General features: G+C 35.9%; 2 protein-coding genes across 2 annotated transcripts; one reads left to right on the top strand and one right to left on the bottom strand.

The window, feature by feature from the left end:
• Window positions 1–74,328: 74,328 nt before the first annotated feature.
• Window positions 74,329–139,996, top strand: CLVS2 (clavesin 2). The gene is made up of 5 exons (XM_060115273.1): window positions 74,329–74,717; window positions 86,621–86,795; window positions 126,301–126,411; window positions 132,220–132,440; window positions 139,909–139,996. The coding sequence occupies exons 1-5, from the start codon at window positions 74,329–74,331 to the stop codon at window positions 139,994–139,996; spliced, it is 984 nt and encodes a 327-aa protein (XP_059971256.1).
• Window positions 139,997–199,248: 59,252 nt separating this feature from the next.
• On the bottom strand, window positions 199,249–503,151 carry TRDN (triadin). Its single transcript, XM_060114534.1, has 41 exons — window positions 503,007–503,151; window positions 502,638–502,847; window positions 480,077–480,241; window positions 478,989–479,021; window positions 461,915–461,974; window positions 451,610–451,663; window positions 448,140–448,199; window positions 440,680–440,862; window positions 434,229–434,288; window positions 399,366–399,443; window positions 382,989–383,045; window positions 382,119–382,178; window positions 339,261–339,314; window positions 333,009–333,038; window positions 323,897–323,926; window positions 323,159–323,176; window positions 319,944–319,976; window positions 319,800–319,826; window positions 314,866–314,892; window positions 305,412–305,459; window positions 291,737–291,784; window positions 274,038–274,088; window positions 268,673–268,723; window positions 257,856–257,894; window positions 237,164–237,190; window positions 236,703–236,732; window positions 235,104–235,133; window positions 233,647–233,673; window positions 233,215–233,262; window positions 231,442–231,489; window positions 230,171–230,188; window positions 227,880–227,924; window positions 226,116–226,136; window positions 224,326–224,352; window positions 223,544–223,582; window positions 223,128–223,163; window positions 222,346–222,390; window positions 219,542–219,565; window positions 204,493–204,531; window positions 202,177–202,215; window positions 199,249–199,388 (listed from the first exon to the last, which is right to left on the bottom strand). Exons 1-41 carry the CDS (start codon window positions 503,149–503,151, stop codon window positions 199,249–199,251), a joined length of 2,304 nt encoding a protein of 767 aa, XP_059970517.1.
• Window positions 503,152–576,716: the final 73,565 nt, after the last annotated feature.

Genomic DNA, 576,716 nt, shown 5'->3' with positions numbered 1-576,716 from the left:
GGATATAGTTGCTTTTTATATGTAAATTATGGGAAAAGTATGAGAACACTGGCCTAAACTAATTCATTGACAATGAGGATGATAAAGAGGGTTAGATTTCCAAACTACTGAAAGGGCAAAACTGATTAGATTTGGTGGTTAATTAATGTCAGGGTGAGAGATAGTGATGAGTCAAGGATGACCCATGTATTTGCTCAGATGCCTGGATGTATAAAGTAGTGATTTTGCCAACTGAGCTTGGAACACAGAGGGAAGGGAATGTTCTTGGAGCAGTGGTTCTCAACGTGTGGTTCTGGATCTAACCTCATCAGCATCACCTGGGAACTTGTTAGAGATACAAACCTTCAGGCCCTAACCCAGTCTATTGAATCAGGATCTCTGGGGATGGGACCCAGCGACCTGTTTTAACAAGCCCTCTGGGTGATTCTGACGTTTGAAAGAATTTGAGAGGCTCTGTTTTGGAGGGAAGGTGGTCATAATTTCCATCTGAGACTTGTGGAATGTTCCAGTAGGACGTCCAGGTGGAGAGGTTCAAGAGGCACGTATGCTGTTAATTTTATTGTGGTCAGTCACATGGATGTATTTTTTTGAGTGAATGCAGATGTCAGGCTCCTTTTTTTTTTTTTTTTATTGTTTCTTGAGGACAGCAGATAGGATCACAGGGAACATTTCCTTTAGGAAAATGATACAAAACCTTGGATAATGATAGTTATGAAGTTTATATTTCAGTCCTAAGGCTATCCTTTCTTTCTTTGTCCTGTAATTCTACTGACTGACTCATTGGCTGATTTACGTACATCTCTTTCTACTGCTCTGCTTTCTGTGCCTCACTGGTAGTTACTAAATGGCTTGAGTATGTCCTGTACACAACACTCAAGTGGAAGCAAGGAAGTACATGCACATTGGAAGGAACTTTGGTGCCGTTTGGACTCATCACTAGGTGTCAGGACTGACACAAGGGTGAAAGTGGGGAGAAGTCGTGAGCAGACTTACCTCCACTTCTTCCTCCCACCAGTTTTCTATACAGGGATCAGCAATGGCCCTTGTACCAAATCCAGCCCATGATCAGTTTTTCTGAACAAAATTTTATTGAAACACCACCATGTCCATTAGTTTACAAATTGTCTATGGTTCCTTTTTCATTACACAGCAGAGTTGAGTAGTTGTAACAGGGGTAGTACGAACTGCCAAATCTAAAACATTCACTCTCTGGCCTTTTACAGAAAAAGTTTGCTGATCTCTGCTTTAGACCAGTGGTTCTCAAAGTTCAGCTTGCTGCAGAACCCCCGGGGGCTTTAAAAACAGAGGATGTGTGGACTGTACCCACAGAGTTCCTAATTGAGTAGGTTAGGGGTACAGCCTGAGAATTTGCATTTCAACACGTTTCCAGGTGATGCTGGTGCTCCTAGTCCGGGGACCACACTCTGAGCACCACTGCTTTCATTTAAGCGCTCAGGGTACCAATGCCTGGATCAAAGCAAAAACTACCTTAGCTACAAGTTCAAGGGATTATTTCAGGTTCTGCCTCTATTGAACTATCATCATTCTTATGAAACTCCATTTTCATCCTGTGGCCTTCCTCCTTGTGTTCTTCCCCTCTGTCCAGGCCTTTAAGATAAAAAAGAAATTCATTTAAAAAGTAAGCCTAGGGAGGGTGGGAGGGAGACGTGAGAGAGAGGGGATATGGGGATATATGTATACATATAGCTAATTCACTTTGTTATACAGCAGAAACCAACACAACATTGTAAAGCAACTATATTCCAATAAAGATGTTAAAAAAAAATAAGCCTGATAGTTTTCTTACTGTCCTGAGGTGAAATACGTTAAAAACTTGGCTCTTTTTAAGAATTACAACTACTATGATCAGTAATACCTTTTCCTTTTGTTGTACTCTTATATCTATTTACCCTATTCCTGTACTATATCAAATAAATGATTCAAAGCCACAACTTTTGTTTTCCTTATTTGAGTGAAAGCTTTGAAGGAGAGGGAAACTATTTTTTTCATCAGTCAGAGAAGTGACTACATATATCAGCTTGAAGTAAGATTTAGAGAGAAGTTGAGATTGGATCGAATAGAAGTGGTGGTTACTTTCTTCATCTTGATGAGTTAGGCCTTTATAAGATTGTTTCATTATTTTGTTAGAAGTACTGTGACTTAATTACTAGAGTAACAGACAGGATCATATATAAATATAAGTGAAAGCAGGCTCAGTGATAAAAGCTTTTGTAATACCCATCATTCAGAACTATCCAGGTGGCTGCTCCCTTCTGTGCTTACAGAAATGTAAATGTGACTGCCTTTGGGTTTATCATGGAAGGAAAGCATGATATAGTTTAGTTTTTTTTTTTGTTTTTAGTTTTTTTTGTGTGTGGTATGCGGGCCTGTCACTGTTGTGGCCTCTCCTGTTGCGGAGAACAGGCTCCAGATGCACAGGCTCAGTGGCCACGGCTCATGAGCCCAGTCGCTCTGCGGCACGTGGGATCTTCCCGGACCGGGGCACGAACCGGTGTGCCCTGCATCAGCAGGCAGACTCTCAACCACTGCACCACCAGGGAAGCTCTAGTTTTGAACTTTAAGTTCATAAGAAGTGGGACTATATTTTATTAGTACGAATAAAGTACTATATCCACACAGTTGTTTAATAAATATATGCAATTATATTTCTTTTCCCCCTTTTCTCATATTATGCTTATCAGGGTCGATGGTTCATGGAAGAAACTACCAAGGGATAAGGAGGGTTTATAAGTCAGTTTAGTTTTCCCACCCTCTGCTTTGAAAAAAGTGAAATTGGTAGTAGGGAAATCTGAATAACTCATCACCTAACTTTTAAAAAGTATGAAACTCAGGCTCTGATTAATTCATCATTCAACTTCTAAAAAACACAAAAATTGATTTACTATTTGAATAAAGAGTAAGGAAAACAACTACCCAATCTATAAATTGCTCAGCTGGAATGAAGTTTTACTAGACACACTTTAAATGTGAAATGGACTACAGGTTCTATCCATTTATTATAGATTTTATGCCTCAAATATATTCATAATGGATTACATTGCTGAAGTTCATTCCTCACATGTTTATATATTTAATATTTCTCCCTCAGAAGATTAGAACATGGCTAAAGGCAAAGTTGTATTTCTCCTTGATAATAATGAAATATTAAAGTGTAACACATAAAGGAAGTTTACTCTGAATTTATGGCTGAATCTACCCTGTATTTCAAGTTGTAATAATGATTCTCTTACTCACCTGACATCGTGACTTCTTTCAGCATCACCATTCTTCTGTCTTGGGACCTTGTGCTAAAAAGTCATCTTTTCAAACTTGGCTCTTTCAGATCTTGATAATTCAAGATGATGTACTTTCAGAAGAACAGATACCCTGAAGAATACCTTAGGAAAACTAAATGTCTCTAATCACTATCTTTGATTTAACGCCAAGTGGGTAATAACATGCCTAAAATAAAATGGCAGAGTTGTTTCCATTTAAAAATGCACTAGCAAAGCTGTTCTATGGCATTAGAAGGTAGAACAGTTACATCAATTACATCTGAGAGGAAGTTAGTCACTTGAAAAGGGCATGAGGTGTCTGGGAATATTGTTTCTCAATCTCAGTGCTTGTTTCATGAATGTGTTTATTTTGTGAAAATTCATCAAACTATAGACTTATGAACTGGGTCCTTGATGTATGTTAAACTTTAACAAAAATATTTATCAAATAGGAGAAAAGACAATAGACAAGGGTGACAGAAAATCAATTCTGCTTTTTATTATAGATGAAATTTTCATGTGTAAAAATCCTATGTACAGCTTAGTTAGCTTTTTTAAAATTAATTAATTAGTTTGTTTATTTATTTATTTATTTTTGGCTGTGTTGGGTCTTCGTTTCTGTGCGACGGCTTTCTTCAGTTGCGGTGAGTGGGGGCCACTCTTCATCGCAGTGCGCGGGCCTCTCACTGTCGCGGCCTCTCCCGTTGCGGAGCACAGGCTCCAGACACGCAGGCTCAGTAGTTGTGGCTCACAGGCTTAATTGCTCCACGGCATGTGGGATCTTCCCAGACCAGAGTTCAAACCCGTGTCCCCTGCATTGGCAGGCAGATTCCCAACCACTGTGCCACCAGGGAAGCCCACCTAGTTAGCTTTTAATTCAGAAAATATGCTTAAAGTTTTGTGTGTGTGTTGCCCAACCAACATGATTTTTTGTGCCTGGGCATCCCCTTCTTCTATCCATTGCCTCTGAGATTAGAATATTCCCTCTTGCTGCTGACATGACTTTACTGAGACATGCCCAGTTAGGGCAGCTGTCCATGAAAACACAGGAAGGGATTTTTTTCCTCTTTATTAAATTTATTATAATTTGAAGTTTCTCAGGGATAACACTGGAAAGAAAGGTGCTGATGGTGTCTATCCCTCCAGCTTACTTCTGTTAGTTGAAATCACACATTAGGAACAGAACACTACATACACATGTATCTATTATATATCTTCATTCCATAATATATATTCCATAATAAGGCATATAAGCCTGAGAAGGATAAGAGTATTATCTATTAGCATTTCTGTGTAAGCGTTTATCAGATCCTGTCCTATGACCTGATAGCCAGCTGATCACAGCTCACTGCAGGAGTTACATAATTGGTTGTTTGGGCTGGAGATGGGAAAGTCCAGTATGGGAAGGGTCACTGAGTATTTGGGTAAGGAGCCTGCATCACATTTTAACTGAACACCATAAAACTTGATACTGGTTGTCTGTGAACACACTTTGGCAATCCCTTCAGGAGGGAGATCCTGCAGATGTGGGGAAGGGAGATGGGCGGAGGGGTGAGGTTGGGCTCTGCAGTTGGCTCCCAAAGGTGCTTTGTCAGCACTGATGTATGAGTAGCATCAACTGCTCTTTTCCAACATGCACAATTGGCCATTCCAGATGCCCTGCCCTGCTGGACAGACAAATGATGAAACGATTCAGCCCATAAAGTTAATAAAACCATCTGATAATAAATTACATCTACTGCTCTAGATTGGATTTCTACAAATGAGTGTATCTGTTTGCTTTGAAGGCACTTATGCCTGCATTCAAGTCATTATGCTTATAATTCTAAAATAAACATTTCCACAATTTTCAATATAAAAATCAAGTAGCCAAGGTATACATATGAAAATATTATATTAGCATAATGTTTCTTTATTTGGCAAGACTGAAATTTCTAAGTGTCATAACTACAGTTCACATCAGGTCCTTCTACTTCCTCCATTATCTCCATTCTAAAAATTCTTGAGTGAAACAAACACCTGCAGAAAATTTTTATTAGCTTTCCTCAGAAAGTAATTTATAGCTGAATAATCTCGCAGAGAATAGTTTCTCTGATATAAACCCATAGATAACATTTTTTAATTTCTAGAAGCTAAAAAAAAATTTTTTTTAAACCCAGGGGGTCAATAAATCTTTCAGTCTGTTGCTCAATTGAACAGAGATTGCACTGGATATCTCTTCGTGAAGCGTGCTTCTTGTTTATAATTCACTGTTGAACTTTGCAAATGAAAAATAAAGCCCAGAGTATCCTAATTTAACCTGTGGAAGCAAAGAATAGCCCATCTGCTGGGCTAAGGGGAGAATGATGTGATGGTGAAGCAGGACCGATTCCTTGGAACTGGTTAAAAGTCTTGGTTTTTAACCTCTTTTCAAAGACCAGGAGTTTCTATAGATAAAAAGAACAAGAATGCTTTGGTTATATCAGGAAAAAGAAAAAAATATTAGGAATCAGAATATCTGAATCCAGACTCTGCCATTTTCTAGTTCTATGACTAAGCTTATAACCAATCTGAGCACTAGTTTTTCCATCTTTAGAATTAGCATAAAGCTGCTCTGCTGACATGAGCTGTGTAAATGCAGTTTAAAAGAAAAAAAATTTTAGAAGCTATAATTGTGATGGATACAGAAATATCAAGCACCTACTACATTTTGTGCCCTTGGACAACCTTAGGACTCATGCTGGGTGTTTGAGCAATTTGCTGTATGACTCAGCTTCCTTCATTTGAGAATGGATGGACTTGATAAATTGTTTTTAAGGAGGCATGTACAACAAGGCTAGGCTTATTTCAGAAGTTTCAACAAGGGGAGGGAATGAGGCATTCTTCAGCCCTAACATCTGGCTCTGTATCTTGTTTGCTAATTTGTCTTGATTAGAAAGCAGGGGATGTCTGCTGCTCAGTGCCCCATGAGGAGGGAAAAGTATGACTACATGTTATTTGTGTCAGTCACTTGGGGCACAAATGAGGAAATCAAATCTCTTATCAGGGAGGACAAACAGAAAAAGAACTTGATTGTGGGTGGTGGTGGGTTAGGAGTGGGACTTTTCACTGATGCTCAAGCTTTAAAAGAGGTCAAAGAGCAATAAATTTGTGTAATTCTAATTATTACCTTATGTTATCTTGCATTGAAAATAAAGAAATATTGTTGGAAAACCTGCAGACTAATATCTGTCTCTTGCTGTTCTGAACCTTTTGTTCCTGATGTATAAATGCTTTACTTTCAGACTTGGCGGGGAGAAAGTGATCTTTTCTGATCCTTGTCAAAAATTCCCCTGAAATATAATTTCTATGTTTATATATCTGTATATCCATATTTCTATTGATATATATCTCTATCTCTATCCTTATCTCTGTAACAAGTGACATCTTTGATCACTCAATCTCATCTCCTTCTTCCTTAACCTATTCTCAAATAGGCTGCTCAGTTCTTTTGTGCATGAATTGCTGCTTACCTTTCCTCGTGGCCATGACCATGAACCTTGACACTTGCAGAAGTTGGTAGTTGTTTCCTTTCTCTTTTCACTTGCTTCTCTACATTCTAATACATCCTATACATTATAGCCTAATCTTCCTAAAGCATTTCTAAAATACTTTTATAGCTCCCCCATACCTATGAAATTAGATACCTACCCCTGAATCCATCATTAACAGCCCTCTCAGTCTAATCTCAGTCTACCTAGTTTTTTTTTTTTAACATCTTTATTGGAGTATAATTGCTTTACAATGGTGTGTTAGTTTCGGCTGTATAACAAAGTGAATCAGCTATATGTTTGCATATATCCTCATATCCGCTCCCTCCTACGTCTCCCTCCCACCCTCCCTATCCCACCTCTCTAGGTGGTCGCAAAGCACTGAGCTGATCTCCCTGTGCTATGCGGCTGCTTCCCACCAGCTATCTATGTTACATTTGGTAGTATACATATGTCCATGTCACTCTCTCACTTCGTCCCAGCTTACCCTTCCCCCTCCCCGTGTCCTCAAGTCCATTATCTACGTCTGCATCTTTATTCCTCTCCTGTCCCTAGGTTCTTCAGAACCTTTTATTTTTTTGATTCTATATATATGTGTTAGCATACAGTATTTGTTTTTCTCTTTCTGACTTCCTTCACTCTGTATGACATACTCTAGGTCCATTCACCTCACTACAAATAACTCAATTTCATTTCCTTTTATGGCTGAGTAATATTCCATTGTATACATGTGCCACATCTTCTTTATCCATTCATCTGTCAATGGACACTTAGGTTGCTTCCATGTCCTGGCTATTGTAAATAGAGTAGCAATGAACACTGTGGTACATGACTCTTTTTGAATTATGGTTTTCTCAGGGTATATGCCCAAGAGTGGGATTGCTGGGTCATATGGTAGTTTTATTTTTAGTTTTTTAAGGAACCTCCATACTGTTCTCCATAGTGGCTCTATCAATTTACATTCCTACCGACAGTGCAGGCGGGTTCCCTTTTCTCCACACCCTCTCCAGCATTTATTGTTTGTAGATTTTTTTTAATGATGGCCATTCTGACAGGTGTGAGGTGATACCTCATTGTAGTTTTGATTTACGTTTCTCTAATGATTAGTGATGTTGAGCATCCTTTCATGTGATTTTTGGCAATCTGTATATCTTCTTTGGAGAAATGCCTATTTAGGTCTTCTGCTCATTTTTGGATTGGGTTGTTTGTTTTTTGATATTGAGCTGCATGAGCTGCTTGTATATTTTGGAGATTAATCCTATGTCAGTTGCTTCATTTGCAAATATTTTCTCTTCGTTTACAAATATTTTCTCCCATTACATTGTCTTTTTCTCTTGTTTATGATTTCCTTTGCTGTGCAAAAGCTTTTAAGTTTCATTAGGTCCCATTTCTTTTATTTTTGTTTTTATTTCCATTTCTCTAGGTGATGGGTCAAAAAGGATCTTGCTGTGATGTATATCATAGAGTGTTCTGCCTATGTTTTCCTCTAAGAGTTTTATAGTGTCTGGCCTACATTTAGGTCTTTAATCCATTTTGAGTTTATTTTTGTGTATGGTGTTAGGGCGTGTTCTAATTTCATTGTTTTACATGTAGCTGTCCAGTTTTCCCAGCACCACTTATTGAAGAGGTTGTCTTTTCTCCATTGTATATTCTTGTCTCCTTTATCAAAGATAAGGTGACCATATGTGTGTAGGTTTATCTCTGGGCTTTCTATCCTGTTCCATTGATACATATTTCTGGTTTTGTGCCAGTACCATACTCTCTTGATTACTGTACCTTTGTAGTATAGTCTGAAGTCAGGGAGCTTGATTTCTCCAGCTCCATTTATCTTTCTCAAGATTGGTTTGGCTATTCGGGGGATTTTGTGTTTCCATACAAATTGTGAAATTTTCTGTTCTAGTTCTGTGAAAAATGCCAGTGGTCATTTGATAGGGATTGCATTGAATCTGTAGATTGCATTGAGTAGTATAGTCATTTTCACAATGCTGATTCTTCCAATCCAAGAACATGGTATATGTCTCCATCTGTTTGTATCATCTTTAATTTCTTTCATCAGTGTCTTATAGTTTTCTGCATACAAGTCTTTTGTCTCCTTAGGTAGGTTTATTCCTAGGGATTTTATTCTTTTTGCTGCAGGGATAAATGGGAGTGTTTCCTTAATTTCTCTTTCAGATTTTTCATCATTAGTGTATAGGAATGCAAGAGATTTCTGTGCATTAATTTTGTATCCTGTTACTTTACCAAATTCATTGATTAGCTCTAGTAGTTTTCTGGTAGCATCTTTAGGATTCTCTATGTGTAATATTAAGTCATCTGCAAACAGTGACAGGTTTACTTCTTCTTTTCTGACTTGGATTCCTTTTATTTCTTTCTCTTCTCTGATTGCTGTGGCTAAAACTTCCAAAACTATGTTGAATAATAGTGGTGAGAGTGGGAAACCCTGTCTTGTTCCTGATCTTAGTGGAAATGGTTTCAGTTTTTCACCATTGAGAACGATGTTGGCTGTGGGTTTGTCATATATGGCCTTTATTATGTTGAGGTAAGTTCTCTCTATGTCTACTTTCTGGAGGGTGTTTTTCATAAATGGGTGTTGAATTTTGCTGAAAGCTTTTTCTTCATCTATCATATGGTTTTTCTTCTTCAATTTGTTAATATGTTTTATCACATTGATTGATTTGCATATATTGAAGAATACTTGCATTCGTAGGATAAATCCCACTTGATCATGGTGTATGATCCTTTTAATGTGCTGTTGGATTCTGTTTGCTAGTATTTTTTTTTTTTTTTTTTTTTTGCGGTATGCGGGCCTCTCACTGTTGTGGCCTCTCCCGTTGCGGAGCACAGGCTCCGGATGCGCAGGCCCAGCGGCCATGGCTCACGGGCCCAGCCGCTCCGCGGCATATGGGATCCTCCCAGACCGGGGCACGAACCCGTATCCCCTGCATCGGCAGGCGGACTCTTAACCACTGCGCCACCAGGGAGGCCCTGTTTGCTAGTATTTTATTGAAAATTTTTGCATCTATGTTCTTCGGTGATATTGGCCTGTAGTTTTCTTTCTTTGTGACATCTTTGTCTGGTTTTGGTATCAGGGTAATAGTGGCCTCGTAGAATGAATTTGGGAGTGTTCTTCGCTCTGCTATATTTTGGAAGAGTCTGAGAAGGATAGGTTTTAGCTCTTCTCTAAATGTTTGATAGAATTCGCCTGTGAAGTCATCTGGTGGTGGACTTTTGTTTGTTGCAAGATTTTAATCACAGTGTCAATTTCAGTGCTTGTAATTGGTCTGTTTATATTTTTGTATTTCTTCCTGGTTCAGTCTTGGAAGGTTGTGGTTTTCTAAGAATGTATGCATTTCTTCCAGGTTCTTTCAGGTCTCCACACTGGGGGGTTAGGATTTCAACATAAAAATTTGGGGGGAACACATCCAATCCATAACAACCCATAAAATGAATTGCTGGGTCATATGGTAAGTGTGTCATAAGAAACTGACAAACTATTTTCCAGAGTGGCTGTATAATTTTGCATTCCCACCAACAATGTATCAATGTTCCTTTTGTTCTGCGTCCTCACCAGCAGTTGGCATTGTCAGTGTTTTTAATTTTAGCCATTCTGAGAAGTGTTTAGTGGTATCTCAATGTGGCTTCAATTTGCTTTCCCTAATGGCTAATAATGTTGAACATCTTTTTATATGCTTATTTGCTATTTGTATATTCTATCAGGTAAAGTGTTCAATTCTTTTATCCATTTTCTAATTGAATTGTTTCTAGTCTATTGTTGAGTTTAGGGAGTTTTTATATTTTCTGGATAGATGTCCTTTGCTAAATATTTGATTTGCAAATATTATCTGAAGCTTGTCTTTTTCATTTTCTTGACAGTGTCTTTAACAGAAAAAAGTTGTTTTTTTTTAAATGAACTCCAACTTATCAAGGTTTTTCTTTCATGGATCTTTATTTGGTCTCATGTCTAAGAATTCTTTGCCTAGCTCTAGGTTATGGAGATTTTCTGTTTTCCTCTAAGAATATTGTATTTTTATGTATTTATGTTTAGATATGATACATTTTGAATTAATTTTTGTGTAAGATGTGAAGTTTAGGTAAAATTTTTTTTCTTGCATAAGGATATCCAATAACAACAATCGTTATTTGTTGGAAAGAATATCCTTCTATCATGGAATTTCTTTTGAACCTTTTTCAAAAATGTATTGGCCATATGGGTCAATTTCTGGCTTCTCTGTTCTGGTCCACTGTCTCTCTGCTAATACCACACTATTTTGATTACTGTACTTTTATAGTATATCTTAAAATCTGGTAGAGTGATTCCTCCAAATTCATTATTCTTTTTCAAAGTTATTTTATCAGTTCTAGTTCCTTTGTCTTTCCATATAAGTTTTAGAATTATCTCATCTATATACACAAAAATCCTGCTGGGATTTTTATTGGAATGCATTAAATCTGCAGAAAAATTTGGGAAGAATTGCCATGTTTGCTATGTTGAATCTTCAGATCCTTGAGCATGATATGTCCCTCCATTTATTTAGATATTTGTTTTATTTCATTAGCATATTGTACTTTTCAGTATATAGCTTTGGAAGATTTGTTAGATTTATACCTATTTCATTTTGTGGGGAGGTACTATAAATGACATTGTTTCTAAATTCAATTTCAAACATACTTTGATAGTATATAGAAATGTCATTGGTATCTGTGTGTTTACTGTGTATCCTGTGTTCATGTTGAAGCCACTTGTTAGTTTTACGAATGTGTTTGCAGACCTGTTTCATTTTTCTCCAGATGAGCTTGTTGGAAATCTTAACCCTTCTCCAAGGCCTGTCTTCTTTCTCCTGTACAAAATATTCTATTGTTTTTAAATGAGGTGTGGTTGATTTACAGTATAATACTAGTTTCAAGTGTACAACATAGTGGTTCAATATTTTTATAGCTTATACTCCATTTAAAGTTATCATAAAATATTGGTTATATTCCCTGTGCTGTACAATATATCCTTGTACATTATTTATTTTATACACAATAGTTTGTGCCTCAATCTCCTACCCCATCTCACCCTTCTCCCCTCTCCAAGACCTTTCTTAAATACAATTCCTTTCTGAAACCTTTCCAGTTTCCCTTACCAGATGTGATTTATCCATCTCATAAATACACAAACCTTTTTGTCACAATATGTTAATTGTCTATTTCTCCCTATGTTAGGATGAATTGACTACTTCTTTTATTCCTCCAGTATAATATGGGGATTATTATGGTGTTAAATACTTTCAATAATGATTCTGTTTCTTCTCATTCTGGGATACTGGACAAATTTCCTAATCTTTCTGACCTTCTGTTTTTTTAATTTGTAAAATGGGAGTAATGACAACAATTTCATAGGTTTATTTTGAGGATAATGTGTTAGGAGCTCAATAAATATCAGTTTCTTTTCACCCTTTCCCTGGAGTTATACAGTTGACTTTTGAACAACACAGGTCCTCTTAACACGTGGATTTTTTTCAATAAATAAAGTACTTTTATCTTCATTTTAGAGATCTTTAAATTAAGTAAGTGTGGGAAAAAGTTTATGTTCGATTAGAGATCATAATATGTGGAACCAAAAGAACTGGGATTTAAGTCCTGATTCTAACCAAACTGTTTCAACTTCCTGCCCTTGGCTGAGTCATTTATCAACTCCTTTGTTTTCAAGGCAGAGATAGAAGTTCGAAGATTTTCAACTGCACTATTGTCGATGACCCTAACCTTGTTGGCGTTCAAGTGTCAACTGTACATTCTTGAGAACCTATTGTAACGTACTTGCTTGAGTTCTCTGCCGTGCCCAGGATGGAGTAGGCCTTCTGTGGTTGTATGTTTAATTGTATTAACAGAACTTAGCACAGGGCAGGGCACACCATCTGTGTTTAGTAAACTCTTGTTTTACAACTTTTCATTGTTTCTATGACAAATTTCAATATTAAATAATAGTGAAGGAAATTAGCAAACCTGCAGCATTAATATAAGCAAGGCATGCAGAGAAAATAAATTACCCCAGGTTCTCTAAACAGCTATTTCATAAACTAAAGGGAGGTCACCATGTACCGGATGGGAGATTAAAAGTAGAGGAGGCAGGAGAAACAGAAAGAAACAATCAAAAGAGCAAATTTAACAGTAATTGAAGAATAGATGGGGTATGAGAAGGACTATCATCTTGAAGGAGATTATTTTGGGATTTCTGGTGGAAAAGGCAAGCAGGGGCACATCATAGCTGTTGGATTAAGAGAAGATAAAGAATAGAATTTCACCACCACAACCAGTCACTATGGAGTTCCCTGGTGGGGCTACAAGTTTTTGATTGCTATCCCAGTGCCACTAGGCTACCTCCAGGTAGAATCTTGGCATGGCTATTTGTGCACTACAAGATAAACGAAAATAATTTTAACATTCAGAAACTTGCTTTCAGTCCCTTGATACTCACTTCTGGCTGCTGTCACAAAAATACCATAGACTGGTTGGCTTAAACAACAAACATTTATTTCTCACAGTTCTGGAGGCTGGAAGTCCAAGACCACCAAGAAGATCTGGTGTCTGGTGAGAGCCCACTTCCTGGTTCGTACACAACTGCTTTCTCACTGTGTGCTCACATGGTCATGACAGAGATGTCTTTCTCCTGTCTCTCCTTGTAAGGGCACTAATCCCATTCATGAGAGCTCCTCTCTCATGACCTAATTACTTCCTAAAGGCCCCACCTCTAAATACCATCACATTGGTGATTAGGTTTCAACATACAAATTTGGGGAGTGGACTCAAACATTTAGTCCATTGCACTGGGACAAGTACAAACTTTTGCAAAAACTGTTAATAATCTAAATCTTTATTAGATGGGTCAGTCTGGGAACCAAGGAAAAGGAGGAAGAAGTTTGGGGATCGTAACAGTAGAGACTAGGTTTCATCCATTAATGTATATAGGAAGCTTGTCTAAGAGAAGGTGGCATTCCCGGGGAAGTCCAGCAGGGTGCACTATGAGGCCGGGGGAAGGGAACACACCGGAGAACTGCAACCTCACATTCACTGAGTGAAAGGTACACAATATTAAATTTATCATGACAATCATTGAAGAATTATCTGGATGAGGGCAGGAGAATATTGGGATAGAAAAAGGTGAGAGATGGCAAGCAGGTCAAACATCATAGATTCAAGGATTTCTGGAATATTATTAAATGATACAATTTAAACATTTAGTCTTTGTACCTAGATTGAAAAATACCCTGCAAAGATTCACAGACTTTGTCCCTAAAACATGTTACAGTAATTTTATTCTTTGCCATATGAGCCTGGTGTATACTAGGCAAGATGTTGTCCAGAGCTCTTAGAAATATTTGTGCTTTTGCTTTATTTCATCACATACATGAAAGCATATGAGGATAGAATGTCAACAGTGACACCATCGACCTTTCTTCCTGGGATTCATTGCAACCCAAAAGGGGCTACAGTAGTGTTGTCTTTGGCAATGAATATATGTAGCAATTTTTTAAATGCAATGCAGCAGCCTCAAGAGTTACTAATAGATAGACCAGTGTATTAACTGGCCTTCCTTCCCTGCTTCTCTGACTACTGAATATCACGACTGAGAAATATATAGCCTCCTCTTGGCTTGGGGTGGATGCTCTCAGGGGACCATTAATCCTGCTTTGCCTGTGGCTCCAGAAGATGTGGCTAGTTTAAACTTCTCCGTTAACAGCTTAATCTGCTCTACACTGGAAAAGCAAGGCTGTATAAGAGTATATACTGCTTACACTAAAAATCTAAACATTAAACATGCTAAGAACATCTAGGCCAGGGATATATGATATACAACTCTAGGATTTTTTTTTTTTTTTTTGCGGTACGCGGACCTCTCACTGCTGTGGCCTCTCCCGTTGCGGAGCACAGGCTCCGGACGCGCAGGCTCAGCGGCCATGGCTCACGGGCCCAGCCACTCCGCGGCATGTGGGATCTTCCCGGACAGGGGCACGAACCCGTGTCCCATGCATCGGCAGGCAGACTCTCAACCACTGCGCCACCAGGGAAGCCCCCCAATGTTATTTTTAGTGATTTATAAATATTAAATTATTTCATCTACAAGTAATCCTATGAAGTGGGTTCTGTTATTGAATCCATCTTACAGATCAGCAAACTGGAGTACCAAGAGGAGTGACATAAGTTCTAGCTCCCTCAATCCATATTCAGTGGGAATGCTAGTGCTCCCCCCTTCCCCCTACGATTTCTGGAATTCCAAAGGACTTAATTTCTCATGGTAATTTTTTGTTTCAATTTTATGTGTCTTGCAAACTCTAAATTTTAATAGCGTTTCCTTTCACAGAGCTGTTTTCTGTTCTCTGCCTTGTGCCTAGTAAGCTAAGAAAAACAACCATCGTTTTTTCCATCTTGATGTCCCTAAAACACTCCTATATTCCCACAAGGCTTTTTATGTAATAGTCAATTTTACAGAATGTTTTGCAAAATAGACAGCTATTATTACATCTCAGCATTGACATGTCCTTCAGTTCATTATCAAGGATATGTCATTGTCTACCTAGTTTTCAGTCTTTCTCTTTTCTCTCACTTTCATATATATATATATATATATTTAATAGAGATAATTCTTTTGCTTTTCTCTTTCCTCTTCTCCTTCTCTGTCCCCACCATACCAACGCACATTTACCTCTGTTCTGTACAGAGACAGAACACCTTTTGTTCTGTATTCTACCCTCGATAAAGTCGTAAACACAGAAGATTAACTCTTATGTCCAAACTGTCCTATTAAGGCGGTTGCTGAAATAATAAAATGGGCATGTCCTCTGGATTGAAATTATGCCAGCTCAGTTAGGGACAGACAGAGCTGTAGTGAATTGTAGCTTTAAATGATAATTGACCCCTTTTTCCTCCTCCTCATTAAAATATTGCGTGTTAATTTATGTTTGTTAAAGAAAAACTCATAGACTGTTACAACTGGAAGAGGATTTTGATGTCGTATAGTCTGAGTTCTCTTTTATAGACCAGTAGTTCCCAACTTGGTTGCACATTGCAATCACCTGGGAACCTTAAAAATTACTGATGGCTGGGTGCACCCTCAGATATTCGGGTTAAATTAGTCTGGGTATTGTTTGGATATCAGAATTTTTTTTTTTTAAGTTCCCATAAGATTCTAATGTGCAGCCAAGTTGAGAATCACTGTTATAGTTCCAGAAAAAGAAATCTGCCAAGGGTCATATGATTAGTTAGGGGCAGAGCTGGATTTAAATTCAGCTTGACATTTAAGTCCAAGTTCTATTGTTTGCTGTGGTACCTTGGGTGAGTTTCTTAATGCTTCTCCAAGCCACTGTACACAACACTTGTACTCTGTCCAGGTTCAAAGTTGGGAGGTAATGGGGACTGACATGGTGGAGACCAGGGAGATATGTGCATGTCCACAGAAATTCTATTGCCTTTTTAGGGATCACTCCTGGCATCTTTAAAATAAATTTACTAATAAGTAAGATTATTTACTCTCAATCAATATGATGAAAACAAGGGCTCTCTAAGCCAGGTGCACAAAGGGAAGAGAAAAACATTAAGAAAGGGATGACAGAGAGCAGTTGTTTTCAATATATTGAAAAGCTCTTTGTATTATTTTTCTCTGGCTGTGTAATGAATTATGAAACTCAGTGGCTTAAAACAGCACCCGTTTATTAGCTCAGAGTTCTCTAGGTCAGAAGTCTGCCTGTCATGGCTGGATTCCCTCCTTAGGGTATCTCAACATTGAAACCAAGATGTTAGCTAGATAGAGTTTTCATCTGAAGTCTCTGGGGAAAAACTTACCAACTTCATTCTTAACCATTGGCAAAATTCAGTTCTTTTTAGCTCTAAGGCTGAGATCTCCATCTCCATGCTGGCTATTAGCCAGGGGCTGCTCTGAGCTCCGATATGTCACCTGCATTCCTTGCTACATGACCCCCTCCGTCTTCAAGCTAGTGGCGGTATGCTGGTCAAATCATTCTTGTACTTTAATCTTCGGCTTCTTCCTCTACCACATGGCAAAGAAAATGCTCTGCTTTTATTTGTAATGAGGTGGATAGACCTAGAGTCTGTCATACAGAGTGAAGTAAGTCAGAAAGAGAAAGACAAATACCATATGCTAACACATATATATGGAATTTAAGAAAAAAAATGTCATGAAGAACCTAGGGGTAAAACAGGAATAAAGACACAGACCTACTTGAGAATGGACTTGAGGATATGGGGAGGGGGAAGGGTAAGCTGTGACAAAGTGAAAGAGAGGCATGGACATATATACAGTACCAAACGTAAGGTAGATAGATAGTGGGAAGCAGCCGCATAACACAGGGAGATCAGCTCGGTGCTTTGTGACCCCCTGGAGGGGTGGGATAGGGAGGGTGGGAGGGAGGGAGATGCAAGAGGGAAGGGATGTGGGAACAGATGTATATGTACGACTGATTCACTTTGTTATAAAGCAGAAACTAATAAAAAAAAATAATAAAGTCTTAAAAAATAAAATAAAATAAAATAAACCTATGTTTCTTTATCTGTAAAATAGGAGGGATAGTAATAATAATAGCACCTACCTTGTAAAAATGCTGCAATGAGTAAAGGAGTATGTAAAATGTGCTGCCCAACATCTGGCATATAGTTTACACTCAGTGTTAGCTATCTCACTGGATAAAAAAAAAAAAAAAAAGCTCACATGATTAGATCAGGCCCATCTAACACTCTCCTTAGTTTAAGGTTGACTGACTTGGGATCTTAATTACATCTACAAAAATCCCTTCACAGCAACACCTAGATTAATGTTTGATTGAATAACTGGGAGAAGATGTGTGTACACCAGGGGCTGGGAATCTTGGGGCCATCTTAAACTTTTGTCTACCACATCCTATTCAAGTTTCATATTCGGTTGGAAAACTTTTCATTCCATATTCCATCGTCAATTCTAAGAGCAGCGTGGCAGTATTTTTAAAAGGCTGTATGATATGCTGAATAAAGAGCAAATCTGCTTAATACAATTATTAAGCATCCAATCAACTTAATTCCTAAAATATAAAAAGTAACCAACCTCCATCCCCCACAAATGTTAAAGTAAGGAATTGGTTTCTCTTCACCAAAATTTTTCTCATGGTTAAGGGTAGGAAATATATTCAGGGACAGAGGAAACTACAAAAGCCATAAAGGGTGAAACTGAATGATGCTTTCCAGAAACTTGAAGTAAAGATTTTAAGCTATGGAGACACTAGAGCAGATTTATAATTTAGAAATATCACCCTGAGGCCAGAGGATTGGCTGGTCTGGGGGAAGGTTTGGAGGCTGGAGGGTCTGTCAGGTTTCCAAATGGGAAGTGATGAGGGCTGCTGCAGAGGGGAGAGGGAGAATGTTAAGGAAGAGAAATGGGCAGGATTTACAGACAGATCAGAAACGTGAGGCATAGAGGGCAAGATGTGTCCCGTTTGTGTCAGGTTTTACTTGGCTGAATCCAGAGGGGCTGTAAAGCTCAATCTGAAGTCTTGGTTGCTGTGTTTTGGGGTTGGGGAAGTGCAGGGGATGTCAGAAGGGGGAAATGCATTAGAGCAACCACTTTGAGGAAGAACACTTACTTTTCCACAATTCAGGAGAGGGCCCTTAACTGCCCGGATTTGTGGACATAGAAAGAGAGCTTGCTTTTGGCTTCAGGCTTGGCCAGAAGGCTACGTTTATTTTCAATCACCAACATCTTTCTCTCTTTTTTCTGCCTTCCCTCATCTGTGCACCTCAGCCACCTCCTATCTTGTGCCAAGAGGAATAATACCTAATAAAAAATGATTACTTACACTTAGAACATTCATGAGTACCAAGCACTTATCCATAGGCATTGATTTGTCTTATCCTCATCACAGCATCGTGAGGTTGCACGGCAGATGTCCTGCCCATTTGATAGATAAAGAAACAAAATCTGAGATTAAATGATTTGGCCCCATATTTGCTAAGTGGCAGAGTCCTGTCCGGCGCTCAAGCCTTCTGATCAGTAATATGGCGTCCTTTGCAATAGGTCATTTTTCAGTGTACTACTGGATGAGTACATTTAAAGAGCATTGCATTTTATATAAGGATCTAGAACAGTGGTTCTTGTAGTATTTCACAAATGCTGTCTTGACCCAGTTTTGATGTCATGACTAAAAACTCTCAATTCTCCTTTGCAGGCAGTTTGCTAAGTCCCTACTCCAACTACTGTACTTCTCTCGTCTCCAACACCACTGGGTTACAATACACACATACCCAGCTAGAGAGAGCCCCAGATACCTAACTTCCAGGGATGACCCCTTCTTCCTTGAGCCCAAGGAATTATTCAAAAATATCCAATCTCCAGTAAGCCCATGAAACCTAGTTAAACCCACCCCACTTGACAAGCATACACCTTCTACAATTCCAGTTTACACTGTAACCCTGCCCCTGGTACAACACACTGTGTGGCCCTGCGTGGCAGCCTTCTGTCATTTGGAGAAGTAAGTGAAAAGTAGTTTTGCTTTTCATCTATCTGTGTGTCCAGCCATCCAAAGAATCTGTAATCACACCTAATATCTAAACTAATAGTTAGATCATACCTAACGGTTCTCATCCTTGGCTGCACACTGGAAACCCAGAGAGCTTTACAAACTACTGATGCCTGGGTCCCAACTCAGAGATTCCAATTTAATTATAGTGAAGACTAGGAAATTAAAAGTTCCCCAGATGATTCTTCATGAAACCAAGGTAGAGACTCTATTGATCTAAACATTGTGGGTGTGAAGAAGTGCAGGAGTCAACAGGCCTCTAGAAAGTCTGGTATTTATAAAATCCCTTGGATTTTACCAAGTATTCTCGATTTGGTTCCAACCACATGTAAAAGCTAGTAATGAAAAACTCCGAGCATAGAAATATTGGAAGAGTACTAAAGAATCATTTGGGGCTTCCCTGGTGGTGCAGTGGTTGAGAGTCTGCCTGCCGATGCAGGGGACACAGGTTCGTGCCCCCTCAGAGTAAAGCCATGAGGGAGTTGTTATTATTACCCTCATTTTACAAATAAGAAAACTGAGGCATAATTAAAATGCAGAGTCAGCATTCAAGACTGGAGTATTGATCTGTTTGATTTCAAAGCCGATGCTCTTAGCTACTGAATTGTACCTATTGATAACTTTGAAACATATAATATACCAGAAGCCAGCTAAGAAGTTCATCTTGTCATTAACAGCTATTAAGAAACGCCACATACACACCTCTGTACACTTGCATTTAGGCACGCACACACACATAAACAGAACCAGTAATAGGTAGATCCTATTTACTAGATATATTACTATTGCAAGTTAACTTATATCTCTTGAAAGCTGAGTTTACCATAGTTAACCTGTAGTATCAGAGTTATAAGGGGGTTTAGTGTTATGGGGTAGAAATGGACTAGGAATTAGGAAACTTGAGTCAGTTGCCTCTCCCAATCTGCCTCCATAGCACAGACCAGCCCCAGGACCCTGGGCTACCACTGCTCCCATTGAATCTGCTGTTCACAGTTGTACAATATGGCATTTGAACTGAATAATTTCTAAGATCTTTTCTAGTTTAAAAGACAATAATTTATTTTTGATTACTTGAAACAATTGTGTATCTAATTCCTTTTCTCTAGTATTTATTTATTTAACTTTTTGGTCTTCAATTAGTTATTTTATTTTTGAAATCCAATTTTATATCAAATAGTTCAATAATAGTAAAATAATGGTAATGGTAATTATGATAATAATAGCTAACATTTATGAAACAGTAAATTCTAGGTATATTTATGAATTATATATATTAAATCATTTTTATTTTTGGAATCCAATTTTATACCAAATAGTTCAATAATAGTAAAATAATGGTGATGATAATTATGATAATAGCTAATACTTATGAAATACTAAATTCTAGGTATATTTATGAATTGTATACATAAATCACTTAATCCTCATAAGTGTCCAAAGAAATAGAAACTATCATTACCCCCATTTTAGAGGTGATGAAACTGAGGCACGAGAGAGATGGTAAGTAGCTTGCCTAAGGTGGCACAGCCAGTATGTGGAAGAAGACTGAGGTAGTCTGACTCCAGAATTTGTTATTTAAGCTACTACACTCTATCTTTCAATATTTTTTAGGTGCTGTGAATGGAGGGTTTACATACTAATTTGTGGAGTTTATTTAATGACACATTAAAAAACTGTGGAGCCCCATAATAATAAAGCTGCTACATTTCATGGCCTTTAATAAAATTCTAGGTTTTTACCACCTTCCTCACCATATACACACACACCATATCCTGAAGCCTATTCTTTATTTTATTTATAGCCCATGAGACAGATTATCTCTGGGATATTCCTTTATGAGAAAAATATACATGTCGTATTTAGAACAAATAAGAGCATCTGTTTTTATGTTCAGGACATTACATCTCCTCACTTTTCTTTGCCTCCTGGGAATTTAATTAAAATAATAAAATGGAGAGAGTTACCATAGTTTGTCACATAATGATGACAGCAAAAAAAGAACAGCACAAAACTAATCTCTTCTTTCTACAATGTTGCCTTATGTGCACATTCATCCGGAAACTAATCATTCCAGTCATATCAATAAAGGGCAGTGAGCTCACTGCAGAATCTGTGGGATTGGTTGATTGTAAACAGTGTTCCAAGTGTCAGCTATAAAGATCTAGAAAATACACAGCGGCATAGGAAGTTGCCTTTGCAGTGGCCGTCGGTTACCATGGCTTCTGAGTCTGAAGGTAGAGCTGCAGTAGCCTTAGAGGCTTCTGAGTCCAAACCCTTACTCCCAGGGCAAAAAAACTGAAATTGGAGCAATGATCCAGATCATTCTCACAATGAGAAGCAAAAGGAGCTCCCCCACTCCCCTAGGAATTATCTATCTGAATGATAATTGAAAATCATTTCCCACCCCATTGTCTGGATGATACGCTACTTGCTCCTCATGGCACGTGTGGATTAGCAGGAGGTGGGCAGTGCTATGCTTTTAGGTGAAAATGAACTCTTGCAGAAATGTTTGAGAATTTTGTTTTTTGAATAGCACCTATAGAACTATACATATTATTTATTGTATATTATATATTATGATGTTATATATTACATAATATATGTATGTTTTTTAGATACCAAGACAGCAGAAGCATATTAGAACAAAAATGAAATATTGTAGGTAGTCTCCAACTCAGCAATATGTTACTTTCCCAAAGTCCATGTATAAATTAATTGTTTAGGAAACCCTAAGGTATTTTTCTAAAGAAAATAACAGTCTGGCTAATTTCTTATCTCACTTTCCCTCTATGAAAATATATTTAGTGTTACATGCAGTTAAAGTATATCTTGATTTCTCTGGTTTGTGGAGTCAGGAGTCTTTTGTTGTTAAAAGAAGGTGCTGGGGCTTCCCTGGTGGCGCAGTGGTTGAGAGTCCTCCTGCCGATTCAGGGGACGTGGGTTCGTGCCCCGGTCCGGGAGAATCCCACATGCTGCAGAGCGGCTGGGCCCGTGAGCCATGGCCGCTGAGCCTGCGTGTCCGGAGCCTATGCTCCGCGACGGGAGAGGCCACAAGAGTGAGAAGCCCACGTACCACAAAAAAAAAAAAAAAAAAAAAAAGGCGCAGCAGAAGACAACGGAAATATCAGGGATGGGTCTGTGGGAAATTCTAAGTTTCCTCCTACCTCCTTTTGCCCTTCGTCACTCAGCTGAATCCCTGGGCTCCTCTGCTAAGCACTATGAGATGCCCCTAAGAAGTGTTGCCATGGGTTGGGAAATGGATCCCATTCAAATTACTTTCAATTACTTGAGCTATTAGGAGGATTTCTTTGAATTATAAACTATATCAAGAGCCTTGAGGTGTCCCGCCACATATTCAGAGCACATGCACATTTACCTTTTGCTTGGATTAAACTGATTATGGATACGAATTTGCACAACTGTATTGTATTTGATTATAAGTTATTGAAAGTCAGACCTAAGTAATAATGTGGGTATTTGAATCACTATCCTAACTTTAAAAAATTATCAAGGAAATAAAAGAAATTATAAAAAATTTTAATACATACAGATGAAAGCAGTCAAATGATACAAACTTCTAGTTATAAGAGAAACAAGCACTAGGGATGTGATGTAGAACATGATAAATCTAGTGAACACTGCTGTGTGTTATACATGAAAGCTGTGAAGAGAGTAAATCCTAGGACTTCTCGTCACCAAGAAAAGTGTTTTTCTATTTCTTTAATTTTGTATCTATACGAGATGACAGATGTTCACTAAATTTACTGTGAAAATCATTCCATGATGTATGTAAGTTAAATCTTTGTGCTGTACACCTTAAACTTATACAGTGCTGTATGTCAGTAAAGCTGAAGAAAAAAAAAAACCCATATAGAACTCCAAGAATAGAATCATTCCCGAAATTGTAGATGCCCTTTAGTTTTTTTCAGAGAACACAGGGTTACCAGCTGAAAGAGAGCTCTCTGCCTTCCTCAAGGGGGATCAGGGGAGACCACCCCATTCTCCAAAGACCTAAGTCCAACTTTGTTCTGTTGTTAAAATAGCCTTTTCCAATGGAGTTAAGCTTCTAGACACTCTGAACTCTCTGTAATGCCTCCTGCAAAGATCTAATCCTACACCTCATACCAGGGCCATGTGGAACATGTGTACACTCTGAGCAAGTGAGTAATTCACTCAATAAAGCACTTCTCTGAGTATTGTACATGGCTTAGAAAGTGCCCTAACCTTAACTTTCTGAAGTTAAGTTCAGGTGTATTTGCTAGAATAGTTTTCCAAGTAAAATGAATGATAGTAGAACTAGATCTATTATGATGATGTGGTACAACCTCAAGAATTAACCTTAATACAAGCTAATGATGTGACTTTCCGGGTGGCAAGCATTAATGGTGGCAGCACCGACAGAAGCCTCACCATCACAGAAAATTGTTGCTAACCTCATTGCCTCTCCTGCCCGTCTGTTCTTTTGGCTCCTGCACCCTCCAATTCCCTAGTTGCATTCGGCTCTTTGTACTAAGGTTTCAACTTGCTGTGTCTCACATTTTCTTAGGGGTAAACTTGCTAACGTCCAACTGTCACACTTATATTACTCAGGCCTCTGGTAGTACATGTAACTGTTTCAAGATAATTGGCAATTCAAAAATCTTAGGTAGCACACATTAGACATATATTCATCATCTATTTCACTAATGCAACTCTAATTTCATAAGCATCCTCATAGAAAATCTCACGTTGATTAGAAATGACAGTAGATTTTTCCTATGTTTTTATCCTTTTATTTCCATATTGAACATATACTTTTATTATTATTATTATTATTATTATTATTTTTTTTTTTGGCGTTATGTGGGCCTCTCCCGTTGCGGAGCACAGGCTCCGGACGCACAGGCCCAGCGGCCATGGCTCACGGGCCCAGCCGCTCCGCGGCATGTGGGATCTTCCCAGACCGGGGCACGAACCCGTGTCCCCTGCATCGGCAGGCGGACTCCCAACCACTGCGCCACCAGGGAAGCCCTATTATTATTTTTATATTTACTTTTACACAAAATCAGAGACACTACCAGCCTAAAAGAGGTATTATAAATATAAAGTAAGTATCAACTATAGGCAAAAACACATTTTAATACATGTACCATATGATTTGGTATAATAGAATTTAGAGATGAAGAAATCCCAAGGGATTTTTCGACCCAACCATTTATTTCATTATAGAATTTCCTCTGCTTAGAACACTATTCCTGATGGATGATCACTTTCCCATTGCATGAATAATTCTAATGAATTATTTTCTTGTAAGGCAGCTCTTTCTACCTCTAAAGAGCACTGTTTGAAAGTCTTTCCTAACATAAACTTAGATCTACTTCATCGTAATTTCTAGTGACTAGTTCCTGCAACTTCTTCCCCATGAGCTTCTCCTAATAATTTGAATTTCTTGATCACATAATCACCCTTCAAGTATTTAAGGATAATTCACATTCCTAGATAAAGCAAAGGAATTATCATGAAATGAAACAAGGAGATATTTTATTAATTGGTGGAAAGAAACAAAGGCATGAATTGACAGAACCAAAAGAAAAGAAGGGAATGAGACTCAGAGCAAGAATAAAGGCAGGCAGAAGTTACCCTAATGCACTGGAACCAAAGAATACGTGAGAGTTCTTAAATTCAGAGAATGACACTTGACCTTCAGGAAGAGAAGCAGTATGAAGCTCTGCAGACCTAATTGGGATGTCTAAGGGAAAGCAAAATCATTCTTGGTGGTGGTGGTGACCAGGGAAGAATGACCATATACAGGGTGAGATGCTTTGTCAATGAAAGGTAGATTTGTCCAACAGGAAGAGGTGTGCCATGATGGTTATGGCTCCCAACAGGTAGAGGCAACTCTATGATTCCCTAATGAGACCATCAGGAAGTGTTTCTTCTTCTTAAAACATGTATATGGGATAAAAAAGTGTCCTCATGTGTAAAATAAAGATGTACTTTGAATAGGACTATGTTGTCTTATACTGATATTCATAGTTGCCAAATATATATATTATATACATAATAATATGAAACATTATATATAATATGAAATATTATATATAAAAATATATAATATAAAATATTATATATATATATCTGACTGACAGAAAATTGAATAGAATTTTCCTCTTTACCTAGAACATGTGGGCATGCACATTTTGGTGATGTACACTTTGAGTTATGACCAAGTTAGGTAGGGAATGAGACAGATCACACCACTCTATGTGTTACTTTTTTTCTCCCTCTGGCTTCTTCTCAAGAACACTTTCTCTGTTTCCTTGAATCTGGCAGTCAACATCTTTATACCACTTATATCTGGAAGTAAGCTGAGGGCTGTAGGAGACCGAGAACTTTTTCTAATATAAAGGGGGTCAGAGGTCCCTGGAGGACCTGAGATTACTTAATTTAGGCTATACTTAGTAATAAGTAGTCTAGATATTTGTGGTAGTGAATAATGGTCCCTCAGAGATGTCCACATCCTAATCCCTGAAACCTGTAAATGTCACCTTATGTGGCAAAAGGGATTTTGCAAATGTGATTAAGAATCTTGAGATGGGGAAATTATTCTGGATTATCCTAGTGGGCCCGAAATGTAATCACAAGGGTCCTTGTAAGAGGAATGTAAAATATTAGTCAGTAGTAGGAAATGTGATGGAAGAAGAAAGAGATCCCAGTGGTGTGGACAGGAGACAGGGATGCAGGCAGCCTCTAGAAATTAGAAGAGGCAAGGAACAGATTCTCCCCTGGAACTTCTAGAAGAAAAACACTCTTCCAACACCTTGATTTTGACCCTGTTAAGACTTATTTTAGATTTCTGACCTCCAGAATTCTAATAGAATAAATTTGTTTTCTTTTAAGTCACTGAATTTATGATAATTTGTTACAGCAGTGATAGGAAACTAACAATATTTTGTATGTTTTCTATTAATTTAACTTCTTTCTATAATTCTAGTATAAGAACATTTGTTTCTATATCAGATATTCCCAGGGAGCTGAAAGAGGAAGGCTGATTGAGGGAGTATACATTCAACCATGCAATAGTACATGAAACTGAATTGTGTCAGTCAAGGTCTGTTAGTTGTAAGGTTCAGAAAACAACTCTGACAGATTTAAGCAGAAAATGAATTTACTTAAGGGATATTGGGAACATTACTGAGTGTAGGATTTGGAAAATAGGAACGAGGGAGCAAGGCATCAGCTAGGACCAGGCTGAGAGTATGCCCCGAACGAGTCCTGTGGAGACGCTGCTGCTAGTGCCACTGCCACTGACCATCAAAGCTCACGGCAGTTCATCAAGGCACCAGACCCCAAGCACTACCCTGCCTGGCTGTCCCTGAGGTCTCTGGAGACCTAATGGTTTTGCTGCCAGTTGCCAATATCTGCCAACAGAATAGAGTTTGCATGGCCCCTGCATCTTTGAATCACTGACTCTTGTTCATAGTCTAAGTTGGGTAAATCTGATTGATCAATTGTGGATCACATTTGGAACACCCTAGCTGCAAAGGAAGCTGGGAAATTAGCATCTGGTGGGTTTAGCTCCATCAGGGAGAGTTTACTTTTTTCTCATGAGTGGTAAGGTGTGAATTCCCAAAATGCAGGGAAGAGTTTCAAATGATGGGTGGCTTAAAAAAGTACAGATGCTCATGACCTTAGTGTTAAGGGAGGCTGGTATAAAATGCACTGATACATGAGCAGGAAAATGAACATAACAATGTAGTAAAATACACATAATAAACATGGCATTTTGAAACTTGGAAAGACTGAGCTTAAAATTTATAAAAAAACCCTCACAAATGGAAAAGTATCACTTTTCAAAGAAATAATAGTAATAGTTAATATTTATTAAGTGTTTGTTATATACCAAGCACTCTTTTAATATTTAACCTATGTTAACTCTATTAAGTCTTGTAGGAAAGCATTTGCCTCATTTGTAGGTAAATAAGTGAAGGCATCAGATGTTTAAATAACACACCCAAGGCCACACATCTAGAAGAAGCAGATCCAGGCTATAAACCCAGCACTCTGATCCAGAGATGTAATCATTAGACTTTATTGACTCCTGAGAAAAAGGCCTGCTTCTTTAAAAGAAACAAATAAACAACAAACCTTTACTGGCTCTTTAATTTAAAAAGTCAGGCACACTTATTGTTGGAAGAGCAATCACTACAGAAGTTTATTTGGAATGGAAAGTGGTAGCATTCTTTCCCCATAGATCGCACACTGCTCAGATGGACATTTATTCATGTAGTGCAAGTTCCCATGGTCTCCAAGTTTAGTGTTAGGCTGGTGCTTTTATTATATAAAATCCTGTGAAACTGAGCCTTGTTAACTTCAGGAGACTATATGAATGACGATAAAAGGGTGGAGACACTTTAGTATTTCTAATATGGAAAGGTTCTGTTGGGCTTTTATCCAGTTTTTTCCTGAGCCCCATCTTACACACCTGGGTTTTGGATAGTCTTTACATAATATTTGAGTTCAGGTAATGAGTGAGTGACAATGATACAGTGAAATTAACTTACACTCGCACAGTTTTTGTTTATAGGGGTGGGGGGCTTCAAGGTGGTCTACTGAATTTGGTAACTCTAGCCTACGGATTAAATTACAATTGAAGACTCTCAGAATAAGACTATAAATCTTACCCCCAAATCTTAGGGTAAAGGAATGGGGTTCATGAGCTCTCGGTCCACACTACCATGTTGGAACCATTAATCCTCCTCCTTCATGTAAGTCTCCTACTTCTTTGGGGATTTTGTAATAAGCTGTGCTTTTTGTATTATCTGTAGCTGTTGTCAACTTTCTTTCTCTTTCAACCTCTGCTCTCATCCCCTTCCAGGATCCAGGGTGAGATCAACATCTCTGGATGAAGAGCCGACATCCGGGCTGCCCCATCTTTTAGGTGCCTCACCTGTATTGACATCTACAGCTTCTTAGTAACCCATTTCCATTGCCATATTGTGGACCAGATCAGCACTCAGAACTGGTCCAATCTATCACCCCAACTTTTAATCCCTCCGCCTACCTTACTCAGTGTATCAGTCAGTGTTCTTTATTGCAAACAAAATAAACTAATCTGGATTTTTTATGAAAAATAAAAGTTAGCTCAAGGAAGCCAGATAACCATGTCTAAATAAATGCCAGAAACTAGGAAAGGGGTTTGACCCTATTAGGGACTGTTGTAGTGAAAATATCCCTGCTGCCAATATTCAGTACCATCGGTGTTGCTGGTACCAGTGATGACACTGGTGTCACTGGATGCTCAAAAGTCTCCACCAGTTGTCCTGAAGAGCCAGGCATCCTTATGGATATAGTTGCTAGGAATTAAATCCCTCTTGCCCACCTCCTCACAATGCTCAATCCTTAAAATTGATGTTCTAGGACCATGAACCTGGTTGTTGTTCACATGCTATACTCTAGCAGAAAATTTGTTTAGGGAAGGTTCTTGGTTTCTACTTTGGCTAAACAGGACTCAGAAGGAAGAAAGTACTCAAATATTATACAGGTGTTTGAAAGGTTCCTTGAAGCCAGAAAATATTACAAATAGCCACTATATTAATTACTTCATTTCCCATTGTTTCTGCCTTATCAGGAATTCTAGTCTACATCTACATCTACTACATCTACTTTATTTATACATTTTCCATTTTCATGTCATCTCCAACCTAGGTTAGATTTCATGGTGCACAGTTTCAATCAATCCCTTACATGTATACTGAGTTTCTTTGACCCATTATTTTGTCACACAGACTAACCCCGTGTTGCACAAATCCAGCTATTTACATTTTTTGATGTCTGCAGTATTGTAGGAAGTAATTACACAATCAAGCAAATAATTGTCACTATATATTAATGGACCTGGGGACATACTATCCATGACCATAAGGTTGTCCAAGAATTCTACTATGTTCGCCTTGTCAGTTCTATTTCTCCACAGGTGCCATTTCAAATGTTCTATTCTATTCTTAAACCTCTCATTCTACCTTTCTATTAGGCCCCCTCATATTTTGGGCAAATAGTCTTGTCTGTTACTTCTCAAAGAAAATAAATCCATCAAACAGAACATTTTAAAAATGTTGCCCATGAACCTATAAGCCCAATTATGTATATTGACACCAAAATTTTCTTTTTTTCTACCTAATAAAATGAGACAATTTGGGGGAGGGTTATCTCCTTCAATCAGGGTTTAAACACACTCATATAACTCCTTATTAAGCTAATTTAAAACATAAAAAATCAAGTAAACAATTGTATGAACAATCGGACCCACTCTGTACCAGCAACTGTTCTACTGCTTTTACCCTTCAAAGGAAACCTTGAGTTCTGGCTTAACTTTCCACCAAAACAGCTCTTTAAAAGGTTTTTATTACCTACTTCTCTCTTTTCCTCCCTCCCTTCCTTTCTTCCTTTCTTCCTTCCTTCCTCCACTCTTTCTCAGTGCAGCGTTTTCTGACCTTATCTTATTTAAGGATCCTCTAGGTCCTTAAGGATACGGCTTCTTCCTACTTGAACCTCATTACCTGGGACCATGGGTAATAGTGCTGTTATACTGGATTTGTTCCTGGGAAAATGATATCTGGTAGATCCAAAATTAAAACTCAAGCATGTTTGAATCCAAAAGTGTTATAGATTCTGATAAGCTTGCACTCTATTAATCTTTCTATCATAGTCTAAAGAGTCTGGTTGCAAAGAACAGGAACCCATTGAAATTAGCTTTACTAAATTGGGAAAATATTGGAAGTATTCAGAGTTGCTTTGTGGGATTGACCCACCTGAAAGTGCAGGTGGCCCTCAGGAAGATCTGGAGCGAGGAGCTGGACAGCGATGACCTGGTGCTCCTCGCTCCATCTTTCAGGGTCATGAGATCTCTCTCAGTGGTTTTTTCAAGCAGGTCAGCTTCATCCTTGCCCCTAGTGAATTGCCTTTTTCTGCTTCTCAGTGCACGTGGACAGCTGATGTTGGATTTACATTCTACATAGATAGTGTTCTCAATACAACACTAGAAATATTTCTCAGAGATATCATGGTTTCCAAGGAAGTACTGGCCAAGTCCTAGTACCATCCATTCATCCTAGTTAAGAACTGTTTTCAGGTCTGAAATCAGTGTTTTACTTGTATTTTACTCTGGATTTAGAAATCTTTTTCATTTGGCCCCCTTTTTCTTCCTGCTCTAAAGTTATCATACTGTATCCTGGCTGATGAATGCATTCAGGTGTTTTTGTGACCTTGAACAAGCTATCTTATCTCCTTTCCAATTTCTTCCGGAGTTCTGCTTTCCATTTCTCTAAAACATCCTCTTCTTTACCCATCACAAATTTTTCACTATAATTTTTAAACAACTCTCAAATTGTCTTTTTATTTTAAGTCCTCCTATAATCTTCTTAATAAAATGTATAAATTCTTAACCCAGGAACCATAGTTTTAAAAATGAAGCCATCATTTATATAGTCAATAAACATCTTTAAATGCATACCATATATTGTATGATATGTATGGCTCTGAGTATGTAGAATGCATAAAATTTACTTCTAGTCCTCTATCTTCTGGCACCATGACTTTTGGCTCAAACGTTAGTAATATTATCACTCTTATTTCATAAATGAAACATTGAGACTTGGAGAGTTTAAGTAATATTTGCCCAAGGTCTCATGGTTATAAATGTAGAGGCAGTATTCAAACTCATGTCTGAATCCTCAGGATCTGTGTCAAATTCTTGTGGAAATCTTCAATGGTGGCAGATCTCCACCCCTTTTGTTTGGTGGAGAATTAGGTTCAATGGAGGCTTCCAAAAGTAATAAAAAAGGTATTTTACTAGATTGATATGTATGATAATCACAATAGGAATGTAAAGTGTTATATAATATATATATATATATATATATATATATATATATATATATATATATTTTTTTTTTTTTTTTGGTCTCAGAACTTGAATAAAGGTAATTGTAAAACAAGTTCACAAAATATTTAGACTACTGACAGCCTCCTTGGAATGAGTATATGTTAGACTCTGAAGGATAACTTTCAATTATATGTACATGTTCTTAGGTTTCAAAAAAGATATCCTATTAATTTACCACTAGTCCTAGAAGGCTTCTATTTATTTTATTTACTTTTTTTTTTTTTTTTTGGCCGCGGAGCCTGTCAGGTTCCCTGACCAGGAATTGAACTTGCACCCCCTGCAGTGGAAGCGCCGAGTCTTAACCACTGGACCACCGGGGAAGTACCCTGGAAGGCTTTTAAAGGAGAAATAACTTACTTCAACATCCACCATTTACCACCATAGGCCAATTACTTTGTCATATTAATTTCTGTTACTTAGGCAACCCACAGGGAATAAGAGAACAAAGACTATTCAAATACTAAGCAAAAGGTATTCTGAAACGTAACAGGCTCCACCATAAAGTTGACTTAAATGTATTTATGTAGCTGGGCTAGTAAAAAATGAAGATCTATAGCATCTCAAAATATGTATTTCTTATATTTTGATTTAGGCTCTGAGTCAAACTTCTTTGGATTATAGTGTTTTTAATTGAAAGAAAATGTGCTCTTTCCTTTCATAGCACATGAAATTTACTTATCCTCATTTTTTGCTCATCATGTTATTCTTAAGGCAGTTTTCTGTTCTTTCATATCTTTCTGGATATCACTTCAAATAAAATAAATAAGCATCTCTTCATTCTTGTTCAAAAACACAGACAAATACCATCTGTTCCTTGAACTGTTCCAGGTACAGTGACCACCTATTGCTCTCCATCTGTCAGATGTTCATTTATCTACCTCAGCTGTGCTGCCAATGGATTCTACGTTTTAACACAGTGAAAATAGTTTTTTACACCTCATTTTATGTTTGGTAGAATGTGGAATTTTGATTTACAATAAAATATGAAACTATAAAACAGTGAATACTGTTTTCTAAGTTGACTTGGAAGGACATTTCAAAGGAGAATTTTCAAAAATGGTTGCAGCAGCATTGGCGTATGTGTTTAGTCTTTCAAGTGAATAGTTTGGATGTTAGCACTCATTTGGATGTATACCGTTCAGTAAGTTAAAATTTTAAAAGTAAATCTATTTTGTCGTTATAACTCATACAAGTAAATACTATAATAGCAACTATATTAAATAAACTTAAATAAAGTAGGCATTTAAGTAGCGAAATATTAGCATTGTCCACCCCCACTTTTTTTTTTTTTTTTTGTGGTACGTGGGCCTCTCACTGTTGTGGCCTCTCCCGTTGTGGAGCACAGGCCCCGGACACGCAGGCTCAGCGGCCATGGCTCATGGGCCCAGCCGCTCCGCGGCATGTGGGATCTTCCAGGACCGGGGCACGAACCTGTGTCCCCTGCATTGGCAGGTGGACTCTCAACCACTGCACCACCAGGGAAGCCCTGTCCACCCCCACTTTTAAGTAGCTTTTATTGTAACAAAAAATTGTAATTTTAGCAACATTCATATTAAAACCTTTTGCCTCAAAATTTAAATTAAATGAAGATAAAGGGGGAGAACCCCCCAAATCATAGGGCATTTGACCACAAATACTAGGGTTTTAACTATATATTAAAGTAATTCTATCTATTTGTCTTTAGAGTTGAAGAAGTTAGCTAGGAATGTAAAAAAAAAATTACAAAATACACATTCATAGAAGAAGTTCCACAAAAATGGCAGAATAAGAAATCCTGGCCCTTGTTACCCAACAGAAGCACCAATTTAAAAATAATATATGGATCAAAATAACTTTATGAGAAGTCTAGAATCTAGTTTAAAAATTGTTATACTTCAGATGAGCATAAAACCAAGAACAGCCACATTGAAATGAGTAAGAACAGCAATCTCACTTTACTTCCATCAGCCCCTCCCCAAGACAGCACCTGGGAGGAAAGAGAGAATGGAATAAGTCTTTTGGTGCACTGCCCTATGGGCCAGTTTCCTGTCTCATCTCACATGAAGGACTGATGGAATTGACATAGTTCAGAGGCCTAGATTCAGTTAAGAACAAAGCAAAAAGAGCAGGTGACTTATTGTGGCTGACATGGCTCTATGAGATGGAGGTGAGGCACAAAACCTGAGGCTTCTTCCCCAGGAGAGAGGGAGAGTCGTGGAGCATGTCTCCACCATCCCAATCTTTCACTTCATTGTCTGAGGGGCTCACTTCTGTCTTGCCTCACCAAGAGCACTGACAGATCCTGCATAGTTTGGTGGAGACAGCTAAGAACAAAGGGAAAGGGACAGGAGACTTGTGACTGGGAGGATTGTGTCACTGGGTCCCTTAGGACATCTTCTACATAAGGCTACTCTTTCAAGACCAGGAGACATAGCTGATATGCCTAATACATAGAAATAAATACAGAGAGTTAGGCACAATATGGACACAAAGGAATATTTTGCAAATGAAAGAACAAGGCAAAACCTCAGAAAAACAAATAAACAGACCAACCATTAGTAATGACATTAAATTAGTATTAAAAAACCTCCCAATAAACAATAGTCCAGGACCAGACAGCTGTACAAGTGAATTCCACCAAAAATTTAAAGAGTTAATACTTACCCTTCTCAAACTATTCCAAAAAAATCAAAAAGAAAGGAATGCTTCTAACTCATTCTACAAGGCCAACATAACCCTGATAACAATACCAAACAAAGAACTACAAAAAAAGAAAATTACAGGCCAATATCTGTGATAAACAAGAGATTTTAAAATCTTCAACAAAATATTAGCCAACTAAATTCAGCAATAACATTAAAAGGATCATACACTATGATCAAATGGGATTTATTCCAGGAATGCAAGGGTGGTTTAATATTTGCAAATAAAAGTGATATACCACAAAAGTTAACAAAACAAAAGTTGAAAATCATATAATTATTTCAATAGATGAAGAAAAAAATTTGACAAAATTCAACATCCATTTATGATAAAAACTCTCAACAAAGTGGATACAGATGAAGCATAGCTCAACTTAATGTAGGCCGTATATGACAAACCCACAGCTAACGTCACACTCAACTTGAAAACTTGTTCCCAAGATCAGGAACAACAAAGAGTACCCACTATCACCACTTCGACTCAACATAATATTGGAAGTCCTAGCCACAGTAATCAGACAAGAAAAAGAGATAAAAGCATCCAAATTGGAAAGGAAGAAACAAAACTGTCACTGTTTGCAGATGACATGACTATATATATAAAACCCTAAAGACCCCACCAAAAAACTATTAGAACTGATAAATGAATTCAGTAACATTGCAGGATACACCATCAATGAACAAATATCTGTTCTATTTTTGTACACTAATAACAAACTATCAGAAAGAGAAACTAAAAAAAATCCCATTTACAATTGCAACAAAAATAATAAAATACTTAGGAATAAATTTAACCAAGGTGGTGAAAGACCTGTACTCTGAAAACTATAAGACATTGATGAAAGAAACTGAAGATGATACAAATATATGGAAAATTATACCATGTTCACGGATTGGAAGAATTAATATTGTTAAAATATCCAGGGCCTCCCTGGTGGCGCAGTGGTTGAGAGTCCGCCTGCCGATGCAGGGGACACGGGTTTGTGCCCCGATCCCGGAGGATCCCACATGCCGCGGAGCGGCTGGGCCCGCGAGCCATGGCCGCGGAGCCTGTGTGTCCGGAGCCTGTGCTCTGCAACGGGAGAGGCCACAGCAGTGAGAGGCCTGCGTACAGCAAAAAAAAAAAAAAAAAAAAAAAAAAAAAAAAAAAATCCATACTACCCCAAGCAGTCTACCAATTTGATGTGGTTCCTATCAAAATACCAATGGTATTTTTCACAGAACTAGAGCAAATAATCATAAATTTTGTATGGAAACACAAGAGACCCAAAATAGTCAAAATAATCTTGAGAAAGAAGCTGGAAGTATTACAGTCTCTGATTACAAACTATATTAGAAAGCTATAGTAATCAAAATAGTATGGTTCTGGCACAAAAACAGACACATATATCAATGACAAAGAATAGAGAGCCCAGAAATGAACCTTCATAAATACAGTCAGGTAATTTATGACATAAAAGCCAAGAATATACAGTGGGAGAAAAGACAGTCTTTTCAATAACTGTTGGGACAAGTGGACAGCTACATGCAAAAGAATCAAACTGGACCACTTTCTTATACCGTATACAAAAATAAACTCAAAAAGGATAAAGACTCAAATGTAAGGCCTGAAACCATAAAACTCCTGGAAGAAAACCTAAACAGTATTATCTTTGACATCTGTCTTAACAATAATTTTTTTGATTTGTCTCCTCAGGCACTGGCAGCAAAAGCAAAAATAAACAAATGATACTACACCAAACTAAAAAGCTTTTGCACAGTGAAGGAAACAAGCAACAAAATGAAAAGACAATCTGTTGAATGGGAGAAGATATTTGAAAATGATGTATCTGATAAGGGGTTAATATCAAAAATATATAAAGAACTGACACAACTCAATTTAAAAAATAAACAATTTGATTAAAATATGAGCAGAGGACCTGTAAATTGGTGAAGCCACTATGGAAAACAATATGGAGGTTCATCAGAAAATTGAAAATTGAACTACCATATGATCTAGCAATTCTACTTCTGGATATTTACCTGACAAAAATGAAAACAATAATCCAAAAGGATACATATACCCTTATGTTCATTGTAGTACTATTTACAATAGTCAAGATATAGAAGCAACCTAAGTGTCCATTGATAGATGAATGGATAAAAATATATAGACTGGAAAGAAAAAACAAAGAAACAAACAAATGAAACAGAAACAGATTCATAGATACAGAGGACAACCTGGTGGTCACCAGAGGGGAGGGTGGCAGAGGGTTAGGCAAAATAGATGAAGAGGTTAAGAGGTACAAACGTCAAGTTCTAAATAAATGATTCACAAGGATGTAATGTACATCATAGGGAGTATAGTCAGTAATATTTTAATAACTTTGTATGGTGACAGATGATTGCTAGACTTATCACAGTGATCAATTCATAATGAATTTAAATTTCAAATCACTAGGTTTACTCCTGAAACTAATATAATATTGTATGTCAAGTATACTTCAATAAAAAAATAAAAAGGAAATAAAAAACAGGCAAAATGACTGAAAACAGTGAAGTCAGAGAAAGACAAATATCATATGATATTGCTTATATGTGGAATCTAAAACAATGGTACAAATGAACTTACATACAAAACAGTGTCACAGATGTAGAAAACAATCTTATGCTTACCAAGGGGGAAGGGGGAGAGGGATAAATTAGGAGACTGGGATTGACATATACACACCACTATATAGAAAATAGATGACTAATAAAGACCTACTGTATAGCACAGGGAACTCTACTCAATTCTCTGTAATGATCTATATGGGAAAAGAATCTAAAAAAGAGTGGATATATATATATATATATATATATATATATATATATATATCTGATTCAGTCTGCTGTACATCTGAAACTAACACAACATTGTAAATCAACTATACTCCAATAAAAATTTTAAAAAAGACTCAAAACTGTAAAAAGGACAAAGGTTATTATATAATAATAAATGGGTCAATTTACCAGGAAGATATAACTATTATAAATACTTATGCATCCAACATCAAAGTACCCAAATATATGAAGCACATTGTCAGAACTGAAGGGAGAAATAGACAGCAACACAATAATAGAAGATTTCAATACCAAACTTTCAATAATGGATAGAACATCTAGACAGAAATAAGTAAGGAAACAGAACTCGGACAACTTGGAAATAACTATTCTGTATAGATTTTGCTGGAAATTTTAAAAGCTTGAAATTACTTCATTTATGTTTCTCCTTTGTTTACTGTCATATTCCACACTTCTCTCCATGAAATCTACTTTAGTCTTATACAATAAAAGTTGTTTCTCACTATTGTTGGTGAAAGTAAATAGTATTATTAAGAACAGCAAGTCAGAGTACACAGAGTTCATCAAGGAATTTTGTTCCACTAGTCATGTACTCTATTCAGAGTCAAATCAAAGAATTCCTATCAAACACTTCAATGTTAGGCCACAGGTTATCCAATTTGATAGGAGACTCTATTGACCTCATAACAGCAGGAGTTGCAATATAAAAGACATTAGGAGTAAACAGACAGTAATGTTATATTGAAAAATGTCTTAAGTCTGCCTATAATACAGAATTAAAAAGAAATTCTGTTATATTTCTTTTAGGCCTAGGATGAAATTAAAACCCCAGGGAATTTCAATTTGGTTTCAGTATCCTTCAAGAATTATTTTTTAATTAAAAAATATGTATTTCCTTCAGGTCTTATCTTTGTTGTTGTTTTTTTTTTGTTGTTGTACGCGGGCCTCTCACTAGTGCGGAGCACAGGCTCCAGACACGCAGGCTCAGTGGCCATGGCTCACGGGCCCAGCCGCTCCATGGCATGTGGGATCTTCCGGGACCGGGGCACGAACCTGTGTCCCCTGCGTCGGCAGGTGGACGCTGAACCTCTGCGTCAGCAGGGAAGCCCCTTCAGGTCTTATCTTTAAACACTAAGTGAATCCTTGTTACTTCTCCCAGAAATATTAAATTCAAATAAAACCATTATCTTTTTATTATGAAATCTACAAAACAAATTATTTCTCTATGGATAGGTAAGGGACACTGGTATACCTATAAACAAATGTCTTTTTCTTTAAATTTCCTGTTTTCTGTAATGTTTAAAGTCAAGATCAACAGTAGGTCAACGTTTCAGTAGATGAGTCTGTTTCAGACTTCTGTTCTTAAGCCCTTGGAAAATGTTTTAAAGGCATAAAACATTTTATAAGGGCATTGCCTGCAGGATGATGATTTATCCAAGTATTATATTCATTTGTCTAAGAAATGAAGTTGTTGCACCATCTTCCTCAATTTATGATCTTCAGTCTCAGCATGGGATGACTAGGAAGACAAGTGTAAGAGGTTAAAAAAATGGATTGAGGATATTAAATGTCATCACAAAGAAAACATAAGATTATAAATATAGTCTGAAACAGTATATATAGAAAGTTCCTATTGGACTATTAATAATGCTTTCCAAGAGGCAACTTAGTCACTTTTAAATCTTTTAACTATTTCTTCTCTGGTTGTCTTTATATCTCTAAATACTATCCTCACATTGACATGTTTTATGTTATCAATTTTATGCCTCATATTTTGATTTCATGTTATGCTGGCTTATTTACACTATCTCATCCGTTTCTTCATTTATTCATTTAAGAAATAGTCACTGTGTGGATACTGTGAGCCAGGTTGTGGGGATACAACAATTAATGAGACAGATAAGGTCCCTGTTCTCAAAGAGCATATGGCCTTGTGAGGAGAGAGATCAGCATGTAAATGAATTAATGAGAACATTCAAATGTTAATGGAGTGAAATGACAATAAAGCATCATAATGTTAGGAAAAAGTGTGCTTGGAACCACGGTACCGCTTTACATGGACTGTCAGGGAATGTTCTCTGGGGAACAGATCTTGAGTTGGGACCTGGGTAGAGGGATTCCCCTTATGGAAATGGGCAGTACATTCCAGGTAGTAAGAAAAGCAAAAACAAAGGCCCTAAGGTGGGAATTTTCTATCGTGATTATAGTTACCTACTACATAAATTTTAACACATTTATATACTTAAGCAATTGTTTTTTTCCATTTATATTAGACTGCATATCTTCATTTTTCAATACATAAGATAAGGATTTCATTGTTTCAAATCTCTTTTTCATCTTTTCCATTTTAGGGTTTTGTCATCTAAACTTTTGAATTGTTAATGTTAATAATATCTAAATTATGCTCTATAACCAAAACTAGTTGTTCAATTTTTCCATAAGTTCATTCTAAAATTCAAAAGGAAAACAATGTTTACATTATTGTGAGTAGTAAAATCTTGCTCTTTAAAGAACCAGTGGTTTGCCATGAGCTTTTTTCCTTTTGTGTACAGTTTTTTACTTTTCCTCAAGTTTCCCTTGCTTTTCTCTTTTCCTTGTATTATTTAGTTTATCATATTTTCATTTTTAATCTACCAGTCAAGCATTATATTAACTTCCCTTTTTCTCTTGAGACTCTCTTCTGAATTTTTTCTGGCCTTGTTTGCCATCTAGATCTTTTATATCAATGTAACTATTATTTTGAGACTTTCTCTATTTTTCATATTTTATCCCCAAATTTCCTGAATCCAACACCTTTTTCTTTGTATCACTAGAATAGTTTGGACTACAAGTAACAAATCCATACCCAGATGACCTAAGTAATTACAAAAATAATCACCTCACACAAAAGAAGGCCTCAGATGGAGTGATTCTAGGGTTGTTTAACTCAGTAACTAAGTGGAAACAAGGATGTAATTACTTCCCATCTTTTTGCTCCGCCAGCCTCAGTGCATCGTTTTTGTCCAACTGTCTTGCTGCTGTCAGGATGGCAACATGGAAGCCACAATTCTAAGTGTCATACATAGGCATGGAAATATGCAGTCTCTTTTTTATTTCTCTATTTCAGGCTTAGGAAAACTTCCTTAGAAGCCATTATGTAGACTTCTGCTCTTGTCTCACTCCTAAACAAATTATTGGCAAGGATAATGGAATTAGTATGATTAGTTTAAATAATCAAAATTTACTTAGGTAGGAGTTAGGATCACTATTCCAAGATCATCTGGGAGAAAGGTAGGCACCAACCCACTCCTTTCCCCAACCTCAAAGTAAGAAGAATGGAAAGGTTGGCTATTGAAATGTGTCTGTTGCACTTTTTTTGTTTGTTTGTTTCTTGTTTTTTTTTTTTTTTTTTTTTTTTTTTGTGGTACGCGGGCCTCTCACTGTTGTGGCCTCTCCCGTTGCGGAGCACAGGCTCCGGACACGCAGGCTCAGCGGTCATGGCTCATGGGCCCAGCCACTCCACGGCATGTGGGATCCTCCCAGACTGGGGCACGAACCCGTGTCCCCTGCATTGGCAGGCTGACTCTCAACCGCTGCGCCACCAGGGAAGCCCTGCTGCACGTTTTTTTGACTGAGACCTTTTATGATGGGGCCCACATTGCCTTAAAGAGTGCCCTAAGGAAAAGTGTGTGGAGGTAAGTTTTTGGGGTCCCTGCATGCGTGAAAAATCTCAATTTTACCTTCAAAAAGATTGGTAATTGCTTACTTTTGGATTCCTAGAATGAAAAAGTGCTTCCTCAGGACTTTGAAGGGATTGGTCTATGTCAAGCAGGTTCCAGTGATGAGACTCTTCATACAGAACTTTGTAAGTGATCAGGTTAATCCTCTGTAGGTTTTTAAGATATGCTCTTTATTCTTGGTGTGCTACAGTTTCATAATGTAGTGTTGTGTTTTGTTTTTTCATTCAGTGCCGTTCACCTTTGAATCTAGGGTCTTATGACCTACTTCCACTCTGGGATATTTGGTTTTATTGCTTAAATGACAAGTTCCTCCCACTTCTTTTCTTCATTCTCTCTTTCTGGAATTTCTTCTAATTACGTGTTTGATGGCATGAATCGGTCTTCTAAGATTTTTTATTTTTTATCTTTACTCTTTCATTTTTGCCTCTTTTTAATTGTTATGATTTCTGGGAGGCTATCTTCATTTCTTCATCTAATTCTCAGCTGAATTTTTATTTCAGTAATCATATTCTTAATTTTCATGATCTTTTTAATTCACTCATATTATTACTTTCTTACTGTAGAGTATTCTGTTTCAGGTATAGACATAATATCTCCTCCAGGCTAAACTGCATTTATACTAAAGTCTACTTGTCTCATTATTTACTATTAACAGACAGATAATGTATTTTTTGCATTTCTGAGTTGACAAAAGGACCAAGGGGAAACTTTAATGGCTCTGTTTCTTTACAGAGATATTGACTTTATAAAGCCATTACTCCTTAGCTGACAAGACTAATTCAGGCAGAGTGGAGAATGATATACGCAAGGACCAACAACATATGACAGCTGGGATGTTGATTTCAGCAGTGTGATCTTGGGGACACCATCAAGATTTGCCATTGTCAAAATTGCAAAGATGCTGGATTTGTGTTGAGTGTTCACCTAGTTCTCTTTCTCTTTCCTATTCTGTCTTGACATTTTCCCAATTTTCTCCAAACACAAATTGGTCACTGCTCTCACATTGCCTACACTGAGACTCTATTCCGGCCTGTCTTTCTTCAGAGTATGTCTAGTTTACTTATACTCTTCATCTATTAAATCTGCAAATCTGTAACATTTCAAAATTAGCTGATTAATTCATGTTTAGATGTGAATGATTAATGGTCTAAAGAGAGATCTTGAAAACTCAATAACCTTTAATTGGCATAACTGAGAAGGAAGAATATTTTTGAGAGTCTTTCCAGGGCCTCTTGTTTCCTCTAGGCAGAGTCTCAGAAGCTCTAACTCAGGCACATTAAAACAGTAATCAGCAAGTTAATGTCTTAATTCTGAAGGAGTTTATTATATACCTAAAATGATTTGCAAATGTATTCACTTGATATAAATCTACATATACATTATATAGATAATCATAACCATCCTCTGTTTTTAGACAGAAGAGTATTTCTGTCTTTCCATGTTTTTCAAGATCCAGATACAAATTTTAGCCAATCTCTACACAATAAAGTCTTCAGAGACAAAAAGTTAACAGAATTGTTATACCTCATATGTTCCTTCCTTCTCAGAAATATCTAATGTCATTTTGACTGCAACTTGAAGTCCTTTCTCATACTGACTAAAGAAATTAGCTACACACAAATGAGGGTGTTGTACTTGTTATATATTGATTACTGATTTAAGAATACACTTAGAAGCATATACCTGGTTTTTCAGTCTGATTATTGTAAACAAATTTGCAATATATGAACCACAGCTGCAATCTGTGTCTATCAGTTCAAGGCCACTACTATATTTATGCTGGACATGCTGCTTAACTTGTCATATCTTTTGCTAATCATCAGTAAAGCCTAGTACTGGATAAGACTTGTGTTTTGGGATATCTATTTAATGTTCTCAGCCTTTGTGATCATGCTGTATGTTTAGGTACAAACATCTACTATTCATGATGTCTTTTGAAGAAAAATATGTTCAGGCAAACACACACATCCCATACTCTATTTGAATACAAGCACAAAAAAGGAGCTATTGTATAATTTAAAGAATAAGGACTTTGGAGTTGGACATAGGCTTGAATTTCATTTTTGTAATTAACCAGTGTGTACATTTTAGTGAGTTTCTTACCTCTCTGAATTTCAGTTTCCTCATTAGCAAGAAGAGGGTATATTAGTAATCTTAATAGACTATGGCAATTAAATGAGATAATTTATTGATGATACTTTAGTCTTGTCAGATAGTAGATTCTTAAAATACCTAATTTTCTCCTTCTCTTCATTTCTCTTGGGTCCCGCTTGGAAGTCTTTTCTGACATAGCTGTTACACTGCTGCACGCGCATGTATACATAAATGTACACAATTATGCACATACCCAATTATGCACTTAGATTTATTGAGGGGGTTTGGTGAGTATAAATAATGATGCCTGAATAAGTAAGAAGACAGAAAAAGAAAATTTTCTTTAAAATGTTAGAATCAGTGACAAGCAGTAAAATCAAGGCTGAATATTAAATAAAAAACCAAGTTTTTCTATTACAATACAGCTGTCACAGGTTTGTGCTTTGTAAAAATATCTAGGTTTTTGTCTTGGAATAATTTTTAACCTTGCACTCTATTTCCATACATAACCCATTTGTAGTTAGGTGTTAATTTCATGCTTTAGTCCCTCTCTGTATAACCTGGGACAGCCCATTGCCTGTAATGGCTTTTAAATGCCTGTCATACAACTATAGCATGGGAGGTTTTGATAAAGAGATCTGTTTGTTTCTAATTACAAGAACCAGGGAATATCAACAAAAGGTGGAAAGAGTATTTGTTGTTAGTATTATTGAAATAATATCAGTGTTATTAATGTTTTTTGGAAAGGTTGTCTTAATATCACTTCCAGAAAGATCTAAATCTAAAAATTATAATTATATATGGTATATAGTGTAGTGCTTAGTGGTATGATATTTATAATTTTACATATATGTGTGTATTTAAATACTTAATTATTTCCAGTTATAATTTTATCCATAATGTGTGTGTGGAACTATTTTCTGATAACTCTTGTATTAAAAAAAAACACATTAAGGGCTTCCCTGGTGGCGCAGTGGTTGGGAGTCCGCCTGCCGATGCAGGGGATACGGGTTCGTGCCCCGGTCTGGGGGGATCCCACATGCCGCGGAGAGGCTGGGCCCGTGAGCCATGGCCGCTGGGCCTGTGCGTCCGGAGCCTGTGCTCCGCAATGGGGGAGGCCACAACAGTGAGAGGCCCGCGTACAGCAAAAAAAAAAACAAAAAAACAAAAAACACATTAAGTAACTTAATGAGGTATTGATTTTGACTGATATAGTGGGAATTCCAGCTTAAGTTCAAACGATACTCATATCTGGGAATCAGACATATATGGACATCTCTGGAGAACTGGTGGGACAATCATATGGAAATCCATTTTTATGGATAGTAATTCATCCTAAGAAGATGGAATAGTGCTTAAAATATTTGACTTAGTACGAAAACTTAAAGTGAGGGTGAATTCTTCTTTGTGTATCAGCAGATTACTATGGAAAGTTGACATTTTGAAGACTGCAGTGCAGCTCCTTTGGTGGAGACAAAGTGGAGATTAGATACCTTAAGACTGTAGGAAAGACCTTCAAAGCTCATGTCAACTTAGAAGCACTGGTGAAACAAACACCTGCGAGGAGCACAGTGAGCATGACATGGAGTGGACTGATAATTAGGAATGAATTTTAATTGATTCATTACGTAGATTGAATTCAGTAGGGTATGACCAGGAAACAGGGATTTTCTCCTAACACCACCATGCAAACACAGTCTCCAGGATCAATCTTTCCTACCCCTTCTTGATATTCTGGAAAGATTTCATAGTTTTCAGTCATTTTCATTTCAAAATGAAATATAATGTAAATCAAAATTCTAATTTTACCTACAACTTAAGGTTTCTCTCCTTTTCTTAACTCAAGCTTAACCCAAGGCTTAAGAACAGGGATGGAAAGGAGAACAAGAGAGAAAGAGCGAGAGAGAGAGAAAACGCCTAGGCAAGCACCTGAGGTGAGGTGACTATTTAAGAATCACAGATTCATGCAGAAAATCTTCCTTTAGAATGACAATAGACTGGCATTTACAGCATACTTAAAAAAAATGTCCAGACATTTTCTGGTTAAATCATAAATTGTAACAACCGAAGTGCATTTTATTTCTTCTCAAACCATTTCTCCTGTGGCATTGTGCAAAATGATTTAAGTGAGTGATAATGAGAGCAGGGGGTTTTCATCCCAGATGTTTAGAATGTATGTGTGAAAACATAAATAATATACCCTCATCCCTGCAAAATTGAAGTGTGGAAACTGAGAGGTTGGAGTGTTGATATAGATTGAGGTTACCCTGGAGGGAAATAAGATATGCTAATGAATATTTATGTTCTCAATAAATACGTGAAGGATTTCTACTATGGATATATAGCTAAAATTGCAGTACTGAACTCAGGTTAGAGGTAAAAAGGAATTGAAACATCTGAATATGTTCAACATTCAGTTGGAAATAGCTATTTTACAAGCACTCTATGAGCAGTTCGTTTAGAAAAATCTTAATGGTAAAAAAAAAGTTAATGTTGATGTCATGATGCAAATATATTTAAACTTTTGCTGTTTACTGGTAAAACTTTGAATTAAAACTATTTATTTTTCTTCTTTTAAAAATTATAAATAATGATGTATGTTATACTAATTAGAAAAAACTTTTAAGAAAAAAATTTTAAAACCCTGAAACTACCATTTAGAAATAATAACTATTGATAAATGTTTGATTGTTTTTAGTTTCTTTTTCTATGCAAATATAAATTTATATATATATTTTATAAACATGGCATATAAAATATATTTTTAATTTGAATTTTTTAATCACATGATTTTTTAATAAGAGAATGTCATAATTTTTTGTTACTATAAATAGTGTCACAATAAAAATCTTTGCACATTTATCTTAGGTACTGCTATGATCTGAATGTTTGTGTCAAACTCCCCACACCAACAGATTCATATTTTGAAATCCTAACATCCGATGTGATGGTATTTGGAGGTGGCACATTTGGGAGGTGCTTCAGTCATGAGGGTGGAGCCCTTATGAAAGAGGTTCTACTAAGCTACCTAGCTCTATCTGCCATGTGAAGATACAAGAAATCTGCAACCTGGAAGAGGGCTCTCATCCAATTGCACTGGCACTCTGATCTCAGACTTCTAGCTTCCAGAACTGTGATAAATAAATGTTTGGTGTTCATAAGCCACCCAGGCTATGATATTCTCTTATAACAACCTGAACAGATTAAGATAGGTACATATAAGTTCATCATTTATATATATCTCTCTGATACAGGAGTATTTTTATTTTTATGTGATTCTTTATCTTATGATGAATTTTGCCATAACATATTTTGTCTAAAATTAACATGCTACCTTTGCTTTCTTTTGATTAGTTTTTGCAAAATATATCTTCTCCCATCATTTTAAGTTCAATATGTGTATGTGTGTATGTGTACATATGTTTGTGTATGCCTGTGAGTGTTTTGGTTGTTTTCCTTGTCAGCAGTGTAGAGCTGGATTTCGTTAAAAAAAATCTAACCCAACAATCTCTTTTTAATAGCTGGATTTAATCCATTTACTTATATTGGAGCTAATAATTATAGTTAATGATTAATACAATGGCTTTATTTTTGCAACTTATCTTGTGTTTTCTGCTTTTTATATTTTTTTCCTTTTCTTATTTTTCTCCTTCCCTGCCTTCTGCTGGATAGTTTCTTTTTATTCCTCTGTTATTTTAGAAATTTTATTCAGTTCAGTATTAATTTGGCATTTTATGTATATTAGATGAATTATGTATTAACTAATTCAAACAGCTCCATGAATTATATAGTTAGTATGTTAATTTTATGGGTAAAGGAAAATGAGCCCTAGAGACATAAAATAATTAGCCTAAAGTTACACAGTCAGTAAGTAAAAGAACCAGAATTCAACTCAAACATTTTTGCTCCAGAGTCTATGCTTTTCCCAACCACTGGGCTAAATCAGAGCCATGGAGCAAAATGCAGAGTTTTGGACAAGGCTATAGGATATTTTGTGACAATACTACATACCATGGTAGTAAATAACATACTAAGAAAGGCTTTGTTAGAAAGTGACGTTTGAGCAAAGACTTGAAGGGGGAGGAGAAACAATTTATACAGATATCTGAAGAAAGAGAATTCCAGGTAGGAACGAATACTAAGCCCTGTGGTGGCAGCCACAAACAAGGAGGCCTTGTGTCTGTGAGCAAGCAAGTTTTGAATGATGACAGCGAGCAAACAAGAGGCTAGGTCATGTAGAGCCTTGTAGGCCATAGGAGAAACTTTTGTTTTATTGGAACACAGGCACACCCATTCATTTGTGCATCGTAGAACTGCAGAACAGAATGGTTCCAACCGAGACTATATGGATTGCAAGGCCTAAAATATGTACTATTTGGCTCCTTAGAAAAAAGTTTGCCAACCTCTGTTCTACTCCAAAACTGTTTGAATGAATGAAAAAAAAAGCTCAATTTTCATACTTTATCATAAAATTATATTGTTATAGACCACATAATGTATATTATATAATATATACTGTGTGTATATTAAATACATAAATGTATATATATACACACATACAAATGTATATTGTAAATATAATATTCATTTCATGATTAGATGCATATTAAAATTATGTTATATAATATATAAATAATATATAATAGCATAACTATCTACACTATATAATTATATATAACTGTTTAACAATATGTAATTATAGCTCTGTATAACTTTTATATAATACATACATATATATGTGTGTATATTAAAAATATATATGTCTCTACCACTTTTGTTCTCCTTTCTCAGCTAAATTCTAAAATAGGAACTGTGCCTTATAATTTCTTTATTACTTTGTTCCCAATTTAACCTGGTGCTAAACTGTTTAATAAATACTTGAGTTGGCATAAAGTTGTTTTAGTTATAGTAATTCTTAACCTACTGACCTATTATAACCGTTTGCTCTTAAATTGGAGGCTTATGTCAGAGACCTAGAAGAAAGATATGAAATGGAGTAACATAGTGATTCGAATATAAATCAGTAAATTATTGCTGGAATTATATGTTTGCAGGATAAATAAACTGTCCTTTATGAGGTGTGCTTAAGCAGTCTCACAGAGTTAATGAACTTCTTAAAGTGCCTTGTTAGCAACAAATTGTTACACATAGGGAGTATCTAGCTTGATGTACTATTGAGTCAGAACTTTCTGTGTTAGATTTGTATGCTTCTTTTCCACAGGGGTTTTGGTCCATTTTAAAAGCTATGGACATTGATGGATTAAAAAGTACCATGGCCAATATTGCGTGAAACCATGTAGTCCCAAACTATATGCTACACTGAAGCTGCTTAAGGAAGTGTAACTCTTGTTTAAAAAGAAAATGTAAGTGAGAGAAGTGAAAACAACTTGGAGAAAGCTAAATCCACAAGTGAAGGGCAGTGATGTGTGTTGTTTGGAAAAATGTCTTTGATAATGTGTTCTGAGAGCAAAAGTCTATAGTAGAGTTATTTTAGAGCTAGCTGCCTCTTCAATTATAATTTGTCACTAGCTGTGTGGAAGTTTTAAGGTATCATAAACATTTCCTGACAGCACACAAAATTTAAAATCTCTACATCACACAGTGGACACTATTTGTATCAGTTTCACTTATCCAATGACTCCACAAACCATATAAATGATATAGTTCATAAATGCACAAATATTTCACAAGAGAACAAGAAATACTAAATTTTTATTGTATCAGTTTAAATCTGTTCTACCTTATTATGTGGCATGGTGTCCATCTGATTGATACTCCAAGGTTGCTATGAAAAAAGATGGAAATTTAAATCACAACTTATAGGTTAGAAGTTACTGATCCAATTGTTTCCTTGAACTACAAATGGTTATATGCAGGACCTTAGGTCTCCCACTCCTTTGGCATATGCATTTATGTATTTTGGGTTGAGTAAAACCCAGTGGTCTCCTCCAGTGCTTACAATGCTAGTACATTTTCTCCTTTGCTTTTATGTAAAAAATACTGCCTGAACAGTCTGTACAGTTTCGTGAGAGAACACTCTTTCTGGTCTTAGACTTCGAACATGAACTGTCAGCTCTGGATCCTATGTTCCTATATTCCAATTTTTATTAACAATTCTGTCAGGCATGTAAATTTAAAATTTTGTAGAAAAATTGAGGCTGAGGAATGAGGGTGGGAATTGACAAGGGATTTGTAATAACCTTATTACTGGGAACAAAAGACAAAAACCATTTTTCTTGTTGAGGAATTGTACCCTTTTTTTCTGGAAACAGATGTGAGATTTATTATTTTTTTTACCTTAGGAAACAAAAAATAGAAAACACTTTCCTTAATAAGTCTAGGGGTATGTGGGGAAAGAAATGCTGAGCCTCAGTATACAAGAAAGAAGAGGGAACTAATACATATTGAGAATTGAATGTTCATGACACTGATAGAAGCTTTAAACACATTATCATACCTTAAAATTTTTTTTTTATTGAGTAGAGTTGCTTTACTATGCGGTGCTAGTTTCTGCTGTACAACAAAGTGAATCAATTATATGTATACATATATCCACTCTCTTAGATTTCCTTCCCATTTAGGTCACCACAGATCATTAAGTAGAGTTCCCTGTGCTATATAGTAGGGTCTCACTAGTTATCTATTTTATACATAGCAGTATATATAAAACATTATCATATTTAATCATTACAAGGACTTTACAGATCCAAGAACTGAGCTTTAGCTATATTAATGACATTCTCCAATTCATCCCATTATGCTTTGGTCTGCAACTATTAGAATTTATGATTCAAACTTACACAATAAAAATTCACATTGCATGAAATTCAAAGCTAAGGGTGGGCTTCAGTGTTGACAGATTCACTGAACCAAATATGTTATCAAGGACTCAGGCTCCTTTGGTCTCTCTGTGCAGCCATACACAGTTTGGGTTTCAACCTAAGGCCAGTTCTCTCATGGTCATAAGATGCCTGCCAATAGCAATTGAGCATACTTCCTTGTTCACATGCAAGGGGAGTGACAGAGAACATTGTTTTTGGCGGCTCTCCCAGAAGAGGAAGGCAGACTTTCCCAGAACCTTCCAACGGGACAGCAGTCCTTTCCTTGAATTACATCTCATCTAATCCCATCATCACAGAACCCAATAAATCTCATCACTAGTCAAAGAGATGAGATGATCTTTAGTGGGGTCAGGCCCACCTCCAGGAGCTGGTGGTAGAGTCAGTCCTCTTGAAAGTCAGGGACTGAATGGGATGGAGTGCATAAAGCATTAAGTTAAGTTCTGTTAGAGCCAGATGGCAGAATAGGAAGCCCCAAAACTTCCTTCCCCCACAGAGACACACCATTAACAGAACAAAGGATAAAGTCACATGGTCAATAGAGGAAGAAAAAGCATTTGACGAAATTCAACACACTTTCTTAAAGACACTCAACAAACTGTGAATAGAAAAATTTATGTTAGTATAGTAAAGGCCATAATAAGAATAACCCACAGCTAGCATAATCTAAATGGTGAAAATGTGAAAGCTTTTCCTCTAAGATCAGGAATAAGGCAATGATGCCCACTGTTACAACTTCTATTCGACATAGTACTGAAAGTCCTAGTTAGAGCAATTAGGGAAGAAAAAGAAAAAATCATCAAAATTGGAAAGTAAGAATTCAAATTATTTCTGTTCACAGATGACATGATTTTATATGTAGAAAACCCTAAAGACTAGCAACAACAACAAAAGCCTGTTAGATCCAATAAATTAATTCAGTAAAATTACAAGATATAAAATCAACACATAAAAATCAATTGCACTTCTATATAATAAAAATGAATAATCCCCAAAGGAAATTAAGAAAACAGTCCTATTTATAATAGCATCTAAAAGCACAAAATAGTTAGGTATAGACTTAACCAGGAGGTGAAAGATTTGTACACTGAAAACTTCAAAAATTATAAAAGAAATTAAAGACAAATAAATGGAAAGACATTCCATGTTCACAGATTGGAAGAATTAATATGGTTAAAATTTCCATGCTACCCAAAGTGATCTACATATTCAATGCAATCCCTATCAAAATTCTAATGGACGGGCTTCCCTGGTGGCACAGTGGTTGAGAGTCTGCCTGCCAATGCAGGGGACATGAGTTCATGCCCCGATCCAGGAAGATCCCACATGATGTGGAGTGGCTAGGCCCGTGAGCCATGGCAGCTGAGCCTGCGTGTCCAGAGCCTGTGATCCGCAACGGGAGAGGCCACAACAGTGAGAGGCCCACGTACCGCAAAAAAAAAAAAAAAAAGTTCTAACGGCATATTTCATAGAAAGAGAAAAAACAAGCCTAAAATTCATATGGAATGACAAAGGATCCTGAATAGCCAAAAGAATATTGATAAAGAATAAAGCTGGAGACCTCACACTTTCTGACTTCAAAACATATGACAATACTGTAGTATTCAGAACAGTGTAGTACTGGCATAAAGACAGACATATAAACTAATGGAATAGAACAGAGAGACTAGAAATAAATTTAGGTATATACAATCAAATAATAGTCAACAAGTGCCAAGACTACACAATGGGGAAAAGACAATCTCTTCAACAAATGGTGTTGGAAAAGCTGGATATCCACATGCAAAAGAATAAAACTGAACTCTTATATTATACCACAAACAGAATCAGCATGGATTAAAGATTTAAAAGTAAGGCCTGAAACTATAAAACTCCTAAAAGAAAACATTGTGGCAAAGCTTCACAACATTGGTCTTGGCAATGATTTATTAGACATGACACCAAAAGTGCAGGCAACAAAGGCAAAAATAGATAAGTAGGACTACTTCAAACTAAAATGTTTTGCACAGCAAAGGAAACAATCAACAGAGTGAAAAGGTAACATACTGAATAAGGGAAAATATTTGCAAACTATACATATATATATATATATATATATATATATATATATATATATATATATATATAATAAGAGGCTAATATCCAAAATATATAAGAAACTCCTACAACTTAATAGCACAAAAACCAATAACCCAATTAAAAATTAGGTAAAGGACTTGGATAGACATTTCTCCAAAGAGGACATACAAATGGCCAAAAGGTATATAAAAAGATGCTCAATAACACTAATTATCAGGTAAATGAAAATCAAAACCATACAGAGATACCACCTCATATCTGTTAGGCTGGCCATTATAAATAAAAGTAAAATAACAAGCCATGATGTGGGGAAATTGGAACTCTTGTACACTCCTAGTGGCAAAATAAAATGGTGTAGCCACTATGGCAAACTGTGTGAAGTTTCTTCAAAAAATTAAAAATAAAATTACCATATGATCCAGCCCTATATCTCATTTCTGGGTATATTCCTAAAGAAACTGAAAGAGATATTTGCTTTCTCATGTTCACTGCAGCATTATTCACAATAGCCAAGATGTGGAAACAAATTAAATATTCATTGATAGATGAGTGGATAAAGAAAATGTGGTATGCACATGCAACAGAATATTACTGATCCTCAAAAATAAGAAAATCCTGTCATATGCTACAATATAGATGAAACTTGAGGATGTTATGCTAAGTGAAATAAGCCAGTCAAAGAAGGATAAACACTATGTTATTCCAGTTATATGAGGTACCCAAAGTAGTCAAACTCATAGAAGCAGGAAGTAGAATGATGGTTGCCTGGGGCTAAGGGGAGGGGGAGATGGGGAGTTGTGGGTTCGATGGGTATAGTTTCATTCATGCAAGATGAAAAAGTTCTAGGGATTTGCTGTACAACAATGTGTATATAGTTAACAATACTGTACTGTACACTTAAAAATTTGTTAAGAGGGTAGATTTCATGTTATATGTTTTTTACCACAATAAAAACAAATAAAAAAACAATTGAGTCCTGTTGAAAGGAAGAACAGAGTTAGATTCTGGGTAAGTTAAACAATCTACTCTATTAAAACAGGATCTTTGACTCCTGAGGAAACAAGACTATTTCAGCATCAGAGGCTGGGATGTGTTGGCCTATGACAACTAGTTTTCATTTAAAATAGAAAGCTTACTTTAGGAAAAAGGAATGTATGTTATATAGAGCATAATATTATTAACTACCATTTCTTAAGTACATGTCAAATACTTATCTAAGCTCTTTATGTGTAACCTAAAATGACCCTCACAACAATCTTTTTAAAGTAGGTACAATTATGTTCATTTACTGATACGAAAATTAAGAGCAGAAAATTTAAACAACTTGCTCCAGCTAGGGTGTGGAAGAATTCAAACACAGCAGCATAATTACAGAGTCCGCTCTCTAAAAACACGTGAGAGAAAAATCCAAAGAGGGCTCCACTATGAGAAAAATCTGTTAGAGTTAGCCTGCCTTACATGATTGACAAAATCACTATAGCATCTCAAAAGCAATAAAAATATTAACATTGATTCACAGCATCTTGTGCAATTGCTTGAAGATAAAGGGAGCAACTAGAATCATTAATAATGTTCATATTTTGTCTCTCCTGATGCGACTCAAACATATGCTCTTCTTCTTAACTGTTTGTGTGGTATGCTCTTGACTTCCTGACAGAAAAATGTGAATTCTATTGTCCTTAGTTAATGCAGAAACAATTAGAGACCTAATGTTTGCACTCTTTTCTTTTAACTTCTGCCTACTTTGACAGACACAAAGTATTATTAAATACTTGAAGAGGTGGCCATAAATCATTTAAGGTAATAAGCTACTCTCCACAGAAAGTTCAGCTCTGTATCTTTTTAGAAGAAACTGGGAAAATTGTCTTGATTGACTAGTACTAGCAGATTCTCCAGGGTATATTTAATCTCTTGGGTTAAATATTTCTTTTGTGCACTATGAGTAGCAGCAAGCCTGATGTTTTTCATCTCCATTTTTACTTTAGATTCCTTCCCTTCACATGTGACATGCTAAGGGTTGTCACCTACACTGTGGTGCAATCATAAAGAATCTGTAGTCATTTTCCTGTGTCACCCTTCACCTTATTATCATGTAAGGGTCTCAGAGTAAAGTAGTTGTGCAACATCATGATTTTCAAGGTCAAAATCTTCATTTTTCTCCTCAACACTATATTAAATTTTTACACATTCTTGGTTTTATTCTTGAATTATTTAAAACAATATATTCTAAGTTCCATTAAAGTCTTAAATTTCAAGTGTGCCAAGTCATGGTATCAAAGAATTTGAAAATAATATATTCAAATTGTATTTTCTTATCATTTCCCTTTTCCACATAGTTTTTCTTACCCATTGTCCTGAGAAGAAATTTTAATGTTTGCTTTCTTATGCATAATTTCCCCTTAGGCTGTTTTTTTGTTAGTTCATGGAATAATTTGAATAATCAGTGAACATTCTGAAAAGTGAAAGTTTTGTCTATTGAAAGGGGATGAATTTAAATGGACTATCCAGGTCTAAAACTCTAAGAACTATAATCTTGGACTTTCTCCAAAATTATCCTCTTGTCAGCATTACAAGGAACCATTTACTTGACTAATTTACCATCTATGCTTCCAAGTGTGAGTTTCAAAATCCTCTTTATTTTCTTTAACTTTTCATTATGGGGATTTTCAGACATATACAAAATTAGAGAGAATAGCAAAGCAAAGTCCCCTGTATCCATTACCCAGTTTCAACAATTAACATTATACCAAATGCTTTTAAACTTTCCACTAATCTCCATTTTTTTCTTAGCACATGCTTTAAAGTAAATCCCAGACATCCTGTCATTTCGCCTGTAAATAATTCATTTACATAAAGCTCTTGCTAAAAAGTAAGAATTGTGCAAGAAAAACATTCAAATGAATATGAAAATCACAGCTGGGACTTCCCTGATGGCGCAGTGGTTAAGAATCCTCCTGCCAACGCAGGGAACACGGTTTGGATCCGCGGTCTGGGAAGATCCCACATGCCGTGGAGCAACTAAGCCCGTGCGCCACAACTACTGAGCCTGCACGCCTAGAGCCTGTGCTCCGCAACAAGAGAAGCCACTGCAATGAGAAGCCTGCTCACCGCAACGAAGAGTAGCCCCCGTTCGCGGCAACTAGAGAAAGCCCGCGCGCAGCAACAAAGACCCAACACAACCAAAAATAAATAAACAAAAATTAAAAGAAAATCACAGTTATCCCTCTAGATATGCTCAAGTAGTAGAGAGTGAAAAGCAGCACTGGCAAGCTTCTAGTTCCCTTGAGTTACAATCTTGACTCAGACACATTAACAATGGGATTTCAGTCATGCACCTTCACCTCTGTGTCCTCAGTTCGTATTTCTTTTTTTAAAAAATTAATTAATTAATTAATTAATTTTATTTTTGGCTGCATTGGGTCTTCATTGCTGCCTGTGGGCTTTCCCTAGTTGCCGCGAATGGAGGTTACTCTTTTTTTGTCTTTTTTTTTTTTTTTTTTTTTTTTGCGGTACACGGGCCTCTCACTATTGTGGCCTCTCCCTTTGCGGAGCACAGGCTCCGGACGTGCGGGCTCAGCGGCCATGGCTCACAGGCCCAGCCGCTCTGTGGCACGTGGGATCTTCCCGGACCGGGGCACGAACCCATGTCCCCTGCATCGGCAGGCGGACTCTCAACCACTGCACCACCAGGGAAGCCCTGGAGGTTACTCTTTGTTGCAGTGCATGGGCTTCTCATTTGCGTTGGCTTCTCTTGTTGCAGAGCTCAGGCTCTAGGCTCATGGGCTTCAGTAATTGTGTCCCACAGGCTCTAGAACGCAGGCTCAGTAGTGTGGCGCATGGGCTTAGTTGCTCTGCAGCACGTGAGATCTTCCTGGACCAGGGCTCGAAACCGTGTCCCCTGCATTGGTAGGCGGATTCTTAACCACTGCACCACCATGGAAGTCCTTCAGTTCTCATTTCTAAAGTGGAAATTTTAAAATGTCTTTTACCTCAGAGACAAATACTGGGTTGTTATAAGGATGTAACATACAGAGAATGCAAACTGACTTTGTAGACCTCAAATACAATGGCACCTTTTATAGAAAGTTAGCATAAAAGCAGTGAATAAATATGTGTCACATGGAAGAAAAAGTCTGTAAAAAATGAATTAAAGACATTATCTGTACAATGTCAGATTGTTGTATGAAATGTATAGAGTTGAGTCACTTCACCAAGTGTTTTGCTCAACTAATGTTGAGCAGGTAGCTATTTAGCAATAGCAATTGAATGTATAACATATATAAAGTATACATTTAAACCATTTGACATTTTAGTATTTTGCCAGTAAAGCACCATATAATTGACAGACATTTCCTTTCTTCATTTAGAGGCTTTATCATTATGTAGTAATAGCAAGAAAAATACTCTATTTTCACACTACTGCTTAGGTTAAATGTCAGATCTTTGCATCTCATCTGCAACCTGTGTGTTTAGGGAATTTTTGCTGCCTAACATGGTGACTAAATGGATCTCCTCACATGAACTTTTGTTGATCACTTGTCATTCATGGTGACTGCAGTGATTTACTGTTTGCAAGAAATTATATTTTTCCTTAAATAATTTTTTTAAAGTAAGAATATTTTGGAGTGGTTAAGTTAAACTTGGTTTAATTAGACACAAAAAAACTGAATTTTGTCTTTGGAGAGTACCATATCTTGTGGCTGCGAGGGATGCAAAGATGAAAAAGCCATGGTCACTGCCCTTTAAGAGCTTGAAATTCCATCATAGAGTAAAACATGCAAAAAAAGAGATCTGCTGCTAGACAGAATAAAATATATACTTTAATAGAGGAACAAATAAGCAAGGACAGAGGAAGGAGCTATTAAGACCAGAGGAAAAGAAGAGTGGGAAAGAAACAAAATGTTAGACTAGTAGGTGGCAGTTTGTGTCAAGAGATTAAAAAAAATCAAATATCACACTCTTGACCCGAGATACCACTAAAAAAATGCATGAAATAAGTATGAAGTCTAAAAAAAAAAATCAACATAGGTTTTTCCTTTCTTCTTTTTATTTACAACCTCAAAAGAAGGTTGATAATATGTAGCATATTTGTAATTGATAATAGAAAAAAATCTACAAATAATAAGAAAAAAAAGGGTTTTAATCAGCAGTTTTGCTAAATGCACTATATAACATTGTAGAATTAAACAGTTTTTGTGGGGAGAAAATGGCATAGAATTACAGTAAGCTTTTTAGTCAAAGCAGCTGCTCTCGCGGTTTGTGTGAGTGTTCCTGAATTCACACAACCCGGAGAGCTTACTCTGGCGCCACCGTGGTCGCTCTCTGTCTCATCACACTGCAATACTCAATTGTCTGTACAAACCATGAAAGGTTTACAGCAACTAATAAATGGAGCTGATCAGATTTAATGTCGTTGCTCTCACACTCTAGTGCTATGTAACAAACTGTGTAGAACCTCCGAATTTATTTTTTCTGTTTTAAAAATGCTTTTGGGGAATCTTTGAGTGTATCACAGCAGCATAGGGAGGATGTGTTGTGGAATTCCCATTGCTGTGAGGGCTGGTGAGAGATACATCTGCACCCAACACTTTAAAGGCGCGTACTTTATGCTTCTGTCCTTGTAATGCACACCCCCTGGCTATAATGGGAGAAGGGGCCTCCTTTGCCCTTCACTCAGATGCTCCCCTAAGCGCAGACTTCTTCCACGGAGAAGCTCTGGATCTCCCTGGGGCCAGCACATTAGACACTTTCCTCTACAGTACCCTCCTCAAGCCAGCTGGTGCCTAAGTGGAGTGGGGCATGAATGGTGTGCAGTGTCTGTTTTTCCCTTGGCCACACATTCTTTGGGACCATCCTCAGCTTTCTGGAACTTCGCTACAGTGCTGTGTGACATACAGATGAAGCACATCTCTCTCCCCAGCCATCTTCATAGCTCCATTGTCCTAGACAGGGAAGGGAGGATCATGCTTATCATACAGATAGTCAATTGATTTCCATTCAGTGTGAGTCATGTTTGCTTTAATTGGGACATAATCAATGTCCATTCTACTAAGACAGTCAGTATGCTCTTTGATGAATTGCTTTTAATTTTGCTCTGACAGTTTGTTGTAGATTCTCAAAGGTGATATTACCTTTTTCATTTAAAACTGGAAATACTATATCTATAGCCACATAACAACATACTGACATTAAATCATACTCATTTGAAAGAGTATAATACTAACTTTTTGAATTCTCCATGCCAGCTTCTATATTGCTCTAATCAAAGAAGCTAATGTATAAAAAGTTACTAATAAAAGATACACAGTCAGAGAAAAAAGACCGTTCAACTGAAAAGTGAATTTCTATCTAAGATGGAATTCTGGTGATTAAAATTGAATTACTAAGAGCAGATTTAAGAGTGGGTTTCAAGACATCATTTAGAGTTGAGACAAACTTGTTTTCCACTTCAATTTTATTTAAGAATTAAATTTTTCATTCAGTAACAAAATCACAAAAACAAACCACTTTATAAAGAGAGTATGAAAGATATTTAATCAAATCATAGTGACTAATAATATAGCCATTATATATTATAGCTAATAATATATACATTATTTCATTTACTCTCATTTTACACAACTGAAAAGAAGTAAACAAACCATATTGCTAGTTAAATAATCTGGGAAACATTTACATAGATGCTACCTACATTTAATGTTATTATCTGAGTAGAGGATTTTAAATTTGAAAGAAGTGTAAGAAATCATCTAAGTGATTACTTTACAAGTGAAGAAAAAGTTGTTAAGAGATCTTAAATAACCTAACCTAATAACATAGCAAGTAAGAAAGACATAATTAATATCTGGTTTCTTGACTCAGACATTATTCATCTAATTTCATCTAATTTCTACCATATAATTCACAACTCTTTTTCTTATCTGTTTTAAATTACTGTGATTATATTATTTTCTTTGATATATTTATTTGAGTTTTTTAATTCATTGAGAAACCTGGTATATTCTTTAAACCAGAAGACCAAATGGTGTTTCATTAATTCAACATGTATTTGTCACATCCCTACAAGACAAAGCCCTAACTTTACAGAACTTATGCATACTAGGGAACAGGATAAACAAGGAGAAAGCAAGCAATTACACTGGAGCATAATATATGATACAGTAAGCTTATCATACATTGTTATGAGTACAGAGTAGGAACACAGCTCAGTGGTGGACAGAGGTGGGTGGGTCGTATAATGAGGTTGATTTCAAACTGAGCCCTGAATGATTAGTGGTTGTTACCCCCGCAGTGAAGAAGAATAGAAAAAGCATGTACCAGGATTAGGGAGCAGAGTGTGGAAAGGCTCAGAAGTGAGACTGTGCAGTACTTTTAGTTTCAAGGATGTGCTAGGAGATTGATTTTCCTGAAGCTGAGTGAATGACAAGAGAAATGAGTAGAGAAGTATGCAAGGGTCAGATAATATTTGGACTTTAAACTGAGGGAAAAAGAGATCTGTTGAAGGGGCTTCAGGAGGAGATACAAAGTTCACTCTGATTGAAGGACAGAGACTGATACAACTATGGTTAGGGCAGTCATCTTGCTATGTGACATCCTGCTTTCAATTGTGTGATGGCTTCCATTTCCTTAGGACAGAGTCTAATCTCCTTACACAGTTTACAGGGATTTGCTTCTGTTTCTTCTACCTTGGTTCCAAATTTTAACTGCACTGGAACAGAATGACTCATGCTAAGAAGTCTGGCTTCTGCAACATTGAAAATTCTCAGTATGTCAGTATGTTACAATGCGGCTTCTTACCTGGGACACTGCTCCTCTTCTTCTTTGTCCAGGCAGCACCTACTCATAATTTAGATTTCAGCCCAAATGTTACTTCCTCCAGGAAGCCTTTCCTGAAATCACACAGTCCTACTCTAAGCTGGTTTTCATCTACTCTGTGTCTTCAAGACCAACCATACTATCACTGTCATATCATTGTCGTCCATAATATGATTGCATGAAAATGCTTGTGTTCTTAAAAAAAATCAAATGTGAATAATATGTGTGTGATATTATACGAAATAAGAATAATAAAGCCGATATTGTTGGAAACAGAAGTTGTGACTGCAAATTTTCTTACCTTTTTCCTCGCTGGCTATAACCTCTGCTCAGTAAATGCTTGTTGAATAAATAAATTGGTATAAAGCTGGGACAATGAGACTAACATGAGGTGGTTACATATGTGATGTAACCAAGGGAATGGCAATGGCATTGGAAGGAAGTGGATGGTCCCTAGAGCTACTAAAGAGATATGGGGGGGAATTCCCTGGTGGCAAAGTAGTTAAGAATCCACCTGCCAATGCAGGGCACATGGGTTCTACCCCTGGTCTGGGAAGATCCCACATGCCCCAGAGCAACTAAGCCTGTGTGCCACAACCACTGAGCCTGCGCTCTAGAGCCCATGAGCCACAACTACTGAGCCCATGTGCCTGGAGACTGTGCTCCACAACAAGAGAAGCCACCACAATGAGAAGCCCGTGCACCACAACGAAGAGTAGCCTCCGCTTGCTGCAACTAGAGAAAGCCCGCGCACAGCAATGAAGACCCAACGCAGCCAAAAATAAAATAAATAAATAAATTTTTTTTTTTTTTTTTTAAAAAAGAGAGATACAGGGGAAGAATTGACTGAACCAAGGGATCGGTAGTGAAGGATAATGGCAGAACAGTGGTTGACTTTCAGGTTCGGTTTACACAATGGCTTGATGGGGGTAACCAGTCACTGAAATAAGGAGCCCAGAGGCAGAGTACTTATGGAAGGTCAACATGAAGTCTACAGTTTTATGCACGTTGCATATTTAGGCTGAAGGATCTACAAGTAGAAATAAGCTCAAGACTGTGGTAGGTGGGTCTGGAGCTCCTCAGGGAAATTTGGATAGAGAGGTGTGAGTCGTTGGCATAAGAATGGCAGGAGAAGTATGTAGAGTGATAGGAAAGAGCTGAAAATGCAACCCCGAGGAACAGAAATATTTTAGGATTGGGAAAAGAATAATGAAACTACAAAGGTGCAGAGAGATAATAAGAATAATAATGGTTAACATTTGTTGTGGGCTTACGTATACCATAGATGGCACCAAGTGCTGTATCATTTAATTAATCCGACAATACAATGAAGTATGTTACATCCCTATTTCTTACCTTGTCTTTCACATTTTACAACTATCAAAATAATGTATGCTTTTACAAAATTCACAATGATATAAATACATAATTAGAAGGGAACTGTATTATATAACCCATTCTGCAAAATAACTTTCAGTAAAGTTTAGTGCATATCCCTCTAATTTTTCCTTCTCTCTGCATATTTATGTTGTGATTGATAATTCTTTTTTTTTTAAAGATTGTGATACTTTTGTGCAACTTAATTTTTCCAGATGGTCACAACTGGTTTACTTTATATTTTAGAACAGCTGCCGGTATTTCATCGTATGGATACAATAAGCAGTCCAGGTAATGCTGCAATGAGTAATCTTTACAGTGAAGAAAATTAGGCTTATAGGTAAAAATAGGCTTAGAGTAAAATTGTCAAGGGAAACGGCTAATAAGTGGTGGAAGCAGGACTCAGAAGAGAGAAGCCAAATAAATATCAGATCACAGAAGCCCAAAGATGTCTGGAGAATATGTCAAGAAATGTGGGGATATTAACAGTGCAAATGTTACAGAGATTAAGTAATATTTAGCAAGAATTTGTTCATGACAACCACTAATGCCTGGTGAGCACAACTTTAATGGAGCAAGTCAGAGGGCAGGGTTGAGGGTGAGTGGAGGATGACCAAGAGGAGATGGTGACTTTAAACATCCTTGTCAATGAGTTTAAAGGAGAGGAGATAGGGTGGTAGTCAGAGGTTTATGAGGTTGAAGAACCCCATAAAAAATAACATTTAAAAATATATATATAAAGCCATTTTGGTTGCTCATCAAAATAGTTTTCTTTGATTTGTAGTTGGATGAATATGGAAACATCAGAGAAGATGGGTGATTATGTGCCTAAAAGCAAAGATCATACTAAACAAATGTGCATCACATACCTTGACCTGTATATACGAGTCACCAAAGTATGTGTATGATTGAAGCAACTCTGATTTCTTCTTTCTTAAAAGCTTATTGTGAAACATTTAAGACATAGAAATAGAAAGCACATTATGAGGTAACCCTTATATCCACTGATATACTAAAAAATAAAATAGAGCCAAATTACTTAAAGCCCCATGATGCCCCTCTTTGATTTTATCTCCCTGCCTTCACCTGAACAGTTACCAATGTCATGAATTTGGTGACTCCTCTGCAGGAGATAAACTAAGAATACATTCTCATTGTGTCATTTTCATGGAAAATGACAGCTAATAGGGATTAGTATAATGTTGATCTATTATTTGACACTATAAGAAATTCTCAAGTTTGAGGAAGTTTAAAATATATTTTTATACAAACAGTGAAGTGAATTTTAGAAGGTGGTTTAAGGCATACAAGCTAAGTAAATTTTCATGTAAACCAGACAGCCTGAGCATTATCATAAAAGATAAAGCTTATGAGCTAAACTAAAGCTCTTACTTTGACTGATGTTCCTAATTCCATGCCATTTCCTTATTCTCATGGTGTCTAATATGGTATTTTATGCTCAAAATGATTTTTTTCTGGGGTTAAGCATCGTACGCTGAAACACCAGTCTTCCTTGTGAATACTGCAGTTCACTTGGTGGAAAGGCAGTGTTGTTTATACAAGTGAGTCTCTCAGTAGTACAAGTCAAGGCACTGGGTAGTGGTGTGAGATGAGAAGGGGACAGGATGGTACATAATTCCAGAAGCACATCACCAGATGGTAATAAAGTTCATTGTTTCTCCACATGGTACTCTGTAGGCATCCAAAGACATAAATCCTGGTCACATTAAAATCACTCTGTCACCAGAGTATAGCTAAACATTTCCTATAGGACAGGAGTATTTGGTCTTGCAAAGATTTAGCTTCAATAGTTTTTAGTGTTCAAAGTGAAATATTTCAGCTTTATATTAATAAAGAGATGCAATTATTTTTACCAGATTACTTTCCCCCCTCTTTTTAAAAGTCTCAATTACATTTTGATTCATCGATTGTTTTTGAAACAAATATACAGTTCTCAAAGCGCTGAAAGTCCCATTTCTTGTCTTTGGAGAAAAATAATTTTCAGTCTCATAATCACAAAACATCAAATCAACATAAACATCCATGGCAGCTCCTTTGAGACATGATGGTATCAGAGGTTGGGAAGTCAATACAAATAAGATTTAATCCTTTTCTTCAGGAAGCCCAAACATCTCCCGTGGAAGCAAGTGGACACAGTTGTGCCTGCTGTTTCCAGGTCCTTTAAACCACAGCACACTTCAAAGGCTGGCATTATACTCAAAAACACATTTAATTCAAACATACACTGAGTTTCTCTGACCTTCTTTTGCTGTACGTGGGCCTCTCACTGTTGTGGCCTCTCCTGTTGCGGAGCACAGGCTCCGGACGCACAGGCTCAGCGTCCATGGCTCACGGGCCCAGCTGCTCCGCGGCATGTGGGATCCTCCCGGACCGGGGCACGAACCCGTGTCTCAGGCAGGCGGACTCTCAACCACTGCGCCACCAGGGAAGCCCTCTCTGAACTTCTAATTCTCCAACCTCTCGATTCCCTTGCATGAGACAGAGCAATGTCCTAGAGCCTCTGCCTTCCCTACAAGAGTCAAGGCAATCACATAAGATAGACCAGATAGGGCTTCCCTGGTGGTGCAGTGGTTGAGAGTCTGCCTGCCGATGCAGCAGACACGGGTTCATGCCCCGGTCCAGGAAGATCTCCCATACTGCGGAGCGGCTGGGCCCATGAGCCATGGACGCTGAGCCTGTGCGTCCGGAGCCTGGGCCGTGTAACACAAAACAAACAAACAAACAAACAAACAAAAGATAGACCAGATAAATCAAACGACGGGCTTCCCAGGCTGCAGACATGCATAGTGAATTATAGTGGAAAATGCCTTCTGAATCCACTGCTCCTATTACCCACACAGCTACCCCACAGTCCAGCCCACTCTCCTGCAGACATTGGATCACATGACCTGACGGGTGCAGTGCCATCAGTATGAGCCTGATCTTACTCACCAGCTCCTTCCCTTATTTCTTCCCTGCTTCAATTTCTGGTATTGATAAAATAGGCCCTGTCTTCTACTGTTAAAGTTTCTTTCTTCTCCTCTGTAGGCAACAGACTTTTCAACTAAGCCTACCGGATAAAATATAGGCTATCTGGTTAGATTTGGATTTAATTTTTTTTAGTATAAATATATATCAATTATTTCATTGGACATATTTATGCTAAAACTTTTATTTGTTATTTATCTGAAAATCAAATTTATCTGAGTGTATTTTGTTTTGTTTTTTTCTAAATCAGGCAACCCTACTTTCAACTGGCTTTAGATAGCCCAGACCCCACGTGACCACTGTGCTTTTGGTCACTGGATGTTAGTCAAGCTCTAGCGAGTTTGTAGCTCCCTCTGCTGGCAAGCCAGACCACATCTTTGACTTGAGCTCCACTATGAAGTTGTGAGCAGGAAATAATGGAGGGCAATGGAAGAAAGTATAAAACAATTATGGGGGATGGTGAGTAAATCAATTCATTTGAAACAGGGGGTATCTTGAAGATTTGAGCCATACATTTTTTCCCTCAGTTGTTTCATAGTTTAGGAATTCTTACAGCCATATGAAGTCACTTATTGTTTAATTTTGAAATCATGACATCAGTGTTTTATTTCTTCTGTTCCACAATGAATATACATCAAACTATTTTAATATTCCTTTGTAACTTGGATCCCAGAAAACTTGCAACTATCTTTAGAGTCCTGTCTTGTAGCTTCTGGTGGGTTACGGGATCAGAAGATAGAAGTAGGATATTATTTTCAGTGATTAGTGTTCTAACAATAGACAATTTGAAAATTCTAATTGGAGAAAATTGCTAACAGGTTTTTTTCTCATTATGATGTTATTTTCTTATGTTTTGCCTCATTGTGAGAGTTGTTCAAATCGTTTTCCATAGTAACTTGACAGGCACATGCAGCAAAGTTGCTGAGGTGTGGGGAAGTATTTATAGTAAATATGTCTTCTAACCTTTGCAACCAAATAGTATGAAAGTGGACAGCTAGCAGGTTGACTGGGCCAAATCCCAGTTTTACAGGGCAGCACATCTTGGCCTGTGTATTACAGATGGCTTTCCATCTGGTGGCCAACACCAAGCTCCCCAGCAGTTTCTTGAAATATGAAAAGAAACTTGCATAATCCAGTGAGTGGAAAACAGAAGGCCTATTCTGGCCTATTCAGGGTATATTTTGCCTTGAATTGTAATTTTGGTAGACTCAGGAACAATGTTGGCTGGATAAAGAAGAAAGATGGAGTCAGAAAATCTGCTCTCTGAGATGCTGCTGGGCTCCAGCTGCTTCTACAGAAGGGCCTATATCTTTTCCACACAGTGTTGGCAGAGAGATGTGCCCTTAGGTCCTGGCGCCTGACTGCACGTCCAGGCAGTCAAGGTGCAGCCTCCAGTGCTTAGACTGGTGGGAGAATATTCAGAAGTCAGAGAGTTCCGGGCTTCCCTGGTGGCGCAGTGGTTGAGAGCCCGCCTGCTGATGCAGGGGACACGGGTTTGTGCTCCGGTCCGGGAAGATCCCACATGCTGCAGAGCGGCTGGACCTGTGAGCCATGGCCACTGAGCCTGCGCGTCCGGAGCCTGTGCTCTGCAACGGGAGAGGCCACAACAGTGAAAGGCCCGCGTACCCCACCCAAAAAAAAAAAAAAAAAAAAAAGAAGTCAGAGAGTTCCTGGTCAACTTCTGGAGAAGTTTTTTATTGAGGACTGATGCTTGGTTTCAGATACAAGACAAGGTTCTAGCCACAAGGACAGCAACCAGAACCAGCAAAGCAGAATAACAGATGGCTAGTCAGCATGGAAGTGTCTGGGGCATGTTTTGCAGTTCAATCCCATGGACTGGGTACACCTGTGGGTCAAATATGAGGGAGTTCTGTGGTGCTGTGACTTAGGGAATGTATGGGAGTGACCTTCCGGCACACCATGTCCCAGGGAGTTTAGCTGCTAAAGCTGAAGTGCAGTCAGTGGGGTCAGTGGGGCAGCACAACTTGAGGGTCTGGGAGTTGCAGTGAATGGTCCACAAAATCTCAGGTTTGAAGCATGATAGAGGAATAGCTTATGCAGAAAATATTAGCTTATGTCAAGGGATGCAAACTGGCAGCCCAGCAGATGTTCTGGTGGCTTGCATAGTGTGGAAACAAACCAGAAGGTCTGAATATTGAGTATGCTTTCAAAATTTGCCAGTTACCAACACTCCCTGTGGCCTTACACAGGCTGCTTCACAGTTTAAGATACCAGCTGCTGGGTCCCTAATGCCATTTGAATTTGGAAACTCTGGTTGACACTTTACTTTTGTTTTGATTGATCTGGGAGGCTGAGAAGGACTAGAATCTTCAGAAGCATCTAACACTGGATTCAGCTGTGAGAAGCTGGGTCAACCAGAGACAGAGAAAGTAAGGTAGCTGCTGACATCGCTAAAGAGAAAACTGTCATCAAAAGTACTATCAGGGTTTCCCTGGTGGTGCAGTGGTTGAGAGTCCGCCTGCCAATGCAGGGGACACGGGTTCGTGCCCTGGTCTGGGAAGATCCCACATGCCGCGGAGCGGCTGGGCCCGTGAGCCATGGCCGCTGAGCCTGCGCGTCCGGAACCTGTGCTCTGCAACGGGAGAGGCCACAACAGTGGGAGGCCCGCGTATCGCCCCCGCCCCCCCCAAAAAACCGTACTATCAAAGACATCTAATTATTCAGATACAGAAACTAGCTAAACTTCCCTTCAATTGATGAAGCCAAGACCGGTCGCTCTTAATTACAGGGAGCCATCAGACACATTTTGTAAGGATCCCAGGTTGTATTCTTATAACTCACTCCTCTTTAATAATATACTTATTTGAGTGTAAGTATACTAGATAAGCAAGCTTTCCAGGGATTGCACAACACCCAAAGTTCTATCTTATTTATTGGTTCATGGGACTATATCTAAAATAGCTTGAGAAAACCTGTTTTGGATGGTTGAGAAAAATTTAGCTGCTCCTAAAGAGATGCTAAAAGGATGCCCTTTAGGTTAAGGCACCAATTTGAAAATCCACAGTATCCCCGATAGTGGTCATTATCCCAAAGGATTCTGTTTGAATTTATAGACCTGTGTCCATCTGAAACTAGAAAAATGACCTTTGCAATATAACCCTAAAAATGACGCTTTTGCAAAATAATCCTCTAATAGTTCAGATAATTTAGCTACAGTATATTCTGCAGTGGTGAGCTAAAAAGGAAGCAGAAAGTTGCCTAGCACAGGGTCTACATTGGTTCTCAAAAAATATTTAGTGAAGAATAAATGAATTTGCAAAGAACTGAAACTCCACTCCCATCTTTAAACATTTTTTTTTTCAAACTTCATGTGAGGATCAGCCCATGACTTACTAGGATGATTTTTTAAAGCACTCTTTGTATCAGTAAGAGTGTCATCTTAATAAGCCATCAACACGTATCCAGCTGGACAGTTTCAAGACTTTCTTCTACTATATAAATCCTCTTTAGTAAGCCAGAAGATAAACAGTTTGAAAAAGTCACATGAATGTTTGCAACTGTAGCCTGAGGGGAATTGAACCAATGGAAATCTAAGGAAAGTACTTTCAAAGGATGACTTAACTGGACTGCAGAAGAAATCCTAGAAAACCACTTTATAACATTCAGGCAAATGTCAAAGACAACTGGTTTCAAAAATCTAAAATATTTCACTTGTATATTATGCGCACTATTTCCACTTTAAAAAATTCGCCTACAGTCGGAACATGTAGGGATTTTTTTTTAACTCCACAAGTTTTACTTTTCTTCCACTTGGGGTCTTTGGAGCATTTGATGTGTGCTGAGCACTGGGACTATAGGCAGGGCAAACATACATATGGTTTCCATGTGCTTGTTGTATAAAATTTACTTCAAACTTTCATGAAGTTTAGCCAATTATGTTCCATTAGAACAAACCCAGGTCCTATTAGATGATTATTAACAGATATGGTGCAATAACAGCATTCTCAATATTTTGGAGAACAAAAATGAAAGAGATCCAAGTTTGAGCAGTTGGTATGAAAATATGTTATAACTGAAATTATATGCCTCAAAATAAGAGCAATGAAGCAGAACTGAATTTGTTCTTATCTACTGATGAGACACTAGCAACAGGATGACATTTAGTCATAGACATGTTTACTGCCATTGACAAGCCTGGATACACTGCCTTTATTTAAGAAGTGGCAACTCTGGGAAATTCAGCAAAATAGTAGTTTTCCACATTTTTTTAACTGAAGTATCTTCACCCTGATAGACTCTTTAGTATTCATATTCAGGGGACTCATTTTAGGGGTGTTAGTGTTGCTTATAATAAACTGCTGCCCAGGGAGTGAGCATCCAGCTGCTGATTGTATTAAAAATAGCTGAGGTTCATATACATCCAATCAGACCTTCACACACACACACACACACACCCTTCTTAAACCTTTTATGGAGTGTTTTTCCTTGAGGTGGTCCTTAATGATTATTTTAATCTAGTTTCACCTGCATAGCTATATTGGAACTACTGACACATAGAATTAAGTGATCCAGGCAAATCCTTTTAGGAAAGCCTTATTTAAAGGTAGAGAGCAACTTTGCAAAATAAAATAAAATAATGAACAATTAATTTAATATAGATCTGTGATATGAAATAATAATTTAAATAGTTATATATAATATGTATTATAAATGTAATAAAACCTGTCAGGCTAATAAGATTTAATGTAATCACCTCCTTGAGTACATTTGTTTCTCTGAAAGAAGGGAGAGCAGTACAATCACCCTCGCTGTATCAAATGGGGTCTCTGGGAAGCATTTGTATCATCAGGAGGATAGCTGGATCAATTTCCCATTACTGGTTTCTGTGAAGGTGTGATATCACTGGTAATACAACACTAAGATGAAATGAGAATTTGTCAACTACATCTGCAACACCTAGTCTATGCAATGCTATTAAAGGCCATACTCTTATCTGTAGTACTACCTATATGTGAGAAAAAGAGAGAGAGAGAAAACAAACAAGATAAACCTCTGGAGGAAAGAATCTTGCCTATTAACTACGGCAATAGAGATCATTGTGACAATGACATTGGAATGAAGAACAACAAAAGGAATAAATATGTATGTAAATATAAAGCAACAATTGTCAAGCTTTAGTGTAAATTATGAATGCCTGAAAGGCTGGCCAGATGACATTTTGAGATCCCTCGCCAGGATTTCTGATTCAGTATGTCAGGGGTGGGAATTTACATTTCTAACAAGTTCCCAGGTGATGCTAATGCTACTGGCCTGGGGCCCACAATTTGAGAACCACTGAGAAATATTAGTTGTATAAAACAATGATGTCTTGTGGGGCTTATAATTTATATAGAGTTAAAATCCATGCATATATGGACAGTTATTTTGTGACAATGGTAGCCCTTCTGCTCAGCAGGAAAAACAGATAGTCTTTTCAATAAATAGTCTCAGTAAATGGTGCTGAGTCAACTGGATACTCATATAGGAAAAAAACAATGGTTGATCCCTTTCTTACACCAGGCACTAAATCCAGTCTCAAGTGATTGCAGGTCTAAATGTGAAAGGCAAAAGCAGCAAAACTTCTAGAAGGTAGTATGAGAGAATATCTCGGTCACCTGTTTAAGATATTCTTGAACAGGACACAAAAAACAGTATTCATAGGGGAAAATTTTAATTACATTAAAATTTTTAATTATGTTAATCAAAAGACACTATTAAGAGAGTAAAAATGCAAGCTACAGACTGGAAGAAGATAGTTGTAATATGTATAACTGACAAGGAGCTCATATTCCGAATCTATAAAGAACTCCAACAATAATAAACAATCCACTATAAAAATGGGCAAAATTCTTAAAATGACACTTCACAAAAAGGTTATACAAATGGCTAAATATATAAAAAACTAGCTAACCTCAGTAGTAATCATAGAAATGCATATGAAAGTCACCATGCAATTCCCCTGTTCAAAATCAGAACATGGATGCAATGAAAATACAGTTAAAATGATGGACACTAGTAAGAACTTATGAGAATGGTGGTACAGTGAGAAACCTCATACACTGCTGGGGGGAAGGTGAAATGGTGCAATCATTTGGATATAAATAATTTGGCATTGTTTACTGAATTTGAAAATGCATATCCCACAAGACCCAGCAATTTCATTCCTAGGTATGTCCATGTGCACTAAGAGACTTGTATCAACATGTTTATAATCATGAGTCCTAAGAGCGCCAAGTACAAAACAACCCAAATTTCCATCAACAGGAGAATCGATAAGTATGTTGTTTATAAAATGAAATTCCATGCATCATCACTGATTATGGATGAACTAACTAAATGCAACAAGATAGGTGAATCTCATAAACATAATATTGAATGAAAGTGGACAATCACAAAATTACATATGAATGATTACATTTAGTTAACTTAAAGAACAAAAAACTAATTTGTAGTGCATCGCTCCTTAGTTTGTAAATTTGTAAAGAAAAATGAGGAAGAGATTACTTTCAAAATGAAGATAGAATGTCTTTCTTTGTTGGGAAGAGAGGCCAGCAGTTATGAGGGGAGGAGATGGGGTTATTTTGGGTACCTGCAATGTTCTCTTCCTTAACCTGGGTATTTACACAGGTGTTCATTTTGTAATATATCATTGAACTGTATATCTTGTTTTTTGCCCCTTTTCATATGTACACTGTATTGAACAGCAAATGGGATAAAATGCTTTAAAGCATAAATCACTCACTCTATCCATTTTTAAATACCGCAGTAAAACAAATTGTCCTTTCAGGTTGCTTGAAAACACCTGAAGTCCTTGATTTACTTATTTTCTGATTATGATTTAATTAATTTTTTGTTTAACTAACTTATTTTCATATTCTAGTTTCTACATTACTTTGTATTAATTTGGCAAAGTGAGTTAATATTGAAGGAGAATCGAATGCTCTGGTGTCATCTGGATAAACACCTTGTTTAATTCTTAGACAGCTTTACATATTTAATTCGATTTCAAATGTACAAGGGAGACAGAATAAAAGTAGGATCATTGCAGGACTGAATAGTTTGTAAGTATAACTGACCAACTCCAACGATGCTACTGCATAACAGAAGCTATTTAGATCATATACTGATATGTTAAAATGAACCTTATTTGAGGCAATTCTATTATTGATATATAATGAAAATATCATCACTAAATAGAGGTCACACCATACCAATGACCAACAAGTTTAATTTTATTTTATAAACTCCTTTCTAAAGATATAGTCTAGTATTTCCATCTCAGAGAACAAAATTAAGCAATTGCATTTTAAGCACCTTGAAGGATTTGAGATTTAACCCTATTTGTAAGCTAACAAATTAGCTGGCCACAGTTTCATGGATGCACAACTCCTGAGTTAGAGATGAAAGACTCAGATGCAGAAAGCACTCTGAGCATCAGCTTATTTGGGGCTGGTTTCCTGAGCCCCAATTCCCACAAGCCTAAGAGAAGAGGCTCAGGTTATATTTGCATACACAGTGGGTGGCATTACAGGAGAGTAGCTCTGAGTTGAAGGAAACCAAATAAGCCTGCTTGCCCTTTGCTCAGGAAAGAGAGAGAGGGATACTATCTTCTAAAGCTCTAAGCAAACCTACCCTTCGTTCAGATGGAGGTACTATCTCCAGCTGCCAAGGCTCTTCCAAGGCTGTTCACTATGCATACAGCCTTGAAAGGATAGTCTCGAAAAAAGGATAGCTAGTGCCTTGCTCATAAGACATGCAGAAACACAAGACCCCGGGAGAACTGTCTCTCCATATTGGTGATGGCATTTTCTTCAGTTAGAAACTGAATACTGAATACTGGTCTAAAGTGAATTTTTCCATTTTTTTGAAATGGGAACCAAAATTTTTTAACAGTTCATGTTGCATTCAGAATGCTTTTGAGAGTCATAATCACATGAAGCCCTAGAAGGACCTTGAATACATATAGTGCATATATATATAATACACATACATCTACATGGTTTGTTTTCCACCTCCCCCATTTAAAATGTAAATTCCCTGAGGATAATGACTTCGTGTGTGTGTATAATTTATTTTCTTATTCTGGTTCCTACATTACTTTGCACTACTTTAATTAATAAAGTGGTATAGGTCTGCCATCCCTCTTCTTTCTCTTTGTCAACACCATCACCTTAAGAACAATAACAAAAAGTGTGTGCCTGTAATCTGAAGGTACTAAGAGTCATCAAATATGACAATGTTTTCTTATCTTCAAGACCACCAATCCATAGAATCTAGGACAAGGGCTCACACACAGTGGAGCTCAGTAAATATTTGTTGCATTGAGTTAACCTGAACTCAGGACCCCATTCGACAGTCTGTAAGCCAAAAGTTGCTCTTGGTGACATGCTTGCTCAGTAACATGCTGTCCTTTGAAAATAGAAAACACTGCTTTTTCTCAAACCCGTAGACAGTCATCTCAAGCTCAAAGACTTCTGCTCATTTATGATGATTCTTGTGTACAGATGTATAAAACTGAGGGAACCATCATATGCATCTCCAGAAATATGTGTTTTATTATGAGATGAGAAGGAAGTCAAGGAGCACCTGTTTTTCCTTCCTCTGAGAACTGCCCCCACCCCGTGCTCATTTCCATCCTCTTCAACAGGAATTTAGCAGCCAGAGTTTATGGTCGAAATTCTATCCCTATAAGTTCCTCCGGAGACTGCATCATCAGCGCAGTGCTTTGGAACCCCTCTGGTCTTCTTTACTAAATTCAACCTTTCTGTCAACAACAAAATGTGGAAAGGACACAGTGTTTCCGTACTCCTTGCACATCAAAATTACCTCCTACCGGAACTAGAAAATGTATGTCACTGTGAATTACCATCTGCTACAGCTCCTCGCCGCCGGGCAGCGCCGGGGTCTCGCACACAAAGGGTGAGAGCGGGGCGTGGGGAGGCTGCAAGGCGTCGCTGCTCCGCCCGGCCAGGCCATGTCCGCCCGAGCGGCCAGCCCGGCAGTGGGGACCAGGAGCCGGCTCAACTTGGGGCTCGGGATATCTGAATGCCACGGAGACTGCGATGCTACCTAAACGAGTCAGGGAGAGAGCAGCCGAGGGCGTGCGCGAGCTGAGTGCTTACGTCGCAGCGAGATCTGTGCTGGGATAATTAGAGAGGAGTTAGGCTGAGCCGCGTTCTCTTTGAGCAGCGGCAGCCGCAGCCGCCGCCGCCGCCGCAGCAGCAGCCCGGAGGGGCGCGCCCGACTGCGGCCGCCGGGCAGCGCCCAGGGTGAGGCCCGCGCCCCGCAGCCGCCGCCCCGCCGCGCCCACGGTCCCGGCGGCTCCGGGCGCACAAAGGCGTCGGCTACCCGCGTGGCCTTCTGCATCCAGGCGTTCGATTCTCGCTCCCTTCCTTCTGCTCTCCCGAAGGCGAGAATGGCAGAGCCGGGCGAGAACCTGGGGCACCGGTGGCCCTAGCTCTGCTCCCCCCACCCCTCCTGCGGGGAGAGGAAGCGGGCTGCTCGCGGACGATGTGGTCAGGGCTGCTCCCCAGAGCGTCTTCTGCTCGGGTCCCAGCTGCCGTCCCTCTTCTCTGCTCGCTCCAACCCACCAAGAGGGGCTGATGCTGCTATCGCCGCCGCCGCCTCCGAAGCCGCGGCCAATGGATGCCAGGGAGGTCCGCCTCCGGGTTTGCTGGTAGGAGCCGGCTGCTCTTTCTTCTCTCTCGCTTTGGGGTGTTATAGAAAAGGTTTTACCCTCCACTCCCTTTTCCCACCCTCTCCTCCCCCAACCCTGCATTTGCAATGTACCTTCCCGGCGAGATCCCTCCCCCCAACCTCTCCGCAGCAAGTCCGTTGAAATAAAGGGCTAGAGGAAGGCAGAAGTTGGGGGTGGGGTTGAGGGGGGAGCCCACGCTGGTGCCAACGCCACCAAAACCCCTTCTGTTGCCTTATGAGATCACGGTGCATCCAGGAGGGGAGGAGGGAAGGTGCGCTATCTGCAGAGCCTCCGCCTAACTGGATCACAGTCATTTTAAATGGAATCCCACAAATGTCTTAGAAATAGCATCTTTGAATAAGTAGAAGGAGAAATAAGCTCCTCCCCCCCCCCCCCGTTTCTCTTTCTCTCTTTTTCCTTCTGGCAAAGACGCTCTCTCCCCCGCCCTGAGCTCCGAACTGAAGAGCCGCCTTATTATTAATCAGAATTTCCATCGTTATCCCTGGCAGGAGCATCCTTCAGTAGGGACCGCAGAAGCATCACAGTGCTGGGACTGAGATGTGCATGGGGGCTGTTTCTGTTACATCTCGGAAGAGAACAGGACAACACCAAGATCAGCACCACCCGTGCGGGGTGCAGTTAGGGGTGTTTTGTTAGCAGAGAAAAAGGACAAGAAGAGGAGTGCTGGCCTGCCAGAGGTCCGCATCTCTTTGAAGGAAAGGGACAAGGGAACTAAAGTGGGACGTTGTTTTTACGGGGTGGGCAAAGAAGTTTATATCCTTCATAGAAAAGCTGTGGGGAAGCAGGAGCAACAGGGTGCTTGACTGGACACCAAGACAAATCGTTTCCTGTAAAGAAGAGGAAGCAGGCAGCAGCGAGGTCTGGAGGCCAGCGTGTGGTAGTGACCAGGGCCAGCAGTGCGGTGGGACAGCCAGCAAGAGAAAGTCAGGGCTCAGGAACAAGCAGAACAATGACTCATTTACAGGCTGGTCTCTCTCCTGAGACCCTGGAGAAAGCCCGCCTGGAGCTCAATGAGAACCCAGACACACTGCACCAGGACATCCAGGAGGTGAGGGATATGGTCATCACCAGGCCGGACATTGGCTTTCTCCGCACAGATGATGCCTTCATCTTACGCTTCTTGCGGGCCAGGAAGTTTCATCACTTCGAGGCTTTCCGCCTCCTGGCCCAGTACTTTGAGTACCGGCAGCAGAACCTGGACATGTTCAAAAGCTTCAAGGCCACTGATCCGGGCATCAAGCAGGCACTGAAGGATGGCTTCCCTGGGGGCCTAGCCAATCTGGACCACTATGGCAGGAAGATTCTAGTCCTTTTCGCTGCTAACTGGGATCAGAGCAGGTAAGTCCTAAATCCGAACTGGTACTAGGGCTTATTTTACTCTCCCATTTTCCAGAATTTATCTTGAGTAGTGTCATAGTTTTACAGCTTTGACGTTACTGTTTATTTGGCTCGGGGTGGGGGGTGGGGATGTGGGTGGGAAGAGAAACTGGAACTAAGAAATGCGTTTTTGGTGGGCACCCTGGGGGTGGGTGGGACTCTTATCTTTACCTTTGAAACTCTTACTTCACTAGCACCCGTTTTCTACTGCAGCGTTAGGTGCTTCATGAACCATATTATTGTGCTGTATGATCTAAATCATTCAGCTTCTAAATAAAGCTGCTAATTTTTTCAACTCCTAAATAAGTTTACTGTTCTGTGGAGAAATGAGTATGAGAATGGAGACAACTTTCCCTCCTTCCTCCTAAAGAAATTCTTTTTTTTTTCCTAAAGAAATTCTTAAACTGGATTCATCACCATCATCGTCCTCCACCTCTTCCTCCTCATCTCTCTCTTTAGTACTGCAGTTTTATTTTTTTTAAGACTACCCTGGCATTCAACCAAGATCAAGTAGGTTTATTGCTTGGAAACTTTTCTGCTTGGTGATGTGTAGATGAAGGAATAATATGATGTGTGTCACTTCAATAAAAAGGAAGAGTTGTCCCCTCTGTTGCTGAGCAAGCTGCCGACCCTGAAAATAAAGTCTGACTTGTGTGCTTGTTCTACACCTGTCACTAATCTAAAGAATGTGTTTCCTGTCTGATGTGATTTTTCATCATTTGGAAGGAAGTGAAAAATGTTCAGATCTGTCAGTTGGTAGACTTTTTGAGCTCTCTGGCTTTTTAATGGAGGAGAACTAATATTCTTACTTCATCTACATTACAATAGAAAAACACCAGACAATGACTCTTCTCCTTCCTCAGTTGGAGGAATTATTTTCTCAGATTGAAAGATATAAGAAATTATAAAAGACCTTTGTGTAAGGTAGTTTCAATTAAGTTTGAAGTTAAATAAATGTCATGGAACTTAAAAGCGTTACCAGAATTATGAATCATAAGAAGCTTGTTGTTAAAACATCGTATTTTTAGTGCGGTGAATGGTGATTTTGATGCATCTGGTTGGTTTAAACCATCTCTGGAGCAACTTTAAAAGACTTTTACAGTTACTGAGAAATCTTATGGATCTTATAGGTCTCTAGATAGGCTTCTCAGAGTCTTGGGATTTTAGAAAGCAAATTAATATTTTTAACAGGCGTTTAACCCTTCAGTTGGTCTCCTTTTCCCTGTAATTCTACGTTGAGAACTACTCCAATTGTTTTTTTAGGTAAATATAAAGATAAACTACTACCTGAAGAATCATAAAGCTAAGAAACTCAGAGAGTAGCCATTAAGGGGAATGGAGTTCTCTTTCTGTCTCTTACTTTGGTTAATTATAGAGATTTTACTCTACTCTTTATCAGGTAGCAAAGTTTAAAGGCTCGTGAAATGCCATTCTTTGACCACAATTTCTCTTTAAAAAGTTTTTATTTCATCTAAGAAGTATATTGTAGGGTTATGCAAACCAATTATTGTGTATATCAAAGTAGAAAAATTTTATTCAAGAAAGAACCTAGTATTTCATGAGTTAGACTGGAACTTAGTTTATTGAGTTGCCATGAAATGGGAGCTGTGGAAATTGTATATTTAAATATGTCTCAAAGTCTGTTAAAGATATCATTAGGGAAGCAGATTGCCCTTAGGGAGACATGAACATACATCAAACCTATTTTCATTTATTTCTATAAGTGAGCTAATATTGACATTGATTTATAAACCTAATTAAGATGAAAGCCACTTGTAGTTCTCATGTATGTGGAAAGGTGATTATTTTGGACTTACTAAAGAAACTATGTTTTAGTTGTCTATCTCATGTTTTCATGTAAAGGATAAGTTACTAGTAATCAAACTATATCTCCCTGGAAATCTACAGTGGGAGGGGACTTAATTGATATTAATTGATTTCTTTAAATCTACACAAAATCTTAAATATTAAAACTTTGTACATGTGACATTAAAAATGAAAAGCCGGGCTTCCCTGGTGGTGCAGTGGTTGAGAGTCCGCCTGCCAATGCAGGGGACACGGGTTCGTGCCCCGGTCTGGGAGGATCCCACATGCCGCGGAGCGGCTGGGCCCATGAGCCATGGCCGCTGAGCCTGCGCGTCTGGAGCCTGTGCTCCACAGCGGGAGAGGCCACAACAGTGAGAGGTCCGCGCACTGCAAAAAAATAAATAAATAAATAAAATAAAAATGAAAAGCCATGTCCTGTAAAAATACCTTACAGGGCCTATAGACTAATAATTGTGAATTCAATTTCTGTGGTTAGAAATGAACAGGTATGATCAAGAAGTTTTAGTACTTCAAGATCAAAAGGTATACAAGTTATTTGGAGCTTATGTAAAATTCAGTTGAGTTTCCTCCTTCTATATATATATTTTAAAAGTCCCTCCCTCCTTTTCCCTGCCTGCGCCCCCCTATCCCATATCTACATGTACATATACAAGGACTAGTGGATAAGCAGGTCCACCCTCTTGGCATCCTCTGTAAACCTTTATCATTGGGAGATGTGCCTAAGAACTGTCTCTGCCCTGTTCTGAAACCAGCAGGACCACTGCCTGTCTGATAGGGCCCGGAGTGTCACCAGCTCTTCTCCTGCCTTTGGCCTGAATCCCCTTCCTTCCTCCACTATACATTTTCAAGGCTTATCTGACTTGACTCCTACAGAAGTCTCTGCCACATTCCCTAGGTGTTTACCTTACGATTGCTCTTTTAGCTGGATATGTCACGTGCCAAATTCTCTTGCTTCTCATCCGTCCCCTGTTCTGTGAGTGAGGTGCTCTCACCTTCCTGCTCTGATCCCACCAGTCCAAACAACCTGGGTCCCTGGAGAAGACTGCACATCTGAACATAATTCTAACCACCTTCTAGAGTTGTTCAGTGAATTACCTGGATTTCAACAACTAAAAATAATAATAATAACACTATTAAAAGAGATAAAATAGGGCTTCCCTGGTGGCGCAGTGGTTGAGAGTCTGCCTGCCGATGCAGGGGACACGGGTTCGTGCCCCGGTCCGGGAAGATCCCACATGCCGTGGAGTGGCTGGGCTTGTGAGTCATGGCCGCTGAGCCTGCGCGTGGCCGGAGCCTGTGCTCCGCAATGGGAGAGGCCACAACAGTGAGAGGTCCGCGTACCACACACACACACAAAAAAGAGACAAAATAGCATTGTTTTAAAGAAAGAATAGGTGGGAATTGTCCAGGATTGCACAGGGAAATTCCAGAAATGAGGTAGAAGAAAATGTCCCCCTTTATTTGGATAACAGGTTATTTCCAACTTCCCAAAGGGAATAATCAAGTTTTTTTGTGAATTTTGAAAAACTTTGTAAAGAGTTTTGTATAACAAAAAAAGACTAAGCCTCATGTTATTATAACAGCACCTGAACTAGAGTTAATGTTCAGTAAATGTTTGTTGAGTTGAATTGAATTATGCATTATTTTAAAAAACAATTCTAAGCAGGAAGTTATCTGATATATACTTTCTCCTATATTGAATTTTTAGGACAGTTTTCTGTAGTTCTCAGGAGACTGGAAACAGTAAATGTGTGTGAGATGGTGACTATAAATAAAATAGTGTCTCTTCCTATTGCAATATGGTACAGGTCAGTTTCAGGTTATTGCAAATAACTGGACCATTTCCAAAGCCTTTACAAGAAATATGGAATCTTCAGGAGACTGAGGTATAATATTTACAGTGTACCCACCTTCTAATACAGCTAAAAAAATATTTGAAATACTGAAATGTCAAAATGACTTTCAGTGTGGTCTGTGGTTCTTTTTTAAAAAAACATAGAACAGGTTTCAGATGATTTGTTACGTTTATTGAGCAGGCTATCCTTGGCAAAGATTCACACAATTTTATCTTTTTTTTTTTTCAAATCGTCTAACATAATTTCTGAAAACAAAAGTAAATTCCACAAAATTAAAAACAAACGGATTGTTACCCTGCAGCACTGTGATGCAGTAGTCCTCCGTATATTACATGCTGTCTTGCTTTCCTGAGTGACAGTGCCCTGCTTAGGACTCAGCAGATACCTTCAAATTGTCCACCTGATTTCATCAACAGAGTGTGATGATAATCTACCAAGAAGCTAGAATAGATTATACTACCTTAAGAAAAGGAAGTTTGGAACGAAAATAGATTGTGGTCTAGATAGACCCCAGGGCGTGAGAGCAGGTATCTGAGAAGTCGAAGTTCACTGGCATGTAATTATTGGGAATATTCATGGGTAAACTGTGTTACCTGAAACATAATGATGACATATATTCTGATATGTGGCCTGTAATTTGTCAGTTATCCTGTAAGTAATATTTTACCTTCTTAGACTTATAAATGTCTTCTCTATACTTAGTACCACAAACAACCAATTGTAAACAAACAATTTATCTGGAATCTGGTTAACAGCCATTAGAAAACAATTAAATACAGCGACGTTAAAATGATTCTAATATAGTGGCAATTCAGAAAGTACTGACCATCTTGTACCATGTTTGGCTTGTCATAATGGACATTGATTATCACTTATAGTACTGAAACTCTGAAAGGGCTCAAAGACTGATTGGTGAGACAATGCTTTGATCCTCTAACTTATCCTGGAATTTGCCTTAAAAATGTACTGTTGTCAGTTTGTTCGTTCCTATTGTGTGGCTTTTTCATACAAAGGAAAATATTATACAAATGGCCAGCTATTTGAAGCTTCAGTTTTAATTATGACTATGCTCTCATTTATTAAAATAGTGTGGCAAATCTTCAAATGAAAGAAGGTTATGATGATAGTTTAAAATTTTTTTAAAATAGCCGTAGATTATACATATTTGCTTTATTCTCAGCCACAAAGCTTTACTCTTCTGTGGAAGTGCACTAAAATAAAATAAAATAAAATATAAAATAAAATAAAATGATTAGACATAGATTAAAACAGACAAGGGCAATTAACTAGTTAATTAGGGAGAAACACTCTTACTTGATAATTTTAAAAACAAAAAACAAGCCAAAAAAGAAGATTAATTTTTTTGGACTGATTTTTCAAGTCTTCTTGGCTCTGTTTATTAAAATATTTAAATATTTCTCAACTTTTTGTTTCTTGGTGTCATATATCCTGGCAGGGTCAGGAATCCTTACCTTCGAAATCCTATGGTGTATTACGGCTGATTTTGAGATTAGGTCAATACTAGGAATGCAGGTGTGGGTTCCATGGGGTTTCTGTCCCAGCAGGGCTTCTGTATTGCTTCCTTGTAGGGCTGCTCTTTAAACAAATACTCTGGGAACTGCAGCTTACTTTAAAATATGCCCTTGGTTCATACCATGGAAAATGGGAGAGGAAAAAAAATTGTCCTGAGAAATGTTAGCGAAATATTGGGACAAATCTCTTAAAAAAAATAGGACAGTCTCTGAAAACTAGGGTAATTATGCAGTAATTAGTGAAATAATCCTGAAATAACAGCAATGACCAAGAGTTCCAAACTTCAGCAGGATGTTGATTGGGTCTGGCCCAAACCAGGCTATTTTCATGTTTCAAACATGCAACTGTAAACAAAGTTGAAAAGAAGCAACAGATTTGATGTTACTAAAGTGCTCTGAAAGGATGTCTCAAAAAATGTGTAAAGATATTTTAAAACACGAGCCAACAATTAGTAAATTATTAAATTATCCTTAGTAAATTACTATATTTCCTCCATTCTGGGAAAAAGATTGAATTCTTTTACATCATTGAAGGCAGGTACATATATTTCATTAACATAGTAAGTGGCACTATTGACACAAGGGAAAAGATGTCCCCGTACGTTGGTTGAGTCCTTACAACATTGAGTAAAATGAGTGAATAGAATAGTACTTGATTCAAATCAATGTTTTAAAAAGTATACTTTTTTCCAGCGTTTGCTACATACATGGACATTTAATAGGTGCTAGGTGCAAAAAATGACACATGACACATTCTTTGTACCATCAAGGAACATACAGCCTCTCTGGGAAGAAAATACACTAAAAGCAAAATAACTCCAGAGAGGTCATTAAGTGCTAAATGAGGGTACTGCTTGTCTGTGCTGGAAGTTCAGGGCAGGGGCAGCAGGCTGCTCAGTGTTGTATAGAAAGAAATTCACCTGCTCGGGTAATGTAATTCAACCTTTTATTTTTTCATTTTAATTAATTATTTAATTCATTCATTCATGTTAAAACACTTTTATAGCATATGCTATGTGTCAGGCACTGTTCTAAGCACTTTATAAACATTAATTTATTAAATCTTTATCACATACATACAAGGTAGGTTCTGTTAATATCCACATTTTGCAGATGCGGAAACTGAGGCACAGAGCAGTTATTCCACCCATAACCGCACAGCTAGTAAGTGAATTGGTCAAACTTGTTTTTTGTGTACAGATAGTTAACCAGCATAAATCTGGGAAAGACAATTAAATATAATTATTAAAAAAGCAAACTCTGGGGCTTCCCTGGTGGCACAGTGGTTGGGAGTCTGCCTGCCGATGCAGGGGACACGGGTTCGTGCCCCAGTCTGGGAAGATCCCACGTGCCACGGAGCGGCTGGGCCCGTGAGCCATGGCCGCTGGGCCTGCACATCCGGAGCCTGTGCTCCGCAACGGGGGAGGCCACAACGGTGAGAGGCCTGCGTACCGCAAAAACAAAAAACAAAAAACAAAAAACACTTAAAAAAAAAAAGCAAACTCTGATAATTAAAAATTCATCTATGTTTTAGAAAATCTTGATTAAACATCAGAATGTAGACCATTAAGCACAGAAATTTAAGTTGGTAGAATAAATATTCTGAAGGCAAAGACTGTATTAAACAGCTGAGAAAACACTTATTCTGCCCTGAGGAAGAGTTGCCTTTTCAATGTTTGTATTTTTCCAGTACAATTTTGTTTTATTTCATTTCATTTTATTTTGGCGGCAGCCTGTGCACATTTTTTAACCTTTTTTTTTTCAAAGAATGACATTTTTCCTCTAGATGTTTCATTTACAAGGATTGTTTTGCTCTTATTCACCTACATTTCCACAGCAGTAAAATTAAAGCAAGGTTGAGACCACGAATCTGTGCCTAGTGATACAAACCAGACACTTAATTATTTTGGATTTCATATTTCCTCCAAGGTTTGTAGACTTAGCCTGTTCCCATCCTGACTTTTACAAACGTCTTGTTACTTTTCTTCCGCCAAAGCCCCTTGCTGGGACCAGGTTGGAGCTACCCTGGTACCTGGCCTGGCGCCATGTTGGTATCGACTTTCTGATCCATCTTCTGACACAGAGTATGCCACTGAGACATGAGAAAGCAGAACAGCTATTCATCAAACTCGGTTCTAGGTCTAGGCACCATAAGGAGTGGAGAGCACTGGGGTGTCAGAAAGACCCAGCTTCTCATCTAGGCTTCCAGTTTTACTCCCATAGTGATTTTGGACAAACTGTCTAAATTCTCTGAGACCTCATCTGTGTCCTCATCTCCAGAATAATAGGAACTAAGCCAGGCACAGAGACTTTGGGCTTATTTTGAGATTAAGATAATACATTTGAAATTGCTTTGGAAATCTTAAACGATTACACATATAGAGATATCATTATTACCACTCAGTAATATAAAATACCTTGGTGAATTCATTGACTTTAGCACTAATGATACTCCGAGGCATTAATAAAAGTAATTCTTCTCCTTTGTCTCTTCCCCTAGCACCTTTCTAACACAAAGTGCTTCAGACATTAGAAAATGTGGCATAATGAAAACTGAGGGTTGGGGGCAGCCTTAATGAAGAATTTAATAATAGCTGATTGATTTAGTGACAGAGGGGAAACTGCTTGCTCTTGTGCTGCTCAGTGTGATGCCAAGATGCCAGTTTTTCCTTGTCAGGCTAAAAGAAAGGGCTGGAGAGTAGGAAGGAAATGGTCTGTTTGTGATTTAAGTTGCTCTTTGCGCTGATTGTAAGCTGTAGTAGGGGATGAGACGTTGTGAACCCCAGGAGAGAAGCATAGGTTAGGTAGCTCCCCAAAACCTTGTAAGGCCAGAGGCAGGAGAAGAAGCTTCCCTGCTCTTGATCACACTGGTACTAAATAGAATTTTTTATTTTTTAATTTTTTTTACATATTATAGCAGCTTTGACTTCTTTCAAGAGCAGTGGTCTACATAGTCCCAGTTGTACTGGTGTCATTATTTCATCCTCTCCAAGCTGATTTCAGGTTCAGGCTTCACCTAATGCTGCTTTGGGAAGCACAGTCAGGAGCCAAGAGCCCCATTAATGGGCTAGTTTATTGTTTATGGCTTTCTTTCAACATAGAAGGGAAGAATAGCAATGGTAGAGCTACTATAATTGGGGTGTAAACCCCAAACATGAGCTTGTGAAATACTTATTGTAGTGACGTCTAATTTGTAAAATACAACAGTTCAAAAATAGTTTCAAAGAGAATAATGAAAGTAGGATTCCTGAAGACAGAAAATTCATAAAATGCTCCATTTCTTTGGAAGATACTTTGCGGACTTTGGCAAGATCTCATGTAATAATGTTCTGCTTAGGAATAACCTGCTGAGCTGCTAATGGTAGTAATGTGACATGTTGGACAACAGAGGATTGGAGTGTCAAGAGTGTTTTTTTTTTTTTTTTTGGCTGAGTTGGGTCTTCACTGCTGCATGCGGGCTTTCTCTAGCCATGGCGAGCGGGGGCCACTCTTCACTGCAGTCAGCGGGCTTCTCGTTTGCGGTGGCTTCTCCCGTTGTGGAGCACAGGCTCCAGGCGCACGGGCTTCAGCAGTTCTGGCTTGTGGGCTCCAGAGCGCAGGCTTAGTATTTGTGGCGCACGGTCCCAGCTGCTCCGCGGCACGTGGGATCCTCCCAGACCAGGGCTCGAACCCGTGTCCCCCACACCGGCAGGCAGACTCTCAACCACTGCACCACCACGGAAGCCCTCAAGAGTGGTTTTGACCTGCCCTTTGAAATCAGTTAGCTAAGATGTTTTTATGTTTCTTTTATTAAACATATACACTAGTATAATTTATATAAAAATCACTTAATTCTCTTTTTGGAAGAAGATATTAAATTAAAACACCATTGTTAGATTTACTCTTGAAAACTTTGCAAACCTGCTTTTCTCTATTGATGATCCTGGGATTTGCCTTATTTTCTTTCCTTTGGAATAATAATATGTATATAAGTTTCTCTCTTGATTTGACACAGTTTTGGAAAAACCAAACTTAAAATGTGTTGCTCAAAACAAATTGCCTCTTGTTTTCAGCCCTACTGGTGCCATGGCTTATTCTTCATGCATACAGTGCATCATTCTTCCAAAGCTGATTTCAGATTCCACTTTTACTTAAGGCTGTTTGGTATTAATGCTATTTGTCATTATAGGAAATGTAAGAATGATCATAATGGGGGGAAGTTCTAAATTGGATTGTTCTAATTTTTAATTTTCTTAACTGTGATATTATTATGAACTTCAGAAATTAAAGTGAATACTTTTTTAGAGGGGGTAGTTCTACATTTTAACCAGAACTATAGCCTTCCTGCTCCAACTTTCCCGTCTGTGTAGGCTTATAGGCTTTTGGTCACAATACCGTGTTAAGCCATTATATTTAAAAAGGAGATGAGCCAGCCATGAAGTGACAGATAAAGGTATTCAGTCATTCATATTTCACAGATTTAAAGACAAGTAACAGAGCTCTACAAAAAATTTTATCTCATGTGCTTATGTAGTATTTTGGGATGCCATAGCCTTAGGCCTATAAATACCCTGTATACTTTCCAGAGATTTAAAAATAATCTCTTGATCCTTGCCTTTCACAGTAGTAATAAGCTATCTAAAGATTATCATTAATTTTTAAGTAAAATTTACAAGCAAATATTCTTCAGTTCTGATTATACCCTGCCTAGTGCACAATGTCTGTGGTTACCAATACAGTAAAAAGTGTGCTATGTGTGTATTCCAACCAACATTTACTGAACACATGCTATATACCTAGCATTGTGCAAATGCTTTCACTTGAATCATGTCTTTGACTTCCCTTCCCATACCCCCTCCTCCCACCTTGCCACTGCCAGTGAGATGCAGTGAGATAATCATAGATACTCTCATTTAAGGGAACTAAGCCTCAGAATGATAAATCATTGACATGTCCAGGGCCACACAGCTAATGAGGGACAGGAAGAGATTCCTTCTTGAAGTCTTCTGACACCACGCCCTTTGCTTGATTAATGCTGGGACCCTAAAGAGATTCTATTCCAAACTACTGATTTTACAGATGAGGAAATGAGGCCCAGAGAAAGTGAGAAATTGCCTGAGGTTTCACTGTTAATTATTCCTTCCTTTCTGAACTACTACACTTTCTCCATTCGCCTCCAAATGCTTTTAGAAGTCAAAATAGAACTACTCCCTCACATGTGCTCACTGTCTCATGCATCTTCCTGGTGAACCCATCGCTTCCACTGAATCCCAATGATTTCCACTCCTAATCCACCCCTCTCCGCACACCACCTCTTCCCTGAGGTCAGGATTTCTTTCTCTCGCTTTTCCCAGATACCTCCACCTGAATGTCTGAGCAGAAAAGTAAACTTGAAATGCAGGCTGCTAAAAATGGAAAATTGTTAACATCTTCCATAAATTTACTAATCCCTCTTATAATGCTGGGATTCCCTCTTAGAGTAATTATCTCATTTTCTTCTCAGCTCAGATTGCATTACCTCCTTCACTTCCTTGAACGTAGGATTGGTATGCTTTTGATTCTGGAATTTTCAATCTTGAGCTCTCTCCTGAGTTTGGAATTTACTTTTTCAGATGTTTACTTGATATATCTTTCTGGGTATACTACATATTTCTCAAGTACAACAGGTACTATTCCAAATTCCACATTTCCAGCCATCCTCAACTGTATCCTCTTTTTGCACTATTTATTTTGATGAAAGATTTTTACCATCTAATCAGAATGAAGCTAGAATCTGTGCGTCATCTTATACTCTTCCCTCAATCTTAGCCCTCACATTTAATTAAGTACTAAATTTTAAAAAGTTTACCTCTAAAACACTTCTCAAATGTGGCTTCTTTTCTTCTTACTTCTGCTGCCTTCGTTGAGGCAGTGTCTTAATGTACAATTAGCGTCTTTGCACTCTAGTCTAGTTCCATTTTAGAAGAAAGTAAAGAGCATTTATGGGGTTTTTACAGTGTGCCAGGCACTGTGCTAAGTTGCAAGGTAGAAAAAGATAAAGTCTTGACCCTTAAATTTGGATGGTCTATGTAATAACAGGCAGGTACATTTTCCCTTTTATTTTCATTGATTTCTCTTTCTTTCTGTCCATCCCACCTTTCCTTTTTTCTTTTCCTTTCTTTTATCTTTATGATATAAACTCAGTACAATTAAAATCTGTTGACACTTTCAATCATAACTGTTTACATATAATGTTGTTTATTGATGAAACTCCTTCAAATCTCATTCTCAAATTTTCCACATGTGAAGATATGAAATGTCAGTACTACTGAGAGCATTCTTGAGCCATTTAAAAGTACCATGCCTAGTTTTTAGGGTTGTTGAAATGAGATTTTATAAACTCATGGGAAGGCCTAGAAAGAAAGGAAAAGGTTTTAAAATATGAAACAAATTGTAGTATTTTCAAAAGCATTGGAATTTGTTTTGGTAGAATGCATGTTAAATTCTAATATGTCCCCTGAGTATAGCGAATAAAGTAAACTTCATCTTAAAAGAAGATTTTTAAACAAAATCATTTCCTTAAGATTCCTGATGTATTTTAAAAGGGAATTTTTAGCATGCTTCACAACTTTCTATAGCTTCTACAAAAGTGGTTGTCAGATTTAATGCAGCACTTTTCTGTTGCTGATAGGTACACACTGGTGGATATTTTGCGTGCCATCTTACTTTCTTTAGAAGCCATGATTGAAGATCCTGAGCTTCAAGTGAATGGATTTGTTTTGATCATAGACTGGAGTAACTTCACCTTCAAGCAAGCCTCTAAACTTACACCAAGCATGCTGCGCTTGGCTATCGAAGGCCTTCAGGTAATGATTTACAAATTACCCAGTTTCTCAGTGTCCCATGTTTGGCTGATCTGTGGTAGAACAACAGAAGGTCTTACTTAAGGAATAGTAAAAGCACATTTAAAAAACTAGTTTTCAAGCACAAACACTAACTGGACAAAGGATCATAGAAGAAAAGCTAGAAGATGTGGGCCTTTTTTTTTTTTTTTTTTTTTTTTGCGTTATGCGGGCCTCTTCACGGTTGTGGCCTCTCCCCTTGCGGAGCACAGGCTCCGGACGCACAGGCCCAGCGGCCATGGCTCACGGGTCCAGCCGCTCCGCAGCATGTGGGACCCTCCGGATCGGGGCACGAACCCATGTCCCCTGCATCGGCAGGCGGACTCTCAACCACTGCGCCACCAGGGAAGCCCGATGTGGGTCTTTTAATGAATGGAAGATTGTGATACTTGGCGCTGAGCCCTCACTATGTCTATAAGTGCCAGTGATGGTCTGGGATTTTTAGCTTGACAATCAGAACAAGCAACATCTTCTGGATTTTCATTATTAGCTATCTAGGCTTTTGGTTGTTTGTTTTTCTTTCCTTTTCTGTGTATAGTTGTTAATTAGCTAAATGTTTGCTTCATTGTTCCACTTAGTTGCCCAACAACTGTTGGAAAGCCAATCAATCAATATGTTTTTTGGTATCTAAGATATGGAATCACTGTTTTGAATTACTTCTTTAGACTTAATTAGGGTTTTTCTTTTTTGCTCTCTCTCTCTTTTTTTTTTTTTTATTGTGGAAGGGCCATGATGTGAAGTTGACAGAGGAATGGTGCATCTTCCAATGAATGACATTTAACTGGTTGGGAATTCTAAAATGGAAAATCAGTTATTATTTACTGAGATGTTATAAACCTAATATCAACGATTTCTTTTTAAATTTTAAGGTGTCTTTAAGGTGTCTAAATTTTAAGGTCTCCTGCTACTTTATATATACTATTTATGGAATGAAATTTAAATTCTTAAAAAGATTTGCATATTAATTCTTAAGTGATGTTAGTCAGTATTTATTCTCAGTATGTTCAACATGCTTTTTAGAAGTTTGCAGCAGTTAGTTTTTATAACGTTTATCACTGAAAATATCACAAAATAACTAATTTTATCATTGTCATTCATTAGTTCAGGATGCTAGATTTTTTTTTAATAGAACAACCAAAATTATCTAGATCTCTGCTTCACAGTAATTTCTGACTGTGTCTATAGGCACCTAAATTGAAGGATGATGGCCCCCTAAACAAAGGTCACTTCTCCAAGCAGCAGGACATCTTAACCAAATTGAATTCACAGTTTGGGTTTTGCCTCTGGAGTGAATAAGACACACTGATCCTTTTCTCTGATAGGCTTTCCCTGATGCAGGTTTCCTGACTTGCTCTTGGTGAGTCAGCCTTGCTCCTACCGTATCTTGAACTACACTTTCTTTTGAACTCCATAGAGACAGTTAATAAAAGTTGGGAGGGCATGGGGAAACACAGTGTTTGGAAATGTGTGTATCATGTAGAATCAGTCCTAATTCTGCCCTCCTGTCATGAGCGTGTAAAGTGTTCTTCATTTTATAGAGAAAATTGGTCACCACCAACCATATTACTTAACACAGAATGGTAACCTAGCCTTTTATAATCGTGATCCCAATTTAACTGGCATGAGGCGTAGTCTAGGCCTTCAGCATATGAAGAACTGGAGAACTCATATTATTTCCAAAAAATTGAAGAAAACAAACAACTCAAGGATAGACTCAATATCTCGCTGTTTGCTAATTTACACACTTTATGGAGTCATTTAATAGTAATATGATAAGTCCTCAATGGAGGAAAAAACTGACCACTTGGACATGTTTGGGAACTTCCCCATTACCCATGGCTTCAATCTGGACTTTTTTAAGTGCTGAGGGTCAGCCCAACAGGAGCAACAGTCACGTTAAACCTCTGTGCTTGTGTTAGAGAGGGAAATAGTCCCCCTCTCTGCAGGGACCTCAGCTGAACTGCCTTATCTCTATTCCCCATCACTGTCCTGATCCCCTTTCCTTGCTCCCAGGACCCAGACTGAGTAAGCAGGGTTGATTCCTCCTGGTTGCCAATTGGGAAACCACTTAAAAGAAGGGAGCTCCTCCTGGGAATAAATTTGACATGTTACTAACTTTTAAACTCATTTTTTCTCTAGTTCAAATTAATTTTTAAATGCTCTATATCTATGTCTATATCTGTGTCTATAAACAATGGTGATTCTGAATTGGAATATAAGATGTGCTAAAAATGTTCCATTGTGATGTGTGATTTCATATTTACTTTCATACTGAAGTAACGTTTTCTGACTTTTCTAATTAAGACTGTTTTATTTTGCACTTACTAGGTGAGAAATATTATTGTGTATTGATATGTTTCACGCAGAGCATGAATAAACTTTTTTTTGAGATTAGTGTGAAACTGTAAAGTGTTTGAAGTAAAGACACATATGCACAATTTTAGATTGTTAAACACAACTATCGCCATCACTAAGACCACCACCGAAACCACAATAATAAGCCCCTTCCAATTAACCCAGTCAGGGAAATTAAGAGGTGAGAATATTTTTAATAACTCAGTGATAATTTATATCACTCTATCGTTCTGCCATAATATGTTACTTTTATTTAGGCAAACAAAAAATATCCTAGGGAATTAAACCAAAAGTAAGAAAAGCTACCAGTGGGTCTAGTGCAAGGGAGGAAACTTAATTTAATGATGTGTATTATTAAGGGATGTAACTGTGTTTTGAAGAGGGCCCATCTCTCTTCCTTTATACAGAGGTGACTGTATAACCTCTCTACCTGCATACACCAATCCCCTTTTTCCTCAAGTATTCTGAGTGACCCAGCTAGAGATAGCACCTTATACTTTGGATAAAAACACAGAGACCATTGTTGTAAGATCCACCTGTGATCACATTGGAAGGCAAATAGAGAGACACTGTTGAAGGATGGAAACGGGCTATAGAGGCAGAGAGACCTGGGTTTGGATGGCAGCCCTGCCACATATCAAATATTTGGGCAAATTACTTAACTTGTTTGGATGTCAATCTATTCATTTATACCAATTTTGAAGTATTGCATTAGAAATAATACACCTTGCACCTAGCAGGTGATATTAATGATCAAAGTAATTGATGTGGGTAAGCTCATTTTTCAAGTGGCATATTTTTCTGGATGTGTGCTGGTTTTCTCACAATTCAGTGACTACCTAGGCTGTGAAGACTTAAAGATGATTGACTTTGGGAATCTGAAAAATATCATATTTTGCTTTTAGTGCTCAGATTATAGATACACAGATTCCATGTTTAAAAAATCACTTACTTTGTCGTTAAATAGCATCTAGATATTTTCATGTTAGATGCCAAATAATATACTTTTTTCTTGTTGGAAGCCAAACAAAACATGAGATTTTTTTTCACCTGGTGAAAATTAATCTTTGTTTCTTTTGGGAGAAACTCCAGGCACAGTTGGAAAGGTGGTGATTGTGGAGATAGCTTTGGCCTTGAGGGAGGAGCAAGAGTTTGCTATGGGAATAAGGACAGGAAGAGCATTTTGGGCAGGGAAACTTTGGGGGAGGTGACTTGAACAAGCAGCTATAAAGCATTGAAAGTATGTGATAAATCAGTTTCGATATGGCTGGAGTGAGAAATGAATGGAAACGAATGACCAGAGGTGATCTGGGAAAGACAGACTGAGACCTGGCCCTATGGGCTGGAGGAAGGCATGCTGTGTGGTTTGACCTGGGTACTCCAGACATGGGGACATTTGGGACAGGAAAGCGACCTGGTCACTCTTCTTCTTTGGAAAGATCTGTTGGGTAGAAGAATTGACTTGGATCAAAGGAGAGGGCTTAGATATAGAGAACACCCACACTACCCTGGAGGTACTTATATTGATCCCAGTTTGTAGGACAGATAATGAAACTTCAGGGAGTTTAAGACACTTACCTGAATTTTCTCAACTGACCTCAAGGTTTGAGTCCAGGGTGTCTGATTCCAAAGAATGAATGTCTTTCCTGAATCTTATTGTGTCTGGTTTTATGTTAATTTAAAAAATTATACAATTTTAAAGGTTACTTTCCATTTACAGTGATTACAAAATATTGGCTCTACTCCTCGTGTTGTACAATACATCCTTGAGCTTATTTTACATCCAATAGTTTGTGCCTCCCATGCCCCCTTGTTTCTGTTGTTTCCAGGGCTGTGCCTAAGAAAAAATGAGTAGCCTCAGGTTAAAGTAACTTTCCTCCCCCATGCCAAAAATCCTCACATTTCAGTACAGGAGAAATTTCTTTGCTGGGATAGTACAGTACTAAAATAGTCACAAATGGCTGACCTTGCACTTTTTTGGACACCAAGTGGCAGAACAATTTTCTTCTTCCCAGTGAGTGGTCTCTTTGAGTGACTACCAACCTCCCAGTTCCCTGTGATTAAGGACAAGGGCAAGGCACTTTTCTGCTAGCCAAAGAGAACTTTTATCCTCACAACCACAAATTGGTAAGCCACTCATTATACCAATCCAAGGCAATTCTGTACACTTTCTCTTTGCAGAATCTTCATACATTTTTTTAAATGAAAGGCATAAAAGATTTTTTACCAACACAATGCAGCTTCTTGATAGATAAGAGGCAACATCAGATATATTTTGTGGAAATAAAGTATTCATTCTTAGTCAGAAGGAAAAGAAAAAGAGAAAATTGTCTTGCACCTTACAAGAATTTAATTGATTAGGGTAGTCATAGTAACAGGAAGCATCTTAGAAAATCAATACAAGATTAAGTGGATGTGACTGGTTGACTCTAAGATATCTGTCTGGGAAGCCAATTAAAACATGAAATGTTTGGAAATACCTAGAATGGCTTAGACTGAACTTATAATGGAGCAGTATGCTTTTAATATTTTTTGGTTGCTATTGCTCTATTTTAATATTTTTCTTATAAAATATTACCATTCTTAAAACTCTTTGGTAGTGAAAAACTCAAACTGTCTTATGAATCAGAATCTCTTATTTGTGATTTTTAAAAACATATCCTGACCCTACCTTTGTTGTTTGTTGCCCTTTGGATGTATTTACCTGTTATTCCCCCTTAGCTCTGTTCTGCCGAGTCTCTGTGCTGTTGCTTTCACAATTTCACAGGAATCCTCAAACTCCGTCTGCTGAAAAGTACATAACGTAGTCAGGAGTTAGCTTGCTGACAAGGGGTTTGGCTGTAACAAAGAATTGAATAACTCTTTGAATTGCTACCTAACACTCAGATGTAGGGCCATCACAAAGTACCTAAATCAGTGCCAGATATTGTAAGAGCCCTTAATAAATAGGACTTGTGAAAGAATAAAGAATATGTAATCAATTCACAGTACTTAATGCTGGCCCTTTCTTTTGACTCAAGGATCCAGTGTTACTAGCAGCCACCAATCTGCTAGCTCTGAGAGCTCTGGTCATTCATGTGGAAGGCAGAAAGTGCTGCCACTACAAATTCTGGCTCTGACTGTTTGGAAGCCCAGTCCTACCTAGGGGATCTTGCCAAAAACAGAGGCCATGCTAATGACTTGGAACATCCCTGTCCAGGGCTAGCGGGTGGGGAGCGCCATTAACTTCAGTCTAACGTTAGCTTATTCAGTCTTCCCGATCTTACCTACAGTTCCTGCTAGCTTTGAAATTGCACATGTGTGTGTGCATGTGTATGTGTGTGTGTGTGTGTGTGTGTAGGACAGTTATCGGAGAATATTAAAAAGGAAGTCAGTGAGATATTGAGTAAATTAGGCTTTCATAATAAGACAAAAGGACTCTGCTTTGCAACAGTGTTTTTTGCAATGGTTTTCAGTAGTTTTCAGGCTTATAATGCTTCTGACAATAGCAGAAACCTCTTGCATGCAAGCTGCCTTGTAAATTTAAGGCGGCATGATGGTGCATTGATGGTAGAGGTCTGAAACGATACCTGTCTTTTTGAAAATGAACACACGGACTCATGAACTGTATTTATTCAGACAGCCTGGAGGTGGGAGCATTTATTTCCACATTTTGTATGCACAGTCAGAACCATGTTGAGAAACAGTGACAAGGGCAGTGTGTAAAAAAAAAAGTGACATTTTGTTCATCACATGCATAGCTGTCTGAACTAAGTGTGCTTCCTTTCAGTTGTTTCTTAACCTAAAACAAAATGAGTGAAAACCCTAAAGTTGCCTGATTTCATGGTATGAGAATGTGGCTTGGCTGAGAGGTTTAGTCCCCAGAAGTAGGACATTGGAAGTCTTTTTAAAATCTGACAATAGACATGTAAAAGCTATATATAATATTCAGTTCAGCAAGCAGGCTAAGGATTATATAAACTTTGCTAACAGGCCAGGTTAATTCTGCATATATATGTACATATATACACATAAAACATACATGTACCTACATACATGTGTATGTGCATATATCTCACTATTTTTTCTTGCATTAAAATTGCTGGGTTTTTTTTTGATTAGCAGCTAAATCCATTTAAAATGTCTAGTTATAGGAAGTAGCTGTCAACCTTGGAAAAAAATTAAAGAGATGAATGCTCTAGACTTACTTAACATACACTTACTGAATTAAAGTAAGACGTATCAGTAATTATCCATAAAATTTAATACCTGTACACTTTCAGCCACTGAAAAGGAGACTAGCTATCATTTTTCTTCTAATAGCCAAATAATTTAAGCAACAAGAGGGAAGGAAGCAAATAATCTTTCTGTTTGAGTCATTGAGATAATGATAAATGGATAGAAAGTAACTACCTATAATGAAAAACTGAACAAACCATATGAGCTATTCTACATTTCATTTTATTGGCTATGTTAAGACAAGTCCTTAACTGGAGAACAAAAAAGATGAGTAACTGCAAGTTCTCTCTTATTCTTTTTATTATCAATGTAAATGCATCTTGATATATTCTTCTCTCCCAGTAGAACTTCATTTTTTTCACTCTCTTCAAATCAAAATGGCAAAATGTGAACATTCATTTATCTTTAAAAATTTAGTTTAGATACAACCTTAAAAAACAAAGGAATCTTGCTGTTTGCAACAATACGGGTGAACCTTGAGGACATTATGCTAAGTGAAGTAAGCCAGGCACTGAAATACAAGTACTGCATGATCTTGCTTGCACGTGGGATCTACAAAGTCAAATTCATAGTAACAGGGAGGAGAATGGTGGTTACCAGGGGTCGGGAGGTTGGAGAAATGGGGAGATGCTGGTCAAAGGGTACAACATTTCAGTTATAAGATGAATAAATCCTGGAGACCTAATGGACAGAATGATGACTATAGTTAATAATAATGTGTTGTATACTTGAAATTTGCTGAGAGTAGATCTCAACTGTTTTTACCACACACACACACACACACACATAATAAAAGGTAATTATGTGAGGTGATAGATATATTAGTTAGCCTAATTGTGGCAATTATTTTACAATGTATGTGTATACCAAAATATTATGCTGTATACCTTAAATATATCCAATTTTTGTCAATCATGTCTTGATAAAACTGGAAAAAATTAATTTAAGACCCCAGTGCTATCAGATTTTCCTACAGATGTTGATAAAACTGACATGCTTATCTTTCAAGTGTTTAGTCATTTCACCTTCATAAATGTACCCTCCTGGACATCTAAATCAAAATCTTTTGAAATCTCAAATTAAGGTGTCATTTTTGTTTTCTTAAGTTTGAAAATTCTGGTACCATATTGCCAGAATCTTGGAGGTGAGTGATTCTTCTGCCCCATCCATGAGTAGCACTCTTGTTATATTCTCTTAAGATTGATCTGGAAATTAAAATACTCTTTATTCTTCATTTTAACTATTCTGAGGATTTGTTTTTAATGGGCTTAATTTTCTTCATATCAGCAATTGGAGAAGTCGCAATAAACTCATAAGAGGAATGCCTCCTTGTATTAATCCTGGGCTTCTATTTGATGCACAATTAAAAATAGTGTGTTTCTATGGCTTGAGGTCAACTGCATTTTGAAAGGCCTCAGTCAGTTGGAATTTTAAGATGTGGGTAAGTGTGAGGTAGTTATACAAGGTAATGATAGCTGCTGTAACAAACAAACGAAAATGTGTGCATTTGCTCAACCATCTCACGGTGAAATCAAATAGGGTGCTTTGATCAAGGTATGGTGCTTCTCCTAGTGAGTCAGTAACCCATGTTCCTTCCACTTTGTTGCCCTGCCATTTTCTATGTGTGGTTTCCCGGATCACTTTTGTCAGTTTCATTGCATTTCCTTATAAGGTGAAAAAGCATGGAGGATCACGTATGATACATGTCTATCGGCCAAACCTGAAAACAGTGTACATTGTTTATTTGAATTTGAATTCTGTTGGCTAGAAAACTCAGTCAAGTCGACTCCCATAACTATAAAGGAGATGAAGAAATGTAGTCTGTGATTCTAGGAAGAACAGGAATGGTGGACACCTCGTCCTCTCTTTCACAATGCTGATTCCCTAAAATACCTATGATGACTCTTCTATCAGCTCTTTATAGCATGTTTGCTTATGTTCTCTGAAAGGAAGAGGTGATAATTAGACAGTGTTTCAAGAAAGTTTTATTCCAACATTTAAGCACAAAGAAATAAATGCAGTTTTCCTACAATCCATTCTGTGTACTTATTGCAATCTCTGTACCCGACTAGCTTTGCATAGGTAGGGATGCTGGCAATTTCTACATACGTGGGTCACTATAGCTATATCCCCATAACAAAGGTAACACAGCTGCGATTCAATCAGTTCAGTGCTCCTAAAATCCCAATTTTAAAAGGAGAAAAATAGTAAATCATCTTCTAGCGTCTTAAGACTACAGTAAGACAGCTATAGTGATATTTTTGTTGCTTTACCTTGAAAGTTAGAAATCCTCTGAATTGGGGATTTAATTTTCATAAAATGAGAATATGACTTTTTAAAAAATTTGAGATTATCTACCTTGAGAAACTCCCCAAAAAAGAACACTAGCTGCTGAAACACTGAAAGGATTTCACTGTAGAGTCTTGTTGCATAGGCTTAAAGACTGAAATCAATGTCAAATTTTAGGATGCAGAGTCCACCAGCTTTCACCATTTTGTCAATATCTATCAAGTGCTTTAAAAACCAGTAGAAGTTTTACTTATTGTTTAGTCATCTAGTGAAAACATGCAAAAAGTCAATATAATTTTAGTACATAAATTAATAAAGTAAAAGTTATACTATCAGTACCTAATTTTTCAATCATATTGTATACTATAAGGAATCCACTTTCCTCTTGAAGGTATTCTAGGAGCTCTTTATTTCCTGTTTTGACTTTTTCCTCTTGTTTATTAGGTCTGTATTAGAGCTGTCATTCTAGAAGGCTTTCAAATTTCATTCTTGTGTAATATTCGTTGTGTCTTAGATTTCCTTTCCTCAAGTCCTTGAATTCTTTTCTCTCTTTTTTGTTTTGTTTACATATATATATATATATATATATATATATATATATATATATATATATATATATATATATATATATATATATGTTTTCCACCTGAAGGAGTATGAGGGAGGTAAAGTTGCAGAACACTTGCATTCTCTAAAGTGTGTTTATTTTTTCACATCGGTTAATAGTTTTGTCTAGATATATAAATATAGATTCAAAATAATTTCCTTCAGTACTTAGAAATCATTATTTTATAGTTGTTAGGCATCCATTATTTCTGATAAGAAGCCTGGATTCAGACAAATTTTTGTTACTTTGTAGGTACCTGTGAAAGATTTTAGGATCTTTTTTTCATCTTTGGCATTTACAAGCATGCATTTGGGAGCAGATCTTCTTGTGTCTACCACACCTTAATGAATCCCTCAGTTAGAAACAGAAATATTTTTGTTATTCTTTCCTTTCAATTTTCCTCTGATCCCTTTTCTGGTATTACTATTGCGTGGACATTGTATCTGTGGTCTTAATCCTCTGTGTATCATAATGTTTCTGGATCACATGTTTTTGAATTAAACTTTTCATTTTTATTTTGAACTTAATGTAGCTTCACGTGCAGTTGTAAGAAATAGTGCAGAGAGATCTCATATATGTTTTCCTCAATGGTAACATCTTGCAAAAATATTGTGCAATCTCACAACCAGGATATTAACATCGATATAATAGGGGTGAAAGTCCTGGCTACGTACTCAGTCTTCTCTTACACATGACCCTGGTGGGAGCTGGGATACCTCATCACAGCTTGATGAGGGTGCTTTCATCCTTTGCTGGTGTGGGTGGGAGTGAGATCACATGTTTTTGTTTTTGTTTTTTTCTTTTCCTCTAGTGCTTAGCTGGAGTAGAGTAGTTATTGCCTAAAAATTTTGTGTGTTGCTAGTATGCATCTTTCCTGGTCCTTTGGCCAATGAGAGCAAGCTTTAGTTAAGGCTTTTTTGTCTGTGCCCGTTTCCAGTTGCCAGTTTCCTGAGCTATAAATCTGGTATATCTGAGGCAAAATCAAGCCCGGGGAATGTGCTAGTATTTCATTCTTTGGGTCCCAAAGTCTCTAGCTGGTCTGCCTTTTTCTTTTCACCATTTATAGTCTTCTTATGTTTGTTTTATGTATACTGCCCAAGTTTTTTAGTTATACTTAATGAGAAGAATAGGGAAAAGTATGATTTGATTATCCTGTCTTTCTGGAAGTGGAAGTTAGAACCACATGTATTTTTCATCTTCTAAAATTTTATCAAATATCTGATTTAATAAAGTTACTTTGCCTCATTTAGTTTTCAGTGTTGTTGTAAGTTTCTTATAGTTTGTACCGTTTACTGTCATTTAAATTTGTAGAGGGAGGTGAGGAAAGTGTGCTTATTCAGTCTGCCTTATTGACTTGGAAGCTCCTTAACTCCTTAAAGCAACCATTTTCTAGTTTATGACCACAAGACAATAGAAATGAAGGTCATGAGCCGTCATTTTTACCTATAGATAATGATCTAAGGGAGAAATTCTTCTTCTATGTAGTAATAGCTTTTATTATTATGTTCTTTAAATCCCCAGAGATATTTTTCTAGTATTAAATATGGAGTAAATTTATTTTCAAAAACCCAAAAATATTCCAAGAGATATACCCATAATTATTTGCAAATTATTATGAACAAAGACTCTAAAGCTTAGAAAACCAGGTTTATTTTCAAGTAAGATGAAATTCAGGCAGATAGGCAATTTTATCACATGGTTTTAAAAGAAAACCTCAAAAAGATGCTACCAGTCAGACCACTGTCTCTCCTAAGATGGCTAAGAAAAGCACATTCTCCAGCATTTATTGTTTCTAGATTTTTTTGATGATGGTCATTCTGACTGGTGCGAGATGATATCTCATTGTAGTTTTGATTTGCATTTCTCTAATGATTAGTGATGTTGAGCATCCTTTCATGCGTTTGTTGGCAGTCTGGGACTTGAGGATATGGGGAAGGGGAAGGGGAAGCTGTGACAAAGTGAGAGAGTGGCATGGACGTATATAAATACCAAACGTAAAATAGCTAGTGGGAAGCAGCCGCATAGCACAGGGAGATCAGCTCTGTGCTTTGTGACCACCTACAGGGGTGGGATAGGGAGGGTGGGAGGGAGGGAGACGCAAGAGGGAAGAGATATGGGAACATATGTATATGTATAACTGATTCACTTTGTTATAAAGCAGAAACTAACACACCATTGTAAAGCAATTATACTCCAATAAAGATGTTAAAAAAAAAAAAAAGAAAAGCACATTCTACCCCACTTAAGACAATGATGGGCTGCAACAGAACTGGTAAACAAACTACATTTAGTGGTGTTTGAGGCCTACTGTCTCAACAGGGGGTAGATAATCACCATCATAATGGGTTACTACTATACGCTAAACTTAGAGCTATAATTTAGTCAGTGAAAGGAGGGTAAAATCACTCTGCTGTAAATCATAACAGGCTGTTTTCTAGTTTCATAGATATTTAGATCTGGAAAGTGCCTTAACTCAGAAAAGAGCTAATGTGACTTTAATGCTGCATAGAAACCATCAAAGTAGGCTTAGGCTGAATTGAGCAGCACCACGGAGAGCTCCCAGAAATTCCATTGCTGCGGTTTGTCTTTTCCGCTTTGCAGTTCTGGTTTTCTCTTGTCATCACTGCCTTTAAAGTAAGCCCCCCTACCTCTTAGAATAGGTCACAGTACTCACAGAAGTAGAGGTTTCCTTCATTTTCCCTGAGTCTCATAGTTTCTATGTTTGAGTCAAGGCTACATTTTTCACGTGGTCCAAGGTTTTCCTTTTAAGGCTTTCCCTTTATTATTTAACTCCTGTTTTTTTTGGAATTGTTTACTGGAAGCTCATGTATCGGCATTGGAATTAGAACTATTGGAATTAGAACTATTACCTCTCTTTGCTTTATTCTTGGAATCTTCCCATAAGTTATTTATATCCTAATTTTAAAAACACAAAAACATTCCTAAGTTGGATATAGGGTAAGAGAAATGACACTGTGATTTGTGTTTCATCATAAGGTCATGTAAGGAAGAAAGAGATTGTCTTCTTTCACCCACGAAAACTGCTAGGAAAGTCATGGTTTGATTATATGCTTTCTTCATAAAGAGGTATTTGGACAAAAATTATATAGGATATAGTTGAAAGCAGAATTGTCTCTCCCTTGACAAGTGCTAGAATACGTCAGACTTTAGAAGCAAGCATTCCTGGGCTTAAGTCTTGTCTCAGCCACATCCAGATTTCAACTTTAGATAGACTACTTAACTGATCACAGTCACTGTTACCACATATAAAATGGGAGTGATATCTTCCACCTGGTGTTATTTTGAGGATTAAACAAGATAACATATATGAAAGAGATTGGCATGATACCTAGTCAGAGAAGTCACTTGGTTACAGTCAGTCCTGACCATGCACTTCTTCCCTGCCCCATGCTGGAGAAGATAATATAAATAAACTATGTAACAAGAAGATTACATCTTTAGAACAAAAATACAGTGGTTATATAATATAATTAATCAACCTAACTTGGCAGATCATGCAAAACTCACCAACTAAAATTAGGTGGGAAGAAAGTCTCCCACCCCGTTTTTCTGAAAACAATGCATCTTTTAAGAAATTAAGTGGGTAATTTTCTCTTTGAAGTTTATAGTCACTACATTTGTTCTTCCAAGTTGTAAGATAATGGTTAAATGTGATAATAAAAAGGATTGTGATTTATAACATGTGGAACTCGTTGGTTTGTTCTCAGGATGTAAGACTTTGGGGATTTTCACTCTTGGGAATATCACAAATATTTTCTGCTGAAATACATGAATAGACTTGTATTTACATGATTAATATCCATATCTCTCCTCACTGTTTTCAACTAGATGAAGCTTCCTCAATGGCAAGATAACAGTTCCACTAAATAACTCACCAGTTGGCTGGCAAGGAGGATCGTATCATTGGTCCTGGGTGGACTAAAAGCATGTTATAGACCTGCAACTCTTAAAACTTTCATAGTGGTGAAATAGGATGAGATACTCATGGGAAAACATACACTGGAGAGTGCAATATCTAAGAAATGTGAAAGCTGCAGGGGAATTAGTAATCAAAAGTAGCTTAAGCTGCAGTTATTATAATGAGTGGCAAGGTTGGAGTGGCAAACATAAGGGCCTGGCCATAAGGGAGCTATGGATATGGTTATTAAACATGGTGTTCCTATGGGAAAGAAAGATAGGAAGACAATAAATATTGCTTAAAGTATTAAACGAGGGCTTCCCTAGTGGCGCAGTGGTTGAGAGTCCGCCTGCCGATGCAGGGGACACGGGTTCGTGCCCCGGTCCGGGAAGATCCCACATGCCGCGGAGTGGCTGGGCCCGTGAGCCATGGCCGCTGAGCCTGCGCGTCCGGAGCCTGTGCTCCGCAACGGGAGAGGCCACAGCGGTGAGAGGCCCGCATACTGAAAAAAAAAAAAAAAAAAAACACACAAAAAAACAAGTTAAACGAGAAAAAAGAGAAAAGGAATGAAGGCAGCTATCCGAATATAAAGTTAGAATATTATGCCTAGTTTCCTGACCTGAGATAGTTCTCAGACTCAGAATCCATGAGCTGAAGGAGAATATAGATCCTTGTGAGGAAGAACCCTGCAGCACCAAGATGTTTCTATGGTGGATGATCTTTCAACTGCTAGGAGTAATGTTTGCAAAGAGTTTGTGATAATATGGGCAATGATTATTAATAATCTTAAGTGTGTGTGATAGAAACGAATGTATGAAAATATGATCACATTTATGTTAATAATATGTTAAACAAAGAGGAGAAGAAAATGCATTGGAATGTAAGCAATGATTATATGAGAGTGGTAGGACTGTGGAGAAATTTTCCTTTTCCTACTTTCTGCATTTTATACATTTTACCATTGGGAACATAGTATTTTTATCATAAAAATTTTATTTCAAATAGTCATGATATACAGTAGAAAATAAAGCAAATTATTTAACAAATAAATATACAATGTGCCATGTTAAAAAGGTTAGCTTCTATTTTAAAGTGATATTAACATAGTATGACGAGAAAATTAATAGAATCAGGCAGCTGCAGCTGCTCATCTTAAGAAAATTATGCAGTGCTATAACTCATATAGCTGTGATGGGTCACATTTGGGAACCACAAAGAAAATTTACAGCAAGACCTAGGAAAACAGAGTCAGTGGAAATGTAAATATGCTTCAGAGTTAAAGATCAGACATGCTTTAAAAAGCATGTTTTATGAAGCTACCAGGCTGATATATAATCCCAAATATTATGCTAATATACCTGATATGAACTAACCAGTGTTTGGTAGGAGAAAAGAAGGAAGTTGAATTTTTAAACAGCCATCAACAAGCCCCATTTTAGGGCCTCCCTGGTGGCGCAGTGGTTGAGAGTCCGCCTGCCGATGCAGGGGATACGGGTTCGTGCCCCGGTCTGGGAGGATCCCATATGCCGCGGAGCGGCTGGGCCTGTGAGCCATGGCCGCTGGGCCTGCGCATCCGGAGCCTGTGCTCCGCAACGGGAGAGGCCACAACAGTGAGAGGCCCGCATACCACAAAAAAAAAAAAAAAAAAAAAAAAAAAAAAAAAAAAAAAAAAAAAAAATAAGCCCCATTTTAAAACATTTTTATGCAAATCTGAATAAGATAGCCATCGATGAATTAAGTAAAAGACAAAAAGTGGACATAAATTACACCTTATAAGACAATCATGTTTTTAAACAGTACATCTTATTTCTGCCTACCAGTCATATCCTTATATTATTAAAATTGGTTCTATAAATGGCAAAATAAATTTTTACAGACAGAAATTGTTTAATAGTTCAGAAGAGGGAGTTGTGGTGTATGGACTAAAATGCTATAAATGTTTTATGTAAGAGTTAAAGATTGAGCATATCTTCAAGGATGACATGATTTGGTATATAGAGATGCATAGGGAGGGAAACAGTGCAGCTAAGTATAGAGTGAAAATTCATACATTGCATTTTGGATATGTTATAAGTCTAGGCAGTCTCATGTGACGAGTTGATGTAAGGTAGGCAAGAAAAATACACTGGAGAAATCTGATAGGTTGGGGTCAAAGTGGGATGGACTTTGAATTTAAACTGTGTTTTATGAAGACTGGAGAATAAATGAGTATTTTAAGTCAGAGAACAAATCATGGAAAATGGCCAATTGAAAAACTAATGTGATATAATTCATTTGTTCATGACTTCATCCCACCAATATCTATGGAGTGGGATAATCTTAAAGAAAGAAGTTGGAAAAGTGGGAATTTAGGAGACAATTTTATAGCAATCCAGCCCAGAGATGCTGAAAGTCCGCATTAGCTCGGGCCAAATGATATGAAAAAGAAGGGGAGGGTACTTTTTTCTGTGTCCTTTCCGATTCACATTTTTTTCCTATCCTCCTTTAAATCTTTGTTACCTCTCACCTTTGTTATCTCCAAAGATAAATCAGTGGCCCTGCCTCCAACTGGACCCTGTCCAGTTCCTCCTCAACATGGACGTGGTAATCACAGTTGTCTTTCTAAAACGTGATCTAGTCACCAGACACTCTCCCCCAGCCCATGTCTTTGCTCACATTGGTCTCTTTGAACAGACAAGAAGTAAGGGTTCTGGCATGCTCCATAGACCCGGAGCTTGTCAGGCTTACCTTAAATGAAACAAACCAGAGGTTTTGGCGAGGCAGCGGTTTGGGACCCAAATTAGAATGCCATCCGGTTTGCAAGGCAGAAATAGAGACACAGATGTAGAGAACAAACGTATGGACACCAAGGGGGGAAGGTGGCAGGGGTGGGGGTTGGTGGGATGAACTGGGAGGCTGGGATTGACATGTATACACTAATATGTATAAAATGGATAACTAATAAGAACCTGCTGTATAAAAAATAAATAAAATAAAATTCAAAAAAAAAGATACTCTTAAAACATTAAATTAGTTGTTACTCATGGTAAAGCCTTTTGTGGAAAAGATTTTCTTGAAAAGGTTTATACTTTCATTTGCTCAAGATCTGATTATAAACTGTATTTATGATATTGAATGTACAAAAAAGTGCATTCTGTTTTATAAGACTTTTTAATGAATTGATTTTCTTCTAAAATCTGATCAAATGTTGGTAAATTATAAACAACTATTCACATATTTTAAATATTTAAGGGTTACAGATTCATGACTAGATTCTTCTTTTTCCTGTAGATTTTCTAGACTAATACTAAGTACAAGTGAATGGAAAACCAAGTATTAAAATAACAGAGAGCAACCTAATGTGATCTTTCTTATCTAATTAGGATGCTATTTCTTGGCATTTTATGTCATTCTGTATTGGGCTCTTGACCATTCTATATATATCTAAATGAGTTTCAGCAGGTACACAACACAGGAGCACATTCTATGTCAGATGCTGTCATGAAAAGTTTAGTGTAGAAGTGGCTAGAATCTTTAGAATCTTAGCATTTGAAGGAAACGTAGAAGTCACACAGGCCATCTTATGTAAGAATTACTTCTGTGGTAGTCTTAAGAGATGATTCTGCAGCTTCCGTTTATACACAATCTGAGCCTGCTAGTGCAGCACCTCAAAAGGCAGTCCTTTCCATCTCTGAGTTTGACAACAAAGCTCTTTCTTAAATTCAGCTAAAATTTGCTTCTGAATCTTACACCCATTGGTCCTTATACCAACTCATGAAGACAGGATCAATGCTACTGCACCTAGTACCTGGCCCTTTACATAACAATATTTCAAAAACATAGAGTGTTGTTCCTTTGAACATTTGGAGCTATCTGATATTTTTTATTTTATGATTTTCTTCTCCAAATACCAATGACCTGTTCCTCCATCCTTTCTCTCATGACAGTTTCTAGTGTATCACTCTAGTTTCCTTCTTCTAAATTCAAAACATTTTTTTTCAGTTTATCCCCAAATAAAAAAGTAATTACTCTACATGTTTTTGGATCAGTGTGGCAAATATTTCCCACCATTAGTAAAGTATATTATTAAATAGCCAAAGATGATGTTAACTTAAAATCGCAAATGCTCTGTAAAAGTGCAAATAACATACTAAAGAGGGAGAAAAGAAAGAGCAGTTATATTTTACTTAAGGAAAGGAATAAGAAAAAAGATATCCGTAGAAGGTCCTGGAAGGATTTTGAGATAAGGGAAATGCATCGTTAAAAGCATTACATGCTGAGGGACAGTTAGGGGAAAAAACAGAGATGAATATGTACATGATGTACATGATGGGTATTAGCAAGTAGATTAATTTAGTTGTATATTAGCATTCATGAAAAAGTAAAGTAGGAAATAACGTTGCAAAAGTTAATTGATACCAATAGTATAAGGTCATGAATGCAACTCTAGAGTTCAAATTTTTTTCTGTGGGTGATCAGTCAAGATTTTGACTTGACAGGAAAAGTGTATTTTAATAGGAAATCTGGTGGACCTGTTATAAAGGATGGGTTAAACAGAGGGAAACACTGTGTAACAGTTGCAACATGCTGTTGGTTCACTTAAGCATATCATAAACTGTACTTATAGCAAAAACTGTCTGATGATGGAATTCACAGGTAACAAGGAACCTGTGTATTAAAACACAGATTGATGAGGCAGTTTTTGTTAAAACTACTGTGAGACTAGTTCTCATGAATCGTCTTACATGGAGAAGGTTTTGGACTTGGAGATGCATCATCCTCGCTTAGCAAAATGCTCATAACCTCCGTACACCAGACCTTTAGCGAGGCGTACAGAGAGCCGAGTCAAAGCTCTGTCACAGCTCTGCAACACCGACTGGGAAAAGGCAGGAAGTTACAGTTTATCACCATCACACTGTTGCCTTATAATATCCCAATGTCTCCTTTTATGTCATTTTTTTCTTATTTCTTTGAAATAGGCTTTTAAATAGGCTGTTAATAAAAGTGCGTACATTTAGTTCTTTTCTTGTTCAATTCTATCTGTGTCTGATCTTTGATCTCCCTCTGGTCTTTGATCTCAGCTCTGGTCTTATGGAGCTATTATAAGAGACAGGTAAGAGACTGGATTCTTGAATTCTTTGCATAATATTTAATATCCAGTGGAGTCCCAGTGATCCAAGAACCTTATTTCAGGTTCTGTTTTAATGTTCTCAACACTATGGAAGAGAGAAGCAGGAATGAGTCATGTTGAAGTCAAGCTTTATGCCACCTAAAACTGTATGTTCTTCAGACTCATATATGACTGCTTAGAGAATTGCTCACTCCCTGCTAGCTAAGCATGAAAGTCAGCCCTATCTTCAGTAACATTTTCTTTAGATCTGCTTCCCTTTGTCTTTTTTCATAGCTCCAAACTGGACTTTGCTGTCCAGGTAGTATTGGAGTGGAACCAAGGTGGGCAGATCCAAATGACAGCACATGCTTTCTTCTTCATGTTAATATCTGAGACTAAAACTTGCTCTACCAAGCTAGATGGAGTAAATCCTAGGGCCTTAACTGCTACTTTGCTTGCTATGCATTAGGATGGGGTTGAAATCATTAAGAAATCATGGAGAATCTTAATCTTACCTGAAAGGTTATCATTCAGCTCATCACAGAGTAGAGTAAGGATGAATTTCTGTTGTGTTAGGTGTCTCTATTAGGCCACCTCTAAAAGTTGCTTGTTTTCACAAGCAAATGCCAATTCTAATTCCAGCTCACATGTCTACTCACAAATCTGATGAACTTCTAAGTGACTATTCCCAGAAGATTTTCAGGGATTATAACTTCAAATTCTGCTCCTAAAACACTCAGGGATATATCTGTACTAACTAGTTCTACATATACCTTACTGCATTAGTCTCATTATTGAGAATCTTGGTCTTATTTTTCCTTCTTTTATACTTAACTCCATTTAAAAATATTATATCAAGATATTTACTTCTTCATAAAAATAAAAGAGCTTATAACTAAAAGTAAAAGACCTTTTCCCACTATTCACTGCCAGTATCTTATAGTCATCTTTTCATAATATTTACTCATGAAATTCTTTTTATTCCTTTAAAAATCATTTTTCTTTTAGCCCAGTCATTTTCTCTTCTAAGTTGTCTAATTGCTTTCTAGTTTTGCTGCATGACTATCATACTGTATTGTTTTTCAGTGAATTCCTGGTTTAAATCTATGTTTCTTGTTTAAAATCTCTTTCTTCTTGTTCTCATACCTGTCTGTATTGCCTCTATTTTATTCATTAGACTTTTAAATCCTTCAACTATTCTAAAAATGCTTTGAAATAATTTAAGTGATCATGTTTTTTTCCTCCACTCTGCTCACTATTTATGGTTTCATTTCCTCAAAAACATTCCTTTCCCATCATTGTAATGAAGCCTCAGGAGTAAGGGAGACAAATGCACATGCTCAGTCTGTCATTTTAAATCAGAAACTACTCACTTTACTTTAAAATAAAGTTTTGTATCATTGTAAGCCACCAAAATGCTCTCTGGTAAAACATAGAATATAACATTTTAATTTCAACTAAATGGCAAAATCCATGGGTGGCAGAGATGGTATCTTACTCACCATCACTAAGGGGATGGCAAAAAGTAGAGCTTAACGAATGTTCCTTAAATACATGTATCATCAATAAAATGTGAAGCCCTTTTTTGCTTAAACTAAGAAAATGATAAAGGTGTGTGTTGGCTGTAGAGTGACTGAAGCAGTGTCACTGCTACAGGAGTATGTGCAGTATTTTCTTAGTATGATACTTAAGTTTAATATTCAAAATTTGGTCTCTTTCTCACTAATAGACAAAAAATTATGGCAGAGGGGACTAAGAAGTAGATTTGAAACTATGGTAGAGTCCATGCTCACCTTAACTAACAACAGTTTGATTAGATCTTTAATCCTTTAAATTTTTAAACTTTCTGTGTCTCAGTTTTCTCAGTTATAAAATTAAGATTATGTAATGACAGACTTGTCCAAGAGGCTATGGGCATTCTGTATATCATAAACACCAAAGGTTTATTTGTTGTCTGTTGTTTATTTATCTATGTCAGAGTTTTGCTTTGTTTTTTTTTTGCGGTACGCGGGCCTTTCACTGTTGTGGCCTCTCCCGTTGCAGAGCACAGGCTCTGGACACGCAGGCTCAGCGGCCATGGCTCACGGGCCCAGCCGCTCCACGGCATGTGGGATCTTCCCGGACCGGGGCATGAACCCGTGTCCCCTGCATCGGCAGGCGGACTCTCAACCACTGCACCACCAGGGAAGCCCCAGAGTTTTTTAAAAAATTAATTATTTCTTAGTTGTATATTTTTTCCTAGTAATTTTTCTCAACCTTTAGATATGTATTTTTTATTCAAGTTTGGAGTTTATTTTTTTCATGTTGGCATATTAATCTTTTCTTGCTTTAACAGAAACATTTCAAACTAATATTATTTGGCTTATGAAATTGAATGGTATAAAATGGCAAGTTAATTTTCAGCTTTTTCTAGGGATGGAATTGTTTCCTTAAAAATAAACTTTTATTTATGTTTCAGAGAACAACATAGTGATATATTTGGAAAATAGTTTTAATTTACATCTTGAGAAGAAGTAGATTTTGTTCTTTTGGTGTCAAATTTATATAGCTACAGTAATATTAGATATAAATATTAGAACGTTGAGCTGGTAGAGGGATAAACACATAGAAAAATGGAGCAAAATAGAGAACCTAGAAATAGACTTAAACAAATATGCCCTTGTTTTTTACAGAAATGTGAGAGCTATTCAGTGGAGGAAGTATAGCTTTTTCAACAAATGATGCAGGAAGTAACTGGACATCCATAGGCAAAAAAATGAATCCCATTTAAACCTCAAACTTTATGCAAAAATTAACTCAAAATGGATTATGGAATTAAATGTAAAACACAAAACTATAACTTCTAAAAAATCAAAGAAAATCTTTAGGATCTAAGGCTAGGAAAAGGTTTCTTAGACTTGATGTTGAAAGCACAATCTATAAAAGAAAAAAAAATAAATTGAACCTCATCAAAATTAAAGAAATATTTACTCTATGAAACACCCTGTTTAAAGGATGAAAAGACTGGCTGCAAGCAAGGAGAAAATATTTTCAAACCACATAAGCGAGAAAGAACTTTTATCTAGGAAACAAACAACTCTTAAAAAGTCAATATTTGAAAAAACCCTCCAATAATAAAATGAGCAAAGTAAATGAACATATATTTCACTGAGGAGGATATACAGATGACAAATAAGCACATGAAAAGATGTTCAACATTTTTGCCTGTAGGGAAATGCAATTAATACCACAATGAGATATCAGTATATACCTACCAGAATTGCTAAAATAAAAACAAAATTAAAAACAGTGAAAATACTAAATGATGGTAAAGATGCAGAGAAACCAGATCTCTCATACATTCCTTGTGGGAATGTAAAATGCTGCAGCAATTCTGAAGATCAATTGGCAGTTTTCTATAAAACTAAACATGCAACCATATCACCCAGCAATTTCACTCTGGAGCACTTATCACAGATAAATGAAAACTTATGTTCACACAAAATGATACACACAAATATTCTTAATAATAGCCCCAAACTGGAAACAACCCAAATGTCCTAAAAGGAGTGAATGGTGGTACATCCATACCATAGCATACTACTTAGTAATAAAAAGGGGAAAAAATGACTATTGCTACATACAACAATTTTGAAGTATATCAAGGGCATTATGTAAATGAGAAAAGCCAGTCTCAAAAAGTTATATATTGTATGATTCTACTTGTATATAAAATTCTCAAAATAACAAAATTATAGAGATGGAAGATAGATGAATGGTTACCAGAGATGAAGGATTGGGGTCAGGTTGGATGTGACTCTGGAGAGGTAGCAGGAGGGAACCCTGTGGTGATAGATCATTTAGGCATCTTGAATGTGGTGAGTTACGCAGATGATACAAATTGCATAGACGTACATACAAACACACTCACAAATGAGTATTTGTAAAACTGATGTTATCTGAGTAAACTTTGTGGATTGTACAAATATTCCATTGGGTGCGGAAGGGGGAGTGGTGCAGGAGGTCTCTCTTTCAGTTTTGCAGCTTCCTATGAGTCTATAATTAAAAACTTAAAAATCAGCGAGTAAATAGATAGATACAAGTACCTTCTGAATGGTTAAAAAAGTGAAAATATTATAGAGTCTGGATCTCACCACCAACATCGTACCAATGTATATTTAAAACAATAAATCCTTGTTGAATGAGAAATAAACTTTTATTACCTCTTTTGAAGAAGACCATAGAATAACATTCAGAATAACATTTTTATTTTGCATCATTGAAAGAAGTAGAATAGTTTTTGCTGTTTTGTTTTGTTTTTGGTCAGATCTATATGGCAGAGACTATTGGAGAGATAAAAGCAACACTTTTTAAAGTAAAATCTACTCCTTTGCTAATATTTACTTGTAAAGGAATTTTTTGATGACTTTACCTAAAGGTGGGGGTTATTTTTTTAGAGTTAATACATAGAACTTCATGTGGAGCTTTCCATCAAATACATACATATGTACATGCATGAACACAGATAAGACTCATGTTAAAGCAATTGTAAGTAGATGATAGAAAAAAAGGAATATGATCAAAACCTGATCCAATGACAAACTACATGGATGGGGTGGGGAGAGTGTTGAAGTTGGAGAAAAGGTGTAGCTGTCTGTGTTTTGTCTCCAAAATCTCTGGAATCCACCTAAATTGCAACTCATGGTTGAGCCATGGACTATTCTAAAGATTTGAGAGTGAGTTTTTAAAAATTACACTGAACAAAATATCAGCCTAAATATGTCACATACTTCAATTTTTTAAATGACATGCATTGCCCCAGTCAGATTTACACGTTATATAAAATGGATATCTACCAGCTTTGTCACTAGTTCAGAATTGTTGTGTTCCCTTCAAGGGCAGGTGAAGGGCAAGGCATGCAATCTCTTCTACTCATGAATTGCAAAGAAGAGGTTGAAGCTATGGAGCTTTCTTAAACACATACATCCATGCATACAGCAATCATTGGAAATAACTTTTCAGGAAATCTGTGCTTTCTTGAGGATTTTCTGCAACTTTATGTGGCTGGGCTAGAATTTTATTTTATTTTTTATGTATATACCATGAGTGAGATTATAGAAAGAAAGACCACAGATGTGTGTGGTTGCCCTGATATGAATGTTTGGACAAATAAAGATGCTTCCATATCTTGTTCATGCAAATTGGCAGACCAAAGACTAATATGAACTCTCCAGTTCCTGTGCACTCAAGGAGGCCTTGAGTGCATAGGAATGCTATGGGGGGACAGTAAGTGCCAATCTTTGACATCTCCACTCTGATGAAATGCACCATGGTGCAACAGCTTGTTGAATACAACTTCCCAAGGAGCTTTATTTGTAGGAGGAGTTTACAGCAATGTGAAGGCAAACTTCCAGGGAATAGCTTTGGATGATTATTACTGCCAATAAAATCACAGAAGGTAAAGCAAAAGGAATACGAATCCTATACAGCGCACATGAATTTCCTGTAGCTTTAATTAGAATCGTCTCAAAGTAACCAAAATCGATAAGTATCTTTGATTTTGTAATAAACACAAGGAAAGCACAGTAAAATATTTGAAGCATTGAATTAGAAGTTCTTTTTTTTAGAGGTACATTCATTACAAGTTTTCAGATTTTGGAGGCAGTGTGGGGGGCGGTGACCATCCCAAGCTATACCCTTGCTTCCTTCCTGTTGTAAAACTAACAGGTAAGAGAATGTAAATATTCCCAGATTAGCTAAACTGAGGAATCATCCTCCTTACCCCTGGCCTTGCAGGAGACATTCAGAGACTAAATGGGAGCTCCTCATTAGCAGTGTCAGGCAGAGGGGCTGCCTACACCGTGAGCCTTGGCTGTGCTGTTTTTCATATGTGCTTCTTCGAAGGACACGTGCCTGAACATCTTTAGAACCTCTCAAGCTATCTTTATAATCCACTGCCTCACCATCCATATGGACACCACATAGTCCTGGAAGGAGTTGGTAGAGCTAAAAATGTTCTGGCAAATGATTGGAAAACATCACACTGGCTTCAGTGACCTCTCCCCTCCAATGCCGGCAACATGATAGTGGTCAAGAACTTCAATTCGGGAGACAAATGTGTATTATTATCATTTTAAAATTTACAGGTGTCTGTAGTCTTTTAAAATGTTTTTCAGTGTATTCATGAATCTCCATTTTTTGCTCTGTTTCTGCTTTTCTATATCTCTACTCCAGTCTGAGTTATCCAAACTTGGGGACATCTCCACATGGCCTACTGCCACTTGAAATTCGACATATCACACTCCCCCTCAAATATAATCCTTTTCCTCTTTCAGTTTCTAGTACAAGTAGTGGTTTCTCAACTAACCAAGATTAAAATGTGCCAGCCTACTTTCAGCCATTCTCTTGTAAGCTCCCTCTTCTGTCTTCGCCATATTTCTGACGAGTGTATCTTGTTTTCTCTTTATAGTTAACACCTTAATATGGCTCACATTCAGCTTTGTAACCTGCAGAGTGCTAATAGGCTTGACCTCATGTGTCCATCCTCCCTTTCTCCCTACTTGAAATCAAGTAAAGTAGGACATTTTGCAAGGCTTCACCAAACGAATTGGGCAAGTGAAAACATAAAAATCACTGTTTCATATTCCAAGAAATGTGCACCAGAGACAACCAGGACTCTTATTCCATCCTTAGCTCCATTAGTTCCCAAGTCTTACTCCAGCCCTGTCCCATCCCTTACCCTCACCACCTTATCCCTGCTGTGGGTGAGCATGTGGTAGGTGAGCATGATGGGAGGACCTGGTGGATGGATGTGTGTGTCACACATCACTTGGTCATTAAAAAACAAAACGACAAAACTAACACTCTAGTTGTTTTTGATTTTTAACCTGAGACAGAATGTCTCTACGTTAAAATGGTTGCACTAAAACATAAATATTAAAATATCAATTTCCATAACAAACTACACAACCCTGCTAGATTAATGTTCCCACAGCATGACTGCAACATGCCACTCTTCTCAAGGAGACCTAGTGCAAGGTACACACGAACTCTTTTGTGAGACAGCTTGGATGGCTCAGGTGGACTGCGAAACCATCTTGCTGACAGCCATGCTGTCAACACTTCTTCACACTTACCTTCAACTGCAGACAAACAGTCCTGGCAACTGGATCCCAAAGGTGGCCCAGTCTCCCCGTGTCTAGTCCCACTGCTCCTTCTCTCTGAGATGCTCTCTTCCACTCACTCTGTTGCCTCATCTACAGTGACCAGATTCTCACTGACACCCTAAGATTTATTCCAAATACCACCTCTTTTGGGAGTTCTTTCCTCATCATTCCAACTTCTGTTCAATCTGTCATCCTTTCTCTCCTTTAAACCTTATAACATTTTGTGAACATTAGCTTTCCTTGGTTTACATTACTTATTCTCTTTACCAAAATATAAATTCCTTCAGAGTAAGGACTCTGCTTCATTCATATTCCCCTTACGTTTCTTAGGCTTGAGCAGTTTTCAGTAAATATTTGTTAGCATTAATCAATGCTTAGAGTTCTGTGTTGTCTTTGTATTGATTTTTAAAAAATATTTCTCTAAGTGTGTGTGTGTGTGTGTGTGTGCACGTGCGTGTGTGTGCGTGCGTGTGTGTGTGTGTGGTGTATGGTCATTTTGGAACATTTGAAAAATATAAAATATACAAAGAATAAAATAAAAGTCATCTAGTATTCTATTACACAGAGTTAACGAGGCCAATATTTGATGTATATTTCTATTTCTTTTCTTTTATATTCTTTGTTAAAATAAAGTTTTTTCCTGGGTTATCGCCTAATATTATATTTTGATTGTTTTCTGTTATTAAGAATTCTTTGAAAATGCCATTTCAATGGCTCTTTAGTATTATATATTATAAATACACTATTCATTTATTCACTCTTTTGTTAAATAAATTTAAATTGTTTCTGGTGTTTTCCTCATTACAAAGTATGTACAAAACATTCAAGTACAGAAAATTTTGCCCCAATTAATGATAATTTCTTTATAATTTATTTCTAGAAATGGTATTAGGAGAAATAAAGTACATGCTTTGAGGTTTCTTTCAGGAATGTTTCACCAATTTCTATTTCCTTAACACAATACGACAGATACTGTCTTGCCAAACCCTTGCAGCACTGAGTTTCACCATTACAAACAATCTTGGCCAGTTTCACCTGCCTGATGTAGGCAGGAGTGTCCTGAAATATTCACTTAAGGACTTCTGCCTAATTATTTTTATAATTTGCTCTTCTGAATTCCTCTGGCTGAAGTTCTGCTGCTTCATTCTCCTTTGGCAATTTTGAATATGAGAACGTCAACACTTCTGAATGTGTGTTACTAAAGTAGTTTAAAAGTCAAGTGGGAGACCTAATTCATTATTGATATACTGTCTGGGGTTAAAAGTAAGGCTGTCTTGCTACAGCTAACACATAGATCGAAGCCACAAGACTCAAGGTACAGGTCATAAAAAATTACTATGTATTCTATTTTGATTAGAAATGGCACAATTAACTGTTAACTTTGCTTTGTGTTCAGTTTTAATAAAAGAACCTAGTGCTTTTATAAGGTGGTAGTTTTGACTTTGGGTTCTCTCCTGCTGTTATAGTTGATTGAAATTGGTACTTCATGGATTGTAAAGAGGTGTGAGAATAGCTTTGTTTCCTGTCCTTTTGGCTGTCTCACCTCCTGCATGTACCAGACACACACCAGCAGAGACTAACTTAAATAAGTCTTGTGTCTCCGTGTCAAGGCTCTGTAGCTGTGATTTGTTTCAATCTGTTTTCAACCTTCTCTGACAGAAAAAATATCTGGGGAGAATACCAACTTATTTTGCTCATGAAAGAGAAATCTTCTTGCTCATTCAGTTATGTGATGACTAAACATGCTACAAATTAATTTTCAGTGTTGGTTATACTTTAAGAAACTTTTTTATCTAAGTAGTGCTCTTTCGAGGAGGAATATTTTATATAATATCCCACTTTAAGTTGTCTGTATTTTACTGCACTCAAGACTCAGGCATACCCTTCCATGTGCAAAGTTGATGGCACTGTGTCACCAGTGTAATTTGAGAGTTTTATCTAGATATAGGGATCTATCCACTGTAATGTACCAACATTGTGTTCCAGGGTTCCTCACAGGATGGGAAGGGTTGTACTTGAACCAAAGTTAACCAACACCAGATGATCAACTATAGGCACAAGAACACAATAATAAAACAGTGATTTGTCTGGAATTAGAATATACCTGAGATTTTGAGAAAGATTAGTCAGTTCCAGCCCACAAATTTCAGAGACCCTGATCATATAGTCATAATGTACTCTCGTAGGCTTTCTCTCCATAGTAATCCCTCTGGTCTATTTAATAATTCTGATTATGTGGCTGAGAGGGAGGGACAGGAATACTTTTGCTGACAGAGGCATTTACCTAATAGGTACATGGATTTATCCCTGGAACCTAGAAGCCAAGAGTGTTATAGATTACCTCAATACATGTGTTCAAAACATAGCAGGAATAGGAAAAAATGGAATAACATTTGTGTTTTTTCCTGTAGAATTAGTGTATAACCATTATTTACAAGTGATAATTTACTCGTGAGAGAGGAAGTAAGGTTATTCTTTGTAGATTTAGGCAAGCAAACTATACTGTATTTAAGATTTTTATAACGAAATTAAAAATTGGGAAATGATGGTCTACATTAAAATTACAACAATAAGAATATTACAAAATTCTCATTTTCATGTGAGCAGATGATAATCATGTGCCGTCTTGGATGAGGAAAGGATCACTCCTTCCCTTTCTCTAGGCCTGTAGCTTTGTGAGCTGGAGCAGTCCTTGGCCACCACTGGGTTCTGAGTGACCCAGAGAAGTTTCCTCCTAGTCCTCTGGAGTGGAAGTTGGAAGACTCTCTCAGTCCAAGCAATCACCAAAGCAATGCAGTCAAATGCCTCTGCCTTCAAAATGCTGGTGTGAGACCTGCTCTCCCTACAGCACATATCCACTCACAGTTTAAAGGACATGATAATTTAATACCTTAGAATCCTATAGCAGTTTTCCTAGTTATTTGCATTGAGAAGATAGAACCCTCCATTGAGCCCCTCTAAGTTTTCTTTTATGTTCCCCAGAAAGGAGAATATCAGGCAACATCATTGCACTTGCACTTGGGCATCATTTCAAATTAACTTAAAAAAAAAAACAAAACAGAGAACACTCTCAGACAAAACTGAAAAAGAACAAAGCTAGCATATCTCTATAATGGGAACTGAATTCTATAAAAGGAGAGTGACAGGGCAAAAGAGACATTATTAGGAGTCGTGGTGCCATAAAATCTTCTTAGCCAAATATTGATGCATATAGGATGAAGGAAAGTGGCTATTTTTTAAAATAGAAATGTCATAAATGATATGCATTTGCCTTTGGGTAGAGCACATTCTGTTGATCACCCTTAATAGAAATTCATGTTGACACACTTGTATTCATGATAGACACTTTAAACAATAGCTGACATTTTGCCAGAGGTCTTAAAACAAACAGATACAGTAAAGTTTGCAAATGCAAATCTAAGAACATCAATTTTCAAATTTAAAAATTTAACATAAACTGTTATCCATATTTTAGTGTGTATTTGGATTTAAGATTTTAACCTTTATAAGGGTAAAATCATTTCAAAATATATTCATATCTCAAAAATTTTTAATTCTAAAAAGAATATCACTTATTAATGGGAAATTAATGTATCTTATTTATCACTCTTTTAAATGATCCATCATGGTTAATCCATGTTTCTTAAAACACTTATTAAAATTAAGACTGTTTTCTGAGGAATCATAAAAATTTAAATCTGTAATTTACATGCATTTTGTTTCAGAGATTGCTCATCAAACAAAAAGCTTTGCTAAGTGCTTATTTTGGAATACAATGTGATATATCTTTGAAGGCTGACTTGTTTCCTGAAACAGGAATTCACTGGTCATTTTACCAACCATTCGCTTATTTTTTTCTCTTTTCTCTGATGACAAACTCTAAATGTTAAACAAACTGGTTGTAGAAAATGTTAATCATTATTGTTTCCCTACATATCAGAGCAATTACTTCTTTTTGGTGAAATTTTGTTTCTACACAATTTTTTTCATCTAAGTTCCTTTATTTGATGCCTATCTGGATAGCATGAGGTTTTAATGGACAGTTAGAAGTTAAGAGGATGGAGATGAAACATCCTCCTGCATGTGTATGATTTCAACGTAAACTCTCTTATCTCCATACCAGGGTCAAGATCCTTTGTTTTCAATATGTCATTTACATTCATTTACATATGGCTTATTACCAGTCATGAGACAGGCACAGAAAAAGACATACCAATTAGCTGATAATTAAATAGTTTCCTGCCTGTCTTCTTGCAGTTTGGCAGAAGGCACTAGTTTTGATAAAAATTTTTGTTTCCCTTGTGAAAGTAGTTGAATGACTTGCCTGGATCTGTCTGTCCACTATTGATGGCGCTAAATATATGGGATCACAACTATAGTTCCATTCTTTTCAGTTGCATACGCTGCGCAGGGTGCTAGTGGTAGGGAATGGGAGCAGGGCTTTGGAACTAGAACAAACGTGATTTCATACAGGAATCTTAACCTTCTGAAGATGGGTACAACATGTAGACAAATAGCTAATACAACATTCTAAAAGACGTATATGAGGTATTAAAATACTATTTTACCATCTAGAAAGAATACCCTCAATATACATATTTAGCAAAACATTCTACGGTTAGCACGTCAAAGCAGACCAATCGTTTTTTTTTGTTTGTTTGTTTTTGTTTTTCAGATACAAGATGAAATTTTACTCATGATGAAGAAATGAATCACTATAAACTAGACATTTTAAGAAGCTGCCACATACCACAAATATCATGAAATCTATACAAATAACATAATATTCTTAATAACTACTTAACACCATCTTTTATATCTTTTTTCTCTTCATCTTTCAATTGCATATTTTTTATGCTTTCTTTTCAAAGTTTTTATTTTTATTTTTTTAACATCTTTATTGGAATATAATTGCTTTACAATGTTGTGTTAGTTGCTGCTGTATAACAAAGCGAATCAGCTATATCTATACATATATCCCCATATCTCTTCCCTCTTGTGTTTCCCTCTCACCCTCCCTATCCCACCCTTTAGGTGGACACGAAGCACTGAGCTGATCTCCCTGTACTATGTGGCTGCTACCCACTAGCTATCAAAGCAGACCAATCTTAAAAAGTTTGAACATATCTGAAGGAAGTTAATGTTGATCCTACCTAAGGAACCAGTAGTACCAACTGCTACAATAATCACCTACTTTCTATACCTACTCATACTTTTAGAGAAAGTGATTATTGTGTATGTTGCACATATATGAGCCATTATAAAAAAACTATTATCATAATTTCAGACTGTTAGAGTTTCATGTCATCTATATAAAACATAACTGAAAAGAAATGGAGGCATACCCCCAAGATGCTTAGAGTATTGCTTTTGTCTCTAGGTGGTAAGGTTATGAGTGACTTTTTAAAAATTATATTTTGGGCTTCCCTGGTGGCGCAGTGGTTGAGAGTCCACCTGCTGATGCAGGGGACACGGGTTCATGCCCCGGTCTGGGAAGATACCACATGCTACGGAGCGGGTAGGCCCGTGAGCCATGGCCGCTGAGCCTGCGTGTCCGGAGCCTGTGCTCCGCAACAGGAGAGGCCACAATAGTGAGAGGCCTGCGTACTGCAAAAAATAAATAAATAAATAAAAAATAAAAATTATATTTTATTTTGTGTTCAAAATTTCTACAACAAGCGTGTTTTATATTTATTCTAAAACATCATAAAATAATAGTCCAATATTTTTGATCCTAGTGTAACTTCAGAGGTAGAGTTGTAGAATTAAAGGTGTAATTTCTAGATGCTGGTGCTACAATGTATCACTAAATGCATTTTGCCATAGCGCATATAGTAGTTGAAACTAAGTGCTACAAAAAAAGTGCAAGAAAAGAGGAAAAGAAAAACAAACATTAAAAAAGGACGAATAGATTTAATTCTGAACGGGTGAGTTACAAATGCAATTTTTGCCTTTGTTCACATTGAGGACAATTCTTAAACCCAGTTGATACGTTTAAGAAGAAGTTGAGAAACCCTAGACAGTCTGGTTTAGGAGTCCTAGACAGTCTTACTTGTGAAACAAGACCAGAGTTTTGATGTAATAATAGAAAAGTTCATTTTCCTCACATTTGTGACCTCAACCTTTAATTACACCAGAAACTATATTGATTTATGTTCTCAAATCTGACAATTTACTCATAGTAGTATTAATCTTAATATACAATTTTTATATTTCATCAAAATCAGTTAAAAATTTGAGTTACATGCTAATAGTTCAGATTCTCTAAATTTTTTTTTCTTGAATAGCTAGATATTTAGGGCAAATGCATTTTTTTTGGCTAGAAATATGTGAATAATTCTCTTATGTTTATTTGGTAGGTATAAATACGTTTACCCCTCTATATGGTGCCCATGGTGCCAATGTCTATTGTGTTCATAGTGTTTATATGCTAATGAGAAGATCAAGGCTTTGCTTTGATTGAACTCATTTTGCAGTTGTTTGCCATGGCAGTCAACTCTTAAGGAAACCCACATATTACATGCTGGAAGTACTTCCAAATCCATCTTCTCCCAAAGGATATTTATTTGAGTTTGTGGTCAGCAGAGGCTTGGAGAGATGCTGAATTCCACTAGAGCTCTGGTGGGTCAAGTTTCCATTAACTGAAGAATTCAGGCCAGACAATCTGTACCTCAAGCACAAGTGTTCTGCTCAAGGAAAAATGAATGGAAGTAGGTGAATTGGCAAAAGCTTTTGGAAGGTAGAAATTCTATTAACTCTTTTCAGCCCATTTTGGCTGTATTCTCACTAATTGCAAAGCACTTATTTCCTTGTCTCCAGTGAAGAGCAGTGTGGCCAGAGCCAATGATCAACATACCGTATATTCTTAATATTTTGATTATTATTTTGTACTATGTAGTATTATTTAGGGCCAAACAATTGCCCAATAAACTATATTATAAAATTACCACCGTGGTCATTTCCACATGTGTAAAGTGGGAGTTAATATGGTAGCTCAGCACCAAGAAGGTGGGCTCAATGAGTGGCACCAATGGTGAGCCATTAGCAGTCCTGTTAAATATTTTTCCCATGTTGCAGATAAAGAAATTGTAGCTCAGAGAATATAAATAGTTTACTTAAATAATAAATATCAGAATGTATTTCATTTAATAAATATTCATCTAGCTTACACACACATTCACATACACAGGTTTTCAAAATGCTGGGGGTATAAGGATGAATCAGGCACAGTCTGGATCAGCATTCAGTGCACAAAACAGAAATCTCTCTAGATAGTTCAAGGAAAAATGGATTTAAATGCAGTGAGGGAGTGCTTAAAACCTCACTGGAAGAGCAGGAGGAATGAAAATAACAGAGGACTGTGACTGATCTCTTGGTTTTGAGGTCACAACCCTGCAGATGTGATTCAGAGGTCAAGAGACTGATGTCTTCACCCTCTTACTGCTGATGTCCCAACAGACTTTTACTTTCCAAGGGTGGTAACTAGAAAGTGGAAGGTGGTGTGCAGATACTACTGTAAACAATTGCTCTTCTAGAGCTTGCTTAGCAGCTGTCATTGCACAGGAAGGTGACTGCTGCCTCCCTTTAGTCCTTTAAATCTTATTCAAGTGCTTCTCATTGACAGATCTCACCTAGTCAGAACCCTAGCTAACATAGATTCCTGTTTTAGCCTTCCATCCCCTGCTCTGTTAGGTGGGATGTGAAGTAGGTGGAAATGGATGCCAGGCCCAGCACCAACAGACCATATGGAACACACAACCTCTGCACTCAAAGAGCTCACAATTTAGTAGTGGAGGCAGATAAATAAAGAGACAAATTTAGTATCTCACGGCAAGTGCAGTGATGGACTTAGGCACTGTGATGGTAGAGATGGGCTTTGATGTGAGAGCAGTGGGATGAGAAGACAGGAAAAGGATCAAAAGGGCTTCCTGGAAATGATGTTGCCTGAGCTAATTCTTGAGGGATTAGTAAGAGCAGATGGTACAAAAAGGGAGGGATGTGTATGGGAAGGAACAGAATCAACAAGTGATTAAACAGCATGTGAACATGAACGGACATGAAGGGGATGGGGGGGAGTGACATGGTACTAAGGAGTGGAATGGATGTAGTTAGTTTCGGATTTAACTGTGATCACACTGGTATCATATGGAAGGTGAATGTGAAAATATGAAGCTACAGAGAGGTGGGGGCATAAATACTGCAAGACTTGAGGTGTGATCAGAAATAAAGGGGATCAGACTTCTGGTTTCCAGTTCCTAATATAAACAGCTTGGAAGTCACCACTCTATCCTAACAAGGAAAAAACTGAACAGACTGAAAACTCAACAACTATTCTTAGATCTATAAAAGTGGTGTGAGGGCACAGGGCAATCCCCTACCCCCCAAGATTAGAGAAACAGGTGAATACAGGGAGTCTTGGCTTATTGGGGCAGAAAGTCATGATCAGAAACCTACGTGGGAACCAATCTGGGGAAGGACAACCTGAATTGTTAATGACGAATTGCTGGAGGCTCATTGTATAAAATGCTGAGAGTTAAAAGTTCCAGGGAGAGGAGCAGGTATAGGGGGGCCCTCCCCACTTTTGTGAGATTTACCTCCAGGATTTTGACCAAGTTCTCACAGTAAATATTTGAGAAAAATCTCCTTATGTTTGCATCAGGAGGAGGGGAAAAGGAACCATTTTTACATATGCCAGAGCACTCTGCTCTTCTCATCAAGGCTTGCTCTCAGGAGAAACCAGGTAACCAGAACCTAACCTGCTGGGGTATTATTAGAGCTTAACTGACCTGCGGGGGAGAGAAACTCCCAACTTTAGTCTTCCACATGGGAAAAGGCAAATACCCAACTCCAGGTACTTTAGCCATCCTGCTCCACCCAAGCAGGGAGAAAAAAAATCAAGAAACACTTGTGAGTTAACATTCCAGAGGCACATGATCATTAAAAGCCCAAGAGCTAATCTATTGGACTATAGAATGCTTTACCTTCCCCCACCTCTTACCATTTTATCACTGAAGGCCTTTACAATAGTTCCTTTTATCTGGTACAACATGCCTGGCTATCAAGAAAAAAATTATAAGTCATAACTGAAAAAAAGTAGAAAACAAAATATAAAGAGACAGGGTAAGCATCTGAATGAGACATGGCAGGGATATTGGAATTATTAGACTGGGAATTTAAAACTATGATTAATATGCTAAGGGCTTTAATGAATAACTAGACAGCATGCTAAAACAGATGGACAATGTAAGCAGAGAGGAGGAAATCCTAAAAAAGAACCAAAAAGAAATGCTAGTGATCAAAAACTGTGACAGAAATGAAGAATGCTTTTGATAGGCTTTTTAGTAGACTGGACACAACTAAGGAAAGAATCTCTGAGCTTGAGGATATATCAATAGAAACCTCAAAAACTGAAATGCAAGGAGAACAAAGGGAAGAAAAAAAAAAAAACAGAACAGAATATCCAAGGACTGCAGGGCAACTACAAAAGGTGTACCATGTGTATAATGGTAATACCACAAGGAGAAGAAAGAGAGAAAGGAAATGAGTGATATCACAGTGAGGAAAGGAAGGAATCAAATATTATGTCCTTGCTTTGGACTTTGATACTTTGATATCTTTTTAACACAGAAGTAGTGTTAAGTCAGAATTTTAACCTAGGTCTACTTGATTGCAAAGTCAGTGCTTTCCTTTCTCTTTCACACTGCCTTAACTGTGATTTGGTACTGACCAAGTCATTCTGTATTTAAAGATGTGTCCAAGGAATCCATGGCATCATGTATAAGTTATGTGTTTACATGTGTATATTCTTTGTTCACAGTAGAAGAAGCATGACCTTCAAGTGGTTCTCAAAGTTTAAAAATCACTGAGCTAATTAAATTTGTTATAAAGCAGAAAAAATAAATTTAAAAAAAATGACAAAAAAAAAACAACTATAAATGTTTGAAGGTGTGTTCAGCCATGTACTCATTAACAAGATCACTTTTGAATGATTGAGTATCCTGATTATTTTGAATACTTCCAATGACTGGGATCCCAGGCATACCATTGAATCATTGCATGCCTGTCTATGTGCTAGGGATTTTCCTTTCTGTTTAATGTAAATCATTGTCTGAAACAACTGGAATCCATTTGTTATTGGTTCTATCACTGCCTAATAAAAGCAACTTGTCCCTAAAAAAAACAAAAACAAAAAAACAAAAACAAACAAACAAACAAACAAAATCACTGAACTAAGACTTCTGGCTTAAAAACCTGATAGTTGGTGTTCATTCAGTTTTGTTCTAGAGATCAAATGCTCACTCAGGAGTATATTTTAAAAGTGTACTAAGTAGCTCTGCTTTAGGTAGTGTTGTAGGTTAAAAATTCTTAAAGATCTCCCTGCCATGAAGCACCAAGGTGTTGAATAAATCACAATGAAAATATATCTAGATGCTCTACTGAACTCTGGTGAACATAAAAAAAGTCCCAACAGAGACAAGCACAGGGAGTCTACTGGAAAGAAACAGAATAAGGGAAACTTGAGTGGTTCTGGAGACCAGTGTTGACTGTAGGAACCTAGAATTTTGGAGAGTAATGATTGCTGGGGGTGTGCGGTGGGCAGGAGAAGACGCGAGGCCTGCACACACTGAGGGCAAGTTGGGGACTGGATGTGAGAACCTGCATTCCTCCAGGTGCTGCATCCTTAGGGAAAGGTTGTGCTGGGAAAATCCCTGCTGGCCAGGAAACATTTAAGGAACCTCTCTGCCTCTCCCATATCCAGGGATAGAACCTAGTGTGAGCTAATATAGATCTTGTCAGGAGAAAAACATCCTCAAACTAGCTCTTTCAGGATTCCCAAGGATTAATATTAGCCAAATATGATCCACCATAAACAAGGTATCATGAACAAGGTCAGCAGAGATAACAAATTCAATCCCTCAAGGACCCAGAAACAAAATACCTCTGTGTAAAATGGTTATATTATGAAACAATGATATTAATGATGGAATTAAAATAAGCAAAGACCAAGCAACTAACAAATTAAAGTGTCACGAGAATCTATTTTACACCCACTAGATTGGCAGAAGTTAGAAAGATGGATAATACCAAGTGTAGTATGTGGAGCAGCCAGAACTTTCCTGCATTACTGGGAGAAAGATGAGTATAAATTGGTGCAGTTTGCTCCTAACAATTTTGTAAAGTTGGACTGTATACATTCTATGACTCAACGTTAACCCTTTTAGATAAATACCCTGCACATACACCACCTGAACATGCACAAGAGACACTTCTGAGAATGAAGTCTGCAGAGCAGCTGTGTTGGTGATAACAAAACAAACCAAAAATTTGGAAAACAATGTGCAGGGACAGAAGAAAATAAACTGTGGTGTTCCATACAATGGTATGCTATACAATAGTGACAATGAACTATAGCTATGCACAACGTGTTTAAATTTCAAATACAACGAACCGCAAAAACACTGTTATGCGACCACATTCACTATGACATTTTTATAAAGCTTAAGTACTTAAAAAACTTAACAGTATGTTTTAAGGGATTATATATATATATATATATATATATATATGTATATAGCAAAAATATAAAATATGCAAATTTAAAAAATAAATATAATATTTATATATTTATAAACTTTATAAAATAAAATATAAAATATTGATATAAGCAAGAGAAATGCTTATATTTGAAATACAATGTGAAATTTTAAAATGTGGGGGAAATGAAAGAATATGTAAATACAGTGATCTTCAAGGTTACCAATTATATTCTATTTCTTAAGCTGAATGGAGAGCACATATTAGTATTCTCTTTATTGTATATACATTATTTATCTTCATTTTATGTATAAAAATGTCATAAAAAATGTCATAATTTTTTTTTTTTTCTTTTTGCGGTATGTGGGCCTCTCACTGTTGTGGCCTCTCCCGTTGCGGAGCACAGGCTCCGGACGCGCAGGCCCAGCGGCCCTGGCTCACAGGCCCAGCCGCTCCGCGGCATATGGGATCCTCCCAGACCGGGGCACGAACCCGTATCCCCTGCATCGGCAGGCGGACTCTTAACCACTGCGCCACCAGGGAGGCCCAAAATGTCATAATTTTAAAAGACACTGAATCATATATACATATATGATTCATATATCCCCTCTTTTTTGGATTTCCTTCCCATGTAGGTCACCACAGAGCACTGAGTAGAGTTCCCTGTGCTATACAGTAGGTTCTCATTAGTTATCTATTTTATACGTAGTATCAATAGTGTATATATGTCAATCTCAATGTCCCAATTCATCCCCCCACCATTTCCCCCTTGGTATCCATATGTTTGTTCTCTATGCCTGTGTACAGTAGAAACTAACACAACATTGTAAAGCAACTATACTCCAATAAAAATTTTTTTAAAAGTAACCTGCTATGTGGAAGTCAGATGTATTTTTTCATAGGAAAATAAAAGCACATTCAGCTGAAAAAATAAAAATAAAAAAAATTAAAAGACACTATGTCTGCATTTCTACCTGATTCATTTCTGTTTTGTAATACTCTTGATGAATGAAAGGTACAAATTTATAAAAGAAGTAAGACACTGACATAAAATAAGACACAGCTTATGAATGTATTTATTTATTATTTGAAGTACTGTGGTTTTTTCATAGTGTGTTATTCTCAAAGATAGAAATTTTGTTGCAGAAAAAATGTTTGTTGACTCTAAAAATCAATATATAAAATCACTAATTAATTTCTAATGCTCATAAGTGTCCCCTAAAAACAAGATAACTTAATGATGTTAAACCATGTTTTTAAATCTTTTGAATCTTGTTCAAGAGAAAATTTAAATTAAGAAAATAGATTTACAATTATTTCAGTTTCTTCTCTTTTGTTCCTGTTTATGTTCTCAGTAGACTCCAGATGTATGCCAATTATTATGATGCCTCTCAAGAGACACTTCTAGTGGTACAGTTTTTTAAAGGAGACTTTTGTAGTCAGTTCAGCATGGAATGTTGAACCAGTAGCAAAATCTAAGTCCATTTACATAGAATCCATAGCACTGTCAAATGTTGTAACTTATTTGGCTTAAGGATTCTCTTCAGATTTTGGGGTGGACTTTAGATGCACCTATTTAGTCACAGAAAGGAGGAAAACACCTCTACATCACTTCAGATGAAAACCTTACATGGTTGAGTTCTTGCTGAAGAAGAGGCTGGCTTTGTGATAGCCCCATTTTCCTCCTGTTGGGTGAGCTCAGAGGGTTTAACTTTCATTTAACTTGGCAAAATGCATGTGCAAATTTCTAACACTACAATTCCAGGTTTTTATTTTGCTTAAGCATGTTTCTTTTTTTTGGTAGTTGGAATAAGGAAAGGAGAGTGTTTATAGTAAAGTTGGTAATAAAATAGAGAGAATAAAGTGAGTTTTGATATCTGACCGTACTCACATTATAGATAACTACATTGAAATTTGATAAAACATTTTAATTTAAATACATTTTAATATACACTTATCTAACATAGATTCATTATTTGACAAATTTCTAAAGTCTTTTACTTATATTTCTTGGTCTATAATGACTGTTAGCAGTTTGCAGGCTTAAAACGTGGCACTCCTAAAAATGCTGAAATTCCTATCAACAACCTATTCTTGAGAAAGATGTGCTTTATTACATATTGCTTCAGTTTCTGTATGAAAGTTACAGTGATTAATTGCAGTAAGCTTCTTCCTTCTTTCTTCTCCTTAGCTATACAGATAATCATTTAAGTGTACGGAATAACAAATTTGTATACCATATGGCCTTCCCTAAACCTCCTCAGTGTTTTAAAGCGTGTTTTGATTTTTTTTTCCCCGCCATGTTACTCTAGGATAGTTTCCCAGCACGATTTGGAGGAATTCATTTTGTCAACCAACCATGGTATATCCATGCCCTGTATACCGTGATCCGGCCTTTCCTGAAGGAGAAGACTCGGAAAAGGGTATTTGTTTGCTTCTTTGTTTTTTTATTTCCTTTTTGCTCCCCCATTCAATAAATTATGATGCATACTGTATGTATAACATGTGCTGTGGTAAAATGTGTTTCTGTATTGAATATAACTGCAAAAGATAACATAAAAGATATTTTACAAAATGTAAAAACTTGTGATTAATTCTGAACAGTGTATCTGTGAAAGAAATACTTAAAAACTAGCTCTCTTGCTTTTCCACAAATGGCGAGAACATTTTAGCACATTCATTATATATTAAAGCCTCAGTTTAAAAGTAAAAAATTATATACCATCTTACTATATTGTTATTGGTACACTTAATTTCAAGTAATATACAGGCAAAAGTTATAACTTTTTATGTTATAAATAGGCATTAGTTATTTCTCAATATGTATTACATTGAATATAGTGAATTTTGTGATCTCTAATATAATTTTGTAGTGATTGTCTTGATCAATCACATATTTTAGAAAGAATACTAATGTGTAGAAATTTTAATATCTCTTTAAATTACGTTACTTGAATTCCAAGATTCAGTTTTATACAACAATGAGGATATTCAAAGTATGTTCCAAAATAATCATTTTTCTGAGAATAAGAATATTTATATAAATTATTTAATGCAGTGCATGGCACATTGTAAATACCGAACACATTTATCACTCTTGATAATATTTTAAAATGTATTTTAATGTACATTATTTCATTTTATCCTCCAAACATCTCTGAAAAGTAAGCTTAATAAGCATCATCTCCTATTTCAAAGCTGAGGAAAGTAAGTCTTAGGATGGATAAATAACTTGCTTATTCATTTACACAGCTGTAAAGTTGTAGAGTTAACATTTGAATCCAAATAGCTCTGCATTTAGAGATATTTTTACCACTGTGCTGTGACCAATTTTCAAATGATTAGTTCCACTGTAAAATATAGTTACTTCTAAATCCATATGGAAGATAATTTTCCATGTTTCTCATGAATGAGAAGGCACTTCAGGTATCTCAGTGCCATAAAAGCCTTACTGTGAGTGTGAAAGTGAAATCATTGTTAGTATGTGTTGATGTCAAACATTTGTGAAGAGAGTTTTCTGTTTATGAATTTGTTGAATATGCTTTAGTAATTTAGGAGGAATAATTCTGTAAACAATTATAATTTATATTAGGAATTATTTCTACCACCAAGATTCATATTAATTTACATTTTATAATTTGGAAAAAGGTATTGATGTGCCTCAGAAAAAACACTTTCAGCATTGTTTTATGAAGGGATGATCAGGTGATCCAAAATACCTGCTGGGGCTTTTAGCACCAATTGTACTAGTGAATGCTTTTGTCGTGTTCAAGCTATGCCACGTGTTGTTCTAAGTACTCTTGGTATGTTAATTCATTTAGTCCTTCCAAACAAAGCTATAGGGTAAGCATTGTTATCTTCCTCCTTTTATAGATGGGAAAATGAGCCATGGAAGGTGAAATCATTTGCTCTAAATCACAGCTAGGAGGTAGTAGAGCTGAAAATGTGGATGTATTGGGAAGACTGTTCCAGGTAGAGGGACTAGCAAAGGCAATGGTCCTTAGGTAGAAACAGGCCTGGAATATTTGACAAACAGCAAGGACATCAGAAAAGCTGGAGGTGAATGAGCTACTGGGGAGGATATTAGGGGACTGGATGGGCAGGAACATAGTGTGCCCTCTCATAGAGGGTCTTGTACACTATTGTAAAGATCTGGGCTTTCAGTCAGAGTGAAATGAGGAGCACTTGAAAGACTCTGATTGCAGGAGTGACTGGTTGTGACATGATTTTGACATGATCTTGTTCTGTTGAAAAGACTGAAGAGTATCAAGTCTACAAAACAAGGAAAGCTCTAGGTTTGGGGGTTATTTGATGGAATTTGATGATTTTGACAATGCCTAAAAGAATGCATTGCTAGCACTATTCCAGATGGAATTGAGGTATTTGAATTTTACCATTTTAATTAAAACTATATGACTTGGAAATTTTTGTATGAGAAAATAATTATAGATTGAAACACCTTTAATTGTTAAGTATATAATCAATGCACAATACAACGTTATTATATTTCCTTACTGGAATCCCAAGTGATTCAGCATTACAGTATTACTCAAACAACTTATAATACAGATGCTGTAAATCTATGTTCTGAAAAACTGGTAAAAGGAAACCTAGGAAAGAGTCGTGAATCCTCTTTTACAGTAGACATTTAACTCTTCATTTTCTTAAATTAAATCAGACTTTGAGTTTCCAACACACTGGGCTGATGGAAATGTCAACCTTAGGTGTCACAGGGGTCCCTTCTTCTCAAAATTTCACCAGTGTCTGGAATCTTTCATGTAGAGCCTAACTTCCCATCCATCATGGCCACTTTTGACATGCTCACTGTTCAAGCTAGTATTAGTTCCTTGAATTAAGGTCTGCTTCTGCTCCAGCAGAAGGAGATGATTCAGCATCTTTACTGAAGCCAGAATCCAATGGCTAGGTTTCAATCCACTACCCTAGTGCAATCTTCAGCTGTGGGTCCTGCCACACCCCAAGAGCTGGCAGGAAACAGGTTTGTCACAAATTTCCACTTCTTCCTCAATCGTGGGCTTGCTATTATATTCCTTGCTAATTCTTAAAAATATTCTACCCTCTTTCTACCATAATTATGGTCAGCTACCATAATCTCTTCAATGGCACGGTTTAGGAAAATAAAATTTAAAATTTTTTTAAATTTAAAAATTCAGGCTAAGTATAATTGTAAGGTAATCTGAGGCAAAGGAGACCCAAAGAACCAGACTTCTTGCATGAAATGGATGAAGAAAAAATATACACGGGGAGAATATAGTAAAACTTCAACAAATGATGAGACAAATGTGTGCATGGCATATTCCAGCAGGGTGTGAGTAGTAGGAGATGTGCTCACAGAAAGAGTTCATAGAGGATCTTATAGGACTTACTCTAAGAGAAAGAAGAAGCCAGTGGGGGATTATGAGCAGACTAATGTGACCTGACGGATGTTTTAACATGGTCATTCTGTCTGCTGTGTTGAGAATAGAGTGTTGGTGGCAAGAGTGGAAGTCGGGAGAGCAGTTAGGAGGCAGTAACACAGTGTGAAGGATGATGGGAGTTGAGTTAGGGTTGTAAGGGTGGAGTTGTTCAGATGTTTGAATTCAGGATAGATTTTGGAGGTAGTACCAAAAGAATTTACTGACAACTTAGATTATGAGAGAAGTAAAAGATGAGTCAAATGTTTTGGCCTGAGAAACTAGAAGCATATTTGTATGATTAACTGACATTGAAAATAGGGAGGAATTGATTTGGGGGAGAGAATTATAAGTTCAATCTTGGATATGTTAAGTTCCAGGTGCCCATTTACCATTTAAGTGGAGGTGTGACATAGAGAGTAGAAATACCAATATGGAGTTCAAAAGAGAGGTCTGGATTCAAAATATAAATTTTCAGTGTATGGACAATACTTAAAGCCACTAGACTGAATGACATCACCAAGGAGTGAGTATAGTTAGAGAAGAGAATAAATCCAAGAACTGAAGCCTGGAGCTCTCTGATGTTAAGATGCTGGGGAGGTGATGAATAACCAGCAAAAGAGTCTGAAAAAAACGTCTATCAAATAGAAGGAAACCAAGAGATCCTGGGAGAAATTGTTTCAATGAGGAGAGCCATCTACTATATCCAGTACTGCTGAGAGTTTAAGAAAAATAAGGACAGAGAATTATTGGACACTGAATTTAACAGTGAGAAGGATCTTGACAAGAGCTATTTTCATGCAATGGTGGGAGGCAAAGTCTATTTGGATTCGATTCAGGAAAAATGGGACAAAAGGACTTGGACAATGAATATAGATGACTCCTTTGATGAGTTTTGCAATGAAAGGAAGGAGAAAAATAGGATAATAACTGGAGGTAAGGTCAAGAGAGGTTTTATGCATCTGTATGGGGGAGGAAGGGAAGAGTAGAGTTGGCATGTTTGTTCTTTGATGGGAAAGATACAGAAGAGGAGGAAATTTGATGATATGAGAGAGACAAGAGAGAATTGTTTGGGAAATATAACTGAGTGGAAGAGAGAATGAATTCTAGTGCACAGGTGGAGGGGTTGGCCTTTGTAGAATTTATTCTTCCATTGTGCTGGGAGCAAAGGCAAAGCATATGGACACAGATGCTAGTGGGTGGGTCTCATCTGGTTGCCCTATTTTTTCAGGGAAAGAGGAAACAAGGCCAAAGCTGAAAGTGATGTTGAGGGAGGAGGGAACAGGGTGTTAGTGAAAAGACAAGTAGTGTGAATTCCACTTACTTTTCTAAGGATTTATTACCATAACTCTTGCATGACTTGAAAGATAAGGTTTCTGACATGAAGTAGTACCTCTAATGAAATAAAGGTTGTATACCTAATAAAGTAGGGATTTCAGGTGCTAGAGCTTAATTTTCCCAGGAAAATTATAGGAGAGAGAGAGAGAGAGAGAGAGAGAGAGAGAGAGAGAGAGAGAGAGAGAGAGAGAGAGTGTTTTCCTGTTGTGCTCTGTAAGTAGGAAGGGGAAGGTGTAAAATTTGCAATTAACCTGATTTAACTTGGGGCAGACAGTATCTTCCACCTCTGTAAGCCCCACATTATGTATTCCACCAGCCACTTGCTGTGATCATTTTGGCCAGTGACCCGCTCTCAGGTGCTTTTATACTCTTCCACAATTTGTTGAAATTATTTGTTGACTGGTGACTCCCATTCCTCTCATTTTATTTGATATAGACTAGTCTTTGTTTCCCAGTATATTTACTTCTGTGGATTCTAAAAGTATGGAAAGCAAGATGAATGTCTTAGCCTGTTCATCTTGAACCTGAAGTATGAGATTTCTAAGCCACTTATAAATTATAATCTTTAAATAAATATATAAGTTTATATGAGGTGACAAGAGTACTTTATCAGAGAAGACTGATCTGAATCTTGAGATTGAAATGAAAAAAGAGGAAAGAGGTAGCAATTTATGGAGAAACAAATCTTGAGTATGTAGCTTAAATAATTCTCCAGTTTAACAAAAAGCTCTATGTAGACAATGATAAGAATAATTAACAGATGCACACAGCTTTACAGTTTCAACTCATTATTCCATTTCTGATTTGAATGATAACCATGGAAATCTCTAGCAGAGAAGATGCCGGCAACATTATAGAACTTGGTCCTTTAGGATGTGAAACTTCAGTCAACCTTTCATTGTGATGATGCTAATCTACTTTTATTTACATCACATACTTTGTATTATAAAACAGTAATGTAGTGGTTACAGTATTCTTATTTTTACTGAAGATAAAGAGAAAGCCATACTGGTGACAGCTTTTGGGATTAATAACTTGAATGGGCTCAGCAGTTGTTGAGTCCTTATGAGAAGAGTCTTTTAACAGCATTCATTATGCATGTCATCAGCTTTGTACAGCTAACACCAGGATAATGTGCAGATCAACGTGCACATTAGGTTCTGCTCATGTTCCCAGCTATGAAGCAGGAAACTAAATTTCTTGTTCCAGTTCTTTAAACCAATAACCATCTGACCTTCTAGAAGCTACTTAAAATCCCTGAGCCTCAGGATTTTTATATGAATTATTAGGATTACAGAACCAGCCTTCCTGTTTCACAGAGTAGATGAGGGGCTTAAATATTTAAACAGACATGGGAAACTCTTGCTTTGGCTTTGCTATCCTCAATCCTCCATCCCCCCCACCTCCCTCCCAGTTCCCAAAATCTGGGTGATATTTATTCTCCTCTGTGTGTTTTCTCCCACCCTCCTCTTGCATTTGTAGATATTTTTGCACGGTAACAACCTGAACAGTCTACACCAACTAATTCATCCTGAGATTTTGCCCTCTGAGTTTGGAGGAATGCTCCCCCCTTATGATATGGGAACCTGGGCAAGAACACTGCTAGACCACGAGTATGATGACGACAGTGAGTACAATGTGGACTCCTACAGCATGCCTGTGAAGGAGGTAGAGAAGGAACTCTCCCCCAAGTCCATGAAGAGGTATGCTAGAGGTCGCTGGGAAGTGGGCTGGGCCAGGGTGGGGACACCTGATACAACTCCAGATTTTATATTTTTCTGAAGTAGATATTTGGTGACATTTTAAAGCCTTTCATGCTCCTGTGATTGGATGTCTAAGGAGTTTCAAGTCAAAGGTAAATTCATTCAAGGTAACCTCAACTCAGTGTTGCTCCAAATTCACAATCTAGCTGGCCCCTTAGAAGTCAGCCAATCCAGTGGCTTTTCAAACTGTTCTTTAAGGTTCTGGTTGAGTGTCTCAGGGCAAGCAGGTAGGGGGTGGGGATAGTGCCCATCTCCACTGCAATGAGACTGACTATCTAAACAAATTTTTGAACTTCTGAGTAAGATTTCATTTGAAGGAATGGATCCATAGAGTGCACACACACACACTTCAAACACTAACATTCAAAGCTTACGTTCTTTTTTCAGCATCTCTGCCAAGTTTCTGTCTAGCCATTCCTTGGGCAAAACACTGTATTTCCCTACAGCTTTAATCTTTACAGAATTCATTGTTGAGTCAGAATCTGATTTCCTGCTTTGACTCTCATAGTGTTATTAGGCCTGTTTTCTTTCAGTCAGCGGGTATTTATTCAACACATGCTCTGTAATAAAAACTTTCCTAGGCGTTTTGTATCCAATATGGGTAAAACATATGTTGAGGGCAGGGGGGTTGCCAGACATACATTCTGTAGCACACCAGAAGAGTTTGCATTCTGTAGCACACCAGAAGATATCTAATTCTTATGCTACCCCCGGCCACACCAGCCCAGGGTTCATTTGGATCACGAATATTATTTCTTGGTTCATTTCCTATCCTGGAAATATAGGAACCACAGCTCCTACAAGTCTCTCTTCACCTAATTCAGGGAGGACACAAGGGCATCTCCCATGTCATTGCAAACACTATCTTGCATCCTTCTCTGAGGAAAGCCTTAGGGTCATTTGGTCACCACTGACTCATGCAGTGGCATCTTTGAGACTGGCCTCTTTTATTTGCTGCTGCAGCTCCTGCTGTTCTTGGGGGGTGGAGTGTGATGCCTTTCTCTCCCCAGGCTGCTCCACAACTCCTTGGAGAGAACGGAAAGGCCAGGAACATCTTCAGCTTTAATTTCTCCACTAATTGACAAGCTTATCTTTAAATCAAGTTTGGGCTTTTCAACTCCCTCCTCTTAAAACAAGGCTTCCTAATTTGAATTATATGCTCTTCTCACCAAAGGGGTTCATTGATGGACTGTCAAAGTGGTCTGTAAAGTGATAAAAGTTGTATTCAAAACTGTGTGTGTATATGTTTGAATGTATGTATGTATATATATATATATATATATATATATATATATATATAAATGTATATATAGTGGATTTTTTTCTGGAGAGAAGGCATATTTCATCAAACTCTCAAAGTTGTCTAAGACAAAAATGGTTAAAAGTCATTGCCTAAGAATAGGTTCCTACTGATAAAAATTAAAATTCTAACAGTGATAATTGTTACAATCTACCATTTTTATTATTTTTTATTTTTTTATTTTACTGTTGGCAGAAGTCAGAGGTTTTTTTTTTTTTTTGGCGGTACGCGGGCCTCTCACTGTTGTGGCCTCTCCCATTGCGGAGCACAGGCTCCAGACACGCAGGCTCAGCGGCCATGGCTCACGGGCCCAGCCGCTCCGCTGCATGTGGGATCTTCCCGGACCGGGGCACGAACCTGTGTCCCCTGCATCGGCAGGCGGACTCTCAACCACTGCGCCACCAGGGAAGTCCACAACCTACCATTTTTAATAAGCTTCTCATGAGCTAGGCCCTTACTAGGTACCTTTTTTGGTAACATTCACTTATTTAATTCTCACAGCAACCTTGTTAAACAGATATTTGTATCCCCAAAGTCACATAGTTTACATGTAATGGAACAAGGTTCCAATCCATGAGGTACAGAGTCTTTCATGTTGTTGATATAAATCTTGTCTACTCTTCTGTGACAGCATGACACAGAGTGCCCTCACTGTAGAACTGAGCTACAGGAGGATTTGGAGACTGCTCTCATAGGTGTCCCTCAGTCTTTTCCTTTGCCAGCTAGCAATGCTCATTTCCTTTAGTCCCTCCTTCTGTGACTTGTTAACTAATGTGGTCCCCTCCTCTGAGCACACCTCTCTCCATATCCTCTACAGCCTTAGCTGCATCCCCATCACCTACACTTCCTCCAAAACTTCCTACCTGCTCTCTTTGCCTCCACCTTTACCCTGCTCCCCTACCTTCCATTTATTATATTATCCATGTGGCAATCAAAATAATATTTTAAAAATGTAAATCAGATCATTTCACTTCTCTGCTTTGAATTTTTAAGTGACTGCCGATTATACAATGAATACAATCAACTCCATATCGAGACTTACAATATGCTGCATGATCTGATCCTGCCTACCTCTCTCCTCTCAGTTTATTTACCTTTTCTCTCCTCCCCTACCTTTCAGACACAACATCCTTCTTTATTCTCCTTCAGCCTCCCCAGCTTGTTCCTATCCAAGGGTTTTTATTCTGGTCACCTCTGGCTGGAATATTCTTTTCCTCTATCTTCCAATGGCTGGCCCCAATCAAAGGTCATCTCCTCAAGAGGGTCTTTTGGTCTTCCTCAGTCACCAGGTCTTAATCAGCTCTACTTCCTACTCATTCTAGCCACTTCCTATCAATCACCTTCTTCATTTTCTTCATAGTTCATTATTAGTCAGTGAAATGATTGATTTTATTTAGTTATTTATCCTCCTGTCCTGCAATGTAAGCTTCAGGGAGACTTTAGTGGCTTTGTCTATCCTGTTCTCTTCTGAATCCTCAGTGCCTGGAGTGGAGCCTGGCACACAAACCATGCTCACTAGGCACCAGTTAAATGAATGAAGGAGTCCTCTGCTGTCTGTCAGTGGCCCCTTTTAGGTGCAGTGTTTAGAATTGTAGAGGTGACATCTAACGTTATCATTACTTGCATAGAGGTTCCAGAATTCTGGCTTTGCAGTGTAGACCTCTTTGGCTTCCTTTAGTTGCTGTTGTTGTCACTGTTGCTGCCGTTCAGGAAGCCAAGGCACATTGCTGACTCATACTGAACCCCTTAAAACTGGTCTCTTTACTTATAGATCCTTATCCTCATAATTCTTTATTTCTGTGTTTAGCTTTTTCCTCCAAGCACATTATTTTAATTGACATCACCTTGTTAGATTTGGTTCAGGCGATCCACCTTTTGAAGTCTTTTTGGATCCTGATTTTCTTCTCCTATTAATTAGGACATTTTGTCCCCTGAAGACTTGGCTTACAGCATGATGACCTCCCCAACCCTGAGTTTCTTGCTTTTGACATGGGCTGATTGAAATTTCAGACATCCTTTGTTTGGTGTAGGTTTTGTATCATATGAAGCTTATATGGTTCTATTTGAAAACTCCTGAAGAATGAGATCAGGAAAGTTGTTTCACTTTATTTTTATCTTCTCTCTGGCAGGGGATGGCAGTTCCCCATCAAGGATGGGAGAAAATTGTTTCTAGGTTCTACCCTTTCTCCATCTCCTTTTCCAGTTTTATATCATTCTTAGATTGAGAGGGGAAAAATCATTCCTTCACCAAAGAGTTGTAGATAACTGTTCCTTTGGGTGAATTTAGCTACGTGTATAGCTAGAAGATTATGTTCTTCTGTGTAAATTTGTGGAGAGATAGTATAATCATGTGAAAGAATACAAACTTCACTAGAGAATGGGTTCCTTAAACTCGGGGAATGTCTTGTACCTTATGCCTCTAGGACCCAGGATAGTGTCTGGCACACAACAGTTGCAGTGAGCATCAACACTAATGTTGTCATGGTAATATGCACCTCCATTTTATTAAATAATATTCAACACCTATTGTTACTACATGCCAAACCCTACCTAATGCTTTGTATACATCAACTCCTTTGCTTTTTCTAAACAACTAATAAGGTAATACTACACCCATCTTATTGATGAGGAGACCCAGATACAGAGAAGGTAAGTAACTTCTACATTTCACATAGCTACAAAGCTACAATGCTAATGTTGGAACACAGGTAATAGTATTCTCTAAGTTATTTCCTTAACCACTACCATATGCTATCTGCCAGAATTAATGCTGGGGATTATGCATGCATTATTGCACTTGATCCTCAATATGTCTATATGATGTAGGTATTATTTTCCCCATTTCACAGATAAGGGAACAAAATCTTAGGAAGTTTAAATAGCCTTCCCTTGGTCACAGAATTAATAAATAGCAGAAGGTGGAATTGGAATCCATTTCTGTCTAAAATCTAGTCTCTTAAACACTAAGGTATAGCACAATATTGTAGATACATAATAAATGAATAAATGATACCTGGATAATTAAAGTTAAACTATAGGTTTTCATGAGGAAAAAAAGTTATTCATTGAAAGACAGTAGAGGTTGGAGACTGCTAAGATGTATTATGAATTAATGTTAGGTAACTTCCTCTATTGCAGTTGAAACAGACCAATTTATTAACAGCTATGATCCTGCACAAATAACCCTGTTGTTTTGTAAAAGAGAGCAAAAAAGAAAATCTAGACTAAAACAACAGTACACTTGGGGCAATTAAATATCAAAAAAATCTTAATCAGAAATTGTTTCTGCTTGGCTTGCTTTATTGAGGAATTGTTCTGCATATTGAGCCAGCAACGTTCATCATCCAACAATTCTGACACGTGTAGTGCATGTTAAAAGCAAACTAGGACATATATACACTACCAAACATAAAACAGATAGCTAGTGGGAAGCAGCCGCATAGCACAGGGAGATCAGCTCGGTGTTTTGTGACCACCCTAGAGGAGTGGGATAAGGAGGGTGGGAGGGAAGGAGACACAAGAGGGAAGAGATATGGGGACATATGTATATGCATAACTGATTCACTTTGTTATAAAGCAGAAACTAACACACCATTGTAAAGCAATTATACTCCAATAAAGATGTTTAAACAAAAAGCAAACTAGGAACTTAATCCCAGGTTGGATAGTGCACTGTAATTTAAACTATTTTATTAAAATTGCCATATCCTCTAATAATTTTATTTTATTTTATTTTATTTTATTTTTTATTTTTTATTTTTATTTTTTTGCGGTATGTGGGCCTCTCACTGTTGTGGCCTCTCCCGTTGCGAAGCACAGGCTCCGGACGCGCAGGCTCAATGGCCATGGCTCACGGGCCCAGCTGCCCCGCAGCACGTGGGATCCTCCCGGACCGGGGCACGAACTCGTGTCCCCTGCGTTGGCAGGCAGACTCTCAACCACTGCACCACCAGGGAAGCCTTAATTTTATTTTATTTAAAAAATTTTTTAAACATCTTTATTGGAGTATAATTGCTTTACAATGGTGTGTTAGTTTCTGCTGTATAACAAAGTGAATCAGCTATACATATACATATGTCCCCATATCTCCTCCCTCTTGCGTTTCCCTCCCCCCTCCCTATCCCACCCCTCTAGGTGGTCACAAAGCACCGAGTTGATCTCCCTTTGCTACGTGACTGCTTCCCACTAGCTATCTATTTTACATTTGGTAGTAAAAGTAGTCAAGGAACGTAAGGATTTAAAAGATGTGTGTGCATGTGTATGTGTATTTGTATGATGTGTGTTTTCATAGAACATTATGACAAATGCTTATATTGTAGACTCTGTGCTGTCTGAAGAGCTTTGGTGTGTACTTAATGAATTATTAGGATATGCCTCAACATTTATATATTTAACTTTGTGAGAATTTTAAAATAAATGTTTTTGTGAAGAATTTCTTTCTCCACAGGATAAATTGCTTTATCTTCATCACTTTTCGCTTTGAATGCTTGATACCCATCTTCTTTCAGTATGGAAACTATTTATTGGATAAAAGTTAAGACATTGAAATCCTACTGTGTAACAAACTCTGTGACATGCATTGTGTTCACAGCAAGGAGAGAAACTGATAAAGTCCCTGCTCATGGAATTTATAGGCTAGTGGGTACTCATTGTCAAGTAACGCTCTAGTGCAGGACATTAAATGAACCCCTGTATATTTTAGCATGGATTCATCTTGGGAAACCAATTATTTCAGTTGAGTCTAAGAAAAATAGTGTTACAGGTCTAATTATTAAGTGCTTTGTGCAATTGTCAATTGTGTTAAAATGTATTTTATTCATGTACTTTTTTCTAAGATAAATTATCATTTCTCCTTCTCCTTCTCTCTCTCTCTGTCTCTTTCTCTCTCCTGCACACACACAGACACACACAGACACACACACACCCCACATTCAACTGCAGTCAGTCTCCATTCTGACATATGCATCTAATATCTATTATTGAGGTAAAATAGTGAAAATGACTTAGGAAATAAACCTCCTTATTTTAAAGTTCTCACCTTCCTTTTCATTCTCTCTTTAGAAATGAATTTAAGTTTATTTAAATGAAGGAGTCAATTTATCAGTTAATTCTGTCATTATTGTTGCTTTGATAATTAGTTACATTGCTGTTCTTTTCCATTAGCATGTGTGGTTGTATTTAGCTTATAGTCTTTCTTTTTGAAAATTAATGAGGTCTGCGAAGAGGCATATTGCCACAGCAATAGCCAAATGGTTGGCTATTGCAGCAGCAGGGGAAAAATTCATTATGGAGGAGAATTTAAAAGGGCAGCTGCTTCTTTAATGCCATAGCCACTAAGATGGCAGCTTCCTGCCACCACAGTAGCACTTTTCATTGACTTTCCTCCTTCCAAGTTTTATGTTGTTTCCTAGTGAGGAACTGAGATATAATTCCCACCTGCTATCAAAGGCATGTGTAAGGGGTTTTCACATTATTTGCTTTCCTAATCATAAAGTGCTGCTGACTAAACAAGAGGGGTTTCTACTTTTCTTAAAGTTTTCAAGAGTAGGATTGATTTTATTCAGATGTCCTAGTAGAAAATTTAACAAAACTCATATTGAAATATTGATTTTTTCCTAATGTTCTCATTAAATATAAACAATGATGGTTAAAAATGCACATTCCTGTTGAAGTCATTTCATAGAGCCCTTTCAGACAGGAATCAAGGCTCCTTTTATTTCTACTTCTTTTCTTATAACAATAAGTTCACTGTAATAATTCTCCCATTTGGTGATCTCTTGGAATACATCAGTCCTGTACTAGAAATTCTCAGACTCAAAGAAAAGTCTCTTGCTTGACTGTAAAGAAGAGAACTTAAGCCTACTATTGTGTATTTAGAATCCTCTGCTGTGCATTATTCTATTCAGAGGCCAGAGGGGATTGTTTCCTTTTATGTAAAACATCACCATAAATGTATCTCTCTAAATGTGCAGCATTCTCAGTTCATAAGTCTCTTGATGTAGAAGAAGTTAATCCGCATCCATGAGAGAAGTAATAAAGGAGAAAAGACAGAGAAGAGAACGTGAGTGTTTGGCAGTAATGTACTGATATTGGCTTTATCATTTCTAGATCCCAATCAGTTGTGGATCCTACAGTGCTAAAACGCATGGATAAAAATGAGGAAGAAAACATGCAACCTTTGCTCTCTCTGGACTGATAACTTCTCTACCCTCCCCATGGATTAGAAATGGAAGGTACTTTTTTCAGCACCAGGGCCAGCGCTGTGGAGGAATTACCAGCTGGAAATTTATTTATTCACGTTAATGTAGCATAATATATAAGACATCAGGCTTTCCCATTTGCCTGAACCATGGGTGCCCTGGTCTGGATTTTTTTTAAAAAGTCAATAATTTATTCTGTAAGTGCCAAGTTCTTTGTAAATACAATGTACTCTTCACGTCAAGTTTGTAAATTTTGGTAGTAACTTAAATTGGAAGATTGGCTTATGAGTCTATGCCAGTGATATGAACTATAACAAGAACAGAAAAGACACATAAACAATCAAAGATAATTAAATGTAGCGCTGTTTCCTATGAAGCCATATTTCAGCTATCATAGTGATTGTTTCGTTGTTTTTCTCTGAAACTCTGTTCTACTCAAATGTACATTTAATGGGCACAGGGAACTAGATGATTCTAGGAAATTATTATGATAAATGTATTAACTGTCTAGTGATTTTCAGTTCACAGAAAATGTACCCTGGTGACTATCACTGGCCTTGCATTTGGGAGACAAGAAATGGCAAATGACCTGGTAAACTCAACACTTGAACTCTTCTATGTTGTTTAATTCCTGGAGTCTTGTGAAAAAATATGTTCCCCAAATTAAGATGTGGAATTCTGAAAGAGAGTGGATTCTGTTTAAACTGCTGTCTTCACAATATGTCCTTTAGTCCAGACCCCATTTTATCCCTGTCTGATGTACTTTAAGAAACTTTTTCCCCCAAAACCCTCTGATCAAGAAAAAGAGAACTCATACATGAAAAGTATTTGACAGCTAATTTTGAACATAAAAGTTGCCAAGTACCAATAAGGGGCTAATTTCTAATTCTTGTGCACTGGTTGAAAATATATATATATTCACACACACGTATATATTTTTACTGAGCTCTAATAAATCCTCGATGTGACAGGCTTACAAAATAAATCACACATATTCAATGGTCTTAGAGATGTTATAGATTACTGTATGCAATGCTAACTCTGGAAAACCACTTCCATTAAAGTTAATGAAAATGAGGTATTGTAAAACAGACTTTCAATGAACTTATTTAAGGGAATTCAGTTTAATTTGTAATGCAATCTTGACTCTGCCATTTTAGTGAAATATATTTTTTCTTCAAAAAAACAACAGGTATCAACAAAGGCAGTAGGCAGTATCAGGTGATAGAGAGTAATATTGTTTTCCCCAAATTCAAGTTAATTTTCCTAATGATCCAGTAAGTACACATTTTCTTCTCAGAAAAGATTTTAAGAGCATATTGAATCCAGGAGAGATAATGAAATCTTCTGAGGGCATCTGAGATACTATATTATAGTATAAATCTAGATTTGGAATCCTTATGTTAAAGTTTTCACTTCATAAAAATTCTGCAATGATAGCACATTTTTAAAAATTTAACTTTAAATTTCAAATTCTAGTGTGAAAAAGCAAGATTTTTACCACCTTTTCAGAGTGGTAATGTTTGAGACTGAGGATTTAACATTAAACTATTCTTTTGAAAGAAAAATATCTCAAGGAACTTTTGGAAACCAACAGAAATAAAGGCATGTAGCAGCCTTCATATACTTCTTAGTCAAAAGCTTTAAAAAGTCCAGTTCTAATTCTACAGCTAAGAATCTTAAAATCAAGATCAGTACATGATTCTGCAGTGTCACCAATGAACTGTCTAGTATTTGTAAAAATATATAAATATACATAAAAATATGAACAAAAGATACCTTAAAAATGTTAACCTCCAATCAAATGCAGAAAAATAATGACTGTTGGTCCTTTGCTCCACCCATAAATATTACAGAGATTGGAATGCATTGGAATAAAAAGCCACAGCAACTCTTAATCTAAGAACCTAACCAATGGTGTTCTTGTTTTTGCCAACTTGACATACATTTTTTAGCGTTGGGCTTTATATACTATACAAGCAATTGTTAGACAATATAATGCATTGGAATAAAATGGAAACAGAGTAAGTACAGAAGGCCAGTCAACTTTGCATTTTCATGAGTTTCATTTGATATGCACCATTTATTGCCAATTTTCAGAATTCTACCAGCTTCAGATGTCAACCAGCATAGCCAGCTTATTTTTCCCCCTGTCATAGGCTAGTGTCATATACAAAAATAACTTGGAAGGCATATTTTATGTGTATACCTACCCACTTATAAGTATCATTCACACTCTCTCCCTACCCCACATTTGGAAACTGCATTGGCATTGCTGCTTGACTGCTCTTCTTCAAATGAGCAATTGAGAGTTGGCCAGATTGTGTAAAATATTTTTAAATGAATGAACAAATTACAACAATGATGTGTTTTGAAATTGTTTTATCTAGTTCAGTCTGCCTATGTCTTTTCAGTCTGGAAAAAAATTTTCCAGTAATGTTTTTGAAGCTGCTTAGAGAACATTTGATCAACTTTATGAATTTTCCCCTCAGCACCAGCTAACTAACACTGTTTAGGAATTTTCTTTTTCCTCATGTGATTTTCTGTGTTATGTAGCTATGTCTACTGTTACATAACATAGTAAATAAGCACCCTATATTCTTTCAATTTCATTGAGATAGTACATCCCCACTCACACATACACACAAACACTAGGCTGTTTGCTCTAATGATTTGCCTCTCTATTTTGAGAGCTTTGCTTTTCTTTTTCAGTTATCTTGTTACTTAAAATTTGTAGGCATCAAAACATTACCACGTTTGATTTGGAATAGGCCCATAATTCATTTACTTCCCTCACTTAGCCTGCCTTACCTTCTATTTCTTGTATCATTTCTTTTCTCCAGTGTTTCAGGGGCAGCTGCTTCCAAAGCTGGTTTAAAAATAAGTAACTTCCTTATGTTGTCAGTGATATTTGCACACATTTTTGACTGATATTTTAAAAGGAAGAGATTATCATAAAAATATATTCTAAGAAATATGAAGAAGTGCCTCTTTAAAAATGGAGCAAAGCAGTGATACTAGAATATGGATTCTATTTGTTCTCTCTTCCAAAAAGTAAATACATGCATCTATTATATTCTAAGGGTGAAATATAGCTATAATTTGAAGAAGGATATTTGAGGTCTTGCTCTGACTATTCTCGTATAGTATTGTCTTTATTGTGTAAGTTCGATACAGTAACTTCAACATGTTCCTGACAAACATGACACTATGCTAAAACAATATACAAATATTAAATTGAGTGTTGCAAGCAAGTTTTTGAAGTGCATGCATGATTACTTTTATTTCATTAATAGTTTGCATAAGTGTAGAGAGAGACATTCCTTAAGTGTTTTCATATAAAATGCTTGTTTACTTTACAGTACTGAAAGTTCATACATTCATAAGCAAGAAAGCCAAGCAGCTGGGTTCTCTTTAATATTAACTAGGTCACATTGTTAAATTAAACATTTGAAGTTTCCGTAATATTTCTGAGGGAACAGAAGTCCCTCTAATGCATCAAGATAATGCAGAATTGTTTTAAACATCAAGAAACATGTTTACCACTCTTCACAAAAAGAAACTTTTAGAGCTATGGCAGTGTGTCTTCAGGAACAGACTTCCTTTTCATCTACAAATAACCCAAAAGCGTATGGATATGCTTATGGTCCTTTAAAGAAGTTATATCAAGAAAACCTGCTGAAAGGTTTTACAATCTTATGTTATTTTATGTAAGCGTCTAGCTGGTTTGGTTGGTTAATAATTTCTTTTGCTTTTTATTTGGTGTGTATTTATTAATGATTACTTGAAAAATTGCCGCCAGTTATATGAGGACATTTCAGAATGACTTTCAACACAAAATAAAAGGAGCAGAACTCTGGCACGATGTGTGAACTTTCAGATATGGTATCTACATTTTTTGCATTAATCGGCTAATAGGGAAATGTTCCATTTTATATGTGCTATATAGCTATATAGCCTAAGAATTAGTGATACATTTTAAATTTATGAGGCTGTTAGATCATGTAAGAATCAGCAGATTATCTAAAATATATTGGAACAAATGTGGAGGATTGGCTAAATATCCATTGTGTGTGTAATTATCTTTAGTAGTGAAAAGGATTTTGTTTTGTTTTGTTTTAGTTGAAAAAACTGTTTTCCAATATGCTATTGGAACTAGTTAGCACTATTACTATTTGAAAGGGAGAAAATAATAAATACATAAGGAGGCTTGGCTTTGAAACATTATTATATCACTTTAATGGCTTAAAGCATATAATTTTTTTCATGAATTGAAGTTTTTATTTAGTAAATATCCATAGATTAGCCCAGCACATGGACATAATACTATGGAACTTATTCTGCGCTGAGCGTGGGAATTTATTCCCCTATACTGTAAGAGAAAAATATGAAATAGCAATGCACTGGACTGAAACACTTAAGTTGTACTATTTTTTTAAAGGAGTGCAAATGATACTGTTGAAATTAAAAATAATTAGAAAACAAATAAGCATAAGTCTTAAATACAATAAATGCACTTTTATAGTAAATAGTGGACATTATTACAATTCAGAAGGTGTTTGGTCAGTCAGTATTTGACTTAGTTTCAAATTTCATGCAAATATTTTTTTCCTTAATGATATCAATGCATTTATTCTGTCAAAATTAGTTCTTGTGGTGAATGAGAGGGACCTAGATAAGAAGTGAACAAACCCTAAACCATATTAAAAAATTGCAATGCATTATAATTGGTTATATATAACAGAGGTTCAAAGCTTTGTCTTGTTCTTAATTCAGTTTTTCAGTTTTCATATTTGTGTAAAATATAAATAAAACTCCCCAAACTAAGTAGTTTTGTTTTCAAAACAGACTAAATAAGATGTCTAAGAGGTAATTATACAGTCTTTGATATGAATACTGAGCACACTGTTTACTATTTGGCTCAACTACCTTTGACCTTTTGAGGGAACTGTTTATTCCAATACAATATTACAAATGGTATAACATAATTTTGAATAAATATACATTTTTGCTTTAAAAAAGCCTTTATTTTGCATATAGTAGATGTAGAATTTTGTAGTATGGATCTTTGCATCTGTGAAATGGAGATTTCTAAAATGTTATCTAAAAATGGGCAACAGTAACTATATTTTGAGAGAAATTGTAGTTAGCTATTTTGGTTAGGACACCTGAAACTTTCTGATACTTGTATGTTTGGGGCTAAAGGGAAAAACACAATTCATTTCATCAAAATTACATTTTCAATAGTCTATAACTTCTAGACAAGCCTTCAAAGGAGATCTTGAAAGAAGAAGTAAGTTAACTTTTAAGTTGCATGGAGCAATGGGAATGATCAATAAGTAAAATAACTCACATTTTCACATTTTCATGTAATGTTATTGGATTAGACAAGGAACTAAATTCAGAAATTTGAATTATAAAAAACATTGATTTAAATTCTATAAAAATATTAAGTAAAATTAAAAAAAATTCAGCCTGACTTGAAAAAAATGCTTACTTAATAAATACACACTTGTATCTTCTGCGAGTTTTCCTCACCTGCGGATGAAAAACCATCTTTGGAGGGGCAAGAGACCCCTAACTAGAATCCTCTATAATTGATTTCATGACTTTTTTTAGCTCAAATGCAGATGATTTTCCCGTGCACAGCTTTTGAGGTTATCAAGTCTCGTTAGTGCCACCTCTCTCTAAAGCTCTGTCAGGAGGAACCCAAGTTTCTAGCAGCTACTGCAGAAGCATCCTGAGTAGGAATAAAACAAGGGCAACCAGACAATACACAAAAAGCCAGAGATATGGTCTGCACTCCTTTTCACTTAAAAGTGCATTAAACTGTATTACTAATTCTAAATACAGAAAATGATTTCAAAATGTCAAGACTTTCTGATATCAAGAGTTAAACATTCTTAGCCCAAGAACAGAGGCCACGGGGACATGATGGGCAGGGCTCTGGTGTGTAGTCTGTCTGCACACAGCAGCACCACCTAAACCCTTATCTCTACGTATCACTTTTCTCTAAAAATAAAATATGCTCTTATTCCCTTTTTTCTAACTGGAAACATAAAAGTATCAGTTGGAAACTGTAAATGCTTAGTTGTCTTTTAAGAAAAAAATGCTACGTTATACCCATATAAACACAACTCACTCAGTTGCATAGGACTGAAATATTTGCATCCTGATTTATAAATCCTTCCTAAAAATTTAAAAACATATATAATAAGACTTTATTGCTAGAAAATTATTAAATGTTCTTTGTATCTGGGATTCGTGGGGAAGACTGGTAATATCCTTTCTGTTGAATTCATATATCTAAACATTTTATTTGGATGTTTAACGGACATCTCACATTTAACATTTACAAAACCAAACTTCTCTACCCTGAACCTGTTTCCTCTTTATAACTTTACCATCTCACTAAGAGTCAACCCTAACCTTCTAGTTTCTAGGGCTTAAAACTTTACAGTCATCCTATCCCTCCTCTCTTGATCGCAAACCCACATCCAATCTGCTAGCTCATACTTTTAGCTCCTTTTCAAAGTATAGTATCCACACTCTGACCACTTCTCTAACCTTCATCATCAGTACCTTGCTCCAAGATTTCATTTTCCACCTGGAGTAGTTTAATAATCTGAAAACTAGTCTCCTTGTTTCTGCCCTTGCCCCCTAGAATCAATTTATGACACGTTAGTGAGGGTGAGCTCAGATGATTTCATTCTTCTCAAAACTCTCTGCAAGAGTAAACACCACAGTCCTTATAACGATGGTTGAGGAGGATTGATACGAAGTTTGTAAGCACCAGTATAGCAGAAGAGCATAGTTTCTGATTGGGCTGGCATCTTTACCTGTACGATGCAAATGTAATTGTTAAGTAATTTCTTGCTTCTAAAGTTCTAGACACTATACCCTCTCACCCCTGACCTTGACTTTTCTTAGTTCATCTCTCAAGCTTTCATCTACTCTTTATTGTCTTGCTAAATGGTCATCCTTGCGCTTCCAGGAAATTGCCAAGCATTCCTCCACTTCAGAACTTTTACTCTTTGTTCCTTCTGCCTCTTTCCAACAGATATCCCCGTAGCTTATTCCCTCATCTCCTTCAGATCTTTGCTCAAATGACACCTTCTTAGAACTCTCTGGATTTCCCTATTTAAAATCACATGGCCCTGTGGTTCTTCACGTATTTTTTTCTGCTTTATTTCTTCTCCATAGCTTTTATCACCTTCTAATACATCATAAAGCTTATTTATTTTGTTCACTTTGCATTTTCCCCTAATGGAATATGAACTCCACACAGGCAGAGATTTGTGTCTGTCTTGTTTACTGTTGTATTACCAGTGCCTTGAATAGTGACTGGAATTTAGTAGCAAATCCAAAATGACTGCATGAATATCTTAAGTTGTTTCAGCAAGTTTTGTATTAGCCAGTAGTATACATTTAAGGAGAGTCCTTTTTTTCTTAATAAGAAATATTTTTTTTAAACTCATCATCAAAGTGGGAATTTTTACCTCTCTGATGATGATGGAGTCACGAGCTGAGAATTCTCTTCCCCTTTCTCCCAAATCTGGTCTCTACTCTAGGGCCTAAATTTTACATAACTGTTTGAGCTTTATCTTTGGAAGTCATCCTAAGATCATTAGATGTTGTGTCTATATATTCATGGCTTATATTTACACCTAGAGAGACTACAAGATACCTCAGATGAAAAGTCATTTTGAGCTCAAAACCATAGTAAATTGTTCTTTGTTGATTATCCTAGTTAATTCCAATTTTTAAAAATTGCAGGAAGTTAAAAGACCATAGTTCTGGGCCTCCCTGGTGGCGCAAGTGGTTGAGAGTCCGCCTGCCGATGCAGGGGATACGGGTTCGTGCCCCGGTCTGGGAGGATCCCATATGCCGCGGAGCGGCTGGGCCCGTGAGCCATGGCCGCTGAGCCTGCGCGTCCGGAGCCTGCGCGTCCGGAGCCTGTGCTCCGCAACGGGAGAGGCCACAACAGTGAGAGGCCCGCATACCGAAAAAAAAAAAAAAAAAAAAAAAAAAAAAGACCATAGTTCTTCCACTATAGAAGACAGATCAAGAGAATATGCCTATATACTTACTTTTACTGGAAAGGAGAGGGAAAAGAGCAGGAAGAAGGAAAGAGATTATGATCACCCTTGCTCTGAAACAATTATAAATGAGGAAGTTTTTTGGTGTTTCTAAGAGCTTCCCATGATCTAGAAATCTATATATTACAACTACTTAGTCCATGAGCCCTCTTAACAGAAGTCTTATATCAAATGAGTCTTATATTTGATATCTTTATACATTTTTTATAGTCCTGACACCACATGACAGGAATTGATCAAACTCATATAGTCTAACTGGCTTTCCAACTTTCTCCCTTCTCTGTACTTTACTTGCAGGTATCATTTTCTGAACTTTACAATCACATTTTTTTTGTCCTTAACTATCCCCATATTATTTTTTTTACAATTTGGACACACCCATAATTTTAGTAACTGAATATCTTAGATATTGATTCTTGGTGTGACAAGTTTCTGATTTTTATCCTTTGCAGTTTATCTTTTTGTTCTTGTTAAACCTATGCTATTCCTTTTCCCCCACTACACTTTTGTGCCTTTCCCTACATTGTAATAATTCAATCCTCCAGTTTTATAATTTCCTACCAGGACTTCTATTAAGAAAGATACTGAAGATACTGAAAATAAAGGATTGACAGGTGGTACTGAAGAAGGAACTATGACTTGAAAAATAAGGATAGATGTTTGAAAGTGTTTTCAGGAGACAACCAGTCTTTAGTGACTTGTGATGTATAGTATGTACATTGGTACTCAGTAATGATCATGTTTCTTGTCAGTTACACAAATATATTGCAATCAGGGTTAATGGATAGTTTGGAAAACCTTCTTCTATAGAGAAGAGATTAAATGGCTCTTGCTCAGAAACAAGGCAGGATTTTCTTGTATTTCTATCCTTGACAGTCTGTACAGTAGAAGCCATTTGCCTCTGTGGCAACATTTTTTGCCAATCTTCAAGAATGTGTTTAGCATCACTTCAGAAATAAAGGATTCAAGCTCAAGTATGCACAGTACATGGAAGATACTGTAATTCATGTTATCTTTTACTCAATTTTATTTTTTTCATGAATTATTTTTATGATTGAATCCTAACAATATGTTCTTTGATAAGTTTATTCATTATATCCACTTTTTAATGGACTTAGAAATTTTACAAAATAGGTCACTGTTTTTTATATTCTTAAACCCATAGTATTCATGTTTCATTTAATGTCTAGATTATTCATGTCTGTTGATTTCTGAGGACAAATGGATTTCTGTTAAATAAAGTGTCGCTAAATGAAATTTCAGATTCTAAAATGTGGATGTGCGTATATGCCCTTTCAATCTTTTCATCATAAGCTAAATTTCTGTAAATTTAGAAGACATTGTATCAAATAGCTATGAATAACTTTGTCATTAAAAATGGAGACATATGAAATTGGTGTTAGTATTTAGAAGTATAAAATATTTTTAAAGGGACTCTAAACATTTGTGGGCATATTGTAATGTTATTTTGAATTTATTGTTGAATTGATACAATATATTTGATGAGATTGTTATAAACAGCAAATCACTAGAAAGAACTTAGTGACTTCTGGAATGACAGAATGGTGATCCAAACCAGTGTCAGCTGTAAAGTCCTCCCCTTGAAGCAGTGGAATGGACTGGATGATGATTTCAGCTTATTTCATTTTTAACATTAACAAACATTAATTGAGCACTTTATCTGTCCCAGGTACTGTTCTAAGCTCCAGAGGTACAGGAGTAAACAAAACCAAGCCTTTGTCTTTATGAAAGTCTTATTCTGGTGGAGAAGACATGCAAAAAGTACATAAGAAAATTATATACTCTCAGGTAGTAGTATAAGTACAATGAAGACTTATTAGTTTAATTGGTGTGACCTCTGGCACTCTGTTTCCTCACCTGTGAAATGGGACAATACTTCTACCAAAAACATGAGCTAGATCTTGTTATAAATCCTCTTGTTAATTTGGCCCCTTACCTTTCATGGAAAAATACAATATAATCTATCATTCTCCATGCTATTTGGCGGATGGCTATCAGGATTCTTCAGTTCATTTCTGCTCAGCACTGGCAGTGGTTGCCAGGGCTGCAGATGCTCACAGAAAATGAGTCATACAACCTGCGTTTCAGGGTCATCCAGAGGTGCCAGCTCCTGCCCAGTTTTGTCCCTTTTAAGGTAAATTCCATACTGCTTTAATTCATTATATGTGAAAAATAAACATCAATTTTCATCAGAAAAGGAGACAAAAAGAACGAAAGATAAATGAGCGCTGATAGACTGCACAATTTCATCTTTCCATTTAATCTGTTATTTTCCCACATCCACAGGGAGAACCACAAACCCATGGTTTTCCTGAAAAGGTTTGGGTGTATTCTATGTATCAGTATCACAGTTAAAGGGAGCTCCAACCATTGTAGATCCAGAGGTGTTAATTTAGGTAGAATTAAAAGGATTACTTCCTGCTGGTATGTGAAACTTAGAAGTTTTGCTTTTTTTAAAGTAGTCACATTATAAAATACTCAGAGAAACTTGTGAGAAAGTTTGGACAAAGTACAAGACACCATGAATATAGATTATAACTCATCTAGGAGGAGCCGTGAGCAAATAAAAGTTTCACTTATGAAATAGAGAGAAAAACAGCAAATGACTTCCATCTTAGGGAAACATAGGGCTTCTCTATTTCTGTTCATACAGAAAAATCACTAAAGGAAAGTGTCTATATTAGAGCAGGCTAGATGGCATGTTAGTTAACTAATAGAAAAATTGAGTCTTCTTTCACATACTGACTTTCATAAAGGAATATTTCAGACCACCAACAATTGATTCATTAAATTTATGGCAAAAAAAAAAATTTTTACGATCATAGTAAAACATTCTGTTTTTGAGAGCAGGAAAGTATCACCTATTTTTGTGAGTTGATGTGTTTCTGAAGTCTTTATAAATTTATTTCTCTCATTGATTATATACTAAAGATTTTAACCAGTCTCTAGAAAAAAAAGGTGGGTTTTTTTGGGAGGGTGGTATGCGGGCCTCTCACTGCTGTGGCATCTCCCGTTGCGGAACACAGGCTCCGGACGCGCTGGCTCAGCGGCCATGGCTCATGGGCCCAGCCGCTCCACGACATGTGGGATCTTCCCGGACCGGGGCACAAACCAGTGTCCCCTGCATCGGCAGGCGGACTCTCAACCACTGCGTCACCAGGCAAGCCCAAATAGTGGTTTTTATACAACTTACGTACTAAAAGGTATTTGAAAGCAATTTTTCTAGTGCAAAGAATTTTAAAACTTATTTTGCCACAGTTGCTCTTTTGACATTTAATGGATATCATAAACATGTTTTAACAAACTTTTCTCAAAAATAGTAAAACAAATTATATATATAATTCAAGACTTTTAAAAAATCTAAGAATCTATAGCATACATATTTTTAACTTGGAACGATTATGAGGATATTTGGTAATTATTCAATATATTTGATTAATGAAGACTGCCAAACAGATAGTTGTTAACACCTAAGGAAAAAAGCAAAAAAACTTTCTCATTATCCCTCAGGCATGGCCCTCCTCACCACAATCAAAAACTACCTCTCTTTTTGTTTTCCTTGAGAATAATAGCTGCTACTAGAAGATCCTTCAGAGATTAAGTAATCTAAATTGCTCATTTTATTAGTATATAAATGGAAACCTATAACGTCTGTCTTGCTAGAAGTCACACAACTAATTAAGGGAAATGCTGGTACTAGAATGAAGATTCAACCAATTTGGTGATACTTTTGTTGCTTTTAATAACTTCTTCCTTGCTCTCCTAATCCTTTTCTATTAAACTCTCTTCTGCATATGTCCCCATTTCATTTTTTCATTTTTTCCCCATACATTTTACTGTGCTTGGAATTCTCCACCAGTATTATATTAGGTAAACATCTACTAACACTAAGAGCACAATATTCAGGGATATTAAAATTAGAAACAGACTGTACTTATCCACTATGCCCAGTCTTTGAAAAGATCTTAACAATCAGTAGATGTGACATAAGCCCAGTCCTGCAGGAAGATGAAATTTTATCAGGCCTATGACTAAGGAAACAATAGTCACTCAGTGAAGCCAACTATCTTGTGTTTAGAAGCATGTGTTCCTTGATTTCAAGAAGGAAATGGGATGGGGAGCAGCTCAGCACAACTACTCAACTTAACTCTTGATTATTGTCTATACATTTGTCAACGATTAAAGGCAAATCAAAGGCCAGGAGGTTGGTGACATTTTCTATCATGATGGCTGCCAATCAACTATGTGTTCTGTGGGAGAGCTGTGGTACTGTTTGGCAGAGAGCTTCCCACAGGCATTTCCCCTACTGTGTTACCTTATTGTGAGCTTTTCTCATAGGATTTGCTATAGGAATGTTATGGGCTGGTATCTTTCACAGATTGGATTTTCTCAAATCTTAAGAAAAAAATTGGACAGAACTATAGATCTTAATAAATTGGTTAATCTAAGTGTATGAAAATATTTAACTCAGTTCACTAAAAAGGAGTAAAAATGTTCTGTATCAGATTTTATCTGAGATTATCTCAGCATTGCTATTGTTGAGTTTGGAAAATGGTGGCTTTGGAGTTACTTGGCTATTATCATTTTATCTGACTTTTTAACTGCATTTTTATGTTTTTTAAAATAATGTGTGAAAATATGGTATTAGACCTGTACTGAGAACATAAATGTTACACAGAATCAACTATCTTAAAATAATGCACTTTAGAAAACCCATAGTAGGGCTTCCCTGGTGGCGCAGTGGTTGGGAGTCCGCCTGCCGGTGCAGGGGATGCAGGTTCGTGTCCCGGTCCGGGAGGATCCCGCGTGCCGCGGAGTGGCTGGGCCCATGGGCCATGGCCGCTGAGCCTGCGCTCCGCGACGGGAGAGGCCACAGCGGTGAGAGGCCCGTGTACCGCAAAAAAACCCAAAAAACAAAAAACCCCTAAGTACTTATAATACTATTGTATTCTAAGTTGGGAGTAATCTAATTTAAATATATTTCTCTTCGGGAAACAGAATTATAATTAAAAACGGCATAGCTTCATACATCATACCGTGTATTATCCTAAATTTCAAATGCAAGCCCTTTAAAAGTCAAAAGACAAAGGACAAATTGGGAAAAATTTTCAACTCATATCACAGATATAGAGCTAAGTTCTCATGTATTAAAAGGTTTCTAGAAATTGATGAGAAAAAGAAAAACCCAATAGAAATATAGGCAGCTGATATAAACATATGGTTCACAGAAAAGAAAACATAGTATCTCTAAGAATATGAAAAGATGCTGTACCATGCTCAAAATGAGAGAAATAAAAATTCAGTGGGGCAGTTTCAGGGCACACTCTCTTTTGAGGAGGCTATGGGGAAATCAGTTCTTCCTCACATTGCTTTTATGATGGATGACAGTTTGGCAATATCTATCAAAACTACAAAAGGAAGTGTACTTTGACTCAGACATTCCACTTTTGGGAATTTATCCTTCAAACATACTTGCAGACATGAGAAATATTTCATAGGGTATATTCAAATGTATTTCCAAGGATATTCATAGGATAATTGTTTGCAAGAACAAAAAATTGGAAGAAAAAATGTTTAAAAATATATGTTATATCCATAGGAAAGATACTATACAGATCTGATATAATCTTCTTAAATAAACCAGAATACTATACAAACCTAAAAAAATTGAGAAAACAATTTATGTACTAAAATAGAAAGATCTCTAAGATACATTGTTCAGAAAAACAGCAAGGTACAGAATATTGTACAGAACATGTTATAGTTAATGTAAAAAAGTGGAGAAGGGAATAAAATAAATATACATATTTGCTTGTATATTAAGGAAATGCAGAAAAATACAAAGGAATTAACAACATTTGTTGTCTGTTGGGGGAGTTGGGAATTGGGTAGATTGAGCAAGGGTGGGAAGGAAATTTGCACTTTTCACCTTTCCATGTTTTTTTAATTGAACTTTGTGCGTGTATTATTTATTGAAAATTCAAATAAAAACTTAAGAAATTTTTATTGTCTTAAGCCATTCTGACATTGCTAATAGTTTAAAAGTTTGTAGTACATATACGAAATAACAGAAGGAGTATCCATATATCCATACCTTGGCTTAAGATATAGACCATTACCAATAGTTTTAAATCCTCCTTCCCGTCTCTACATGATGTCATCTGATTCCACTTAAAGATAACTATCCCAAATTATGTTGATTATTAATATTATTTTCTCTATAGTTTTACCACTTATGAGTAGATCTCTGAAAAACATAGCATTGCAAAGAGCAAGATTGAATTTTCTCTTCTTTGAATGGCAAACTCAGTTAAAGTTACCTGGGACTGGTATTTTCCTTATGTAAATATTTATACCCTTAATAGCACATCCTCAATGATTTCAGGACTATTACAATTTTCAGTTTCTAGTTGAGTTGGTTTAGGCTATTGTACAGGCATACCTCATCTTATTGTGATTTTCTTTATTATGCTTTGCAGATATTGTGTTTCCTTACAAATTGAAGGTTTGTGTCAGTTGTGCCTGGAGCAAGTCTATTGGCTGCATTTTTCCAACAACATTGTCTTACTTTGTATCTCTGTGTCAAATTTCAGTAACTCTTGCAATATTTCAAACATTTTCATTATTATTATATGTCTTATAGTGATCTGTGATCAGTGATCTTTGATGTTACTGTGACTCACTGAAGGCTCAGATGATGGTTAGCATTTTTTAACAATAAAATATTTTTAATTAAGGTACATACATTGTTTTTTAGACATAATGCTATTGCATACTTCATAGACTATAGTATAGTATAAACATAAACTTTTATATGCACTGAGAAAGCAGAAAATTTGTATGACTGGCTGTATGGCAATATTCACTTTACCTCAGTGGTCTGGAACCCAACCCACAATATCTCCGAGGCATGCCTGCCTGTATTTCTTTTTCTAGAAATTTGATCATTTTCAATAAACTTTTCAATTTTTTTTTGCATAAATTTTATTTTAATCTCTGTTTTTATAAGTACATATGCTGTATTTGTATTCACCTCCTCTTCCTACTCTTCATATTATTAATATATGTCTTTTTTATTAGTATTGCCATAGGCCTTTGTATATCAATAGTTTAGTTGAAACTGTATTGTATTTTTGCTTCTTATTTCACTAACACCACTGTATTATATTTTATTTGCCTTTTTCTTTGTGTTAAATTTTGTGGATCATTTTTTAAAACAGGAATTCTTAATTTGGATTCTAAACTATTGTCTTTCTTATTTTCTAATATTAAATTTTTTGAAAGCTATGCATTTTTTTCTTTAAAAAATATTTTTTCTCTTTTTTTTCCAAAACATTTTACATTTTTGCCTCTCACATTTAATCCTTGACCTCTGTGGAACTGATATTTGTACACAGTGAAAGTTGGAGATCAAATATTGCTCTGTCCCCATCAAGCATCTAACCTTAGTCTTAAATAGCCCTGACTTCATTTACTGTTGTGTGTTTCAAATGTTCCAGCCTCGTACAGGGCCCCTGCTTTATCTCCTATACTTTCAGTAACTATTCAAGCCAAAACTTCAGATGAAACGGGAATGGCAAAAGATCCCAAGTCAATGGCCGTCTTCAGTCTTTGAAATCCTTCCTCAGATTCTCACACCTGTCTTGTATTTATCATCTGAGGATTTCCCTTATTTTCTTGTCAGTTTAGCATTATTTAAATAATTTTTTAAATATAGCATTTCTTTTTATTTTACAAAGGCAGTAATTGTCACAGTACCTACATATCAATAGTACAAGAAGTCTTTCAAATTGATTGCCATTTTAAGAACTTTTAACTCCAGGAGAATAAAAGCACTGGAATAATAAACCTAATTTAGTTTTTAAGAAATATGTATTCTAGGAACTTTGCTACTCCCTTTGTGATGTGTTTTTTTATCACCAATACTCTCAGCATGTGCCTCAATGCAATGTGTTTCAATATTGTACATTAAAAGAAAGAAAAGAAAATATCGGTGTAAGAGGCTGTTTCAATATTGTACATTAAAAGAAAGAAAAGAAAATATCGGTGTAAGAGGCTGAATACTCACTGATTTAAGAATAAATGTCTAGACATTGTAGACGCACATTAAGTCAGGTATTCTATTTTGGTTGGAATTGACAGTAACTTTCCTTGGAATCACAATTGCTTAGTCATTTATTCTTCTCTTGCATATAATTTATGTATTGGTCTAGGCAAAAATCTCTCAGACTTTACCTGCTGCCTATGCACTTTTCCATAAGTTTAGACAGGATTTTCTGAGGTCATGTATATACAGAAAGTATTCAACAAGGAGTCTATCATTTCCCATGGATTCCTTCTGTTTAAGTAGTCACCTAGCAAAGATGAAATCCTCTCTGGATTATAGGAGGCAATGTTATGGAAAGCAAAATACTCTAGTGGGATTCTTTTGCCTCTAAATTTTCTAGGGTTCAGAACCTCCAGGTTGTTTCTAAAATAGTTTCTTAGTAAAATAATTTTATACCTTTTAGAATGGTTTTCCAGAGTCAGAGGTGATCTCTTATAAGATTTGTCATTTGTGGACCAACAAGAAATCCATCACAATTTACTCAGAACCTAAAGTGACTTTAGATTATTAAATAGCTCTCTACAATTGCCTGGATAAAAAGGTTCAAAGTGGGTATTAATAACATAAATAGATTAAAACAACTCATACATATTAAGAGATCAGGGACAAGCAAAAATAACCGTGTCTGCCATGATGCCCTAGAATAATGGTTAACGCTGTGGCCCCTCAGGTCAGACACTGAGTTTAAGTCTTTAATGTAAGTTTGCTAGAGCTGCCTTACCAAAACACCAGAGACTGGGTGGCTTAACCAGCAGAAATGTATTTCTCACCCTCACGGAGACTACAGGTTCAAGATCAAGGTGTCTGCATGTTTGGTTTCTTCTGAGGCTTCTATCCTTGACTTGGAGATGGCTGCCTTCTCACTGTGTCCTTACATGGTCTTTCCTCTATACACCTGCACCCCTGGTGTTTCCCCATGTCCAAATTTCTTCTTCTTATCAGGGTACCAGTTAGAATGGATTCAAACCTACCCTAACAGCCTCATTTTAATTTAATTACTTCTTTATTAAAGGCCCTATCACCAAATGCAATCACGTTCTCAGGTACTGGGGTTTAGGGCTTCAATATATGAATTTGGCAGGGTGGAGAGCATGGGAGGATACAATTCAGACCATAATACCCTTGTTTGTCGTTCACCAGCTGTGAGACATCAGGCCAGTTTTTATTTTATTTTTTTACATCTTCTTTGTACCATTAGGATTGTTGTGATTATTAAAGAATAAGAAACCTGAAAAACACTTAGGATAATGCCTGGTAAATAGCAAATGTTAACTATTAGTGTTAATTATTACAGAGTGGAAACTATGAGTTTTTACATTTAGGTAAAAAATTATGAAATACGAACTTCTCTGAAGATATCAAGTATGTCTAGTGGGTTTACAATGTACATGTATTCTATTTCCTTGTTGATCTTCTGTCTAGTCGTTCTATCCATTATTGAAAATGGAATTTTGAAAACACCAACTACTACTGTTGAATTGTCTATTTCTTCCTTCAGTTCTGTCAGTTTTTCTTTCATGTATTTTGGGGCTCTACTATTACGTACCTGAAGGTTTATAACTGGTATGTAGTCAATGGATTGACCCTTTTATCATTATAAACTGATCTTAGTGTTAAGGAAAACATCTATAAGTGAAAGTCATAAACATTATTTGCCTCTTTCGCTCCAGATTTCTTCATCTTTTATATTTATATGCGTAGTAGCCTTTTCCTGACCTTGGAGCCCCATTTGAAGAGAGAGGTAACTACTATGGTGCTTTGACCAATGTCTCCTGCTACATCCATCCTTATGTGCTCTTGCCACTAATAACTCATGCCCATCAATTGAGGATGCAGCTTGCCAAGGCCAATGAGGAATTGGAAAATAGCACGTATCATGAAACTGAACTAGAAGCCAAAGGAGACCAAGGCTTCTCAGTGTGCATTGACAGTAATTAAGCAAAACTGAAAATTATGACAAAAAGAGTCTCAAAATATTGATGAATATTGAAATAATATTGATCATTATGTTTGCTGTCAATATTGTCAGTAGTACAGACAGTAAAATGATTATTGATTGATTGCTAAAGTTACTAAACACACTGAATTATATTAGTTTACCTTATTTATTACTTAATACATAGCTTATTCTACTTTTTAAATGTTCTTAATAAACATGGAAGAAGAGAGAACATATTATGTACCAAGTACTTTTTTAATGTAAAGAAGCTATTTTAACTCATACTTCAGTTTGATGAAAGTAAAGACTTTGTGAAGATGAGTTCAGAGTAATAAATGGAAGAAGCAGGATTTTAAAACTTGGGTATCTAATGCTCAGGTTATTTCTACTACAACTGCCTGCTACTTAAAAATATCTTGACATTACCCCAAATTAATTTTATCAGGATATTCTGCTTTTTAGAGTTCTCATTAATAAAAATGTTGTAACTTAACATATGTTATAAAGTGAAGCATATCAGTCATGTCATATATAACATGTATTGTGTAATCCAAACAGATTGTTTAAGTGCTATTGATATAGATTTTGTCATTTATAGTAATAAAAAAATCCTCTCTATTATGTTTATTTAGTGCAATGTGGTCTTCACCATTGACACATTTGCAAAATGTGTCAGTAAAAGGAAGATCGAAGACACAAAAGATCTCATAAAACAGAACTATCTGAAATGTTGACATACTCTTAGTTCAAGGTAGTGACTAATGGTGTGAAAGTTCTGGTGGACGTATGTCACTATTTCTATGTCAAAGGCAAAGCTAAGTGAAAAATAGAAGTGGTCATTCTCATAAAGGAGATTCATGTATATCATCTCAACATGTATGTATATTATCTCAAGCTACTTGGAAATGATAATCAAGAAATGACTTCCAATGTTCCTGATAATTGAGAAGAAATGTGGCATATGTTAGATGTGTTAGAGCTTTTTGAAGATCGGGTTTTAAGCAAAAGTATTTTATAAAAGAAGAAAAATGTGATGCTCTGATGACTCACTATTCATGAATGTGTGAGTTTACTTAAGATACATATGATCTCCATAGAGCAGAGAATGGGGACACTGGAAGGGTCTCTGGCTGTCTCCTTTTCACATGACAGGTTTGTTGAATGAAAAGAAAGTCATAATCAAGTGCTTACTCTTATTCTTATCTCTTTTATTTTATTTTATATTTATTTATTCTTTGGCCTCACCATGCAGCATCCAGGATCTTCGTTCCTCGACCAAGGATCAAACCCACACCCCCTGCAGTGGAAACACAGAGTCTTAACCACTGGACTGCCAGGGAGGTCCTCCTCTAATTTTAGAAAATCCCTTACACTGATTCCATTTATCTAATCCTGTTATGTTGCTTTTTCCTTGAGATGACATAGTAAAAAAAAGAAGATGTTTAACAGATTTCTGGGAACACAAATAATTGAAACAAACCTTTACTTTGTTGATTATATTAACCATATGGCATCTACCAGTTTTCCAAGAGCAAATGAGAACAGAGATTTTGAAAAGAAAAAGAAGTGAAAATAGAGACATGAGATATATAAAAACCATTTTGGTTGATTTTTAAAAAAATTTCCTGGATGGTCTCTCTGGAATAAGAAGTGAGAAATTACATAGACTGAATAATTTGATTCTGTCTGTAGCTAGATAAGTGATATTAGGAGTAGATCAGCTGGGAAACTGCCTATAAAGATGTTCCATATGGGACACAAAAACATTATTGACATAAAATGGAAAAATTTAAATTGTTCCTGTTCTCACTTCCAAGTGGTGGAGATGTGGAACATTTCTTTGTAGCACAAAATCTAGTTGGGTAATTGTTGGGTTTTTTGTTTGTTTGTTTGTTTTAATTTACATGACAGCAGAAATCTGACAGCCTGTCACAGTAAGTTGAAATTCTGAAAATAGATAACTCATGATGCAGTGTTAATTATGGGAAATTAATCTGAATTTTAAAGACTTTGCTATACCTCTCAAGTGATTTCTGAATAAAAAATAAATACATAATAATGCTGAAAAGAAAATAGAAACTATAAAACAGAGTTATTTATTAATTTTTTAGACTGTAAATCTTGCTTTATCCAATTAAAGTGAATCAGTAAGTGAATCTATTTGATATACAATACTTAGAAAAGCAGGTCATTCATTTATAGCAATATTTATAAGCAACAAAATAACTAGAATGATCACAATATTTTTTAATCCTTTTAAGTGCATAGCTGGACAAGCAAGGAAATAAGGGAAATACTCGATAAGAAAGTAAAAGTATTGAAGTACTTGAATTATACTGGGTGGTGGGTTTGTGGAATGGAGGGGTGGGAAGTATGTGGAGGAGGTTACTATTCTACTTTTTTGGGGGTTGTAAAAGTTTAATGAAGATTTGGGTCCAGGGAAAGGGCGGTGAATCGGAAATAAGATCCTGCACTAAGCTAGCTCCCTCCCAAAGGGCTATATTCTCATTAAAATAGAAGGAATAACTACTCCATCAGGAAATCCACCTTCATAAAGAAACTTAATAGGTAGCAGTCTGGGCCATGGTGGGAAAAAATAAGTGTTTCCCCTGAGAATTCATAACTATGTGGATTTGTGGTTCCAGTTTATTCTATATGAGTGGTCCAGGAAACCATAATCAGAAATAACATTTAAATAGTAGTCTTAGATAGGGGTACCCCAAGAGTACCTGGCAGAAGCAAAAGCACAACCACTAATAAACCAAACTCACATTTTACCTTCACTTTTAGGGGCATATTCTTGATGGGGTTCAGGACACGCTACTCCAAAATACGGCACCTTAGCATATTGACTATTTTAAGCTGAAAGAGTTTGAGAAAACAGAAAAATAAGGGAGGTCACTGTGATCTTCCCCCTGCTCTCTCCTGGAACAGGTCAAAAAGCCCTCATGTGTGAGGTGACTGACTTATACCCAGAGAAAAGGAGCATCCTTATCTCTGAAGACAAAGGAACACCAAGAAAAATCCTAATACAGTCCTTTCTAAGTTTTCCCCATTTTACTACACTTCCCTCGTACTCTTTGACTTATCATATTTCTCCACACTGTCCACCAAGAATAAAATACTCAGGTTTAAGCATTTCTTTGGGTCCTCATTTCCTTATGAAGGCTCTCGTGTCACATAAAACTTATATTAAATAAAGTTGTGTGCTTTTTTTCTTGTTAATCTGTCTTGGTCAGTTTACTTTTTAGACTGTTCCAGGAGCCCAAAGGGGATCGAGGAAAACTTTTTCCTTCCCTACCTTTGGTAGAGAAAATTTGAACATTCACACAATGAGATAGGTACAGAAATCCTCGATCAGTGTTGTTTGTATTAGTCAACAAATTGAAAACAATTTAAACATCCATCAAGAGAAAAATGAATATTTACATTGTGATATAGTCAACCCTAGAATATTATACAACAGTTAAAATAAAAGAGCTGGAGCTTAATGTATAAAAGGAAATTTGGAATTGATAGCTATATTACAATGCCACTTATGTGGAATTTAATAATAAGAAAAGCAATAGTCTATTTGTATGAAGCAAAAGTATAAAAATATCATGTGTGGTGGTGAAAAAAAAATTACCTGTGGGAAAGGAAAGAAGGCACTGTGGTCAAGCAAAGATTCACAGGGGCTTCAAATGTGTCTGTAATATTATACTTCTTTTAAAAGAACAATATTTCTTTCAAAAGAATTATGTTAAAAGAATTTGTTTTAATTAATTTGGATTAATACCTGAGTATTCATTTTATTATTCATTAAATTTTCCTGTATATTTGAAATATTCCACTATAAAAAAGAAAACAAAATGTTTTATCCTATTCACTAAATCAATTATTGGTCTGATAATTAAATAATTTTGATGAAAAACTTCCATTTTGTTAACTTGCCTAAATGGCTGATATGTCTCAGTGTTTTCCAGGCCCTGTAAAATTTGATTACATTAGTCCCTGGCCCCACCTATGGAGAACATCATACTCCTTGGAAGCTGCCTGTAGAATAATGTTCACTCTTCCAGTGTTCCACTCAACAGGGTCAGGGAGGTCAAGCCTCATCAAATGATTAGTCTGCAAGGCTGTTGTTATGGACTGAATTGTGTTCCCCCAAATTTCATATGTTGAATCCTAACCTCCAATATTACACTATTTGGAGGTAGGACTTTAAGGAAGTAATTAAGGTTAATACATGAAGTCATAACCTCGGGTCCTGATCCAATAAGACTGGTGTCCTTATCAAAGAGGAAAGGATGCCAGAGAAAAGAGCATGTGAGGACATGGTGAGAGTCTTTTTGCAAACCAAGGAGAGGTGTCTTGGGACAAACCAAACCTACCACACCTTGATCTTGGACTGCCAGCCTCCAGAACTCTGAGAAGATACATTTCTGTTAAGTCATCCAGCCTATGATATTTTGTCATGGTAGCCCTTGCAAACTAATACAGCTGTCATAGCATGGGAAGATATGAGATTGGAAGCCCAGAAGTAGATCGAAGACCAGAAGCAGAAAAGTTAGTTCATCTATTTACTAAAGGAGCCAAAAGAACAGCAAATGGCCACGCCAGCAAAGTTGTGAGTAGTATTGGACTAGTTAAGATAGAGATCACTCAGAGTGTGCCATGGCCTTATTCAAACATCAGGTGATTGCCAACCTGGCTGAAAACTCAAGTGTAAACCCCATCTGAATGTAAAAATAAATTTTGTTTTGGTTATTGTATGAATGGGGGCTCTTTTTGCTTTGAGTTTTGCACTGTATTTGTATAATTCTAACACAATGCACTATGGACTCCAGCATACTAGTAAATACTCTATGGTTTAGTTCCCAAATACCTAAGTTTAAGTCTATTCATAATTTTAGAAATCATACACAATGACAAAAAGGACAGACAACTAAACAAATTCAAACACCACAGCCAGGTTGTAAATAGGCCTTGCGTTCAATCAATTTCAAATAAGTTAGTGTTTGAGTTTTTAAAGTGACATTAAAGTAATAAAAAACTTACTGCCTTTTCTCAGACATGAGTAAATTTTTATCTTTATTCCTTTTGCATGATTAGATTGTACTGAACTGCAAGTTAAGATGTGATATCAAGGGTTAGCCTAAAGAGAGTTAAGCCAATAGAATGACTAAAAATAAAAGAAATGAATGATGGTAGTGACAGCTAAAAGAACGTTGGATTATTATGGAAACAGACAATGAATATAATACCTTTAATAATATGTCCCAGTTACTGAACCATTATCCTGCACCTGGTTCTATGGCCTGCCTTTTATATACCAGATTCCATTTAATTCTTAAAACCAACCTATGGGGTAGGTACAAAGATTGGCCAAAATTCTCGGATGAGTAAACTGGGATTTAGGAACACCAATTAATCTGCCCAAGGACACATAGCTAGTAAGTGTTAGGATCTGAATCCAGTTCTGTCTGATTCATTAACCTATGTCTTTAACCACCACAACATACAAGGACAGACAGTACTTTTAAGGAATTATAAAAGTCAATGTGAATGACCTCTTGCACATTGTCAACAATCAGAGGCCAACAAAGCTCAAGACTGGCTCAGTTTTGCCCGGCATCATTTCAGGGCACTTTGTTCTCCAACTCATGTCTGCTGATGATTCAGGGTCCTGACATCGCCATAACACACCAATTAGAACAGAGCAGCAGGGCTTTCTCGGAGCTGAAGTTGACCCTCAAGGTAGCGTAGACCAGACCTATCCTCGGAGGACTCCATAATCAGATTTTGGAAGTCTGGAAGGAGGCCAGGCCTTATATTCAGCAGGAGTGGGCTGGGATTCAGATGAAATAAAAGAGAAAGTCTGCTGTGGCAGTGGAAAATAACTATGTGGCCCTGGATTGCCGATTTAGCATAAATGCAGCAATGATTCAACTCTGAGTTGATAAACATGTTTTCCAAAGTGAAAGGCAGTCAGGATGCTGTTTCCAGCTTGGAGGGCTTCATTACTGAAAGGTTTCTTGAGAGAAGCCACTCAGCCCATGCCTCCATAATATTGGAGATGGATCAGTGCTAGGGGCACAGACTTCCTTTCGATGAAATGCAGACAAGAGGGAACTCTAGCAGTTGAACACAGCATAGTTTGAGGTGGGTCTTTAGCCTTACTTTTCTTATAGTTCACATAGTGACGCAGCCCCAGTGTCATTTCAGGACTCTCACTGACAATAGGCATGCTGGAAATGCTCACTGACTCATTGATATGGTCACCAGTATGTTCTAAATCCTGGGAGAAAATAAAAAGGACGAAAGGCCCAGAATTTGAAAATCTGTCTGGCATTGTTTACTCTCGATCTACATGTGGAAAGAAATACAAAACATAGAGCATACCTCTGTGAGGAAGCCTCGTTAATAAGAATCTTCAGTATCAAATCAAATATTGTCATTGATTTCTCCTATTTAAACTTTTTTTGGGGGGGGAAATAGCAGACTTAACAGGAATATCTTCTTTTCCTCTTGATGCTTCTCTGGGATAAAGCATTAAGGATGCCCCCCCCCCAAAAAAGTGATAATGACACTAAAGCAGGATTCTAAGGTAATGAGGTGGGAGAGAAATGACTGAGATTTTATGAGAGAATTTAATATATAACAAAATAATTGTATTAAAGTTTTTCAAGGTATTTTAAAAAGATAACTATTTTGATACTGGGGAAAAAAAGGAAGTTCTCTTTTTAAAAAATTAACTATGAGATCTATGTACAATTTTAATAAAAGCTCATCCATGAAACATGCAAAAAAAAATGAAATGAAACATATAGCTACCAGGTAGGCACAAGGAAACTACCGCACCTCAGTTATTAACATCAAGTTTACTTTTATGTGTTAGTTCAACCCAAGTTCACCACCACTACCACCCCAGTCTTTAAAGAATTGCTTTATAATTCACAGGGGAGAAAGAGCCTTGTGCTCACAAGTAAACAAACTTCCAAAGTCTGTTTGAAAGGGGAAACTAGTAATGAGCATTTGAAAGGAGTTCAGTTACATTTGAAAATAATGAAAAAGCAGAGTGTTTTTCAGAAGAAGAGAGTACAGTACACATCAGGGGTCCCCAACCCCTGGGCCGTGGACTGATAGCGGTCCGCAGCCTGTTAGGATCCGGGCCGCACAGTAGGAGGTGATCGGAGAGCGAGGAAAGCTTCATCTGCCGCTCCCCATCGCTTGTATTACCGCCCGAACCAACCCCCACCCCGTCCGTGGAAAAAACGTCTTCCATGAAACCAGTGCCTGGTGCCAAAAAGTTTGTGGACTGCTGTTATAAATTGAAGAACTCTACAAGGGGCTGATGGTGGTTCAGGGAAATAAACTGAGTATTAAAAATATTGTGTCCATGGAGTGAACACTTTTAAAATTTGTGACAGGAAATTCAACTGATTATGCATGAGCTAATTGCCTTTTTTATTATCTAACAGTTTCAGGCAGATTGAAGGTAAATCATTAAGTTAATTAAATAAATACACAATTTAATTGTGAAATATCCAAGTGGTATATCACTAGGCATTTGGCTATAGGTCTAGGGCTTGGAAGAGAAGTTGTGATAGGAATATAAATCTGATTTATATTCATGATTTTAAAGGAATAGGAGAAAATATAAACACTTAAGGAAAGAAGATAAATTCAAATATGTAGATAGCTTAGATCTGAGCCCTACAAAATTCCAGTATTTAAAGGTCTGGTAGTTGGCAAGTATCACTAGAAGGGGCTGCCTGAGAAGCAAGAAGAAAAATAGGAAAATGTTCTGTTAAAGAAAAAAAGAAAAGGAGGTGTTTCAAGAATAGGAAACTTTTGGTTGGCTTGTTGAATCTGCCTGAAAAATCAAACAAGTTTTCCTGTAACTTAACTATTTGGGTGGCATTAATTTCACTTACAAGAGCAATTTTTTTAGAGTGTTAGGGTCAGAATGCAGATTGGAGTAAACTGCAGAGTGAGCTGAATGTGAAGAAAAAAGCTGTAGAAAGCTCTTTTAAGAGAGGTTCTATAGTTTCATCTAGAGCTGTGATTTTCTCGTTTGGCTATAATGATAAAGGAAGGACAGGGAAATTAGTTACATCTGCAATGTGGTAACAGAAATAAATCTATGAAGAATTGAACCTGTGTAGGGAAATACTTTAAGCCCGAAAGTCTGCTAGATATAGTAAAAATGATAGTGATAATGGACTGGTGATCTCAATGAGTTATATGAATAACTGCTTCAGGGGACGGAGGGAGCTACCCGGCAAGTGGCTGGAAGATTGGGATGTCGTGGTCAGAGTGGGATATCTGAAATGGGTACTTTGGGAGTGGTTGAGTTTCCTGAGATGGCAGAGTTCAAGTTATGATTGAGGGGGCAGGTGGTTTAGGTGAAGTGGAGGAGATCATTAGGAAGTTCAGAGAACACAGAGTCAAGATTGTTGGATGGTTTGTCCATGTGGCCATTGTATTCACCTGGATAATTAAAGCAGCTAAGGTGAAGATGAAGATTGTGCTGAAGTCTTCAAGGAGGACTTGGAGGGTGGAGGAGGGGAGAGTGCTGAAGCTGGATGATATGAATCTGAAAGTTCCAGAATAGGGGGATTCAGATACAGCTATTGGAAACCAGGAGGAAACAAATCCCACTGCCTAGCCCAATGCTTAAACATTGGAGGTGTGAGAAGGAAAACAAACAAACAGACAACAAAATAAAAACAACTTGTCTGAGTAGGATAAAGGGGAAATTGTGTTTTCTGGGGACATCTAGGTTTCAGTTAAGGTCATTTTTGAATAACAGATAATTTAGGGGAATATCAGTGGTCACCATGGAAGATTTGAGAGAGAAGATTAGAGTGAGACATTGGGTCAAGAGAAAATCTGTTTACAGCATTGTGGGGATAAGAGTTGAAGAGATGATTGAATGATCTGAAAGGCTTGGACTCTGGGCAGTGACTATATAAACAGGGAAGAGAGATATCATATCCTTGGTTCTGATTGTGTCCTTAAGGCAGGTGATATGAACTGATGGAATCAGCTGCAATCTGGAAGCAAGGCCTAGCAATTGTAATGTAGGACCAGGGTTCTAGTGGCTGAGTGTTGTCCACTGTGGTGGGGATAACAATGCCAGCAGCAGCTGTCAATGGCGCTTTACTGGGAGTCAAGTGATTCTTACTGGGGGACAGCTTGGGGTTATATGTTGGCAGCAAGTGTAAGTGGGTTCAGATAAATTTCTTCATTGTGTGGACATCCCAAAGGATTGATCAGAACTCTCCATGGCTTTCAAATGGCTGCGACCAAATACTTCTTGAGGCATCCTGTGGGGTCCACCACAACCACCTGTAGTGGTTGTCTCCTGGGATCTCCAGCAGCATGGGAGGAAGGTTTCAGCAAACACAGGCTTAGCACTACGATAAAATATCCGTTTAATTTTACATAGTGCAAAACATGATTTTTGTTATATACTGAACATAAATTGGAGAGATATTATTGTTAATACCTAGAACATAAGTTTTGAGTTTGAAATGTAGTTTCATCACTTACTTAGAGAGTGACACAAAGACACTATCTTTTCTCAGGTTCAGGCTTCCTATCTTAAAATGGGAAAAAATTAACCTGTAGGAATGATCTAAGAAATAAACACAAATATTGAACATATTCAAGATATATATCTATATATGTTTCATGAATATACTATTTGTATATTTACAAATTTTATATAAATGCATGTACATATATATACACACATATATATACATGTATAGCCTTGTACAGTTTCTGATAAATATGAAACAAATATGCCTTATTTTAATAAGATGTTATTCAGAGGTGATAGTCAAATTATTTAACAATAAGTGAGGCAGAGGTAGAGAGGCTGCCTAACTAATGAGAATGCATATTGGCTAGTTTGTGTTATCAAACCTGTAAAAAGTTAATAAACAGAAACTTCAATTAAATAGAGTTAGGAGGCCAGAAGGAAGAGCTTTCACATCTGAAAAGATAGTAGAGAGCAAAAGGAAGAAGAAAGACTCTTTTTCTTTCCTGGCAACAGCTCAGCCAATGAAAAGCATGAACTCTTCGTTTACTATAGCCCTCCAAACTTCCTTTTCCCATCTTCCCTTGCCATGGGGCCCTTGCACGTGGCTCACCATGGTTGCAGACCCCACAATGCAATTCTTTGCTTATTCGGTAATAAACCCATTTTTGCTGGAGAAATGGCTGGCAGTCTGTTTGTTTTAGATCAGTGAAACATGCCATGATGAGTATTGGTTCTGAAGCTAAGTACATTGAAATAGCAAGAACAGCTGGACAGCAGTCCATTCTATCATGGCCTCGTGGTCTTGTGACATTACTCACAATGGTCTAGCTTCTCATTTTTACCCACTGAATTAGTAATACCATAAAATGCAACAGGCAGTTTCCTCTACTGAAAATTAGGGTCATTATTTCAAATGTATCTCATTGTAGTATTTAAACATATTTCTAAACTAGTCTTTATGAGTGTAGAAACAGTATTTCACCTTCTACTAACAAGTTAGAATTGTTGAAAACAAGTACATGTGTCCCTCAATATCCATAGGGGATTGGTACCAGGACCACCAAAAGATACAAAAATCCACTGATGATAGAGTCCCTAAACAAAATGGCTAGTACAATTGGCCCTCTGTGAAACCCACAAGTTTCACAATCTCAGATACAAAGAGCTGACTGTAATAGCTAAAAGCAATTGCTTCTTGATGTCTGCTTTGGAGAGGTCAGTGTTTTGAGGAGTTGGTAGTATTTAATTTCTTAAGACCTCTCTTACAAATATGCTTATTTCATTTTATAACAACTTACTTCTTTTTGATGTGTGAGTCAGTATTTAAACATTTGTTCTGTCAAACTACTGTGTTATTAAACTAAGAAGAAAAGGGTAAGAAGATAGTCCTTTTTTCAAAAATCGAAATGTTATTGAATTATGTTGTGTTTATGTTATATGTTAAAATAAGGAATTTAGACAATTTTAAAAAATCCAGATCTTCCTTCTCTCCCAAACCCTAAAACATCCAAGGAAAAATACCTAGAAAATTGAATCCAATGTTAAGATTTAGACTGAATTAATAAGTGGTTCTCCATAGCATTTGAGGTATGGAAACAATATATATCTATATCATCCCTGGAAATATTGGAAAGCTTTAAAAGAATTCTCTCCAAGATTTGATTAAAATTTGTTGAGATTTATCCAGGGCATTATTTAATGATGGCTCAATTTTCATTTATTTTGTCCAAATAGATATTTTTCAGGAATGTCATAGAGGGATATGTTGATTTATCCATTTCTATATGAATCTTTAGAGTTTATAATCCTTGACCTTGAAAAATAGGAAATTTTTATTTCTTCATCTCACTCTAAGAAAGTATTTATTTCTCCTGGAGTTTAGGATGCCATTCTAAGTTTTGATTTAAAAAATTTTTTTATTTTATATAATAATTCTAAATAATTTTTGCATGTGGCATTATAATAAAATTGGTTCTTTGCTGATATCTATCAAGTTATTTAAAATAATTTATTGCCCTGATTTAAATGATTTGGTCCATGAGAAATTAAAGAGCTCAAGGCCAGTGCCTCAGCTAAGTCTGTATTGAATAAATATTTATTAAATGAAAAAAATAGGTTTTAATAACAATTACATTATTATTATTATTTTAAAATTTGCTCTTTAATTGTAAGTACCTTTTTAAAAAATTATTTTATCAAATAATGGGGAAATCACAATACTAAATACATACAACAAAACCAATCTAGGTAATTGCATATCCACTCCTGCTCATTTCTGTAAAATAATATTACTGTAGGGCTAAACTCCTTTGGCTTCCCTTATGATTCATCTTTTATTTATTTATTTATTTATTTATTTATTGCGGTACCCGGGCCTCTCACTGCTGTGGCCTCTCCCGTTGCAGAGCACAGGCTCCGGACATGCAGGCTCAGTGGCCATGGCTCACGGGCCCAGCCGCTCCGCGGCATATGGGACCTTCCCGGACCGGGGCACGAACCCGTGTCCCTGCATCGGCAGGCGGACTCTCAACCACTGCGCCTCCAGGGAAACCCCCTTTGTGATTCTTACAAATTGTTGCATGGTTGATTTCTCCGTAGGTTATCAAAATAAATAAAACCCATGGGCATAGAGAACTCACTGTTTCCTCTGCGACAAGCTTTCATTTCAGTTCAACTCAGCAGGTACTCAATGGGCATCTAACAATTAGTGGGTGTGGCTAGGATACAAATATGAATAAGAGACAGTTCTTATCTTTGAGGCTCTTATAATCCGCGAGGGAGACAGAAGCACAAGTACCAGTGAGTGTCATGCAGCATGAAAAGTGGTAGAGTCATACAATGGGAGGACTGATGAGGAAGCAATTTTTTCTAAGATTAGAGGGTTGGGAATAAAAAGAGAATTACAGAAAGCTGCAGATATGAGGTAACATTTGTGCCAGCTCTTGAAGCCTGAGAAAATCATTTTCCAGGTAGACTAATGGAGAAAGACATTCTATGGCCAGGGAAGAGCATGGTTAAAGTCATGAAGAGAGGACCTGTGTGTGATATATATCTTGCTGGGCAATAGTGACCCACCAAGAATGGTAATAAAATGAAGTTTGGTGGGGACAGTGTGGAGGCAAGACAGGGAAAGCAAACTGTAACGAGCTTGCGGGGGTAAATGGGTCAGATGGTGGGTGGGGTTAGGGAGGTGGGGAGCAGTGGAGGTACCCTTCCTGCTCTGGAAGGTGGAAAGCAAGCAGAGGCTTTTAAACAAGAAGCAGATAGGATCTGAGTTCAGATACAAATAAATCATCTCAATCTGTTTGTTCTTCCTTTCCTTGAATTCTTTTGCATTTTCCTCTTAGAGAAAACCTGCTTTTCATATGGCTATATTTTACTCGGAAGAGCAATTACCTGGCAGTACTCCCAAAGTAGAAGACTAAACGTGGGAAAATGGAAATGGGAGAGTAATTTATACAACCAGGAATGAAAATGAACGTTGAAAGGTCATGTTCTGTCGTTTGCCTCTTGAGGCTAGTAAATCTAGACACAAAGAATCAGAGTTGACACTTCTTATAGGCTTAAAGGATAGTAATATTGAGATTCTTTCACAGCACGGGATGCCTCTCATTGTGCTGCTCGTGAGACAAGTCTCCTCCTCTGGCCTTCCTGTGTATGCACCCCTCACTCAGTCCTTCATAATGAATTGCAGGACCTAGAATTCACTATGCTTTCTTTCTTCTATGCCTTTTAATATGCCAATCACTAAAGTTGTCTCTCCTCCAATGTTTTTTTGTAAACTGGATAGTTCTTAATTATTCTTCAAGATTCAGCTCAAATATAATCTGCTCCAGGCAGGCTTCCCTGTACGTTTTGAATCTGGTTTAGACCTTCCCTTATGTACCTCAATGTCATCCTGTGTATATTTTGATATTACCACTTTTTCAATTGCATTGAAGTTGTTTAACTTTTTCCCATATGAAACTGCAAGCTTTTGGTAACCAGGCACTGTGTCTTACCTCTATATTCTTAATGTCATATATTGATACTTAGAAAATCCCCAAACATTTGCTAAATCTAATGAAACAGAATGGAATGGAAGAAATGAATAGATTAATTGAACTTGATTTTTTTTGTAAAACCTACACAACAATTTCAACTTTTTCTTTCATGTTACATAACTGTCTTTCTTTCTTCCTTCCTTCCTTCCTCTTTCTCTCTCTCTCTCTCTCTTTCCTTTTAACTTGATTCTTATACAAAGAAAAGTAAAAATATGATAAAGTACTTCTCCATAACCAAGGCTGGGATGTTTCTAAGCCAGTAAATTTGGGTGGAGCATAAAGAAAGCAGGTTTTCTGGGCAGTTTCAGATTTAAACATGCACAAGTGCACATACAAGAAATGCATGAAACACATGATATGTATATGTATACTAATAATTCAAAGAATAATATATTCCTTTTGGAATAGAATCTATTTTTTTCTCCAAATTCAGGAATAGGAAGGCTGGATAGCTTCCCCTGAAATAAATCAACTAATATTTGTTCAGCTGTAATGAACCATCCAGAAACCAGGACCTTTGGGCCATAAATCCACCACACTGTGAGCTTCTGAAAGCTAGAGACCATGCTATACTGATTCGTCTCATGACTTAACACCATGTCTGCGTTGTAGCATATACCAAATAACTGGTTGGAAAGGGAAAAGAAAAGGAGAGTGTAAAGATGGTTTAAATATTGTTTCCTGGTTCCCTGCTTTATGACATTTCATATCTATATATACTTTCTAATATATCACTTGGGGTTTAACTAGGTAATCTGTATCAAAAAGTTGATTTTCTTTCTCTTCTATTAATCAGTTTGGGGACTGGGAACTTGAATCTCAATCGAAAAGCAATTAGCGGCATTTTATGAAATAAATATAAGCTTAATCACTTTTGGGACTGTATAACTAAATAATGTGCCTTCAGGAAACATAAATACTTGAATATATATTTACTATTTTTCATCAAATGTTCTGAAGTGAAAAATGCTACTGTTCTTCATCCCAGATCATATGATACAATTATAATTCAGTACTTATTTGTGAAATAAGTAAACATAATACACTAAGTTTAAGTTTTGTTATTTTTGAAGTGGAGTAAGATTTTGTTTTCTCAAAACTCTAAAAAACAATAACTTCTTCAGGAAATGATTTATTGAACTGCTTTCTCTTATTAATTCATATTGACTTTTACCATTGCTCTGATGTGCCACTAAATTTGAGGTAGCTTTTATTATTTGATTAATTAATCCAGGGGTCTAAGCAACAGCTCATCATTACCCATAAACACCAAAGTTCCTTGAAGATTTTTTCAGGATATGTATGTCAAATCACTTGAAGATTTGATTGATGATATTTTCAGGTCAGGCTCTGTCTATGCCATTCAAAAGGATTGATGTGGCCCTAGACAATGTTCTGGGCCCCAGCGGCTGCTGGTCCACCTTCCCTGCAAGTACACACACCTTTACCACTGCCCTCCCTCCTCTCTGCCATAGAGTCTTCCATAAACTGCGGCTTCTCATCCTTAATGCTCTCTTCACCTGTATACTTAAAACATATCTGTGGGTTTTCTACGGTTGTGTAACAAATTACCTCAAGTTTAGCTGAAAACAACAGACAGTTTCCAAGGGTCAGGAGTCTGGGCACAGTGGCTGAGTGTTCTGCTTAGGCTCTCACAAGGTTGCAATGAGGTTATAAGTCTGGGATATGATTTCATCTAAGGCTCAGGGTGCATTTCCAAGCTCACTGGTTGTTGGCAGAATTCCGTTCCTTGTGGCCATAGGACTGAAACCCTCTGTTCCTAGAAGTCACCCACCATTCCTTTCCACATGGCTATATCCAAAGCATGGCTGTTTCCTTCTTCAAGGCCAGCAGGAGTGTAGCTCTCCTGCTTTGAGTCTCTGAACTCTGGACTCGCTCTGAAAGTGCTGACCTGATTAGTAGAAGCCAGCCCAAGAAAATCTCCCTTTTGACTAAAGTGAACTGATCAGGGACTTTATTAATCTGCAAGATCCCTTCACCTTTGCCATCTAGGCTAACCTAATCAAAGGAGTAACATCCTATCATATTCACAGGCTCCACCCACACTCAAGAGGTGTAATGTTTTGGAGGTCATCTTAGAATTTTGCTCACCTTACTTAGACATGTAATTTCATTTGGGTTAATCTTACTTGATCCTAACATTTACCCAAACTGTAATCTAATCAGGGATCATAGCTCAAAAACCTACAGTGCCTGGAAGCTTTTGTTAAGGAATAAGGTGATAGTGGGGAATGGTAGAGAATGTGATTTTTCAGAGAGCCTATGATCATCTAAAGAATCAAACTCTCCTCAGCCCTAACCAACGATTGTCTTGCAGGAATGCTGGCCCAGTGAGTCATACGTGATTTTTTTCAGATAAACCGGGTATCTAGATTTCTGTATGTATATGTGTATATGCCTGTGTATGTCCGAGTATAAAATCTTAAATGTTACTAATTAATTCAAATAATAAAAACACTCTCCAGGCCAATACCATGCAGAACAAATTAATATATTTGCAGGCAGGATTTGTCCTTGTGCTATCACTTTCAAATTTTGTCTTAAGTGATTATTTGTGCTACTAGTTTTTTTGTTTTTTTAATACATTTGACCCCTCTAGGTGATAAGTGTTTGAGGTCCTGGATCATGTCTGTCTCATTCATTCACACACTTCAGCACCTAGCACAGTGCATGACACATAATATATGATCAATACATATTTGTTGAATGGATTAATAAATGCGAACATTGTGAGCTCTCTCAGTAAGGTAGATCTGGGTTAAAATTTTGATTCACCAACAGGGCTACTTAAACCTTGACAAATGGCGTAACATTTCTGATCTTTAATTTCATCATTTATAAAATGGGGTTATTCATAACTACACTTGTGAGGACTAACTAGAATAACAAATATAGATTGTTTAGCACAGAGGCTGCTCATGACGAGATGATTTCTTTTCTTAGGGAAGGCTCGTGGATGTGAGTACCATCTACATTTGTATAATTTCCATGTTTACCGTGGTGGATGTATTTGATCAAATTCACATGTTATATAGAAAGCTTACGTATTTCAGTCTACATACCTGGAAGGCATATGAATGTGACTAATGTATGTATATATATGTGTATGTGTATGTGTATATGTATGTGTATGTGGGTGTGTGTGAGTGTGTCAAAGGCTGACGTGTTTTGGTTAAGGGAAGAGAAATGGAAAAGTATACTTCATGGGTCCTTGGCAGGAAGAGCAGAGAGCAAGGAAAGGTATTTTGCCACATGGAGAAGGAGGTAAAATGATATTGTATGCAGAGCCCCTTCTCTGTCTCCCACATAAAAACTGGAAAAGGAGCTTCTCCCTATTACCAATAAATATTTTAAAAGGAAATGAAACCAAATTTGTTTCTAAGGCTTTATTCCACAAATGCTAACAGGAAGGGAAATCCTTATTATTCCTGGTGAATGAATTAATTCTGGATTTTAGTATTATGCTTTTTCCAGGAATAGTTAAGCATTATTTTTAAGTGGTCGATTATAGACAGTTTATAGTTCATTATTAAAGGGTGATAAAATGGAGGTGTAAAATAGAAAACCTATGTCCTCCTTTAAAATAATGAATGTTCTTGTTAAAATGATCAGATAAACCCACAGTAGCAAGGGAAAAAAAAGCTACAAGAAGAATCCCAGCTGAAAGACCATTCCAGAATTTATATATATTCAATGTTATGGTCCTTGTTTCATTTTTTAAAATTTTATTGTATCTACAATGAAAGCTATTTTATTGTGTTGTACATCAGAAAGAGGTGAGAATGTGCTTAAGGGAATTTGACCCAATTAGTATTACATTGCTGACCTTTAGTAAAGAATACACAAAATGAATTCAAGAGTAGGGTTAAAATAGATAGATTATATATCACATGTACTCTAAAGGTTCAAAAGTGTAAAAATTTTTACTTTGTGATTACAAGCATGTGCATTGTAAGATTTTACAATCTGAATTGCTCATAGCTGTGGGACATCATTTCAAAAAACCATCCTTAGGGGAGAAATATAGTCAAATGAAGCTGAACCATGTAACAAAATTAACAATATGCATTTGATAAGCAACTTCCTTCTAAATGTATTAATATCATCAGGGCTTATGTCTCCTAATGTCTGAAGAAGGTAAAACCTAGAAGAGTAAATTACTTCCACAGTTTTCCAATTTGCATTGTTACAGAACTGGTGAAATTATTTTATAAATCACTAAGAAGATATTATCTTCATAGTCATTAAAATTGTTACATGGCTCTCTGGTGTATTTTTTAAGTGAAAATTTAAGTGTAAAGAAAGGAAAAAAATCTGGCTGAAAAATAGAGCTAAGCAAATTTCTGGGTTTTTTTTCTCAAGGTCAGGATAATTCAGTTTTTACCCCTTGGGAGTACTGCACTAGAGCTAGGCCATGAAGAATGATTCTGAGTACATAAAATAGAGCTGATTTGGAATTAAGAGATGCAGAGCTTAACACAGGTATACCTTATTTACATAGTAAACGTGTTCCTAAAACTATATATGCATGTGAACCAAGTGGGAAATGATTTATGCATATAAGTGGTAGTTGAACTGGTAAGTGAATAATATTGCCATGGAATATTTGTACCCATCTTAGCTCCAATTGAGTTGTCCAAATTTATCCCTTAGTCAATGCAAGAAGATGTATCTACAGTGGCCCTTGTTTCACTCACAGTGGGCTTAGAAAATATCTTTGGCTACTCTAAACTACACACTATTTTGGAATCAAACTTCTGCGGTAAGTTTGTGAAGTTATTTCTATGGGGTGGCCTATCTGATCCTTAGTTCTGTTTCGGTGGCTTGAAAATGTGACAGTTACTCATTCCGCAGGGTCTTTGGATCAGATCATCCACACTTTTAACATCTTTTCATGTCTGCTCAAGATCCTGGCATCTGTTGCCCTACTCAAGGGCTTCAGAGGTTTTACTTCTTGCATCATTGTCTTTTCCTCTACTGGATCATTCACATCAGCAAACATATATGCTATAGTTTTCCCCATCTTTAAAGCAAAACAGTCAAAAAACCCTTGACATCATATTCCTTTCATATGCTGCCCAATCCTTTACTGTCCTTTATCACAAATCTTTATAAATCTCTTTTAAAATATTTGCATTTTTGTGGGCTCCACTTGTTTAATTACCTCTTGAACTCATCCAGTCTTTTGTCTCCACCTCTCTACTAAAGTTACTTTTGTCAAGGTCACCAATAACCTCCATAGTTATAAATCCAAACTTCAGTCTTCATCTTCCTAGACTTTTCAGCAACGTTTGAAATAGTCTCTCTCTCTCTTTTTAATCATTGTCTTGCCTTCTGAAATACCAGTCTTGTTTACTTTCAATAGCTTTACGTGAATCTGATTCATCTTCTCCACAGCTAAATGTGTGTGTGTTTGTGCACACGTGTGTGCTTTTTATCTGTTCAGGATGGAAAGTAAGCTAAATATATGAAAAATCATACTATTAGACTTGGCTTTATCAGTACATAATATCTATATTGTAGAATTTCACTGATACTAAGAAAGTTTCTCTGCCTCAAAATATGTACATAAGCATTCATGATAGTGCTAACTTGCACTTCTAGAAATGTTCTTTGGGAATTGAAGATTTTTTTGGTCAGCAAGAATCTTTATAATACTCCTGGGAGACATTACTATTTGAACAGTTGATATTTTAAGGGGAATTATCTTGCTTTCTCAATTAGTGACAGTTAAGAGAGCCTGCTCTATGGGGACTAGAAAGAAATATGCCTCAGGTAGAGAGTATAATTATTAGGAAGGTGGGGAAAAGTAGCAAGGATAACTATCTATTTCACAATTTTGCTTAGGGCTGGCTCTGAAAAACAGTCTGTTATTGACACACTACAATTCTTCAACATTAAGCTACAGTTTTAGAGAGAAGACCAGCATCCATCTAAGAAGGCACTACTCCTGTGTTTACATAGCAGAGAGGAGAGCAGGTCCTGTCCTTTATTCTGTAATGGGTTAGAGCACTTCTTCCCCAAGACTCTGACTCTCATATTTCTCATGCTTCTTACAAAAGCCATGATACCCTGGTAAAGGACTATGCTGCCAAGAACCGTGTCATAACTTCTCTAAATTTTGTGTAAGAAAAGGGGATAAATATTAAAGTGCCTGAGAAAGTCAACACTCTCCTTGAATTCAGTAAATTCAACCTGTACTATAGTTTACTTAATACTTTTTTTCTGAGTTGATCTTAAATTGACTCAATTTCTTTACATAGTCTTACCCTAAGAATTAAGGACTAAGTGATTGCTATAAAATTATTAATGTGAAAAGCCATATATAATATATAAGAGGGACAATTAAATACATTAAAATATGTAAACTGATAAATAATCTCCTTTGAAAGCAAAGAATATGTCATACTGCCCTTCAGCAAACATTGTGCTACAATATACTACATTTAAAATATTTTGAATTTTTTCACACGTTAAACTTTTAGATTAACATTTTCTTCAAAAATCTATGTTCCCTTTGACTGCTATTTATGAGTTATTTAGCTAAAAATCAATTAGCAGTGAAGCTGTGCATCCAAGCAATTGTAGTTCCTGGATGTAACCACAACCAATCTCCACCACCATTTTTTTCTTTTTTAAATTTTTATTGGAGTATAATTGCTTTACAATGGTGGGTTAGTTTCTGCTTTATAACAAAGTGAATCCGGTATACACATACATATATGTATGTGGCTTTTCCCTCACTTTTTACTGCTTTATCCTGAAGCGCACTTCCTCAATAAATCATGTACATGCAAATCCCTGCCTCACGCTCTGCTTTGAAAAGTCCAAATAAAATTTCTGGGTGACCCAGGGAAATTGTTACAGTTTAGACACTTTTGCTTGTGTTTCAGAGGCCTAACTGGGGAGTGATGCTAAGAATTAAACTGAGGCGATATGGTCTAGAGAACACTAACGTTTTGTTTATCTTGCTTTTATTTACTTATTTTAGATAACATAGCTGTTGAAAATTTTTAAGGTGGATGAGGTTTAGTTACTTCTTTAAAAACCTCATTGTTAAGTTATAATTAACTCAAGTCTCAATCTAAATTCTACCACATATCAGATATGTATTAACTAAATATTGACTAGCAAGCACACATACAACATGAAAAAATAAAATTAACTATTTGTGAAGACTTTAAAAGTATTCTATAACTTTACAAATGATAAAATAAATAAGGAGTAAAAATATTGACTTATTTTGATTACATGAAGAGTAATATCTTCTGGCCTACCAGGATAAAAGTGGCAATACTTAATAAATTTGGATACATGGACAGAGAAACAGTATTAGGGAATTATGGTGAGTTTAATAGTGTATCTTTGGACTATCCAGAATATAACTGGAAAAATACATGCTTAGCTCAGGCAAGGATTATGAAAGTGGTGAATGTTTCTGGACTAAAATATTTTCTCCCGACTTGAATCTCTGTGAGTGAGCTCAGCTAGGTAAAGTGTGTGAAATGAGAAAGGAAGATTAAACCCTGGGAAATATTAATATTATGGGGCTGGGTGAACCTGAGGAGCCCAAAAGAAGATTGATAAAGAGCAGGTTCTTATGCCAGATGGAAGATATATAGAGAAAAGTGAGGCAGGAATCAACAGAGAAAAGATTTCGATGAGAAGATGTTTAATAAATTTAAACTCTCCAATGAGATCCTGATAAGAGTATAAAAGTGTCTTTTTAAAGGTGTATCTCAAGCAGTGACATATAGGATAATGTGAGAGCCCGTCTACACATTGATTCTAAGTATATTTGACCAGGCAGTAGATGATATCATAAGTTCTCTGGAATTTGCCATCTCAGAATAAGTTTTCTTTATTTAATTCTTTTTCTCATGATGTTACCTTTTGTCTGTGGTACAGATCCTTCCCAAACTCCTCTCCAATTCTTTCCCCAACATAGAGTTAAGTAGACCATTTGTGATGTCATATTTACTTTATTTTGTGCATTTTTCCCATTGTAATCCCATTATGATAGGGTGAGGGCCCCACTGAGAGAATAACCTTAAAAGGTTTACCTTCTAAAACCTTACCATCATCTGGTTAAAATCCCAGTGTATTCTTGGCTTACTTCACTTCCCACATTTTACTGATAGTAGCTAACCCAGATAATTTCTCCATCAACTTATAATGGCCATTCAGCAACACCATCATTATAAACTAACCTGCTCAGGGATCATCTATAGTAGAAAGTGAGGCCAGGGAGCTCTTATAGCTTACCATTTTATTGCATTGCCTTAAGAGTCTGTCTTAACATGCAATATAGTGAGAAAGCCTTTGTCTAAGGCTCAGAGGCCCCAGATTTTAGTTCCACTTCTGTCACATACCTACTATATGCCCTTGTAGAGGTCTTATGATTAAGTTTCTTCATCTTTAAAGGATCAGAATAATACTTGTCCTACTGAACTGATAAAGTTGATTGGAGACTACCTAAAATAATGTGAAAAGACTTCAAAAACTCTAAAATACAGTAAAAAGTTATGTTGTTGTCATATGTGAAAACAGAAAGGAAGCAAGCAGAACCTGAATCTCCTATTGAAATTGCAGATATGCCCAAATATTTACGATAAGAAGCTGAAGGTAAACTAAGAAAAAACTTTTTCTTTTTATATTTACCCACTTTACTTTCAAGCCCCCAGACTTTGGAAAATGGTGTTCTATTTCAACTGCTAAGTAATATCAGCTTTTCAAATGCCACATATTTTGGGGGCTCATCCTAATACTCTTTCTGAGTCTTGCAATTCCTGTTTTGGCAAACTCACTAATAGAGTCAACATAAAAAATGAATATAAAGGGAAATGCAGAGCAGGAAAAAAATGATAAAATATTAAAGTGCAACATGTGTTTGCCCAAGGGCAGGAAAGCTTAAATATGTAAAATCTAAGCCTGCTGTAAGGCTCAACTGTATTTTGTAGAATCACAGATCAATAGCTCTAATATGCATTCTCTTCTGTACTCTTAAAAAAAATAGCCTGATTTATCAACTGATGGTCAAACTTATCGAGGAAGCAAAATAAATTCATTAATTATTTACAGTAAAACATCAGATCTAATACTAAGGGACTTTGTGAGGTCACCTCACCCCTCCCCTACTTACTGGCAGAAAACGCCCAAATATATTCAAAGTACAATGATTTATTTACTGACTGGTGTTTCTATTCCTAGTTCAAAATATTCCAACAGATGTACATTCCACAGTCTTCCCCTGTAACATAACTCACATTCTGAGATCACTAAAAGTGTAACGGCCTACCTTGATTATTTTATTGAATTTACAATTATTATTGTTAACAAATCGGTAATTTGGTGTAATAACAACCAAATTTGCCTTATCTCTTCACATAATTACCAATAATTTTGTTACATACATTATATAATTAACATTTGTATGATGTAATTTTATGCCTGTAATTACCTTGTATTTAGTCAAATTTAAAGTGCCATAGATAGGTATAAAGGTCAATAAATCATTTACAAAAATTCACATTTGAAATTAATTTGATAAAAATTCTTTAAATAAAATATAATATTTAATGTTTAGTATTTAATACTTGTTTTGTGTTATGTAGCCTCATGTACTCTATGATTTATAAATATCTGTCTCTATCACCAGATTGTGATCCCCTTGAAGTTGGAGACTCTTTCATTCATTTTTGCATTTTTTTTCTGACTAACCATGCTTGGCACATAGCAGGTGTCACCCAAAATTATATTGAATGAATGAAGCAATCTTAGATGTTGTAACAGCTTTTCCCACACAATAGATATTGCAATCAGATGCCAATTTTCCCTGCACCTAATCTAAACCAAATATGGCAATAAATTTCCCTTTTGACATTGATTGTTCTAAGAATGACTATGTGATCCAGTCCGAGTCAGTAAGTTATAACGAGACTCCACTAGGATTCTTCTGGGAAAGATTTTCTTTCCTAATGAAAGAGGTAGACATCCAAGTAGAATGCTATTTATTCTGTTTGGCCTTTCCTTCGTGCTTGGGAAAATAAGTGAAAATGTGAAACTATGGCAACCCCGAGGGCAAGACCTCCCTGTTAGTATGAGGAGGACAGCACAGCAAGCAGAGAGGGCTGGGTGCTGGGAAGACAATGCTCCATGAATCTTTTCACCTTTTTGCAGAGGCTGGACTTCACAACTGAACGGCAAAGAAACTAGAGATTGAGGGTTGCTCCAGGGAGATTTAGACATTCATCTTCCCTGCACTCAGTTGTTTACATTTTAAGGATAATAAAATCTTGGAACCCTCCCCTCCTCTTCCCTGAGAGGATTTGTTTACATTCCAGAGCAAAAAAATAAGGGGCCTCTGTCTCTCCAGAGAGGAGAAGGGACAAAGGCACCAGCGGTCCTATGTAAGCTTTGAGACATAATTTCCATTTCCTCTCCTGTGGTGCAAACACTCCCTTGTATGCACAGGTGGCAGCAGGCTTCATAGTGTGTTGCCTTATGAAGAATTGGGAGATGGGGAACCCGTGCAAGATGCTCTGTGAAGAAGCAGTGTGTTCTCTGATCTAGAGCCCTCATATTTCCTGTTGGGGTGAATAAATACATATACACATAGACTGCCTAATACTGGGTATTTTAGAACATTTTGGGTTACTATATCAGTCCTGGAATCTCTTATGTGAGAGAATTAGATGTCATTATTTCTAAAAACATTTTTAGACAGGTGTTCTCTTACATGTAGTTAAAGACATCCTAACTGAAACAGAATTAATCTACTTCTTACTCAGAATCATGTGGTGTAGCAGTTTTCTCTTGAACTTGTTTTAGGATTACTTTGAAAGGACCTCTATCTAATGTATGCCTGGTTTCCTAGTTAGGAAATCCATAATATTCAGCCGAATTGTACCCTCTGTTTACCCTATATATAGCATCATGTTTAAAAATATAAAGTTTGTATTCAGATAGATCCAGGTTTTCATTCTAATTCTAGAATTTATTGGCTATATGATACTTAATCTCTGTTTTAAGCTTCAGTATCACCATTTGTAAAGTAAGCAACACAATATTTATATCATAGGGTTTTATAAGGGTTAAATGAGATAATTTATGTAAAGTGTTAAATACAATGCTTGGCGTAGAGTAAGTGCTTAAAGCAGGTAATCTCAATGGGCGAAGTAGAAATTCAACCACCACTACAATCACTGAGAACAGTGTGTCAATGTATAATCTAGTCGTATTTTTCAAATCGTAAAGGCTTAGCCCCCACTCCTATCACTCCCACAAAGGGAGACACTAAATTAAACTTTCAGGTGATAATCCCTACCAGCAGAAGTCTCCATTACTGATGGAAGTGTGCCATATAGCTCCAGTATACAGAACCAAAACAAATAGCAGAGAATCATGACATTAGTAAATCTGCTTTTTTTTTTTTTTTAGGTCCTCTTCAGCAGGATGATCTTTATACGTTTGTTGACAAGCATCATGCTTCCTCATGTTTCTTCTTCTTCCTATATCTTTCCCATTTGCCTTGGTTTCTAGACTGGTCTTCCTGTACCCTAACTGTGAATGCCTTCTAGTTTGTTAATATCTTTTCAAAATATAGTACAGAGAAATAACACCAATAGTTCCTCTCTAGGTAGCATAAACAATGAAGATCGTAAATCCTAGTATTTTTCTTCATCTGAATGTTTTGTTTCTGGAAGTATGCCTACAACTTCACATACTCTTTTAGCACTGCTATAGTAGCCACCATTGGCTCATACTATGCTTGTATCCAAGTTTTTTTCTTATAGGTCTTCTTTAAGCCAAGATCCTATAATGCACATTAGGAATAAATGTAGGCATTTATCTTTATTTTCATCATATTTAATCTTACTAGTTTTAATTCATTATTCCATCTTATTGAGAAATTTTGTTCATGTTTGTTTATATTTTCAAAAATGTATTTCTGATTATATAAATAATACTAGTGTAGGAGAAAATTTATTGGAAATATAAATATAGTAAAATATTACCAAATGTTTTTCTCAAAACACATCAATAAAATTTACATTGCCTAGCTATACATCTTTCCATGTTTTTATGCTCATATATTTATGCAATTGCCTTAATAGGTCACATAGTTTTATTATCCTCTATTTTAAATGTAACTGTTTGAAATATATTTTGGTACTTTGTAAGGCTATGTCCCAGCTGTGTGTTATAATCAGCCCTTGCTTTAAAGACAAATCATCCTTAATTTACCAAGTTCAAGTTAAGAAATATTGAGAGACCAGAATCAGATATAGTGACTTGTAACACACACTAGAGCACTCTCTTCCAGACTGACATCACTCTATTAATCACACTGCTTGAACACAGATGTGTTTTCACATAATTAAGCTGTCTTTCAAAATATACATCTCCATCATGTCCACAACAAAGGTTTTCATTCAATCACTTATTCATTGATTAAATTAGCTTATGAAAATGGAACATGAGAAAAGTCTATGTATTATGTCAAACATTACACTCAGGTCCACAGGTACAAATTGAATAAAAACATTCTATATCTTGAAAATACAGTTCCCTGGGAAAGAAGGATATTTATACAAATATCTCCGAAGTATTCGAATGTACAAAATTCCGAATGTATAAAAAGTTATGGGAGTTATTCATGTTATTTCAGATACTTTGATCAAATTTCAAACTGGATTCTGGATATAGCTTGGGAGCAGAAGATGGCTGAGTAAAGGATTTTAAACTATTATTACCTTTGAGCAGGAAGAAAATGAAACATAAAGATTAAAAACTCCATCTTTATTGTAATCCTAACCCTAACCTTTGAAGAATAACTGTCAAAAATTCAAATTTGGACCAAACTTAGGACACTACGATCTGCATATATACGACTATATCTGCAAATCTTGATCAATGAGTAGAGGTCTCCAAAATCAAACAGTAAGCCCTAGGTTGAGAGATCAATGATGATTGATTTAAGATGTCAAGGTCTGAGGTGTAGGTAGGCTAAAAAGTATATCTGAGATCCCTTAGCTGGTCAGGCAGGGCTGAATAATAGCCACATGGACAAACGATTTTGCAAAACATGGGCTTTTATTTTGACAGCGTGAAGGATATATGTGTTTGCTAATCACCTATGCAGATGTTGATCACTATCAATGGAAGAGAAGTTTATGCTAATTTGTTCAGAACTCTATTATGAATCCAGTAGAATTTCTCATACTCTGGAGATGAGATATACCTGCAAGTAAGAATTCTGTTAAGGAGTTTTTGGGACAAAGTAATCACAACCAGGCTGATATTATTCTTTCCTACCCACAGTTTTAGCAATAGATAGCTTAAACAGAATTGCCTTCATTCAAAGATAATCATCAGAAAGCAGATCATATAGGGATCTTACAAAAGTATTTTAAGAAAAATGGTAGAAATGAACTTTAAAATCCAGAGTAAAAGGGACATGAGAAAACTTCTAGGAGGTATAGAAAAGTTATGAATCTTATTTGTAGTGGTGGTGACTTCAGGTGGGTATACATCTGTCAAAACCCACTTCCTACTTACACAGTGTCAAGGTCAGTCAATAGAAAGTGCTTAGCATTTTCTTATTTCCTGAGCTCACAACCCTGGGCATAGGCAATGAGGTAGCTGATATTGGAAACTTACTCTTGAGGAAACTAACATGTATAATGAAGAAGTTACTTGCCCATTGCCACATAGCTATAAGCTGTAAGAGACAGATTTGGGATTCAAAGCCAGCCTCTATAACAATGGTGAGTACCTCCTACATATGACCCACAATCACCCTGTAGTTCTTAAAGGACACAGTAAAACTAACAACTGTCTGAACTCCCTGAGGAAAGAGACAATCTAAGCCTTGATCATACCTATTTTGTGCTATATTATCACAAAAATACTTATACAGTTATTATTTTCTCTGACATTACAGTTGAGAACTCCTGTGTGGATTAATTCTTGGTTTTATATCTAGGGTCTTGAGTTGTTTGGAAATTTAAAAAGAAATAACTTTTCTCAGTAGGTTTTCTAGAAGCCTGGGGATCATATGTAATACATTCGTCATTTCTAGAGCCTTCAGTGCTTGGTCATTCTCTGCTAAAATATTTGCAGCTCAGATGCAACTTTGAATGGACGTTTAGGTAAACAGAACCTCCTGAATGTTGGCATAAATCTCACTGATTGGCACTGTCATGGGGACTGAGAAATACGCCAAGACTGTTAAATACATTTATTTGAAGAGAGTGCTTGGTTTTTTATCAACTGTTGTAGGAATAGAAGAGAAAACAGCCACGGCATTTTGAAAAGGGAAGAGCTGTAATCTCCTCCTTTGGGAAAAGTGACTAAGCTTGTGGGAGAGGTATCAGATCAAGGAGTCCAGAGAACAACTGCTTTAACCTGCAGGATTTTTGGCAGCGGTGACCACAGACCACCTTTCAGAAGAAGACAAAAAATCAAATTTAGATGGTCTCTCCTGCGACAGGATTAGATCATATAGACAACAACAAATAGCAGACTTCTTTTTAAGGAGGGAGCACCTCGGTGTTTGAACAAATAGGGCACCCAGCACAGCAAGGCTTGAGTTCAAACCTAATTCTCCTGTCTCAACAGCCTTATGACCATGAAAAAGTGGCATACACACTCTGAGCCTCAGTGTGGTCATCTGTACAATGATAATAACTTCCCTCTTTCACATCATCTAGTGAGGTAAGATACATGAAAACAAAGGGCAGTAAATGATTATACAAATGTTAATTGTCACTATATTTAAGATGGGTATCTATGATGGGATAATAATATATTTCATTGCTCTTTCACATATATGAATTGGATTTTGGATTCTGGACAAGTATCTAAATTTACAAGCTGAAAATCAGATTTTATTCTTCAATATGCTTTTTTCATCCCATTTAAAGTTTTACAAAATTGCATCAAATACCTGCATATATTATAGTTTGTGGAGATAGAGTGTAATGACAAAACTAGAAGGTTTTTTCTACTCACTATTACAAGTAAATTAGAACTTGCTAATGATCATCGGATTCTGTATTGAGCACACTGATGACCAAAGATCAGTTTTGTTGCATAATTAATACTCAATTTTTATTATAGTTCTAACAAACACAATCTTTGAGAATTTAAAAATGTAGTAAGGCATTTCTGGTACTTCCCTGGTGGCGCAGTGGTTAAGAATCCACCTGCTAAGGCAGGGGACACTGGTTTGCACCCTGGTCCAGGAAGATCCCACATGCCGTGGAACAACTAAGCCTGTGCGCAACAACTACTGAGCCTGCGCTTTAGAGTCCGCAAGCCACAACTACTGAAGCCTACGTGCTTTAGGGCTCACGTGCCGCAACTACTGAGCCCGTGTTCTGCAACTACTGAAACTCGTGCGCCTAGAGCCCGTGCTCCGCAACAAGAGAAGCCACCACAATGAGAAGCCTGCGCACCGCAACGAAGAGTAGCTCCCGCTCGCCGCAACAAGAGAAAGCCCGCGCGCAGCAACGAAGACCCAATGAAGCCAAAATAAATAAATACATAAATAACTTTTGAAAGAAAATTTAAAAATAAAGATGTATTAAGGCATTTCTAAAACTCACTTTTGTATCTATAAATTGAAGATCAGGAAAACTGGTTTCCCTATCTCAAAGAAATTCATGTACAACATTTAAGAATGAATCACGAACAAGTGTCTAAACTTAAACTTGAAGCTCTTCTCTCATTATTCAAAGAACATTTACTCTTTCCTATGTAACAGGCCGTAGAATTTTTCTTTATTATTAAAAAGTTTGGCTTTGTTGATGGTCACTAATATTTTTACAACTAATTTTCTTTTCTCTCAGAAATTGGAAAGCTTATAATCTTTATGTCAAATTTGAATTACCTAGCTTTACCAAATTTAGTCTTGTAAAACTGTACTAAAAATCAAAGTTCTGCACCCTTAGATCTCCTACCTTGATCTGTTGTTAACAGCAATAATAATAATAACAATAAAACTAATAAATAACAATTATAGCTTTTAGAAACATGAATTCTTCAAAAACAGATGGAATCATGCTGTATAAATTGTGAAATTAAATCTATGATTCTATTCATACTGAGATTACATATAACTTCTATGAAGACAGAAAAGAAAAAAAAAATCTATGAGTGTTTTGGTAAATTCAGATAACAATACACCTATCAGGACTTCTCTCTCAGGTGGTACTCTGCAGGACCAATTGTATTCAGTCAACAGAATCATCAGATACTCAGGAAACATCAACTCCCTGCCAGGAACTCTCCAGGTACTGGGAATGCAGCAAGGAACCTGGAGGAAAATATTCTTACCCTCATGGATATTACATTCTAGGAGGATAAGGTGGACAATACACTAATACTAGCAATTTGTTCGGGTTTTAATTATTTAATAAAATCAGCCAGTTTGGAGGCAGTTACTATGTGAACACTAATAACATGCAAACAACACCTTTTTCTTTTTTCTGCCTGGAAATTTCTCAGTGGCTATCTAATTTTGAAAGCCCCGCCCCATTTATCTTTTCTTTGTTTCTTTCATGCCACATTTTTCTCTTATGTTTTCCAGAATAGCTAGAAGATGTTAACTACCTCTGAAGTATGAAGAGGACAAATAACTTGTCGAGGCAACACAGACACACCCATGTCCCCATATCTTAGCACTCTTACAGCTATGTGCAGATTGGCTTCCTAACAAGAAGGGGGTGCAAACCTGACAGGGTGACCAAGGAGATTTGCGTGGTGTGGAGTAGGAAAGAAAAGCTTTCCTCCTACATGAGGAAGTTTCATGCTGCAAAGTCATGTGGCTCCAGGTAATGCACCCACTTGATAAAGTAGAGGTGATAAACAAGTAGGCATGGAATGAACAGCCCTCCAGTGAGAAGAAGCAGTAAAATGATTGTATAAATTTAAAGGAAAAAAAATTAACTCTATTGTTGAATCATAGAAGCACTGTGACATGTGATAAACCTCCTCTTTAGTTGTAAATTGTTTTCTGAGATGTTTCTTTATAATTCTGGTGAATATAGAAAATTAGATTGGATCCATTGCTACAGTGGTGACAACCTAAGAGGAATCAGTGCTTCTTTTGCTTTGTGGCCCTAGGGAGCACTCAGGAGGCAGACCAAAAAAAAAAAAAAAAGTCAACACCACATGGCTCCTGACAGAAATATGCTTAATCATTGAAAGGTCCCAAGGACAAACTCAAGGAGAAACTCTTCTGAAGAAGACTGTTACCAAGATTCCAAAACCCATCCATTCTGTGAGTCTTGTGTGCATGATACAGGCCCCATGACTTCAGCTCTAGTGGTTAGAATCTACAAATGGTTGTTTTCTTAGCAGTTTACTTTACTGCCTTAGGATACTTCTCTCTAAAAATGACCCAGAAACTTTAAATATGAGTAATAGGAAATATTTGTTTCAAACTTTAACATTATTAATGCTACTTGTGCTCAGTATCAAAATAAAAACATTATTCAAGAAGCATCCAAAACCTGCAATAAGAACAAAAACTATCTAATTTACTATTATCCTATGGCAGCGTATTGCATGTTAGGATGAAATGATACGATTGACGCACTGAGCTATGATCAGAACTGGGCTGAGCAGGTGGTCCTGATTCTTGCCTGGGGTTTGGGTGACGGTGGCTCAAGTGTATCATTAGCAGTGTCCTCAGTGACATGAAGAATTACAACCTTTTTAATGAGTTAATTTTGGCCTTAATAACAAAGAAATTAATCGAAACTTTATGGATTATTTAATCTGTGCTCGTACTGTGCTTTACATGCATTTCTAATTTAATCCCAACAAAAATCTCATAAAATGTTTTTTATCATCATCTTGTTCAGATGAGGAAATGAAGAGTGAAGTTAAGCATCTCACTCTTTTGTTTTTTTTTTCCAGGACCTAAACATTTATTTGACCTTAGGATGACATAGAAAAAGTTTTAGCATTATCTGTGTCATATGGAGACATAAAACATTAAAACTTTTTATACATTCAAACCTGTTCAATTTTTTTCCTTTATTATTTCCAGGTTTCCAAAATGTCTTAAAAATTTTTTCCCAACTCTGAAATTATATGAATATTCTACTAACTTTTCTCCTAATATTTTAATTTTTTTACATTTAAGTCATTGTAGTTAGAGATTATTTCTATACATGATGTAAGAAAGGAATATGACTTTTTGTCCCATATAAAGCATCTCACTCTTATTTACAAGCTGGTAAGTGGTATAACTCAGCCCCTGAGCTTATGACCTAATCACCGCCAAACTGCTATATCAGTTAGCATACTATCTCAAATGATATGTAACTTATTTACATGTGTTTAATCCTATTATATTTTTAATGTAAGATATTATTTTTAAAAATCAAATTTGAATCTGATTTATGTCCTGTCTCTAATATATCCTAATATACCCTAATATGTCTGCCTTCCTATAGCTAATATGACTAAAGGACAGCATCCAGCCCAGCTTCTTTGTGTAAAAATGTTTTTTCTATGTTTGGAATGAATGACTCAGTCAAGTTCTCATTCAAGAAAACTTTATTGAGTGCATATTATGTGTATAGAAATATAAGGTAAAAAGTGAACTAGACACAGATCAGCCCTGCAGAATCTTTCACTCTAATAATGGAGATGGCAGGAATACAGCCAACATCACCACTCCAAATGAAATAAAAGACTAGGCTAGGGCTTCCCTGGTGGCACAGTGGTTGAGAGTCCGCCTGCCGATGCAGGGGACACGGGTTCATGCCCCGGTCCAGGAAGATCCCACATGCCGCAGAGCGGCTGGGCCCGTGAGCCATGGCCGCTGAGCCTGTGCGTCCAGAGCCTGTGCTCCGCAACGGGAGAGGCCACAACTGTGAGAGGCCCGCGTGCTGCAAAAAAAAAAATAAAAAATAAAAAAAAATCACATTTCAGTTCTGCTTGGAACAAGCTTGTGTCTTAGGCAAATCAATAAACTATTCTGAGCTTTATCCTGTTTGTCAAATTACTGGTTTATCTCTTCAAACTCAAAGTTTCTATACTCACAATATTTTTCTCTAGGCATTTAAAGCTATTCATAACTACTTTATTGTTTTTCAAATCAATATTATTTTATAAGTAAGAAATACAGGGATTTTCCTGGTGGCACAGTGGCTAAGAGTCCAAGCTCCCAATGCAGGGGGCCCAGGTTCGATCCCTGGTCAGGGAACTAGATCCCATATGCATGGTGCAACTAAGAGTTCACATGCCACAACTAAGGAGCTGGTGAGCCACAACTAAAGAGCCCTGGAGCCACAAATAAGGAGCCCGCCTGCCGCAACTAAGACCCAGCACAACCAAACAAATATTTATAAAAAAAAGAAATGCGTAATAAGCAAGTTTCTTAAACATTCAATTTTTAAAAATTTAAGGTAACCAATCATTTCTGAAAGACAAAGTTACTTGTTCCTTCCATTATCAAGTTGATGCTTCATTTACAAAACAATCTCCTCATTAAGTATCAGCTAGTATCTTGATTCTTTTGATTATTAATTTAATTACTAATATATTATATTATTAATCTACTATGGAAATACTGCGATTATTTTAATCTGGCTTGAGTTTTACCATCTTAGATACGTGAAAAGTATCTTTATATACCAAAAAATTGGCCTGGTAATCAAAGAATAAAAATCTTTCACTCTGTTTCAAAATTATTTTCTCTATTTCAAAAGGCTGCTCATTACTTGACTAAAGGTGGTACCACTGAAATTAAATTACAGAAAATGTAACTATGTTGTGGTCCCATTTTCTACTGTAGACATTCCATTCTATATAAACTGTGTTATTTTTGCCCATTTTACACAAAATGTAAAGCACGATTTCTATATTATTTCTCAAAATGTGCTCTAAGCAATGATCACACTAAATATGCTTTATTTTTATTCTGTTTTAGCATAATGTTGTAGTAGAAAGTAATAGGAAATAACCAATGAGACAAATAACATTTACCAATTCCCACTCAACAGATTAAAAAAATACTTTGTAATTGGATTTATAATAGCAAATTTCAGTAAGATGGATATTAACAACATGGATTTAAGTCATTTTCAGCCCTTTCATTTTGAGCAGCTTTAGCAGAGGTAAGTGGTCTAGCTAAGTCATTTTAGGCATACATGTGGTAAGTTCTTCCCTCACTAGACAAGGGGTTAGTTACAAGCTCTAATGGAACTGAATAAAATGAAATGTGAATGGGATTTATCATCAATTTCAAGCAAAGATCACTTTGAACTAAGCAGAACTAAAGACTGCTCTACATCAAAGGTGCAGTTTTAAAGCTGAGGATGTTAATGATGTGAATCATGACCTTTTGATTTCTTTAAAATATTTTTATATGACTCATCATGAGATTAAAAGTGGGCATTATTTCCAGATATCTGAAATGTAGGCACCAGACTTTTGTTATTCAAAATGACCCATTGGAAAATCTTTGCCTAACCATCCTCAGAATTAAAGAAAGTAACAGTTACAAATTAAAATTTCTTCATCTCTCAAAAAAGTTTGCTTAATTTCCTCATCCATACCAAATGAAACTTAACTTGAAAAGAAGCAAATGATTATTAATTATAAAAGTCTGTGCATTATATTTCAGTCATCAAAAAACTTAACACTATACTGGCATTAGCAATAGAGTACTGCCATTTAGAACTGTCAATTTCATTCAATTTGTTTTCAGTTTCAAAAATAATTTTATTTTCTTTAAATGAATGTTATTCTGGTTCTAATAGAAACATGATGTACGCTGAGTTCCAAATCTTGACACTTCGTGGAAAATACATGGAACAACTACAAGAACAAAATAAATGAACAAACTAAAAAGGTCCAAAATCTTGTATCTTCAGCAAAACGTGGAAACAAAGAAAATGTGAAAACTCAAAACTAGATCTATGTGAAGCCAAAGGTATTCCTTTAAAAAAAAAAGACAAAAATCTACTTAACAAAAGTCCACAAAATTTAAGCAAGTTTTATATAAAAGAGGATTTCCAAATGATCGATAAATATATTAAAAGTTCTCAACATCATTGGTCATCAGGGAAATCCAATTTACAAGAGTGATGACGTATGACTACATACCCACTAGAAGTTAAAATGAACAAAATGACAATAGCAAGTATAAGCAAGGATTGATGCAGCTGGAAATTTCGTACTCTGTTGTTGGAGTGCAAACTGTTACAACCAGTTAGAAAACTGTTTGGAATTATCTACTAAAAATGAACATTCACATACTCTATAAGTCAACAATTCACCTCTGAGCTATAACCGCCCCCCGACCCATGTACATATGTATGCAATATAAGAAACTAACAAGAATATTTATAGCAGTGCTATTACACTGGACAGAAACTGGAGATGTCCAAATACTCACCCACAACAGAATGTATAAATAAATTCTTTGGTATATACATACATGAATACTATAAAACAATGAAAATGAATAAACTGCTTCTTTAGAATGTAAACAATAACAATATGAATGAGTCTAACCTGTGTAATGATAATTACATAGAATAGAAACTGGATATAAAGATGAATAATTTATGATTTCATTTATATGAAGGTCAAAACAGTCAAGATATTTCTTTGATGATAAAGTCAGAATAGTGGTTATCCAGGGGATATTAACTTGATGAGATATGAATGAGGCTTCTGCGGCACTGTTAAGGTTCTATATCTTGACCTGAGTGGTGGTTTCATAGATGCCTCCAGCTCTCCACTCAAGATGTGTGCATAAAATACATCTATCTATATCTGTCTACATTAATAAGGAAGCTCTGTATATACTGACATAAACAAATAATTGAAGATACATTAGACGAAGAAAGGAAGGTACAGAACAATGTTTATGATATGTACTGTTTGTGTAAGAGAAGTATCAAAATGAGAACATGCATTAGTTTACCTTTGTATTTTCATAGGATGAATAAACAAGAATCTGTCAATGTGATTAGCTGTGGGAAGTAAAGGACTGGATGGGAAACTGAAGCAACAGGGATGGGGTGAGATGATACTTTCGATGTATACCTTTAATACCATTTTGACTTTGAGCAACATTAATGTATTCCCAATTTTAAAAATATTTTTTCATGTGTAGATGTTCCAAAGATGAAAAAATTGAATTGTTTGCTACATTTGCCCCTCAAAATTGCTGGAATTCACAGCTGTCTTGTCTTTTCTATAAAATAGTGCCTCTTTTTTAAAGAATGTACTTTCCTTTCAGATCATCCCAACTCTGTCCATGATGGCATCAAATATATACAGATATACAAATGATTTGCCATTGAATTCTGAATATGAGAGGGAGAGAGAGAGTTCTTCTTTAAGCCAAGACATATGTTAATTGTTTTAAGATGCAGTAGTATTTATTTTGACACTGCCTTCACTAACTTACATTGCTGAAACACCTTCAGATGTTCTAACAAATGTTCAATTCTGTGGCAGTGTCTAGGGTACAAGAGTCAATTGGTGTTCTGTCTCAGCTTTACATTCAGAGCACTACCTTTTCACAGATATCTTACAAGCTCCGTGGGTTCTGATTCAATGGTTTGAAGGATATTCTGCTGTCACTGATTTATAGCAGCTCCATGAAGAGAACACAAAACAGTGAATTTTTTTAAAGCAAACATTTTTTTGCCAGTGGTGATGTTCCCATTTTTGTGTTTGGCTCATGCCAGTCTGGCTTTCATTTGCTGTTTTAGCTCATGACACTTGGCAATGCTAGGTCTCCAGTTCAGAGCATAGCTGGACCATTTAATAACAAAACCAGAAGGAGTTTGAAAGGTCTTAACAATATTACTTTCCAAGGTACTTTCCTGTAACTTTCCTCACCAAAGATGAATGACCTTGTGTGGCAGGAACATTTGTTTTCATTTCGAGATGAAGAACTGAGGAATAGAGGAGATGAATGACCAGAGTTACTCTAGAATTAGAATCTGACATCAAGTTTGAGGACCCTTGGCCACAGGGCTCTCTATCACAGCAGACTTGTTTTGAAAACACATCTGACCTGGAAACTCAGAGAGATCCTGAGGGACCCCCCCTGCTCAGAGGGATCCCAACCTCTTATTAACTTATTTAAGAGAGCTTTGGATGTAGTGGGGAAAAAAGTAAAATACCCTAATGACCTAATGCAAGCACTTAGTTCTTGCTAAAATTTCAACATGGAGAATTGACTCAGAAATTGATGATCTTGAAGAGGGCACATGGCATGGAACTGAACATGGTTGTGTGAGAAACCAATAATTTTTTTTGCTATTACCACTTTATTAACGTGCACTTCTTCTGAAATTTGTATGACTCTAATTATTAATATGCACTAATTCATCATTTATTTTGAGCTTTCCTTTAGAGTCTAAATGTGTTTTTGTTAGAATCTGTTTTTCTTACTTAGTTTGTTAACCTGCATCTTTGGATGCATTGAGATTAATTTAAAGAGAGTTGTTTTCTTTTTATTTGGGGTCTTTCAGTGACTTTTGACATTTTTACAGTTAAACTGTGTGGAAAAATAAAAAGGTTTTTATACACACAGGGAAGCATCCACAGGAATTTCTAAATGTTTTATGGACATATATGATTATTGAAGGGAAACAGGTACAGGGTAGCAGCAGTATTGGCCTGAAAGGAATAGGACAAAGAGTGTTGTCTGAAAGCCTGTTCCTGGAAAATTGTGCTGTTTCCACATCTTAATGAGTGTGTAAATTACCTAAGAAGTTGATGATGGTGGAGACTTATATGGAGTCACACCGGATGGTTTATATGCAGCAGATTAGAAAACAGAAGATTCCGGTTTTCAATCTAGTTCTGTTACTAGCTAGCAATCCCTTTGGCACTTCACCTAACATCTTTGAGATTCAGTTTCTTTATCTCTAAAGCAAATGAATGAAACTCTTAAGGTCCTTTTAGGCTCTCATGTAGAAAAAAGCAAGTCTTTGCACACAGGATTGCATTTCTAACACTGTTTATAATTTAAAAATAAATTTTGAGATGCTGGATAAAGTAACCAAGATTTGTAATAGCACCCTGAGGACAAAGTTAAAGGCATTTGGGAGCTAGCAGACTAATGTTCTAGGCCTGGCTTTGATGCAGTTGGTAACTGGGCAAATTTATGCATTTCTATAGGGACTAGGTTTGTTTTCTGTATTGCCAATTGGGCTAGATCGTCTCTGAGTTTTCAATCAGCAATAATATTGGCTATTCTCTCTGATTTTTTCCAGTAAAATAACTCAAAGAAATAATATGAGTCCCTCAATATACAGTTTTAGTTTCCACAATATTTCCATGAGGAGTTTTGACAGGGATGTACCAGAAGGAAACAATATACCAGCACTTTTCATGGGAATTATTTCGAAAAAGCCTTGCCCCATTATCAGGCTTTATGAAAACTAAACGTAAATTTAAAACCTTAGGTAGTTATTTTCTATAGACCTTCCTTTATTAATAAGAGGTAAAGTGTGGGGCAGAGTAAAGAGTTGGGATGGGTAGCTCATACCAATTAGACAAAATGAAGAACTGAAACAGTTATTAACTACTTACATATTCATGACCAATATGACATGAATTATAGGTGAACTGCTAAAGACAATGACTTTTAACCAACCATTTATCTTTTCCTTTTAAAATGTAAAGCACAAACATGAAAGGACTAGAAATACTTTATTTGATGGACTCGTACGTACAGATGAGTTTAGTTAATATTTTTCATGTGCTCTTATCATTGTAACTTTAAGCAGATAAACCTTAACAATTATTATTAATATCATTAACATCATAATTCATTCGCCTAATTCTAATTACAAGAAATTGTCATATTTTATTTTTTTATCAAATAGTTTTCATAATGAGCGTGAAAAAAACAATAAAATAATATAGAAATGCACTCAGAGGGAAAAGTAGTGCCACATCCTAAAGTATTATTTCAGAAATTTTTTTTTATGTCATATCTATATTAAGATATTTTGTCAGTCTCCGCAGTACATCTGTGAGGTATAAGGTTGTTTGTCCTGAAATCCCTATTTTACACACAGGGAAACAAGTGCAGTATGTTTAGCAAATTTTCCAAGGCCACATACTGTGTCAGGATAGCGCTGGGAAAATAATTTATCTCTGATATTTTTCTTTTATAGTCCAGTGCCTAACACAGTGCCCTAGAAAGAGTAAATGCTCAACAGTCACTGAAGGAAAAGAATGAAACCATTCTTCTCTATGAAACTGAGAAAACTGTCATATTTGCTCTCTATTCCTTTTGTCATTAAATTGAACAAGCTGGGGCAGCAGTTGAGCAATAAGCTTCATCCACTGTCCTTTCCACAAGTTTTCATTATTACATGAAGAGGCTTTACAAGATGGTACCATCTGGTCAGTACTGAAGTTACACACTTCTAGGCACCCCACAAAAAGAGTGTCATTAATCTTGGTTCATTGTACCATTGGCTTTTGTGGTGTAAGTTAGGTCCACCAGCCTGTGGCCAAGATCAACTTTTCACAAAAGTCACTGAAAATTCATTATTAATAAACATGTTACTGATGCCCTACCCTAATGATATTCTAGTAAAACAGAGTTCTACATCTTGGACCTAAAGAACTTAGTTAAAGTCCTTGAAAATAAATGACTTGGCTAGTGTCGGCTCTGGCTACTTCAGACTTTGCTGAAGATAATTATAAAGCCAGAAAGAATAACTCAATTTATTTCCTGAGTTAATGTGTCATAAGTTGAATTGCAACTGTAAACATGATGAAGGTCACAGTGGTATGACTTCTACTTTTATTTATTTAATTATTTTGGCCACACCACACAGCATGCGGGATCATAGTTCCCCGACCAGGGATGGAACGCTTCCCCCCTGCAGTGGAAGTACAGAGTCATAACCACTGGACCACCAGGGAATTCTCTGGCATGACTTTTAGAGTTGATAGAAAAATGTGGTAAAAAACACAAGTGTTTATATCACTGGGAGACAAAAGGATGGCAAAACTATAGTAGTTACTCCCAGTGATACATCATCAAAATAAGCTAAAGATTGTCATTCATTTCATTGACACTGGTAACCAATTATGTAAAAAATAAGTAAGACATCTCATGAAGCACTTATGGTTAAAACGTATTCCTTCACCTCTAATAACATTCATATTTTTCTGTTTTGAGAAATAAAACCTGTTTAACTCCATAGAATGATCCTATTAAAGTGAAATGAAAATACTCTTGTATCTGTCACCCGAATTTAGTGATTGATCTAAAATTTCACCCAGGTGACATTTTCATTAGGGCACAGTCTGGAGAAATCTGACAATTCTACATCTCATTTGCTTATACTTAAGCAAATGATTCACCAGACTTGCCTAATTGGATGGTGTATTTCCACTGGAGTGAACGTCCTAATAGTAATTCAAGACAAATCTTAGAGATAAGATTCATCAAACATTTCTACTCCATCTTATCATGTCTAAGATCAGAGATATTTTGAGCTCTAAAAGAGCACCATGAGGAACTTAAAGCATTCTTTGGTGCAACTGTTACTCATTTTTAGAGCATAGTCACAACTAAAATAGAGATAGACAGAAATCAAATCAAACTATTAAACATCTTTAAAAAATGGTTCTGAAGAACCTAGTGGCAGGACAGGAATAAAGACGCAGATGTAGAGAATGGACTTGAGGACACGGGGAGGGGGCAGGGTAAGCTGGGATGAAGTGAGAGAGTGGCATGGACATACATACACTACCAAATGTAAAATAGATAGCTAGTGGGAAGCCGCCGCATAGCACAGGGAGATCAGCCTGGTGCTTTGTGACCACCTAGAGGGGTGGGATAGGGAGGGTGGGAGGGAGACACAAGCGGGAGGAGATATGGGATATATGTATATGTATAGCTGATTCACTTTGTTATAAAGCAGAAACTAACACACCATTGTAAAGCAATTATCCTCCAATAAAGACGATTAAAAAAAAAAACTATTAAACATCAGCTTACTGGGCAAATTGAGTTTAGATACCTACATGATGCAAAAGAGCAGCTTTTGTATAAGCTCCTCTACCCTTTAAACTTAAAGCATAGCCCGTGTTTTCACTTAAAAGTAAATAACTGAAGCCAGGAATTTCATTTTGTCATTGTGTCAATTATGTTTAAAAGACCATTATTAAGTAAAATTTAACTTAATTTGTGAACAACCCTACAGTGAGTGGAAATAGAAAACTATAAGTACCCACACCCAGCAACAAACAAATGACAGATTCTTGAGCGCCAGACCCTCCAACTTGTCTACTTATCATTCAATCCCTTTGCTCACTCTTTCTTTCTACACCAGGCAGAAGAGTAAAATATTTTCAAAGAAATTCCCTCGACTATATGATTTCAATTGCACGTGCCACTCTGGACAAACAGAAGATCCTATTTTCAAAGCCTTAAAGCACTTGTAAGGGCTGTGTATATGTGTCTTATTGTCCTTGTTGCTTCTGTTCTGGAGAATTTGGTTGGCCAGAGCTCTCTCCAGGGCGGTGTGCAGGAGTGACAGGAAATTGAAATCCATAGCCATTGTATCCATCCAAGTAGACACATTGGAAGAAGCTGATGGGGCCTAAAGAATAGAGGATGATGATTTATTAAAACAAGTAGAATGTGATTAGGAACAGAGGTAAAACACCGTGAGGCCATCTAATACAATACATATAGACATGGGTTCTCCAGCCAGATAGGCTTGGCAACAACCAGCAAGTTCCGCACATGTAAAATCAAGACAACAACAAAAACCTCACAGAAATATTGTGGAAAGTAAATAAGTTCATATATGTGAACAACTTGAAATCCTTCCTGGCACATAATAAGCCATTATTAAAATGATAATTAAAAAAGCCTGGCATAGAAAGTCAAAGTGTTTAGTTTATAGGAATCTAGGATGTGCACAGTATTTGGAAAAACTGTTATGTAGTAACAGGTTTCAAAACATGAGCTTATCAATATGCAAAGTAACCAACTCGTGTGTGTGTGTGTGTGTGTGTGTGTGTGTTAATAACACCACAGAGAGCCTTGTGATTTGTAAAGTCTTGAGGTTTTCCACTTGCCCTTACTCTGGAGGCAAGCACTCTCCTTAGGTGGCACAGTTACTCTTTAGGGCAGTGTCTCCAGGTAGCAGCTCTGTTGTCAGAGTAGAAAACAACACAGGAAAGGAGTTAAAGCCCAGTGAGGCAGTGTGCACATTGGATACAGCATGAGCTCTGGGCCCACTGAGCCGAGGCTCCCAGGTAGCAGTTTTGTTAAGAGATGGTGAGTTGAGCCCCTCCTCACCATGATGGACCCCTACTGACTTCAGTGTGGTCCATCGTATCCATTTGCATTCTGTCAACCAACCACAGACTTCTTGCACATGGCCAGGAAAGAGAATGACAATTGCAGCTAGCAGTATGTGGGATATGGGGGTGAGGGGCATGCTGGCCAAATCCATGTGAGCCTAAGGGCTTAAGAAGTAGAATAAAGCAGAGTGTGGGTAGAAAGAAGTCAAGGGAAGCAACAAGGGATTATTCTGATTTCATCATCCATGATGTCAGCTGACTTTAATCATTGGATTTTCAGTGATGAAAACAGTTTGGAGAAATCTTGAGTTTAGTTCTTCTCCTTTCCACTCTATTTCATCCAGAATTGTTTTCTATTTTGTTCTAGCCTCAGACAGAGGCAGGAACACAACCCCTCTCCCCACTGGGGGTTGGACGGTTACACAGAAGGATGGCAGTAAACGACAGCACCAGTACTAAACAGGGAAGAGTCCATCAGTAACAGGCTACTTTCCAGATGAACCTTCTGAGCCATAGGCACAGTTCTGACATTTATGTTATTGATGTCAAATAGTTATTAGTGAAAATATCATCATAGCTGCCTATTCCAGATCTTATATAAAAGGCTCATGAATATCAAACTATAGAACTGCTTCATGGTAAGATGAAAATAGAAAATATTGTTTTGCTACAAGTAAATCCCCAAATGAACTTAAAGTACTTGATACCTTGGTACTTTTTTTACTAAAATAATGGAATTATTTTATTTATTTACTTCTTTTTAATTAAACCTTTTACTTTGAGATCATTGTAGAGTCGCCTACAGTTGTAAGAAATAATGCAGAGAGAGCCCGCGTATCCTTCACCTAGTTTTCCCCAATGGTTAACATCTTTGCAAAACTATACTATAATATCACAACCAGGAAACTGACATTAATATAATCCACCTATCTCATTATGTTTTAATATTTATTTATGAAATAAGAGATTTTGAGTGTTATGTGATAAAGCCACAATTTGTTATGAGTAGGTTAACAATTGGGAAAGCATTACTATATAAATCAGAAACATGCTCAGATTGACTTTATGGATTTTGCAACCATATCTGAAAGTATTAAAACTGCTTATTTCTTTATGTTCCACACAACCTCATTATATGAAGGGTTATAATGAGTTTCCCTCTTATCTGTTGCAGAAGCCCCAGCATCTAAATGGTGCTTAGAACATAGTAGGTACTTAACATTTGTTCGGTAATTCAAGTATTAATACAGAACAGGAGGCATTTTATATTATAGAGGGCATTTTTGTAATTTCCTTCAGAAATACATCTAAGAAACATTGTAAAACCCAGAGAACATTATTGACATCATTTCCTCAGATAAATGTCTATTCTTTACTTTAAAAGCATTATGTGAAGCAAACTTAGGTTACACCTATTTTAAAAATTGCTTCCTTTAGTCTGTCCAGCAATGACTTTTATGCATATGTGAATTCAAGATGTATTGCTTTACCATCTGAAGAAAAATATCTAATTTAGAAGTACTGAAATAATGAGAATCTTGGACATAGAATTTTGTAAATGCATATGAATATTGATTGCATTCTAAAATCAACGATCCCAAAGATCGAATATTAAGAGCCTGCCATATATCGAGAACAATCCAAAAGAACTTTCATTCTTAGAATGAGTTTCTAAGCAACTGAATTGCTGAGACCTATTCCTACATTTTTTTCTTTTTGATATAAAAAATTTCAGCATATCACTTCAGCTGTCTTTTTATAAAGTAGACAGTAGCACGCATTTAAGCACAGATTCGGTTGGAGTGCTCAGGATCAGAGCTGTGTAGAATGGTTTGCAATAAGTGCCACTTCCATCATTACTTTGTAATTCCTCCAAATATGTGCCACTTGCCTGACGAAAAAAATGCAGAACTTCTCTTTGAAATATAAGAGAACTACTTTAATGTTATTCTTCATGTCTGGGCTAAAAATCTTTTTCTTCTAATACTGGTCTTCTTAAGGGAGTCTAAAGTTTCAATTTATATATACAATCTACAGAATGCCTCAGTAGTTTTAATCTTTTTTTAAAAAACTTACTTCTTTGCTCCTTTGTGGAAGACACATCTTCAGCTTCTTCTAGGATACAAAAATATGAAAGTAAATAACTTGTACATTCACAGCTATTATACAAATACGTAGGGAACTGAAAAATGTCAAAAAATGCACAGTATGAAAGAAACAGGAGCTACTTGCCCTCCTTAGAATATACTCTATGTTCTTATTCAGATTCTGTTCAGCCTTTAACTACAAAATTTAGTAGGTAAGATCCAGGAGTAGAAGAGGAGGCAATGAAAGAAAAGAATGGGAAATGTTACAGGCAATTGTTCAGATAGAAACTGGTCCTGATGTTAATGGAGGGCTAGCTGACACCCATTCCTTTCTCAGAAGAGGTTTTTGATGCTCAGAGTTATAATATGGTAAGGATGGAATCTGGCTATGAAACAAACATTTTAGTCAAAATAATTTTAAATTTGTGAGAGACATAAGTTTTAATGATAATCCTTGTCCTGAAAGAATAGCAGCAGGCTAGTATTCTGTATCCTTTCCTTTTCTCATGTGATTCAAGGACTCTTTTGCTTGAGTGGTATGTACCATGTATATATCTAACAAAGGATAATTTGACACTATCCATTTGAACCCTCTTTCCCAGGTTAGAAGTTCTTAACTGGTGTCCACAGATGAACTTTTGCGAGTTTCCTGTAAAACTATGAAATGTTAAGATATGAGTGTATGTGTGTTTCATCTAAAGCAGGTTTTAGATTTCATCAAATTCTAAATGAGTTCAAAAAACTTCCTTCTCAAAGTGTGATCCATGTGCCAGTAGTTTCAGCATCACTTGGGAAACTGATATAAACACAGTTCTTGGTCCCCAACCTTAACTTATTTCATTTTAACAAGATTTCCAAATGATTTGTGTATAAAATTGTTTGAGAAGTTATGGTCTCGAAATAAAAATATATATTAAAATTATAGTTCTTAATAATTCAAATTTTTTTAAAATCTAAAAATTTTAGTATTCAAAAATATCTTAAGACGAGTGTAAATTATTTCATAAGAATCAGAAAACTATTCTCTTGTGTCTTTTCTCAAAGTGCTATTTTCCACACTGTTAATTAATTCCACTGCCACAAAACTTATATTTTGATGACAAGAACACCTCTTAGGCAAACTCTTATTGTCCACAGGCAAGTCTCGAAGTAGAACAGCAAATATCTATCATATAACAAGCCAAACTAGGAAGCCAGGAAACCCTTCAGGAAAAAAATGCATTAAATTAAATTAGTTGAAAACCTTACAATACAGATGAGGAAATTTAGTCCTGGAAACACTCGCCTAAGGTCATGTATCTGGTTGTAGTAAATTTTTTTGAGGTTTGAGATCTGTCTTCCTCCCTCCCTCCCTTCCTCCCTCCCTCCCTCCTTTCCTCCCTCCCTCCCTTCCTCCCTCCCTTCCTCCCTCCTTCCCTTCCTTCCTCCCTTCCTTCCTCCCTCCCTCCCTCCCTTCCTCCCTTCCTTCCTCCCTTCCTTCCTCCCTTCCTTCCTTCCTCCCTCCCTTCCTTCCTCTCTTCCTTCCTTCCTCCCTCCCTTCCTTCCTTCCTCCCTCCCTTCCTTCCTTCCTCCCTTCTTTCCTCCCTCCCTTCCTTCCTTCCTTCCTTCCTCCCTTCCTTCCTCCCTCCCTCCCTTCCTTCCTTCCTCCCTTCTTTCCTCCCTCCCTCCCTTCCTTCCTTCCTCCCTTCCTTCCTCCCTCCCTCCCTTCCTTCCTTCCTTCCTCCCTCCCTCCCTCCCTCCCTTCCTTCCTCCCTCCCACCCTTCCTCCCTCCCTTCCTCCCTTCCTTCCTCCATTCCTTCCTCCCTTCCTTCCTTCCTCCCTCCCTTCCTTCCTCCCTTCCTTCCCTCCCTCCCTCTCTTCCTTCCTGCCTTCCTTCCTTCCTTCCTTCCATCTTTCCTCTATGCTATTGTTGCCAGTATAGGCAAGTTATCTTAATTTTTCTTAATAAACACATCAATCTCATATTTGAACATTTATGTGAACTTCCTGCTGTCAAATAACATCTCCCCAATCCTTGGTGAAACGATAATTTTGAAATATTGCTCTTGTAAGCAGATTGGCCAAAAAATTATTCAATAATTACTTGTAAATATATCAGTGTCCAGTTAGGCTTCAATATATGGAAGTATATATATATGTTTTCCAAACAACATACAAAAACTGTTTGTTTACAAATAAGTCTACCTCTTAACATTGCTTAGGTAAAGCTGAAAACCAAATCAAGAAATAGTTAAATAAAACAGACAGAAAAAATATTGCAGACTTAAGAGAAAACTCATAGTGAACTGAAGATAAAAATCTTACCTTTAGCTTTCGTTGAAGCTGGTACATCTTCAGAATCTTCTCCTAGAGAGTAAAGAAAGACATATCAATTCATGATCTATTTCTCAGATTTCCCAAAGAGGAAATATTGTATTTAAAGGTTTTTAAGAGATAGAGGGTCTCTTAATCTATAAACTCAGCATGAAGTGTCTCTATGAATAAGAACTTTCTGACAAATAAGGCAACTTCTCTGACTTGGGCAGAGGGTGGGGAGGAAATAGATGCTGTGCCAGGACTGTGGTCAGCAGGCCAGCGAAGTCTGGCTAGGGCAAGGAGAGCTTGCAGTGACCCTCCCAAACATGCTTGTCCTCCTCTGACTCCTAAAACTGTTTCCCAAAACCACAATCACTTTTGGAATTTCGGGAATTTGAGGTAAATAAATTCATACATATATGGCAGATCAAGAGGAAAATCTCCGCCCATGTATTTTATGGGAGCAAGATCAGGGGAGGCAAGAAAGGATGGAGTCAAGGAGGAACATGGATCGATAAATCTTGGGAGAAGCAATGCTTCTTCACCTGAGCACGAGAGGGTAGTGGTGGGTAAAAAAGGGAAAAGATTAAAAGAGATTGTAATTTGGAGAGGAGGAAGATTTTAAAGAATCCACATCGATAGCATAGATTGTTAAATTTATTTTTCTTAGTTTTACAGATAACATTTTCCTGTGTAGTGCCTAGTTTGCTCTGCATTCTCTTAGCAAACAGGATAAATAAATAAAAACTACCTAAATAATGCATGTGTATGTACCAGCAGTTACTGCATGTTTATTTCTACTGGAAGTCTATTCTGATTTGTGCAGAGTTTCAGGAAATACTCATAGGTAAGCATCTAGGATCCTTAGGCACAGACACAAAAGTAACTTAGCATGGATTTTTGTATTCTTCCTCACTCTTCTTACTTTATCTAATTCACAGCATCACCTTTTGTCTGCAGAAATACTGAAAGCTCCAAAGTATTTTCTCAGCTGATTCATTGATAGATTATCTGTAAATAGCCTGATAGAGTATTATGTTCTAAGAGTTTATGTTTTTTCAAGACATCCTAAGAATCTATAGTAGTTCAAGGCAACAGTTGACAGCCAGTCTATTTTAGCTGTCAGGTGTGAAATGCTCCTTCTATACATTCTATCATTTAAAATGATCATGAGTTTTAAAGAAAATTAACTGCTACACTGAGCAATATCCACAGATTCTTGGAATTGCCCGCAGGGAGTAATGAAGTATGCAGAGACAATTCACGTTTGGACTTTTACACACAGTGAAGCCAAGGGTATTCAATAAAGTTTGCAATCCTTTCTGAGTGTCTGTCCTGTCACTCTAAGGATAAGACACAACTGTTTTTGAGGGTAATGTCAGAACAACTTACCATAACCAGTAAATGAACGTGGCCACATTGCTGGTACCCGAAGACTAATAATGGACAGTGACAAACATTTCACCAACTATGCCTTATACACAGACTTTCTCTAGGATCTAACAGAAGGTGTGATCACAGGGGATGAGAACTGCAGCTAGTGCCTATTTAGAAGGCTTCGGCCAAAAGTAAGTGCTCCATTTTTTTTTTCCTCCTGGAACAAAATCTCCATGAATTTAATCACCCATTTTCTAAAAAAGTAGGATTGTTTTAAGTCCACCCCAAAATAAGTGAGATTTTAAAATTATTATTTTATCTCATTGTTTCATCAATTTTGACACAAAATCTTATAAGCAAAGCCTATCTCTAACAAGGGAAGTAACCCATTTTCATCATTATCACCATCATTATCATCATCCTCCTCACAGATAGCAATTAATGATCACTTACTCTGCACCAGTCACTTATGCAATCTTTTTTATCTTACTTCATCTTCCCCAAATTTCAATTAGGTAACTTTATTATCACTATTCACATTGATAAAAAATAAGACTTCTAAGCACAAAGATGTTAAGCAATTTTAAGTCATGCTTTTAAGTCATGATGGGAACCCAGTCCATCTGAAACCAATTTCCCTGTTATCAGCCACTATCCTGTGAGAACTTTTGTAATTCTACCATGCATTCATTGTTAATTTGTTTTTAACAAAAACTACACTGATGTTAGTATCCATCAACATTCCATTGCAGCAAGTGATATCCAATAAGATTCCATTTCACCAAGGGGCCTCCAATAAAAATGGGAGTCAATCATTTTATCCTGAATTAAGTTTTCATCTATATACCACAAGAAGGCATGTTTTCCTTTTTCAAAGGTTTATGTCTTTATGTATTAACTGAGGATGAGGATGGTTTGGTTTGAAAGAAGATTAAATTGAGGATTCTATGAATAAGATTGTCTAAAGTTTTTTTTTTTTCAGTTTTGCAGATTCTTTATTTTTTTTTTTTTTACAAATTTAATCAGTTATACATATACATATGTTCTCATATCCCCTCCCTTTTGCGTCTCCCTCCCACCCTCCCTATCCCACCCCTCCAGGCGGTCACAAAGAACCGAGCTGATCTCCCTGTGCTATGCGGCTGCTTCCCACTAGCTATCTACCTTACGTTTGGTAGTGTATATATGTCCATGCCGCTCTTTCACTTTGTCACAGCTTACCCTTCCCCCTCCCCATATCCTCAAGTCCATGCTCTAGTAGGTCTGTGTCTTTATTCCTGTCTTACTCCTAGGTTCTTGATGACATTTTTTTTCTTAACTTCCATATATATGTGTCAGCATACAGTATTTGTCTTTCTCTTTCTGACTTACTTCACTCTGTATGACAGACTCTAGGTCCATCCACCTCATTACAAATAGCTCAATTTCATTTCTTTTTATGGCTGAGTAATATTCCATTGTATATATGTGCCACATCTTCTTTACCCATTCATCCGACGATGGACACTTAGGTTGTTTCCATCTCCAGGCTATTGTAAATAGGGCTGCTATGAACATTTTGGTACATGTCTCTTTTTGAAGTATGGTTTTCTCAGGGTATATGCCCAGTAGTGGGATTGCTGGGTCATATGGTAGTTCTATTTGTAGTTTTTTAAGGAACCTCCATACCGTTCTCCATAGTGGCTGTACCAATTCACATTCCCACCAGCAGTGCAAGAGTGTTCCCTTTTTTCCACACCCTCTCCAGCATTTATTGTTTCTAGATTTTTTGATGATGGCCATTCTGACTGGTGTGAGATGATATCTCATTGTAGTTTTGATTTGCATTTCTCTAATGAGTAAAGGTGTTGAGCATCCTTTCATGTGTTTGTTGGCTGTCTGTATATCTTCTGTGGAGAAATGTCTATTTAGGTCTTCTGCCCATTTTTGGATTGGGTTGTTTGTTTTTTTGCTATTGAGCTGCATGAGCTGCTTATAAATTTTGGAGATTAATCCTTTGTCAGTTGCTTCATTTGCAAATATTTTCTCCCATTCTGAGGGTTGTCTTTTGGGCTTGTTTATGGTTTCCTTTGCTGTGCAAAAGCTTTGAAGTTTCATTAGGTCCCATGTGTTTATTTTTTGTCTTTATTTCCATTTCTCTAGGAGGTGGGTCAAAAAGGATCTTGCTGTGATTTATGTCATAGAGTGTTCTGCCTATGTTTTCCTCTAGGAGTTTGATAGTGTCTGGCCTTACATTTAGGTCTTTAATCCATTTTGAGCTTATTTTTGTGTATGGTGTTAGGGAGTGATCTAATCTCATACTTTTACATGTCCCTGTCCAGTTTTCCCAGCACCACTTATTGAAGAGACTGTCCTTTCTCCACTGTACATTCCTGCCTCCTTTATCAAAGATAAGGTGACCATATGTCCGTGGGTTTATCTCTGGGCTTTCTATCCTGTTCCATTGAGCTATCTTTCTGTTTTTGTGCCAGTACCATACTGTCTTGATTACTGTAGCTTTGTAGTATAGTCTGAAGTCAGGGAGCCTGATTCCTCCAGCTCCATTTTTCGTTCTCAAGATTGCTTTGGCTATTCGGGGTCTTTTGTGTTTCCATACAAATTGTGAAATATTTTGTTCTAGTTCTGTGAAAAATGCCAGTGGTAGTTTGATAGGGATTGCATTGAATCTGTAGATTGCTTTGGGTAGTAGAGTCATTTTCACAATGTTGATTCTTCTAATCCAAGAACATGGTACATCTCTCCATCTATTTGTATCATCTTTAATTTCTTTCATCAGTGTCTTATAATTTTCTGCATACAGGTCTTTTGTCTCCTTAGGTAGGTTTATTCCTAGATATTTTATTCTTTTTGTTGCAATGGTAAATGGGAGTGTTTCCTTGATTTCACTTTCAGATTTTTCATCATTAGTATATAGGAATGCCAGAGATTTCTGTGCATTAATTTTGTATCCTGCTACTTTACCAAATTCATTGATTAGCTCTAGTAGTTTTCTGGTAGCATCTTTAGGATTCTCTATGTATAGTATCATGTCATCTGCAAACAGTGACAGCTTTACTTCTTCTTTTCCCATTTGGATTCCTTTTATTTCCTTTTCTTCTCTGATTGCTGTGGGTAAAACTTCCAAAACTATGTTGAATAAGAGTGGTGAGAGTGGGCAACCTTGTCTTGTTCCTGATCTTAGTGGAAATGGTTTCAATTTTTCACCATTGAGGACGATGCTGGCTGTGGGTTTGTCATATATGGCCTTTATTATGTTGAGGAAAGTTCCCTCTATGCCTACTTTCTGCAGGGTTTTTATCATAAATGGGTGTTGAATTTTGTCAAAAGCTTTCTCTGCATCTATTGAGATGATCATATGGATTTTCTCCTTCAGTATGTTAATATGGTGTATTACGTTGATTGATTTGCGTATATTGAAGAATCCTTGCATTCCTGGAATAAACCCCACTTGATCATGGTGTATGATCCTTTTAATGTGCTGTTGGATTCTGTTTGCTAGTATTTTGTTGAGGATTTTTGCATCTATGTTCATCAGTGATATTGGCCTGTAGTTTTCTTTCTTTGTGACATCCTTGTCTGGTTTTGGTATCAAGGTGATGGTGGCCTCGTAGAATGAGTTTGGGAGTTTTCCTCCCTCTGCTATATTTTGGAAGAGTTTGAGAAGAATAGGTGTTAGCTCTTCTCTAAATGCTTGATAGAATTCGCCTGTGAAGCCATCTGGTCCTGGGCTTTTGTTTGTCGGAAGATTTTTGATCACAGTTTCAATTTCAGTGCTTGTGATTGGTCTGTTCATATTTTCTATTTCTTCCTGATTCAGTCTTGGCAGCTTGTGCATTTCTAAGAATTTGTCCATTTCTTCCAGGTTGTCCATTTTATTGGCATAGAGTTGCTTATAGTAATCTCTCATGATCTTTTGTATTTCTGCAGTGTCAGTTGTTACTTCTCCTTTTTCATTTCTAATTCTATTGATTTGAGTCTTCTCCCTTTTTTTCTTGATGAGTCTGGCTAATGGTTTATCAATTTTGTTTATCTTTTCAAAGAACCAGCTTTTAGTTTTATTGATCTTTGCTATCGTTTCCTTCATTTCTTTTTCATTTATTTCTGATCTGATTTTTATGATTTCTTTTCTTCTGCTAACTTTGGGATGTTTTTGTTCTTCTTTCTCTAATTGCTTTAGGTGCAAGGTTAGGTTGTTTATTCGAGATGTTTCCTGTTTCTTAAGGTGGGATTGTATTGCCATAAACTTCCCTCTTAGAACTGCTTTTGCTGCATCCCATAGATTTTGGGTCGTCGTGTCTCCATTGTCATTTGTTCCTAGGTATTTTTTAATTTCCTCTTTGATGTCTTCAGTGATCACTTCGTTATTAAGTAGTGTATTGTTTAGCCTCCATGTGTTTGTATGTTTTACAGCTCTTTTCCTGTAATTGATATGTAGTCTCATAGCATTGTGGTCGGAAAAGATACTTGATACAATTTCAATTTTCTTAAATTTACCAAGGCTTGATTTGTGACCCAAGATATGATCTATCCTGGAGAATGTTCCATGAGCACTTGAGAAAAATGTGTATTCTGTTGTTTTTGGATGGAATGTCCTATAAATATCAATTAAGTCCATCTTGTTTAATGTATCATTTAAAGCTTGTGTTTCCTTATTTATTTTCATTTTGGATGACCTGTCCATTGGTGAAAGTGGGGTGTTAAAGTCCCCTACTATGATTGTGTTACTGTCAATTTCTCCTTTTATGGCTGTTAATATTTCCCTTATGTACTGAGGTGCTCCTATGTTTGGTGCATAAATATTTACAATTGTTATATCTTCTTCTTGGATTGATCCCTTGATCATTATGTAGTGTCCTTCTTTGTCTCTTCTAGTAGTCTTTATTTTAAAGTCTATTTTGTCTGATATGAGAATTGCTACTCCAGCTTTCTTTTGGTTTCCATTTGCATGGAATATCTTATTCCATCCCCTTACTTTCAGTCTGTATGTGTCTCTAGGTCTGAAGTGGGTCTCTTGTAGACAGCATATATATGGGTCTTGTTTTTGTATCCATTCAGCCAGTCTGTGTCTTTTGGTGGGAGCATTTAGTCCATTTACATTTAAGGTAATTATTGATATGTATGTTCCTATTCCCATTTTCTTAATTGTTTTGGGTTCGTTATTGTAGTTCTTTTCCTTCTGTTGTGTTTCTTGCCTAGAGAAGTTCCTTTAGCATTTGTTGTAAAGCTGGTTTGGTGGTGCTGAACTCTCTCAGCTTTTGCTTGTCTGTAAACGTTTTAATTTCTCCATCAAATCTGAATGAGATCCTTGCTGGGTAGAGTAATCTTGGTTGCAGGTTTTTCTCCTTCATCACTTTAAGTATGTCCTGCCACTCCCTTCTGGCTTGTAGAGTTTCTGCTGAGAGATCAGCTGTTATCCTGATGGGGATTCCCTTGTGTGTTATTTGTTGTTTTTGCCTTGCTGCTTTTAATATGATTTCTTTGTGTTTAATTTTTGACAGTTTGATTAATATGTGTCTTGGTGTATTTCTCCTTGGATTTATTCTGTATGGGACTCTCTGTGCCTCCTGGACTTGATTAACTATTTCCTTTCCCATATTAGGGAAGTTTTCAACTATAATCTCTTCAAATATTTTCTCAGTCCCTTTCTTTTTCTCTTCTTCTTCTGGAACCTCTATAATTCGAATGTTGGTGCATTTAATGTTGTCCCCGAGGTCTCTGAGACTGTCCTCTGTTCTTTTCATTCTTTTTTCTTTATTTTGCTGTGCAGCAGTTATTTCCACTATTTTATCTTCCACCTCACTTATCCGTTCTTCTGCCTCAGTTATTCTGCTATTGATCCCATCTAGAGTATTTTTTATTTCATTTATTGTGTTTTTAATCGATGCTTGATTCATCTTTAGTTCTTCTAGGTCCTTATTAACTGTTTCTTGCATTTTGTCTATTCTATTTCCAAGGTTTTGGATCATCTTTACCATCATTATTCTGAATTCTTTTTCAGGTAGACTGCCTATTACCTCTTCATTTGTTAGGTCTGGTGGGTTTTTATCTTGCTCCTTCTCCTGCTGTGTGTTTTTCTGTCTTCTCATTTTGCTTATGTTACTGTGTTTGGGGTCTCCTTTTTGCAGGCTGCAGGTTCGTAGTTCCCGTTGTTTTTGGTGTCTGTCCCCAGTGGCTAAGGTTGGTTTAGTGGGTTGTGTAGGCTTCTTGGTGGAGGGGACTACTGCCTGTGTTCTGGTGGATGAGGCTGGATCTTGTCTTTCTGGTGGGCAGGTCCACGTCTGGTGGTGTGTTTTGGGGTGTCTGCGGACTTTTTATGATTTTAGGCCACCTCTCTGCAAATGGGTGGCGTTGTGTTCCTGTCTTGCTAGTTGTTTGGCATAGGGTGTCCAGCACTATAGCTTGCTGGTCGTTGAGTGAAGCTGGGTGCTGCTGTTGAGTTTGATATTGTGTGGAGCTGGGAGGTCTCTTGTGGACCAGTGTCCTGAAGTTGGCTCTCCCACCTCAGAGGCACAGCACTGACTCCTGGCTCCTCAATTTGGGATGATTTGTTGTCTATTCATGTATTCCACAGATGCAGGGTACATCAAGTTGATTGTGGAGCTTTAATCCACTGCTTCTGAGGCTGCTGTCTAAAGTTTTAATAACAAATTTAATTTTATACAGCTGTCTGGAACGAGGCTATCAGATATTTTACTTTTTAATTTAGAAAAGTAAGGCATGAACCTTGGTTAAAACAAGATTTGTGGGTGACATTAAAAAAACTCTTAGGCACTAATACTTCTGATACTATGGTAGACAATAACGACAACTACAAAATCACATCTTTTGTTGTAGTGCTGGATTCAGAGGAAGTAAAGGAATCTCCAAACAGAATCCTCCCTCCTGCTCCAGGAAGGGGACAAAACTGTGCTGATACACGAAAAGTGAAGTCATCCTGAGGATAAGTGATTAAATTAAAACTGGAACTCAAAAACTAAGTGTACAAGGAGCAAAGTGGGGGTGTAGGGTCTAAGCACCCTTATTAGGTCAGAGACAGTGGGATGAACATATGACTGTCCCAGGGCTCCTGAGAAGACAGAAGTTTTCAGATCTCCTCCAAATCCCACCATAAAAACAGATAGCAAAGGCCATGGACAATATTTATTACAAAATGGAGTGAACCCTAAAGTACTTGTGAATGGGGACAATTGGTCAGTCAAACACCCACCAGGTATCAGTATTTGCAGAAGAGGAAGCAGGAGGAAACAATGGGGATTCTGAGATACCTGAAAATAGGGAACCCTACTACAGCCAACAGATATTTTATGAAAAGTGAGTCAGAACAACTTGAGATCATCAGTTGAAACTGGGAGGGACTTTGCCCAGTCATTAGCAGGTGAGCATAAAGTGTTCACCATGAGGTCTGAGTGCTGATGCCATCAGGTACCCTATGACCTTGAGAAACTGATGAGCCAGTGTTGACTTTCAAGACAGGACCCCTCAAATGGTAAGAAGCTGCTAGGAGTGGAATAAAAGTTGAGCAGGACAGGGACAATAGAGACAAAGAACGATAAGGTCAGATAAAAATGAGGGAAAGAAAAAAAATAGGACCTCAAAATCAAAGTCCCGAACACAGAAAAGACCATCATGAGTAACAGTGTGAAAAAACAACAAACAACAAATTTATATCACAAAGTACTTCAAATATTGAGATTTTCAAATTCAAAATTTAATATATATGAAATGTTTTAAGAAATGGAATGTAAATTTATAAATAAGGACAAGCAATAGGAGATTGTGAAAATAACAAATAAGTTTTGAAAAGTAACTTATAATAAAAATATAACATATAAAAGCTCATTGGATTAGTTAAAATAATATAACTATTATTTGTTTGAAGTTTTATTAAAAAGTAATTAATTTCTATAACAGATTAAATTTTATCAGTATAGCTATAAAAAGTTAAATTCATTATTTTAGTATCAAAATTAGATCTCAGGGAATTTATAATGATCCAAACCTGTCTATGCAGATAATTTTGGTGAGGTGCTAACAGTAAAATCCTCCCAATTTACTATCGGAGAAAAATTATTACAGAAAAAGATGCCAAAGTTAAATTTCAGCACAGAATCATGTCAAGAAATGTTCTTACTACATCACTCCTTTTAAAATACTCATTTTGAGGGGCAAGTTAACCTAGCTTTACTTAAATGTTGACTATTAGATACTAAGAACAAAAGAACTATGGATTCCTATAAAATCTTTTTCCTTGATACGCCAATACCCACTGTGATAAATATATTGTCAGTGGCTTAGCTATGTCAAGAGCCTTGAAAATCTTCTAGGTGCAAACCTTCCCTTGGCACCATTTGCTTTTTAATAATGTATTTCTCATTTCTTTGTTTTATTTCATGTATTCCCTTTGGGCAAGTTCCTGGGGAATGATGTTTTAGGATGTACAGGTTTTTTTTTTTTTCAAAGAAAAAGTTTTCCAAAGACTTAAAATATTAATATCAATAAGAAATGGTTGCACTGTTTAAAATTCAAGAACATGAATATTTCTTTTGCTTTGAATTTTTAAGGTAATAGATCTTAAATATAACACAATCTCACACCTCTTGATGTCTTCCTGCAAACTCCATGGAAAGGTAATTATTAATTATATATTTATCATATATACAAAGAAAAAATATAGAATGAAAATTAAATGACTATTTAGAAATTAGAAAGCTACATCCTTTGAAAAAGTAAATCCACAAAAACAGGCATTGATTAAACCATAATAATCTGTGACTCATGAAAAATTTGATTTTGCAATGTAATTTTCACGGATGTAATAGAGAAATGTTATTGCATTGCTGATTCTTTGTTATCCCTATGATAAAACCCTAGGTATTTGAGAATCCAGTCCCCTGGGATGGTTTCAAGAATCTCAATCAGAGCAAGCAATGAGAATTAAGAAAGAGATACTGCCCCTCTCTTTTACATCAGTCTTTTTCCACATATTAAAAACCTCCCCTACCCCCACCAAAAAATCTGGAAATGAATTACATTCTCTGTACATTCAGCACCAAAGCAGGAAAAATTACCTATCAGAGGTGGAGGACCTAGTCCTGTTCAGAAAACAAGAGATACAGTCACTAGAGTAGAGAATGTGGTTGGAAGGAAGCAATGGGCTCAAAGCAGGAACTATTTTTGAGCCTCCTTTAGCTAAAGACAATAAGTAAGTGTAAAAGAAATAAGAAGTCTGACAAAATAAAAATTATACAATGTTGGAAAAGGGTTCAGGAAAAGAACAATGGTTCTTTAGTTTAAATGATCTTTAGTGTGTTCGATTTGATAAGTATCTGAGGCAGTTTTTGATAGTTGCCTCTAAAAAGGCATGTCAAAAAATATGTGCTATAAAAATATAATTTTCATATACTTAGAAACCCACTTATTAAAATGTATCATTCCATGATGCCCTGGACATTTATATCTTATTATCCATAAGAAGAAATATACTTTCTTCCTCATACCTTTCTCTTTTCAGTTATTCTTACTACTTCTATTACTACTATTCTTGTGAGATTAGACTTTCTGACAATTCCTTCACCTTTCACTCCTTTATATAAAATAAACCACTGCCTTCTGTGGCAATAAGTCTAAAGTTTTTTGGCTTCCAGGTTCTCTACCTCATAGTTTCACCCTACATATCCTTACTTTTCAATACTTTCTAACACAAGCCAAAGCAATCTTAAGAAAGAAAAACTGAACTGGAGGAATCAGGCTCCCTGACTTCAGACTATACTACAAAGATACAGTAATCAAAACACTATGGTACTGGCACAAAAACAGAAATAGAGATCAATGGAACAAGATAGGAAGCCCAGAAATAAACCCACACACAAATGGTCAATTAATTTATGACAAAGGAAGCAAGAAAATACAATGGAGAAAAGACAGTCTCTTCAATAAGTGGTGCTGGGAAATCTGGACAGCTACATGTAAAAGGATGAAATTAGAACACTCCCTAACACCATATACGAAAATAAACTCACAATGGATTAAAGACCTAAATTTAAGGCCAGACACTCTAAAACTCTTAGAGGAAAACATAGGCAGAACACCCTATGACATAAATCACAACAAGATCCTTTTTGACCCATCTCCTAGAGAAATGGAAATAAAAACAAAAATAAACAAATGGGACCTAATGAAACTTAAAAGCTTTTGTACAGCAAAGGAGAACATAAACAAGATGAAAAGACAACCCTCAGAATGGGAGAAAATATTTGCTAATGAAGCAACTGACAAAGGATTAATCTGCAAAATTTACAAAATGGGCAGAAGACCTAAATATACATTTCTCCAAAGAAGATATACAGATAGCCAACAAACACATGAAAGAATGCTCAACATCACTAATCATTAGAGAAATGAAAATCAAAACTACCTCATATTAGGGGCTTCCCTGGTGGCGCAGTGGTTGAGAGTCTGCCTGCTGATGCAGGGGACACGGGTTTGTGCCCCGGCCTGGGAAGATCCCACATGCCGCAGAGCAGCTGGGCCTGTGAGCCATGGCCACTGAGCCTGCACGTCTGGAGTCTGTGCTCCACAATTGGAGAGACCACAACAGCGAGAGGCCCACGTACCAAAAAAAAAACCAAAAAAAAAAAAACCAAAAAAAAAAAAAAAAACAACTACCTCACACTGGTCAGAATGGCCATCATCCAAAAGTCTACAAATAATAAATGATGGAAAGGGTGTGGAGAAAGGGAACCCTCCTACACTGTTGGTGGGAATGTAAATTGGTACAGCCACTATGGAGAACAGTATGGAGGTTCCTTAAAAAACTAAAAATAGAGCTACTATATGATCCTGCAATCCTACTCCTTGTCATATATCTGGAGAAAAACGTAATTCAAAAAGACACATGCACTCCAATGTTCATAGCAGCACTATTTACAATAGCCAAGACACTGAAAAAACCTAAGGGTCCATCAACAGAAAAATGGATAAAGAAGATGTGGTATATATATACAATGGAATATTACTCAACCATAAAAAAGAATGAAATAATGCCATCTGCAGCAACATGGATGAACCCAGAGATTATCATACTAAGTGAAGTAAGCCAGACAAAGACAAATATCATACGATAGTGCTTACATGTGGAATCTACAAAAAGGATACAAATTAACTTATTTAAAAAACAGAAATAGACTCACAGACATAGAAAACAAACTTATGGTTACCAAAGGAGAAAGAGGGAGGAGGAATAAATTAGGAGTTTGGGATTAAAATATACACACTACTATATATAAAATAGATAACCAACAAGGACCTACTGTATAGCATAGGGAACTCTACTCAATATTTTGAAATAACGTATAATGGAAGAGAATGTTAAAAAAAAGTATATATATATATGTGTGTTGAAGCGAATCACTTTACTGTACACCTGAAACTAACACAACATTGTTAATCAACTATATTTCAAGAAAAATTTTTTAAAAACACAAGCCCTCAACTCCAGCCAACTCTTCCTTTGATTGCCTCTATATACTATTCTTGTGTGCCCACTGTGAAATAATAGAAAAATATATATATTAGTCTTTGCTCCTAGTTCCTGGTATAAAGCTTGTAAATCCCTTGGAATTTCCTGGGTGACAGGAGAGTCTTTTGTTCTAATTTGGCAATGCTTGGTGGGCCTCTAGATATGGGTTTGTCATCAGAAAGACCAAGCCAGGTTAGAAATGTGGCACTTTCAGCCTCACACCCCACCTTCCAGGAAGGGGAGAGTGCTAGAGATTGAGTTAAGGATCCATCATGCCTATGTGATGAAGCCTCCATAAAAGTCCCAGAAGGACGAGGTTCAAGAATCTTCTGAGTTGCTGAAGACATCTACATGCCAGAAGGATGGTGCACCCCAACTCCATAGGGACAGAAGCTCCTGTGCTCGGACCCTTCCAGGTGTCGTCCTGCGTATCTCTTCATCAGGCTGTTCATTTGTAACCTTTATCATATCTTTTATTATATAATAAACTGGTAAACCTAAGTAAGCTTTCCCCTGACTTCTGTGATCTGTTCTACCAAATAATTTAATACAAGGGAGGGATGTCATGGGAGAGTCTAATTTGTAGCCAAGTAGGACAGAAGTTGTAGATAGCGAGGGGACCTACTATTTTTGACTGGCATCTGAATTTGAGGAGTAATCTCATGGGACTGAGTGCTTAACCTATGATATACTAACTCCAGTTAGTATCAGAAATGAATTGAATTGTAGGACATCTAGCTGGTGTCACAGAGAATTACTTGGTGTGAAAACAATCCTACTTGCGTGGTGTCAGAAGTGTTAGGAGTGTGGTAGTAGTGTGAGAGTAATGGAGAAACGCACAGGAGCAGTGAGTTTCTTTACACTCTCTTTTTCCAATTATCCAATCCTAACCATTTTTAAATACAAATCCTGGAGTTATCTCCTATATGAAGTCTGTCCTGACTACCTTTGGCTGTAGGGGAAGGGTATGGAGTGGGATAGTTTCAGAGGGCTTTCCTGAGAATGAAATATAAGCTTTGCTCTTGAATCAGTGAGACAATTCTGTACTCTTGTAATTATTTTCCTTTTTTTAAACGCCTGAAGCAAGTCCATGTGGGGCTCTATTACTTGCAGTCAAAGAAATTTGAATGAGATATATGGCAAGTACCACCTTTACCAATTGTCTTGTATTGTCCTCAGTACTCACTAAATGTTGAACACAGCAGAAGCTCTCAAGAAACACTGAGATCTGCTCTGCCCAATGCAGTAGCCACTGACCACCTGGGCTATAGGGAATTGAAATGTGACTAGTACAAATTGAAATGGGACTTAAGTGTAAAATACACACACAATTTCAAAGGCTCAATTAAAATTATGTAAATTATCAATATACTTCTATATTGATTACATATTGAAATAATATTTATATAGAGTTAAATAAAATTATTAAAATTGTTTCCGCCTGTTTCTTTTTACCCTTTAAATGTGCCTACTTGAAAATTTAAAACTATACATGTGGCTCACATGACATTACAGTATATAGCACTGATTTAAAATGATTTGTCTTCTTAAATCCAGAAACATGGGAAGGAAATTTGCTATTTCCCAGAATTTTAGAATTTATAGGGAAATTTATAGTTGTATCCTGTATAATTTGAGCTCTCCATACCCAGATTGTGGCATTTCAGAGAGTATTTTCTGAGAGTTTAGTCTCTTTATGTTATATACAAGATTAGATCCATTCCTTACTATGTATTCTTCTCATATATATAATTATAATTAAGTTAATGAGCATTAGAAAACAACAGCAAAGGAAACATTATTGCTCAACCATATGTGCTGTGTAGCAAATTTTTAGTGATTGAGGGTTTAAGGCAGAAGCAGGATTATTTATTCCTTTCTACCTCAATCACTGAAAAGACTGATGTATTGAATGCAAGTCACTTTAATCTTCAGGTTCGAGAACATGTATTTCTGCTACAAGTTATCATTTCAAATAACGTAGTTTAGTTTTTTTGAGTTTCAACATAAATAAGATGAAAAGTTATCAAATTCCTGTCAGAGGGTATAGTATGAAATGACTCAATCTCTGAACACATTAAAAAATAAGTATTTCATGAATTTCAGCTTGAAATTCATATTGTGTGCCAAAGAGAATTTATCATAAATACAAGCAGTACTTACTTGATACTCTTGCAGGTTTTTCTGCTAAAAATAAAGAAAAAAAGCCTTGCTTAACTCAGGTAAAATGCAAAGAAATTATACATCAATAGGCTATATAAATGTATCTAATATCTTTTGACTTTCTTCCTTATTGTTTAGGAGTTGGTGAAGAAATGTAGCTCTCTATTGCCTGATAACATGGATCTTTGTAAGCTGTGACAAAGTGAGAGAGTGGCATGGACATATATACACTACCAAACGTAAAATAGATAGCTAGTGGGAAGCAGCCGCATAGCACAGGGAGATCAGCTCTGTGCTTTGTGACCACCTAAAGGGGTGGGATAGGGAAGGTGGAAGGGAGGGAGACGCAAGAGGGAAGAGATATGGGAACATATGTATATGTATAACTGATTCACTTTGTTTTAAAGCAGAAACTAACACACCATTGTAAAGCAATTATACTCCAATAAAGATGTTTAAAAAAAAAGGATCTTTGAATAACTTAATCGCTTTTATGTGAGACATCAAAAAAGCTATTAATCATTGGAGATTTCACAACATATTTATGCTTTTTAAACACTCATTAAAATCAGCAGGATCTTTGTTAAATTGCTTTGGTTTAACTATAATTATACCTAACTCCAGTGAAATTGCTTTGTATGATGTAATTAATCTAAATATCTGCTTTACAGTTTGCAAATTCCATAAAATATATTATTGAGAATTATTTTCCTTTCACAGATGAATAAAGACAAATAACTACCCATTAGACTATAAAATATAAATCTTAAAAAGCAACATGCAAAATCAGCTTAATTTTTCATAATCATTTATTAGTTTCAATGAGGGATTATAGTTCTTCAAATATGTTTTTCCATTAAACTGTATGAATGTAGGACAAAGATATAAAGTGGAATGATTGTCCCAAATACTACAGCAGACATTCTAACTTTCTGAAATAAAGAGGATTGGTAACATCTATATTCCATTAACATTAGTCTCATTTAAAGGGCTAGGTTTGAAAATATAATTTTTAAGGAATCTGCATAACATGTTTTACTTTGAGACTTATAGAGTTTCTGATATAAACCTAAGAATTACAAATTTAGAAAAGTTAGGCTAATGCCAACAGAAAGGTTTATATTTGTGGGGGGGATACTTATGTTTTTAGTGATATTACAGCAGCACGTGTATAAAATTGCAAAACAAAATAATTCAGAAAAATGTTTTAGTAAAGCTAATGTTATAATTTTTCCTTTAAAAATACTAGTGTTGGCTAAAAAGACAGGAACTTAGAAAGGAATAAAATAAACATTTATTGAGATTCAATGAACCATTCGTTGAGTGAAGGAATGAATAAGAATGTGCCTGTATTCTCAACTAGCTCTAGGTTGGACTTGTGCTTTCACATATAACAATTTTTCCCTTCTGTGTATTCATAATATGAAGATCTTAGAAATAATGGACTCACAGAATAGAGTAAAAAAGGAGTATCCATCCAATGTCCAAATCCCTAGAATCCCTTGTGCAGCCCTCTAGTCTTAGCACTAATAGACCACATCCTTGGGGACAAAGTGGGGTACATTTTATCTTTGGGCTGCTCTGATTGGTAGAAAGCTTTCCCGTATATTTGCCACAGTGTGGTAGGATAGTGAAATGTAATTGAATGGGCTTAAGTCTTTGATGTCACATCCACTTGGAGGCAATTCCTGTCTCTATTATGTAAACACTGAGATGTTAGACTTCCCTTCATCTAGCATCAACTCAGCTTTAAACTGGGAATGATAATTGGTCCTGTACTAAGGAGGAAATTGAGCTAATAATAGGAAAGGATATATCTACAGGTTTTCAAAATAATCTATTTCTTTTCATTCTCTGGCTAAATATCTTAAAAGATATCAAGCTTTTGCAGAAAATTCCAATATAAAAATTGTGTTCCTGTATCTTTGTACAAATTTGATATTTCTCTTATTCTAAATGTTACCTCTTAATATTACTGATAATTGTGTCTAGATATGCCCTGCCATTACAAGTATACATACTACAGTAAGAAACAACAGGGAACCAGTGAAAAACAAGATTCTTCCCCAACCCCTGCCCCCCACCCCTGGTACACACACACACTAGAGATCTATGTATTTACTATGAATGAAAATTCTTGCTCAATTATGGCATGTTTACTTAGCACTTTAAAATTTAAAGCATTTACGTTTTGTTACATTTTGGACTAGTTAGATTCGCCTAAAATTTTATGACCCAGACTACATAATTCAGCTGTACGCTTATAGTTTTATGATAATATCACCAAAATAGGTAATCCTCATGTTAGGTAAAGAACATCTACCTGACATGTGCATGCTGGCATCTGCCTTCTACTACCCACTTTGCGTCTACATTGAATTAATTTCAAGGACCAGTATATAAATAATAAAAATATATACATGATATTAGCTACATTTTATGTAGTCATAGATAAAATGAATCTCAGCATCTCGGCTTCCTCTTTTTACTACTCTCTCATTCTTGACCGTAGTCATGCTGCGAAAGTCTTTTGCAATAAAAGAAATTCTTCTTCTGGTATGTACTCAAATATCTTATGAAGGTTTAGGTTGTTAATAGTTTCTATCTCCACATTTCTTAGTTTTCCACTGAAATGTAAGCTTTCTACTAGATTTCCTACCTGTCCACTTCCTCTGCTGTTAGCAGTAGTGTATACCCACTAGACTTCCTTGCTTTAAAAAAATTGTGTTAATATTAAGCACCAACGTAATTCAGGCACCTCCACATCAACATAGCATTTGAATCTTTACAAAGTTCAAGATTACCTTTTGTCACATTGTGTAATTGAAGACTTTCTTTTCTAGTTGGCACTGTATATAAAGAAAGTGTAAATTAAAATATGAATTTTTAAAGAAAATTTTCATAAAATTTTGGTTCACTTCATCTCTAAGCTTTAGCAACGTGAGAATAATTTAAATGTCGTAAATATTTTCTTGAGGCTTTAAAAAAACTTTCTCTTCTACTAACACCTAACAAAAATAAATGATTGTTTTGTTTGCATAAACAAAGATATAACATAATCAGTGATTTCAGGGTACTGAAATGAATTACAGACCATGGACAATGGGTCATTATGATTAACTGAATTTAGGTATAAACCAGAAGAAAAGTGTCGTCTTTTGTTTTTAACAATCTTTTTGGTATGGCTAAGAATGCTTTCCTCATGACTCGATAGAGTATTTCTCTAATGATTAAGGTCTTTGCAAGTTTTTTAGATAACTACATGGAAATTAGTGATTATCATATTATATTATGTAGTTTACTAAATAAATAAACCTAATGTTAAGAAAAAAAGCAACTTACAATGCAGCCTCTATCTAGTTGCTCACCAATGACCCAACACATGACTGCATACTGAAGGAGTGGCCTGCCATCCATTGCTCCTTTGACCCTGCCATTACCACATAGCCAGGATTATTGACCAAATTTCTTTTTTTAATCAGACCAGCAATCATCACATACATAAACAAAAGTTTTATTTAAAATTGAAATAAATTTTGACTCAAAATATTTTGACTTCAGGGCCTTTCAATCTTTTAAAAATTACCTTTTTCTTCTTTAAGATGTTTCATTTCTGCTTTTTCTATAGAGATAAAATGGTAATTAGAGTCATATACATATTTATTCATAGGTCTTCCTAAGGTTTGGAATTACATATTTTGTAGTCAATATTTACAATTCAGGAGTTATATGAAAAGAACTTTATGGTGTTAATTTAGCAATAATAGGTGGAGTTTGCTTTGAGATCTAAATTCCTGTTCCCTTTAGATATCTAATAATAATGCAATACATACCCGTTGCATGGGTAAACCCAAAATGACCTGCAGTTCTGACACATGCTTTAAAATCAGTGTCCATATTTTCATGAATTGCTTTTAAGTAGTATAATTTGTGTAATTACATATTTTTGATTTCCTGTGTTTTTACCACTAATTTGATATACATGTCTTAAGACGTCTTTACCTTTACTTTCCTTTTCAGATTTTTCAATTTTCTTCTTCACTAGAGTGTAAAATAACAAGAAATCATTGGTTTATAAAACATAATTTTCTTACTCAATCTTGGAGTAAATATTTAGAGTTGAAATTTAATCCCATAAGTGAAAGGGGGTCAAGGCTCTACTTTTTCAAGATGTGAAGAAAAACTCTCCCTCCCATGTGTGAGAACATATGTATTTTTGTTACCCTTGGTTACTTGGCTTTGTAAGGCAGAGCCCCCTCCTTTTGTTTCTGTTTTTTACATGCTTTGAAGTAAAGCTAGAGGAAGCCATGCATTTATTAATAAGTTTAAATGAGTAACAGAAAAAAAATCTAAATTTTTTATTGTTATCTGTAGGAAATGAGAATTTGATCAGTGCTATGGATGCTCAGTAAATAAACTGTTGAGTAAAAAAAATGTAAGAGTCACAACATATCTCTGGGCAAAATGTGGACACATGCTTTTTAAAGCAGAGTTTTGGTTGATTGTTGCTTTTCTTCAACTATATTTATCTGACAAGAGTAAGAAGGAAACCAATATTTAATGATGACAATGAAGTATGTAGTGGGAATGTTATATATGTTATTTCATTTAATACTTATAACAAGTCTTTTGGGAAGTCATTATGTCTGGTCTAATAGATGAGGAAACTGAGAATCTGAGCTGTTAAGGTATTTTCCCAAATGTTGCACAGCTAGACAGAGACTCAAATTTAAATACTTTTCCCACAAATCTATGTTACCTCCTCTGGGAAAGTAAATATGTACCTGATGCTGTTACTTCTGATGTTTCCTCTTTAGAAAAAAAAATAGAAAAAAAGGAAGAAAAATAAAAGGAAAGAATAGTTTTGTTTTTCAGTAGCAGACAACTGAACTTCATCTGCATGTATTTCCTATTAAATTCCAATAATAATGAAAACAGACATATACTCAAAATGGCACAGAGACATACTGGTAACTAACATTTCTGAAAACTGTAGCTAGAATCTATTCTGGAAATAGAACCACTCTACAAATTAATCTTAAACTGTCGATTCATATATGGTAGAAAGAATCAATCTGAAGTTCTGTGGGTGGTTTTCTCAATTACAATTATAAATCTCCATTACATAAATTTTTAACACCATCTGCACATGTGCATGCATGCATTCATTTATTAAATATTTATAAACCAACTTCATGTATAAGATGTACTGAGTGCAATGAGTGGTGTTGAGAGATGAGATTTTAAAATATCACAAAAGTAAACTCAACTCATGATGACTACAGTCAGAGTAGTGAGACAAAAAATAAAAATGTTATTTGTATTAGCCTATGATAATGTAGAACCAACCCTTCATTTTGCTCTTTTAGTAACTTCATAGAACAATTATTTTTAAAAATATGACATCAGGCTTTAAAAAATATAGCTTTCCACACAAATCAGTTCAAATGATAATATTTTCTATAAAACCGATACATTTAATTATCAGTCTAATATAACTTTTTTGGAAGCTATTTTCAAAGTTCAAGGAAAACTAGTTAAAATATTTTATAAGAATGAAGACTAAAATAATGTTTCATAAACTAAACAGTATTTGCCAATAATTATGCTGATATTTCATATTAGTATTCTAGTTTTGACTTTCAGCCCTTAATTTTTGTAATACCCTTCATATTAGTAGCAATTACACAAACTAAATATACTAGAGATTTTTGCCAACCCAAAGGCAACATTTAATGTTTAACGCTGGCATCGAATCCATTCAGAAGAAAATCGTAGATGCATTTCTAAGAAAGCTGTCGTAACACTCTTAAGGAAACAGGTTAGTCCTTGGCATTTAAAAACTTTAGGCTCAGCTTCTAGATACACTCTTGATTGATATGCAAATATTTCCTCCCAGGATAATGTCTAGGTCATAATTTAATGTACTAGTTTCATTTTTATGAAATTGCATAAAATTTCATAAATTTTCAAAAATGTCATAAATTGTTGCATTCTTACTACCATTTGAAATGCCAAAATAAAACAGCGATTCTGAAATACTAAAACAACTCACCTTCAGCTTTTGAAAAAACATGAAAATAAAAAGCTAATGTGTTAAGATTAAATATTTGAAGACAGGCACTCTGTGTTCTGAACTTTTTTTTAACCCAGCAGTGATGATAAGAGGAATCTCCAAACTGTGTTTACTCAATACACCCTACCAAAAAACTGAAAGTACAGAAAAGAGAGATGCAACCACCTTTTTTTTTTTTTTTGCACAGGTATTAGTTATGGTAACTGTGTTAATTACACAGATAATGACAACACAAGTCATTTTAGGCATTTCTTCACATACCCTGGTATAGAGTAATGTATCTAATAGGCACTCAATAAATACATGTTCAAGGATTAATGAATACAATACACACAAATATTCTTTGTCAGTAAGAATCATTTATATAGGTAATGGTGTAATATCTATTGCATTAATGAAATACCATACTAATTTTTACTGCATGTACAATTTAAAGAAACTATAAAATTAAAATTAATTAAATAACAAGTTCTTAAAATTTTAGAATGGTACACTTACTTGGAGTTGGTTTTGGTTTGTCTAAAAAGTAAAGAAGAAAAGAAAGAAAATAAAAGAAAAAGTCAGTGATCATTTTCTAGCTATAGGTAAAATATCAGCCTTTTATATTTCCTAATTCTGTTTGTTTGAGTTAAAATAGGAAAAGGCTAAACTTATATTAAAATGAGCAGTAGGCAATGCATTTTGAGTTATTTTTAAGTCATATTCCAATGAATTCCTCAAAGAAGTTGTAAAGCTTGAAAGTATAGTGTCTTCTTGGTCTCTTCTTATCCCTGTAGAGCCTCATATTTCATTTTATGAAAAATGAATGCTCAGGATAATCTGAACTCCTTACTGTTTCTGAATGGCATAAAAGGTATATTCTGCCATGTCTTTTCAGAATACATATTAATATTAATTAATATTAACTATTTAAACTCTTCCAATCCAGTATTTTGAATAAAGAAGCTGACTTTATAAAATCTCAGGAAAGATAAGTGAATGGTGGGTGAAAAACACAAAGCTATACTATCTAAATACATGATTTCTTTCTCCAAACTACCTTGTCTTCTGAAATTATTAACTAAAAGCATGAGTTATGCAGTTTTACATGTAAATAGTCATAGAAAACTAGACAACATTTCATCATGATTGCAAAGAATTTGAATCATCCCAAATTAGGTCAACTAATTCATTAATGGTGGGAATAAAAATTAATATAATTTTTTAAAGAACAATTAGGGATGTCTATAAATATTACATTGAATGTATCATTGCACTAAAAAAAATTTACTAATTTTACCCCAAAGATAAATTTACAAAACTAGACAGGTAGGTATATTTTTTATTGTATATCATTAAAGAAAGCTTGTTAGATAACTTAAACATAGGTCAATCAGAGACTAGTTAACTGTATACAACTGTACAATAGAATACTATTAATGAAGAAATGCTTTATGTACTGATATAAAAAGATCTTCAAAAATACATTCTTAAATAGAAAAACCTAGGGACAAAGCTATTTATAGTATGTCATGATTTGTGTAAAAAAAGTGGGAATATATATATATATATATATATATATATATAATTCGTATATACGTATGTGTATATGTCTTTTATATATATTGCTAGAAGGAAACATTAAAAAATAGTAATGATTACCTATCAGACATTTTTGGATATTTTGGGAATGGGAACTGGTAGAATAGGAAAAAAGAGGAGAGGGAGGGATATTTTCACAGTTAGCCTCCTATATGCCTTAGTGTTGAACCATGCCAAGTATTATATATTTTTTAAATTGAATAATAGTTGTAAAAGTATTAAGCTATTATAGAATGGGATAACTTCTATTTTAAGCAATTAAACCAAGTTGAAATTCATGATTAGTTTTCAGTGAAATGTTATATGTGCAATTTGACAGGATATTTTACAGTATATAAACAGTGAATCAACATTACCAGTATGATAAATGATATTAATATTGACATCAGTGAAATACTGAATATTTTGGAAGGGTCTTATGAACCATGAAGGCAAATACTATTTTGTTAATACTGCTGTATTATAATAGAATGCTTAGCAATCCATATATATTGGTTACAATATTTAGCAAAATGTTTATCAGCACTACCACAGCCCTTATATTAGATAAACTAGATTCTACCACAAGACTAAACATTACCAGGAAATAAAATGAAAGGTACTTATATGTTTTGCTTTAATTTTCAAATTTAATAAAAATAGTGAATTAGGTCAGAATATAAACCAGAAAGGCAAAAACACCTGTTTTTATAGATGGAGATTCTTTTTCTTGATGTTCAGCTTTTTCTAGAGAGAGAAATCAAAATTAACTGACACTCTGTAGATTGTTTGCATAGCAAGCAATTTAGTATTTATATATTTGCAGATGATCCTCAGCATGCCTCCAAAGCCATTTGCATGTAACTTGGAACACAGAAAGCATATTACCATAGAAACACATTATAAACAAGGTCAGGTTCATTCTCAGGACATCCTGTAAGATACTTCAAAGGCGCTAGTCCTCTTAGGGCCATGTGGTATAAGAAGAAGATAGAATATGACAAAAAGGAGAATAATAATAAGAGGATTTTTCTTTCTTTGCTGAAGGTTGAATCATTCTTTGAGCATATTTCAAACCAGATGACATTTGCCTTTGGCATTTTACAAGCTCCCTTTTTACCTCTCTGACTCCTACTTCCTTTCTTGCCACATCAGAAGCAATTTGGTGCTGGTCAGAAGCAATTTGGTGCTAGTCATTGGTCTCTTGTTGAAAATGTAACCTAGACTTGCCTTATTCCAAAAGTGCAACACTTTGTATTTTCATTTTTCTGGAACACCCTCTCTTTTCAGGTTGTTAGAACTCTCACAGATGAATCTCAAGTAAATCTAGGACATGACAACTGTAATCAAAATGTGGAATTGATATTCTTCTCAGCCCTTTGAAAAATATTTGAATTAAAGTAAATTTTAGATCTCTCTCTTTCACCAAAAGTGAAATTTCAAATAAAGTTATATAGGGTAGGATATTCTGAATGGAGTTGAGAATATTTGGAAATACAGCAGATCACTGCCAAGTGTTAGTTCTTACTAATCATTTCCAGGTTTAGTCCTCCTGAACTGTTCTGGTTTACCTGTCTTTTCCTTCCCTCATCCTGAATTTGGAGATTCTCTGAAATCACTATTATTTCCTCCCCATCATCTTGCACCAACAATGAAGTAAGTGGGGAGATGTGGGATCTATGTTGTCATAACGTTTAATTGGATATTTGTAAATTAGGGATTGATAGCATTCAAGAATGAACTTCCATGAACTTAAGTTGTATAAATTTTAGTGTTAAATAAGAATGCACAATAAAAGAAGCCAATATTCAAGTTATTAAACTGTCATAATAACACTGCTAAAGTATAAAAAATTAAAGTAAAAATAATATAAAATATATATTCAAAATACATGCAATAGGTTCTGGGAGGTGATTATGTTCTTTTTAGGCTCCATATATTTTGCCATATCTCCTGAATCACTAATATGACCTCCTAACTGGTCTCACCAAATTCATCTTTGGACCTTGTCAATTCATTTTTCATACATGAACCAGAGAATATTTGACAAAAGCCACTCATATCTTCATCCAAGCCTCTGTTTCACAAATATATGTATGAACCAATATCACAATTTTGACACAATTTTGGACATATTTACTACCTGTGACAATGGGCAAATATTCACACTTTTCTGAGCCCAATAGTCACCTTTTAAACTCTCTACACCAGTAACATCTGTATGACTCCTGAACAATAAAATGGACAATCTTTAAAATCTATACTCAGGAGAAAATTCCATGATTTTAATAAACAAATGGCAAAACGTTTATAATTCATAAAATTATGAATAACATTAATACCAAAAACTACCTACCATATAATTAATGCTGCTTATAGGAAACAAATTTTAAAAAGTATGTGGTTCATAACACCAAAAATTGTATATCATTTCATTTTCCTTTGTTATTTATTATGTATGTTTAAAAGATTGCCCATTTACCCTAACTTCTTAGTGTTATTTTATAGCCTGTATGGACTCACTCTTTTAGTATTTTTTTTTTTTTCTTTTTGCGGTATGCGGGCCTCTCACTGTTGTGGCCTCCCCCGTTGCGGAGCACAGGCTCCGGATGCGCAGGCCCAGCGGCCATGGCTCACGGGCCCAGCCGCTCCGCGGCATATGGGATCCTCCCAGACCGGGGCACGAACCCGTATCCCCTGCATCGGCAGGCGGACTCTCAACCACTGCGCCACCAGGGAGGCCCTCTTTTAGTATTAATAATAGTGATACAACTTCCAAAGATTTCTTCTGTATAATTATACTGAATTATTAATTAGTAGTGAAAGATAAAGATGTTAAATCAAAGCTGTAGCAATAACGTTAATTTATCACCTATAGAGGTACTTTAGCCTTGGGCAATGCTAAAAATAACAATTGGGAAAAAAAACCCAAGCAAATTGTTAAAGTTAAAATGGCCAAGCGATACTTTCCAGATTTTATTTTCGTCTCTTACTTGTTGGTTTGGGTTTGACTGTGGAGAATGAAAGAAAGCAAATGGCATATGATGAATACAAACCATGGAAAAAAGTAACTCTTTAGCATTTGTATTTATTCCTTCTTCATTTTAAGTTCTCATCTTATCTTAAGCTTAATCCATTCTCTCTGAACACTATTATTTCACTGTCAGCAAATACATTAAACACACTGCTTATTGAAAAACTAAGACGCACACAATTTTATGTAAAATTTGAAACAATCTATATATTTGGGACACAAATACATTGGGCTAGTTTCTTCATAATCTCCAAATACCCATATAACTAAGTGAGATGCTTAACACTTCAGGGTGCAAATTAGAGGAATTTTAACTAAAATTATGAGCTAAGGCAATGACTGGAATAGAGTACAATGATTGTATGGGGTAATATGAAAATAGGGTTCCTTTCTCATGAAATATAGTCTATAATTTCTATAAATAATTAGTTATCTCCTGAAATCTATTATATTTTCCTCTGAGAACTGTATTCAAATCCTGATTATCATGATTATCTCAGTTAAAAGAAAGAAATTACTTCACAGGCCTTTTCCTTTGTAATGATTTTTAGTAAGAAATGGGACTCCATTCATGGCAGAGGTAGGTAGGATTTCCATCTTGGGATCAAATGGAGGAGATACAGTGTTTCAAGATGTCAGTTGAGATGGAGACTTAATTTTGTTCATCCTTTTAGGAAAGTACTTCAGAATTTCAAGACTGTGTACACTCCTTTTTTTTTCTCACATGAAATGATGGTTTGATATTTTTGCTTTGATATTATATGTTCTATTGATCATTATTCAAGGCAGATTTTTAAAAGTTACACAATCATACAAGTCTCTGCGGAGCTCTCATGAATGGAAATCATTCCATCTAATACATGAACAGCAGACAGTTTCAAATTTCTGTGATTTTAAAATTTGAGGAAATGTGTTTTGAAAATGAGATTAAACACCTAAAAATAGTACATGATAATCAGTGCATGACATAAATTTCCTTGTGAATTATCTGTAAGCTTAGGTCAATCACACTTTAAAAAACTAAAGTATGTCACTCTAGTTTTCCACTGTTAATTTTTATTGAGTATAACTTTTAGTTATTTACAAGAATCAAGAATCTTAGAATTTATGGCACTAAGAGTGCACATACTTCAGTAAAGATGTGTGTGTCTGTGTTTGCACACGTGTGGGTGTGTGCCAACATAACATAAAACTGATACATAGAAGAAAAATCTAAAATAGCTCATTTACCTGTTTTTTCTATTGTGATGACTTTTGCCTGCTTGACAACTTTTTCATCTGTGATAAGAAAAAATATTAACACAAGTGGAAATTTTAAATGTATTGGTACAAAACAGTGACACATTTCAACCTTGATATTTTGTATTTTCTTTGAAATAACACCAATACTGAGACAAGCTTAGCTGTTTTCTCAATAAAACAGCAAGTGATATCTTTTATTCAAATTGGATGGGAGCAAAAAAAAAATTTGTCCAGCTGCATATGTCCTTTGCAGCTTTCTTGCCATAAAAGTTTTCCTAATTCAAATGGTCCCCTAACCCCTAACCAAAGTATACTCTATCCTTTGCCTTCACTGTATTTCACTGTATTTATCTACACTGAAGTACACGTAAAACATGTATTCCCTTTTCATTATTGAATAAGAATAGGAAGAAACAATTTTTTATCTTTCTTGAGCAAGATACCTCCCTGAGAACGTAGGATTAGCCTGGGAACCCAAGTTTTTATGTTGCAAAGCTGGGGAAGGGCAAAGGTGGTGCATTTATGGGATGTCTTCTGTGCTGTATGTTTTTGTAGACATAGTCAAATAGATTTGGGTCAAAGTAGAGGGATTAGTAAAATGATTCTATATAAAATTAAACTTTTCAAGTATTCAGCAGTGAGAATGAATCAGTTAGTCAAATATCCTAATTAGAAGGTTTCACTGGGAAACAGAATTTAGAGTATGAATGTGACCACTGAAATAAAAGAAAGATGTGGCTAGAGGGCAATGTCTTTGTTATACACTCAGAGACTAAACTCTCCTTCTCTCAGTATTTCACCTCAAAAATGGTTGATATTTAGGACAGAAAAGAAAGTAACAGGGTTTACTATTCATTATATCAGGAGGTTCTAAAAGTTGTTTCTAAAGTTTTGCTTATGTCTATACAGACTGCTCTTCTCACCTCCCCATAGTCTGCTTCTGCTTTATTTATTTCTATGGTTTCTGTTGTTGGTGTCTCATATTCTTTAAAGCATAAACAAGTAAAATCAAACTGACTCAAATCCATTGAAAAGAGATTGTATAAAGTAAAAATTTAAAAACACAAGCAAAAAGTTTCCTAAGATACATTTAAAGAAAGTATGCTTTTACCTTTGTAAAGATTCTGGCCTAACTATGTTCACAACATCAGGGAAACAATAAAGGACAATATTCTACAGAATAACTGGGGCTTGACACAACCTCAAATTTAAATTCATATTTAATTGGCTTAAATTAAAATTTAAATAAAGTTTCTATTCTTAAATAAAAACTAATTATTAAGCTAGTCTTGGTAATTTCTCTATTTCTCCTTATGAGCAAAGCCCATTGGCTTACCTCTACTTTCTACAAAATGTAGGACCAAGAATAAGAAGATGAAGGAAAGAGGAAGGGTGAAGGGAAGCAGGAGGAAATATTGATTTCCTTTTCTTGGGATTTTTGGAATTCAAGATGATCATGTTTGAATGAGCCATTCTGAATTACAAGTTTTCTAGTGATGTCTTGTCCCAAACAGAACAAAACAAAATGAAATATAAAGACCATTCATCTGAATGCTGGCAAAGATCGTGTTTGTGCTAAGCTGAGTCTCTGATCGGAAGGGATCACGAGCTATGTAGTTATATCTGGCAGGTCAAGTTCTCAGCATGAACTATGAACCATCCCTAATAACTTTAGATTTGACTCTAAGCTCATCATCCTGTTAAAACTAGAACACTGAGAGACAATTTGATACTATTGTACAAATAACACCTGCAAAATACCTGGTTTACCATGAGAAACAGTCTTTTCTGGTTTCACTATGTCTTGTTCTGAAAATAATAAAAAGAAAATCTTTTCAGATATTTAGAAGCTTTATAAATTATCATATGGCGAATTTTCTCTGTGACGTGGTCCAGTGATTTGTTTAGTAGAAAAAAAATTGACAGATTTTAACAAATGTGTCCATGGAGAAAAACTGTTTCTTAATTTTCATGTCATTTCATGTAGTTTAAATAAAAAACTTAAAGGTTTTGGTTGCATGAAAACAATATACAAAGAATTCTTATTTACATTTAAGCACCTATAAATTCCAAAGCATAGGCTGTAATAAAGTATAAATACTGAGGCATAGATTTCAAATATGTATTAGTAAATATATTTAAGTTTTTTGAAAAATTCTATATCAACTTTATAGATAAAATTCAGATACATACTGTGTATTTGAGCTTTTTCGGATGAAGCTAGAAAATAAACATTCAAAATTATAAAAATTTCAATTAAATCACCTGCAAAATTGTAGTATTTAATAATAATAAATGAAAGTTTTAAATATTACTAGGCCTAAATAGAAGTTTTAAATGATATTGGGTTTCTGATTTTTTTAAAAAAAGAGGTAAAATGCAAAGTGTTCATATCTGGTAACACATACTCTTCTGCAGCAAATAAATGTACTCAGGAAAATAAATAATAAGATAGTAAGTAGTTAGGCATTTTTAAGCCTTGATACATTAAAAAGATACATTATTTACAAGAAAAACTAGACTCAAGCTTATGATCAGTTGTCAGGTAAGCTCTGGTAAGAATTAAAGGAATAAGATAATATTGTATATACATCTAGACTTGGATTCTTGAATTTGTTTTTATTTAAGAATCCTGTTACATAATTTTTTTTTCTTTTTTTTTTTTTGCGGTACGTGGGCCTCTCACCGTTGTGGCCTCTCCCACCACGGAGCACAGGCTCCGGACGCACAGGCTCAGCGCCATGGCTCACGGGCCCAGCTGCTCCGCGACATGTGGGATCTTCCCGGACCGGGGCACAAACCCATGTCCCCTGCATCGGCAGGAGGACTCTCAACCACTGCGCCACCAGGGAATCCCTACATAATTTTCTATAATGAAGGAATAGCATCCATAGAGCCTGAGGGTTTTGTTGACTTGCCTCAGGAGAGTAATTAGTTGGTACCAGAACTAGGACTTACACATTAAATAGCAGTGTAAACTTGGAAAGATTGCCCTTATTTTAGATCAATGTTGCCTCTTAATAAAATGATTGTTAGTCTGGGACAATCTCTTAGTGATATCACCCAGGGTTTTGAGTAAACCAGACCTGGGCACAATTCTAGCTTCAATATTTATTAACGTGAAAATCTTGGAAAAATAACTTTCTAAACTTGGTCTATTGAACTGTTTCCACAGATATGAAACATGGGTAATAATTGTCATGTTGCATGTCTCTCCTAGTGATGGGATGAAAATGGAATCTTATGCTATTCCTCAGCTCTAGAAGATGCTTGGTAAGTTCTTGTCCTCTTTCCCTTCAAATCTCAGTAGCCTATGATTTCATGATTTTATAACTCTGGTGTGTTATCAGAAATAAACCCACAGATTAAACATGATTATACTAGGCTTTGAAGAACTCCAAGAAATGTCTTCTGAAACCTGGAGTCTCTGCTGAGGTTCACTTAAAGCCATATTCTAGATGTTTTTGCCTATGGAATATCCCCATTCTCACTTAATCCAGTAGTGTGAAACCATATTGAGCAATGGAGTAGGGAAAATAATGAAGATCTGGGAGACTCTGTGTAACTCCCCATTGGTGGGTAGTAAGCCTTTTTTAGTACTAAAATAACAGCAACATTAGCTCTGTGACTAAGAATAAAAATATTGTTACCTGGCTTTGCTTCCTTTTTAACTTGCGACTCTGAAGGGGAAACAAAAGATAGAAATTTTTAAATCTGAAAAAATAAACTGGAGCACAGATTCATTTTTGGACACTATTTTATTTCTTTTACCATAATTTGAAAAAGCAGAATTTTAGTAAAAATTATTTTAGTTTCCTACTGGCTTGTCAGTACTGGACTATTGAACACACAGTAGTTAAAATCATGATATGTACTTGTCTGTCACTAAGTTATTGCTACTGCTAATGGATTTCAACATGAATTTTCTGTTTTCTCAAGATTATTGTTGTGGAGAATAGTTCTAATGTCCACATAAGATAAATGACTTGATGATAGGAGTTGGAAGAGTTTTTCTTAAATATATGTAATTGTGATTCAGAAATTTAGACCATGTTATGGCTTGAATTGTGTGCCACAAAAAAATATTTGAAGACCTAGTAGAAAATAACTCAGAATGTGACCTTATTTGGAAATAGGATTATTTGCAGATGTGATTAGTTAAGGTAAAATGAGGCCACACTGGAGTAGGGTGGGCCCTTAATCCAATCTGACTGGTGTCCTTATAAGAAGAAAAAAGACACAGATAGAGACACACCAGAGAAGATGGCTGTGTAATGACGTAGGCAGAGATTGGAGTGAGCCAACTACAAGCCAAGGAACACCAAGGACTGCCGACAAACACCAGAAGCTAGAAGAGATAAGGAAACATTGTCCTCTACAGGTTTCAAAGGGAGTGTGGCTCTGCTTCTATCTTGACTTTGGACTTCCATCCTCTAGAACTGTAAAAAAATCAATTTTTGTTGTTTTAAGCTATAATAATTAGTTAAGGTGTGGTTATATGGGGGTAGAGAGGATCCTTAATCTAGTAGAACTGGTATCCTTAAAGAAGAAGAGAAAACATACAGAGATAAAGACAATGGGAGAAGAGGTTCATGTGATGATAGAGGCTGAGATTAGAGAGATGCCTCTTCAAGCCTAGGAATACCAAGGATTGCTCACAAACACCAGAAGCCAAAAGAGGCAAGGAAGGATTCTTCCCTACACCTTACAAGGGAAACATGCCCTGCTGACACTTTGATTTCGAATGTCTAGTTCCCAGAACTGTGAGAGAATAAATTTCTGTTGTTTTAGCCACCTAGTTTCTGGTATTTTATTACAGCAGCCCCATAACACCAATACAGTTGGGAGACATGAATCAAAATTTTAACTGTTTTTAAAATCATTGTTGTGTTTTCTTTTAAAAAACTGTTTGCTGCCTGCTCTAGCCCTCAGAAATGTTCATCTGACTCAGGAGCCCCCAAAAAATAGAAGAGTGTGGGCAGCTTTTTTTTCTGACAGGATGTCTGTGTTCTATAATAATCAGCGAAAAATAGTCATTTGTTTCTTCTGAACTATATAAATTTCTCAGCGGTTTCACTTTGAAAATAGGGGTTTTTTTTCTAGGAACAGGTAGTATAGCTAAACATATGTTACGTTTGTTTTATTTTAAAAAGTTGTTCAAGAATAAACTTTTAGTATAATATTTGCACTAGAACACATTTGCAAAAAAGTATGCTATTCATTATAAATATGGAAGGAAATGTACATACCTGGCTTATCTTCCTTTTTTATTTGTGGCTCTAAAAACGAGTAAACATTAGTAATAACGATTATATAAAAATATTTATTTCCTGTACTCACACATAATTCTTTTACATATTATTGTTCTTTAATCTTCCATATTAATTGTCTTCTTATGATTGCAGCAGATTAATACACACACAACTAAAAATTCCTCATTATCAATCACAATAAGAATTTTTGAGAAAAACTGGAAACATGAACTAAGATTTTTAATGAGAAGTTAATGAAATCATACCCAGTGAATGAAGTATAAAGGAAAATATCAGCATAGCAAATTCTCAGAAACACAAGTAAGATAACCAGCACATTATCTGCACAAAATAGTTAAGCCTTTGACTTTATGCAAAATACACTCAACAATAGAATCAGAGGATGAGTAAAGCAGGCATTTAAGATTTGTTTTTTGTTTTTGGCATGTATAACATACGTGGAGACTTGGGCTTGACTTCTTTGCCTAGAAAAAAAATTAAAATTATTAAAAACTGAGTCTTTCCATTGTTATTGGATCAACATTGTATATGGTAGAATATTATATATTTGAAAATCAAACACTATAGAACCCAACTATCTTTCTTTATTGAAATTTTTACAGGATATGTAATTTAATGTCCAAGCCAAGTTACTAATTGAAAAATCATTTAAAACAATAACAGTTTAATTTCATTGCACCATTAAAAAATTTGCTCACAAACTCATGTGTAATGTTAACTGCTTAATCTAATGTTAAGATGGAACATACAATTTTATTTTGAGAATTACTTTTAGCCTTTCATTAACCAAGATGAAAAATTCAAGACTACTGTTTTCATTTCCATTAACATTATCAATATGTTATCTGTCCCAGTATAATATATTAAATAGCGACTGCTGCTGAATCTGGAATTCTTGATGACCCAAAATATACCATATGCTTTTATTGCATATTGGAGTCCTAGTTCAGGGGTTGGCAAATTTTCTGTGAAAGTTCAGATATATATATATTTTTACTTTGGAGCCATATGATCTCTGTTGCAATTATTCAGCTCTGTTGTTGTAGAACAGAGCAGCCATAACCATTATGTGAATGAATAGAAATGGCTGTGTTCCAATAAAGCTTTACTTACAGAAGCTGGTGGCCAGTCTGCAGGCCATGGTTTGCCAACATCTGCCCTATCCACAGTAAATTTTAACTTTCTTTCTTTTTTTATCTCAACAAAGATCTTAACAGTAAACAAAGCACCTTTCTTTGATTCTGAATTCCTAGATTAATAACATCCAATACCTTTCCATAACTGCTCTACTAAAATTCTTAAGAATGTTACCTTTACTTGTTTTTTCCATTTATTAACTCCCATTTAATCATTAATTCACTATCATCTAGCTTCTATTCCCAACATTATATTTATCAGGCATCTCTGGTCACTAACTAATTCCCCCTTACTTTCCAGTATCAATGAACATATGTAACTATGTTGATCACTTTCTACTTTTTAAATTCCTATTCATTTGGCTTCTGGGAAGGATGTACATAATATACTCTACTGTAATAAGATAAACATTTATACCATCCTCTTCATTGTCAAAAGTGTCCTAGTGACTTTCACTTTTAGCTAAATAAAATAGCAAGAACCTGATTAGTTTTCACACTTGAAACTATAGGAAATAGAAAAAACTATATAAAACATGGTTTTAAAGATATTGGACATCACACAATAAAGGACAGTGATTTTTAAGTAATGAAAAACAAATGAGGTGCACTCTATGATTATCCCAGCTTAATGCCTTAAGAGAACTGAAGGCTGTTAGTGCAGGAATAGAGCTGATTTGATGAGATTGAGCTGGGAGTCTTGAGAGACCAAGACAGCGAGAGATCAGTGGTCAAAGTAATATAAAGTAGGAAGCTAAAGAGATTAGAAAGAGGGAGAAAAAAAGATTTAAAAAAGTTTGGAGAATTTGTGGAAGGCTCCCTCAAGTCTTCAGATGAGCACTGCCAGGCTATGCGCACAACGAAACTACTTAAGGTAGAGAAAGAAATAGTAATAATACTGTAGCAGTTTATAGTAAGTGTTGATGTTGGGTAGTGTCAGTCCTTCAGCTTTGTTCTTTTTTTTTTCGGTTTTGTGTTGGCTATTCTGGGTGTTTTCCCAATCCATGTAAACTTTAGAATCACTTAGTCAACATCCACAAAATAACTTGCTGAGATTTTGATGGAAATTACAGTGTATCTATAGATCAAGTTGGGAAGAACTGACATCTTAATGTTGAATCTTCTACTTCACAAACATAGAATATCTCATCATTTATGTAGAGATTTTTATTCCTTGATTCTTTTTTTTTTTATCAGAGTTTTCTTCCCTTCACTTTTTATTTGGCTAGTTTCTATTTAGGGCTCAGCTATCTCTTCCTCAGAAAGCATTGTCTGATATGGTTGGACAACTTTTCCCCTTTATGTGCCAACATTATTTTTTTGATATCTTGATCATTGTTTTTTGATATCTTATTCACAATATACTGTAAATATTAACTTAAGTGAATACCTTCCCTTCTATACTGTGAGATATTTGAGAACAGAGATCATGTTTATCCATCATTGAATCCAGAGAGCTGGTGCAATACATGGTTACGTGATAGGCACTCAATTATTGTTTGTTCATTAGATAAATAAATGAAATAATTAATGAAAACAAGAGAAGGTAAATAAATGGAGAAGTTGAGTCAATGAATGTAGGAGAATATGTGAATTCAGAAATTACATTAGAACACAAAAAAATGTTAAAATTACTATAGGCTTTCTTTGACTTGACATGACTATTCACCTCTCAGCTTTCTGGTACCCAGACAAAGATAAAATGTGCAATCAGTTATACAATTCACACTGTTTTAAGTTGTAAGCAAATAAGTTGTTTAAGAGAAGCACAACAATTCTTGGTAATATTACCTGAGATAAATTTGTTTTATGGGTTCTCAGAAAAAAAAAAAAAACTGTAATGCAGTATAATGTAGCAGATAACATCTTCAACAATATCCCTACCCTAATTATGTAACAGTTTTCATAAGACTCTACCTACTGCTCTCAACATGGACCAAGCACAGTTCAATAAGAGAACATACACACACACACCACACACACAAATTGTGTACAAATATAAGGATGTTCAGTTATGCTCTTCAAACCCAACCAGGTTAAGAAAATCTTGACTTAAAAGTTCTGCTAATTCCTACAATCAGGTTGTGATAGATACTGGATAACTATCTATTCCCACAAATCTGTTCAATAATGAAATCTGGCTTTCAGAGCTGGTTCTTCATGTGCCCTCCCATATATACTTATTTCCAAGTTTAATTTCAATTGCAGTCCTCTAACAACTGTCTAATTATTCTGCTGTTCTCCCGTATTCTGTGCTATGGTTTTAATGTGTCCCCCTATCAGAAATGTTGCAGGGCTCCCCTGGTGGCACAGTGGTTGAGAGTTCACCTGCCGACGCAGGGAGACGCGGGTTCGTGCCCCGGTCCGGGAAGATCCCACATGCCGCGGAGCGGCTGGGCCCGTGAGCCATGCTGCTGAGCCTGCGCGTCCGGAGCCTGTGCTCTGCAATGGGAAAGGCCACAACAGTGAGAGGCCCACGTACCGCAAAAAAAAAAAAAAAAAAAAAAAAAAAAAAGAAATGTTGCAGTCTTAATACTCAGTACCGCATAAATGTGACCTTATTTGGAAATAGGGTCTTTGCAGATATAATTAGGTTACATGAAGTCATTAGCCTGGGCCCTAACCCAGTATGACTGGTGTCCCTATAAAAGGAGGAGAAGAGACACAGAAATGGACATGCATAGAGGGAAGATGATGTGAAGATACAGGGAGAATACCATATGATGACAAAGGCAGAGATTGGAATGATTCACCTAGAAGCCAAGGAACACCAAGAATTTCCAGCAAGACCAGAAGCTGAGAGAAAGGCATGGAACAGGTTCTCTTCCAGAACCCTCAAAGAGAACATAGTCCTGCCTAAACCTTGATTTTGGACTTCTGGTCTAGGGAACTGTGAAAGAATAATTTTCTGTTTTAAGCCACTCATTTTCTGGCATAGTTACCACAGCCCTAGGAAACAATACAATACTTTAATCCAATCCACCACTGTTTCTGTTTGTAATTACCAAGAACATCCAAACTGGTCATGCAAACATAGGCTTTTTTCCATCTTTCTTTCAATTCTGAAGCCAGAGAGATTTTCTAGGATGCCTGTCTGGTTATTTCAGATATCACATCTCAGTGTAAATCACGTACTGCCTTTATTAACTCCAGCTGCCTCTCCTGCTCTATAAGGCTACTGATGAATCTAATTGTTGCATATCTCATCACCCTCTTCTGTACTATTTTGTACTCTATATTCAAGTTATACTGAAGTATTGTATTTCTAAAAAAACATCTTAAGGTCTCTTTTTCTTCTGGGATGTCTTAAATGTTTATCTCTCTGTCTAGAACATTCTTCCTCCTTCTTCATCTGGCTAAATCCCATTTAGTATTCAGACTAGCTCTGGGGTCTGTGGTGAAGTTGGGTGCTCACTTCACTCTCCTTCTCCCATGAGGATGGTGTCTTTTTCTGAGCTGGGCTGCCTGGGCTTGGGGAAGGGGAATGGCGGAAATGCGGATCTATTTTTCCTACTCTCCTCAGTGTGTCTTTACTTATTTCTTTGCTTCACCCAGGTGTTTTAAGACATCACCTGGAATCCCTGACTCTTGTGAAGGTATTTGCATGCACAAAGAGTTGTTCAAGTGGATGTGTCTTGGGAGGAAATGAACACTGGAAATTCCTATATCACCATCTTGCTAATGTCAGTCCTAAATATTCTTTAGCTCTTTTATATTCCTAGTTTCATGATCTTATACATTCAGTTGTGAGAGTATATCATATCAGTTTAAAATCTGATGAAACTTCACAGGCAAACATATCTGCAGATACATGAATGAATAAAGTGTATGTAAATGTTTGTTTATACATGGTCTAAGACTATATATTTCCTAAGGTCCATATTTAGGCTGCAATAAACATAAGGACAAGTGTAGAATGTTTGTTGGAGGAGAATTCTGGAAAGGCAGTAGTTCTCAAACAGCAGCATCACCTGGGAACTTAAAAATGTAAATTCTTAGCCCCATCCCTGACCTTCAGAATCATAAACTCTAGGCACAGGCCAGCCCACCAGGTATATCTGACACATGTTGAAATTTGAGAACCACTGTTTGATAACCATGACATTTGTTAACAGCATTCATTTAACAAAAAACTATGGTTATTTTTTACAATTCTGAGTTCTATCTAACCGTGTATGTCATATTTCAGCAAATATGGCTTAATTAAAATCAGAGAAAGCCTTCAATCTACTGAGACATAAATGGATAAAGCTAAAAACAGAACATGCTTATGTTGATTATAGGGTGTCAACTTTTCAATATAGATGACAGTAATAGTATATTCAGATGTTTGTGATTGAGATCTGTAAAGTATGTGATGTGAAATCTACTTTATATAACACAAGAATATTTTATTTTTACAAAGGAAACCAAATCATTGTAACATTGATGTTCTCATGGAAGTGATAATTGGCTCCACATTCACAGAATACATTTCAATAGTAAGTAGCAATATAATTAGTATATACATACATAAATATATTTGTTCATTTTAGTTATGGAGATTTTAGTTTTTTCTATTTCTATTATAGCTTTTGTATTTTCTGTATTTTCTAAATATTTTGAATTGTATTAAAACAAAATGTCAATGCAGTATTTCCCATTTTTACCCTTACAATGTATAGACTTAAAAGAATAAATGGTCATAGTCAACAAATAAAAAAAGAAAGTAAAAGGAAAAAAATTAAGAGCCAAAATATTCTAAAATATTAGACACATGAATGATAAAAATTATAGCAGTTTAAAATTATATACATAAAAGAATAAACAGCCTATCTACATCTATATATATTAAGGAATTTTGAAAGTAATGTCAGACAAAATTAATAAAATTTTGACCTATACAATCAGAAACTACTTATTTCGTAGTACACTGCAACAAGCAGTAGATAAAGATATCTTAAGTGTTGGGTCAAATTCTCATTCAGACACTTATTTACTGTGAAACCTTGACATGGCCATTTAACTTGTTTGTTTCTCCTCTTCCAAAATGAAAATAAATGTAAGAAGTTAGATTAGGTGATTTTTAAGATCTCATCCAGGTCTAAAATAATATATTTACACTAAATATTAATTTAAATCTAAATAGTAAATCATTTAAAAGGGAGACACAGTGTAGATAATCAACCTGAAATGTTGCAGTGTTAATTCCTCTTAGTTTTATTGCTGTTTAGTAAGTCTGTTTACTCAATTCCTCATAGATTTTCTGCTGTGGAAGCACGGTTTTAGGTCTAAGGCAGATTAACAAACTTTGTTTTTAAGACCTGTGAGTCTGTTTCAGATATATTTCTTTACACAGATATTTAGTACAGAGCAGAAAATGGCTCTGTTGTAGATGTATATCTTAGCCAAAAGAACTACTTAACAGGCACTTTACCTTTTAAATTGACTTGAAGATTAATAGCTAAACTTTGTGCCATACATATTGAATAAGCAATCCATTTGGAGGAAGCAAGGGAATATTATAAGGACTTTTATGGAATGCCTGCGTCAGTTCAAAGATCTTACCACATTTTACTAGAAGCCATTATTACTCAGCTACATGTTTCATGAAGTTTTCTAACCTTTTAATTATCAAAATTAAAATGGAAAAGTATAAATGTTAAATATATAAAATACGTTATAAAACTCTAAACGGTCATCTTTTCTGATTTGTATATGAATTTGAGTAAAAATATATCATTTTCACCCTCCAGTTTCCTTTCTCATCTGATGTCCTTTCCCTTCTTATCACCTTTCACCGTACCGCACTCATTTATTAAGACAGATCAGCTGTTGTCTCTCTTATGAAGACTTTCTTGACCTCTTTCCATGATGGGTTAAATGCCCCTAATCTGTACTCTCCCTATCCAATGTAAATTATTATCCCTGTATATTGTAATTATTTGCAATACTCTGTAATTATTTACAAATTTGCCTTCCCCAAATAAATTGGTAAGTTCACTAGTCAGGGACTGCAACTATCACCTTAGTATCCTTTGCACTTGTTCATTGTCCACACATAGTCAATAATAATGAACAAGTGATAACTCTGTATCAATGGAGGGTTGCTCTCTTGAGTAATGCATACACTAAATACATTCTCACTGATGACCCATCGAAGATGCTGCTAAAATATATGGGAAGTGGTTGCAAAAAAGAGAGAGCTTTTAACTCTGTGACCGTTCAATAAAACATATTAAAAATATTATCAACAGAAATCTTCCATTTTTTCTCTACAGAGGATATTTTTCACAATTGTATTGTGATCACCTTGTTTTGGGATACATGAAAATAAAACATGGGAAAGTCTGTGCATGGGATTTCTTATTAATGTTGTGATCATTTCATCTAAGAAAACGAGGAAATTATACTATGTTTAGCTGTGACTATTGTGCAGTTTTGGCCTGGAATATAAAATGCATTGTAGAGCATTTTAAATTGATTAGCACCACCAGGCACAAGCATGTTTTAATTATTAAGATTTACTATATTTCCCTAAACACCTCTCCAACACATCCTGATCCTTTAAGTGGATCTTAGGAAAAAATGAGACAATAAGAAATGAGCCCTCACTATGATGTAGGCTCAGTGAGATTCAATCCTTAGTTTAAAGGTCAGGGCTTTGATTAGGGCATGATTTAGTGGAGGAGGGTTTGTGAGGAGGAGAGCATAGTAAAATGTCTGAGTTTGGATCAGCCTCTTTAAAGTAGGGAGGCATGACCCCAAAGGAACCATTATTTTTGTCATGTTAGGTATTGGTCACATTAATCTCAGTTCCGAAGCTCTAAGATATTCTGTTCTGAAATCAGGGATGTGAGAATAGAAGAGATAGTAATTAATATTATTTCTTTTCATTTCTACTACAGCCACATAAACAGTCTCATTTTCCTTTTTTAAGATGTTTTGTGTCATTGGGAGCTAAATTTGAACAGCATATGAAAGCAAAGGGAAGATTCCTGATGTTTGTCCACAAGAGAGATCTGAAATATTTTCCTCTGGAATATGATTCAGTTATTAAATATACACCCTCTTTTAAGCATCCCACAGGTGTGGAACATTTCATCACTGGCTTGAGAAATATTTCTATATATAAATATCACTGTGTTACTCTACTAAATCAAAAAACAAAACAAAAATTAGCTAAGAACATTGTTTTTAAAACTGTACGATATATTGAGTGTTACAAATAGTATAAGAGCATGTTTATTCATAGAAGAAAGAAAAAAGGAGATTGAGAATAGGTTCAAATAATTAATAAAGCTATAATTAATTAATTATAATTAATATAGCTAATATAAAGCTACATTTTAGAATAGCAAAGAAGATATAAAGTAAGCAATACATTAACATGGGGTAAAACTGAATTTTTGTAATATCAGAGTAACTCACAAATTAGCCTGGAGACAGAAACCATTCTAATCGAGCTGTCTTCTTAAAGGCAAGTGTCTAAAAAGCTCTGGAGCTGTGGTTTTTTTTGTTGTTGTTTATTATTTTAGAAGAATCAGATCATCAACTTCCTCTATGGCAAGTAATAAAGTCTTGGTTAGTGAATTGCTTTTGCCACACTGAAAGCTCTTCCTCAATTAGTTTTTAGAGTGGGTTGAAATTGGAAAGGAGAATTTTCAATGACAATTTTATATAAAGGGCAAAAAAAAATCATTTTTTATTCCCATAAATTACAGAAAGAAGAAAATCTTTCTGAAAAAAACCTAAAAACTAAAAATTATGTCTTTTGAAGGAGTCTAAAATGCATACCATTGAAGAAATATCTAAAGGAGATGAAATATCTAATTATTGGCTCTTTGTTTACATTCATGCATAAGTAGTGTTTAGTAATTTTAAATGAAGCTATCGTTATTCTTCCTTTTTCACTGGATAGAGAGGACTTTCCTAGGATTCACAGACCATGCATCTCTCCTTTAAGCCAGCTGAGAAAAATTGTACCTATCACAGGTTGATTCAGAAGCTACTAATGGGACTGTGCTTGACTGATTGAATTGGCTAAGAAATATTTCATCTCTAGAAGATACATTTCACCAGAAAAACTTAAGGCTACAGTACTCAAGTCATTATTAAAAATAAAAAGAGAAGATTTTAGTACGGAAGTGGTCTACATTCAAAGGTCAAGCAGGAAAAGGGTTATATCTTTTTTCCACAAAATAAAAATTGCTTAAATGAAAGCCAATGATTTCATCTCTTTCAAATTTTGAAAAACTGTACCAAATTTTAATTCTGAAAAATTCTCATGAACCTATTAGCATAATTTATAGTTAACACACTAAAAGTTTATTTTGTGCCCAGAGCCAGACTAAGCATTTTAAATAGAATACTTTAACATTTATAGTAACCCTCATGAGCTCAATTTCTCATTTTAACAAATTATTAGACAGGATTCCAGGTCCATTTGACTGAATAACTAAACTCTTACTACATTTGTTCATTCAAAAACATTTACTGGGCTCTTACTATGTGCTAGGAACTCTTTTAGGCCCAAGTAAGAATGAAATAAACCAACAAAAATCCTGCCCTAAGGAACATATGGTCTACTGCCATGATTTGTTATTAGTATCATCCAGATTTATCTAAGAGTTACTCAGATAATCAATTCAGTTCAAAATAGGTGTATCACCACTCCAACATTTTTTTCCCACCACTGCCCCCATCATCTCTATTTATATTTTTCTGAGAATAGAATGATAATATTATATTTGAGGTTCTAAATTTGGCAGTAAACTATATCCGTGATACATTGGCAAAAGGAAGGTACACTACATTTTATTTTACCTTGAAGTCAAAGAGGACAACTTGTGACATTGTAAGTCATTTGCTCACTGCCTTAGAAATCAAGTTGAGTATATGAATGTGGCCATTGATATGTTGAAAGAAGCTAGGTCATCCCACCTATGAATTTTGTAACCTGGGAATTCATTTCATCTTTATTTCAGCTTCCTTGCTTGTAACTTGGGCAAAATAATGAAACCTAAATCATAAGATCTTATGAGATCAAATTATGTATGTATGCGAATAAATCCTCTTGATTAATTGCTCTACCAATATTAGTCATTTTTTTTATTTTCCAGGATTTGTATTAGTTGGCATTCAATAAATACCCTTGGACTTACACAGTAAAATTTATTGCAATTTTCTTGGTTTATTGTAAGTTTCTTTGTGGTAATAATCCTTCTCAGCATATTATAATGACACATACCTAGTGACTAATCAGCAAACACTAGTTTATAATAGAAGCAATGGTTGACCTACTGCATTTACATGGTTATCTGTAGGGATACTTATGAAGTATTTAACACCAATGCCACTTGCTAGCAATTACTCAATTTTCCATGTCAGCATAATTTTAATACATTTTTTATCCCAAAAGAGAATGATTGCTTCCTCCCCCAAGAATTTACAGTAGAATTTTTTGTCTTCTTGTTTATGGGAAAAAAAAAATTAAAGGAAATTTTGAGATAGCAATGCCTGGGCATAAATTTATTATTCATGTTAGCATATCTTCATCATTCTAATTGCAACACAATCAAACATTGCTTCCAGTCTTCCTTATTTAGTTTTTCTTCTTTTTTAAAATATACGTTGTTATTAATTTTAAAAATTCTATCATCTTTGCTCTATTGCTTCCCCAATCTTTTAAGTAAGTAAATGTGTAAGACATCGTTTTTCAAAGTGTGTTCAGCTGAACACCACTATTATATTACAGAAAAGATACCATGGTTGAATAAATATGAGAAACATTGGGTGAAAAAACGTTCAGCAGGTTTTTTACTATCAGATTTTCATAATGTGTTCATATCTATGATGAACTCCAAGAGGTTTTCCCAGACTTACTTAACCTCAAAACTCTTTCATGTATCAATATTTATGGCTAGTCTTCTATGCAAAACACTTTGCAAAATACAAGTGTAAGAAATAACGTATACTGCAGGAACACTTCTCCCTTTACTGTTAGAAAGAAAAACTCTATAACAATAATGTTATTGATTTTTACTCTTAGCTGAACTGTATAAAATTATATGGTCTTTAAAGGCAGAAGGATTTAGTTCAAGGTTTTAAAATTAAAAGTGGTATTATTACACAAGTAGGGAAATATTACACAAGTAAACTTAAAAAAACAAATGAGAGATCTATATTGAAAAGGAAATTGTTTGATCTCCATGGTAATTAAACAAAATGAAATCCTTTAGGTGTTACGAACATAAATTCCCTTATCTCTCAGGTGTTTAACAATGGAATTAGTGTATGCCTTAGTTTTTAGCATTTTTCCATATATTATTGCCTTTACAGATACTGTAACCCTGTAAAGTTGTAAAGACAGTAGCTGTGAAATCTCTGTTTGATAGATTAGGAACCAAACTACAGTTTCCCTGATGTCACAGCTCCCATTCTTTTTACTCTGCCCAGCTGTTTTCTTAACTAAATGCACTGTCTTTTCCTGTTTTCAGACAAGATTTTAAACGAATAGTCTACAATGTATACAAAGTATACAATGTATGTTTTCTAGACCCAATTTCTGACTTCCAACCAAAGGCCTCAAAATATAGTAATTTGGTTTTCCACCCATTGAGCTCCACCAAAATTGCTCATAAGATCATCAGTGACTCCATATTATATATTCCAAATACTTTTCAGTCTTTATCTTACTGCAAATTTCTGCTATGTTTGACATTTTGACAGTTTCCTCCTCCTTGAAATTCTTTTCTCCCTGGTTTCTGAGACAATGTCTCGAGCTTCTAAGAGAATTCTCCTCTTGCTCTTTCTTTAACTCCTTCAGAGTCTCCCTCTCCCCTTCTATCCACTCTTTACATATCAGTGTCCTTCCTGGTTGCTTCCTCAGTCCTTGCTCCTCCCCGACACACTCCCCTCGGTAGATGTCAATAACTCTCATCATTTAAGCCAGCACATCTTTGCTGGAAACTTCCGAATTAACTACTGTGTTTTCTCCCCAGCTGCCTGGTAAACACACTTCAATGCACATCCCACAGGTACCTCTAATTCGACATGTCTCTCCTGCACCTCTACCCCAATTAGATTATAAGTTCTAGGAGGACAGGAACTTGACTGTTTACTAATGGATGTCTGCACTTACCAAATTGTTACCGAACCCAGGTCTGGCTGCTCGCCACTCGAGAGCCAATTCTCTAGAGAAAATTGTTGGTAGGAAAGGAAAGCTTGCTTTATTTCGGAGGCTGGCAACCGGGGGAGAGGGTGGACTCTCCTGTCCTAGAACCAACTCCCGATTGCTGTTCAGGGGACAGGGGCTTTTAAAGAGGAGTTTCAGGGTTGTGTTGGCGGAGGGAGGGAGCAGAACAGCACAGGCAGTTCTGACAGCCATCTTGCAATCAGTAATGTGGTGGTCTGATCGGCCTCTCCCGTTGCGGAGCACAGGCTCCGGACGCGCAGGCTCAGTGGCCATGGCTCACGGGCCCAGCCGCTCCACGGCATGTGGGATCTTTCTGGACTGGGGCACAAACCCGCGTCCCCTGCATCGGCAGGCGGACTCTCAACCACTGCGCCACCAGGGAAGCTCCATCTTGGTTGTTTTAAGTACAGTTAGTCTTTAGTTCCAGGGTTTGTTCCCATTTCTCTGAGGCCAGTTCTTGGAATTGTAGCAGCTTATGTCATGGCTACAGCCTGGTCATCATGTAGTTAACTTCTTCCTCCTGGTAGGGGTGTCAGTATCTATAAGACAGCTCACAGGATATGGCTCAGAATATTATCTGTAGTCCTTAAGGAGGAACTAAAGGTCCTTGACTTTGCTTAATGATTAAACTGTTATTATTTGGTCTCCTTTGACTGTTTTCTTTTGTTTCTACATTTTCTCACTTCTCTAATTAAACTTATTCTTTGGCTAAAGTTTTTCCACAGACAAAAGGCAGGCTGAGGACATGGGTGGGGGCAGGACCATAGGGTCCTGCTCCGTTTCAATATCCCCTATAATATAATAACTGCTTGACAAAAATTTGTATAATAAATATGTCAAAACTTTACATAACACATATAGCTTCCTTTTGCTAAATCTGCACTTCTCTTGAAAATTCCAATCACAGAAAATGGCATTACTGTCCACACACTATCCCAAGACAGAAACCTGGGAGTTATCCTGAATTTTTCTCCAATCCACCCCCTTTTCCATAGTATGGCAATTTTACTTCCTAAATATTTCTGTAATAGCTCTCTTCTTTTCCTTCCTACCAGTGCTCTATGAAAATCTGGTAACTCTAGAGGTATCAGTGCAATAGTCTCCTGCCCCCAACAGATTTCCTGAAACTATTGACATCCTCTTTATCTTCTGTCTTTGTAATTAGCCAGACTGGGCAATTTGAAATTCTTTTTTTTTGGGGGGGGGGGTTGGAGTTTATTAATTAATTTATTTATTTTTGCTGTGCTGCGTCTTCATTTCTGTGCGAGGGCTTTCTCTAGTTGCGTCAAGCAGGTGCCACTCTTCATCGCGGTGCGCGGGCCTCTCACTATGGTGGCCTCTCTTGTTGTGGAGCACAGGCTCCAGACGCGCAGGCTCAGTAGGTGTGGCTCACGGGCCCAGCTGCTCTGCGGCATGTGGGATCCTCCCAGACCAGGGCTCGAACTCGCGTCCCCTGCATTAGCAGGCAGATTCTCAACCACTGTGCCACCAGGGAAGCCCCAGCAATTTGAAATTCTAATTTAGGTTGTATCTAATTTTCCTTAAACTCTTGTAGTTGTTCCCAATTTCCCTTAGGAAGAAGGACACAACCCTTACTCGGGACACAGCTGTTCCTCTCAAGCCTCACCTACTCCTATCCTCCACACAGACCTTTTGCTGAATTGAAGGTGAAATACTGGTGGCTCTCAATGTTCCTCACTGCTTCCCTCCTCTAGCCGAGGCTTCTGCTTACTCTCTCTTGTCTGCAATATCTTCCCCAGGCTTTCTTCACCTGGCTAATCTTTACCCATACTTTGAGACCACTCTTATATTCTCTCCTTTGGAAATTTTTCTCTGAACCAATAGGCTGGAAAAAGAAAACTTTCCTCTGTTTACAGAATTCACTCTGAACAACTTTTTCTTGTTTGTTTGATTTTAATTACTTATTCCTTTTTCTGCTAGTATTAGCTCTTTATTTACTGAACCCTGCCTAGATAAAATATATTTCTTGAGAGTTTAAAACCTAGCAAAGTATTTAATGCATGGTAGAAATTCTATAAATACTTATTAAACTAAACTTAGCCATGGATCCTACTATAACTTAGTTTAGTTAATGAAACTGAGATTTAATTATCTCTACAATTTATAGGAGGCCTGCATATTCAAATATCCAATGCTTTCTGGTTAACTTAAAGATGTACATAAAGTATTGTGTGTGTGCGCACCCGCACACATGAACATGTATGTGTGTGTGTGTGAGAAATAGGGAGAGAGAGAGAGGAGGGAGGGAGAGAGAGAGAATGTAAATTCTCTCTATTATCTATTAAGATCCGGTTAATACATATTTCTCTTGTAGGATCACTATGGTAAATTTTAAATAGATATTGAACTGTATTTATTTTATACTATGATAGACATAAATTAAATAGAGTAACCAATTGGAACTAAGTTCTTTAAAAGATATAGGCCAGAGATACTTTGATGACTGATAGGTGTAAGGGCATCCTGTTTTCCTTCAGTAAGTCATTCACCTGTTGTATCAGTATCTTAGCCAGCTGGTAAAATAAAAAGACAGTTTACCCTTGACATACAGGTACTTCAAGCAAAATCCGTGTATTTATTCCTTTTAAGCTCAAATGAACACACAGGTACAAGCAGTGCCTGTTTGCCTGTGCTGTGTCATGAGAAAGGAAGGGTTGGTTCCTCAGTCATTTCATGGATGACCAAAGTTCAGAAATCACCCAAATGAGACAGTGGATGGACAATGTCAACCAGTGCTTAGTTATTGTGAGGACCTTGCTTCTAGTTAGAAAGCAACCATTCAAAAACACATGTACACTTTGCATTAGCTAAATGTATATAGAGAAGCTTGATATATTTTTCTTCCCTGGAGATAAGGGCAATCTTAGATGTTTATGAATTCTATAATTTTCTTTCTCAAATTTTAATGTGCATACTAATGACTTTGGAGTCTTGGTAAAAATTCAAATTCTTATTCAGCAGTTATTAATGGGACCTAAGAGTCTACGTATCTAACAAGCAACCAGGTGATGCTGATGCTGTTTTGTGGACCACCCTTGGAATAGCAAGGATATGGATGATAGCCTTTTATTTTTTTCTGCTTTCATAGCTCTTGAAGGCACTTTCACATACATTATATCATGTCATTTCACAATAAGTCTGTTAGATTAGCATGGAATACATTGTTGATGGGAACTCTATTTCATAGGTAAAGAATGAAGGACTCAGAACTTAAGTGGTTTGTTGTAAATCACTCCATACCTATTGTCCTAGAGTTCCTCTCTCTAAAGCATCCTGCTTCTGTTGGTCTTTTACATTTAAAAAACTATTTCTGCGTGTGCTATACTGCAAATGCAAGACACATGTCAAAAATAGAGTTTTTAAAATAATCATTAACCAATGCCTCCCTTTCTATGAGGAAAATTTTGTTGATCTGCTGTGGCTATGGTGGCTTTTGAGTGATTTTCTGTCTTCTCTGAGAAAGAAAAGGCTGCACAGCTCACAGCAGAGATAATATAGGAGCTGAGACACAAAGTTAGAAGAAACCCATTCAACAAACATTGCTATCACATAATATGCTAGAGGAAAACATGTGCAAACAGACCAAGGCTGGATAATTCATGTTGTGTGTTTAAAGACAGAGAAAAGGGGGTGGGTGGGAAAGTAAGTTGCCAAGAATGGAGGGAAGTTAAGCAGGTGAGATGTTTTTGATATGGACCTGACATGAAAAGAAAATATTGAAAAGTCACTGAATAGATGAAAATCCACAGAATTGGTGATCTTTTAAAAATGTTTTTGTGGTGGTTGATAAGACAAATGGAAGCCACATGAAGAAATACGCTGGGGGCAGTATAATGCAGTGGCAATGAACCTAACACTGTGCCCCTACACATACCCATTTAGAAAATGTAACTAGCATAGGCTTCTGGTAGATCTTTGAAGAGGAGATGGAAACAAGATGATTAAGTCATGGGTTTGTATATTTATTCAGGCAAGAGATGATGAGAACTAGAACTAGGGTCTTACTGAGGGAGAAAAAAAGGAGAGACCAAATTTGGGAAACATATAACTTAGTACATACTTGGATGTTGGGTTCTGAAAGAGAAGGGAAAGCTGTAAATGACTCAGATGATGTTTAAGGCAGTGTAACTGAATTCTGAGTCATGAGTTGCATTTTTTGGGATAAGAAACAAAAGGAAAAGAGAATGTTAAGGGATATTGAGTTCAATTTTAAAACAAAGTGATGTCCAGGCAGATTAACAATGTGAAGATTTTGATGAGGCAGTTAGAAATGCAGTTACAGAACTCTGAAGATTGTTTATGAATATCAATTTTCTTGATGAATAAGAAAAGTAAATTATTGCTTATTACTTATGCAAGTCTTTTTTGGTTTTAATTACATTACTACTTATAATTAATGTCCATTGCTTCCCAAAAAGAACACTTAGCTATTCTCCAATTACCTAATGAAATGCATGCCCTGTTTGCCATCGTTTTCATTAGGGGGTAAAAAACAAAGAATTTAGAGGCTAAAAATATGCCATATCAAAAATAACTAATTGCTACAATGTTGCTTCAGTTTTTTAAATTGTAGTCATATTTTGTTGTTGTTTTATTTTTAGCTCTGTGGGTTAAATGTTTTAGTTTCTGTCAAAGAAAAAGATATTTTATTTGAGGAGTAAGAGATGATGAACATGGTCAGATATTATCTAGAGGTCAGTGTAATATGAAGCAAGAAAACTATACCCTGGGTTTGGCAACGGACATGTTAGTGGTCACCTTTGCAGAAGAGATTTTAGGAGAAAAGATTGCTCACCAGAAGCGTCCTCATGTACACTCAGCTTTAATTTAATCTATCCTTTCATTGTTTTTACAAAGCTCAGGGGAGAAATTTTTCTTCCTCATAATTAAGCTAACGTCCTCCACCTATAGTGTGTATCCCAACACTTGTCATATCTGGGGCAGTTCTCTCCAAATTCATGTCTCCCTCCGGATTTCATGCTCCTCCTCTCCCTGGAATGCTCCACCCTATCATAAACGTGGAAACGACAAACCTAGTTCATTGATTCCACCTGCTGGAATACAGTATTTTGCCTCCTTTTTTTTTTTTTTTTTTTTTTTTGCGGTACGCGGGCCTCTCACTGTTGTGGCGTCTCCCATTGTGGAGCACAGGCTCCGGACGCGCAGGCTCAGCGGCCATGGCTCACGGGCCCAGCCGCTCAGCAGCATGTGGGATCATCCCGGACCGGGGCACAAACCCATGTCCCCTGCATGGGCAGGCGGACTCTCAACCACTGTGCCACCAGGGGAGCCCTTGTCTCCTTTTAACAGCAAACTCCTGAAAAAAGTAGTTGCTGTTCTGCGTCCACTTATTACTGATAAATTCTCTTATTAATTCCTCTAAGCTTCATTCTACTTCCACCACTTTACTAAAAATGCTCTCCACTTGGTCACAAAATGACAGATTTTTGTCAAATATAACGGCTGTTTCTCAGTCATCATGCCCCTTGAGTTTCCTGAGACATTGAGACTGCTGATTTTTCTACTTTTTCTTGAAAGTATCCGGGCTTTGGGATACTGATACACTGTGTGTCCCGATCTCTCAGGTAACACACTTTCCGTTTCACCAGTTCTTTTACTTTTCCAAGAAGCTGCCTTTCATTCCCTTCTCTTTTCTCTCTATGTTTCTGTTTATTGAAGAAATCCTTTTCTCCTTTGGCTTCTAACTCTAAACCTCTAAGCTCATGGATACAAAGCCTTGTGTGAGGATTCAGAGTGAATATTCCCGATTTCCTAGTGTCTCTAGGACACCTCTGTCCACACCACCTGCATTTCCTTTGCAACTTCTACATTTCATCACCTTCTTCGTCTTTTCGTGCTTGAGACCTTAGAGTCATATATAGCTAATGTCATCAGTTTCCAGACTTTTCCTGTGAAACAGCTTGACAATTACAAAAGTACATGAGGACGCTTCTGTAATTACAAAAATTATACCACAGTACAGAGAGTATGATTGTGATTGTTGTATTCATATAACTGAAAGGGTATATAACAAGATGCTATTAGTATTTTTCAATGGGTTGCTAGGTCCTGTGATTTTTAAAAACCTTAATTCCTAATGATTCCACACAGAATATTAATCATGGCTATAAATAATATTTAAAGTAAACAGAATTCACTTCCTTAATGCTGCCTCTCTACCCCTCCCTATCAATTTCTCCCACCTTTATAACACTTAGATTACTATAAAAGTAAGCTTAGGGGCTTCCCTGGTGGCGCAATGGTTGAGAGTCCGCCTGCCGATGCAGGGGACACAGGTTCGTGTCCCGGTCCGGGAAGATCCCACATGCCGTGGAGCAGCTGGGCCCGTGAGCCACGGCCGCTGAGCTTGCGCATCTGGAGCCTGTGCTCCGCAACGGGAGAGGCCACAACAGTGAGAGAAGTAAGCTTTTACTCATATGGGCAGACGTCATCACTGCAGTCCTGCCATTTTCTGGTCCTCATGTGGCCCCTGGAATCTCCTTTGGTCCTTGATCCTCTCCTCACTGTCTCCTGCTTCTGCCATGCTCATCCCTGCCTCCGGGCTAACTCCTAAATAGAGCTCCCTTTTATTGAATCTGAACCAAATGGCAAACATCAACTGGATTTCTTATAACAACCCTACCAGGTGAGTATTCAATAGACAAAAAAATTAAAACTCAGAAACGTTAAGGAATTTAGGTCACACCCCTAGCAAGTGGCAAAGAGAGTCAAATTCATGTTTTTCTACTATAAAGCTGACTTCTGCCATGCTTTATAATCACCTTCCTGCCTCAGATGCTCTTGCATATACCTAAAATCCCAGCTTAATCCATCATCTCCCTGAAGTTTTCACTGATTGACACAGACTACAGGAATGTCCCCTCTCTCTAGACTCCTAGAGCAATCTTCACAAATGTAACTAATTATCTGGTAGCCATCTTTCAATAGTTCATGTCTATGTCCTTGATCATATTCTCTTGGGATGGAAACAATATCTTATCACTTGTTTCTAAACTTTGTATCAACAAGCACAATTCTTGACATATGGCAGTGATATTAGCATAATATATGTTGTCAATAAATTGTTAATTGATTATATTTTATAATAAAATAGCCCTTAGTGCTGATTTCTCTTTCCTTTTAGGAAGAGAAAAATAAATATAACATAAAAACAGGCATAATTATTTAATGTCAACCAATAATAGGAAATTTATAGTGCATATATTACTATTTTCCATTATATACCGAAAGTAAAATAAAGCATAAAATACAATGCTATGCCTACAGGAAGGGGTGACATCATGCACCTTTTATCTGGCCAGTGATAAACACCCAGTAAGTGTGCTAACAGCAGTAAAGTAATTTATATGCATAGTTTTTCCTTTTCTTCAGGTATATCTAAAGTTCAATTATAACTTTTGATGTTAAGACTCAATGTATCATTTTGTCTTTATCATGCATTTTTCTTACTGTTTAAAATTGTTGATTTTCCCATTTACCTTCCAGAGAATGCATACTTTCAGATTTTATAAAGTCACTTAAAATGATTATTTCATTCACTAAAAATACAAAAACACTTAAACAATCCCTTTTGATATGTTGACAATACTTTTCGTAGAAGTGACAATAATTTGGGTTAATATTTAACCTATAAATAGAAGGGTGAAGCAAGAATTACTTAAATGTAGGTTAAAATTTGTAAAAATTAGTATATGCAAATATTTTAACACCAACGATATGAATGCATGTACATAGTATTACTTTCACTATAGGGAGAGATATAGATATAACCTTCTTTTGCATATGTAGATACAGACATGTAAATATCTTCATCTAGATACAAAATATTTGGTATAGGGTTAGCCCTAGAAAGACTGTAATTAATTGGAGTTCTCCTCAGGAATTTTAGTCTTCTTTTTTTTCCGCACTTTATTCTATGATGATTCTTCTTCTTTCTTTTTTTTTTTTTTTGCGGTACGTGGGCCTCTCACTGTTGTGGCCTCTCCCGATGCGGAGCACAGGCTCCGGACGCGCAGGCTCAATGGCCATGGCTCAAGGGCCCAGCCACTCCGCGGCATGTGGGATCCTCCCAGACCAGGGCACGAACCTGTGTCCCCTGCATCGGCAGGCGGACTCTCAACCACTGCGCCACCAGGGAAGCCCTCTTCTTCTAACTTTTAACACCTGTCTTAAAAGTGACCAGCTAATCTCTTGTCTTCCTTTCTTGCAGAACCTGTTTGCAGGAAGTCTCTTGTAAAAGTATTCCAATTTTCAAATTAATGGTCAGTAAGGCAATGGATTACTCCTCCAAAGAGTATTTGGATATTTAATTAGAGGGAAAGAAAATAGTTGAATCTGTTATGTTGAACTGTATGAAACTACTGTTTTCGAGGTAAAAGATGTTCGAGTACAGGTGATTCCATAAGGTTCAACCAATTATAAGAATAAGATTTAGGCATTTGTCACAATCTGGCTAAATTCTCTGAAACTGAAATTGTCCCCTTAGCACTTTGTAAACAATGTTCAATTGCCCGGTAGATAAATAAGGAGCAGCATATGTTAACAGTTCCAATGCTTTGACAAACGTATCTGAAATTTGCTAACAGAAAACAGAAGCTATATTAATTTTAGCATACTTTTGTGTATGGCTTATTACAATTAAAATATTTGGGGTACACGAGTATTTTTTCAATGTTTTCAGCATTTCAAGGCCTTACACACCCTGATTGTAACGCCGGCCTTGTTCATTATAAACAGAATATATACTTATATGTAAATCTTACAAAGTATCCTTACCTGCTTTGGACATCTTTTCATCTTTTTTAATTTCAGGTTCTGGGGTGAGACAAACACATACACACACACAAACAAACAAATTGGAAAAAATAAGCATTTTTTAAAAATCTGTACTAAGTAGAATAATAGGCAGGTTTAATAGATTTTTCTCATTTGTCATAAGTTTCAATTATAGTTACATACTTTTATCAGTATACAATGGAATATGTATTTATAGTAAACTATAAAGTAACTTAAGCAAAGGACATTGGTTTAAATTCCAGTTTGCTAAAAAGTGTTATACTAATCAAGCAATTTGGCATTTTGTCTTTCATAAGAGCCCATCTCTTATAATTCATAAATTCTCTAAGCATTGCAAGTAAGGAAATTAGCCAAAACGGCTCAGAAAAAAACGTGTTGTAATTTTTCCTAATTTGACCAATTTAAGCGTTTTTCTACTTCTGACTACATACGTTGAATTCATGGAGCTCCACCTGGTGGTTAATTTAATCATTTCAAACTGGTATAATTATTGTTTTTAGTAGTATTTGTTATTAATTTTATAAAATAAATTGGATTAACTTCAGTATAATAGTATAAACACATTAAAATAAAGTATTGTGCTTTCTTATTTCCTAGGACAATGGCTTTTGTCTAGAAACTCTGCATTCTAACTTAATATCAGTATAGGATAAATACATAGTTTTCTGAGCTATCTAAGTAATACTCATGACACTACTCCAACAACTTCAATAACTGATATTTTCATGCTCCCCAGTCCTTTCTCTTATTTAAACAATTTTGCCTTGGCCTCATAATTATACTCTCTCGGCATAAAGTTTTGTTTTGATTAATAGAAGGGCTCTGATACATTACAATTTTTCCTCCCTTCAAACAGCAGAAAAACTGAGCTGTGGTTAGGATATTACTGAGTACAGACTTTGTGTCAGGGGTAGTGCTAACCAGCTTTATTTGGGTCTTAGCCTAATGGAGTCTATTTCCTAGAGTTACAAGTTTTTATAAAGCTCATTTGCTTAACTGCAGAATTTTATGTAATAGAGAATTCCATAGCCATTCACACCGTACTTCCTCTACCACTTGAATGCATATCCTGTAAAAAGTGATATCAGTGCTATTATTGCACTTCCACACTCCCTGGCACATATTTCTCTCTTTTTAATTGACACATTCACCAGGTAGGACATATATTATTTTAATATTTTCTATGTGCCTTAATGTGGTATAAAATTTTTATACGATTTTTAATTAATTTTTGTTTATTGTCTGTATCCCCTCTTTCGATTTTAAGTTCCATAGGGCAAGAGTTGTGCCTTGTTTATTACTCAAATATCAGCATTTGGTCAAATATCTAACATGTGGTGTATGATCAATAAATATTGTTGAATGAATGACTGAACAAAACAAACATAGACAATGAAATATAGAGCAAAAAATATAGAGAAATATGAAATGCTCCCTCCTGTGTATCTGTAGTCCTAGAAAAACTGATCCATGCTTCTAGAGTTAGAGATAAACATTCAATGTCCTAGGACAGGATCCATAGGCATTTTGCTCATCATGTACAGCTGTTTATTTAAAAGAGTTTTGCTTCTCACTCTACACCTGGTTCTCTCCCCTGTCAATCACATTACCATGTAATCTTGAAGTGGAATCATTTTAGACTTAATGTTTGTCAAAAGACCTTCTGTAAAAAATAAAAGGTGTGGGGAATACTTTTATCAGTTATGAGCACAATACAATCAGAACCAACTTCTACATTGTTCATGAAATTTTATAACCATTCTTATGATCATTCAACATGAATGTGGCTGTGGACTCTCTCACGATGTGAGAACTACTGACTTTTGGTGTTATGTAAACAACACTAACATGATAACCACACAAATTATGAATTATTGGGAAGCGTTGAAAGGAGGCTCTTGGATCTATAATCTGGCTTTTTAAAGCAAGCTCATTTACTTAGTTTTGTGACCTTGGGCATTACTTAAATCCTCAAGTCTCAATTTTGTCATTGCTGAAATGAAGAAAATAATGTTGTAAAACTGATGTAAGAATTCAGAGTGATGTGTAGAAAAAGCTTACTTATTTTAAAATTATGCTCATGAACTTAAATTACATGATCTCTCAAGGTAATTTTCTTTTGTTCTTACAGAACGGGAACTTTACCGTTGAATATGCAAAGCAGGAATTGACAGGTGAGGATTTCTAAGGTGGACATCTCTTTTATTAGCCTACTTGGTCACTAAGAACATGGTGCCCTCATTTTGTAGACAGCATTTCTACTGAAGTGTGTCTTTAATTTTTGAGTCACATATGGATGCCTGTTCTTAGTCCTATAAAAATGACAAAATATATATATATATATAGACATATTTCATGTATATATGTATGTATACTCAAATAACAACAACAATATATATGTCTATATATATACTTTTTTTTGTTTAGTCAAAAGTCTTCACTGAGAAGTTTCAGGAAACTAAGGGCAGTATTTGATGCTGAAGACTGAGATCTGGAAGCCGGGAAAAGAAAACGGGAACTTTTATTTTCACCCCGTTTATACTGCTAAATATTTTTAACCATTGATTATTATTGTATAATAAAATATCTGGTTTCCATAAACATTTTTCACTTGAGCCCTTCTTTCTGGGCTCGACTCACAAGCACTGCAGAAACATAGAATCAAGCAATCCCCAAGCTGAGTGTTTGAAGCAGACAGCCTGCCATTTCATATGCAGCACTGACTTTTCCAGGGAGTTGATTTCACTTATGAAATGTTAATTGCTGGTGGGTCTGGGGAGGAGAGCTTCATTAATGATTTTTCAGTGTCACCAACACTGTGTTCTCAAGTAAAGCAGGCCAACCAAAACTTCAACATGCATGTGCTTGAATTAGAGAACGGCAGCAGTGGGGATCAACTTTGTTTAGGAGTCTCTGCTCTGTCTTTAGAAATTGAAAAGTAAGAAATCTATGCAATATATAAATCCCAAGAATGTTCATTCTTTTAAGAATATCTCCACTTTAAATACTTTGCAAGTTAGAAGCTGAATGCCACTGATTTTTCTTTTCCCAATCTTTTTTGTTATCATTATCAAATTGCTTCTTCAGCATATAGAAGCCTTATATGTGTCATAAAATATAATAATAATAATTCTTGGTTTTGCAACTAATGATGTTTTGTATTTTATATATGACATTAAGTAAGTGTATTATATGCATTATCTAGAGTTTATTTATATAATATTAAATATTCATTGTTATTAGCTCTCTAACCCCAGTAGAATACAAATTTCATGAGTCCTGGGGTGAATTTTCATTTTCTCTGCTGTATGATAGTGTCTAGATCAGTGCTCTGCACAGACTAGGGATCAATAAATATCTGTTGCACAAAATTTGTTACACGAATGAACAATTACATAATCCTCATTTATCACTTCTATGAACTAAATACTATTATTACACCCACTTTACAGATAATAATACTGAGGCTTAATACTTGTCTAAGTATGTACTCCCTAGTAAGTGGAAAAACTGGTCTTTGAATATTGATTTATTCCAACTCCAAAGCCTTAAACACTTGTACACACACTGCTATAAGTACTGTTGATACAGAATGAAAGTTTTTAAATATTTCATGCATAAAAACTACATAGTAAGCCACGTGCTACATCTTATAGGTACAAATTACTAACAGAGTCATTAAGATTGTAATTAGCATGAACAATAAAGCCACTGAGGTTTCTATTTTTTTCCAGCCAGTCATTAAATCATGAATCGTATAAACAGTTTCCTAAATTAAGCTGGTTAAACTAGGTAAATATACTGAACATGGATAGAAAATTGATAGCTATCTCACTCACTGCTGGAGTAGTATTCAATATTTAGTGGTGTGGGAAGATTTTACATTAAAAAGCAGGTCACCAAACCTATTTATATAAAATATACAAAGGAACTTCAGCACTGTTTTCCCTAGGCAATTGTATGTGAGTTCTGGTCTGAGGGAATCTGGAAAGCCTGCTGGCAAAGGAGGCAGGTCATATTGCCAGGCATGACTCCCAAATCAACATCAGGTGGCTGTGTGACCCGGACAATTCACTTCCAGTGCTTCAATTTTCACATTAATAAAAAAAAGGATTGCTGTGAAAATGAAATTGAACACTATGTGTGAAGCACTTAGCATCAGACACAAAGGCAACAATGTAAGTCTCTTTACTGATATTTGAAATGATTTTTCTTATGTTTTTCTACCAAGATGTTCACTAAAATATATTTAAATATAAATATATTTAAATAAAGCAATTAAAGTTGTATTAAATGAAGTAACATTCATAAATTTATTCTAAACCCATGATTTTTATACCATTTGAATAATCATTTGCATTTTTTGATGAAAATCCACTACTATTATAATTACATACATATATACATTTACACTTTACTGTGTCCTCATTGTATTATTTAACAACAAGTGGTTTGCAAAACTCACACACACACACACACACACACACACACTTTCACATTTTGTTTTCTGCATGAGGCTTTATTGGATGTGGTGGAGCACTACTGTCACTCCAATCAGCTCGCTACACAATTTGGGATTTGGAAGAACCGTCAGGGAACACATGTTTCTTCCTAATTATGTCTTAAGAGAAAGTGTTTTGCAAATAAGAGGTCTGTTTTAATAGGTAGCATTTGATTTCATCTGCTGTGGACACATTATTTTGTGACCCTGGTAAACACAACTGTGAGAAAGACAAGCTCTGATTATCTTTCAGTTTGATTTGAAATGTCTTCAGTTCACAGATTTCCAAAAGACAAAACTGTCCTGAGTTTGGGTGAAGTTACACAGAGAACCAACACCTGACAGCCTCTAGCCCACAACTTTTCATCTTATCTCTGCCTACATTTCTTTCCTTCAATACTCCATGGACTGTTAAATATTTTCCTTCCTCTTATTGAACCATGTTCATATGCTTATGAAACCTCATGCATTCTCTATGCTCCTATTTTTCCTGCTTGAGTTTCTAAATCAGTGTTATCTTTGGTTGTAAACTGAGGAATCCTTTCATGCATAATGAAGGGGCAAGGTGATGATGCTCTCAAGTAATTGCCCAACTTCATCCAAAGTAAGAGATCATTTTTTGCAGTGCAGCTGGAGAAAAGCAGACAGACACAAACCAAATGAACAAAAAAATCCCTCAGTTTAAAATTTATTTCCCTATTTTAAAACCAAATGGTCTAATGTGAGGCATCTAAAACACTCTAAATTTTAATTTTCTCACCTTCTGAAATGGGAGAAATGATACTTAGCTGATGTATCTATGGCTGAGATTAGATTGAATAACTGAACAAATATTTCCTGAGCACTCATGTACTAATACCTATATCATAGATATCCACTGATTGGATGACAACTTTGGTTTGCTTTGTCTAAGTCACCACTGGAGGCCACTTCACTTTTACTCATTCTCAACTTTCTTTCCCAAGTACTGTGAGATCTTTGAGGACAGGGATTTTGTCTTGTTCATCTTTGGAGCCTCAGTGACTAAGATATCCCCAGAATATTATACTAACACTCAAAAATTGTTATTGACACAAAACAATTTAAGATGTGGTTTCAAAATGCCAAGAAAATCAAATTTATAAGCTTCAGTTTTAGATGGTTTAGACCAAAATGTAAAGTGGAATTTTTGTCCCATTAACTAAAACCTTACCTGGGTGGAAAAGTCATTTAGAATGGACCCACCAGATACACAACATTGGTGTACATTATCCTCAGATAATCATCTGGTAATTTCACACCCGTTCTCTCTCTGTGTTTATGTCTGTGTCTGTCTGTCTCTCTCTCACCTCTCATTCCCTTTAGGTCAACAAGAAAAGCAATTATGCTTTATAAGCTTCTATAGGTATAGTGTTAAAATAGCTCTAGTTCGCAATACAAACACTTAATGCATGACTCAATGCTTTATGACTAAGTCCTGATTCTGCAACCCTTCCTTGGCAAGATTCCCATGGGACTTTGATGCTCACAAAGAAAGTTTGCTGAGTGGACAGGAAAAACACAAAATGAGCCAGAGGGCATTCTCTCTTTGCAGCACAGAATAAATGCATACATTTTCCGTGCCTCATTCTGTCATCATTTCATTTTCGTGATCCTTTGTCTTTTGTATATGCTAAATACAATGTCCCACATTCCTGATAGTGTCACTCTGTCTTTATCTAATCTTTCTTTTATGCCTTGCTATGTGTGCCTCATGATTCTATCCTTCCCTGAAGCTTCCCAACATGAAGAGTCTGCACTGAAAGAAGTAAGAAATAATTGGAGGAGGCTGAACATACTGTAGGTCACACAGAGAACAGTCAGTCAGAACAAGGTCCTGTGATGTTATTTGAAGATGGCAGGAGAGCTGGTTGGATATATTTCAGGTAATGAACCAGTTGACTTTACAGCATTCAAGTGGTTCAAAAAGTTGTGCAAAAATCACTTGCCAAGGTAAATAAGCAGACAGTCTTTGTTTTTTTCCCTTATCAAGAGACAGTCACCTTTTCTTACTTATGTTTCTGAGCACCAGAATTCATTTTCTTAAACTTGAAGTGAGAATAATCAATTACGTGAATAAAAGGTCAGAGGTCATAGGTATGGCTCATCCTACAACTGGTTAAATATATAAAAATAATAGATGACCTTATATGAAAAACTTTTTAAATTTAAATTTAAAGATTTAAACATTTAAATCTTTTTAAAAAGGGAACAAGAAAAATAAAAAATAAAATAACAATTTTATTTAAATTTATTTCAACTAATTAATTATTTATTTAATAAATAAAATACTATGACATTTAAAAAAATTTCTCCTGAAGGAGAGAAGCACATTAGAATATTTGCATAATGTGGCTTGGAGTGACAAGAAAAATGAACATGCAGAGTGAAAGTGAGTCATCCTCTTGAGGGCTTAAATGGAGAGAATACCAAGGAAGGAATATTGGGGCTTTACAATTATAATTGTCCATATATTTTACATACATATAGTTGCACATATATTACTGCTGTACATTAACTTTTTGAATGAAAGAAATAAAATTCACAGTACTTAGATACATTAATTTTGGAAAGCCAATTATTAAGAGAAAATTCTGGCAGTCTCAACTACTTTTCTTTCCAAAATGTATCCCCTTTCCATTCATTCCATCAACTTGGCATTTTGGCCTGATGGGCACAACCGGAAAAGTGTTAGACTGTCAGTTGCTACTTTTTTACTTTTACTAGAGTAAAAGTGCTACTATTACTGGTATAATTTTTTTTTTTTTTTTTTTTTTTTTTTTTTTTTTGCGGTATGCGGGCCTCTCACTGTTGTGGCCTCCCCCGTCGCGGAGCACAGGCTCCGGACGCGCAGGCTCCGGACGCGCAGGCTCAGCGGCCATGGCTCACGGGCCCAGCCGCTCCGCGGCATATGGGATCCTCCCAGACCGGGGCACGAACCCGCATCCCCTGCATCGGCAGGCAGACTCTCAACCACTTGCGCCACCAGGGAGGCCCTCTGGTATAATTTTTATTTAGACAATTCTTCAGGAAAAGAACTGTCAATAATTCTTCTTCAAATATTTGGTAGAATTCACCATGAAGCCTTGTGGTCCTGGACTTTCTTTGTTAGGAGGCTTTCAATTATGTTCTTACTTGTTATTAGTCTGTTCAAATTTCCTGTTTCTTCATGATTCAGTCTTGGCTATCATATGTTCTAGATATTTATTTTGATTTTCTAGGTTGTCCAATTTGTTGGCATATAAACATTTGTAGTAGTCTTTTATGATCCATTTTTTATTTCTGTAGCACCAGTTTTAATGTCTCCTCTTTCAAATCTGATTTTATTTATTTGGCTCTTCACTCTTTTTTTTTTTAATCTAACCAAAGTTTTGTCATTTTTGTCTATTTTTTCAAAAGTCAACTCGGTTTTGTTGATTTTTCTATTCTCTGTTTTGTTTAAGTCTGCACTAATTTTTATTATTTCCTTCCTTCTGCTAACTTTGGGCTTAGTTTGTTCTTTTTTCTCTAGTTCCTTGGAGTATGAAGTTAGGTTGTTTATTTGAAATCTTTCATCTTCTTTTTTAATGTAGATATTTATTGCTATGAACTTCTCTCTTAGAACTGCTTTTGCTGCAGTCGGTAAGTTTTGGTATGTTGTGTTTTCATTTTCATTTGTCTAAAGATATTTTCTAATTTCCTTTTAATTTCTTCTTTGACCTATTGGATTTTCAAGAATATGTTGTTTAATTTCTATGTATTTGTGAATTTTATCATTTAAGTGTGCATGATGTTATCGCTCTGTTTGATGCTCTTTGACTGGATATTAAATAAAGACTTTTAAGACTCCCTCTGTTTACTAAAAGAAGATATGCTAAACTTTTAATCTAACAAGACTTCTTTTAAAATTAATTTCTTTTTTAGTAAGAATTTTTTGAATTGTAGCTGTCCTGATATATGTGAGATGACAGTGACCCCCTTTAAGGAAAGAAAGCCTAATGTGACACCACCTCTCAGAGGTGAAAGTGAAAGTCTGCATGTCATGTTACACTTTCTGTCAAAATGTCCTAGGACTGTCATTCACATTCAGCACCACAGGCCTGAATTTTTGGTTGTTCGGTGGAAAACAAATGATGAAATTCAATTCATAAAATTGCAAAACACCAATAATATTCTGGCACATTACTACGGGAGATCATTGTTGCTTTAAATGGTAAAAGAAAAAACACATTAAATATACTCAAGTGGTTATTTGAAACATAGAGTAAAGTAGAAAATTCAATATTAATGAAATGAGAATATAACTTTAAAAAAATGCATCTTTTCCAAATGCTGCCTTCCCCATCACCATTATCTGTGGCCACACACTGGCTGGTGCTACACTGACCATGTGGAATGGGATGGTAAAAAAACAATACCTGGAAGGATGAAAGTAGAGAGATGAAACTCTTAAGTAGATATTTCCAGTGTTCAAAGACTCAAATTAGCATCACGTGTTTTTAGTGGAAACCTAAATTGTTTTTCATTCAAATATACATTCCACACACATTTCTACTGGGGAAAATTTTGCACTGCACTTCCTAATAAAAATGTGGAAATTTATAATATTCCTGTCTGTCCCTCATTTTTGATATTTCTATCTTAGTTTGGCAAAAGAATTGTAACATCATTGAATGATTGAATTACTTGATGGCATCAAATCTTTTCAATTTAGATATTTATATAAATCTCCCTTGCAATCAACAGTCAGATCATGTTGAAGAAATCTACAGTTCTTTTAAAGAAATAAATCAGTTTAGCTTCATCCAAAGGAATGTCATTAGTCTTCACAATTAATTCATTCTTCAAATAATACGATGTAACAACATTTTGCTGTCTATTGAACATTTAACATAACGTAAAAATTCTCTTGCAAGCAAAATATCCTAATTTACATATTATGCCTGAAAAACATAAAATTGTATATAGCACCAAAATAACTACTACCTAGGTGACAATAAAAATAAAGTTTGGGATATGATGATATTTTTCTGAAGTGAAACATAAATGCCTTAATAGGTTTGGAGTCCATGTTCCTTGAAATACTTTTTTAAAAAAATTAAGTACATACATGGCTGAGAAAAAAATCATGCTATGCTCTCATGTTTCACTAAATAACAATTTTGTTTAATTTAAATTTAATTGCATAGTTAGAAAAATATGACTTTAGGGTATTTTTTTATACATTGCTACTCTGACTAATGGAGCTTCTCCTTGTGTCCTTCATTGCTCTCACTGAGTCTCCTGTCAGCTTTCCCCTCCTACTACTCTCCCACATCTCCTCCAACTCCAGCGCATGCTTATTTTTAAACCCAAAAGTTTTTTTTCTTTTTAATAAAAAATTCCAGTAAATTGGAATTTTTACCACTAAGTCCCTGTATATTTGTCAATAGTTCACGTAGATCTTCTCTTCTGGGTAAATGTAGAAACAGGCTTTATTTGAACATTCAACATAGCAGGTATACATCATGGTTTTACTGGTTCACTATTATGTTCATTTTGACAAGAAATATTAGACAGTTCCGAGAATGACACCACACCCATAGAATGTCTTGGGATAATTAGAAACTAAATGTATTACATTGGACTTAACATATTTACTTATGTTTTAGGGAACATAACTTGATGCATGGCATATCAGAATCCACATTCCTCTGAGCCTAGTATAGTAGGAAGGCCAGAGGTGAAATAAGATGCCTTAGCAAGATCACAGTGCTTGATTTGGAGATCAGCGATCTCAGGCTGGCTCTGGGGCAAATTACAATAACTGAAAAGTTTCTTGACTATTTCAGTTTTATTTACCTACAAGATGATGGTTTTGGACTATAGTTTCTCGCTAAGTTACTCCTAGTTATAAAATTTGTTAGGATTTTACTGTATCTGAACTTACAGAATGGCAAGCTATCACTAAGACATTTTAAGTATTTTTTTGTATCTTAAATCTATGGTTTCCCATGGCTATTCCTAATAGGATTTACCCTGGGATATTTTAAAAATGTAGATTTTCCACTACAGACTCACAGAATCAGAATAGCATATGTATTTTTCAAAGCTTTCTTAGTATTTCTGACACAGCCACTCATTCCTTTGTTGTTTCATAGTACAATTTAGAATTTTTCCTTTGCTCAAAAACAGAGGAGGCCATATAAAAATTAGAGTTTTGAGAATATGAAAAATAATGATATACTACTTAATTTCAAATAACTGAATATGCACTAGGCAGATCAATGTGTTTTCACATTTCGTTATAGAGTAATACCTTTTTCCTTTACAGAAGCTGGAACCTTCACTTCTTTTCCCTTAATAGGCTCTGGAAAGAAACATTGAACATTTATTTGAAACCAAGATCAAAAGATGTAAGAAGACACATACAATGGAGTCAATGAGCTATCGGTAAGGTGAACCTGGATGGAAATGATATGATATTTTCTTTCAAAAATAATTTTAATCATAGACAAAGAAACAACAGTATAGAGTACAACAAGCTGTTCTCTAATCATTTCTATTTAAAAATAAATGTAAATTGTTGAGTGAGGTACAATCTATTTGTTCATTTAAGGGGATGTGTATTTGGATGAATAGGAACTTGCTTTATCTGTAATTTTAAAAAACACATGACTTCAGCATCTAGAAATCTTCCAAAACTGTTATAATCAGCACTAACTTAGTTTATTTCTTTCAGGCTATGTTTTTTCAAAAAAATAAACAATCAGATGGAAAACTCTGCATATATCACGGAAATGTGGTGTTTTAGTCATCAGACTCAAGTCAAACAAATTTCAAGAATAAGATTAAAATAAATTTTGAGACAGTTTCATCTGTGAACTCCCAATGTCTTAAACATGTGGTCCTTAGTTAAAGCAAATCAAGTAAAACTTCATTTATCCTACCAGGTTCAAATACAAAATGACTCTAATCATATCATGCCTTCCAGACATATATATGGGTCTGAAAGACATGAGAAATATGATAAATTTATCATATTTATGATAAATTTGATAAAAATATATGATGAAATATACATTTTTAATCTATTAAAAATAAAAGCTAAAACCAGTTTTCTGCTTTTTCTGCAACATTAAATCTCAGTATCTATTTTACTGACAAAAATGATTAATAATGCAGTGAGAAAGGAAGCAAAGAAAGAAATCTATCCTTCCAGCTCTTTTTTCTATTCTCATCTGAGGTTTGGGGTGGAAGGCAAAAAATACGGTGGTGGTGCTTGTGAATGGACATGCCACTCCAGGCAATCACTTAGAATCCACTGAGCTCAGGTGGATTTGGATTGTGTCAAGAATATATTCTGGTGTTCCACTGAAAATGCTGTGTCCCTCAGAGCAAGATTTTCTTGATAGATAAACTAGAGCCTTAAGTATCCATAGGCTTGTAGACTTTTTAAAAGTGGCTTTGGTGGCAAAGGAGTGTCCCTGTTGCTATTTATTGTGTTAAGAATAAATAAGATCAATTTTTTCTGTGTATTTCAGCATGTGAAGATGAAATCAAGAACTATGAATTGAATAGACACACGGAGAAGCTTCATTAACTTTTTTTTTTTTTTTAGGCTGATGGGGGTAACTTACTACTTTGCATTTGGCTAAACCAAAAGAATTAATGTATCGTGAAATGAGAAGTGGTGGTGGGGACAGATTCCTGGTGGGGTGGGAAAGCACAATGCCTGGAACTTCACATTTCAAGATTCAGCATGTTGATTTAAATGGGTGTCTTTACATGACTGTGTGAGATTAAAGTAGTTATAAAGAACAAGTCCTAAAGAGAGGGCTTGTAGAATGCTTCGATTTTGGTGGAGAAAGAAGGAAGGGGTGGAAAAACAAATATACTTTTATAGGGTATTTGAAGGTCATAAACCCATCACCTTAAATCTGAAGAAAGTCCTCAGAAAATAGAAATAATTTTTATTTCCTAGTTTGCTAGTAGGAAGATACCTTTGGTCCCAGGCTGGGTCATCTCCTGCACCAACTTTCCTGCATCTCATTTCTTCTCAGTGTCCTTTTGACTGGATTTAAGAAGTCCACAGACTGGTCTGAGTGTCCCTAACTACCCAGGGATACCAAATATTACCAAAAATGTGGAGACAGTATTATATGGGAATTCTGCACTTCTGTATTAGCAAGGATTGAAACATCGTTGATTTAGGTCAGCTATTAAGGCATTTTTCAATGCATCTATCTTGTTTGTCAGGAGCAAAGCACTGGAGAGCACATTTTTTGTGTGTGTTGTTTTTACAAATATGGTAGTTTCTTTGCATTTGACCAAGAGCCTACAGGAAGGCTTATGAATCTTGATTATCAGGATCTAGAATATGTTTAAAGGTGCTGGGATATTTCTTGGAACTCTCAAAATAATCTGGTAGGAGGTTGTGATGGAGAAAATGTTTACAAAGAAATAGGAAGATCATTTCAGGTTTTACACCACTCCCAGACACAAAAGCAATAATGAACTAGGGTGAGTGTTCGTGATGAATAAATCATTGGGGATCAGTTTTAAAGTCATCAGCCAACTTACCCTATTCTTAGCTCTAGCTTCTGTTTGATGAGTGGGAATGGCCAAGAAAAAGTATGGTGAAGACAAAGAGAAGTTGGGGGAATCAGCAGGTGCATGGTCCTGAGCATCAGAATATGAAAGAAGATAAGCTCTGCTCTGAATTCTCTGGCATTAGTCCAAACATATGCAAGCCTGAGTCACAAAGCTAGTCAATAATTCTAATGTCCATCATATTACGCCAATGCCAGAGGAACCTAAGGATGCTACTATTGCATTCTTAATAAAAGGTAATTAATTAACCTCCTTGTTGCCTGGTTATGATTTGGTTTGCAGTTTCTTGGACCATGGGTGAACCTTGCATCCTCAGATAAGTCAGACTAATAAGAAGCAAGTAGCGAGAGGATAGTGGTGGATGCCAGAAGGAATATAACCAATAATAGGGCTAACTAATAGGGTTGTATGGTTTCTGGATGGTCAAGGCTGCATAAGCAGGGCTCTGCCCTCTTGAGTGTGTATAGAGGGCTTACATGAGTCCACTAGCCAAGGAAAGTCAGTAGTTGAACCAGCAGCAAAAGGCAACAAGATGTGTCTTTCTCTTACTCTTTTTCTTTGGAATAATCATCCCTAGCCCCCTCTATACCTCCTTAAATAAAGACACAAGCCTAATGATGTTTCTTTAAATGTCTAATTTACTCATGGTTATCACATCCCCAGTAAATATAGCCCCAAAGGATTTCCGTGTAATAATTCTGATTTTTGAAATGTAGCATTGCTTCAGTATGGGTTCTAATATATACATGCAGGTGGAGTCTATAAGAGACCAGCAAAGGTAGGCAATCTTTAAGCTGCTCCAGTGAAATAAGAGGCTATGTAGCAAGTGGAATTGCTGCATTGTGATTCCGCCACAGTTCAGCAGCAAGCTTCAATAATCCTCTCCAGAAACAATAACACTGCAGAGGTTAAAGTCACTGAAATTTTATAGGTAATACTACAATTTTTTCTTTGATTTTTGTATATAATGAAAATTATATTCAGAAAATAAAGGAAAGGTGACAATATAATTCTTCTAAAATTGTACCCAACTTGTATATAACAAAGATATTTGAGGGCATTAACACAGCTTGAATAAAAAAAGAGGTTCACTTTAAATAGTTCCAAATCAATAATGATTATGTAGTAGACCTTTATATACATGATTTTCTAGTGACCGTGGAGACATCTTGCAAATAGTAGAGAATTTAACGTTGAGGAAAAAGTGTTCCCTAGGAAACTGTCTGCAATTGTACATTAACAACAACAACATCAACAATAATAGAAATTACAGGAGCCAACTTAGTAAAGTGGTCAGTGTGGATATAAATTCTCCCAGATAGGGACTTCCTTAATGGTGCAGTGGTTAAGAATCTGTCTGCCAGTGCAGGGGACATGGGTTTGATCCCTGATCTGGGAAGTTCCCACATGCCACAGAGCAACTAAGCCTGTGCTCCACAATTACTGAGCCTGTGCTCTAGAGCCTGTGAGCCACAACTACTAAACCCATGTACCAATAAATAAATAAATAAATAAATAAATTCTCCCAGATAATGTTTTCCAAGACAGATGTTTACAAGTACCATTTCCAATGAGTTTAGGCTTCAGCACAAGTGAAGTCTTTAAGTAGTAGTTTAAATTTTTGATAATCATCATTGCCTGAAAGGTCATTTTAGAGGTAAGACCCAAATTTCTGTTGAGTTGTTTTCATAGTGGACAATAATGTATGGTTCAAGTATTCCTGTGAAATAAGTGCTCACCAAAATAAGTATATTTCATACTGCATTGGAAGGAGGGAAGGTTTAGATTTTGCATGTATATATGGATTTTCCTGGTAGTGTGTTTCAATCATAGTTTTAGTTCTCACACAGACAAGGACAATGTTTTTGTTAATTGTCAGATAAAATGAGAATGGAGGTGAGAAGGAGTCTTTCTCAAAGAACAAGTAATCACTGGTGAAAAATGGACTGAGCTCCTCTGTGGGAATTAAGGAAAGTCACCCCAATAGTAAAAGGACAAAGACTATTTTTCCACATCGCATATCCAGTGTGTCTATGTCAAACAGATTTTCTAACTTACGTAATGAGCTCTGCACTCAAAGCAAAGGTGCTTTGAAGAATACAAATACAAGGGCCCTATTTTAAGGAGCAAGCAGTATCTGTGTTAAAATGAAATAAATGGGTGTTAAAATCCAACAGGCTTGACTTTGGTTCTTGCCTTTGCCTCTTACCCATAGTGTGACACTGAGTAATTTAAATTACATGTACCTCAGCTTCCTCCTTTACTGAAATGGTGATATCAAGCACCAACTTGCAGAAACAAAATATATAAAGTAGATTGCAATGTGTCTGGCAAAGAGCACATGCCCTGCTTCTGTACTTCTCCCAAACAATCCTCACACCTTTGTCTGGCTAACTCCTCATGCATCATACTTGAATTTAATATAACTCTTCAGGAAAGTCTCCTCTGATTCCCCAGATTTGATTAGGAAGTCGATGGAGATGGCTTTATGTGGACATTATTCTTAGAAAGAGGCCTGGGATTTGAATGGTATTTAAATAAGAATGTCATGCTCTTTCATAGCAATAAGGAACCTGATAAGACTAAAGCAGACAGAGTATGACTAGGAGTCTTTGAAGACAGCAGAATTCAGAACTCCAATTCTCAAGTCTTCCTCTCTATTCCTAGCTTTGCCACCTTTGTTTTGCCAATGATTACCAAGTGTTTGGAAAGATTATGCACTAAATATATAGTTAATGAAGGACAGAAAGGAGAGAACCAGAGGACATGGAAGCAAACCATTCCTATACTCTTTATTTTCCTTCTAATCTTTTTTAGCCCTTCCATTCTTTGTAAAAAATCATTTTTCTGTTTTTTTCTTTCAGAAATTATAATGAGAGCACTTTAAGTCACAGTGAACTGAAGGAAAGTATTTAACAGACAGGTAAATAAATAAAAGTTTTCAAATATATGACAGTGTCCTGTGCAATTCTGACCCACAAACCTGCAAAGAAGGTGACTAATGTACTGTGGACGCATTCAGATATTTTTGCTAATAAATTTCTTGTGTTATGTTAACTTGACTCTATTACCTTTATCCTTCAGAACTGAAGATGTCTTTCCGGATTTTTCTTTTCTAATTTCTGCAAGAAGAATCATAGGGAGGAAAGGTTACAAGGAATAATGGAGAAAAAATGGCAAGTTCTTTATGTGTTATGTTTACTGAGGCTTAAAGAACCAGAGGGGCTCTGCTTTGGTATTCAAGATACAGGTGTCTACTGGGATAAATTGCTTGTAACATATTGAACTAAATATACGGAAGACAGAAAATAAGTCCTGAAATTATTACAAGGGGCAGACTATGGTAGATACAAGAATGTACAAATAAAATACTATGGGCTTTGGAAAAAGAAGGTATGATAAGAGTTATAGCTAACATTGTCTACTTACTACATGTCACAGGGAATGTTCTCTACTGTTTAGTCATTCAACACTCACAATAACCCTATAAGGTTGGTAGGTCTTGTTATTATTGCTACTTTTCACATAAAGGGATTAAATAACTTTCCCAAGGTCATGTAGCCCTTAAACGGGAAATCTGGGATTTGAACTAATGTCTCTCTGAACTCAAACACAAAGGTATTGGCTCTGGTAGCTCAATGATGGAATCAGGAAAGGCTTTGGCAGGTGGTACTGAAGAAGAACTTGAAAGCTGGAAAGGAATTAGACCAACAGAAATGAAGCTGAAAAGACATTTTAGGACAGAAGAGAGAATGGGGAGGCATGGGCTGGACAGTCTGTCAGTTTGGGTGTGTGAGTCACTTGTAACCAAAAGAATACAGTAGAAGTGTTGCTGCATGACTTCCTAGGCTAAATCAGGAAAAAACATGTAGTTTCTATCTGCTTCTCTAGCTCTGGGGGAAGCTGGCTGCCATGTAAGTACTCCAACTGACACTGCCATGTTGGCAAGACCACATGTAGGCAATCCAGTCAGCACCCGCAGCTGAGCTCCCAGCCGACAGCTAGCATCAACTGCAAGCCATCTAAGTGAGCCATCTTGGACATCCAGAAGTCAGTTACTTTAGATGTCTACAGCCCAAGCCTACATCTGATTGTAATCACATGAGATATCTAAGTGAAAAACTGCTCAGTTTATCCCTCCTGAACTCCTGATCCTCTAAATCATGAGCAAAGTAAAATCAGCTGTTGTTTTATATCACTAAGTTCTGAAGTGGTCTGTAAGCAGAAACAGTACATGAAACAGCGAATAAACAACAAAATATTGTACCATGCACAATATAAGTTCTCCAGTAGAGCTATATAGATAACAGAGAAATGATTAATTCTACTTTTAAAACTGGGGAAGGTTTTTACTGCATTTGGGTTTAGGTTCCTCAGCTGACTAGAATTTCACTGGTCAGGAAATAACAATTTAACAGTATATCAGGGTGCAGGATGTAAGTCAGGTTTTTTTAAAAGCTGAGGATCATACAAAAAAAGAACTCCTGGAGTTCTTACTTGGTTCACAGAAGGATAATCTACCATCAGTTGACATATGAAATATAAGTAACAGAGTTCTTTGGAGGAAGACATTATCTTTGTTTTGAATATATTGTGCTTCATGTGTCAACAAGATACCCAAAAAGGAAATGTCTTGCAAACAGTTGGAAATACAAGTGAAGTACATACTACATGCAAGTGTTGCCACAACAGTGAGAGACCCGCATATCTCAAATAATAATAATAATAATAATAATAATAGTGTTTCCTTCTACAAGATTTTTGTAAAAGGCCTATGAAACAGACAAAATAACAAACTGAAATAATGGACAATCTTGTAACAAAAGAAATCAGCACTGGAGTTCCTCCTCAGCACATAAATATTTTGAACCCCAAAAACAATGTGTTTAAAGGAAGGGGTATTGATTAATGATATCTTTTATTTATTTATTTATTTATTTTTTCGGTACGCGGGCCTCTCACTGTTGTGGCCTCTCCCGTTGCGGAGCGCAGGCTCCGGACGCACAGGCTCAGCGGCCATGGCTCACGGGCCCAGCTGCTCCGCGGCATGTGGGATCTTCCCGGACCGGGGCACGAACCCGCGTGCCCTGCATCGGCAGGCAGACTCTCAACCACTGCACCACCAGGGAAGTCCTGATTAATAATATCTTTGATCTAGCTATTAGTTATTCCTCATTGATCTGAATGATCAAATTCAATATCAATTTATTATTAATGACATTAGGATATTAAAAAAATATTTCTGTTGAAGTGTTTTGGCTTGATGTCAATGTCAAGTGTAGCTAGATTGTGAAAAATGAAACTGAAATTGGAAGGTGTAAAAGATCCTAACAGAATCATCAGGCAGCCCAGATTTCCTGGTTTTGTGAAGAATCAAACTCAAAATTCTTAACCTTTCTTTCCCAGCTAGCTCTACTGAAGTGTTCAAAAGTATCACTTCAAAAACTGTGTTTCTCTCCTCTTTTTGAAGATATATAATTTGCCTGCTGATTTGAGATATTGTTTCATGAGCATAATGAATAAGATCAAAGTATCAATTTTTTTTGGATTTTTCTTCTGATGGAAAGAATAGTTTTAAAGAACCCTATGGAGAGCTCTATCCGTAAGTTCAATGACAGATAATTCCTCAGATCATGACTATTAATGTACATCACACAGCACCAAAAATGTCAAAATTGTTTATAACATCTCTGTTGCATCCTAAAGTGATACTACCTTGTTCCTAGAGTGGTTCAATTGTGATTAGTTGCATGATTTTTAAATATTTAATATGTGAATGACCTACATGCATCTGTCATTGTTTTATGTTCATTTGGACATAATTTTGACAATCAGGGATATTTTAGAAAAGGTATTTTATAGCATTTTTGTAACTTTTTCAAACTCCAAAATATGTTTCATAAATAAATAGAGAAAAGAATTTTCAAGTAGTCTAAATGGTTTAGCATTCTATGTTTATAATCACCAAGAGAAAAAATAAAATATTTTGATGTTTTATGCAATACTAACTTTGAATGCTCCTGAAAAGATGTTGTCAGGGTTTAATTTTATTCAGGACATTGTCCATTAACTTTGTAATTAAGTATGACTTGGTCGGGATGCCATTTTTAACTTCCTTTTTGCCTTAGTGATGCATTTAATCATTTCCTGGTCTATAGACTAAATAACTTGGCACACATATTTTTAACATTTTAAAATATTTTTCTCTAAAAATCTGTTTAAAAATTATCAATTTAAAACATCTTCAATTCAATTATATTTATATGTTGGTGTCTTTTTAAAAAAACCTTGGAACTTCATTGTATTTCTTAGTCTTTTTTTTAATTAAAAAAAAAGAATATTATTTTGCAACCTGTCTTATCCTCTATCTCTAACAGGACATTCTAATTAAAGAGTATAATATAAAATTTCTTTGAAAGACATCTTAACAGTGTTGTTAGTACTTGAAGACTATGGTAAGGTATTTCTCAAGAAACTGTAAATAAGGGAATTCAGAATGTTCTCTGAAAGTTAAGCTAATAATCAATACAGAATGTGGAGAGTTGGGGAGTTCTGAAAGCACCAATTATATAATACTATATAACACTTCGTATATGCATTTCTGAGAAGCTTCCTTCAATTACTCAAGCACTGTGTTGTTCTAGGCAAGCTGGGCTGTGTTAGCATGTTAAAACTGTGACATGGAGCATGGCATAGGAATTCAAAACAACTAACAGATATAGAACTTGTCTAATGTGTATCTTGCAATCACCACGGAGATGGAAGTCTTGTCCAATGGACTAAGTATTCTAGTCCTTTTGACAAACTCTTTCCTATAGAAATATAGGTCTTCAAATTACCTTAGCTGAGGTACTTCCTGAAATCATCTAAATACTCTTTTCCTTTGACTGAATTCTGATAAAACTTTATAATTATGATGCTTTTACGCTGTGTAGCTTGGCTGCAAGAAGAGAATACTCTTCAGAATTCTGGACTGTACCTCAGTGGGGTACATTTTACTTTATCTGTAATCAGCTCTTTTAGAAAGATCAGCAATATGCAATTATTTAAAAAATAAAATAAGCACTCCTTTTTATATTTGGGAGCTGAAATAAACTAGGACACCCTAGGCATATAATTTGCTTTCTAAGCCCTAAAGAATTTGTTTTTAAAGAAAACTTTATTAGCTATGAATTTTTCTCATGTAATCATGTTCAACTTAAGATGTCAAAGTTCCCATGTTTTCTTCAAGAAAAAAATCTTTTTAACAAGACTGTAATTTCCTTGAGGGCAGGCAAAGCTAGGTCGTGGTCATTCTTGTACTCACATATAATGATGAAGTGTTGTTTTGTATGGTTAGACACTTTTACATAAAATCTTGCTATGAATGGGATGTTCGTTTCACCCTGATATTCATATGTTAAAGACTAATACCCAATGTGATGGTATTTGGAGGTGGGGCCTTTAGGAGGTGACTATTTCATGAGGGTGGAGCTTCATGAATGGGATTAGTGCCCTTATAAGAAGAGACATGAGAAAGATGCTCTCTCTCTCTCTCCCTCACTCTCTGCACCATAGCAGGACATAGTAAGAAGACATCTGTTTGCAAACCAGGAAGAGTCCCCTCACCAGGAACCAAATTGGCTGGCACCTGATCTTGGACATCCTAAGCCTCCAGAAATGTGAGAAATACATTTCTGTTATTTAAACCACCTAGTCTATAATATTTTGTTATAGCAGCCAGAGCTGATTGAGACAAATCTCTAACTCCTCACCCATTCCGGGAGGAAGACATTACCTAGATTTTACAGATATGATAATAGGATCTAAGAGAGGTAAATAACTTGCCTAATGTCATGACTACTAAATAGCAGTGGGAAATTTGAACCTGGACCAACAAAATTAAAGTTAGAGCTAAACTACTACAGTAAGTGCTGGGAGTACAATGGATTATAAAGTTGATAGCACCACAGATGACTTCTAGAAGTGAAGAGTGAGCATATTTGCATCACCACCTCACAGCAATGTTCTTCATAACTGCCAGTCTGCCATAGTTTTCCAAATTCTTTTCCAGAAGTGGTGACCATGTCATCTGGCAAATACTAGGAAGTCAATAACTATTCATTGAATAAATTAATAAATTTTCCAAATTTGTGCTGATCACATTTTATCAGAAAACTTAACTATTAAATTTTTACACAAAGGCCTAATAATCATATAATTGCCTTTCATGGTTAGTTATTTCCCAATTTTGCAGTCCCAACCTGGCTAAGGTATCAAAGTAAAATGAAGTCGCTGGTATTTGACAATTTTCATGGATAAAAACCAAAAATGATATATATTTCAACCTAATTTCACATAGCATTTTGCTTTCTTTACCTAAGAAATTTTGGATGGTGAATTTCCAGTGTTTAATAATCTCACACACCTATATTTATATACTTAATTTTCAATTAATTTTTGTAAAAATCCCAAATCATCTCTTCATTTTAAATGTAACATATTCTTCTATTTTCTATGACAATCATAATATTGTATATATTCTATATTGTCTTTTGAAATTCTTTTCTCAATTAGAGATCTTTTTCTACAAACACATTTATGTGCAATCTGAGAGATTTATCATTATAGTCTGTGTTCAAACATGAAACATTTTATGAGAGGATGTATATAGAAAACAAACCTAATTGAATATAAGAAGAATATTAACTTAAACTTATTAATAAAATAAAAAATAAATAGGATTTTAAAATAAATCCTTCTGTTATTCATAGTATGGAATATCATAGTATTTTGAAATTCACTTAGTGGATTAATTCTTTAAGATTTCCATGCCATTTTTTAAAATTAATGAACTATAATAATTTTTAGAGTAGATTAAGGTTTATAGTAAATTGAATGGAAAGTTCAGAGGGTTCCCACATATGTCCTCCCCTAATACACCCCACCTTCTCCACATCAAATCCCTAATTAATGTTGTATGTCTGTTACAGTTGATGAACCAATATTGATACATCATTATCAACCAAAATCCACAGTTTACATTAGGGTTCATTCTTAGTTTTGTTCATTCTGTGGATTTTGACAAATATATAATGACATATGTATACCATTATAGTAGGATATAAAATAGCTTCACTGCTCTAAGAATTCCCTGTGCACTACCTATTCATTCCTCCCTCCCCCCAAACCCCTGGCTACCACTGAACTTTTTACTATCTCCATAGTTTTTCCTTTTCCAGAGAGTCATGTAGTTGGGTTATATAATATGTAAACTTTTCAGATTGGCTTCTTTCACTTAGAAATAGAATTTAATGTTCCTCAATATCTTTTCATGGCTTGATAGCTCATGCCTTTTTAACACTGGAGAAAATTCTTTTGTATGGACATACCAGAATTTATTTATCCATTCACCTATTGAAGAAATATTTGTTGGTTCCAAGTTTAGCAACCATGATTAAAACAACCATGAATAAAGAATATTTGTGTACATTAGTTTTCAACTCATTTGGGTAAATACCAAAGAGCATGACTGCAGAATCGTATGATAAGAGTACCTTTAGTTTTGTAAGAAACCACCAAACAATCTTCCAAAGTGGCTGTACCATTTTGCATTCCCTCCAGCAAAGCATGAGAGTTCTTGTTGCTCCACGTCCTCCCCAACATTTGATGTTTCAGTGTTTTGGATTTTAGCCATTCTAATAGGTGTGTAGTGGTGTCTCATTGTTTTAATTTGCAATTTCCTAATGATGTATGATGTTGAGCATTTTTTCATATGCTTATTTCCCATCTGTATATCTTCTTTGGTGAGGTATCTGTTCAGACATTTTGCCAATTTTTAAAATGATTTGTTCATTTTCCTATTGTTGAGTTTTAAGAGTTCTTTGTGTATTTTGGATAACAGTCCTTTATCAGATATGTATTTTACAAATATTTTCTTTTATTCTGTGTTTTGTCTTTAAATATTCTTGACAGTATCTTTTGCAGAAGTTTTTAATTTTAAAAGAGCCCAACATATCAACTTTTCACTTAAGGGTTGTGTCTTTGGTGTTGTATCTAAAGAGTAATCTGCAAAACAAAGATAAACTAGATTTTCTCTTATGTTTTCTTCTAGGAGTTTTATAGTTTTATGTTTTACATTTAGGTCTATAATCCACTTTGAATTAATATTTTGAAAAGGATGTAGGAATCACATCCAGATTCTTTTTTTTTTTTCTTTTTGCTTGTGAGTGTCCTAGTACCACTTGCTGAGAAGACTATCCTTTCTCCATTGAATTGCTTTTGCTCCTTTGTCAAAGATCAGTCGACTGTATTTTTTGTTTGTTTTTTTGTTTTGTTTTTTTTTGCGGTACGCAGGCCTCTCACTTTTGTGGCCTCTCCCGTTGCGGAGTACAGGCTCCGGATGCACAGGCTCAGCGGCCATGGCTCACGGGCCTAGCCGCTCTGTGGCATGTGGGATCTTCCCAGACCGGGGCACGAACCCGTGTCCCCTGCATCGGCAGGCGGATTCTCAACCACTGTGCCACCAGGGAAGCCCAGTTGACTGTATTTTTGTGGGTCTATTTCTGGGCTCTTCATTTTGTTCCATTGATCTATTTGTTGATTCTTTCACCAACATCACAGTGTGATGACGAATGTAGCTTTATAATAAGTCTTGAGTGTCAGTCCTCAGACTTTGTTCTTCTCCTTTAATGTTGTCTTGGCTATTCTGGCCCTTTTATTTTTCCATATAAACTTTAAGATCAGTTTGTTGATATTCACAATATTTGTTTGTCAATATCAATTGGAATTTTTATCATGATTGCATTGAATCTATAGATAACTTTGTAAAGAACTTACATCTTAACAATTTTGAGTCTGCCTATCCATGAACATAGAATAGATTATTCTTAGATTTATATCTAAGTCTTTCCTTTTTTTGGCACTAATGTAAATGGTCTTGCATTTTTTTATTTTGTTCATTCCAATTTTTGATTGCTGGTACATAGGAGAACAATTGACTTTTGTAGATTAACCTTGTGTCCTGCAACCTTGTTATAATCACTGATTAGTTCTATGAGATTTTTATTGATTCTTTAGAATTTTCTAAATAGATGATCATATCATTCAAGACAGTTTTATTTCTTTCTTCCCAACTGGTATGTCTTTTCTTTCCTTTTCTTGTCTTATTTCATTAACTAGTACTTCCAGTACAAAATAAGTGTGCTGAGAGGGGACATCCTTGCCTTGTTTTTTATCTTAGTGGGAAATCTTCTAGTGCCTCATCATTAAGTATGATGTTAGCAGTAGGTTTTTTTTTTTTTTTTTTTTTTTGCTGTACGCGGGCCTCTCACTGCCGTGGCCTCTCCCGTCGCGGAGCACAGGCTCCGGACACACAGGCCCCGCGGCCATGGCTCGCGGGCCCAGCCGCTCCGCGGCACGTGGGATCCTCCGGGATCGGGGCACGAACCCGCGTCCCCTGCATCGGCAGGCGGACTCTCAACCACTGCGCCACCAGGGAGGCCCAGCAGTAGGTTTTATTGCAGATGTTCTTTATCAAGTTGAGGAAGTTTCTCTCTGTTCCTAGTTTGCTGAGAGTTTGTATCATACATGGATGTTGGATTTTGTCAAATGATTTTCTGTATCTATTGAGATGATTTTGTTTCTTGTTTATCTGGTCGATGTAATGAATTACATCAATTTATTTTCAAATAAAAAAACCAGTTTTTCTTACCTAGAATGAATCCTACTTGGTCATGGTATATAATTCTTTTATATACACTGTTTAATTTGATTTACTAATATATTAGACTTCAATGAAATTTTTTAGAAATCTTTAACAGCACTTTAAACTTTGTGATGGATATGTGCATATAAAAGAAAGTTGAGGTCTGAGACTCTCAAAAAGGCATTGGTTAGAGTAAAAGCAAAAGCTAATGCCATTTTAACAAACTAGAAACTGTCCTTCTTACAGTACTTAGCAGTGTGACAAAGTGATCCCCCTGCAGAACAAGAACCCCAGGTCTATTTAAGTTTCTTCACTTGGAAACAAAATGTTAGAAGAAGAATACATTTTTTGGTATTTTGAAAAGGTAAACTTGATTCATTCAATAAATATTTATTCAATGTCTCTTTTGGGTTCAGAGCTGAGAAAAAGAAGAAAAGATGGTTTCATGGAGTTCGGTCTATGCTGGAAGGCATCCACCTAGACAGATTAAATACAATGATAGAGACACATACACAGGGCTCTGAGCTCATAGAAGAAGGACTGACAAACTACCTTATGCAATAAGAAAAGACCTCACAGAGGTACTGGCATCTGTGATCAATCCTGAAACTGGATATAAAATTTGTCATCAAAGAAGAATTGGAGAGACATCTCCAACATAAGGAACAACATAAGGAAAAATGGAGTGTGAAAGTTCATGTGGCTGCCTCTCTGGATGTACAAAGTCAGGGAGAAGTATGTGAGCCAAGGCTGGAAAGTCACAGTGAGGGATGGTGATAAAGAAACCAGCAGTACCCTGCTAGAGAATTTGAATTTATATCCTTCCAATGATAAGGAGTCTTTAAAGATCCTTAGTCCAAACATTTTTTTCAGTCATTGTATCAATGAAATTAAACTTTTGCTCTTAAGAGAATATGATATGTACTGAACTGACTGACAATACTTAGAAAGTCATTGTTATTTTGTTTGGAAATATGCCAAAACTGAAACCACAATTCAACCACAGTTGTGTTATCCACACTCTCCTGTCTCCTGAGACAATACCTTCTTCTGTTTCATTTTTTATAAATTCTTTTGTACATCGTGTGTCATGGGCATAATTTCTGCATCCTGTGTTCCATTATTAGTGATCCCTGTAGCTAAATTAATATTTAGAGAACCTTCATGTCATTTCATTGGATATTCAATAGTATGCTTTGCTCCAGCGATGTACTTTTTGAAACTTAAGTATAATTTAAGTGTATATATTGAAATTCAAGTGAAGTAAATACTTCAAATATTAGAATTCTATTTAGTAGATTTATATAATACTTAGAAGTATTTTCATTTTAGATTCTGAATCTGACATTTCTGTTTATACTTTGGTACAGATTGTACTTGCAATCAGAAAAGTAAGTTTACTCTTCAGAATTTGGGTCAAAATTGGAAACGTCTCAGGCAAGGGAGACATTTCTTACAAATGAGAATTAGACAATATTAGGACTGGAAAGTTCTGTAGAGAATGCTTAGTAAAATAATCTTGGCTTAAAAAAGGAGATTTATGAAAAAAGTAAATACCCTAATGTCACAGAATAAATTACTGGAAGAGACAGACCAAGTCTTAAGTTTTATTTTGAGATAACTGTACTCTATTATTCAAGCAGATTAATATTTCTAATCATTATTAGTTTTTATCAGTTATTTCTTTTCAAGGACCAGCAATACAAGTGCTAACTCCAAGCTAAGAATTGTTGACCATGATTTTTATTGCCAAGACTTTTAACGAGACTATAGATGCTTTTTATGAGTTATCTGAGCTAGTATCTCTCTTTCTTATATAAAAATCAAGTGAAATAAAACCCAAAATTAGCAAGTCAAAATGATGAAGAAATTTTCTAACTTATATTTTGCCACTTCATAATTCCAAAGGAGTATCTGAATTGAATTTTCAGGTTTTAAGAATTGCTTTTTATTTAGCATATAATACATCATTCTATGAAAAACCAGGGCAGTAATAATCAATAAGGTGCAAGTAAATTTTATGTAGAATTATGAAAAATTTTTTCATGTTTATTCCTGAAATTATTTGACCTATAATGTGTACTTTAATTTACAATTAGAAGAAAGTAATAATGCATTTTTATGTAGGGCTAATGATTTAAGATAATATCTGCAATTTGATTTTTAGAGACTGTAGCTTAAACTCCATTAATTTGTTCCAGGATATAACTTGGCAATTGATTTTAAGCAATTTTATTCAAGATTGTGTGTATTGTATTCCAACTATTTTTTTCCCCTAAATAGGCCTCTAGTAGAAAATCAATTTATAAATGAAAGAAAAAAGTCAGTAAAAAAGGGATTAAAAAATTCTCCCAGAACAATCTTTGTTCTGGCCACTTAGCTTTGTAACAGAGCAGCTTATAATATACTTTCCATTAAAAATCCCTAAGGGAAAAAAGAGAATAAACCCATATGTTGTTTCAGAATAAAAGCAGGAGTGAAAGTAAATATTAATAGAAAAAAGAGACATAATTAGCAGTTTACTGTCCTTGAACTTGCAAGGAGGTGTTTTCTTTGTGTGTCATATGGTAAACACTACAATGCATTTCCTCAGGCTTTTATATAATCTAGCATAGAGTGTCAAAGGAACAAACAAAAGTCAATTTTTCTCTGTGGAGAACAAAATTATAATCTTCAAATATCTATACTGAGTAATTAAAATAGTTTTTACTTGCCAAATCCTGGTTTTGGTGATCAAAATTCTCTATGAGGAAAAATAAGGCTTGTAAGAGTTTTCATTATAAAGAGGATGAAAATGGTCTTTCACAGATTTAAGGATTTCTTAAAGAACCACCAACCTAATATTAAGATGTAGACAATGATCAAAAATACACTTTATCTGAAGTGCATTGTCATTAAATTCAGAAATCATATGACAACTTTTCTTCATATTTACAGTTTCATTTGACTGGGCTTTAGGAAATGGTTTATAACTGCATTCCATTAGTTTACATAAAGATTGTTGGACATTACATCAAGACAAAGTTTTAGAATTATAAGATAGATGAAGCAAGAGCACATGCTTGATGTAAAATGTTTGTTGCTTTTAAGAACCTAAAAGATGGATACAATTGCCATTAAGAAATTACTTTGATGAATCATGGAAGGGGTAGAATATAAACAGAGTAGAATAGGGTAGTAGGGGTAGAATATAAGCAGACACACTACCCCTATGTACATTGTCTGTTCTGGCAATGTCAGGTAACTTAATTTAGCTCATCTAACAGCCAGTTACTCTGACTCCAGAGTTAAAAAGTAACCTGGTGGTAAAAGTAGTGACCCCAGTATGAAGTGCAGGGGGAGGTTCCTGGGGTAATGTTATAGTTTTACTGTTCTTCTCCATGAAATGACCACAGTCTCCAAGAAAAGGAAAGAAAAAGATAGGCACAGAGGCCATATTAGGCAGAGGAGTGGTTCAGTTTCATGATAACTGAAAAGCAGAATTATGCATGACAGAAGCTGGAATGTGGGCATTAAAATTATCTCTCTGTGTGACTTGTACTTGCCTATAGTATATACTGCATAAAATAAGAGTAATCAAGTTACACATTAGTTTATTAGAGAAAATAGATCATTAATACAAGAACCATTAATTTCTGAGGGAAAGGTACAGCATGAATGCACATCTTTTAGCATTGCCTCCAAATCTTGCCAACCTCACTGGCACACATTGCTCCTTTACTGGGCTGAAATTCTCTAGCGTTCAATGTCATTCCTACCAATAAATGAATCACATGAACCAAATGTTGCATGGCAGGAGGTGGTACCCTGTAGGAGATCAATGCAACAATACAAACTTTTTGAGTGTGTTGTGAATCAGCTGTGATAGGTTGGATTTATACCTGTCTATTTATTAAAGTGATGAAGGGAATGGGGAGGAACATGGTGAAAAAGAAGGGACTAGAAAGAAATTTCCATACATGAGATCAAATGATTATGAGAACATTCTAAAAGTACTAAATGAAATAAAAGTAAGAAGTAGTAGTGAAATGTGTTATGTGAGCAAGTGAGATAGTGGAAAATTGCAAAAAGTTCTCTTGAAAATATATAAAATATGTAAGCAAGCAGAGTACACTCATTTTTTCAAGTGTTGCATGAGCTCTGTATGTAGACCATCTTCTCTCCAAAGCCCACTCAATACTCCTCACACCCATTCCCAGCGCCTAGTCTGTTGTGGGCGCTCAATAAATATTAAACAACCAGAGCACAAACTATTGTCAAAAGTTTGGAATTCACAGGAATCAATACTATTGTTATTATACTTTAACATTTATTGAGGGTCAACAGCATGACTTAGTCCACATGTGCAAATAGGTTATTTTATAGCCACATATTAAGCAAATAATTAAATACAATATGTATCAACTACACCTTCAGTTTTACTACATTGATCTTAAATGTAAAATTGTTTCTCCCTTTTTTTATAGTGTTGACACATCATGAAGTATAAACATTTATTATTTAAATAAATAAGTTTCTCTCAGAGAAATCATTACTCTTAGATATTATTAACATTCACTTGAAAGTATGGGATCAATCTACAATAAATACACATTGCTGATTCTAAATAGACCAGTACATGTACAAAGAATAGAAGAATCTGAAAAGTGTCTGAGGACAATGACAAACACACAAACCATGTAATATCAGTTGGGTTTCACTTGTTGTTGTGACAATTTAAAACACTAATACAATTATGTAGGGTACCATTATTTACAAAATAGCAACAAAGGCAAAGAAAAACAGAAAGTCTTCAAGTGGACACAAATTACTGCACTTATGAATTTAAAAAGATTTCTTAATTTAAAGCAAAATATGTTTTATTACAGGAAATGAACTGCATTTGATACATTTATGATCCATATGCTCCAATTTTACCCTTAATAAAATGATTACTAATTGTGTTCAAATTTATTCTTGGTGGTTAATAGGTACTCAAATTCTATTTAATCATTTTTCATGAATATTTTTGTCATGTTTGTACTTAAGTGGATTTTGAAGTGATTTTTAATTGTTAAGAGGATGGAAAACTATAATTAATGTTTCTGTAATGAAATTTTCAGTTTAATTTTGGGATACTAAAATAGCTAAGTTTATAAAGTGTGTTTTCCCTTAACATTTGAGTCTTAGAATCCTAGAAATAAAAGTCTTTCTAGACCAGCCTTCTCCTATTGAAGGAAGAGACTTTATATTCTGATATAAGGGATATACTACTTAAAAACTTTGTTGAACATAAATTTTTTTATGATTCAAAGGAATAGAAGATCATCTAATTCAGTTCTATAATGTAAAGCCAAGAAAAGTGAGGATAAGGCCTTACGTTTCTATATTTAGACATACATTGGCCTAATTGGGCAATTATTAAATTTTCTCTCTCATTTTAAGATTTTTTTTAATTTGCAATATAGAAGGTGCAATTGCTAAATTTAATTTATTCGATGTCTTTATCCATATGATGGTTTACCACATGCTGTTTTGTTATGTAAGAGTACCATCTACACAGATCATAATAATGATATAATTAATGAATAATGCATATTTAATTATTAATTTGCCCTACATTTTTTACTTTAAAATGAGAGTAGTTAGATGATTTAATCACTTATCCTTGTTTCTGAAATATTTGGCAATCTTTGCTATCAGAAATCACATTTGATTTACTAAAATATCTTAATTGTACAGTATTTAGAGGCACAGATCATCGATATCTGGATCACCTAGTATTCTTTTCTTCAACAATTCCTCTATGTTTTCATTCAACCCACAAGTATTTATTGAACACTTCTTACATGCCAGCATTGTTACAGGCCCTTAGAACAAACTCTTAAAGAAAGCTTTAAGTAATATCATGCACAGGTGTGAATGAAAGAAAAAGAAAGATGATATGTGAATGATTTGATTTATTACTATTTTCTTCACCTTTTCATTGTTGGATTGAAATCACTTTGAAGGAAGAAAATTAGAAACAAAGAGATGCTGGGACTCCAATCTACAACTCAGATCATTAAAGTTAGTTGTCTTGACTGGTCTCCTTCCCTGCCACATTAAGTAAGAAGTCACTGGATGCTTCCCTAGAGTGACTGCTTTGATCCTCTGGCTAGTAACAAGCAAATACTATGAAAAATTTTCTTCTGAGAGAAAACAAGATTGAAAAAGAGAGAGGGAAATTGGATTTAGGGGGACAGGTCAATTTTGAAAAGTAATACTGAGGAAAAAGTACACTAAAAAATGAGAAATTAAATATCAAACAATAAATAAACCAAGCTTAATGAAATGTGATGTACTCTTTCTAGATATAATATATAAATATATAAAGACAAATCTTCATACAGTAGCACGTGTTGTGATGTTTTATCTTTGGCATTCCTTGACTCTCACTATAAGGAGAGCAACATATATTGTGGAAAATATTTGTGTCTCCTGATGCTTCTAGGTAATTGCTTTCTAAACAAGAGAAATCGTTAATGGTGTCTGTGGTGTGTGGGGGTGTGTATGTGTGTGTGTGTGGCTATAGTGTGGGAAAATTTATAAAGAGTTTCTTAATACTCAAAATTCTGGTCTAGCCAATTTAAGATCTTTATGAGAAGAATAACTAAAAGCCACATGATCCATCATGAATTAAAGATAAAATAGAGATACTTTTTTGGACTTTTGCAGAGGTTAGATTAACTAAATTTCTAATTCTTAAATGTTATGAGGTCTAGTTCACTAAATTACATAAACATAAAATTTATTTCACCTTTCACTATATGAATTTTCCATAATGTAAAGTTTAGCTTAATCGATGTTTCCAAGTACAATTATAATGCAGACTAAGTTCAGAGTTTCAGTGTACACAGTTTTACATAGATCACACTGTGTATTTGAAATCTATTAAGAATTATGAGTGTCATACTTTTTCCCTAGTACAAGTCCATGAGTTCAAACTTAAATGAAAATAACTCTTTATAAACTATTTAACTGTACTTCAAAGAATTATGAACTAGTTTTAGATTATATATACTTCTGAAAATAACTAAAAACTATATAAGGAAGAGAAATACACAATAGTCAAAGCATCATCTTATTATAAATATTAGAATATTATGATGAAATCTGTAGAATGTAATTGATTTATTATCACATAAATTCCTTGATTTATTAAAATCACAAAATATATATTTTCATATAAATTATTAGTCATAGATATACCATCGCAAAAGTATGCAAGTTATCCAAATACCTTATTTCTTATGATTTGTATAGTTAAAAATGAGGTCATTGCTTTATGATATTTAAAACTGAAATGATTTACTAAGTCAATATAAAAAGTCATTGAAAGAATCTCTTATTGTTTTTACATAAGCCAAGAGCCTAGGTGTTTATAAAATAGAAAGTATTTTTGATAAAAGAATGAATTATAAAATCATCTGGAGGAGTAAATTCACATCCCTAAGAGCCATTTCCAGTCTCCAAACTATTTGAGGCAACATTATAGAATTAATGAAACTGACACCAACATGAAGGTAAGAAGACATGAACAATCTGTGCTTAATCAGTTATATGTTAGGTACTATTATTAATGTGGACATTTTATATTCTAGTCAGTCTTCTCTTAATTTGCTGTGGCTATAAAAACAATCTGCAAATGCTGTAAGATGAGTAACCAACGCCTTTATACTAGAGGGGAGAAAAATTATGAAGCTTAGTGAAAGCAAAGTGTTTTGATTCTCATTTATATTGAAGCTGATTTTATAAGGAAAAATGCCTAAGTAAATACTATATACTTAACTAGGAGTTTATATTTTTTCGTATCCTTTCACATATGTTTTCTTGCTTGAACTCCACATCTTGTCAGACAGGCAGGTCAGGTATAATTAACTCTATTTTTTAGAGAAGAAATTTAGGCTCAGAACCTTGTCTAAGTCAACAAGTTGAAATTGGGATCCATGCTGCTAGAGCTCTACTTTATAATTCACAGACTAAAGTATCCACCTCAAAAAGAAGTTGACAGAAACATTTTATTGAATTCTAAAAGTCGAGGTAGTCCACAGAAGCCAAAATGAATTTGAAAACTTATTCAATGTCATCTAATGTGATTTTTCTTTTGAAAAACCAAAGGAAATATATCCTTGATGAAGTTTTTAACCTTAGTTTACTTATCTGAAATGTGAGGGTTTGAAGGATTTTCTTGATATATTTATGTAAAAATATCTAATTTCTGATATTAGGAATTTGTCTCAAATTTAAGAAGGGAAATGATTTTGATTTCATTCTTGACAAAATTATTGCTAGTTCTGATTTCATCTGTTTATTATAATAAATAATACATATTCTAATATTATAATATATTAAAAGCCAAAGAGTGGGGGGAACAAAAATTAAAATTATTAGCACTATGAGCTCTGACAGAAGGCCCAACATCACTTCAAATGCTTTTATTCTACTCTGCTGTAGCATTTTTCTCAAGCATATTATAGAATGATATATTTATTATATAGCTGCATTAAAAAAAAGAAAATGCATTATTTATGGCATTATGGTTTATAACACTGAAATTGTAGACCTCTTGGGAGAATCAACTGCTGAAGTCGTAATATAAACGCAAGTAATTTACCTGTATTGCTGTTTTTTTTGCTTTGTTTTAACATATTACTTTTCAAGCAGTAGAAATTGTTTTTACATAAACAGAATTGTGTCACCTCTATTCTTTACGCTATGATCAGTCAGGTAGTGTTAAAACCACAAATCAAACAGAAAAAAATGTCTACCAATTGCCCTGGAAGATTTCCTTATTCCCAACAATCTTCAGCATTTCTCTTGATGCAATTAAGCAGTCTGTGGAGCTTTCCTGTTCTGAACTTACACTCAAAGTTTAGTTATACAAAAGAACAAAAACCCAGATTGCCACCTCACATTCTCCCTGGCACAAAAAAACATGCAAGGACAGTGAAAGAGAGCAATCGATTTAAAGGTTATTGTCGTCCGCCTGTCTGAATCCAGTGCTTTCCTCCTCATGTTGTTGTCTTTCTAAAGATAATGTCAACCTCCTTCATTTTTTTTTACCTTGCTCCACTGTCTTGGTTGTTTTCTCTTCCTTCTTTCCAGGTACAGCTGCAAAGCAGAGATAAGGTTTAAATAAAATTCCAGATGTAAATGCTGCTTCTGCTCAAAAAGGCATTTTGTAACTCATTCAATGCCAAAATTTTCTTCTAGCTTTTTCAATATTTCTCACTTCTCTAAAAGCCAACTGAAACCTACTATTATAAATCTACTCTTAAAGAATTAGAGAAAAAAATAATCCCTTGCCCTCTTCTTACTAGTCTTTGCACACTGTTTTCTATCTTATTCTTTTATACTCTGCTTTGATAAACAAGCTCTATGAAGAATTCCACTTGACAGGATTATGATTAATCGACTTACATTCCAGGTAATTGCTGGAGCCACTTAGCGTCTTGAAAATGTCAACAAGATGCTCCTTAAATTCAAGCTTAATGTTGTTTAATCAACTCAAAGGACAGTGTAGTCATGTTTGAGATTTGCTTAAATATTAAATGAAGTCATTCCAAGTCACAAGTAACCAAAAAAGAAATAAGAATTATCACTTAGGTGCTGTTTCCCATGAACTACTGAGATTTTACTACTCTTGGTGGAGTATTATCTGCTTACCTTGTTATACATCCAAGAAATAGAGATGATTCATACAAAATCAGTGTATTGAAATAACTGATTCAAGTAAGGATCTTCAGTGGACATTAGCAACTATTAGATGAAGGATGAATGGGGAACTGGATATTGCCGTCATACCCAGGTATCACCCCCAAGAGTTGCATGGGGAAAACTGCAACTTGGAAATGAAGAAATGTGATTGTCACCAACTTAACCCACTGAGGAAACTTAAAGCCACTCATTCACAATAGGACACCCAGACATTCTGTGCTTCCTCATGACATGCAGTGTGATGTATAACTGTATCACCTCTGAAGTATTCTTGCCAAAGCAGCCAACTGGAATCAAGTTAAGCCAAAGATTAAGCTTTCAGGTTAATCAAATATATGATATAGAGTACATATTAAATAATATTCTGAAGAAACAATTACATAAATCAAGTGTCTACAGAGTAAATGATCATGATCTTTTCAAAAAGTTAATGACATGAACTAGAGACAGAGCAAGGGAAAAAATGACTTTTTTATATAAAACTTGCTAAATTCACTCAGTTGTAATAGTTCAATTGTATATTCTTTTGAATTTTTCAAGCAGATAATTTCACCTGTGAATAGTTTTATTTTTTACTTTTTTATTCTTGTACTGATTAATTCTATTTCTCACCTTATTGCACTGGTTAAAATATCCAGTATAATGCATAATAGAAGTGCTGATAGCAGACATCCTTGTCTTGTTCCAATTCTCAGGGAGAAATCTTTCCATTTTTCTCCATTGAGTATAATATTTGCTAATGGTTTTTGTATATATCTTATCAGAATAGGGAAGTTTCTTTCTACTATAATATGAAATATATCAAATGCATCTTCTATGATAAGTATAATTTCCCTTTATTCTATTATTATGATTAATTACATTGAATTTTTTTTTTTTTTTTTGCGGTACGCGGGCCTCTCACTGTTGTGGCCTCTCCCGTTGCGGAGCACAGGCTCCGGATGCGCAGGCTCAGCGGCCATGGCTCACGGGCCCAGCCGCTCCGCGGCATATGGGATCCTCCTAGCCCGGGGCACGAACCCGTATCCCCTGCATCGGCAGGCGGACTCTCAACCACTGCGCCACCAGGGAGGCCCAATTACATTGAATTTTGAAATTGCAGTCTAGAAATAAAACCAACTTGATTCCATTTTGTCTTTCTTATATAATATCAGACTAGATCTGCTAATATTTTGTTTAGATCTGTGCCCTTATGTTCACAAGAGAAGTTAACCTGTACGTTTTCTTTCTTTTTTGTTCCTTGCTAGGTTGTTGTATCAAGGTTATTCTAGCTCCATAAAATGAGCTCCATAAAATGTTTCCTCTTTTTCTGTTCCTGGAAGGTTTGGTACAAGATTGGTGTTAATTTTTCCTTAAATGTTTGAAAAATATTCACTGGTGAAGCCATCTGGCTAGATTTTTCTTTGGTGAAAAATTATAATTAAAGATTCAAAATGTGAATTGTATTAAAATTTTCAAACTCACTGGGAATATTTCTATTTTAAATTATCTGTAGAATCTGTAATGATGACTCCTTTTAATTTTCTGATATTAATGTTTTGTGTCTTCTCTTTTTTTCTTAATAAGTTTACATAAGGGTTTATCAGTTTTTTCAGTTTTTATAGAGAATCTAATTTGGATTTATTGCTTTTTCTATTGTACTATTTGATTTCTATTTCTTTAGCTTCTGCATTTACATTTTTTATTTCTCTTTCTTCTACTTTCTTTGGGTTTCATGAAAATTTTAACATAAATTAAAAATTATTTTCTTCCTAAATGTTTGCTTTTCAGCCTTTCTTCTTTTCTAATGAATATTTTTAATGAGTATAAATTTCAGGTAAACACTGTTTAGCAGCATCTCAAGTTTCAGTGTGATATTTTCATCATAGATTAATTCAACATATTTCCAAAATTCCATTGTCATTTTTTCTTTGGCCCATGGGATATTCAGAAATGATTGCTTATATTTCTTACAGCATCTAGCATTGTTTCGGACCTAGCAACTGATCGATATATATTTGCTTGGTGATTAAGTGTATTAATTGAAAAATGAGATTTGATAATAAATATTCTGAGTTAGAGAGATCAGTTTTGGTATTAGTATATTTCCTGAAAGAGGAGAGATATTAGGTGTAACCAATAAAACATGAAAAAGGCAAAGAAGCAGGAAAGCCTTGTGTGTGCCTAGAGGAAGTGAACAAGTGTAGCTGGAGCAGAGGGTTCCCATAGAAGAGATATGAAATAATCTAAAAGTAGATGAGGTCAATTGCATAAGCCCCTGAATTCCAAACTAAAGAGTTAGACTTTATTATAATTACTTTAAGGAGCTAGTAAGGTGTGTGGTACATTAATCTCCTCTGTGAATGCTCTCTCTCAAATCAATGTGAAAATCAAACACTGATAATTTTTAATTATAGTAGAGCCCTGGGCATATAACCTTATTCATAATTCTTTTATTCTGAAAACTCATTATGAATATTGTATAGGAAATATGTATTTTTCAATTATTTTGTTTTAATCTTCTGAAGAGTAAATATCTTTCAGAAAACATTGGATTGTGACTTACACACAAAGACCAAGTTTTTCTTTTCCAGTGGTAAGTTAATAACTGCTTGCACTTATATTAAGTAGAGAAGGCTAGTCCCCTAAACCAGTTTTTTTTTTAAATTCAGAAAAGGTCACTGAAAATACTAATTATCTATACAGAAAAGAAAACATTTTATGTGAAATGACCCTTTCATTTCTGATTCTGATATACAGTTCATCAAGCCTAATTCTATGGAGAGTAAGTATTAGGAATAAACAGTTCATCTAAGTAAGTGGATGTTCTAATTGCCTGTAATCAAAGGAAGACCTTAATCAAATTCTCCTTCTATGCTATAGGGTACCTGAAACCTCCTTTCATGCTGGAAATAAGAAATTCCATTTGTTCTACATTTGGATGTGTTTATTTTAGAAAAAAATGTAGATTTGTGCTGCACTCCTTCAGTGACCCCGACTAATATTAAGGAAGCAAAGTAGCTAACATTTATATAAAATAATGCCTGGATTATGGATAGCCCTGAGATAAACTGTAAGGTGGATAAATTGGTTTTCTATAATTCCAGGTTTTTTTTAAAAAATTTCTTTATTGCTGTTTAATTTACCTGCAAAGTTGCAGCTTATACCAAACTTCAATCTCACTTTTATTACAAGGATACCAAAAAGATGCTTTCTCAAATTAAAATTATTGGTTTTAGTATTTATATCTTACTATAATATTATTGAGGTAACATTGATTAATAACATTATATAAGTTCCATATGTACCAGATTATATTTCTACTTCTATATACACTACAGTATGATTGCCACCAAAAATTTAGTTTCTATCCATCACTATCTCTTTTATTCATTTCACCTTCCCCTGCCCCTTTCCACTACTCTGATCTCTATATCATGTTGGGTTTTGCTTGGTTTGGTTTGTTCATTTATTCTGGTTTTCTGTTTGTTTTTTTATACTTTACATATGAGTGAAATCATAAGATCCTTGTCTTTGTCTGACTTAATTCACTTAGCCTAATACTCTCAAGATCTATTGATGCTGTCATAAATGGCAAGATTTCATTTTTATGAGTATTATTCCATTGTGTGTGTGTGTGTGTGTGTGTGTGTGTGTATACCACATCTTCTTTATCCACTCATCTGTTGATGGAGACTTAGGTTGTTTCCACATCTTGGCTATTGTAAATAATGCTATGATGAATATAGGGGTGCATGTATCTTCAAACTGGTGTTTTCATATTCTTTGTATAAATACCCAGAAGTGGGATAACTGGATCATAGGGTAGCACTAGTTTTCAATTTTTTGAGGAATCTTCATACTGTTTTCCATAGTGGCTACACAAAGTTACATTCCCATCAGCAGTGCATGAGGGTTCCCCTTTTTCCACATCCTCACCAACACTTGTTATTTCTTGCTTTTTTGATAATAGCCATTCTAACAGGCATGAGGTGATATCTCATTGGGGTTTTAATTTTAATTTCCCTAATAATTAGTGATGTTGAACAATTTTTCAAGTACCTGTTGGCCTTCTATATGCCTTCTTTGGAAAATTTCTATTCAGCTCCTCTGCCCATTTATTAACTGGGTTTTCTGGTTTTTTGTTGTTGAGGTGTATGAGTTCTTTATATTTTTTTGATATTAACCCCTAACTGGATATATGATCTGCAAATATCTTCTCACACTTGGTGATAGGGCAAGTTGCATTTTCATTTTGTTGATGGTTTCCTTTGCTGTTCAGGAGCTTTCTAGTTTGATGAGTACCATTTTTTGTTTTTTCTTTTGTTTCCCTTGCCTGAGGAGACACATCCTGAAAGATACGGCTATGACTGATGTCAAAGAGCATACTGCCTAGATTTTCTTCTAAGAGTTTTATGGTTTCTGGTCTTACATTCAAGGCTTTAATCCACTTTGGGTTCATTTTTTTGTGGAAGATATGAGGTACTGGTCTAGTTTCATTTTTTTGCATGTGGCTCTCCAGGTTTCTTTGTTCCTTTTTTGTAAAATTTTCCACATATGTTTGGGTTTATTTCTCAGCTCTCAATTACATTGCACTGATCTATGTATCTGTTTTTCTGCCCATATCATGCTGTTTTAATTACGATAACTTTGTAATATAGTTTGAAACCAGTGCATGTGATACCTCCAGCTTTATTCTTTTTTCTTAGGATTGCTTCAGCCATTCAGAATCTTTTGTAGTTCCATATACATTTTAGAGTTTTTTGTTCTATCTCTGTGAAAAACATCCTTGGGATTTTGATTGGGATTGCATTGAATCTGTAAATTGATTCAGATAATATGGACATTTTAGCAATGTTCATTCTTCCAATCCATGAGCACAGAATATACTCACTTTTTTTGACTATCATTTGCTTGGAGTATCATCTTCCATCCCTTTACTTTAGCCTATGTTTATATTTAGAGCTGAGGTGAGTCTCCCAGACGTAGGATATATCTAGGTCTTGTTTTTTAATCCATCCATCCACTCTGTGTCTTTTGACTGGTGAATTCAATCCATTGACATTTAGGGTAATTATATACAGAGGAGGACTTAGTTCTGCCATTTTATCTTTTGTTTTCTGGGTGCCCTCTTTTCCTTGTGTTTCTGTCTGCCATTTTGGTTTGATGGTTTTCTATGATGTTTTGTATCTTCTCTGGATTTCTATCTTTGAGTTTGCTAATTCTCTCTTCCATATCATATTCTCTTTCCCGATGCTTTCTAATGCATTCTTCATCTCATTTATTCAATTCTTCAGCTCCAGAATTTCTGTTTGGCTCTTTTTTAGAGTTCCAATTACTTAAAGTATTCCTTCTATTCATTAATTCTATTCCTAAGCTCATTGAACTGCCTTTCTGAGCTTTTTTGTAGTTCATTCAGTTTCTTCAATCAGTTAGATTGCAATATTCTGTGACTTTAAGTTTGGTTTCTGGAGAACTATCATTTTCTTTGTGTGGTTCTTCATGGTGCTTGATGTGTTGTTCCTCTGACAGTGCATTTGAAGTACTGAATATAATTCTTGTTTAGGTAAAGCTTTTTTTTTTTTTTTTTTTTTTTTTAATTCTAAGGATTCTACAAGTTAGAAATTAGAAGGCTTTCTTTTGTTTTCCAGTAGGTGGTACTATAGAACAAGTTTTTTGTTTCTCTCACCTGTGCTGTCTCTGGTTTTATTTGAGAGTCAGCATTTTCTGCCCCCCACCACCTCTATCAGAGGTGTCACCCAGTGCCCTTGTTACTGTTGCTTGTGCCTCTGCGGTAATTGGTACCTTGTTGCTGTTGGTATTGCTGGCACCACCACCTGGGGCATCAGGATGGAGGGTGCTTCTGCCACATCTGGGCTCTCCTTATTTGCAGGTTCCAAGGGGTGGGTGGGGTGCGGTTGGAGTTGCAAGTGCCTCTATATCAGGTATTGTCAGATTTGTGGGCTTCACCACTGCAGGCAGGGAACAGGGGGCTGGAGTCGTGGATGGCTCTGTGGCTGGAGGAACTGTGTCCCAGTTATCTGTGGCCACGGGCACCACTACATTCAGGAGGCTAGAGTCCTATGTATTGCTTCCCTTGCTGCTTTTGGGTTTTCTGGGGCTGCAGGCTTTGCTGCCACAGCCAGGGGACCACGATTGCAGGGACTGCCTCCACCGTTTCCTCAGTTCTACCTCCTCGATGTGTTCCAATCCATCCACCTTTAGATGTACAGATATGTGGAATTCTCTGGCATTCTGATAGGTTGGGCAGAGGATTATTGTTGAGTTGTTAATGTTTCACAGGTTGTAGATTGAAGGGGAAGCATCTTATCTGCTGTGATGCTGACATCGCTTGCTTCATTCTAGGCTCTTATTTCACTATGTTTCCCTCAATTTTCTTTGAGGACTCAATTCTTTCTTTCCCCTTAACACCACTCAACATATGCCCATTAGTTATAGGGGCTTGCCTGGGTACTGAGGCTTCCATGGAATTGGGGTATGTTAGAATTCTGGTAAAGAGTGGAGAGTGGTAAGAAAATATTGTGCAGTTTGAAATATCACCCATATGACACATACATTACTTCTGGTATATACATCTATAGGATTAACATGACAAACTATTATTTCCAAGGATGTAAGAATGTAATGTTACCTGCCCAAGGGTTATTGCCTGGAGATGTCAATGACTGAAACAATGGAATAAATCACTGATTGTGGAAGACAAAGTCTTAAATCTTGAATACATATTCAGGTGGAGAGACAGGAAAGAGAGGCTTCTCATCACTTCTCAGACAATGTTAACAACTCAATCTATTCACAAGGCCATCCTTTCTGGCTATCATTTTCCCTGAAGATTACTTCTAGTAAATCTGGAATTATAAACAATATGGTATTATTGTAGCATACAAAATATCTGAAGATGAAACTGGAAAAGGATATAGGAGCCAGATCTTGGAGGACTCTTACAGCATTTTAACAAGTTTGGACTTTATTTTATAAAAAACTGGGGAAAAAATAGAGTTTTAAATTAAGTGTGGTTTATTCAGTTTTATGACTTTGATAATTTATGTTGAGGGGGTTCTGCTAGGATGAATATTAGTGATATAAAAATGAAGATGTGAGGACAGTGTTTAGATCATTACAGTGGTTCAAGAAAAAGATAATGAGACTTGAATTAACATGGAAGTCATAGTTATGAATAGGAGGAAGTAAACTCAAGAAATATTTAGGAAACAAAATCTGCAGAACTTGAAGATTCTTTGAATAATCACCTGAAGGCTAGAAAGAGAAAATTTATCACCCTCAGATTTCTAGGGAAGTGGAGGGTGGATTGTGGTTTCACCAATGATAATTAAAAGCAAGCTGGGAAAAGGAAATGAAGAGTATAAGTTAAGACACATTGAATTTAAAGGTGTTTATTTGACATTTGAATATACAAGCCTGAAATTTTCAGGGAAAAGCTCTTTGCCAGAGAAGTCCTGAAATGAAGACATAGAATTGGAGATCTTCAGGATAAAAGGCAGAGTTTCAACCTTGAGAGTGTACATATCTCATGAAGAGAGGGTATAGAATGAGAAGTTCAGAGGATTAATGATGGAATCTGGGGAACACCAATAATTAAGGGGAAGCAAAGAAAAAACACACAAAGAAGTCAGAAATAAAGCTCAGAGAATATGGTAAGAACTAGGAGACTGTTGTCATGCTCACCCAACAGTAGAGAAGCTTAGAGAAAAGACAAAGTGGTAAATGCCACTGAGACATCTAATAATGTGAGGAGTGGAATGGTTCCATTGGTTCAGCAATGATAATGTCTTCAGCATTAGCCATATTATTGGAAGCACAGTAGAAACAGAAGCCTCATCTTTGTGGGAGATAAGAAGCAGTGTTAACACTCCAATATCCAGAAGACTGGCTAAGATACAGAGGAGAGAAAATAGTAGAGAGAGATATGGGAATCTAGAAAAAAGTAATTTTAAACTGAGAATAATTTTTCCAAAATGAGGAATAAAGTCAATAAGGAGAAAGAACATAATGCCACAAAATAGCATGGATGACTGATCAAGAAGGACCCAAATGGAGATACTGGTCTTGAAGAGGAGGATAAACACTTTACCTCGGAGATTAAAATAGAAATGGATATAGACTAAACAAGAACCTCAAGCTACTATCCTATTTATCATTTTATTCCTAACCAATATTCTTCAGCATCAGTGCCTGTATCTTTCACTTCGTCATCCCTCAATCAATTTGTCAGCATTTAGCTTTTAGTTGTGCCACTCCCCAGAAAATTCTCTTTTGAAAATCATTAATAATTATCTAGTTGACAAATCCAATGACATGGTGACAACCACCTTGTCATTGAAAGGGTTTATTTTCCTTGGTTACTATGAAATTATAACAATTACATTTTTTTAACCTCTGATCTTTCTAGTCACTATTTTCTGCTTTTTCTCTTTGACTCTCCTTGCTTTTCTTCCTGCAAACGTTCTCTAGCATTCCATCCCAGACCTGTCCTCTCTCAAGAACAGAGAACATCCCAGACCTGTCCTCTCTCGAGAACAGAATCCATGAAAAGCTCATGGATTCTAACTGTTTCCACCAGTAACCCACGCAGAGGACACCCACAGATATATCTCCAGTTTTGTCATTCTCTGGAGCTCTAGTTTGACATTTAGAGCCACCTACTTGCTACTTGCATGTGCCACAGTACTATAATTTAAATATGTCTAAAATTAATCTTGTCTTCTCTCACCAAACTATTTTTATCTTTCTTCTTCATTTTTATGATAAATACCAACAATATTCTCCTAGCACCCAGTCTGAAAACTTATTATTGTCATTAAATAATTTCTGACTTTTCCTCTTCCAAAGCTGGTCGATTGTCAAATTCCACTAATCTACTTTATAATAGTGCCTATAAAATATCCCTTCTTTCCAATCTCATAACTAATATCAGGTCCTAATGCACGCTGCCTACATTATTACCAAAGCTTCCTAACTATCCTGCCCTTTCCTAAAGCAAATACCTGAGTGTTATTTCCTACACTTACAATTTTTCATTGACTCCCTATTGCCCATGCAGTAGAGTCCAATTTTAAAATCAGGCCCCTTTACTGCATTATTAGCACAGGTTGTACGAATTCATACAGTGTTTTTGAGACTCTTGTTATTCCTCATACACATCCTGCAATTTCCCACCACTTTGCCTTCCTCTGTTACCTATGCCCAAGATACCCTTCCAACTAATTATTACATAACAAAATTCTATCTGTTATTTAAGGCTTGACTCTAAAGTCACCTTGTATAATAAATGTTTTGCTTTTCCTCAGGTAAGAATAATTTTTAAACTCCTACAGCTCTTTATCTGTATTTATCTCTTTACCCTGTTGGCTTTCAAACATGAACTAAGATTATATGGAAAACCTTTAGCTGATAGCAAAAAATGAGGTCCAAACTACTCAGGGACTCAATAAAGATTCATATTTTTCCCTATCTTTAATTGCTCAAGAATAGTATTAACATCTGAATATTTCCTTAAGTTTTCACGTAGTATGCGACCCATAAATATATGTTGAATGAAAGTGAAAATGATTTGAAAGCTGCAAATCAAATATAAAACAGTAAGAGGATTATCATATTGATGATTAAATACTATATATCTCCAAAGAAAATATGACTTAAAAGCAGGCTTAAGATCAAATAATTATATTAGATATAAATTGGCACACTGCCATTAATTTAAAAAATATTAAATTATCTTTTAACTTTGAAAGTTTTAAAACAATCAGAAAATCAGTAATTTCCACTTAACATTGCACACATGGTTACTAATTCAAGCCTAAATGTAGAACAACAATTTCCAGTATCTTAAAAACAAATAAAGCAAACCCAAATCACTTTCTTATTCTACTTATTTAAAAGGGACTAAAAGGTGGACATCTTGTAACATATACTGAGTTTTGTGGAGATTAGGGACTGGTTACTAAATGTATGATAAAGTAATATATATTTTCATGTGTGATTGATTGTCAGTGAGGAGGAGGAGAAATGAAAACTACTTGACAAATGAGAAGCATCTCCTTTGACTTTTATATGTAACTTGTCAAATTGGTAAAGCTCTACCTGAGTTTCAAAATATTTATGATGGCTTTTGAAGGAAAATTGTTTCTATTCATTCTACTGTTGAGAGTAAACCTAATATGCAGAGTCATATTTAAATTAATGATTGAGGTATGAGATCTAAGACTAACTAGAGTCAAAGTAATTAATGCCAATAGTTTAATTTCATAAAAGGTTATTTCTCTCCTTATATTTCACTCTAAGCCTAGCAATCAGGTCTACTTAATCCCAAGCAATATGTCTGGCTTACTAGAGACCATTCTTGGTTGAATATTCCAGCGAATTCAGTAACTGATGGTTCAATATCAATTCAGTATCTCTACTCACTCCAATTTGACTTGATTAAACTCCAAATTATGTGTGTTTGTATTTCTGCCCTAATATCTAGGCTCCAAGTGATTCAGAGTCTGTGCATTGGTCAGTTACTGGTTATTGAATCTTTCCTTTTTTTTTTTTTTAAATAAATTTATTTATTTATTTTTGGCTGTATTGGGTCTTCGTTTCTGTGCGAGGGCTTTCTCTAGTTGCGGCAAGCAGGGGCCACTCTTTTTTTTTTTTTTTTTTTTTGTGGTACTCGGGCCTCTCACTGTTGTGGCCTCTCCCGTTGCGGAGCACAGGCTCCGGACGCGCAGGCTCAGCGGCCATGGCTCACGGGCCCAGCCGCTCCGCGGCATGTGGGATCTTCCAGGACCGGGGCACGAACCCGTGTCCCCTGCATCGGCAGGCGGACTCTCAACCACTGCGCCACCAGGGAAGCCCCGGGGGCCACTCTTCATCGCGGTGCGCGGGCCTCTCACTGTCACAGTTTCTCTTGTTGTGGAGCACAGGCTCCAGAGGTGCAGGCTCAGTAGTTGTGGCTCACAGGCCCAGTTGCTCCGTGGCATGTGGGATCCTCCCAGACCAGGGCTCGAACCCGCGTCCTCTGCATTTGGCAGGCAGGTTCTCAAGTGCTCCGTCACAGGGAAGGCCCTGAATCTTTCCTTTTTAACTCTGTCTCCAGATCGTCTTCACAATCAAGGATTCCCTGAGGCTCAGTATCTGAAATCTAATTCCAGATGAAACCCATATACTGCTATTTGGACATCCACTGGTCTCACCCATGGCTGAAGATTTTGAACACAATTTTGTCTCACTTTTGTTCTTGCTTTCAACACATATAGATGTCCTGACCTTATATTCACTTGCTGGATCCATATACCCTGTATCCATGCTTAGATTATGACTTCCTCTGAATCTATATTTAGACTCTTAGCCTTGTCATTGATACCATGGCATTATCCATCCTGAAGCACTCAGGTTTTACCCACACATTCCATTTAATGTTGACAAGCAAAATTGATAAGACACCATAAAAGAATGAGATATATTAATATGGACTTCCAATAAATTCATGGCTCTGCCACTTATGGAAAAACTGATACCTAGTAAAAGATGTCAATGAAACATGTATCGTGATAACTTACCTCAAAAATGACATCACACATATTACATCACTAAGAAAAGAACTATCTAGGAGACAGATTTTATTCCTATCTACTATAAATTCAGAATAATAAATAGAGCTGTATTTGAAAAAGGGAAGCAATTAATCTCAATAATTCAATTGCTTCTAATTAAGTATTATCTTATAGTGCAGTTTATATTTTCCTTTAAGTGTCATTTATTTTTTTGTCTTTCATTAGACGTACATGTGTACTAATTTATGCATTAATTTATATAACTAATGTATATTAATTTATATTTTAATTTATTAACTAATATATAAATTTATATCCATATATATGTTGCTTGGGATTGAGAATGTGGATATGCATCATATATATTTTATAACTCCCTATAGTCCTGATATATATTCTCTTATAGAGCATATGCAATAAGAAATTTTTTTTTTCTTTGCGTTACGCGGGCCTCTCACTGTTGTGGCCTCTCCCATTGCGGAGCACAGGCTCCGGACATGCAGGCTTAGCGGCCATGGCTCACGGGCCCAGCCGCTCCGCGGCATGCAGGATCCTCCCGGACTGGGACACGAACCCGCGTCCCCTGCATCGGCAGGCAGACTCTCAACCACTGTGCCACCAGGGAAGCCCGCAATAAGAGATTTTTTAAGGAGAAAAATGTTATGCCATTTTAGTGGCGTGTATGTGAAAGGGTACTCCTGTTGTGTGTGTGTGTGTGTGTGTGTGTGTGTGTGTGTGTGAGTGTATGTTGAGGATAGGGTTGTTAAACTGTGTCTTGAGATTCTTCCAAAGACATTGGATACATTACTGATTTAATTTCTATTTGTAAAACAGAATCACAAATTTCAAAATTGTTCCAGTTTGTTTTGAATAGAGAATATGTAAATGTTTCATCATATTGAATATTTTTAACATGTATTAATGTTCTTAAAGATATTCTTTAGAGTGTCTACTGAGAGGAGTCAATATTCACATAATAGTTGCTTCTGATTAGACATGACAAGAGGCATAGCTTTGAAAACTTAAATTTAAACTTAAATTTGATACTATTCTTGCACAAAGCAAACATTGTTCATGTAAGTTCTACTAGTCAAAGTTTCGTTTGCTCAAACGCTAACCTTATAGATCAGTATATTGAATTTGAATGTTCTCCAGATGACTGGGATCCCATTGAGCTTACACAGCAGCGTTTCTTCAATTTTTCAAAAACTAACTTACAATTGGACTATAATTACTAGCTTTAGTTTATGACCCTAAAGGAATAAAACTATTATCATTAGAGCACTGAAGACAAAGCCTTGTTAACATAGGTACTACAAATCTTGTGCAAAGTGGGTTTCCATATCAGTGAAATAGTAAAATCAATAAATAGAGCTCTTCTATAAGCACTAAACCATACATTGAGTTAGAAACCTTAGCATAAAGAAGTTATAGTCATGACATCTTTTGATTTAAGCTGCACTTACCTTTTTTAGTTGAGGCAGAACCAACCTCTTCTTTGGCTCGTTCAGTTTCTGTAAATTCAGAGATTGAAGAACGAGAAACGGATATCAGACATGTGAGGTCAATATCTTATAGTATTCTAAGTCAGACAAGACTAAAACTGCCCAAAGGATAAAACGTATGTGGCACCTGAGAGCAAAGCAAGCAGCAGAGAAAACCATGCTAGAATAAGCTTGAATTTTTTTTGTAATTAATGAACTTCCTTAAATAACAGTGCAGAAATTCTCTTTCAAGATACAATTCTGGTGGTACTAAATTTTATGCTTATATAAGTAGTGACCATAAAAAAGGCGGCTTATTCCACAGAATTACACTGGAATACTAATTTATTAGTTTATAGTCAAATCTTAAATGATGCATAAATTGTGGGGAAGAGCACTTGAAGGGCCTTCTTTGTTTAGCCTTTAACTATGGGGATGGCAAGCCATAACTGATCTCAATCAATTTGTTTATATTATAAAATATTAGCCATAATGTTATAGAAAATTCCATTTGAATATTGCTTTGAAGAGAGAGAAAAAGAAAAAAAATTTAAAAGGCCAAAATGGCTTCTTGGAGTTTCTCTGAATATCTAGTGTGGAAGATAGGAAGATAGGAGAGCTCTTCCAAAAATATAATCTGAAATGCTGGTCCTAGTGCAAAATGTTAGACCTCAAATCAAGGCTAATTAAAGTGGAAGTTTCTTTGATCCATATGAAAATTAGAAAATGACAATGAGCTGGTAAATTTTTACAAAGTTTATTTACTCATTTTATTAGCTTTTGATTATTCAAGGCTGTTGCCCTTGGACATCTGTATTTGTATTTTTAGTTTTATTCTTACTAGTACATGTATATAATCCCTGTTACTCATGTGCACTCACTCAGCAGCTGAGGCTCTAGGAACAACCAGTAAACAGGGGTCTTCATGCCCCCTTGCCCTCCCTGTGCCATAGACCTTGGGCTGTGAGAGAGATCAGATGTCAGGAGACCTTCACGTCACTTTCAGGTTTTAATTTCACAATATTACATACCACAAGCTTCACAATTTGAGCCCAGGCAAGAAGTCATGTAAAGAAGACTTCTTCAGGCTGTTTCAAGACCCGGAGCTCCAGGACTAAGCAGATCCCTGGCTGTTATATAGCTTTGAGGAAAGACTTTAGACCAGTGGTTCTCAAAATTGGCATGCATCAGAGTCACTCAGGAGGGCTGTTAAAACACAGATACGGGCCTGATTCAGTAGGTCTGGGGCATGTCCAAGAATTTACATTTCTAGCCAGTTCCCAGGTGATGCTTACACTGCTGGTCTTGGCCATATTTTGGAAACTAATTACCACACTTCCCCTAATATACAACCAGGACTAATGTCCCTGAAATCCCCAACCTTGTTCACCTCAGTTACTACCATGAGCCTAGGCTTCCAGCAGAAAACAGTCTATATGGCTTCGTATTTCTCCTAAAACCAGACTCTTTTCCAAAGTCCTTCCACTGAGTTATCTCTATCATAGCACACATCCCTAAATTCTCAGCCTCTTCTCAAAATGTGCACTTTACTTTCTTCCTTTAACCAAACTAGTTCCCTAAGGACACTACATCCCCTACAAATGCTTTTCCAAAATAGAGACAGTTTATTTTTCCTCTATATACCAAAGTGTCTGGAAGTGATGTATATTTACTTCTTCTTTTTAACTAAATTAATAAATGCTGTTTATGACTTCTCCTTACTTCTTATTACTTCTGATTGATGGTTATCTCCTTGTTTCCTCCAAATCTCAGTTGTTTTGAAGTCCATAGTATCAGGTTGCACCCGGCTCTGTCTTGCTCTATTGCTGCCATTAACCAGCATTATGTCTGTGTCACATTAATTATTGAATATTTCTATACATAGTTATCTGCTCCACTATTACTACTGTGATTTTTCATTAGGAACCACTCTTAACCCAGGCTTCACACTAGACTAAGCTGGGGAGTTTTTATAAGCCTTTGAGATTCAGACATAGTAGTTCTGGGGAGGACTACAGAGCTTTGAGATTCTGAGTTAATGAGTCTGGGATAAGGTAAGCCTGGCTATTTGTCTATTTGTAAGCTTGTCAAGATACTCTATTATTTAACCAGGATTGGGAGTCACTTATAGACACAGTTCATACAACCACGGAATCTCTCATTTCCTTGACCTTCTCACTTTTGAAAACTGGAGACCCCACTTCTCTGATCACTACCAAGAAAAAGTATCTTGGACTTTTTCTTTGCTGCCAAGACTTTGATTTCAAAATTCTTATTCCCTGGCACCACTCTTCCTGTTATAGTTCACTTACTCAATAACCTCCTCTAAGTAGTTTCTGACCCCATCAATACTTTCATTCCTTTGACCTTATCAGTTTCTCAATGCTCCAGATCATCCTTATGTCCTCACTTTTCTTCTTTCAAGCTTATATTTAAATAAGCCATGGTTAAATCATTCACTTATTGTTTGTTTTCATAGTCATCGGGTATATTAAGTTTCTAGGGCTGCCTTTAAGTTATTAAGTGGCTAAAAACAACAGAAATTTATTCTTTCACAGTTCTGGAGGCTAGAAGTCCAGCATTAAAGTGTTGCCAAGGCCCTCTGAAACTTGCTCTGAAGGCTCTTGGGAAGAATCCTTCTTTGCCTCTTCCTAGATTCTGTTGGTTGCCAGCAATCTTTGGCATTCCTTGGCTTGTAGCTGCATCACTCCAATTTCTCCCATTATGTTCATATGGCTGCCTTCCTTCTGAATGTGTCTGTGTCTCTAAATCTCCCTCTCCTTAAAAGAGCATCAGTCATTGGATTTAGGGCCCTTTCTAATCCAGTATAGCCTCATCTTACCATGATTACACCACTAAAGACCATTTTTTGAAATAAGCTTGCATTCACAGGTACTGTACTAGTTAGGATTTCAACATATCTTTTGAGGGGATGCAATTCAATCCACTACATGTGCCAAAACACCAAACCTACTCTATGCCTGCCACCTGAGCTGCCATCCAAACTGGAGGAAGGCCCCCATCTGCTGCAGATCTGACTTCAAATGTCTAGTCACAGTGTTTAACAGAGTGCTCAGAACTGATCAACAATACTACCACAGACTTAGTGAAGTTACTTTCTCATTTTTCTAGACAAGTGGTTCATGAATACCCCTCCTTTCTCAAACTTCCAACATCCTGTAACATAAAAGCAAGTTGCTGTTGGGATCTTCATAGAGAAAGTAGAAGCAGACTAGGCTATCTCTTCTTTTCACCACCTCACCAGCACATACCAGCACTATTTGTCTTCTTTCCAGACCCATAGGATCATCATTCCCTATCTAACACCAATTCCTCCAAATTTGCCCTGCATCCCAACTCCTTTTGCATAGACAATGATGTTATGCTTGCAAGTACTGCCTCTCTCTGCTACTTCATCTGCTTTCCACTTCACTGATGTTTTCACATCAGCTCAGAAACACAAAATGTCACCGTGTATAACTTCAGACCACCACGGCCTTCACTCCTATGTGTCCCCTACCTCAACTACTTCATCTCTCTGTGGTCCACCATGGTCTCCAGAGAGCTGCTATGCTCAGTGTCACCACTTCTATCTTCTCATTCTTTATTTTTTAAGATTGTTTAATTGTGAAAGATATAATATAAATGAAAGGCATAAAGGTGTATAACATATGTGATAACATATATGCATATTTTAATGAGTGGCAATAAAAAATGCACATCTTTGAAACCCCCTGTAAACTTAAGTAATAAAACATCACCAAAGACTTTGAAACCTCTTACTTGTCCTATTACCACTGCATACCTCTCTCTTCATCTCAGAATTATCACTGTCCTATATTTTGTATTAATAATTTCTTTATTTTCCTGTACATTTTTTATTACATGAATTTATCTCTAAACAAAGCTAAGGCCATTTTTTACAGATTGAATTATATTGTTTAGTGATATAACTCTATAAGTTGACTTATACTTTTTAATTCTTATAATTTGCTTCCTTTAAAACGTGTGCTGAGACGCAGTTGTAAAACTGTTTAACAAGATAGCCATTAGACTTGGGTAGCTTTAGGGCCTTTCGTGGTCTACCTAAACAAACCAAAGCCAGAGTCAACTAGATTTATCTCAAATCTGAGTGATACTCAAAAGCAATTATCATAAGCTAAACAAACTAAATTATTTAGTTATTTAGCCAAATAACTAATTTTCCCAAATAAGACAATATATGTTATACTCAGTTAAATATATATTTTTGCTTTGCTTCCATGTATTCTCTATAAAAACCTTTGCCCTACCCCCCAATGTTGGAGTGCCCCTCATCATTTATCAGTTTTGTCACTGCCCTATTTGATTAATTGTTTACTTAAATAAATTGTTTAACTTTTTATACAAGCCACGTTGATATGAGGAACTGTAGTTGATTGATTTAACTGCTGTACAGTATTCCACTTATACATATTCTACAAATTATGTATCCATTTTCCTGCCAATGGATACTAGGTCATGTCCTGTACATGTTATTATAAAATAATGCTGCTATGAATATTCCTGTATATGAATCCTGGTGCAATGTGCAAGAATTTTCTTAGAAGTGAAATTGCTAGGATATAGCATGTGTCTCTGTTTAACTTCTCTAGATAAAAGCCATATTTTTCCCCCAAATTGTACACTCACACCAACACTGTATGTGAGAGTTTCTATTGCTTCATATCATCACCATCACCAGAATGAACATTTTTCTCCATTTTTGGTCAATTTGATATTGTAAAATAGTATTGTGGTTTTAAGTACATTTTCATTATTACTAAGAGGTTAAATATTTTTGATATGTCTATAGGCAATTTGTGTCTTGTTTTGTTTTCTTTTTGATCCTAACATATCTTTTGCTCATTTTTTCTATGCATTAGTCTATCAAGTTCTTTCTCTTCTTGTTTTTTTATTTTTAGAGTTATTTATTTTTCATTACTAACCTCTAGTTACTTATATATGCTACAAGTACCTTTTCCAAAATTGTAACTTGTCTTTTTTCTCTTTATGGCATCTATTGATGAGTTTTAAATTTTACTGTAATCATTTTAGTACATTAGATTTTTAATTTACAGCTTGAATTTATATATATAATTTTTGTGATCCAACCATACTTCAAGAAAATATATACATATACCTCCTATACATTTTTCTTTAAATTAATGGCTTGTTTTATTTTTACCATTTAAGTCCCTGAACCATCTGGAGTTGATATTTTGGAATTGTATGAAGTAGGAATAAATTAGATTTTTTTTGGGGGGGGGCAATGAATACCAACTACATCAGCAACATTTTAAAATAATCTATCTATTCTCTAACTATTGAAATGGCTACTTTTTCTTATATCAGATTTTTGCTCAAGTGCAATCATTTTAGGTCTCTTTTTGTTCCTGTTTGTCCTATTGGAAAACTTGTTTAGATCTGCACCAATACCATGTTCCTTGAAAACATAGTATCATGACACTGTTTTATTAATAAGACTCAGGTCACTAAGTACTTGTCTCAATAGTCATACTTCATACTTATTTTGCTGTACTCATTATTATACTTTCACAATATTAAAATTTATTCCTGATTTTCTATTTGAAATTCTCTCCTTTTCTTCTCTACTTCCTAATGTCTAAACTGAACTCAGATTCTACTTCTGCAAGTTCTCATCTATATAGCTTGGACCTCTTTGAACAAAACTTGATAAATGTTCTTAAGCTCTGAACCATGACATTTTTCCAATTTTGTGCTGGCACTCAGGACACCAACCTTGGCTCTATACGTGGGATTGAACAAGAAGCACATCTTGGCCTAACATCTAAGTCAGTCCCAGGTTTCTCACAGTCTACTTTTCCTGGCACTTAAACCTCCCCAAACCATCCCCTGGCATTGTATCAGTACTATTTTGAGTTTATTCAGTCAGCATCATCTGTGATTTGGGTAGTGATCATATAATTTATTATCCAAACTAAGCAGGTGAAAAAGGTGTTAGTAATAATTATTCCAGAATAATATGAATAAACCCAGATTTCCCTAAACAACTGAGATACCTGTCATATATGTCATCCAACCTGTGGTCAAGACACACACCCCTGATATCAGATCTACTAGTTCAGGCCCATAGATCTTTCCCCCTAGCAATTTCCATGACAGAATATTTAAACTATGTCCAAAAAGCCATGCCACTTTCTAACTAATATAAGCTGTCCCCAAATAGTCTTCTAACATCATAAAACTAAATAAATCCAGGGCTTCCCTGGTGGTGCAGTGGTTGAGAGTCTGCCTGCCGATGCAGGGGACACGGGTTCGTGCCCCGGTCCGGGAAGATCCCACATGCCGGCCGCGGAGTGGCTGGGCCCGTGAACCATGGCCGCTGAGCCTGCGCATCTGGAGCCTGTGCTCCGCAACGGGAGAGGCCACAACAGTGAGAGGTCCCAACAGTGAGAGGCCCGCGTACCGCAAAAACAAACAAACAAACAAACAAACAAACAAAAAAACAACTAAATAAATCCAAAGGGGTTTTATTTTTTATTTTTAAATTCTGCATACTGGCTTCTCCTGAATGATCTGACATATATTACTAGATCAAGAGATAGATATGTGACTCACAAATTTAGGTATTGAAATGTAGTTAAGGTGATAAGCAGAGTCAGGCTTGGTGGCTGAGCATACTACAAAAATCTAGTGTAGTGTTAAAACCAAGGAATGAAAAATGCCTGACCATTGTCATTTAATTCAAATTTAGGCCCACAATTAAAAATAACTAGACTTTGGCCCCTGACCTGGTCTTTGATGTCTTTTTCACTCAGAATTCAAACTGACCACAGGCTGGTCAAACATGCACATGGAATACATGATCAAAGCCCTATGGTCCTCAATATGAGGAGCGAAGTAATGTATGGTAGTGTTTCCCAAGGTTTTGAGGAATACTGGTCCTTGAAGTGTTCTTTGGAAAAAAGAGAGTGATGTGGTCAAATATATTTGCTAAGCATTGTCTACTACATTCCCTCTTGAGGAGTGTCAAAGATTCACCAAGAGGAGTGTCAAAGATCTGAAATGCCCATGAGTCTTGGTCCTCCTCCTCCTTGGAAATGACTAATCATATCATCAACCCCTCTGTCTCTATCCAATGTGGTGGTAGGGGTGAGGGAGTGTGTGTGCAGTGGACTGAAGGGAGGAGAACTGGGTGTGTTGAGGCATTTCTGTAAACAGGATGATAAAGAAATCTGTGTTGACTTGCAGAAATAGTAAATCTAGATTTGGCATCTCTGTTGGTCAAAGGCACTCTTCATCCATCCACATAATCCCTGACAAATAACTTTACATGTGGAGGCATTAAGTGCCCCTCCGTAGTGCTTGCTACGTCATTGAACATGAAGGTCTTCCCTTTTCTTCAAGCTCATGGTACCATGAGAACATCCACCCTGTACTGATACAGTTCCCAAACTAGTCTGTGTCCTCTAGTGTTTTTCTTACAGTGATTTTGGTTTCTTAAGACCTAGAGGAAACAGTTCCACACCAAAAATTCAATTCACAGTCTTGTTATTTCCTTTAATTGAGTGCTAAAGACAAATTACCTTTTACTTTTCCCATGGACTTGCTCTAGTCCTGTCAATTTCACCTATCCTTTTTAGTTCAATACCATGAAATTGTATCACATAAATACTTTATTTATGTTAATTAAACTATACATCTCACTCTCTCATTTGCTCTCATAATTTAAGATAATGTAAAGTCATATCCTAAATATTCAGGTTATACACACAAAACTATGTGTCTTTACTATGTGGGTGACAGAAGGAATTTTCAAGAGTATTTGTAATGATATGCCTTAGGCATTAACTTTATAAATAGCTCACTGTATATAAAAGCTATGTAAATATTCTTCTGTTGTATGATTTCAAGACCAAAAAAAAAAAAAACAGTTCTTATTTGGGGAAGTGGATGGTCACATTGCTAGCAGAGATTTTAAACAATTTATGAATTATCTCTACCTTTTGTACTGGGAGATAATGCCCATGTCAAGTCCAAATCATTCAACCATACAAGGAGTTGAATATTAATTCTTTTGAAACCTTTATACTGGGTCTCAGATGATTTGGCAACCTAAATTTGTTAATTTCCTGCAAAAGATGCTGATCTCTTCAAAACTTGATTGGATAGTGTTTCATAGATAGCAGAACTTACAGGGTTTTTTTTTATTGCAAATGAATATTTTTATCTAAATGTCACATTTTTCTAGGAAGAAAATTTTCATTTTCAGAGTAATCTTCAATCTAGAGTCCTCTACCAGTTCTGCAAAATTATCAGTTGTGTTTTATATATTTTCTTGATTATGCATTTCTACAGACTAAGTATTAGCATACTAAATACTCTGTAATATGAAGTTCTAATCAGCTTATATTCAACTAAAAATTGTCATGAAAATATAACTGGAATTTTAGATTCATGTTACACCTTTCCTTAAGGTCTACAGTGTCTATGTAAACACTTCCAACTGCAATTTTTTTTAAAAGACACCAAGCTACTCAATATTATATTTTCCAATTTTTTTCTGATATATTCACCAATGATATACCCTGTCTCAAAAGTCTGACAGTAAATAAAACATGCATTTGTTTTTTGTATTAGTACCATCATTAATACTTATGCAACACTAAATCAAAAGGAAAATATAAACATATTTACATAATGCACAGAAATGAGGTTTGATCTTAAATCTTATATACAAAGCTTAGAGAAGCTAAAAGAATATTTTTTTCTAAACTCAAATATATGCCATTATGCCTAAATTTTCATGAATGGCCATCTGTTAGATACTTCATCAAATTGAGAAATACCAACAAAGAAAAAAGCATTTATCCATTAGCGTATTGTCAAAGCCACTATTGATGCAAATGCCATGGTATACTATAGTTGTCAGTCAATATTTATTCTAAATCTGAGGATAGAAGCCTTAAAAGAAAATTGTGATATTGCAAGGGCAGTACTTAATAAAATTGTTGGGGGTTTCCTTTTCATTACAGACACAATAATTTTCATAGTAGACAAATTACATTGCCTCCTGGTTTGATCAAGTGATTAATCATTAGGAAAATTTTCTAATGTGTTTAAGAAACTGAAAACATCACTTATCATTCTGCAAAATGGGAAACAAAAATATAAACAACTTAAAAGAGGTTATGACCTGGACAAATTAACATTTACAAGTGAAAGCTCTATAGATAAATTTTAATAAGAATTGATTCACAGAAGAGACAAGGTTGAGTAATTATGCATATCAGTTTAACACAACAAATAATCAGAGCAAGAAACATTTGATAAGTCAGCCTAAAATATTAGCATTAGCACTGTCTATAGCAGAAGTTAAATGAGTAAGCTGCTGAAATATGCTTTTTGTTTTCTCAAGTTTTAGTCAACATACTTGCTTTAACTTGTTTTTCACTTGGAGCTGTTAAGGACAAGAAATAATAAGATCTAAGTCAGTTACAAGTCTCCTTGGGTCTCTCTCTAAAATAGTTTTCTAAAATAGTTTTTTTTTCAAAAGAACTATATTACAACCTTGGAAACTAAAGAAAAATGTAGGTCTGAGGAAGAAAAAATACAACACTGTGCCATTTTCTTTGATAAACTTTAAATATATGCCATGAACCATAGATTTCTTCTCTGATATTCATATAACTTCTCCCAACACAGAATGCTCATTCATGACTCATTCATTTTGTTTTCCATTTTAAATTATTTAAGAATCTGATTGGTTTTATATATATGCCAAAGCAGTTTCCTTAAAGTCTACAAAATGGTATGAAAGGAAGTGAATCAATAAATTATCCAATTGTTTCCATTTTAAAAACATAGTGAATTACAGCTAAGTTGCTACACTGTAATCACACCATGAAATGAACAGATAATTATTTCAAGAAATTTAAATTATTGTATTTTGTCAAATTTAATATTGGATAATAATGTTTAGCTATTAAAACTCTTAAAACTATTCTATCAAACATTTAGAGAGGAGCTAACAATCATCCTTCTCAAACTCCTCCAAAAATTGCAGAGTAAGGAACACTCCCAAACTCATTCTATGAGGCCACTATCACCCTGATACCAAAACCAGACAAAGATACAACAAAAAAGAAAATTACAGACCAATATCACTGTGGAATATAGATGCAAAAATCCTCAAAAAAGACTAGCAAACAGAAACTAACAGCACATGAAAAGGATCATACACAAAGATCAAGTAGAATTTATCCCAGGGATGGAAGGATTCTTCAATATACACAAATAAATCAAGGTGATACACCATATTAACAAACTGAAGAATAAAAACCATATGATCATCTCAATAGATGCAGGAAAAGCTTTTGACAAAATTCAACACCCATTTATGATAAAAACTCTCCAGAAGGTGGGCATAGAAGGAACCTACCTCAACATAATAAAGGCCATATACGACAAACCCACAGCAAAGCATCATTCTCAATGGTGAAAAACTGAAAGCGTTTCCTCTAAGATCAGGAACAAGACAAGGTTGCCCACTCTCACCACTATTATTCAACATAGTTTTGGAAGTCTTAGCCATGGCAATCAGAGAAGAAAAAGAAATAAAATGAATACAAATTGGAAAAGAAGTAAAACTGTCACTGTTTGCAGATGAATTTGGTAACATTGCAGGATACAAAATTAATGCACAGAAGTCTCTTGCATTCCTATACACTAACAATGAAAGATCAGCAAGAGAAATTAAGAAAACAATCCCATTCACCATTGCAACAAAAAGAATAAAATACCTAGGAATAAACCTACCAGAGGAGGTAAAAGACCTGTACTCAGAAAACTATGACAGTGATGAAAGAAATCAAAGATGACACAAACAGATGGAGAGAATTACCATATTCTTGGATTGGAAGAATCAATATTGTGAAAATGACTATACTACCCAAAGCAACCTACAGATTCAATGCAATACCTATCAAATTACCAATGACATTTTTTATAGAACTAGAACAAAAAATCTTAAAATTTGTATGGAGACACAAAGACCCCGAATAGCCAAAGCAATCTTGAGAAAGAAAAATGGGGCTGGAGGAATCAGACTCCCTGACTTCACACTATACTACAAAGCTACAGTAATCAAGACAATATGGTACTAGCACAAAAACAGAAATATAGATCAATGGAACAGGATAGAAAGCCCAGAGATAAACCCACGCACCTATGGTCAACTAATCTATGACAAAGGAGGCAAGGATATACAATGGAGAAAAGACAGTTTCTACAATAAGTGGTGCTGGGAAAACTGTACAGCCACATGTAAAAGAATAAAAGTAGAACACTCCCTAACACCATACACAAAAATAAACTCAAAATGGATTAAAGATCTAAATGGAAGACCAGACATTATAATAAAACTCTTAGAGGAAAACACAGGAAGAACACTCTTTGACATAAATCACAACAAATCTTTTTTGACCCACCTCTTAGAGTAACGGAAATAAAAACAAAACTAGACAAATAGGACCTAATGAAACTTAAAAGCTTTTGCACAGCAAAGGAAACTATAAAGAAGACAAAAAGACAACCCTCAGAATGGTAGAAAATATTTGCAAACAAATCCGTGGACAAAAGGTTAATCTCCAAAATATATAAATAGCTCATGCAGCTCAATATTACAAAAACAACAACAACCTAATCAAAAATGGGTGGAAGACCTAAATAGACATTTCTCCAAAGAAGACATACAGATGGCCAAGAGGCATATGAAAAGTTGCTCAACATCACTAATTATTAGAGAAATGCAAATCAAAACTACAATGAGGTATCACCTCACACCAGTTAGAATAGGCATCATAAGAAAATCTATAAACAATAAATGCTGGAGGGGGTGTGGAGAAGTGGGAACTCTCTTGCACTGTTGGTGGGAATGTATATTGATACAACCACTATGGAGAACAGTACAAAGGTTCCTTAAAAAACTAAAAATAGAATTACCATATAACCTAGCAATCCCATTATTGGGCATATACCCAGAGAAAACCACAATTCAAAAAGACACATGCACACCAATGTTCATTGCAGCTCTATTTACAATAGCCAGGTCATGGAAGCAACTTAAATGCCCATCGACAGATGAATGGATAAAGAAGATGTGGTACATATATACAAAGAAGTATTACTCAACCATAAAAAGGAATGAAATTGGGTCATTTTTAGAGATGTGGATGGACCTAGAGACTGTCATATAGAGTGAAGTAAGTCAGAAAGAGAAAAGCAAATATCATATATTAACGCATATATGTGGAATCTAGAAAAATGGTACAGATGAACCAGTTTGCAAGGCAGTAATAGAGACACAGATGTAGAGAACAGACGTATAAACAGCAAGGGGGGAAAGCGCAAGGGGGCGGCGGATGGGATGAATTGGGAGATTGAGATTGACATATATACACTAATATGTATAAAATGGATAACTAATAAGAACATGCTGTATAGCACAGGGAACTCTACTTTACTTTGCTGTACAGTAGAAATGAACACAACATTGTAAAACAACTATACCACAATAAAAAATTTTTTTTAAATAAAAAAAAATTCTTAAAACTGATTAGACCCATAGTCATTCTTTATGCCTCCCCGTGTTTATACGTTTCTCTGATGTATGCTCTCTTTCAGCTTTCTGTGTATGTACATAAGTGAGAATATGTGTTATGGCCCAGTTATGGGAATGTTACCCCCAAACACATAATCTGTTCTCTGTTCTTTGTAAGGTAGACAACAACATTCATTCCTTCCCAAAGGTAAGTAATATCAATGTTAATGTGAAGTGTGAAATGTGTGACTATTTCATATTGTAAATTATTTAAAAGTCGTTCATATTTATATTTTTTAAAAAATATGATTATCCTATTTGATATTTCTCTTTTCATCCACTCAAACATTTTCAAGTTCCTAAAATGTTCCTGACATTATGATAGGCACTCTGGGATAAAGATATAAAAAACAATCTTCATATTCTAATTTCTGACTATTTAAAGTGGAAAAAAGAAAAGGTAATATGATTATAAGAGTATGTTAAGTGTTTTTATATAGAAAAGAAAATGATGCTATGGGAACTAGGTGGAGAAACTCTTAAATGGATTTGGGTTTTCTGAGGAAGTTTTACAAACCTGGAAGAAGAATAAGAAATGTGGTTTCGAGCGGAGCGGCTGGGCCCGTGGGCCATGGCCGCTGGGCCTGCGCGTCCGGAGCCTGCGCGTCCGGAGCCTGTGCTCCGCGACGGGGGAGGCCACAGCAGTGAGAGGCCCGCATACCGCAAAAAAAAAAAAAAAAAAAAAAAAAAAAAAAAAAAAAGAAATGTGGTTTCGAATCTGCAGTTTGCTGTGGTCTGTGACAGGGGTGGGAGTATAGTTGAGCTAGATTTGCATGGTTATTTACATAATATTGTAATTGCTATTTTAATGTATTGGCAATGTAAATGCTATTTCCATTTAAATATAATATGATGGGAAGGGTGACTAATGGACATTATATGAGGCTATGACTGCTTACACACACACACACACACACACACACACACACACAATCAATAAAGTTCCTTGAGCAGGAGTTGCATTTATTTTCATTTGAAACAACAAATAGGGCAAGTTAGATGCCAGAAACCTTTAAGAAAATCATTTGGTATCTACACCTACTGCATTCTTAGTTTCTGTTTGTTTGTATATGTGTTTTTTTGCTTGTCTGATTGTCAGTTCACTTTTTTCCCCTCATTCGAATGTAAATTGACTGAAGACAAAATCTACTTCTACTCTCATTGCAACTCCCCTGAGTACTCAAGATGTGTCATTAAATAACATTTTGAATAGAGAGAGAATATTTGCCTGAATTGAATATTTCATATTTCCAAAACAAAGCAATGTCAGATGCACTTATAATAGAAAGGGTTTTGTTTTTGTTTTTGTTTTTGTTTTTGTTTTCTACCCTAAACTGTAAAATAGTGCTTCTCAAACACTGCTTTGACTAATGCACTGGGGATCTTAGGAAGTTGCAGATGCTGATTCAGTTGATCTGGGGTGGGACCACAGATTCTGTATTTCTAACAACTTCTCAGGCGCTCCTAATGCTGCTGGTTCACAGAACACACATTGAGTAGCAAGAATGTAATGTACTATTTGGCCTCCATTTTCTAACATGGCATTGGTGTTAACTGTATGACAAGAACTTGGAAAAAAGACATCTCATAAGATGGAAGGGTTTCCTGCCCTTTCCAGTCATGGCCCTTACCCCCATCTGAGGGTACATCATTAATAAACTTTGGACATCAGGTAGAAAGACCCCAGCAACCCCAGTCTGACGCACCTGAATGTTCCTTCTTTGGTGACTTTGCTGTATCAAACAAGAAAAGAAAAAAATTCAACATTTTGTACCATTTGATCACATTTCATTATTCAATTGCAAGTTAATATCTTGAAATTAAGAGGATAGAGGAATTTAAAAAGTTACCTGGTTCTACATGTTTTTCTTTCTTTTCCTGTTCTGAAACATATTATTTTTGTTATTATTATTATTATTCCAATATTATGTGTCACAACTTAATTGTCCTAACACAAAGAAACATATATGCCTAGTGCTGTATTGAACCAATAATAGCTGCCATGAAAAGACTAATATCTGACGTATATTTAAAAAGAGTTTTTCCAATCTTCCTCTGTTTTCCCTCACAGAACAGCAATAAAAATTATTCTGGATATTAGAGGAATTAAATTTTTCATGGATAATAAACTAGAAAGATAAAGTAGGGTCTATAAAGGATGGAAAATTTTTTAAATTTCCTTTCTTACTAGATCAACATGAAATAAATTTGGGATAAAAAGTAAGCATAAAGGATAATTATTACAGCTGTTTTAAAATAATTCTCAGATAAGGATGAACAGATTTCCTCTGGACTTTCTCTTCTAAGGTGAAATTTTCTTATATTGAAAAGGTATTTGTTTAGCTAAGACAAAGTCTTTGCTGAGGCAGATTTAAGACGCTAAAAATAGACTAAGAATTTTCAGGGGGAAGCAAAACACACTTCCCTGTTTTTAGGACAAATGCTCCTTATAGAGTATTTTTCAGATAGTGTTCCTTTTTAAGAACCCACTTTTGCCAATGTTATATGAGATGAAGAATCATTCTGGTCTCAAAATTAAGCTGACATTTGTATTATAATAAGCACTAATTTTATATGAAGTGTAGTACTAATTTTATATGAAATGCTATTTTCTACATTTCTATTCTTACTTATTTTGCCTTGACAAGCTTGTCAAATTAATTTAAATGATTTTCAAGAAATACTTTAACATAGACACATTATTATCTGATTTTTTAAAGAAAAATAATAAAGAGATTTCTTCAGGTTTCATTTAATGAATATATTTTGGAGACTAGAAGATGTTTATGCTGAAAGAATTCTAAGAACTATATTTTAGAAACATAGAGTGTCATCGAATCTCCTATGGTTATCTCATCAGTCTCTCAAGTATACAATTTTGTTTACCACACTTGTACTTGTGAAGGTATAACGAGCAATTTATTCACTCCCAAGATAGCAGGCAGGCAATAAAACAAATAAAGTGAATGGCTTGACCAAGTGTTACAAGTCAAAGGGAAGAAGCATACGTGACTTAGCTAAAATTAAACACAGGTAAGAACATTAACAAAAACTGTCTGGAAAACATGGAGTAATTAAATGCATTGCTTAATTTATTGCTGAACTGAACCACCAATTATCAAAACATTTCTAAGAAATTTGTAAAGTAATAACAATCAAAAAAAAATACTGGAAGTAGCTTTGGGTATGCATCAAACTCAATTACCAACTATCTGTGAGATTTCAAAGTTAAAGTAAGGATCTTCCAATCATATCAGAAAGTAATTGTATAAACAGAAAAATACCTGTGCTAATTTGGGATGATGTGCAAGAAAAGGCTGTCAAGTCCATTTATTATATGGGATAATTCAAGAGGTAATTATTGAATTATCTTAAATACAAATTAATTCATGCTTATATCTACAGGGACTGCCAAATCATACTTATAATTGATTATTTTATTTTATTTTTTATTTGGAAAAAATTATAGCTCACTAGAGTTAGCAAAAATATATACAGGAAGGTCCCATGAACTCTTCTCCCTGTTTTTCTACCATAATTTGTTTTAGACTGCAAAAAAAAACAAAACAAAAAAACAACCAACTTTTAAGTTGTAGTAACTAGAAAAGAAAAAGCAAAATAAGAATATGGGGTTGGAGATGTATTGAATAAAGCAATCTTAAAGTAAAAACAACAACAACTGAATCCAGCAAATTCAAAGATGTGACAATAACAACAAAAGCAAGTCCAGATGATAAACTAGAGCAAATAAGTTAATTTGAAAAGAATTAGTAGTTGTTTAGAGGAAAATTCTTTTTCTTGTCCTTATTACTGCCCAAGTCAATCCACAGAACTTCCCAAGGAGGGAAGCTGTTCGAATGTTAAATGAATGCCTGGGAAGGCATGTTTATTTATTAAATATATCAATACTCTGAAGATTGTCAAGGAGCTGCAGTGTGTCTGTGGGAAATTTTAAATCATATAGACTGTAGTAAAGCAAGGGCCTTAAGGTTACATATATATTATTTAAATACCATTTTTCAAATCTCCAGTTGTCCTCCATTTCCCTGCTGGTGCAATGGTTTATAGAGTGGTTTCTGTATCAGTGTGCCAGTGCCCATCAGCAGCTGTGCACACACATAAATCTGGGATCGAAATATCACATAGTTCTCTATAGACAGATTGCTCCCCTTGGCTGAGTTGTAGTATAACTTCATGATTCTCTCCGTAAGACATTTTAGAGCACTTTTATGACATAAAAGGTCTCAATGTCCTGACCTTTGCAGGACCAAAACGCATGTAAATCTTTTTTTTAAACTGGTATATATTTTAAAACATGTTTTTAATTTCACTAGGATTTTTTAAAGCTCTGCATACCTGGAAATGGAATGATTATTAATGGCTAATTGAATAAGGTTAAGTTGATATTTTTTGTTTCTGTTTGTTTTTCTTCAGAGAAGAGTATACATTTGCAAAAGACACAACCTCAAAGCATCAAGCTTTACTGAATTGTTAGCAAGCAAGCTTTAATAATGTGTTATAGCAACAGTGGATGCTGCCTAAGTTATGCATCCCAAGCAATGCAGTTTCACAGAGCTCATAGTGCTTGTAGGGAAAAAGGACATTGTTATGGACAAAATGTCATATATCATGTGAACATGCCAAAATATTTATGGATTACAAGAACAAAGAAAACAGAAAAGAGATTGTAAAACTAACCTGAAAAAGAACTTCTGTTCTATATTCTAGCTACAGAACTAACCAGAATACAGAGACTAAATTTCCACTAACATAATACAGTTTTGGTTAATGGAATGAAGTTATATTTTTTGGTTAAGACTGTGAATAATGTTATTAGACGATTGCATGAATTTGAAAAAGGACTCTAAGAAAGAGTGTCATGCTTTTCAGTCCACTCTGACCACCCCCTTCCCAGGTTGTATATTCTTTCATTCTGACCAAAAAAATAGAGTTCACATGCATAAAACATAGAAAAGGGAGATTCAAAACCACAAGTCTAGGTATTTCAGCAGGCCAATAGTAGCAGTAAATAGAAAAAATATATAATTTGCATGCCTTTCCTTACTTTTTCCCTTGGGTAGTTCTGTTGAAAGAAATATAAACAGAAAGCCATTGCTCATGAAAGTTTCAAAGATAAATTATACTCCCTCAACACATTGATTAGACTGTAATGTTTCCTACGCCTTCCCCCATTCTCTCCCCTTAAATTTCTCAGTGTTGCTCAGAGTTATTGCTGATTATCATAGGTGTTTCCATAAGTTAATTGTAAAACATTATTTGACAATGAACCTAGGATTATACTGTTTAACTATTTAAAATGATTTATATCTTGTAGTTTCTTAAATGTATGTGAAAACATAAACACCCTGTACACATAAACCCTTATGAACAAATACAAAAGACACAGGTATACTTGCCACATGATTTATGAATTTACTCATGACTTAAAGGAACTACTCAGTTCCATCGATGCTGGTATATCCAAGATTAATTAAATTTATGCTTTTTAGCAAAGTAAATGCTTGTTACTGAACATCGTTCAATTTCTTGTCCAGCAAACATTTCTTTGAAAATAATTACTGTGAAAGGTAAACATAGGCAGTATTTATTTTTATTACTGCCAAATATTTCTCATAGCGTTATTGTCTGGAAAGATTTGACTCTCTCTCTTTTTCTTTCTTTCTCAATATTTCTCTCTTTTTTATCCCATATTTAGTTTTTTCTTTTGTGTGACTCCTTTAAAAAGGAATGCTGCTTGGGGGTTCATTAAATATAAGACATAAAAAAGAAATATTCCCAATACCTTCTGCAGTTGTTCTTGTTTTCTTGGAATCTGAAAATACAAATATAAATTACTGACAAAGCAGATAAGAAAAATCAACAACTGAGAAGCTCACAACAAAATGTCCATACACTCTGAAATCATTTTCAATGAAATGGATTGATTGCATGTTGTATTTTTAGAATATGGGGCTTAAAGCTAAATTATTCTATTTTTGAGAGGAGGAGTATTAGATTAAGGCAAGAAGTGAGAAACTTTTGATGTATAAATTATAGAAAAAATACAAAGGAAAATATCCACATCTAATTTTCATAGAAATTACATTGTGTCTATAGCAGCTAATGACCTTTTAATAAAATGTCAAACTGGGCAGATATACTGTCTGTTTCTATAGAGATGGGTTGGAATCCATGAAGTTAGTTGGCAATTTCTTCATTTGTTCAATCTATAGCAATCCTGGTGAAATGTCTCCTTGAATAATTGATGCATTTCCAGTACAAACAATAACTTATTCATATTGTAATGAAAAAGAAACAGGTGATGATGGCTCATGGGTTACTGATGAACATATAATTTATTTAGTAATTGCTATGTAGTAACACGCATTCAGTGGTCAAAAGCCATCTATTCAATTTTTAGTCTTTTGGGTGTTCAGTCTATATCTGAGAAATTTATTATTTCCAGTATTTTTATACCATGAAACTCTCTATTCCTATCACTTGAAATTAAAAACAAGTGTTTTTTTAACTTGTTTATTTTAGAATGGAGGCATCTTAAATTTTTGCTTAGAATATTTCATTCTGTATATTCTGTTTTCTTTCTTTTACCTCTTCTGTAACTTAGTTTTGAAATTATCTGAATATTACTGAAATTAGAATCAAAATAATGAACTATAAATTTATACTTGCAAAAGATAAACTGTTCTCTGGCTGACAATTATATGGCTTAGAACCTAGAGCAATAGATATTCACTAACAATTTGGAAGTTAATGAATCTGTGTGCCTTATAGTGATGTAGATGGATCATGATTATAGTTCCACAATGAAGTAATGGACCTAAAATGTTTGAAGATGACAGTGAGTAGGAGACTGTTCACAAAAGACAGTTAGATGGTCAACTGAATTGTTTTATGAGAAAATGATAATCAGTAACAGGAATAGTGTGGTGAAAGTAATAACCTACTTCCACAGAAGTAGAAGCTGAAAACACATTTTAGGAGAGCAACTTGGGAAAAAAAATCTAGAAAGTCATTAAAATGGGCATACTTTTTGACACAGTAGTTCAACTTCTAGATTTCCAAGGAGAAACATGCAAAATTGTCATAAGAAAATCTTATAGGAAGATGCTTTGTTTGTGACATTGTTTTATACCTCTAAATAAGGGGAATATTAACCAGTACCCTCCATACAGTAGGGGAACTGTTCATAGGATTCACAGTATATCCACATAATAGAAAAACATAGTCATTAAAATGATGTTTTGCAATGTCTTCTTTCTGAATTTCTATTTTTTTCTGTAATTGGGTTATGTTTCACGTTTAAGAGAAAAACAAACCTTATTTTTAAAAATAATATATCCTTGAAATGGAACACTTATTTATTGAGTAAACATTTATTAAACACTATTGTGTCCAGCATGGCTTAGTGAAAAGAATTTTTGACTAAATTTTTCTTAATACCTGCCACCTCACCCCAAAAACCCAATCTTTTTCTTGCTATTCATTTTCTCATCAGGAACTATAATGAAGTGGACCAAATTCATGATCTAAAACAAATGTGCTTTGCAAGCAATTTCTCATTTGTTTCCTTGATGAGTAATTATCCTAATTAGGTAAGCAGGTAATTCAAATAGTAGAAAAATATTATATAAAACAATTCCATATAAGAATGTGATAAATGTCATCTATCATCTTACTCATATGTCTAGCTATTTATTAATAACATACAGTGGCCACTCTTTTGGAAATACAGATTCTCCTACCACAACAGATGAAAGTATGAAGTGGATAGTTCAATGGCTAGCACGACTTATCAATTAGTTTGGCTGCAGTATACTGGGATAGGATTTCTGCCTGTCCAAGAGGTTCTGTGATCCTTGTTGAGCAATCTTTTGAGCCCAGAGTACAGCCAATATGCAAAACACAGAAATATTATGGTGGGCACCTACAGTTGAAATACAACTGAGGTAACGATTGGGAGGAATGTTTGAACAGACAGAGGCTAAAATGTGGCATATTAGGACAAGATTATTTCCAGCCACCCCTATTTTTCAACTAGATGCTGGCATGGGGTAGAGGCAAAAAGCTTAATACAATATATGTAAGTCTGGAATGACTGTTGTTTTTAATCGTTTTTCTTTTCCCTGATAATAAGAATTGATAAATATTGTATTAGATATCCATTGTTCTGTAATAAAAGAATAAAAATAATATGAAGTCCAGGGTCAGGTAAAGTACATCACTTACTGAGATAAAGAAAAGTATTTCACGAAGTAGAAATGTAAAAAAATAAGTCATGATCTAATCAAGCAGGTCTTTAAAGTTCAATATATTTGCTGTAAGAACTGGGAACTGTAGTGAAATGTACTTAAAATGTCATCATAATTTCACATCTTTTGGTTAGGAGTCAACAGAGCAGCAGACTTACACAAGTAAATACCTAAGCAACCAAAAAATATAATGCTTAAAATTGAAAGATCACATACTGACCCTAAAGAGCTATTAGTCCCAGCACTTAATACTCATGTTATTAAACTTCATTATGCGTTCCCAGCACTCTGCTGAAATGGCTTAAAAATATTACAAAGGCTTGCTTGGTGAATATACCTCCCTAAAGGCCATCTGCCCAATAATCTGAACAACAGTCTTCTATTAAGAACATCTAGACCCAGAGCAGCTGATTGAAAAGCAGTGATGTGTTTGCAATCTGTTCAATTCATCACTCACTCAACTTTAGCAATGTATCAAGTATGGTCTATTATGCTCATGAATGATGCCAGAGGAAAATGAAATACCAATCCATATTGAAGGGAAAAATTAACTCTCTGATAGTCTAATAAATCAGGTAATGAAGTATGCCGTGTGTGTGTGTGTGTGTGTCACTTGCCAATTGGCATCCTTATTCAATTACAATAACAGAAACTTTGCATTGTTTTTCAGCATGATTCCTCTTCAGATCTCTATGATGAAGCCCTAGAATTTAGGACTAATTCTCACATGCATTCAACTCTACTTGGACTTGCCCTAGTTACAGTAAATAATAAATCTCATCTGGCTAGTTCTCAATGGAGCTGTATCCTTCAGAAGATAACCTGTGTTGAAAAACCCACAGGCTTGAGGACTTCCTTGGTGGTACAGTGGTTAAGAATCCACCTACCAATGCAGGGGACATGTATTCAATCGCTGGTCCAGGAAGATGCCACATGCCACAGAGCAACTAAGCCCATGCACCACAACTACTGAGCCTGAGCTCTAGAGCCCGCGAGCCACAACTACTGAAGGCCACGTGCCTAGAGCCCGTGCTCCGCAACAAGAGAAGCCACCGCAATGAGAAACCCATGCACGGCAATGAAGAGTAGGCCCTGCTCAGCACAACTAGAGAAAACGCAGGTGCAGGAATGAAGACCCAAGGCAGCCAAATATAAATAAAATAAATAAGTTTATAAAAAAAAAAACCCACAGGCTTTCCAACCCCTAGAATTTCATCAACGAAGCTGAGGTTAGTTGAATGAGATCTACCTAGATCTGCTAGTGTAACTCAAGTAGCAGCTAATGATCATATACACTTAAGATAAAATTGTTAGTAATTGACTATAAATTCCCAGACCTAAAAAGCTCACTATAATACAACTCCCAATTTGAAAAAAAAATCGTTTCTTGCCTGGGATATGAAAATTTGAGTTCCTACTCTTACTTCTTGTGGCTATAATATTTATCTTAAGAGTCCTAGATATTACTGATTCATTCACAAAATAAATATTTGTTGAGCAATGTACAAACTAAGGAAATGTGTTAGTTCCTGTAGGGGATAAAAGTGAATTAGACATGGTCCCTTTAGTCAAAAGTCTTAAAGTCAAGTAGAATAGAAGGAAAATGATGCAAGTAATATGAAGTACAAGGGGCATGAAATAAACAATACTAAGGAAGTACACAAATATTCTGAAGGGAGATTATAAATGAAAGAGAAAAAATATTTAATTGGGAGGGTCAGAGAGACATCCTAGAACAGTGGTCCCCAACCTTTTTGGCACCAGGGACGGGTTTCGTGGAAGACAATTTTTCCACGGACGAAGTGGGTGGGGGATGGCTCAGGCGTTAATGAAAGTAATGGGGAGTGGTGGGGAGCAATGGGAAGTGGCAGATGAAGCTTTGCTCACTCGCCTACCGCTCACCTCCTGCTGTGCAGCCTGGTTCCCCGGGGCGTTGGGGACCCTTGTCCTAGAGGGAAGAGAATTTATCTTGAGCCCTAAGAACACTGAGTATTCATAGAAGGAAAAGAAAGGGTAAGATCTATTATGATAATAACAGGGACAATGGCTAGACAGCACATTGTATATGTAAAATTGAAAGTGACTTAGTATGGATGAAATACATAATATATAAAGGAAGAAACTGGGTGGGAGAGTTCCACCAGGTTCCACCACGGTGCCCTGGTGGCTTTGCACTAGCCATATATGCCATTCAGGCAAAGATCTGAACCAGAGCTAATTCTGAATCTGGCAGGATGTCTTGTGATCCTTCAAGAACGTAAGGGGATGGGAGGCTTATGAGGATTTTCTATGAGGTCATCTTCCACATGTCTCTCTGTCTCTCCTGGAGGTTGTCATGAGACAACTTCTCATTGCCTCCTGGGTTCTCCTGCCTAGAGCCCTTTGAGAACAGACCTGCAGACCACTGGCTGTAGTCCAGATTTGAGTCCTCAGCAAAAAGGTGTCCCTAACTTATGTTGAATTATCTGGTGTGTTGAATTTTTGGTGTGTGGGACAAGGACAATCAAGAGCTGGCACCTTTAGATACCCTTGCTTTTGCTGGCCATGAAAGTAATAAATTGTCTTAATCTGAAAAGAGATCATTGTATTTCTACTGGTGGAATTTGTCAGTCCTTGGCTTTGCCTTTGCCTTGATATGTGCTTGATAGGAGGTCAGGAAACACTCTGTGGGGACTTAAATTACAGGTTAAGGCTTGTAGACTATGTTCTGTGGTCAGTGTGGTGCTACTGACTATTTTAAATAGGTAATGACATAAAGTGTTTCATGAAGTCAGTTCAGTATTTTGGAAGAAAATATTTAGGGAAAGCATTACAGGTAGAATGATTATTTAGGTCAGAGATACTCAAACTTTTTTATCTCAGGACTCCTTTAAAAATCTTAACAATTGTAAAGGACTCCAAATAGCTTTTATTTATGTAGGTTCTATCTACGACATTTATAATTTTTAAAAAATAAAGCTGATAATATTTTAAATATATAAATATATATTTATTAATTACAAAATTTAAAACCTGTTACCTGTTACCATAAATATACTTTTTATGACAAATATATTTTCCAATACCAAAAAAATGATGAGATGAAGGACTTTGTTTTACACTTTTGTGAATCTTCTTAATGTCTGGCAAAGATAGTTGGATTCGCATATCTCCTTAAGCATTCATTCTGTTGCAATATCATACATTATGTAGCTTCTGGAAAACTCTAGTGCACACTCATAAGAGAATGAGAGTGAGAAGGAAATGATAAATCCATATTTTTATAAATATATTTTTGATCTTGCAGAACCACTGAAAAGGTCTCAGGTACTTCCAGTAGTTCTTGACCACATCTTGAGAACCTCTGATTTTCAAGATCATTTCCCTGGTTCACGCAAGAAGTTAGTAAGACCAACATGAGGTCACAAATGAGGATGTGAGGTCTCAACTGAAGGAATGGAGGCTGTGAGTGAAGATTAGCTTTTCTAATTACTTTAGGATGGATTAGACAAGAGAATTTAGTCAAATTAAAAATTCCAGAGGACTAAATTTTAGTGGCAAAGGAAAAACAGGAGTCAAAGTTTACACTACAATTTGAGTCCTGGTGTCTGCAAAGAGAATGGGATGACTCTATAAGAAGAAATAAAGGAATAAGCATATGTTTATAAAGAAAAATATAACTTGATTAGGACTTTGACTTTGGGAACCTGATGGACAGTAGGAACGTGTGTTAATAAATCACAAGGAAAGTGTCTGCTGAGGGAGAAAGAGTGGCAACTTCAGTAGAAAAAGTCTTGTCACAAAAGGACCTCAGCTGAACATTTATTCAGAAACGTTACTCTACTTAGGCTAAGATATGCTTGCTCTGACACTGAAACTGCTAACAACAGTAAACTTGATGGGCAAAGCTCAATGGAGCCAAGGGTCTCTCTTGCTAAGTTTTATGAAAGAGCTTTGATGAGACATGCTGTAATAAGATCTTAATATGAACAGCAAATCTTCAGAGTTCACTAACGCAAGAAGCTCTTTGTGGCCTGATGCCTGCTTATCATAAAGGAGTTCATATGCACTTTTATTTCTGTGTTTTAAAATTCACTACAAGGGCCTCCCTGGTGGCACAGTGGTTGAGAGTCTGCCTGCCGATGCAGGGGATACGGGTTCGTGCCCCGATCTGGGAGGATCCCATGTGCCGCGGAGCGGCTGGGCCCGTGAGCCATGGCCTCTGGGCCTGCGCGTCCGGAGCCTGTGCTCCGCAACGGGAGAGGCCACAGCAGTGAGAGGCCCGCATACCGCAAAAAGAAAAAAAAAATAAAAATAAATAAAAATAAAAAAAAATAAAATTCACCACAAAAACTTCTCAAGAGCATTCTAATTAAATCCCTGAAACCCCCCTTATTCTCTTTTTCTTCAGGAAAGTTGTCAACCTTTAGTATCTTTGACTATATCCAAAAAGGTTGAACGTGAATAAACTTTGTGTAAAATAAAATACTGAAAATCCAAATTGTATGCCACCTGATGATTTGTATTAAACTTGCCTCATTTGAGGAAAAATGTGCTTCCTGCCTCTATGGAAAAGATTTCTATAATCTTTACTGAGATCATTGAAAATAAGAAACAAGAGCCAAGAAGCTTAAGTCCATATATCTCCTCTGCTTAACAGAAGATACAGAGAGGGAAATAGCAACTCATGAAATGTAAAATCAAGCCACTGCCTAGAATGGCTGGCCATTAAGCCTATTCTCCTACTATACATTGAGAGAAATGAAAATTACGCTGAATAGTTTTTATCTTAAATATCACCATCTTACCAATTTAAAAAGTTTTCCAAACAAGAGATGAGAGATAATCTATGAAACCCTTTGGAAATGACAATTTAATAATAATGATGATGATAGTGATGGTAATATTAAGAAATAGTCAGGAGTATATGTTTTATATATTTCACAGCTGGTGATGCACACTGGATTACTTGAGTCTCCAAGGGCAAAGCTCTGCTTGGGCTCCCCAGGCTCTTCCAAAAATTGTCCATCGCATATGGACAATTTTTCAGAAAAGTGAAAAAAGCCACATAATTCAGGAAAAACAGAACCAAGCATAGCAATGAGGGGGAAAATACATATAAAGCTTATAGCTGTGAATTGTAATTTGACTGTTTCATATACCCAAAAGTCTTCTAATACTTTGGTTTGAATGCCAACGAATGGAAAAATAACTGTTCATATTACTCCTTTACCTAAATCAAATGGTAAATTGTTCTTTATTCAGAAGAAGGAAGGATGGAGGGAAGATAAACATCTTTGAGCACTTACTATCTGTCAAAAGCTGTGTCAGGAACTTACTATCTCTTTTTTCTTGTAAGGTCTCTGTATACACACCACAATGTTGATCATATAAATGATATAATTCCCAAAATGCACTGAAATATTTGCTATGTGTATATGGGGAATTAATACTGATTTCTATGCCTTTATAATAAACACAGTGATATGTATTAGTTGACTTTTATGATACTATGTTTTGTTCTCCTAGGTAAGTAATAACCAACTAAAATATTTTCTCCTTCTCAGATCTATTGACTCTTAGATTCTTGTTTAACAGAAGCAGAATGTGACTCCCAAGCTATCAGGACTATGTAAAATTCTGATGATATTAAATATAAAATATAACACTTGTTTTCTTATTTTTTCTCAGATCATATGAACACTAATGTAGAATATAATTGTCATTTTCAAAGTCATAAGTGATTGCTTATATCTACATGCCATTTTTACTGAGAAAATAAACTAGATTCATAAACAGTAATGATAGCTAGAGACCCTATCTAAGAGTAGTCAGGCTGTTCATTAGAAACATCTCTAAATAGACATATTAGAAATATCTTTCTCAAGATCTTCAAGACATCACTTTGAAACATAATCATCAAAAGAGATAGCAGTCCCATATCCCAGTATCTGTGGAAGGGTAGGAGCCTAATTTCATAGGAAATTAAAAAACCCAGATGGCCTCATCACATTGACCAGCTCCCACCCCAAACCCACCAACATCCTCCAGTGCTTTTCTACGAGCTCACACCAGAACTTTAAAACTCTCATTTTTGTTTCAGCAGAGTTGAGTTCAATTTCTCCTATTGTAAACAGACTTGACTCCTATCGCAATAGTCTTGAATAAAGTCTCTCTTGCCTGTATAAGTCCATCAGGTGCAGTCTCTTTTTGACAGCAGGGAATAAATGACTCCATATCAAGACATCATGACAAAGGGAGGTGGAGTGCAAGTGATGGACTATGACTTATTTTCAACATAATCGAACAAAAAAACATCAGTTGCTTGTCAGTGTCAGAGATATAAGTAGTCAATATAAGAAAATTGGTCTGTATTTTATGTATTTTTGAAATTTGATAAAATTGCTAATGAAATAGGAGGCCCAGGATTTTGAGAGGCTGTGTTTTACCTCCTGTATATTGAGAAAGATTAGATTAAAATTACTTTTTAAAAAAGTAGTTCACCCTTTAGTGTGAAGTGATGTTCTAGGAAAAACACGTTCACACGAAATGTATGCACATAATGGATCCAAAGCAAACACAGACAAGTTGGCAGTCAAAATTCAACTCTGATTATTGGTAAATTGTTCACACAAAAAGCATAGTGGAACTTTGCATAAAACATACCTTCCTTCTTTTCATCTTTTTTAGTTGCTGCTGAAATAAGGGAAAGAAAATAGTGTTAAAACATATTAAATAGCCATTCCTCAGAAAACTGAGACTATGAGGATGTAGTGCATATATTCATAAACTTAGTGGTTATCAATGCACAAGTTAATTCATCCAAATCTGAAATAAGAGAATAAATTGAAAATATTATTTCATATAAAGTTTTTCTTTTAATTCAGATATAAACATAAAACCAAAAAAGGAGAATAAAAATATATTGTTACACAGACAAGAAGTTAAAATAATAAGTATGTGTTTAGCATAATTACATTTTAGGTTTGAAATTGTTATATATGACCAAACAACAATCCCTTCTAAAATAAAAGGAATAGATCTATGCAAAAAATAGAGTCCATAAATTATCTGTGCCTAGTTACCGAAGAATTATATACCAGTTTATTTTACATAGTTACAATAACAGTGTATAAAATGTATCACTTCAGAAAGTTAATGAAAATCCCACCCTCCTTTTAGCAAATGTATATCATCATTTACATAGAGAAAAGGCATGGCACACCTTAATTACCTTTGAATTCTGACTTCCTCTGTGGTGGAATTCATCTAACCCTCATGATCAAGATCATGAGTCTAAACTAGGATCCAAGTTGTAGTTTATGTGTGTTACTGGAAGGGAGCATTTTGGGGAGGCTCAGTCATCTTGGAATTGTTCCAAGCAAACCTATGATGTCTTAAGCCACATTAACTGAATCAGAGGTCATGTACATCCCTTAAGGTAATTCCTCCTGTGTGGATTAGAATTTGGGGGACCACTTTCAACCAACATCCAGGACTACATTGGATCTATATTCTGTTCTACAATTGCCAAAACACTTTCATGTACATCCTCTCTTTGGTCTTCATAGCAACTTTTTAAAAAAGGCAGCCCAGAGCAAGAAACTAAGCCTTAGAGACATCAAATGATTTACAGATGTTCACATAGTGAGCAAGAAGCAGAATTGGGTATAAAAATCAGGAACAAAAGACTGAAAAGGAATATATTTAAATTTATTATTTTAATGTATTACCAGTCTTTTAAAATCTGTTTTCTAAATGTTATTAATATACCATTACTTTCAGAGTAAAAAAGTAAATTTACAAGCAAATTAATTCTACTTTCTCACATTTGTTTCTTTTTAATGGAGTTTTAATTAATAGCATACAAAATGTAGAGAGGATTTATATCTATAATGTTTTTAAGTTAAGAAATTTGCCTATTCCAATGATATAGTGAGGAGAGTAATAAAGATAACTAAAATGAATTAAAGGATATGGACACTGTCGGACAGATTTCAAAGCCACCAGGCATTATTTCAGCAAACCCTTTGAGTTTGACTCAATAGACGTATTTGTAGTTAGTTCTTTGCTTTACAAATAAGAATTTCCTTCAAGAAGCATCATAATTTTCAAAATCACCCATCATGTATACATTTGATTCTGGAATTCACTTGAAATTTTGCATTTCACCTGGAGCTTATAGAATAAGGACAAGAATTGAAATGGTGCTGTCCTTTCAGATGTTGCAAAAGAGGATTTTACTCTGTTTTTCTATGGGAGATTATCTCCACGATATCTCCCATAATTTAAGTCATAACCTCTCTCAAGTTGGGTCAAAGGGTGAAGGTAGAGGGCTCTTTCAATAAAAACAAAATAAAATGACACAAAATCACAAATTAAAAATTGCTGTGGTCCTTTCCAGGGTCCTGGAAGAGTCTCTGGCAAGGGAGTGGCCCTGGTCTCTAACTTCATCAGTTGAGCAATAAACCCGAGGGGCAACCAAGGCCAGAAAGAAGACTAAGAACATGAACACACTTTGAAGAACCATCATCTCTTATGAATTCCACAGAGAAGAAAAGCTCTAAAACAAATTTCTCAAAGAAGTGGCAAAATCTTTTGCAGCTGCTTTGAATTTTTTTGACTCCTAAATAATATAAGAAGAACGATGTGCACATGTGCACATGGTTGTGCAGGTATGTGGGTATTACACACTTTCCTCTTCCCCATTCTAACATTCTTAAATAATTTCAGCCCTTAACTTTACAGTAAGAGAGAAAAGAGCTGAACTAAGGAGTTTGACTTATTCCTTCATAACTGACACTGGCTTTGCTTCTTGCCCTGTATCCCTTGAAGGTTGATGGGTTTTACTCACTGTCATCTGGAAAGCCATGTGATCTGTCAAGCTGGATTCTGGCCCAGAAGTTAATCAAAACCAGGGTTTCAGGGTCCAACTGTTTCCAGAATGGTTTTGTAACTTTTGTTCATGTATCCCACTGCTGGCACTCAATTCAGCTCACCTGACTCTAATCTATTTAACTGGATTACAATGGCTGGATGACTGATTTACTGAGTGGGAGTGATTCTTAACTATTTAGCTCTTATTTTTCTCATTGTAATGAGACTGTAATGAACCCTGAAATCTCCACCAAGAAACTATCAGAACTAATAAATCAGTTTAGTAAAGTTGCAGGATACAGGATTAATATACAGAAATCTGTTGCTTTTCTATGCACTAATAATGAACTATCAGAAAGAGAAAGCAAGAAAACAATTCTGTTTAAAATTGCATCACAAAGAATAAAATACCTAGGCATAAGCTTAACCAAGCAGGTGAAAGATCTATACTCTGAAAACTATAAAACACTGATAAAGCAATATGAAAATGATACAAAGAAATGGAAAGATACCCCATGTTCTTGAACTGGAAAAATTAATATTGTAAAAATGTCCATACTACACAAAGCAATATACAGATTTGATGCAAACCCTATCAAAATACTGATGACATTTTTCATGGAACTAGAACAAATAATCCTAAAATTTATATGGAACCACAAAAGACCCCGAATTTCCAAAGCAATCTTGAGACTGCAATGGATAATATTTTAGTTATTTTGTTCTTTTTGTTCTCTAACAGATGGGATACTTTTAGTGTTTGCTTTGAGACCAAAAGGAAAAAAAAATACACCGAAATGCAATAACACAGATGCATATAGACCCATCTTTTTTTTAAATGAGAAATAAGTTTACTGTTTAAGCCACCCATGATATTCTGTTATAGCAGCCCAAACTAAGATAACATGTGAATCTACAATTATCTCAGTAGTTGAAAGGAAATAAAGATACCATTTTCCTGGCTCAGTGTACGGTCCTCCTTTCCAAATGTACACCCATCCACCCACAGGACTCCACAGGCACATCCCTAGATTTATGCACAGAGTAAGATCCAATACCCTGGTACATCATGAGAGATAAGTGGCAGCACCACACCAGAGTATCAACTGCAGTATCTTGAGATGGGAATTTAGGAAATACTTGATGTAGATCCATCTTTTAAAGCGAGTTCCATTATGGTTCCTGTCCTCACTCGGGCATTTCATTCTCAACAGGTGTCTTCCTAGCTGTTACAACTAACTGATTAAAAAATGATTCCTTATTTCTCTCCTTCCTTTCGCCATTTTGGTCTATATTCCATTCCTGCACCACAACTTATTGTGTAATATCTATTAACCAGATTGATATCCCATCTAAGTTCTAACTGGCTACAGAAAAATCATTGCCTGGATAATATTCCGTCTGCTCAACATAAACCTGCCCGAAAGTGAATCCTCTTCTTTTCTCTTAAGCTCATTCCTTCCCCTGGGACTTATCACTATGACAATTATAATGATCCTATTCACCAACGCTTGAAAGCTCAGTACCATTTTATTTTTTCTTTGTTTCATCTGTATAGTTTATCAAATATTATGTCTTCAAAATGTTCACCTTATTTGCATTTCTCTGGAGTCATTTGCGCCATCCTAGTTGAGGTTATTGTCTCATGTCTTGATAGTGACAACAACCTTTCATAATTATCGCTTTTTATATCTACTTAAGTCGTCCGCTTACTAGCAATGCTGTTTTTTCTTCCAGTTTATTTTTTAGTCATGCTACAAACTCAAGTCACCCCTCATCCATGAGGAATCCCTCTTACTGAAAATCACTTTGTCTTAATTCTTTGACATTTATTATCTCTACCATTTAATTCAGCACTACAAGATATTCAATTTGTGTTGTTACTTTAATTCCTCATATCTCCAAATTGTAACCTCCTGTAGTGTAAAGACATTTATGTCATTGTCTTCTCAGTGTCTCCAAACTCTTTGTTAAAATAATTTTTTAAGTACTTCCAAAAAAGAATGTTATATGTTAATTATAATTAATATGTACATATATACATAATTTATATAAAACTAGGGTTTAAATAGTTCCTTTGTTATAAAAGTAAAAAAAATAAATAAATGAAGAGATATACTCTAACTTTTACTCCACTATAAACATCACTATCAATTTTGTCACTGTATCTATCAAAATTATCAGTCTCTGCTATAGTAATATTGCCATTGTGTTTAAGCTGTCTCCACATGGAGTACTTGCAAATATCAATTACTTCTATGCATAATTTAATTATGCAGCTGTGGTGTTATAAAACCTGTCTACAAAAGGTCTACTGAGTATGTGCACAACACAAGTGACATTTATCCCTGCTTGGTGTGTCCCTGCTTTGATGTGTCATTACAATTTAGTGAACATATATATATAGCCCCTAACTCTTGCCTTGTACACTGTTCTCAATCAGCACTTTCATCTAATCTCATAAAAGGATAGTTTTACAAGCCTTCAAAACTCTACCTGATTATTCACTCAACAATAAATGCTTTATTCTGAAAGCATTAAGTTCTGAGTCTGCCTAATCCAATGTACTTGGAATATAAAAGTGAAGAGCCCATGGCCCCAGGCTCAAATCTGAAGCAGATTTCCAAATATCTCTGCAATTCTCTCCCCTGAACTCCTCTAATAGGAGGCTGAAGTAACACGAAGTGCCTGCCTCGAGTCATAGTTCCACACCTACCATGACCTTCAGAAGCCTCAGTTAAAACAGACTGTGCCAGGCTATTGTGCTTTTTTATGAGAACATATATGCATTAACTGCAATAATTCTTGAACTAGGTAGTCATTCACTTAAGGAATCCGCTCTGAGCTGCGTTTTCATGAATAGAAAACGCAAAAATGATGATAATATTTGCCCTGCTTTTCTACTTCCCATAATATTAATGACATTCCTGATCAGAACTCTTCTAAAGAAGAATCAGTTTTGTTGATCAACCCAATGATCAAATGAAAACTAAAACCTTGTATCATAGTTCTTAACCATTCTAGCACATATACTTTATAAACAACATGATTGGGTCAAATGGCTAGTCAACCCATTTTACCAATATGTACTAGGATGATTCTGTATATTGCTGGGTCCAGGATTAAATGTAACAGAAAATTTTGGATCAGATGGAATCATGTCATGTGCTGAGAAGTCTGCTACAAGGGGCTTCTGCACAGAAACAAATGAACCACCACCTAAATGCATCTCCTTTATTGGTCAATGCTGTATAATATGGCAAAGGAGAAAAAATAAAGATTTTCTCCAGTAAATATTTTACTTTTTCTTTCCTGAGTGTTCTATAAAGTGAACAATGGAGTTAGAGTAGCTTTCTCAAAGGATGTGATTTCAGGTGATAGTTGAAAAATAACATTACAGGAAAATTATTTTAAAGAAGTACTTTTCCCAAACTGATGATTTAAAGAATCAATATATTTTCTAAAGTTCTCTTAAACAAAACCACTTTTGATGTCCCAAAGATATTAGTGAGTGAGAAAACAAACTTTCTCAGATGGCTCATAAAAGCTAGGATGATTACTTTGTAGTCATATCTGATTTTTGCAGTCTCAATATACAGATGAAGTAGTATTAATTTAACAACATTCTGACTGAATTTTCTAGTATGACACAAATTAAAATGCATAACTAAAAATATTGGAAACTTTATATATTTGTGTATCTCTATCTGTCCATCATATTATCTTCTATGTATCAATTAATCTATGGTTTATTTTTGGATGTACAAGTAAAAACTCAATGACAAAACTGGAGTCAAGATACGAATTCTTGGGTCATTCAGTGTCTCCTCTGCAAATGTGGCATTACTCTCAGTTGCACTTTCTCCAATTACTAAATAAATTCTTGAAATGTGCATCTTCATGCAACAACAAAATGTTTTCTATAATAACCCAGCAGATGGTGCTATTCTGCAATAAACAGCTTTGGCTATTGTCAAAAAAGAGCTACTGTAAGTTTTTTTTAAAAAAAGCAATAGAATTTTTAAGTGTTTTATTGCCTACCTTGTGCTGCAACTTTTATTGTCCCTTGTTTGGCTTCTGGGACTTTGCCAGGATCTTATGGAAAAAAAAAAAAGAGACATAACTAAAGTACCATGAAGTACTATTTCAGAAGGATATATAACAACAAAAAAAGGAAAAATTATAAAAACACAAACATAAAAACACTGCCTTTGGCACTCAGAATTTTTGTTAAGAAATGAACACAATTATTAGGAGAACCGAGAATCAGGCTTACCGAGACAGAAATAAAGTAACTGAACCAAATAAAATCATAAAATAAAGTTTCCCAAAACTATTTTGCTTCACTGTTAACTGACCATGGAATACTTTGCATTCATTTAGCACCTGAATTTGATTTTTTAAATTAATTAATGTATTTATTTTTGGTTGCATTGTGCCTTTGTTGCTGCGCGTGGGCTTTCTCTTGGGGCGACCTAAGGCTACTCTTCATTGCGATGTGTGGTCTTCTCATTGCGGTGGCTTCTCTTGTTACTGAGCATGGCTCTAGGTGTGCAGGCTTCAGTAGTTGTGGCAGGTGGGCTCAGTAGTTGTGGCTTGCAGGCTCTAGAGTGCAGGCTCAGGAGTTGTGGCGCATTGGCTTAGATGCTCTGCGGCATGTGGGATCTTCCTGGACCAGGGCTCAAACCCCTGTCCCCTGCATTGGCAGGCAGATTCTCAACCACTGCACCACCAAGGAAGCCCTTAGCACCTGAATTTGAAAATCTCAGAATTCTTCGTATATTATTTCTGTATGATTAGCCCTTTGAAATGCGTGGAGCATTAAGACATAAATAAAGTGGCTCACTGAAGGTCACTGAGTAACTAATAAGAGAACAAAGCCCAGAACAATCAAATTCCAGGATAAGCTTTTGACCTAAGATGTCATTCCCTACACTGCTGTGGTGCCCATCAACTATAACCATGGCCCTGGACAACAATATGTGTTGTGAGAGTATGAGCAAGTTTCATTTTGAATCTTTCTTCCCTCTTGTCTTAGGGGGGTTTTGTTGGTTTTTTTTTTTGTTTGTTTTTTTTCTTTGTTCAGAATGTTCTCTTAAAAGAAACGGGGTACCAAAAAAATCTAACTTATACCATAGACATTTAAATATATTATTTGATTAATTAGCATGAAAATAAAGGAGAAATAAAGATTTTAAAAGCAATGGATCATTTCACATTTCACTAAATAATTGTTCATGATTGCCTTTACTAAGTTTTCAATAATTGAATTATCATTTAACAACATGGGAAGGAAGATTTGGTCATTTGTTTTATGTATTAATCTTTATTTGCTCATTTATCACATATTTATTTAGGACCTATTATTTGTATGTACTAAGCTAGGTGTAAATGTAGTAGTTGATACACATATATATTATAATCTTTCATTTAATTATCATCAAATGTTGATTACAGGTTAATATTATAATCTTAGTTAGAATTATAAAATAACAAGATTACATCAGAATAACTTGGCCAAGAATCATAAGCAAAGAATCAATGTTTCATTGGCCAAACACCAGAGGTTTAATTTCTAATTCATGCTTTACCTCTTGTTGGTGAGATAATTATTCATTTGTATTATAATCATGATACAAAAATAGTAATTTTTCATTCTGTTTTTATATAAAAGAAATATTATTTATCCACATATATGGTTTACTTTATTCCTAAATTTATTTCTTAAGACAAAATATCTTTTGTCAAAATTAAATGGAGTCCATTCTACCTATGATTTTTTATTATTAATTTCTTTTATTCCTGGAGGAACATGCAACTATCATGTTAGTGCTACCTTTGTCACATCTAGAATAGTTGGTTTCAAATCATAATTAATCAAGATTTACATATAGATAGTGAATTCTAACTAATATATTCCTAAGTATTACTCTACCCTAATACTAGCATTTAGTGGGTACTTAATAAATAATTGGTGAATGAAAAGGTGGATGAAAGGATACAAGAATACATAGGAAAGATCATCAAAAGTACCCTAAACTGCCTAAGCGTTTTACTACTTAAAGATCTCAACATATCAGAGAACTGTAGAGTAGTTCTGATTTAAAAAAAAAAAAAAAAATTAAAAAATAGTTGTCAGTAAAGTACCTTAGCATTTTTATAGTCAAATTTCCCCCATCTTTTCTCTTTTATGTCTTCTTAGACCACTGTTTCTTTTTTTTTTTTTTTTTGCGGTACGCGGGCCTCTCACTGTTGTGGCCTCTCCCGTTGCGGAGCACAGGCTCCGGACGCGCAGGCTCAGCGGCCATGCCTCACGGGCCCAGCCGCTACATGGCATGTGGGATCTTCCCAGACCGGGGCACGAACCCGTGTCCCCTGCATCGGCAGGCGGACTCTCAACCACTGCGCCACCAGGGAAACCCTAGACCACTGATTCTAAACGAGTTCTCCATGCCTACGATTCTGTTGGACCACCCGGTATACCCTATTGTGAATTATGGAGAGCTTTTCTTAGAGCCTTATTAATAACTTCTCCCATTGATCATTCGGTTCCTCTGTCAGCCTCTAATCTATTGAGGGCACATGCAGAGGTGATCAGATTTGACATCTGCTAGTGTACAGTATTTCCATGTTCAAAACCAACGCTTTAAGAAGGAAGCAACTCTGAAACCATAAATGTACATTAAGAAGGCCAGACAAAAACTACACAAGGGGCTTCCCTGGTGGTGCAGTGGTTGAGAGTCCGCCTGCTGATGCAGGGGATGCGGGTTCGTGCCCCAGTCTGGGAAGATCCCATATGCCACGGAGCGGCTGGGCCTGTGGGTCATGGCTGTTGAGCCTGTGTGTCCGGAGCCTGTGCTCCACAACGGGAGAGGCCACAACAGTGAGAGGCCCGCGTACCACAAAAACAAAAACAAAAACAAAAACAAAAACCTACACAAGAGTGAAAACACATTAAATCTTTACAGTCAAGTTTTCAGTATACATAATTTCTCTCTCCTTTTGATTACTGCCAACTGCAAATGAAACTAACCTTTTACTAGAATAATTTTTCCTTTTTTCAATTTTTTATTAGATAATTTTTATAGTTACGTTTTTGAAATAATATAGTGATTTAAATAAGAACACAGGACAATAAGAAAATTCAACTGAAGTTTATAATAATTCTGAAATCCATAAATAATATTTTGGAGCTCAGAATCAGAGACAGGATGGACCTAGATTTAAGTGTCAGTATATATCTCCTGGGAATGTTTTAGCAGGAAATTATCAGAATAGTTAGTATTCTTAGATTCCTGAAACATGTTGTATTTATATAAACAAATTGTCATGAATCAGATTAGCCAAATGTTTTAGTGTCTTCTGATTCCTTAGGCATGAAACAGTCTGACTTAACAAACTGAAAAAATATTGTGAGTCTGCAAATACTTTGTTAAGAAATCGATTTTTGCATATAGGTTTAAATATTAGTTTAATATCATGAACTTTTCATCTACAGGACTCTGTTTATACTCTGACTTCTTTTAATATGAAGTGTGAATCCATTGAGTTTTCAAATGTAGGGTTCACATAACTTTAACAGCAAGTAGATTGCTGCACTGTGAGTCTAGTATTGGTCTTTGACTAACGGACAGCAGATGAACAATAATAGCATTGTAGAGAACCATACTTACATTTTAACTATGTTCTAAGCAATCTTCCAGTTCTTCCCAACCCCAAATCACTGAATTTAAAATATTTTCCAGAAACATTTCTTTAAAAGCCATCTCTTGCAAATTCTGCAATGGTACAAGGCATTTATTTTTTTATTTTTATTTTATTATTATTTTTTTTTGTGGTACGCAGGCCTCTCACTGTTGTGGCCTCTCCCGTTGTGCAGCACAGGCTCCGGACGCGCAGGATCAGCGGTCATGCCTCACGGGCCCAGCTGCTCCGCGGCATGTGGGATCTTCCCGGACCGGGGCATGAACACGTGTCCCCTGCATCGGCAGGTGGACTCTCAACCACTGCGCCACCAGAGAAGCCCCGGTACAAGGCATTTAGACTGTTCTTAGGTGAGAAAACTAAATATAGAAAAGCTGAATGACTTTTACACAAACCGGAAGAAAAACTAATATTTATTGATTCAGCAGTAAACTTTGAACCAGCAATATAAAAACCTCCTTGATCGTTCAAAAGTATACATCCTTTTTAAATAAGATACTAGAAACTAATGACAAATTATCCTGCAATCCAATGAGCTGCTAAATCAAGCTCTAAATTATTGTTTTCTAGCCTTGTAAAATCCAATATTATTTTTAGGTGTACATACTCCCCAAATAGAGAAAGGTTAACAATTAAGCTAAAACTTACTATATGGTTAAAAGCTCTTAAACTAACTAAGCCTCTTATGCCTGTAGCTCCAGGAAAGCATATTTCAGGGGCATTGCTAATTTCAGTATAATAACCCCACTGAGATGAAATTAATCATGAAGCAGCCTTCGGCCATCCTGTCTGACCAAGGGGACTGAAGCCTGAAAAGAGAGCCTATTTGCTGCCAGATATGAAAATTGCAAAAGGTGCACAGTGCAGAAATATGAATAATTTATCAAAATAATCTGTTATTGCTAGAGGTTAAGAATCTAAATAAGCTGGTAGCATTGCTTACAATAGGTAGCATAATTTAGCTAGACTATTTTTTTCCAGAAAATCTTCTGATCGAGGAATGTATTTTGTACATTGCATTTGCTTTAGAATCTAAATAGCCTTTAACTTAGTATCATAGCATTACAGAGTTTAATTCAGAAAAAAAAAAAAAGATTCTTCAAGGTTTGCTAAAATAGTCTCCCGATTTTTTTCTCAATCTTTAAGAGCACAGACTATGTTTTCCATTAAAACTATTCTAAATATTTCTTAATTTGAAAAAAATAATTTTGATGTTTTAATTAAATATAAGTCAAAATCTACCTACAGTTTCTACACATGGAATCACATTTTTCCTATATTATTTGAAGAGAAGTAAGCTTAGGGAGAAAAGAAACTGGAAAACATCAGTGAGAATATTTACAATTAGAGTAACGGGCATTTCCCCTCATGGCATCATCTAGCTCTCTGAATGTCTAAGAATGGCAGGTTTCTGAAACATTTAACAATTTAGAATTTAGAGTTGAAGATCAAAGTATAGATTTATTTAAACAATTAAAAGAAGGAAACTTTTTTTTAATAAAAAGAGAAGTATGAATGAGACACAGGTGATTTGGCCTTTCACTTTAAAAATATTTGGCATGTTAAAGGGAAGGCTGATTCCATTTAGATTAAGAAAAAGCCTTCTGCCATACAGCTAATAAAACAATGAAATGTGATACCATGGGAAGATGGGAGGTCCCATTCTTGGGGTTGCCAGATAGATATCTGTTTTCAAGGGGTCCTCAATGTATCTGCTTAAAGCAAAGAGGCAGCCCCAGATGATCACTCCAGGTCCCTTTCTACTTCTGTATCACCTTTCTAAAATCCGTGACTATGAACAAAGATATGCGAATTTGAAAAAATTACCTATATTATGTTTTTTTGTTTTTTGTTTTTTTTCGGTATGCGGGCCTCTCACTGTTGTGGCCTCTCCCATTGCGGAGCACAGCCTCCGGACGTGCAGGTCAGCGGCCATGGCTCACAGGCCCAGCCGCTCCACCTCATGTGGGATCTTCCCGGACCAGGGCACGAACCCGTGTCCCCTGCATCGGCAGGCGGACTCTCAACCACTGCGCCACCAGGGAAGCCCCTATATTATGTTTTGATGGAAAATTTCTTGATTATTTATTTTTATTATTGAGGCTTACCTTGGTAGTCCTCCCTTACCATAAAATAATTACCCCCTTTTCTTTGATCATGTTTTAAAAGCAAGCATTTTAACCACCAAACTGGACAGATTCTCTTAGGAGAAACATGCTTCCTAGAAGAATTAGGACTCAAGTAGAAACCTGACTTTTTATTGGAATAAATGTTATGATTTGGAAAAATTATTGCATTCCCAATATGAGTGATTTATTTCCTTATCTAAGATCGATTTGGGCTCTTTAAGTGAAACAAAATGAAATTTAAAGAGTCAAGAGTTTATTTTAGAAAACAAGCTATTTTATTATGTATATTATATATACATATCAAAAAAACAAAATTTCTGACTGTTCAATCATATTTTTCAGGTAAAATTTCAGTCTTAAAAATTAAGTGATATGCTGTTGGTAGGTCCCTTAACTCACAACTTATACATACTATGAGGAGTGATTTCCTCACTAAATGATATCATAGAGCATCATGATCTAATTCAGCCCTTAAAAACCACCAGCCCCTACTGTTCTAACATTAGTAAACAGTGTCTGTGAATATTACCATTCTGTTTTTCACTTTTCTAGACAACAAGAAACACACACATACCCCTTTTATCTCATTACCCAATTTGGGAATGTTATAAACAAACAGAATTGTTAAGCATAAAAGTAACCGTATAAAAATGTAAAAAAAAAAAAAATGAGGATAATGGAAGCAAAAACTGAGAGCAAAACATGGTTTATTTTCATTCTCTCACACAATTCTTGGCACTAATAAGGCATCCAGTCAATGTTTTTGCATGGGTACATGAATAATGATTAGGAGAAAATGTGTTTAAAAAAGTCATTGTTATCTGCCTGAAATTCTAAACCAAATAGGTAGCAATTATCCTCATAAAACTATTCAGACTCACTGAGTCTTTTTTTTCTCTATAATACTGCACATGTCAAAATCTGAAGATGTTATAATCAGCTTCAAAGAGAATCTACATTTCTTGAAAAAATGGCTAGGATTATAAAATGCAGATCTAATACACTGGAAAATTAGCATGATTTCCTAAAAGAAGGAATCCTTAACAGAGAGTCCTAAATCAAAGAAATCTAAGGAAGAATTGAGGGTTATATTTTTAAAGAAACACTTTCAGCTAAACTTTGTCCTCAGGTTTAACAGACAATTTAAGGTTGAACAACTCAATTTTATTAAATGAGAAAATACTTCTCCAAATAATTACTGAGTTCCATCACTCATTCTTGCTTCAGTATTTTTTGCATTCATGCTTACTGGGGGCAGGCACGATACTTAAATGTAAGGACTATTTCCACACACAGTCTGGTTAGGGACACTACAGGAAAAATGCCAAATGAAGGGCATAGTAATCTGAGTTTTGGACTTTAGCAATTTTAAAGGAGGCAGGATAAGTAAGGCTTGAAGGAGAGTATAGAGCCACAAAGGGGTGAGGGAAAGAAAGTTACAAAGTGAATGACTGATGCAGTATTCCCATGGACTATGGATCTATCTGGCTGGGGAGCAAGAGTCTCCTTTGTGTTAATGAGAAGTAAAAATGAAAATTTAAAAATTGTTTAAAGTAAATTATGGCCAAAAAAATTAACATTGAAATCTCAGTGAATGAGATGTACTTTTTTCTTAGAACATTAAGAGCCATTACACTTTTGAGCAAGGGAGTTACACAGCAATGTTTCGAAGAGATAAACTTTCCGTGATTGTCAGGAGAAAGGGCTTATTCTGGTAGCATAGAAACCAGGTAAATTGTCACTGAAATACTCTAGTTGTAAAATGATAATGTCTAAGACTAGGCAAGTGTTCATGGAAATGGAAATAAAATAATAAGTTAGACATTTAACAGCTTTCTTTTTCCTCCTCTGTAGATGTGTTTGACATGTACAGAGGAGGAAAAAGAAGGCTGTTTATTCAAATATGACAGGTTCGGGATCTGATAAACAGAATTTGTTTTAACACAATTTAATTGAAGTTTATAACAGAAATACATATTGCGTTTGAGAAAATGGTGTAACTTCAAGTGAAAATATTAAGTAGACATTGGGAAAAAAATATGGCCTTTGAAGAGATATGGAGATTCTCACATCATCCACATAGAGGTTAAATCAACATTATGAGAGCAAGGAGGAACAGTTTTTCCAAGGGACAAACAGAAGTCCTCAAGTTGGCTTGAGAAAAATATTGGTTGAAAAAGTATAAAAAAAATTCAGATGTTAATTTCATCAAGGTCAATGAAAGAGCGTGTTTTAAAAATGAAGAAATAAACCTCAGGATTAAACACAAAGAGAGTTTGTTTTTATATCTAGAGAGTCCCTGGCAACATTTTTTAACATGATTTTGGAATTGGGATGCAAATAGTAGGAAGCCTATTGTTTTGTGCTGGTCTCAGCCTATCAATAACCTATGTTGTATCTGGACAGGGTCTTGTATTCTTATTATGATTGCAAGACACCCTCAGCAAAAAAAAAAAAAAAAAAAAAAAAAAAAAGGTTACTTACAGGTCCTGGAAATTACATGGCACACCGGGAGGCCACAAAGCAAGTTTTTGAGGGGAGACGGAGAGAAAGAGAGAGCTAGCAGGCCTGGAGTTCTGCCTTTGTTGGGGTCAAGGGTTGGGCCTAGGGTTTTGAAGACTCACTACTGGTGAATAAAAAACGTAAGAGTGGGAATTTAAAGCCTGGGAAGAGAAAAAGCAAGCGGCCCAAGTGGTCAATTATCAAAATAAACCAAGATCTCTCTCTAAAAAAAAGCCTGGACTATGGAAGGTGGGGGGCTGGGGCAAGATGCCTATCTGAGGCAGCCATCTAGGAAGAGGTCAAGGTGCCTATCTGAGACAGCCATCTAGGAAGTGGTCAAGGTGCCTATCTGAGACAGCCATCTGGGAAGTGGTCAAGGTGCCTATCTGAGACAGCCATCTAGGAAGTGGTTTGAAGTGGATGACTGTGAAACCGAAGCTTAAGTCAGGCACTTGCTTTAAAAAAAAAAAAAGCCAACTGTCAGGGTTTACACTACATCTGTCTTTAGGGGCTTAAGGTGGGCAGTGACTAAATCGAGGTGGAGGGTGTAAGTCATTTATTTGACAAGTGTTGTAAAAGGCAATAGAAAAAAAGTGGCTTGAAGGTAGCGGGAGAATCAAGCAAATGCTGTTTTCAAAATAGGAAACTCCTATTTTATTTGAAGAGAGCAGAAAAATACTTGATGGAGAGAAAAATATTAAAAAGTCTGGGAAGTGGGAAAGCTATTAAGGTAGAAAGATCCCAAGATGTGAGAGAGGGAACAGTAAAAAGCACTGGTGGAGAGAAAGGCATCTTTTCGTCTGGAAATCACAATTATCCTACTGAAATGCCAACAACACCCAACTATTTCCTGTAAGGGTAATATTGTGATCAATGACGAGTACAAGGAAGACATCCAAATTCAAAATACATTCAATTTAGCTGAAAATGGAATTTTATTAAATAAAGGAAAAATATGAGAGAGAAAAGGATAAAGAGAAAAAACTACTGGAGAGAAGAATTGAAAAAAATGTAAATACAAGCAGTAAATTGTGATAAAAAACAATGACAGTTGAGGGGAAAATGGGAAAAGATATTTGAAATGAAATTTATTATTGAAATGACTCAGGTTTTCTAATGCATAAAATTGTGCTATTAAATATTATATGTAGGTATTCTGATATATCAAGATTATAGGGCAAACTTTTTTTTCTCTAAAACTAAAGAGGACCATTTGGCAAATAGTTGACAGATCTAATAAAGCCAGAAAGCAATATTTGATTATTTTCTTCTATCTGACATCAAGATTTCAATCTTCTCCTTGGGCCTTTACTAACATTCATGAAGAACAAAATACTTGGATGAAGTGATCTAATTTTTGAAGCTATGTACTAAAATAGATGCCACATGTTTGAGGTTTTTTCCCCTAATCTAATATGTAAAGTATGCAATTATTTGTTTAAACATGAAGGTGATATTATTTGCTGTTTGTTACCTCTGGGATGTATGGGAAAATATGCACTACATATTTAAGATGAAATGTCACTGAATGAGTCATAGATAACAGTCCATATTTATTCCTAATTTTAGGGATTGTGGACTTATTGTAATGTGTGATGATCTGTTTTTTAGCACAAATTTGTGTCACAGCTCTAAGAGTTCAAATGCTTTAACTGTCAGTTCGCACAGGATCGATCTAGAGAAATAAATGAGCTTCACAATGTTGTCCTCCCAAGAAGGATATTTCACCACGTCGTGCTCTCCTTTCCATCAATGTTAAAGGGAATTATGTACACCTCTCAGGAAAAGTAGTCCCCAATGTCAAGCATGCAGACTTAAACTTAAATTGATATTTAGCAAGAAGCCTAGAGGTTCTCTTAACAGCAAAACGACAAGCTGAGGTTACTAAGGACTGACATTGCTCTGAAGCCCACATTTTCACATATTGCAGCAAATGTACTGCTTTCCCTGGGACCATACAATGAAGCATAATAGGTTACTTTAGCAGCCGGTCTCTACCTTCGAATATTCAAAATCCACGCTCATATGCACAAATAAGGGAGTTAATTTTTCAATTACTGGAGCCATGTGCACAGAAGCATTTGAGAGCAAATGAGTGAGTGCTAGTACATGAAAACACCTTCCCACATACTTTGGTAAAAGGCAAGGTATTAATCTTCTTCAAACAAATGACTGAACTGAAATCCACTCTTAGAACTATAAGGTTTCCAAGTAGCCCATCCCCAGCATCTCACAGATGGACTGGATTCCACATGACCCATGTGAAGGCAGTGGAAATTTTACAAATATGAACTACTGTACATATCTGAGTTCAGAAACCAAAGAAGAGTTTGAAAAATCTGTTAAGAATGAAATTACAATTGACTATGGAGCATGAAATATTTTTCAGAGGGCTTCCCTGGTGGTGCAGTGGTTGAGAGTCTGCCTGCCGATGCAGGGGACAGGGGTTCATGCCCTGGTCCGGGAGGCTCCCACATGCCGTGGAGCGGCTGGGCCCATGAGCCATGGCCGCTGAGCCTGTGCGTCCGGAGCCTGTGCTCCGCAACGGGAGAGGCCACAACAGTGAGAGGCCCGTGTACCGCAAAAAAAAAAAAAAATTTTGAGAACTTTAACATTGACAAGAAATCTCAAAAGCAGACAGAATGAGTTCCAATACTACACGATGAGTCTGGAGGAAGGAGGCCAAAGATAAGGATGCAACAGAGGTTACCATGTTAAATCCTCAGACCAGAGACTAGTAAATAATCAAATATCTCTCAAACAAGCTAACATGATGATGGGAAATGTTAAAAGTCAATTTAGTTTCAAAAACACACTGATATCATGGCAAACTACTGCAAAACGCTATCACAGGAAGGTTGATCATTCCACCAATGGTCCCATACTAATTGCAATCCTCATATATATCTAACCCAAGTATTCAAGCACTAGAACCAGAGAACACTCATTAGATGACTAATACCAAGAAGGATGTTCTATCTCTTGAACAGTAAGCAGAAACTTAATGGTGGTGCCTCAGTATTTTGTGCTGAAATGTTTAAAATACTGATTTATCTTGTGACCATACTTGACTCTTTACATTAGTCCTTGGAATATATATGTCTACTCAAATTTCTAAAAATTTTATTGATTCCTCATCCTTCATTTATTGAATTTTCTAGAAAATCAGATAACTACAAATGTACAGATTAAAATTTTAATCAGAAAAATTTTAAAACCAAGCAAAAAGCCAAAATCGAATAATGGAGGACCAAAAAAATAAAAAATAAAAGCCTATGAATATTCTGCATAAATATTCAACAAAAGTGTATTTCACAGACATCAAGATTGTATAACACATTAAGTTCTAGAAAGTCCTCACCAACATACTGAAAATCTTACTCTGAGCTATTCTGTGTTTGAATGAAGTTTTTAATTTGTATGCATCCTTAGAATTTCCAAAGTCCTTTGCATAAATTATTTCACTTGATCTATGTCATAACCCTATCAGACAGGCAGGCAGGCCTAGGCTAAGTCATAAATATTCGGATTCCTAGTCCAGCATGTTTCCAACATAGAAAGGCTTATCAACTCTTTTCAAAATAATGTCATTTTTTCTTGATAGCCATATATAAACGTAAGCAAATCTTTTAATACAAACGGTTCTGAGTTTTAAAAAAATAACAACAATGGCAGTACTAACAGCTAATTTCTATAGAGTAATGTATAGAAAATCCTATATTATTTGACTTAAACAAGAAAGAAATGCATTATTTCATATAACAGGAAGACCAGAAAAGAAGGATTCCAAGGCTGCCCTTTAATTACTTATCTCGGGCACAGAAATAGTGTTAATATTGCAGTATCATGGTAAATTAGTGTATTGTATTACAAGAATATTAATTATAAACAAAAACAATGATATTGATAGAGAATATATTTACCCCAAAATTCTTTAAATATTTAAAATATCAACCCTTATAAAATATTCAAATAATAGCAATAAGTATATTAACCAAAAATATAAGAATAAAATCTAGTTCTACTGTTTTTTTTAAGTTAACTTTGGATTTATAATTTTTTTACTTTTATTGAGTTTGGTTGCCTTTATGTGAATTTAACCTTTGAATTGTTCTCAGAATTTTTCTTTTTAAACATTTAAAGTCTTTAATGTATTTTAGTAATTTTGGAATCAGATCATTTAAAGACAATTTTTTAAAAATCTAGATTTTGTTATATGTTAGAAGATTGTCAAAGTAGTGAAACAAATTAATTTGGTCTAAGAAAAATCATTCCATGTGATTTACATTCAGTGTTATAAACTACTGTCTCAGTTAAAAGGAACTTGCTGGGCTCAAAAACAGGAACAGAATCTTTCAGAGTCTCTCCTGAGAGCTAACACTTTAGGAATAACTGAAAACAGAGAACGAGTTTCTCTTGTGTATTGATAAGGACAATGGTACCTATGAATTCAACAAATGGCAAATAACAAAGAAATGCATGCAGAACACAGCATGCTACACACACAAATGTTCATAAGTTATCCTACAATGGGGGCCATATAGTTGATTTTAAATTAAGATTTTTTTTTAGACAGTTTAGATATGAAACAGATCTAAAGGTAGTAATACATATATTTGATGTTCAGAGAATTTAAACTGTGGCATTCCCAATCCCATTCGAGCAGGCATTGGCATTCTTTTCTAAAAATTAAATTACATGATGGTTTTAGGTGGTAGTTAACCCCTGATGTAGTTATGTCCCTGATTATTCCTAAAGTTAAAATGTGTATATTCTTTTACACAAAAAAGATAAAATGAAAAAGGCACAGTCCTAAAAATAACATGCATTTGTTTCAATTACATGAAAATTTTATCCTGAGAATTTTAGTGTTAGAATTATTAAATTAACTTGTTAATGGTATAATTTATCTTTGGTGTGCAAATCAGTTTTGGACACCTGACACTAGGACAGAAGGCACCAAACTCAGGTAACACTTGAGCCAGTCAAGTTAGATTGTATCCCTCATCCCTGCTCCCTCCCCTTTGCTCTTACCCTGGAGGTTATGGTAATCAGCTGCCTGGGAACAGAGTGAGGAAAAGGGACAGGAAGCCCAGGACACCCCACCCACTTACAGGCTTCCAAGCTCAGGGCAAGCTCAAGCTGAGCAATGGGAAACTTTTTAACTGGGATGAATGTTGGGAGATTTGATATTACATTGGATTTGGAAGTTTTAAATGCTTGGGGGAAAAGACCATTGTTTTATTATCTGAGCATGACCAGGAAAAATATAGGGTCTTTTTCAGATTTCATCCAAGGGGTGGAGAAAAGCAAGTCTAAAGAGAGAGGTTTGCAGTGGTAGTCACTGAAAGAACAAAGTTGCTTTCTGCTTACACCCAACTGAATACAGCACGTTTTAGTAACTCCGGACATGAAATTAGCACTGGGGCTCTCCCCATGCCTTTATTTGTGCTTGTCTGCTTCTCTCTTTATCTTCACATCCAACTGCGTACTCTTTTTCATCCAACCTCAAATACCACCATTTCCTGGAAACTTCCCTGATCCCCCAGGTGCAAGTCCTCTCTCTGTCCTTTGAGCCAGCATGGCACCTCACTAGGACTTTTCTTAAGGCATCTATACCTTCTATGTGTGCTTTCATTGTTCACATACATTTCTGTCTCTCTCCTTAGTCTACACATGCTGTGAGGACAGACTTTCCAAATGCATCATTTTTCTTCCCTCATGCCATCCCCTCTCTGTGGGTATGCATAATATATCCCCCACAATCTAAATGATGGACTAAAATAGTAAATCTGTTGAATAAAAACACGTTATTTTAAAGGATGAAAGAACATGGGAGAAGCATGGTAAAGTATTAATTATTTGGTAAAAATGAATTGTTAGGAGGGTAAAAGTAAGACTGCTACCATTTATGATTACTTCACTCAAAATTGCTGTAAATCTTGAAAACTATAGCAATACTTTTGTACAAAGAAATTATTTTTTCCACAAAGACTTCCCATCAGAAATCAGTAAGAAAGTGGCAATATTGTATCACATAGGGGTTAATAACATAAGCCCTAGAGGCACACAGCCTGATTTCAAATCCAATCCCAACCAATTTTTAGTTGTGTGACATTGGGAAATAATTCAATAGCTCTCTTGCTTGGTTCCCTCATCTTTAAGATGTATTAAAAATGGTACCTGGTTTCACATTAAGACAGGAGCTAATATTTTGAAAATGCTTAGAAGATGGCAGATAGTAAGTGTGTAATTCCCATGTGCTCTGTGCTGTTCATCTGGTTCATCACAACACTGTATGCACAATATTCAATCATCAAAGTTTCTGAATTTAATTGAAGCATCTCAGTATGCATAATACTAATTAGGCACGCGAATAAGAAGTCATATTTTATATCCTCTAATATAAAGTGGGGAACTCTCATATCTATTTCTTAGAGGAGTAACTTAATGAGTTATTTTGCAACCCACATATATAAATTAACTTCCATACTTTACCATCTCAGAAATAGCCATCCAGGGGCTTCCCTGCTGGCGCAATGGTTGAGAGTCTGCCTGCTAATGCAGGGAACACAGGTTCGAGCCCTGGTCTGGGGGGATCCCACATGCCACGGAGCAACTAGGCCCGTGAGCCACAACTACTGAGCCTGCACGTCTGGAGTCTGTGCTCCGCAACGAGAGAGGCCACGACAGTGAGAGGCCCGCGTACCGCGATGAAGAGTGGCCCCCGCTCAACTCAACTAGAGAAAGCCCTCACACAGAAACGAAGGCCCAACACAGCCATGAATAAATAAATAAATAAATAAATAAAATTAAAAAAAAAAAAAGAAAAAAAGAAATAGCCATCCACAATCCTTGTTTGAATTTACATGGCAGAACACATTTTTAAGAGTAACATTCTCTGATGAGTAATTTTACAACTAATTTACAAGTGGGATCCATAGAATACTAGTTCTGACAGATGCTCTTATCCACAAAAAGAGTTCAGGGTCAAGAACTCTGAAAAGCATGCAGACAAGATGTTACCTTTCTAAGATTTTTAAATGGCAACATATTCCACACTGAAATTCTACAGTAGAGAAACCAATTTAAGCTCATTGTTTCCTAAACATATTTGATGATAAAACTCTTCTCTAATATAACATTCCTCTGTCTCCCAGAGGAATACACACTGGGCGATGTTACTCTTAGAAATAAAAAGAATAAATGTTTTTTGCTTCTCTCTAACACTAATGATGCTACTAATACTGTATAGTCACTTAGTTATGTATTTAATAGATGCTTAAGGAATACCCATAGCTCCCTGTACTGGTGTAGAATATTTACAGTTTACAAAGCTCTTTAATAAATATTCCTCAATTCAGCCAACAAGATGGATAGTAGTCAGCAGTTCAGCTTTCATAGACCCTCAAAAGCAATGCGAATTGGTAAAAAGAACATAAATATTGTATTCAGAAAGGTCAAGCTTTGAATCCCAGCTTTGCCACTTAGTATTTTATACCCTTGAGCATGCTTAGGTTTTCAAAGGCTCAAATGCTGTAAGGATTAAATGAGGTGACATATGTAAAGTATTGAGCACAATACTTTGAACATAATAGATACTTGCAAATGTATGCTTTCTTCCTAGTCACTTTTGAATACCAGCTGAGAAACAAAATCTCCTAGTTATGGATAGCATTTATTAATTCTCCCTAATTTTGAACAGAGGCATGATATTCATTTTACATTGTACCCAGCTCTGTCAGTTAAAATAGAGAAACCTACTTAAAAAAAACAGGACTCAGATCTGGTGAGATACAATTAAATACCCAGTACTGTGCACTATGTTCCATTGTAAGAGATGGATACTTAGTGGGAACTCTTGGAACAAAATGCCTATCTATCCAGCGGGGCAAGAAGGGATGATATTTTACAGAAATAATAACTGGATACTTTAATATGAATAAAAGGTATTCAAAACATAAGCGACAGAGAGGTGAAGATAAGGTTTTCAACAAAGAAAGAAGCCTCTGAAAGAACAGAAAGTGTAACAGAGAATGGAATGCCTTTAAATGATTGGAGAGAATTTTGTGTGGCGAAGCAGTTATCAAGAGATGAAACTAGACACAGAGCAGGAGAGGCACTGATACCCTTAAATTTGAACTTTATCCTAAGGACAAAGTAAAGCTTCAGCAGGTTTAAAGTGGAGAGTAAAATAACTGGATGTGTAGGCTATGAATCCACGCACTGCAAAATATGTGGTGCAAATTATGGGCTATGCAGAACCAGTCAAGAAGGATAAAACAGTGTTCCAGACTAAAGGTAATGGCAGCCTGGACTAGGACAGAGGCTGTGGAGGCCTAAAACAGTGGGAAGGTGTGAGAGACAGACTGGATGAGCAAGGGTATTAACACAGAACACTGTATATCCCCTCTTCTGCCACAAGCACCTAGCATCGGGGCAATAAAATATTGCCCAAGGTACTTGCAAAATTTACCTAATAATATTAGAGTAAAAACTGAAAGAATGATCAAAGAAAAAAATAAGCCAAAATATATTATTAAGCATAACTACAGCACTTACTGTATTTTTCATTTATTGTAGTTTCTCATTCATTGAAAGCAAAAGTGTTTTCAGTGCATATTTACTGTGTACCCACAATGTACAGCTAGTGAATTTATAACAGAAGCAACAACAACAAACAAATACAGGTCAATGGAAAGATATGCTTGTATTAATTAAAAATGTACAACTTTGCTAAAATGATAGTGGATTACATCATTGTCTCTATACATCTGAGGGTCATAAATATCATGACTGAAAAGGCTTTGAGGTGGAATAGGATGTCTAATTACGGGGAATAGATGAAATAAAGAAATGAAAAGATTAATATTTCTGAAGATCACATCCTCTATTTCTTTCCCTTAATGTTTCTAAATAATTCTAATTTTTGCTTAAAATATATATAATAACATGATATCTATTGAATGCCAACATATTTCAGCACTGTGCTAGGCATTTTGACAATGATTACACTCACTACTAATGTAATAGAGGGCCACATTTGATATTTACAACCAGAAGAGTGCCTGGCACATTATCAAATAAATAATTGTTGAATTTATGAATAACTGCTTTATAAGGAAGGTTGATCCTGGGGCCCTTTAAGCAAAGTGATGAGTTTGGCTGCTAAAAGGAGAGTCTAGGAGACTGGAAAGACCTAAACTGCTTTTAATGACAATGAGAATTTTAGAATTCCTGGGGGCAATCCAAAAGTAAGGAGGTGAGGACAAGTGAGGAAAAAAAGTCGGAAAGAAGTCAGAGAGATGACCTGAGGCTGGTGACTACCTGGGAAAGGAAAACAGACAGTATCCAGAGAGCATTAAATAGCAAAGATAGCCAATATTCAATCTGTATTTGTTACCATTGATCATACACACACACACGCACACACACATATGCTCTACCATCCATAAACTCCTTTTTTTTAAATTCAACTCTTTACATAAATAGTTTGTGTGAATGGATTTTGTGTAAGTTAAAGACAAGTGGTGGTGAGTAAAGGACAGAATCAAGAGGATTAACAAGCCAAGCTACTAACTGAACCAATTAAGTAAGAGCAGGGCTCAAAGCCAGAGGTGATCTTGAGCATACAAAGCTCTGGGACTTTGAAGCAAAGGTGGGAGGGCTGTGGACTTTCACAGGGCATAAATACATTAGAACCAGTTCGTACAAGCTTGTGAGAGCCACTAGTCAAATTTTTAGAAATTTCTCCAGCTGGGTGATTTCATGTTGGTAGCTTCAAAATGGTCATGGTGGGATTGTTTACACCATGGAAATGAACAAATGCTAACTCAGTGCTATACTTTTCTCCCCAAGAGCGAGATTACCAGCACTCCATGGAAACTTACCCAGTTCTTAGGAAGCATAGGAATCCTAACTGACCCCTGTGTTAAGTAAAACTACAACTTATTTTCTGCGTCTGGGTTCTCAGATAAATAAAGGAGTGGGGAGGGGGTAAAGGAAGGACCTAGTAAACTAAAAGAGTAGGTTGTGCTGGCCAATAGGGCACCATTAGCCACATCTGGCTATTCAAATATAAAACTAAATAAAATTTAAAACTAAGCTTCTCAGTAGCACCAGTCATACTTCAAGAGTTAGAAAACACATGTGGCTAGTAGCTACCATTTTCAACAATGTGGATATGGAACATTTCTATCAATACAGAATGTTTAGCTGAACAGTGCTCATAGACTCTCTAATTTGAGAAACGTCACATTTTTCTTTTTAGGTTTCAAAATCCCCCAGTCATTGTGGTAAGGCTTCCTGGTGAGGTTGTAAACATCCTTCTTAGTCTCCTAATATTTGAGCAAAATATCTGATCATTATTGATTACATCTCTTTACTAACAGATCGTGTGCTGTTTTTAAAAGACTTCAGCCAGAAACTAACAAAACTCTAACATACTTCCATGAATGGAAACTTCCATGAATGGAAATTTTGTGGTAAAAATTTTAGGAGTTTAAGTAAAATAATACCATTAAAAAATTAAATTATGATAAATCAGAAAAAAATTTTAAAGTTTATATAATGTGAAAAACCTTAAGAAGAAATAAAGGGCTTCCCTGGTGGCTCAGCGATTAAAAATCTGCCTGCCAATGCAGGGGACACGGGTTCAAGCACTGGTCCGGGAAGATCCCACACGCCGTGGAGCACCTAAGCAGTAGTGCCACAACTACTGAGCCTGCGCTCTAGAGTCCATGAACCACAACTACTGAAGCCCGCGTGCCACAACTACTGAAGCCCACGCACCTAGAGCCCGTGCTCCGCAACAAGAGAAGCCACCGCAATGAGAAGCCTATGCACCGAAAGGAAGAGTAGCCGCCGCTCGCTGCAACTAGAGAAAGCCCGCACGCAGCAACGAGGACCCAGCGCAGCCAAAACCAAATTTTTAAAAAAGAAGAAATAAAGAAAAAAATAATAATTGTGATATTAGTAAGTAGCTAATTTAAAATTTGACTGCTTCCAGTAGGCTAGAATGCAAAAAATGTCTAAAATGTTTAATAATTCTCTGAGTTAAAACATATCATTGTGTATGTTTATTTGATGGGGGACGGTGTTGGGGGATAAAAAAATCACATTACATAGAAAGTAGCACAGAAAAAAAGAGTAAAAGAGTTAAGAAATCAAGAGATAATAAATAGTATTTCATGGAGGAATGTGTTTTAAAAAATAAAAATCTTTACAAAGTTTGTAACCTATGCAATGAGACTCTGAAAACATCATTTTAAGGATTTTATCACATAGTGTTCAACAAATTCTCAGTGCTAAGGGCGCTGGTGGAAGTAATGGCAATAACACAAGCACCCCAGGCTCCTAAATCAGGGGTCTTGGAGGAAGAGCTGAGCGAGGGGACAGTGTGCTGAGTTGAAGCTTGGACACACCATCCTGCATTTGCTCCTAAAGGGATTATCAGAAGTGCTTCAAGTGCAGAGACCTGTATATATCTGTACTTTCTGACATCAAACCATCAAATTATGGGCACCACTTTAACTGAGACTATATCTGAAATAATGACTTGGTGACGTACCAGACAATATTGATTACAAAAAAAAAAGAGAGAGAATTTTCTTTTAAGAGTACAATGCTGTGACTTGAGATTATTTAGGAGTAATAAAGCACTGAGAAAGAAGCATTAATTCTTTCTGATACGATTGAATTGATGACTTCACAGCTTTGAAAAAAGTAAATCCTGCAAGAATAACTAAGGCACTGTACAGAAAGCACTCAACAACAGACAGAGTGGTGTTTGATATAGCCAGCTGGCAAGTGAATATAGGTCCCAGCAAGCATTCTTCCACATGAAATTGTTATAAATGTTATTGACTTTAAGACGTCCTGGCCTACTATGATAGCAAATGTATCATAAACCATTGATGAGTCATGAATGAGCCTCCTACAAATAAAGAAATACGTAATAGTGCCACAATTTGATCTTTTTATCAAGGATAACTAAATCCAGAAACTCTCAAGTAATGGTGCAGGTCTCTACACATCCCTACAGATCTCTGCCAGGTTGAGAGTTGTTTATTATTGAGTTGGTAAGTAGAAATCCAAAGGATTACTAGCTGTCCCTTGTATTCAGTCCATTCGCTCCCTTTTAATCACATATCACAAGGCACCTTTTCAAAAGATTTGCTACACATTCACCAAGTGTACATAATCTCTCTAATCTTCCAGTTCACTATCAGATAAAGAATTAAGGTTAATTTAACATGCCTTATTTGATTTTGGTGAACCCATGCTAGGTCTTTGTGATAAGCACTTCCCCTAGGTCACAATAAATAATCCTTTCCTAATACTTTCTGAAATATTGATCAAGGTTAACATTAAGGTTACAAGATCCTTTTTATTCAGAGTTTTAAAAAATTCTAGACCACTGAAGCATGATTAAAATGCAGAATAAGTACTGTATAAGAAACCACTGTACAGGATCTGCAGGAGTACTTGGAAAATATGTGAGTTAAAGTATAAAAATTTTCACATTGCTTTGATAGTCTGAAGTTCACTGTTTAAAAGGGCACTTCATGGACATGTGTTGAATATTAGCAAGTAGTTGATGCTGTCCTGAGATTATTTAATAGATAGTAAATGTATATGCAAATATCAGCTTTTCTTAAGTCTCAGAAAAATGAATCCTTGAGCGCATATGCTGTGGAGATGAGTTTTGGCTGAATAGGAAATAAGAAAGTATACGTGTGAGTTACATTTTAATACACATGTACATATTAGGGAAAAAGCCAACATAAACAAATTGAGTAATTTGCATAATAGTTGTACCAAAATTCCTCTCTTTAAGGATCCTTCTCCCAATTAGTAATGCAAGAATCTTTTGATCATTGCTGAAAAATCAGTACCTCAGGATAGCATTAATACTGATATCCTTCTCCTAGGGAAAAATATAATGACAATAATATAATTTTGCACACATTCCAGTTTTGCATACATCTACGTACAAGAAACCTTAATTTATATCAAGTTCCTTTTTAAATAGTTACATGACTAAAAAGTAAAACTAGAGAGTTTTAATGTTTATGGAGTTCTTTTTCATTCATTCATTCAGCAAATATGTATTGAGCATCTACTCTGTGCCAGATGCCACTCTAGGCTCTGGAAACATAGTGATTAAACCCCCAGAAGCTTGCCATCATGGAGTTTTCCATTCTTCTTAGTAAAGCCCATGTTTGTTGGACATGCCAGAACAGTGCTTACTACAAAGAAGGTATTCAATCAAATGCGTATTGAATGATCCAACTAAACCATCTTTAGGAGCTACTTATTTTTTTCACACGTAACTTTTCCATGAAACATAATCTGACCTTCAGAATGTCAAGCAGAATAAATAAAACTCATAATAATGATAAATATAGGAACTATGTATTGACTGCTTATAATATACCAAATACTGCACTAGGCGTCTGACCTACATTTTCTCATTTAATTTTCACAAAAACCTCATGAAGTGAGAACTGTTAGTGTCTTTCCAGATAAGGAAACTAAGTTTTATCCATAAGGTCATATGGATGACCTTTATCCAGGCAGCCTGAGTCCACAGCCCTTGAGATAAACTTCTATGTAACATTAAAACATAGTTATTTATTTCCTATAAATTTATTTATATTTATTAGGTGAACACTATGTAAAAAAGTCCGTGTGCTAGCCAAATAATCACACTCCAACAATAACTACTACAATAAATAGAACACGATATAGTCTCTCGCTGGATTCAAGGGGATTATAGTCATGTACTTAGGAAAGGTAGATGGTATGTCACTGATGAATATACATTAGATTCAACTGAATAAGAATTTGTCTAATACCCACTATGTGAATGGAATTACATATATAGACAAAAATAACTATCAGTCGGACTCAACTAAAAGATTGCAGGTAGCACAGAATAGTATCAGCCGCTATTTTAGCAGAGTTTCTAAATTCATTCTAGTGTTATATGTACTCAATAGATACATTTACCTAGGGTGATGAGTATTATTGAAAGCTTCCTTACCCTTCGTCCTGAATGCTTTCATTTTTGCAAATACTCTAAGATAGAGACTGATGTTCACAAGTGTGGCCATCAGATGGCACTAGCCTTTTCCTTTTCTGAAGAGAAGAATTTTGTATGCAAAAATCAGACTACAATGTCACTGGAGGCAAGGGGACAGAGCAAGAGGCAAATTAAATGACTTTTCTAGCCAACAGAGGACATGACTAGTATGTTTATCATTCCTTCTAATTTTTTTTTCACTTTTGTAATTGCTTAAACTGATCTGTATTCAGACCTTTTGAAAGCTCCCCACTGGACTTGGGATTAAAAACCTTTACAATCCAGATATCCACAGCTTGGCGATTTCACCTCTTATTACTCCCTCCTTACTCACGCCATTCCAGCCGCACTGCATCTTTTACAGTCCCTTGATCTCTGGGACATTTTTTTTTTTTTTTAATTGCGGTACGCGGGCCTCTCACTGTTGTGGCTTCTCCCGCTGCGGAGCACAGGCTCCGGACGTGCAGGCTCAGCAGCCATGGCTCACGGGCCCAGCCGCTCCACGGTATGTGGGATCTTCCCGGACCGGGGCACGAACCCGTGTCCCCTGCATCGGCAGGCGTACTCTCAACCACTGCGCCACCAGGGAAGCCCTGGGACATTTTCAGTTACTCTTTCTTTCCCATGGAACTTTTTCCACTGCCTTGTGCTCAGCTCACTCTTTCACTTCATTCAAATCTCTGCTCTGATAGCAGCTCCCTAGAGAGGGCTTCCAGACCACCCTGTGGAAATAGGACCTTCCTAACTCTCTATTCCCTTACCCTCATAATTCTTCCTAGTACTTATCACTCAAAGATGTTATAACACATACCACTTATTGTCTGCTTCCCTCACTAGACTGGAAAGTTCCATAAGGGCAAGAGCTTGGTCTTTTCACTGTTACTGCCTGGCATCTAGAAGATTGACTCTCATGGTAAGACTCAATAAGTGAACACATAAACAAATGAATGAATGAGTGAACAAACATCTAGAAAGAATTACAGAAATCATTTGTCAAGAGTGTAGATTTGCCTTGCACCAATGCCATCAACAGGTTTACTTTTACTTTTACACCTGTTTCATTTTGATTTCTTAAAATTTGAAAATTTCTAGGGCTTCCCTGCGCAGTGGTTGAGAGTCTACCTGCCGATGCAGGGGACACAGGTTTGTGCCCTGGTCCGGGAAGATCCCACATGCTGCGGAGCAGCTGGGCCCATGAGCCATGGCAGCTGAGCCTGTGCGTCCAGAGCCTGTGCTCTGCAGTGGGAGAGGCCACAACAGTGAGAGGCCTGTGTACTGCAAAAAAAAAAAAAAAAAAAAAAAAAATTAAAAATTTCTAAATTAACCTGAGGTAAGCAGGTTAAGCATACATTTCAGATGCAAGTATTGTTGGTCTAAACTCCTATATATGAAATTGTGGTTTTATTTTTACACATTTTTACAGATATTAATTTTTTGACCCCATCACCAGCATCACAGAATCCGATTTGATTTTACTTTCATCTGAGACAGGAATGGCTGTCTTGGGAGATGAAAATTAGTCTTTATATTCTAATGCATGAAGGCTAGGAGGAGCAGTGTATATAAATAACATTGCATGAGGAGTTATTTTTGTGATTGTTTTGAAGATTGGAAATATGGTCATAGGGGTTCTTTTAATGTCTATATAAAGCAGAGCCAAAAGGTCAACCAATGGGGAGAGAAGATTTTTTTCCCTCATTCCCCCATGTATCTTTGCCCTTTTGTACTGTAAATTGCATAGGCTGGTATTTAAATGTGCAATGTCAAAGGCAAAGCGCTTGCCTTCAACCTATGCTAAAGGACAGCTGACAAGGGACAGAAAGAAAAATCCTGCCAAGAGCTTTCAATGCTGAACTTGCCTATTGCACATACCACCTCTCCAGTTTCTCATATTACAGTATTTACCTTCTGGACAAAAGTCGCCAGAGGAGCGAATTTTCTTCCAACAGAGCAACAGCTATATTCCACCTCTGAGACCAATAACCCCTCCTAGCCACCTCTGTTAAACAAAGACACCAAGGATGATGATCTGAACCATTTCGGCCCTTAAATCACGTTTGTAACAGCAGCTATTTTTGTCCAAGGCTATTTCTACATTCTGCTTATTTGGCTCTCACAAGTAAAATTACTCATCCAGGACTAGGTAGGTGTAATGCACAAATGTAAGTGGAGTTCAGACACTAATAAGGACATGCTGTAATAATTTCGACCAGAGGCAACTTGTCATAATGGGTAGGGTAATTGTGGCAGTTATTTTCCTGGTCTAGGAATACAAGCCAGCTGGCAAGGAAGGGTGGATGCTCACACTATTGTCTTTCAGCAACTCAGTAGGAAAGGAACTAAAAAAATCAGTTTGTGCTCACATCATCAAATATGTCTTCAACTATTGTTCCACATATTGTGTGTGTTGTTTGTCTGTGGGTAGTCAAACCAAGCAGCTGACAGACAAGTTATTTAATCAAGAAGTTGCTAAATCCAATCATACAGTTTTAAAAAAATGTTTAGCTTTAGAAAGAGAAATTAAAGATTATCTATCCAAGTTTTCAAATTTTTCATTTTCCAGCATCAAGGTAAGTGATGATGATGACATTCTTCCATCACCAGCACTGTCACTCTAAAAGCAGTGATGGTCAAAGAGAAACCTCTTCATGCATGCCCAACTTCCACAGAGGTGCCTACTGGAATCTCGTGTCATTTGACAGAGTGTCCTCTCCCAAGATACTCCTTTCCCCAGGCTGGCCCCCAATCTCAACCAAGAGCCACGGATGCTATTCCAACTCCTTGGTTTAAAAAGAAAAAGAAAAAGCCTGGAATGATGAGGCACTTGTTCAAGGTCATGCAGTCAGTGGCGGGAGTAGACCTCACATTTAGTCTTCCAACTCCCAGGAGAGTATTCTGTTTCATTGCTTATGGCTACTTCCTTCATGGGCCTTAATGAGTGCTTTCTTTATTTGGTGTTATGGACTGATGCTTATGCCTCCCCCCACAAATTCATATGTTGAAGCTCTAACCCCCAAAATGTTGATATCTGGAAATGGGGCTTTTGGGAGATAATCGGGGTTAGATGAGGTCATGAGGTTAGGGCCCTGATCTGAAGGGGTTAGTGCCCTTATGAGAAGAGACACTAGAGAGCATTCTCTCTCCATGTATATGCACCAAGGAAAGGCCATGTTGAGCACACAGTGAGATGGTGGCTGCCTGCAAGCCAGGAGAAGACTCAGAATGAAATCTACATTGCTGGCACCTTGATCTTACCACATCACCTCCAGAACTTTGAGAAATAAATTTATATTGTTAAAGCCATCCAGTCTATGGTATTTTGTTACGATAGCCCAAGCAGACTAATAGATCTGGCAGCACAGAATCATCCTAGAATCACCTATGGGCCCCATACCAAGCCAGCTGAATCATAATTTCTAAGGGGGTGATAGAGTCTGGTGCTCAACATATCTAAATCTCTCGGAAAGTATGATTTAAAAACCTGCCTAGTTGGGGATGCAATTGTCTATACTGAATATTTTTGAGAATGAAAGGGAGTGTGATTAATAACTATACCATTACAACAGATGCAAACTGATATGTATGTCACCTTGATCTTGAGTGATCCTGAAGCACCCCCTTGCTCCCAGCTGCTGACCATCACTGAAGCTTTGACCCTGGTTTTGAAATCAGAACAGAGTTCAAGTTCTGATCCCTTCTTGTATAAGCAGTAGGATCTTTTACTCTTGAAAAAAAATGAATATGTGATTCTCTTTGCTCATCTGTGAAATGTGGGTGGTAATTTTCGTCTGTTTGTCTTTAGTACCTGAGTGGTTAAAACATTATAATAGAAATGAATGTTGAAGTGAATGGGCCAATCTCATATAAAGGGGAATCCTGAAGTTTTAAGGCAATAATGCAAGCAATAATAATGTGTGGATATAAATGTTAGCTTCTCTCCTCTTATGGCTTTAATATATAAAATTACAGCTATCTCAAGCAACCTAATTTCTATTGTGCTGCTTTTGGACAGAAATCATTTTTAAAGTTAGTTTTTATAGTTGTAAGAAAACAAATGGTTTCGATAAAGTTTAGAAGTGACTCTCCTTCTGACATGTAATGATGGCAAAGGGTGGCAGCTCAGATACGAGTATCTTTTCAAGTCTTCTTTCTGGTTCTACTGTTTTTATAGAGGAGATGCCATGACTTCTAACAGCAAAACTGTCTATTATTCTCTCAAAACAATTAACATAAAAACTTTTGAATTCAGTGAAGGTCAGAGGATTAATAGGTTTTATCTGCAATGTGTTTGAGAAGCTAATTAAGACTCCACATACAGCAGAGGAGACTGGGAATACAATATTTAGCTTTTCTCTACATGACCACTGTGAGCAAAAGTGAATAGAGAAAGACACAATGATTTGCCTCACTGACAGAAGGCAAATCCTTTTTAAAGGAAATAAAACTAAAAATACTTCTCTTTGACAGAAGATGCTTCCTTTATTTATTGAACAAATGTATTCAGCATCTGCTTTATACTGGCATTATTCTAGGTTCTGCATATTCAGTATTGAACAGAACAGATACGGTCTCTATTCTTTTTTTTTCTTTTCTTTTTTTAGCTTAGAGGCAACCTGATTAACAAAGAAATCACATTAAAAATTAATGAAAAGAACTTTAATTGTGGTCAACAAATTAGAAAAGGAAAATATTCTTTGGTTCCCCAAAACAGTATTTAACAAAACTGACTTAAACAGCCAACTTAAATATTGACATGAAAACAAGCGTGTTATTTAAAGTCATCATAATGAGAAGAAATCCATTTCCCTGTAATTATTTTATATTCATTTACTACAATATTCTTCTTCCAGTTAAAAGAGAGGAAATAACAGAGATCCCAAAATTCTCTGGGGGACATTATCTGCTAAAATAATGTTTTAGCAGATACGGTTTTTTTTTTTCTTCCTCTGAACCTTGGTTGCCATACAATGTGTCATTTTCCTTTATAGTGTTTTGAATGGCTATCTTCTCTGAATACATCATGTTGGGTCAGGTCCCCCCTTATCTCTCACCAGCACTATTTTAATAGATTTGAAGTCTATAGTATTTATTAAGATCGTTTTCCAACTAGTATTTCTCTTGGTCTTTCCCACTTGACAGGTTAATATTTGTATGTTATGTGTACACGCATTTATACACACACACACATACATCATCATGTCAATCCCTTGTTTTTACACTTTCAGTGGCTCTCCATTATCTGCCAAATGAAATGTAAATTAGGTATGCCCTCAAAGCTAATAATCAGCTTCCTTTTTAATCAGTACATGGCTTCCCAATTTTACTTCCCTTTCTTCCCCATTCTGCTCTCTCTTCATGCTTTATATGGGCTTTTCTCCATCTTCTTGCCACCTAACCTATATTGCCCCTTTCAGGAGAGCTCAGCCACCAGAGGGAAACACATAACCCAGTTCTGCCCACACATCTAGCATGTGACCCAAGTTTTGCCCATCAGTATATTCCCTGGGAATTTTGAGTTACATGATTTTCCTTGGGATTCAGTGTTTAAAGGCAATATAAGCCTTAAGCTTACAAAAAATAATCTTGCAACAAGGTGTAGAGAGATTACATGAGACTATAGGTGAGCAATAAGCTGCTGAGAGATGGGAAAAAAGAGATCAAGAGAGAAAGCCATGATAATATCCTTTATTCCCCCCCTTGGACTCCCAAGGAAAGTAATCCAATAAATTATAAACTAGTTTGAATTGAACTCATCATGATGAATCAGAATTAAAATATTCCCCACAAAATAGTGGGTTCTCCAAATATTTTTAAAATAATTCAAGTCCCCATGATCTTCACATGAAGATTGTAATGGCAAATCATTATTGCTCACAGTTTACACAGGAGTAATTTAAGATAAAATAGTTGAATAAAATTGTGCAAGGTTAAGTAACAAAACTTAGACCTAACAAAAGAAGCATTTGATGTTTTCAGTACTTACTTCCTAGATTACAAACCCCTCTAATTTCCTCTGTTTACCTCAATATTGCCAATCATCATAGGTTTTAACACCTCCTGGATCTATAATAGTGCAAATTATAATAGAGAAGGTATGTGTTTTCAAGGGGCTGCCAGGAAAAAAAAAATAGCAAAAAGACGTAACAGGAATAAGTACAAATTATTATATAACAGAAAGGATAGTGAGCTCTTTCTAACTGCAGTTACTAGAGAAGCTAATAAATGTAAAAGCATTATGGGATGTTGTATTATCTCTAATTTGTCTTGGGCTGACTCACTGTGTTTATTAATAGTTTGGAGAGAGAAACATGTTGTTAATTTTATACTCCAGCTATAAAATGACATCTTTTCAAATTGAAAATCAAAAAGAAAGGCAGGTTTAAACTCGGAATAAAATTAAAAGAATCATTTGGGTTTGTTTTGTATTTTATTTATAAAATAAAACAAATGAGAGTCACCCCTACTTTTAAAAAGAAACAATTTTAATTATATTAACATGATGTTTTCTGGCAAGCAAGTGCTGAATAGACAAATATAGTTTCCTTTTTAAGTCTGGTTAAGTATATACGTATTGTTTTCCACTCTCTAAAGCAGACTACCATAAAACAAGCACTTAAGAAATATCAGAGAAAAATTATTTTTCTCTTATAAGAATTCATGCAGCAAACTGAGATCCATCAAACACAAAATCCTTGATACAATTTATCTACCTGCTTGATTTGATAGCTTTTATAATGCTATACCTATTCTAAATCTGTATGGAAATTTCATTTGGTAATGAACATATAGGTTGGAAATAACAGAATCCCAGCATAAACTAACTCGGACAAACAGAGGAATTAACTAAATGGTATAACCTAATGGCAGGAGGTTAGAGGATGGTAGTTTCCAGGGACACGTGGATCATAGGGTTGAAATACCATTAAAATTCTACCTTCATCCTTTGCTTCTATGTGTCAGCATTATTTTCAAGATTGGCTGTCACAACAAGGGTGTAAACATAACCAATTACATTTCCTGGACTCACATTACCTAATCTGACCACCTTAAAAGAAGAGACTATCTTTCTTTTGTCCTTTGTAAAATGTCCATGGACAAGACTCTGGTTCAGCTTGGATCATGCATCCACTCATGGGTAGAGTGGCAGGTACATCAGTGATGATGATTTGAACCCTCATTTGAGCTATGTGATCAAAATTAAAGAGGAGAATCATTCACCAAATGAGCAGGGTGAGAAGAAAAGGTTTATATTTGTGGCTTTTTTCATCTGCATTATATTTTTACAGGCGCTCTACAAATAAGGAAGAATAACTCATACATTAATTGTCTTTCTGTCTGTGATTGTATTAAAACAACTTGCTAGTTAAAGACATCACATGTTGATTGTAGCTGTCTTTTTGACAAAAACTTGAGTGAAGCTAAAATTCAATTGAAACCACAAATTAAAATTTGCACATACTTGTAAAACCCAAATGCTGAAACTGTTGGAAATGAAAGAAATTTATTCAAAAAACAAATGATTAGAAATGGCAAGAACATGTGGTTAGAACCTCAAGTTAATTACCTTGCTGCACAAAAGGGCTGCCCTGGAGTTATCAACAGCCATCAGTTCACGAAGCCTTTTACAGCATTGTGGAGACTTTAGATTTTACTCTGAGTGAGATGGAAGCCTCAATAAAGGTTGAAGCAGAGGGAGGTAGGATCTCCATTGGCTTGTGTGCCTCCACAGCTATAATGAGTTCAGCCCCTTTTGACCATAAATAAACTTTGTCAAAGTTGCTGAAATTTTTCGGTTTTCTGTTGTTGTTGTTATTGTTGTTGTTACAGTATGACCTTGCCTACAGAAATAAGAGATGATGGTAACTGAATGAGCGTAGTTCTTAAAGATAGTGAAAAAGGGTCCTTTATGTCAAAGGTGAAGGTGACAGGATTTAATAATAGGTTGAGGAAGAGAAATAAAGGAGTCACTAGTGATTAGAGACCTTTGTGCCTAAGCAGAAAAAAGAATGATATGGTCATTTATGGATAAGGGGAAGAGAGCTGAGTGTAGGGAACACATTCTAGGGTATGTGTATATGAAAATTTGAGTTTGTTTTTTATAAACCATATTAATTTGGGGATGTCTAATAGATATTTAAGTGGGGATGTGGAATAGGAAAGTGGATAGATGAGTGTAGAGTTTAGGGAGATATCAGAACTGGAGACATACATTGGAGACTCATTATCTTAAAGATGGTATCAAAACCATGGGACTGTATGAGGTTACATAGGAAGTGAATACAGAGAAAGAGACATAGGATTGAGCCCTGGGTTGCTTCCATTTTTAGATGCCAGAAAGAAAGGGAGGAAACAAGCAAAGAAGACCAAGAAAGAGTGACCAGAATGTTAAAAGGAGAAAGTATTGTCCAAGAGGCTGAGTAAAGAAAGAGGGATCAACTGTCAAATGCCCTTGAGTACTGAGAATTCACATTTGGATGTGGTATTGTGGAGGTCAGTAGCACCCTTGACAAGAATTGTGTGGGTTCAAAAGCCTAAATACAGTGAGTACATGAAAGACTGGGAAAAGAGTGTAGAAAACCCATAAAGAGTTTAGTTCTAAAGGGGATTTGAGAAATGGGACAATAATCTGAGACAAACTGCCATCAACAACAGGACACGTGTTTTAATATATAAGAGATGTTATAGCACGTTGTACGCTACTGGGAATGACCAGTAGAAGAAGTCAAAATGAATTTGCAGAGGAAAGAATTGCTGGCGAAACATTCCTGAGTTACCAGACGGAAATAGCATATTGTGCACAAGTGAAAAAATTGTTCCTGTAGTTGTATTGTATTGTATTGTATTGTATTGTATTGTATTGTATTCAGCCAAGAAGGCAGAGGCCATAAGGAGATGAATGAAGAATGTCAGTGGATTCCATGGTCAGAGCTCATGAGATCTGTCTTCTAATTTTTATTTTCTAAGGGAACAAGGAAGCAAGGTATTCAGCTGATAGAGAAGAAGGGTGAAAAGGTGAAGAAAAATTGTAAAAAGGGGAACAGGGAAATAGTAGCCTCAGAAAGGAGAGAGTGAACTCTTAGGTTTCTATTCCTAAAAAGTAATAGAATCACTTGGCAGCGCCATTTCAAAAGACTTTATTTACTTGAAAAATGTCCACTAAGGCACTGCATATGAGGAATAGTGGAGCAATAATAACAAGTAATATAAATTCCTAGTAATATAAATGTACATGTAAATTTAGTGAATATACTTATTTTTAGGGAGAAGAGGGCCCATTTCATCTATTCTTTGATAAACTTATTTCACATGTTCAATGCCATGTTTGGTTTTTTTGTTTTTTGTTTTTTTTATTTGTCCTTTGATTTGTATAACTTGAGTATCTACCCACCTCTACATCACCACAGTACCTTTCAGGACAATTATTTTTATCTGCCTCTGCTTCTGATGTATTTTAGCATTAGCTTTTTCATTCGTTCATCTTTTTGACTTTATGTTCTAAGATTAATAGAGCTAACAGGACTATAATTGACTAAGATAATTGCTCCACTTTTTTTCCTGAAATTGAAATCATTTCTGGAAAAAAAAAGCTTCTTTTGATTACAGAAGTATTATATATGCTCCTCCATGCCTCCTTCATAAGTAACAGACAAACTTCCTAAAACATAATCACAATTCTTATTTTCCAGACTGAAAACTTTTGCTGTCTGAAAGCTTTTTTCCCTGACTTTTGCATCTTAAGTAATTGTTGTACTGTCTCTTCTACTTTAAGCTCATTGTCATTGGAGTTTTCCTTCTGAGATGTTTCAAGATATTTCTTTACCCTGAGGGCAATTAATCATTTTTCAATATATGTTACATATTTTATTTCCTTTTCTCATAGTGTCCTGGGTTTATTCAGACATTAATAAAACATGCTCTGATTAGATTCAGAATAGTGTTTTATGCTACAATAGATAGACAGTAGAAAGAGTGTGAATTTAGGTTATATACAATTAAAGACAGTGAACATTTACTCTGGAATCAACTCTTGATGAGTCTTTTTTTTTTTTTTTTAATAATCAGCTAGGAGTTTGACAAATGGCCAAATTAAAATCACAATAATAAAAAGACTTCATTTCAAAAGTTAATCCAGACATCAGTTTCATTTAGCCTGACATTTAATTTTGGAAAAATACAGTCTTATAAGTCTCCTTAAATTTAATATAATTATTCTTCTTATAGGATTAAATCTCAGAGAGATACCCACTCTTCTGCTTGAACACTTGGAATGGTAGACTTCACTGACTGAAAAGATTCCCTATATAATCTTGACCATTCCATAGTGTCTTTTAATTTCAACTATTGAGTCCCAACCCTCAGGGATAATAAAGAGTAAGTACACCTAAATAAGTGGGCACATCAAAGTTATAAACATGTTGATGCCCACCCTGGTATCTCATTTCCATATTAAATATCAACATTTCCAAAGTACTCCCTTCTGAATATAATCTGGTTTATTTTTTAAAATCTTTGCTTAAATTAAAGACTCTTATCCAAGTGAGATTCTAAAACTACAAGGTATAGTGGAAAGATTTCACTCTTTACTCTAGACCATAATTTTTTTTTTTTTGCGGTACGCGGGCCTCTCACTGTTGTGGCCCCTCTGGTTGCGGAGCACAGGCTCCGGACGTGCAGGCTCAGTGGCCATGGCTCACGGGCCTAGCCACTCCGCAGCATGTGGGATCCTCCCATACCGGGGCACGAACCCACGTCCCCTGCATCGGTAGGCGGACTCCCAACCACTGCGTCACCAGGGAAGCCCCAGGACCATAATATTTTGTTTAATGAAATCTGCAATTTCATTTGCTTTTGGGGGGGCCTACATTATATTACATTATCCTATGTTGAGGTGCTTTTCTAAAATACTTAAGTATTTTCACCATGGATGGTAGCTTAAAAAGTTGTCCCTTATACTATTCTGTAAATAAATTTTTAAAAAATGACTTCTTGAAAAGAACTCTTACGTTGTTGGGTTTTTTTTTCCCATGTAGTAACAATTCCATTTTATTGTGGTTTTATTATACTAATTTAACTTTGAGGGAATTAACTTTACCCTTCCAATTTCAGTCCAAATATCTTGGACAAAGTTTATTTAATTGTCTGCTTAAAAAATAGGACCGGGCTTCCCTGGTGGCGCAGTGGTTGAGAGTACGCCTGCCGATGCAGGGGACACGGGTTCGTGCCTCAGTCCGGGAGGATCCCACATGCCGCGGAGCGGCTGGGCCCGTGAGCCGTGGCTGCTGAGCCTGCGCGTCCGGAGCCTGTGCTCCGCAATGGGAGAGGCCACAACAGTGAGAGGCCCGCATACCACAAAAAAAAAAAAAAAAAAAAAAAAGATAGGACCTATGGCCTAAGCTAAGACAATCAGATTATTCCTTTACTCTCACCACAAACGTTAGCTCAGGAACCAGTCCACAAGGACCAATATGACTCAATTCAGGTTTTCAGTTTGAGCTCTCAGGAAGCCAATCTATTCTTTTCCTCATAGGACATGAATAAGAGAGGATGGAGGGCAGGCAGTATCTGATATGGCCAATATGCAATCACATGGGCCAATATCAAGGAAACAGAGTCTAAAAGTGAGGAGAGATAAATCTCATCCTAATGATATCATTTGACCCCTGGGTCAAGATGAACTCGAAGATACTTTACTCTAGAACTGTATTTGGATAAACCAATAAATTCTTTATTTTAGATGGTCTGCCAGTTGTGAAAGCAAATATCTTCAGTGATAAAGCACTGTTAAAATTTTATGAGTTCCAGTTTCCAGCCTGTTTAAAACTATGTTAAATGCATCTAGGTCAAATACCTTATTACATAAGTCTGTGTCATCCCTGTTCTAAATTTCTAAGATACCAGCCTACCAAAAGAGACATAATTTCTATACTCACGCCGTGATCTTAGTGTGAGCCCTTGTACATGCTCTATTGTGATAGTGGACATGGTATATTATAAATGTCTATCTGCCTATTTTCTAAGGTCTTTGAGAGCAAGTGCCATGTCTTTTATACTGACCTGTCTCCAATATTTAGCAGATTTACTTGCAAATGTTACGCACCTATTAAATATTTGTTGAGTGAAAGAGGAAGGAAAGCATAATTTCTACAAGAAAAAAGAGAATCAGACTTATAGTATATCTTCTTTATTTCCTCCTTTCTTATCCCTGTCTGCAATATGATCTCAAAGGAATTAGGAAAAAAAAAGAAGCAAAAAGAAAAGAAAAGAAAAGAAAAAGACACTAAGGCAATCTACAATCTGCGTTTCCTAGAGTTGGAAAAAAAACGTTTGCAGGTTGCTAAAGACAGCGAGCTTTATTTGGTGAACTTCTTACTGCCTTTGCTCCATCCCTAACTGGTAAGCATGGTCAAGATACTTAACTGCTCCAATCCTGAGTTTCCCTTTCTATAAAATGGGCATTATAATATCTACCTCAAGAGTTGTTGTAAGTATTAAATGAGAACACAGGGAATAAATTTAACTGTTATTACTATGACTTTAAAATATCTTGATAAAAAGAATTCATATTGGCACGATTTGCTAAATTATTTTTTAAATATGCTTTTGGAATCCCAGGAGAGGCTGGAATTGAAGGAGATATTATTTGGAAATTTTTTAAGCTTTACTTTTACTGAAAGAAAAATCTTGTAGACTTTTAGGATACATAATACAAAAAAATTACTGGATATTTTGCTTCTATATGCTTAAATGTATATCTCAGGCCACAAGGGAAACTCAGGCTATGTAATTCCCCAATAAATTGGTCAAAATCCTCCCATCTAATAAAATTTAAAAAAAGAAAAACTTGTTTCTAATATCTCACTTCCTGTCCCACTCTGTGTAATCTTCTCATTAAAATTTAATTTATGGTGTTTGCAAGAGACCACTTTGTTTTAATGTTAAATTATTTTGGTTTTTTTTTTTTCAGAAAATACTTCATTCTGAAAATAAACTGCATAAAATAATTTATCTAATATGGGTACAGGAAATACTTAAGTATCATTATGGATGCATACAGGGAAGAAATAGTCATAGTCTATTTACTCATTCTTCCTCATATGTATTTCAATCCTCCTTGTTGAAAATACTTCACAAATCATAACACAACTCCCTCATACTCACATATGAGGGCTGATTTTGTTTCTGTCTTCAGTGAGAGGGCGGTCTGGATTCTCCATAATAAGCATTAAAAAGACTATTAAAATAGTCACTTTGTATACTAGTTTACTTTTTCCAGGCCTGAATAATTTTTAATATGAACACTTTCCCTTTCTGAATTTTAAAATGTATTTTAAAATTCTTTTTTAAAACAAAATGCCTTTATGTCCTTTCTGCATTGAGCCCAAACACACTTTTGCATTGTTCAAACCCAAAGCTAGAACATGGGGGATTATCTCAGAGATCCCACAGCACATTATGACATTAAATCCCTCTTACTATCTCTGAAGCATTTTAGCTTCTATCCGGCTAATCCACTTGTGATATAAGAGGTAATCAAGGATCACAGTAAGTAACAAGTCAGCCGACTTTCCTGTATTGTTTCATTACAAAATCTCTTACCCTCAAAAGAATAAGCAACTATTGTCTTACATGATTTCTATGACTACAAAACACTTGAAAATGGATTCTCTTGCCTTCACAGAAATTCAAGCATTGTAAATGTTTTTAATATAGTCAAGCTGCCATCATCTGAACTCTGACTTGCAATCTAGTCTATCTGGGAACTAAAAGCTAACTTGAAAGTAATCTACCTTTGCCCTGTAATTTTGGAGCGCCCCGAATTACTAATTAGATCAGGTCCTTTTTGTGCCAAATTCCCGATTATTTACCTGTTGAACAATTTTTTAAATAATTTCATCTAGAATATACATTAATATAATTGCTCAATATCACTAAAAAGTGTGTGAAGTACCTGTATATTATAATTGATATTAACTGGGAGATTACCACAGAATATGTAGAATCCCCCACAAAATTATTCTAGATTTCAAAGGGTCTAACAAATAATGACAAGCTGATGCATTTGTCAAATCTTGCCCAAATGCTTATGCACAAAATTCAAATACAAGATAACTTTCTGCAATCAAGTGCTTTTCAAATAGAAAAAGATGGAATGAGCATAAAAAGCTATAATCTTCTCAAAATACAAGTTTGGAAAACAGAAGTTTGCTCTTTTAAACTGAAACTTAACAATGAACACATATGAAAGATACTATATATTATCTTGCCAATTATATCTGTACATATATATATTTCAAAAAGTTACTTTTAAATACAAATCAATGTATTTTCATGGTCTGTAATCTGCCATGTAAATTATTTTGAGCTCTAGTAGCTAGAACAACTTATTATAAAAGTTTTATAAAGTAAAACAGATGATAGTCTATGTCTGGTAGGCATAGAATTTAATGATATGTTCAAAGCTATAAGTCTCTATAAAGGATATTTTGCAATGTCTCAATGACAAAAGAAGATACTATATAGAGGAATCAAGTAGCTAAAGGTTTCAGTTTTTCAGAATTTAATAGTATGTGCCCCATACAGTAACTGAAAATATTCTATGGTAATAGATATGATTATATCATTTAAACAGCACATGCTTTATGAGCTTTATACTGGATTAATCCGATCTGGTTAACTTATCACCACAAAGATATTTTAATGTAAAGTTCTAATGGGGTATTTTAACTGAATGAATGATTCTTTAAACACAGGGCTACAATACACTCACAAACTTACCTTTTGCCATTCAGAGAACATCAAGAACACTTAGATATATCTTTTTCTAAAACTGAGCCTTTCAATTCAGAATGTATTTAGTATTGGAGTTTTAGTTTTATCACAACAGCCTCTTAATCTTATATTGTATATCTTTCTAAGGTGATCTAGACAAATTCCTCTTCATAACTGGAAAACACCAACTTTTTACTGTTGGAGTGTCTGTAGTGTTACCTCAGAAAAATGCAGATTATTTTTTCCCCCATGAGCTCATCAAACAATGAATTCTAAATTATCTCTTATATTTCCACTTATAATTCATCCCTTTAAGCATCAATCTCTCACATTCTGTTTATGTTTATCAGGCACTAAATTCACCTTCCAAAGCAAAACTAAACAAAAAACAAAAAAGACTCTTTACTCCTTATACAGCCACACACACACCAAAAAAGAAAGAAATTCACTACTTTCTTCTCATTTTTGGATCTCCATTCCAATCTGGCTTTATCTCTTCTCTGTGCTTGTCTTTTCTGCCCTCACATTACAACTTCTAAGTAATATTCACCAAGTGGATAACTTCTTGCTTCTTGAAACATACATTTCTGAAATGTCTCTATTACCAAACTCCTTTGCTTTTCCTTTAACCTCTCTAGCAATTCCTTTCAGCCCCTCTTACTTTATTTTCCATTACCTAATGTCTAGATGTTGGAATTTCCCAGGTCTTGATTCTGTATTCTATTCTTTTTCTTCTGACACAATCTCTCTGGGTGATCTCATCTACTCCCAGGACAATACCTGTGATCTATATGGATAACTCTTTCTATGGTTTCACTTCAGAATCTCCTCTGAGTTCCAGACCCATGTTTCTAATTGACTGTTCAGAGTATGTGGCTGTGGAGCCACACTACCTGGGTTAATGTCCTGGCCCTGACATTTACTACCTCTCAATTTTATAATGAGGGTTATAATAGCTTATTTCCTGATTTATCATAAAGATTGAATGAGTTAGTATGTGTAAAGCACCTAAAATAGTTCCTGATACAAAGTTTGGATGATGCATCACATACACCTGAAACAACACACTCAAAAGGAAGCTCTGAATTTTTTCCATCACATCTGTTCTTGTATAGGCTTCCCCATTTCAATAAATGACACCATCTTTTCATTGGTGTACCTATTCTCTTTTCTCTGTCTAACCTATTATCTAAATGAGAATATACTTGTATTAAACACAAATCAAAATATTTTCTCCACTGCTGATACCCTTCAAGAGTTTTCCATTACAATTTTAATAAATTCAAACACCTGCACACGTCCCTGCATATCCTGACCCCTTGTATATGTCTTCTCATACAAATCACACATATACACATACCACACACACATGCACATACCATATTCACACATCACACAAAGATGTCCTCACCAATGGCTGGATCCTTCCAATACATCCGATTCCAATTTCAATGTCTCTGAGAGAGCCTGCTGTAACAAGCTTTCCATCTAAATAGCTCACTGTCCCCACCTATTGTTTCCATTGTCATTGCCCCAACTTTGTTTCCTCTGTGTCCCTTACCCCGAGTTGTCGACATTATGTCTTCTTAGTCATTGTGTGCCTCCCGTATCAAACTGCAGGTCTCGTTAGACTAGGGCTTATGTTGGTTTATCCATCTTTAAGTGTACTCACCCCCTAGCACAATATAATAGGCACTTAGTGACTATTTCCTGTAGGAAAGCATGCAAGAATAAAGGAATGAGTGAATTAGTCCTTTTCTAGCAGCTTATTTCAGAAAAGCTAGTCTGGTTTTTCAGGATCCTTCTTAGCATTTATACTTTTATTTAGCTAATTCTTGGGGAAAAAAAAATCATGCTGCTACAGTTCAAGTAAAGAACAAAGTAAACTACATTTGTGTGTTTTTTGGGCACTTTAAATTGCCAAATTGTATCATGTTGCTTGATTGAGCCATCTTTTTCAACTTTTAGGGGAACTCAAAGATAGGTTTAGTCATTGTACAATTCAGGTCTTCAAAACCATTTCGTATATGAATTTTATCTTCTAAAACATTTCTGAAAGTGTCTTTATTATAGATACCTTGGATAGCCTCTTTCTACTTCCATTCTACCCTCCCTCCTGTTGGAAAAATTGCAATGCCAAAAACCTGTCTTCTAGACTCCCAGCATGTTTAATTTCATCATTTAGATGCACCTATAGGAGACTGCAAAGCAGGAATGCTTTAGCAAACAAGGTTGCTTTGATGTGAGTAAGTGGCTGATGTTGGCCTCAACATTTTCAGTATCTAGTCTGTGGGTGCAAAGAGGCAGGTGTGGAGGCAGTTTTGAAGAACAAAGCAGCTTCCTGGCCAATTGATAGTCCTGGGTGCTCAATAATCCAATGTAGTCTCCTGACATCAATTCTTCTAGTCCTTCCAACAATTGTGTGTGCATCCAGTTCCCTGTACAGAAGTCCCTCTGCTTATATCATCTAGAGTGGTTTGTATATCTAGCACAGAAGTCTGATACAAACATAGGAACATGTTTTTAAAAAGTTTTTGTTTCCTTTCTTGTTTGTTTGTTTTTTTCATAGCATTTCTTCAGGGTAAAACATACCTCATAACATTGTAAAAATATCTTGGTGATTTTTTTTTTCATTTCTCTCAATGTTTTTAAATGACATATTTGGGCTTTTTTTTCACCATGGACAATTTCAAATATATACAAGCAACAAATTATTATAATGAATCTCAGTGTACCACTTACCCAGTTTCAATTCATGGACTGGCAATTTTATATCCTATAAAACCCCACCCACATTCTCCCTAACAGATCACTAACAAAGTGTGATTTAAAAGTTTCATGCAGCAGAGGCTCTTTTATCAAACCTTAGAACTTAAGCCTTAGATTCGTTTGCACCTATATAATAATAAAATATAAATATAGTAAAATAAAATAATATAACATATATATACATTATATGTTCTATAATCATAAATAATATGAAAGTTATTATAAATGTAATAAAATGCCATGATAAGACCCATATATTAAATAAGCATCTAGGCATATTTTACATCTTGTAAATTTGCTACTATTTGGGACTACAGTAATGATATCAGATATTCTGCCATATTCCTCTGACTACTTTAGGAAGAAATAACATATGTATCATGGCTCTTCAAGATTTCAGGTAATTCTAAATTTTCCCACATAACCTCTAGAAATTTTTACTATTTTCATAATAAGTTTCAAACTGGCTATTTTTAAAGCATATTGCTCTCACATGAAAATATTGTTGGAGAATTATTAAACTCTAAAAAGAAACATAAGTTAGAAATCAACACTAATTGAATCTCTCTGTCTCTCTCTCATATACACACATACACACACACACACACACACACAATTTTGAGTATTTGGAAATTAAGAGCTTGCAAACTAATAATTTGTGCATATTTTAATCAGGAATTTGAACTGATTTGTAAGAGCCAATGGTTTTGTGTTTTTAAAAGTAAAAATGACTTTTTTTTAACAAAAACAAACTGAACTGATTATAAACTGATTATAAACAAACTGAAAACTGATTCCAAGAAGGACAAGCTTGTTTTTCAACACTTGCTGAGCAGCCCTCCCCTGATGTGCTGTGCTATGCAATCACACAGTTCAGTCTCTGCTTCAATGGCTGAGGACTGGCCTTGCAGGAAGGGATATTGGCATAATCATTCCTCTTGCCAGTGGTGCACAATCTCACTCTGACATGACTGCTGGGCTAATAACACAGGTCTCCCAGTAGCAGAGAAGTATCAGATTTTCCCATCACTCTCTGAACAGAAAAGTGTTGTGCCCTTCCCCTCAAAATCAAAATTCAAATCAAAACAACCACCACACACACACCATTGTGTTTTACCAAAAGCATTTTTCATGATTTTGCATTTTCACAACTATGATAAATACTTTGACAATTACAATTCAAAACTTTCCTCTGCAAATACTTTAGTAAAACTGATGGCCCAGGAAAAACTTGTTTCTCTTTAGCACTCAATTATATAGCTGTCACAGATACATTGACCCAAGCAACCAGTTTCTCAGCATCATCACGTGGTCAGCATTGTGTTTTCACTTTCTTATGATAAGATACATATTTCACCAGGAGAATAAAGAATGTTTTAAATAAACAAAATAAATGAATGTTCAATAATAAAATTAATAATAATTCAAATGCAAAGTAATCAGTAATCAAGTCCCAAACTCAAGAGAACACATGGCTATCTCTTCCTGGATATTTTATTAGCCATGAAATCATGTAACTCTCAGTATTTTACAATATTTTTACCCCATTTATAGCATGATGTAGGGATTTCCTGTAATTCCTATTTGCTACTTACTAAGAGTAATCAATGTCTAGTTTGTCATCTTATGATCTTCTTTTTCAGCATCCTTCACCACATTTTTTTTCCAACATATGCTATTACTTCCTAGGAAGGGAAGTTTTCACTAATGGCATCCAGCCCAGTCTGCGCTCTCCACACCATGTCCTACCTTGAAGCTCTCTTCAACTTCACCTTCATTTAAGCTTATCTATTGACTCAGTTTCTATGACAATATTTTCAGCTTATTATCACACAGGGAAGATCTAGAAGTCTCATTCACTTTAAGTGTTAATAGCTGAGAGGAATTCGTTTGTTACCCCATGCACACAGGCCCTAAGAGATTTACATTTTAATAGAGGACAATTCCTTCATAACTCAAAGGAATGGAATATCTCTAATGGTGGAATTTCAAGCATTACTGACACTAATGGAGGAAATATTTGGGGTGAAAATACTTATCACCAAACCATAATACTTGAGACAACTACATATCTTTTCACCTAGATTTAAGCTTAACTTGAGTAAAAGCAGATATTCATGCTTGAACAAGAGTAAAAGCAGAACTAAATTTAAAGCAAAAATCTAAGCTGTTTCTTAATGGAATGCATTATTATCTTTGCATTCTTTGCTTCTTATCTTTGCAAAGTGAAGTTATACCATGTATAACTCAATTTCATTATGTCTTGAAAAAGATGGCCTTAAAGTTCTCTTCACCTTCACCAAACTTAGACAGGCGTCTTCTTGTCCTTCGGCTCCTGACCTCCCTTTTCTTAGAGCATTTACTTTAGAAAACTTGTACTTGTAAATTCTCTCTCTGATCTTTCAAGATATAAATTTTCTTAAAAGCCTCCTGCCAGTTTTACAACCCATGTGTGCCTTTCTCAGAGGCCTGGGAGCCACCCCTTTGAAATGTAATCATCAAGAAAGATAGTACTTCTATCTCCCAGTTTCTGTGGGAGGGTAGGAACCTAACTCCCTTGGGTGCCTTGCTCCAAGTTGTAAAACTACACTCTTGACATGAAAATAAGAGAAAATTTTCTCTTCTTTTGAGTAAGGCCAATCAGCAAACACAGATGGCCTACAATCCTCCCACCACTTTCCAGATCTTAAAAACTCTCCTGCTTTTTGTTTCAGTGAAATTGAGCTCAGAATGAGTTCTGGTCTCTCTCCCCTATTGCAATAGCCTTGAATAAAGTCTGCCTTGCCTGTTTAACTTTGTCTAGTGCAAGTTTTGCTTTGACAGCCTGGACGTGGACAGACTTAAGTACCTATATTCAATTTGTTTACATTGCCCCAAGATTCCTTTATTAACAAACATCCTGAACATAATCTGACTAAGGAAGCAAAGAAAGTACAATACCTTTTTTCTTGACATCCATGGCAGTTTCCTTCTCAGTTTTCATTTTGACATCTTCTTTTTCTGATAGTAAAATGAGAAAATTATAAACATCTGTTTAATTATCATATATTTCAGGGCACATTTTACTGCAATTAACATCCAATTCATCTTGTATAGAGTGATTCTACATTAGAGTCATGGTCATGTCAAATATGAGTGAACTAGCACCTTTGTAACAGAACAGTGGTTTTGATGTGCTATCCCTTCAGGGAAGGAGCAAATTTTTGCTAAGGTAAAAAAAAAAAAATTTTTTTCATGACAGTATGAACATTAGATGACATTGTTAATTATGATACAATTCAATAATTTTTCTAAAGGACATTAAAAGGAATATATTGAATGTTCCCTGGGCTATCAGGCCACTGCAAGCATGTCAGAAGCTGAGAAATCTCTTGGGCTCATTTGGGACTTCATATGTACTATTTGAAAATAACCATTCAAAAAAGAACAAAACATATCAAACCAATTAACTACTTTCTTTCCCATACATTCAATAATTTGCTCTTTTGATAGACAATTTTATTAAACTAAATTAATTGGATAGTAAACTTCATATTCATATACGTAATCAAGTAAAGTAATGAAGTAGAATTGAGCACCACTCCTAAGAAAGAAAAAAAATAATCAGTAACAAATTTTAAAAGTGTTTAGGCTTGAATTTTCTTTTAAAAATTTATCAATCTCTACTTTTTTGGAATACTTATATTTGTTTGTTAGTAACAATGACAACAAAATTGTTAAGGGGATTTCTTTCCTAGAAAACAGTAGCTTTACCAGTAACATTACAAATGGATACTAATTAATTTATGTGTTAGTTTTTAAATTCCTTACCTTTCTTTTTTGTTTCGGAAGTCACTTTATTCTCAGTTTTCTTCTTTTCTTCTTTTTCTAGAGAAGAAATTTAAAATATTTCCTTTAGGAAAATTTAGTACAAAAGGAAAATGAAGTTTTGAATGAAGGATTACCATTAAAGTCAATTTTGCCTCCAGATAGTTTTGTGACTTTGAGCAAGTGATTTAATCTCACTAAGCCTTATTTTCTTCATTTGTAAAGTAACAGTACTTCCTTCAAAGTTAGATATGTTTTCAAAGCATTCTGCACAGTGCCTGGCTCACAGTAAGTGCATAAAATTGTGGGTTGCTAATACTGCTTACAAAAAATGAACAAGATAGTTCAAGCTTTCTGAACCAAACAATTGTTTGTCTAGTGCCTAAAGTAAGATATTAATATTGAAAATTAAAATATAATTTCTGAGAAACAATGCTGCAGGTAAGCTAAAAGAATTATTTTTTGTTTTCTTTTCATATGTTCAGTTTCATTAGAAATAATACATTAGGCCATTAACAATATCTATTTTGATTTAACTGTTTTTCAGATCTGCCTCTTGTCAACAGACATTTGGATTCTGGTGACATTTATCTGGCACCATATTGGGGACATAACTTCCACTGCCCTTTCTGAGTGGCCATATCAACCAGCGTGCTCAGACTATATTTGCACCCAGAGGTTGCTGTTAAGTCTGGATGACACATAGAACAGTTTGACAGTTTGTGGTACCTCTAGACTTCTTTATGGAAGATTTCTTTATGGAAGATTTCAGAGATCTAAGAAAACCTTGGTCTGAGGGGCAGAGGGAACTTTAAATGTTGCTCAGCAATAGTCATGTAACAACTAGACATCCCCGGACACTTTTCTGGTAAGTGTTCTCATTTTAAATAACAAAGTCATGTAGAAGTACACAGTTGTTGAAATGGAATATTCAGTACTGTTAGGTTTGAGGCAGCTACAAGCACAGTTAATGTTGGAAACTGATTTTTATCTTCAGTTAGTAATGTGATTTACCTTATATTTGAAATACTTTTCTCTTTGTCATTTGTCTCTCCAACTCAAGTATAAATGCCAGGCATTCAAAGATGTTCAGTACCCAGAACTATTATGAGATTGTTACTATGCTGAAGAAATTCAATGTGTACTTCTAGTATCAATGCTTAAGTTGCCTACTAACACTGGCATCTTATTAAATATAGGAATTAATTCATTCCCTTAGGTATAGAGATTTTTTACCTACGAGATCAAAGCCAACACTTTCTTGCAGTCTCAGAAGTATAATTTACAAAGAACCTCTTTTCATGACTCCTAGAGATGTTAGTGTTGCAGGGAGAAATATATTCACACTCTGTCCGAATGTGTCTACAATGTACCTTTACAGCTCATCCAGTCAGAAGTAGAAAATCAAGAAGTCAGATTTTGATAGTTCTAGAGTTAGAAATAAACCAATGGAATTCTACTTTGCCTTTTCCTAAAGGTTTATACATACTAAATATGCAAAAATCTTTAAAATTCTGAATAAAGATACATTTTTGGGGGGGGCCTCTCACTGTTGTGGCCTCTCCCATTGTGGAGCACAGGCTCCGGATGTGCAGGCTCAGCAGCCATGGCTCACGGGCCCAGCCACTCTGCCGCCTGTGGGATCCTCCCAGACCGGGGCATGAACCCACGTCCCCTGCATCAGCAGGTAGACTTTCAACCACCGTGCCACCAGGGAAGCCCTAAAGACACTTTTGACTTAAGTATCATTACTTTCAGCTTCTCTGGGAGAAATTTTATGTAGCAAGGACTTTTCCATCTTATCTAAATAAATGCATATGCCAGACAGTTGAATTGGCATTTGCTAAACATCACCATCTGATGTCATGTGCTAGGAAAGGAGTTAATTAAAATACAGATTAGTTGTAAATATTTCTTAGCCTATATTAAAAATCAATGCCATAGTCACGATAAGATCACAACTTAGTATCCAACTTAGTATCCGAGTCTCTAAGTTTCATAATGTAGATGAATAAATATTTCATTTAAAAGTTCGTGCCAATTAGTTAATCTTATATTAAACTTCAGAAGGAAAGTAGGTATTTGAGGCCAGAAGATGGAAGACATTCTTTTCATTTTTTAAAAGAGAATTGTCTTGTGTAATAAATTCTACCCTTTATATTAATATAGCTGGGACTTTATTGTGGTGATACAGTATTCTCGCCTTAGTTCAGATTGATTAATGCTTCCATTATACACTCTGCCTGTGATTATGGCCATACACTGAAAGAGTCATGAATAAGAACAGAAATCCACAAAAAGCAGGTATAAATAATGTACTTTAATAACATTTTTATGAATTAGACTTTTAAGCTGTCATTATGGGGCTTACTTTATTCGTGGTTAATTCATTTTAAAACATCAACTTCTGAAGATTCATGCATTTCTTCAAGAACAACTGTCTATTCTTTAGGTGATTTGGCAGCAGTGAAATTAAGCTTTTCATTTATAAAAGGCACAACAATTTAATTATATCCTACTTGGATATAAAAGTAACCCATGTTTCTTATATGAAAACTCTCCTTCCCTTGACTTTTGTCTCCTTCAACAGTCAACAATACTGCTCCCTTTCCACTTGACTGTGCACCCACATATCCAATTTCCTCCTCATCCTCTCCTCCAATTTGTTTGCTGTTTTGTTAGTAACAACTAGAGAAGAGTTAGGACACTTTATATCATCGATTTTCAGAGCGTTCGCAATTAAGTGTGTCTATAGATTGTGAACTTATCAGCATACTGCCTTTCTCTGAGAAAAGTGTCATAAGCCCGGAAATGACGGCTCTATCTGGCAGGGATCACAGGAAAGGCTGGCTGAGAGAGAAATCCTCTCCACAATGAGCAGCTCTGAGCCACAAATATGTTATTAGCTTCTGCATAAATTAACATCAGATGAAAGAAAAATTAAATGACTTACTTTTTACTTTCTAAGCCCTTACAATGGGCTTTTCTCTTGCTTTTAAATGTTTTTATGCCATCTCAAAGCCAGAGAATCCACAATAGTTAATTATAATTGTAAAGCTTTTGAAGATGCCTGTTCCTAGCAAACCGAGCAAACAACTGCAAATGCTTCATTTTCATCTTATGTTTGTTCCTCCCCTTTTTGCCTTTCTACTGTAGAGATTATCCAAAATTTACATGCTCTTCTTCTAACTCTCTCTGGCCAGGGTTCATGTATTCTTGGTCCCAGTCATGTTTCTTCATAACAACTCATTCTAGCACACCTCGTTCCTGTCACCTTGTTTGTAAAGAGTGGCAGAGGCTGGCCTGGAACCCCAGTCACAGTATGATCATGGAAAATTTCACATAAACAGATAAGTTCAATTACACCAATGATTATCAGAGTTCTCCACTGTTATCTACAGAGGGGAATGGAGCAAGAGAGAAAGCACTCGTGCTAGCATGGGTGACCTTGGTCTGAATTCTGTCTCTGACCCCTTCTGGTTGTCACATTGGCAATGTGCTCTGACACACTGAATTTCATTTACCTCTTTTAAAAACTGGACTAGTAAAATCTACCTTGCTGGCTTATTGTGAAGAAACTGAGCAAAAGTGCCTGGACCAAAGTGGATGTTCAAAAAAAATAATGATAGCAATAACTAGCTATTACTATATTTTAGAAACAATCAAAATCTGCCTACATATACTCTTCAGTAATTTTTCTAAGTGTGACATTTATTAATCTGAGTAAATGCACATTAATTCTTATTTTTCCGTGTTGAGGGAGGCTGTATCAGGAACATTTTATATTGTGAAACTTTAAGAAAAAAATACTCAAGTAGGAATTAACATGTTTATGAAGGGGCACTGTGCTGGAATGAAGTGGATTCCAGTTTCAGTTTTGCTGTAATTAGTAGTTTTTGCCTAATGCAACTGTAAGGGAATCTTCTGTCTTCAACCACAAAAGTCAGGGGAATGAGTAGAATGTAGTTAAGTCCCTCTTCACCTGTCTATTCCTTTATTCCCCAAATGCAGTATTTATTTCCTAATTTTTCTGAGAACAGTTAACATAAAGAGCTTTAAATCTGTAAATAGCTGTTGTACATTCTCTGGCTTTGCTATGGCTTAAAAAATTTTAAAGCTAGAGAAAAGTCCATTTTTAAGCCTTAAAAATGAATATGTTTATATGCATATGTATGCATGGATATATGAATACGTATATATGTGTATATAATGTCAGGTGATAATAAGGGTCAGAAAAAAATAAAGCTTGGTTTAGAGGAATAGAGCATGCGGGAGAAGATCAGAAGTGGCTTTTTCTTTTAAGGTGGAACAGTGGTAAGTCTTTCTGAATGAGTACCATTTGAAAAGATTTTTGAAAAAAAGTAGAAGAGTTTTGGCTATTGAGGAGAAGACTTCTCCTGCAGAGGAAAAATATCTGCCAAGACCTTGAAAGAGAAGCGTTCGAGCCATATTCAAAGAAGAGCATAGAGACCAGAGTGGCTGGAGTGGAGGATGCAGGAGGAGAGTGAGAAGAGGGGTGACCAGTGATGTAGCAGGGGCCAATCGCACAAAATCTTGTTCATGATATGAATTTTCCATTTTATTGTGAGTGAGGTAGGAGGCTGCTGAGAGGTTTCAAGCAGAGTAATTATATTGTGATAAATTATGTTTTAAGAGGAACTTTGGCTGTTGCTGCCTGGTTGGAGCCAAATACCCCATTGGATTTTGTGATCACACTGTGATGAAGAAGACTAAGAAAGTAAAAGAAAAAGAAAAAAGAAAAAAAAAAGGAAAAAAAAAAGAAAGGAAAAGGATTCAGTACAAATATCTTTCTTCATGTTTTCCTCTAAATTTTATTTGGGACTGAATGTAACATTATAGAAACATGGTGGGAGTACCTCACTTTACATTGTGCTTAAGTTGCTATAACAGCAAAGCTCTTCAAGGACTTCACTTGAGTTATCTGGCATAACTAAACTGGTTTTTCAGAACCTGAATCCAGTCTTTGCCTTGACTTTTCCTTTAGTGAATGCTGAATTATTCTGAGAAGTCAGCTGTTCTCATTATCAGCTACTAACAACAAAAAATTCACAACCAGAACTTGTATAGCATCTTCCACTGACTACCCAGAGACTTTTACATAAACAATTTATTCACTTAATCAACACATGTTTATTTAACCTTATGTCAAACCCTTTGCTGGGGTCTAGAGTCTTAAACTATTCCTTCCAGGAATTTTAGGTATGAGACTAAGAAGGGGTAAAGTTTACAATTACAATATGGACTTAGGGGCATTAAAGTCGGAGTCTAAGGGAGACAGTAGAGGCCCAAACCCAAGAGTAAAAAGTGTGAAAGCTGCTCCAGGGAAAAATGGTATGTGAATTCTGAACTGAGTACGGCACGTGTTACTATCAATGCTGGCTGGAGGGACTGAGTTGCCTGCTGAGTGCCCAGTCCTGTCCTGCAGATAAAGGCTGACAACTCTTAGTGATACAATACCATTCATGAAGTAAACGCCCCAAAGAACTCCAGAGCTAATCAGTGTAAATCCAAACTTTTTCAAGATACCAGACTACATACAGTTCTTTAAGCTTAAAAAAGATTGTGGAAAAGTGATCTCAATAGTTATTTTATGTGATCAGAGCAAGGCAGAAAAAAAATGTATTAGTTTTGGTTTAATCACACTGATTTTAAGGTGATAGGAAATTATACTGTAATAGAATGTTATAATAGAATACAGCACATGACCTTACATGCATTAGTATATACTTAGTTCTCAGATAAAAGTCAACACATCCTTCAACCCATGAGAAAATGGGCTCAGGAAAGATGAGTAACTTGCCCAACTTCACAAATCACATAAGTGACAGAACAAGGATTTAAAACTAAGGATCACTGCAAACTCTGATCTTTCCCCTACAACATGGAATAAGAAGTTTGAGGTAGACTTATTCTAACAAAAAATTGCAAACGAACTGAGGCACAGAGAGAAAAGTGCCAATTTCTACCCTCTCTTTGTGACACTTATCTTTCAGCTCTCTCACAGCCAAAGTTCTCTGATATAACGACAATTTTTTTCTGTTTCTGAATTTAGTATGCAAAAAGGAATGCAAAGAGCAAGATTATTTGATACATTTCAAATTGCAAAAAAAGTTTCTTATGTTAATTAAACTTCATATTTAAAGTGGATAAGGTAGATTTCTCCCAAACCTTTCAAAAATGATAAAAGCTTTTTAGATAAGTGACTGCATTACTTTTGAATGGATTAAGTTTATATAAATGAAGGTGGCCACAGCTCGTCTTTTTCTTTCTGGTATTTATTTTTCCTCTCAGTGCTCTTACATTTCAGAAAGCAAATGTTCAATTAAAGTTTATTGACCTTTACACTCAAGTGAGAAGCTCTCCATCCACACAACTCATCTCTGTATAGCTCCAAAGAGAGCATTTTGTATTTTCTTTTTTGTTTTTCTTGGATTTTTTCTTTTTTGGGTGCTGCAGCCATTTGGAGATTTTCTAAAAACTCTTCTAACCCTATTAAAATTTACTTTTTATGCAGGATCATTGCTTGCTCAAGATCTTTTATTGTAAACTTTTCTAATGCATCTTTCTACAAGGGTAAGGAAAATATAAGATTCATTTCTAATAGCTGTTCATTTTCAAAATCATATTATTTACATATAATTACTTTTTTCATATTTTTATCTGTATGCTTTTTCTACATTTCTCTATATTTTAAAATGAACTGCAAAAGTACTTTGTTGCATTTAAAATGTCAAGAATGACTAGAAACATCAGAAAATTGAGACTTTCCTTTTTGTGACTAAATTATTGATATTTAGGGAAAAAGTTGGTTATCATTCAAAATCAAAATATACATTACTCTAAACCATCATTTCAAAGATATGGCTATTTTTATAACAGGTCGTTGAGAATTTAGGGCTTGAGTTACTAAACAAATTAGAAAGACTCAATTACCAAAAGTTACCGGTATATTGGGCACATTTATAAGTCTGATTCTTAATTGAAGCCTTTTATCTTAAAAATATGCCCAATAGATATCAATATTCATAAAGGAAATAAATGCCCATTCAAAGAGTACAACTTTTCTAGTTGTAATTGTTTTAATATATTGAATTCAGGTTTATTTCAAATGATGGACTACATAAATTCCCTCATCTTTCATAAATTATACCAAACCATTAACACAATTTTTGTCTTCTTCCTATTATAAGGTCTATTCTAGTAGATTAAAAATTTTTACACAAACTTCTCACATAATTGAAACAAATATCTGTCACTGTTTATTATGTGAACAATCGCCAAGACCCCTTACTCCATTTGGATAAAACAGATCTGGCTTTAAAGATGTAGCCACTTTTCTCATCGGTTCTAGAGAGGATGAATAATTTCATTGGGAATTCTAATAAACTTATATAATAGAAAGAAACATTTAGGTCAAGCTGACACAAATAGTAAATAAATGTTTTATAAAGAAAAACTGGTACTTTTAAACTAGAGCTTTGGAGGGACCTGGTTCTTTCTTATAAAATAGTTCATGAGAAAAGTTTGCTGGCACAAGAGGGTTCCAACAAGAATTTCATAATAAGAAAGCTATTAAAAATCACATTCACTCTTACTCACAAAACTTCTCATCCCTAACTTTCTCTTTTGTCAAAATATAGGGGGAAAAACCCTAATTTTTAATACCAGCATGAAAGTTATGAAAGATTTCTTAAGAAGGAAGCTGGCCCTGATCAACAGAAAGCTCCTTACCCTTCCCTGATTCTTGGTTGTCATCCCTTGATCTCCAGAATAAAAATTTATTGCAACTAGACAGTTAAATCAGACAGACATCCCTTGCCATATTGTCAGATGTATAGGGGAAGAAAAACAAAACTTCTTTCTCTTATTATGGGAAAAAGCTAATGATGTTCCCAAAAACTATTTTTAATCTATAATGGAAAATTGAGACTATTATAACAAGAGAGAAAAGTTCTAAGTTTGGAGATGCAAGTTTCTAATGAAATATATTTAACGTCTACTAAAATGTATATTTCATAATCTGTGGAATATTTTTCTTTACATTTTCCTTTTTCTTGACACTTTTCTGCCTATTTGTCTTTGTGTTTCTTTTTCCCCCTTAATTTCTCAACAGTCATTTGTTAAGACTTACCTACTTTTCCATGATACTAAGCTGAATTACCCTTGTTCTAACATATTACCCCCAACAGAGCTGAGTTACCTCATGCCTAGCTCTGCACAGTGCTGCAATCAAAAGAAATGAGAGTCTAAAATTCCAGGGAGGTTTGAAGATAAGTTTAAATCTTTTTTGAAGTCTCTCAAATAGCTAATATTGTATGACCCAAAGCAAAATGTTCTAAAGGTTCTCTTCTTACTGGAGCTTCCCAATCCATCACAGCATTTCCTGCCAAAAGCTTCTCTCTCCCAAGGGCACGCTAAAAACTTACTTCAGCCCATGCTGACTCTCCTATTCCCTTCTCTTGACCTTTTTTCTCACTGTTTAAATCTTATATTTTCTTCTGGGTAATAACCCTTCCTATTCAAACATGAATTAATTTAATTATTTGAGCCCCTTCCAATTTTTTGGCTCACCCAGCATATCCTGAGTCCTGAGCAGAACATAAACACTCAGGAGCTGACCAGGCATACCTAGAATATTCCTTAGGCAATAAAGTGGAGGAGAAAAGCTGTGAATACATATGTTAATATCTGTGTCCTCATCACACATGTAAGAAATAATTTAAAAAACACTTTTACAAATCACTGAAAGGTGAAAGCTAAATATAGTTTGTAGTTTACTTACTAGTGTACAAAAGTTAATCTCTTAGTCTTGGTAGGTGAATCATGGTTTTATAAAATCCTAACATTAGAGGAAGCTTGCTGAAGAGTGTATTAGAACTCTGTATATTATCTTTACAACTCTTCTGGCATTGGCTAGCCTTGGGGTGCTTCACCATAACTCTGCTCAAACCTTTATAAATACTACATTCATTAAATACTCTTAATCAGCCATTTTGAATGTTCCAGGGACCCTGATGCACCTAGCAAGTCTGAACTCATTATCATCTCCCCAAACCTGTTCTTATTCTTAAGTGCCATTCATTCATCCAGGTCAGATAAGACTTTAGCAATTATGCTCAGCCCTTTTATTGCTAGTCTACGATAATGGAATAGACTGATCCTGGGAGTGAGACACCTGGATTCCAATTTCAATTATACCACTGTTAGGACTGTGTTATCTTGGGCAATTTACTTGATTCCTCTGATCTTCTCTGTAAAATGATATAAATCATATTCACTGCTTGGAATTGTTTTGAGGGTTAAATATGATTGTTTAAGAGAAAAGTCACATAATTTTCCCCCATGAGCAGTAGCCTCCTAAGTTTTTCTTGTCTCCAAACCCCCAAGCCCCAACCCTCACCATCTACACTTTCTATAGCTGACACAATGATCTAAAATGCAAATCTAATCATACTACCCCTCTGCTCAGTTGTTTTAGCAGGCTCACACAGTCTCTGAGGAGGTGTAAATGATTCAGTTGTGTGTACAAAATTCTTTAGGATATGACTGAGGTCCTATATTAAGAAATTATATAGAGTTTCACGTTTACTGACTAATGTCATTAATGAGATTACCATATTATCTTTACAGATACCAATAAAGAACTAACATAAAAATTAATGATTTACTATATATACAAGAGAAATTTCCTGATTATAAAAATGATGATAATAATAGTAGCTAATGGCTGAGTACCTAATTGTGCTAAGTTGCTATATACCTTGTTTCATTCACTCCTCATGGCGACTTTCTAAGTAAAATAGGTACTAAAAGTAGTATGGTTTACCTATATTATCAACATTTATAACTAAAGGTCAATCCCATTAAAAATTGCCCAAGGGTATGAGTTTACTTCACCTCAAAACAAAGAAAAATATTGCATTGCCCTAAAGTTCAAGATTAACTGTGTCATAGAGTTAATGGAATAAGAACCTGGGCCAAATTTCAATTTTATTATTTTATGCTTTTTGCTTCTCAGGATATGTCTCAATGAAGAGCTAAGACAATATGGTTCTCAGTTTCATAGAATTGTAAATAAAACGTCACTAGCTCCTGTAGAAAACTGTCTTCGAATGCACCCTATGGTAAGAAATCACCTTATAGTAAGTTTCCTACATTGTTCCTTTCTCCTCTGCACAAATCCTACCAACTTATCTTTATGGCCCAATGCAAATCTTGTGATTTCACCTCATAGCCTTGCTTCACTCGTATCTCATCTTCCTCCTAACTTTTATATCCCTTATTATCTGTACCACACACTTTTGAACTTCAGAAAATAATGCTTTATAGTATTATCCATTTCATAGGGACATGCCTGGTTGGCCCAAGTGTGACATCTCTATCTAAGCCATGGCCATACCTTCCTTACACATCTGTGGTAGCTATTTAAACACTGTGCCAAGCCATGGAGTCTTCACTATGCTCTTAATGTAGCTTACTACTAATGCACCAACCTGAAAAAAATAAGCTTGAAATATCTGGGTGTGAAAGCAGAAAAGACCATTTAAATTCAGTCCCCACACTTGACAGGTGAAGAAGTGGAGGCCCTAAAAAGTGAATCGATTTGTCAAAGATAATACAACTGATTAGTGTCAAAGTTGCAATTGGAAGCTGGGATTTTAGTCTTCTCTCTAGAGTTCTCTTACTCACTGTTGGGTGATGGCATTTATATTACTCACGACTGAAATACTAAGTTAGTACCAGTTACATGTTTATTCAAGAAGATGATAGGGTATACAGTATTCCTTCACCTTGCTTTATTTGGCTCCATTAATGCCAACTATACGTTTGTAATGGAATATTAAAAGTATTTTAAGTATAAGATATATACCTAACAAGAGATCACATAACCTCTTCTTTCCACATCTTTGCCACAATAGATGAGGTGTGGCCATTTTACATTAAATGTCCAGTAATCACATGTAGATGGAAGTCTTTAATTCTTCAGGAATCAACAACATAAAATGTGGTGTTTGGTAGTGGGGGAGGGGGTTGTGTTGACTAGGAGGAAAGAAAAAAAATTTCCAGCGTTGTTGATTACAGGACAACAGGATGATATCCAGTAATCGTACTTATACAAAGATTTAATGAAGCAGCTTTTTGGATGATTGGGGAGGGGATGGAAAATGTTGCCTGAAGCTGTCTTGTTTAATCACTGAGGACTCTCTCCGAGAGCAGGAACTAATCTCTCCTAAGAAATACAGTTCTGACAAACATTTGCTGATAAACGGGCTCTCACGCTAAGGGTTGAAACCACCTGTGATGTGAATATAATAAGGCACCATTTGATGAAGGGGGCGAGGTACTAACATAGATCTGTCTCATTTGTGGAATATATGGATAACTATAGTGGCCTTTTGAACTTGCAAGCCTTTCAACACCAGAGAGCTCACAACAGACAGAAGAATTAATTCGTCACAAAATTTAACACTGTTGTGAAAGATCATAAGAATTACTATTATATTGAAGGTAGCTCTCTATTTAAGTTAGTTCCAGTTAAGTTATGTCCATAATCAAATGCAAATTGACAACAATGACCAAAATGATTTCCTGAGGTGGTTGGTCATTATACAAGATCTTTTCAATGTTATTGTAGCCAATTTCCCTGGCCAAACGCCAAACATATTCTAAAACATACAGTAGTAGGAGTCAAAGAAAACAACTGATTTAATATACAATTAATCTTTATACCCAAAGATTCAAAGCAATAGAATTTCATTATAGTGTACAAAGTGTCTGGTATGGGGAGAGGAGTGAAATTCTAGGAAGGCCAGACACAACTTCCAGGCATTAGATAAGTGACCCAAGATAAGAAGTGCACAGATACTTAACAGAATGAAGCCAGTGTTGTGAGAAACTTATTGTTTTAAGTGCTATGAAAGCACAAGGGAAGATTTTAAGGGCTTCAGAGATGTGTAGAATGCTTTCACCCATAATAAAGTCCATGATTTTTTTTAGATTTCTGTTGATAAAATCCTAAATTGTTTCCAATCTCCTGTGAGCAAACTTAATAATCTAGTCTATATATAAGCCCTCCTTTTCTTTAAAACATTAAAATGCAAAATACGTTTAAGTTCCTACATTTTGACCTGTCATAACTGTATTCCTCAAATCAAAGAGCATAAGTTAGTGCCACATGTAAGTTCCTTTTTACATAATGCCATTTTCTTGCAACTTGGTCCTAAGGAAGTTCCAGACTAAAATAGTGCATCAAGGACTGTGCATAATCAGCCTCAGTAAAAACAGCTTGATTAATACTAAATATGTCCTAGTTCCTAATCAATTATGTTAATGAAGGCACAGGCAGCACATCTGCAAGCCCTGACAAAGCCCATGATCTCAGCATTGCCTGATAACATGGACTCCTTGGGAAGCTGCTTAGTACCAGCACTCTTAGGGCAGACTGTGTCTTTCTGCAGATAAAAAGTGGATACTACTAACAAAAGCCTTGTAATCCTGCAACATTGTTAGGTTTTTACTTAAACTGTAGTGTTGGGCTCCAGGATGAAATGTCAAATAAAATTGCTCTTTAAATATAACAATAGAACCTAAGGGTCCCACTTAACAAATGACAGATTCTTTTCCAAGTGACAGACTGATAGGCAGAACATTTGCTACAGGGTGGTTTATGAACCTCTTCCAGGAGGTAAACTAGGATCAAACATTTGAATAATCTATCAAAATCTGCCTCAAATTGGGGAATTGGAGCTCCCTGATTTATGTCTGTCTCACAACAACAATGGAATTAAAATCTGATGAAACTTAAAGGTGACAGTATTATTTATAGGCTATCTCTTGTTCTGTGAACATTTGGGCAGTGAGATGGTCACTTGTCAGTTTTTTGTCTAATTATCTAAAGTCACATAAGTTATTATAGTCCAAATGCCAAAAGAAATATAACTCTGATCTCTCCCTCTCTCTCTCTCTCGGACTATAAAGTTTTTCCAAGTCATTTACTTACCAGCTAGATAAATGATACATGTCGGTAGTCAATAATGAGAGTACTTAGAGCTTTTGTTGTTTTATTACCTTCAGTATAAGCTCAGTTATATGTGATTTCAGTTAAGAAAAATAGGTAACTAATACTAAAATTTTTTAAATATTTAACTCTTATCAATTATAAGCATGTACAGAAGATGATGCAAGTTGGGAATTCATGGTGTTGGAAAATCAGGTATCACAGAAATGAAAAAGGCAAAATCATTCATTACTGAAAAAGAAATATTTAAACAGCTTATTAAACTAAACAAATTATATGAGGCAAACATTTAAGCTGCTTTACTTATACATTAACTAAGCTTAGAGGTTACCAAGTGTTATGGATTGAATTGTGTCCTTCCAAAATTCATGGGTTGAAGTCCTAACCCCCATGTAACTGGATTAAAAGATGATTAAATTTAAATGAGATCATAAGGGTGGAGTCCTGATCCAACAGAACTGGTGTTCTGCTGAGAAGAGGAAGAGACACCAGAGTGCTCTCTCTGCTATGCGAGGACACAGCAAGAAGGTGGCCATATACAAGCCAGGAAATGATCTCACTAGAACCTAATCATGTTGGCACCCTAAGCTGAGACTCCCAGCCTCCAGAACTGTAAGAAAATCAACTTCTGTTGTCTAAGCCATCCAGTCTGTAGTATTTTACTATGGCAGCCCTTGCAGACTAAGACACCAAGGTTGATCGGGAATTTAAGAAATTATTATGTTAGGAAGAAACTATCTTTACATAATTGTCACACACGCGAAGTAAGTCTGGACCCAAGTGAGTGAATGGGAGAAGGAGGGGTAAAAGTCAATGAAGACAGTGGGGAGCTCACCCTATCCAAGATGATCACATTCAAAAATCAATAAATAAAAGACCCGTGTGGGGCAAATAAATGTGTCTTTAGCTGACTTGGATGGGAGACAAAAGTTTCAAACCTTGGACTATATCTGGACTGTTATCTAAATATTCAAGAAGCATTGTTGGTTTGGACTCTTGGAGCGAGACGTTACGTGAACTTTTCATTAAATCATGGTCTCTAATAACCAAACAAATTATTTTCTTCAGATTGGTATTGACCCAGTACTAACTTGCAGATTGTATGGGATTTTTATTTGAAATTTGCAACTACTAATTCATTCAATTTGTAGCTGACCAAATCAAAATATTTTACATACTATATAATAGGTTATTACAATTTACAAGTATAATGTAACCTTTCCCCCAATTCCCAGTGGCATTTCTCTTGCTCTCTTTTGAGCCCTTCTACAATGCTTAGTTAAGTATGTGGCTTGAAACCTTTTGCTTTTTCCCAGACAATTAGCAGTCGGAATTTCTCCATGTGTGTCATTCCAGTCATTCTGAAGGACATTTGGCCAACAATAGGTCATTTAGGTAACTAATACTAAATGGAAAGCATTTTTAGGATTATTCAATTGCTCTCCACCTTCCTCCTAAATCACCTAGGGATTTACTATACAGATGAAGTCCTGGACCAGTAGCAGCAGCAACACTTGGGAGCTTGGTAAAAATGAAGAATTTAAGGCCCCACCCTTGACCAACCAAATCAGAATCTGCATTGTCAAAGATTCCCAGGTGATTTGTGTGCACATTAGATTTTGATAAACATTGCTAGCGTACTCTTGACTGACATCAGAACATGATACTATCACAGAACTGCATGGAATCTAAAGCACAAAATGTCATGTCTTCATTTTACCAAAGTTGCTGATGTCTCAGAAGACATGAAGTTAGAATCCTCAAACTCCAAAGTCTGCATAGTAATATGATAGAAGGATCTCTGGGTATAGAACTAGAAATACAGGGCTAGAATCCCAGTCCTGTTGTTCACTAATTTAGCAAAAATAAACTCAAGCTTAGATTTGTTAATCATTAATAATATCTACTTTAAAGCGTTTTGAAATGTCAAATGTGAAATGCATATATATAATTAAAGCCAACATAATAATATTCTAAATAAATGTGAGTTGAAGAGAGCATAGCCACAGGCATAATTTGGTCAGGATCTGGCCAGAAAAGTAGATAGAATATGCTGGTATTATAATATAAACTTAGAAAAACTTCACCTGCTCAGCTACTAAAATCCTTCCCTGGCTGCTGACTGTAATATAAATAAATGTATTGCCCGAAATATAAATGTATAGCCAATCAATTGTTGGGTCTGTGGTCAATGAGACAATGCATCTCTTACCAAGTCATTCAGATTTAATTTATAAATAAATAAACTATTTGAAGCAGGCTACCAAATTCAGATGTTTGGTGTAAAACATTTGGATTTGTAATAATTTTTACACATAAACATAAATCAAAGTTTCTTAACATTTAATCTGTACAAGCCTCAACTAAAGAGTTTGTTAAAAATATAGATTTCCCTCTCTGAATTGCCAGATTTGATTCACTAGATCTAAGATGTGGCAGGAATATGCATTTTTTAAACAAGCTTTACAATTGATTTTAATGCGGTGATCTACAAACTATTTTTTGGGGACAGTTGTGTTAAGCCAATAAAATACAGTTAAAGAAATTCCTAAGTTCATCAATATCAAATATAATAATAAAAATTGCAATTGTTATAGTTTTATTCTACATTTACAGCACCTCTCTGTGGTAGTATTATGAATATCAGTATTTTACTAATAAAGAGCCTGAAAGTTTAGGTATCACATTAAGGTCATCCAGGTAGAAAAGGGTAGAACCAGAATTTGGACCCAGATCTGTTTGATTGTAGAACACAGGCTGTTAATCACTATATTATTTCCAAGGCACAGAGTTACCACCATCTTTCTAAGAAACAAGAAATTATCAACAGGGCTTGGGTCATCTTTATAGGAGGGGTTTGGAGGATATATGAGATGAACTGAAAATCTCAGCCATTTTCTCGTAGTTATTGGAGATTCATTTGGGAGTGGGTTTAGGGGAGAGAAGATAAATAAGGTATAGAGGAGAGAATAGGTTACATGAGTGTATGATTCCTGATAATGACCATATGACATTTTCTCGAGTTCTATGTACAGGAATTGCAAGGCATATCCTTGTCCATTTGTCTCTATACTTTCTGGCTTGATTTCCAGGGTATGAAGCAGGTCATCCTTCTGGAAGCTGATGGTCACCAATATAAAATCTTAGGAGGAAATTTTTAGTGTTCTAAAAAGGAGCAAATTGTAATTTTTTGGAAGAGTAAACTGTAGCTTAGACATACTAAAACTATTTGAGAAAATATTGATTTTGTTGTTTCTGCTATTACTATTTTGCTTTGTTTCTCTATATTCTATTTTATCTACAATAGAGATGATCTTTCGAAAAATAAAATAAATACTTGCCTTCAAGAGTTGGTGATGCCAAAGTGGGTCCAGAAGCTTGTTCTGTTGGTAATGGAGGTGGTATGGCTGGGCTTTGTCCTGTGCACACAATGCAGGAGTAGGTATTGAACAAAAAGTATTAATAAATTTAATATACACAACTAAAATAGCTAGATCTGTCCCCAACATGCATAATTCATAATCCAAAGTATAAATTCATATTATTATGCAATAAGAAAATTGTTTTTAAGTGAGATCTTTAAGTGGATACATACAAAGATTCAGTTATCTTCAGAGCCATTTCTGAAAATATTTCTTTTCTTAGATGTATACACAATGTCAAATATATCTACAGGACTTCATTAATGAAAACATACATGCAATCAAATAAAGCAATTTATTTTCAATATGCACTTCAAATTATGGAAACTAAAATCACAGAAGCTAAGAGGAATCCTAATATATAGAAAAATCACCATTTTCTTCATTTAGCTAAAAATTCTCAAATGATACAATAAAGCAATGAAAGAAGGTTAAAATTCATAGGCCTTTTGATATTGAACGGGTACATTTTCTCCTGCCAAAATAAATGACCTGCAGCTAAGTAAATAATGGGCTAAAGGGAAAATATATTCAGTTTTATAGAAACTTGAAAGCCCGCCTCAAGTCTCTGGGCTTCTTATGAACCATAAAAACCCACAATCGTTTCTGAGTAATTCCTTATCCCAAGTGATTTCTTTAATTAACCAAAACCATCCCAGCCATGAACTGTAAACATTAACTAACATATGATCTCATATGAAATGCTTGCAAAATGTTTTATCATTCATTTTCATTCCATAAACTCACCCAACGTGGGCATATGCACCTTCTAAAATCTCACTGACAACTAGATATTATCAAATATCAGCAGACCTGCCTGCTTCCTGGAAGTCTTCCTTTTTTAGAATTTGTCAAAATTAGTTTGCTTTGGTGAACTGTGGATTAGGGACCTGAGTTACACACACACCACCTTCTGTGGTGGCGAGAAGGGAGGAATCCCAGGCTGTCAAGCTGAGTAGAAGAGGTTAGTCTCCACTCATCATAGGACTTTCTTCTAGCTGTTAGACCCATCCAGGTTGATTCTTGAGCATGTTCAAGTATGCACAAATGCAAAGCATATTATTCCATGACATGCAGGCCATATACCTAGAAAAGTATCCATCCATATTAGTATTAATTATTTTCCTCATGAAAACAAAGATTTGATGGAAACATAATGCAACATGGAATTTCCTTTTTCAGTAAGCAAAGAAAAGGTAAGGATGAGCAAACTAAAAAAGGAGTTTGATCCACATTGTTTTTCCCTGGCTAACATTTATATAGTGCTTACTATGTGTCTAGAACGATCCCAGACAGTTTTGATGTATTAAGTCATTTAATTTTTATAAGATGCTTAGGATGTAGATGTAATTTTCATTTTGCAGTTTTAAACTGAAGTGAACAGGGATTCAGGTACTCAGCTCCTAAGAAGTAGATTTGAGGTGTCAAAAGCTCCTCTCAGACTGCCTAAGGCAGGCAAAGGGTCATCATATGTAAGGGGTCATCACATATAAGGGGTTCTGCAGCTGGAGAGACACAGAGGCGTGGAGCTTCCACCCCGAGTTTCCACTGTCTTTGTAAGTCAAATGGACGTATACTTGGGAAAATTCACTCCCAAATCTTTCTTGAGAGCTGTTCTTGAAAAACTGTTTCTAAAATAGGATGGTATTTTGTAGTTTGCAAAACCTAGGGATAATCTATCAAAAGATTGAGGAAGGAGTCAATTAAATAACTAAAGCTTAAAATACAAGTGACCATGAATATACATAAATAGTTTCTAAATACTAAGGCTTTCAAAAATATCTTCATGGAATCCTGCCTGTTCAAACTAAACTGCTTTCTCTCTTGTCAAATACTTTCTTGAACAGTACTGATGTATAATCATAGTCTTGATAAGCAATTTAGGAATTTATTTTAAAATGTATTCAATTCTTTCCCCAGGGAATAATTCATAATTCAGAATACAAAATATTCTTATATTTTCCTGGAGGAACTATGAGGTCATTATTTTATATATATTTTTTAATTTAGTGAGCACTTATTATATCCCAGCACTGAAGAACCATTAAACCCCAACTCTGCCTATAAGAAGTTCCCAATATAATGGCTAAAATAGACTTACAGACAGATCATTATAATACAGTGTGAAGATGGGAAATAATATACACAGAGGGGATGTCACAGAAAGATTCTCGCATTTAAAGGCCTAAAAGGATATTCCCAGGTAAAGAATGGAGGAATAGCGTGAGGGAATCCGGACAAAGAGTATCTGGTGAAAAAAAGGCCTGGATGCCAAAATACATAGAACTATTAAAACGATCAAACTGGTGCTTCTGCAGCATAAAGTAAAATATCCAGTTTATATCAGAAATTCTCTACGACTGTAATCAGTCGTAGAGAAATTCTCTCGCTGTAATCAGTGATATTACACTCCCTAAAATGGCTAACTGCATGATGGTGATGCAGTGGATGCAGTCGGGAAGTAGCACCACAAGAAATAGAAAAAGCCAGATGTCCATTTGCCTCCATAGTGACAGTGCTAGGTAGCCCTGGCAGGGGAATTACTAGCTCAGGAAAAGTTTTTGTTTTGCTAGGGGTCACCAAAACAAATCAGGCATGTCATACTTGAGAATGACACATGACTCTCTAGTACTGACTTATAGAAAAGCCTTCTTTTAGAGAATGCTATTGAAGTCAGAGAATGCTATTGAAATCAGAGACCATTTTGCTACATGAATGAATATATACAATATTATATGAATATAATAATTTATGAATTTATATGAATATAATGTTACATTAATAATAGAATTTTATAATGAAAGCAATGTTGTTTAGTATAAAGACTACATGGTTGTAGTCAAATAGATAAATATGAGAGTTTCAGCTCCATCACTTACAATCTGTGTGAATTTGAAAATTTCATCAAGTACCCAAGCATCATGGCCTTTATAAAATAAGGAGAGTTTTCAGGGCCGTTGTGAGGATTAAGTGATGAAGCATCTAACACATAGTAAATGCTCAAAATATTCTTTTTCCTACAATATATTTACAATTTATATTCCACCTAATTACACAAGAGGACTTGAAACACACTTTTGAAGTAAGAAAACAAAGACATAACAACAGATAAAATTAAACATGACAGAAATAGCAGAACTCATTTATAGGAAAAAGGCTTATCATTTTATTAGGAATATATTTCTTTGGAATTCCTGAAGATTGTTACTCTCTGAAGGGAGAATTCAGGTTGTTGAAATTTACATTGGAACTCTAAAGGTGCCCTTCATTTTACAAGCTATTACCCGAAAATCCCTCTGACATTCAAACAGTGAATTGGCTTTTTGTTTCTTGAGTGATTTTGGCTGGCTTATTTCCATAATACCTGAATTGCATGTTTGTAAGCTGCCAATATTTTACTGTTCTGAATTTTTTGTCACCCAAGTTGTTATGACTGTTTAGTCAAATTCCACTGGGGATAGTATACAGTGTGCATTCCTTCTAATATTCTAAGTTACAGATGTTTTCTTTACTTTGCTAGAAATGATGAATGGAATTACTCAGAATCTCAAGTCAAGAAGGAGGCTGTGAGCAGAATTCAGGTAATGTGAAGGAAAAAGCAATTCACTATACTAAAGTTTAATTTACCTAGTTTTTTATCAAAGGAGATTTCCTGGTTCTAAACCATTTCTAGGCAACTAAAGTCTAGCAACTAAATCTTGAAACAAATGTTGAGGAGATTTTCTATGCTAATGCATGAAAGCTACTTTTTCCTTGGGCCTCCACTGCATTTTCCTAGAGGTACTGAGTTCACCCAGAAGACTACAAACTCTTTGAAATGCCTCCTGTGCTGCAAACAATGAATGGCCATAGATCTCGTGACAGAGAAGGTGTCACTCTAGTAAATGACTGCTGAGTTAAAATTCATTTACATCTTGAAAAATTAAAAAGTATGAATAATTACAAATTCCTATCCCAACTCATTCTGTCAGCATCATTAAAAGAATTTGTGAATCTGTGACTGAATATAAAATGGGAAGATCTGAATTTAGTAAGAAAATTATTGTCAAGTGTGTTAAAGCAATAGTATTACTTTTATTTATTGGCACAAGGTTCCTAGACTGACATTTTTTGTAACATGTAGAATAATATTTTCAAAGTTTAGCATTGAACAAATACTAAAATAAAATGAAAATACAGTTTATATTTTAGACTGATACATGTAATTGTGCTAGCGTCCTTATTAAAATAGGGACACGTTGACCTTCAAGTTTCCTTACTGACTGCCTCTTTCTCTGCCTTGGATTTTTGGACCACTTACAAAATGGAGAGAAGGGACCATTTTGAAGGGAGGAATTTAGAGAGTCAACCACTCCTCCCTTGCCCACACTATTCATTTAAAACAAAATTAAGACACCACTAATATAATAATCCCAGACTTGTGAATTTGACTATGAAATGAGGAATTAGGAATCTGAAGTTCAGGAGTTTGTATGGGGTGGATGGATCAAGGTTTTTACTCCAGTCATAGGCATCTTTATACCTCCCACTTATGTACTGATAAATTCTAAACATGTACTTTGCATCCCTTGTACTCAATCTTGTGAAGGGTATACGTAAACAGGCAATCATCACTTAACTGAGGTCTCAGTTGTTTCAAGGTAAAACAAGAACAGTAATGTCTCTTCCAGCTGGGTTGTTGTGAGTGTTCCTGGGCATAACGGTACAAACAAAATCAGTGAGGGACCATAGGGAAGACAAAGAAGGACCCTGTTTTTATGGAGCTTACATTAAAGATGAAGGGAGCCAGGCAATAAACAAGCAAGACAGATAATTTCAGACCTCAGAAAGGTAGGGACATCAAAACAGAGTGGTGAGGCAGACAATGACTGTGGGAAAGAGATGACACTAAATTGATTAGAAAAGGAAGAATGGGGTCAGTACTGACCAGGACTCCACTAACCTATGAAGATTTGTGCAAATTAGAAAAAGTCTCCTTTCTGGGTATGTGCTGTCCAAGGTGGCAAGGTCTGAACAGGAGGGCTTGCTTAGTGCAAAATTAAGAGGCAGCTCTTACCCTGGTCAGTTGCAGCTCCAGTCTGAGTCTTGAGGAGGAGAGAAGAGCAGGGGGCCTTTGTGTAAGTATACAAACTGCAGCACAAGTGCGTAATGTATGAAGTGGCTCTGTCTCCAAGGGGGAGACACTTGAGTTCTGACTTGAATACAAAGAAGCAAACCTCAGAAGAGGTCCGATAAAAAGATTCCTGGCAGGGAAAGGTAAGTCAAAATGCCCAAGTTAGGAGCCAGCCTGGCTTGCTTAAAGGTCATTGGTGCTGGAAAGCAGAGGCAAGCTCATATCAGAGCACTCTCGGCTGTTCCAGTGAGTTTGGATTTGTTCTAAGGGCAGCAGTAAGCTTTTGAAGTGTTTTAGTATGACATGTAGGTTTTTAAAAGGTCATCGGCTGCTGTGTGAAGAGAAACAATGTTTGCAGAGGAAAGCTTGTGAGAGGCAGCAGAAGATCAATTGGAGACTATTGAAATAACCCAGGTGAGAGATGACATGGGCTTGGTCTAGGTGGTTGCAGTGGAGATTCAGTTGTTTGCGCAAAAAAAAATGTACATGAGTACCTACTCAGCACTAGGCACTTTCCTAGGATATGGAGTTATAGCAGTGACCAATATAGACAAAATCACCTATTTTGTGGAGCTGAGATTCTACTGGGCAGAGAGAAAAAATATCAACTAAATAAGTAAAATGGAAATAAGTATCCTATTAAAAATGTATCAAGGAAGGGTAATAAGGAATGCTATTTAGAGTAACGGGTGACAGTTTTAAAGATATGGTCAATGAAAAACATAGAAATTATAGATAAGTGGATGGACTCAGAGTACATTTTGACACAAACCCAAAATGATTTTTAAATGAATTTGATATGGTAAGTGAAGGAAAGAAATCAAGGATGACTGACAATTTGGCTTGAGCATCTGGGAATGAATGAGAAAAGTAATACTCAAATAAGGGCAGGAAATTTCCTGTTTACTCAGCTAGATGCTGTTTATGGACTAATTACTTAGTCATTGTTGTCACTTGAATTATGTAGTTTTCAGTTTTGCCAGAGGACTTATATAGAAGACACTGAAGTTGAAGCCATAGTTACTTTGTTGGATTATTGCAAAAATATATCATATTGGTAATTAATTTTCAAGATTTTTTTCATGATTTTAGAAAAATTTTAAGCAAATGGATTATTTAGTATAAATTGGCTATGCAACCCTACTATAGGGTGTTTAAAACACCATAAGCTTCAAGTTCTTAGATCAAAGAGCATCCTCTAGGCCAAAATGTTTCTACTGGAAAGGTTTCTTTGCATCCTGATAAAAAGCTTCCCTAATATTTCCATGTGTTATTATATATTTGCATATTTGCTTTGATGAAAAGCAAGGAATAGCAGCCAAATACATATTTCATACATTCTTTTGATTAAAAATGATAAAGGTAATATTAGTATGTTTTCTTCTTCATCTCCAATTTATAAGGTAGAAATAATTCTTCCATGGAAAAGCCAATTAAAGAAAGGAAATAAGATTGATTCAAGATCATATCATTGTTCCATTTATCCTTTACCTTGATTATGACAGAATACCTGATGTCTGGGACTTAACAAAAATAAATGCACAGAATCAAAACCATAGAGTTTTGGGGTGTGGAAGAGATCTTTGAAATCAGCTATTACAACACCCTAATGTTTCAGGTGGAAAAAAATGGTCTCTAGAAGGAAAAGCGGCCTAACCAAGGTCATGCTTCAAGAGCATTTAAGATAAAGGTTTTTCACTCCATTTCATTTTTCTATTTATTGAATATTTATTTGGAAGGTGAAGATAAATGCTAATTATTCTATTTTCATAAATGACTCATAACTTTTAGAAGATCTTTAAATATTCACTTTCTAAGATGAAAAGTCTCATAGTTTTCTTCAGTGGTCAAGTTCTATTTAATTAGATACTAAATTGACCTCAAGTAGCACATTTAGTTACCTGACCTCATTTTGACAATTCTAGATAGACTGTCAAGTGGAAGGTTTTCAAGACTTTCAGAATTACTATTTCTTCACTTTTCCTAAATAGTCCCTTCTAGCTACCCAAATTATATTTCTGTCAACCCCAGAGCAAATCATATTTATACATAAGGTGAGGCAATAGGCAGACAGTAAAGATGGAAGAAACAAATAGGTAATATGAACTGTATGTTTCTCTTTTAGTACAAAGGCCAAAGCTGATAGGAAAAGAGCTTAATGAGGCATATTAGATGGACTGCAGTCTCAATTTATAAAAACAAAAACTATCTCATGTACTTAGGATGCAAATATCCTACTTGCCATGGAGTCATCCAATGAAATGTCTTTTATCCCTTCTTTGATTCCCTTCTACCCACTCCCTTCATAACCTTTATGCTCCCAGAGTACCCAGAGTACACTTTATTGTCTGATTCTCAATACATTTGTTTATTTACAAGTCTGTGCTGAGATTTTTTGTTATTGTTGCTGTTTTTGTTTTTTTTATCCTCATTCGACTAGAGCAACTTGAGAACAGAATCTGAAATGCCAATACATATTTGGTAAAGGAAAATGAATAAAGGAGAAAATGAATGAATAAATGAGTGTTGCTAAATGCTTATCTGTTATACTGTTTCTAGAGTGTTTGAATATGAACAGAGCAAATCACAGTATTTTTAGTTCTTGGTAGAGTACAAAACAGTTTCAACAAAATATTAAAAATAATAAAATTTTACTTATTTATTTTTTGGTTTTCTATTTTTCAATTATTTATAGCTCCAGACCAAAGTATTCATTTTCTTTCTGTGAGACTCTTTACCAAGTTGTTTATGAGTACCAATCTTTCAATGAAAGTGAAACATTAACACTGTTATCGACGATTAGTGGGAAAAACTCAGCTGAAAGTTCAAAGATGTAGAAAGGTAGCTTCATTAGTTAAATAGCTCAATCAAAATATAACACTTGCAATATATTCTGAATCTACAGTTACCCTCAAGTGGAAAGACTATGAAATTACCCATTGTGGTATATTTCAAGCTTAAAGAATTATGTCCCTACGTATGTAACTTGAATAGGATTTTAGTGCCAGAAGAAACAAGAATTTACTGAGAACACTGAAACCCAAAGAAAATGAACAACTTGCTAAATTCACCTAAATGACACATAACTAGGATCCATGAGTGTGGATTCCCAATGTAGTGCTCTGCACAGCAGCATGTTGTCTTTCTGTTTGCATTTATTTTAGAGATAGCGAAGAAGGACAAGCAATGAACAAAATATATGATGAAATCTAGAATAATAGTAAACAATTTCAATTCAGTAAAAATGTTATGTTGTTATATTATGCTTTAGAATTCTATAGTCAATGACATTCATAATAATTAAAAGAAAATAGATCTTAAGTGCAGTATCCTATATTATGGTGTAATGATATTTTTAATGGATGTTTTAATCCTTGTTTCATTTGAAGATGTTTGAAATACAAATAACACATGTTTTTGACCATCAGTTATGTCAATTCAATTTTCGAAGTTACAGTTAATTCAAATTAGGTCTCTGAGATGCTGTTCTCCAATGTCAAACATGTTTAACATTCTTTATTAAAATGGAGATGCCTATTCTCTAAGTGAGTTGAGTGATAGAAGTATAACAGTGGCTTATCTTATTAGAAATCAATTTTTTCCATGACATATATTCAAAATATTATATTTATGTTTAAAATTTTAAGGACATAATTGAATAGAATTAAAAATGGATATTTTTTAAGAAAAATTACAAAATTTCAATAAAATTTTGAGTTAAAAATCTCGTTTTATTTATATCCCTAAGCATGCCCCTACCCCCATCACATGCTAACTTTCTGACTAATGAATAATGAGCTATTATTCACTTAATTTAATTGATCATTGCTACTAAAACAAAAGTATCAGTTCTAATAAGTTTGTTGTTTACCAACCAGGTCATTATAACATGTCATATCCCTAAATATGAGTACATTAAATATATAATAGCTCTCAAGTCAAAATTTAATACTTCAGGTTTTATATTCGGTTTTACTTTTCAGAGATCCAACACACTTTATTGATCTATTCAAAGACTGAAAATCAAGTCACAACAAATTTTTGATCATTGGGACTGTGAGTAGCAAACAGAAAGTTGAGAAAATAAGAGAAAAGATGGCTCCCAAGACAAAATCATTACATTTACAAAATGCATTAAAATAACTTTAAAGTAGAATAACAAATTCACTTCTTAAGAGGTAGGAGGCTTGACATTTTTGTAAACTATCTAAACATGGAAAATAAATAATGTCTCCTTCCGTCTCATATCTTTTATGGTTGTTTGACTTGAGGATTCTACCAAAGATGTTATTGACAGAGAATAGCTGGCACAGTGAATTGCTAAATCAATTCCTAAACTACTAGAATCTGTTGTTTTCATTCTCAATAACATCAGGACCTACCAACAACCTTAGAGATAAATCTACTTTATGTTCTCTTCCATCTCAATTTGCTGTCACTCTAACCACTAAGAATAAAATTCACCTAAAAATCTAATGATGGAATTGGATGATATTTTATCAGGCCTTATGGCCAGCTTAATAGACACCCAGGAAATTTAAAAGTAAACCATAATCCAAGATTCCTCCAGTAATTTTGGTGAGAAGCCATCTGATCTCTTGAGTATGGAATCACAGTCCACTCTGCTTACACTTTCTATACCAGATTCCCTTCATTGACAAACCAACAAAGGCAGCTAATAGTTAGCAGCAGATTGCCTGCTTTCTTTGGCAGTTGTGTTGGCAAGATTTAGGAGTACATGTCAAATTTACACTGTAATGGAAATAGAAATTGTGAGTTTGTTTTAAATTACATCACTCAAAACAGAGTAAAGAAAAGGAAGGGAAAAAGAAAACCTAAGATGCAGTGACCCCCTTTTCAAAAAATATTTATATTCTCCCTATAGTGCTGGAGACAATAAGCATCTATCTGAGCAAATTCTGCAACTTCCTCTAGGTTCCATTTCCTAATCTATGAGGTGGAGAACTTAAACCCACCTCCTAGGTTTTGGTGAGAATTCAGTGAATTCCATGTGCTTCACTTAACACAGTGCCTGGTACACTGTTAACTCTCAGTAAGTGGTAAATCTTTTCCATCATCAATGTTGTCATCACCATCTCTAATAGTCCCCAAAACTCTTTTAAGGTTAGACACAGAATAATGTCTGGATGACTTCCTGAGTTTTTCTTCAGCTCTAGGCAAGCCATGTTTTTCAAGGTTCATTGTTTATTTCCTTATCTTCGAATACAGGGAGGTACTTTTTAAAGCTATTGTATGGCATTTGAAAAACAGTGTTGCTTCCCTTTTATACAGAGATCTCATACATACAAAATAGAATCAGTCTGATACTTTTCAACCACCCCCTATAGCTATTTCCACACCACACAGAACTTGGCAAAGGGATGGAATGCTGCCATTGTCCTATTCTTTATATACACCTGTAGGAAAATTTCTTTCCTTTTTTTCCCCCATATTGTCTCTAACACATGAAAGTATTCCATGGTTACAAGCATTTCAAAGAGATATGAAAAGCCTAAGGAAGAACCTACAGTCAATTAATAAAGAATCTTCTGGTTTTGGAATTTACCTCAGGAAGAGAAAAAAGGGGTTGACATTTTGTTTTAGTAGAGAATTTTCTAATGGGTGCTTTAATAAAGATGATAAAACTCCGTATCTTTTCAACTACAGGCAGATAACATAAATTTAAATATTTCAATGCTTGTGCTTAATAGATAAAGGATAAAATGGGGACATGTTAATAATTATTATGTAATAGGCTTAACACCACAATTAAATTCACAAATACATTCTCACCTGAATGACATATCTGGAAATCATCCAACTTCTCTTCCTGTTTTAAATTGTGTATAACTGATATTATTTTGTCATTAAAAAAAATACACACTGCTTATCCAGTGTCTGCCAGGAGGCTATTTATAATTTACACAAAAAATATTCCTCTGGGAAAAAATCATTATTAATGTAATCATTGTCATGAATAATAGAAAATGGAAAAGGTTTACATCTTATGTAACCTCCATATAAGAGAAGATTAAATCATCAGTTTGTTTTTCACCGGATGTTTCAATATGAGAGTGTTGGTGCTTTTTCTATGTCTACTTCTAAGAGATTCCAGTTGTTACAAACCTTGTCTACCAAACACGTGCTCGTTACCTAAACAACGTGAGTGGTTGCAAAAAAAAAAATGATTTATAGGTGACAGTTTTTTCTTCAGGAGAGCACCATGTCAACCACAAAGCAGAAATATTGAATAAAAGAGAATAGTGGGGATTTGAGAAATGTAATATAAATAATTAAGTGTGCATGACAAAGGACAGACACTAAAGTATAATGGGGTCTAATCTGGAAAGACACAGTGCGGTATAGATAACAACTACATGATGAGACATTACTTTGTTCAGTTCTTCTCCTGTATTTATTTCTCACTAGGTATTGTAAATAAAAATGTATACCTAATTATATCACTACGTTTTCCCTCTTGGGTTGAAAAAATTGACCACCTAAATAAGGATAAATACTAAACTCATCGTAAGCAACTAATAATAACAATCAGAATAAAGCTGAAGATAAACATTGATGAAATACTAGGACCTCACCTTTATAAGCCTGTTCCAGCCTCTGTGGCTCTTTCTTCTCTAGGTGTTTATAGTGAGTATAATCTGCATCATATAGTTTAGTCTTTTTTTTTTTAGTTTAGTCTTTAATTAGTACCTTCTTCCACTTTTCTCCCCAAGCTTCTTTATACAGTTCATTGTTTTATTTGTAATAACTTCTGACTAGATTGTTACCTCCTTCTACTTTGAAACTTATGTTAATGACTACCAGCACTGAGTACATACTAGGGGTTCAGTAACTGCTGGGAGACTGACAGGACGACTTTCAGCGTATCAACTTGGATGTTGAGGAGGAGATAAATAGGCAAAACATACTATCTTCAAATGTGGAATAATTATTACTACTATGTGGGAATAAACAGTACTAGTGCCTCAACATAGAATATTTTAGAAAACCAAAACATAAAATACATTAGGCTAGAATAGCAGTCATAGAACTGATCAAAAAATCCTGAGTGACTGGTTGAACAGTCTTCAGCCTATAACGTTAATGTTAATATTGCAAAATTCATTATTGTCTTCATCTTGCACAAACATCCTATATGGGAATAAAAGCTATGGACAAGGAATATTTGTTTACCAAATTAGGTCTCTCTGAAAGTAGCTATATCAAACTACTTAGTTTATAATTAGTTATATCAAAATAGGCATGGGACATACTTATTTCTATGTTTAAAATAGGGCTGCTTTTAAAACTAAAAAATAAAATAAGACTTGCTTAAGAAAAGGGTTAAGAACTATGCATTTAGTTGAATGGTTCGAAAGCCCTAAACCCTATTCTTTATCTTCTGGGCCACCCAAATGAACCTTAGAATAGCACTAGGGGAATATATTTACATAATCACTAGAATGCTTTTTAAATCTGCGCTCTTGCATATAAACGACGGATAAGATTATTAAAAGACATGACACATTAATAAATAACACCTAATTAGTTTGATAATTCTTTGATTAAGCCCTAATTTTCCTTGCTTCTCATTCAGCAATTCAAATTACTCTGTATTATTTGTTCCTTTTCAGACTATTTTAGAACAAGCTTTGAATAGTCCCAGTAGGCTACCTGAGAAGGAATTTATTCTTATCTGACAGCAGGTCCATGCCATTAATAGTGACAAGGCCAGACCAAAACGACACTGTAATGAAAGTTCCCTCACAGCAAAGACATTCCTCTAGAATCTGACACCTCTTTCAAAAGGGCTGGAGACAAAATTCTGAGAAAGCAAGAAAAATGAAATGTTAGGTCTTCAGTTTGTCCTCCTTACATGTACAAAGAGAAAGTAAAGTGATATGAACATTATACTGTGGGGAGAGAATTCTTCTTATTTACTGGCCTTCTCCCCAAACCTAATGCCCTTTATCACAATGAAGCTGACTGAGAGAGTAGTAGCAGCATCAGAGGAATCATGGCCACTCAGAAGTGCTTGGATCTATTTCTGAACATTCTGGCTATTTATAATGACTAGAATGTTTAATGGATTGATTGAGACAACTATGAAAATTGGATACATTTATCTTAAATAGATTCCCCATACTTCAAATAATCAGACGGCAACTTTCATGGGGCCAAGTCCAGGAACTATGCACGCCTGTAATGAAGTGTAGGCTCTCTCTCTTTTTTTCTCACTTCTGTGTAATTCTATATGGTACCTGCAGTTTACTGACCCACACAGCAAACCCAGCTTTGTTAATTCTGAGCCTCCGTCTCTAGAGATACTACCAATAACTCCTTTAAGAATCTTTACACAAGGCCTATTTGCAATGCTTAGAAACACGTCATCTTTCTAAAAACAAGATTATTTCTAGGAATGAATAAAGAGGGCTGCTCTGAGATGATCATCAATATTTTTTTTTTAGTGACATAAATATTATACATCATGAATTCAATTCAATAAACATAGTATGTATCTGGCAAGGTATGAGGCAACAAGGATTTCAAGGAAAATGTTTCTTGAAGGTGTATATAGGGCAGTAAAGAAAGACTTGCTAGGGAGAGGATGATAATAATATATGATAAATCAGAAAGATAATAAGAAGTGGTGGGTAGAAAAACATAATTTTGCTATATTTGAGCACGACTGCTACCACTATACATCTAAATAGTACATATTACAGTCAGGTAGTGTTCTAAGTATATGTGTCTATGCATGAATTATTCCATTATTACCCTATAAAGTAATATCTATTACCCTATTTTAAAGGAGAAGTAGGCATCACGCATACTTGTTCACTGCTATATCTACAGAATCTAACATGGTTCGCAGAACTCATCTAGATGACACTTAAACCAAACTCATTAATGCATATAATGCAGGATTTTTCATATGAACCTCAATATAACACTATAAATTATGTATTATTACCCACATTATATAGATAGTAGAACCAAGGATAGAAGACATCAGATGACTAGAATGGTCAAAATTGGTCTAGTATGCTGTTGATGTGATTCTAAAAAACTAAGCACTTGGAAAGCTTTGGCCTTTCAGTGCACTTTGACCATCTGCTCATGTATTCTGCAACAATCCCATTATCCACCTCATTTGACAGGGGAGGAAATGGAGATTTAAAGAGATTGATTAACTTGACTAAAGTTATAATTTCAAGCAAGTGTCAGGGCCTAGATTTGAAACCATGCAGTCTGGCTCTGGAGTCAGTATGCCTAACCACCTGTTCTCACTGCCTGTAATGTTCATGCATTAAATGGCTACTTCTGAAGAACTAAAATAAAACAATGGAAAACAACAGAAATCAGCCAAAGAAGAAAAGGAAGCAATTACTGTCTGTTAGGTTATAAACAGGTCTGGTTCTAGCACTTTCCTTCATACACTGTGGTTTTGACCAACAGTCACACATATTTCACTTTTCTTATTTATATCTAGACTTCATTTAAGTTTCTACCTCTTGTGTGAACTTAAATTGTCAAGATAGTTTGCAGCATTTTGAGTTGCAATATTAATTTCTTAAGTCACTTATACACAGTTCCCATCACCACCCCCGTGAAAAAATGGCTTGTGAAATATGCCCCAACTTCCTTCAAAACCTTGTCTTAGACTCAACAGCTTTATCACTATTCCACAAATTTTCTTGTTTTCAATACCTTAAGCAGAGGGCTGCCTGATCACACTCTCTGAAATACTGGTTTTGTGTCATTGTTCTACTTTAAATCTTTCAAAGATTCTCTTCCATGTCAGATATCAGCCGTGCCTGATTGACCAAGTGTCTGTAATCTGTCACCACAAACATCACTTCTTATGCCCCAATGTTTTCTAATCTTAATTTATCCCCTATCCAGTCTGATGTCATCATTGTCATATAAACATATCAATTTCACATGCCCTGCTATGTCCTCATTCATTTTCTCTTTCATTCATACACAAAGCAAGCCCTATGTATTCTTCAGCAGTTAGTCAAATAATATCCATTTTTCAAGTTCTAGATGCACATTATCTCCCCTGACACCAGAAATCACGGGATGTCTCTCCTCTGAAACTTGTAACATTTAGTGCCTGTATTATGCAATCTCTCAAGTTTAAACGTTTTTCTACTAATTAGTTCCTTTCTTCTCTTTCAAATGATCATCTACACCACTTGTTAAAAGAGAGATCATCTTTTAGTATTCTTATGTCCTTTATTGTGCTCAGTTTGGGACTGCTGAGCATGCAGAAGATACTCAGTGCTTGTACTTTGACTTACTTCATTCTGTCTCCTGTCAACCTCATCTCCACCACTGACCTCTCCCTGAAGCTCCACACTTGATTCTCTAACTGCCTACTTCAGAGCTTTCTGTGAGAATTAAATGAATAAAGTATGTGAAAGTATACAGAATGAACCTTAGTATTTAGCAGATGCTTATCAAATGACATCTGGATTGGAATTTTCACTTATTCCCCTTTTGCAAATGAATACCATATGTGGCTTTAAGAATAAGTGAATTCAGTCTCCTACCTCTCCAGCTCTGCCCACTCTAGTGGGCACTCTCTTCCTTTACTTCCTATTTAGGGCATCTTTTTGGGTTTTCAGGCCAACAATCTCTGAATAAGCTTTTACTTTTCTTTCCTATGGTATCAATATTAATAAATCCCATAAGTCTACTTTTGTGATATTTCTAAAATCAACTTAGTTACCTTCATACCACCTCCCAAGGTCAAGCTTTACTTCCTCTCCTCGGACTTACCCTAATTGGTCCTTCCTATTTCATTCTCTGAACCATCTTGCACAACATTTCCAATCTTGTTTCTCTTTCTAGGTCCCTGAGTACCAATCAGAGTGAACCACTGACAGTTCCCTAAGTCTGGGAAGCTGAGAGATTTCATCTTAATCCTGAGGGCCTTAGAATTAGGCTGACCTGGGTTTAAACTCTCTGTCCACACAGTGTATGACCTGGACAAAACACTTGAACTCTCTGCCTCAGTTCTCTCATCTATAAAACAGGGATGATAACACACTACTCTCAAAGTTTTATAAGGATTAAATAAGATTTAGCAAAAAGTAAATACTCAAGAATTGACAGTCACAAAAGAACATTTCAATATATTGTGATTCTGTGCCTTAATTATTATCACTTCAGCCTTAAATGTCTTTATTCTTAACTTGATTTAGGCATATCCTACCAATTTCTCAAGGTCCATTACAATTTTTACCTCTTCCATAAGATTTTCTCTGAATTTTCACACTAGGAGCACTAACTTTTTGCAGTAAATTTCCATAGTAAAAGAGAAAGCAAAAAAATTTGGGGAAGGACATGTGCATATATTATCATTTTAAGAATCTTAATAAATGAATTTTATAAAGAAATTCTCCAGACTAAAGACCACCCCCCCCAAAAAAAAACCCACAGCAAAGTATCTAAATCCTGGCTTTTGTGGCCCCTACTTTTACATTCTCTCCATTGGGTCTCAGTGTACTATCTGGGTCCACTGAAGCCAGTCTTAGTTTTTTTGTTTCTTTTTTGAGCTATTCTCACTATTTGTAGAGACTAATATTCCTTGTCTTAGTTTTTCTTATAGAGCTTCCAAAGAAGATCTATAATTAATTGTTTTTAAACAATAATTAAAATTAATTATTTTTAAACAATAAAACTCATTCTATCTTGTAATTATCACGTAGCACCATTGGACAGTTTTAAAAATCACACATTATGGGATATTCATGATCTTATTTTTCTCATATCTTGAACATTTTCTATTTCATCAACTTAGGAATTATTTCATCATTACTCGTCAATTATTCCCAGTAATGCTAAGGAGAAAAAAAATTAAGAAAATAGAATAATGATGGAATTGTCCAGAAGGATGATGTAGTTGTAAGATAAATCATCATTATCTCATCATTCAGTTTTTTCATTGTGTTGACTAAAGTTTTGCATCATCATTCAAGATGTTATAAAAGCCTGGAGACATTTTTACAGTCTACTTTTAGTTTCATTTAATACAGTTTAGAATTTAGAGTTTTTATTTTCCATCCATTACTGCAAAGAGAAGAATATTGACACACAAAGCTTTTTATTGGGTGAATCAGAAGATGAATGCAAAAAGACAGACAGCAGTACACTAAACCTTAATGATTAGGGTGAAATTGAAATTGACTCTTCAAGTGAAATTTTAGACTATGAATCTTCACATGAATTTTCAATGTGAATTCAAATGAATTTTCTCAAACCCAACAATCAATGAGTGAACAATATATTTCAAAGGACAAAAAGGGAATATGGTATTCTCATCTGGTTAGTTCTTCAACTGGGACTTTATCATGCAATATTTTGTGGCAAGAACGTGAAACATCTCATTTCATTAAAAGGTTATGTTATAGTACTCATTCGTCTTTTATAAAATCTGAGTGCCAAAATTTATGTTTTTTAAGTGTACAAATGCTAAGGAAGTCAGAAGGATTAATAATGTATAAATTTTTAAATTATTGGATTTATCATTCTAATTAATGTTTATAAATCTAATAATAAAAATGTTTTACAATTATGGAATCAAGATGACATCTTTGCAACAAAATTATGAGCCATCAAAAATTTCAAAAATTCAGCTGTTGCATTTTGGTGATGCAAGTTCTGAAAGAATGTGAAGTAATAACATCCTAGAGTCTATTAAAGATGTGTTTGAAATCTGGAACTGGTATCTACAAGTTGGATACATTGTAGGTTTATGCATGATAGTGGACAAGCGGTTTTAGTTCCTTTTGTAAGATGTTCCCAATTTGGAGTGTACACACCTTCAAAACCAGGTAATTGATGAAATAAACATTGAACTTTGCTATGTTTAAGTTTTTATCACAATTTTCACCATTCCTTTAATCTTACTTCTGTGAACACTTTTTAAATGATTTAAACTATTAAAAACATTAAGAGGTCCAAATGATAAGTGGAGATAACTATTTGTTGTAGTATCCTGAGATTAGCTTGTACATTTTCTGAACCTCTATTGCATACCTATCAAGTTTTCCTTAGTTATAAAATTATTTGTACTATGTCTTATCTCTTTTCTGGATTATCAGCTTACAGAGAGGATTCAACAAATGCTTACTGAGTAAACATCAAAACTCCCAAAGCTTTTGTTCTGTGAAAATAATTAGATGTTTGGAACTAAAGTGAGTATGTTTTTTAGGAGCAGGATTTTTTGCAGAAGAGTAGAGCAAGGCTAAATTTTACCTAGTTTTCTCCAATACAGCCAATTGAGCTCTGAAATACACTAGATTAAACCATTGAATAACAGTGACTATAATGCAATTACATTTGACCTCTTCTCAGCAGGATCAAACCAAAAATGCAGTTAAGCACCACTGAAGTTCAAGAAAAGGATCATAATAAAATGAGAGTACTAACTTATTCCTTGAGGCTCTTTCTAGCTATGGACTTAAAACCCACAGAATTGGAATGTGGGCTGCCAAAGAATGCCTTATTATAGTGAGAAAAAATTTTGATAGGTGAATACCTTCAATTTTAAGAGAATAAATGACACAGAAAGTAGAATAAATTACCTTGACATAAATTCTTGGCTCAAGTAAAAGTCAGACAATAGCTGGAATTTCAATAGTGGGATAGCTTCTAAGGGATAAACTTTAGCTTGTATTGAACTTCAATCATAATGGCTACAGAGATGAAAAGCTGAAAAAAAGTGTTAAAATTACTAAGCGAAAGCACACTAGCCCTGGTCCTTGTACTGGACATTTAAATTGATTTCTTTATCTATAGTAAGTATAAAGGGGTCTGTGAGCCATATGATTTCTTACTCATAGAAATGTGTCTCTTGTTTAATTTGGTTGACTCTGTCCAGTAATGCATGCAATTTATTTGGCCCAAGTGGAAGCTGATGAAGAAGGAGTATGAAAATGCCTAGCAAAATCATGATGTCTCTTTTTAAGAGTCTACCTAAATGAATGAAACTATCAGTAAGCTGTCGCTTAAGAAAAATGTGCTTAGCCACAAAGTATGGAAAAGGAAATTGGAATTACTGGAAAGTTGATAAAGATTAATAAATCTAAAGGCTTCTATCTTGACCATCTGTATGATAAATTTCTAAAAATAAAAAACAAAAAGACACTGTAAATTGAGTCTCAGAGTTGCCACCAAAATCTGCTCTGACCAGTTTCAATAGTTCTAAGATTATTAATTTGTGAAGATGTATGCACCCCTATGTTCACTGCAGCACTATTTACAATAGCCAAGATATGAAAGCAACCTAAGTATCCATCAGTAGGTAATTGGATAAAGAAGATGTGGTATATATATATATATATATATATATATATATATATATATATATATATATATATATATATATTTAATGGAATATTACCCAGACATAAAAAAAGTATGAAATCTTTCCATGTGAGGCAACATGGATGGACCTGGAGTTTATCATACTAAGTGAAATAAATCAGAAAGAGAAAAACAAATACCACATGATTTCACTTATATGTGGAATATAAAAAACAAAACAAATGAACAAACAAAATAAAACAGAAACAAACTCATAGATACAGAGAACACATTAGTGGTTGCCAGAGAGGAGGGGTTTGGGGGATGGACGAAATAGTTGAAGGGGATTAAGAGGTACAAATCTCCAGCTATAAAATAAGCAAGTCATGGGGATGTAATGTACACATAGGGAATATAGTCAAAAGTGTTGCAAAAACTTTGTATGGTGATGGATGGTAACTGGACTTATTGTGGTTATCATTTCATAATGTATAAAAATATCAATCTCTAAGGTATACACCTGAAACTAATATAATAATATTGTGGGTTAATCATAACTCCATAGAAATTGAAAAATAAAAAATAAATTAAAAAAAAGAAAATGACAACTAGACACTTTAGCCCTAGAGGAAAAGTGGGGGTCATCAGCTTCAGGACAGCCCCCATGTGAAGATGGGATCTCTCTTTCTCCTTCTCTCTGAGTCTCTCCCTCTCTTCCTCTTCCCCTCCCTCCTCCCTAAAGTAGGTTAGGGGCTATTCAAAATGCATCCTATTACATTGAACATCTACACATTCAGGAGATCTAATGGTGAGGTTGTTAGTTATTGAAGGGCAGCAGAGAAGGTATTTCTTGAAGAAAGGAGCTCTTCAATGTCCATAATATCCCTAAAATTACACATTGTAGACACATGTCTACTCCAGTTGTTCATAGTTTTGGCCTTAGTAGCATACGCTAATTTTCCAGGTTTAAACAGAATTTTCTTAATTTTTCAACTTAATATAGAGTGTGTCAGTATAAGAGAATTTTAACTGGATACAACAAAATGATCTGACCCCTATAGTTCATTCTGCCTAATTAAGATGGTCCCTGTGATTGAGGTGAGGATTGTTTCTGGCCATAGAATACTGCATATTTACTGTAGAGAAAGAGCAATTCGGTTCATCTTCAGATAGCTAAAAAATTTTAAGACAATATTAGTCAGAAGTACTTTATTTGATGAGATAAAAAAGCAACATGTGAGGGCTTTCCTCGTGGCGCAGTGGTTAAGAATCCGCCTGCCAGTGCAGGGGTCACGGGTTCGAGCCCTGGTCTGGGAAGATCCCACATGCCATGGAGCAACTAGGCCAGTGAGCCACAACTACTGAGCCTGCGCGTCTGGAGCCTGCGCTCCGCAACAAGAGAGGCAGCAATAGTGAGAGGCCCACGCACCGTGATGAAAAGTGGCCCCGGCTCGCTGCAACTGGAGAAAGCCCTCGCACAGAAACGAAGACCCAACGCAGCCAAAAATAAATAAATTAATTAATTAACTAATTAATTAATTTTAAAAAAAGCAACATGTGAGACATCATGGCATTAGCACATTTAACAAGGTTTTTCAAATCTGAACTGTAATTTGGGCTACTTTTGAGGGTGGGACAATATTATCCAAAAAACAAAAAAAAAAAAGGAAACTTCATCCCGGAGGGTAAAATCAAGTTGTAGTTTTAAAAACTCATTACCAATAATTAATAATGAACTCTAACTAAATAATAACAGGTGTTCCACTAATCCCAAACAGAAGCAGATGGAAGCACAAATGTTTTATAAATACTGGATACATGCAGAGCAATAAATTTGGCAGGAATTGTTTTATTCTGTAATTGTCAGTCAAAGTCTATCACTTGCATTTTCTCTAAATTAATATGCCCATATTAAATCTTGTTTCTGATTCCTTATTTTCCAAAATGCAAGCCATATTTAGTGCTTTCTCACTTCATTTTATGTATTGTCTCACCAACAAAAATAATATTATTAATTTTCCTTCTGTACACTTATGAAGCTTTATATAATTTTTTATATGAAACAATGGGCATAACATACAGGCTTCCATTCTCTAACTTCTTCCATTCCACCCCCCCAGATAAGATATACCAATCTACATATTCTTTTTCTTTCTTTTTTGCATCTTAATGATTACATATGCTTTAATTTCTTATACATTATGGCAACAAACCTTCAAAATCATGAATGTAGGTAGATGAAATAAATTATGAAGGCAACTAGAAAGTCAATAAATGGTATCAAGAAATCTAAAACCATGGCACTTGGGAATTATTTTCAAGAGTTTGAATATTACATAGTGCTAGAGATTTGAACTCATGACTGTTTAGAGAATGTTTACATATGACTTTAGAAGGGACCTTTCTGTATGGCTAGTAGTGTGGAGGCTCAGAACAGACCTCCCCAAGATGTACCCCTTCGGCATGTGGATTATTTTGAGCTAGGGCAACAGAGATCCTACAGGCTCAAGAGAAAACGACTGCCCCTCCCTTAACAACCTATAGGGATTTAAATTGGGACTTTTTCCCCAGAAAAAGAGTTATTTATAGTAGATCATTTTAATCTAAGTGTCCTCATCTGTATGGCAGGACAAACACCTAATTACCTAATACCTGCTTTTCTTTTTATTGTGCTGTGAATTACCCTCCTGTCCTTGAGAGCCCCAGGTCCCTATCCTATTCCCTAGCTCAGGATGGCAATATATAGCTCATTTTACCTTTCTGTCTGTGAACTCTCTGGTATGTGAGGTCCCTGAGCCTCTTGTGTTGTGTGTGTGTGTGGCAGGGCAGGTAATTCCTGTATGTATGAAATTAAATTTGATGTTTCCCTGTTAATCTGTCTCATGTCAATTTAATTTTTAGAACCTAGAAGATTAGAGGGAAGTTTTCTTCTTCCCAGACAGTTGGTTTAGTTGGTAACATAAACTTCCCTTGCTGGACTGTGCTCCCTGCAAGGCTGCTGCAGCTGAGAGATCCTGGAACATCTAACAAATGGTAAGACTCTTTAAAAAAAAAAAAAAAAATTAATTAGCAGGAGAAAATATTTGTAAAGCTAGTTCCTTGTACTTGGTGACCAGTAAATTTGGCAGAGAACTCTTGACTTTATTGATCCATTTCCTCCCAGAGACGGGCGCTGTTTTAATTTTAATTTGTATCTGTCTTCTTTTGTCTTGTTCTCGGTCCTGAGAGCTCATTTGGCTTTACGACCAGTGAGAATAGTCTCTCTGGGTTCTGCCATCTATCAATAGAAGGTGGATGTGCCTACGTGCATTTGCCAGTCAGTCAAATAGACTAGGATTTAGAGCAGCTGTAGCCAGTTGGTCCTAAGTACAGGCATCAACCTTGGCTTTGACTAGCATCTCTTTGTCCAGGCATGCCAGTTCTCAGGGGAGTTTATCATAAGTGTCCCAGTCCATAAGGAGTCATTTTCATCTCAACCTTTGTTGCTTTGTTAGTGCAGGCACTACATCATCCTTACTGTCTGTGCAACAAAGATCTTTGCTTTCTTAGATTATTTTTGGGAGTGAACTTTTTGGATCTTATGAGGGTTGTATCTCTTTGCACTCTCCTTTGGGGACACCTCTTGCATCTATGGTTAAACCATAGAAAGACTTATTGGTTTGAATCACTATTAAGATCCTACTTGCCAATTATGGGTCCTCTGGATTGGAAAAGCTTCTAAATTGGTAAATTTTTAGAGAGCTGTCATCATAAACAGATGTTTTATTGGTACCTATGGAAAGACCAAATTAAAAAGTGAATACAAAGAATATAATGGCTAGCCTTAAGAACTCCCCTAATTTAAAAAAAAAAAAAAAAAAAAACAGTTTCAAGAAGCAGTCTCAGCTTTCCCTCATGGATCTTACAGATGCTAATAAAAATATTATGTTAATTAACAAGATAATGAAAAGAGGTTGAGGGGAGAGTCAAGGGACTCTTCCCAACAAGGTGACATTTTTAAAAGTTATTAAGAAATAAAGTAAATAAAGCAAGTATTGAAAGAGATGGAACAAGAGAAATCAGAAAGAGAAGAGTCACAGGACTCATCCCTGCAGCGTGGAAATCTTTAGATGGTTATTAAAAATGGGATTGAGGCAGGAAAGATAGGACTGGGCCCAAGGACAGCCTCCTCATGTTAGAGAAGGCAGATGGCTACATGTGAACAGAGAAAGGGGGACATGGGCCAAATGGCAGGAAACCATACATCTTGTAAATAATAAACAGTGGGGGTCCTTGAGCAGACAAAGAAAAGCAGGAACCTCCAGACTGACAGGAAACCACACATTTTGGGGTGATAAGTGTCCTGGAGGCACACAAAGAAATGTGGGAAAAGGCGGGACTCTCTGGCATCCCAAGGTAACCTTTTGCTTAGTACGTTCTCATCACAATAAAATTAGCCTTGCAGATACGAAGTTCCCATCATGCACCAATGCCATGACACTCCCCACCAAGATTAAATAAAGAAAAAAATCCCTCCTCCCCTCAGGAATGAAAATCAGGGAATAAGACCCCAAAACCCTCCCTCCCCAATGAATATTCTGCCCCTTCATTTCTACACCCCACATAACCGGCTTGCCAAAAGAAGCTCAGAGAAGCTACTCATCTGATACTGCCTGCTCTCCCTTTGAGAGTATCCTAAGCATCCTATCACTTAAATAAAGCCTTGCTTTGTTTTCTTGACCTCGCTGTCATCTCTGAATTCTTTCTGTGATGAGACAAAACCTACCCTCCAGTAACATCTCTGGCAAGGAACAGCCAGGAGAATTCGGTAAGCCTCAGCCTCTTGCCTCCCTTGCGCTTGAGAGGCTCTGCCTGACTTCCCGCCATTTCTCTCTCTCTCTCACTGTCTGTTGCATTTTCAGACCAATTGCCGCCATGATGTGCGCGTGGGCCCAGCTGTAAAAGCCACGAGGACACTCACCACGAGAACTCTCCCGCAAGAGGATGAGTCAGACGTAGAACGGACTGGAGAGAGGATAGGTCTGTCCGCCCACCTCGAGGCAATTGCCACGCAAGGCTTTTCGGCACCCAGGTAGAGGCATAACACCGCCCCCTCCCCGCGGCTCCCCTTACAGGATTACTACCGGTCCACCTACGCCTATCGTCTCTGCCTCCCTATCTCACTCCTTCCATTCTTCCTTCTGCGCCGTACTCGGCCGGAAATGGGGGGAAAGACATCTGCCAGGCACTTTTCCAACCTCACCGCTAGGTCTTGCACTTCTCATCGTGCAGGGCAAGTCAGGAAAAGTTTCCGGCCCTTCTCACAGGCAGCTAGCGACCCGAACCACAGGAGCTTTGCCCTCTAGGTTTGCCTTATCCACCATTTAACTAACGGTCCTCGGGTTCAATTGTGTGGCGATATAAAATGCAGCCTCACTCAGACTGTAGGAGAGTTCGCACAGAGGCGGTGCCGCAGTCCCCTCGGGCGCTCCCTCGGCCGCAGGCGGTCTGGGTGTCGCAGGTGGCGCTTACTGTGGTGGGACCGCGTCCAGGCCGCCAGCGTTCGCCGCCGCCTCAGTGCGCGCTCCCGGGGCTCCGCCCCCTCCGCTAAACTGGGCCTGTCCCTGCCCCCGCTCCCCGCCTCGCCCTAGGAGGCAGCGGCCTCGCCTAGGGGATCCGAGCCCCAGCGGTACCCGGTGTCCCCTCTGCGCTTGCCTCCTCCGGGTTGATGGATTGGGAGTGTCCTCACAGGGCCGCCGGGCCCTCTGTCCCCTTAAGTGCAGATATAGTGCCTCTGCCTGGTGCTGCCGAATCCCGCCCTGCACCACTCCGCCCTGGCCCACTGGATGGAGGGGGCGGGGGGACTGAGACCCAGGGACGCTGCCCACAAAAGGGAAGGGAAGGGCTTCCCTGGTGGCACAGTGGTTGAGAGTCCTCCTGCCAATGCAGGGGACACGGGTTCGTGCCCCAGTTGGGAGGATCCCACAGGCCACGGAGCGGCTGGGCCCGTGAGCCATGGCCGCTGAGCCTGCGCGTCCGGAGCCTGTGCTCCGCAACGGGAGAGGCCACAACAGTGAGAGGCCCGCGTACTGCACAAAAAAAAAAAAAAAAAAAAAAAAATCTATAGAGAAGCCTTTGAGGAAGGTCACTCATCCTGGGTACCAAGGATGCCAGGATAGGACACAGGCCCCAGCAGGACTGCCATAAGGGGGCTAGCTAATCTCCATTTTGGCTAGGGTCCATGGACTGTGTGGGCTGGGAGGCCTGGAACCAGCTCTATCTTAGGGAGCCCCCATGGGACCTCCTAAGGCTAGTGCTTCTCTTTGTTACAGGAGCACTCTCTCCCTGAAGGAACTATGGGAAACACCTCCTCCATCCCCAAGGACTCACCCCTCAGGTGCATTCTGAGTCACTGGGGCAAGTTTTCTTTAGATGCTTTAAAACGAAAAAAGCACATTTTCTTTTGTAACACAGCTCTGCCCCATTGAGGACGATGAGGCCTGGCCAGAGAATGGAAGCCTCAACTATAATACCACCCTACAGTTAGACACTGTTGCAAAAGGCAGGGAAAATGGGTAGAAGTTCCTTAGGTTCAGGCTTTTATGGCCCTAAGAGAGAACCTGGAGCTATGCAAGTCCTATGTTAGGGAACCTTCCAGCTGGGAGCCTTTCAGGCTGTACAAATGCCCTCTCTAGTGGCACCCCTGGAGGAACACAAGGCCCAGGCAGACGACCCAAGCCCCAACACTCTTTTACCATCTTCAGCCCCTCACCTGCCCTATAAGCTTCTTGACCCTTCCGTACCAGAAGTGCAGCCAGAGCTGCTTTTCCCCCTTCAGGAAGCAGTAGGCAGGCCTCAGGGAATTACCAGAGTCCACACCCCTTTTTCTTTGACCTCAACCAGTGCCTCACGTGCTTGGGCAGATTCTGGGAGGACCCCAGCTGGTTCACCAAAGAATTCCAGGGACTGACTCTCTCCTTTGATCTTACCTGGAAGGACCTAAATATTGTCCTTTCCCACTGCTGCCACACTGAGGAAAAGACCCGGTATTTGGGCACAAGGTCAAACATGCTGATGGATTATACGTTGCCCAACTTCATCAGCACCCTGTGGGCATGACAGCCGTACCTCTAATGGATCCCAACTGGGAACCCAATTGGGACTATCAGCCGGGTCAGCCTGGTATCACTAGAAGGGACCACATAATCCTTTGCCTTACTGAAGGGATGAGTTGATGCATAATTAAACCTGTTAACTATTGTAAGGTCAAGGAGATAACCCAAGGCCAAGATGAAAATCCAGCCCTATTTCAGACCCAATTGGTAGACACACTCAGAGGGTATATGAATGTAGACCCAAACACTTTTGAGGGACACATTGTATTTACAACCCACTTCACCAGCCAATCAGCCCCTGACATCCATCAGAAGCTTCAAAAGCTTGCCATGGGGCCCCAAACCCTCTCAACCTTCTTATTGATATGGCCTATTGATAGAGACCAGGCTGAGGAAGAAAGGAAGGAACAGCATGACTTAAGAAAGGAAGGACGGCAAGCCAGGCTTTTGGCAGCTCTCATGACAAGACCTAACCACCTCCTGGTCACCCCAAAAGTACTCCCAGAAGACCCCCGCCAGGAAAGGGAGCCTGCTTTAGCTATGGGAGCCTCAAACACTGGAGCAAGGAATACCCGGGAAACAGTTCCCAGCCTCCACCCAAGATGCCATGCCCACTCTGTAAGAAGATGGGCCACTGGAAGAGGGAATGCCCCCAGCTCTGAAGGGAGCGAGGAAATTCCCCCATGCCGGTCATGGCAGTGGTTGATTGACGGGACCTGGGACCTCCCAAGGCTCCCGAGAAAACAGTCATCATCGCACGGGAGGAACCACGGGTGACCACTGACGTGGCAGGTCAGTCTGTCCAGTTTCTAGTGGACACGAGAGCCACGTACTCTGTCCTGACTTCTCACACTGGGCCCCTTGCCCCCCAAAACCTGCTTTGCTGTTGGGGAAGAAGGAAGGCCAAGGCTAAAACACTTCACCACCCCCTCACTTGCACCTGGGGAAAGACCCTTGTAACTCACAAGTTTCTTGTCATGCCTGAATGCCCCAGCCCATTTATTGGGAAGGGATTTTCTCTCAGTCTTATTCACCCTAATAATTAAAACCAAGGCCTATTTAAGGCTGGATTATGCCTTATGGACAGTCCAGCCCAAAATATTTCCCCCAAATTAAAAAACAAAAAACAACTTATAGATCCACAGGTCTGGGATCAGGGAACCCCAGGGAAAACAAAGTTTGTCAGTCCTGTAAAAATCACCTTAAAAGAGGCTAATAACTTCCCTTCCAATTGTCAATACCCTCCCTGTCCAGTAAACTCTCTTTTTCTCTGCTCTTTTGCTTCTCAGGAAGTCATGACTCCATCCTAACGGTCCTCCTGGTTATTCACATTGTCACAGCTCCAGCTTACAAACGTCCACTATCTGACACCATGAATGTCACTGCTAACGGAACTAACTCATCTGACTGCTGGATCTGCCCCACGACCACACCTCCCCAGAGGACCTACGTACATCTCTTCTAGGACTCCCCACCCCTTGAGGGACCTGATGGGGCTGAGAGCAAAATACGCTGGGTTCTTATTTACCACCCAGTGTGGTAAGGAAGGAAGGAATGTAGCAGGAACCACCTGGAAGCCAAACTCTCTGGAACAGACCCCCTCCTCCAAATCGGAGGGAAGGCCATTTCAGCTTTTAGGCAAAGCTAGCCTCTGTGTTACTGGTATTAGCATCCAGGGACAAGAATTACGATGGCTGAGTGAAACATACTACAATCAAACTCTAGTTTTCAGTAATCACAGTTGGGTAACAGACACCAACCAGACTGCCAATATCCAATATGTAGGGGATGTCACTGTCTGGTGGAAGAACCTAGTGACTGGAATAAAGAAAACTAAAACTCACAATAAAAGCATAATATCAGGGCTTCCCTGGTGGCGCAGTGGTTGAGAGTCCGCCTGCCGATGCGGGGCACACAGGTTCGTGCCCCGGTCCGGGAGGAGCGGCTGGGCCCATGAGCCATGGCCACTGAGCCTGCGCGTCCGGAGCCTGTGCTCCGCAATGGGAGAGGCCACAACAGTGAGAGGCCCATGTAACACACACACACACACAAAAGCATAATATCAATAATAGTTAACAATACACAAGAGAACGCCAGCATAGGGATTAGACAATATTCAGGACTAATGTTTAATATAACTAATAACTATACTCAGCTATACTCCAATTTCTCCCTGCTAACAGCTGCTGTATCGAAACCTGAGGTGCCAAGGGGAAAAAACCCATGGCTTCAGAAAACTCCAACTTCAAATGATGATGGAACAAGGATTTCAACCCATCCCACCTGAAGATGAGGACCATCAACATCCACTGGACAAGGTTGCTGCCTCCTTCTACTCCCCACTCTATCTCCACCACTGGAAAAACCCCAAGACCCCTATCTCTGACCGATAGCAAGGAGATCTGCACCCACAGGCAGCAGGGACAATGCCCATGCTCAGGTTGAAGCAGTTACAGAAGACGGACCAACCCTTTACCCCTTAAAAGATTTTAAGGGTCCAGACTCCTTGAAGGGGTAATGTTAGAGAAGGCAGATAGCTAGATATAAACAGAGAAAGGGGACAGGGGCCAAATGGCAGGAAGCCATACATCTTGTAAACAGCACAGCTACTCAACTGATACTGTCTGATTTTCCTTTGAGAGCATCCTATCGCTTAAATAAATCCTAGCTTTGCTTTCTCGACTTTCCTGTCTCCTCTCTGAATACTTTCTGCGATGAGACAAGAACCTACTCTCCGGTGACACTCAGTATAGGCATTAGGCAAAAAGGCAAAGCCACCTCATTGTCTTGCACTTAATGAGATCATGAAACATGGAAGAATGGCATCAGCCAGAAGAACATAAATTAGATTTTGATTAAGCTTTGTGATATCTGAATAGGGAACCCTGATCACAAAACCTGCAGAGCAAGACCGAGCATGTGCAGTAAAAATGTCCAGGCTTCAAATGACCACTATACAACGTTCCACTGTGGCACTCAACTGGTAAGGGAAACCTTAAGGGAAAATAGCTCTCAGGATGCACGTGTGGTGGCTTCAGGAGCCCAGTGCACAAGAATGGATGGATGTGATCATCGCCCCGCCTCAACTTTCTCATCAATGAATATTCTGCACCTAATAGAAAAAACTCATGCCTATTCAAAGGTTAAGATGAAATAAAAAGGGAAATAAGAAAACCCCCAGGGCGCTCCTCACTTGAGAGGACACCCACATTCTTCTCGGAGTGCATACTTTCGCTTCTTAATAAACTGCTTCTTTGTTTCTCTTTATTCTTCAGTCTCTGAAGAAGACTTGCATTCCTTGTCCAAAATTCTTTTTGGACAGGTAGAACAAGACCCTGAACCTTTAATAAAGCCATCCAGCATCAGGATGAATAAAACAGACATTGATGGGGTTACCATAAAGGTTTTTTTTGTTTTTGCGGTACACGGGTCTCTCACTGTTGTGGCCTCTCCCGTTGCAGAGCACAGGCTCCGGACGCGCAGGCTCAGCAGCCATGGCTCACAGGCCCAGCCGCTCTGCAGCATGTGGGATCCTCCCGGACCAGGGCAAGAACCCGTGTCCCCTGCATCGGCAGGCGGACTCTCAACCACTGCGCCACCAGGGAAGCCCAGTTTTATCTACTTTGTCCTTTTATAATGTAGAAACTAAAGATGTTTGGGTTTCTTAGTAAACATGTCTTCTGCTTTATCTAAGGATTGTACTATAAAGTAGCATACATCTTTAGAAAATATGAAATATATTCATAAATTTGCCAATCCACAGAACGTTAATGTAAAAAAAAGACCTCTTTTTGCCAGAATTTTGCCATTCTAATGTCCTTGTACATGCTAATAGTTGTTCCTGAATCAGAGAAGTAAAAATGGGTAAACAATAGTTGTAAATTTTATAAACATTTAGGGCTATGGGAAACTCAGAATGGCCACTTGGTACTTTGTGGCTCTGTGGCAAACCCCATTTTTTGGTTTCTGTATTCCTTCACCCACCATAGTGAATTTAATATTACTCAGATTGTAAATACACATTGCTTGGGAGACTTCTATGAAATTGTGAAAATAGTCTACCAGCAATGTCTGACCTGTCAGAGGCCTCAGACCTCCTCCCACTGAACCCTTGAAACATCTGCAGCTGGACTTCATTCAACTGCAACTTAGTATGGGTTATCAGTGTATTATTGTTATTGTATAATGTTTTCAGGATGGGTTGAAGCCTTCCCTTGGTACAAGGCTGATGCCTTCACAGTGGCAAAGAAAACGTTAGAAAATGTGTTTCTCACTTGGGGTATACCTTTCACAGTCTCTGGTGATCAAGTGATTTGTCCACTTCACTGGGCAAATCATTTGAGCCTTAGTGAAAACCTTGTAAACTTCTTGGAATTATCACCATCCCTATCACCCTCAATCATCAAGCAAGGTTGACAGAGCTAATGGAACAACTAGACTCAAGCAGAGCATGAATTAATTACATAGGACTGAATGAGCTGACGAATACGATTATAATTTTTATGATTTTTTGTCTAAAATGTTACTGTTTTTTAATCATTTGTCTTCCAGATATAAAGAATTTTTTAACTTTGCTACCTATGACTTACAGCAATTGGTAAATCATAAACAGAATTAAAACTTTTATCTTTTTCTCCCTACCTAATCCCTCCAGAACTTGGGAACTCTTAGCATTTTAAGGATTTTTTTTTTTAATGGCAGTATAGTTATTTGCATAACTTCAATGAGAATCTTTTCTCTTTCTAACAGGACAAAATTGAAAACATTGGTTATATTATCAGGGCTTTGACTGGAGTGTCATATTTGAGAGATACATGCATAGACTCAGGCCACTTGAAGGAGCTAAGATTTGCTTTAGGGAACCAGCAAAGCTCCTGATAACAGCCTGGTGCTTTACTTACAGGGTTGTCAGCAGCCTCACCGGGTGAGTAAGGAAGGTCACTTCCTGGCAAGTGCAGGAATCTCAAGATATTTTGGGGACCTTGAGAAGAGAGGAGTTCACCCAAATCTATATTTGATTTCAGGCGAAGGCTGATGACAATTTCCTGGCTTGACTATCCTAGCTTCAAGAGGCCTTTAAAATTTCAATCTTGAGATTTCTCATGAAAAGTTCCAACAAAGCAGTTTAAAAGAGTCTGTATGACCACTCACTATTCCTGTACTTATGTAAATAATCAGACCAAGTTTATTGAAACTAGACTTATTTTGCAAACAGATTAGTCTTAATTTGTCTATATTTGATAGATATGAAGGTGATTTTTAGAGAGGAAAATCATGTTTCAGTGACACACTTTTGTGGTTATTAGATTCTATTGCTGTCCATTGTCTTTTAAAGTTTTGTTTTCTACCTGTAAACTTGACTGCTCCTGAATTCTTCTAGTTTTCACCAATATTTGGCTACAATTCTCCAAACTAAGGTTTCCAATTTTCTCCCACCCTTTTGATTTGGAATCATTGAGAAGTAAAACTGCCCTTTTCCCAAAGCCATGCAAACTAAAGTTGGACAACTTGATATAAACTTCACAGAAATCACCATAACAGCTCATGCACTGACAGTCTTCATGCCTGTTGCTATGGCCAGTCAGAAAGATTGCTAGACATATTCAAACTGCAAACCTGAAAAAATCTATCAGATTGTCACTGCCTGTCCCCACTCCATCTGAAGATGCTTCAAGTTGGATGCCTAGAAACTTTCTCAACTGCTTGCATTCAGAAACTGGGCCGATAGTCTACTCCAGTCACTAACTATTATTTTTCTTTTGTTTCTATATACTTGTCTCATTAAATATCTGATTGATTTCACAATAGGCCTAACTTTAGGAGCCTCATGAAATGAGACACAACTGTTTCACTGAGATGACCTATTCTCAGGACCAAGAGACTGGTTCAAGGAGATAGAGCAATCTACCAACTCAAATTCTGAACTGTGAAACTTCTTGGGGAAGTTCCAAAGGAGGGAACCCTGGGGGTTCAGAACAGACCTCTCCAAGATGTGCCACTTTGGCACATGGATTATTTTGAGCTAGGGCAACATAGATCCTACAGGTTCAAGAGAAACTACTTCTCCTCCCTTAACTACCTACAAGGACTTAAATTGGGGATTTTTCCCAGAAAAAAAAAAGTTATTACCAGAACTTTATGTAAGTGGCCCCATCTGTATGGCAGGGCAAACAACTAATTGACCAATATCTGCTCCTTTTAAAACTGTCCCGTGAATTACGCTCCTGCCCTTGAGAGCCTCGGGCCCCTATCCCATTTCTTAGTTCAGGATAGCAATGTATACCTCATTGTACCTTTCTGTCTCTGACCCTCTCGTGTAGGGTTCCTATGCTTATGAAGTAATTTGAGTTTCTCCTGTGAAGCTCTCTCATGTCAATTCAATTCTTATAGCAGCTAGAAGAACCTAGGAGGGTAAAGGAAAGTTTCCTCCCTCCCCAACAACAGCAAAATTATCCTTTACTCATGCAGACGTGTTTTTTCTGGTCCTTCTGACCTTAATCCATTGTTGAATTTTCAGAAAGAAATGAATGGCATTGTGATAATGCACGGGTATCTGTGCCCTGTGATTCTCTTAGAAATTGTATTGTATAATCAATTAGTAGCTACTATGAATAATTTAAGTGGAACAAAGAACACATTATTTTCTTCAGATGATGGAATTTAAAAACTCATGCTCATCAAGAACATAGATTCATCTTGTGTGTAAGTAAATAGTTAATTGATATCTTCAAGATTTGGTCTCTTAAAAAAGCAAAATATGTATAGAGTATGAATTTCTTAAACCATCACAGCTGAACAAAATGGGCAACAACCTGCTACCTAAAACTGAGTTAATGGTATATAGAGATAGGGACTTGTCAATGTGGATGCGTTCACTTTATGTGGGATGCTCGCCCAGACGGGCTGCGGTGAAATAAATGAATTAGAGAATAAAGCTATAATAGCACTTTGTTGTGCATCTATTATATGCTTTATCAACAACTTTGTAAGTTTATTACTGTAATCCCAATGTATGAACTCTGAAGATCAGATGGAGTTCAATGATTTGCTAAAAGTCCAATTACAGAAAGGGATGGGGTCAAGAATTATATCGGTAATTTGTGTCCAAAGCCCTCTCTTTTCACTATATTAAACTACCTTCCTCAATGCTTCCATCTAATTTTATTATGACACTATACACATACGTTAATATTAATCATTTCTACCAAATGAGTGATTTTATTTTTCAGTGTTTTTCTCCTCATTTCAGTTTCTAACCCAATAAGAAAGTTAAAAAAGAAGGGTAAGAAAATAAAAAAAGAAGTAGAGAAGGAGGAGGAAATTAACTTCAATAAGTTACTAAAATTAAGTTTTCCTGAGAGCCAAAGTTCTCATGATCTTCTAATTTTCCAGGACCTAGATGTGTCATATATATATTTTAGGTATAACATGCCCGTTTGCCATTATATGCATGAATTATAATTGTACATTTTAGAACGATTTCCATAAAAATAGTTAAGAAACCAAAATATAGTTTGCTTTAAACAATCAGCTTCAATTATTCTAATGTAAATTAGTTCCTAACTTAACAATACCATCTTCCTAGAAATGTTTCCCCAAACATGAACATAGACTATCAGTTTTTAAATCTGAAAAAGGCAGAGTACAAGCAATCAAATTAATTCTTAATTAAGATGTTAGTAAAGAATCCCCTGTTACACTCTGGGCACCATTTAAAGACAGGAGAGATGATAGATAAATTCATTTAAGTAAAAATACTTCCCCACTGTGTTGACTATCTCCATCAATAGTAGTTCTCTGGAGTGGTTAACTCAAGATCATATGCAAGTGAGAAAATCAAAAAAGATTAAATATTTGAAATATGATGGATTTTAATGTGAATTGTGTTCACTACCAAAAAAAGAATGCTTTCATTGTCACATGTCTTTTATTCTAAGTTTACCAAGAATAAAATAAGATGATTCACCTCTTCACTCTAAGATATTATTAAAGATATTAGCATTTTTTGTATATAAAGATATTAGCACTTTTTTGCTTTCAACCGACTTCATTTGCAACAGGCCATGCAGTGGTAGCAAGTAATATTAAAGGCCCTAATGCCAGTTATTACTTCTGGTTTTCATGGGTTTTATTCTAGGTCTGCACATGCATTATGCAATGTTTTATAAAAATGAGCATAACAGTTTAGTACATAAAAAACAGACAACCTTAGAAACAGACTATTAAAACAGACAAATACAAGGACTGTTTGAATACCTGGTTTTAAATCCCCATGGACAAATATGTCAATCATATATCGACAGAATGCATACTGATCTGACAAAAGTAGAAAGAAAAAAAAGCAGTGAAAAAATGTCATTGACGCCTTTCTTTTTTCCTAGGGAAAGATGGCTTAACAAAACAAAGTAGCATAATTCTATTTTAATTACTACAATATGTTCTGTGAAGGAATAATTTGCACATATATGAATACGTGGGGAAAATAATAAACTTAAACTTCCATTTATTCCATACAAAAAGAATAACCTTAAAAATTGAAACAGACTAGTTCAGAGTAATATTATAGTGGTTGTTTTTAAAAATCAAAACATTTTTCATCAAATTTATTATCAGTCATCAATATTTAAGCAATTTTTCTCATTGTCTGTATATATACTTCCAGTAATAAAACAGAAGTTCCACAAGAGGAAATTGTTTCCAACTTGGAATATTTTACCAAATATTCACTCCCAACCCTTCACCTCATTGTCTAAATGAAGCCACAGAATGTTTCTTGAAAAGGCAAGCAGGAGGGCTAACCCCTTTGCAACTTGTCAGGGGTCTTCTACGTGGAGATTCTCTTCAGTTAGAAGAGGAAATCCAGAAGAACAGACTTACAGCACTAAATAACATCATTCTTAAGATAATTGATTGGGTAATCATAAGATGATTATGATCTTATGATCTTGTGATCTTATGATCTTATGATCTTGATTAGTATATGGTCCACGGAAAAAGTAAAAAAAAAAAGAGAGAGAAACAGCATAGGATTTGAGTTTCTGAGGCAGACTTTGTCAAAAATGATTTCAGGAGTTTGTTTTTTCATTTCCTTTTAAATTAAAGACATTGCACTGAACTTTAAATTTTCATATAACTTTAGATTCTGCCGAGGTCATTCCAATCCAAATTTCAATTGACGAATCATTCTATAAGCTTTACCGTATCTTCTTTAAAGCTTGCAGATTATTAAATGAATCTTGTTCAAAATGATTTACAGTTTAATGTTTCTAAATAAGCATCTTATTAATTCAATAAATCCAAAGGCAGCTTTAGGATCAAGAGAGTTTATTGAATTTATACAACATGACATACCCTTAAGTGCTTTAAATTATGTATATCAAACCTATGAAATAACGAAACCTGTTACTATATAAATACACACACAAGGATTTTTGTAAACCTCATTGTTTTTAGAGTCTTTACAGTATTTTTAGAGTAATCCATTTTATTATGAGACTCCACCTTTGAAAAAATGTACTTATTGCAGAAGATGTAAAAATATAATTCTTTTCATTAGTACCTAAATGAGTAGGCCAAAACTCATAAAGTTTCAAAAATTTGCATGGATTTTGATTGTTGAATTGGGTCACCCTTCCCCACGTGTGAGGTGGGGAGTGGGAGGGAGTTAGCTCTCGGATCAGCCCAAGAATTTATTTGCTCCTCAGTGTACTGGCAGTTATAACAGGGGTTTCTGATCCCAGGACCTGGGAATCCTATGATACAGGAGAGAAGATTAAGGTAGAGAGTATTTTCTCTTTTCTGGGCATAACCCTTTTCCTTAGCAAAATTGTAGAATGAGCCATTTGACTCTAAGATGAAAAACTGCATTTCCCTTAAATGGCAAACTTGAGGTTGGGCAAGGAGGACTTCCTAAACTCAGCAGGCTTTCCCCTTTGTTTCAGTAGTTAATGTGACTGATCATTTTAGATGTGCCCTGCCTAAAACTCTAGAAGTAGTTCTCAAAGGGCAATTTAAATATCAAAAAGATGAGGAATTTGTTAAAATGCAGATTTTTTTTTGCCTAGTCATGCAAAAAAACACACCTTACAATTCGATGGGTCTGGACCCTAGGAATATGCATTTTTGACCAACTCCCCAGAGGAATCAGATTAGACCACACTTTCAGAATCACTGATCTAAAATTGCTCAAAATTTCTTTTCTCACAACGTTTCTAGTGGTACCATAGCCCTCAGCAACAGCAATGGAGAAAGTATGTACCTTAGAAGTTTAGAATGCAGGGACTTCTTGAAATTTGAAGGGTTTGGACTATCCCCCAAAATGAAATATTGTGCTCTGCTCCAAGTTGTGATAGAATGTTTATATACATAACATGTGGAATAGTTTATTGAATTAATTAAAATCTTCATGCTTCAGAGATTCTTCTTTACCTGAATGCTAAGAGTGTAATGATGCTATTACCAAATTATTACCAAGTAAAATGCTTATATTTCTTATACCAATATTTTCTGGATCCAAAGTCATTTGTTTAATTAATGCACCAGTAGTCCTACAAGTTTTCAATTTAAAAAAGAAAATCTCTTATGAACTCAAAGAAGGTTAATATTTTTAATCTAGAAAATTGAGTTACACCACGTAGGAGGTTTCTTTTATATTTAAATAATGCTGTGAAGTTGCATTCTAATGACACCGACATATCAATAGGAAGATAGAGAGTATTTTTACAAAATTTAAAGTTAAGAATTTTCTTTTTTTTCTTTTTTGGCTGCACCACAGGCATCCAGGATCTTAATTCCACCACCAGGGAATTCTTGCAGTAGAAGCATGGTGTCCTAACCACTGGACCACCAGGGAATTCCCAAAGTTAAGAATTTTAAAATATTTTAAATTAAGATGCCCATTTCCACCTGCCTTGTGTGTTGACCTTAACAATGTGTAAGAACTCTAGGCAGGTATGTGTTGGGCAGTCCCCAGTGTGTCTGCTTCACCTGTCTAAGGATAAAGCAAAACCAAGTCTTCCTGACTTTGGAAAATTCATTTTATTCTGATTTTTTTTTTTTTTTTTGCTGTACGCGGGCCTCTCACTGCTGTGGCCTCTCCCGTTGCGGAGCACAGGCACCGGACACACAGGCTCCGCGGCCATGGCTCGCGGGCCCAGCCGCTCCGCGGCATGTGGGATCTTCCGGGATCGGGGCACGAACCCGTGTCCCCTGCATCGGCAGGCGGACTCTCAACCACTGCGCCACCAGGGAAGCCCTGGAAAATTCATTTTAAAGAAATGCTTCTTTAAATCCAACTCAAATATTCAAACAGGACATTTTTTTCCTAAAGAAAAACTGAACTGTTCTATCATTCTTTCATTGTTATGTGACAATAATTCACATAAGGTAATTTCATATCTCGTCACCACTTCTTAGTACTTTTTTCCCCAAATGAACATCTTTCTAGGAATACCACATGCTGTCCATCCCTCCCCTTCCTGATCCTCAGGGAGCAGTGATGGATGTCATTCAGCTGCTGCCTTATTGGTATTCCCTGTGGAGTAGCAGCTGAGAGAAAATGCATTCAGGGTGTAGAATGTTAACAGAAAATAAATTTTAAAAAACCTCTAATGAGAACGGGGCATATGTGGTCTGGTGCTCTATGGCAGATTCACATTAGCTACAATTTCTCTGCTTGCCACAAACAGTTGTTAAAAAAAATAAGAAGGAAGAAAAGAAAGAATGAGCATAGCAGTGGGAAGGTTTGATTTTTTCCTTCCCCACAAATTTGCCATAGACCATCAGAAATCAGAGAGCAATGCTTGATCGTGCTGACCCTTCTTACCCTACTTTAAACAGATTAAGAATGGTCCATAAAAAACAGATTGTGCAATATATAAGAGTGTGTTTACAGTAGGCATGTACAAATATGAGTCTTATTCCTGATGCTTTAGTAGAAATAGTGTTTATATATATAATGTTAAAAATAACCATACATGAATGTATATGCATGTATACTATGTAGTAAAATAATTGCCAATAAGTGTATTGCTGCATGTAAAAAATCTGTGTCCAGTGAATAAAAGACCTATAAAAGCTATTTATTTAAGAAGAACTATTAGAAATCTATAGGAAAAGAATGTTAAATTCATTAGGTCTAACTTAAGCTAAGCAAATAAATAATCCCTTGCCTAAAGGAAAACCAACTCAATTTTACTAAATCATCAATACAAGAGTCTCAAAATCAAAGTCACCTCACAAGTAGATTATTTAGAAAGCACTATGTCTTTATCATGACTGAGTTAAAACTATAATGCGATTAGGTTTTTTATAAACAAATGCTGTTAAATCATAGCTTAAGTTTTTAAAATGACATATTTATGTGTCTGGTCAGCTATTTGAGGTAACATTTTCATTATTTACCTAATAATACATTTATCTAATTGATGGTAGATCTCAATAGAGAGCCTTAATTTAGCAAATGCATTTGTTTAGCTGATAAAATCACATTTGTGCTTTTATTTAACTCTAAGTGATATCTGAATGTCTTTTAATAGATAAATAGCTCTTGATATGAAAATGAAAACAGTAGATTGAAAATGGAAAGGTAATATAATGCTATCTTCAATACTGATTACTGATAGGAATAAAATATAGTATATGTGACCCAGAAAATACATATTATTTGGAAATATTTTAGTGACGTGTCTTCATCAATAAGATATGCCCCCCAAATAACTAAGATACTAAAAATGAACATCCAAAAGTGTACTCATATTCCTAGTTGCTAGATAAGTATTTTGGTACTCCCATATATAACTGGAATGAATTTTTACACACTGTATTTATGGACAAAAAACAAAAATATGCTTGGTACGTTTAATCTGGTTTCATGTGATTATTTTCTTTTTTTGTGTGATTATTTTCTTTTTTAAAAGGCAATCTAAAATGCCAAGTATTTTAGGATCTTGATAATAATTTTAAATAAGCATATAAGTGAATTAGAAGATTAATCTTCCTGTCTTCTATCACAATAAAATAGTCCATTCAAAATATTTTTCTTTTTTTACTATATTTTTCCTACCCCAATTATTGCATAAATAACATACAGCTTTGTTAGAGATGATAATTAATATTTTTAATTGATTCAAGGCAATATAATCATCTTTAAAATTGAAGAAAGGTTTTTGGGCTCCAAAGATTTAATTCCACTCATATGCTTTAAATATCAGTATTACTTTAAAATAAAAGATAAGATTACTTAAATTAAAAATGTTGTGGGGCTTCCCTGGTGGTGCAGTGGTTGAGAGTCCGCCTGCCGATGCAGGGGACACGGGTTCGTGCCCCGATCCCGGAAGATCCCACATGCCGTGGAGCGGCTGGGCCCGTGAGCCATGGCTGCGGAGCCTGTGTGTCCGGAGCCTGTGCTCCGCAACGGGAGAGGCCACAGCAGTGAGAGGCCCGTGTACAGAAAAAAAAAAAAAAAAAAAAAAAAAAAAAATGTTGTGGACTACTACAAAAAAAACTTCCTTTCTTCTTTCCCTCCTTCTTTTCCTTTTTAAAATACATTTTCAAAAAATACACCTTTTCCTTTATGTAAATAAACGTTTCCAAATATTACTTGTGAATTCAGGGGAAAAAGTGATTCAAAGATAATATACAAGAGTGGATTGCAAAGACAAATGCCATATAATTTCACCTGTATGTAGAATCTTAAACAAAAAGAGAATAGATTGCAAATTTCATATCTTGTTTGTACCTTATAGTGGGGAAAATTATCAGTTTCACTGTCCAAATAGCTTACTCAGTAACAATATTTTTAACTTCTTTAATGCAAATCTTATGGAAACAATTCCTTAATTTTAGCCCTCAAATAAAACTATTAAAACTCTCAGAATAAGGACAAATTTTATTTTGCAACACCCCTAAAAAACATTTGTAGGAATAGTCTATACAGAGCAGATCCCACATTCTGTGTGGGGAAGCTCAGGACTGTGTAGCAACTTGGAACCAGGGGTGGATTTAGGGAAGGAAAGATTCAACAAGGGCGGGAGATGTGTGACAATACAGCCCTCAGCTGACCTCTTAAAACTCTACCCTTTTATGCTTACAAGCACCTTTCTTTAAAGAATATCAGGTTTACATGCCACCTCCATGTAAATGCTCTATTTCCGTGAAGTACGGATGTTAAGTTTGACATCACTCTTATAGAAAAGCAGCACAATATGTAAGATACAGAGCTTTCTAAGGTGATAAATTTAGTCATTGGACAAACTGGATTTAATAATTCAATGTATATTCTAAATTATATGCTCTTGCAGAGCTACAGGAATGTATGGATACTTTTTATGATACTTCTTCTATATGATTTGAACATCCACCCCTTAATAAACTCCTTGAGAATTGTCAGTTTCCTGTATTGCTGTTCTTCAAAGAGTACACAAAGGACAGAGTATGTGTCCTTTAAACAACTTCAGATACTAACTCAAATCCTCTTTTAAAAATGCATCAAAATGCATCTTTAGATATGTGAACACAGTTTAGTATTTCTATAAATAAATTTTAACCCCCAAATTATTGTATTTCCTTTCAGGTATATTCACTTATGCAAGTCTTTTACTCCCATGTAAAGTCTGATCTTGGTCTTTTATCAGTTTTTAATTTCACTGCATCTGCTTCTTGCACAATACTCTCTTAGAACCTCTGGCCACCTCCTCTGAATGTTTACCTTTCTGTTCATTCTTGGACACCACTGCAGCATCTTTCTTGTCCTTCTCTTTGGGTTTAGGTGATGTTTTCTGTGCTTCTTTTACTTTTGCAGCTGTTTGCTTCACCTTCTCCTGTTTCACACCTTTCACTTCCTTTTTAATCTTTTCTTCATTTTTTTCTCTAGTCTTAGCTTTCTTCTCTTCTGTATGGAGTTAAAGAAAAGTTGAATTTTATATATATATATATATATATTTAACCAATGCAGCATTTCATATTTCATTGGTTGTTAAGAACACTTTTAAAAGAAAGAGAACAGAAAAACAAAAAAATTGTGTCACTGACATAAATACTTATGACTATCATTTGATTTTTATATAGTTTATGAAGTGGCATGTTAGATTACTAAAAAAATGTAACTAACTTGAAAGTTGGACTCTTTCTTAATTTGTACATGAAAACATTACTTTTTAGGTAGTCAGGAACTAAGTATATCAACAAGGAAGGATTTGGATTCTGGAGGGAAGTATATATATAGACATATTCAGTGAAAATCCATGTCCATACCAAAGAGCCCAATAAGAGACCTTTTAAAACGATATGATCATTTTTGTCCACAACTGAAATATCATAAAAGTCATTTAAGAAACTGAATTGTCAACAAAATATTTTTTAAATGTAACTATTATGAAGACGAATGGAAAATTATTTGCACTGGTAATGACTAATAGAAACAAAACAATAAAATCCATTAAGGGATAACTCAGACATTCAGTCTCTAATGATGTGACTTTAAAGAGATGGAAAGAAAGTGAAATTAAGATGTTGGCTCCTGCTTATTTTAATTGAAAAATAATAATTCAGGTGACTTTTAAAGCCCTTAAATATATCCTAGAAAACAGAAAGTGCTAGAAATTAGCATATATGTGAATATATATGAATTATGATACATACACATATATTCTATACATTCATATTTTATTCTGATATTATTACATGTATTGGGGGAAGGGAACTGGGAATGTGAACTAATCAGTCTGAGAATCTTTCAATTATTTTAAAAAAGCAATAATAATATAGTACACATTTGTGGAAAGTGTTCATAATAGAAGTTGCATATTGGACGTTATTTATTCTATGGGATCACACATAATCATTAGACTTCATAGTAAGTCTGCTATAGTGTTGGACCCTCTAACGTCATTTGCCCATGTAATGGGTAGCCTTTATTGTAACTCATGTTGAAGAATTTGATGAAAATATTATAATCAAGTCACTTGACTTTAGTACACTAAGCTGGGATTTGAGACTAAGACATGATAATATTATGAAGTCCTGCAAAGAGAAGAATGAAAATGCTAATGCTTGATGCTTGTGAAACCACAATATCACCTGTGGTACTGCATTTAACTGAATGGACTAACACCTCCCAAAGCACTGTTAAACTTCGCAGGGAAATCTTGATGCTGTGTTAGGGGTAGGGGATATTTCTATCAAAATAAATTGGGAAACACTTAAGCTACACTGGTTTCTTTACTATGGAATTTATCAAAGCTAAAGTGCATTAAGAATCTTCAAGGAGGGGGATAATGCTACCCACTGTTTCCCAAAGTTACTGACCATAAACTCTCATAGAAGAATCACCCAATTGCTCCACAAGCTTCCAACATCTTTGTGGCTTCTGTGACTACAATCAACTGGGGATTTTCTTCTACTTCCTTTAAACACTTTCTAAGTTTCCTTTACTGCTTTCTGCTCCTTCCTACAGCAGACACATACATTTCTATGACTGAAACCATCAGCTCTGTGCAAATGACTTTAAATCAACATCATTCCAGGACCCCACACCAAAATATTTATTCATGTCCGCTTGGAGAGAAAGTTCCTCTGAGATGGCCAACAGCACCTCAGAGTCATACAATCCACATATGTTCACCTAACAAACCCATCCAGAGAGCCTAGCATGACCTAGGCCCAGAGCCTGCAGCCAGTGCTCTGAAGATTGGCGGGACAATGTTCCTATCTGAGGAGAGCTGACTAAAAGCCTGTGATACCCAATTAAAAAAAAAATGAAAACAAAACAAAACCACAAAACCCTGTGATATCTGGCTTCATCATTTCTCCTCTCATAGCATCTTTCCAAAAGTTTCTTCCTACAATAGACTACTTTCTTTTTTTAAAAATATCTCATGTATTTTCCACATGTCAAATACTACCAAGTTATATTGTCTAGTTTTTCAGATTTTACACACATATTAAATCCCTTTGTGCTCAATTCATATGCAGCAAATGACTCTGTCATTGGAATTAATCATTTCTTCACCCAAGATTAAATTTTTCTCAACTTTTTTTTAGGTACACGTTATTCCCTACTATTTATCTTGTACTACAGATGGCTGTTCACATATCTGTCTTCCCTACCATACTGAAAGCAACTTGACGATAGGAACTATATTATTCATTTTTGTAGCAACATAATGTCTAACATAGTGCTTTTTTCAGAGAAAACAAAGAATAAATGTTTATGAATGAACAATTTTGATCAAGAAGAGAAAAAAGTAATTGTTTCACTGTATTCAGATCATGTGTACAACATACTGACATATAGATTACATATGTAAATATGTAAGTATGTGATCTGGCTTATGAATTTGCTGCTAACCCACAGTATGTGGCTTCCATGATTACTTTACATAAGATTGTTATTTCTGTCTTGCTAGCTAATTTGCTCTCTTGCTAGCTGATTCGCTCTTGCTGGGTTTGATGAAGCCAGCAATATTGGTGAGACTCATGTGGCAAGAAATGAGGATGGCCTCCTTCCAAAAGCCAGGAAGAACTGAGACTCTTATGCAACAGGCCTTGAGGAACTGAATCTTGCCAACAGTCATTTAAATGAACTTGGAAATAGTTCTTCCTCAGCTGAAACTTCAGATGGGACTGCAGCCCTGTCTAACACATTGATCTCAGTTTTGTGAGACATTATAAGACAGAAGGCTAAGTTGAGCCATATCCAGATTCTTGGCCCACAGAAACTGTGAGATAATATATGTGTGTTGATTTCAGCCACTAAATTTGTGGTAATTTTTTACACATCAAGAAATAATTAATACAGTATTAAATAAATATTTGTTGAAGGAATAATGGATGCTTGAAGAACTTTATTTAATTATCTTTGGAAAGAGTACTTGATTTATACTCACTTGGGGTTTGTCTTAGTTCAATTACATACTAGCTTTATAATCTGGACAAATTGTTTTCTCTCCCCAGAAGTAAATTTCGTCATCTGTTAAGTTAGGTAATTAATTGGAATAATCTCTAACATTCCTACTAGCTTTAAGTTTCAATTCATCCATCCTAACTTCAATAAAATGATGTTTGGTTACCTCATGGAAAAATTTAGTAAAAAATATATCTTCCTCAAATATCTAATTATTTTACATTGTGTAGGTAAACACATTAAATTTTGAAAATACATTCCAATTTTTATCTACATGCTTAGACCATTGAAAATATACTAGATTTCTAAAATATACTGATCACATAAAACCTATATTTTAAAATACGAGGAGGGAGCAGGAGATAAAATGGCCAAGTAGGAGGACACAGAGCTCACTGCCCCCATGAACACATCAAAAGTACATCTACATGTGGAGCAATTCTCACTGAAACCAAACTGGAGACTGGCAGAAAGACTTTTTTACAACCAAGCCTCTAAGAAAGATACACACAAAATCAGGTAGGAAGAGAAGCAATTAGGTTGTGACCTGTACAAGAAGGGGACACAGAAGAGGAGCAGGATTAACTAGGCTTGCAGATTCCCCCCTGGGGAGTGAGCAGTTTGAAACACATATCAGTCACCGCAGTCCTTGGGTCTGACACCAGGAGTACAAGTCCCCTTAGCTGGTTTGAAAACCAGTGGGACTGACAGCAGGGCTGTAAGAAACCTAGACTCTGCTCTGGAAGAGTACACACATGCTCACTTACTCCTGAAACAAAGCAGAGGAAGCAAACTGAACTGTCTGGGATTCTAGCCAGTTTCCAGCGACTACTCCAGCTCATGCCCCAACCTAAGCTGAGCACCCACTCTAGCCAAGCTTGCTCTGTGGTGCAGTTCTACCCTAAGGCAAAGGCTGCCACAGCTGAGGAGAGTGCATGGTTATAAAGGATAGAGCCGGCTCATCTTAATTGGGTGACAGCAGTCATTCCTGGCACTTATGGAGGCAGCAGATGGGGAGTGGACCAGAATTCTGAATGGGGTGCTGGGAGCACCCCAGCCTGCACCCTGAATAATGCTGAGTACACACTCCAGCCCCTCTTGCTGCAGTACTGCTCCACTCTGTGCTGAAGGTGCCAATGCCCAGAGCAGGAAGAGCACACACTTAGAGGAAACAGAGCCAGCTTGGTCCCAAACATCAGGGCTTCTCCTCCAGCAACTTGGGACCTGATCCAGTCCCCAATAGGGCAGTGCTAGCCTCTGAACAGAGGAGAAGCCCAGGCTCACACCTGGCTCTGGCCCTAGACCCTCCGTCTCCAGCTGGTGAGAGCTGCCTGCACACCATGAGGGAAGATGAGACTCATGCTCACGTCAGATCCAGCCCTCCAACCAAAGCCACTTGGCACATGAAGACTATAGGTGCACTCCCACATAAAGACACCCCTTCAAGATGGGGATAGATTACTGTTTCATCTAATTTCATAGAGATAGTTGAGAAAACTGAGAAGAGAGAGGAATTTGTTTTAAATGAAGGAACAATAAAAAAAACTCTGAAAAAACATCAAATGAATCAAAGATAAATATTACCAGATAAAGAGTTCAAAGCATTAGTAATAAGAATGCTAACTGAATTAGTGAGAAGAATAGATGAACACCATGATAATTTTAGCAAGGAACTAGAAAATATAAAAAAGAACCAATCAGAACTGAAGAATATAATAACTGAAATGAAAAAACATACTAGAAGGAATTAACAGCTGACTAGGTGATACAAAATAATGCATAAGAGATCTGGAAAATAAAATAATGGAAATCACCCAATCAGAACAGTAAAAAGAAAAACAATTTTAAAAAATGAGAACAGTTTAAGGGAACTCTGAGACAACACTGAACAACCCAGTGTTCACATCATAGGGTTCCCAGGAGAAGAGAGAAAGGGGTCGAAAATGTATTTGAGGACATTATGGCTGAAAACTTCCTGAACCTGAAGAAGGAAACAGATATCCAGGTACAGGAAGCACAGAGGGTCCCAAAGAAGATGAACACCCAAACATATCATAATTAAAATGGAAAATATTAAAGACAGAGAATTCTAAAAGAGCAAGAAAAAAACAAAGAGTCATACAAGGAAATCCCTATAAGGCTACCAGATGATTTTTCTGCAGAAACTTTGCAGGCCAGAAGAGAATGGCCTGATATATTTAAAGTGCTGAAAGTGAAAAACCTACAACCTAGGATATTCTATCCAGCAAGATTATCATTTACAACTGAAGGAAGACAAAGAACTTCTCAGAAAAGCAAAAACTAAAATAGTTCATCAAGACTAAACAGGCCCTAAAAGAAACAATGAAGGGTCTTCTCTAAGTGGAAAAGAAAAAGCTACAAGAAATAATAATCTATAGGAAAAGAAAAATCCCACTAGTAAAGGCAAATGTATAGTAAAGGCTGTGGATCAACCACTTAAATAAGCTAGTACAAAGATTAAAAGACAAAAAACTCGTAAATTCATCTATAACTGAAATAAATGGTTAAGCTATAAGCATGAAGATGTAAAACATGACATTAAAAACACAAAATGTGGGGCACTCACAGATGTAGAGAACAAGCTAGTAGTTACCAGTTGGGAGAGTAAAGGGAGAAGGGGCAAGATAGGAGTAGGGGAGTAAGAGGTACAGCCCATTACATGTAAAGTAAATAAGGTACATGGATATAATATAGGAATATAGCCAATATTTTATAATAATTTTAAATGGAATATAATCTATGAAAATTTTGCATCATTATGTTGTATACCTGAAACTAATATAATATTTTAAATCAACTATACTTCTATAAAAAAACATTAAATTTTTAAATTAAAGTTAAAACAAAAATATTAAAAAGACAAATATTGTATGACATCATTTATATATGGAATCTAAAAAATAATACAAATGAACTTATTTGTAAAACAGAAAACAGACTCAGTCATAGAAAACAAACTTATAGTTACCAAAGGGGAAGTTGGGGAGGGATAAATTAGGAGTATGGATTTAATAGATATACTTCTCTCTATAAAAACTAGATAAACAAGGATTTACAGTATAGCACAGGGAACTATAGTCAATATCTTATAATAACCTATAATGTAAAATAATCAGAAAAAATATTTGTATATTTATAACTGAATTGCTTTGCTGTATATCTGAAACTAATACAATATTATAAATCAATTATACTTCAATAAAAAAAATATATATAAATAAAATATGAGGAAGCAATTTGAATTTAGTAGATAAGACTGAACTATCAAAACCTGTATTTTTCTAACATCAAACGATTTGTAGACAAACTTAGAATAAAAACTAGTTGATGTAATCTTCCAAAGTTTATAACATTATGTTGATGTTCTAACTGATTTTTTCTTTGGTGTATTATCAAGACAGTTAAGGCCCTCAATGCTTAAAATATTGATCAAGTTGATGCATTATCCTTCTTGGAAAAATAAATCCTTAATTTTAGTGTTCTAAAATTAAATTCAAGGTGTAATACTGATCCAAACTATAAACCAGATATGTTGTACTGGTTTCCCCTTGTTATAGTAACTACCACAAATTTAGCTGCTTAACCCAGCAACCATTTAATATCTTCTGGTTTCCATGGTTCAAAAGTCTTGCCATAATGTGGCTCAAATAGGTTTTCTGCTTAGGGTCCACAGTGCTAAAATCAAGTTGTCAGCAGGGCTGCATTTCTTACTGGATACTCTGGGGAAGAGTTGGCTTCCACACTTACTCAACATGTTGGCAGAATTCATTCCCTTCTCACACTTTCCATGTACCTCCCTCAATTTTCAAGCTAGTAGTGGGGGCCCAAGTCCTTCTGACACTTCAAATCTTTCTCTTCTGCCACATCTTTATGTTTTTAAAGGTTCGCAAGATTACACTGAGCCCTGGATAATTCAGGATAATCTCCGTATTTTAGATCCACCTTAACTATTTCTGCAAACTCTTTTGACCATGTAATGTAACCTAGCTAAGGGGATGCCACCAAGGGATGAAGGTAATGGGGACCAAAATTCTGCCCCCCACATATGGGAAAGCTCTTCATTTTCTTCTCACATTTGGAGATGCTCTATTATTTTAAGTATTCAGTTTTATTATTCTTTTAGATATTAAATTTTAAGTGTAAGGCCAAATTAAATTTTATGTAAAGGAAATGGTGAATGCTTACAATCATCCAGCTACCTGTTACTCAAAATGTAATCTTTTAAAGTAAAAAGTATAATTTACCTTTTGCCATTGTCTTTGTTTCTGGTTTTTCTTTTTTCTCAATTTTTTCCTTGTGAGTTGCTTAAACAGAAAATTTTATATTAGTACACACTCTTAATAGATTTTGAGCTTTTTCTTTACCTCAGTATTATAGCCACCAAAATCATAAGCTAGTTTGAAGACTGATGACATTAATGAGCCCAATTCAGGAATAAAATATTACTAATTTAATAAAAACTGTATAAAACTTAATTTAAAAGACTTGGCATTAAGACTTAGGAAAGCATTTTGAAAACTAGTCTCACCCTCCTGTTTAAAGTTATCATTCTAAGTAGAATTTTAGAATAATAGCTTTCAGGAAAGACAAACAGAGAGAGTAATTTATAAGAATTTGTTGGGCTTCCCTGGTGGCGCAGTGGTTGAGAGTCCACCTGCCGATGCAGGGGACACAGGTTCGTGCCCCGGTCTGGGAACATCCCACATGCTGCGGAGCGGTTAGGCCCGTGAGCCATGGTCGCTGAGCCTGCGCGTCCGGAGCCTGTGCTCCGCAACGGGAGAGGCCACAACAGTGACAGGCCCGCGTATGGCAAAAAAAAAAAAAAAAAAAAAAAAAAAGAATTTGTTGAAAGATACATCATTTTATCAGGAGGAAGCACTGTCTTTACAATTAAAAGAAATAACTATCAGGACTACAGCTTTGATTAAGAACACTGTGTCTTAACAAGGACACAATTGACTTTTAGGGAACAATTTCTCAGTATGAGGGATTGTCTTATGCACTGAAAAAATGCTTAGCTTCCCTGGTCCCCACTTACCAAATGCCCGTCATGCCAATGACATTTTAACAACCAAATTTTTTCCAAATACTTCCTAAGGGGAGCACCTATGGTTGAGAACCACTAATGGGTTATAAAGTAACCATCAAAGATTACTGATTGAGTGCAGCTTCTTAACTGAATGGTACTTGACATGATACCTGAAACATTATACCTTGTAGTTGTTTATGTAATAGATTAATAAAAATAATCAATGTTTATAAAACAATATAAATTTATTTTATCAACTTCTATTTTACTTACATAGACTAGTAAAATCTTGTGTCTCTTAATGGTTTAAGTAAAGGACTTCTGAGAAGTACAACAGTATGAGCAGGTTATCCTCATATTTCAAATGTATTAAACTGCACGGTTTAGTAGTTTCCCAAATCACTATACATATTTCAACATTTACATAGTATTTATTAGAGAATAATAATGAGAGTTAAAGAAATATTGGAAAATTAAATGATAAGAGATTTTAATTAAAATAGTTGGGTTAAGGAAAGAGCCAAATTATTAGAGTAAAAAATTGGAGCCCTAATTATTTTCATTTCCCTAACTAAATAATACAAATATTAATGTCAATCAGTTTTACTTGTATTATAAAAGGAAAATGATGTGCTTAAAATATGTATTTAAATAATTATTCTTTTAAAATACAGTCTATGAATGGTTTCCCCAGAATTTTGGAAAGATGATGCAAGTCTCATAGAAAGCTTAGGGCACAATGCCCAGTTGAAGTCCATGAGATCATGGCAGCAGCAGAGTTACCAAGACAGCAGTTTCCTTCCTCTCCAGAGTTTTAGCCTTTCCACTTCTCAGCCTGGCCCATAGTCATCTCCACTACCATTTGGGGTTATGAGTAACAGCTTGGACAATATTTGCTGAAGGAGGGCACAATTCCTTCAAGGTCATTGGGCTACAGTATAACTTATAAAAAGCAAACTCCTTTAATTGGTATACAGTAAATAAAAGGACACAAGTGTTTTGTTTCTGCTTTTGAATTTGGACAAATTTTCTTCAAATGTATAATTTAGGGGCAACAAATTCTCAATTATTTTTCAATGAAAAGTATTTAGCCATTGTAAAGATGGAAAGAAATCACAAGAAATATCAGATTATTTCATTTAGTCAGAGTACACAGAACCTGATGCCAATAATTCTATATAAGTCAATAGCAGGTAGGAAATGGACACCTGTTTCTAGAACAAAGAAGATGGCTGTATTGAAATTCATGGATATTATCACAAAGTAAACATTAATAAAAGAACAACTATTTAATTCAAATTTTCAAATGTGAGTTTAGAATAAGGAAGAATGAAGCATGTTTCAACTCATCTGATTCCTAAGCATTGTAAAACATTCTAGCTAAGTGGAATGTTTCACAAAATAAAATTTCTCAGTAGGCTATGTGTATTGTGGATACATAAATCAGCTGAAATTTAGCCTAAATATCCTAGACATGATCCATTCTAAAACAAGAGCAAAAAAATTAAGTTAGAACTTTATTTTACATCATATGTTAAAATAGACTTTTTATGAATTAAAGTTAAGTGTGAAATATGAACCTAATTTTTTAAACTTGAGGAATATTAGTAATTACTGAATTAATCCTTGGATTAAGACTCAAGAGCAGAAATACCAAAAGAAAATATCAACATATCTAGCCCCACAAAAATTCAAGAACTTAAAACACATACATATATCACACATATGCACTCACACATGTGTATTCACACAGACAGAAACCCTTACATTAACTACAAAACTAACTATATAAGAAATATATTTGTAAACGTAACAGATCAGTGATGTATACCCAAATGACACATACATGTATCATCAGGCGAAATGGGCAGTGAGTGTGAAGAGTTATACAAGAAATATGTATCACTAAAAATCACATTCAGATCCCTCAATCTACAAATAACAAACAATTAAAAGATATAGTGGAAGAAAATATCTCTATTTAAATACTATGCAGCTTTTTAAAAAGAATGAGGGAAAAATCTGTTTACTGATATGGAAAGATCTCTAAGGTATATTGTTATAAAGACAGAACATAGGACTAAATTTTGTGTAAAAATAGGGAGAGACAATAATGTATATTGTCTTCTAAATGCATAATGAATTTCTGAAAAGATGCACACAGAGCTCATAAATGCGGTTTACTGTGTGTATGTGTGGGTAGATAAGGAATGGCATCAGAGGGTGTGGGCAAGGCAGGAGAAAGCTTTTTGCAATGTACCTTTATGTGTTAAACAATGAGTGTGCATTGCTTATTCTAAACAAATAAAAACTAAAAAAGTTTTAAGTCCAGTCTAATATATAATCACAGAATGCAAGTTAAGGTAATGAAGTACACTTCCTTACCTATCAAACTGGCAATTATTTTCTGAAATAATATCCTCATTGTTGGCTAAAACAATCTCAGAATTGCCAGGGGAAAAATTGATACATTTCCAGAAAGTAAATTGGTAACAGTTTGAGAGTCATAAGTATTTTATTTCCTTCAACCAAGAAATTGTTCTTTTCACATTCAATTCTAAGGAAAATTATCATAATATTATTTTTAAAAATTAATTCATGGTCATCTAAATTTGGACATAAAGAAGAAAGTGTCAAACAGTGACAGACCAATGAGTAAAAACCACAATAAGAATAACTCCATACCTTTCTTTTCAGGTTTTCCTTTTTCTTTGTCTTTTTCTTTCTCTTTGTGTGTAACTGGAAAGAAACAGACAATACCTTTCATTTAAATAAAAAGAATAAAAGATGAGATGATTGCATGGCAGTCTTTGATGTCAAAAACTTATCTACTGCCTTTGGAAATCTTTAACTAGCATGAGGTTTTACACAGGTTTAAATGTTAAAATAATTATAGATATTTTAAATTTCTATTTTTATTTTGTAACCAAGGACAAACTCATACCAAAGCCAGGTCTGACTGCAAAGACTACCCCTCAACTTTTCCAAATCTTTAACTTCAATTTAATGAATTGGAAAAGTTTTTAAATGTCTTATGCTATCTGCCAAAGAAGCCCAGCTCAATACTGAAGGAACACCAAAACTGTGAAGACAAAAATACAGAGAGAATCTTTTGAACTTGAGGCAAAGAACACTCAATAGATAGTATATGTTAATATACTATAGATATATACAATAGATATACAATAGATAATACACAATAATATACAATAGATAGTATATGTTAATATTCTACAGGAGATTTCCATGCAAATAGGTTTTGAAAATATACTGGAATGAAACTGGAATGACATGAAACCCTTTCAAAGGAAACAAAATTTAACTCAATATGAGCTATGATTCAATTAATTAATATAGTAGGGCTCAAATTTAAGTTATAATCTTCCCCCATAATTCAGTCATAACTCTTATTAATGGCACCTCCAATTATCCAAACTAGAAACTTGGGACTCATCCAGGATTCATCTTTTATTTTTCATTTTTGTCCATTTGCCAAGCTTTTGCAATCCTACCTATTAAATATTCCTTTTACCCATCTTCTTCTATCCAATATTACACTCCCTACTTATAATTTATTTACATGAAACTATAGAAAGAGCACCAGCTATGTGCTAAAGACTTCGCTAGGCAAGAGAGACTTCATCCCTATCATTATGATGTCAACAAGCTAATGGATGATGGATACCAAACAAATAATCCCAAAGGTAGTTAATTGCAGTTAGAATAATTGTCATGAAGAAAATATTCAGGGTAGCATATCAATGTATAAAATGAGACCTAATCTAGTCTGTGTGCTTGGGGAAGGTCTGTTGGTAGAAATGATATATAAGGATGTGAAAGATGAGAAGAAATTAACCTAGTAGGGGAGTAGGAAGGAGAAAGGGGAAAGAGACCATTTCAAAAGTGGGACTATGATGTCCTTCTTGGGCATATTATTATTATAAATATTATTACACTAATATCCTGAATAGTGTCTTGAACACTTAGATTTTGAGTTTTCTGAGTCTCAAAGTAGCCTTTCTAACATGAAAATCTGATCATACCATTGATCTGATACAAGTGTTAGTAACTCCCTCATTGCTTAGCATGGTAATCTGTCACATGGTAGGTGCTATATCAAATATAAAAATATTTCATTGTTTTAGTGATCTGACATTTGCTTATCAACCCAATCTTACCTACCAGGAATTTCCCCTTGAACTTTACATTCCAGTTACAACAAAATGTTTGGAATTCCATAAACATGCTACATGCCCTCCTAATGCCTTTGCATCTCTGTCTGCTTGTGCCTTCACTTAGATTTCCCACACCCACATTTCCTCTGTTCCATGTACCCTTTCAGTCCTGGCTCAAATGTCTCTTCCTCTGCAGAGGGTTGGTTGATCTCTACTTATTCCATATGCCAACTGCACCATGTGCATAATTCTATCTTATCAATTAAGTAATAATACAGCAATTGTTCATAAATCTGACTCCCAAGAAGGTGAACTCTTTTTAGGGGCTATGCCATATTATTTTATTTTTGTATCCTGGCTCATCACATGGTGTCTGACTCACAGTGGACTCTTAATAGATATTTTTGAACAAGGGAAATTCTAAAATATTATAAGAAGAGCTACTTTCATCTTCTAGTACAATTCTATTTACTGATGATTTGTATGGATATAATACGCACTGCTTGCTTCCAATCATTTAAATATTTTGCAATTTGTTAAAATTTCCTAAATAATTAAAACCCAGTGAGAAACAGAAGAGAAAAAAAATCATAGACCATCTAGACATTATTTTTTCTTTCCACATTCAGTGGTTTTTCTGGGTTTTCTAAGTTTCTAAGTTCAATATTAAAATCTCACAAAATAAGAGTAGGACATCAGCACTCACACATGACCACAGATAGCTTATTTCGGTTCCTTTGGATCACTATTAATTAAGCTGAAAAGCAAAAGAAAATCTTGGCAAAAACAAAGCCTCTTTTAAAGTTTCTCTAGGGGAAAGGAAGTTTGCATGAGATAAGCTGTGCTTTTGAAACCCTGATTGGCAAGACCCCCAGGAGAAAACCTAATCTGTGTCTCTGCCTCTGTGAAGGACCAGACCTCAGACACCTCCGACAGCTGGTTGTCCATTCCACTAAAGGATTTTCCAATTGACGTGTGCATGGGTATAAATGGGAGAATTAATACAAAATCAAAAAGCAAGGGGTCTGAATTCAGGCTCAGATTAGCATATGTATGCCTTATTCTTGTTACCCTGGGGAAAAATCCGGTTCCTCGCAGTCTAAGTTTTGATTTACAGACACAGTGCTGTATGCTGGAATTTCATTATCTTCCTCAGAAATGGTACCATAATACTGCTTAGTGAAGCAGCTGGAACCACATGCTCTAGGGAGCTGTTCAACATGGCAGGGAGCCACTGAAGCTTCTTGGATGGAAACTTCAAACTTTGGCAAGACTGAGCTCAAACACTAAGCTTTGAAATTGCTTTTATCAAAATAGTGCCACCATCAATAACTGCCTTAATAATCCCTCTAAAACAAAAATAATTTGCTGCAACAATTACATTTGCTCATGCATCTCTTGGCTTAGAACTCACAGAAGTTTTCATATGAAAGAAGAAAAAAAGTACCTTCCTCGTCACCAGCTCTGTTTGGTAAGTTACATCTTAGCTAGGATAGTTTTAGCTCAGGACAAAATAAACTTGATGCACCTGCTAGAGCTTAATTTGCTTGTCATCCTTATTTACAAAAAACAAAATTCCCTTTGGCATGCTGATAATAAAAAACAAATGGAATACACAAGTTGGAACAGCCCTGATGTTTGGTATCTGAGTTGGCATGGCCCTACTGTTCCTGCACTTGCCCAGACTCTGACCTTTCCCTGGCCAGAACACTCAGCTCAGCTGAACTCCGAAGCACGTCTCTTGCCCTCCCCATGTGTTCTCTCTCCAGTACTCTGCCAGCTGTGCTCTGTGCTTTCACAGCTCTTGGCCATGGCAACACCCCAGGCGGGCTCTGTGTCCTTTTCTGAAGTGTATCAGAGTTCAGAGTGCACCTGACCCTGGGTTCCTAATGGGCAAAACACGCGCAAGGGGCCAAGCAGCAGGTATTAGGGTCCAGGTTGTCAGAATCCTTTGCAGATCTCTCTGCTCTGAGTTCAAAACTCAAAAGTTTTGGCATTAAAAGTTTTAAAGTACTGATTTGTATAGGCTACTCTATTATTCAATTGATGTAGCAAGAAAATTTAATTAAGTGTAACTCTGGAACTTCATACTTGACTTCAGAACTATTGGACTGGACTAAGCTTGAGGGTCTGAAGCAAAAGGAATTGGATAGATAAGCATGTAACAACTACACCTTTGCATTAGAAAACACTTTGGGGAGCACAGCTACCTGTAATAGATTTTGCTGATTTTTCTTTTAATTAATTTCTCTATTTCTCAGATTTCTGGCACTGCTGTTGAGAGAGGTATTAGCCCTGAAGTGGTCTATAAATTTTAAATAGGTCAACATTTTAAACAGTTTCATAAAATTCATATACACCCATGTTTCAATTCATCATTTTTTATGAAAGAGCAAGATACATATTCATTTTAAATCATTTAAAAAAATTATCCTTTAGCCACCACTAAACAAAAATGCCAGATGTACTCTTGGTTAGTGTATATCTCTGTGTTTCTTTTTTCTTTTTTTGCAATTTCAATTTGTCGAATTTCCATTCTGTGCTAAGACAAAATGATCTACACACTTTATATGATAATGATGAATTCAGTAGAAAAACATTCTTGAGTAGAGAAACTTCTCAAAGATTATATTATTCATTCTTCTTTAAGGAAGAATTTATCATTTTTACTTTAATATAAGTACACAATTTTAGAGCTGATAGGAACCTAAGAGATCAATTAGCCTGAAGTTCTTTGTCCATTGATAAGAAAATACAGCCGCGTAAGTGTCCATGGCAGAGTAGAATAAGAATTCAATTATGTTGCTAAACTAGTACTCTCCCCACAAGATTATGCTGCCTTGTCCATCCCACATCCTGTGCAGACTTGTTCTTATGAGCCCAAGTATACTAACTAGATTCTCCAAGCATGTTATCTACAATCTATCCTACAATAATGCACACAATTCTTTTTCATAATAAAATTACATTTATTTATGTATTAAAGTGAAGATTAGGCAAATTACCTAAAGTTACAAAGCTCATCTGATACATATGCTTTCAATCACAAAATAGATTTTTTTAATTCTAAAGGATTAGTTTTACTTTCAAGTCTGATTTAATTGTATGGGTAATTTCCCCTTCACCTGGGGCTACATGGCCATAGTCAGAACCATAATGATTTCCTCATAAGTGAACAATCGCTATGCAGAAGGAGATACATAGCTTTGTATAGGGCTTTCTGTTCTCATTTTACAGGTTTATCATTCACAGCAGCCAAAGAAGAAAATAAAATATATTTTGTACTTCAAGGAGACAATTAAGTACAGCTGAGAGAAGGCAAAAGTAAATTTATACAACACAGGCTAACTAAATTAACCTGTGGACTTTGAGAGCATTTTCACAAAGGGTTCCAGGATATTTAGATACATTTTAACGTCCTGCCCTCTTTGGGTTTTGAGTCTCATCTTCAGCCCTATGCCATGCCAGCCTATGATTCCGGCCCTATAATAGTTTCTCAGAAAGGATCCTAAACCAGTCAATCAGGATGATTGTTCTCTATTAACCCTTTTAAAAAATGTTCCCCTGACTTTGTGCATGTGATACTGTTATGGGTTTAATTACGTTAGCGAGAAAAGATATGCCGAAGTCCTAACCTCCTGTACCTCAGAATGTGATCTTATTTGGAAATAGGGCCTTTACAAGAGGTAATCAAGTTAAAATCAGGTCAGTAGGGTGGCTCCTAATCCAATATGACAGGTGTCCTTATGAAAAGGGGAAATTTGGACACAGAGACAAATATGCACAGCGAGAAGGGACAGAGATGCAGGGAGAACACCATTTGAAGGTAAAGGCAGAGACTGGAGTGATTCATCTACAAGCCAGTGAATGCCAGCAAACGCCCCTGAAGCTGGGAAAAGCCTGCAGATTCCCTCACAGCCCTCTGAAGGAACTAACCCTGCTAAAACCTTGACTTTGAACTTCTAGCCTCTCTAAATGTGAGACAATACATTTCTGTTATTTTAAGCCTCCCAGTTTTTGGTACTTTGTTACAACAGCCCTAGGAAACGAACACTGACACTAGTCACTGGGCTGCTCTTGTGTTCCTTTAACCAAGTTCCCACCTGGTTCCTTGAGGACTGACCCCTGACCTAGCTATCGTATCTTCCATTTTAAGTTCCAGAGTGCACACCTAAATCCCAAATTAAGGCCCTTCCAGAAAACTGAGGTCAGACCTACTCAGCGACTAGGGCAGCCAGATGTTTCCTCAAACAGCATCTCTCGTCCAGGACATCTCTTTGCGGAGTATTCACCACATGATGACGTGACTGTGTACTTGGTTTTTAGATCTCTCATTGGACTGGGTCTTACTCTTCTTAGTATTCTTAGTTCCCAGTATGGTGTTTGGCACAAAGTAAGTGCAATAAATAAATTAATGTGTTATTATTGCTTAACAGCTATAGCAAGTTTTTCTATTTACACCAACTGTCTGCCAGGACACTCCCCCATTCCCACTAACTGGCCCCCTCAGATGTTAACTACATGCCATTCATCAGCACCCACTCTGCTGTGTAAATTCCCTCACTATACCTGAGGTCATCTCTTCAGTGAAACACCTGATAACCCAGGTGGATGTAGCAGACACCTATTGCTCTGAATGCCTACAAGGCCCTCCTTTTGGCTAGGAGCCATCCTAGAGAGACAAAATTCTCTCATCTAGTTATATGTTTATCACCAGGTTCTAGTCTTTTCTGGTTTACTCTGTTCTATGAGGATACTGACATGTTTAATAGTTAAATAGAAGCCTAAACGGTGTCTGAAACCAACAATAAAATTTGCAATTGAAAAAGAAGCAAGACAATATGCAATAAAAGAGTAACCACATGGAAGGAAAAAGCAGAGGAAAGTAAAAAAATAAATTACTATTTTTCTCTGGAGAACTGAGTTTTGCTTGTATCTTTCTTTTTCTGCACTTTCCAAATTGTCCAAATTAATCTGTATTACTTTAACCTATACTATTATACATTTATTGTGGGTGTTTCTGATTACATGTTACAGATAGTTTTTGTTTTAATATGGAGCTCACTGTCAAATTCTTCAATTGCCTCTGACCAAATAAATTTGACATTACAATGGCCCAATTAAAGCCGCATAATTATATACACTTGAAAATAAACACAGATTGTCAAAGGAAAAGTTCTCTATAGAAATCAAGTAAATATTAACAAAATAGAGAAAATGAATGCTTTATTAATTAATTCATTAATTATTTCAACATGCATTGAACGTGTTTCGTCTGTTTGGCACTTTGCTAGATATTAGAATGATTTTTAATTTAATATAAGGACACAAATTCAGAGCTGATAGGAAGCTGAGAGACCACTGAGCCTGAATCTCTTTGTTCATGAATAAGGAAACACACAATCATAAATGTCAACACCAACCTAGAACATATAAAAAGACAAGCACAGTTCCTGCCCTCAGTGAGCTAGATCAATATACTCACAATTAAAATTTGGTGTCAAAATGCTTTAAAGGCTGAAAGCAAGGATGTAACTGTAGCAAGGAGGAAGTACCTGAATGCCCACAGAGTGAGGGACAGCAAAGGAGGCCTATTGAAGGAAGGGATGTTCCGAGAATCAAAAAAATGAGCAGAAGCCTGCCAAGTGGCCGATGGTCAGAGAGAACAGGTATATAAAAGCACAGTTATGAGAGAGCAGCAGTGCTGGCTTAGGAACTGCCCAAAAGTTCAGCCTGCCTATGGCATGGGAGGTGTTGGTGGATGTGGAGTGAGGTGGTGAGGGGAGCAGGGGGAGAGCTGGGAATGCAGCGGGTTGATGAGGAGCTTGCGGAATAGGGAAGGTAAGTGGCAAAGTGGACAAAGCTGACCACTGGCTATCTATCAGTGATCATATGATGAGGGCCTTTTATGTCATTACAGTGTGGCTTTTATCTCTAAAGCACTGTGAGCCCATGAGCATGATTAACATGGCTTTCAGGGGTTAATGCAGGGAAATCAGTTATGAAGTAACTGTCATAACCTAATTGGGAGATGACTGTAGAGGGGATAGTAATGGGAGAGGAGAGGTGAGAATAGACTAAATTATAATTAAGAGAGAGGATGACAAAGGGCCATTCAGGATTGGACTTTGGTATTGAAAGAGACCAACAGGTCTATGGCAGGGATTGTAACTCAAATGCCTTCAGAGATAAAGCAGATAAATAAATGTCTACTCCAGTAGTGATGAGAGTGGAGGAGATTGGTGCAGGTCCCACCTAAAGACATCCAGGTAGAAGTTATGTTAACATACTGGTTGGTCAAAGAGAACCTCTGTGGGATAAACTTGAACCCTAGGCTAGGTGTTTCATTGAGAATATTCATGAGATGGCTACTCATCTGAAGAGGCTGACATGAATTCTAGCCTCACCTCCCAAACATTAATGGAACCAGGATGGAGTCTGCACATGAATATATATATTTAAACCTATCCAGATGATTCTAAAGTCCAGTCAGGATTGAGTACCACTACTGGCCAAAATGACTCCTAGCTTTTTAACTTGAATAACTTGGGTGAATCGTGATGTTAATTTTCAGGACAAAGAATACAGAAGGATGTAGACATTTTGTGCGACAGAAGTTAATACATCAGCTTCTGCATAATAGATCTCTTTATACTCTGATATTTGCTGGCTTCTCTATAATCATTTCGGGCTACGATTACCTTGGATATAGTGTATCTTTTCTTATAAGAGTTCAAAATGCTTTGATAACAATTTAAATTCCTAACTATCCGTCATATATAACCATAACTGACAGAATGTGGCATAGAGAAAACATGTATTTATCTAGACATAGGAGCAGCTATAAAACCACATTTATTTTCACTGAACTACTTGGGAATAGAAAGCAGGCATTATTCTATTCTACCTGGATGAGGAAACTAAGCAGTAAAATGAAATCTTTTGTTCATTTTCACAAAAAAAAAAAAATTGTGGAAAAAAGTATCTCTGAAGCCCGTTTCACTGTTGAACAGCTGAAGCTCCATTTTCTCTTTCTTGAGAAACATTCACTTTCCCAAACTATATTTGATCTATTCAGGAAATATATTCAGGTACAAATCTCTAGCCCAGCCTTTGAGGAATTTATTTTAAACTTCAGCCAAATTCACTGTTTTAATTATACAAGACTCACTAGTTTAAAAAGCCCACTCTACAGCCCACTGCTCAGTCTTTAACAGCAGGATTCTAATAGAGCCAAGTCCAAAACGCAAATGATACCATCTGCATCACAATATCCACTCCAGGAGCACTGCTATTAAATTAGTAGTACAGTCTGCAAGATAAAACAGCAGACTCCCCAATCATGTGGAACCAGTTGAATTTCTGTTTAACCTCCAGCAGATAGAAACACATAACCAGTTCAGTGATGGCTAGCTTAGTCAATCCGTACCCAAGAGCTGTGTCCAATTTCCCTGACCAAAGGAATTAAGAACGAAAAAAGGGAAAGGGAACAGAAATAAGACATTAGTTCCCTGAGTACAAATATAAATGGGTTTCAGTTGAGTAAACTTCATTGTCCCTGGTTGTATAAGGATTGGCTGATCAATCTGGAACTAATTCAAACATTAGGATTAAAGACATAGTATCTGCAGAATGATTTGAACTCTTCACAAAAAGGAAGTTCATGAAGTATATTAAAAAGGAAAACATGGTATTTTAATGTAGATTCACATATTGGTATTATTTCAGGTTAATTAGAACTTCTATTATTTGAAACTGTTACTGGTAACTTTGATGTTTGTGCAGGTAATGTTGTACTAGTCAGTTTTTGACATAATAAATATTAGACAACATTCAATTTTTATCCTAGGAAAATTCTTTCATTTTCAGCTGTATCACACAAATACAGTAATAATGAGATTTTTATTTTTGCCTTAACTCACCCAGTATCATGTGAGACTGATCATTGGGGAAACTTGGGCATATTTAGAAACATGTCCTATTGAATGTTTGTGCTTCTGGTAAGTTTTCTTTTTAAGTTTTATGACTACATGGGTCACTCCTAGAAAAGTGATGCTTGTAAGATGAGCAAGACACTGCTGGCCATTAGTAATATCCCTCTAATGCAAGGTTTCAGTTACTAGATTTAGTTGATTTGAAAAGGATATTAATCATCATGTTGTCATTGTCCATCTACCCCTTGAGGCTGTGTAAGCAAGCTCTGAGGCCATAGCAGTCTTCAGTGAGATAGTATAATGACTGCATTTCTATGACAAAGATTTTAAAGGTATAGCATGGCATAAAAAAATTCAAGTTAAAAAAAATTGAACTCTGATCTATTAACTGATTAAAGAAGGAAAAATATTTGCTAATAAGTCAAAAAATACGTTTGTTTAGTGGGAAGCAGCCGCATAGCACAGGGAGATCAGCTCGGTGCTTTGTGACCGCCTGGAGGGGTGGGATAGGGAGGGTGGGAGGGAGATGCAAAAGGGAGGGGATATGGAAACATATGTATATGTATAACTGATTAAATTCGTTATAAAGCAAAAAAATAAAAAATAAAAAAAATACGTTTGTGGTACTATCTCAGTAAGCAAAAGCCAACTGTATCAGTAAATAACTGAAAGATTGTAACACATTTTGAAGTTATTTTGATTCCAGTAATTAAATATTATACATTTATACCTGGGGTTTACTTAGAAGTAAACTTACTTAAACACTATCAACAATTAAAGCAAAAGAGCACTAAATATGAAAACTTTCCATTTTCTCATGTAAATATACAAAATATATATCCTGAATAAAAATAAGAATAAACACAAAATTTAACACTTACCTTTAGTTTGTATTTTCCTTTCAGTTTTCTCCTGCTTTTCAGTTTTTTCTTTGTGTATTTCTAGGAAAAAATAGGATATACTTTTAAAAACTCTTTTTGAAAATGTGCAAAATATAAATCATAGCTATGACCTAAACATTATAATTCCAGCATGAAGTCTAAATTATTTTAGCCAACAAATTTAAAGGTATCTAAAAGGAAAGAGTCATTGTAACATATTGCCACATAAATCCCTTATTTATTGAAATAAGGAAAAAATTGGAGTTACCTAAAATTTAGTTATTGAAAAAGCTTAAAAACTTAAATCAATAAATGTTGCCACTGTTTTCAGTACTAAATCTGATCACAAATTATAATTATGTTTTATTTCAATTACTCTCAATGCATATTAAGACTCCTTAGTAAAAAATGTCATTTAGATTTAGGAAGATTTAGTTTTTACATATTAAATTAAGAATTTGTGAAATGAACTGTAACAACTATCTAATAGGAAATATATCTCAGAAGTATTGACTCTAAGCTATGTTTATAATCAGAATTTGGCCTTGCATTTAACCAATAATTACTGCATGAAGATATGACACATTTCATAGAATGTTAGTTGTTACATTTTTTCTAAATATCAGGTTTTAACAAATATATTCAATTTGCTGCTAGTTTCAGTAAACATACATTGCCAAGGCTTAGAAAATAAAGTTAATTTTGAATTTGCAGTTAATTTGGATAGAAGTAAATTTGAGATTAGAGTTTACAAATATGATTATTACCTCTGAAAAGTGACTTAATCTTAAATACCATGGTTTTTCTTAGAAAAATGCTAATGAGTTTTACTTATTTATTTATCACAACTTTATTCCACAGATGGTCTGAGATGGTGCTAATTACTGTACATATTCTAAATTCTCCATTTGTAGATTTGAATTTGCATTTTTATAATTTTTCTAGAAGTCTAAAATCAAGACCAACTATAGGAAAATCCTAAATATCTTCAGAAAAGACAGCTACTGACTTTCATTCACCAGTTAAAGAGATAATCACCACTGTGAAGATTTCCTCCCCTCATTTTCCCCATTAATCAGTCATACTATTTATAAGGCCACTCCTCTACCCTTATCCCATTCGTGACCTTGAAAATGACAATGGAGATACAAAAGAGTTAAGATATTCGATTTCATTTGTGAAAAAAAGGCTTCAAGGTACAAGGAAAGCTATCCCAAGGGCTTAGGAAACATCCAGCTTCCAGCTTCTCTCCTCCTCCTCCTCCTCATTATTTTTATTATTAATCTCCTCCCTATGTCTCCAAATCCTACTCCAAAGCATGATTCTTCATCTTAGCATTATTGACTTTTTAGATTGGGGAAATTGTTATTTGGAGGTGGAGTGGGGCTACTCTGTGCACTGTATTTAGCAGCATCCCTACTTACTAGATGCTTCTAGCCCCCATCCCCATCCCCAGTCATGACTATAAAAAATGTCTTTAGATATTGTGAAATGACTCCTGTTGGGAACTTGTATCTTTAGAGCAACAGTCCAATCACTCTTTGTCACTGTCTAGACCTACATTGTCCAATGCAATGTCCACTAGACATGATATGTGGTTAGTCCAAATTGAGATGTGCTATAAGTGTAAGTACATAATGAATTATGATGACTTAATATTAAAAAGAATGTAAAATACCTCATTAATAATTTTTATATTAATTACATATCAGAATGATATTATTTTGGACATATTGAGTGTGATGGTTTTATTTATGTGTCAACTTGGCTAGGCTACTATCCCAAATCATTCAAATGAACACTAATCTAGAAGTTGCTGTGAAGGTATTTTGCATATGTAATTAAAATGTCTAGTTTATTAGCTTTAAATAGGTGGTTCTGGATCATCTGGGTGGGCTTGTCTGATTCCACTGGAAGGTCTCAAAAACAAGTTTGAGGTTTCCTGGGAGAGGGAAGAAATTCTTTGGGTGGATGACAGCGTTGGTCCATGCCCATGGGCTCCAGCTTGCCCATGATCTTCACTTCTTGACTGCCTGTCCTATGGGTTCTCATTTGCTCAGCCAGTCCCCACAATCACACAGGCCAATTCCTTGTAATAAATGTCTTAATATATAAATATATCTGCATAATTTCCTACTTTTGCTTCTTTGGTTGAGCCCTGACTGATATTTGGGGTTAAATAATACATGTTATTAAAATTAATTTCATATTTTTCTTTTTACATTTTTTTAATGTGGTTACTCAAAAAATTTTAAATACATATGTAGCTCACATTATACTAGTTTTAGACAGTACTTGTCTGGTCCTAGGGGTGGGCAAATGACCTTTTCAGGTCATCTACAGGGTTAAATCTTCTACAAGTTAATTTAAAACCCCCCTCAAAATTCTCTCCTGCCAATACCATTCTGCTTCCTCCCTCCTATTTAAACAAACAGAAGATATGGAGAAGATTGTGGCCTTGTATAACTCAGCCTGATAAAGTAAGTAAAATGTCAAAGATTTAGAGTAGTCTTTGCATGTGCTAAGGGAATCATCCTTAAGAAATAATTTCTTACTCCTGATAGGGATTAATTTGAATATAGAAATGGGATGAAATTTTCTAAATTAAAAATTTATATGAAACGTTACATCTATTGTGATTGAAAAAGGCCTTAAATCTGTCATTGAGAATAATATTTTTCCTTTAGAGGTGTGTGTGTGTGTGTGTGTGTGTGTGTGTGTGTGTTTATATTCCACAGATATCCACTGGCTACTCAGAGGAATAAAAGAGGGATTCTAGAACTCATACAGGAGGATCAGACACGAGTTAGAATCTTCTGCAGGATTAGGTTCAAAAGGCCATTCTGCCTGGGTAAGCCTGTCAGAGCCTCCTAGCCTAACTTAACTGGGGAAATACACTGTTTAGACAAGGTGGTGGTTTATGGAATTAGACAATCCATGTTGGTTCATGATGGGGTTTCCTGCAAGGTAGGTGAAAGCTTGCATATCAGAGAACAGAAAAAATAACAGTAGTAGAGGAAACCTTGGTTCCCCTTAGCCTTAGCTCTTGTGCACCCAGCAGCAGCCGACCAAAAGGGAATGAGCTCTAGATTATGACCAGAATTGTAATGAGCAGGGATCCATCCTGGAGGGGAAAAAAATAAAATGAAAGAAGACAAATCTCAAAAAGATTGGGATGCAGATCACCACTCAGGAAAAGGCAGGAGGGAAACATATTCCCTCCATTTTCCCCCAAATACAAGAAAGGGAGGTAACCTTAAAGTGGGAGGTAAGTCCAGGAATGTTGGTTACACTTCATAATAGGTTTCACTTAAGCAAAAATAAAAATAGATGAAAGTAAAGGAAAATTAGACTTAAAAATGATGATAATTTTTATGTTCATTTGTGACATTGGCCTGTAATTTTCTTTTTTGTGGTATCTTTGTCTGGTTTTGGTATCAGGGTGATTGTGGCCTCACAGAATGAGTTTGGAAGTATTCCTTCCTCTGCAATTTTTTGGAATTGTTTCAGAAGGGAAGATGTTAACTCTTCTCTAAATGTTTGATAGAATTCACCCGTGAAGCCATCTGGTCCTGGGCTTTTTTATGTTGGGAGTTTTTAAATCACAGATTCAATTTCAGTACTTGTAATTGGTCTGCTCATATTTTCTATTTCTTCCTTGTTCAGTCTTGGGAGATTGCACCATTCTAAGAATTTGTCCATTTTTTCTAGGTTGTCCATTTTATTGGCATATAGCTCTTTATAGTAGTGTCTTATGGTCCTCTGTATTTCTGTGGTGTCGGTCGTAACTTCTCCTTTCTCATTTCTGATTTTACTGATTTGGGCCCTATCCCGTTTTTTCTTGATGAGTTTGGCTAAAGGTTTATCAATTTCGTTTGTCTTTTCAAAGAACCAGGTTTTAGTTTAATTTATCTTTTCTATTGTTTTCTTCATCTCTATTTAATTTATTTCTGCTCTGATATTTATGATTTCTTTCCTACTACTAACTTTAGGTTTTGTTTGTTCTCCTTTCTCTAGTTGTTTTAGGTGTAAGGTTAGGTTGTTTATTAGAGATTTTTCTTGTGGGATTAACAATATACATACTACTATATATAAAATAGATAACCAACAAGGACCTACTACTGTATACCATGGGGAACTATACTCAATAGTTCATAAAACCTGTAAGGAAAAAGAATCTGAAAAAGAACATGTATATGTATATATATATATATATATATATATATATATATATATATATATATATATATATATATATATATAACTGAATCACTGCTGTATACCTGAAACTAACACAACATTGTAAATAAATTATACTTCAATAAAAATAAAAATAAATAAAAAATGATGACAATATATTTCAAAGTGTTTATTTTATTTTTTTGTTATATCAAAATTCTTTAATAAGATTTATAAAAATGAATATTTAAGAATAATTTTTTCACCTTGAATTGTTTTCCTTTTCCACTCCCAATGAAAATACAAAATTATCAGCACCCACACACATATACACCCAAAACTACAGTGACATTCTCTACACAGAACTACATTATAGTTTAAATTGCTGAAAAATCAAGACAGTTCTAAGTGGTTGCAGGGATGGGTTTTTCTTCCAAAAACAGCTGATACATAGGGAAGCAATTTACATAAAGTTCTGGTCAATGGTTGTCAAAAGTTTCTTAAAGGTTGCATTTCAACTAAAAGAGGATCCAAATTAAGGTTCTCCCTACCCTCACCTCCCTTTGCTAACACCCTTTCAAGGAGTATTTTCTTCCTGCTCCTAAGAGAAAAAAAATTTGAATTTTTAAAATATTCTGAAGTTTTCGTGCACAGTTGGAATTTGGGGCAAATGTGTCCAGACCAGCCAGCATTTTCTATAGACATCAACAAAAGCAGGCACTGGGGATTCTGTGCTTTGGGTACAAACCACGGTACAAGGATCCTGGCAGGAAACACATGCTGAGATTCCTTTACTCTTTCAGAATTTTCAGGGCTGGGGCTTTTGTACCTCGAAAGTTCCCCCAGGGTCCTGCTCAATTTCACAGTCTCAAGAATAAAGTCCCAACTTTTTATTTTCCTGATTCTGCACTTCAGCTTTATATAAACTAAGACAGCCCCACTGCTCTGGGCAGATCCACTCAGATCTCTTATAAGTGTGAGTCGTGGATTAAAACACACACATACACACACACACACACAAATCTCTACAGCTCACGATGAAATATAATGACTTACATAGACGTTGTTTTGCAGGAACATCATCAACTATTTTTAACTGATGATCACTTGAAGACTGTTAGTATCTCTGTACAGGTAAGTGCAGACAAGCACAGCTAACCTTGTAAAGGCATACACACATACATTTCTTTGCTTATAGAAGACAAAAGAAATTTATTTCTGATGATTCTGAAAAGGAGCAGATTTCACTACCTCAAAATATGTCTCTTTGGCATAAGGATTATTTTTCAGCTAAATGCAATCAAAGCCCAGCAGGAAAAGCTCTTTACCTTCCCCTCAACTGCCTAAATTTACATTGGAAAGGGGGCCTGTACCAAGGAGAGAGCTATTACCAGAGATACCAAGAAACTTATCTGCATAACAGGACACTCTTTGTTTTCCAAACGTCTACTCCCCCTTCCTGTGAATAGCCTTCCTTCCTTTTGTATACTCAGACCCCTCTCTTTTCCTTAGCTCAGGATGTTATTTATATATGTCTCAATTACCTGGCTGCCCTTTGAGTCTCATATTTTTATGGGGCTCCCGTATGTATGAACACTGTTTATTTTTCTCCCATTAATCTGTCTTCTATCAATTTAATTATTAGACCAGCCAAAGAACCTAGACAGGAGGAAGGAGAATTTTTCTGCCCCTACAATTCAAACTTAAGGATAAATTAAATGTCTCTGCATGTTTTATTGCAACATTACATTTTCTTTGGGGATTGTATTCCATCACTATTGTCACTGTCTCTGGCTAACAGATGTCCAAAGAATCCAATGTAGCCTCTACACAGTGTGCTAGTTCTATCTCCTTACACTTTAGCCAGGAAATGATGACCATTCAGGCTCCTGCCCAATTGAGTAACAGCATGATACCAATTTAGACTTCAGAAGGATATTTTTCTCATAAGCAGATGATGCCTAATTTTTTACTCTCAATAACTCTTGCCCGCAAACTACTATTTGTGTAAGAATGGAAAATTAAATGTAAAAGAGTCAAGTCAGTAAATGGAAATTTATTGCCCTATGGTTTTCAGCAAACTTCAAAGAAAAATAAAATTTCTTATATTAATACTATCTTCTAGTTATTCAATAATTTCTATAGACAGGTAAATGCCTCTACCTTATGCAACATAACAGTAATGTATAGTAGCAAAAAAATTTCATTTAACCTTTTGCACTCTTTTAAGAAGAGTTCACTTAAACTGAACCAATTCTGGATACAAGGGGCAAAGAAGGTCAAAGTAGTCATTATTTACCTCCAAATGTATGTGCTTTGCCAATAGGTTAGAGTCCAACCTGAGAACCTGGTAAGTCTCAGCAACAGATTCTAGTTGGAATGATAAGCCATTTTGGTAACAGTAAACCTCAAAGATTGTTTTGTGGCTTAGAAAACACAGAGGTCAAAGTATCTCAATCCAAGTGTGAGACTGTCCAAGGTCCTTAAAGGTACAATTGTCAATTTGAATTTTGATAACTGGAGAGGGAAAAATAAATGGAGAAAGAGTGACAGCTCAATGTGTCGGGAAGCAATGAAAAGGATCCCTTTGTTTTCCTGAGTTATTGGTAACCTTATCTAATGTATCAGTTCTCCACTAGTGTTTACTCTGTCCATTATGATATGAGGGGCACTCAACAGAAGGGGCAAGTTACTTCCATAGAAGATGGGAAGTGTATTCTGACTTCTTTCACTAGTCCTGGTTTTCCCCTATCCCCTTTCTCACTATCTGTAGGGAAGTATGTGTGAATATGAGAAGTGGAGAAAAGAGAAGAAGTCTCCTTTTAGATTCTTATTGTTATTATTCATCTCCCATTCTAAAACCAATACTTCATCATGCTAGGCTTTATTTTATTTTATTATTTTTTTAAACATTTTTATTGAAGTATAATTGCTTTACATTGTTGTGTTAGTTTCTGCTGTATAACAAAGTGAATCAGCTATACACATACTTATATCCCCATATCCTCTCCCTCTTGCATCTCCCTCCCACCCTCCCTACCCCACCCGTCTAGGTGGTCACAAAGCACTGAGATGATCTCCCTGTGCTATGCTCCTGCTTCCCACTAGCTAGCTATTTTACATTTGGTAGTGTATACATGTCAGTGCCACTCTCTCACTTCATCCCAGCTAACGCTTACCCCTCTCCATGTCCTCAAGTCCATTATCTACCTCTGTGTCTTTATTCCTGTCTTGCCCCTAGGTCCTTCAGAACCATTTTTTTTTTGATTCCATATATATATATGTGTGTGTGTGTGTGTGTTAGTATACTGTATTTATTTTTCTCTTTCTGACTTTCTTCACTCTGTACGACAGACTCTAGATCCATCCACCTCACTACAAATAACTCAGTTTAATGCATTTTTTTAAATGAAAGGAACTCAAAGAATTTAAACTCTGGTTTTCATGCTTTATAACTCAACAGTGATAACCAAAAAATATACCCTCCTAAATCAGGCGGTTTTTCTAAAGTCTAATGCCAAATAAGCAATTGGGTTAGAGTCCAATGTCTCTGAAGAGGTATTAGTCTCTGCACTAGACTTGTGAAGTGCTGGGAAACATGAGAAGCAGATATAATAATGTATTATTTTGCTGAGAAAAAATAAAAAATTAGAATTATTTAGAGTATTCATTATTTCTGGATTGCAATGGTCATTAAATGATTATTTGAATAATTGTCGTACAAAAGATGGCATAAATCAATAGTATTCTAGTGTAATTAAAAATGCATTTTGTTAGGAAAATCTAGACATACATAAGCTATTAAAAGATCTATACAAAAATATTGTCATCCCAGGCATGTATTAAAATGCAGCTTAGTGTTTAAGATAACTAATGCTTGAGTCAATCTGCTTAATTCAAATCTAATTCTCATACCTACTAGTTGTGTGAACTTCACTTCCTCATCTGTAGAATGAGGTTAATAATAGTACCTACCACATAGATTTACATGAGGATTAAAATAAGTTAAAATGTAAAGGATTTAGAGCAGCACCTGATATCTAATAAGCATCATGTAAAATATTGGCTATTATTATTATTATTACTTGTCTCCCTCACTAAATTCTAAATTTGATGAGGGCAAAAACTATGTCTATTTTGTTCCACAGTAAATTTTCAATAATAATTGGCATATACTAACTACTCTATAAATATATACTGAGTTAAAAAATAAGTGTTTAAGCAAGATTATAAGCTATTAACTCTTGCACAATATAGAAAGTTGTGGTGGAGAGTATCTCACCTGTTCTTTAAGACATGACACACAAATGATTTAAACACTAAAATGAGTGTGGTTGAAAATTTGGGACAGTAAAATGTTGCATTTCTCAACCTTTTTACTTTCTATTAGAAATGCTGGAGAAAGTTGCAGAATTTTACTATTTGTGGAAATTTAAAAATGTATGTGAAAGGTATTGTAAACTGCAACACTTGTACAAAAGGTAGTAGGGTATTTTTTTGTTTTTTTGTTTGTTTAAAGGAACTTTATTCATAATTGCTAAACCTTGGAAGTAACCGAGGTGTCCTTCAGTAGGTGAATGAAGAAATAAATTGTGGTACCTCCAGACAATGGAATATTACTCAGCACTAAAAAGAAATACACTATCAAGCCATGAAAAGACATGGAGGAAACTTAAAAGCATGTTACCAATGCATTTTTAAAGCATTTCTTCCCACAGTGATCAATATGGGTATCAATAAGTTAGGGTTTTTTAATATTGTTTTTCTGGAACACTGCAAATCTAAATAATAATAAAATTTAAAACACTGTGCATTTTTAATACTTTGCCTTAACTTATCCACAGATGTTTATATAAAATATGTCAACTATAAATTGACATTATATAATTGACAATTATGCCTATAATAAAATATTGATAGTCAAATATCATGTTCATTTCAACAGAAAAATATTGGGACAGGAGTTAAAAGTGGGATATGCTATTCCACCTAACTTGAAAGTGTTCAAAAATTCTATTTCTTTTGTTCTACGTGTTAGGTAGTAAAAAAACAAAAACAAAAACAAAACAGAAAAAGTACCAGGGATTCTCAACTCCGTGCATCAGATTCAAATGATGTCTTAACTGGACATACTTTTTTCCACAAGAGACCGAAATCTCATGATTTTGAAAAACAGAACGTACAGAGTTGAAGAGAATCTGGAATACATATAAACCTAACAGCTTCTCATTCACACACCCAACCTTATTTCCAGATAGGAATGCAGCAACCTTGAGATTATTCTTTTTTTTTTTTTTTTTTGGAGTACACGGGCCTCTCACTCTTGTGGCCACTCCTATTGCGGAGCACAGGCTCCGGAGGCGCAGACTCAGTGGCCATGGCTCACGAGCCCAGCCGCTCCGCGGCATGTGGGATCCTCCCAGATCGAGGCATGAACCCGTGTCCCCTGTATCGTCAGGCGGACTCTCAACCACTGTGCCACCAGGGAAGCCCCTGAGATTATTTTTGCTCCAACAGGAGCTACTTAAAATGGTTGGGCCTGAGTTGAGCTGTCTCAGCCTTTTTTTTTTTTTTTTTTTTTAATTTATTTTATTTTTGGCTGCGCTGGGTCTTTGTTGCTGCACGTGGGCTCTCTCTAGTTGGGGAGAGTCGGGGGCTACTCTTTGTTGTGGTGCGTGTGCTTCTCATCGTGGCTGCTTCTCTTATTGCGGAGCACGGGCACTAGGCAGCTGGGCTTCAGTAGTTGTGGCACGTGGGCTCAATAGTTGTGGCACACATGCTTAGTTGCTCCGCGGCATGTGGTAGCTTCCTGGACGAGGGCTCCAACCCGCGTCCCCTATATTAGCAGGCGGATTCTTAACCACTGTGCCACCAGGTAAGTCCTGTCTCAGCCTTTTTATTCTCCATGATGTTGGCACCAAAATTTAATCCCTTGCTTTCATTGGCTTGCTCCTTCAGGCTCCAGTGTTACCAGCATTATTTCCATCACTCTGGTTCCAGTTTGCTTGCCTTGATAGAAATGAGCTCTTTTGGGCCCAGGGTTCACTACAGCTGCAACTCCTTAGAGAAGTAAGTCTCTGGATCATTCATCAAAACTCTCCTCAGCCTTTTTCATTCTGATCCCATCACCAAGCCTCACTGTCTGCTCTTTCTGCGTCTTGCCCCTTGTCCTCACAGGTCTGATCAATATTGGGAAAGACAACCAGAAGATAAAGCAGTGAGTTCCTTGAGCAGCCTGAGGGCAATATGCAGCAGTGCAGTTATGGAGCTGAGTTTTAATCTAGACTTATTTAGAGGAGTAGTCCAAAGATTAATGTGTCTACTTAACAGTGTTACTAGGGCCAACCTGGTAACCAGTATTCTGAGGCTACAAATTTTAACAAGTTTAGTCACCTTTCCACTCTCCCTCCGTTTTTCACTCACAGTATTTTTCAGACACTTAAAGTTCTGCCTGGGGTAAGGCACCGAAGCTGCCAACAAAGATGGACGTAATGAAATCTCTGGCACAGAAACATGTCCATCTATCTTACTCCCAGTGACGTGATACAACCTTCTGAATGGCCTAATCCTAACGTCTTGAATATTTATGATGCTCAGATTCCCTGGTTCTTCCTTATTCACCCTGACTGCAAAGAGCTAATGTGGATTTCAATAAAGTGAGAAAAATACACAATGAAAGAACTGAGTTTAAATTTGCTGGGCTCTTTTCAACCCCAGGAGCTTTAGGGAAATCTTAAAACACGATTATAAGGAGAATGTAATTTGTTTTACTCTAAGTTAAGAAGAGCTTCTTCCTCTGCCATTGGCATGCATCAGTAACAATTTCACAGAATATCAGCCTTCATATTTGGGTCCTGTTCAAACTTCAAGGTGGTCCCTTAGTTCAAAGAGCAAGTAGCTGGAAATCAAGGAAATTCAACATAATGTACAGGGGATTTTGGCTCTTTCCACAAAGGCAAGTGATAATTTATCTCATAAGGCCACCATGTCCCTAAAACTGAAGATCAATTTTTCCTTCCCCCAAAAATGAGTATGTATGGGTCCGAAGGACTAAAAATATTCTTTCTTAACTTTAAAGCTAGATGTCAGAAAGTGACATTATTAAATGTAATTTCTTGTTAAGAGACTATTATTGTCTCCTAAAATTACATATTTCAAAGAACATAAATGCTGTAATGATTATTCTTATATACAGACTTATTGTAGACTAAGGTTTAAGTAAGAATAAACTGTAAAAAGAGATAAGTATATCCATTATGTTGCACTTAGAAATGTTAGTACAAAAAATTAAAAAGCTGTATCCCCAGTAAAAAATATACTTTTATGAATGTTTACATAATCTGAAAAGTCCACATCACATGAATGTTAATATAGAACTATGAAAGAAGAATCATATTAAGTTTGTGAGAAACCAGTATCCTTTTTTGGAAAAAGAAATATGCTAAGCTGCCTATGCTGAATAGACATATATATATATATATATATATATATATATATATATATATATATATATATATATATATATTTTTTTTTTTTTTTTTTCGGTACGCAGGCCTCTCACTGTTGTAGCCTCTCCCATTGTGGAGCACAGGCTCCGGACGCGCAGGCTCAGTGGACATGGCGCACAGGCCTAGCCGCTCCGCGGCATGTGGGATCTTCCCGGACCGGGGCACGAACCCGTGTCTCCTGCATCGGCAGGCGAACTCTCAACCGCTGTGCAACCAGGGAAGCCCTAGACATATATTTTTAACGTCGTTTTAAAATACACTGTTTATTTAGCTCCTCTGCCAATTTTTTAATTTGGTTGCTTGTTTTTTGTTGTTTCTGTTTTGTTTTGTTTTGTTATTTTATTTTTTAGATTCCAATAGATACAGAGAACAAACTGGTGATTGCTGGGGGGGGTGTGGGGAGAGGGCCAGATGGAATAGATGAAAATGATTAAGAAGTATAAACTTCTAGCCATAAAACAAAAAAATCACAGGAATGTAATCTACACATAGGGAATATAGTCCATAATTTTGTAGCAATTTTGTATAGTGATGGATGGTAATTGGTTTTACTGCAGTGAGCATTTCATAATGCATAAACATACTGAATCACTATTTTTGTACACCTGAAACTAATATAATATTGTATGTTAATTATAACTCAATAAAATTGTATAATGTAATAATGTAGGATAAAATGATATTGCTTTATGTTTCAATTGTAATTCTTGCTTTAGGTATATTTCATCTAAACTTTGGTGCTGCCGCTCACTTAATTTATGGAAAATGTTTGCCATGTTAACTAATGGGCAACGCCAGCCTTTGTTTTCAAATTTCTTATGTAAATCAAACTTACCCCTTTTCAAAAAAGTATAATTTTGCTCTTCAGTGCAAAAAAATTTTTAGTGTGTATTTTGAGGAAATTATTATGAAAGTAATAAATTTTGCAACATATTTAAATTATTTGGATTTAATATAATACATTTATTTTACAATAAGTTATAAAACAAGACAAACCAATATTCTGCTGCACATTATTTTACTTGAACTAATGTCAGGTACCATATAAGTAAAATTTTTAGTTGTTTATGGAGCTAGGAGTATTTTTAAAAGTTTGATATTCCTGAAATATACATGTTAGGGGGATACCAAATTTTGAGGTTTTACTTTTGGGAATAATTTTTAAAGTTGCAAATATAAAAGAAATAACTCTAATAATTTTGTTAGATATCATGATAAAAATTTATAATTTATAGGCAAAGTAGAATATATATTAAATCTATACATTTACATATATATGTTTATTGAGCAGCCAGCTAGCATATAGTGGGTTGTTTTTTGTTAGTAGGAGGTAGAAAATACATATAATAAAAAACATATAATGAATAAATGGTACATAATATATCATGTATATATATACATAAACACATCTCTCTCTCTCTGTATATATATACATACACATAGTGAACTAGTTCTGCAAATAGTATATAATTTAATTTTTTGTCAATAGGAGGTACAAAATATTAAACATTTTATATTAAATGATGTATGATAAGGTTTGATATCAGTTAGATTATGTATTTCATAATATAATTAATTACATAAGGTAAGTTTTAAATTTCTTTTTGAACAATACAGAATTAGTCTGAAATGAATCACAGAAATGTGACATCCATGGGTTTATTCAATGCATCTTTAACAGTCTGGTTGCCTTAGAAATATCCCAGTTATATTTAAAAGAATTAGTGTCACTAACCTACACTGCTTTGATTGTTTCAAAGTAGTTTCAAACCAGTGACACTTCCTAGGAACAAATATTGAGAATAACTGAAAAGAACTGCTTGCATTTAAATTTTTAAAAGCCATTTTTTTTTTTTTTTTTTTTTTTGCAATACGCGGGCCTCTCACTATTGTGGCATCTCGTGTTGCGGAGCACAGGCTCTGGATGCGCAGGCTCAGCAGCCATGGCTCACGGGCCCAGTGGCATGTGGGATCTTCCCGGACCGGGGCACGAACCCATGTCCCCTGCATCGGCAGGCGGACTCTCAACCACTGCGCCACCAGGGAAGCCCTAAAAGCCATCTTTAGTTTTCAGTATTTCCTATGGATGTTCTTTCTGTTTTGCTCTCAAGGGAGTCTCCCTCAAGAGCAATGCACTCTTTCACATTATTCAGCTAAATAAAAGGCAAAATCATTAAATGAAATTTGCCATTGTTCCTATCTCCCCACTCTACCTTATCTCTGACTTCAGAACATCCCATCATGACACAGAACACCTGAGTATCAGCACCATGCCTCTCCTTTAGCAGATATATGCAAGATAGGACAGGAAGGCTTATTGGTCTCTTTGGTTGGCATTCTAGCAATTTGAAGATGTGTGAAAGACACTTCTTTATCTCGTAACATAGAAGAATTACTATGATAACCTTGGATATGTTCTCAGGCAGATCAATTTTAGGAAAGCATACAAATGTAATTTGATTCCTTTGATGTTATCCTCACTCGTTTATCCCTTGGAAAGTGTGGTGTTTACATGTCCATGATAGGTACCCTGGTGTGAAGAAAGCTACTCAACAGGCTGATTCTAGGTAAACAAAACACACCCACCCTACATAGCAAAGAATTGTTCCAGAATCTATAATTTACAATGGTATTGGTTTTCATAGTTATGTTTTAAATAATTATACAATAAAAATGTAATATTTTATAATGATTCAGTGCCTTCAGCCTGCATCACGGAGTATTTGAAATAGAATTTAATATTTAAAAATTTTGACAAGTTGGTAAGTAAATATGCATGAAGAATGTAAAGACACGAGGTACTACACTTAATACCCTAAAGCTATATTTATATATAACAACATAAGCCACAGAAGAGCAGATTCAAAAATTTCATCCATATTAATAATCTGTTTAATAATCAACCGGGCAACCCTGAGATTATTTGACTGTACTGTTATTCCATATCAAATTAAAACTGCAAACTCCACCCATAAATAACAAGGTAGCTGAATTTTTATTTTGGTAAAAATAGCAATAACTGGACAAATGAAACCAACATTTTAAGCACATTTAAATAAAATGCTTCATATAGATACAGGACAGTCAAATAAACAACGTCACAGCCTGATAATTAGGTAATATAAAATGGTTAAATATCATTGAATGTGTCTGAATGGGAAAGAGTACTAATGAAGAGACTAATAAAGACTCATTTAGACAGGTGAAAATCAAATATTTTAAGAGGATATAATTCTAGATTATCAAAAATAACCTAAAAAACTTCTTAAACCACAATTTTAAAATATAGAATTTATAAAATAATTCATCATAAGATAGAGATAAGCTCATGGAATCTCTTCCCTAATAATAACATTAAAAATGTACTTTTAAAAGCAGAATATGTATTAAAAATGCTTTGTAAAATATCACATACTGATTTAAAATTCATTGTTTCTATGACTCTACAAAAGAAAAGGTTTTAAATAAAAACTAATTGTAATTAAATATATTTCTTTTGTAACTAATATTTATTACAGCCTCTGTACCCAAGGTAGGATGTATAAGATGATGCTTTAAATGTCCATTTTCTCATGTAACTCTGTAAATAATAATATTAAGAAAATATATTCAGGTGATTTTAGTCAATTCTCCTTTAAGACATTAGTGTACATGGTTTTAAATATATATATCCCTTAGACTGCTTTAACTAATGATCATTACTGACATTTTTTAAAAGTATCTTAAACAACTATTTAATAGTTTTTCTGTTGATTTCATAAAGCAATACAATAATTTAAAAACAATAATTAAACAGTTTTGCATGCATTTGCAACTTATGCTAATCATTTCATAAAACTTAATTTTAAAATAATCCCACCAGGAAATTCAAATAAAAAGCAATGAACAGATTCTATATTAAATACTAGATATTGAATTATGGAGAATATGATCTTATATGATATTCTTGTAGAATTTAATTTATAAATAAGAAAATACTTGTTTTTCACTCTTCCATATCCAAATGGAATATATATATATATATATATATATATATATATATATATATATATATATATATATATACAAGCTGTAATTTCCAGACCATGACTGGTAACTCATTAGCTTAAACTTTGACTATGTTCTGGGCAGTATCCATTGGAGAACAGCTATAAAAAGACTCTGCTTTTTACCTCAAGAAGTTTATAAACTAATTTAGATTCTCTATACCTGGATTTGATGACTTAAGAATGTCTTGAGTTCCTGGGTTCCCATCATGGATTTGTGAGTAGGGCAACCCATCCTTTCTGCTCTCAATAGCTTCATAAATATTTTCATTTCTGAATGGCAGTCCCACACTTGAGTTTCACTACTTTACCTTTTACTGGGTTAGTTACAGATTCAAAATTTTCCAAATTAACATACACTAAGTAGATTTTATCACAAACAGTGAGGTTATCATCATCTATCAGGCAAGGCCGAAGCTCCAAATTTGGATCCTACTGTGTGCATTCACAATAGGTCTAGGGAGATAGCAACAGAGGCCAGCAAGTTCTCCTCTGTAATAAATACTCCCAAGAGCTATTGCCCAACGTGTGCATCAATAACTAACTGTATTGTCTGGCTTTTATGTTTCTATCTCATACCAAATATATCTCAGGATGGTATCCTTTGCTCCCTATTATTCCTTCTAGACATAATTCCTACCCCTTCCTGTAAAAATCTCTGAGGCTTTTGCCCTACAGTTATAACCCCTTTTTCCCAGTCGTATTGCTCCCATCTTTTGGATTTAAGATCATTCCATTCAGTGACTGACGACGTTGTTTATTCCTTCAAGGAGTCCCTGTAAACCACAGCCAAGCACACCCAGGTGACTCTGCTGCTTTGGGATGACACATAATACATACTGACTGCATATGCCTGTGCCTTCAAGATTATTATCCTCCACACTATCTCAGCTACCCTCTCCAATAGATATCACCTAAAATAGAAAAATAATACTGACAATAACATAAGAAAAAGAATAAAAATTTAAAATCGATATATCTGGCCACAGTGAGAATAATAAAGATCATGGGCATCCTCATCTTCTGGGTCATTTAGAAAACTATAGAATTTACCCCTCATTCTTGCAATTCAAATTCACATTGATCAGTGTGTAGATTGATTTGCACATCTACTGAAGAAGGCATTAATTAAATAATCAACTTAAAAATGATGGGATTAGCTTCATTGGAAAGAATCGAGTATTTCTTTTCCTAACTATAAATCTTAATCTAACCATTAAACAAAAACTCTACATTAAAAATAAATTGTCTGTAACAAAGTAAAATCTATTTAAATTATGGTGAAAATCAACATTACCATAAAAGAAAAATACTTTTTTTTCAAAGGTCAACCCAACTAACCTTTTTTTTTCAAGGGAGGCTCCTCTATTTCTCCTAAACCAAGGCAAAAACAGTAAATTAGAAAAACTTTCAGCAGAGCATAATATTGCCTCTCTATTTTCCCATTTTCTTTCATTCATTTTTAAAAAACCATCTATTAGTTTTGATAATAGTAGTTCATATATTACTTTGCCTTCCAAATTCCAATTTTTAAATATACACTTTGCCTATGTACATTTATTTGAGATAGTTTCACTTTTATGAGTTCAATAAAATTGTGGCAGTGATCCAAATTATACATTATAGTTCGTATATCATGTTCATTTCAGTCCTCTATTGTTCATCTCGACCTCTCACAGGAGCCAAGAAATACAAATTCAGACAAAGTCATAGAAAGGACTAAAATAATAAGAGCTTTCCTGGTGGTCAAGGCTGAATATGTAATTTCTGATGAGTAAGGCTGATCTTAAAAATGCCATCTAAAAAGCAGAATTACAATGCTTTGTTCTTTTCACATCCACTCAATAGCAGTTTACATGTGGTTTAAGTTGTTATTTCCTTTTGATCATCAATACATTCTAGAGAGTAAATAGTTTAGTTGCATAATTGTTGTGACATTTAGAATGTGTTTCCGTTCTACACCTCCATTTGATTCAATTAATTAACTTTCATTGTGATTTTAGTAGGACTGCTTTCTCTATTTGACTGTAAATATGAATTATATGTATAACATATTTATACGTATATTTAGTTTTCAAACTTGGGAAATAGCAGCCATTTTTTGTTCCTGAAGAAGCATATAAATGTGAGTTTCTATTGTGTTTCTGTAGGATTGTATAATAAGTCCCTCTCTACTATAATGCTACTCTAATGTAGCATTTAATTTTGACATCTTTGCCATAATGGCAGATAAGCTATAAGATGAAAGCCATATAGAGACCAATTTACTGAGTTTGGCAGCCTGTTGATAGGCTATTTGCACTCTGAAGTGTATTCATTTTGGTTTAGCCTGACCCAAGTGCTCATTTGTGCTTAAACTTAAGCAAACTATTGTAATGCGTATCAATCATCGGTCCTAGCAGTTAGATATATCTCTATGCTCTTTGTACCTTTATCAGTGTCCTTGTCTCCATCATCATTATCTTCTTCATCACCCTCAGACGAGATGATGTCAGACAACAAAGAAAAGAAGCCATAGACCCAGTCCGTGGTTTCCTCCACAGCATCATGTACAAGTTTTAGAGGATCTGAGCCAATCTTGGAAATAGAGCTTGCTAAAAGTAATTAAAAACAAAGAAAAGTTTTGTAATTATTCCCAAAGAAACTAAGAAAAGCTGCTTTTCCTGATTTATTCTTTTAACACATTTGAGTTACTTCTAGTAACTTCAATGGATAGAATTAGGAAAAACTGAAGTCTGTAAATCTTCCCTTTCTTATACCCTAGGAGATATAAACTGTTTGTGAAATAAAAGATTAAATAATAAAAATGCAAGCAAGAAAACAGACATATTAGGGATTTCCAACATGTTGTTATTCTCATTCTAGTTACATGAAAGTCGCTCTGAAGGGTTAAGGGTAGCCTTTAAGATCTGATTGAAGAGGTGATATATCTAGAAATATGGTCTAAATTGCACCTGATTTTTCATCAATCTGTAATTAAATTTTTAGATTTATGTTTTCCTTAATTTTAAAAACTAAGCTTTTCAGGGATTCTTCTCCCTATGACATCTTAAGGGACTAGAATTATATCAACATATTATACTTTCTAAGGGTTAAGTATGCCAAAATTAGGTTTTTACTCTGATTGAGATAGGAAGTCATTGGAAGGTCTGAGCAGAGGAAAAAGTGATATGATTTATGTAAATTCATTTGCCATGTTGAGGACTGAAAGAATGCCTGGTTGGAAACAGGGAGATCAGTAAGAAGCCAAATGAAATAATCCATAATCCAAGGGAAAGAAGATGGTGATTTCTATATGGGTGGTACCAGTTTGTGTGGTGAGGTGTGATCAGATTCTGAGTGTATCTAAAAGATAGAATTAATGTATAGACTGACAGTATGGCTGTTGGATGTGAGAGAAAGAGAGGGGTATGGAATAACTTCAAGGTTTTTGGTTTGAGAAACTGGAAGGATGAAAATACCATTTACTGAAATGGGGAGGACTAGAGAGAAACAGGGTTTGTTGCGCAGAATATTTAGTAGCTGAGTTTTAAACTTGTTAAACTTGAGTTGTCCATTAGACCTCTATGTGGAGATGTAGACATTTGTATAGCTCAATATGTTCTACAAAAATGAAGTTCTAGCTGAAGATGGAAACTTGGAAATTCAATAAAGAATAGAAAGCATTCAAAGCTATGACACTGAATGTGATCACTAAGGGAGTGGACCTAGGAACACTCCAACATTTACAAGACAGTGAGATAAGTCAGAGAGATAAGGAAGAACCAGCAATGGATTCTGAGGAGAGAAGAGAGACAGACAGAGACAAAGAGACACAGAAGGAGATTAATTGAGAGGCAGAAGAAAAAGAGTATAATGTACTAGATATCAAGTCAAGAAATTGTTTCTGTGAGGATAAAGTGAGCAGTTGGCAAATGTTGCTGATAGGTCAAGAAAGATGAAGACAGAATAGAGCTTTAGATTTAATGATGAGGATGTCACTAGTGACCTTCAAAGGGCAATTTCAGTGAAATACGTTCAAGACTAAATGGGAAGAATTTAGAGGTAGTAAGTATATTTTACTGTAAAGTAAATGACAGAGATTGGGCGATAGTTGAAGGACTAGAATCATAGTGGTCTTTCCATTGCTTATGTTGTTCAAGTGGGAAGAATGTTCCATTTTTATGTTGATGGGTAAGATGCCATAGAAAGGGACAAATAATATTAGAGATAAGATTTCTGGGGAAATTTTTAATTTCAGAGGATTCACAACCCATCACAAGGATGCCAAGTTACAACTGGTCTCAGGGAAACCTACCTCCATGATTCAGTGACAACATAACTTTACTCTTTGGACCTTATTTCACTGTATTCTGGAGAGTGTCATGTGAGCAAGATATGGTAGTCTGAAAGGTGAGATTAAACCTTAGAGAAAGGAAATGAAGTGGAATTTTATAATTGCCTTTGAGAATTTTAAAAGAATTATATGTAAGGAATTGGACTGTACTGGTACCATTACAGGCATTTTTAGCACTAGTATATTTTATATCTAATGGAAGAATATTGCAAATGGGATTTTTATGATCTGAATAGATTGAGACCATTTCCCTATTCCTCTTCTTTCTAAGTGTTCACTGAGGAACTTAACAATAAAATACAACAAAATAGATATCAGTTTAATTATCCTTATGCTTAAATGCATTATATATACACTTTGCAGACATGTATATTGCCTGGTTCTAAAATAGTCAAACCAGGTTATTTTCATGAAAAAAATATTTTCCTATCTTGAGACCAGCTTTTGATTTTCAGTCACATGGAAAACAACTTTAAAAACATATAGAGATATGGATATAGATATATCTTTAAAAAGATAGTAGTCCTCAAGTTAATTCTTATTCCTTCTCTCAGACATCACATCCAAATTATAACAGTGGGGATAATATTATACAAAGCAACTAAACCTTTTATAGATGTTTTCTTTTTTAATCATACTTTTCTACCTTTCATGTTTCCATGAGTTAAATTACATACATTAAAATGAGGATCATCATAAAAATGGTAGTAGCTAACACTTTTAGGGTGTATATTACCTGCCAGGTACCATTCTAAGAATTTTATGCATACTAACTCACTTTTTCCTTTCAAAAACCCAATTAGGTTGACATCTCTATTTTAAATATAAGAAAACTGAGACAGAGGGAATTTAAATAAAATACCTAAGGCTGCATAGCTAGTAAGTAACGGAGCCAGATTTTGCACCATCCAGAGTATGACTCAACTACTATGCAATACTGCAATCAAAAAACAAACAAACAAACAAAACCATGAATTCACAATTGGTTCTGTAGTAAGATGTTGGATGAGAAATTCTGAGAGGGCTTTTCTTGCCGTTAAAGTGGGGAACAAGGACTTTGCTGAGAATATAAAGCCTGGAACTGCTATAGCATCTTATAACCATGAGGACTGACTCACTGAGGAAGGCAAAGGATAAAAATGAAAGAACTTGAGTCAAGTGCAGCTCTCCTACCTAGTACTGAACCACGCCATTTTGAAGCCAGAGACAAAAGGAAAAATCAGTAACAATGTTTCTGTCTTCATTAAAAATTTTGTTCATCCCAGATTTTTGCATTAGTTTTTTTGTTTGTTTTGTTTTGTTTCTGCGGTACACGGGCCTCTCACTGTTGTGGCCTCTCCCGTTGTGGAGCACAGGCTCCGGACGCGCAGGCTCAGAGGCCATGGCTCGCGGGCCCAGCCGCTCCGCGGCATGTGGGATCTTCCCGGACCGGGGAACGAACCCGTGTCCCCTGCATCTGCAGGCGGACTCCCAACCACTGCGCCACCAGGGAAGCCCTCATTTTGCTATGTTTAAATGCCTTCTTTTACAAATGAGTGAGTACCAGGATATTGCCATACTCAATAACAGATGTTATATTTTAAAAGGATAAAAACTTTTTTAAAAGTTGTATGTAATCACCTGCCCTGAATTACATAAATGATTTAACTTCAAAATCAAGTGTCTCTGCATAGATTTTCCTTCCACTAGATTTTTAACATAGACCATATACAGAGGTTGAAATTCCCTGTAACCTTTTATCCTTACCCTCAGTGAACACTCTTCAGAATATGGCAAAATAAAAAGCCAGATTCATAAAATTCCCATGGTACTTCTAATATTCATCACACTATGAAAGATTTTTACTTATGTTTGTGATGTTGGGGCCTGAAGACAAAATAAGAGGCACTCAGGAAGAAAAAATGGGCGAAAAATAAAGGAAGCCATGGAATCTGGAGCCTGTGAGGGTTGAGAGAACACACTGGAAACTGCATCAGTCTTAAGACCTCCAAACTTCCCTCTTCAAAGAGGAGAAGCTGTCACCCTTCTCATGGAGCTAAATATGTACCTAGGCCAGGAGTGAAGAAGCCAAAGGAAGCTCTGGGAGGTGCTGGGGTCGCTGCAGCTGCTGTCCCATGCCAGCAAGGTGAGTCAAGGGATCAGCGACAACAGGCATGTGCAACTGCACGTGGTCCCCTGCAATGACCTCCCTGGTCCTGCTTGCCTCTGCCTCTCAAATCTCTCACACAATGATCCTTCTGGCTCACACAAACCCACAACTATGCAGGGGAGGGAATTCTAGAAAACATGGTTTTATCCTAGCCAAAATGACACAATACAAATCCACCACACCTAGCTTCAATAGTTATCATTTTACCAGTTTTATTTATATTTCTTCTCTCCCACACTTATCTTTTTTTCTAGTTTAGTAAATATTTTAAAGCAAATCCTAGATACTTAAATTCTTAATCCCAGATCCATAAATACTTCAACATGCATGTCTGTGCCATAATTTGTTTGATAGTTTGTTTGAGGCACAAAAAAATGTCCAAAGTAAATTTTGTGTCTTTCTTTTGCCAAGTATGGAATCAGCCACTTCTTGAAGGAATCACAGTTCCTTTTATTGGGAAATGGTATTTTGAGACTAAAATTTGGTCAGCAGGGGTGCTCATTGAGTTGGATTTGGCCAAGAAATATGAAATTTCAGTCATGTGTTTACACTGATATTTCCAAATAAAATCTGGAATTTTCACACACCATTTTTGCTATTAAACTCACATTTCTTCTCTTCTGTTGAAAATCTGATTTCTTAATGATATCAACTTAATTAATTACTTCATTTTTTTCTACAGTATACCAATAACAATTTCAAATAAAATGACAGCAATACTACTAATAACAATAAAAGCAGTGAATGGAGTCTTAGATCTCTTTTCATTTCTCTTCCTCATTGAACTATATCATACTAAGGACAGAGAGTCAGAATTGTATGTTTTAAAGTTATTTAAAGTAATTATTTTCTCTGGTTATGCAAACAACTTGATATAGATTTAGGTTCATTTGCTTCAGTGTGTTTTCAAATTTTAGTGATTAATTTTAATTATTTAAAATTTTTATAATTATAAAATGCCATTTACAAGTTCCCTAAGTCAAAACCATTTAAGAGCACATATTAAGAAAAGTTTTGTTGCCATCCTAATCCCTTGCTATACTGTCCTCTTCCTTTGACAGCTACCTACTTTTGTTAATTTTGGCTTATACTTTCATTATTTCATATAGTTATTTCATATACATATTTGTATTTAAAGGAAGACATCTAAAATTTTAAATAGGGGAATAATAAAATGAGACTTACCATTTACAGTAATCTGGCTACAGAATGAGAAAGGAGGCAGAGGCAAGATTAGAGGCAAAGAGTAAATATATGGCTAGTGTAACAATTTTGGGGAAACCAAGGCAAGAGTTCTAGAGACAAGGTACAGAGTATAGAACAGAATCAACAGATGTTTGGAAAGTTGAATGAGTTCTTTTTGATCACTGAACATTCATGGGTAGTGGAGAAAGAGGAAAGTATGTGAGGAGTCCCACTTTTCTGACTTAAGAAACTGGAAACTGGATTTGTAATCTAGGAGGCTGACCTGGAAAGAAATACTGGGTTGGCCAAAAAGTTCGTTTGGGTTGTTCGTAACATTCTATGGAAAAACCCGAACGAACTTTTTGGCCAACCCAATATAACCAGCTCAGTTAGGAATTTTGAGTTTGAAGTTCCAACTGAATGTCTTAACGCAATTAGAAAAATGGAGAGAGATTAGGGTTAAAGATATGGACTGGGAAGTCATTATGTATGAAAGTCAGTTATAAACAAACTTCTGGGCAAGTAGGTCAATTAAGGGGAAAATAAAAATGCTGATGAGCTGATTTTTTTTCAAAATAAAATAGCTTACTGACTCCCATGGTGGGAAAAATGCATTTTCCTAAAACTTATCTTGCATGCTTTAATTGTTTCGAACTGTGTCACTGTTTTTGGCCTCCAAATCTAACTATCTGGCCATTTTAGAAAAGGGTTGATCCTGTTATTAGATTGAGAGACATATATTAAAGATAAGCAGGCTAAGTATGATGGCAGCTTACTCATCACTTGTATGGGCAACACAAAGTCATCACAGCTAAAGCAATGGAACAAGGTGATATTGTCTAACTGGGGCAAGAAGCTCATGGTGTCAAAGAAGAGTTATAAAAGTCATAAGAGGACAGTTTTTTTTTTTTTTTTTTTTTTTTTTTCGGTACACAGGCCTCTCACTGTTGTGGCCTCTCCCGTTGCGGAGCACAGGCTCCGGACACGCAGGCTCAGCAGCCATGGCTCACGGGCCCAGCCGCTCCGCGGCATGTGGGATCTTCCCGGACCAGGGCACGAACCCATGACCCCTGCAGGCGGGGACAGGCAGGTGGACTCTCAACCACTACACCACCAGGGAAGCCCAAGAGGACACGGTTTTAATAAGCAGGTGCCAGTCAACAGTTCTAGTGCTGAAAAGTTTAACCAAGATGAAGATGTTAAGTATGCAATTTGTTCTTTTGTTCAATTTTTCAAATTTTTTCATTAAGAAGTCAAGTGTGTATTTGAGACACTTCAGCAGAGTGATAGAATAGTGTCAGATTGTCTCTTTGAGGGGCTTGGCTAGAGGGATAGAAACAAAAAGGTTTGTAGCTAAATAGAGATATAAGGAGGTGGGGGAAATTTGCTGGGTTTTCCAAGTTATAAAACACATAAACATGTAGAAAGGAAGGAGGGAATAGAGGGGAGATTGTGAAGATACAGGAAGGAGCCACATTGAAAGCATACCTTCATGAGGCCCTTTCCTCTCAGACACACATATTTCTTTTTTTTTTTTTCGGTACGCGGGCCTCTCACTGTTGTGGCCTCTCCCACTGTGGAGCACAGGCTCCGGAGGCGCAAGCTCAGCGGCCATGGCTCATGGGCCCAGCCACTCCGCGGCATGTGAGATCTTCCCGGACCGGGGCACGAACCCGTGTCCCCTGCATCGGCAGGCAGACTCTCAACCACTGCGCCACCAGGGAAGCCCCCACATATTTCTTTAAGAGTGATAAGCCCTTTTATAAAACAAGATCTTCCTGAAGCAATAACTTGTACTTCTCTGTTAAATTAATTAAACAAGGAGGCCATTAGACTGAGGTGGCTCTAATACCTTAGCAGCCTTTGACAGCAAACAAAACCTAAGCCTTTAAGTGTCTCAAGGTTAAGAAATCAAACCTATGGACAACAAGTCACAAAGAGCCAGCTAGCGTTTCCCAAATAAGGCAAACACTTAAGCTGTAGCCAATCAAATTATTTCCTTGCTTTGCTTCCGCCTCTTCTCTGTAAAAGTTTTTCCTGAACTCCTGTCAGCAGAGTGCTCCTAAGCAGTTTGGGTTTGGTGATGCCCGATACAAATCAATTTTTGTTTATATTCTTAAAATTTTGGATATGCCTTAGTTTATCTTTTAACATCCCAGATAAACATAGATTCCCAAAACATTGTCATTTTCTCTTTCTCTCCCTTTCTCTCTCTATCTCTCTTATCATCTTCTTCCCCTCTCTCTCCTACCTCTGATCTCCGGATACTGCCCATATTAGATTGCAATGATCAGACTTCTCCATCCTTTAGTGAGAATCATGCAAAAAATAAAATAAAATGAAGGGTGAACACAAAGCTCTTGAAATGCATCAGATTCTAAAAGTTAAAAGCCATTTGAATTACAATTTTGAAAAAAATATTGCAGATGTTAGATATTTAGATGAATTTAAAGCAAAGAAAAACTAGGATCCTGACTTAAAAGCAGTTTTGGTGAGCTAATTGTTTTATTGACTGCACAAGGAAATGACTGTCAGTTTTCTAATCTACATTTGAATAGTCATAGTGTAGCTCCAATCCTTGCCATTCAACATCTGAGGCATGAGCATTTTCCTTCTGATTTTTAACATTTTCTCAATTGAAATTTTCCCATACTCATCTTTACTATTAACTGACTTCAGTATTTTAGAAATGTGCATTTGTGTGGAACCCTAATGAAATTAAACACAAGCATCTTTAGTTTTAATTGTGTGACTATTTCAATATTTAACAGTTTCAAAATATGTTTCTAAGTTGTCCTTTGCTGTTCCTCAACTGATACTTTTTGAGGCAATAAGAAGCATTAATGCAAATAAATGTACATTTCACCTCTCTTTCTGAATATGACCCCAATCAACCAATTTTTTGCTGGCAAAATTGTGTTGCAGGTGTTTAAGCCTGGAATATTTCCAGCTAGCTGGAGCTAGACCCATGTCAAATAAAGGGCATTTTACATTCTGAAACAAAAACCACAAACAACTTTTGGCTTCTTTTATTCATGTCAAGCATCTATATAAAAATGGAAGAGTCTTACTCTAATTTTATTAATAATCATGGTGTGGATGTTATTATATTAATTGAAAAATTAACTTTCCTTCCTCCTCTTAAAAATGTATATCTTAAGTATAAATATAATCCCAATGTTACATGTATTAACAAGGAATGAGAAAGCAAGTTTTCTGTAGATTTATAGATTTCTATAGATTTGTTTCCAAGCTAATAGGATTAATTTCCTGGTAGCACAAGAACAGTCAAAATATCACAGTACTCCAGTTAGATGACTTACTTGGATCATTATGTTATAAATTTAGCAGACCAGTGAAAAAGAAAGATATTAGATTTGGGATTCATACAGCAGTTAGCATATCCTGACTATGTATTGAATAAACATGTATTTCATCAAGTCAAGGTTTGGTTTTGGAAACTCTTGACTATATTATATATTCTCTTTAGCTATTCTATTGCTCAGTGTTAGCCAAAAAAAATAATTAAAAAAAATAAATTTATTTATTTATTTATTTTTGGCTGTGTTGGGTCTTCGTTGCTGCGCACGTGCTTTCTCTAGTTGTGGAGAGCAGGGGCTAATCTTCATTGTGGTGCGAGGGCTTCTCATTGCAGTGGTTTCTCTTGTTGCAGAGCATGGGCTCCAGGCACAGGCTTCAGTAGTTGTGGCATGCGGGCTCAGTAGTTGTGACACACGGGCTTAGTTGCTCCGCGGCATATGGGATCTTCCTGGACCAGGGATCGAACCTTTGTGCCCTGAATTGGCAGGCGGATTCTTAACCCCTGTGCCACCAGGGAAGTCCCCAAATAAATAATTTTGAAGTTTTTAAAACCACATTAAAATGGAGCATGTAGGGCCATGAATTATGTTCTTACTATATCATATAAAAATAATAAGCTATTTCAGAATGGCTAGAACATTCCCTCACTGTGAAAATAAAATAGAATACTTTAATCATTGGATTACTATTGTATAATTGGTAGAATCTATGTATATTCAAATGATATTTAAAATTGGAAATCATGTAGTCAATTCATCTTTTTGAAATATGCCTATTCATCTTTCTGAAACATTGAATAAGCTTAAAGTCATGAAGAATAAATTAAAATAATACTAACTACAATTTATCTAACAATTACTATGTGCCATTCAAAATTCCAAATGTTTTGTATATATTAACTCATTCAATGCTCACAGAACCATATGAAGCAGATACTCTTATTGCCTACAGAGAATGAAACTGAGGCACAGGGAAGTTGTGTTCCCAAGGTTACACAGCTACTAATTGGAGTCAGGACTTCAACCCAGTACTTTAGCCCCCAGAGCCTGCATTCAACTACTTCATTTGGGTGTTGAAGTCCATGTGTTCTTTTATTATTACTGTTGTGTAGTTTTGCTTGTTTGCTTGCTATATATGCTTAGCAAATAACTCCTGCTAAGCTCATACAAATTTTACTAAACAATGTGTGCCAGGCAATAAGCAGGTTAACAGGAACATTAAGATAAATGAGACAATCCTACCTTTGAGACGCTTAAGGTTCAATCAGAGACATAGAGGTTTAAAAAGTGAATCTTAACACTATCAAAATCATCATAAACTATAAAGAACGGCTGCTCATTACTTAGCATTCAGAGTGTAAAAAACACTACTTCCTTTTCCTTTATTTATTTACTTATTTATTCATTCTTTCATCTCAACATTCATTCAAATGTTTATTGAGTTCACAGTGCTAAACACTTCTAAGCACTAGAAAAATCAAGCAAATAAAATAGACGGACATTTTCTTTGCAAACATAACAGATCAGTAGAGAAGAAAGATATTAAATAAGTAACCACACACAATCAAATGTATGTAACTTGTAATAAGTGCTGTGCGTAAAGAGTAAATGATATAATGGGGAATTAGGATTGAGTGACTTGATTTACACTGAAAGTTCAGGAAAGGTTTCTCTAAGGAAGTGAATCCAAGCACAGCACTAAAAGATGTTTAATAGCTGGACCATCAAAAAGTGGGGTATTAACGTACGGTATGATTTATAATTGTATCCATCTAGATACATCTATAAATATAAAGTCTCCTTTGCTAAGGTTCAAATGAGTGGTATAGAGCATTGGTATCAAACTTGGATTTCTTGACCTTGAAATCTGCCACCAGCAAAAACCTGGAGTCCAACATCGAATTACCAACTTTTTATTTTGTAAGAAAATGCCATTTAAAAACTGTAACAGGAACAATATCTGTCAATATCATCATTTCAAAAGAGAATTTTAAGACCAAAAACGTAGGAACAATAGAATTAAGGACACATCTTTAAAGTGGATATATTTTTCTTTATCTTTTTCTTCATTTCATGAAGAATCAACAAACTCTGATTAGGATCTGGGAACCACTGCACTATAAAAACTTCTGTTTCCTTGAGGTGTTTATAAGCAGATTGGAATTAGGTAATGAAATGCATCCTTATAGGTGTAGTGACCAAGAAGACCAAACAGGCCTGGGACATTGAACAGAATGTGGGATTTGAGATAAGACTTGAATCAGAATAAGAAGCACAAAAATGTCAGCTATTCTTGAAACCTCAGTACACATGAGAACTGATAAAGTCTAAAATGTTGCATTTAGTGTCCCAGTTTTCCAAGTCTCCTAAAATGTAATAACATATTCACACATAGGCAGTCACACAGGCATTTCTATATACACACACACACACACAGACACATATACATATATATATATATATATATATATATATATATATATATATATATATAACTATTAAAAGTTAAATTTAAATATTCTGATTGACTTTGGGTCTTCCCTGAATCATTTCACTCCTCTAAACTCATAGCCTGACAAACAGTGCACCTGTTTTACTGGGCTAAGTGCCAGGGGAAAAAAATATCAGGGAAATTAATTTTTAAGAGCAGTAGATAAATGGCACACCTCATTAGAAAGTCTATTTAAAAGGCACATCAGGAGATGTCTGCAAGACTTTCATAAGAAATTGATGCTTCCTACCATCATATTCTTGCTGGCTCTCTTCTCAGATTACTGATCTTACTTCCTGGTAATAAGACTCAAATTCAAGTTGCATTTAATGAGTGCCTCCTATGTGCCAGGCGGGTATGTTTTACATAGATTATCTTATCTAATTCTTTCAAAATTGTTTTGAAATAAGTATATTTTGCAGAATGCCTGCAAGAATTACTAAATGTGCTTTGAGACCCCCTGGTACAGACATATAATGATTTTCCCTTCTTATGGATGAAGATGCTAATAAATTATGACCCTTATTTTTAGGTAAGAAAAGCCATGAATTACTACAATTTATTCACGTACATTCTGACCTAGAGGAAAATCATTAACATGCACTAATAACTAAGTTTGTAGTCATTTCTTTAGAAACCCTACTTGCTCTCATTTATTGTTTAGAGAGAAAATTGTCTCTTTGTAAATAAGGCAAAGAAGTCTGTAAGGAATGTGAACAAAAGACCACGAATTCTGACCCTGAAAGAATCATTAAATTATCACAGCACCTCACCGTTTTCTGGAAGGACTTCCTGGCTGAGTCTACAGAAGCTTGGGGGCGAGGCCTCTAGCAGCCTTTGTGACCCGCTAGGCTCAGTTATTAAGGAATGAGGGCTTCCCTGGTGGCGCAGTGGTTGAGAGTCGGCCTGCCAATGCAGGGGACATGGGTTCGTGCCCTGGTCCGGGAAGATCCCAAATGCCACAGAGCGGCTAGGCCCGTGAGCCATGGCCGTTGAGCCTGCGTGTCCAGAGCCTGTGCTCTGCAGTGGGAGAGGCCACAACAGTGAGAGGCCCGCGTACCGCAAAAAAAAAAAAAAAAAAGGAATGAACATTACTCTGCCCCTCCACCCCAACTTGGGGTTTCGGAAGACATAATATCCAGGTGATCAGACACCTTGGTTTGTGCCTATTGTTCTGAGGTAAATATTCATAGCTGTCCATTTCACACTCACAAGTGTCCTGTTTTGGATGATAAATTATATAGTCATCCTATGGGGTGGTTTTGTGTGCTGTCAAGTCACTAAACTTGACTTACATTTCCCAGAATTCCCTTACATGAATGTTCCAGGTAACAGTTGGGTACAGGAGAAATTTGCATAAGCTTTGGAAGGCAAAATAGAAGCAATAGCCATTGTTTATTCTCTGAAGGTTGGTATAGGGCAGGTGCTGTCAACTCTCATGCATATTGTGGCAGGTATGCTGGCTAGTCTTGACGTGTGACAGCAGCAGGCTGCATCTCTTCCAGTTCCCACTGACTGGCCCTCCTCCTTCAGCATCTCCTTCAGCAAGTGGAAGGCACCAGCTTATACTGCAGCTCACCCATGTCATCGTAATTTGAGGTGGTGAGAGTCAAATGAGGGTTCCAGGTTGTCCTTTGTCTCCCCTATTCTATTTCCATCTGCATTTTTCAGTGATGGGGTTCAGGACATGCTACCCTAAAATGTGGCACCTTAGCATATTGAATATTTTCAGCTGAAGGAATGGAAGAAATAGCATGTGCAAGAAGAACTCTCTGACCCTCCCCTAAAGCAGGTCATAAAACCCTCCTATGAGAGAGCCCCTCCCTACACCCAGAGGAAAGGAATGTCCTTATCCTCAAATGCACAGAGGAATCTGAATGAACAGGCCTTACTGTGTCCCCCAATTTGCTACACTTAGCTCATACCTTTTTGTCGTGTCACATTTTTTCACCACTTTCCACTTATCACCAAACCTAGCATAAAAATGCTCAGGTTTAACTACCTCTTAAGGGCTTCACTTCCTTATGAAGAAAGGCTCCTATGTCCCATAAAGCTTATATTAAATAAATCTGAGTGCTTTTCTCTAATTAATTTGTCTTTTGTTAGAGGGGCCCCAGCCTAGAATTTAGAAAGGGAGAGGAAAGAGATATTTTTTCTCTTCTACACTATCTTCCACTCTGCTGCCTTCTGACCCTGTACCAGATAAACTGCAACAGCCTCACCTAGACTGATTAATCAGCTCCCATGAATGCATAAGCAATACAAAATAAATTCCCTATTTTACATCACTTACAGTGACTCTACTCTCATCAAAGTCTGACAGATAGACCACAGCATTGTTCGAATAGTATTTTGACATTATGTTTAGTAAGAAATGAAGGGTAGGTGAAATCTCTTTTCTAGTATCTGATTTTTGTGTCCTAAAATTTGTTTTATTTGAAAAGATGAAGTAAAGTCACAAATTTTGCAGACCAGGAACCAAGCTGCCATCCCCATTTTACAGACAAGAAAATATAATTTCTTAGTCATGCTAACTTGTAGGTTATAGAGATATGAGTGAACCCGTCTTTTGAAATAAGCCAATTCTATTAGTGCTTCACAAGTAGATTATATACAGCTCAACCAGATCAAATTCAGAAAATAGGGAATTGTGAAGATTGGCCAGAGGAGAATCATTCTTCTCAATCCAGTATAGTACTTGCTTATGAAAATAGGTTTTAATTTCTCTGTAAACATTTTTTAATATCTTGGAAGCATTCACCTACTCTTCCCAAGTGTCAGCGCCCAAGCCCAGACAGGTGCTCTCTCTGGCTTTCAGAGAGACTATTTCTAGTATGCTTTCTTGTACCACCAACCTTGTTTTTTAAACATTAACAATACATATTTCGAAGACTATTATGTGGTACAAAAGGCTCATCATGGTAATAATATTAATCCCTGGTAAATGTTTGAAATGTATCAATTAAAAATAGCATTAGAAACACAAGAGGATCATTTACATTTTGAAACTCTTAATGAAGCAAATGGTTTCTTTTCTGTGAAAAAAACAACATTAAAAAGGCAAGTTAAAACTTAATAAATGGAGAAAAGAAATTAGAATTTTAATACAAGTTGATGTATCCCATCCAACCAGTGGTTAATACAGGTTTTATGCTATAATTATACAATGTCTTTGAATTTATTATACTCTTTTGGTTCTAGAAGTTGATCATTCAAATTTTAATTAGCAAACAGTACTTGAATTTCTTATTTGAAGAATTAATATATATGTCTGGAAGAATTTTAGCTTTGAGACTTTTTAAAACTTCAAATCCATTGGAGAATATTTGTCTTCTGAAATATGGCTTCAGGTTGCCAGCCATCCCAACACACCATCTTTCTCTTTGCACCTGTTGTAATTACAATCTCTCTTTGTCAATTAGAGTACTGAATCGTACTTCCTTAGATCTAAGTATTTATCTTAAGATACATAACTTGGCAATATAACATTCTGAGAGTAAAATACGTGGTAGCCAGCCACCACAGTGGCCCCCAGTGATTCTTGCCTGTGGGCATTCCTATCATTGTAGAGTCTCATCCAACACTGAATAGGGTTGACCTGTTATGACCTAAAGGATTTTGCAGAAATGGCAGTGTGGGATTTCTAAGTGTAGGTCATAAGGGGCATTGTGGCTTCTGCCTTGCTCTTTCTCAAATCACTCAGTCTAGGCGATGCCAGTTGCCATGATGTGAGGAAACACCAGCATTAACTTAAAAGCCGAATAAGTGAGACATCTTGCCAATTGGTCTGCAACCCCAGAAAAAAAATTTCAGATGTCTGCAGCCCCAGCCAAGGTCTTCACTGCAACATCAAGATGTACCCTAAGCCAGAACCACCGACCTAAGCCATTCCCAAATTCCTAAGCCACAGAAACTGTGTGTAGTGATAGATGTTTATTATTTTTTTAAACCTCTTACTTTTCCAGTAATTTATTATGCAGCAATAGATGACCATTACAAAATATGACAAATATCATTTCATAAACATATTTTTTTCATTCTAATTTTATTAAATGTACTTATTAGTTTTTAAAGTGGGTCAAAACCTGTTTGGATGAAATAAAAATTTTATAATAAATATTTCTTTTGTCCTAAGGTAAGGAATTGCTTCAAAATCAAAATATCAGCATTATTCATTCCTTTAAGCAATATATAGCAGAAAACTTGCTATGTGACAGACACTCATGTACAGAGATGAATAAGATAATTTCTTCCTTGAATAAGGTTAAGTTTCTGAGTGAGATGGACAAGTAAACAGATATTAACAATACAACGTGTTAACTGATGATAATACAGGTGCCTGTAAGGGACTAAGAAAATGAAAGCACGGTATAGTGAATTTTTCTTAGGAAATCTGGAATTCTTTCACAAAAAAGGGATGAATTCATCCTTCAAGAAAACTGATGAATGAATCTCCTACTAGTGATATTAAAATGTATACAGGGGAGACCTTCAAGATGGAAGAGGAGTAAGACGTGGAGATCATCTTCCTCCCCACAAATACATCAAAAATACATCTACATGTGGAACAACACCTACAGAACACCTACTGAATGCTGGCAGAACACCTCAGAATTCCCCAAAGGCAAGAAACTACCCACGTACCTGGCTAGGGCAAAAGAAAAAAAAAAAACAGACACAAAAGAATAGGGACAGGACCTGCAGCTCTGGGAGGGAGCTGTGAAGGAGGAAAGGTTTCCACACACTAGGAAGACCCTTCACTGGTGGAGACGGGGGGCGGGTGGCAGGGGGAAAGCTTCAGAGTCACAGAGGAGAGCACAGCAACAGGGGTGCAGAGGGCAAAGTGGAGAGATTCCTGCACAGAGGATTGGTACCGACCAGCATTCACCAGCCCGAGAGGCTTGTCTGCTCACCCGCCGGCATGGGTGAGGGCTGGGAGCTGAGGCTCGGGCTTCGGAGGTCGGATCCCAGGGAAAGGACTGGGGTTGGCTGTGTGAACACAGGCTGAAGGGGGTACTGCATCACAGCTAGCTGGGAGAGAGTCCAGGAAAATGTCTGGACCTACCTAAGAGGCAAGAGACCATTGTTTTGGGGTGCACAAGGAGAGGGGATTCAGAGCACCGCTTAAACGAGCTCCAGAGACAGGCATGAGCTGCAACTATCAGCACGGACCCCAGAGATGGGCATGAGACGCTAAGGCTGCTACTGCAGCCACCAAGAAGCCTGTGTGCAAACACAGGTAACTATCCACACCTCCCTTCCCAGGAGCCTGTGCAGCCCGCCACTGCCAGGGTCCCGTGATCCAGGGACAACTTCCCTGGGAGAAGACATGGCGCACCTCAGGATGGTGCAACATCATTCCGGCCTCTGCTGCCACAGGCTCACCCCGCATTCCATACCCCTCCCTCCCCCCGGCCTGAGTGAGCCAGAGCCCCTGAATCAGCTGCTACTTTAACCCTGTCCTGTCTGGGAGGGAACAGATGTCCTCAGGCGAACTACACGCAGAGATGGGGCCAAATCCAAAGCTGAGACCCAGGAGCTGTGCGAACAAAGAAGAGAAAGGGAAATATCTCCCAGCAGCCTCAGGAGCAGCGGATTAAATCTCCACACTCAACTTGATGTCCACTGCATCCGTGGAATACCTCTAGAGACAAGGAATCATCCCAAAATTGAGGCAGTGGACTTTGGGAGCAATTGTAGACTTGGGGTTTGCTTTCTGCATCTAATTTGTTTCTGGTCTTATGTTTATCTTAGTTTAGTATTTAGAGTTTATTATCAGTGGTAAATTTGTTTATTGATTTGGTTGCTCTCTTCCTTTTTTTATATATATACATATATATATATATATATTTCCTTTTTTTCTGAGTGTGTATATGCATGCTTCTTAGTGTGATTTTGTCTGTAAAGCTTTGCTTTTACCATTTGCCCTAGGTTTCTGTCTGTCTGTTTTTCTTTTCATTCTTTTTTTTTTCCAGTATAGTTCTTAGCACTTGTTATCATTGGTGAATTTGTTTTTTGGTTTGGCTGCTCTCTTCTTTCTTACTTTCTTTTCTTTTACTACTTTTGAATTTTTTTATTTTTAATATTTTTTTATTTTTTATTTTAATAACTTTATTTTATTTAGTTTTTCTTTCTTTCTTTTTTTCTCCCTTTTCTTCTGAGCTGTGTGGCTGACAGGCTCTTGGTGCTCTGGCCAGGTGTCAGGCCTGTGCTTCTGAGGTGGGAGAGCAAAGTTCAGGACATTGGTCCACCAGAGACCTCCCAGATCCACATAATATCAAACAGCAAAAGCTCTCCCAGAGATCTCTGTCTCAATGCCAAGACTCAGCTCCACTCAATGACCAGCACACTCCAGTGCTGGACACCCTATGCCAAACAACTAGCAAGACAGGAACACAGCCCCACCCATTAGCAGAGAGGCTGCCTAAAATCATAATAAGGTCAAAGAAACCCCAAAACTCACCACCGGATGTGGTCCTGCCTACCAGAAAGACAAGATCCAGCCTGATCCACCAGAAAACAGGCATCAGTCCCCTCCACCAGGAAGCCTACACAACCCACTGAACCAACCTTACCCAGTGGGGGCAGACACTGAAAACAATGGGAACTACGAACCTGCAGCCTGCGAAAAGGAGACCCAAACACAGTAAGTTAAGCAAAATGAGAAGACAGAAATACACACAGCAGATGAAGGAGCAAGGTAAAAACCCACCAGACCAAACAAATGAAGAGGAAATAGGCAGTCGACCTGAAAACGAATTCAGAGTAATCATAGTAAAGATGATCCAAAATCTTGGAAACAGAATGGAAACAATACAAGAAACGTTTAACAAGGACCTAGAAGAACTAAAGAGCAAACAAACAATGATGAACAACACAATACATGAAATTAAAAGTTCTCTAGAAGGAATCAACAGCAGAATAAATGAGAGAGAAGAATGGGTAAGTGACCTGGAAGATAAAGTAGTGGAAATAAATACCACAGAGCAGAATAAAGAAAAAAGAATGAAAAGAAATGAGAACAGTCTTGGAGACCTCTGGAACAACATTAAATGCATCAACTTTCGAACTATAGGGGCCCTAGAAGATGAAGAGAAAAAGAAAGGGACTGAGAAAATATTTGCAGAGATTATAGTTGAAAACTTCCCTAATATGGGAAAGGAAATAGTCAGTCAAGTCCAGGAGGCACAGAGAGTCCCATACAGGATAATTCCAAGGAGAAACACTCCAAGACACATATTAATCAAATATCAAAAATTAAATACAAAGAAAAAATATTAAAAGCAGCAAGGGAAAAACAACAAATAACATACAAGGGAATCCCCACAAGGTTAACAGCTGATCTTTCAGCAGAAACTCTGCAAGCCAGAAGGGACTGGCAAGACATATTTAAAGTGATGAAAGGGAAAAACCTACAAACAAGATTACTCTAACCAGCAAGAATCTCATTCAGATTTTATGGAGAAATTAAAACTGTTACAGACAAGCAAGAGCCAAGAGAATTCAGCACCACCAAACCAGCTTTACAACAAATGCTAAAGGAACTTCTCTAGGCAGGAAACACAAGAAAAGGAAAAGGTCTACAATAACAAAACAATTAAGAAAATGGTAATAGGAACATACATATCGATAACTACCTTAAATTTCAATGGATTAAATGCTCCAACCAAAAGACATAGATCGGTTGAATGGATCATAGATCAGCCAAGTGTAAACAAGACGAAAAGACAACCCTCAGAATGGGAGAAAAGATTTGCAAATGAAGCAACTGACAAAGGATTAATTTCCAAAATTTAAAAGCAGCTCATGCAGCTCAATATCAAAAAAACAAACAACCCAATCCAAAAATGGCAGAAGACCTAAATAGACATTTCTCCAAAGAAGATATACAGATTGCCAACAAACACATGAAAGGATGCTCAACATCACTAATCATTAGAGAAATGCAAATCAAAACTACAATGAGGTATCACCTCACACCAGTCAGAATGGTCATCATCAAAATATCTACAGACAATAAATGCTGGAGAGGGTGTGGAGAAAAGGGAACTCTCTTGACTGTTGGTGGGAATGTAAATTGATATAGCCACTATGGAGAACAGTATGGAGGTTCCTTAAAAAACTAAAAATAGAACTACCATACGACCCAGCAATCCAACTACTGGGCATATACCCTGAGAAAACCATAATTCAAAAAGAGTTATGTATCACAATGTTCATTGCAGCTCTATTTACAATAGCCAGGACATGGAGGCAACCTAAGTGTCCATTGACAGATGAATGGATAAAGAAGATGTGGCACATATATACAACGGAATACTACTCAGCCATAAAAAGAAACGAAATTGAGTTTTTTGTAGTGAGGTGGATGGACCTAGAGTCTGTCATACAGAGTGAAGTAAGTCAGAAAGAGAAAAACAAATACCGTATGCTAACACATATATATGGTATTTAAAAAAAAAAAAAGGTTCTAAAGAACCTAGGGGCAGGACAGGAATAAAGATGCAGACGTAGAGAATGGACTTGAAGACACAGGGAGGGGGAAGGGGAAGCTGGGATGAAGTGAGAGCGTGGCGTTGACATATACACACTACCAAATGTAAAATAGCTAGTGGGAAGAAGCTGCATAGCACAGGGAGATCAGCTTGGTGCTTTGTGACCACTTAGAAGGGTGGGATAGGGAGGGTGGGAGGGAGATGCAAGAGGGAGGGGATATGGGGATATATGTATATGTATGGCTGATTCACTTTGTTATAAAGCAGAAACTAATACTCCATTGTAAACCAATTATAGTCCAATAAAGATGTTTAAAAAATTAATAAATAAATACAATTTAAAAAATAAAAAAATAAAATGTATACAGTACTTGTGATAAACCAGGTTCTGTTCTAAACACTCCAAATATATTCATTTGTATAATTCTCTTAATCTTATTACATATGTACTAATGTATAGATGATGAAACTGAAGCAAAGAGAGACTAAGTGACTTTTCTGATATCACAATGGCTAGGAAGTTGCAAGATCTGGATTTAATAGCAAGGAAATGCAGCACCAGAGTTCACATTTTTAACTACTTTCTTACACTTTCTGCTATACTGGATCAAGGATGGTATGAGCAGAGGCAGCGAGGAGTGAGAGTGTATGTTTTCCTAGGGAAAGAAAACAGGTGAGAGCAATAGGAAGTATGGCTGTAAAACGGGTGCATGAGTGGAATTACAAGATGAAAATAAAGGGCTAAGCCAAGGACTTGAATTTCATGCCAAGGAATTTGTAGTTGGCAGAAATACTCAATGAAATTTATGTTTTATGAAGATACCTTGGGGGCAATGTTAAAGGGGAGAGACCTGGATGAGGCAGACAAGAAGAAACTGCATTAGCCCCCTCAGAAAAGAATCAAGGTCTGAAGTGTAGTAATGGAGACTGTGGTAATAAGAGGAGGGAGAAAATTTATGAGGCATAAAAGGGTTGGCTGGCATACAGTGTGGTAACTGATCAGGTGCCCAGCAGATTTAACAGATGACTTGCAGGTTTCTTTCTGAAGGAAATGGATAGATGGTTAGGTCATTAATAAATATATAGCACTGGACGAGGAGTCTTCACAAAGACGATACACTTAGCAAACACTTCTTGAAAGAAGAAATGAAGTAGTAGTAATACAGAAGTTATTTTTCCCCTATCAAATGAAATGACAGGAACATAGGCATTATCCATAGTACCTAATTACAATGGTCCAAGGAAGCTCTACTGTGGACAGTGTGCCTTACATTTAAGTAATCTAATCTGAAAAGTTAATTATAGGTAGCTGCTCATTTTATCAAATAATTAAGAACAAATTCAACAGTAATTTATTTAGTATACTTATTAAAATATTAACTTTAGAAATATTAGATTTACACACAATTCTTAAAATACATCTAGCGTAAAAATTGAAGAACTACATTATATGATGATATTTGGTTCTAAAATTTGAATGAATGAAATTCTAAAAAAGAACAGATGAAAAATATCAGTCAATATAGGCTCAAGGGAAATGAAATTTCCTAGAGTAATGTAACCAACTGTTTTTCACTTAAAATTCTAGGTCATATTTTATATTATAGGCATTTCAACTGTATATTCTTTTAAGAGTCTGCATTACACAATATACCAACACTACTACCTACTTAAAGCAGAGGTTTATGGCTCTGGATAAATAGCCCTTTTGCTTTGGTTGACATCATGAGACTTATCTATACCTGTTAGATGATGCTCACTTTAACCCAGCTACCAACGGTACAGGGTGCAGAGTCATCTCAGTCACACCTCCATATCAATAAACCCAAACTATATAGTTTTTTGACTTTGTGTTATTCATACTTGCATTTCTTTTAACATAGCCATTTCCTGGCATATGTAGTAGATACTTGACAATAATTATTGAATGAGTAAAATACCATAATGAGAAGTAGAGGATCTCTCAGTATATAGAATGCAACTTACAGTATTTATAGTTTCTGGGTTCTACCGATTCCACTCTTACTGAAGAAAGATCAGGTAGGTTGGAGGGTGCACAGTGCAAATATGAACGATCACATTAAGAGGCTAATAAAATGTTTTTGCATATGATACAAAGGCATAAGCATAAACTCATTCATCTATTTCCTTAATACTTATTGAGCACCTGACCGATTCCTTCCCTCAAGGAACTCACATGCTCAATAGAGCATGTCAGATGTGGAAATAGACAAATATAATTTTAAAAAAACAGAAAGACCTTGAACAAAGAGATGAACAATATACTCAGAGATTGGACAGGCCAAAATGAAAATCTAAATTTCCTCACTTGTGGTAGTCCTATTTCACTCTGAATCTATAAGAACACATGGCTGGCCGTAGTATCACATTAAAAGTAATTCCTGGAAATTCCTTTTATCATTCTTTATTTTTAGGAAATCAAAATAGGAATGTTTTAATGGGAGGAGCAAAGAGAATGTCTGGGAAGGGAACTTGGAGCCAGATAGTGGGGGACTTAAAAATACACAATTTTCCATTTGTCCAAGAGTGTTTTATTTGGGTTTGGTTTGGTTTTATATAGCCGAGTGTAAAATCTACAAATTATCCTTTATTAATGATTGATAAAGTCCCTATTCCTAAACCAAATATCCACTAAGCTTTGGAATTGTTATCCTCATGAAACTATAACATCGAGCTTTTGTTCAGCTCTTCAAATCAGGTTGCATTTGAAGTCTATGAGAACAACAGGCAAAGATTAGAAGGAAATGTGAAGATGGGAACTAGCCCTTAGTGGCCCTCAAGCATGTTTGTGGGATGCTTTGTTTATCTGCAGGGTGAAGAGAAACAAAGCCAGAGCTGGAGAGAACTCTGTTTCCCTCCATTTAAAAGCCAAACTTCTGCGGTACGGCAGACACCAACACAACATTGCAAAGTACCTATACTCCAATAAAAATTAATTAAAAAAAAAAAGAAGGAAAAAAAAAAAAAGAAAAGCCAAACTTCATGGATCTTACCTGAAAGGTTTCTGTAATCCACTAAGTCAAACATAACAATGGCCACAGCTGACCACGTGATGATCAGAGCAATGACCAGAAGCCAGGCTGCTGGGGAGCTGAATGTCGTCACTATATCTTCTGTGACTGTCCTCTTTATCACTTTTCCAGGGGATTTGGGCACAGATCCATTCTTGCTGTCTATCACAGTTGTGGTCGTAGATGTATTTCCTAATCGAACATTGGAAAAGAAGAATTACAATTTGGAATTTCATGTCAAATATTGATGACAAAAACCCCTTCCCCACAAAACACAGACTGTATAGGTATATATAGCTCTTTTATAGCATTTTCTATGGCAGAATACACCTCTTTAGTGGTAAAGCCAACCTCCCTGACCGCTACCACATTTCACTTTCTCAGCATTTTCCCTCCACCCTGATACCCATAGGCCCTCATAATCAGCATTCCTCGTCTCCCAAGCTCCGTAAGTACTGCCATCCAGGCCACAAACTATGTCATAATCTTCAATCATTTTTGCATCTCCCTTACCGCCTCATATACCCAATACCATCAAGGGCAATGGCTTTTTTGGTCAAGTTGCTTTTTAACACCTTTCTCTTTATTTAGGTTCATATGTCAGGTCTAAATGCAAGCAAAAATATCCCCTCTTGGAGAGAAACAAAATCAGTGATAAAATAGTTCAAATGGATGAAATTTCTTTTGGATATTCTGGTTTAACAGAATAATTGACCCTCTGTTAAAGCCATTATTTGTGAAAGCCATTAGTTGTGAAAGGGGCATAGAAGATCTAAGAGATTAATGTTGGAAAATCTTATTATATCCAGAAACGTTTTATTCCTGCTTACAAAAGTCTACACATTCAGTTCATGACTGAAAATTCAAAAAATATAAAAAATAGCAAAATAAATAAATAGATAATTATTTGGGGTTTTTATTAAACAATAGATTTACCATAGATAATTATTTGTATTCTCACCACGCAAAAACAACTGTTGACATATTATTCTATTTATACCTACTTTTCTGTACCTGCAAGTAAATACATAAATATGTTTTATTTGTTTCTGACAAGTCATGAACACACTCTCCGTTAGTTTGTTTTACTAGGCAATATATAATAAACATGATTTCTTGCTGTACATATTCCATAAAATACCACTTAAGTGGCTGCATGGCATGGCATTCCGTGGATATGCATAATTTAGTCGAAGAGCTTTCTACCCTGGGATATGGCAGAAGTTTTCTCAGCACATATTAATGATTTTTGTATAAAGAGAATTTCCTAAATATAGAATTTCTGGGCAAATAATATAATCACTTTTATATCTTTTGAGAATATATGTATATATTTGAAAATTAGTTTATTTTTGAAAATTGTATATGCCAGCAGTCTCTGTTTCCTTATCCTTGACAACCCTGGGTATTACCGGTATTCAAAATATGTGCAATCACACAGGAGGAAAATTCTACTTCATTTGCAATTCTTTGATTGCTAGAGATAAGCTTTTTTATATGTTTATTTTTCATTTATATTTCTTATCCTGTGAAGTTTTTTGTTCATTTTTCTATAAACTTCTTTCTGGTGGTTTATAAAATTGTGTACACATATACATATATACATAATGTATATGTATATATTTTGTATATGTCTATTTGCATATACATATATGCATGTGTCTATGTGTAAATGCACTTACATGTATGCATGTGTGTATACATGTATGTTTATAAATAAACACACACATATAGGATAGTACCACTTTATCTAAACTTATGTTGTACTTTTTTCCTTCAACTGTTTACTTTTTCTTTTTATGATATTTTTATGTATAGAGTAAACATTTAAAAAGTTTTTAACTCATTTTTCTCCTGTAAAGTTGCTGCCTTTGCATGACTAGAAAGCGTCCCCTCAATGGAGAGCAGGCATATATGACTATATTGACAAGCCTTGACTCATAGAAAGTTATCTCTAGAGGAAACTTAGAGATTATTTGGAACAAATATATCATGTTTCACTTAAGAACAATTGAAGACCAACCAGAAATTACACAGATGTGGAGTAAATAACTCAGTACTAAAGAGAAAAAATACCCCTAGCAATCCAAATATTTTTGCCAAAATTACAGCTTAACAATATATTTCATATACTTTAAATATGAGCTACTTTGTATACAACAATTAAAGAATTACATATCGGGGAAGAGAAAATTTTGATTAATCACATTCTAATATACATCAGTAAATATTTTCAATTTTATCTCTAAATTACATTCCCAAATTTTTTTAAAAAAGCAAATTTTCGAACTTCTTTGACATTAAAAATTAAAAAAAAAAATTTCCACTCCCAACTGGAAACTTCTTTGACATTTTTTACAAAATGAATTTCACCTAAATGGAGTTATTCTTAGAATAATCTTCACCATTATCATCATCCCTATCATTGTTACTTTGGCCACTACTTCTACAGGTAGGACTACAACCACTACTATCATTATAAGGAAGGGCTAGAAGTGCAAGATTAACCTTAGAAACAAAGGCAGAGGGACTACTCCTCGATAAATGCAGACATTTATTTCCACTTAATAAGCATATACATTAGGCTAAGACAGTGTCAGGGAACCAAAAAAAGAATGCTATGACTTCCTCAATGTCTTTCCTAATCAATTTATTTCTTGTAATACAGGAAAACAGGGACTCATACTGTAATTTATTCATATTAATGGATCCTGTTTTGCCCCATTAACAAAATTAAGAGAGATGATTGATAACAAATAAACTTATTTTGTTATTGTACAAATGTTATCAATGTAACTGAATTCTTTAAAGTACAAAAATAAAGTTTGAACCCTGAAACAGATGTGTGCACTGGGTACTTAAAGTATAAATTCAGTTTATAAGACAATTTTTAGTTGTTGACAGAAGAAATGAAAATACCACATGCAAAATTAAGTACTCTAGTTAATAAAGTTTTCCTCTTTTGTTTCTTTACCCATAAAATGGTACTTTCCTCCCCTATATAGAAATAAAATAAATGACATAAAATTCTAGACTGACTAGGGAAAAGAAAATCAAATACATTCTAGTGTATATATTAGTAGGTATTAATAATAACCAAACATAACTAATACAACTATTTTTAGATGACAATGGTAAATCTAGGCATATATTTTTAAGAGTAAAAAGCTGATGAGAAACATCAGTGGTAAAATCATTTAATTAAAATTTTAAAACAACTTTAGGTATAAATTAATAATAGTAACAATGAATCTCCATTCTTCTCTGAAAATCTATGTGAATACATATCCCAAGCTCAAGAATTCAATTTAGTTGAAATGATACCAAGATGGAAAAATAACTTTAAAAAACAGATTTCACAGTTTGTACCTGAGGTGGTGCTCAAAGAAAGAAAAATTAGAAATAACTCATATCATATCCTCTCACTGAATTTGGTGCCAAATTCCCATCACTTCTAATGGTAGTTCTGAAAATGGATGAATGATAGAAATACTTTGAAATGTGATTCAAGACTCAAGTGGGGCTACAAGTGAATCAAATGATTCGCAGGAGAGTAAGTGAATTATAAGTGTTTAGGAGAGGCCCACCTGAAAGCTGATATGTTGCTACACTCCAGTTTTTTAACTTCTGGAAGGCTTCCTACTATCACTATATAGAGAACATGGGAAGAATTGCTTTTGCTCTTTAGATCCACTTCAGTGAACTGTGTATAAGAGAGTATTTCTGCAGACAATAACATACACAACTGCTTGGTATCTTGAAACTGAATAAATAAACTTACTGAGATTTGATACAAAATTAGTTGAATCCTGGTACCATTTTTAAAAGACAGAAAATTTTTTATGGGATAAGAATTTCTACATTTTTTCCCGTTTTTATCAGGAAAATGAGAGTATATAAATTCAGAAGGTAATGCAAGTTCAGAGTTAAAATATGACTGTTAATTTTTTAAAGAACTGATTTTAATATAAATTCCAAATTTTATTTCACCTTACAGTCCTGCCAAAACAATTATGGTACAATACTTTAAACAAATAAAAATGACAAAGTTAACACTAAACAATTTTTTAATCTTTTCTATTTTTCTTTCATCCTCACATTCTCAAAAATTCCACTTAAGAATTAATCAAGATTCCAAGGTGATGAAAACATTCTGAGTATCCAACAGCAAAACCATAAGCAATTTGAAAGTAACCTGAAGGTTATCCTGCTTAAGGTAAATTATGTGTTGCCTTTGTTATGGAAACACACTAGGTTGTAACTTTCAATTTCCATTCAGATTTACTTATAGAAGCCACACAGTGCCAAGAAGAATAAAATTGAGAGGAAATAAATTGCCTTCTCTGACAGCTGGTCAAGATATATGCAAAGAACAGAGTGTGTAATCTGAGATTATTTAATGTTTGAGAAGCACTTTGGAGATGAAAACAGCTAGTTATTGATATGGTGGAAAAAATGAGAGGTAAATATTACTGAGAAATCTGATATGGGTGATGTTTCTTGAAAGTTGGTGTCTCACAATTGGAGCAGAGCAGCGAGGATATGTGACAGTACTTTCCATGCTTACTTTTTCATTCCATTCGTTTTGATTTCATACAAATTATTTTGATTGCCAGGTAGCCAGAATCAGCTTCAAAAGAAGTGGGGATCTGCACTGCTATATTTAACATGGCTAACCAACAAGGACATACTGTATAGCACAGGGAACTCTGCTTAATGTTATGTGGCAGCCTGGATGAGAGGGGAGTTTGGGGGAGAATGGATACCTGCATATGTATGGTTGAGTTGCTTTGCTGTGCAGTTGAAACTATCACAACATTGTTAATCGGCTATACTCCAATATAAAATAAAAAGTTAAAAACAAATAAAGAGACAGTTCAAAACAAAACAAAACAAAACAAAAAAACAACAAAAAAGAAGTGGGAATCTGGCTGAAGGGCCAAGAGACTCTTCTCCATAAAGTAAAATTAGGGCTGTTTATGTAGTAGCTCCAAAGACCACAGTCAGGTTATGCATTGGAGAATAAATCATAATTCTCCTGAAAGAATTCACTTAACCTCATCATGCCTTATTAATCAGATGAGGAAAGTGCCATGCCCACTTGCCCATTATTATTCCTATGGGAATAATACAATACAGTCTCTTCTAGGATGCTCAAGGAAGACACCTATATTCTAGAATGGTATAAATAAAATATTGCATATTCATTACATAAAAGCCTTAATTTAAATTTCACATTTAACTGTGCGATGTGGTTTGTGGAATACTCTAACGCTAAATTTTTTCTTCAAAAATTAGAGAGCAAAGGAGAGCAGGGCAGTATATACTATCAGTGAAAAAAAAGTTATTTCAAAATTATATTAAGAATGTAATTCCCAGTCACAAGAATGACCTTTGTTATATTTTTAAGTGTTCCAGAAAACATGCATATAAGTAAGAATTTTGGAGAAACTCTACTGAAAAGATCTTTAAGCAAAAAAAGTTGAAAAGTGAAGAATCCATCTTTTAACTTGAATATTTTATTAATCCTAGTGTTTGAAAAATGTCTGTATCGATAGCAAAAACACACTCATAGTTACCAAACGGAAAACGTGGCAGGGAGGGATAAATCAGAAGCTTGGGATGAACATACACACACTACTATATTTAAGATAGATAGTGAGAAGATAGCACTGCTGTTACAATAGCTGTTTGCTTAGACTGCCTACACCATTTTTATCAGATAAATTATAGGTAGCAAGTTATAAGAGTATCAGTGAGGAATGAAATTTTCTTTATACAGTTTTTTATCTCAGCCACTAAAATATTTTTATTTTACAGGAAAGACATGAACATATTGATGTGATGCAATCCTTACTTGTAGTGAACTTTGCAGAATAAACAGGTAATAGGATGCTTCTGCTACATTTTAGGATCACATACTCTTTTGCCATTGCTGTATCTCCCCTGACAGATGTGATGAATCCATGCTGACAAAACAGTAGTTTACGGACTTAAAAAAATTAGTTTTATTTTGAGAATTTTTCAAGTGCTCTTTTCTTGTTGTATGAGAAAACCTAAATGACTAAACTATTGATTTTAGGAAGTCAACCTCTGTAAGAACTGATAAACTTTATGAAAATAAATGATAAAAAAAAGATAGATAACCAACAAGGATCTACTGTATAGCACAAGGAAATCTACTCAATATTATGTGGTAACCTATATGAGAAAAGAATCTAAAAAGATAATATATGTATATGTATAACTGAATCACTTTGCTGTACACCTGAAACTAACACAACATTGTAAATCAACTACACTATAATAAAAAAAAAGAATGTCTATGTATCATATACATAGAAATCTGTGACAACTAAATTATGCTTTTTCTAGTATAAACTGAATGAAAATAGATTTTGAGAGGCAAGTTAAATCATGAGAATTCACAAAAACAATCTTTATCAAAATAATCCTAGACATTCTAATTGATATATATCTAATATTGGTAAACCATAAGAAGTAACCTAGAGAAATTTTTAGAAGAATCCAGATTCTAAGCACTTTAAAAAAAGCTATTCACTCTCTTTCAAGGTAAAAATTGCTTTTGCCTCAAACCGGAAATGGACCCCCTGCCAATCTCAATGAAAGCCCTAAACTACCATCTCTTTCCCCAGATTTGGGGTATGTGATTATTGTAATATTTCAGAGCATGATTTGGCCACCTATTCTACCTGCAAAGATGAAGAGATATACACCTATATTTTGCGTTATCTAGCACTCCTTGCTACCCACTTGCTCCCTCTACCCTTCCAGGAAGTGAATTTCTTTTTCCAGTAGTGGGATTGGAAAGTGAACACTCCCCTAACCCCCAGCCATAGGAATGGGTCTTTAAGACAAGCCTGACCACTTAGAACTTCCTTCTTGCCTAAGACTGTGAAGGGATGGGGCAATCAGAGTCCTCCTCATTTTTCGTGGAACTATTGGAGTTATCCTCTCTTTCTGCTGGGTTTACCAAGCTGGTGGGGTCTACCAGTAGCCCTCTAGCCCACCAGTTGAAGAATCTGCTGCAAGATAGAAAGAGGTAGAGTCTAGATACCACTGTGTGGGTTCACGGAGCCAGCTGTGTTTACAGTCCGATTTATCTCTGGACTTCCAGTTATAAGAGAATACAAAAACTCCTTTAATTTGGTTGTGTTTGCATTACCAGCTATCAGAAGTTCTGACTGATGCTCTTGCTTCTGTTAGGAATGTAAATAATTATTTTCCTTCATCTCTGTCATGAGGGGTGATCAGTCAGATTGATCTAAATATCCAGATTCTTTTTTTTAAAAAAAATATTTTCATTTCTGGAGGAAAATCTCAAATCTCAAATCTCACTCTTATTTTTTGAGTGGCTGTGTTGTCTTGGTCGTAAACGACATGAGGTTTTTTGGGGTTTTCAAGGTCAGATTCTAATATTGAAGTGCTCCTTCTAGGAAGAGCTCGCTTGTGTTCTGGTTGAGTGAGAGGCAGGATATCTCCCTCCCTGGGCAGTGGGCCCTTGCTGTGACCTGCTAGCCACTTCCCAGTACTCCTTACTGCCAAGTAATAGATGTCTCTTCTTGTATTAGTTCCGGTAAGCCTAGTTTTCCCCTACCTTTTGAACTTTTCATTTTCAACTTAGCAGTTACTCCCCATTCAGGATAATTGTTTTCCTACAAATAAACTGGATTTAAAGGTGAAAAGCAATGGTAAGTGTGTAACTAGAATTCACTTTCTGAAACAATATGTATTGAACTCTTAACACATTACAGGTAAAATACACTGGGGTTTACTAATCTAACTTGGGCAAGGATTTCTGATGAATTCCTTTTTTTTTTCTTTTTTAAAAAAAATGGTCTTACTGAAACTCCACTTTTAAAAGCCAACTTTTCTTTCAAGAATTGCCTCAAATGCCTCACTCCTTTTGAAATGAACACTACTGTTCTTACCTATCATTCTATAACATTTTTTGATTAATACAGTGATATGGGTGAAATTATCCCAACTCTTGTATAGTTCTTCTTTTGTTTTCAACAAAGCTCCAGGTTGGAAGCAAGTCATTTACCCTTTCATAGAACTTAGCACAGCACTTTTTTACACAGCGAGGCCCCAACAAACACTTATTAAATGTGAAAAACTTCCTAAGTTTTGCTAAGGGAATCAGCTAAAGAAAGTGTCATGTTAAATAACATGTATTTCTACATATAGAAGCATGTGTGGTATGCAGTGATTTCTATCCAGAAATATAAATACAAATGAAAATATATTTTTATGACATGATAAAATGTTGAATTGAGATATATGTTTACTGATAGAAGTAAAAGCATATCTGTTCAGAAATTTTGCCATTTGCAGCAACATGGATGGACTTGGAAGGAATTATGCTAAGTGAAATAAGTCAGACAGAGAAAGATAAATGCTGTATGATATAACTTATATGTGGAATCTAAAAAATACAACAAACTAGTGAATATAGCATAAGAGAAGAAGACTCACAGATATAGAGAAACTAGTGGTTATCAGTGGGAAGAAGGGCAAGAGGGGCAATGTAGGGATAGGGGAGTGGAAGGCATAGACTATTGGGAGTAAGATAGGCTCAAGGTTGTTTTGTGCAACATAGGGAATACAGCCAATATTTTGTAATAACTATAAAAATTGTATAAAAATTAAAAAATTAAAGTTAACAAAACACATCTGTTCAGGTACCTCTCATAAGAAGTGGCAAGTTTAGCTGGTCAACAAAATTAAGTCTTCCACAGAGGAGGAAAGACTAGTGGGGCACAGAAAAAGATGTGCAATCTCTTTGACTAAAAAAAGCATATATTTACTAAATAATGCCAATAATTAAGCAGAGACTTTCCTTTCTAATCGGCAGTTAAAACTAGCATCTCGAACATTATTAAGGTTGATAAATCTCCAAAAGATGCAACATCTGGAAGAAGTTTCTACAACCAGATTAGGCAGCATAAATGTGCAGATGAATAAAAGTTCTGAGGATCAATTTACACACGTGATGGTGCATTTTCTTAGTCAGCTGGGGCTGCCATCAAAAAGTACCACAGACCACAGACGGGGTGTCTTAAACAACAGAAATTTATTTTCTCACAGTTTTGGAGGTGCCAGCATGGTCAGATTCTAGTGAGGACTCTCTTCCTAGCTCGCAGATGGCTGTCTTCTCACTGTGTCCTCACATGGTGGAGAGAGCACAGCAAGCTCTCTACTATCTCATGGTATAAGGGAACTAATTCCATAATGAGGGATCTACCCCCATGACCTAACCTAAACCTAATTACCTCCCAAAGACCTCATCTCCAAATACCATCACACTGAGAAACAGGGCTTTGACATGTGAATTTGGGGGGGGGGGGACACAATTCAGTCCGTAGCATGCATGTTTCTGTTTATTTAAAAACTGCTCAAAAGAATATTAATATATTTAAGCATAATAACCATAGCTATTTTAATAGAGCTATATCTTTCATACTAAATTAAAGGAAATCATGGCCATGGAGCCATACTACCAGTACATGCCCAAGTAGCCCAAATCAAAATGTCAGTGTGTACTACACATAGTGGGATAGTTTAGGGATGGACATTAATTAACAAGACCCATGATATGACTTGTTTTATGACAATGATTTTGACATATTCAATCAAATTCATTTTAGGAAAATAATCCATCCTGACGTCATGAACCCAGAAAGTCTCATGCAAGAAGATAAATCATTTTAGGGCCTGATTTTCTGAGTTTGAAGTTTGGGGATGGAATTGACAGAAAATCTCCCAAATTCTGTGGATTCAGTTTTAGGCAAAGAAAAGTTAGACACTGGTTCCTAGCAAATATGATTTGAATAGGACAGACATAAGATCCATGAACTATATTCAGTTCTTTTGAGAAATTAACTTTCTGGTATTTTACATTTGGGTTGACACATTTTCTTCATGCGCTAAATATACATAATTGAAATGCTTTACCTAGCCCCAGCAGTCTTCCTGCTAAATTGCCCCATTGTCATTGAATTACAAACCCAGTGAAATAGAAAAGGACTGAGTAATGACCTGCTATTTCAATTTGGAAAAAAATTCTAAATTCAATGCTTCACAATCATTAGCTTTCCATGATTTGTTGGCTCTAATATGTGTTTTTTACTTTCTTTTCCTTACAGACATTTTCATGGAAATCAACTCTTCCTTGAGAATTAATCATCTCCTGCTGCTCTTACCCCAAAAGGAGTAGTAATCCTGTCATTCTGGTGTCACAATAGCTTCTACTTTATTTCCATTAAGAGAGTGTGACAGTCCCCCAAACCCAAAAAGAGCACACTGCATATTCATACTCTTTTCATATAAATGTACTCGGTAATAATAATAAGGACTTCATGTATTGTTTCTGCTTAAAGCTATAGTCATAGAAAATGATTGGTTTCTCATGTTGCATCGACTACTTTCCAGAAATTTAAGGAAAAGCAAGAACTAAGACCTAAATTTCTTTCAAGTTTACTTCTCTGGGTGAGTTTTTAGGCATTTGTTTCATGAATCAACCTGCTTTATTTTTGATATACTTAAATATAAATAAAATTAGACTTGTGCTTTCTAGTTATAAGGAAATTTGTATCCATTGGATGGAAAAGTAGTGATAATTCAATAATATTTTCATAATATTAAGTAATATTTTCATATGTACATGAATATGAACAAGGATATTTTAGAGTATATAACCATTAAGTAGGGACATAACTGATTTCATTGAGTACCCCAGGGGCTTTTAAAATAAATAAAACTTATAATGAAATACCTTTATTTTCATTAGTAATATAAATTGACACTTTCTATAGTCACTCCAGAATTAATGATATTGCCATAATTGGATTAAAAGCAGACGTATAGATTTAAAAAAAAATTTATTGCAGTATAGTTGATTTAAAATGTTAGTTTCTGCTGTACAGCAAAGTGAATCAGTTATATATATATACGTATACCCACTCTTTTTTTAGATTCTTTTCCCATATAGGTCATTACAGAGTATTGAGAAGTGTTCCCTGTGCTATACAGTAGGTCCTTATTAGTTATCTATTTTATATATAGTAGTGTGTATATGTCAATCCCAATCTCCCAACTTATCCCTACCTCCCTGCCCTTTCCCCCCTGGTAACCATAAGTTTGTTCTCTACATCTGTGACTCTATTTCTGTTTTGTAAATAAGTTCATTTTTACCACTTTTTAGATATAAGTGATATCATATGATATTTGTCTTTCTCTGTCTGACTTACTTCACTCATTATGACAATCTCTAGGTCCATCCATGTTGCTGCAAATGACATTATTTTGTTCTTTTTTTATAGCTGAGTAATATTCCATTATATATATGTACCACATCTTCTTTATCCATTCTTCTGTCTAGAATTTTTAAATATCTAATAAAGTAAAATATTTAAGAATTTTTGTGAGAAAAAATATATGCTTAGACTTGGACACCATTATAATAGGATATTACTATATTTTGTTCAACTTGAATGCAAATCTTCATGAAGCTATTTGAAAGGTTTAGACAGATCAGAATAACCTAGCTCAAACCCTCATTTTTCTGAACGGAGTCTGTATATCTCATGAATAAGATACACATATTGCATGAAGAAAATGCAGCCTGAAAATTTAGAGAGAGAAGATTTGCTGTGTAGTTTTTTTTTAATCATCTAATCTATAGGGAAAAAAAAGCAGCTTCCTGTGCCTTTCAAAAGACTTCCAAATGAGCTTGAAGCTCTTTTATGTATTTCTGGAAAGAACATTAAGGTATCCATGCCCATATTTCAAAAATGCAAGCAATTAGGTAAACACAAATAATATTTTATACAAATCTTTCTTCTAAGGAGCTCATAGGGTTTTTGAAACAGCTGATAAAGCTGCACACATGACATGAAAGGAAACTGAAACAGAGGAGAACAGGAGAAACAGAGAACCAGTTTTCTGAAGTCTACTCATTATTGGAGTTTTCAAAGTATTATGTATTGCTTAGTCCCTAACATCTGCAACCTCTGAATTGTTTGTCCAAATAGACTTGAAATTGATCTTAAATTGTATGTAAAGAAGGTGCCACTCATTGGCAACTAATAGACTTTTTCTCTGGGCAATTGAAGTTCTGATACAAAACAATTTGAAAAAGCAAACAGATAAACAAAATGATAAATGGTTGAATTTTTTCCTTCTAGCCCCTTCACACCCATCAACATTTCAGTTTTTATTGAGCAGAAGAGCAGTCACTTTGTTGAGTATTCTGGAGATAAAATTATATCCTTAGCACCTCAAGGAGTAAAAAATAAATAGAAAATTAGGTCATTGTCCTCTAAGAACCTACTTGGTATTTACTGTCAGGTGGACTTGACTTTGGTTTTGGTGCTAATCACTCGGATAGTGGAGCCACTTCCCTCAGAGTCAATCCAGGGTCAACTCTAGGTGTTGGAACTGTCAGTATTACATGGAACAGTGAAATTCCCTAACCTATCATTTGAAAAGCTTATACGAATAGGATTTTACTATTGACAGACACATATTTCTGACCTTAGATCACCCAGAGCAGTTATTTCTGTGGAGTGAGCATTTTTATAGGCTTTATTTGACTAAGCTTATTCAAGCATTACAGCTGCATTAGTATTACCAAGTCATAGCAAATTTGGTATAATAAGCTTTATAAAATTGTGTTTGCCCTATAGCATGTGTTTTTAGAAACTACTAAGTGGCTTTCCCTTGAGTAACATAGCTCTACGGTTATGCTCTACAAGATGCTTGCCATCCAATGTCTCCCTCCGTTGTAGAAGAGAAGTGAGAAACAATTTAGGGATCATTTTTCTTGCATAAAAAAATCACTTTCCTCTTTAATTTTATAACAAAAAGGAAATGCATTAAATATTCAAATATGAATATTAAACCCTTTGATTCAGTATTAAAGGAGGTTCTTCAAAGATGGCATCAATTCTATTCTGCATCTTACTTCTGAGGAAATGTGCCTCCTAAAAAGGCTCCACAGATTGTAAAAATAATCAGATCATAAAAAAATTTGCTAAGGCAATTTTCAGGAGAAAGTCATAATGGTTACTACCCTAGTCCTAAAACTGATCATAATTATGTTGCTTTAGGCATATATAGCATCTCTTCTCCAGGGAAATTAAAGATATTCTAGATCAAAATAAGTCTAGAATAATAAAGATAAAATTAAAGATACTCACACAAGCCAGATTTTCTGGATATACATATGTATGTGTGTGTGTGTATGTGTGTGTGTGTGTGTGTATGTATGTATGTGTATATATATATATATATATATATATATATATATATAATTTCCTGTGGAAAACTCAGTCATTTCAGAAGCCACAGTGACTCAAAAAGAGCACTTATGTTCCAAAGTTCCAAAGGTAACTGTGAAATTATTCAAGTGATGGCTTCTGGTAGTAATGCTCTCGATTGTTTTTCTTCTGTTATAGAAATGTTAAATTAAAAAATATATGTATGTGTATGTACTTTGAAATTTGTATGCACAACTAAGCACACACACACACGCACACACACAAACATGGTAGCTTAGGCAAGCATATGCCATCTACATATATATATATATTTTTTGCGGTATGTGGGCCTCTCACTGTTGTGGCCTCTCCCGTTGTGGAGCACAGGCTCCGGACGCGCAGGCTCAGCAGCCCTGGCTCACGGGACCAGCCGCTCCACGGCATGTGGGATCTTCCCGGACCGGGGCATGAACCCGTGTCCCCTGCATCGGCAGGCGGACTCTCAACCACTGCGCCACCAGGGAAGCCCCCATCTACATATTTTAATGAAATGATAGACCATCAAAACCCAAAGTAACTGCAATTAGGTCAGATACTTAATTACTTGTCCAAATTATTCATTTTTCCCTAACTTGAAATATTAGATCCTTTTAATCAGATATTTAACAGTTAAATGATTCTATCCTTTATGCCTTAATCCATAAACTATAATGTAAATAAAGACTACACATTTTATTTTTTGCCAAAAGAATCAACATGTATGAATGTTACACTCTCAGAGAAAATTTTCTTGTCGATTATAGGCTTTGTATGATTTAATTATAACATGTCATAAAAAACTTAATGATTGTTAAATTAAAATATTTACAGTAAAAATGTTTCTTCAAAGAATAACCCCTTCCTTCACCAATCCCAGAAAAAGAAAACATTCTCTCCAATAATTAAAAAATGCCAGAAGCATAAATGCAATTAAGCAGAATAAAATCCTGGCTGTAATATTTGCTGATGGATCCTAAGAAAATTACTCAACAAAATCTACCACCCTCAGTACTCACAATGTGGGGAATCCTTTCAGGTTAATAAACAGCTTAAAAGTCATACAGTGAAAGGTCAAAAAATAGATTTGAACTTCTTTTAGTATTATTTAGATAACATATCTTTAGTATTAAAAAAACAAGCTTTTCAAGTTATCACTCAATAATGAAGAATTCTCAGTTGCCAAATGATCAGATCCCATTCTCTAACAAGAAGGCCTAAAAATTGCAAAACCCAAAACAAACAAACAAGAAAAATAAGTCTAGAATATGATCCCAGCCCACAATACGCCTCTGTAATACAGAAAGTGTTAAGGTACACAGTCTGTGAGAACCACAGTTCCTTATTCATAAAAATGACAATTTTTGAACCCATAGACTCCATAGTACTACCAAAATGTTTATAGCAAAATAGCAACATTTCCTGGTGTCCTACAAATTGTTTCTCATGAAATTGAAAATAATCTATAAAGTTTGTCTTAATTATGTAAAGCAGAACATTTTAATGAAATCACTTATTAATTTATTCAATTGTTCATTTGTACTTCTCATAGACCTTATGAATAAAAGTCTTTTTTAAAACTCATTACTCTGGTGCCTCTTACGAAATAGTATTTTATTATTTTTCATATGGCCCTTTCTATGGTCACATAATCCTCAGATTCTATGACCTGTAAAGCAAGCCATTAGTGAATGGGACAAAATCAATTTGCCCTGCAATGGATCCTGATGAAGGACTGAATAGCTGCTAAGGAGATTTTCCATAAATAGATTTGCAAACCTAAATGAGAAATTAAAAAGCACTTAAGTGTTCTTTTTGTGTGTTTTTTTAAAGATGGTGTTTGTTCTTCTGAAAGGAGAGAGTAATCAGAAAAGGACTTGTCAGATTATTATCTTTTTAAAGACATAAAGAATATACCACAGGTCAATAGCAAATGGTTGGGGATGGAGCATGAACTGGGTACTGGAGCAGAGGTGACTGAGGGACCTCTTGGGTGCCACTTCACCTGTCTACAAGGCAGTCAGTCTCTGCAAATGTAAGTCAGGGACTGCCCTGCCCTTTCTACAATGAACAAGACCAGTTGAGAGTGAAAAAGTGATACTCTTCAAGGAAAACAGTAGTGCTCAGTAAGTACCATGAAGGGAATGTGACCTATAGCGTAGTCCTAAGTGCAATAAAAGAGCTTTTATGCAGGTGACACAAAACCAACAGATCATATCACTGTCACCTCTACCTCTGAGGCTCTGTTATCTACCCTAACCCTAATAATGACAAAAAACATGAGTACAAAGAATCGCACACACCAAGTCTCAGGCAACTCTGTCTCACATCACTCAATCCCTTCCATTTATATACTATGGCCAACCCAAAGTTTCTGTGATTCCTGGGACACACTGTGTCTGTTCTTTCCTCTGTGAATGTGAGTAGTCTGCAGCCTAAGACAGAAATGACTTTATCTAGTTGTCCACCTTACCCCCTACTCCCTCTGCAGGACTCAATTTTATTGGAACACAACCACACCCATTTGTTTGTGTGTTGTCTTTTGTCTATTTCTATGACTTCCTGATAAGGTAGCAGAGTGGAGTAGTTGTACCCTAGACCATTTGGCCCACCAAATCTAAAATATTTATTATCTGGCCATTTATAGAAAACATTCGCCAATCCCCTCTCTTTGAGGAAAGTAACTGACAAAGTAAGAACTTAAAAATATATGTTAAGTGGTTTTAAAATCAGGAAGCAATTTAAGCTAGCATTTAAAAAATACTAATCAAGCATAGGGGAGGCATATGACATAGTGACATAAAAGTAGGGTGTAGATGGAACAATACTGGCTTTGAATCCTGGCTTTGGTCTTTACTGGCAACTGTACTTCAGTGTTCACCTATAAAACCAAAATCATTAAAACTACCTCACAGGATTGTCATGAAGAATAGAGTTTTTAGCACAGTGTCAGGCACAATAGCTTACTCTCTTCCCTCTATAACTAACCTTCTTTACTTTAATGTATTGTTAATAATAGTGATAAATATGTTTCCATAAAAATATGGCTTCTTAAAATGTCTCTCTTAGGAGGAAAATTACTTCAGCTCCATCACTCTTTTAGCTCTGTACATGGCATTCTGAAGCACTGAGATTAAACCACTTTTTCATGTATATGATAATTGGGGTTATATAACTGGGAATGTAAGCCCTGGAGGCTTAGAGGTTCATTTCTTTGAAGAGACTTTGCATTGCAAAGTATACAACTGATGTTCAACTCATTCATAGCTACCATTATAATAAAGCCAAGAGATGTAAACAATTCAGAAAAGTATTTCTCCAATGAATGTTCAGAATGCATAATGGATAAAATCATGCATTTTCATTCATATGAAAACCCATAATGTTTTTAATGCATTCACCACCAATTACAAAAAGCACAGTATTGCAGTTTTTGTTTATCTCTGACATAATTTCGTGCTATTCTTTATTCTAAACAGGCATTAGGTCCCAAAGGATTTTTTCATAAGGTGGTTATTTGGAGCACAAATGTGTTTCCCCATTTTAATTAAAGAATATTATGAAGGTTGGTTATGGTCTCAGTATGCCAATCAAAACCTTTTTAGTATTATGCAGCTGAACTGTTATACAAATAAAACCGTAGACATCCTCATGCTTTTTAATGTGTTTGTATATTACCTACATGAGGGCCTAGTCAGTTTAAGCCTCAGATCTTTCAGAAAGCCTTAGACATCAACTTCCAGGGTGACTTAAGTGTCCCTCCTGGATGCTTTCAGACCACCCTCTTTGTACATTTATCTAAGACCTACCTATGTTATATTGCAGTTGCCTGTTTATGTTTCTGAGTCTCCAACTAGAATGTAAGCTCCTTGAAGCTTCTCATATTCATTTGTCTACTTCTAGTGCCCAGTGCAATGACCAGCCCTGGGTAAGTATTAGTGAATTGATGTGCCGACCTGAATATCAAATGCCTCATGGTGCTTTTTACGTTGGAGATGCTCCAAACTTGTGTGCTGTGTGAGAGAATGAACCCCTCTGTGCCCTTTGTGTTCTCAGTCCCAGGCTATTGCTCCAAGGGCACATTTTGCATCTGCTCCTTTATCACCAGATTATCACAGTGTCTGAAGCCTTGTTGCCACGTCAAGAAACAATGCCTTCCCTTCCCCCTGAATCCACAACGGGTCTGCAGGATAAACACAGATGAACCTCAGCCACTGCCTGCAGTTCTCCAGGAGGAAGGACCCCAGAACAGTGGAGTGTTTTACTGGAAAGGGCACCAGTGGGGGTGAGGAGGGGGACAGGGAAGGGATTTAGGATCAGACAAAGAGGACCAACAATGGGTCAACAATGGAGTGAATGGGTGGAGAGTCCTAGCAGTGGGGGCTAAGGAGAGGGCAAGGAGGCTTTGTTATGGGAAAATGATGGAGGGGTGGAAACAAAGTTTGGGGGGACATGAGGGTGGTAGCTGTTCTCAGCTCTTTTGCATCCTGAGTCTTGTTTAGGTGGAGACATACATATGGGGATGGGAAGAAAACTCAGAGTTTTGTTTAAAAAATATTAACAAGCCTAGTGGTGAAGAAGATGGCTGAGGAAAGAGAGCAACTACCATCATGTTCACAGATAATTATAAGTATTGTTGGGAGGTGTTCATAAGTACAGAACTAACTCTAGTGCCCCTTTTTTGCTTTCTAAATATAAACTCTGGAGAGTAGAATTTTCAGTTCAGCACAGTTGTGTCTACTGAATATTATTATATGCATGTATGGCTCTTTATAAATTTTTTTAAAGACTAAACTAATTTATTATTTGTACTGCACTTATCAGTTGAATAAACGAACATAACTGAAAAGTTCCAAATATGAAAATATTTTTTAAAAACTGTGCTACATCCACTTGATTCCTTATCCTTTCCTCACTCTCTTTGCTAACCATACTTGAAAAGTTTATTTGCATTAGTATACAAGGCTGGTTATGAAAGGCTATTTGAAGTATAGCATAATCAAATTTGAGATGATGAATATTAAATATTTGCATATAGACTTTTAATAAAGATCTTAGTACTAAAATTGTATATTTCCTGGATGTACAACGTAGATAGAATTCTCATTTTGTAAGTAACAAAATGCATTGCCATTGGCAATTCTGACTTCTAAGGGCCAAAATTGATCAGTTCTTTAAGAACAACATAATGCTTTGTTACACCATCATTGACATTTCTGCTCATCCTTTCTGCTGCATGCCTAGCTACAAGGATTTAAGAATAAAGTTGCAGCCCTTTCTGTACCTTCGAAAGCAGGTTTCATCATGATAGGGACTACGTATTTTCAACATTAAATCAAGTGTAACAGAATCAAAGAATGGTGGTCTTGGCCAGGGCCCCAGCTACTCTAAATGACACATTTGTGCTAATCAACAGAAGTGTCCCTTCTAAGCATTCACAACTGCTACACCAGAGCTCAGGGCACACTGAAAAGAGAACATGCTAGATTTATACTGTGAAAGGAAAATCAAAATGGAGTTGGTATTGGTAAGAGAGCTCTCTAAAAAGGAGCCAGGAGGCCACTGAAGAAGTGTATGACTTATGCACTTCTCAGCCTGGATGGAATCTGAGCTTTGTCCACTTATGGTCTTAAAGCAAGCATCCAGAACATCTGCCTAGTGTTCCAGATACTTATGGACACTTACCCTAAATCACTCATCACAATCTATCCCTTAAGGACAAATATGTCCTCTCTTGAATCAGAATCAATCGTAATTCTTGTCAGACAACTTTCACAACCTTGTGGCTTTTGCCTTTATAAGCCCCTCACTCTTTCTTCCCCAGAACACTCTTGGTTTTATCTGATCTGTATTTCCCAAATTGCAATTCCTAAGACTATCAAATAATTCTTTTCTTATTTGCAGCCTTATGCGTTCCTTGGTTGATAACACCCTTTCTTGCTTCTTCGACCTGGTATTCTTCTGCAGGGCATAACTTGTGGCAGTCCCAGTCTTGGTCAATATGGATGGGGAATTGTAGGTCAGAGGTAATAAATAACCATTCAAAAAGTTTTTATTTGTTTGTTGGGCTAACAATATCATATTTTGTGCAACACTTCAGAATTTGTAATGCCAAATTCACATGTATTATTATCAACTGATCTTCCTGAGGGAGACTGGGAAGCTAACCCCATTCTCAGTTGAGAGAAGAGAAAACTGTTGCTCAGAGAGATTATGTGATAAGTACTGCAAAACAGTGGTGTCAAGACTAGAACCCAGATAGTTAGACTAGTTCTATCAGCTTGAACTAGAGTATCAACAATAATAGCAAATATCTACTGAGGTAACTCTATGTCAGGCACTGGTTCTAAGGGCTGGGAATACAGTCCTTGCTCTCTCATGCTGTCTATATTCTAGTGAAGTGAAAGTACGTTTGAATATTTTTGCAAGGTCAGTATGAATAAAAAGAAGAGGTTCAAGTTTAACTAAACCTATTGCCCTTCCCCAACACAACTAACTCCAGGAGCTACCCAGTGTCAATCTATTGCCAAATGAAGGAAAAGGAATGAAGATGCTGTTGGCAACAAAGAGAAACTGAGCTTCATAAAGTCATAATACTTACCATAAACTTCCCCCACCCAGCACTTATGAAGGTAGACTTTGGAAAGGGCAGCTTTCAAAACAAGACTCTCATGATTTCCATATGCCCTATGGACTGGCGGACACAGTCCAGGGTAAAGTCTCAAAATAGCAACAAAGGCAAAACTTAGTCATTATATTATTTCTCCCATAACAATGACTTCAGACAATTACTTTAGCCAAAGAACAGTGATTATATTTAAAATAGGCATGCAATTTAAATTTATAAAATTATACAGCAATACAAAATTAAAATTTGGCTTTAGGATGTATTATTCAATTTAGCATCACTTCTTATTTAAATTTCAGATATCTAGAACTCAGATCTTTGTTATTCAAAAGACTAATGTATAACAAAATGGATAGCTCGTGGGGCTATTGAAATCCAGTCGCAACCATAATCCTATGCATTTTGACTTTTCTTGTATGGTGAATCAGCACAAAATAAATTAGAAAGGTATTATAGAAAAGAAGCATGCTTGTGTTTCTGTCCAAATTTGATTTTTCATGAATTGTAAACATAATCTAAACTAAGATCACAGACACACAACTGGAACTAGGAATGAACAGCCTTATTTAGTCTTATCTGTGAGGTCGTTAGGAAAAATGTAACCACATGATTTTGTCTTTCAGACCAAATTCAATCCACATCTTATCTACTACTAAAATTTTAGTACAATAAACTATGTTTAAAGCTATTTCCCTCCTTCCAAAATTTCTTTCTTTGTTTTTATACTTGTTTCTTTCTGTATTAAGGTCTGTCATGATTTCTCAAGCTGTCTTACTTTGATATTATATTTGGTTTATTTTACCTCATAGCTTAATATTATAATATGAGCTTAGTTCACTCATTCATTCAATTATTCCCCAAATATTGTTTATTCATTCGTACATTCATCCATCAAATGTCTGTTTAGCACTTAACTTTGTTCCAGGCATTGTTCTATGTTATGAGAATAAAAAAGATGGATCTAGACCCTGCTCTCCCTAATTTGTAAAGATTTGACATTTTTTACACTTTTCTTATTGCCATTATCCATCTTCCACTGATTCTGAACTCCTTGCTGAGATGGTAAATGGGAACTCCCTTGTATATCTACGTTGCAACTTTGTTTAAAAATTTGGATCTTTCCAGAAATATTTACCTTGAAGCACACATTTCTGAAAGTAACATTGGGAATGAACTGAAATTATCAATTCAAATGTACCTGGTATTAATTTTCTTAAATTCATCAACTGCAACAATGTATCCACCCTACTGATATTCTTCTATATCTTATTAAAGAAAATGAGACTAGAGTTAATGCTTTTGTCAAAAGAGTAAACACTGCATCTATCTGAAATAAATTGCTGAGTTCTCAGAACACTGCTAAACAAAGTTAACTGTTGAGTGGTTATCATAATTTCCTCTGCTTTCATTGTTTTGATAAATGTATATTGAGCATTTACCATGAGAATCAAGTGTTAGAGATAAAATCAGACAAGACCCAGTCCTGTCCTCCAGTTGCTTAGAGAGTGTTGAGGAAAACGGACAAGGAACCAGAATCACAGCTCTGCTTTCTAATTGTGGGAAGGTGTCTTACACAAGCCACTATGAGAACTTAGTGTGAGAAGGACACCTGAGCCAGGCAAAGGGACAGCATGTGTAAAGCTTAGAGGATGAAAGGAGGCCATACTTAAGAAACTGCAGCTCTATTCGTGTAGCTGGAGGCAAAGGCACTCATAGCAAAATGAAGAGAGAAGAAGACAGAGATAGGAAGGGAAAAAATACATTTACAATGTCTGACTGCCCAAATAAGGAAGCTGTACTTTATAACAAATAACACTGTAGGTCAGAGCTGAATTTTACACAAAAGGCTCTTGATCATATTGGCATTTTGCAAAGTTTATGTTAGCAGGGCACAGGATTTGAGGCAAGCCCCAGAAACTGAATGAAAAATTTTATAGAAATCCAGGTTTCTTTGAAAAGAGGCTGAACTCTGGGGATGGTATGAGGAATGGAGAGAAAGGGAAGGAATTCAGAAATATTCAGGAAGTAGTATCTGCATGATTTGACTGCTTTGGTGGTTAGAGTCGTGGGGAGGGGAGGATTAGAGAGTAGGGAAGGCCAATGATTTGATTATTAGAGTTCTAGCTCTAGAAAGTACGTAGATGGTGTCAGCCACCAAGATAGAATATTGAGGAAAAGAAGCAGGTTTGCTGGGGGAAATGATGCATTAACTGTCACAAGAATAGCTTGATAACTATTTGGAGAAAATAATGGTCACATCTTAGCTTTTAGCGTTTTATAATTATTAATGAATATGCCAAACATTTACACACATACACATATATTTCAGTGCTCGTATAAGGGGATGCAATGTATATATCATTGTTGACTAGATTTATGAAGATTTGTTTACAACAGGGTCCCCAATCCCCGGTCCACGGACTGCTACGAGTCTGCGGCCTGTTAGGAACCCAGCCGCACAGCAGGAGGCGAGCGGCAGGCTAGGGAGCGAAGCTTCATCTGCTGCTCCCCGTCGCTCCCCAGCGCTCGCGTTACCCGCCTGAACCAACCATTCCCCCCACCCCCCAGCACCCCATCCGTGGAAAAACTGTCTTCCACGAAGCCGGTGCTTGGCGCCAGAAATGTTGGGGACCACTGGTTTACAAAGTTTTAAATTTGAGCGGTAAAACACCATCACTGTGACTCGTAACCAAGTAGCCAGATAGTATGCTGCTTTCTATTCCAGTTTCATTCTAAATGACCCTTTATCAAAATAAAGATTTTAATCACTATTTCTATTAAAGTCATGCAAAAAATATGTATGTATATATAAACACTTTTCAAGGCTGTACAAAAAACTCCTTTGAACATATTGGAGAGGAATAAGCTGATATTTTAGAAAAGAGCATGAAATGATTGACATAATACTTTAGACTATTAATATGCTTCAAAACCATTTAATGATGACAGTAAAAATAAAACCTACTTAATAAAAAAGAAAAAAGATTGCATTCTAAAGAAATAAGTAATTGTAAATTCTGACCTTAGTTTAAATAAACTTTTATGCCACAATATGTTCTAAGCCTCCTATTTTATTTTTGATGGTTATTGTCATTGAGTAAAACTTTCAATTATAACTTTCGGTGACACAGGGAGAATGGGCTAATTATCACTGTGAAAGACAAAGTCCAGAAAAAGCTCATTAATGGAAAATAGATCCTTTCAAAGGTCATGGTCATAGGTCAATGTGACCAAACTGAAGTTTATGTCCAAGTTTTCCATGAATAAGCAATTTGCTGAATGTATTTATAATGTAAACAAGACAAAAAGGGGATATTTAAAAAAGAAATCATTTAGTGTTAACAGAAAAAGAAATATTTTAATAATTTAAATATAAGCTTTATTATTTTAAACATAGTCAACTACTTATTATATATCTGAAAAATATTTTAATTTAATTGTATAACCCATCCATACATAAACATGAGTTTTACACAAATGCATACACACATTTGACCAAATCTAGACTTTTATTAAATACAGTATGTTTTTCTCTTTGCTTTTGTTTTCCTTTTTACTTTGTTTGTGGTATTATTTATTGTCTCATAGATTTATATATATATGAATATGACTATGTCCATCTTTTTAAAAAATAAATTTTAGATTTTCAGTCTTAGTTAGGAAGTTCCTCACCACTAGGCTTTACATATAGTTTTCTAGGTTTTCGATCGAGACTTTTTGTTTTATTTTTTATATTTAAGTCTTTAGTTATTCTGAAATTTACCTTGCATATAATATAAACAGAGGGTTCATTGATATTCTGCTGGATATATAACCATCTCCATGTATAATGTATAATATTATTTACAAATATTTTTACGTGTGTAACCCAATTTTTCAAAGAATATAGCTTCATCTAGCTAATCAAGTCTATAAAATATGAGTTAGATGTACTAGCCACATTGGCTCTAATAGATATTGTAATAAATGTATGACTATTAAAATAGACATGTTAATCTTTATGTAATGTAAAATCACCTTGTGTACCATTAGTGGTACAAGTGCCACATATTGCAAAATACTAGACCAGACACTAAGATGCACTAGAACCCTGGGGTCTCTGGGAGTGCCCCAGGCAGCACTGGATAAGCTTGTGCTCTGCCTCTGCCTCCACTGAAAGGGTCTGGAGAATTCTCTTCTTATAAAATAACTTCAAACATCACAAAGTTTTTAGAAACAGCCACCAGTGGTTTCTTAAAAACAAACTATTTCAGTTATAGTACTATTGGATTATTATATTAATTAGAGATTACTTAACTGATTCATTTTTATGAATTTTTCTTTAATGTATTTCTGCTTCTGTTGTAAGGTATGTGGTTCCAAATCCTGCTAATTTGGAAATCAGAAAGTAAATATGGTTGACAGACTAACTCAACTGGACTTATAAAAGGAGAATCCATGCTAGATGGATATAAACTCCCTATTGTTGGTAAAAGATAAATTAGGTTGTCAACGTTGATATATGCCTATGGAGAAACTCAGAAGGACCTCAAAAAGGACTCAAAACTGCTATCATATTCTTGCTCTCCACACACAAATTATATTGATTTATAAAAATATTATGTCAACATATACGGAATGTAGTTTCAGGATAAGGCCACCTGCTATGACAAGCAAGCATCAGTGGTCTCCCACAGAGTCTGTAATCTCTCTTTACATGAATTGTGTTTGAATTCACAAATATCCTATTATATTTGTCTTGTTTCAGCAAGATTCTCAAAAATATCACATGCTTCCCATATAGAAATGACCTATTACGAATGATGTTTATACACCAATATCATAAGTTCTGATTTACAACCTGAAAATATTTTTATTTTTTAAGAAAATATTGAATCCTATTTCTTGTTTACTGATAAGTTGCTTGACAACTTCACGGCCTATTATTGGGTTGGCCATAAAGTTCGTCCAGGTTTTTCTGTAAGATGTTACAGAAAAGCCTGGAAGAACTTTTTGGCCAACCCAATATGTTCTAAACATCTAACTTCATTAGGGACATATTCAGGTCCATGCTTTCAAAATAGCTTTTACTATAAAGAGGTAAGTGCCAATAAGATGCCAAAATATACCCCCAAATTTACTGACTGCAAGTGAAAATAATGATGTTGAACTTAGAGGCCTGAGATAAATGTAGTATTTAAGAGCACAAGCTTTTATCATTTAGGCAAGTCATCGCACCTCTTCAATATTCATGCTTCTGGTGTGTAAATCATGACAATAATAGTAGTTATCTTATGGAGCTCTTACAAGGATTAAATGAGACAATATCTAGTAAGTTGTTAGCACAGCATCAGGTACATCATAAGTGCTCAAAATAGGATTATTATCATTATTTCCTGAATCAGACATTTAACTAATCTGAGCTTCAGTTTTCTTGTCTGTAAAAAAAGTCAACATAGGAGCTTCTCTGGTGGTGCAGTGGTTGAGAGTCCGCCTGCCGATGCAGGGGACATGGGTTCGTGCCCCGGTCCAGGAAGATCCCACATGCCGTGGAGCGGCTGGGCCTGTGAGCCATGGCCGCTGAGCCTGTGCATCCGGAGCCTGTGCTCCGCAATGGGAGAGGCCACAACAGTGAGAGGCCCGCGTACCGCAAAAAAAAAAAAAAAAAAAAAAAAGTCAACATAAAAATACCCATTCTATCTTACTAGTTCATTGCAAGTACTATCAAAAAGGGCCTTATATGAAAATGTCGGGGAAAGCCCTTAAGTGACATATAAATACTGTCACCATTAGGTTATCATCACTAAATACCAGTGAATCCATGGGAGAGTATCGTCCAGTGGAGAGTCACTAGGTCATTCCTTCAAGACTTCATTGCTTTCATGTTTCAAGCATTTAGTAAATGGTGATTTGCCTATACTTATATTTTTCCAATTCTAACTAGTGTAAACATTACCTATGGACTGGTGTTCAGAAATACGTGAAGAGTTATTTCTTATATTCTGTCTTCCTTAATACAACTTATATTTAGTGTACTTGATTATCACAGAATAATGAAGAATCAAAGTATGTTTTTTAAAACATGCAAATTTGAGGGCTTCCCTGGTGGCGCAGTGGTTGGGAATTCGCCTGCCAATGCAGGAGACACAGGTTCGAGCCCTGGTCCAGGAAGATCCCACATGCCGCGGAGCAACTAAGCCTGTGTGCCACAACTACTGAGCCTGTCCTCTAGAGCCGGTGAGCCACAACTACTGAAACCTGCGCGCCCAGAGCCCGCGCACCGCAGCAAGAGAAGCCACGGCAATGAGAAGCCCGCGCACCCAAGGAAGAGTAGCCCCCACTCGCTGCAACTAAAGAAAGCCCACACGCAGCAACGAAGACCCAACACAGACAAAAATAAAATAAATAAAATAAATAAATTTATATTAAAAAAAACCCTTTAAAACAGGCAAATTTGAAAAGCTTTAGAAAACTTCTCAGAAAAAGTTCCAGGGTAGAAAGCTTAGAGAAAAAATTATATTTTAAAAATTGTTCTTTTAAAGACCTAAATATAAGACCTGAAAGCATAAAATTCCCAGAAGAGAACGTAGGCAGAACACTCTTTGACATAAATTGTAGCAATACTTTCTTGGCTCTGTCTCCTAAGACAAAAGAAATATAAGCAAAAATAAACAAATGGGGGCTTCCCTGGTGGCACAGTGGTTGAGAGCCCGCCTGCTGATGCAGGGAACACGGGTTCGTGCCCCAGTCCGGGAAGATCCCACATGCCGTGGAGCGGCTAGGCCCATGAGCCATGGCCGCCGAGCCTGCGCATCCAGAGTCTGTGCTCCACAACAGGAGAGGCCACAACAGAGAGAGGCCCGTGTACCACAAAAATTTATAAATAAATAAATAAATAAATAAATAAACAAATGGGGCATAATTAAACTTAAAATCTTTCACGGCAAAGAAAACCACTGACAAAACAAAAAGACAACTTATGGAATGGGAGAAAATATTTGCAAATGATATGATCAACAAGGAGTTAATATCCAAAATATATAAACAGCTCATATAACTCAATACCAAAACAACATACAACTCAATAAAAAAATCAGCAGAAGACCTGGATAGACATTTTTTCAAAGAAGACATACAGATGGCTAACAGGCACATGAAAAGATGGAAATCAAATCAACAAGTTATCACCTCACACCTGTCAGAATGGATATCATCAAAAAGTCTACAAATAACAAATGTTGGAGAGGGTTTGGAGAAAAGGGAACACTTGTACACTGTTGGTGGGAATGTAAATTGGTACAGCCACTATGGAAAACAATATGGTGGTTCCTCAAAAAACTAAAAATAAAACTACCACATGATCTAGCAATTCCACTCCTAGGTCTATATCTGGAAAAAATGAAAACACTAATTTGAAAAGATACATGTACCCAAATGTTCATAGCAGCACTATTTACAATAGCTAAGACATGGAAGCAATCCAAGTGCCCATCAACAAATTAATGGATAAAGAAGATGTTGTACACACACACACACACACACACACACACACACAATGGAATATTAGCCATAAAAAATGAAATTCTGCCACGTGCAACAACAAGGATGAACCTAGAGTGCATTATGCTTAGTGAAATAAGTCAGACAGAGAAAGACAGATACTGTATGTTATCACTCATATGTGAAATCTAAAAAATAAAACAAACAAATGATTATAACAAAACAGAAATGAACTCACATATATAGAAAACAAGCTAGTGGTTACCAGAGGGCAGAGGGAAGGAGGTGCAACTTAGGGGTATGGAATTAAGAGATACAAACTACTATGTTTAAAATAGATAAGCAACAAGAATATATTTTATAGCAGAGGGAATTACAGCCATAATTTGGCAATAACTTTTAATGGAGTATGAGCTGTAAAAATACTAAATCACTGTGCTGTATACCTGAAATGAATAGAATATTGTAAGTCAACTATACTTCAATTAAAAACCTGGAAAATATTAGAACTAACAAAATGGGATAAGAAATAAATCTATAATACAATAGTTTCCCTCAAAAAATTAAAATAAAGTTGGGTTAAGTGAGGAAAATGTGTCAATATACATCAAAAGCTTAAAATTACATACCTTTGAACCAGTAATTTCAATATTAACAAAGGGAGTAATTATGAATTATGCTGAGCAAAGATATGACTATTTCCATATTGTTTATAATAATGAAAAAAATGTAAGCAATTTAAATACCCAACATAAAAGGATTGGCTAAATAAACAATGTAATGAAACACAATACAGCCAAGCAAATGCTGATGAAAATATTTACTGAAAGAGAAAGATGCTCAATACATTTTTATGAAAGAAATCAAATTACAAAACATTACTCAAAATATTACCTTTATTTCCTTACTTTTATACCTAAAAATATATTACTTGTATACTTAAAAAAAGAAATTTACCCTGCCAATGTCAAAGTATTATTTCAAAATAATTAAAGTGTTTGATTGACACTTGAATTATTAATTATATTAGAGGATTAAAAAATTGATAAGACACAGATGAGGCAAAATTGGGAAATCAATCACTTCCTCCTTTGTTCTTCTCCCAGCTGACTTGTAATTGGTTCTTTTAGATTTTCCTCAAGCATCTCCTCTAAATGGAATCCTTTCCTGGGAATGTTCCCACTTTGGTCTCTGGCTATACTATGGGCTGGTATCTCATTTATATGCTATCATGGTATTATATGCAGAAATCTTAATTGTTCTTATATAAAGTTCATATTTCTCATTATACTACATTAAAATTCCTGTTTGTTCTCCCCATTAATCTCTATCACTATCACATTCTACAATATCTAGTTTTAAAAGAGGTGCTCAATACATGATTGTTCAAAGGATAGATGAAATTTAAGAAACTTTGAAAAAACAGAGCAAAATTCATACTAGAAATCATGAAAATAACTTCTTTCAATAAGTTAAAGTCACAAAATCAGTCAATTAATTAATGTTGCAAACCAGAGAATAAAGGGTTAAGTGATAACCGTAAATGCTCTTACACACAGCTTTAATTTTTATTTGTCTAGTTGATTCTGTCTATTAACAGAATGATTCCTTACATTACAATGATTCCTTGTAATGATTCATTACAACTAATGATGTAATAGTTATTAAAGATATCCAAAAATATACTAAAGTTTAACAAGTGCCATGTCTAACAACACCTTGGTAAATGCCAAGGTATTTAAAATGTTAAATAAGAAAGAGTTGAAAATGAGCACATCAAAGAGCACCATAGCTAAGTTATAGCCAGGAGCCCATTGTCACTGTGATTCTCTTTTTCCTTAACACAGGTTTCAGCTTCAAATCAGGGCCCCTCTGTTGCTTCCTGCAGCTTGATAACATCACTCACTGGCATAGGGAGAGCTTTCAGTCTGATAACTGTCGTTCCAGATGCCCACATATGCATTCACTCTGCAATGATTTATTGAGTGGCTACTCTGTCAAGCATTTTGTTGGGTACTTGGGATCAAAAAGTGAGCTAATTTCCTTACGGTCTCTGCCTCCATTGGGCCAAGACTAGTAAGTAATAGAGGCATCTATTAGGTAACCATACAAATGGAAAATTGCAACTGTGATAAGTGCTACAGAGGAGACATAGGAATGCTGTACGACCCTATAATGTAGACATAATCACAGACAGGGACAACTGAGATAAAATCTGAGGGATGAGTAGAACTTAATTCATAACAAGGACACAAAATCCTACTTTTTCTTTTTACCCAAGTATGGGGACTTTCTGGGAACAAGGTTAAAAGTCTAGTCCCTAAGGCTTTTCATAGTATATGACAAAAGAAAAACTCTGTTAAGCTCCCCTGACCATCCAGGTGGGACTCCTGGAGTCCAAATACACCTAGGAAATCAGATTTCAACTTGAAAATGTGTTGAAATATAAATGTTGATGAAATGATCCACGAAACATTTGATGTGGTAACCAGAAAAAGTAGAGCAAGAAAAAAGTTTTCCTAGTTAATTCAGCACTACATAATTGTAGAGAACTGGCCAATCCTCACAATTAGGTCACTGTAGAAACTGTATTTTAGTGGTGCAAGTCCTAATCCATGAGAATCTCACATTTCCAGAGTGAAACATCCCTTGGAACTGTGAAAATTCCTTTGTCTTATTTCTAGCACTAAAGTTTCTTTTAATTAACTTTTCCATGTACCTAAATGTTGGAAGGGACTGAAATGAACTGAATCCAAATATTATGGTCCCTGGAAAAGCAAAACCATTTATAGATAATTAAACAAAAGCATATTTCATGTCTTAACTCAGCCTCATAAGATTTAAGTCTTTCAACTAAGCCTGATTAATAAACAGGTTTCTGACTTATTCAACTGAAGAGCAGATCCTGAACTGCAGAGGCTGTGGCAGACAGATTCTAAGATGGCCTGTGTAATATCCATCTCCAGATAGTCATGCCCTTGCATAATCTTCTCCTGTGGAGTGTAGACATGACCTGGGACTAACTTCTAACCAACAGGATGCAGCAAAGTGAAGGGATGTGTACATTACTACCTTACATAAGATTGTGACACCTGACTTGCCTAGGAGACTGTCTTTCTTGCTGGTGGTCATGTTGTGAGTCCTATGTGGCAAGAATATAGAAACAGCACCTAGGAATTGACAGCAACTCCCAGACAACAGGTTCTTCCAGGAACCAGCAAGAAACTGAGGCCAGTCCTGCAGTCATAAGGAAGGAATTCTGCCAATAACCTTGTGAGTTTAGAAATAGATCCTTCCCCCATTTAACCCTCAAATGAGACCTCAGCTATTGTTGACACTTTTATTGCATGTTTGAGAGACCTTGAAGTAGAAGATCCAACTAAATCATGCCCAGACTCCTAACACAGAAACTATGAGATAATAAATATATGATAATTTAAGCCACTTTGATTGTGGTAATATTGTTACACAGCAGCAGAAAAGTAAAACAAGGGCGTGCTAAGCCGAATTAAAACTAGAAAGATGCAATTTACCTTAGTTATTTGTACAAGTTCTTAGAGCTGGAAGAATTAAATTATTTTAGGAATTTCATAATTCTTGTGAAATATGAAAATGAGATTAGTATGTGAAAGAAAATTGAAATGTCAAAACTTTATGTATAATTGTAGGTTTTACTGTAAATTTCAAGTCTGAAAAAAATGCCAATAATTTTAAAATTGTCAAGAAAACCAGATTGAGAAGAACAAAATTTACACTATATTCACAAGATGTGAGAGGGGGAAGAAAAGAACAATGAAACAACTGTACCTATTGTAATCTGTATAAGTTAGAGGAATATTATAATCTTTATTATCTGAGTAAATAGAAACAAAACAATTTTTAAATATTATTGATTGCATGTGTGTATGATTCATACATATACCAACACAGATGTATGACTCTTTGGAGCTCCAATAAAGTTGTTTGATCGATACAAGAAAAAATAAATTCATGTTTATATTGTCCTAGTATGTGTCAGGCAGTGTTGGGAACTTTCATATACAGGCATACCTCAGAGATATTGAAGGTTCAGTTCCAGACCACTGCAATAAAGCAAGTCACACAAATTTTTTGGTTTCCCAGTGTATATAAAAGTTATGTTTACACTAAGTCTATTAAATGTGCAATAGCATTATGTCTGAAAAAACAACGTACATACCTTAATTTAAAAAGATGTTATTGCTAAAAAATGTTAACCATCATCTGAGTCTTCAGCGAGTCATAATATTTTTGATGGTGGAAGGTCTTGGCTCAATGTTGATGGCTGTTGATTGATCAGGGTGGTAGTTGCTGGAGATTGGAATGGCTGTGGCTATTTCTCAAAATACACAACAATGAAATTTGACCAATCTATTAGTGCTATCTTGCACAAAAGATTTCTCTGTAGCATGCAGTGCTATTTGATAAATTTACCCACAGAACTTCTTTCAAAATTGGAGTTAATTCTCTCAAACCCTGCCACTGCTCTATCAACTAAGTTTGTGTAACATTCTAAATCCTGTGTTGTCATTTCAAGAATCTTCACAGCATCTTCACCAGGAGCAGATTCTATCTCAAAAGACCACTTTCTTTGCTCATCCATAAGAAGAAACTCCTTTCATTCAACTTTTATCATGAGATGGCAGCAACTCAGTCCCATCTTCAGGCTCCACTTCTAATTCCAGTCCTCTTGCTATTTTCACCACATCTGTAGTTACTTTGTCCACTCAAGTCCTGAACCCCTCAAAGTCATCCATGAAGGTTGGAATCAATTCTTCCAAACTCCTGTTAATGTTAATATTTTGACCTCTTTCCATGAATCACAAATATTCTTAATGGCATTTAGAATGGTGCATCCTTTCCAGAAAGTTTTCAGTTTAGTTTGCCCAGATCCATCAGAGGAATAACTATCTGTGGCACCTACAGCTTTACAAAATGTATTTCTTAAATCATAAGATTTGAAAGTCAGAATGACTCTCTGATCCATGGGCTTCAGAATGGATGTTGTGTCAGCAGGCATGAAAACAACATTAATCTCCTTCTCCATCTCTCTGCACTTGGGTGAACAGGTGCATTGTCAATGAACAGTAATATTTTGAAAGGATTTTTTTTTTTTTCTGAGCAGTAGTTCTCAACAGTGGGCTTAAAATATCCAGTAAACCATGTTGTAACAGATGTGCTGTCATCCAGGCTTTGTTGTTCCATTTATAGAGCAGAGGTAGAGTAGAGGTAGCATAATTATTAAGAGACCTAGGTTTTTCAAAATGGGAAATGACCATTGGGTTCAACTTAAAGTTACCAGCTGCATTAGCCCCTAATAAGAGAGTCAGCCAGTCCTTCGAAGATTTGAAGCCAGGCATTAACTTAATCCTCTCTAGCTATGAAAGTTCTAGATGGCATCTTTTTCCAATAGAAGGCTGTTTAGTCTACACTGAGAATCTGTTGTTTAGTGTAGCCACCTTCATGAATTTATCTTAACTAGATCTTCTGGACAACAGCAGCAGCACTTCTACACTTGCTGCTTCACCTTGCACTTTCGTGTTATGGAGATGGCTTCTTCCCTTAAACCTCATAAATAACCTCTGCCAGTTTCAGACTTCTTCTGCAGCTTCCTTACCTCTCTCAACCTTTATAGAATTGAAGAAAGTTAGCGTCTTGGTCTGGACTAGGCTTTGGCTTAATAGAATGTTGTGGCTAGTTTGATCTTCTACCCAGACCACTAAAACTTTCTCCATATCAGCAGTAAGGCTGTTTTGCTTTCCAATCACTCATGTGTTCACTGGAGTAGCACTTTTAATTTCCTTCCAGAACTTTTCCTTTGCATTCACAACTTTGCTGTTTGGTGCAAGAGGCCTAGATTTCCACCTGTCATGGAATTTAATATGCCTTCCTCACTAAGCTTAATCATTTCTAGCTTTTGTTTTAATGTGAGAGACATGCAACTCTTCCTTTCACTTGAACACTTAGAGGCCGTTGTAGCATTATTAATTGGCATAATTTCAATATTGTTATGTCTCAGAGACTGGGGAACAGCTGATCAGTGGAGCAGTCAGAACACACATATTTATCAATTAAGTTCGCCATCTTAAAGAGGTGCTGTTTGTGGTGCCCCACAATAATTACAATAGTAACATCAAAGATTATTGATCACAGATCACCATAGCAAATATAATAATAATGAAAAAAATTTGAAATATTGTGAGAGTTACCAAAATGTGACACAGAGACAAGACATGAGAAAAGGCTGTTGGTAAAATGGTGCTGATAGACTTGCTTGATGCAGGGATGCCAGAAACCTTCAATTTGTAAAAAATGCAAATTTGCAAAGGGCAATAAAGTGAAGCTCAATAAAATGAGGTATGCTTGTATACACCCTATAAACTGTCATTATAATCTTTCTGTTGTAGATAAGAAAACTACTTCAGAAAGATGAGTCACATTGTGAGTACAAGGGAGAGTAAGAGTTTAAATCTATGATGCTCTGATCTTATACAGTTTTTTCACCAAACATTCTCAGTACACAGAGTTGGTAGTTAGTAAGCACAAACACAGCATCAAGGCTGACACTCCTTCTGATTGGCTTGGGGTGTTCATTTTTATGTCAGTGCCTTTGCTTTGTCTGTAAATAAATGTTTGAAATATCACATCTACACCTTCTCAAAAAATAGTTTTATTTGAAATTTACAGGTTAGAAATTAATATGACTAAAAGGCTGAAAAATAATGTACAGCATATGGAAAAACATGTTTTTCTCCTCTTGGCTCTTCCAACTTAAGTAAAAAGCCAAGAACAATGTAAAATTAGTGTTCTAAAAGACAAAGCGTCACTATAAAGAGAATGGTGACCTGCTATATTCAAGTTCAAAAATAGAAGAGGAAATTGTGTTAAATCTTAACAGGAGAGATTTAGGTGAGGACATCTTGACACAAGTATTATTATAAAAATAGCTAAGGAAAATGCTGAGTACCCTTTCATGAAAATATTTAACTATAAGATAGATATTCATTTTCTTTGACATTTCTTATAGTATATTTCTGCTTAGGGACAGGAGAAAGACTTGAAGTAGTTTCCAGGCACATAATTTTATAACAAGAAAAACTCTTGTATTTTAACATGAAATTGCTTGAAATGACCTTGAAAACTGTTTCAATTCTACTTTCTTACAATTCTATTTGATCATAATGGTATTTCTTTCTCATCATAGAAATAAAATCAATAACTGAATCCAGGATAAGGGTAAAATTAGATGCACTGAATAACAAGGAAAAGTGGTACATTTCGTGAATAATGACCTAAAACAAGTATGAAAGCCAACAGCATCATCCTTCACTTATGGAGGTATTAGAAAAAGTCAGACAATGAACAAATCTAAGGCTCATATGGTGCCAACACATGAGTGCTAGAAAAAAGACTCATGATTTGGGGATGGGCAAGTGATGCCAGAATTTACATGAAGAAAGTCCCAATCTACATTTATATCAGGAACATTTTTAGTTCCAATTGAAATAAACTTAGAGATTTCCTAGCATTCATTTAGATAAATGTATTTAAATATATATTTGCAAGTTTTATGTTTCCTAATTATTATAAGGAATTCAAAATCTATCATCTTAAAGAGAAAACATAATCTCTTTCAGCACTAATCAATTAATGTCATCAACATTATTAATCAACTATTTTATCTGCTTAATAGCCTCATTTATTCAGTTTGATTGAAACTCTTAAAAAAGGTAAGCATGGAGACAGCTTACAGTGCATTATAAAGAGACACATGTCTAATCTTGCTAAAAGTGTGAAACCTAAAGCCAAACACCCAGTGATATTCAATAAATATAAATTGGTAATAATTATTAATTTTTAAGTGTTAAAAAGCGTCTAAATAAACGTTCATGCAATTTGTATCCCTTTGTAAAATCTAAGTCATCATAAACAACATAGAAATATCATTAAAGGGTGAAAAAATTATTTTTAAGATTTGTCAGGTTTGAAACTATTTGGCATTATATACAGATAATAAATATGAGTTGTATGGCACACAAGCAACCCAGCATTATGAACCTTTCTTCTTATAAAGATTCATATGCACTCTTTAAAGAGTCAAATAAAAAATAAATTAAAAAAAATTCTTCCTCTTTCTGGTCTTCTCTCACAGGATATCCATTGGTTTATTCACTTCAGCTGAAAATTAGATGCTAAAACCAAAAGCATAGTTTTTCTCTAATCATCCCTTAAAATACTCTAGATCTTCTTATGCAAAGTGAGGTCCATGTACAAGCAGCATCCTCATCATCTGGAGCATGTTAGAAATGCAGATTCTTAGGCCTCACCCCAGCCCTACTGAGTCAGAATTAGCCTTTTAATAAGATCCTCAAGTGACTCATACACACATTGAAGTCTGGGAGGCACTGGCTTAAGTGTGTATAAATCACTTCAAACTCTCCACCATTCAAAGAACATACGAATGTTACCATGGGACAATAACTGGATATTTTTTTAAATAATCTCAAGTTGACCCTTTTAATATTAATTCAAAGATAAGTGAAAAAAATTAGAAAAATGAGGTGTATTTACAAAATTATTCTAAAATAAAAATATTTTACTTGCTTCTGAACTTAAGCTACTATTATATTTAAAATAAATGTTTTAAATACATTTATCAAAGAACATCTATCATGAAATTATAATTTTTTATGACACAGTTACCAAATACTTTCTCTTAGTGCTTCATGCACAGTGTTGCATGAGACACTAGGAACTCAATATTAATTAAAAATAAAACTTTAAACTCACATTTTATTCTCTGTATCATAAGATAAATACATGTACACTTTGTATTTATTCCTATGAATTTATACTGTATAAATTCTGTATAAATATTATGTACTTATGGTTTCTCACAACTTACAATTTTGCTTTGCTGTTGCTTTCTTTCCTTTCTAAAATGTGTCTTTTAATATTTATCAACAAAGATACATCCACCAGCATTCTGCCCTTTAATGGACATTCAGTGTCTTCAGGTCAAACTAAGGAAAACTTTGTTTTCCTGCAAATCTAACTTTTGTTTACTTAGTTCCATGTTTTAGTTTTCTAACTTTTACAACTTCAAGAACTTTAATTACATCATTTTAAATATATGCTTGAATCCACCATGTGATCACATTTTTTCTTTAATGGGTTTTATTTGGAAGATGTTTCAGCACAAAGATTGTGTTAGTAGTTTAAAATCTGCAGAAACTTTATGCAAAGATACATTAGAAGTCTCAAACGAAAGAAGGAAAGTTTTAAAATCCGAATATAAAAGGAAGACATGTTTATTTTAGTTTGGACAGCAAGTGGAGTAATCTCACAACCTACCTCAAACAGATCATGTTTAGCTGACATGACTGTGGGTTCCATGAAATTAATCTCTGACCTGAGTCTTTTTTTACTGCAGCAGTGTCAGCTTTCTATCCTGTGGAAAATGTAGCTTCCTAGTGTGTGCAAACCTGGAAAGGTGAAGAATACCCATTCCAAAAAGGGCAAAGTGTCCTGATTTAAGAACCAAGAGAACTCTTTAAAGAAGTTTACTTTATAATTTTCAAGTTAGTGTGGACAATATGTATTACATATTGTGTGTAGGTAATTAAATATACATACATGCAAATGCTATTGATTATAGAAAAAGTCATAGTTTGTGTTTCACAAATGGCATAGAATTGAATGGAAGCAGACTAACTGTAGAGATTTCAAGAAGAAATAAATATTGCACAAACTATAACCCTCTTTCCTAAGATTTTCAATTATCCATTTCTGAAAGATATGAACCAAAATGAAGTGCCTCTTTATATTTGCTGATTATTAGAGGGAAAATATTACTTACTGGAAAACTCCATTTATTGGAAGGAAAGTCAGCATACATTTCTACAGGAAGGATAAGCCAGTTAGTCATTAACAGAAATAAGCCAGTTAGTCATTAACAATTGTTAATTGTCCCAATAATGAGCTCTGTAACCTTGGAAAGAGGGCTCCTTTTTAGCCTCAGGTTTCTTATACAAAAGGGAGACCTATTTTTTTAATTTAAAAAGTGACTTTTATAAAAAATTTTCGTGGAAAAAATTTGCAGTTATTCTATGTCAGTTTTTTATAAGCCCTCTGAAAATTTGTTTCTTAGTGCATAAGAGAGAGTTGCAGTAATCAGATAAACATGGTATATTAGGTTTCTACTGCTGCCATAATAAATTACCATAAACTCAGTGGCTTAAAATAACACAACTTTATTATCTTAGGGTTTTGTGTCACAGAAGTCCATCATGAGTCTCCAGTGGCTAAAATCCAGGTGTTTGCCGGGCTACATTCCTTTCTGGAGGCTCTAGGGAAGAATTCATCTCCTTACGCTCTCTGGCTTCTACAGGCTACCACATTCCTTGGCTCATGGTCTCCTCCTCCATCTTGAAAGCCAACAGTGGCTGGTCAAGTATTAACATCACATATCCCTCTGACCATAACCAGGAAAGATTCTCCACTCTCAAGGGCTCATATGATTAGATTAGACCCTCCCAGATAATACAGGATAATCTCTTTATCTCCAGGTCCCTAATTTAATCACACTTGCAAATTCCCTTTTGCCCAGTTAAATAACATGTTCACAAGTTCCGGGGATTAGGGCATGGATATCTTTGAGGGCCGTTATTTTGCATACCATAACTAATATTCTCTCTACTCTTTATCAGTAGACATTTTGTGAGCATTTCTCAGTACAAAGTGTCGGTTAGGCCTGCTTAGTAGAGCAAAGTATTGTGTGGGGATCTTAAACATTGAAAGTTGCTTAAATTCCCTGGCCACAACTTGTACAGTTTTTAAGCATTTTTGAGAGTTTCAGATGACAAAATGAACATGAAATGGATAAAATTAAATTTCTGAAGCAGACTACCTTTAAAGACAGGAGGTCCTGATCTAAAAGCAGGAAGAGTAGAACTGGAAACTTAAGTCTTGCCCGAATGTGAAAAATAGCAATATCTGAATAAATGTCATTAAAGACTAACTAAAGCTTGTGTCCATGAATAGGAATGTACTAGGAATCCTAGAAAAAGGAAGCCCAACCTGCAAGAATTTCGTCATCCTCACCAGTGACAGCAAGGAGATCAACATGCAGAACCTGGTGAGGATGAGTATTCTGGTCATCAGACATAAGTTTTCTACGTCAGCATAAACTCTGGGAAAACAGGGACTATTTTTTGTTGTTACTGGCCCAGCTCCAAGCACAACGATTAGCAATGAGGAGACATAATATTCAATAAATATTTTTGAATATTTTTTATGCCAGGTTATACCAGGTCTAAATGACAATTCTTGAGTTGCTGCTTATACAATCTCAGATACATTGGGGATTAGTACTTTTTTAAATTTTAATTTATTTTTTATTGAAGTATAGTTGAATTACAGTGTTGTGTTAATTACTGCTGTACAGCAAAGTGACTCAGTTATATATATATTCTTTTTCGTATTCTTTTCCATTATAGCTTATCACAGGATGTTGAATATAGTTCCCTGTTCTATACAGTAGGACCTTGTTACTTATCCATTCTATATATAGCAGCTTGCATTTGCTAATCACAAACTCCCACTCCTACCCTCTCCACCCCCACCCCCTTGGGAACCACCTGTCTATTCTCTATGTCCCTGATTCTATTTCTGTTTCATTGATAGTTCATTTGTGTCATCTTTTAGATTCCACATATAAGTGATATCATATGGCATTTGTCTTTCTCTTTCTGACTTACTTCATTTTGTATGATAATCTCTAGTTACATTCATGTTGCTGCAGATGGAATTATTTCATTCTTTTTTATGGCTGAGTAGTATTCCATTGTATATATGTACCACATCATCTTTAGGGGATTACTTCTTTATCTCTGAGAAGTCCTTATATTCTATTTATTCTCTCCCTGCTCCTCCAAATACCCATAATATATATCTCATAGGACTAGGTCAATTTCTTCTGAAAAACAAGCTGGGGCATTTCTAGTAGATGCCCATTGAGGTCAACCTTTCTCCATGTTTTTCAATTAGATAATAATAGAATTTGATAAGCTAAATGATAACACTCATGCTACCCAATTTTAGTGAACAAGGTATCTTCTTCATTCCTAATTCACCTTTTCATTACAGAGCACAGTGCCCTGAAATAAATATACATTGTCAGTAGAACCATAGCATAATATAACTAAAAAACCAGAAATGATCATAGCAGTATTGCTCATAAAAGCACCAAATTTAAAAAATTCCAATGGATAAATAAATTATGACATTCATACAATGGAATACTGTGCAGCAAGAAGAATAACATAAAGTACAGTTACATACAACAAAACAAATGAGTCATACAAGCAGTGTTGAATTAAGGCAGCAAGACAGAGAATAACACATGCTGTGTGGTTTCATTTATGCAAAGAACAAACATGGCAGACTAAATTATATTGTTTACAGATGTGGAGGTTATAAAACTATAAAGCAAAGCAAGAAGATTTTTTTTTTTTTTTGGTACTCGGGCTTCTCACTGCTGTGGCCTCTCCCGTTGTGGAGCACAGGCTCCGGATGCGCAGGCTCTGCGGCCATGGCTCACGGGCCCAGCCGCTCCACGGCATGTGGGATCTTCCCGAACCGGGGCATGAACCCATGTCCCCTGCATCAGCAGGCGGACTCTCAACCACTGCGCCACCAGGGAAGCCCAAAATTTTTATTAAAAGAGTAAGAATAGTTTTTCCTTATGGGAGAAGGGCTGGAGAAATAGAAATAGAAATAGAAATAGATGGGAAGCAAAGCCAGTGAGAGTCAGTCTATTGGTGGGCAGATTGGACTATGCTTCAGAGGTGATGGCAGTATTGTTTTCTGATCTGGGTGTTGGTTTTGTGGGTGTCAACTCCATTAATGTTTAGTAAATGTTATATAAACATATATGATTTATGCAGCTTTCCGTGTCTATATTTTAAAAAAGAATTTTAAAGAAAAATTTAAAAACATTTAAAAAACTGTGATGACTCATGTTATTTCTTTTCACACTGAAAGGATGAGATGGCGTGTCTTTTGAAAACCAAGTGGAACAATATTTTTCAAAAAATTAAGTCAGAAAGAGAAAAATAAATACCGTATGCTAACACATATATATGGAATCTAAAGGAAAAAAAATGGTTCTGAAGAACGTAGGGGCAGGACAGGAATAAAGACACAGACGTACAGAGTGGACTTGAGGAAACGGGGAGGGGGAAGGGGAAGCTGGGAAGAAGTGAGAGAGTGGCATGGACATATATACACTACCAAATGTAAAATAGATAGCTAGTGGGAAGCAGCCGCATAGCACAGGGAGATCAACTCGGTGCTTTGTGACCACCTAGAGGGGTGGGATAGGGAGGGAGACGCAAGAGGGAAGGGATATGGGGATATATGTATACATATAGCTGATTCACTTTGTTATACAGCCAAAACTAACACACCATTGTAAAGCAATTATACTCTAATAAAGGTGTTTAAAAAAAATTGCCACAGTTACCTAATTATTTATTCACCTGTAGATAGTGTTGTTGTGCATTTTGGCTTCTAGATCAGTGTTATGTAACAACATAATTTTAAGTGAGTTCCTACATGATTAGAAAACACATTTGCCCTTTTGGTAGTGTAGCAAAGGATTAAAAAATCATCAGAGGTCCCTAAGCAGACTCAGAATTCAGTATGGCACAATGTAGGGTGACTATCAGGTAAAAAAATGCAATCCACCCTCAAGTTTATAATTTAGCTTCTGTTAAACTATATGAGGCAATTTGCAAGGTACTGACTTTCAGTTTACCCATTAGAGCTGCTTCCACCTGTGCCTCTCCTCAAATTATGCTGTCATTTCTCAACTCATTAGCTCAAGGACACACAAAATAAGCCATCACCTTTCACTGATTTTTCTCAAGGGGAAATTGTGTTATTGCATTTAGTTTGTGAATCTCTTTGCCCCTCACTTCCTTAAAATTATCCTGTTTTTATCTTTCTACTATAGAATTACAAATAGCAAATCAAGGCAACCAAACATAATTCCTTTTCAGAAAGGATTTCATTCTATTCCAAATAACTTTTTAATCATTGAACAAGATGGCTATCTTTAATACTGATATAATAACTCTTAGTTGGTAACTGATTAAAGACTATTAAGAAAACCTTCCTAGCAATGCAAATCCTTTATACTGACCTAAAAAGAATCTTCTGTATAAAACTGGAAGATAACTAAGCCAGGAATTTCTCGTAATTGAGTACTTTGATGCTAGCTCCTTCACAACTATTAGCACCTTTGCTCACTTTTGTCTTAGATTCTTGTTTGTTGTTAACTGGGGCATGGTTTAGCATCTCTATTGGAAAAAGTTTGGGATTGTTTGTTCAGTCAAAATTATAGTGAGGGGTGCTACTGTATGGTAATTGTCCTGCAGTGTCTGGGAGAGACATTTCCTGCCCCAAATGTCAGTAGAGTGTGTCTTCTCCAGCTTTGATTCCCCAGCATAGATCATGAGGGCAAGATGTTAATTTAATGAAAATAGATCAAATAATTGTTTGTTAAATAAATTAACCTGGGACTATTAGCGTCTAGGGATTTTGGTGAAAAACTTAATTATTTGCTTTTCTTTTATGTTCCTGTCCTTTCCTTTAGAAAGATCTTTCAAGTTTTAAGTTAAACTCTACTCCTTTTTAACAGTCCCTGGTCAACCAAGTCCATCTATTCTCCTGCTTCTCAGATTTCCTTGATAATCATATCTCATAACCCTAATTTGTTTATTTGTTATCTATTAATTTATTCTCTAGCTGTTTCATATGTGTAAATATTGTCTACTTTAAATCTGAATGATAAGAAACCAAAAAATCTATCTCACAATTTTTATATTTATAATTTTATCTGTACTTCCTTTAGGCAACTTAGAACTTCCGAACTTGTATCATATAGTTACTTACACAATTATTTTATCTTTCCTTGAGCACTAGATTTATATATATTTCACATTTCACCCTCAGACCTAACAAAGATACCCCAAATATATACAAGTAAGTACTTCTTAAATGAATGAACATCCTTCAAGATATCAGAAGTTTTGCCCCTCTGCATCCACAGGTGAATAACAGAGTGATGGAACAAAGATAAAATATCCTGTTCCAAAACACCTGGGTACTGAGAGCCTGTGTCACTCAAAGATAGGGACCCATGATAGAATCATTCTAGCCAAGACCTACAAAACATTTCAAATCTAGAGAGACTGGGCAGAAACTTAATAGTTAAACCTGTCTACCTAATTCAAGAGATAGCCAAAATGATCTGGTAACTTTCAAAACTATAATATTATTTCTAATACAACTCTTCCAGTCACTATGAACAAAGTCTCTAGAGGGTTCTGTGAACTTATTGCCTCAATCTAGTTATATCTAGATTAAAGATTCCTGGTCACATATTCTGAACCTCAGACTAAGGATCATGTCTCTTTATCTTTTCCTTGAAAAAAGCTTTTCCCTAGCATCTTTAAAACCCTCTTGCCTCGCTTCAGTGTTTAATTCATTGGCCTTATAAGACACCTTGACAAGACCACCGGTCTATTAACACTAGTTCTTATAGTACTTAGAACAACACTGATCATAGAATTAATTCTTTACAGCTGATTTCTCATTATTAACCTGAAGAAACTTATTTAGTGAATACCTGTCTCACACTTAGCATTATCCCATTGTTTCTTCATGAACTGGAAATAGGGCTCCATAAATACAAACTAAGCTCAAAGTGGAGTGTTTGAGGATCAAAAGCAACAATGGAAATACAAACAGTGGGAGAACACTTAAATAGGTGAGAAAAAAAAAACCCAAAAAACAGGGATCAAAATAAACAACTAGTTTAAAATAAATCAGGCACGTGAGACATCCAACTTTTTCAACACTATAGCAATAGGGTCCCTTAACAAAAACAGAGGATTTTTACCAGATTTCTTAGCCAGGTAACTCCACACCTTGGTCATCCTAGGGTTTCATCCCGCAAACCACTAATTCTCAACTACCACCCATTTCTTTTTCTCTTCATCTCTACATTGAGCAAACCTACTCTTGATCTCCTTACCCTTTGGCCAGCCATTTCACCCTCCCAACAATGGCATGTGCACTGTAAATGATCAGAGTCAAGAACAGGACGCTGTCATCCTAAAGTTATTTTCAGCAAGATTCAATGTGTGCTCACTAATCATAAGATCTATGAACAATAGCATGACTTTGTTAAACCAAATTAAACACTCATCATTCATAAATCCTTACTTAAGTCATATGTTTTTAAATCTGTCTACTCTTAGTTTTTCTCTTTCCTGCTTTTTTTTTTTTTTTTTTCTTTTTTTTTTTGCGGTACATGGGCCTCTCACTGTTGTGGCCTCTCCCGTTGCGGAGCACAGGCTCTGGACACGCAGGCTCAGCGGCCATGGCTCACGGGCCCAGCCGCTCCATGGCATGTGGAATCTCCCCGGATCGGGGCACGAACCCATGTCCCCTGCATCGGCAGGCGGACTCTCAACCACTGCGCCACCAGGGAAGCCCTCCTGCTTGTTTATTAATCTACTCTGTTAGAGTCAGCGACCTTGTGTTATTCTTCTTCATGTCCCCATTGTCTGGCATTCAGCCTGGTATGTAATATGTGCTAAAATATCAACTACAACTGAGCTTTCAATATGACCTACTGCTTTATACATCTACTTATAGGTTGATAGTTAATACCATAGAGTCTAAAATTTTGTTACATTTCAAATGAATGTACTTTGTTTGCTTTTCTCTAAGTGCAACTCCTAATACTTCTACAGATTTAAATTAATAAGCATGGAGTTTTACCATCCTATGGTAACTTATAGATTTTATAGTACACTCTTTTTCCCCCAGGCAATTATACATAAGTTAAATAAGAATAACCACAGACAAAAATAATAGCTCTAGCACTGAATGTCAAAGAGTGTCACTTAATACTTGCCATTTTTGTCGTGACATTGTATCAAATGTCTACCACAAACAGAAAATTCACTTAATCACATGACGATTTTATTTTAAAAGGCAACAATAAGATTTCCAAGGAAACCTTGCTAAAAATGTACTTTGAAAGTAGTATAAATAATTGGAAACTGATTCTTTCACATCCACAAGCTCACTAATGCCCTCGAACATTTTTAAAACAAGATTTTAAACATTAAGAGCTCTTTCTTTCTTAAATTTTTCTCAACGTTTCAGTAACCTGTGTTACTGAGAGGAAATGATGCAACAAGGATAAAACAGGTCTATCACAGTGAGCTCTAGCCTCATGCTGTGTGAAAAACAAACCAAGTTTCCCCTGTACAAAGCAGGTTGCCAAACAATAATTATCTTTGTTCTTCTAGGTTAAAAGATTGTATCTTTAACTTGTTTAAGGAAAGACCACATGCCCCAGCCCCTGTCACAGAAACTAAGTTAGAAACTATCTAAACGATATATATTTAAATGTAATATTCAACTACTTTATAAGAGAGACAGACTCTGTGGTTTATGAGGAAACAGCTCATTTACATCCCAAAGGATCTCTCAAAATCATAAATTCCATGAGCCTTTGACAGCTTGACTTCAGGCATGGAGATGTGGAGATGTTTGATCTTTAGCGAGCATAACTTGTAGAGAGAGAAGCAGGACTTTATTCATTACACATTTGCCAAGGATATTCTTTTCAACTTCCTTTGAAGATGGAAAATACTATGATTTTGTACGAGGAAGTTCATCTATCTCTGCATAACCCTCACTTGGGGCAATACATTTTTATGTGACATTCAAATAAGTGCTTTCTATCAGAAATTATGCATGGTACTCATATTATCCAGAGAAAAGAGGAACTGGGGAGAGCAAACAACTTAACTTTGATGGATCTTCCTAGACCTTTTAAGTTGAATGGAACCTAAACTCCATAAACTTGGAATTATTGTATGATGATAATGCATAGTAACCAGATGAAGTTTTCCCCCTAATTTACTCTTTCTAAACGTGTTACTTTAGATAACATACAGTTTTAAAATACATTAAGCATATCCACAAAGGGTTTCTTTATATTTGAAGGAAGAAAAGAAAATAATAATGCTTTAAACTCTGTAAATATAAAACCGAAAACTTAGCTGGAAGACCTAAACTATCTATGCATTTTCTTTCAAACTGATATATTCAACCCAAAGGTCAATGTAGATGATTTTAAAATTGCTTAGTTGTACCATTTTAGGTTTCTTTCATCTTTAACATTGTTAACAGATTAAAAATTAATGCAAACAGCATTGGAGGCTTTAACTCTCTAAGGATTCCTAAGCCTTTAGAATAATAGCTGGAATAGCCTCAATTCATTTTTGCATTGTAAAAGTCGAATGATTTTTAAATTACAGTCCCAATGATGACCAAAACTAAATAGGAAAAAAATTAAGAAGTGTTTAAGCTAACAAACAGAACATTTTCCATGGGTACTGTGTGCTTAGGAATGGGCCGGGGGGAGGGGGAAAGAGTCAATATTACAAATAATAACAAAAGGAAGGAAAGGAAAAGCTATACGGAAAAGCTTCGTAATGAAACCCAATTAGAGCTAACACTACAAAGATATACTTTCTGTCCACTTTCACTACCTATTTTGCATCATGGATGCTTTGAACAGCTAAAATATATATATATAATTTGCCAATTAGCACGACCATGTAAAAGTTGGAAAATTTCCTCTGGTCATATTATTCACTATTAACCGAGGTTAGCCAACTAGTGTATGTCCCCTCCCAGACCACCTATGGTTAAATAGTGAAGCTAGTGCTTAAACAGGATTTCTGACTTGAAACTCCACACACTTCCTACTTTATCATACTGCCTTTAATTATTTTAATTCTGACTTCCCTCAATTCTGCACTACATTTACTCTCTGATTTTTAATTAACTATATAAGTCACTGGTTTTCACACTCTTTCTTCTCTTTTCTAAATTCAACTTGACCAGTAAAGAAGATGATGTTTAGAGTCAGTCTGATCAGGTTTATGTAATATCTGCCTTTCAGCCTTTCAGAATTTCTGTGATATTTAAAATAAATATTCTTGCAAGACTTCGGCACTTAAGACCCTGATAATAAACATGATGTTCCTGACCATAGCAATTTTTAGGACTATTTTTCTTGCATCATATTGACTCCTTAGGTTTTTAATTTTTCCTCAGGTTTTCACATGGACCATCTCAAAAATGATCTGTTGCTCACTAATTTCTCTAATTAATGTCACTAATAATATTGAGAAATGTTATGAAACTAAGCAACAGATTCCCACATTATAATGAACATATTTGAAAATCATTATTTACTGGTCTGTTGTTACAAATTTAGATTTCTGGACCCTCTGTCTAATATGAGCATTTTTTGGTTTCCATTTCAATAACTACAGACTGTTCAATTAGGGGGTAATTTGCACTTATGAATAAATTTGGTGGCCAGTAGAGTCACTGACCTTACATGCATTACAAAAATTTTTTTTCTTAAAATTATTTACTTCACTAAAAACGTCAGCTCTGTTCTTTTCCTTTCTAACTATTATGGAGAAGCTTGAATATTTTCAGAAGTAGATAGAAAATTATAATGAAACTCCATGTACCCATTATCAGTCCCAATGTAATCAATTCCTGGCCAATCCTACCCCACCCACACCTCATCTATTTTATTCTCTGGCATACTCTGTAGAAGCAAATTTCAAGCATCATATAATCTCATCCATATTTGAGTATGTGTATGTCCAAATAATAAGCAGTTTTAAAATATAACCACATATATACACTAGTATGTATAAAATGGATAACTAATAAGAACCTGCTGTATAAAAAAATAAATAGAATAAAATTCAAAAATTCAAAAAAAAAAGAATATAAGAATCTGGCTAAAATCCTTCTTTTGACATGATTTGAACTTATTCTGCCAAATAAGAAGTTTTGTCAAATCTTGACAAAATATGCATAAACTGAAAATGTGTTTGCTTGTTAGAAACATATATGCTCATTTTGGAACACGTTGGCATTTTTCAAGAAGATAATAAATCATTTTGACTATTAAAAAATATAACCACAATATTATTATCCCACCATAAATATCATAATTTATTAATATCATCTAACATCCAGAGTCTATTAAACTTCCAATTATTTCATAGATTTTTTTTTTTTTTTTTTTTTTTTTTTTTTTTTTGCGGTACGTGGGCCTCTCACTGTTGTGGCCTCTCCCGTTGCGGAGCACAGGCTCCAGACATGCAGGCTCAGTGGCCATGGCTCACGGGCCCAGCCGCTCTGCGGCATGTGGGATCTTCCCGGACCGGGGCATGAACCTGTGTCCCCTGCATTGGCAGGCAGACTCTCAACCACTGCACCACCAGGGAAGCCCCCTTTTCATAGATTTTTTAAAGTTTGTTTGAATCATGATCTAACAATTCTATACCTTGTAATGGGTTGCTCTGTTCTTACGTTTCTTTTCATCCACAGGATTCCTTGGCATCTCCTTATGTTCCTAGTAACTTATTTGAAGGAACTGGGTTGTTAGTGCTGTAGAGGTTACCACAGCCTGGATTTTGCTGACTGCATAACATGGTGTAGTTTGTAATATAGTCCTCATCCTTCTATTGCTTGAAAATCCAAGTGTTATTGGTGTTATTTTTCTTTCATTGGTTTTCTTTTCTATTTTTTTTTTTGTTTTTCCTGTTTTGTTTTGAGTCAGAAGAGTCAGTTCTAGATATTATTTCTTTTTTGTTTTTTTTAATAAATTTATTTATTTTATTTTTGGCTGCATTGGGTCTTCATTGCTGTGTGTGGGTTTCCTCTAGTAGTGGCGAAAGGGGGCTACTCTTCATTGTGGAGCACGGACTCGAGACGCATGGGCTTCAGTAGCTGTGGCGTGTGGGCTTCAGTAGCTGTGGCACGTGGGCTTAGTTCCTCCGCAGCATGTGGGATCTTCCCGGACCAGGGCTCGAACCCATGTTCCCTGCATTGGCAGGAGGATTCTTAACCACTGCACCACCAGGGAAGCCCTAGATATCATTTCAATGGTTGGTTATGTTTTGCCTTATATTTCACCAACATTTTGCCTTTTTGTGGCTTCCAGACTTTTACCCGTGGGTCTTTGCATTGCCCTCTAGTGCTACATAATGAGAAAATCCAATCTTAAAGGACCTGAGCACAAGTCTTTTCATTTCACTGTGCCTCTTACCATCATGGTTCTCCTCTTCTGAATGTACTGGCTTGTCAATGTCAATTTTAAAATGTGCTCCTGGGGCTAAAAATGATATTCTGTATGTGGTCATTGCTTCTCTTGATCAGGAGAACATAACCCAGAAGTGATTAAGCTTTGAACCTAGTGCTTCATCCTCTTCCTCCTCCCCCAGCTTCAAGTCACCTCCACTTAGGCCAGAGTAGCCACTTCCGGTTTTGGCAAGATAAACACAGATATGGAGGTTGCATCTTCTCCTGGTCTTAATTTCATCATCTGTTGCTCTGGGTTATCTAACTTGTGTGTATAGTTATTAAACATTCTGCCTGTGTATTTTTAAATTTTTTTTCTTGAGAGCAACAATGGGTACTCTTATGCAAAGCAGAGCAGTACATAAAATAAATGACCATTTTTGCTCTAAATTTTGAACGTCAAACCCTCTCAAATGTTTGTGACAGAAGCAGTAAAATGTGGTTAAACTAATAGGAAAGAATTCCTTACATAGTACAATAACCCTTCTGAACCCTGAGGTTGTATAACAGTTTAGAAGTTGAGAGTTTGACATCCCTTCTCTAACTTGAAAAAAAAAGAACTTCCTTTAACTACCTATTCTAGTAAATGCTAATTTAATTGTATATAGGCTCTCTACCAACTTGAATCTATTGCAGAAAAATTTGTATTTTCCTATATTCTGGAGGTAGTTGGACCCAGAGAACACAAGTATATGAATGTTATTGTAAAACATAATTTGACTGTGTGTTAGTTAATTGGCAATTTGAAAACATTATCTATTTTCCAACTTTTAAAAAAGTCTCCATGTTTTTAACAAAGCTATTAAGAATTAACTAAATTTTACTGTCATCAAACTTACTCAAAAAGTATCTTTACATAGTGATATATTCTGTCAAATAGATGATGAAATTGGTAGTCAAAAGTTCATATGAACCTCAGAAGGGGAAGCTAACTTTGGCATTTGTCTAGGAATAACTGGGCCTCTGGAAAGAAGGCAGAAGGCTATTTATAACTCAAAACCTTAGTACTGTTTGAGTCAGATCCAGTCTGGGGCCTGATCTAACCTACCCAATGTAGCAGGGGCCAAACCAGAACAGGGGTCTAGTACAGGTCCCTCCCAACCTCTGAATTAACACCAGGCTGACTATTAGTCTCACGCAGCAAAAGGAAGTATTTAACATGCCTCTGGAGTCAGAGATCGGAGTGTGAATCCTAGCTACACCATAAATAGCTGTGTGAATTCAGGCAAATTTCTAACCTCTCTAAGCCTCAGCTTCCTATTCCATAAATAGCAATAATAAAAGTATCTATCTCATTTTGCTGTCCTGAAGATTAAATGGTCATGTTACCTTTGACATATAATGTCTTCTGAATAAATATCAGTGGTTATTATCATTATCATTATAATTATTAATTTATCATAGCTAGAATCAAAGATATTGTTTCCCTAAAGTCCTTTGGGGTTCAACTTTGTTCTAATTTTAGTTCATCTGTTGCTCTGTACCTGAAACACAATTCCATATCTAACATTACTTCCTTTCTTCTGTCAGATGAAGTAAGCCAGCTTGGAATATGCACTGAAAATCTATGTGAGGAACTCAGTAAGGTTTACAGATATGCCGTGCATTATAGTTGAGTAAGCACCACAAGAAACACTAACTCTATCCTCAGACCTCCCCCAATTATCAGTGACCACGAGAGAGTTGTATAATCTCCATGACCTTCAGTTTTATAAAAATTGAGGTGAGGATGGTGGACTTAAGCTTTCTAAGGGACTACTCTAGCTCTGTCTTAAGTACTACAAGGTGTCTGCTTGCTTTGTGATCAATGGATGAGAAGAATAATCAGTATATGTCTAAGGCTACTGATGTTGTGCTTACATTTCAATAATGTGTCCAAAAGTGGCAGCAAAAGAAATAACAGATGAGAGGAAAGAATATTCCAGGTTGACGGAACAAGTTGTACCAAGGCTCTGCACAAAAGTACACCTCTTATAAAACACTGAAAGAAGGCTATTGTAGCTGGGGCACAAAAAGTGAGAATCATGAAGACAAAATGAAAGGTGTGTAGTAGAGCAGCATGCAAGAAACTTTGGATGAACACAGAGAATGACTGTGGTGCTAACCTTAAAAGGTAAGCTCATCTGAGTTGTCAGTCTAATTATCATTTGAGAAATATGATTAATAAATCATTCCAGAAAAGGAAAAAAGTAGATAACTAATGCAATGTTCAGATGACATATATCCTACGAACTGTTAAGGCCAGGGAGTAGAAAATGCCCATCACCTAGGAACTAGATGGCGTTTTTACATTTTTAATTCATTACTAATTCAATGATTTTTTTTTAGAGGTGACAACAAGAGGTCTTCCAAGCACCCTTTAAACTCTCCATGGGGAGAAGACAGAAACATAAGTTCTATTCCATAATCTGGAATTTTCCTGTAAAAACATTTATGAATCAAGTGTGAAGGTCTACAGAGCATAATCCACAGGCAAGTGAAAAATGTTTTGGCCAAGTGACCCGAATCAGCTGGCAGTTCACGTCCCATGCAGAGGTAGGGAACATATTCACAGGTATCTTAATAACTTGTGCAAGGCTAAGTGAGACATTTTTATAGATAGCTGTCTTTAAGACCATCTAAAGGTCACATGATGCAGAATATCTAAGGAATAAGAAAAATGCTATTTATATTTAGTTAGCAAATTCTGAACTAAAATTGGTAAAGAGGAAACCTAATATCCTCTTAGAGAAATGAAAAAACACAAACTAGATTTAAGGGAGCTGGCTTCTAATCTTGGCAATGCTGTGGTTTTGAGCAAGTCTCCAAATATCAGAGTTACAGCTTCTATTTTTGCAAAATGGAGATAATAATGCTAACTTAATTGAATTCTGTGAGGTTTAAATAAGCACATACACATAAAGTCCTGAGCAAAATACCTGATACATAGAAATCTCTCAGTAATTATTTCTATTAATTTGGGGTACTAGACTAAATTTCTTAGTGGAAGATGCAAGTAAGACAATTCTCCTTGTAAGTAGTGACTGAAAATCTTAAACTCTGAAATGACCATGTGCCCATACTAATATCTACCCAAAGAGCCAAAACCACACATTCTCTTTTTTCAGTTGTCTGATTAAAAACAAACCAGCTCAGCATTAGACTTGGAAGCTGTGGAGAGCACCACCTGTCTGATTTGCTTACAGCTGTCAGAAGCAAATTTTAGATCCACCTCCCAAATTTTACCCCAGCTAGAACTGGATTGTGCCTGTATTCAAAACACTTTAGTTGTCTTAAAGATAGCAAAAAATATATATATAATTATATATATACATATATTTTGCATATATTATATTTGGACGAAATGATTGTTATCATGGTCGAATAATAAAAATGTTTTAAGGTGTGGCACATACCTTTTCAGAATAAGCTTTAAAACAGAAAAGCATATAGCTTTTCAGAATAAGCATGAAAACAGAAAATATTTAATATAGATTCATCATGTAGAGGTAAAAGACATGAGTGTATGAAAAGAATCAGAATCAAAAGCTTAATTACTCTATTTTTAAAACCATACTGATTTAAAGTGATTTTGTGCAATTCCAAACCTTGTCTCTGAATACCCACCAACATACATATAAAATTTTTAGGTATATAAATCTTATATGTGTGTGTGTGCATATTTATATACTCGAGTTAGAAAGGAAAACAAATTTAAGATCTCCAATTTGATATGCCATAAAGCAAAATGCTCAAAATCAGTTCTCTAAGTTTCAACATTAAATGCAACATTTTAAGTTCATCGTGGTCTCCAGCCTTGCATGCAAACCTTGTAATTTTTGCTAGGTAAGATATCAGCCCTAACGTTGCATGACCATAGCTATTTATAGAGGTATGGGTAACAACTGTTAACTAGTGGGGCCCTTGGCATCGCAAATAGCAGTTTCCACATGCAAAATTTCAGAGAAACTCCTTTTCACTCCCCAACACACACATCTGCCAGCCTCTCAGTTCCCAAACCCACTTCTTTGATCCCATATAGAACCATCCATCAAGATAACTATCTAAAAGCAACATTTTAAGAGGACACATTGACCATCAATGGGACTGTCAACTTCCACCTTTTTCGTTTTTGTTTTTCTAGTTGATACTATTGGAAAATGCTAGCAATACCTTCAGCCGTGATCTCAGTCATGGTGGTTGGAGAAAGGAAAAGGCAGGCAAAAATTCCGGTCAAGTGGCCCTTTGCAGAATAATTTAGGTTTGGAGAACTCTGATAGGGGGCTCTGTGTGAAAGCGTGAGGTCTCTTCCTTTTCCTGGCTGTTTCTGCTGCTCCTTTGTTGTCCTGTTGAACTTTGTCTCTTCTCTGCAGAGTTCTCCCCCCTGGAAACAACCTGAGCCCTTTCCAAGCAGCACTTGTGGCTCAGGCAGAAGTATCAGCTTCGAACAAAAATAGCTTCATCTCCCTAGGACTCTTCAGCACTTTTTTTTTTTTTTGGCACTCTAAGGGACACACACACCAGCTCTCCAGCCCCAAAGAGAGATAGGCCAAGAAAAAGCAAAGGAATCAGAAAGTACCGTCTAAGCCCCTACAGTTTCCCTAAGATAATTACAGATTTGGGGGTCTATGTCACAAAACATGAAATAAAGAGTTGAAAGTAATCTTATCCGTGATAGCTCAGATTTATTCTTAGTGCCCTTAAAGCTCAGAACATTCCTCATCCCCTTATTTGGTGTGGGGAGGATCCTGTAATGTCTACCCAAGGCAAAGGGGAGGGTAGTCTTGTCATTTTCTCCAAGTTGATTCCCTACTGGTCTAAATCCATTTGGCAAGTGCAGTTATTTATATTGGGCTACACTTAAAGTTGCAACTATTAAATCCTAAGGCTTTCCTGTAGGAGATTAAGATTGTCCAAACACTGGCTAATAAGAAATATGTAATGTGAAGTTATATTGACACTTGAGAACTGATGAATTACTAGGTTCTTCATTCTTTTTAATACTTTCATGAAAACGAAGTACCTGAATTTATCTATGAAGTAAAAGAAAGGGAAGGTGGCATAAAGTTTAGAAGCCTACAGCTCATATTTTAGTAAAAGATTTCGACTTTTCTCTATTTCAACTTCAAAAAAGTAAACTAAAAAGGATCATAGCAGCTAACAATTAGCCAAATTGGCTGATTAGCATTTCACCTTCCCACTACTAGACAGGTGTTAATGAGCAGAGAAATATTCAATAGCTGGCAGTTAGAAGGAGGAGTATCAAAGGGCATTGATAATCACACACTCTAGCCAATCTGTGAATAATCAGGGGTTGACTACACTTACCTTTTATTTTACTCTCATATTCAACCTAACAAATGTTTGTGGTTTAAACTTTTAGCCTTAACTTGCTGGCTTTGATTGTCAGAACCTCTTGAATTTGCATGGTACTTCAGAGATCAGAAAACAAAGTCACCCATGTTGTTTTAATATTTGAGACTCAGAAGAGTGCTACAACAGCTATTTCCTTTGCCTCCGTGTTGGCAGCTCTGTATTTGCTGCCCCAATTCCTACAATAGGAAGTGCTCATATACCAGCTGAATAAATGGGTTAGGAAGTAAGCAATCTTAATTCACAAAAGAGGAAATAATTCTGGGTAGCTCTCATGATTTATACAAGATTCTACACCTAGGGCTGGGCTTGGGGCTTTTGACTACAAGTCTGATATCTTTCCAGAGAAGTGAGACTTTGTTGCAGACAATGCCATTTGTAGGCAAAGGGAGGACCACAAAAAATTAGGTCCACCAGTGGATGGAAAGATGCAAACTCCTAGCAGCATCCCCCTGGAGCCCTGGGTTGGTGCCTACTTTTTAAGGTGGGGAAGAGGAGCCCCCCCAAAACAGAGCTCTCCTCACTTTGCCCCCAAAGGCATCTCCATTCAGTATCACCACAGTGCTTCCAATTTGAAGAAAACATTGTGCTTTGAATCTCCATTTGGCAGTCACTTTCATAGTCTTTCACTGTAGTTAACTGATGAAATAGTAATTCCTTATGTAACTCATTAAGAACTTACATTAAAAAGTTGAAACAAGACTAGAGAGCAAGACCAGTGATTGATGTTACTCTTAAATTCCTAATCACTAATTTCATGTCATACATACTAGAAGGAAAACGAAGAGTAAAAATATTCTAGCTAAACATGTTTATAGGATAACAAGCTTTTAACCCATTTATTGGATGAGTTTATGAATTTTCTTAGACATTAAGAAATCAGTATATTTCTCATTTTGAAAAGTTACTAGAACTCTTTCAAATTATTTGAAACCCAATTCATAAAATGTCTTTGCGTTTCAAATGGAACTCTGAGAAGCTTTCCGAAGTGAAGCAACTGACATTCTTCTAAGGCTACACATCTCATTCTTCAGGACAAAGAACAAAATATTACAAATAATACATTTGCCTTTCTTCATTTTTTTGATCTTTTTCATTTTAAACAGATATTCACTTTAAAGGAACAACCGTTCACTGGAATCTTTCAACATGACCTAAAAGTGGTGGTTCTCTCTTCTCAGTGATAGCTTCTGATGTACTTTCACATTTTCCATTGCTGTAGGATCAGCACAGATAGTCTTATCCTGGTTTTGCATATAGGGACCCTTGTTCCTGTATGCATTATTAACTGGCCTGGTCTTTATAAGTCAATGGCAAACCATGAAAGCTTGTTCTCCTAGAAAATGTTTCATTTTGTCCAAGCCACTTCTCCAACCTGATTATACTGATCATTATGCCTTGTGATTTTCACTAGATATTCTAAATATTCAAGTTAGCAGCCAAAAACATTCATTCTTAGAGCATTTAAAAAAAGAATCTGGCTGCTCTGCCAGCTATTATCATAAACTAACAATCAGTAAGACATATTCTATATTTGACTATGAACAAGATATTTTCATCCAAACTGAATTTTAGAATGTAAAAAGATTCAGGAGGCAAGGAGAGAAGTGTTTTGATGATTTTTGGTTTCCACCAAAAAAAATCATAAAATAAAACAAAATTTAAAAAAAATTTAATTATTTTAAGACCATACTACATTGTTTTGTTCAGTGCCAATTTGTGTTTTTTTATAGAGCAGTGAGGAGAGATGTAAATAGAGGTAAATAGCTATTTATCATCAGTCACCTATTTTTCAAGGACTAGGGATTTTTGAAAGAAAGCAAAGTTTTAGGGTTACTTCTCAAGAGCTTCCATTTATTAATTCACAGACATGAACAGCTTATACTTGAAAAGCCTATACCTAAATTTGTGTTAAACAGAAATAAAACAGTAAGAAATGTGTATAATATTATATGTTTAAACTGAGTGGGAGTAAATTTATGGGTATTTAATTAGGATAGAAAGTGCTCATTCCTTGGATCTTAAAATAGTGATAGGTGTAACTTTTATGTGTGTCTAAGTTTTCAGGTTCATTTTAATAGAAGACAAAAATAAATAACCAACTAGAATGCTTTTGGGAAAAAAGGGGGGCAGCTACTGTTATACTGCTTTGGTTGAAGTAGCTTACAGGGGAAATATACAAAAGAGAAATCCTTTCTTTTAGCTTTGTAGGTGAAGAAAAACAGCAAAAACAAACTAGGTATGGAAAGAATAAATACTGGCTTATTAAACTTTAGAATGAACAAATATAGAAGAAACTAGGATCATTGAAAGTGAACTTAGGGACCATTGGATTGTATTTACTTTCATCTGACCTTGAAATCCCATCACATGACCAAGAAATTCCTCTGAAGCTCACTTGATAAACAGTCTTCAGAATCACAAGAAAAGCCTCAATTGAACTATTAGTTCATTAATCTTACTTGATCTCAGCATTGCTGTTCACTTTATTTTAAATTGTTTTGTGTTCTGTTTGTGCCATGGAAAATCTCCTTCTGTCCTCATTACATTCTCTAACTGGCCTGTGCTCACTGCTTTAACCAAATGCTGAAAGCCATTCCATAGGTTTGGTTTTACCAACTGATTATTTAGGAACTGTGTAATCCAGCTCGTTTCAAATGACAAAAGGCTTTCCAGTGCAATTAAAAACTTTCCTCTCTTTAACTCTGACTCATGAATAGCTGAGTCTCCAATATCAGGCTTCACACACATTTGACTCTGTCCAACATTTCTCTCATAAATTTGCCTACGTCTATCCAGTCTTCAATTAAGATGCTCCTTTGTTCTTTTTTTTTTTTTTTTTTTTTTTTTGTGGTACGCAGGCCTCTCTCTGTTGTGGCCTCTCCCGTTGCGGAGCACAGGCTCCGGACGCGCAGGTTCAGTGGCCATGGCTCACGGGCCCAGCCGCTCTGTGGCATGTGGGATCTTCCTGGACCGGGGCACAAACCCGTGTCCCCTGCATCGGCAGGCGGACTCTCAACCGCTGCGCCACCAGGGAAGCCCTCCTTTGTTCTTAAAGACTGCTTTCTCTGAAGAGCTGGCTTCTGTCCACTACCACTGTCCTCTTTATGAGGACTGACAACATCTCGTAGTAGGTGGCCCCTGTGGAGTCCATAATTCAGACTACTGCTTGCTGCTCTGTAGTCTATCACACATGACCTTCACTCTGTGGTCCTGGTTGCTATTCAAAAGCAATTTATGATTTATATTTTTTTTGTTTTCTTATAAAAGCATCAATACTTTTCTTATAAAAGATAAATTATTTGCTGATCAGTTCTTAGATACAAATTTTTCTCTGAAAATAATATAAATGAATATTTCTATTTGCTAATTTTGAAAAAATTCACAATGTCATCATCTTGTTCTTTACATTTTGATGTTTTGCATTATCAATGATATAATCTGTTATACCTGTATATCACAACTGAATACCAACTAGAGTCACTAACTTTGCGAGCTTACTTAAAAGTAAGGAAATAACATACTCATTAATTCCATTGTGCACTCTCTCTCTCTCTCTCTCCACACACCCACACCCACACACACTCTTTACTGTGTCCTCAGCACTAGGCTAGGTTCTAGTGATATCAAGATGAGCAAGACAAGGTTTTGTCTTCAAGGAACTCACAGTCTAGTAGGAGAGTAAAAAAGGTATACCAAAAATTATAGTGCAGACTGGTAAGTTCTAAGTACAGTAAACACTATGCATTGGATGACAGAAAAGGAGTTTCAATGCAACAGGAAAGGCTTTAAGAGTAAGAAATACTAGAATTGGGTTTTAAAGTGTAAGAAATTATTTAAATAAATGATCAATTGAGGACATATCAATACTTTCCAAGAAGAGGGAACAACTCCAAAAATATTATAAAGGTTTAAACATAATGAACTTTAAATACTTCAGTAATCCCTTCACAGGGTACTTAGAAGGGAGCTCCACAAGAAAAAACAAGAGAATAAAAAAGAGCCAGATACTTAAGTGTCTTATAAGCCATACTAAGATTTTTGGACTTAACTCTAATTTAGTATGACACTGAAGTATTTTAAGCAAGAACATGAAATAATCAAATTTATCTTTTAGAAATACTGGTCAACAACAGTGATGATTACAGCTTCCTTAAGACAATTTCAAACGAGCCTCAGAAATAGAAGCCAGATTACAGAATGTGGGGCAAATGAGAAATCATAAAATGAAGAGAGAATCTAGAATATACTTCAAAGAAGCTTATATAAAAAGCAAAGGAGTGAGATGGATTAGGAATTAGAGGGGGACACTAGGTACAGTAGGAGATTTTTTAAAGATCAAAAATATATTCATATTTTCAATCATATTTTCCTTTAAAGGAAGGAATACAGGAATGAGGGAGGAGTGATTAATGATCTAGGAGAGGAAAGATAAGGAATACAGAAAAATCTTCAAGCAAATGGAAGGGTAAAGTTAGAGCTCATGTGGACAGTACTTACGAAAAGAAATAAAATTCTTGGTAAAGTAAAAATAATTAAAATGGGACAAATATGGATAATTTTTGACTTACGAAAGGGGAAAAATGAAAGGAATTCATGCCTGATGGCATTGTTTTCTCTATGAGCCAATGTCATCTGCTGAGAAACAAAGGGTTAGATGTTAGAATGACATCTTGAAGAAAGTTCTAAAGGTTTCAAAAAGCTGCAGAAGTAAAGAGAGAGGCAGCTTCTTAAGAAGTGCAGCGTTCTACTGAGAGGCCAACAAGGTTTATAGACCATAAGTTTGTAGTAACAAATCCATTTATATTAGTTAGTGTAATCAAAGAGGGAAAAACAAAAAGAATTCCAAATACACCTACTCTAAAATAAAAATAAAAACATATCCCTCTCAGGTTAACAGTTCCATGTTAGTGGGCATCTATAATGGCATCTCTGTCATCTTTATGTGGCTTCCATTATTGTTCTGATTCTTGGTACTCCAGCTGGCAATGAGAGAAAAAGCTTGCAAGGCTATATGGGTTAAGGCTGGAGGTAGCATGAAGCACTGCTGCTTCTACTCCATGGTGAGAACCTAATTCTTGGTCATACCTAACTGCAAGGGAGTAGAATTGGGGCTGGCCATGACATCCTTCTAAAACCCTATTCCTTGGATTGGATATCCACCACAGGACTATTTTTGAGTTCTCCGGAGCCATGTTAATAGTTGAGCATTGGAGCAGAAAAGGTAGGTAGTTGGACTGAAATCTCTGGGCAAGTGTGGCCTTAAAGGAAAATTTTAGCTACAGTTAGGCCAAGGCAAGGATATGGAAAGAGCAGTACAGAGATGACAGTTTGGGAGAAAATACATGATTGAAAAGGCTTTTATTTTAAGTAGTGTCTCAGGATTACAGTACATGTTTATAAATCAATCTTTTTGCATTCAGAATGTGTATTACCCTTAACTGCTAAATACATGAAGAGTTGTGACATACTATGAATATTCATGTGAATGAAGTACAAAGACATACCTACCAAGAATTAAATCATTTCAAAAGATTGTATATCAGAGCATTTGACTTCCATTTTGATAAGCAGTTTTTAAGCATTTGTTTATCCAAATCTCTTCTCTCTCTCTCTCTCTCTTTTTATTTGGGGAAGGGAGAGTACTACCATCCAAATGTGCCCCTGCAGAGTATTTCATCAATTCAAATTAAAGATGTATTTTACAGTTGTCACTGATATATGACTTTGAGAATATGAACTGCTGTATAAATGTTAAATGTTCCCATCCTCATGAAAATCACATTTCACCTCAGAGCCATGTCTGGTTTTGCTATTCATTATTCATTTGAAGTCAGAGCTTTCCATTTCCAATATTATAATTAATCTGAATATTATTAAATGTTGTCACAAATAGCAGATTGTCAGCTTTCCTTGACCTCCTAACGTGCATTCACTTTCATTTTAAATATTTTATTTTTATTCTTAATCTCCTTCAAAACAAAACAGAACCATTTGCTCTGTGTCTCTAAAAATTCCATTTAACAAAATAGATCCATTCCTCTTTCTTCACTCCATACCCTTTTATTTAACAGGAGTTATTTTCTGTCTTACACGCCCCCAACAGTGTCAGCCTGACTACCTGAAAACCAACGCATGTAGGATTTGCATTAGGAAAAAAGTACGTGTTTTGTCAACTTTACACCCCACACAGAAATCGTGGGCTCTAAGTTTAGAATAGAATTTCAACCAATATAAGTGGTATTTCATGCTGGGTACAAACTGGAGTTGTGAAAGACACTGGGGGTATAAATTCATGCTGTCTTGGCATAGTCAGTAAGTTGAATATATGGCTGGATATAAAGAATAACATAGGGGCTTCCCTGGTGGCACAGTGGTTGAGAATCTGCCTGCTAATGCAGGGGACACGGGTTCAAACCCTGGTCTGGGAGGATCCCACATGCCACGGAGCAACTAGGCCTGTGAGCCACAACTACTGAGACTGCGCATCTGGAGCCTGTGCTCCACAACAAGAGAGGCCACGATAGTGAGAGGCCTGCGCACTGCGATGAAGAGTGGCCCCCGCTTGCCACAACTAGAGAAAGCCCTCGCACAGAAACGAAGACCCAACACAGCAAAAATAAATAAATTAATTAATTAACTCCTACCCCCAACATCTTCTTAAAAAAAAAAAAAAAAAGAATAACATAGAAAGTATCCTGGTCCCAAAAGGTATCACCCAGTAGGGAAGCCTGTTATATACAAGTCAAAGGTTCAGTCCTATCATTTAAAATTGAATTTAAAGTTTTCTATTAAAAGGCAAATAACATTTGGAATACAAAATTAAGTTAGCAATTGGAAAACACATATCCGTCATAGTCAGAAAAGCCACATTTTTTGACAACTGTGCCATTTTGCAGCCCCGCTTATTTATCAGAGCATCTTTTCCCACAAGCCTGGATACAGTCTTGTAACCCTCTCCAATACAGCATTCCATGTAGCCACTACAGTTTATCCTAGTTGGCCCCACTTATGAACTTAATAGCCATGCCATGAGCTTGGCAAGGGATTCAGAGGGATGGACTGAGAGGGTTGAGACCCCACTGGAAGGACAAACAGGGGCATTTCCAATGCCAAACTTCAAGAACCTCTAAATTTGGTTTAGGGGTTTCTGTACATAAGTGTTCAGCATTATAATCTGCAGAGACAATCAATTCTGACAATTCACTATTTCATTGGAACTATAAAAATCAACAGTTACTTCAGCTGGTTCAAATTAGAAGGATATATAATTTTGTTTTTGCTTTGGAAATGTTGTGGACTACAGACACGTTTGATTTAGTCACTGATTGCATTTACATTCCACTGGATTAATCTAGTAGCATCATACTTTTTATTTTTAACAGAAAGCTTAAAAGCAAAGGAATGGAAAAGAAAAAAATGTTATTATAAGAAAAAAATTATTAAGCAGCTATTCACAGGCAGGGCACTTATTTCAAAGTGTGATTAGTTTAGTGGTGTCTAGGACAAGCAAGTTTGTAGTTTTAAGGATCTTAGAAATAGCTGAAGCTAATTTTATCATTTTATAGAGGAGAGAACTGAGTGTTGGAAAGACTGAATAACTTGTTTACATTCACATATTTTATGACTGAAAACCTGAACTAGGATCCAGTTGTCCTCTCAGCCCAGAGCTACCTACATTATTCCTTATCCAGGTTTTTTTCCATATCTAGTCTTTTGGGATTTGAACTAGAACCCCATTTACCATAAATCCTAATTTCCTCTGTCTATTCTGAATCCTAAAAAAGAGGTGGATGGTCTTACATATCTTTGAATCCAGGAATGTAACAGTATCACCAATACTTTCACCATTTTTCAGTTCTGTTCTTAAACACATATTTACTTCACTCTCATGTGATCAAATGGGCATTTTCCACATGGGCATGGCTGCAAATAGTCCCCACTTTACTCAGGTCAATCAAGATATGACCCCAGAAGAAAGACAGTTGTCTTTTCCCAATGTGTGTATATAAATATTATAGGGAAGGGCTCTTATTGGTCTGGTTTAATCACATCCTCAATTAATCTTTGTGACGAGGAGAATGGGACACTTTGATTGCCCCAAAGCAATCTTTTGTGGTTGGAGTGGCTCAGTACAATAATTGGCAACCTCTTCAGAAACCTCCAGGATATGGGAGGGGAGGGGACAGAGAGGAGCAGTTGCCCAAGGAGGAGGATGCTATTATCAGAAAACAGTGAGGAATACTAAGCTGAACAAAATAAATGTCTCCTCTTACTCGTGACTATGACTGCAAATACACACACACACACACACAGTCATACATATTTCTTCCCAGATATGCATACCAATACAACTATTCCATGTACAAGTAAAAATACACCCACCTCTTACTCTAAACAAAAAAAAGCATGTAACTTGATTCATCTCCGGTTGATGAGAAATATCTTAACCTGGTCTATATATGTTTTTTAATAATTATGAGTCTAAAGTTAACTAATAAATTTAAATAATCTATACTCCATATATAATGATGGGAAGAGAATAATCTCCTTAAAATGAAAAGAAGTAACGTAGTTTGTCCCTGGTCCAGAATATCTTGCACACTTTGGAAGGGAAGAAGGACTAATTTGTTGTTTCCATTTTCCTTGAAAATGACCACTAATGGTGCCATCATACCATCTTAAAATTGTAGTCTCTCCTTAGCAAAATCCTCAACCTCTTCTCTGTATTCCCTTTACCTTTGTGCTTTCTCAAGGATTGGTTTTCCTTTGAAGACACCTTTTCTCACACAGTCTGTCAAGTAGGGGCAGGATTTTCTCTTGGACCTCAAGGCCTGGAGGAGTTTTGGGTGTCCTTCTTACTTCTCATAATTTTTTCCAAAAGTTTTCTCCTCCTTACTCCAAAATGCATGCTTTTACTATCCCCTTTCTTGTCATTACCATCATTTTATGTCCCAGTAAGCTTCCTCAAGAAAACAGGACTATCGGGCTTCCCTGGTGGCGCAGTGGTTGAGAGTCTGCCTGCCGATGCAGGGGACACGGGTTCGTGCCCCAGTCTGGGAAGATCCCACATCCGCGGCTGGGCCCATGAGCCATGGCCGCTGAGCCTGCGCGTCCAGAGCCTGTGCTCCGCAACAGGAGAGGCCGCAACAGTGAGAGGCCCGCGTATGGCAAAAAAAAAAAGAAAAAAAAAAGAAAACAGGACTATCTATAAAGCCTCCACTGCCTCATCTATTTGCACACCATTGCTTACCCCAAAAATTCCACCCAGTAGGAGATGCCCACAGAGGCCTAGGAACTGCAGGCTGTTGGGAAAAGACTGTGTGTATTAATAGAAATAGTATTTGAACATGTATTATACAGCAAGAACTGTGCTGAGCACTTTTCACAGATTACCTCATTTTATCCTAGGTGTCTTCTCCACTTTTCTCTAAGGTTCATTAGAGCAAGGGCTCTGTCTATCTTGCTCACATAGTCATATTGTATCTCTATTACCTAGCATAGTGCCAGGGCCTTGATATGAGTAATAATGGAAATAATATAAGGATTGAAATAGAACTGAAAATGAACTTTGGTTAAAAATATAAAATGACATCTCTTTCCCAATATTTACTTGAACCTTTTAAGCTTGGATTATTTTGAATGGTTTTATGTTTGTCAAAAGGTTACCCTAATTGAATTAGAATATTACTGTTAAATAAACATGCCTCAAGAAATTGGATTCAGTTTCAGTGGTTTTCTTCTTTATCTGGTATAATGGGTTTATATATGAAAAGTAATTCCACTTCTAGTAATGTCAGATGAGGTAATTTGTACCAATTCTCCCACCAAGACAACAAGAAAAGCTGGACAAAGTATTTTTAAAAGCTTATATTTTAGAACTAATAAAACAATGAAGATTGGTTAATACAGTGAGGATGGAAGCTCAGCTTATGAGCTTCTCTTTCCTTCAGGTTATTTGTTATTTCAGAAGGGGTAACTGAAGTTTAGGTTGAGCTCCACTTTTGACAGTCTTCAGGCACTAGGAAAATGGAGATTTGGAGCACAGGCTCTCATGAAAGAAAATAGACTTGATGAACACCCCTCACTGAAAGGCAGTACCTGCGAATCCAAAATTCACCAAAGGGTGAATCCAAAATAGTCTTCCACAGAGACTGCAGCTCAGCCTCATATAATATTAAATCTAAAAATTATATAAAGATAATTCTGAAAGGCTATTTCCCCAAGATACCTGGCCAAAGTAATAATAAGTAACAAATCCTTTCTGGAAGAAAGTAATATCCTAGGGCATAGATTATTGCTACCAAGTGTTTGCAAAGATAGTTGGAAGACACAGTTAAAAATATCCAGGCAAAAAGACAGAAGACAGCACGAACCAGCAGAAGCAGAAACAACAGGCATCAGTAAAAGTCTACAAAATCCTCTGATATTAGAGATATCAGATATTGATTTTAAGATAATTCTGTTTACTATGTTCAAGAAGATAAAAGACAAGATGGAGAATTTTGAAAGAGAACAAATAACTATAAAAATGGAAATCATAGAACTGAAAAAACACAGTAACTGAAACTAAGGACTCATTTGATAGGTTTTAGAGCAGATTAGGCTCAGCTAAAGGCTGAAGTCTGGAGAAAAGACTGGAAAACATAAATGATGCTGTATAAGACAATGATGATTGAGAGAATGTCTATTAGGTGTACAAATGGAATTCTCAAAAGACAGATAATATTATAAAAGATAATGACTGATAACTTTCCAAATTTGAAGAATGTCATCAAGCCATAAATTCAAGAAGCTTGAAAAACCTCAGGCAGAATGAATGCAAATAAACCACTCTCTTTAATGGCTGAGTAATAGGACCTAGTGTATAGCACAGGAAACTCTGCTCAATATTATGTAACTACCTAAATGGGAAAAGAATTTGAAAAAGAATAGATACATGTATATGTAACTGAATCACTTTGTTGTACACCTGAAACTAACACAACATTGTTAATCAACTATACTTCAATATGAAATAAAAAGTTATTTCCTGAAAAAAAAGTAAATAAACCACTCTCAGGCACATCAGTAAAACCAGAGATAAAAATGGAAAAATAGTTTTAAATATAGCAAGAGAAGACTAGAAAGTTTACCTTAAAAGATGCATCAGCTGAGACTAACAGGTAACTTTTATGTATAAAAAATTTCATGATAACCATGATATCAAACCAGACATGAACATTACAAGAAAGAAGAATTACAAGTTAGAAAATTTCTTTATAAATATAGATGTGAAAATTCTAAACAAAAATTAATAAACCATCCCAGCAATATATAAAAGGATAATACAGCCATATCCCATTTGGATTGATTCCAGGAATATAAATTTGGTTTAACATTTGAAAATCACTGATATAATTTATAACCAAATAAAGGAGAAAAAGTATATGACCATCTCAATAAACACAGAAAAATTATTTTATGTAATACAATATTCTTTGATGTATGTATGGGTGTTTATAATATTAAGCATCTTCTTTAATCTAACAAATGACCATTACACAAAACCTACAGCAACCAACTCATCTAACTGTGAAATGTTGAAAGTTTTCCTTGCAAAAGTGGGAATAAAACAGAGACATTTCTATTTAATATTGTACTAGAGCATATAATAAATACTAAGGAAATAAATAATAAAATGTTAAAAGATTTGAAAGGAAGAAATATAGCTGTCATTAATCATCACTGACATGATTGTTCACATAGAAAATATACAATAATCTGAAGATAAACTATTAGAATTAACAAGTGAGTTTAATAGGTAAAAACCTATAAAATCACTTTGGCAAAGCAGTATTATTACTAATTCTTCTCTGAAGCACATACCCAATATAAATGCAAACACATGTACCATATGTGCCACAAGAGATTTCTATAAAAGTGGTCCTAGCAGTATTGTTAGTAATAGCCAAACACTGAAAACAAACTCAATACTCATGAACAATAGAATGGAAAAATTGTGGTATATTTATACAATGGATTACTGTTCAGTAAGGAAACTGAACAAACTACAACTATGTGCAACAACATGAATAAATTTCATAGCCTAACGTTGAGTAAAAGAAGCCAGACAGGAAAGACTACATAGCATATGGGCATCATTCTATTTGTATAAATTTTAAAAATAGGCAAGTGTAAATTATAACACTTGAGAATGCATGCTTAGATGGACAACTATCAAATAAATCAAGGAAGCAATTGCCATTTAGAAGGAGTCTATCTTTTAGAAAGAGAAAAGAATTACTATGGACAATGGGGGGTGGGGTATGAGATGCTGGCAATGTTCTATTTTTTGATCTGGGTGATCACTGCATGAGCATTTATTTGCTTTGTGTTAAATCACATGTATATTTTTTCTACATGTACTATGTATTTTATAATTATAATATTTTTATTAATTTTTATTGGAGTATAGTTGCTTTACAATGTTGTGTTAGTTTCTACTGTATAGCAAAATGAATCAGCTATACATATACATATACCCCTCTTTTTTGGATTTCCTTCCCATTTAGGTCTCCACAGTGCGTTAAGTAGAGTTCCCTGTGCTATACAGGATAATTTCATTAGTTGTCTATTTTATACATAGTACCAATAGTGTATATATGTCAACCCCATCTCCCAATTCCTCCCACCCCCGCTTCCCCCTTGGTATCCATACATTTGTTCTCTATGTCTGTGTCTCTATTTCTGCTTTGCAAATGACATCATAATTTATACCATTTTTCTAGATTTCACATATATGCATTAATATACGATGTTTTGTTTTTCTTTCTGACTTACTTCACTCTGTATGACACTCTCTAGGTCCATCCACATCTCTACAAATGACCCAATTTCATTCCTTTTTAGGGCTGAGTAATATTCCTTTGTATATATGTACACACACCTTCTTTAATTTTTTTTGTGGTACGCAGGCCTCTCACTGTTGTGGCCTCTCCCGTTGCGGAGCACAGGCTCTGGACGCGCAGGCTCAGCGGCCATGGCTCACGGGCCCAGCCGCTCCGTGGCATGTGGGATCTTCTCAGACCGGGGCATGAACCCGTGTCCCCTGCATCGGCAGGTGGACTCTCAACCACTGCACCACCAGGGAAGCCCCACACACCTTCTTTACCCATTCCTCTGTCAATGGACATTTAGGTTGCTTCCATGTCCTGGTTATTGTAAACAGTGCTGCAATGAACATTGGGGTGCATGTGTCTTTTTGAATTATGCTTTTCTCAGGGTATATGCCCACTAGTGGGATTGCTGGGTCATATGGTAGTTCTATTTTTAGTTTCTTAAGGAAACGCCATACTGTTTTCCATAGCGGTTGTATAATAATTATAATATTTAAAACAAAATAAATGAGAATTTTTCAAACTGGACCAGGGGCATCAAGAAAGCTAGTAATGGTAATGATTTAAGGACAGGACCAGGATTAGGATGAGATGAGCAAGGCACTCACCTTGGGTGCAAACTTTAAGGGAGGGCAAAAAACTCACTAACTGTAAGTAAATAATCTTTTAATGTATTAAAGAACTAATATCAATGCAAAAAATTCAGGATGAATGAAATATCAAAAGGATAGATAACAAAGAACAACTATGAAGGCAGGATCAATACAGACCACGCACTGTTTTGTGCTTTGACCTATGTTAACTGATCTAGTCCACATAGAACTCTATGAGTGGGCTTCCCTGGTGGCGTAGTGGTTGAGAATCTGCCTGCTCACGTAGGGGACATGGATTCGAGCCCTGGTCCGGGAAGATCCCACATGCCATGGAGCAACTAAGCCCGTGTGCCACAACCACTGAGACTGCATTCTAGAGCCCGTGAGCCACAACTACTGAGCCCGTGTGCCACGACTACTGAAGCCTGTGTGCCTAGAGCCCATGCTCCGCAACAAGAGAAGCCACCACAATGAGAAGCCCGTGCACCGTCACAAGAGTAGCCCCCCGCTTGCTGCCCATGCGCAGCAACAAAGACCTAACGCAGCCAAAAATAAATAAATAAATAAAATAATTAAAAAAAAAAACTCTATGAGGCAGACTCTATAATTATCCCCTATTTTACTAAGAAGGAACCTGTGGCACAAAGGAAAGTATTTATTTTCCCAAGGTCATCCAGCCAACCCATGGTAAAGCCTGAGTTCAAACCCAGTTCAAACTCAGAAGCCATGCTCTTAGAGACAGAACTACACTCCACCTGCCCATTTGCAAGAGTAAGTTAAGGCAGTCAGATCGTGACAGCCGGTGATCTCCCATGGGTGACATTAGCTCTGACTCCTTCTACTGAGCATATGCCCTCCACATAATTGTGATTATTGTGTTCAGAGGACAGATATAATTAAAGAAAGAAGATTAGGGAAATCAGTATAATTGGGGACCTTACAAAATTGTCATGAAACCTCTCTTTTCTTAAGTGTGATTCCTGTTGTGTGGGATATGCCAAGCAGTCAATAAAACCTCCTAGAGTTCTCACACTCAAATGATTCTGTCTCACTACTGTAATTCACGCTACTCTAGGACTCCTGCGAGGGTTAGATCAAGTAAACTTAATATCTGATAAACATAGTTGAATAAAAAATACAGATTTATATCAATTAATTTGAAAATTATACCACAGTACGTTGCTACACTTTAAAAGCAGCTTAGAACTGTACAATTTTTCAGGCCTTTTTTTTATAAGAATGAGGGCCAGCGTAGGAAGCACATGGTGTCAGGTTTTATTTATCTACTGAAATGCTAACTCATTAAACAAATGTCATCATTTAGACTGTTGTTTTCTGTTGAAGTAAGCTCAGTTTGAGCCAGAAAAAAACAAGTCACATAATCAGTTTGGGGAAAGTGCACAAAGCAGCTTAAATTTCAAAGGTAGCTCAAAAATTAATGACTCTTATTTCCCTCAAGGTTCAACACTATGCTTTGAGAACAGAGAAAGAAACAGAAAAAAAAATTAGGGAACTAAATAATTCTAGTGCTCACTGTTGTGGCCTCTCCCGTTGTGGAGCACAGGCTCCGGATGTGCAGGTTCAGCAGCCATGGCTCACGGGCCCAGTTGCTCTGTGGCATGTGCGATCTTCCCGGACTGGGGCACGAACCCATGTCCCCTGCATTGGCAGACGGACTCTCAACCACTGTGCCACCAGGGAAGCCCCCAATGAATATTAATGAAAGATGGGCACTTTTCAGGCAGAGCTTTGTAGGTAGAAAGGAAATAGAATTTGTAAGAGAGTAGAGTTCAGTAAACAGTTATTTATAGATATGGGGAAATGAGTTCTGCTGAATTTCAATCCTTCTTAAGCTGTGACAATGTCCATTTTTTTCATACAAGTCAAACTTTCTGAGAAACAAAGCTTGCTATAGGCTACCAATATATCTCACTAGAACATAAAAAATTCCATTAAATAACCACTTTTAAAAATCTTTTCTAAATAGTCAGTTTGATGTTTTCACAGAACTATAACTCTGAGCCTACACCCAGAATCTTAAAAATTGCCATTAAATCTTTAGCCATCCTGCTTTCTGTTTTAATCAAACTATGGCATAAAGTATCATTGCAAAAAAATGAGAGTTCTGTAGCAGAAATACTCTATGACAATGATGGGAGTAGAGTTGAGAAAACTGAAAAGCTGATTTGAAACTCTCTGCACTCCATCTAGAAAGGTGGTGACAGAGTTAAGGTAAGACTCAGGGTATCAATCACAGCAGGAAAAATTATAATTAAATGTTTTAAAGTACCATTGTGAAAAAGTCACAGTTTTCTATTCTAAACTTAAATTAGCAACCTGTGAAGCAAATTTCTCTGAAGTTCATTTTGAAAAATTTTAGAATGAAAATTAGTAGACAAAATGTCAGGTCCAAAACTTTAGAAAAATCTTGGTGATACTCAGTTGGGCCCTAAAGCCTTTCAATTCATCTCCTCCTCATTATTTTTCTGTAACAAAAGGAGTTATCTTTGACTGTTAGTGTTTCCATGCAACCATCTTTGACTGTTAAAGCCAGAGATGGGTCTGTCAGAGCTGTCAATATCTTTCTGTGTTTGGGATTTCAGCCTTTCATCCATCTGAACATATAAATGTAGAGCTTTTGTGCTTTGCAGTTCTGATTTTTCATGAGCATGAATGCAAAAGAAACTGAGCTAAGAATGGCAGCTACAACTCTTCTGACAAAAAAAGATAATGCAAAAAGGGCCAATTTTTAAAAGAGGGAAAATGTTTGGGACATAAGAGGTTTTGTGACTCTAGCAATATGTTCCTCTTTTCCGAATTGTTACTCATTACTGTCAATCACCATCCTATCCTAGAAGGCTAGATCCTGTCACTCGCTTTTCTAAATGCAAGTGAAAAAAACATACAATCTTCAAGTTCATTTTAATTAGTTCTAGGTTTGGTGTTTTTTTTTTTTCTTCCCTGCAATGAGATCTAAGTACATACAAACAAAAGCAAGTAGTTACCTAGTCCTGGTTCAGAAAATGAAAGCTCAAATCTTCCAAGGAGATATGGTAATTTGTCCTGAATGCTAGGAGACTGTAATGAGCTGTGACCACTCTTTCCAGGAAATGGGTGATGGTCACTGGGGTGTACAAATATGAACCACCATGAAGATCCAAGAGTCCTATGGAGAGACATTAAAATTTCCCACCATTCTACTTCCATAAATTCTCCTTCCTTCAGCAAAGAGTAGTTGAGTCCTATTCAGGTACTGTGCTAGGCCTGGGGATAAAATGGTGAACAAGTCACAGTTACAGCTTCAAAGAGATGAGGGCCTGTGAAGAAGCACTAGACTAACACTGGTGAAACCGGTGAGGTTCCCTGTGCCATTACCCCACATTCACTCCTAGAGGGCAGGAGTCCATTAACATAAAACAAAAAAAGAGTCCATTTTTGAGAAGCAATTAGAAATTCAAAGTCTTTCAGCTGTTTCATTTTGAAGGCTCAGAAAGACTTAGAGTTTTAACCACACATTGACTATATGGGAGAGGATAGTGTGTGAGAACATGGGGGTCCCCTTACCCCACAGAAACTAATGCACTGGATCAAACTAGATCACTGTCCAGCCCAAAGCCCTCGATGGTTTCTCACTGAAACCAGAATAAAGTCCAAATTCTTTCCCTGACTATAAGGCTCTGCATGACATGGCCTGAATACCTCTCTGTACTCCTCTTTTTTATCCCTATGACTAATGCTGCTGTCATGAGAGTTTCCTTTCTGCCTTCAAATATGCCTGCCTTGTTCTCATGCCAAGATACTAGTGTGTTCTTTTGGCTTGGAATTCTCTTCCTCCAAATCATTGTATGGTTGCCCTCTCCTCACCATTCAGGCCTCAATTCACAATACCCTAAACTAAAATAACACCCTCTCATTTTCTTGTTTGACTGCTCTTAGCATTCAGCTGTGCCTGAAATTATGCACATGTCTGTGTGCTTATTGAGTGTCCCATAATCCTGTAGGCATTCCATCTTCTTCACTTCTCTATTCCTAGAGCTTCAAGTATTGCCTGTTCTCATAGTGGGTCTTCCAAAAAATATTTGCTGATTGATGCACTGACTCATTTATGAGAGAAGAATGAGCAGGAGAGTTTCTATGGGTACAAGTGTTGGGCAGAAACAAGAAATGTATATTGATGTCACTATAACTTCATTGTAAACGGCCTAAAGAAACTCATCATATATGAGTTATGCAATTCACTATGATACGTGCTACAAAGGGAATAAATTCAAATTTTGAGAAGTGAGAAATACCCAGGAAATAATGATATCTTCGTTGATATTTCAAAGATAAGTAAGATATAGCCAGATTCTGGAAGAATAAGAGATGAAGGAGAAAAGCCAATCCCAGCCCCTCCCCCCAATTAAACTGAATATATAAAGCTCAAAGAGGTTTGACATTTACCAAGAAAAAAATGAAAGACAGTGAAACACAGAGTAATGGCATCAAATTTGCATGACAAATAAATGGAAGGGTTGAGACTGAAAGCCAGGAATTGAGTTAGAGCGCTGTTGAAGAAATTCAGGGGAGAGATAACAGCATTCTTCAACTGGGGTAGATCCACAGGGGATGGGTGGAATTGGATAAACCAGGAGATTTAAAGGTGTTATAGAATCAATAGGACTTGGTTGAATAGGCGTGAGAATGAACAATGGGAATATTTTTTACCCAATTTTCCTTACTAAGCATTTGGATGCATGGTGGCTTCAGTAACTGACAGAGGACCTTGGAGGAGAGGCAGGTTTCAATGGACAAGATAATGTTCTTGTTGAGCTTAATTTGTCAGAGGAACAGCCAAGTGGAGCCAAGGGGGCTATTGGATGTACATGTCTGGGAAGATGCATTTGTGAGTTGGCCTAGAAATGATAATTAAAGTCATTGGAGTTGATGAGGTCATATAGCAATAGTAAACAAAGGGATAAAAGAAAGCAAACTCAGGTGGAACCCTATAAAACACCAATATGTAATACATTTTTTTTTTAAAGGAGAAAGGGCCAGTTATGATGTCTAGTTAGAGCAGCCAGAAAGATAGGTGGAAAACAAACTGTGTGAATTACAAGAGCCAATGAAGGAGAACATTTCACTAAGAGTAGCTATTCAACAGTGTCAAGTGGTAGGGAAAATCTCAAATTAGATTAGGTTTCCAAAGTGCCCATGGTATTTAGTAAAGTTGCTGGTTACAATCACAAGAACGTTTTAATGGAGTGGCGAAAATGAAAGTGGGTTCCAGGAAGTGATTCCAGAAACCTGACTAGGAAATGGGAGGCAAAATATGGCCATAATGAGTGGAGAAAATAATGAGTGGAGAAAATTCTTTAAAGAAATTTAGCCATTGTTGTGAGGCAAGTGAAAGACTGGAGTAGAAAGAGAGATGGTGAAATAATTCGTTTATGTTGGAAAGTAACTTAGAATATTTAAATGCTGATAGAAGAGAACCAATGAGGGGAATGGTTTTGAAGATATAGGCAAAAGATAATTAATGGGGCAAGATTATTGAGAGGTGGAAGGAAAGGCTATGTAAGACTGAGACAGATGGATTATAAGAAGGGACACTTGTTTCTCATGAGAGGATTATAAAAGGAAAGAATATGTGTAGACCAAGTAAATTATACATGTGTGGAATAGGAGAGAAAAATAACCAGAAGAACACAGGGAGAATGATGGTATTGATGATATGAATTTTTCAAGGCACCAGCCTATGTAAGTCTGTCACTTCCTTCAGTAGGGCTCATCTGCCTGAATATAGAAATAAAAAATGGTAGTTATATTGGACAAGATTTGGGGGTTTTTGAGTATTCAAATGAAAATGCAAGATAACAAGCTAATTAAAACTGGTTGGAAACTGTGATCATATGGTGGACTGAAAGTAAAGTAAGGAATAAAGTAAATGTTAATGTAAAGTATAAGGCAGTTAACAGGCTGGCAAAATTCCAAAGAGCTGAATATTCTGACTTATCTTACTTCTCATTCTCTCTTTTTAATTCCTTCCAATAAGGTTTCATCCTCACCACTCCATAAAAATTTTCCCTGTGAAAACACTCATGATTTACACCTTGCCAAGTATCAATGAATAATTCTCAGTCTTCATTTTCCTTGATCCCTCTGCAGCATTTGACACATGTTGATCATTCTTTCTCGAAATTCTCTTTTACTTGCATTCCAGAACTCCACACATCTTTAGATTTGCTCCTACCTTATCAGCATCAATTTCCCACTCTATCACCTCTATTTGAATGAGAATTTTGGAAGCAACCAGAGCTGAATGATTAAACTTCTCTTTTCTTATTCCTTAAGTGATGTCAACAAATCTTAAGGGTTTAGATACCACCTATTTTCTGATGGCTCCCAAATTTACATCTTTAGCACCAATTTATTTTATTCTCACTCTCCCAACACTTAACCAATTTAGATGTTTAAAAAGCATCTCAAATTTAAGCTATGTAAAACAAATTCTCAATCCTTACCACCAACCCCATTCCTCCTTCAGT

Source organism: Mesoplodon densirostris, chromosome 12 (genome assembly GCF_025265405.1).
Source record: "Mesoplodon densirostris isolate mMesDen1 chromosome 12, mMesDen1 primary haplotype, whole genome shotgun sequence".
In the NCBI taxonomy this organism is placed as follows: Eukaryota; Metazoa; Chordata; class Mammalia; order Artiodactyla; family Ziphiidae; genus Mesoplodon; species Mesoplodon densirostris.
The sequence above is the reverse complement of the archived record's forward strand: the minus strand, read 5'-3'. Positions and strand labels throughout refer to the sequence as shown.

Coding starts and splice junctions, on each gene's coding strand:
- CLVS2 (XM_060115273.1), top strand. CDS start 74,329: ATGACTCATTTACAGGCTGGTCTCTCTCCTGAGACCCTGGAGAAAGCC. Junction 74,718..86,620: donor GCTAACTGGGATCAGAGCAG/GTAAGTCCTAAA, acceptor TGTTGCTGATAG/GTACACACTGGTGGATATTT. Junction 132,441..139,908: donor TCCCCCAAGTCCATGAAGAG/GTATGCTAGAGG, acceptor TATCATTTCTAG/ATCCCAATCAGTTGTGGATC.
- TRDN (XM_060114534.1), bottom strand. CDS start 503,151: ATGATTGAAGATTATGACATAGTTTGTGGCCTGGATGGCAGTACTTAC. Junction 382,179..382,988: donor TTCCGAAACAAAAAAGAAAG/GTAAGGAATTTA, acceptor TTTTACTATCAG/AAAAAGAAGATGTCAAAATG. Junction 339,315..382,118: donor CATGGATGTCAAGAAAAAAG/GTATTGTACTTT, acceptor TTTTTCCATAAG/ATCCTGGCAAAGTCCCAGAA.